At 39.9% G+C, this 506568-nt stretch overlaps 3 protein-coding genes across 3 annotated transcripts; 2 read left to right on the plus strand and 1 right to left on the minus strand.

The window, feature by feature from the left end:
• The first annotated feature begins 26075 nt into the window (after positions 1-26075).
• LOC126267411 (probable palmitoyltransferase ZDHHC24) lies at positions 26076-27601 on the plus strand. The gene has a single exon (XM_049972640.1). The coding sequence runs from the start codon at positions 26148-26150 to the stop codon at positions 26973-26975; it is 828 nt and encodes a 275-aa protein (XP_049828597.1). The 5' UTR covers positions 26076-26147; the 3' UTR covers positions 26976-27601.
• A 30433-nt stretch (positions 27602-58034) lies between these two features.
• On the minus strand, positions 58035-154739 carry LOC126267410 (suppressor APC domain-containing protein 2). The gene is made up of 7 exons (XM_049972639.1): positions 154659-154739; positions 141681-141810; positions 135988-136695; positions 135814-135911; positions 93463-93609; positions 80017-80220; positions 58035-58794 (listed from the first exon to the last, which is right to left on the minus strand). The coding sequence occupies exons 2-7, from the start codon at positions 141793-141795 to the stop codon at positions 58663-58665; spliced, it is 1404 nt and encodes a 467-aa protein (XP_049828596.1). The 5' UTR covers positions 141796-141810; positions 154659-154739; the 3' UTR covers positions 58035-58662.
• Positions 154740-155106: 367 nt separating this feature from the next.
• LOC126267412 (roquin-1) lies at positions 155107-401396 on the plus strand. Its single transcript, XM_049972641.1, is given in 19 exon segments — positions 155107-155184; positions 169537-169699; positions 209197-209386; positions 212164-212397; positions 212531-212706; positions 221877-222210; positions 246054-246285; positions 250567-250766; positions 250880-251102; positions 260611-260668; positions 260670-260846; positions 291808-291936; positions 308831-308976; positions 309135-309355; positions 314509-314668; positions 318051-318120; positions 332175-332258; positions 350157-350264; positions 394166-401396. Coding segments are annotated over 18 exon segments (3024 nt in total). The 5' UTR covers positions 155107-155184; position 169537; the 3' UTR covers positions 394286-401396.
• The last annotated feature ends 105172 nt before the right edge of the window (positions 401397-506568 follow it).

Genomic DNA, 506568 nt, shown 5'->3' on the forward strand with positions numbered 1-506568 from the left:
CTGCGATGCTGTTTATATGGAGAATGTGCACCGTAGGCTTCAAGGAACTGGAAATATTTGGGAGATCGTTACTTTGTCTTAGGTAAGCTGGTTTTAAAAAAATTGAATACAGTGAATGTGGATCTATGAAAAATAACACCGTGGGAACTTCTTTCATGTGGCTAATGTTTGATGTGCAAGTGAGTGAAACGAAGGTCAGATACAAGTTTCACCATTATATTATTATATTATTGGTATATAAGTATATTAGTGTTCCACATAACTTTATTGACTCTTGTGATCTGTAGTGAACAGAATGTTAGTGTTATTTCATATTTAAATTTTGTTACAACATTCTAAACAACCATGAGCGAAAAGTGTTTGAGCTGCTGTAGGAAAGTTAGTTCTGGGGTTCTGTGCAGCGGTTGTGGCAGATGGTTACATTGGGGGGAATGCAGTGACATGGGAATTGGGGAAGTAAATGGGTCTCTTCCATGGTATGAGTAAAGTATCTGACAGTCTTATCATTGGCACAAACAGTACATTTGCTTTCCTACCTCTGTAAGCTAAGTAAGAGGCTCAACTAGATGTAAGTGTAGTCAGCTCTCAACAGACATTCACTAGGAAACCAACTATTTCAAAAAAAGTAGAAAGTAGGAGGAAAGTTCTGTTGTTTGGTGGTAGCCATGGATAAGGTGTGGGCCAGATCTCACAGGAAAAATTAAGTGGTTGGTACCAGGTCACAAGTACTTTCAAGCCCAGAGCATGATACAGGATGTAGGATTATTGTGCAAGGATTTTACAAAGCAGGATCATGTTGTGGTAGTGGATGGAGCGGGAAATAGTATTGATAAGGGTCAGGGCTATAATATTGAGTGTGACCTGGTAAAAATAGCATCTGTGACGAACCTTACAAATGCTGGCTTCGTTCCTGCTTCCACACAGTAATGCCCCAAGTGAACAGCTATGTCAAGAGGGCCAATATGAAGCTAGATCAGCTGTTTCGGTCAGCTACTATGTCAAGCATAGGTTTAGATCCTGTTGATGGTATTGGTAGTTGGAACTTCACAAGACATGGCCTACATCTCAATAGGACAGGGAAGGGTAAATTGGCTGAGATGATAGCAAAATATTTAAGGGAGGGGCACTGAAACTCATGCAAGTACCTCTTTTTTAGGCTAAGATCAGTGTCCAATCATTCAACATTGATTGAAATTAAGCTTAATGAGAATGTCAGACAGGCAGGTACTGGAGATGCTAAAGTATCACAAAATTCTAATAACAATATAGTGAAAAATTCTGTTAGTATGTTACAAGATTCTCATAAAAGCACAGTGAAAAATAATATTAGTATATTTCATCAAAATGTCAGGCGATAAAAAAACAAAGTAGATGAGCTTCATGTTTGTTTAGAAGACTTAGAAACTCAGGTTGGAATAGATGTACTATGCCTGTCTGAATATCATAGAGTCACAGGTATGGAAATGTAGGTGAATACAAGCTTTCAGCACATGTAAGTAGAGACACTATGGAGAGAAGAGGAGTTACCATATACATTAAAGTCAGTCATAGAGTAAAAAATTTGGAAACTAAAATGTACTGTGTAGGGCAACATATATTGTACAAGCATGTGTATGTGAACTTAATCTAAATAATGATACTTCCATAATTGTAACCATGTATAGGCCCTATTTGAAAAATTTTCACCTATTTTTGAAAAACTTTAATTCTTTGTTGAGCTACCTGTCAGACAGAGGGAAGCAAATTATTGTTAGTGGTGATTTCAGTGTAGTTTTTCTGAAAGAGTCCAACAGAAAACTTGATTTGAAATATTACTTGCTTCCTTCAATTTAACGTGTTATTGATTTTCTTACTTGGGTGGTACAGGAAAGACCAAGATAAAAATAATCAAATAAAAACTTTTCCTGTTAAGAATGGTCTGTATGATCATGTTGCTCAGATAGTTATGCTACATGACATAGGCCCATACAATAATGCAAAACAGTTCTAAGAATAGTGTGTTCAATTAATGATTTAACAACTGAAATTTTCAGGGAAAGTTTACAACCGTCAGACAGGAATGAAATGTACAGGGAACATGATGCTAATTTAAAATTTAACCTACTTCAAGATACCTTTGTGAGTGTATTTGAATACAGTTTCGCTAATAAAACAGTGAAATATAATTGTAAAATACCATCTAAAAGCCTTGGCTTACTAAAGGGGTAAAAAATCTTGTAAACAGAAAAAGGAAATGTATCTTATAGCTAGGAGGAGTAACGATTCACAAACAGTAAAAAATTAGAAAAACTAATGTACTGTATTAAGAAAAGTTATTACAAAGTCCAGAAATACGTACATTATGTCTAAGATTAGCGCATCTGATAATAAAATTAAAATAATTTGGAATATTGTTTGAAGAGCATAGGAATATTGTATTTCTGTTAAAGTCAATAAAACGTTTGTTAACAAAAAGTCAGAAGTTGAAAACATTTTAATAATGTTTTTATGTGTTGTAGGGAAAATAGGATCCACCTATTTATTAGGGAATGGAAGGCAGTAAGGCAATACCTATGCAATTCGACAAAATTGAAATTCAACCCACCTCTCCTTCTGAAATTAGGAAAATAATGAATTCACTCAAAAGTAAAAGTTCACATGGAATTGATGGCATTTCCAACAGAGTACTAAAACTTGCTCCCAACAGATAAGTAGGATTCTCAGCCACATATGTAGTAGCTCATTGAAACAGGGCATTTTTTTCAGATAGACTGAAAAACGCTATTATTAAACCATTGCTTAAAAACTGGGTAGGTCTGATGCTAACACCTACAGCTCAATCTCATTTCTGACAGCCTTATCCAAAATTCCAGAAAAGGTAATGTATTGAAGAGTAGCTTCACATAACTGTATAAATGATGCACTAACAAAAAGTCAGTTTTGTTTTCAGAAAGGCTTTTCAACAGAAATTCTATATACACTTTAACTGATCAAATATTAAATGCATTGAATAATCGAATATCACCCATTGGAATATTTTGTGATCTCTCAAAGTCTTTTGACAGTGTGAATAATGAAATTCTTCTGGATGAGCTTAAGTATTATGGCATGAGTGGGACAGTACACTAATGGTTTAAATCATATTTAACTGAAAGAATAAAGAAAGTTGAAATTAACAGTGCAGATAGACAGCAAATATCAGCAGAGTCCTCTAACTGGGGAGGTATCAAGAATGGCGTCCCATAAGCTTCACTATTAAGTCCCTTATTCTTCTTAATATGTATTAACGACTTGCCACTCTATATTCATGAAGATGTAAAGCTAGTCCTTTTTGCTGATGATACAAGTATAGTAATAACACCCAAAAAACAAGAATTAGCTGAGGAATTTCTAAATAATGTCTTTCAGAAAATTATGAAGTGGTTCTCTGCAAATGGACTCTTACTAAATTTTGAGCAAACACATTACATACAATTGTTTACAGTAAATTGCAAAACATAATTGATAAATATAGACTATGAGTGGAAGTATCTTGCTAAGGCAGAAAATTCAAAATTTCTGGGTGTGTGTATTGATGAGAAATTGAATTGGAAATAACACATAGATGATCTGCTGAAACGGTTAGGTTCAGCTACTTATGCTATCAGGGTTATTGCAAATTTTGGTGAATTAGCTAATATGCCTATTTTCATTCATAGATTTCATATGGCATTATATTTTGGGGTAATTCATCATTAAGTGAAAAAGTATTCATTGCACAAAAGTGTGAAATCAGATTAATAGCTGGAGGTCACCCAAGATCACCTTGCAGGCACTTATTTAAAGAATTCAGGATATTCAGAGCATCTTCACAATACATACATTCACTCATGACATTTGTTATTAATGACCTTCCCGGCTCAAAAATAACGGTGAAGTGCATAGCTACAACACTAAAAGAAAGGATGATCTTCACTATTCTGGGTGAAATCTGACTTTGGCAAAGAAAGGGGTGACTTATGCTGCCACAAAAATGTTTACTCATATGAACAGGAAGCATTAAAAGTCTGACAGAGAGACAACCAAGATTTAAGTACAAATTAAAAGAATTTCTGAATGACAACTCCTTCCACTCAATAAATGAATTTCTAGATATGAGGTAGTAACTGGAAAAGAGTTAATCATTTTGTGTAAAGAAAACTTATGTTAAAGTGACATGTTTCACATCATTGTGTAATGTCGTATTCATGATCTATGGAACAATTATTAATGTATGTACATGTATTTGTATATTGTTTGTTGTCCTATAAACCGTTGCATAGTCTTCTGGCATGTTAGATTATGGTCTTACAGTCATATGAATTTGAAATTGTACATGGGCAATTACACTTTCATAGCCCATGCTATATTATGCATTCTGCAAAGTCTACCAGCATTTGAGTACCTTGTGAAAAAAAACTTCGATTTTTAGATCATATTAATGAAGAACACTACCTACAGCCAGTACTCGTTGGATATGTTTTAAAATATGAAAGAATTTCAAGGTGAGATCTCAGATAGAAAAGGGTAATCTTACTCTTCAAGCAATGAAACAATAATAAAGTATGGCAAAACTATAAACTTCGTGAAGACATGTTGTTTTACAGGAGAAATGTTTCCAACGATATATGGTTTGTCTGCATACCTGCTGCATATCAGGACACTCTTATTTGGCATGTGCGCTGTATGTGGAGACACTACGGCACAAAAAGGTGTTGCAGGAAATTTAACCTGTAGTGTTACTTTCCAAAAATGTTCTGACTTTTTCCACAAATGTTAAAAACTTGCTTGATTTACTAAAAAACCAAACGGTCAAATCAATGTTGTAAGATGGAACTACTCTTGAAAATACCCACCAAGCCTTTAAATATTGTCGTATTGACCCAGCAGGACACTTGTCCTCTGCTCGTGACAGAATTAAATACATAGCAAGTATGTATGATATCTTTTCTAAATATGTTTAATGTTACTCAGTGAAGTCCACCGCAGCTATCCCAATAATTAAATGCATAATGAAATACTATATTACCTTGGTGGTTAGCCTCCTGCAATACTATCAGACAACCTCATCAGAAAACTCTTCTCGAAATTTATTCCCCAAGCCAGCCAAAAGAAATACTTTTTCATTGGTCAGCAGTTTTATGAGAATGTATACCACTAGTAAACAAACCAAACGGGTAGAATTCTTGGAACTGTTTGAGAGCATAGTGTATTACTTTCTCCTGTATTCTATGCAGTACAACAGATCCCATCTAATAGATAATGAATAAGAAAGGAGTGACTTGTTGGATCCAGTCCCACATTTGCCTCGAATGGAGACCACCTGGGATGACAAGGTAATAAGTCTTACCCTCTCTTATAGAGAATGAAAATTTGAAAAAAGCATATTATGACAGATAGTTTAAAGAAATACAGAATTACTTTTTGGTGAAACAGAGTTATTTAAATCTCATTATAAACCATCATTATTATTAAAGAGAAGCAAAAAGTGGCAGTTAAAGTGCAGTGGACCCTTCCAAACAGTAAGAATTCCCCTTGAAGGGAGCTTCCTTCCTGAATATCCATCACATACAAAAATCAAGGGACTTTGTAATCATACTAGTATTAAAAATACTTTCACTAGTGAATATAAGTGATTGGTGTAGGTGGAAGAGGACACAAGGCTCAGTAACAATAATTCTTTGAATGTTATACTGATTGCACAACTGGGTACCATGGGATAGCTTAAGATAATAAGTGCAGTAAGGAAAATAAAAGTAAATAAACCTTGCCCTGTTTACAAGAATAAAATAATACTCTATCTTATCTTTGTCGTGCTAAGTTCAGTCTTTCTTTGTGGATGTTATTGTGTATATGTAACTCAGATAATTTGGTAACTAGTTTCTGTGCATGAATAGAAATGTACCAGTTATGGAAAGTGAAGGGATGTTTCACAACCATTGTAGTATCAGCCTAAATTTATTTAACTGCATTGTAGTAGGTTGGAATCGTTCTAAGATTTCTAGTTGGGGTTATGGGAACAATGAAGGAATGAATAAGTCGTCCTGTTATAAGGTGTGGTACTTTAATGATGGATAGGTAAATAGGTCTGCGAGATTTCGTAAAGTATAAGACAGATGTTATCACATATGAAACCAAATAATTTACCTGACTAAAGGTAAGTATTAGCATCGTCATAAATCTGAAACGTAAATAATGTTATAATGAACATTCATGAAAGTGGAAGCTTAAACATACTAAGTATTGAAATAATTATCTGTGCTTTGGCATATAGCCTTGGATATAGAACATAAAGGTACTATTCATTTATGACTGTAATACACTGAAGCGCCAAAGAAACTGGTATAGCCGGCCACAGTGGCTGAGAGGTTCTAGGCGATTCAGTCAGGAACTGCGTGACTGCTATGGTCGCCAGTTCGAATCCTGCCTCAAGCAGGGATGTGTGTGTCGTCCTTAGGTTAGTTAGGTTCAGGTAGTTCTAAGTTCTAGGGGACCGATGACCTAAGATATTAAGCCCCATAGCGCTCAGAGCCATTTGAACCATTTTTTGAAACTGGTATAGGCATGCGTATTCAAATACAGAGGTATGTAAACATGTAGAAGTTTGCACTGCAGTTGGCAACACCTACATAAGACAAATGTCTGGCGCTCTTGTTAAATTGGTTACTGCTGCTACAATGGAAGGTTATCAAACTTAAGTAAGTTTGAACATGTTGTTATAATCGGCGCATGAGCGATGGGACGCAGCATCTCGAGGTAGCGATGAACTGGGGATTTCCTCATACCACCATTTCACGAGTGTACCGCTAGTATCGGGAATCTGGTAAAACATCGAATCTCCAATGTCGCTGCGGCTGGAAAAACATCCTGCAAGAATGGGACCAACGACGACTGAAGAGAACCATTCAACATGACAGAAGTGCAAGCCTTTCGCGAATTGCTACATATTTCAATGCAGTGCCACCAACAAGTGTCAGCGTATGAACCATTTAACAAAACATCATCGATATGGGCTTTCTCGAGCCGAAGGCCCACTCATGTACCCTTGATGACTTCACAACAGAAAGCTTTACACCTACACCTTGCCTGGTCCCGACAACACCGACGTTGGACTGTTGATGACTGCAAGCTTTTTGCCTGGTCAGACGAGACTCGTTTCATATTGTATTGAGCAGATGGAGGATATGTACGTATATGGAGACACCTCATGAATCCATGGAGCCTGCATATCAGCATGGGACGGTTAGAGCTGGTGGAGTCTCTGTAATGGAGTGGGGAGTGTGCAGTTGGAGTGATACGGAGTTCCTGATACATCTAGATACGACTCTGACAGGTGATACATATAAAGCATTCTGTATGATCACCTACGTCCATTGGGCATTCAAACGGACTTTGTCGATTCCAACAGGACAATGCGACGCCCTACACATCCAGAATTGCTATAGAGTGGCTCCAGGAACACTCTTCTGAGTGTAAACACTTCCCCTGGCTACCAAACTCCTCAGATATGATCATTATTGAACATGTCTGGGATGCCTTGTAATGAGCTATTCAGAAGAGATCTCCAACCCCCCCCCCCCCCACACACACATATTCTTACGGACTTATGGACAGTCCTACAGGATTCATGGTGTCAGATTCCTCCAGCACTACTTCAGACATTAGTTGAATTCATGCCACGTCATATTGAGGCATTTCTGCATGCTAGTGGGGGCCCTAAATAATATTAGGCACGTGTACCAGTTTCTTTGGCTCTTCAGTGTACAAAGAGTTTTTGTGGTGTGATGTAAAGTAAAGAAAACTTCACACCTCTGAATCATGAAATAATAAACTAGACTAATGGAAATGATCTAACTTGTGAACTGTAGCCTGATGAATCACTTGGGAATTTCTTTTGGTGTAAAGGTGAACACTCAATGTAATAAAATATGACTGACTTGTTATTTTTGTTGAAACTTCCTAATGATCTACAAAATTACATTTATTTGGCCATGAAATGGCTTTCGGCTTCTTAGGTTATCTTCATGCAAAACTGAATATCGCAAACACAGATAAAAATGATATGGGACCTACATAGATATTATTTGTACATAAGATACAAGAATGACATATAGTCTTTACTTACGAAAACACTGTATTTTTGTCACATAGAAATAATTACATTAACTAAAAATGGGGGAAACCAAGTTTTTATGTGGAGATAAATCTAACAGCTGATGAGAAATAATATGAGTTTACAATTTGACCTAGTATTTGTAACAAAAACATAATTTAACATAGAGCAAAAAGGAAATTAAGCCTGATCATTTAATACTAAGCTGGCATTTTGTGTCATATGTTCGTTGATTTCCTGTAGAATCAACTTTCTCTACTTTTTTCCTTAACACAATGTAAGGCTTTACACTCCACATCATATGAAAGGTTTTCTGTTAAAAGATCATCAGTAAAGTTCGAATCTTTCTTCCTTAACATCCACCTTCCCTCATGTTCAGACAACCTAGATTGTCAGTCAGGTAGGTTTGTGGAAATTAGGTTATCTGAACATGAGACAAGCTGGAGATTTAGGAAGAAAGATTCAACTTACATTATGACATTCACTTGTCCCCTGATGACAGTCTACAATGCCCAAATATCATTGGTGATCAAATAAATATAATTTTGCAGAACATTAGGTTGTGTTGTCTAGATTAAGATTTTTACGATGTTCTACTTGACACCAATGGAAAATTCAGTTAACAACAGAAAATTTACATGCTAGTTATTTTAGAGCGCGTCTTTTCTAAACAAAAACATCTACAGTTAAAGTGCATATGCAGCAAAATGTATTCTGGTACTGTAACAGGAATGTTACAGATGCTGTTTTTTTCGTATTGTTGCACTTACTTTCAAGTGCAAAAGAAGAAGTACATTTTTCTCGAAATCAACTGTAATTTCTTCCACCAATGAGAATAATTCTTCACACTTTTCCAATGTTTTTTGTTAAGTATTTTCCGAATACATATATAAATAACGATTATGAAGTCAGCATGTTCTCACTTTCAAAGGAATTGCAATGTGAAATCACTTGTGTGAATTGAATAAAAAACTAATTTGTTCTTATTTTATTAGCAGCCAGAACACTAATATATGAGCATTACATGTTGCATGGTAAATTATCAACGATCATAAAAACAAAATGACTCAGTCTCGTTTGATGCTGTTCTCCACCTTTTTGTAGTCTGTCCTAATCCTTTGATCTCTACATAATCACTGCTCAAATCATCCACTATATTTTGTTTTTGCATATTCTGATCTTAGTCTATGTCCTTTTCCCCCTCAACTATTGCATGCAGTGTCAAGTTAACGACTACACTTATGAATGCCATAACAGACATTACACTGGTCAATCACTACTTCTGTAAAGTGTATTCTAAGACGCTTTTCCAGCTCTTATCTACATCTGCATCTACATACCTACTCCGCAAGCAACCACACATTGAGTTGTGGAGGGTACCCTGTACCACTACTGGTCATGTCCTTCCCTGCCCACTCACAAAATAAGCGAGGGAAAAGCGAAAATCTACACTTATCTCTACAAGCCTTACTTTCTCTTATCTTACCTTCATGGTCCTAAAGTGAAATGTACATTACTGGCAGTAGAATCGCTCTGTAATCAGCTTCAAATGACAATTCTCTCAATTTTTCAGCAGTATTTCAGCTCACATGACCACACCAGCTGACATCAGTCTCAGATGACGGCTTTCAACGAAATCGATCGAACGAGGTTGCACTGTGGTTAGCACACTGGATTCGCATTCAGGTGGACGACGATTCAAACCAGTGTCCAGCCATCCAAATTTAGGTTTATTGTGATTTCCCTAAATCGTTCCAGGAAAATTTCAGGATGGTTCCTTTGCAAGGGCACGGCCGATTTGCTTGCTCATCGATCTCTAATGACCTCGATGAAACGTTAAACTCGATCTTCCCCCCTTCTTTCCACAACAACGCCACTAAATTGTCGCTGCAGCAGCCCACTTGGGGGGAGTGGGCTGTCCTATAGAAAGCGTGCTGGAAAATGGACTCATCATCCGGAACACATCATGCATGGCATAGGTGCTGGCGCTGTTGCTTGTGTTGGTGCTAGTGTTGGTGGCCAAAGTCGAGGTACCTCAGTTGGTTGCAGTTCCAGGAACACATATGTGGACTTGACTCGATCAATAGAGACAGTAAAGAAGGACTTGCCATTTACTGACATGTCCACAATTCACACTCCTCGTTGTAGGACTCCATGAGGAACTGTGTACATTGGTTGAAGGAAGAGTTTGATGCCATCCATACAAAGCATGGCATCGTACACATTTCAGGGTCACGATGTACATAAGTGAAAAGTGTGTTATAACAAGAAGCTTGGTGAGAGCGAAGCCAGGAAATGTGTTCCTTAACTGGCAAATGAAGTCACTATAGTTGTGGTCTTAAAGATGGAAGAACCGCGAATCTACAAATTGTCCCAGTAAGCATAGCGCTTCACTGAAAACTAGCTCTGCCGATGATGAATCTAAATCGGATTTGTAGGTACTTCTTAAATCAAGTAAGACCATTGGCAGTTGGTATAACGACACCATGACAAATGAGTGTTGCCATTAGTCAACGGTGCCAGCATTCTATAATACTCTTACTGCCCAGGTGGTAACTGGTGTCTTATGGTGAACAGTGCCACAGAATTTATTCAGTTGAACAAACAGGTCGGATTTTAACTGGCAGTCATGGCATGTTGTGACTTGCATGGGCAACCAAATCGAGCAATACAGCTTGAGGCAAATGTAGACACCAACGTATCTGCAGAGATTATGTCTATTGACACTGCTTCTGGCCAGCGAGTATATCGATTGATCATAGTCGGAATGTAACATTGTCCATTAGATGGATGCAATGGGCCTACAAGTCAATATGCATATGTGCAAATCGAGTAGTTGAGTCTGAGAAGCCCCCCCCCCTCCCCTCCAGCTGCATTCAAGTGGTTGGAAACTTTATCTGATGTTGCAATTTGATGCATGTACAAGTCCACTCTCCGCATTCTTTTTTCACTCCAGGCCAAAAAGCATTGTGAGACTGGGCGGAATGTTGGTCTGACACCAGGATAAAACAAGTTATGCATGGAGCGGAGGGTGTATCTATGAACTATAGCTGGGAAGAATGGACGAGATTGTTCAGGAGATAAGTCACAATATATCTTGACATCTACGCCAGGAACGTCAACGAGTTGTAATTCTAAGGCTGATGATGTAGCCATGAGGACATTCTGGAGTTCCTTGTCGATCTCTTGTGCCTTGGAGAGTCATGCGAAATCGATAGTATTTGTAATTCTGCTGTCATAGGAAAGACAATGTGCCACTACACTATCAATTCCCGAGAAGTGTCGGATATCTGTGCGAAAATGGTCGACAAATACAAGCTGATTATGTTGGCGAGGCGAGCCGTTGTTGTTGTTGTTTTGTAGGAATGCGTAAGTGAGTGGCTTATGATCTGTGTAGATAGTAAAATCTCTGGCTTCTAGATGTGGGCAAAAGTACTTGACGGCCTCGTAAACTGCGAGTAGTTCACTGTCAAATATACTCCACTTTTTTGGTAATGAAGTCGGCTTACGCGATAAAAAAGCCAGTGGTTGCCATGCATCATTGTGGAACTGCCGTAATGCTGTACTTATAGCTGTTTGACTCACGTATACAACTAGTGTGAGAGGTGCATCAAGCTCAAGGTGTGCGAGCAATGCTGCATTCGCTACGCTCTGTTTTGCCACTTAAAATGCAGATCTCATTCCGTCCATCCACTGAATCAGTGAGCTGCCCTCGATTTTCACACCAGTGAGTGCTGTGGTCAACGGTTCTTGTAGCTCATCTGAGTATGGCAGATGTTGATAGAAGTTAAGCGTGCCCAGAAAACGAAGTAATTCTTGAGCAGTCTTTAGTCAAGCAATCTGTAGGACGGCTTTAACTTTTTCCAGTAATGGTAGTGTCGGCAGATGAAATCTGACATCGCAGGAAGTTGATCTACAACTGACTAAACACGCACTTAGCAGTGTTGAGAACCTCACCATACTGCTCTAACCGTTTAAAAACTTCAATTAAACGCTGTTTATGTTGCTCATCGGTGGACGAAAAACCAAAAATACGTCAAGTAGGCAAAGCAGTAGGGAAGATCTTCCATCACTGAGTCAATAAATCTTGCTATCACTGTGCGGAATTCCATAGGTCAAATGTCATAGAACATTCTCAAACAATCCAAGTAGAGTGATGATGGCTATCTTTGGAATATCTTCCTCTACAACTGGAATTTGTGTAAGTACCTTAGCACAACCAAGCACACTGAGAAAGGCTGATCTGGATAAAGTGATTGTAGTTGCATAACAAAGGCGCTGGGTACTGGTCTGGTAGTGTACACGTACTAAGTAAGTGACAGCCTCTGCACAGGCACCAATTACCACCCTTCGTTGACATTAGGTGTGAGAGAGACCATCATGGGTTACTGGATTGACGAATGATTCCTTCATTCAGCATGGCATCAAGTTCCGTCTTCTCAATTGCTAAGCAGTCGGGAGGTGATGTACCTATCTATGCATCCCAGTTGGGCACGTCAGGTCTGGAAACTGTTGCAGTAGGCCTACATACTGGTCATCACTGCTGGTTGCTTGCACAATGTTGGCCGTGTGCACCGTTGTACTGTGTCAGAAACCTGAAGCTGTCAGGCCTGTGATGTTGTCAACAGTTCGCGTACTCGCCATGTCTGCTAGCAGTTGGTACAATGCTTTAAAATCCCATAAGAGAACATGATCCAATTGCATACACTGCATGTCACACATTGTTACAAAAGAAATGTTCACTGCAGATAGAAAGTACAAGGTTGTTGGTCGACTGCCATGTTACAAGGTCTGTGGAAATATACATAAATCTAAACCTGTTTCTACTAAATGCTTCCAGCCTGACTTTCTATTGCTTACAAACAAGCGCTACGACTATGCTCGAAAATCTGATGATGTGCCTGTGTCTGATGATCGCTGGTGTTTGGGAAAGCGCAAAATGTGGTGCATTTGCGCTTTATCACAAAACCTGCAACAGATGGAATATTAATTTGTCCCAGAAGTCAAAGTAGTTGCGGAAGAATGGCTTCTTGATCTTTTGTGGTGTTGGTTTCCATTTCTACTATGATCACACTGAGACAACAACCCAGTAACCCATTTGATGAATACATCAGCATTGGCTGCAAGATTGTCGTAGTCTGTCCTTGTTACCATTGTTGGCAATATGCTGTTGTCATTGTACATACTGGAGCAGATGTCATTTATCGTTGATCTTGTCAACAAAGTCGGTCACTGCATCCAGAGGCATCTGAAATGACTGATGACAGCTCCATAATGTTTGTAGCAAGTTGTCAGGTAGTGTGCCAGTGTCGACCTTGGTTTTCAAGTGCCTGAGATACTAAGATGGCTTCCGATCGCTGATATTATCCTGCATTAAAACTTGCCTGATCTGTTCTTCTTGAGATGAAGAAACTCTACATATCAATTCTGACTTTAACTTCTTGTAGGAGTTCTTGGTAGATGGCACAGTTATTACATCTTCAATCTCGGCTGTGTATAGAAAGTCTAAATGGTTCAGAAGTATTATGAACTTGGTAGAATCTTCAGTAATTCTGGCATAATGAAAATTTACGCAAACCATAGAGCTGGGATATGTGGCAAGAAGAGCGGTAAACATATGGCTAGTCCGGAAACAGACAGTACTGTTACATCTGGGATTTCTGTCATAATTCACAAATCCTAATTAACTCATAAATTGAGTTACTCATTTATCATACTGCTGGCTACATTATGTCGAAGTTACCAATCTCAGAGCCTCTAGATGTTAGCTCTCCTAACATAAAATCACTTAATTGAGAAACATTATTAATTGATAACAGATAGTACATATTTGCATCACAATGCAAAACTCCAGCAATAGGGGAGCTTGTAGTAAAAACACACTGTCTCTAATCGTTAGAAAAAATCTCTGTCATCTCCGTAACTATAACTGGTCAAGGAATGCTGTAACATCACAGAGAACAACACAACAATACCAGCGCCTCTGACAGGAGGTGCATGAATTCTTTGACAGCTCGCGTGAGCACAGTAACTGACGACAATCTCAGCTGAGGGCACGCGGTGAAATCGTGACTATAATTTTAACGATTTCTCGTTACACGTTTTCCTTACAAGAGACAACGAACAGTTTCTACACCAAAGAAAAACATTTGCGCACAAAACACGCAGTTCTGCCGATGTATGACATCTACAAGTCATAACAATGAACCGAGATAAGAACAACATGTTTGGCAAGCAATATATATATATATATATATATATATATATATATGCTAACACACATGCGTGATCTTTATCACCATGCAAAATAGTTTCCGTCACTGTCGGCAAAGTTGAGTGCGCTCATGACAGCAACTAAACTTTTTTTGAAATCCTATTTTCATAGTTTGTAGATATTAATTTTGAAGAGACGTATGTTATTTGTGAGCTTCTGAGACATAAATGATAATATCATAAAAAGGATAGTCAGTACACCCACTCTGGAGTGATAGGCTAATAAATATAAAAATTTTCATAATGTTTCTTAAACCTTGACAGTACTCAATTAAAGTTTACCAATGTTTTTCAATGAGTGTTGAAAATATTGATGAACTTCGCATTTTACATGAGAGTGTCTGTTCTAACTCGACACAAGCTGTCCCTAGCAATTGGAAATATTATTCAACTAATTTCTGCCCATCCTTTAATTTTGGTTAATATGTCCAAAGAATACAAATTTTTGTGGAAAAGTGACGCGCTTTCTTCACTTCTGCATGAATTGCATTATCGATATCGTATTCGAACACAGTCACGTTATGTACCGACAAGTGCCCATAGTTACATATACATTACGAGATACTGTGGCTGGGGTGAGTCGTATTGCACGCTAGTAGAGTCACGTATTACGTCATTATGATGTATACACGCTGTATAAGACTCCTTAAGAGCTCTAACGCCGTATCGAAGACGACAGAGACAATGTATCGATTTTTGTGATCGTTCGAGACTCTAAACTGCGGTAGCCATTTTTGCAGACTTATTAAATGAACAGCTTATTATAACCTCTCTTGGTTTATTGAAAGTAATTCTGGAAGCTATTGACGTGCTTATTTTCTTTGAAAATATTACCTGCCATCTTTTGGAAAAAACAGCTCACAATATGTTTCGTAAATGGTAAATTTTGGAGGCAGTGGTTCCCTATGTCATAGTGGCTCAGTGACTTACAAACAGTGCTACGTTGAAAGTGATCCTATGTTCAGATTGCCTCCAAGTAACAACGTGGTACAGAGCCCATGTTAAACTCAATACGGGTAGGGACTTCTCTTTAGAAACAATTTCATTTGTCAAAATTAAAGACTAAAATGTCTAACGCCAAAGAATATCCTCCATATTGTCAACCAATTACAAATATAATTGAACAACTAGATCAGAGTGTCTGAAGTTGTCCTGGTACTATTAGTTTATTCGTAAGAAATATTGAATATTACCTCCAAACACACTTTCGGAATTTTCAATCTCACTAGGTAGAAAGACTGGTGGTAGTCTGAGTAATTTTAAGTGAGTCGTCAAAGATGTCATGAGTCACATCTAATACTTCGTTTCTGTGTACATGTTAGGTGCAGCATTTTTGCTGAAATTAGGTGACCAAAGTGCTTTTTCCTCAAATACCAGTTCCAAGGGACTGTACCGAGCTGGCAATATTTGAAAATGGTCCTTTGTATTAGTAAAGTGCATCGTTTTGTTAACATAACTCGCTTGACAATCACTACATTTTAAAATTTTCAGGAGTCTTTCATTGCAGTTACCAAATGCTGATGAATACTGGGTTGGACAACTATATTTTTCAGGAAAATGGGATGAAATATTAAACTATCTGGAATAATAATCTGTGGCATGTTAACACTTGGTCATTAGTCATGACCTGAGCTTTTAGAATAGTGATGAATAATATTAAGAAAACTACGTTTTACTGATATTTGTATAACTAGTCGACAATGTCCATCTTTAATTTTAATAACTGAATCATTTCTGAGGGCAATTGTCCACTTGCATTGAGTTTAACATGGATTCTCTTCCACACTACTATCTGGTGACAATTCACACTTTTAAACAAGAAATTGATCATCAGTAGTTTTGAACACAGGACTTCTTTCACAATGCAACTTTCTTTAACTGACTGTATCAGTGTAATGGTGATACATTGATTCCCACATTTACCATTTACAATGCGTATTGTGAACTCCTTTTTTCCCAGAAGTTTGTAGGTTCACATTTTCAAAGAAAATAAAGACATCAGAATTTTCCAGAATTGCAGTGAATATACCAGTTGAGGACATTATGAGCTGCTCAGAGGGTATTAAGGCCAGGGAGCTCAATACTAAAGTGGAGAGACTAGTCACATGCGTCTTTGCCTAGAAAACTGTGACGGTCTTAGGTGGAGTTGCCATATTGTAACGTGACAAAGTGCTTCTTGTCGTTCTTCTGTTTGTGACTTCAAAGTGAATCTTTCTGTAACAAACATGGTCATACGGATGCAGTAATCTGTGGACAATAGGAAGTGGTATTCACTTCCACCTGCTGCTTTCATTTGCTTTAATATATGGCAAAGGAAGCAGTGTACAAGAAATTCAAGTGATGTATAAAGATATCTAAAAGCTTTTTAGTTTTCCTTAATCACATCAAGAACTGTTAAAGAAATGGGTTATGCAGTATGAAGAGAATACTAGACTCCACCTAAACAGCGTCATTTGTAGCTCTCGTTTTACAAAAGACAGCTACATGTTTCGACCAGGAGGTGATAGACAGCTGCTGAAGGATGACGCTAGACCAAGTTTATTTAGTTTTCCAGGCCATTTACAAGTGAAAATCAACCGGAGAAGGCAACTTTTTCGGAATAAACCATCAATTTCTGAGGTAAAACCATGTATTTCACTGGCAAAACCGATACACATTGCTGATAATGTTTCTTTCTGAGTTTGTAATAGCTAGTAATTATTGTTGGCGGATTATTTTAATTTTTTGAGGAATAAATGAGACCCAAACTACAAATACGTTGTGTGAATCCTATGGCAATAGTAAGAAGTTTGATCAAGTGTTCAGACTAATGCCTCTCACAGAATTGTGGGCCTTATGCAAAAAGTGAGACAATTGTAGATGAAACTTAAGCGGTGTGAAAAAAGTGCAGAAAGAATGGCAGAATTCATAACAGTGCTAAAAAAACTGTGTACATAACAACCTGGAAATTGTTCTTCAGGAACGTTTTAGTGGCTTTACTGCAGATTTATAGTCACCCAACTGAAAAACATGGTGCAAAGAAGCAATTCAGGCGATACAGCGAACTAACCAACAATTTGCCTTCATTCTGCATTTCTATTCCCCTAGAGCATATAGATTTGTATACTCTATGTTTCTTTTGCCCAACACCAGTATTCTTCATGGCAGGATGTCATCACCAAATTATGAACCTGGCTATCTATAAGAGGTTTTCGGCCATCTAAAACATAATACCAGTGTCCAACATTATCTTAAAGGGTGTGCACTTATTTTTGATAGTATGTCAATCAGAAAGTAGCTTGTATGGAACAACAACAATAAAGTGTATGCAGGTTTTGTTGTTCTGGACAACATTGTGAGTATACAAGGTGAGTCACTAACTATTGCTACTTAGAATAACTCTGAAAGTATGACACTAGCTGAAATGTTTGTGGGACAGAAGTTGCATGGGACAATGGCGGCCATGATATGACGTTGTTTTTTTGTCGCTAGGTAGGGTCGCATCATAGATGTGAAGGTCAACTTTGTTTCTTTTTTTTTAATGGGATGTTATAGTTTGGTACTTGTTTTCTGATAGTGGCTATAAAGACGAGTGCAATGATGTGCAACAGTAAGGTGTTTGAAGGTCAAAAAGTTTGCAAGAACGTCCATTTACAGAATGTGTTCGAAGTGATGACCTTTAGTATCAACACAGTGCTGCAATCTCCTTATCATGGATTGAGTGGTATTCCTTATCACTTCAGCACTTACCAAAACACATGCTCTGACAATTCTCTGTTGTATATCGTGCAAATAGTAAATACTTTCCGAATATGGCGTATCCATCTTACATGCAATTGATAGATAAACACCATTACACAGTTTCGCAATACAACACTAATAGGAACGGCAAGTCTAGTATCGTCGGATCAAGCGAATGTGAATGATGTATTCCTTCGAAGAACAAGTCAATATGCTTCCCATTTACGGAGAATGACAACGAAATTCAGTAAGAGCTAGAGACTTGTATGCTGAAAGATATCCTCAACGTACTCACCCTACATGCCGTACATTTAAATACGTGTATGATAAATTGAGACCAACTGGATCTTTAACGCATTGTAAACATATTCAGGAAAGGAAAGTTACTTACGGGGAAACGGAAATTGGCACTCTTGCCACTGTGGTTTGAGATCCCTGTGTGTTAGCTCACGACAAATCGCAAGGGAATCTGGCATGACTCAGAGTAGTGTTGTTCATGTTCTGCATCCCCATAAATATCATCCTTACCATATCAGTCTCCACCAAGAACTAACTGGTAGGGAATGTATGCATCGCATTGAATTCTGTTAATGGGATCAACTTCAGATTCAGAGAGATGACACATTTATTAATTTTATTTTATGTACTGACGAGGCTACATTCACGAACTATGATAATGTTAATTTGCGTAGCATGCATTATTGGGCAAATGAAAATACTTGTTGGCTGTGGCAAGTTTCACACCAATGTATGGTGTGTGATTCTGGAGGACAGAACTATAGACCCCATTTCATTGAAAGAAATCTTAATGGTAGGAAGTACACCACATTCCTGCAAGAAACGTTAGGTCTCGTATTGGAAGAAATACCTTTAGGAACAAGAAACACAGTGGGTGTCCAGCACATTTTTGCTGATGGCTAGAAATGAGTTACAGAGAGAATTCCCAAATCGTTGGATTGGACGCGGAGGAAATATGTCGTGGCCGGATCGTTCACCAGACTAGACGCCTTTGGATTTTTTCTTGTGAGGATTCGGAAAAGACATTGTTTATGAAGGCATTCCAACTACACCTGAAGATTTTCGAGAGAGAATTGTCAGAGCATGTGCTTTGATAAGTGCCAGTGTGATAAGGAATACCACTAAATCCCTGATAACAAGATTACAGCACTGCACTAATACCAATGGTCATCACTTCGAACACCTTCTGTAAATGGACGTTCATGCCACCTTTGTGACCTTCGTTGACATTCAAACACTTAACTGTTACACATCATTGAATTCATCTTGATAGCTTATATCAGAATATAAGTACCAAACTATAGCATTCCATTAAAACAAAAGTTAACCTTCATATCTCTGAAACGACCCCACCTAGCAACAAAAAAACCAACGTCATATTATGGGCCCCATTGTCCAATGCAACCTGTTGTTGTTGTAGTCTTCACTCTTGAGACTGGTTTGATGCAGCTCTCCATGGTACTCTATCCAGTGCAGGCTTCTTCATCTCCCAGTACCTACTGCAACCTACATCTTTCTGAATGTGCTTATGGTATTCATCTCTTGGTCTCCCTCTACGATTTTTACCCTCCACGCTGCCCCCAATGGTAAATTGGTGATCCCTTGGTGACTCAGAACATGTTCTACCAACCGATCCCTTCTTCTAGTCAAATTGTGCCACAAACTCCTCTTCTCCCCAATTCTATTCAATACCTCCTCATTAGTTATGTGATCTGCCCATCTAATCTTCAGCATTCTTGTGTAGCATCACATTTCGAAAGCTTCTATTCTCTTCTTGTCCAAACTATTTATCATCCATGTTTCACTGCCATACATGGCTATACTCCATACAAATACTTTCAGAAACGACTTCCTGACACTTAAATCTATACTCGACGTTAACAAATTTCTATTCTTTAGAAACGCTTTCCTTGCAATTGCCAGTCTACATTTTATATCGTCTCTACTTCGACCATCATCAGTTATTTTGCTCCCCAAATAGCAAAACTCCTTTACTACTTTAAGTGTCTCATTTCCTAATCTAATCCCCTCAGTAATCACCCGACTTAATTCGACTACATTCCATTATCCTCGTTTTGCTTTTGTTAATGTTCATCTTATATCTTCCTTTCACGACACTGTCCATTCCGTTCAACTGCTCTTCCAGGTCCTTTGCTGTCTCTGACAGAATTACAATGTCATCAGCGAACCTCAAAGTTTTTATATCTTCTCCATGGATTTTAATACCTACTCTGAATTTTTCTTTTGTTTCCTTTACTGCTTGCTCAGTATACAGATTGAATAACGTCAGGGAGAGGCTACAACCCTATCTCACTCCCTTCCCGACCACTGCTTCCCTTTCATGCCCCTCGACTCTTATGATTGCCATCTGGTTTCTGTACAAATTGTAAATAGGCTTTCGCTCCCTGTATTTTACCCCTGCCACCTTTAGAATTTGAAAGAGAGTATTCCAGTCAACATTGTCAAAAGCTTTCTCTAAGTCTACAAATGCTAGAAACGTAGGTTTGCCTTTTCTTAATCTTTCTTCTAAGATAAGTCGTAAGGTCAGTATTGCCTCACGTGTTCCAACATTTCTACGGAATCCAAACTGATCCTCCCTGAGGTCCGCATCTACCATTCGTCTGTAAAGAATTCGCGTTAGTATTTTGCAGCTGTGACTTATTAAACTGATAGTTCGGTCATTTTCACATCTGTCAATACCTGCTTTCTTTGGGATTGGAATTATTATATTCTTCTTGAAGTCTGAGGGTATTTCGCCTGTCTCATACATCTTGCTCACCAGCTGGTAGAGTTTTGTCATGACTGGCTCTCCCAAGGCCGTCAGTAGTTCTAATGGAATGTTGTCTACTCCGGGGGCCTTGTTTCGATTCAGGTCTTTCAGTGCTCTGTCAAACTCTTCACACAGTATCGTATCTCCCATTTCGTCTTCATCTACATCCTCTTCCATTTCCATAATATTGTCCTCAAGTACATCGCCCTTGTATAAACCTTCTATACACTCCTTCAACCTTTCTGCCTTCCCTTCTTTGCTTAGAACTGGGTTGCCATCTAAGCTCTTGATATTCATACACATGGTTCTCTTCTCTCCAAAGGTCTCTCTAATTTTCCTGTAGGCAGTATCTATCTTACCCCTAGTGAGATAAGCTTCTACATCCTTACATTTGTCCTTTAGCCATTCCTGCTGAGCCATTTTGCACTTCCTGTCGATCTCATTTTTGAGACATTTGTATTCCTTTTTGCCTGCTTCTTTTACTGCATTTTTATATTTTATCCTTTCATCAATTAAATCATTTTATCCTTTCATCAATTAAACTTCACTAATTCCCACTATATCTAACTTTAACCTATCGATTTCACTTTTTAAATTTTCTAACCTACCTGCCCAATTAAGGGATCTGACATTCCACACTCGATCCATAGAACGCCTGTTTTCTTTCTCCTGATAATGACGTCCTCTTGAGTAGTCCCTGCCTGGAGATCCGAATGGGAGAATAGGGGACTATTTTATCTTTGGGATATTTTACCCAAGTGGATGCCATCGTCATTTAACCATACAGTATAGCTGCATGCCCTCGGGAAAAATTAAGGCTCTTGTTTCCCCTTGCTTTCAGCCTTTTGCAGTACCAGCACAGCAAGGCTGTTTTGGTTAGTGTTACAAGGCCAGTGTTACATGCAATCTATGTCCCACAAACTTTTCAGCTCTTGTCATACTTTTGGAGTAATTCTTTGTGGCAATAGTTAGCGACACCCTGTAGATGCAGAAGAAATGGCTACTGAAGCTTTAGATTTTCAGATTTATAGTGCAATATATAAAATTTAAGTGCCCAATTACACGTTTCTTTGTGAATAAACTGTCATCAGATGCAATGACTGAAACTGTTTTCTGTAGGTGTTTTTAGGGAGGCAGTGACATGTTGACTGCTGTCAACATTCAGACGCTGAAAAATCTTGAGTGCTCAGTGAATCTGGAAAATTTTGCCCTTTACTTCAAGCATCCTGCCAATGACAGTAATATTCATGCAATTCCTGATTCATGCCATATGCTGAAATTCGTAATACCTTGGCTGAACAGACAATTATTAACTGTGAAGCTGGGGATGTGAAGTGGGATTTTATTTTGAAGTTAACATTATCTGCAACAGTGCAAATCTTTAAAATTTGCCAATTCACTCTCTGGATTTTCTATAATAACAAAATGAATGTTTCTTTAGCAGCCCAGACAGTGAGCTCCAGTGTTGCTGATGCCACCGATTTCCTAGAGAGTTCCTGGCACTTAGGTTTTCAGAATGCCTCTTCCACTGTAGAAATTATTGATAAACTGTTTGATGTATGCAACTCTAGGAATGTTCATGCTGAGGGCTTTAAATGACATTTGAGAGCTGAAAATGTAAATTATTGGACTGAATTTCTTCGTCATGCAGAAAACTTTCTTCGGACATTAAGGATTTGTTGTGTGTGTGCATTAGTACATCCATGAAAAACACTTGTGCTAGAGTTTTTGATGCGCATACATGGTGTTAGAAACCTCTCACAGGAGTTTCTGTTTCGGGGTACTGAACCTCGAAGAATTTTTTTAAATATATAAACTCTCACGAGATCATCTAGAACTCTTTTTTTTCTTGCATCAGATCTAGGTTTAGTTGGAACAATAATACCAGATTAAAACTGCCGGACTGAGAGTCGAAGTTGGGACCTTTGTCTTTCACAGGCAAGTGCTCTGCCATCTGAGCTACCCAAGCACGACTCACACCCCTTCCTCACAGCTTCACATCTGCCAGTACCATGACTTCCTACTATGGCTAAGGCAGCTACACACTGTGGACTCTGACATCATGGTCGGTTTCGAAGCAGTGTCGCTCTTCACACGAGTGTCACTCTCTGATTCACTCAATATCATTGGAGAGAAGTTCGATGGTGCCCTGCTCGACCTGTTCAAGCATGTACTGATCTCAACATATTTTCTTTACGGGGGTCAATTTTATGAACAAATGGAAGGAGTGGCAATGGGCAGCCCTTTATCACCAGTGGTAGCAGACGATAGTCGGAGCACCAGGGAAGTGCTAACACCTCAGGAGCAGCGCCAGGCGGGCGCGGACCGCGAACGGAACGCCCAACGCGGGATGGGCCTCAGAGAGCTGCCACAACCACAGATGGTGGACGTGGCGGGCGCGGACGTCTGTGGGAGCACCAGGGGAGGGCCAAAACCTTAGGGAGCAGCACCAGGCGGGCGCGGACCGCGAATGGAGCGCCCGACACAGGACGGGCCTCAGAGAGCTGCCCCAAATGGCGACCAAGTCGGGCGCGGACGTTTGAGGGAGCACAGAGGAAGAGACAACACCTTACAAGAAGCGCCAGGCGGGCGCGGACGGCAAACAGAGCGCCCAGCGCCCTCTGGGCATAAATAGTGGACAAGATCCTCCATTAGGGCAGTCTCAGGTAGCATCTGAAGAAGGCAACGAGTTACATGGGCAAAATATTGTGCCAGAGCGACACAAACATCCGGCAGTAGACTCGATTATTCCACATGTCAATAATGCAATGGTTTAGCAGTTTTGTTGCCTAATGATGTGTACAGACAGCTGCCACAACTGCAGATGGTGGACGAGGCCGGCGCGTACGTCCGTCGGAGCAGCTGTCATGTGTAGAGAGAAATGCGCTTTGAGTCACATGTTACTGTGTGAGATGGTGGTGGTTAGTGTTTAACGTCCCGTCGACAACGAGGTAATTAGAGACGGAGCGCAAGCTCGGGTTAGGGAAGGATTGGGAAGGAAATCGACCGTGCCCTGTCAAAGGAACCATTCCGGCATTTGCCTGAAACGATTTAGGGAAATCACGGTAAACCTAAATCAGGATGGCCGGAGATGGGATTGAACCGTCGTCCTCCCGAATGCGAGTCCAGTGTGCTAACCACTGCGCCACCTCGCTCGGTATGTTGTGTGAGAGTTAGCAACATATATGATGAAGTAACTATAACAAGATATTTTTCATGTCAATGTTTTGATCGTTTGATATTGCTACATAGTTCCATCATGCAGGAAATAAAATGCGAAAAATGAAAGCAAAAAATCTTTTGCACAGAGGTAAGATTTTTCAGAAGGATAATTAGTCAACACTCAGCTACTTTAGCTGTAATACGGGAATTACGTATGTAAATACTTCAGAATAATTGCGAAATTGTCCTAGCAAGGAAGGTACAGGGCAATAGCTAAGGGCCAACTATAAACTAAACACACACTGCATCATATAGTGTACGTAAACTGTAATAGAATTTTTTCCATGTAGCAGAACAATTTGACACCTTGCCCAATTTAAAATGGTGATTGTGGGGTTACGCGTCATGGCTTTGCTTTGTGTAGTAGACTTTCCATTTGAGTACTGAACTCGCTGGTAAGATTCATCCCTGTGGCTGCACTCCTTTCAAAAATATACTTTGGATGAAACACCTTCATGAGTCAATGCTGGATGTCGTCAAGCTTGTATTTGGTGTGATTTATATTATAACCAATGTATGACTCATATCCTGTGAATAAATGCTGTTTTAAAAGACCAACAGATTGAGGACCTCTCGAAAAGGTACAATTTATTGATGCTAACTGTCAAATAATGAGTTATCGGCGTTTAAAGCTTTTAGTAGGCATATGACACCGGACACAGTTATTAGACACACATCAGCACAGTGGTGTAGTGGGTAACGACATCAATAGTGGCTAAGGAAGTGGAGACACAAATGCAATAATTTTTGGTTCCCATCCTGCCATATGCAAAAAATGTTATTAATGATCTTCACGTTTCTGACAACTTCTGGGACGTGTCAATAATTTACAAATTAAGCATGAAACACTGAAATGCTAGTGAAAGTGTTTGACTGAATTGCAGTTATGGTTCTACATCAACTGTAGAATATTTCGGAATAAATGATAATTTGTGCCAGACCAGGAACTAAACCACATTTCCCTCTTGTAGTGAGCACCAAATCCGCGTTCGAGTCCTGGTCAAGCACAAATGTTCATTTCTTCCGAAATATTCTACAGCTGATGTGGAACTGAAGTCACAATTTGTAGTTTCATTCGTAACTAAATGCGGCCGTTGATCGCCAGTGCAGTGTCTCAGCCACTGCACTGCAGCAATGGTTTGTTCTTCTCGTCAGAACATACGCGGCATTATTCACTGGGTAGCGAAGGGTTATTTTTTTAATTGTGAATTATTTCACCATAAATTACGAGAAACTAAAAATCGGAAGTATGTCTGGAACTGGGCTGAAATCGGAAAGCGGTCAGATGATGTCTCTCACTCGTTAATTTTGAGAGCCATATAGGTGTCATCACATTTCGATTCTTTCCGTATGATAACAGTACATTTTAACATTAAGATGCAATGAAGATTTATCACTCTAGGTGCGATTTATTGTAAGTAAATGTCAGTTAATGACACATCGTCTGTAATAGTATACTATGGTTAGTGTGAACAGTTATAAAACATCTTTTATTACATATTAACGAAGATCCCATGATTAGAGATATACTGTTGTTGTGCAGAAGGAAGTAGGTTTAAATCTAGGTACATGACTGTTCTTTTGTTTTAAACATTCTCGTTTGTAATTCGTTCTAGGAGTTTTTTATTCGTATAACAGAAGTATGTTTATCAATATTTGATGGTATTTGTTTATTAGCCAGTGCTTCCTCGATAATGGGATCTTTCCATTTGGTGACCTCGGCCTGATTAAAAACCAAATATGAAATTGCTGCGAATGATACAACCAACAATGATACATTCCTTGTTGCCGCGCATATGTCGCAATTTCCAAGGATGCGGTGAGAGAGGAATCTAAGTGTACAGCTTAAATTGTTGCGAGTGGAACGAGGAGGAATGATATGTATTCTTGCCTCTCACAAATATTTGGTGCTAAGATGTGTGCTCTTCGTATATTCAACGGCAAAGATATCATATAATGAAATCCACCGATGAAACGGGAAGATTGGTTTCTTTGACATAAACAATCTTGTGTGCGAGAGATAGTGCAAAAGAAATGAAAATTAGGAAAAGGATATTACCGAGAGTTGCATCTGATTTGGGAGCTTTCTTATTTGTTCTTTTCATTATTCCAGTGACGTACTGTTTCGAGCTATTCATTGTCTTGCCTGCTCTACATTCCGTGTGGTCATTTTGGTATACTCTACATTTCATTTGTGCTACGTATGTAATGGTAAACGTGACAAGCAATTTTGTTGCTGTTGTTGTTGTGGATACTAGTCTGCAGAATATTGTAACAGCATCCTCACAACCAGAGAATTGGCGATACTGCACCGAGTGTGATACTGTTGCTCCTCCAAGATCATGGCACTGTGATACATGTAAAATATGCATTTTGAAGCGCGACCATCACTGTATGTTTACTGGTTGTTGTGTCGGTCATTACAATTATAGATATTTTTATATGTTTCTTTTGTACGTGTTCATTGGTACATTTTATTCCACTTATCTTAACTGCTTTTACATATGGAAAAACTTTGAACATTTTTCTCTTTTAGGTATAACGAAGTTTATATTTCCAATGGCAATGCTTGTTTTAGGCGTAGACGCTACTGAAAAACAAGTATGCTTATTAATATTTATAATTAACTTCGTTGGTGCAATATTTACATTGGTTTTGTTGGTTCACCACACCAGCTTAGTGTGCAAGGGAATGGTAACACATGAAAAGAGCAAAAATATCACATACTATGATAATGGTCTGAAAAACAACTTATCTCAGACTTTCGGAAAGAGGTGGCATATATCTTGGTTATTTCCATTTGTAGCGTCAGAATTGCCAAATGATGGAACAGACTGGAATGATTTGCAGAAAACTGATTAATGGAAATCTATCACGTTCCTACTGGCACAATTCTCAAGGGAAGGCGTTCATGAATGTGTACAGTGTCTGTACATTGTGGTTCACTGTTTGTTTGTTTTCTTGTAAAAACCATCAGAAATTTGTTTAAAACAGATGGAGTTGTTTATATGTATTATGAGAAGCAACTGTAAAATGTATAATTTACATTAACTGTCTATGGATCTGTTTGTCAGTTGGGCAACCAAGTGTCACAAGACTAACAGTTAACTATTTCTGAACTGAAAATTAGTTCACTTCTTCACCATGTCAGAATATTTTAGGCCTACCAGAAATTAGCATGGATTGAAGCTAATCTTTCAATAAGACTGTATGATAAAAGATTTTCTGGTGTTTTTACAGACAGAATTTTAATCACATTCTAATCAGTTTTGCCATTACTACGAAAATTGTGTTATATTTTTGCTACTAAGATATTGTGTGATGAATGCCTGAGCATATCTGTTAAAAGTGCAACTTTTATTTCAATCCTAAGGGATCAAAGGAACTTTCACTGCCTTGTCAGACATAATTTAATAGAGTTTATAAAATAATTGTATAAGATAATTGTTATTTTTAGCTTAATTGGAAATGAAAAGATTACTTGACAATTTATGTTTCCTTCCTTGCTGCAACTGGCACTGATTTCTTGTTCCACAATTTCTCAATTGTGGCTGCTAGAAATTATACATCACATTTTCTTGTGCAACATGGTTTAGTTATGTAATTAAAAGCAAGAAAAGAAACTGGGGGATTGGAGAATAATACTTGTCTATTGTCTGACTATTCTTCAAACATTTTCAAAGTTGGGCAAAGCCAGAAGGTTATAAAATATTGTAGTATCTGCAGCTTTACAGAGCCAAATTCTTCATCCAACTGAAATACAAGTAAATGATGATAAGCTGTAATTGAACAGAGCATTCATATTTGTGGTCAAGCAAAGCATATCCTTTCATTCTGACTTACTGTGATCTGTTTTATAGGTGACCTATCACACAGTTTCTCATCTTCAAAGATATTTTTCATTGCGTAAAACCAAATATAACTTAATTTTCAAAGGCCCAAGATATTACTGGTAAATCATGTATTTAGGCCTATTCCACAGTTTGAGCAATTTGAGGTTGGTTATTTTACTATACATCCAATTCAGTTGCTTCATAATAAACAGTATTTCCATTCACATAAATGGAACAATTATACCAAGGTTGCAGTTTACAACTTTTTGGCAACCCGTTTTTTGCCTCAAGTGTTGCAATGTAAAATTTAGTTTAATTGTTAACATTAAAGTGGAAAAAAATTCCACTTGGATTGTGAAAGGTAACAATTCAAGTTAAATAGGTGGAAAGAAGTTTGCATTTAATGACACTTTTTACCATAATCACAGGCACTTACCATGACTGCCTAGTATTTCAGTAAGATGTGGTAACTAGCCCACTTTCTCTCTTGCTTCTGCATTGCTCATGCTAGAGGATTTGCAGTACCAATAATGTTTCATGACATTTGTTTGTAATTATTCTTGTCAAACTTAGATGTGCATGTTAGGAATGTGAGAGGGAGGGGTGGGAGGTCCACAGGCTGGCATGCGACCCATGGATACTGGAGCCAGTGAGGTGCAATGCATGTTGGTGATGAGATGGAGGTGTGGATTGGAAGAAGGGAAAAATGTTAGTTAGAGTGGGGGAACTGAGGAGGGAGGGGGAGAGCAAAAAATAAGTTGCAAGGATGACAGCCGTCTACATAGTTGCCGGAGGGAGAAGCTGATGCTGGAGGGAAGGATCCACAGGGCATGGATTGCCAAGCAGTTGAATTCGAGGTTGTTATGCTATGGGGTAGTCAATTTCATTCTTGACTGTAGTTTAGCAGCAGACATTCATTCTGATGGGCAGCTGGTTGGTGACCGCACCCACAGGAAACACTGTGCAGTAATTGCAGCAGAGCTGGTATATGACATGGCTGGATTCACAGGTGGTCCTGCCACTAATGGAATAGGACAAGCCCGTCATCAGACTGTAGTCACAAGTCACAATGTAGTGGAACAAGAGGAGGGAGGGGGGAGAGAGAGAGAGAAAGAGAGAGAGAGAGAGAGAGAGAGAGAGAGAGAGAGAGAGAGAGAGAGAGCGCAATAGCTCACCAATGGATTCCTTCCAAAAACTAGCCAAGTTTTCATTCTCTTTTTTGTGGTGCTCATTTTGTACCAACAACACTCATGAAGGGAAATGTAAAAAGATGGCCAGAATTTGTGCATCAAACATTTCATTCAAAGTTGCTGAATGGATGAATTTTCTGCAGCAGTTACTAATGCCTAAGAGTATATGTACAACAAATCTGTTCTCTCTCTCTCTCTCTCTCTCTCTCTCTCTCTCTCTCTCTCTCTCTTTTTCCCCTTCTCTTCTTCTCACCCCCACCCCCCCCCACTCCGCTCTTCCAAATACTTACTAATTACCAAGTAGAATATCTCTGCACAGTGAACACTTTTACTATGTGGTAATCTTCTAGTTCTATGGATGAAGCATTCATTGGAGTGCTGTAGTTTTGCATGTTTCAGAAGGTGTGGTGTGGTACACTCTCCATAACCTCATATATATGTTAGTGGCGATGACTTGCGTTTATGTCCTAAACTCAGTCTGTAGTGAAATGAAGCTGTGCCTGTCATAATATGGATGACGCAGGAAATAACTGTCTGCAATGTATATCTTCCTCCAGATGGTGCAGTACCCCGGAATGTATTAGCTGCACTGATTGATCAACTCCCTAAACCTTTCCTACTTCTGGGAAATTTTAACACCTATAACCCCTTGTGGGGTGACACCGTGCTTACTGGCTGAGGCAGAGATGTCGTATTTACTGTCTCAGTTCGACCTCTGCCTCTTAAATAAGGGGCTGCCACACATTTCAGTGTAGCTCATGGTAGTTACTTGGCCATTGATTTATCAATTTGCAGTTCCCCATCTAGCCACTGGAGAGCACATGACGACCTGTGTGGTAGTGACCACTTCCCCATCTTCCTGTCGCTGCCCCGATGTCAGGCCCATGGGGATCTGTTCAGATGAGCTTTGAACAAGGCAGACTGGGAAACTTTCACCTCTGCTGTCACCATTGACTCACCCCCACATGGTAACATCAATGCAGTGGTTGAGCAGGGTGACTACCACAATCATTTTTGCAGCAGAAAATGTGATACCTCGATTTTTAGTGTGCCCCAGGTTAAAGACAGTCCCTTGGTGGTCACCGAAAGTTGCTGAGGCAATTACAGAGTGTTGGCGAGTTCTACAGTGACATAAGCGGTACCCTTCCCTAGAGAATGTGATAGCCTTTAAGTGGCTTCATGCCCGTGTACACCAGCTTTATAAAATGACAGAAACAGGAGTGTTGGGAGAGGTTCATGTTGACCATTAGCTGCCATACGTGACCTTCCCAAGTGTGGACGAAGATCAGTCATCTTTTTGGGTACCAGACCCTGATAGGTGTCACTGGCATTACCATCAATGACATGCTATGTACTGACACAAACGCAACTGCTGAGCACTATGCTGGAGCCTCTTGTGTTGGAGAACTACACCCCCTCCCCCATCCTTTTGCACCCTCAAATGGCAGATGGAAAGGAAAGTCCTCTTGTTCACCACACACCACAGTGAACCCTATAACACCCCATTTACGGAGCGGGAGCTCCTCAGCGCACTTGCACATTGCCTGGACACAGCTCCTGGGCCAGATCGAATCCAGTCAGATGATCAAACACCTCTCATCTGACTACAAGTGCCATCTCCTTGTCATCTTCAACCAGATCTGGTGCGATGGCATCTTTCCGTCATAATGGTGTGAGAGCACCATTGTTCCGCTGTTCAAACCTGGTAAAAAGCCGCTTGATGTGGATAGCTATCAGCCTCACGAATGTTGTTTGTAAGCTGCTGGAACCTTTGGTGTGTCGACAGTTGGGTTGGGTTCTGGTCACGTGGGCTACTCGCTCCATGTCAGGGCGGCTTCCACCAGGGGCACTCTACAACTGATAATCTTGTGTCACTCAAGTCTGCCATCTAAACAGCTGTTTCCAGATGGCAACAATTTGTTGCCACATTTTTTGATCTACGCAAAGTGTATGACACCACCTCATGGCATCATATCCTTGCCGCATTATAAGGGTGGGGTCTCTGAGGACCACTCCCGATTTTTATCAAGAATTTCCTGTTGCTCCGTACTTTACATGTCCAAATTGGTGCCTCCCATAGTTCCCCCCATATCCAGGAGAATGGGGTCGTGCAGGGCTCTGTATTGAGTGTATCACTGCTTTTAGTGGTCATTAAGGTCTAGCAGCAGCTGTAGGGCCATCTGTCTCACCCTCTCTGTTTGCAGACGACTTCTGCATTTCGTACTGCTCCCAGTACTGGTATTGCTGAGCGGCACCTACAGGGAGCCATCCACTAGGCTCTAGCCCACAGCTTCCAGTTTTTGGCTGCAAAGTCATGGTGTCGTACTGTTCATTCGGAACCAGAACTTTATCTTTATGACAATCTACTCACTGTAGTGGTGACATATCACTTCTTAGGACTGGTTTTCGATGCCCGATTGACTTGGCTACCTTACCTTCATCAGCGTAAGCAGAGGTGCTGTCAGCACCTCAATGCCCTCTGCTGCCTGAGCAACACCAACTGGGGTGCAGAGCGCTCTACGCTGCTGCAGCTCTACAAAGCCCTTGTTCAATCCTGCCTTGAGTATGGGAGTCTGGTTTATGGTTCGGGGGTGCCTTCAGCATTGTGTGTACAATATTTACTCGAATCTAAGTCACATTTTTTCCAGTTTTTGTAATCCAAAAAACCGTATGCGACTTAGAATGGAGTGCAAAGTAAGAGGAAGTTCTGAAAAGTGTTGGTAGGTGCCGCCACAACTAACTTCTGACATCAAATATAAGTAGCACGACACAGTTATGCTTTGCAGGCACAAAGATAAGTCCTGGCGCCAAAACCTTTGTGTTAGTAAATAAATTAAAAGAAAAGGTAGAAGAATGCAAACATTATGCCATGTATTCTTTCGTGTTTGCTGCTATCTCATTTAAATTCTGTCTGCCTAATAAACTATGAAACTAGAGTGAGACAACAGCAAACACGGAAGAATATACATATCATGTTGTGTTTATATTCATATTATTCTTTTGCTGAATAGTGATACAGTCAGAAATGAAGCACAGCAACTGACTAGATTTTTTAATCTAAGATGACTAATTTCTGTGCAGAATGTAATCTACTAAAGAGGCGTCTGCAAAGATTTTCAAATGGAGAAAATTTTTCGCTAAACTCTCATTCAGAACATCTTCTATCATACGCACTTTATTATTTGGTTCTTGTTGATCATTGTTAAAGAAAGCAGCAGTGTAAGTAACAACAAATAGCAGTCTCTTGCCATTGTTTCACTATGAGACAATTCCTCTCTTTTATTTTTTTAATTGTAAGCTGCGGTAGTGCGCACAAAAGCAAGCCATGCCGCGAGTGGCGACTGGCCATAAACACTCAGTATCAGAATGCGGCAAACAATGCATGACACAGTACAATAATACATTTTCAGTTTAGAGTGATGTAAACACCTATAGCAAAGAGGACGACAATTATCAGATCAAAGCAAAATAAGCAATCGATTCAAACCAGATGAAGCACATGGAAAAGGGAGGGTATCCGTATAAATATGGATGGAGCACCTGACACATAGCAATGACTACCTGGTGAAGCTTAACTGTTAAGCTTAAGACTCGAACCAAACTACTGTTGCTCTATCTTCATCCATTCAACCTCAATTGTGTTTCATGTTACAATGGACCAACTTTGTTTCAATTTGGAGGGGTGATCTAAAACTTTTCTCTCACCTTGAATTTCGAGTCTCAAATTTCAGGAGCGGTTTAGATTAGGGAAAATTTTTTTCCTTGATTTCAAGTCTCATTTTTCAGGTGCGGCTTAGATTTGAGTAAATATGGAACTTGACCCAGTGCACCGCTGTGGCATTCGCGCAGTGATGGGGAGCTAAAACCTCTGGTGACCAGTGTCCTGGTGGAGGCCGAAGTCTTTGCATTTCAGATCCAATGTGCACAACTGCATGCCAGTCACATTGCATGCATTCGTAGTTATCCTTAGTCTCTGAATTACTGTCTCCTTTTTCCACCCATGGCATTTCATCTCCTGCATCGACGGCCCAGGTCAGGGCTTAAGATTGCAGTTTGCGAGTGATCCCTTCTGTCTGAACTGGAGTCCTTCCCTTTACCACCTCCCATCCAGGTCCATCTGCATACATCTCCATGGTGTACACCTAGGCCGCAGATTTGTCTGGAGCTTTCACATGTCCGTAAGGACTCAGTTACTCCTCCCACACGCCACTGTCACTTCCTGTCGATTCTTGAGGTGTTCCAGGGCTGTGAAGTGGTTTACACTGATGGTTCGATGGCTGATGGTCATTTTGGCTTCGCCTACACCCACAGAGCCCATTTGAACAGCATTCCTTGCTCGATGGCTGCCATCTCTTGTGCACATCAATATATCCGTTCATTCCCTGGGGAATCGTTGCTTCTGTGTTCTGACTCCTTGAGCAGCCTACAAGCTATCGACTAGTGCTACCCTCGCCATCCTGTGGTAGCGTCCATCCAGGAGTCCATATATGCCCTGGACCAGTCCTGTCATTCAGTGGTGTTTGTGGGGACCCCAGTACACATCGGCATCCCAGGTAATGAACTTGCCGACAGGCTGGCCAAACAGACTACATGGAAACCACTTCTGGAGATGGGCATCTATGAACCTGACCTACATTCTGACTTACGCTATAGGGGTTTTCAGCTTTTGGAGATGGAATGGCGTAACAGTACACACAACAAACTGTGTGTCATTAAGGAGACTCCAAATGTGTTTAAGTCTTCCATGCGGGCCTCTCACAGGGAATCAGTTGTTCTCTGCTGGCTCCATATTGCTCACACTTGAGCAACCCATGGTTACCTCCTGCACTGTGAAGACCGCCTGAGTGTCAGTGTGGAGCCTGGTTGACAGTGGCCCATATTCTGGTGCACTATCCCACTTTGTCTGTCCAGCGACGAAATCTTGGGTTACCAGACTCGTTGCCACTAATTTTATCTGAAAACGCCTCATTGGGTGATTTAGTTTTAAGTTTTATTTGTGAGGGTGGGTTTTATTATTTGATCTAAGTGTTAGCACATGTCCTTTGTCCCTCTATGTCCTCCATCCTAATGCTTGTAGGGTGGAAGTTTTAATGTGTTGCAGAGTGGCTGGCTTTCCTGTTTTATTCTCATGATCAGCCAGCCACGGTAATCTGCTTTGTTGTTTTAATCTCTTCATCCCGTTTCTTGCATTTCTCTGGTTTTCTTGTTCCCTTTTGTCCTTTTACATGTTTTTTGCCCTTCATCGTTCTTGTGATTTTTCCTTTCATTTCGTTTTGAGTTGTCAGTCTCGTTTGTTTTATTCTCACACTTGTGGCATTTTTTATTCGGAACAAGGGACTGATGACCTCGTAGTATGGTCCCTTTTCCCCTCTTTTAATCCAACCAACCATCCAATTTTATTGAAATGTTCATAGTTTGTGTCTGTTACTGTGGGCACAATATCTGCACATTTATTCTTCATTTGCTGCTGCCTACTTCATGCCTTTTCTGCTTGTTTTTCATACCCCCAAATAAAACAATTCTGTATCTGATAATATAGGATTTATGATTACTGTTTTGTAATCTTGTGGTTCTCAGCAAGTAGGAATCCATTATATCAGTAGAGGAACACCATTTTTGTTTCATACACCAAAATTTAATAAAGAGGCATTGAACATTTTCAACAAACCACAGAATAAAATGCCTATGCTGCAGCAACAAGCAGTAGTATTTGGAAAGTTCTTGTTTATAATGACAGTCCTGTCAATAGTTTTGGAAGTAAACTGAGAAAGAGAATTTCAGTTGACATAAAGGAATGAAAATAAGTCACTAGGCGAAAAAATGGGGAGGTGCAGGCTATAAGACAGTAATTTGATATTATGCTCTGTTAAATAATTGGTTTAATGCCATGTGACGGCCAAGCCCATGTGACAGCAAGCATTGTTACTATGAAGAATGGTGTGTAATTGTTGATTTTTTTTCCCTGATTTCATCAATTATTTGTGACAAACTGAATACCAGTCAATATTAACAGCTCTTTGATTCTCTAAAGGCACTGTCATGACATGTCCAGTGTTAACAAAAGAAACAGGGAATCATTTTTCAGATGTGCTTCACGAATAAACAACTTGGTCTTTTTTTAGGCTCATTTTAGAACACTGAAGCAGTTAATTGCTGCTTGGTTTCCAATTTGTATGAATAAATCCAAATTTCACTAGTTTTGCCTCCTGTTTTGGAGTACTGGGTTTAGTATTTCCTGTCAGTTTTTAAAAATATTTCCTTACATTAGTCGACACAAGGCTGTTTTTGAGCTTCAGAAAAATTATTCAGAATCTGATGAGACCAAATCTTTCCCACAGCTAAACATTGATGGAAAACAAGATGTACTGTAGTCTTTGGTTGCCTAAAAGGATTCCTCTGTGTACAGCATCACTGTTTCTTGTAACAGTGATTAATTTTGGCCAACATTAATCTAAATTCATCACTCACGGAAGCACACCTGTGACAAAATCTGCAGATTAATTGTTAACAGGCTTTTACAGAGGTAACTGATCTCCAGAAGTTGAATGAAGTGATTCAAGGCATTTTTGTTGAGTTTAACATTTATGAAAATCTTAAAAAAAAAAAACAGTCTCATTGAGTGAAAATTTTTACCAGAAATTTAATTTTTTTAACTATCATTTTTCTTCAAATGTTCACTGTAAACAAACTACCTGTCCAGTCTCTGATGTGTCATTTTTTTAGTAATGATAAATTTTAAAACAAATGTGTATCTCTGTGCACCATCTAGAGGTCATTCATAAAATCTTCTAAGGGCATAATGGCAACTTTGGTAAAATGAATGACCATGGTCAATTCTAAGTAATGCTAAAGGTGCTAAATAATCTTATATTTTGTTCATTAAGTGACTGTGAAACTGCATCATATGAATTCCAAAAGTCATCAACCTGTGTGCACTTGTCTCCCCCTCCCCCCTCTGATCTGGTGGAAGGCAAGTGCTTGATGTCATAAGTAGTTAATTTATTGTCCAGCATTTTTAACTTGACGGGGCATCGTCCACAACTATATTTATTACTTGGAAGCAAACAGCAGCACCAATTGCAGTTTTATTTCCTGTCAACACTAGTTTCAGCCACTGAGACTATTTTCAAGTTATTACAAGGGTAGTGTTGTGGAAGTACAAGGACATGATGATAGAAAATAAAACAGCAAATGGAGCTGTTATATTTTTCCATGTCACCAGTAACAACCACTTAATGATGTCGAGCAGTGACCTTGAGGAAAACTTGTGTGATTTATGCCTGTGTTCGTACAGTAGATCCAAGAACTGTGTATTACTCAAAATAGCCTGAAGAGGCACACTGCATATAGAGATATGATGTGAATATATTACTCTATTCACTATCTACAAACCACACAGTATGTTAGCCAAGACCTAACAGACTAGTATAGAAATTTAAGATTTTCATAATTATGAATGGAGCTTATAATATATTGTCTCAAATGTTTGAGTGTGTTTGGGTCACAGACATACCAACACATTATTGTGATGCAATTTTGAATTGTGAAAAAAATTAGACATGTGTTTAATATATATATTTCAACTTGTAGAACTTGTGACTTTACTGATGATGCCACTTTGTCGTATACTTTTCTTCTGCTGCATATTGATTCATTTCAATGTGACGTGTAAAAGAAATTGAAAAATTCACAGTCCAGTAGACTGTCCCCACGTTAACCTCAACAGTTTGCCTATGCTGTTGTTAAAATGCTGCTTTTCTGGAGAGAAAGAGATATGACACTGAATTTCTTATAGAATAGTTTAAACACCTTTTAGTAATTAGGGCAGTACTCAACAAATACGATGGTATTTTATTGTTCACACAAAATATTCTTGACAAGTGTCTTCAAATTTTGTTTTACAGTGGTCAGTTTTACAATTCGTAATCCAGCTGTGGTAATCTACACTATTCGTGCAGAACAAATGCCTAAAACTATACGAATATTCTAGTAGTGGCTTATATGCCAAGACAGAATCACTAAATTTCACCATCTCACCAATGTCCCTTAATTAGATTTATTATTTACCTCATTTAAGTAAAAAAAATTTTTTTTGCTTGTATCGTAGCCATAACAATTCACAATGATGTGAAAAGTGTCACTAGATTTACAAATTAGATACTTGCTGGACACTTACATAGCTGGCTTTTTTTGTTTTAATCTTGTTCTATACTAATATATAAAGGGAGCATAATGTTAGCAAAATTCTATTTACTTCAGATTTTTACACAATACTTTAATAAACACTTGAATAGGTATAGTATATAAATACTTTCAAGTAATGGTATAAAGGCTTTCTGCTGAAACTGAATCTGAGAAAGAAAATGCTGTGAAAATTTGAGGTTTTTGTTTTGTTTTCTTTCTCATAGTCAGTTTTAACTATGTTAGCAGGGCATTTAAACCATTAGACTAATTGTTTCTCCCATGTATATTGTTCATCCGTATATATCATTTTAAACAAAAATTCTATATCCAATAATGTGTTATGTTTTCTTCCTTGCAATTGGTTTCAATAGAAAACCTCTATGTACTCTGAAGGAATAAAAACTTACAACACCAAAAAGGAGATGTAAAACACAAACAAAAGTGAAACATTCAGCAGGAATGTAGCCACTGTACATGATTTATGGCACGAGTGGTCACAAGAATGTGCGGTTGCAAGATGACCTGGCACTACCGGTAGGGAAGACCGTCACGTTCAATGAGTGGTTCTGGGGCATTGTACTGCATCTGCAGGAGCAATTTGAGAAGCCAGCCGTTGGTATCACGGTGACATAATGAAATGTTTTAAATTGGTTACTTCAAGAACAGCTGCAAGGTAAATGTCCTGTAGCGTGCATTCCACTGACCCCAAACCATCGTCATTTGTGGCTTCAATGCTGTCAAATGGGAGCTGATTGGATGGCAGAATGGAGGTCTGTTTTGTAATCTGATGTAAGTGGCTCTGTCTTAGTGCCAGTCATGATCATGTTTTGATTGGGAGGAGGCCAGTTGAGAGCCTGAAATCAACCCATCTGCATGCTAGATACACTGGACCTACTAAATAACTGGAGTTATTGTCTGAGGTGCAGTTTTGTATGACAGCAGGAACACTCATTGGTATACCACGCACCCTGACTGCAAACTTGTATGTCAGTCTGGTGATTCGATCTGTTGGGCTGCCATTCTTGAACGGCATTCCAAGGGATGTTTCACAACAGGATTACACTCACCCACATCTGCTGTTGTAACCCAACATGCTCCACAGTGTGCCAACATGTTGCCTTGACCACCAGATCTGTCTTCAATTGAGCACATATGTCACATCATTGGACAACAACTTGTGCCATCCACAAACAGTATTAACTGTTCCTGTATTGACTGACCACGTGCAACTTGCATTGGACCTCATTTTACAAACGGACATCTGGCTCCTATACAACATAATGCATGCATGTCTGCATTCTTTCTTTCAACATTCTGGCAGTTAAAATGGTTATTAATGTACCAGTATTTCATATTTGCAATGGCTTATCTTGTTCTTACATTAACCAGTGATCTTGCAATGTTAATCACTTAAATATGCTACCTGGACAAATGTATTCCCAAAATTTCATTACTCTACATTAATTATTTTTGGTGTTGTGATTTTTTTTCCGTAAGTGTATTAGGAAAGTTGCATTTATGGCTTATCGGCTTATGAATAGAATACTGCTACGCAATCTGAAACTTCGTAGTACTATCTGTCTGTAGATTAAAACTATGTAAAATAATATCATTGAAGCTATTATCCTCACAGATCCAGCAGCTGGAGGAGTCTCTTTTGTACTCTTCATACCAGTTATCCTAACCAATTTACCAATTCAATTCAATTGAAGTGAATGAAGGCTTTGTTTGCAGTAACAATAAACAAGGCTCAGTGTCAGACATTCAGATATGTTGGAATTCATTTATGATCAGTTGCTTTTCATGTGGTCAGCTGTATGTTGTCCTTTCACAACCTGGTAGTTCAGAAAACACATTATTTAGCATTCTCACGAGCAGACATAGAGATAGAGGCACAGGTGCTGGCACAGTTATTGCAGGAGAATAATACGAAACACTGTCACAAAGGGCATCGTGTGAAGCATGGGCTGGGCAGAGCCACTGACTGAGGTGTTTACCTGACGGTGGCACTAGGCCTGGCCAGGCTGTTCTGATGCTGATTTCAGCACCTTTAGAGAACGCCTTTGCCTCGTGCTGTGCTCTGTTTCGTGTGCTCATTATCAGTTGCTTGTACTGTTTATGTATTGCATTTTCCTCCGTGCTTAATATCTACATGGTGTTCGGACTCTCCACTGCTCCATACATTGACTTGTACGCTGAGTTTTGTTCCCTCTTCCGGGTTTCAGCTCCCGGCTTGTAATGGAGTTACCATTGGCTTTTGTAGTTTACATTTGTGCTGACAGTGATGATTCATGGCATTGCCACACCTTGTACGGATACTAAAGTGGTGACATCAGACATTCTTAGTGTTAAATTGTGGCCACCATTGATCTGCCATTTTTGCAATGCTGGGAGGAGCAGTTGTGGCTCTGAGAGAAGTAAAAGTTGGAGCAGATGCAGAAACTGCTCAAACAAAATGCAGAATTACTCTGTACTAATACCACGACATAGTAGACCAGGCAATGGCAGAGATGCTTCCCCCCACTGCCACTAATGCCTTTTACCAACATCTATGAATCAACAGAAAGGAGGGAGAGTTACTTGCACTGGTTGTTACTGCACAGCCAGGTAAGTCGCCCATTGTTGCAGTCAACAAGGCCATCTTGTTGTCCAGCAGTGTGGGATTATATGAAAATGTCCAGAATTTGTAGCCCTCTGCTGACCTTGAGAAACTTAATTTTGAGAATTTTTGTCAGTTGCTCACACAGTATTTTGGTTGTCAAACCCACGTGGCGGCAGCACTATTACAGTTTAGCCGCCACCACCACCACAAGTGCGTATCAATCGCAGACCTGCTAGGTCTCTCGCACAGGTGTTGGTTTGTGTGTCTCCATTTTGTTACCTCAAATGCACACTGTCATTAAGGGTACGACTGTCTGGTTAACATGCAACCTGGAGGTCCAAACTAGGGCACTGACCTTGTGTAGTCCTTCTTTAGCGGAAATCACTAGGATTACTGAATCACATGAACTTACAGCAGTGGCAAGGGATGATGCCATGGATGATTTGAGAGCAGTGACATCACTGCTCTGCCTGCCTCAGGTATATGTCAATCAAAGTGTAGTAATTCTTGATCACAAGTTTTTTTGGATTCTCTGTGTTGGTCCCCTTTCATCACTGTGTCTGTTTGATGGGTAAGCAGGTGGTCCTGTCTTGATTGTCATTTGGCACATGTCTGACAGGATTGATCACATGTAGGTGCCACGTGTGAGGTATGCAGCGAAGTAGGCCATCTAGCAACAGTTTGCGACAGTGCAGGTAGATGTAGGAGTGACGATCAGCTTAATTAACTTAGATACTGGCTCCTGGGCTATACTGCATGCTCTCTTTTTCTGCTTGTGACAGTGATGGAATGGCAGCTTACAATGTTGGTGGTTAATTCACTGTTGATGGAGAGGATTTCTGAGTTAGATGCATGTTTTTTTAATTGATAGGTGCATTTAGTGCCTGTCAGTCCTTTTCCAAAATTTGGACTCTTTACTCTGGTTGTATGACCACTTGTTCGAGAATACCTTGGGACAGGTTCAAAAATTCGAGTCATGTGTCGCCATTAAGCTGTCTGTGATACCTACAATTTCCCCCCCTACCCCATTCCCTTTATCATACATGACAAGGTCAAGCCCAGGTTGCAGTGGTGGCAGGACCTCGGTGGTGTTTCTTCTACTTCGTTAAGTCAGTGGCCCACCTCTTTGGTGATGAGTCAGAAGGCACTGTACATCTCCGTGGCGATTTTAAAACACATGGTCAATGTCTATTGTGTCACAGACCTGTATTTAATTCTGCGGCTGGAGGAGTTGTTAGTGAAGTTGTCAACTTGGGCAACGCATAAGTGCAGTTGGCACTTTGACAATTACATTGCTTGCCTTTTGGACCCATTTCTGCACCTCGAATTTATCAATGATATTTTGGCCGTTTGATTCGGGACTTTTCTTGTTGCATAAACTACCTTGATGACATCTGTGTCATGGGCTCCACACGACAGGAGGATATGCCCGTAGATATGACATATAGACATGATGAACTAACATCTGGGTATGATTGTTGTACCATCTAATAGGAGTGTGTGGTGACAGGTAGTCACACAGTTGTTATCGTGTGGTCAGCTGGTACGCTTACTAAGTGTCAACTGAGTTCACGTGCTGGCTGCTGGGAGCACTGGCATATGGTTACTCCTTACTGCAGTGCATGCCCATTGCGCGTGGCTTCATGTGATATATTTTAGACCCTTCCGCTGTAGACTGCTTTCTGAGATTCTTGTTCTTAGTGTCTGTCAACACATTGTTACCTCAATTTTTCTGTTAACTGTATGTTCATGTTTCCTTGTGATTACTGTAACATGGAAGCACTCTATTACAGAAATAAAGTGAACTGAATGTAGGAGTGACCTGACCACAATTCTTCCACAATAAGAACTTGAAATTAAGTCACATGCCTCAAGGACAACAATACTTATGATAGTGGTGACCCTGACGTGATCAAGAATATGATTTACAAAACTCAAGAACATTGCATTCAATTACAGAAGTAGGTCAAAGGCAGTCACCTGCAATCTCAAGACTGGTCTCACAACCCTATGTTATGGTTCATGCAGGTTGAGACATGTTTCCTTTGTGCTAAAGTGATGTCCGATTCCATCAAGTTTACTTTAGTTGTTAGTCAGTTGGCTATCATATGCTGCCAAAGTGCAAGGTTTTAAAAGATCACCACCCAACTCAGAAGTATACCTGAAACTCAAGATGGAATTAATACAGCAGGTACTGGCATCGCAAGAAGAGCAGTGCGACAACTACTAACACATGAGGAGATTAGGGACAAGAAACCACCACAACATCCGTGTCAAATAAAGTAAACACAGGCACAGTTCCAGATACTCTACTTAATACCTTGTAGAGCAGTAGACTGCCAGCTCAGGGACAGCTGTTGTTGCGTCTCACATGGATATGCCTCCAGATGCTGTGGCAGATCTGGTTGACCGTATTCATGACACAACTGTGCCTACTTCATGTATGACCTGACAACAATGCGTAACAGCACTTCAATGGGAACCACACTTTACTACGACAGTCTATTAAAGAAAGCTGAGGCACTGAACAAACCGCTGAATGATAGCTTCTTGAGCAAGGACAGTGCCCTTAGTACACAGATGAGTGCGCTGCTTACAGGCCGGAATGTTAGAGGACAATCCTGATGGAGATGGTGAGTTGCTATTCATCAAATTCACCCTTCTCTGGTGACTCTGTCAGTGAGCCTATGTTGGTATCGCCAGCACACAAATGGAATCTACTGTGCATGTATGTCAGCTGTAAGTGTTAGATGGAGGTAGATGCAACAGCTTGTCCTGTATGTCTATTCTCAACGAATCATGAGACTTGGTGAAAGTTTTTGGTAGATACGGGATCTGATCTCATCATTCTGCAGTGGGACAAGCTAAACAATTGCCATCTGGCCACCACATTTCAACTGTCAACCGCTAACAGCTCTGCTATTGTGACAGATGGAATGTAGCACTTGGAACTGGATATGGGACTGAGGCTTACTTTGGTATGGAACCTAGTAACTGCAGATGTGATGGAGCCTATTGTTGAGGCAGACCTCTTGGCACATTACTGAATGACACCTGACGTCGCCAGTGCTAGGCTACTCAACATCATTACTGGGCTGTCCATCACTGGGTGGCCAGCATCCCGCTGCCACTTATAATACCCAGGTGACCCAGGCTACAGGAAACAGGTACGCCAAGCTGCTCAAACAGTTCCCTGCACTCACAAGGCCTCCATAGCAGGTACATCATACCATGTGTTACACCAATGCGATTGCAGACCCTCTGATTTCATGCAAGCCCAGACGATCAGCTCCCCACCAGTATGCAATCGCTATGTCAGAGTTTCACACTATGCTGCTTGAGGGCATCATCCACTCGTCTAAAAGACCTTATCATCACCTTTGCATTTACTCCCAAAAATGAACAGTGCATGCTGGACCGAAAATGATCCTAAACCATTGTCCAGTTCTTCCGATACTAGACAGTAAACGTGTATTGTCTGGGAAATGAATTTAACATGTTAGATTGTGCCAAAGCATACAGACAAAAACTGGTTGCTGAAAAGACATTCCAACGATGGTCAGTTTAATGCCTTGTGGTATATTCAAAAGCTTATTCATGACTTCTGACCTGACAGATGCTGCAAAAATATGGCAGTTATTCATTTAGTCAGTGTTAGAAGGATTACCATGTTGTTTTGCCTACCTTGATGACATACTCATCTTCTCAGCAGTGCCAGAGGAACACTGAAGTTTTTGAGCTCCTTGACATGTATGGCATTATTTTGTAGGTCTCTAAGTGCGTGTCTGGACAACTGGAGTTTTTGGACGATCTTATTTCATCAGTGGGATCATGCCGCCCTCTGCCAGAGAATGTTGAACCCATTTCGAATATTCCTCTCCCAAAGAATTATGGAAGCTCCTTGGGGTATTCAATTTCTACTGTTGCCATCTGCCACAGGTGGCAGAACTTCAAGAACCACTTGCAGCATGTCTGGCCAGTCTGAGAACAATGCAGTTCAGTGTTTGCAAACAATGATAGACGCATTTCAGCCTAACAAGTACTGCATAACTGAGGCCACACTTCTTGCTCATCCTGCTTTAGATGCACCCCTCGCACTAGTGGTTTACACTAGCCATTGGTACAGCATTGCAAAAGTATGTTAACATGTTCTGGTAGCCTCTCATTTTTTTATATCAGAAATTGTCTCCAACTCAGCAACAATGGAGCGTATATGACAGGAAATTGTCACATTCTATGCATCTGGAGGTAAGACTATTCACAATCTACACGGACCACAAACCTCTGACCTTTGTCTTCCACCAGAATGATGACAAATGCTCTCTGAGGCAGTTTAATCAGCTAGAATTTTTTTGCCCAATTTTTCCATTGATGTTAAGCATATTTCAGGACTGAACAATGTAGTGACACACCGTTTGTCACATGTCAGAGCCATCACCAAGGCAATTGATCTCGCACACCTGGCCGACGCACAGCAGTCCAACCAAGAATTCCAAGATGGCTGACACGATACTATGGCAGGCCTACAGCTTACACTCACTGACATACCTGAGGCAAACACTAAGGTGTACTGTGACATCTCCAATGGAAAAACTTGCCCATACATTCCAGCGTAGCTGTGCAAACAATAGCCTCCATGATTTCTGTCATTCTGGAGTAATGGCAATGACAAAGATATCTAATCATGTGTGGCTTGCGATATAAATGGATCGTTGCCAATGGTCTCATGTGCATGAATTCTCAACACAACAAAGCTAGATGTCATGTCATGTTAATGTGCCAGTAGGAAAATTCTCAGACAACCAAGAGTTTTGCCCACATACATAGTGATGTCTTGGGACCACTACCATCATAAGAAGGTCAACGATATTTGCTAACTGTGCTGGCCTGGCCAGAAGCTATTCCTATAGATAATATCTCCACCAAGACGCAAGTCATTTATTTCTGACTGGGTCACTTGCTTCGGATGTCCACTGCATTTAACAACTGACAGAGGACGCAAAATTGCCTTTACACAACCGAGCAAGTTTTGCAGCACGTCACATCACTTAACAACAAGTTAACATACAGCTAGCAACGGCATGGTCAAGCAGTGGCACAGATCCCTCATCATGAGAGCTGCATGCACTATCTAGCAAGACCCTTTGCTAACTCAGTTAAATATGAAGTGTACCACTCATTAATTGTATTTCAAAACAATGTTGTGATTTGCACAAACGCTTTATAGAGCTCACAAAAAACCCTGGCAGGTAAACTATCATTCAGATATTTTACTAAACCATCAGTGTAGAGGCCCTTCTAAAGCCCAAAATGGAAATGACTCGGTGTCTTGTATTTGAAGCTATTCTCAACAATTCTTAAATAAGTTAGCTTTTCCAAAACTCTTCAGGAATAAGTTGTTAGTGAGCTCAAAGAGATCAATCCGAGAAACCTTCCAAATGAACCCTCCAACTGAGCAAATTTGCCGATTCTTTAACAACCTAGCATTGAACCATTTCAGTACTCATCCCCTCAGTTTCATATATTGTCATGTCAGATGCACTGCACGGTTGATAACACAATGCCTGCATGTCACACTGTGTTGAAAAGATTCAGAACAAAATGATGGTAGTGTTCTCTACAGGTCAGCATTCACCAAGACTGGAAAACGGTGCTGAAACTGCTCCACGACAGGGTAATGCTATAATTTACCACAAACATCTTGACAACAAAAGAAACCTAAGTGCTTGCTGAAGTCACAATGTTTCCTCTTGCATCTGGCAATGTTAAATCTGGTGTTTAGCAGCATCACAGACAATCATTTGTAGAAAATGGTCAGAATTTTATAACAATTAAGGAGTCTGTGACCCAGTTTCGAGGAGGGCAAGTATCCCCTCCTGCCCCCTTGTGCATGTGTGTGACTGTCCTACTCTCCTTTGATAATAGGAAAAGGAAGAAAATCAATATTAGTAGGAGAACATGGACTTGGGGGAAAGGAATAAAAGGAGAAGCTGCCTGGTAGAGCTCTGCACAGAGCATAACTTAATCAATGCAACACTTGGTTTAACAAACATGAAAGAAGGTTATATACATGGAAGAGACCTAGACACACCAAAACGTACAAGACAGATTGCATAATGAGAAGACAGAGATTTTGAGACCAGATTTTAAACTGCAAAACTAGGGGCAGACGTACACTCACACCATAATTTATTTGTTATGAATTGCAGATTAAAACTGAATACATTGCAGAAAGGTAAGAAATTTTGACCTTGAATAAATTGAAATAATCAGACAGTGTTGAGAACGTCCAAGGAATGAAGGCAGCAGAGTATCAGATACGCAAAAAGACAAGACCCCCAGTAGAAATGCGTGTATAACACGGTATTTCCTGGCAGATTAAAACTGTGCCAGACGGTACTCCAAATGGAACTTTTCCCTTTTATGAGCAATTGGTCTGGCAAATAAGCTATTCAGGCACAACCTTTCCTCACAGCTTTACTTCTGCCAGTACCTCTCTCCTACTTCCAACCTTCACAGAAGTTGCCCTGCATAACTTGCAGGACTAGAGCTCTTGGAAGAAAAGAAAAATGGCTTAACCACAGCCTTGGGGAATTGTTTCCAGAAATAATTTCCATCACTCTGCAGCATCCTATGCCATTCTTGAGTAAATGATATACATACTGATCTATCCAAGCACAACTGGTAAACTAACACCGTACACTATTTGAGTAGTAAGGAGATTCATGTCTATTTAGAAAATTTAAAGAGCTCTGAAAAGATAGAAATCTTGTGCCTGTCTAAGCAACACACAACTACAGGGTTAGAGAAGTTAAATATAAAAGCTTACACTCTAGCATCTTACTCATGTAGAACTAATATGGGAGAATTAGATGTTACAAGTAACATGTTACAAGTAACACAAGTTCAAGTAGCTTTTGTAGTGATCAGGACTCAGAAGTGTGTACTTGTGAATTAATACTAGAAAGTAGTTCACTTTTAATTGTAACTGTATGTAATTTCCCACTGAGAAATCTTGAACTGTTTTTGAGAAATTTCATTTTCTTACTATGCTATCTGTCAAACAGCAGAAAGCAGTTAATATGGTGATATCCGTGTACATTTTCTCGAGGATTGCAATAGGAAACATTGTCTGGAAACCTTATTTGGACCGTACAATTTAATCTCAGTAATTAACTTCCCAACATGGGTGAATAAAGACAATAGGACACTATTTTTTGATAATGTTTTCTTTGGTGAAGCCCAAAGCAAGAAAATAACTATACCCAGTAACAAAACGTCGTGTGAGAGTCAGACTCTCTCCAAAAGTGTGATTTTCGATTTTTTAAACGTATAGCCTCACAGTAATCAGCTCCTCATTCTGTCAGAACAGCATATCTCTATCCCTTCTCCATGTGAGAATAAGGTGCTGCATATCTCCAAGTTGTGAGATTATATTAGAGATAGAAAGACATATTGGCATTTACATTCTTCACACTGCTTACTTCATGAAGTAAATTTGGAAATACATTTTAGCCCAGCAGAGACCGTAATCTGGTTGTTTAGCATAATGTACTTTTGCTGCATTTGTGTGCTACTTTCCTGTGTGTTGAAAGAGAAGTAAATGTTATCTAGCATCTAACAACAAAGTTTGCTAATTGGAAATGCCACATCACGTGTCACTGCTGAATCATTTGTCTGTCCATCAATTCTCTTAACATTTTATGTAAGAGGTTTCAAGCTATTGCATTTCCCTTGCAAGAAACCGTAAGTGGAGAAACAGCATACTAAGCAATGAATGTCCTTTGTAAGCATTGTTAATGCAATCACATTGCTTTGATTGTCATGTCACATTTTGTGCACTATCTGTCAGATAAAAAAATTACTTTACAAGGAAGGAGAATGGTTGAGCTAGTGATTCAAAATTACCGCAATGATAAAGGTAAGATGAATTGCTATTGATTTTATCTATGAGATAGGCATCCATGGAGGAATAGACCATTAGCCTGATTAGCTTGGTTCCTATTCACTGTTTATATATATTTTAGAAATTTCAGAAGCAGAAGAAAAGACTGGTGAAAGCTTGTGTGTAATACAAAACAGTTTTGATATGGAATGACTCCCAGAGTTAAGTGAAGAAGAGTGTAATGAATTCAAAGTGCTTTGTTTGAGTTCATCAGATAATTACATACATGAAAGCAACATAGAACCACCACCATTACCATCTCTGAGGCAAGAGAAAAGGACAGTTGCAGTTCAACTGAAAGTACACCAACTTTTGAAAATCTAAGTAAGGCCACTGTGGGCCTTGTTTAACATTTCAAATACTAATTTCTCAGTCAAGAATGATTTGAATGTGTAGTTAAAGGCATGAAATAAAAACAAACAGAACACGTATACTGGACTTTGTTTAACATGGTTGTGTATACATGTTTCATTAGTGGTCCTGGATTAGATTTTGTTCTCCTAATAGAGAATAATTAAACAAATGCATTTTGGTAGACAATGGGGCATATTATTTTGTCTTTGGATGAATTGGTAGATTTTTTTTGTAGTTATACAATGGGACTCTGTGAGACCGATAGTTGATTAATGTGGTATATAATGCCACAAAGATGCTAACGTCAATAATATAATTTTCTTCTTTCCAGACGATGATTCTTCAATTTGTCTGGGCAAAGGTTTTGTGATGTTACTGAATGTGCAACAGGAAAAAGTAAATCCAGTGACCATTGATTCTAATGATAAAGAACCTAGGCAATCTGACAGAGGAAATGAAGTTGGAAAGAAAAATAAAATGAAAAAAAAGTAAAAATACAGACAAATGCAGAAGAAACATAAGAAAAATGAATAGGCAGTCAGGAAAGGAGTACAAATCAGCTGTTAATAAAGAAATGCCATTCAGAACATTTAAGTACAAGAAAGTGTGGCGAGAATATCAGCAAGACTGATGCGAGAGGGATGTTCCAAGGATGCTGGACAATGAAAGAGAGAGAAAAGCAGTGACAATATTTAGCTCTACTTATTAATGAGGTACCGAAAGCAAGGTCACATTCTGCAGTTGCGCAGTCTCGAAAAATAGGTGAAAGAAGTAAAGTCCTCCTGAAAAAGGGTTGTGAAGGTCAAGTATGTCGAGGGTTTTTCCTTTCCACTTTTACAGAAACATTTGTTGATACATATGGAAGAAGAGACAGAAAGAACACGATTCTGACTGCTGACAAGAGGGATCATCATCATCATCCAGGTATATGGAGACCTGACACGGCAAGCGAAGAATAAGGAACCACATAAAATCGTTTCACGACATCTGAACATACAAATAATGCACAAGCTACATAAGCAATGCTGCGAAGAGGAGCACATTATTGCTGAAAAATATTGGCTCTACAGAGAAATATTCAATACAGAGTTATGCATGACTACTGCTAGTGCTACAAAATTTCTCCGAAGAAAATCAAAAGGTAGAGAAAGACCAGTGCTCAGAACACCTACAGAGAAAAATGGCAGCTAGAAAACTAAAACATGAAATGAAGGAGTGGACTCAAGCAGGAGACTGTCATTTATTAGAATTTGACCTAGAAGCTGTAAGGTACTGTCCTTGTGTAGCAGTTAAATCCCTTTTTTTAATATATATTATTATTATTATTATTATTATTATTATTTACAAAAGAAGACTGGCTGTATATTATCTCACATTATACAGTACTGCTACCAGGAAAGTTAGAAATTACATGTGGCTTGAAGGTGTGGCTAAACACAGATCAACTGAAGTAGCATCATGTATATTTCAAACATTCCAGAAGATTGCAGATAGCTGTCCAGTTGTTTTGTTCTCCAACACCTATGGAGAACCAAATTGAAACGTCAACATGAGCACCATGTTTCTTCATGCTGTACAAATACTGGACCACTCTTTAATGGAGTGTGATTCAGTCCATGCCTGTGCAGAGGCGATTGCAAGAATATCTAAGTTATACTGTTGTTCAGACTGCTGCAAAACATAGACTGTTTGAAGTTTTTGAAGTGGACCGGAAGGGCATCCTAGATTTACACAGAAGAAAAGTTGAAAAGCAAATTGACAGTGAAGGAAAGAAAGTACAATGGCTTACTGTCGGAACCATGGCTGGGTCACTAGTGACCCATTTCTTAATTCTTTCGTTTGTAACTCTTTTTGCATTATTGCCTACAGTGCTGAATTTCTGCAACTTCCTATGAAATAAGACAATCAGCAATTATACTTAATTTGACAATTTAAAGGGAAACCTTAACAGAGAAATACGAAGATTCACCTAGAACTGCGGATGTGCCAGTTCTGACATTGCTGCTGCAGCTGCTATAACATTTGTGTTTTTCATGTAGCTTCATGCTTATTGTTCGATTATGTTTGGTCAACAACTGCAAAACTCCCTTTTATCTCACTGCCTGGTGACACTGCAGTTTCCCATCAGGGGAGGAGAGGGAGAGCAGGTTGAAACACATCTGACCATGTATACAAGTATTGCACAGCCAGTGCTTTGTTTAGTGAAATATGGTTTTAGTAGGGCTTTCTAAAGGTGTAAATAGTGTATGCAACATCAAATTTATTATGGCCAAATGTCTACAAACAGAAGATGACATTACAAATGTGCTAAATGACATTTTGGATCGTGAATCTGAGGGCGAGCTGCTGGAGTCTTCATTTGAGGAAGAGTTACCACCACCTGTAGCTCCAGGTTTTTCATCATAAGATGATGTTATTCTTCAGGATGTCCAACTGAATATTGGTGAGGAAGGTATGCTCATCTACGAGTTTGTTTTAATAATAATTATTGTTTATGTATGTGCTGCATAGGTGCAGATTTCAATTGCAACACTTATGTTTATACTTTGTTGCTGCCTTGAGTCTTTTTCAAGTTGAGTGTTTTTTTGTTCTAATATTCCACAATCTATTGAATACCAATACATGTTGTAGTACTAATTACTACTATTTCAGGAATGGCTGCCAAAGACCATGCAGGACCATCTCTGTATGCAAAACGAAATGTGAATGTAACCTGCTACAGTGCTGGGCATCTTCTGATAATGGACAAAATTTTGAAACTTCTGTAAAATGCACTGAGACCAAAGCACGCAGAGTATTGGGATCAGATGATTGAACTATGAAAACTTAAGAACTGGAAGCTTTTACACTTATATTGTATATGTGCATGGTGCTATAGGAGTGAAGGGCTTAGAACTAGACACACACTGGTGAGCAAAGTGGCAAATAATTTTGTGAAGTGAACAATTGATCATAACAGATTCAGAGAGATATGTATTATCTCAGATTTGACATTAGATCCACAAGACCAGAGCAACAGAAATCTGGTACGAGTTCATTGTGAATCCACAATGTATCTACATACTGGGTCCATATATAACAATCAACAAACAGCTTTCTTCTTCCAAGTACTGCTGCAGATTCACACAGTTCATAGCCTCAAAACCAGAAAAATGCGGAAAAAAGTATTGGACAGAAGCAGATAAAGAATCCAAATACATTGTGAATGTTTTCTGTTCTCTAGGAAAATATGACACTATGCCCATCTTGGTGATTTTGTTGTGAAAAAATTGATGCAATCTTGCCTCAATGAAGGAAGAAATTTCATATGTGACAATTTTTTCACCTCCTTGTCTCTCTCTGAAACCTTGAAAGCAAATGCAACAAGTCTAGTGGGTACCATAAATTGACCTCACGGGAAGTTCCAATCTGTATTAATAGGGCAAGACAAATGTCATACAGCACAGTGTTGTTGAATATCATCACAACAACAGTTTACCAGGGAAAGGGCAACAAGAATGTCCTGATTCTCAGCACTTTGCATCCTTATCTTACAACTGAAGATGGTTTGAAAAGAAATCAAATACAGTTATATTTTATAAGGCTCTGAATATGGAGTGGACGTGGTCAACCAAATGGCTCGCAAATACTCTGTCAAAGCACCATCGAGACATTGGCCTGTTCGCACACTTTACAGCTTGCTGGGTTTGGCTGGGATAAATGCCTGGGTATTGTACAATACTCTAAATCAGAAAAAGTTGAAACACAGAGACCTCGTACTGCAGCTGGGGGACGAGCTTGCTGAGAAGTATCTCTATTACAACTGAAGACATTCCTGAGAGACAAGAAAAGTGTATACCTTACCTTGTAAAGACTAACTGTGAAGGAAACAAATAATTTGTAAAGTGTCATATGTTCAAGAAAACTGTCTGCAACAAATGTTCATCAAAAGACTGTTATTTGTGCTCATTATGTGATGGTAGTCAATAAGAGCACCTAGCACACGTGTAAGTTTTTTAAAATAGTAAATGATAATTTGTGAAAAGCTTCTTTATTCTTGTTGATTTCATAATCAGTTTTCCAACACTTCAAAGAACAGATTCATTAGTAGAACAATAACACACTGACAAAAGATAATAAAAGGAAAAGATTTGCAGGTCCTTAGTGAACCAGCCATGATTGTAGATATGACCAAATAACAATGGTTCTAGTGTTAAAGTGATGCAACTTCAGTATCGCAAAAATGATGTCAATCACATCTTTTTCAAACCCATTCCAAAGTTTGCCAGTTACCAGAAAATCTTAAAATTCCAATACAATTTTCCAGTTGGCACTGAAATACCATGGAGCATTAAAACTTACCCTGGAGAACTAAAACTTCAGGAAGAGATGGTAAAAGAACTCCCAGCTCTGTGCCACACCAGCATTATCAATGAATAGTATCACACATTTTACAATTGTGATGAAGTTAGCTAGAAAGTGAACATTCAGTAGTGACATTGGTACAAAAATCCACTAACATGTTTTTATTTAAACTGTAAATTAACTTCTTATATTATGTTTTGGCAAACCAAGTGCTTATCTCCAATCATAACGACAGATCTCCTTAGCAGTATATGAAATGGATAAGTACTATGTTTAAAGGTGTATTACCATCTGAACTTTTTAAGTGTATTCTTGCATAGAATAGAAATTTTTCAATATACTTTGTAGTACATAACGCAGGTTACATCCTAAAATACCTACATTCATCTAAAATGGAGTTATGTTCCTCTGATCCACATACAATGAAATGCTCTGATCACGATGCATGGTTAGTTAGGATGAATGATATGGAGCCTTAAAGTGTAGAAACTCCTCAGTGGAAACCAGAATAATTAATGAATTCAGAACAAATGTTTTTAAGAATAGTTTACAAGAGATGATCTCGGCTAAAATTTATAATGAACCCAAATGTTGACCTAAAATTTAATCAATTCCATGATAAATCCAAATCATTATTTGAAAACAGCTTTTCGCATAAGCTAATCAGGAAGGACACCATGGATAGCAAGAGGGATCTTGTGAAAGGAAGAGGGAATTGTTTTGTTGGCAAGAGCAAGTAAAGATCCTGCAACAGTTGTACACTACAAAAACTGCTCAAACTTACTTAGACAAGTTATTAAAAAATCAAGGAACATATATAACATGTCAGAAATCAGTAATTTTGACAACAGACTTAAGGCTATATGGAATGTAGTGAAATGAGAGACATGACAACCAGCCAAAGAACAGGACATCACCAATATGGACTTAAATGGAAACACTGTAAATGATGAGTCACAGGTAGCAAATGCATTTATTAATTATTTCTTAAATATAGGGACAAACAGTTAAAGAGAAAAAGCACGGCAGTATGTTGAAGAAACAACTTCATAGAATTCAATCATACAATTGAATAACCATTTTCTCCCTTATAATAAGCCATCTATTATCATCTGGATCACTGATTCAAGACATTTTTCCATACAGAGTGAAGAAAGCTATTGTTAAATATCTCTATAAGGAATGTGACAGGAGAGGCATCAATAATTACCGACCTACTTCACCAATGACGTCATTTTCAAAAAAAATTTCAGAAGGTGGTGTATTCTAGAGTAATATCCCAGCAGAGCAACAGTAAGATCTCTAGTAAATCATAATTTGAATTTCAGAAGAGCTACTTTACTGAGAATGCCATTTACATTTTCACTCACCAAATTGTGCAAGTATAAAACAACAAAATAGCATCTGCTGGTATTTTCTATGATTTATCTAAGGCATTTTGACTGTGGTCCAAAATACCCACTAGATAAACTAAGTTTTTATGGAACTGGTGATATAGCCAAGAAGCAGTGGATAAAGCCACATCCACCCAAGTGAATGCAGAGAGTTATATTAAGTAATTCAACCAGTGTAATCTTGGGAGATTCCTCTGACTGAGGAGGAATCACATATTCAGTTCCACAGGGTTTAACCTTAAATCCGCAATTGTTTGTCCCACATGCAAATGATCTTCCATCTAATAAACAGCAAGCAGAGTTAGTATGTTTTGCAGATTATGCTACTGTTATAATTAATCCTAACATACATATAGCAACAGAAGAAATGCTAAACAAAGTTGTTAACATGATCACTGACTGGTTTTCTGCGAATAGTATCACTCTCCATTTTGAAACGATACAACATATTCAGCTCTGAACATCTAGAAGTACTATACCAATGATAAGTGTAACACACAGTGAGGAAATAATAAACAAGCTGAGAACTTCAAAAATTTTAGATCTCCATATTGATGAGTAAAACGAGTAGTGAGATGAGATTGAATTAAACATGAAAAAACACTTTTTGGAACGCCTGAAACAACTTAATTCAGTCACATTTGCATTTAGAATCATTGCCAAATCTTGGGGAGAGACCAATTAGTATGTTGACAAATTTAGCATATTTTCATTCAGTAACATCTTACTGAACCATGTTCTGGGGTAATTCTTCTTTCAGAAAGAAAGTCTTCATTGCTCAAAACTTGCTTGCTGTAAGAATAATGTGTGGCGCTCATCCACTGTTGCTCCACAATAAGGTTGTCTTTAGCACTAAAAGGGGTGCGCACTGCTGCAACTAAAATTTTCAATCACTTATCCAGTGATATAAAACGTCCTCCTATTCTGTAGAATGATTTCTGTTTTGCATAGAATAATTTCTGTTATTGTAACATGCAAAAGGTGTTGGATAATTTAATTTTAAGAAAAGGTGTTCAATGTGTAGCTATATTTACAAATTAATTTGCCATATGAATGTAAAATGGCTTGTTCCACATCATTATAATGTATTGTGCAAGTGATCCATGGAACACATGAAACTAATTAACTATCAGGATGTTACTATGCCACTGAGTGCTATTGAGTGGCTAGAACTAAGCCCTTCTGTTATATTAGAATGGTCCCAAAGTCTCCGTGGAGGAAATTTGACGTATTTGGATAGTTATTTCAGAATTTCTCTAACTGTCCAAATTTACAAAGGAAGACATTGAGGGCACTGGTACAACAATGGTAAAGAGAATGGGGAATGTGGAAAGAGTGGACAGTGTTTCGCAAATCGATCTTTTCACCGAGAAAGAATTCATTGCCCACTTGAGTGCAGCATACGAAAGTGAAGATTTATATTTGAGAATGATTCACATCTGCCAACCACTACACCAATCTTTGATCCTCTACAGGTTTTTCTGCATACTGCTACAGTCTTCTGGAATTTCAAACTCCCTATAGAGAACAGCATCATCTGTGAACATCTCAAAGCATCTGATATCCAGTTATGCACAATTCACACTTTTATTTTTACATTGTTTTGTCATTTTCATGGCCAAGAACTGAAAATACACTGACAGAAAAAAATTACAACACCAAGGACTTATGTGACATAAACTAAAGTTGGTGGGTGTTGTTCTACATCTAAAAGATGATGTTTATTTAAATTTCACACCAATCACATAGCAGTGGCACTAGTAGTACTACTACGAGGATGCAAATCAGGTTTGCTTTAAATACATGCTGCAACTGTTGTGAGCATTAGTTACCTTTTGAGAGGGAATGTGGTGAGCTGATGTTAGTCGAGAATGCCTTTATGGCAACAAAGGCACCATTATTAATACCTCACAGAGTTAGGACGAGGTTGCGTAATAAGGTTACAAGCTGGACGGGTTCCTTCTGTGATACTGCAGAAAGATGTGGCAGGAATGTAGCCACTGTACATGATTGCTGGCAGTAGTGGTCACAAGAATGTACAGCCACAAGAGGACCAGGTTTTGGATGACCACCTGGCACTACTGAGAGGAAATACCAGTTGGCACCACAGTGACACAAAAAACTGTTATAAAGTGGTTATTCATGAGCAGCTCCAAGCAATATGCCCTGTAGCATGCATTTCACTGACCCCAAACCATCACCATCTGTGACTTCAGTGATGTCAAGAGAGAGCTCATTGGAGGGCAGGGTGGAGGTCTGTTGTGTTTTCTGTTGAAAGCTGGTTCTGCCTCGGTGCCAGTGATGGACTTGTGCTGGCCAGGTGGAGGCCACTTGAGGGCCTGCAACCAACCTTTCTATTTGCTAGATGCACTGGACTTATACCTGCAGTTATGGTCTGGGGTGTGATTCAAATGACAGCAGGAGCACTCTCGTGGTTGTCCCATACACCCTGCCAGTAGATCTGAAAGTCAATCTGGTATTTTGACCTGCCGTGCTGCCATTCGTGAGCAGCATTCCAGGGGGAGTTTTCCAACAGGATAAAGCTTGCCCACATAACTGCTGTTGTTACTGTACAGTGTGTTGATCTGTTGCCTTGACTTACTCAATCACCAGACCTGTCCACAATTGAGCACATGTGGGACATCATCAGATGGTAACTCCAGTGTCATCCACAAACAGCACTAACTGTACCTGTGTTGACTGACTAAGTGTAACAGGCATGGAACTCCATCCCACAAACTGACATCTGGCAGATATACAATACAATGCAGGCACATCTGCATGCTTGCATTCAATATTCTGACAGTAACATCGGTTACTAATGTATCAGCATTTCACATTCACAATGGTGTATCTCGCATTGATGTTAACCTTTGAACTTGTAATGTTAACCACTTAAATATGTTTCCTAAACAAATGTAGTCCGAAAATTTCATTACTCTACATTACTACATTAATTATTTCTTGATGTTGCAATTTATTTCCGTCTGTGTGTGTCATTCCTCAGGTAATACAAGTTGCCAACTGACCGAATCCGGAAAGTTGAAGATGCCAGTTACACACCATTGTTTCTTCACCAATGAATACAATTGTTGCAACAGAGGGACAGACAATTAATAGGTACCGGAAGCATCTACTTGTCCTGGCATCGAGCAGAAATATAAAGTAAAACAGAAGTGTTAGATAGAGGGTATGTATCCAGTTGTAGACTGTCGTTTTGTTATTTAGGGGTATAATGTGGGTATGGGTGGTGTAGACCCTTACGGACAGCACAAGGAGTATTACCAAACATGGTCCAGAAACAGAAAATGGCCAGTACGGTATTTACTGCACTTCAAAGATTTTTCTGTATTTAACTGCTAATTTTTGGATGGACAGCACTGGTAAAAAAACCAGACTTAAAAAAGAATGTTGTGAAACATTTAAATTTAGGCTTTCTCTTGACCAGACAGGGTTAAGAGAAACAGTGTAAGGTACAGCTACAGGGTGAGTTAAACATTCCAGAGAGGCAAAATATTATGAATACCATTCAAAACCAGATTTGGATAAGCAATATAATACATTTTCTGGTATCCTATGCTCAGTGATCTTGAAAGCCTGGTAGAAAGCATGGGATTTTACTACAGCCACTAGACACTGCTACATCTGCGAGCAGTATATTGCTGTACTGCAGCACTGGCTTTGCAGTGCAGCAAAGCCGAGTCCATCTTGCTCAGCAGTTAGTGTTCATGGCTGTACTATAAAGCTAACTGCATTACGTCTCTGCATCCAGTGGTGTATTGCTATTCTTCTAGTATTTCCACTTTACTAAATCTTTGTTACTCTGTTTGGATTACTTGCTGGACTTGTTCGTTTCTCATACCGTTTCCACTAGTCCAGTCTTTATTGTTGACTTCTGTCTGCACTTGGTGATCTGCTGGTAGCGTGTCCTTGCTGGGTGGCCAGTTCTTTGAGTTCTTCCTTATCTTTTTCAGATTTCTGTCATAATATGTATGATCTCTGGCATATAGTGAATGACATTTTGTCACGTGTAGTGTAACAGAATAAGCACTGCAATAGTAGAACTAAGCCAAGATTGGATTTTTTATAAAACATTTTTATTAATAATTTTAATGATAGATATACAATGTAATATGTAAACATTATAACATTGTCTAGCTTTAGTAGCTCAACTAAATGGTAGGTAGTGAGATGAAAATACAGTTGAAATAATCCTGGTCTGCTTTTTCCATTACCTTCGGCGAAAGAATTTAATTTCCATTTTCTTCACTGTGCAATGTTTCGAAATGTTCAGGTACATCCACATGTACCATTATTTCATTAAAAGTGGAATTGATCAATAGTATTGTGAATCCTATACTGACAACTAACATTAAGTACGGTAGCATCACAGGCAACTCGAAACATTGAAGCTGTACTTTCATAACTTACATTGCACATCTGTAGTGTTAGTTTCTGTAAGAAGAAGTAAATATCTTAAATACTGAGTTTTATACTGTTGTATAGTTTCAGTGTCTCAAGTTGGCGGCAAATATTTTTTAATGAGCACTGTTCATAGTAACAAGTTTCCTCTTCTCTTCTCCCCTCCTCACACAGTAAATAGAAGTTCAATAGCGATCAAATCTTTATCTTCCAACGTATCGAGTGCAAACACTTCATTATACTTAAAACTTCTTTTAGACGAATATCCAGCAGTTGGTGTTTTACATGAAAGCAGTGTCATCCTGTGTGTCTTTACCTCTTCTGCCCTGAGATCTTGTTTGATACAATTCTCGCATCAGCGACGCCTTTTCTCTTTCTAATATTGTAATCCTTTCACTTTTTCTACTGACTTCCTGCAAAGAAAAAAAAGTAGCAATATTACATTTGTTATCTGGAAATTATACCTGGATTTACAATATTTTCAGTATTCTATATTAGATTGCTCTGATAAAAGTTTTCTATATTAGATTGCTCTGATAAAAGTTTTAACAGCTTCTCTCAAGCCAACCTGTTCCTCATGCAGTGTCTCCATCTAAGTTTGAAGTTTTAGTAGTTTATGCTTTTCTGTAGTTCACTGATTAACACTGTCACTTATTAAATTCTTGTGAGCATGTATGGTTACTACTAACCTATTCCACTCCAACAGTGAATGGCATTCGACATAGAGAATTTCATTTTTCACTCCATTGTCGAGCCTCATTTGAAACAATTTTTCATAGCTCTCACGTGCTCCATTCTAGAACCTGATTGTACTAGGCATCAATGCTGCACAGTACTGCCTTCTACGACAGCTTGTGTTAATTCAGTGTTGAACTGTAGCAGTTGTATTGAGAGAAAGGTTGGAATTATTATGTCCAGTTTAGTAGACGTGAATTGACTAGTTTTTCCTGCATAGAGCTTTTAGAGGAATGTTTAAGTGAAAATGAGAGAGATAATGACTTTGATGACAATAATTTTGATGACTACAATGATTCATTTGTAAATAATTTGAGTGGAATAATGATGGCAACAGTCCACCCTTAAGAGTTTAATAAGGAATGTCACACAATCAGGAGTTTTGTACTGTAATGATTATGTAAATATACTTGAAAGAAAGTGCACTACTTGCTTTAATGTATACCCTAATTGTCAGTCAGTGACTTCGCTATTAGCACAATTCTCAGTGGCCTGCTCACTGCCTGGGCAGCGGCAATTTAAATAAGTTTGTGGAGACACCCTGTGTCTGCATTACAGAGCACATAAGAGTTAAGGTGTAAAATAGTGTGTTCCATCTAGTTTCAGATTTTATACCACAAAGTTCAGTCACTTTTCTTCACACAGCAATTCATTAACAATTGATGTGACTATAAACACTACAAGTATCTTTTCAAAGCTGATAAAAATCGAGCATGACTGTTGTCAAAATAACTGAAGTTCAAGCCATTAGAGATGAAAACTGTGTTAAAAATATACAAATAATAACATATAAACATAAATAAATCACTAAAATAAATCAATAAAATAAATAAATAAATCAATAACAATTCTGGGTGGAATGTAAATATCTGAATCAGGAAACATAACTACTCATTGAATAGAAGAGATGCTGAGCAGCAGTCAACCAAACTCAAAAAGATAATTAATAACTGATCTTTTGAACACAGATTTCTCCCACTCTGCTGCAGGACTATGCAGTACTATCATGTGTCTTTTGTTCTAAAGATTAACTGGTAATAATTTTTTTATACATGCGTGTCTGCTGTTCAATACTGCTTTTGTCTGATGATGGTTGATCTTTCAAGCTCACAGAAATATTTCACTTCAACAAGGTTCACATTTCCCTGGCAGAAACAGTTGCAGCGACATTTTTTAAAATTCTGACACATTGTTGTTACCTGAGCTGAAATATAAATGAGGAAAATGCATTCAAGGATGTATCAATGACACATCAGAGCCAAAGGAAGTAGCAGAAACAAAGAGCCATTGTAGTGTACACATTGTAGCGATTGATCTCACAACAAATGCTTGTGGTGGTGGATGTGGCATTAAGGCAGCCATGGACATACATAAAGGCTGCTGTATCGTTATTTTACTTTGCTTGATATAGATAACTGCTGACATGCTTCTGGATCTCCCAGGATGACCTTTGTTGTAGTAGGACAATTACTACTACTACTACTACTACTACTAATTCTTCTTCTTAGCATGTCGTGATAACCAATTAAACCAGGTGTAGTGCATCTGCAATGGCAGCAGGTCCGCCACTAGAGCCTGTGCCTCCTCCCTCAGCACCTGTTCCAGCCTTGTGGGGTGTCCCTGCTGTGGGAGTAGGTCCGCCACTTTCTGCCCCCCCCCCCCCCCTCGCTACCCCCTCCTGGCAGCTGCTGCTGAGCCTTCCCGCACTGTTTTTCTGCCACCACCTGCCAGACCAGTTTCTCCGTGTCCTTGAACACTGGCACCCCCGACCGAAAGGCAGGCACCTTCAGCGTCGGCGCAATTCAATCATGTTGAGGAACTGAATGTCAAGATGCTACCGGCATCCTTGTCACTGGTCCTCTCTTACAGTATTTCATGGGGGAGCAGCTGCTGCATGTCTCCACGCTAGTGCCACTTCTGCCCATACTCACTGGTTTCAGCCAGGAATCACCTTCCATCACCGCCATCATTGTCTGCGACAATCACCAAAGTCATTGTCTCTCTCATTTTCACTTAGACATTCCTCTAAAAGCTCTACAATTTCTTCCTCAGAATTCGCGCCTATTAAATTGAACATATGGATGTTTCAACAGTTGCTCCATCGCCCGCATTAGCAGAGCACTCTTTCCCCATGGTTGTGTGTGTGTGTGTCATCCTATATGTAATAATCAGATAAGTGCCATGGCACCAGGCTGCTAGTACACTACACTTAGAATGTTCCGCCAATGCCATGTGGGCAGGCTGGCCACCAGAGGCTGCCCATAGTGGGCCACATGACTTGTGGACACAGCATGGCATCTGCCATACCTCTGCCAGAGCCCTCTTTATAAGCACAGTGCAGCAGGCACTCATTCTCATACTGTATTCAAACTTATTGTCAGCAACTGCTTGTATCAGTACCTGGATTGTTTCTGTACAGGCTGTCCCAGCTATCTTGTCCACCCAAAATATCTCTGGAACAATAACAGCTATTGGAAAACGACTTTCACCGGTATCAATGTAGGGCTGGGGCCCATGAATGTCCATATTTGGAAACATTCTAAAACGAAAGCATATGTGTTTTTTAACATAAACTTTTTTTTTAATGGACCTCCTATATTTTTTTCTTCAGCAATCCACAGCATGACAAAGCACATACACAATGGCGTTGATTGCATTGCAATATTCCCATTACATCCCGAGATATTGAGACGCAAAGTTGACGCTTGAAACACCCGACATGCGCTGCTATCGCTCGTCCTGAGGCTCAGGCGTGAACCTCATGCTGCTGTAATTGCGATGTGATTGACATGCGTAATCACACTTCCTTACTTATCAAGAGGTCCGAAACGAATAATACGGTCTGCTGCCATCCTGCATTAACGTCGTACATTCCAGCAGGTATTTATCCCATAGGCTAGGGGTGATGCGGTTCTGTAACATATCTGTGTACCGCAACGTTAGTCACAAAGTTAACTTCGCTTATCGTTAATCCGTTACTAAAAAGGTAATGCCGTTCAACGTTAAAACTTTACTTTACTGTAGATCTAGCGCAAGTGACAGTTAATCATGCACTCGTAATAGTAAAATTCATGTTGATGGTTTTAGTGAAACGAGCAAGTGGACTAAAAGTTTTACTGTTGTTTAGGTAAAAATGTTTTGATTTGGGAAGTTCAGGTAGGACATAGAAGATGAATGTAAACATGTTTAACCAGTTAGTTTTATTATCACATAATTATCAATGTTATGTTTATCTAATGCGTTAAATGATAAATTGTTGCAAACAAATGTTTCTTAACATCACTGGGTAAAATGGCCCTTTGTAGAAACTTCCACTGTGATACCAGCACTACATACTAAACATAGCGTTCACATCTCATGATCAAAGTGATGCCCACTGGCTTGCCATACATAGGGTCAATCTGCGGATGAAGGATGCCCTACTTCGTATTACTGTTTCCTCTTTGATGGTTGTACAAGCATCAATAATGCATTGCTTCATGTCCTCTGGTGTTGTTGGTTCATGTTGGTAAACATCATCCTTCACTGCTCCCCAAAGAAAATAATCCAGCGGTGTAAGGTCCGGAGTTCGGGCAGGCCACCTAACTGGGCCACCTCGTCCAATCCACCTACCAGGGCATGCGCTAGCAGCGCATGTCGGGTGTTTCAAGCATCAACTTCGCGTCTCAATATCTTGGGATGTAATGGGAATATTGCAATGCAATCAACGCCATTGTGTATGTGCTTTGTCATGCTATAGATTGCTGAAGAAAAAAATATAGGAGGCCCATTTTAAAAAAAACATAAACTTGTGTTAAAACAACACATATGTTTTCGTTTTAGAATATTTCCAAATATGTACATTCACTGGTAAAAGTTGTTTTCCAATAGCTGTTATTGTTCCAGCGACATTTTGGGTGGACAAGATAGCTGGGACATCCTGTATTTGTCTCTAAGTTCTCAACTGTCATTTACTTGTATGTGGAAGAAGAATAAACTTCGATTCATTGTGGCCATGCCTGTTTGTCCCTTACAGTATAATACACCTACTTGTTCCTATACTACTGATGAAAATAATGCAAGTGGTTTTTATGAAAACATTTTCTTTTACAAAATATTAGTAAGTAGCTTAGCACCTGCTGCTTCACTTGGGTGTAATTGAATTTTTATGTTGTTCAAAAATTGGATCATCATCTAAGTTTTTCACGCTAATCAAGGCCTTCTACATCTACGTGATTACTCTACTATTCACAATAAAGTGCCTGGCAGAGAGTTCAATGAACCACCTTCAAGCTGTCTCTCTACTGTTCCACTCTCAAATGGCACACGGGAAAAACAAGCACTTAAATTTTTCTGTGCGAGCCCTGATTTCTCTTATTTTATCATGATGATCATATCTCCCTATGTAGGTGGATGCCAACAGAATGTTTTCGCAATCAGAGGAGATAACTGGTGATTGAAATTTCATGAGAAGATCCCGTTGCAATGAAAAGCGCCTTTGTTTTAATGATTGCCGCTCCAATTCACATATCAGGTCTGTGACACTATCTCCCCTATTTCGCGATAATACAAAACGAGCTACCCTTCTTTGTACTTCTTTAGTGACATCCGTCAGTCCCACCTGATGCGGATCCTACACCGCAGAGCAATACTCCAGAATAGGGCGGACAAGTGTGGTGTAAGCAGTCTCTTTAGTAGACCTATTGCACCTTCTAAGGGTTCTGCCAATGAATGGCAGTCTCTGGTTTGCTCTACCCACAATATTATCTATGTGATCATTCCAATTTAGGTTATTTGTAATTGTAATCTCGAAGTATTTAACTGAATTTACCGTCTTCAGATTTGGGTGACTTATCGCGTAATAGAAATTTAGCTTATTTCTTTTAGTACTCATGTGAATAATCTCACACTTTTCCTTATTCAGGGTCAATTACCACTTTTCGCAACATACAGATATCTTATCTAAGTCATTTTGATCATCTGATGACTTAACAAGATGGTAAATGACACCATCACCTGCAAACAATCTAAGATGGCTACTCAGATTGTCTCCTATGTCGTTAATATAGATCAGAAACAAGAGAGGGCCTATAACACTTCCTTGGGAAACGCTGGATATTACTTATGTTTTACTTGATGACTTTCCATCTATTACTACGAACTGGGAACCTTTCTGATAGGAATCACGAATCCAGTCACACAACTGAGGTAATACTCCGTAGGCACACAGTTCGGTTAGAAGACGCTTGTGAGGAATGGTGTCGAAAGCCTTCTGGAAGTCTAAAAATATGGAATCAATTTGACATCCTCTGTCGATAGCAGTTATTACTTCATGAGTATAAAGAGCTAGTTGTGTTTCACAAGAATGATATTTTCTGAAACCGTGCTGAATATGTGTCAATAAATCGTTTTCTTCGAGGTACTTCATAATGTTCGAATACAATATATGTTCCAAAAATCTACTGCAAATCGACGTTAGTGATACAGACCTGTAATTCAGCGGATTACTCCTACTTCCCTTTCTGGGTATTGGTATGACTTGAGCAATTTTCCTGTCTTTAGGTACGGACTTTTCTGTGAGTGTGGTTGTATATAATTGCTAAATATGGAGCTATTTTATCAGCATAATCTGAGAGGAAACTGAGTGGTATACAATCTGGACTGGAGGCCTTGCCTTTATTAAGTGATTTAAGGTGCTTCGTTACTCTGAGGATATCTACTTCTATGTTTCTCATCTTGGCAGTTGTTCTTGAATGGCATTCAGGAATATTTACTTTGTCTTCTTTGGTGAAGGAGTTTCAGAAAACCATGTTTAATAACTCTGCTTTAGTAGCACTGTCATCAATGACTTCACTGTTGTCATCACGCAGTGAAGGTACTGATTGCGGCCTGCCACTGGTGTGCTTTATGTATGACTAGAATTTCTTTGGGTTTTCTGCCAGATTTTGAGACAGAATTTCTTTGTGGAAATTATTAAAAGCATCTTACATTGAAGTACGTGCCATATTTTGAACTTCTGTAAAACTTTGCCAAACTTGGAGATTTTGCATTCTTTTAAATTTGGCATGCTTTTTTTGTTGCTTCTGCAACAACGATCTGACCTATTTTGTGTACCATGGTGGATCAGTACCATCACTTTTTAATTTATGTAGTATATACCTCACAATTGCTGTCAATACTATCTCTCTGAAAACATCCACAACTTTTCTACATTTACATGATCAGATCGGAAGGAGTGAAGACTGTCTCTTAAAAAGGCATTAAGAGCATTATCAGCTTTTTTAAACAGATATACTTTGCGTTTCTTTTTGATGGGAAACATTCCACTTGGAAAAAAAAAATCTAAAAACAATGATGATGTAACTTACCAAACGAAAGCGTCGGTATGTTATAGATAGACAAACACGCTCACAAAATTCAAGCTTTCGCAACCCACAGTTGCGCGCGATATACACACACACACACATATATATATATATATATATATATATATATATATATATATATATATATATATATATATATATATATATATATCCATCCTCACATATACAGACACAAGCAGACATTTGTAAAGGCAAAGGGTTTGGGCAGAGACGTCAGTCGAGGCGGAAGTACAGAGGCAAAGTTGTTATTGAATGACAGGTGAGGTATGAGTGGTGGCAACTTGAAATTAGTGGAGGTTGAGGCCTGGTGGGTGACGGGAAGAGAGGATATATTGAAGGGAAAGTTCCCATCTCTGGAGTTCTGATAGGTTGGTGTCAGTGGGAAGTATCCAGATAACCCGGCCGGTGTAACGCTGTGCCAAGATGTACTGGCCGTGCACCAAGGCATGTTTAGCCACAGGGTGAACCTCATTACCAACACATACTGTCTGCCTGTGTCTGTTCATGCAAATGGACAGTTTGTTGCTGGTCATTCGCACATAGAAAGCTTCACAGTGTAGGCAGGTCAGTTGGTAAATCGCGTGGGTGCTGTCACATTTGGCTCTGCCTTTGATCGTGTACACCTTCCGGGTTACAGGACAGGAGTAGGTGGTGGTGGGAGGGTGCATGGGACAGGTTTTACACCGGGGGCAGTCACAAGGGTAGGAGCCAGAGGGTAGGGAAGGTGGTTTGGGGATTTCATAGGGATGAATCAAGAGGTTGCGAAGGTTAGGTGGACGGCGGAAAGACAATCTTGGTGGAGTCGGGAGGATTTTGTGAAGGATGGATCTCATTTCAGGGCAGGATTTGAGGAAGTCATATCCCTGCTGGAGAGCCACATTCAGAGTATGATCCAGTCCCGGAAAGTATCCTGTCACAAGTGGGGCACTTTTGGGATTCTTCTGTGGGCGGTTCTGGGTTTGGGGGGATGAGGAATCTGCTCCAGTCCGGAATCCTTGAACCATTACAGCAACAACCTGAAAACGGCTTTCGCATCCCGCAACTACCCTCCCGAGCTGGTACAGAAGCAAATAACCAGAGCCACTTCAGAGTCATTCCAATCCCAGGAGCGGAAAGACTTACCTTAGGGGGGAAAAAGGGACAGGCACACACGCACACATGCGCACATATACAGACAATCAGACATATGTAAAGGCCATATACTATATATCTGTGTGTGTTTTGCATATGGGCTCAAACACAAAAGCAGAACCAGTAATCAAAGGAAAGTCTTCAAATAAGAGGAGTTGTGTTTCCAATAACGGAGCATGTTTAAGTCATACAAGTTAAAATCAGTCTGAACTCAGAACAGTGTAAGTCATTCAGTGAAAATTCAACTGAGCACTTAAAGGTCTTCTTGAGTACATTACAAACATGAATGGAAAAAACTACAGCACAGAAAGAAAATCTGGACTCTCTTCACACTTCACTACTCTTCGACAGATGCCTGGGTTGTATGTGTGCCAAGATGATAATTGGGCATAATAGAACAATACCAACAAATTTTGAGGGGTTGTAAATTGTGTCTTGAGGAACAAACTGTGGACGGGAACCCACACCCAGAAATATCACCTCCCTCATTCTTATAGACAGTTGAAGTTGTAGGGGCCATTGTTATCTCTGGCCCTCTCTGTGGTGGCAAATCTGAGTTTGTACATTGATGTCTCTGCCACTAATGTAGTAACCCCCCCCCCCCCCCCCACACACACAATGTCACTTTGGTGGGCCTGGATGATGCACTCAGTGCTAACTAACACCCCAAATAATATAAGGTCCATTGGAAGGAGGTATGCCAAGAAGTCACTGAGAACTCAGATCTGCCGCAGAAGGGGCTGCCAGACAGTAGTGATTTCCTCTGTAACTCTGACGTTCCAAAATGTTGTTAGATTCCCAGACACAGATTCCTATCCTCAATTTGTTCCTCAAGGTCATCATTTACAACCTCTCAAAGTTTGTCAGTATACTTCTGTCACATCCTGTGACACACACACACAATATTTTGTTGAATCAACATAATCCACATCTTGACATTTATCACGAACATGAAACTAATAGCCTACATAAACAAAAGAGAAATAAAAGTAGTGCAATCCTCTGAATATTTGTGCCAAAATTTGTGGCAAAGAGGAACATTATTCTGGATCTGACTGTTGCAAACCACTGTAAAGTGCAGGGGATAGGGTACAGGGTACGTCCCACCGTGTAGGGCTTTTTCCATTCCATTCACATATGGAGAGTGGCAAAATTAGTTGCTTAAATGCCTCTGTTTGTGCTGTAATTAATCTAATCTTATCCTCATGCTCCCTATGGGAGTGATATGTAAGGGGGTGTATTATATTCCTATAGTCATCATTTAAAGCTTTGTCAGTGGACTTTTCTTGGTGTTGTTTTCGTCTATCTTCAAGAGACTCCAAGTTTAGTTCTTTCACCTATGACTCTCCTGTGGGTTAAAGAAACCTGTAACAATTCACATGTTGCTTTTCTCTGTATGTATACACTGAATATCCCCTGCTAGTACTATCTGTGGCAAAGGTCCCACACTGTTGAGAAATCTTCTGTTCTGCACTCATAGGTAGCACAATGTGCCTAGTACACGTTCACGGCAGCACTCGGGAGGCCACAGCACCAAGTTACGACACCTGAAGACGGGTTTATAAGAGCCTGAAACGGTTGGGTGATAATAAAAGAACTTTACAACTGAAGCGGTATTTTCAACCTCTGATTCTAGGATGGGTCGCACAAGTGATTGTCGGCTAACTCCTTCGCAGACTGCTTGCATTTCACTAGTGTTCTACCAATATAGCAGTCTTCCACTGCTTTACCTACAGCTGAGTCTGTGTGATTGTTCTATTTCATACACCTGTAATGTGTTCTGCCCAGGTGATTGAATGAATTGACTTATTGCAACCTTGACTTGTTGATACTGTAGTCATGGAATACTACATTTTTCTGTCTCTTGAAGTGCATAATTTTACAGTTCTCAACATTTAAAGCACTGCACCACTTTGAAATCTTATCAAGGTCTGACTGACTATTTGTACAGCTTCATTCAAACTGTACTCTGTTGTAGATAACTGCACCATCTGCAAAAAGTCTGATGTTACTATTAATATCATCTGCAAGATCATTAATATACAATATGAACAGCCTTAAGGTACACTTGAAGTTACTTCTACATCGGATGATGACCTCCTATCCAAGATAACATGCTGCATCCTCCCTACCAAGAAATCCTCAATCCAGTCACGTTTGCCATCTGACACCTCATATGATTGTCCTTTTGATAATAAGCATTGGTATGGTACTGAGCCAAATGCTTTTTGGAAATTAAGAAATACTGCATCTACCTGACTGCCTTGATCTGTGGCTTTCATGAGGTCATATGAGAAAATTTCGAGCTGGGTTTAACATTATCTACATTTTTGAAATCCCTGCTGTTACGCAGAGAGGAGGTCATTCTGTTCAAGATACGTCATTATGTTTGATCTTGGAACATGTTCTAAGATTCTACAACAAATGGATGTCAAGGATATTGTATGGTAGTTTTGTGGACCACTCCTGCTACCTTTCTTATAGATACACGTGTCCTGTGCTTGCTTCTAGCTACTAGGAACAGTATTTTGTTCAAAGATCTGCAGTTAACAGAAGGGCTAACTCAGCTGTGAATTGGGTATTGAATCTGATAGGAATTTCATCTGCACCTGGGGCTTTGTTCAATTTTAACAATTTCAACTGTTTCTCAATGCAACTGACTTGATATCTATTTCACTCACCTTTTCAGTGGCACAAGAATTTAACTGGGGCACTACTCCTTTTACAAAGGATGTTTGAAAACAGAGTTAAGCATTTATGCTTTTGCCTTTCTACTCTCAATTTTTATTTCTGACTTGTCCATAAGTGACTGAAAACTAACTTTAGGGTACTAACAGCCTTTACATAAGGCCAGAATTTCTATGGATTTTGTTATCATGAAGGTATACATGATTGATAATCACATTTTCTAAGTTGGTCCGGAGGAATACAATTTCAATTATTGTGATATGGGAGATCAAATATTTTGTGCTAAAAAGGAAAGGCTCTTGAAGGATGTAGTGTCTACAGATACAAAAAAGAATACTTACATTTTGTGAATATGTAATACAAGGAGGTAACTGTATTTAATAGTTTTACTGTATAATGAGACAAATGCATGGTTAGTGGGTAATTGTGTAGGTGCTCACTGTGTTACATGTTTATGTAGCAGAATATTTCATGCTATGGGATACAGATTAGCTGCAAGAATATGTAGAACTGATAACAATGTGGCAAACAAGTCAAGCAATATTTACTGATCTGCAGCCATATTATATTGTTAGTGCTGGCAGTTACGGAAAGATCGTTGACCATGGCTCAAACACAACAGGATATTTATGACGTGTGCTGACCAACTGAGTTCATGCACTAGACTACGTGTGTTTTGTAGGTTTGACTCTGAGAGAGCACAATAATAAACACTGTAACATGAAGCAAGGGTGTTTGCATACTACTGTGACATTATCCTCTTTGAGCTGAAGTTTTATTCTGGTGCAGTTACAAAGGAATTATTAGTGGCGACTCAGGCTTGAGGAATGGAGCATTAAACTAGTTACGATATAAGTATCTGATAACAGCGCATGGTCTGATTTGTGGAAATCACAAATCATCATTTGGTATAATGAGAAATGATGCGAGAGGATGGTAAAATTTTATTTTGACTTGTTAAACTAAGAATCATTAAAGAAAACTCATTTCTGCATATTGCAATAATTAATATGTAGTCAGTGATTATCACATTATTATAGGAATTGAGGAAGCTCGCTCATAATCATTATGGTGTCTGAGTACATGGTTCGTACATCAAGTAGAAATACCTCATCGCTGTAAAAATACTGGTGATACGTAATGTTAAGCACATTAAGCATCTTTATCAAATGGAAGGAGAGAATACTTGATAATTAATAGATGTCTCTTATGTACCTCAGTAATAAAAGAATGCATATCTTGACGGAATATTCTCTATGATGTATACAATGTTTACAAGTCTATTCACGTGTAAAATATTGACAAGGAAGACCACTAATTTACTGCATAAATGTGTGGATTTTTTCCTCTTATTAGTTTAGATAAGCCATTCATTAAGGTATTTACTGATTTACGCTGTGCAAGTATAATGAAATCAAAATGATATGTTTTTTATAAACATAACCATGTGTATATAAAATAGAAAGAAACTTCCACATGGGAAAAATATATTAAAAACAAAGATTCCAAGACTTACCAAGCGGGAAAGTGCCGGCAGACAGGCACATGAACAAAACACACAAACACACACACAGAATTACGAGCTTTCGCAACTGGCAGTTGCTTCGTCAGGAAAGAGGGAAGGAGAGGGAAAAATGAAAGGATGTGGGTTTTAAGGGAGAGGGTAAGGAGTCATTCCAATCCCGGGAGCGGAAAGACTTCCCTTAGGGGAATAAAAAGGACAGGTGTACACTCGCGCACACACACACAGTATGTGGGTGTGTGTGTGTGTGCGAGTGTACACCTGTCCTCTTTTTCCCCTAAGGGAAGTCTTTCCGCTCCCGGGATTGGAATAACTCCTTACCCTCTCCCTTAAAACCCACATCCTTTCATTTTTCCCTCTCCTTCCCTCTTTCCTGACGAAGCAACTGCCAGTTGCGAAAGCTCGTAATTCTGTGTGTGTGTTTGTGTGTTTTGTTCATGTGCCTGTCTGCCGGCGCTTTCCCGCTTGGTAAGTCTTGGAATCTTTGTTTTTAATATAACCATGTGTATAAATATGCAAAAGGTAATTCACAGTGTGGAATAAAAAAGCATCATTAGCAAAAAATCTCAAAAGCATGTGAAGTTGGGTGAAGCTAATTCTGGAATGTAATGCTACTTTCTGTACCTCCTAATGATTTTACGTAATTCTGATATGGCTATACATATGAAAAACCATTTACAAACTGATGACATGCAGTGTGTTTCGAAAAAAGACTGTATTAAAACAAAATTTCATACATGAGAACTACCACATTATGAGGGGAGTATCTACCTCCACTATGAAAAATATTTAGTGATACTATTCCAGATTTTCGAATCATAAGTTCCTTTCTCAGGGAGGAGGGAAAGGTAAACTGCAGCAGAAGAATAAAAATAAGAGGGCAGTATAGCACTGCATCTGCACGGGGGAACCACGTGAGCAGCACTCACTACCCAATGCTCACTTAGCACACATTGCAGAAACACACAAGCGGTGATTCCCACACTCAGTGTCATGCAGCATGCACTCATTGAGTGGCCATGCCATGCGGGTAAGGAAACAAACTCCATACAACTTTGACAACTTAGTGGCATTAATGGTTCTGGCAAGCATAGGAATTAATTTAGAATTAAAATTCTTTTAGCTATAAAGTATTCCACATTTTATATGGGATAAGTGTATATGCTGTGTACCTGAGATTCACTAAGTATTACCACAGTAATTGAGTATGATCAATTATCATGAAAATTAAAGCGGTAGTCAAATACTAAATGTTATTAAAGGTTACTGATTTAAATGTGGAGCTGTACATTTGTGTGAAAGAATGTCTGATAACTAATGCTCACATTCAGTTTGCTGTAAATATTGCACTGACATTGAGACATATTTTGGAGAGAGCAAATATAAAATTGGAGAGTGTGACAACTGATTATAATTGTCAACTTTGTTCATAAAAACTAAAACTAATGCTGCTCTGCATGCTATCATGAGCAAATGAACTAATTGCACTCATTACCATTGATAATATTAACTGAAATGACCAGAAACAGGAAGGAAGCACAAGATATAGTTGTAAGCAGAGACAGGCATTATTTGAATAAGTTTCTATTTGAATAAGTAGACAATTCAAAAAAATTTACCCACAAATAAATTATTTGTAACTTAAGTAATGAATAATGTAGAATGCCACTGTACTTTCTTTGCTTACTTCTTGTACAGAATTCTATGACTAGTGTTTGTTCCCTTAGCTCAGTACAGTTTCTATTTGATACATAATTTGTTAATGGATTGTACATACGTATGTCTTGGTGGTCCAAGTTCCAGATTACAATACTAAAGGTATTGGATTCGAACCTCCGTAGGCCCTACAATTTTTTCTGTTACTTTTTGTTTCATTCATCTCCAACAATGAGAAAAATGCCGGTTTGGAAGGAAGTCACAAGCATGCCATCATGCCTAGTAGAGCACTGCAGTATTCAAACCAGCCTTCAGGTTGAGCACAGCTTTACAGCATTTTAAAAATATTACTTCCTTGATGGCCAGCCTTCACAGTTACACTATGAATGCGGACCCATTCAATTGACTCTGCACTTCCCCCCTGCCCCCACTTACATAGAGTACTCTAAATAAGTAGCCAAAGATGAGAATGCAGTCATCAAACATTCTTAATCTATTGTACAAAAACTGCACACAATTGGATACAAGTGTCCCATTGATTTAATTATGTAATTTATTCATGTTTGTAGTGTTGCAAAATGAATGAACAAAGAATGAATTTGGCTGCAAATGACTAACATCAATATACTTTAAACCTAAATAACCTATGCAGTTTTTTCAGAAGAGACAACTGATTTGCATATATAAAAGAGAGTTCATAATATTGGAGTGCACTGGCAACTTTTCTATCAATAAAATTTCGAGAAATGATTGGAAGACATTTTTTCAAATTTCTATGCCTACTACAATTATTTCAGCGATGTCTTACTCATAATTTAAAAACAAACAGTTCACCTGCATTGTTGCCCATGTCCAAGGAAGGCTTACAACAAACTACAGACAAATAATAGCCAAAGTATTGCCAAAGGCATCGTGTCACAAGTTTCAGATTATGTTATGACACAATAAGAAAATTTTATTTTTAATTTGATTTTGGAAGTGAAACTAACCACGAATAAAAATGAACTATTTCTCAAAAGCTATTGCAGAATTGATAATTCCGCATTTTTTGCTGAAGAAGAGAGAGAGAGAGAGAGAGAGAGAGAGAGAGAGAGAGAGTGTGTGTGTGTCGAGTGTCATATCATGAAATAAAGGCAATTTCAGGAGAAATACTGCTCCGATGTCCTCTTTGCATGTGTAGAACATATCTTCACAAGAGTCACAATAGCAAATCGTAAAAAAATTAAATTAATAAATAATAAAGATTCTGATGAGATGCTTCAGAAAAAGAGTTCTTCTGAAAATTTATGTTTAATAGATGACAGAGACCTGCAGCAATAAATGTTCTCGGATTTCAAATTTATCTATTATACATAGTGCTTTTTATTTACAAATTATTAATAAATGCTTTCATTTGTGTAAGTGAATAACATTTGCTACCTGGAGTTTCCATTGTTAATCATTTCAAATACATATTTTTATTTGTTATTCCCAAATAACTAATAATAATTTTTATCTGTATTAATTATTTGCAATTTGAATAAATTTTGGCCAACTCTCGTGGTAAGCAAAGCACATTACGCAGGTACGCAGGTGCAACCTGCATATTCATAGCCTACATGCCAGTGAATGAAGCGTGTGACTCCCGCATGGCCATGGACAAGTAGTGCTCTCTCGGCTACCATTAGGCAAGGCAACTTCTGCCAAAATATGCGAAGCTGTTCGTGCTCTCTCTCACATAAATGTAGCCATGTGGAAACCACTCGGATGGGCCACGGCCACATAATTGCAGGGCTCTAACATATACCAACTCATATAAGTGCACATGCACATGTGTGGTGTGGTGTGTGGAGAGAGAGAGAGAGAGAGAGAGAGAGAGAGAGAGAGAGAGAGAGAGAGATAGAGTGTTTGTGTGTGTGTGTAATTTGCAATGTTAACAAGTGTCCTGTTGAGACTGTTGGTCTGAAACATGAAAATCCACTTGGTGGAGATGCTGAGTCGTGTTAGGTACAACAAAAAGATTCACACAATTATAGCTTTTGGCCATTAAGGCCTTTGTCAGAAACACACACACACACACACACACACACACACACACACACACACACACACACACACTGGGAGTGGTGAATGGGTGGGAGTAGGAGAAGGCTGGGGTGGGTGGCGGACAGTGAAGTGCTGTAGTATAGACGGAGGGCAGCAGATTAGGTGGGGGGACGGGGGTGGTATGTAGCGGAAAGGAGAGAAATAAAAAGACTGGGTGTGGTGCTGGATGGGTGAGCACAGTGACTAATGAAGGTTGAGGCCAGGAGGGTTACAGGTACATAGGATGTAATTCAGAAAATCTGGTGTTGGTGGGAAGGATCCATATGGCACAGGCTGTGAAGCAGTCATTGAGATGAGGGATATCATGTTAGGCAGCGTGTTCAGCAACAGGGTGGTCCACTTGTTTTTTGGTCACAGTTTGTCGGTGGCCATTCGTGCAGACAGACAGCTTGTTGGATGTTGTGCCTACATAGAATGCAGCACAATGGTTGCAGCTTAGCTTGTAAATCATGACTGGTTTCACAGGTAGCCCTGGCTTTGATGGGATAGGTGATGTTAGTGACCGGACTGGAGTAGGTGTTGGTGGGAGGATGTATGTGACAGGTCTTGCATCTAGATTTATTACAGGGGTATGAGCCCACTGTAGGAGGGGTGGGAAGGATAGTAGGCAGGATATTTCTCATTTCAGGGCACAACGAGAGGTATCGCAAGCCTGGCGGAGAATGTAATTCAGTTGCTCCAGTTCCAGGTGGTACTGAGTTAGGTGGATTGTGGGACTTTGGAAGGTGGTGGGAGACTGGAAAGATAAGGCATGGCAGATTTGTTTTTGTACAAGGATGGGACGATAATTATGGTCTGTGAAGGCTTCAATGAGGCCCTCGGTATATTTTGAAAGGGACTGCTCGTCACTGCAGATGCGACGACCACAGGTGGCTAGGCTGTATGGAAGGGACTTCTTGGTATGGAATGGGTGGCAGCTGTCGAAATGAAGGTATTGCTGTTGGCTAGTAGGTTTGATATGGACGGAGGTAGTGATGTAGCCATGTCTGAGGTGGAGGTCAACATCTAGGAAGGTGGCTTGTTGGGTTGAGTAGGACCAGGTGAAGCAAATGGGGTAGAAGTAGTTGAGGTTCTGGAGACATGTGAACAGGGGGTCCTCACCATCAACCCAAATAGCAAAGATGTCATCAATGAATGTGAACCAGGTTGAGGGGTTTAAGATTCTGGGTTTTTAGGAAGGATTCTTCTAGATGGTCCATGAATAGGTTAGCATAGGATGATGCCATGCAGGTGCCCATAGCCATAACCGGGATTTGTTTGCAGGTAATGCCTTCAAAGGAGAAGTAGTTGTGGATGAGGATATAGTTGGTCATGGTGACTAGGAAGGAGGTTGTTGGTTTGGAATCCATAGGGCACCTGGAAAGGTAGTGTTCAATAGCAATACGGCCATGGGCATTAGGAATGTTAGTGTACAGGGAGGTGCCATCAATAGTGATGAAAATGGCACCGTGTGGTAAAGGGACAGGAACTGTGGACAGTCAATCACATCTACCGTCTCCCTTCTTCACACTCTACCGTCTCCCTTCTTCACACTTATCTGTCCTCAAAACTGCTACCTACAGTAATGTACATACATTTATTAATTATTAGTTATTCTCTACTTTCATCCTTGTGACTTCTCGTCAATTTTAGTGAGTTTTCGCCTTCTGCTAATGTCGTTTTCCTCAGATTTCATCTCATTTTTCCCCTTGTGCATCCATTTCGCCCTTTTTGCATTTTTTCACACGTATTTGGGTGTATTTCTGCATAAGCTATTGGACAAACTACTTTTTTACATAATTTTTCTCATGTTTTGCACCACCATGGATCATTGCTCCTTCCATCCGCGTCAATACAGAAAAGTTTCCTTATCCCTAGCCAGACCCTAGTCCCACATACTGTTCCTGCTTTGTTGCTTGGCTCTTGAAATCCCCCCTAATTGCCTTACCATCAAATTACCCATCTCTAGTTGCGACCCGCCCTTCCAGAATGACCTCCACCTGTTCAGAGTCCGCGAATCCTTAGGCCTTACCAACATATTCCTGCAAAACCATATCAACCAAGCCCAATTCTCCTTGCAGTACCTTCTCTCCATCCGCAAAATTCTCCTGCTATGTAATACAAAATTCCTAGAACCCATAACACACATTGAAACTCTTGCCCTGCAGGAACTTGAGCAACATGCACAATACCACCTCAAAAAGCTCTCCATCCTACTCACTTCCTATACCTGCCTCAGAGGACCATTGTCCACCACCTCTACAACTACTCCAAATCTCCCCCATGTCTCCTCATACCTGACAAACCCTGTCTCGCAGACCTAATACACTTGCCCCACCACCAGAACAACACAGAACCCAGAACCTAAACAGACCCACAACACAGTCATGAACCTTTCCTTCCAGAAGCCTTTCCAAAGGCCTCACCTTTTGCCCCACTCCCAAATTCAGTCATGCAGGACTAGTTAAAGACCTTGTCTCCTTCTCCCGGTCCCTACAAAGGAAACACATTTTTGCCACCTCCCCGACCAATCAGACTCAACCAAAGACCAATACTGAACCATGCCTAACTCAGTTCACTCCTCTATCCAACTGTGATCGACCCCCACTGCCTCCAAACCGCCCCCTGTTAACTTTCCAGAATTTCTTAACCTTGAACCTTGCCTCACCATCATTCCCCAAATCCCTCAACATGCAAACTAACCGTATATCCACAGAAATAACCGTAGTCCACCATCTAAAAACTGATCCCAACCTTATAATCCTACCTAGAGACAAAGGCTCCACCACAATTGTTTTGAACCGGAAGGATTACGTGGCAGAAGGACTCCATCAGCTGTCAGATACTTCCACTTACAAACCTTGCCACAGTGACCTCATTCCATTAATCCAGCAGGATCTCCAGTCACTACTCAAATTCATAGGCCCATCCCAGAACCTCTCCCCAGAGTCCATTTCTTTACTTACCCCTACCACTCCCCGCACTCACACCTACTACATGTTTCCTAAAAAAGTCCAGAAACCCAACCAACCAGGACGCCCCATTGTGACAGTTTACTATGCCCCCACTGAGAGACTCTCTGCTCTCATAGGCCAACACCTTCAACCTATTACCAGGAACCTATCCTCCTATATAAAAGATACCATCCATTTCCCCCATCAACTCTCCACAGTTCCTGTCCCTTTACCACATGGTGCCCTGCTCGTCATATTGATAGCACCTCCCTGTACACTAACATTCCTAATGCCCATGGCCATACTGCTATCAAACACTACCTATGGATTCCAAACCAACAGCCTCCTTCCTAGTCACCATGACCAACTATATCCTCACCCACAATTACTTCTCCTTTGAAGGCATTACCTGCAAACAAATCCCGGTTATGGATGTGGGCACCCGCATGGCACCATCCTATGCCAACCTATTCATGGGCCATCTAGAGAAATCCTTCCTAAAAACCCAGAATCCTAAACCCCTCACCTGGTTAAGATTCACTGATGACATCTTTGCTATCTGGATGGAAGGGGAGGACACCCTATTCACATTCCACCAGAACCTCAACAACTTTTCCATTTGCTTCACCTGGGCGTACTCAACCCAACAAGCCACGTTCCTAGATGTTGACCTCCACCAGCAGTACCTCCACTTCGACAGCTGCCACTCTTTCCATACCAAAAGCCCCTTCCATACAGCTTAGCCATCTGTGGTCGTCGCATCTGCAGTGACGAGCAGACCCTTTCAAAATATACCGAGGGCCTCATTGAAGCCTTCACAGACCATAATTATCCTCCCATCCTTGTACAAAAACAAATCTCCCATGCCTTATCTTTCCAATCTCCCACCACTTCCCAAAGTCCCACAGTTTGGCCACAGAAGAGCATTCCCCTCGTAACTCAGTACCATTTGGGACTGGAGCAACTGAATTAAATTCTCTGCCAGGGTTGCGATTACCTCTCGTTGTGTTCTGAAATGAGAAATGTTCTGCCACTATCCTTCCCACCCCTCCTACAGTGGTATTCCGCCTTCCACTGAACCTACACAAAATACTTGTCCATCCCTACACAACCCCTGCTCCAATTCCCTTACCTCATGTCTCATATCCCTGTAATAGACCTAGATGAAAGACCTGTCCCATACATTCTCCCATCACCACCTATTGCATTCTTGTCACTATCACCACCTATCCCATCAAAGACAGGGCTACCTGTGAAACCAGTCATGTGATTTACAAGCTATGCTGCAACCACTATGTAGGCATGACATCCAACAAGCTGTCTGTCCACATGAATGGCAACTGACAAACTGCGGCCAAAAAACAAGTGGACCACCCTGTTGCTGAACACACTGCCAAACATGATATCTCTCATGACTGCTTCACAGCCTGTGCCATATGAATCCTTCCCAGCAACACCAACTTTCCTGAATTGTGCAGGTGGGAACTTCCCATGCAATACATCTTATGCTCCTGTAACCCTCCTGGCCTCAACCTTCATTAGTCACTGTCCTCACCCATCTAGCCCCCTCCTTGTTCCCATTCCAGCACTAAACAGCCGTCATCTCACCGCCACACCCAGTCTTTTAATCCTTTAACTGCTCTGGATGTGTTAACGCACCCGCCTTTGTACCTGTCCCTGTGTGCTCTAAACGTGTTTATACGTGACACCAGGCCTTCTACCTGGTACTCTGAACGTATCTACAGTTAAAGGGTTAATTTCTTTTTATTTCTCTCATTCCTGCTACTTACCTCCCCCCCCCCCTCCTCCACACCTTCTCTCTTGCCATCCGTCTAAACTGCAGCACTTCACTGTCCACCACCCCCATCATACTATCCCTTCCCCTCCCCACCCCAGCCTCCTCCTTACCCCCACCCAGTCGCCATTCCCATCATGCACTGGTGCTGCTGCTCACAGTGTGGTTTCAGTTGTCTGACGCTGCAGACGCGTGTGTGCAAGTTGCATTTGTGTGTGTGTGTGTGTGTGTGTGTGTGTGTGTGTGTGTGTTTCTATTGCCAACAAAGGCCTTAATGGCCAACAGCTATAATTGTGTGAATCTTTTTGTTGTGCCTATCGCGACTCAGCATATCTGCTATATGGTGAGTGGCAACTGTCCTTCTCTAATATTGTTACATTCCATCCTGGATTTTCCATTGTTTGAAAATCCACTTGGTGTTGGATAATACAAACCAGGTCTGAACCAAAAGATAACAATTGCAATAAATGCTACTCTCGGTAATTCTTATCGATGACGAAGCTCTACTGAGTAAAGCTCCTCACTCCTAGTTCACGTGTATGGCAGATAAGTATCCATTACATGCATGGAATTTAACCAAATTTAGCAGCCATCTTAATAATATAGATCCAAATATTTTGGAATGGATGCCTTGTTTACAAATGCCCCACTGGTTTGAATTTCTCAGTTTGTATGTAAACTCAATTTAGTAGGACTGGAGTGGAACTAATTGTTGACTAGCTTACCTCAGTCAGAAGATGGTTTTGTTGTTTAAGTCGAGCCAGAATATCATGAGAGGGTGGGCTTGTATGATGAACTGCCAAATTCATATGAAGTGGAAGTCCACCACGTTCCCAGCTCTCTGTCAAAGTAGCCAGATGCCTATTGACTTCCAAGACACGAGCACGTTGAAGTTCTAAACGTTCCTGCTGGGCTTCTGTCCACTGTTCCTGTAGTTGTAAAATAAAAAAAATACAAAAAATGCTTTACATTTTTCCCATGACTGTTTAAGTACTAGAACCAAAAGTGTATATTTTGAATTAAGGAAATTAATTTCTGAGGCTGTGAATCGTGAAATTACAGAAAAGAACAATGTGTGAAATACCAAATAGTTACAAAAAAAGGGGGAGGGAGCGGGAGGGGGAGAGAGAGAGAGAGAGAGAGAGAGAGAGAGAGAGAGAGAGAGTGTGTGTGTGTGTGTGTGTGTGTGTGTGTGTGTGTGTGTGCACTTGTGTTTCTGAATGGAGAACACTGCACTACTGAGAAGAAATTATTGAAGGACTGATTTAACTGATATTATTGCAAAATTAAAACTATGTATGTCAAATACGAGTTCTGAAAATGGTGATGAAGTCAACATTGGGATGATAATAATAATAATAATAATAATTATTATTATTATTATTATTTTAACTCTGGTGAAACACTGTAAATACAAATGTCGAACTGTACATTTACACATATATCTCTACAGGTCCTGACAGAAAAGAAAAAAAACAAGCAATGAGAACAGTAGAAAAATATGAAGAAAACAATACAATTTTCAACTGTAGTAACAACTCTTTGTCCACTTTTTGGAGCAAACTAGTACTGCTGATTTTACCCTTCAGCTTTGAGAAACTCGCAACATTACTCAACAAATTTGTGCACAAAGACACTTTAGCTCAGTACAACAGTTACCATGGAATGAAATGTGGTATTCTCTGATTCAGCATCAGCTTAAAGAGTGGTGCAAGTGTTAGGACTACTAACGCCAATATATGGTGGAACAATATGGTGGACAATAGATCACTTGTAGCAGATAATGTTAAGGAACATGTCTTTTATGCTCACTGTTTGTAAGTAAAGTGTGTGAGTAAGGCACATTGGTCATGATTCACAGCACAATAAAGCCAACTCTTAAGTAAGTATCATTCTACTTTTAAGGCTCAAGGGTTTCAAAACACAAGTTGTGTCCATGTTAATTTTGGATCCAACACATATTATGAATTGTTCAAGCTCTATCATAATCATGTGCCATATCTACAAGCACACGTTTTCTGTGACATTTGCTATCACAAGTGTAACCAAACATGTACTACTTTCAGATGTCACAGACATAGAACCACTCATTTTTGCACTTTATTTGGAATCTGTGTAGTGTTTTCTTCACCAAACTGCAAATGATGCTACCTTCTACACAAATTTATAATTCAGAGCTGAAGACCAATTTACATGTGCTATTTATATCGGCAGTACAGATAGTAATAGTTGGGAATACAGAACACACATGCCACTGATGTTAGATCTTAATGACTAGGGTTTCCTGTAAACATTTGGGCTGGAATGGTTGGTAATATCTTCCAGAGCTGTACATCTTCCAGTGCATTTAATAGATCAGTTGACAATCAGTTTAGACATACCTCACATATAAATCTGTATCATCTGCACACTGTATGACTTGTTATGTGCAACCTCTGGGTGAAAAATGATGGAGCCCTAAACATTTAAGTATTGAAGCTATCTGCTAAGTGTGACTTCGAGACACATTGGATGGATCATGCAGGACATGTTATGTGCCCAGTATATCAATGTATTTACCTGATTTAATGACTCCCTTCTTTTTGTTTATTTGAGGGTGCAGGAGAAAGCATCTCAATAGTGAGGTGTAAATGTTCAAATTGACGCCAGAGCTTCGTTTATTGCCAAAATCAGTTATTTATTTTACAGCTTAATCCCTACTGCTACCATTGTTGACATAGTTGGTTGATCATTGTAAAAGTTCTCAAACATGTAATGAGCCTCAGGGCACTGTTTTAAAACCTACTGTAAATGTGTTAATATATCTTTCATAAAATGTAATTTGAGTTATTGTTGTATCTATTTTCAGAATCTTATGGATGTCTTACACATGTATCTCACAAATTATGATTCAAAAGAATTCTTTTCCTTAACAAAAAATGATCCTGTGTATGTGATCTATAATTTCTCAACCAGCACACATGTGAAAGATCCCAATAGTGCCAGATTGTGGCAAATTTGGTAACATCCTGGAGGCAGTTACATAGGTGGAAACTCTATGGGGTAAAAAGAGTGTGATGAAAGGAATGAACGATCTTCTTGATAAACATGACACTAAGTTAGCACACAGCAATTTGATGTTGAAATTAACACCATATAGTGCATCTAATATTGCTTATTAACCTATTTAATGTCATTGACTCAGGAAATATATGAGCAGGGTTGATGGACAAGTAAATTATGGTGGAAGTTTCTTATATCCCGGGAGCGGAAAGACTTCCCCCTAATGACATATTTGTCTGCTTGTGTGTGTGTGTGTGTGTGCGTGCGCGAGTGTATACCTGTCCTTTTTTCCCCCTAAGGGAAGTCTTTCCGCTCCCGGGATTCGAATGACTCCTTACCCTCTCCCTTAAAACCCACATCCTTTCATCTTTCCCTCTCCTTCCCTCTTTCCTGAAGAAGCAACCATCGGTTGCGAAAGCTAGTAATTCTCTGTGTGTGTGTTTGTTTGTTTTGTTCATTGTGCATGTCTGCCGGCACTTTCCCGCTTGGTAACTCTTGGAATCTTTGTTTTTAATATATTTTTCCCATGTGGAAGTTTCTTTCTATTTTATTTACATCATATCAATGAACAAAACACACAAACACACACACAGAATTACTAGCTTTCGCAACCGATGGTTGCTTCTTCAGGAAAGAGGGAAGGAGAGGGAAAGACGAAAGGATGTGGGTTTTAAGGGAGAGGGTAAGGAGTCATTCCAATCCCGGGAGCGGAAAGACTTTCCTTAGGGGGAAAAAAGGACAGGTGTACACTCGCACACACACACATATCCATCCGCACATACACTGACACAAGCAGACATATTTAAAGGCAAAGAGTAAGGGCAGAGATGTCAGTCGAGGCGGAAGTACAGAGGCAAAGAAGTTGTTGAAAGACAGGTGAGGTATGAGCAGCGGCAACTTGAAATTAGCGGAGGTTGAGGCCTGGCGGATATCGAGAAGAGAGGATATACTGAAGGGCGAGTTCCCATCTCCAGAGTTCGGATAGGTTGGTGTTGGTGGGAAGTATCCAGATAACACGGACAGTGTAACACTGTGCCAAGATGTGCTGGCCGTGCACCAAGGCATGTTTAGCCACAGGGTGATCCTCATTACCAACAAACACCGTCTGCCTGTGTCCATTCATGCAAATGGACAGTTTGTTGCTGGTCATTCCCACATAGAAAGTGTCACAGTGCAGGCAGGTCAGTTGGTAAATCACGTGGGTGCTTTCACACGTGGCTCTCCCTTTGATCGTGTACACCTTCCGGGTTACAGGACTGGAGTAGATGGTGGTGGGAGGGTGCATAGGACAGGTTTTACACCGGGGGTGGTTGCAAGGGTAGGAGCCAGAGGGTAGGGAAGGTGGTTTGGGGAGGATTTCATGAAGGATGGATCTCATTTAGGGGCAGGATTTTAGGAAGTCGTATCCCTGCTGGAGAGCCACATTCAGAGTCTGATCCAGTCCCGGGAAGTATCCTGTCACAAGTGGGGCACTTTTGGGGTTCTTCTGTGAGAGGTTCTGGGTTTGAGGGGATGAGGAAGTGGCTCTGGTTATCTGATTCTGTACCAGGTCGGGAGGGTAGCCGCATGATCTATAGACCAGCAAAGGCAATACCAAGGAAAGTAAAAGGGATTATTTAGTTAGCTAAGCACTTAACCACAACCTTATAATACAAGCTCATAACAGCCTCTGATAGAGACACGATGCAATACTCCATTGTAGACACACCACAAAATTCTTGTCCACAATAAAACATAGGAGGAGAGGGAGGAAGAATTGTACAGGAGAAAGGGCATTGGGTGCCAGGGGGACTGTAGGGGAGAAAGGGAGGAACAGACAATAGATGGTAGGATGATGGATATGGGATTGAGGGGTGACAGCAGGAGAGGGTTGTAAGGAGAAAGGTGGTTAGACCAATGATGATACGTTGGGGGACATGGGGGATGAGGTGGAGGGTGGTTAGGGGAGGACTGGGATGTTCAGAGGGGGATGTGCAGCAGATAGGGTTGGAGGGGAAAGAATAGACGAACAATTATATATTAAACAATGGAAACTCCAGGTAGGAATAACAACAATATACAGAATAAGAGAGATTGCCACTCACCATAAAAATGGCCCATCTTTATGCTGAGTAGCAATCTATCCTATTCCTTATTTGTTAAAAATGGTAGAGTGGTGTGCTGTATTATGTACCTAATCATACACTGCAGCACAACATGAATATTCATCTGCTTCATATTAATTCAGTCTTACTTTAGTCTTACATCATACACATGGGTTCTGTATATATTTTTTGAGGTGACAAACTGATGTATTTCTTTTACATATAATGACATAAGAAATCTATCAAAAAATATTAAGAGCTACCGAACATTAGCATTATTATATAGTACTGAAAGGTTATATAATATATATGCTTACATTATAGAGCTAGTACACAGACTAACTTAACACATGTGGTTCTGCTAAAATCAAGTATACACTCACAGGTTCAGGTATGTGATTACATACACAATACGGATCTAAGATTCCAAACGGGTTTCATAACAGAAACATTGAGGGGATTGGGAGGGGGTTGGAATTGGAGGTGGGAGAAAGGGGAGGTGAGGAAGGAAGTGGACTGGAGATGATAAACTGGTATATATGGGCACAGACGGGTATTGCATTATTTCTGGTTCCACAGGACAGCTGCAGGGCACGCATACAAGTGTTTTGGGCCTGAAGAAAGGGTGCATCCTACACATTATTTCTCTTGCTCAGCAGTGACAACTGGCAATGAATGGAATTAAAAATTCACTAAATAACTCGCTATAATCACATTTAATGCTTGTAGTGGCTATGACATCATAGCATTGCACTCAGAATGAGAGTTTATATCATATAGCATCTTCCAAAATTTTTATTATTTTTTAATCTCTTAATAAATTTCTACTAATTCTAAAACGTCCTTATTTTACTATTTGCAAAATGAATGTATTGATATGTCATTTTAATTACAGGGCTACGAACACTAGCATGTTGCAATCCAAGGTCCATATTGTCTAAGTAATGACACCATTCAACCAGTGACTATAGGCTGGAATCTAGCAGAGCTGTATAGGATAAGTCAATACTTACATAGAAACTACGTAATGGAAGTATAAGGGAATGGAAGTATAAGGGGCAGTCAAATGTAAACTGAACAACTGCCACAATTGGACCATGGAATAGCTCCACTCAAAGTTATCTCAACACATTATGACATTTATTCCACTGGGGGATGAGACGATCTATTCCTGTTATGTAGAACATGGTTGGCTGCTGACGGATCCACAGCTGCATCCACTCTTGCACTTCCTCATCCAACTAAAAATGACATCCACATGTATCTTTCTTCAAGTTCTCAAAGATGTGAAAATCACACAGTGAACAAACCAGGCTGTATGGAGGATGTTGTAGTGTTTCCTAACCTAATCGTTGAAGTGTAACCTTCATCTGATTGGCAGTGTTGGGGTGGGCCCTACTGTGCAACTGGATGATTCCAGCTGACAGCATTCCTGGGCGTTTTGACTTTATGGTGCATTGCAGTTTCTGCACAGTGTTGCCATAGGGCTGTGCATTGATCGTGGTTCCATGCTCGAGGAACTTGACAAGCAGAGGACCCTGCAGTCGAAGGAGGTCATTGTGACCTTACATGGTGCCACATTTCAAGCCTGAGGGTAAATGGCACAGCCAACAGTGGAAACATCCCATATCTCCCACACCAAAGGAATCCAAAAATGTTCAAACAAGGTCCGGTAAGGTCATGACGACCTTCTTCAACTGCGAGAGCCCTCTGGTTGTTGAGTTCCCTCAGTGTCGAACCTCAAACAATGCCCGGCACTATGAAGATACTTTGCAGGAACTGCAATGCACCGTAAGGCCAAAATGCCCAGGAATGCTGTCAGACAGCCTTATTCTGTTGCACTATACTGCCCACTGCCACACTGCCAATCAGATGAAGGCTACACTTCAGCAATTTGGTTGGGAAACACTGCAAAATCTTCTATACATCCTGGATCACTGTGTGATTTTCACATCTTTGGCAACTTGAAGAAGGACATGCATGAATGTTGGTTTCAGTTGGATGAAGAAGAGCAGGAGTTCATGTGGTTGTGGATCTGTCAGCGGCTAACTGCATGCTGAGAAACAAAAACTGATTGTCTCAGCTTCCAGTGGGATAAATATCTTAACGCATGTGGTGATTACCTTTGAATGGAATCATTCCATGGTGCCACAGCAGCAGGTGTTTGGTTTTCTTTGACTGCCCCTCATATATGTCCTAAAGGGCCTTTCAATATTTTTATTAATTTTTAATAACCGCCAAATAATTTTAATAGAATTCTTATTTTACCATCTGTAAAATGAATGTACTGGTATGTCATTTCAAGAATGCTTACAAGTTATGTATGCTTCATATCTTCACATTACATAATTATTAAGATCAGTTTACATGAAATTATATGGATATTTTGGCAATACTAAAATATATGGTCATGTACACAGTGTAGCATACTAATGTATTATCTAACATTCATCATATTTCTCACCTCCCTGCCCCCCTCCCCAATCTCTCCCACCACCTCCAAATTCCTCAGTTTTTCTTTTATTAAACTACTGGGCTATAAACACCACCTAGTTGTAATCTTAAGTCCCTATTGCACATGTAATGACTTTACTGAACCTGTGACTGTATGCTTGATTTTAGCAGGGCCACATAAGTCTCAACGTACTACAGCTATAAGATAAGAAAATAGCTTATATAACCTTTCAACAATATATAGTAATTTTAATGTTCAATAGTTCTTAAAACTTTTTGATAGATTTCTTATTTAATTTTTTGTAAAATGAATATATTGATTGCACACACAGAAAAAGAAAATCTACTGTGTATGCTTTAGATCTTCACACACTATAATTAGTAAGACTATATTAATATGAAATTAAGAAATATTCATGTAATGCTGCAATGTATGATTAGCTACATAATATAGTATACCAATATACCATTATCTCTATTTCTCCCCCTCCACCTTCCCTACCCCCCCCCCCCCAATCCTCTTCCCACACCACCCTTCATCCCACTCCCCCACTTACTTACCATTTTACCATATTTTGTCTACTCCCTCTGTCTCTACTAAAACCCGCTTCTCTGCCATCCACCCCTGTTCCCTCTACAATTCCCACCCTTCCTAAGCGTCATGACATGAACCAAGTATCTCCATCATGGGTGGTTCCAGCTTCTCTTAAAGCCTGCTGAAGAGGTAGATTGGAGGTCTTGATTTGGTCATTGGTCTCCCCCTTGCTCTCATGCAAGTGATCTTTTCTTCACTGATTATTTTCTTTAAATTTTCTCCTTCTCTTCTCACAATATGGCCAAAAAACTGGAAATTTTTGGCTGATGTGACAAGAAAGTTACAAGTTGCTAAAGAGACACTAGTTCTTCTTTTGATTCATTTTATGTTCGGCAACCTGTACTGGTACTAAAGTTAAAACGCATCACTATGCTGCTTGCTTTGAAAGTCTATGTTTCATCACCAGAAAAAGATGCTGGATCTTTGTGCTGTTCATTATCGCTCTGCTGTCCCAGATCTTGGAGAGCCTTTTTATAGCCAACTGCCCTGTCTTCTTATCTCATCTTCACAACTTCCCAGGTCACAGATGGCTGGCCCAAGACAGGCGAAAGAACGCACAACTTCCATTCCTTTAATTGACCTGCGAGTTGGACCTGTGCTCCACAATCAATTATCATGAGTCTCAACTTTCTGAGATTGATATCTAAGACATATGCAGGACTAATGCTCTTTACTTTTGTTAGTAGCTCACTAAGTTCATCTTCAATGCTGGCTGAAAGCATGGTGTCATCAGTAAATCAGAGGTTGTTAATAGTTGTTGCATGAATTGAGATGCCTTTAGTCCAACCATCAAAGGCATTCCTAATGAGGTGTTCTGCACAGATGTTGTACAACTGAGGGTAGGACACAAATCTGTCCGACATCTTTTGATATATTGAAGAAATCAGACATTCCAGCACTTGTGTTCAGAGCTGTGTGGTGACTATCACATATACTTCTGATTAGTGCTATCAAGTGTGGTGGGAACTGAATTCTGCAAGCACCCGCCACAACTATTCCCAGACAACACAGTCAAAGGATTTACTCTTGCCATGAAAACAGGAAAACACTAACACAGAACTCTTGTGATTTCTCAATTATTTGTTGTTATGTGAGGCTAAATGCATGGCTTGAAATGGCAGTTCACAATGTAGAGCAAAATTCTACTTGCGTGAGATATGAGTGCAACAGTTTGGTATTTGGAGCAGTTTCTAACTGACCATTTATGGAGAACTCAAAGAATAAGATGTCTGAACAAAACAAATTAAATTTTGTCATTTGGTGTTGACAGTTTTTAAAAGACTAGTTATGAAATTTTGATTTAAGAACCCAGAGTTACTTGAAAGTAAGAAAATCACAACACAACAAACAAATTATTTCTGGCACTTGACTCATACAGCAGCCTCTAGTAACTGTTTCATATAGTATCTAGATTAGTGAAAGAAGTACCTCTAACTACTTATAATATTCTTGAAAAAAATTAAACCAATGTCCCAAATGTACAGACGAAAATAACTTTTGCATGATGTGTCACTGTCAAGTAACATAGCTCAACTAACTAACTTGACTATACGTAATAATAAATGCTGTGGTATAGTACAAAAAATAACTGAAAGAAATACACAGTGAGATAAATAGAAATGACTTTTATTCAAAGACAATAATTACAGTGAAGTCACCACAATTTATGATGGACCCCTGGAAATTACAGAAGATGGGACATGGTTCTTAATAGGGTGTGTGATCACCAGAGATGGCAATGAATACTCTGCAATGTGCTCCCATGCTGGCTACTTGGTTGGTAAGGAGTTCTTGTGGTAGGGCATTCCATCCATCCACCAGCGCAGTTGATAACTGTGACCACAGTACGCTCACTGGGCAGCATGACTGCAATATTGTACTCCTTCCCCACATACGTCTTTTCACAGTTGCATTTAATCCTGACTTGTTGCTAACCATACTCGTGGAGGACTAGAACACCCTATCACAAGAATTTCTTACCAACCAGCAGCCAAAATGGAAATTTGTTGGACAGAATGCAATGCCCTGTCAAAGAACTGTTGTGTACTTAAGCAAGAAGTACTCAACAAGTACTACAAGAGGACACCACCAGATAGGCACAACCACTCGCCTTGTGTCTCTCCATTCTGTGCAGCAGTCTCCATATGGTGCTCACAATTCCAGACTTCTTTCTGCTTGTTGCCACTTCCTTGCTCCATGTCACTTCCTCCAGAACATCATGTACAGGGTGTTTCAAAAATGACCGGTATATTTGAAACGGCAATACAAACTAAACGAGCAGCGATAGAAATACACCGTTTGTTGCAATATGCTTGGGACAACAGTACATTTTCAGGCAGACAAACTTTCGAAATTACAGTAGTTACAATTGTCAACAACAGATGGCGCTGCGGTCGGGGAAACTCTATAGTACGATATTTTCCACATATCCTCCATGCGTAGCAATAATATGGCGTAGTCTCTGAATGAAATTACCCGAAACCTTTGACAACGTGTCTGGCGGAATGGCTTCACATGCAGATGAGATGTACTGCTTCAGCTGTTCAATTGTTTCTGGATTCTGGCGGTACACCTGGTCTTTCAAGTGGCCCCACAGAAAGAAGTCACAGGGGTTCATGTCTGGCGAATAGGGAGGCCAATCCACGCCGCCTCCTATATGTTTCGGATAGCCCAAAGCAATCACACGATCATCGAAATATTCATTCAGGAAATTAAAGATGTCGGCTGTGCAAATGTGGCCGGGCACCATCTTGCATAAACCACGAGGTGTTCGCAGTGTCGTCTAAGTCAGTTTGTACCGCCACAAATTCACGAAGAATGTCCAGATAGCGTGATGCAGTAATCGTTTCGGATCTTAAAAATGGGCCAATGATTCCTTTGGAAGAAATGGCGGCCCAGACCAGTACTTTTGGAGGATGCAGGGACGATGGGACTGCAACATGGGGCTTTTCGGTTGCTCATATGCGCCAGTTCTGTTTATTGACGAAGCCGTCCAGGTAAAAATAAGCTTCGTCAGTAAACCAAATGCTGCCCACATGCAAATCGCCGTCATCAATCCTGTGCACTATATCGTTAGCGAATGTCTCTCGTGCAGCAATGGTAGCGGCGCTGAGGGGTTGCCGCGTTTGAATTTTGTATGGATAGAGGTGTAAACTCTGGCGCATGAGGTGATACGTGGACGTTGGCGTCATTTGGACCGCAGTTGCAACACGGCGAACGGAAACCCGAGGCCGCTGCTGGATCACCTGCTGCACTAGCTGCGCGTTGCCCTCTGTGGTTGCCGTACGCGGTCGCCCTACCTTTCCAGCACGTTCATCCGTCACGTTCCCAGTCCATTGAAATTTTTCAAACAGATCCTTTATTGTATCGCTTTTCGGTCCTTTGGATACACTAAACCTCCTTTGAAAACTTCGTCTTGTTGCAACAACACTGTTTTCTAGGCGGTGGAATTCCAACACCAGAAAAATCCTCTGTTCTAAGGAATAAACCATGTTGTCCACAGCACACTTGCACGTTGTGAACAGCACACGCTTACAGCAGAAAGACGACGTACAGAATGGCGCACCCACAGACTGCGTTGTCTTCTATATCTTTCACATCACTTGCAGCACCATCTGTTGTTGAAAACTGTAACTACTGTAATTTCGAAAGTTTGTCCGCCTGAAAATGTACTGTTGTCCCAAGCATACTGCAACAAACGGTGTAATTCTATCGCTGCTCGTTTAGTTTGTATTGCCGTTTCAAATATACCGGTCATTTTTGAAACACCCTGTATGTTCACTGATAGTGTGGAGAGGCAATAGGGAACACTGTCAACTTTGGCCTACTTTGCTTTCAACTTGCACTGGTGGACACGGATATCCTTCTGCTGACAGTCTTGAAACACTTTGTGTTGCAGGCAATCAGTTAGTTCCACACCAACAATCACACAGTTAACTTCAGTTCCTACCCTTAGATCAGACAGTACTCTGAAGATTACCTTTTGTGGAGAACTACGAATAGAAACAGGATGTCTTGAAATGTTTCTATCAGCAGTGATACTAAAAATAGACTATCAAGGCACAGGAAAGTTAGTTAGATATGACTGTATAATATTTAGGACTTCAAGTCCCATGCATCAAAGTGAAAGTATATGTTTGGAGTGTAGCCATGTATGGAAGTGAAACATGGACGATAAATAGTTTGGACAAGAAGAGAATAGAAGCTTTCGAAATGTGGTGCTACAGAAGAATGCTGAAGATTAGATGGGTAGATCACATAACTAATGAGGAAGTATTGAATAGGATTGGGGAGAAGAAAAGTTTGTGGCACAACTTGACCAGATGAAGGGATCGGTTGGTAGGACACGTTCTGAGGCGTCAAGGGATCACCAATTTAGTATTGGAGGGCAGTGTGGAGGGTAAAAGTAGTAGAGGGAGACCAAGAGATGACTACACTAAGCAGATTCAGAAGGATGTAGGTTGCAGTAGGTATTGGGAGATGAAGAAGCTTGCACAAGATAGAGTAGCATGGAGAGCTGCATCAAACCAGTCTCAGGACTGAAGACCACAACAACAACAACAACATTGCATTGCTACTTCATTGTTATAATGCCATCCTGTCACAGGAAGTGTTTACTTAATAATCATAGCATGCAATGACTTATGACCATCATCAAGGGGCTGTAGCAAGGAAACATTTTTCTGATGCCATAGATGTTTGGGCTGAATTAAGGGTAGCTTTCAGTTACTACATTCACAACAAAAACCATCCTACCTTTTGTAATGTCCTTGGGACCATCATAACTCACGGTGACTTCTGTTTAATCATTGTCTCACTGTGTATGTCTTTCAATGACCTTCTATACTATACAATACTGTAACAGTTTTTTCTATGTATTGTCCAAGTTTCATCGAGCTATGTTACTTGGCAATGACACATCATGTGAAAGTTACTTTTGTTTTGCACATAAATGTATATTGAGGTATGAATAAAAAACACATTCTTTAAAGGAGAGGTGTACAAATTGCATTTAATATGCTTAATGGCAACAGCATGTTATTGCTATGACAAGAGCATATATTTTCAGTCACTGCAAAGGACATTAAAAAACAGTACAATCAGAATGATTACATTAAGAGTAACTTTCTCTCTAAGTACACAGTAGTTCCCAAATAGTGCCCCAAAAGTTTACAGCTATACTAGACAAGTCTGTGTTTTTAGGGAAGAGCTATGTAATGCATGAGGTTTGTTTGCTTCCACACTGCTACATGGCTGGACCCAATCCTTGTCTGTAACGTGAACTATCATCACTAATATTTCTCACTTCAGTTTCCCACTAAAGTGATACAATTGTAGAGTATGAATCTTCAACTCAACTTACTTTCCTAAATTACTTTAACTAATTTGGTATTTTTGTTTTGTAAAAATCTGTAGTTTTCTAAGCTCTAGGATCTGTTGCATCAGTCTTTTCTTTTAAACTCTGCAAAGTCCTTAGATGATACTTTCTTCTGCAGTCGATCTTGCTCATCAGTTACCCCGCATATTTTGTCATCTTCTACCTGAATGCATTTTATATTAATTGAATGTGTGTGTGCTGCAACTGGTCCAGGAACAATAAACTGCAACACACAAGACTAATAACTTTTATTTGTGTAATTTTAAACCGCCCTGTTCTGAAAACTGCAATAACTTACTGAAGAACTAATCATGAGACCTTATCTCAAAATATTAATACTAAGGAAATTCTGTTAAGTTCTCTATGAAACTGACAATAATAACGTCTGCATGTCCAAGGTAACAGATTAAGCAGAAACAGGCTTTCTCAAGTCAATTCACATATATTTTTCATATGGACACAGAACATAAGGAGAAAGTTCTCTTTTACTCTTAGTATTCTATCCATTCATTCTGAACTTTCAGTTCAAGTAAGAAATTATAGAATAAGATAGGGTATCACAATGTCAAATGAATTTCATGCATTCCAAAACAACAACAAAATAAGGATGGATACAAACCATATGTGAACCCATACGACCAAGGTATTTCATCTTCTCTTGGACGACAGCAACCTGTTTGAGGTACCAGTCCCTTGCTTTTTCAACAGCTTGCAGTCCTTGCATCAGCACATCTTTTTCCTGCTCTATTTGTTTCATCCTTTTGAGCTACAAACAATAGAATTTTAACAGTTATGACAATAACTACTGAGAACTGTAAGCAGAGTAGAAACAGACCAATGAATGCTTTACCATCATACAAAATCTCTAAGAAACATGGCTGCTGAGATAATTAAGACTGGACTTAAAGATATGTCCCAAAGAAAAATATAATATTTCACCTCCGAGTCCACTTGTTCAGCCACAGGTAACAGTATAAAGATAGGGAAAGTAATATATATTTCTATTATTTATTTAAGAATCCTGTGATGATAAACACAAAAGTGATGATGCCTTAGACTGCTTAATTCTAATGACTAGAAATCAAGTTATTAGATTTGTAGCTAAGAGTTAATACTGTTTTTGTTACACAAACGACAAGCAATTAAAATTTTTTAAAACTCACAACATTAATGGTTATAGTGATAAACAAATTTATATCAGTTTATATGGAATAAAATGATTTTGCAACAGGTGATTTTAATCTTACATGTTGTGTGTGTTATGAACCATGAGTGGCGTTTCAAAGTTATTTCCAACCACAGATTCTTATAGAAGAATGGCTTAAGAAGAATGAGACATTAAAAGTTTAATGTAGGTCAGGCAGTAACGTAAATGGACATAGGTTACTTGGAGGAAACATTGTAACAATTGTTTTTTAAGGAAGCCGTGGATCGCTTCAGTTATGGAAGTTGGAGATGAATTTGTGTCACTTTCTTATAGAATACAAGTAGGATGTGTTAACCACTGTTCAGCTTCATTCAGTAATCACAGTAAAAGAAAACAGCAGGGAAGACATGCTATAGTGTTGAATGTTTAACGGAAGCAAATGGTTTAAAATTTTGCTATAAATAAGAGATACAACTTATAAGAGTGGCACTTAATATGTAATGCAAGGCCACTTTTGGTTTAAAAAATGTAGTTTTCTTTGTGACATCCTTAAAGATCTCATGTTTATTCATAGCTCCCAGTAGATGGCAGTGCTATAACCAGTCTCCAAAATGGTGTCCTTATCTGAGGTGTGTTCCTCCAAGCAAAGAGCAGTTCAATTGACTTCTTTTAACGATAAACCAGACCACCACAAATATTTATACGCATTTATGTAATGCCTATGACAGCAGACAGTGAATAAAGTAAGGTAAGTTGCTGAGCAAGATATCTGTTGACAACAGAGCAAGAAGAAGGAAATTTAAGCTCCTGTGCACAGCCCAGCAGCACACAGCTGTGATGTATACAATGTTTCAACATGCAAACACTCTTATTTGAGGTGACCAATGAAAAATAATCAAGAAACTCAGTGCTCAACTTGATATCTCTATTGGTAGTGCTGACACACTTCTCCACCAGTTAGCATATTCCAAGGTTTGCACCCATTCGGTTCATTGAATTCCAACTGAATAGCATACAGAGGAAAAAAGAACACATGGGTCAAATTACTTGCTTGTTATGAGGCTGACAGCAACGATTTCTTGTTAAACATCATCACACACGATGAAACATGGATTCACCACTTTGAGCCCAAAACAAAAGTAGTAATCCATGGGGCAGTTCACAATATTACACTTGGCTAGTAAAGTCATGGCTACACTTCTCAGGGACTCTGAGGGTATTATTCTGTTGTTTGATGTACTCCTTTGTGATCAAACAAACAACTCTGAAATTGGTTGTGAGACTATCAGGAGATTAAAGAAACGATTCCACAAAACACAAAATGTGAATGCACTCTTACTCCATGATAGTGCTAGCGCCCATAAGTCTGCTCACACTAAACTTTGGTGGACCTTTTATTCTCATCCTCTCTACAGCCTGGATCTCTCACCTTCTGACTTTTTTCTTTTTGGTCCACTGAAGAATGGACTCTGAGGGAACCACCACAGCAATGACAGCGAAGTTACTGTTGCGGCAAGATCTTGGCTGAGAGCAGATCAACAGAGTGGTACAATGACAACATACAGGTTCTCACATTAAGTTGGTGTATAGCCATTGAACTGAACAGAGATTATATGGCAAAAACGATTTTTATTGCCAAAGAATTACAGAACTATAGGGTGTATTTAAATCATGAATAAAACCATCCTGGTATGAAAAAAAAGTGATCCATTACTTACTGAACAAACCTCATAATAATGATTTGTTGTAGATTTCACAGAATCAAGCAAGAGGTTAACTTTCTTATACGTTTAGTTTTGTATCACCCAGAATCTTGTAGATCCATTGCGGATAGATGTTGCAGTTAGATTAATAAGTATTTCATTATCTTCCACAGTTTACAGCTCTAGACCAAGTCTGCTAGAAACAGAAGCTTCTCTCCATCTTTTCCTGACCTCCTACCAATCTTCCCTTTCCACTTTCCCCCTGTCTTCTTTTCTCTTCTCCAAAGATTCCTTCATTCCAATGATCCATTTGTCACTTGGTGTTACTCTAGGTCTCTTGCCTCCTACTGGTTATTTCATCAGCTGGTCTTGGTATCCTACTAACTCATATTCTCTAGAGGGAGCCCTAATACTAGAGAGCAGACCCCTAGGTGGCAGATAACATGGAATGAGTCCCAGAAATAAGCATAAGAGATCTTCTGAACTACAGGGAGACAGTGTAGGGGCCATGACTGTAACAAGTGTTTAAAACTGATGTACATAATATTATAAAATATTCATCGATGTTTCTTTTACACGTAACATACAACATACTACTTTATTCCAAGAGAACACAGATTCTTACTGCAGCAGATATTGCAACTGGGCCATGCAAACAATATGTAGGGTAACAAGGTAGAGTGTCAAATAAAGTGTGACACAGGCAAAGTCTCATACTGTTACAATTTTAATGTGTGTGGTTTTTGTTCAAGGATAGGTCAATCACAATTCTTTTGCCAAAATTATGAATGTGTCAAGACACTGGTTGATATTTTTGAGAATATATTATCAATAAAATGCTTAAATATTGCCTTTAATTTAGAACATGATAGCCCAAAGAGAGTCACCTTGTGGGAAATTTTTTCCCAGTTTAGTGCTTTATTACTTTGTGTGAAAAGATTCAGTGCAACCGCTCAATGGATTTTAATCGCTTTTTTAGAGAGTACATGGTCACTAAAGCTGCAAGTTTTCGAAAAACTCAATCAGAAGAACCCTTATAAATTTATTAAAGGAACAATAATACACAGTGAAATAATTTCCAAGGACTGCATTTAATACTGTGGCCTTAACATTATCATCTTTGCTTCAGTGCCATTATGGTCAGTGAGTATTTGTAGAAGTAATGTTCTAGTGACTGATTTTACACAGGACCCAAACTTTTTACGGATTTTTAACAACCCTAGGGTAAGATTTTGCTTTTGAATTCATTGAACACTTCTCACATAGTTGTCCCGTTTCTGATGCAGGAGACATACAGAATCAACTACAGAACATAAACCATTAGGAATAACAGGAATGGCAAATTACTCGTTAATCTGGAAAACAGGGCAGAGAGTGAAGACAGCAAAGATCCCAAATGAGCAATTTCTTCTGTGAAAAATTTACAAAACAAATTACTACAGAAGTACCTTTCTTTGGCATCTTATGACCAATATTATTCTGATATAATCAAAACATCAGAAGTTCCTGCCAGAAATGGTAATTTAAACCATCATGGATGTTCAAAATGAGTTGATATACAATAAGGAAACATAGCACATAAGGGCAACAATTAATTCAGCTTACAGACAGAAAATACAAGGTGCATTTAATAATACAAGGTGCATTTAATAATTAATATAACACTTTTTTCTCCCCGTCAATTTCAGTTGAAAAAATTTGGAATTAATTGTGGGACATACAGTAATATTCCCGCTTCAGCCCTATAGTTTCATAAAGTTCCAAGAAATGACGGCTCTATAAGGCACCTTCAAAACACCATCTGTAATGGAGGAGCTTTCCAAGCGGAATGCGGTCACTGGGCTTTTTGGCAGAAAATCAGAGCACCACAGGTATTCATAGGCACTTTCAGAATATCAAGAGAGACCTGGCAGTGAACAAAAGTACGGTGAGTCATCGGGCGAGGCATCCGCATCACCACAACACGGTTACACAAACCTCTTTGATCCCCTGTGTGCTGGCTGGCTGCACACAGCTGTGACTCCTGCAGTGTTGGAATATGCAGCGGTAGTGCTAACACACTTATCCACCACTTGTGGTACTCAAAGATGAATGCCCACTGTGTTCCTTGCTGCCTAACAAAAGACCATAAAGTGCAACAATGGACCATCTGCGAGGAATTGATTGCATGTTGTCAGGCTGATTGTGACAATTTTTTGTTGAACATCATACAGGCAATGAAGCACAGATTTATCACTTCAAACCAGAAAATAAAACAGCAATCCCTAAAGTGTAGCCACACCACATCTCCTCCGTAGAAAAAGCTCAAAGCCACAACCTCAGACAATAAAGTTGTGGTGAGTCTTCTGGGACTCTGAAGAAGTTACTCTGTTTGCTCTCCTCAATCATGGTACAACGATCAACACTGAATTGTATTGTGCTATCCTCAGGAAACTGAAGAAGCAACTTCAATGTGTTTGTTGCAAAAAAAAAAAAAAAAAAAAAAAAAACACCAAATGAATTTGTCCTTCTCCAGGACAGTGCAAGGCCTCACACAAGTCTGTGGAACTGAGAGGGGCTCACAAAAAATCTCAATAGACTGTTCTTCATCACTCCCCCCCCCCCCCCCTTCTTTACAGCCTGGATCTTGCACCTTCTGACCTCCATCCGTTTGGCCCAATGAAGGATGCACTCTGCGGGAAGCAATACGTGGACGACGAGCAGGTTATTGATGACCAGTAGAACAGTACAATGCGGGCATTTAGGCCCTCCAAGTAAGGTGGCGTAAGGCCATCACACTGAATGGAGATTATGTTGAAAAAATAGAGTTTTGTAGCCAAAAGAGTGGGGAATAATCTGGTGTATTGGAATCCTGAATAAAAGCAACCTCAGAATACTGTCAAATCAAACACAGAAGAAAACAATTCACTGGATAAATGGGGCGGTGAGTTGTCAGTAGGCAGCATAAATAGGATTGAAAATGTTGCTAGCTTTTGGACAAAATCTTCTTTAGAGCTATAGAGTACACACATAACTGCACAGCTACATCGTCCCAGCTGACTACATTGAGACCTCAATCTCCCTTCACTTCTTCCTCACACTCGCCTCTTCCTCACATCCACCTCCACCCTTGCCTCATGATCTTAACTTGACTGATTCTATGCTCACACCATCCTGTTCCCTGTCTCCCTCTTCTTCCGTTACACCTCACCTTCTAAATCCTGTCCTCGGAGTCATATTGTGCTGCATTCAACTCCCTCTGGTAATGTCTCCAATATCATTGTAAAATGGCATATGGATGGGGAAGAAACAAGTAACTGAATTATAAAAAGTCAATAAACAAGGGCAATTTTTATTTTCTTGGGTATGAGAAGAAATTTATCTCTCTACCTATTTTACAAACTGTAACAGTGATATTTAATGTGCAAAAGCGTAACTGGATATATTTATTAAATGTGTGATGGATGTATTCTTGTAGTGTTCCATATAGAAAGATTATTGGAGCCTGTCTCCACATGTCAATGGAACAATGTAATTATATCGAAAAACAAAGCTGCTGTGTCTGCTTGTCTGTACATGCGCGGATGGATGGATGGATGGATGGATGGATGGATGGATGGATGGATGGATGTGTGTGTGTGTGTGTGTGTGTGTGTGTGTGTGTGTGTGTGTGTGTGTGCGCGCGCGCGCAAGCAAGAGTATACCTGTCTCTTTTTCCCCCTAAGGTAAGTCTCTCCGCTCCCGGGATTGGAATGACTCCTTACCCTCTCCCTTAAAACCCATATCCTTTCGTCTTTCCCTCTCCTTCCCTCTTTCCTCATGAAGCAACCGTGGATTGCGAAAGCTTGAACTATGTGTGTGTGTTTGTTATTGTCTCTATCAACATACCAACGCTTTCGTTTGGTAAGTTACAGCATCTTTGATTTAAATATATTTCTCCCACGTGGAATGTTTCCCTCTATTATATTCATATCATTAATTTGAACAATGTAATTAAAATGATTAAGATATGTTAACTGCATTTTTAAGCTATCTAATCTATATAAACTATTTGGATGAATTAAGATTGACACATGGATGTAAGAGACAAAAATGTCCCATAAAACAATAACAAACAAAATATCTAGGCTGTCATTTACTACAATATGCCAGCCAAATGAACATGCAAAAACTATAAACTTCAAAACATGTATCCCACCATGCCTAAAGAAGAAGGTAGGATGCTTGATAAACACATGGTTTCAGTTTTGACAAGAAATAAAATATAATATGTTAAAATGTGACACATTGGAACTGGTACACCACATATACAAAATCCTATGAGTCTTCCTGCTAGTGTAAGTACGTGTGAATTACTAGGCCTGGTATGAAGCAATAAGAAGGTGTACAGTGATTAATCCACATTGTCAATTTTAGCTTGCTGCTCCTGACTTTCCTAATCACTCAGTCTAACACTGAACTATTACTCACTGACACAATAAGAAAGTAACAGATTTGGGGAGGAGGAGGGACGTGACAAAGCACCTATAATATTTCCCCACCCGGCTGATCTTGCAGCAATTGTACACTAGCTAATTTCCAACTGTTTCTGTATGCATTGGTACACAACAGAATAGTGTGTTTTGATAGACAGTGCTCTCATTACTACAGTGACTTGCCACCACATAAGAAGAAAGACATTATAGGCATTATTTGCTGTTATTGACTGCAGTTGGGAGCTGGAGAATGGGCTTGAATATCTATTGCACATTACTCGCTGCTACTTTTGTACACAATTCTATTTTCTTGGTTGAGTCATCAGCGCTGGATGCTCAGATGCTCTAGCTGTGTTATGGACTGGTAGTATAGATGATTGAAGACAACCTCAGACAACATTTAACCAACTTATAAGCAACAGGTGTCCCCAATTCAACAACTTCAATCCCTTTCACATCAGATAGTTCTTTCCATACAGCCTAGGCATCTATGATAAATCTATTACCTCTAACACTAAATGCATCAAAACCAATAACTACAACACTGCCAGACTTTTCTTTCCAATTGCTCCACTGATCTCATCAACAGATAAATCTCCCAGACAGTCTCCAGCTCTGAGCAACACAGCTCCCTCTTTGAAAAAAAGTCAGAAAAACTCGGTGTATGAATCCAGTAGTATATGGACCTCGATTATGTTTCTTGCCAAAAAGTTCATGTTTTCACAATATCAGTATCTCTATATTCCTGTTCCTGGCAAGAAATCTGTTGTGCATATCAGGTAAAACACTACTAGGTCTTCCACAAACAGTTCTATACATAGTCATGGAAAAAGAGCCAGTTTGGACCTTCACTTACCAAGGAAAAAACAAACAAAAAACTAAAAAAAAGCACATTCTATCAAGGAATAAAATAGTACATTAAACTGCCCATGAAAATTAATGAAATTACTACAATACATCTGTTTAAAAAGGCAGCAAAACATTCTTCATAAGTAACATTTACTATACAATTAAACATTATGTGAAAGATCCAGAATAGCGATTAATAATGAGATTTTGGCAAATGTTAGCATGGAAAGAGCAGAGTATAACACTGTACGATAAACATGAAGAACTTTCTTATCTAACATGATATATGACTAATTGTAGACTTTTGTAATGGAAAGATGTAATTTTTTAAGAGTTTTTGAAAGCTGGTGAAATGAGAAATTGTGTGGCTTTGCAACAAGAGAAGTGAAGAAATTACTTGTTTATTTCTATGATGAGAATGTAATTCTTCATAAGCATTTGATCTGAACTGTCCTCAGTTCTTTATTTATTAAACAGCTTTTCAGGATTCTGTCAAAATTTCAATTGCATCGGGATGTTAGCAAGGTGACATTATTTAAACTCCACTTTGTTTTACCAAAATAAGCAAATTTTAACATAGCAACAGCAGAAATGTAGGTGTTACTCAAAATCTGCCATTGACAAATGAGTGGTTTTTCAGGAGACAGCATGGATTAGTTGCTATAAATATACTGAATGGGCTGGAAGCACAACCACACTGAAAAACTTATGTAGCTCTATGGTGAACTATCTTGTTTGTGAAAACCGACAGTGAACATTACACAAACAATAACGTAAGAAATAGGGTGTAGAAAGAGAGGGCTGGAACATTTCTAGACAGTATTCTAACTGTGGACCACAGCATTTAAAATACCTTCAACAATTTCAGAAATAAGCTCAGAAAGATGTGGGTCTCTCAAAGAAGTGTAAAAAGGGGGATGAACTGTATAAAGCAACACTACAGTGAGGGACAATAAAATGTTGCTTGTATTATGTGCATTATTGTGGGCTATTAACAATCGTGTTATGTCCATTGTTTTAGAGGTGTTGTTATATATTTATTTTGAGAAATATATGAATACACAGAATACAAATCACCAGTAACTGCCACAATTGTCTTGCTAGCATAATCCACACTTTCTCTTGAATATATAAGCTACACTGTCTAGTCACATTAAGGTGACCACGTTTCAAAAGCTTGCACGGACTGCTGCGACAGATGTGTAGGAAGGGAGTCAATTAGGCTCTGTTGGGTACCGACAGTGCTGTGCTGTGCCCAAACCTGATCAAGGGGGCCTCGTATAATCTCGATTGGATTTAGATCCGAGGAGTCAGGTGGCCAGGGGTGTGTGGCAAACTCATCCTGGTGCTCGAACCGTGCACAAACACCGCAAGCTACGGGATATGTTGCACTGTCCTGCTGGTAGATACCACAGAGCCGAGGAAAAAAACAAACTGCATGTAGGGGTGGACATGGTCCATAAGGTTAGATGCACACTTGTGTTAATCCACTGTGCCTTCCAGAATGATGAGAGCACCCAGAAAATACCAGGAAAACACTCCCTCCTCTGGCCTGGACCCTTTCCACAATTGTTGGAGGGTGTGTGCTTTCAGATATTTAATGCTATACACACCAACGGTCATCTGTCCGATGGAGAATAAAATGTATTTCATTTGAAAAGGCCACCTCAGTGGATGCTCAGTTGCGGTACTGCTGTCCAAATTCGAGCCCCTGTCACTGATGAACATCAATCGGCATAGGTGCATGAACCAGGTGTCTACTGCAAAGGCCCATATACAGCAACGGTCACTGAACTGTCTTTGAGAAGATACTACTGGTAGCCCCATGGTTCATCTGGGCAGTCAGTTGCTCAACAGTTGTCCTTCTGTTCACATGTACAAATTTATCATTCATCCCTGTCACCTATGCACCACGGTTGCCTCGGCACTGGTTTTGGATAGCACCATTTTGTCATGCACAGTATACTACAACCACAGTGACGCACGAACAGTTTACAAACTTAGCCATTTCAGAACTGCTTCCATCCTGGTCTCCAAAGCTAATGACAATGCCCATTTGGCTATTCGATAAATTGCTCTGTTTCCACATTACAAGAATGGCTGCACTGTTTTCTGCGTCCCACCAACTCACTTTATGTAGCCTCCACTGCTAGTGCTGCGACCTGCCATCTTTGAATGGTTACTGCATGCTGACATTGAACACAGGCTGTGATCACATTAATACGACTGGACTGTTATACTTCCAAAATGTGAAAAATCTACTTCAATAAATAAAATGCTCACTGTACAATGCACTTGGGGTAACTCCTGAAATCTGTCGTTCAAGGCTTCTGACCCATTGAGCATGCACCACAGTCCTCAGTCAGCAGGTAAATCGTGAAAGTCTGCCAATTTACACTACACACTATCTGTCCCAACCTGTGGGCAGATCGGCGGGACTAGGCCCAACGATGGGCCCCACATCTGTGGGCCCAATCTGTCAGATATCAGCGGAATGTGCCAGTGGTTTTGGCCCATCACGGAAATCTGCTCGTTTGTGGCCAGCTATTTACGCCCACAGTCACGAGTCCCCGACAGTGTACTAATGAACCAAGACTTAGGTGATCAATTTGTTTGTGTAACGGTTAACTTGTTCGAATACTCCGAGATCCAAACAAGCCATTTCGCACACCTCCGTGCCACTCTCGTCAGCAGCTGCTCAGCTAGCAAGAAGTGCGGTGGCATCTCTGACTGCAAGATGTGGGGAGCGGTGGGGAGGGGAGAAGGATAAGGAGGATAGAATAGGCAGGGGGGGAACACACACTTCCAGTTCGTCAAGTAAGCCTTGAAGTAACATACACTTTCGACAGGATCGCACCTAAACAATAGTGACTTGTGACCAAGAGTTCGCATAGACAGGAAGCCACTAGAAAATTTCACAATCTGAACTTTTTCCTTTCTTAGGGGCAACTTCCACCTCATCCCCTCGTCTCCATCTTTTCCTGATTAGGTCCAAAGTAAGGCAACAAAATGTCCCTTGGGTGCATGTAACTGAAAGTAGTATATGTTGAATAAGACTCATAGCAACATCAGAAATGACGCGAAGAGTTGCTTCGCCTGATATGCAACAGGCACCTACCCCCACAGTCTCAACTCACTATCTGGCTACCTGTTTTGCACTGTAGGCTTTAGCTAAATTTTAATCAATCTTATTCATACACAACACAGTGAGATCAATAGCTGTTGGCAAGTAGAATGGCTCGCTGGCTGCCGCTGCATTGGACTGAGGAGGTTAGGGGATGCCAAAACCTGGGTGGAGGGCAGTCACACAGCATGGAACTGAGAGTGAACAATGAGTGCAGAAGTGGGATCAAGGAAAGCCAAAGTCACTGCCGAAAATCAAATGAAACACCACGCCTTTTCCAGAGTTTTTAGGCAAGATGCAAAAATTCCCTGTGTGTCCCATAAGTTTCCTGGAATAAATAATCCCCTGAGTTTTTCCTGTTTTTCAGGTTCTCCGAGACAATGGACACCCTGAAGGTGCACATATTGGACGTTACCCTGTTGTATGTAATTAATTAAACTTTGTATTTGCTGATTAACAATATAATAATGTCGCAAATAAACTTTTGCAGGAAATAATGATCATAATATATAAGTATTAGTTCCAAAGTTAATATAACAAAATACAAAGCTGTTACTCACATGACTGATGCTTCAGGCATGACAATGCTTTCTAGATAGAAAGAAATAAGGGTATTTAGTATGTAGTGTGTAGCTTTTGTGATAGTAGTTTCAGAGTTAAAATGGATAATAAAAAACAGCCCTTGTTAAGAACCAAAACTAACCATAATCTCAGTCAATATTGGAGGCCTAATCAAACAATAGAAAATCCAGGATGGAATAATGACAACATTGTGCAAAGAATAGACTGCTAGTCACCATATCAAGGAGATCCAGACAGGCACAACAAAAAGACTGCTACAAACATGAGCTTTCGATAAAAATACCTTCTAAAGTAGAAAATACACACACATTCACACAAGCACAGCTCACATACACACGACCAACAGTGGTCATGTGTGTGTCATTTGTGCTTGCACAAATGTGTATGTGTTAACTTCTGGCTCAGAGACAGAGGTTGTGTGTGTGTGTGTGTGTGTGTGTGTGTGTGTGTGTGTGTGTGTGTGTGTGTGTGTGTGTGTGTGTGTGGTCTACTTTAGAGGAGGGCCTTTTTGTTGTTCCTATCTGCGACTACACACCTCCACTATATGGTGATTAGCAATCTTATCTTTTTCATAATATTGTCAATATTGAAGGTCTTACACTTAACAAGGAAGAATTACGAAGTTAAATGTGTCATGATCAGAATTGTGATTCAGGAATCTCACAGAGCTGAACCACCATCACCTCAAAATCAAAGGGATGAGTACACATTCAACATTCTCACCAACAATATGGCAGTGCCATCTTTGTCATGCCCTGCAAGGCAGCAGCGGTAGATAACACCAGAATGCAGCAGATCAAATACTTTGAGGGTCAAGAGAGACAGTGGATTTTAGAATTTTTCAACAACTGTATAAAAGCCGTAATTTCTCCAAAATCTGAAGGACGCTGAGGGTGATTTCTGTCTTGAAACCTAGAGAGGCTTCAGCTGAGCCAGAAAACTACTGGTCAATATCATTTTTGTGTCACCTGCTCAAAATCTTTGAGTGATTGTTGCTGGTTCATTTGATTCACATTGTCCAGCCAGTCCTAATTCAAGAACAAGTGGACCAGGAAAATGCTGTACATGTCAGGTCTCAATCTCATGTAATTTATTAAGAATGGCTTCAAAATCCATAAAATTGAAGGAGTAGCTTTTATCAACCTGACACCTATTATGACACTGTCAAACACTGTGTGTTGTCAAGGAAGATCTATGGAATAACAAAAGATTATCTTTTCACCAAACTCATTCAATGTTTACTTCATAACAGGAGACTTTACACAGACTTCCAGGGTCTGCATAATTAATGGAGTTGGCAAAGAAGCAGTTCACCACAAGGAAGTGTTCTTTCATCAGTATTATTTAAGATTTATGTCAATGATCAACCGCTTCTGGCAAACACAAGGAATTTCCTTTATTGTAGTGATCTGGCATTAGTAAGCCATGGGAAATCTTTTGAAGATGTTTGAGCCCACCTGACATTGAGAGAGTTGTGTGCCTGTTACTCTAACAGTCAACTTTGTCCAAACCCAGCTAAAACCCAACTATGAGCTTTTTACCTCCAGAACAATTAGGCATCTCGTATACTTAACATCACGTGGCACAGGATACAATTAGTATTTACATTCCATGCAAAATACGTGGGAGCACTCTGGATTGTACATCAACATGGAAACAGCATTCCAGAAATATGAGAATGAAGGTGGAAACCAGAAATAACATGGAGCACATGGAGCTCCCGAGTGCACACCTTGAGAATGACAGCACTAGTAACATATAAAAGTGCTGTAGGGTATGCACCTTCTGTCTGGTACAAAAACAGTTGACAAGTTGCTTAGCAAAATGTGTAAGATTATTGCAGGTTGTATGAAACCTATGCCCATAGTAAAACTCTATCAGCGTGGACACCTTGTGCCAACAGACCTTTGTTGTGAAGCAGATGCCAATGCAGAAAGAACAAATCAAGCACATAACGAAAACCATCCATTACATAAGCCTGGTCCAGCAGCCCCAAGTCAAGTTCAATGAGGATTTTCCATAAGACCACTCTAGTTTTCCAAACACCACCAGCTACAGGAAGGAAAGGATTGTGGATTTCTTGACTTGAGAATGACCTTACCTCACCTCTTCCTTTAGAAATCTTCCTACCGAGGCATGAACAGAACTAGATCATATGGAGGTCACTCACCCATCAGAATGCTGAAGCTGGAAGAGCCAGGAATAATCTCCAGGAATGGCACTTCCCTATGGATACCATCAACTGTGACTGCAGAGAACCACAGACCATGGACCAGCTACTGGACTGTCAACTACATCCTGCTTCTTGCAGGGATGAAGATCATCTGTTAGCAACTTCAAGTGCAACTGAAGTTGTGAACTTGGTCAACGGTAGTGTAGCAAGATAACTCCTTCTTTCATTTGCCTTTAGTCACATTTACTATGAATTGTAACTGTTTCTGACTCGGCAGGTTGAAGACATTTAGACTCAATTATGGGACAGCTTCTAAAGAAAATGTATAGCTAATTATTTCACTGTTTGTCAAAAAAGTCTCCTCTAATTTTGGCAGTAATGGCTCTTAATGCAATAATAAATACGTTTTCTTCTCGGAATTGCGCCACCCATTTTCTCTGCATTTTTGGCAGATAATTGAAACTTTGTTTTTGCAATGTGTAGATTGAGTCAGCCCAAATAAATACAGTTCATCATGTGTTCCTTGCAATAACGCATGTCAATGGAAATGTTGATCTGTTTCTCATTAGAAATAAGAGGAATTTTATGTGCCCATTAAATAGACTAGTCTCAAATTTGTCTAATGTGATATACAGATTAACAATACGTCCTCTAGTATTTGTCATATTCGTAAACATCTGCTCAACGAGTCTTTCTTGTTAGACTTTTCCTGGCTTGTGAGTCAGTCTGTGTCATATTATCTGTCAGCTACTGCCATGCAATAGGGGTACTCATTTGCTGTTTTGAGTGGAGTTTAATCTTCTCTTTTTACTGTCCTTATTAGCACATATAGTTCAACAAAATCCTGCATTAGGCTAATTTGAGAACATAATATTGGATGGGTACATAAAATTGCAGAAAAAGTAAGATTACGATATAACATCAGAAGATGGAACACAATTTGGAAAGGACGGGCAAGGACATCGACCATGCCCTTTCAAGCGAGTCATTCCAGTATTCACCTTGAGTGATTCATGGAAATACCAGAAAACATGTTTGATACAAATAATACTATGCAAGTGTCGTCATCCCGTTTTTATGCTTACTTCTTCAAATAATGTATCATTCTAAAACGATGACTCGGATCAATACCCAAGACATACAAAAGTAAGATATGAGGCATTTAGGACATTCTTCTCTCCTTTTCACTGTCATGTGGTTATCCTTGCTACTAATTTAAGTATTTCTGTTTACCTGCAATACATTTAATTCTGAAAAGAAGCATAAAAGAATTGACAGAACAGCTCTAGTTGTGAAAGCTGTAACCTTCAGTAGGGGATCTTGGAAAAACCAAAGAGTGGGTCATTTATCACATTACTGTACTGCATTCTAAGTATGGGTGTAAGCATAAAAATCCATTAGCCCATCTCCATTGCAACATTTTTCAGGAAGGCAGCAAATGAATAATATACACTGGGAACATAATGCTGGAAGAAATTTCCAAACTGTAGTTAAGTAATGCAGAATATGTTTCCTGTGCTTTCTTTAAATTTGTATGGAAAATAACTGTGATGGTTCCTGAATCAAAGGTATAGTCAATTCCTACATTCCTGTCAAATTTGTGCAACAATTTCAACCCAGTTACATTGATCTTGACAAGAAAGTTAGCACCTTGTAGTTTCCTCAGATTACTTCTGAAAACCCTACAAATTGTCACACAAAAATTTGGAACAATAATCAAACTGGGGTGTCTTACACTTGCATACTAACACTTATGTTCCCTAATGGTATTTGTGGTTAATAACAAGAGCAAATTTAAAATGGACACTGCAATCTGTAATCACAATATTAGAAGCAGAAATAATTTCCACATACAACAATGGGAGGTCCAGATTGGAACATCAAAATATTATGAAAAGGAGAGATTGATACTCACCCCAAAGATGACATGTTGAGCTGCACAACAAAAAGACTGTTACACATTGAGAGCATCCAACCAAAGCTTCTTCAGAAAAGAAAAAATCATACACATTCACACAAGCAAGCACACCTCACTTACACAAGGCCACTATCTCCGGCCACTCAGGCCAGAATGCAATTGTTGCATTGAACTAAAGCAGCAATCTGGAGTGGGTGGGAAAGAGGAGGGATGGCAGGGTACGGATGGTGGAAGAGAAGTCAGTGCTGTCTGGCAGAGATTGGTGAGACTAGATGGCGGCAGCATCAGACTACCAGACACAGTGTCGGGAGACTGTGGGGGGAGGGGGGGGGGGAAGTGGAAAAGGGGAGGAAAAAGGAAGGGGGAAAAGGTCGGTGTGTGCAACGGCAGAGACAGCACACAATGAGGGTGAGGGGCATGAACTACAAGAAGGTGGTAGGACAGAGGGGGTGGAAACTGTTGGGGGGAGGAAACTGTTGGGGGGAGGGTGTGGGAACATTAGGTTACCATAGGTTGAGATTGGGATAATTTCAGTAGTGGAGAAGATGTTAATGATACCTCCTCTCTTTGCAGTTCATGAAAGCTGGTGGCAGAAGGTTGGGTCCAGATGGCTTGGGTTGCAAAGCAGCTGTTGAAATCAATAATGTTATGCTCAGCTGCATATTGTGCCGCAGTGGCCCACTTTGCTCTTGGCCAGTTTGCCCCCCCCCCCCCTCCCCCTCCTCCTCTCCTAGGCAGCCTTATGATGCTTGCATCGGATAGCCTTTTTTTTTTTTTTTTTTTTTTTTTTTTTGCCTTCTACGCCACCTAGTCCATGAATGTTCTGCCAGACAGTGCTGACTTCTCTCCACTCACCCATACTCTGCTATCCCTGCTCTGTCCCCACTCCACTCCAGATTGCTGCTATCATTCAATGCAACAGTTGCACTCTGGCTGTAGACAGCGATCATGTGGGTGTGAGGTGTGGTGTGGTGTGTGTGTGTGTGTGTGTGTGTGTGTGTGTGTGTGTGTGTGTGTGTGTGTGTTCTTTTCTGAAGAAGGCTTAGGATGAAAGCTCAACGTGCAAGAGTCTTTTTGTTGTGCCTGTCTGCAATTCAATGTGCCATCTTTACGGTGAATAGCAATCTATCCTTTTCATAATACCATTAATTTCAATACAGCTACATATCTCTAACAAAGAGTTCAGAATGGTGTTTCATACCCTGCTGCGAAAGTCTATAGCAGGCTGAAGATGAACATTAGGAAGAAAACTGAAAATCTTCAGTTATCCAAACACAAAATAAATAAATATATTTTATATCCATCAGAGTATTTAGTCTCAGGGAAGTAAATTCTGCATAACTTCTAATGTTTGCAGTAAATAAATCTTGTCTTGGCCAGTATAAAGACAACTGTGAGTAGTCTGAGTAAAAGTAAATGCTTTCAAGTATTAGATAAAAGCAGCAACTGAGTAGTAAAAGATAAGGAGCTGTGGCTCTTTTTTTCTACAAAGTACTGCTTTCCTCCTAATATACATATATGAAGTATTCTAGCATTTCCCTTAATTGCCAGTGTGAGTAGGTAACCATTATTCGTAATTTCTCATTGGCATATTTTCTGAAAGTAGCGTGCAATGGCTGTTTCTACTCGAGATGTTCCACATCACTGAAGTCTTCCTTCATGATAGGATTCACAGAACACTATGCAAGAAGAAAGAATGGATGGAATTTTACACTATTCCCAGGGGATAATCTTTTCCTTCTCCTTGAGATATGCTGGAGGCATTCACTTTCTGAACATGCCTTGTATCAGTCAATTGTCCAGAATTTTTTGCTCCTTGAATCACTTAAAACTCTTCTTTCCATTCAGCTGCATTAGATAGATTACGCAAGAGCATCTCCGCCATGAATGGTTTCTTTATGCAGTTCCCAATGCACCATATTCATAAACATATTTGGTCACACCTACTGATAACCTTGGGAGAGGCAGGCATGACAAACCTCTTCCATCTGGCATGCACACAGGTGAAATACCCTCATACTTCAAGAAGAATATAATCATTCCAATTCCAAAGAATGCTACTACTGACAGGTGTGAATATTACTAAACTATCAGTTTAATAAATCATGGCTGCCAAATATTAAAATGAATTCTTTACAGAAGAAGAATGGAAAAATTGTTGGAAGCCGACCTCGGGGAAAATCAGTTTGGATTCCAGAGAAACACATGGGGCAATATTAAGCCTACAACTTATCTTGGAAGATAGATTACAGAAAGGAAAACCTACATTTATAGCATTTGTAGAGTTAAAGACAGCTTTTGACAATGTTGACTAGAATATTCTCTTCGAAATTTTGAAGATAGCAGAGTAAAATACAGGGAGCAAAAAGCTATTTACAATTTATGCGGAAATCAGATGGCAGTTACAAGAGTTGGAGGGCATGAAAAGGAAGGAATGACTGAGAAGGGAGTGAAACAGGGTTGTAGTCTATACCCAATGTTATTCAATCTATACATTGAGAGAGAGGGGGGGGGGGGGGGGGGGGAAACACCAAAAAAACAACAACAACAACACACCCACAAAAGAAAATTCTGGAGAAGGAATTAAAGTTCAGGGAAAATTAAAAACTTTGAGGTTTGCCAATGAATTCAGTCAGAGACAGCAAAGGACTTGGAATAGCAATTGACAGGAATGGATAGTGTCTCGGAAGGTGGATATAATACGAACTTCAACAAATGCAAAACAAGGATAATGGAATGTCATCAAATTAAATCAAGAGGTGCTGAATGAATTAGATTAGGAAACAAGACATTTAAAGTACTAGTTGAGCTTTGCTATTTGGGCAGCAAAATGCTGTTATCTGATGGTGGGCAAATAGAGAGGATATAAAATGTAGACTAGCAATGGCAAGAAAAGTGTTTCTGAAGAAAAGAAATCTTAACCTTTCCTGTAGGTCTGGGGTGTAGCCCTGGATGGAAGTGAAACATGGGTGATAAATAGTTTAGACAAGAAGAGAATAGAATCTTTTGAAATGTGGTTCTACAGAAGAATGGTGAAAATTAGGTGGGCAGATCACATAACCAATAAGGAGGTACTGAACAGAATCGAGGAGAAAAGAAATATGTGGCACAATCTGACTAGATGAAGGGATCGATTGACAGGACACATTCTGGGACATCAAGGGATCACACTGTAGTATTGGAGGGAAATGTGGGAGCTACAAATCATAATGGGAGACCAAGAGATGAATACTGTAAGCAGATTTGGTAGGACATTATTGCAGTAGTTATTCGGAGATGAAGAGGCTTATAGAGGATAGAGTAGCATAAGAGCTGTATCAAACTAGTTTTTGGACTGAAGACAATAACAACAACATTCCTCATATGCATTTTGCAGGGCACCAGTTTCATTGGAGCAGCCTTTTTATTATATGTAGTGCTTCTCTTCTACTGATCTTCTATTTCCATCAGTAATTTTGGTTTTTCTGTCGTTATCTGTATACTAAATGAAGTTTTCGCTTACACTCAGCCTACTGCCATGTCACTTGATGCAGTCAAACTAGACACTCATATCAGATTTAAGTATGTCACATCCACTTCGCCTTCGCTGGCATTCTGCAAGATCCAACACAACAGCTGATCAACAAACTAGCATCATAATCAGAAATGTACAAGTGACGTAGAGCTTCCCAAGACAATTAAACGAGAATACTAAACAATGTCAGTGCAATTCAGAGCATTGGCATGGTATACTACACATTTTGTTCCTGCCACGATATTTCACACTAGGATTATGTTCTGAATTTAATTAATAGCTGATATTAAACTAGGGTTTTATATATAACAGTGCATATATATTATTATCTACAGCTGTTTTAGTTATCTGTCCTTAGTTATACTAACCTCAAAACAGTGGTCACAGGTGACAGCAGACCTCCAAGCTTAGACAGAAACCCACAGCCACAGTACTCATTACAAGAGATTTCCAAAACCTAAGGAAATATATTAGTTAATTTAAGATCTGTAGAAAAATAACAGCAAAAGCAATTACAAATCACCAATTATGATTAAAATGTAAAATTAATACCAATGAGTATTATTTCACAAGAAGTCACCCTTACTGGTTAGTAACATTTACGAACTGTTTGTTAATTTGTTGAGTAATAGGTTAATCACTTGTTGCATACCATGAGAATTACAATTTAAAGTCAAAAAGATCAGCAAAGAATTCAACTAATTAGGTAAGGAAAATTCCACATGCTATAAAATATGTATGCATGCTATTCATTTAACATTCTTCGTAATTTTTCCATTTATGTATCACCAGAATTATTATTATTATTATTATTATTATTATTTTAATTAGAACCCTAAACTGCAATTTTATGTCAGTATGATACTTAATCTAAGCTCTGAAAAAGTTATCTTCTGGAACAAGAAGAAAACGAATATGTTAAGTGAATTTTGTTTTATGTACACCAGACCATAGTCCAAGGCATATTTCTGTGCCTAATGTTTCAACTTTTAATGCCAGAGACATCATCAGCAACTACACTGAAGAGCCAAAGAAACTGGTACACCTGCCTAATATCATGTAGGGCCCCCGTGAGTACGCAGAAGTGCCGCAACACGATGTGGCATGGACTCAACTTACGTCAAAAAAGTGCTGGAGGGAACTGACACCAGGAATCCTGCATGCTTGTCCTTAAATCCGTAAGAGTACGAAGGGATAGAGATCTCTTCCGAACAGCATATTGCAAAGCATCCCAGATATGCTCAATAAGGTTCATGTCTAGGTAGTTTGCTGGATAGCGGAAGGTTGCTCCTGGAACCACTCTGTAGCAATTCTGGATGTGTGGGGTGTCACATTGTCCTGCTGGAATTGCCCAAGTCCGTCGGAATGCACAATGGACATGAAAGGATGCAGGTGATCAGACAGGATGCTTACATATGTGTCACCTGTCAGAGTCATATCTACATGTATCAGGGGCTCCATATCACCCCAACTGCAAACGCCCAACATCATTACAGAGCCTCCACCAGCTTGAACAGTCCCCATCTGACATGCAGCGTCCATGGATTCACGAGGTTTTCTCCATACCAATACACGTCCATCTGCTTGATACAATTTGAAATGAGTCTTGTCTGACCAGGCAACATGTTTCCAGTCATCAACAGTCCAATGTTGGTGCAGTGGGCCTAGACGAGGCATAAAGCTTTGTGTCATGCAGGGCACACAAGTAGGCCTTCGGCATGAGAAAGCCCATATTGATTATGTTTTGTTGAATGGTTTGCATGCTGACACTTGTTGATGGGCCTGCATTGAAATCTGCAGCAATTTGCAGAAGGGTTGCACTTCTGTCGTGTTGAACGATTCTCTTCAATTGTCGTTGGTCCCATTCATGCAGGATCTTTTTCTGGCTGCAGCGATGTCAGAGATTTGATGTTTTACAGGATTCCTGATAATCACGGTAAACTCGTGAAATGATCGTACGGTACCTCAGAGATACTGTGGCTCATCACTTGTGTGCCGACTATAACACCACGTTCAAACTCGCTTAAACCTTGATAACCTGCTGGCAGCAGTAACTGATCTAACAACTTTGCCAGACACTTGTTGTCTTATATAGACGTTGTCGACTGCAGTGCCGTATTTTGCCTGTTTACATACCTCCATATTAGAATATGCATGCCTATACCAGTTTCTTTGCCACTTCAGTGTATAAAGACTCAGTTTCAAACTTAAAACACGTTCAGTAAGTCAAACTGGTTATGCTTATCTATGCAACAGTTAGTACACCTCAGTTCATCAATTTTTGATCTCTCCTCTTGTCTACTGGGGAAGGCAATTGCAATTTTTGTGACAGTACCTATCTGTGTGAGTGGTCTTTTTGTAGACTTTGTGCCTCAACCTTCCATTGGATTTCTTAAGTACCTGTACATCCAAAATTGAAAATGTAACTTCATCATTTTCCATGATGATATTTGTAATAAAATTAATATTATTCAGAACATTTACAATTATGAGAGGTATTCTTATCCATGAGACCATATTACAAAAGTCTGAAACTGCACCTGTGTCTTTTAAAGCCTCATATCATGTCCTCAGCAGTAGGATTTGAACAGAAATATGACTTAGACGATGGTCTGATACCATAAAAGAAACTTCACCAAGGACACAAGTACCAGCTGTGATAACCTGCACCTTAAAATCATGCTAAGTTACAAAATATTGCAGAAAATGGCTTAATGTGTAAACCTAATCCCATGTAAGCAACAAGCAGCGAAGAAATGGTGGAGGACGGGGTAGGTAATCCAGGATCAAGAATTATGAGGTATGGATTTTTTTGAGGCCTTAAGGAATATGGAATTTCAATAAAAGTCAATTACATTTAAGATGGAATAAGACACGCATTGGATATAAGCAGCGAAAAAGCAATAGCAATACTTATAATAATTAATATATTTCTAGAGCTCAAAGTGATGGCAATATTTTGCTTTGTGTGAAGTAATCATCTGAAACCTAACTCGTGCAATATCCTGAACGGCACTGCTCAAGGCAGTCAGGTACATACATCATTTCCCAACTTCCAAACAGCATTTCACTCAGCATCATGCTTATTATTAAAGTACAGTACTGTGACATAGCCAGAAAAATTTGCAACTAGATTCACAATCTCTTGGTAGGGAGCATGTAGCATGTTATCTTGGATGGACAGTCATTGACAGATATGCCAGTAATTTCAGACAATCTCATGCTCATGTTGTATATTAATGACTTGTATGCAATATTAATAGTAATCTCAGACTTTAGGCACTGATACAGTTATCTATTATAAAGTACTATCTGAAGAAAGCTGTGGAAATATTTAGTCAGATCGTGATAAAATTTCAAAACGGTGCACAGATTGGTGACTTTTTTTAATGTTCAGAAATTTAAGAGCATGCACATCGTACAAGGAAAAAAAGTAATATCCTATGACTACTATATTAATGTGTCACAACTGAAATGAATTAACTCTTACAAAGATCTCAAAGTAACAATTGGTATTGATATGAAACAGACTGACCACCTAGGGCCACTCAAATATAAAGCAGATAGAAGACTTCAGTTCATAAATAGGATACAAGGAAAATGCAACATATCTACAAAGGAGACTGTGTACAAAACATTAATGTGACCCAACCTTGTCTACTGCTCACGAGTGAGAGACTTGTACCCTACAGGACCAACAGGGGATACTGAATGGATACAAAGAAGTGCAGCACAAATGGTCTCAGGTTTGTTTGACACATGGAAGAGAGTCATGGAGACACTGAAACACCTGAACTTGCAGAGACTTGAAACAGCCAGAAACTATCTCATGAAAGATCCAACTTTACGTGAGGAATCTAGGAGTGCACTACAACCCCACACATACTCTTCCTGTAGGTTTGCAAAGACAAGATGCAACTAATTACAATGTGCATAGACACATTCAAGCTATTATTCTTTAGATATTCTGTATGTGAGTGCAATGGAAAGAAATCTTAACAACTGGTATACTGGTAATGAGAAGTACCTTCAGCCATGCACATGACAGTAGCTTGCCAAGTGTAGATGTGGATGAAGAAGACCTACACTGAAAAGTGGGAGAACGGCAAAAGATCAGTGTTGAGGAATAGAACCAAAAGGAAAAGAATGGTCAGTTTAAAGAATATGACCTAGTAAAATTGTGACATAAAAGTCCATGAAGAAGGGGCGGGGATAATATAACCTTTTAGAGGTTTCCAATTCACTCAAGATTTATTGCTGCAACATTGCACATGGACTACATGAAATGATTAAATTTACGGATCAATAGCACAAGCAGCTCCGAGATACCAGGTATCGACCCATGCTGAAACACCCATATCAGTACATGATGCAGCCTTCACGGGTGGAATGCCGATACTAACTCTGGCATACAGCTGATTGTAGAGATGCTGAATACTGTCCTGGGATACATTACGCCATGCTTGCTCGACCTGTTGATGTAGTTCTGTGTGAACTGTTGATTGATAAGTAGCATGAGTCACCTCTCGTCCCACAATATCCCATACAAACCCAACTGAAGATAGGCGCACCATTCCATCTTCCAAAAGATCCTCTGGCGGCATCAGTGTAATCGTGCATGTTAAATCTGTGCCATGAGTGGAAGACGGGCTAGATTTGTGCATGCCTGTGGACCCACCGCTAATAACCAGTTTGCAACAGTTCGTGTTGACACATCTGGGCTCACAAGTCCTTTTATCTATGCTGTAGTAGCTGTATGATATGTCACTGCTGCCCTTACAATACAAAAATCCTCGCAGGTGTCTGTGTTGCACGGATATCCAGAACCACATCTACGCGTGTGAGAATCTTAATGTGACTACTGATACCAACATAGTTGCACAACTGATGCAGCACGTCCAACTTGTGTGGCAATTCTTCGAAAGGACTATCAGTTGGAAGGCCACTATTTGAGACCTTTCAAACTCACTCTGTTGGTTGTAGGATGCACAAATGTGTGTCTGTGGCAAGACTGCCTGCATGCTTCACATGTTTGCACCGCACTGAGCCTTCTGGCTATAAGCATTACCTATTAAAGGGTAGAGACGGCATTCTGGTAGCTATGCCACTGAGCTATCTGTTGGCGGATGATGTTGAAACCATTATCAAGTCACCTACTATACTCCAGGTGGCATCAAAATTGACATCGTCTTTCCAGGCGCACTAATTATTTTTCCAACTGTGTGTATTATACAGTTATACCTGTTTAATATACTTATTGCTTTTTCCCTCCATCACACTCTCAGTCCCACAATTAGACTACATCCAGGCCCTTTATCTGGCATTCTTCCTCCACTTTCCAGGTCGTAAAATTGCAGTGGATATGAGTAAGCTCCAAAATTTTGTGTTATAGTGCTCTTACTCTCAAGTGTGATCACTTGCAGTGACTTGCCCAGTCAGGCCAAAAGACAATTTATTATGTGGTTGTACAGATTTATGCTGAAACAACCATTCGTTGTTTCTATATTGACCATGTCACAGCCAGAAGATATCATTTACTGGTCAGTACTCAATAGCGTTTTGTTTATATCTTTGTACGTTTCATGCAAGCTTAAATATTATTATTGGCATCAATTTTTTAAACATATTTTATGGTTCTGTCTGTAAACTGATTTACAAAACATTCGCTTTTCACTGAACTGCGTGACTGGAAAAAGTATCTCCACAACACACCAAGTTGATAGTGAAGTAGGGCAGAGGACTAGTATTAGAAACAGTGTGATTCATATGCCTCTCCAGTCACCATCATTTACATATTTATTCAGGTGAAATCAAGGATGATTTTTCAAAAAGTGGTGGCTGCTTCCCTGCTTTTATTTATTCACCTTCCATAGTTATTCACATTATGAGTACTGTGATTCAATTTACCTACAGGTAAGCAGGACAACAAACTTAACTTCCTTTCCTTCCAGATTTACTATGCTGTTATGATTGCTTATTTCCCTTGCATGGATACCTATTCTCGGAAGGGTGTTTATACACAGTTCAATTGATTTTGAAATCATCCTGGTAAGTAGAATAAGCAGATCACAGTTCAGGACAAGGTGAAACAGGACATGTTTTAGTCATTACATCAGAAACAATTTTGTTACGTGAAAATTTAGGTTGTGGTGAACAAAGAGGTTTCTGGCTGAAGCAACCAATTAGATTGCAATTAATCTTTGAGTGATAAAAAAGTAGTGAATTCAACAGAATTGTACTACAGCATGCATCTATAAAAAATACTTTGGGGCTTGTGGGCGATACTGAAAATATCCACTACAGTATGCTGTTCCACCTCGAATGATTTGCCATTGGCAGCTGGGCACCCATGGGCACAGATGGACAGGGGTGAGCAAACAGCTGACACATGGGCTGTCAGGCAGTGGAGCCCAGAGCCTGCTGGCAGGGGTAGACAAGTGTCTTGCACACATGCAGAATGCATGCAATAGGGTGACCTGATAACTGGTGCCAACCTGTAAGAGAATGGGGGGCCACCTGCCCTCCATGGGGTGATGTTGGTACAGCCTGCACTAGCATTATAGACAAAAAATCATGAAATTCAAAATTTTTTTAATCCTGATCAATAAGCCAGGATACTTTTTTCTTCAGTAAATTAATGTTGTCAAATTTGAAGGCCTGAATTCTCTTATTATTACAAAAGTATCACACCAGTGCTTAAAAAGATAACAAAGAAGTAACTGAAGGCAAGCTGGGTTGCTTATAAAAACATGCTGCCAGCAGTATAAGAACATTAGTATTTAAAAATGATTTGGATTTCATGAATGATCAAGTGAATGTTGCATAAAAGATATTTGCTTTGTAAATTCAAACAAAAACAAAAGATGCTTCATAATGTAGCAGCACAATGAAACCCTGAGGAAAGAATTAGTGAGCCGTATACTCACAAGACTACAGAAAATAGAGAATGAGTGATAGCAGACTCAGCCATCTACCAGTCTACTGCTGAAGTTAGTCACTACTGTATATTTGTAAGTGCCTAAGGACTGTGAAACTGAAACGTTTCATGCTACTGCTTACAAATTTGCAGCGGTTTTAGTTAAGAAAGCATTAGTTTCAACAAATACTTACATATACCCTGGTTCACAAGTAAGAATTGATACATTCTGGTTCTTCCGCAGATGTGAGATAATACAAAGAGACAGAAACGAAACCAAATGTACTGGGAAAAAAAAGAAAAAAAGTCTAATTTACTTGGATATAAGATGGCACTGAATATGAGATTACTCCATTTTTTTCTAAGAGGCTCGTTGAGTAAGTTTTATTTTTAAAACATTCTGTCTAATCAAACTTACAAGCCATTTTACTAATATAAAGTATCTGCATGAAAGTTAACATTATACCTATTCTACACTCATTTATTGACTGCCTAAATTTGGTAATACAATGAATAATAAAAGAAATGCAAAGAAATGGTTTACATTAATTTTTATCTTAAATTTCATTTTTAGTTGCTAACTAAGCCAGTTGTATGCAATATCACTATTTTAATCGTCGTCGTCGTCATAAGAAGCATTGTATTTCTACAGTGGATTAACCATAATTTAGCTGACGCAAGTGGGGGGTTGCGAGGTGTAGGGGAACCAAGTCTGGCCCCTTACCAAGTCTGGCCCCTTTGTTGACTGCAATGGGTGGGGCGGTGGGAACAAGTCCTGCCTGCTTCCCCCAGTGTAGCTACCTTAACCCATAGTTTATGCTTTTACAAACGCAGAAGTCATGCACAGATGTAAAGATTGATTAAATGTTGTTCATAATCAAATCTAAAATTGTCTGACATATTGGAGTGTTTAATAAAGATCATAACTGCAACAACTAAGTACACTTATTACCAAGAAAGGAAACAGTAAAAAACACAATGAAATACAAAATACTAACACAAGAGTCAACAATAATTACCTCACACAACACTCTCAGCTAGATGACATTGGTTGCAGCAAAAATGAAATGACTACAAGCTGATGTCTTTATACACCTACTGGCCTCTACCAATTCAGAACTAGGAACCTCATTCGCCAACTTAAAGTTAACACAGTGTATATATAAGCAGTAATGAAATTTCCTTCCAAATATGTTGTGATTTCTGAGGTTGTGGTTATGGTTATGGTGGAACTTGAGAACACAGCTATTTTTCCTGAATATGTAGCAGATTTTGTATCTTTGGATCAGTCCATTTCTAATAACCCAATATAAATAAAATTTGTTGTTAACATTTTTTACTTTCCCAATTTTTTTATCAGGAGTTCTTTACAGGTAGGCAGTCGCAAAACACTCTCTGAAAATTTTTTTATAAGCGTAATGTTTTTCTGGCAGCTATTTTTAAAATGGAGATTGGGCAAATTTTGATGGAAAACTTGGTTTTCGGAAAATTTAATTGCCAACTTATTTTAAAATACATTAGAATAATTAAAAAATCAGTATGATCAGTATGTTCAGAATTAAATGAACTGTAGAGACTCAGAAAAAATGTATCAATCATTACTTTTTAAGATCATAAATTTTTATGAAGGAAGGGAGACCCACTAATATTATGTTTTTTCTGTGTTGAGTATTTACATTACTACCTGTAGTATAAATTTTAGCAATGATAATGTGCTCCTATCTTTACTTGAGCTTTTCAAGAATCATCAAAAGCCTTTTAATGTCAATTTTTGCAGGTCAGTATCTAAAAAGAGACTGAATGGAAATTAGTGAAAATTTTACAGAATCTTCCTTTTACTCATAGGAATATCTCACAAAAAACTGTAACTGTGACTCATCTACATTGAGAGTAATAAAGCAAAGAATTTCAGTACTAAAGCAACCCTTCTACATGCTCATTCAGTGCCAAGTTAGCAAGGGCTTGAAATTATTGCAACTTACATTGGTTGAATGATGTTTATATCATTGCATGCAGTAAACCATCAAATATTTATACTTTTAAATAACATTAGGTAGTGACAACAATAGGTAGAAGTTCTAATACTTAAACTTCACTTACCGATATATTTGTTGTACTACACTTATGTACAGTATATACACAATAATGTTTCTGAATGTATTTAAACTTCAATGGTGACTACTTGCCTGCTGCAAATTCATTAGAGAGTTAAAATAACATGATATTCCATTGCATAGTTCATTAGTTATGTTGTGTGTTCTACCAGGCACAATTGTGAGTTCGAATGGAGTCACTTTTCGTACTATTTTCTTTGCATGCACCCAAGTCAATGAGAGTTTTGCAAGTGTAGAACTGAACTCTCCCACCTGCAACTGTATCAAGAAGAGTGGATAGTTCAGGTATTAAGTAGGAGCTGTTTTGTGGGTGAAATAATAATTGAACAACTCATAAACAACACTACAAGAAAGAAGAGTCTCAATAATTAATAAGGGTGAGTGACTTGCAAGCTGAAGAACAATGTCTGCTAAAATTAAGAATTTTGAAAGCAATTACTAATATTTGCCATTACCACAAAGATAAATATTTAGACAAACACACACACATTTTTGGAAAAAATGTTGTGACCCATTTGGTACTCACAAAAAACCAGTTAAAAACGGTTTGCATAAAATGTTAGGTGAACACCTTCCACAGAGTAAAAGTGTGAATATTAACCTAATTCCTGGATAACTCTATGTCCAACTTGCACATCAAGAATATTTGTAGAAAAACAAGAAGCAGAAGTGGCAAACAGTGTTGAAAATGCCCCTAAATCTTTTTCTGGGCCTTTTGAATTAGTTCGGGATAATCCTATGCATCAGGTAGAATTCATATGTACTGAGCGAGGTGGCACAGCGGTTAGCACAATGGACTAGCATTAGGGATGATTATTCAAACTTGTGTCCAGCCATCCTGATTTAGGTTTCCATTATTTCCCAAACCACTTCAGGCAAATACTGGTGTTGTTCCTTTGAAAGGGCATGGGCGACTTCTTTCCTCATCCTTCCATTACCCGATAGACCTTGCTATTTGGTTCTCTCCCCCAAATCAACTAACCAGAATCCATTTCTGAAACTTTGGAATTGTTTCCTTTGTGTAAAATAACAAAACTTAACACAGAACAGCTACTGTCAGCCTTAGGGAGAAAAAAAAAATGATAAAATTATAAGTGCAGTCAAGTGAAAATTGCAAGAATTTTTCCATAACGACTTAGAGGCTCAGAATCAAAATAGTATAGAAAATGTAGAAAGTAAGTATCAAATACTTATTACCAAAATGAAAGAAAAATTCAAAGTTTCTAGTGAAGATGATAAAATTACTGTAAATAGCCTCTTGCCAAGATCATGGACACAGGAAAAAATAATTGAGGAATTTGGTGCATCTGAATACATGATGAAATTAATCAGACAGCTAATAAAGGATCAAGGTATTTCACCACATCTTTCAAAAAGGCAAGGTGCAAACAAAATAAATGAAGTTGTTTTTAACTGTGTTATGGACTTTTACAAGGATGATGAAAATAGTTTCTTATGTCCTTGTAAAAAGGAGTGTGTTTCAACAGTGATTAACAACATTAAGGTACAGAAGCAGAAAAGGTTTATTCTTCTCCCACTGAATGAATCTTACAGCCTCTATAAACAGAAATACCCACTCACAAAACTGTCTGCTCTATGTTTTGCATTCTACGAGCAAAGAGATGCATTCTTCTGGGTCCATCAGGAACTCGTAGTGTATATATTTGCAAGCATCATCAAAACACAAAGATTATGATAGAAGGAGCAAAGCATAAAGCAAATTATAAAGACGTTTCAGCTTGGATGGTATGTGACATTAACAATGAAAAATGTATGCTTAACACCTGTGCAGAATGTCCTGGACCTGATACCCTACTTGACATCTTAAAAAAGGAACTTAAAATCTTGCCTAACAAAGTAATTTTCGAACAGTTGGTGCAAACAGATAGAGCTGAGCTTGTTACACAAGTAATTCCTAATGTATCGGTAAGGTAAGTTTAAGAATTGGAACCCCTACCTATCGTTGTTACTGCCTACTGTTATGTAAATGTACTAATATTTGATCATTTATTGCATGCAATGATATAAACATCATTCAACAAGTAATTCTTTTGTTGATATCTCAAAAACTTAAGCCCAATATTTCAAGAAAACAAAAGAAAGCCCAGAACAAATACACTGTTTAGTGATCGGTGATTTTGCAGAAAACTATACATTTACCATACAGGATGAAATTGAAAGTTATCACTGGACAAATACACAAGCAACACTGCATCTGTATGTCATCTAGGCCTACTTCAAAAAAGAAGACAAAGTATGTTGCAAATCTATTTGTGTAATTAGTGACTTCCTTGATCACAATACCACAACTGTGTACACATTTCAACATCACCTCATTACGGAAATTAAGAATATCATACCTAATGTTGAAATGGCCGTTTACTTTAGCAATGGTGCAAGCACCTAGCACAACACTAAGAAAAAATTCATTAATGTTTGCCAATATGAAAATTATTTTGGCTTACTAGCAGGGTCGAATTTCTTTGTCTCATCACACCAAAAGAATTCTTATGATTGGATAGGAGAAATAACAAAATGAGAAGTTAAACGAGCTCCTCTTCAAAGACCTTACATAGACCCGATCTTGACTCCACAAGTTATGTTCAAATACTGTCAACAGAATATTACTGGAGTTAAATAATATATATTTGTTTTTTCGCCTGAAATTGAACAAATTAAAAGCAAAACTGACTGATAGATTTGAATGTCATTTACCTGTTAAATGAACAAGAAGCTTTCACAGATATGTACCAATAAGCGATAATCAAATAAGATGTTTTGTTACTTTCAAAGGCTCAAACTTAGATGAACATAACTTCAATACTTTTTACAAACTTATTATCTTTCACAAATAATGATTTTGTAGTTTGTATGTATGATGAGACGAGTTGGCTTGGAAAAACTGAATACAAAAGTAAAGATAACAATGATGTTTTGGGGTATTTATTTTATCCTTCTGGATCAAAAACTGCCTTTCCACTTTCCAAAAATGATACTACTTGGGCGCCTGCAAACAAAACAGCATGAAAAGCGACTCCATGGGAACTCACAACAGTGTCTTATAGAACACAACAACAAAATTGATTATCACGTTTACCAGTGAAGTTTAAATCTAAATATATTCAGAAACATTACTGTTTATGTACTGTACATAAGTGTAATACAACAAATGTATCGGTAAGGTAAGTTTAAGAATTGGAACCCCTGCCTATTGTTGTTACTGCCTACTGTTATGTAAATGTACTAATATTCGATCACTTATTGCGTTTGTTGCGTAGTTATTTCTATACACATAACATAAATACTTAAATTGAAAAGTAAATTACTCAAGTATGTTAAGTAAGATTATGGAAATGCATCATTTCGTTGTTCAAACATTTCTGGAAATGGCTGAGGATATTGCTCCTTACACTCTGCAGTTCCCTCTGAGAACTGGCAGCCATTCCTTGATGAATGGTAGTAATGTTAGTTTTAAGTTCATTTAAAGAGTGTGGATTTTATTTCTTCATTTCACTTTGATGCCCCCCCCCCCCCCAAAAAAAAAAAAATAAAAATCATTGGGGGTTAAATTGGGGTAACAAGGAGGCCATATGTTATCTTGAAACACATCATGAATTTCCTGTAACAGGAATTTGGCTGTGCTGCCATATCTTTGAGCGGTTACGCAGTTTAAGTTCTTGCACTGCAGCTGTACATCCAGCAACTTTGCAGCCATTTGAACAGAGCCATGTCAAATTACCATTTGTTAAGAAAGATGTCAAACTGAATTTCTAGGAGATCTTTCCAGAGTTCCTTCAGTTAGTACTGTAGATTGCTGTCTACTTTTTTGTCAAGAGCATTTCCGGTTTCACAGAATTACTTGACCAGTCAATGAACTGTAGTCCAATTAGAAAACAGAACATCAGAAAATTCCTCTTGAAATAATCTCCTTACTGAATGATCTTATTCTGTATTTCACCATTTAACATGAAAACACTTACACTCAATATATCATATTGCATTGCCCAACAAACACATATAAACCTGTACAAGATGTCTACACAAACAAAGGCCTCACAGCGGAGGAGAAATATACTAACCATTTGTGCAGCAGCTGGCTGGCTGCTTCACGGAGAAAAAACCCAACTGCCAGTTTCGTTAAGTATTGACTGCCCTGTATACGACATAAGAATGGGAGAATAATCCTTCATCTCCTTTTCAAACATGTAGTCTCCCCACTGTTCTCTCAGTGGCTGCAGAGAACCAACAGCTGATGTTGTTGTTGTTGTGGTCTTCAGTCCTGAGACTGATTTCATGCAGCTCGCCATGCTACTCTATCCTGTGCAAGCTTCTTCATCTCCCAGTACCTACTGCAACCTACGTCCTTCTGAATCTGCTTACTGTATTCATCTCTTGGTCTCCCTTTACGATTTTTACCCTCCACGCTGCCCTCCAATACTAAATTGGTGATCCCTTGATGTCTCAGAACATGTCCTACCAACCGATCCCTTCTTCTGGTCAAGTTGTGCCACAAATTTCTCTTCCCCCCAATCCTATTCAATACTTCCTCATCAGTTATGTGATCTACCTATCTAATCTTCAACATTCTTCTGTAGCACCATATTTCGAAAGCTTCTATTCTCTTCTTGTCCAAACTATTTATCGTCCATGTTTCACTTCCATACATGGCTACACTCCATACAAATACTTTAAGAAAAGACTTCCTGACACTTAAATTTATACTCGATGTTAACAAATTTCTCTTCTTCAGAAACGCTTTCCCCGCCATTGCCAGTCTACATTTTATATCCTCTCTACTTCGACCATCATCAGTTATTTTGCTCCCCAAAGAGCAAAACTCCTTTACTACTTTAAGTGTCTCATTTCCTAATCTAATTCCTTCAGCATCACCCGACTTAATTCAACTACATTCCATTATCCTCGTTTTGCTTTTGTTGATGTTCATCTTATATCCTCCTTTCAAGACACTATCCATTCCATTCAACTGCTCTTCCAAGTCATTTGCTGTCTCTGACAGAATTACAATGTCATCGGCGAACCTCAAAGTTTTTAATTCTTTTCCATGGATTTCAATACCTACTCCAAATTTTTCTTTTGTTTCCTTCACTGCTTGCTCAATATGCAGATTGAATAACATTGGGGAGAGACTACAACCCTGTCTCACTCTCTTCCCAACCACTGCTTCCCTTTCATGCCCCTCGACTCTTATAACTGCCGTCTGGTTTCTGTACAAATTGTAAATAGCCTTTCGCTCCCTGTATTTTACCCCTGCCACCTTTAGAATTTGAAAGAGAGTATTACTGTCAACATTGTCAAAAGCTTTCTCTAAGTCTACAAATGCTAGAAACGCAGGTTTGCCTTTCCTTAATCTTTCTTCTAAGATAAGTCTTAGGGTCAGTATTGCCTCATGTGTTCCAGTATTTCTACGGAATCCAAACTGATCTTCCCCGAGGTCGGCTTCTAGTAGTTTTTCCATTCGTCTCTAAAGAATTTGCGTTAGTATTTTGCAGCTGTGGCTTATTAAACTGATTGTTCGGTAATTTTCACATCTGTCAATACCTGCTTTCTTTGGGATTGGAATTATTATATTCTTCTTGAAGTCTGAGGGTATTTCGCCTATTTCATACATCTTGCTCACCAGATGGTAGAGTTTTGACAGGACTGGCTCTCCCAAGGCCGTCAGTAGTTCCAATGGAATGTTGTCTACTCCGGGGGCCTTGTTTCAACTCAGGTCTTTCAGTGCTCTGTCAAACTCTTCACGCAGTATCGGATCTCCCATTTCATCTTCATCTACATCCTCTTCCATTTCCATGATAATGTCCTCAAGTACAGCGCCCTTGTATAGACCCTCATTATACTCCTTCCACCTTTCTGCTTTCCCTTCTTTGCTTAGAACTGGGTTTCCATTTGAGCTCTTGATGTTCATACAAGTGGTTCTCTTATCTCCAAAGGTCTCTCTAATTTTCCTGTAGGCAGTATCTATCTTACCCTAGTGAGATAAGCCTCTACAACCTTACATTTGTCCTCTAGCCATCCCTGCTTAGCCATTTTGCACTTCCTGTCAATCTCATTTTTGAGATGTCTGTATTCCTTTTTGCCTACTTCATTTACTGCATTTTTATATTTTCTCCTTTCATCAATTAAATTCAATATTTCTTCTGTTACCCAAGGATTTCTACTAGTCCTCTTCTTTTTACCTACTTGATCCTCTGCTGCCTTCACTACTTCATCCCTCAAAGCTACCCATTCTTCTTCTGCTGTATTTCTTTCCCGCATTTCTGTCAATTGTTCCTTTATGCTCTCCCTGAAACTCTGTACAACCTCTGGTTCTTTCAGTTTATCCAGATGCCATCTCCTTAAGTTCCCACCTTTTTGCAGTTTCTTCAGTTTTAATCTACAGGTCATAACCAATAGATTGTGGTCAGAGTCCACATCTGCCCCTGGAAATGTCTTACAATTTAAAACCTGGTTCCTAAATCTCTGTCTTACCATTATATAATATATCTGATACATTTTAGTATCTCCAGCGTTCTTCCATGTATGCAACCTTCTTTCATGATTCTTAAACCAAGTGTTAGCTATGATTAAGTTGTGCTCTGTGCAAAATTCTACCAGGCGGCTTCCTGTTTCATTTCTTAGTCCCAATCCATATTCACCTACTACGTTTCCTTCTTTCCCTTTTCCTACTACCGAATTCCAGTCACCCACAACTATTAAATTTTCGTCGCCCTTCACTATCTGAATAATTTCTTTTATTTGATCATACATTTCTTCAATTTCTTCGTCATCTGCAGAGCTAGTTGGCATATAAACTTGTACTACTGTAGGTGTGGGCTTCGTATCTATCTTGACCACAATAATACGTTCACTATGCTGTTTGTAGTAGCTTACCAGCTGATACAGCCCTTTTTATTTCCACCATACCTCATGACAAGTATTGACAACACTGCTGCACAAAACACATAAGCAAGCTACTGGATCGTATCTAGACTATTACTATCTCCTTCAGAAATGAATACTTTTATGCAGCATTTTTCCAATTCTGAGTACAACACATTCTGGCAAACTACAGTTTAAATATGGTATATGTTGATAAAAGCCATGCCAAGGTCTGCAGAATACATTCTCACAGTTCACAGGGACAAAATATGCTGCATGCTCACCGTGAACATCCCCACATTCATCCTAGTCCTTAGCCAAGCTGGTGTCACTGTTCCCACTTCAATCCTTCATAATTCTTCAAAACAAAATAGAATGTGGACTCAATTGTCAAAGCTTCATCTGTATATGTAAGATGACTCCCATATTAACCTATTAAAAAACATAGAATCCTTGACCCAAGCAGCAATACTTTAGTCTGTGAATATAGGACAACCCTGTATTTCTCATTTGATCAATTTGAGGAAAAAACAACTCCTGAAATTGGGTTAATACAGTGCACTCCAGAATGTATGGCAGTTTGTTTTCTCATCTGTAACTATTACCCCAAATCAACCTTAATCCTGCTATACCCAGTTTTCTCATGGTTAAACTGTCATTAAAAGTAAAGAAATTTTAGATTATTAAAAAGAATGTGAAGAACCAAGACAAAACAGTACATTTAAAAATATGCATATTAAAATACCACTTTTTCTATTTGGCTTTGTGCTTTAATTTTTCCTCTGCTTGTGGAAACTTATTTCTGGAACTAAAAAAGAAAAAAAAAGAAAAAAAAGGAAATCTTGGACTTATAACATAAAACACTTTCCTGTGACTGCAAAATACTATGACAGATAACATAATTACTCAAATCATCTTCATTTCATAATATTGGAGACATTCAGCCAAATCTACAACATATTTTATCAGAGCTAGTAACACTGCTGAGGGTGTGAATGTAACAAGAAAATAATAAGGGCAGAAAAGAGCAGTTAAAATTAGACACTGAAAAAGATAAGTTAATAATAATAATAATAATAATAACACACTGGACGGGCCCATGAAAATATTTGTTGAAAAAGACATGAGTCAAGAATCCTACATTTACACTGGAAAGCAAAATGTTAAGACAAAATATGCAAATAGTTTACAGACGAAAAACAAACAAAAGTCTAGGTTAGAATGAAAGAAAGTTAAGGACAGGTATCTTAAGTACTGAAAATGAGAAGCTCCATATCCTTTTTCTGATTTTGTTTTGGTGGATCCTGCTACAGCTCCTCGTTATCTTCTGCCTTCCATAAAGCACAAGCACATTGCCATAAATATCTTCACAATCTCTGGTAAACACTGAATATCATTTTTCTTGATAATATTACATTGAAAATATGTAGTATTATTACCTTCAAATATCTCAGAAACTAATGTCAACTACTCTATGAAAACAAAATGAAAGTGCATTACTCAACTAATAACAAGAGAAACAACTTGTATTATTTCTCTGCAATATGTATTCAAATAGTCATCTGAATATAATAGAGGGAAACATTCCATGTGGGAAAAATATATATATAAAAAACAAAGATGCTTTAACTTACCAAACGAGAAAGTGCTGGTATGTTGATAGACACAAAACAAACACACAAATATTTGTGTGTGTTTTTTATTGTGTCTATCAACATACCAGCGCTTTCTCGTTTGGTAAATTAAAGTATCTTTGTTTTTTATATATATTCAAATAGTCAGTTTTACAAAACATAATATCCAATATGTTGCTGCATTTTCTCAAACTGAAAGTAAATACTAAGTGTTTTTTTTAAAAACAAAAGAACAGAAATGTATCAACTCTCTGAAGTATTCACAAGAATATATTAAATTAACATATCTACGCACTGAAGTATTCGCTTGTAGTTGGTAGACCAAATGAGGTGACATGAAATATGTCAAACTGTGGAAAGTAATAGTTTGCTGTCGTACTACTCATCAGTTCTAAGATCAGTTTGGTGCCTTTCTCCAATTCCATGCAGTCCTCTTTTCATTAGCATAATTGTTGCAGTCCTCATCATTGACAGTTTGCCTTATACTTAGAAATGCCCTTAAAATTCTTTACTAACATAGTTAGATCAAGTTCTTCTGTAACACTACTTTTCAAATACTTCCAACTGTTTCACTTCTGCTTTCCCTGATGACCACGTTTTGCACTCATAAAGAATTGTTTTTCATTAATCTTTTTCTGGCCTCAAGGTTTATATTTTAGGATGTTTGTAGCAACTTCTTTTTTTATAAGAGCTCCTTTGAATACACCTTGCTACTATGAATTTCTGTCATTTTCCCTTGATTATCTATTCTATTTTCAAGATACAAAATCTGTTCACATCTTCAAGAAACTGGTCTCAGAGTTTAATATTTAGCCATCAGTTGCTACATATGCCATTATATGGGGTGACCCAAAACAAACCTCCCACAGTTGAAAAAAATGCAAACAGAGATATTTGTTTATTAAAAAATACAAAATGTTGTTGAAAACTCTTTATAAACTAAGTACAGTGTTACGAGTTGAATTACTCTGTATTAATGTGTGGCAATGACACAACTGACAATAACATCATTGTCAATAACACCCCCTACTACCCAATAACACTTCTCATTTTGATTGGCTGCAGCACTTTCAGTGAGTAAGGGAGGGGAGTGGAGTGGATGGGCAAGAGAAGTGGTGTGCAGCATGTTCATTTACAACTCTCCTGTAGTTAGTGGGAGTAGGAGGCGAGTGGAGGGCTGAGAGAATTAATGATCGGCACATTCATCCACCACTCTCCTGCTATGTTCAGTCATTATTGTAATTTGGTCTGGAGCTCATCGTGCATATGCAATTGGAATGTTTTATAAAAGCAACAATTCTGCAATTACAGTCCAAAGAGCTTTTTGTGTAAAGTTGCTTTTCGCATAGTGAAAATGTTCCTGATCAGAAGAGTGGGTAAAGAGTTTCTGAACAACATGTTCAGCATTGGGGAAAAAAAAAAAAAAAAAAGAAGAAGAAGAAGAAGAAGAAGAAGAAGAAGAAGAACATCTGGCCAACCTAAAAATGCTCATTTGTCATAAAATATTGTAGGTGTGAGAGTTTGTTTTGCAGTCCCCAAAACAATCTGGAAGAAAGCATGTTGCAGCTGTTGAGCTTCCACATGAGAGAGTAAGAAGTAGTTTACATGAACACCTGTACTTTCATCTGAGTAATATTGGCAATTTTTGTACAGTGTCAACAGTCACATGAGAACATCTTGCAAAGTGTCCTACAAGATGCTGCAATTTTGTGTAGTAATGAAGCACATTTCCACTTAAGTGGTTGTGTAAACAAACAAAATTTCCACTACTGATCTGACCATAACCCCCAAATTCTGCTCAGTAGACTATTGCACTCTGATAAAGTGACTGTATTTAGTGATGTTTACAGACATGGAGTGATTGGTCCATAATTTTTTTGAAGAGGTGGTTGTGACAGCTGCGGTAATTTTCAAACATTATGATGTTTCGTTTGGGAACTTGTCACAGGTTCAGCTTCAGAACACTGGGCTGGATAACAGTGATGCGCAATTCTAACAAGATGGCACTACAGCGCACATTGCTGAGATTTCAATGAGAGTATTCAGTGACCTGTTTCACGGCAAACTTACCTCATTAAGTGCTAATGACGCTTCGCTTTTTTCTTTGGGGTCACCTTCAAGCTAAGGTTTACACACATCAGTCCCACACTCTTGCTGAACTCAAGAGAATATCTGAAATGGAGGTAGCAGCTACTCCACAATACATGACATTTCAGGTGATGCTCACAGCTGACAACGCTTACCAGGCGTCATTTTAAAAACATAGTCTTTACAAACTGTGTCTGCCCCGATAGCTGAGTGGCCAGTGCGGCAGTCTGTCATACCAATGGGCGCGGGTTCGATTCCTGGCTGGGTCGGAGATTTTCTCCGCTCAGGGACTGGGTGTTGTATTGTCCTCATTACCATTTCATTATCATCATGGAAGGCAATGGGAAACCACCACTGGAATCACTTCCCTAGATGCTCATGCAGTGGACCTCTCTGGCGAGGCTTCCTCCATGATGAGATAATCCTTTTTGTCATAAAGCACTCAACTCACTTCGTTATCACTTTTGACAACTAACACAGTGTCAGCGGAGAATCAAAACAAGCTAATTCTTGTGACAAACAATTCTTTCATTGAGATAGTCCAGCATTTCCCTAATTGTCTCTCAATAAACAAACTGAACATAAGTTCAAAATGTGCATTTAGTGTTCGCAAATTTAATTAAGGCAGTATGAACTTATTTAGTTGGGGGTGAAACAGTTATATATAGGTGTACAAGAAAAGGTTAAGAGATGTGGCTGTGTGCCTATTACCAATCCGAGGTACCTCTTTCAATTTTTTGACGTAATTGACCAAATTTTGATATCAAAATTTAATAGGTAATATAATGTCCTTGGTTATAATTAAAAAGAAGTTCTTGGAATTTAGTCACTGCTTATAAGACAATTTTTCAACCTAACAATACTTCAGTTAGCACTCGCACTCATTACTGTCTTTACAACACTAGTTTTTTTCTAGTTATTGTCACTCTTAAATATTTCCCATGAAACTTACGGAATCTTAAATCAAATACTGTTTCAGATACATAACATTTCCCATCACCTATTCATCACTGTTGATATTAAAACTCTTAAGCTTTCTCTTCATAACTTCTAATTATATTACCATTTCTATTCCCTCCAAACTAACTAAATAAGCAAAGACCAAATATGGCTAAAATTCAAAGAAATAGTATTGGCACCAACTGAGAAATTTATAACAAGCAAATTAATAAGAGAAGGAACAGATCCCTCATGGTAAGCAAAACATGTTGGGGCAATGTTACAGAAGCAATAAAAAAAGGACTGTCACATTTAACAAAACCTCCAAGATTGGCAATGTTTTAAGAAGCTTGAAATTTAGCGGGTACTTCAATGCCAGATGCTTTTAACAGTTTCCACACTGAACTCCGTCTTGAAATCTGGCAGAAAATACTAAGAGATTCTGGTCATATGTAAAGAATACTAACAGCAAGTCACAATCAACACCTTCACAGCATGCTACTGATTACAGTGTCACTAAAGCACAGTTAATGACCATAGTTTTCCAAAATTCCTTCACTAAACAAGACGCAATACATTTCCTGGAATTCAAATCGAGAACAGCTGCCAACAGGAGGAAGTTAGAACTACATGGAAACATCAAAGAAACTGGTACACAGATGTGTATTCAAATACAGAGATATGTAAATAGGCAGAATACGGCACTGCAGTCGACAACACCTATATAAGATAACAAGTGTCTGGCGCAGTTGTGATCAGTTACTGCTGCTACAATGACAGGTTAGCAAGATTTAAGTGAGTATGAACATGGTGTTGTAGTTGGCACATGAGCGGTGGGACACAGCATCTCCAAGGTAGCAATAAAGAGCGGATTTTCCCGTATGACCATTTCACAACTGTACCATGAATGTCAGGAATCCAGTAGAAATCAAATCTCTGACATCACTGCAACTGGTAAAAGATTCTGCAAGAACGGGACCAACGACAATTAAAGTGAATTATTCACTGTGACAGAAGTGCAATCCTTCCGCAGATTTCAATGCTGGGCCTTCAACAAGTGTCAGTGTGCGAACCATTCAACAAAACATCATCCATATGGGCTTTCAGAGCCGAATGCCCACTGATGTACTCTTAATGACTGCGCGACACAAAGCTTTATGCCTCACCTGGACCCCTCAACACTGACACTGGACTTTTGATGATCGGAATCATGTTGCCTGGTTGGACGAGTCTCGTTTCAAATTGTATTGAGTGGATGGATGTGCACAGGTATGGAGACAACCTCATGAATCCATGGACTCTCCATGTCCGAAGGGGACTGTTTAAGATGGTGGAGGCTCTGGTATGGTGTGGGACATGTGTAGTTGGAGTGATAAGAGACCCCTGATATGTCTAGATATGACTGATAGGTGACAAATACGTAAGCATCCTGTCTGATCAACTGCATCCATTCATGTCCATTGTGCATTCCGAAGGGCAATTCCAGCAGGACAATGCACATCCCACACGTTCAGAACTGCTACAAAGTGGCTCTTCTGAGTTTAAACACTTCTGCTGCCCACTAAACTCCCCAGACGTGAACATTATTGAGGGGACGCCTTACAACATGTTGTTCAGAAGTGATCTCCACCCCCTCATACCCTTACCAAGTGAGGTGGTGCAGTGGTTTGCACAATGGACTTTGCATTCGGGAAGACGGCAGTTCAAATCTATGTCTGGTCATCCTGATTTAGGTTTTCCGTGATTTCCTTAATCGTTTTAGGCAAATGCCGGGATGGTTCCTTCGAAAGGGCATAGCTGACTTCCTTCCCCATCCTTTCCTAATCTGAGCTGTACGCCATCTCTAATGACATCGTTGTTGACGGGACGTTAAACAGTAATCTCCTTCCCCTACCCAAATTCTTTAACTACTACATTACCTTTTACTGCATTTCCAGTTCTTAACTTTTGTTGACATTTATTTCACTTTTACTAATAAAAAGGTACAGAATAGTTCATCTCCCTTAAGATTCTCTGTAGCTCCCATACTTGACCCTCATTTACCATCCTCTTACTGCTACTGACTACTTGAAATCTAAAACACACTTAGCTCAAAAAGCAATATTATCCAGGGAATGTGTCACCCAAAAGAACTCGATACCCCAATCATGATGGCACCTCAACGTGGATTAAAAATACATGATAGTGTAGCAAAGATAACGAGGATCAGAGGCTCCTATGAAGAAGAATTACACACAAAGACATAAAACACATTTACTCGCACTTACAGAGAACCTCTAAACATTACATTTTAGGACCACAAAAGTTTTAATCAAACTAAAACTAATACAAAGAGAAGATGACTGAAGGAAAAAAAGCGGGACAGGGTACTGTGTCACGAGAGACCCAGTGGGATAGGACAAGACGAAAACTGAAAATGGAGGATTAGTAGTCTAATGCTTTTGAAAAAAAATCTAAGAAATAAAAAGTTGCCAAATGAGATAAAGGAGCGCAGATTAAAGCTGATGCATAGTTCGCAAAACTAATCAGCAACAGAAAAAAACAAAATGAAGAAGCAAGAGGGGATTATGAAAGAATGACGATCTGGAGAGATAGCAAGAAAAAGGTGAAAAATGTAAGAGAGAGACAAATAAGAACAATAGGTATACGTGAAAAGCTGGATATAATGACAGAATAGAAGAGGGGAGGTTGATACATGTGGTAAACAGAAATTTTATCTATCTTTACTAACATAAAGAATTAGTAGGAATCAGATGACCCAAAGGTAGATGATAAGGATTAACATTTTATAGACTGCCTAAAATTTAGCACAAATTTGTGAAAATATAGCAAATCCTACATGCTTTAAAGATGCAATACTACTACTACTACTACTACTACTACTACTACTAATAATAATAATAATAATAATAATAACAATAATAATAACTATTCACCATATTATAATCAATGCCATTCTGCAAAGTATGACGTCTTGGCTCCCTTCTCCGTACACTTGTTTTTTTGTGAGGGACATTTGGCTGTTCAGGCTGCCCTGGAACAAAAATAGTCAATGAATAATAATCATGTTTGTGCTATAATCATTCTATTGAAGGAATAATTTAATTTACCTGAAGGCTTTCCATCCCCAGAACTACGTCCTCCGCGTACTGTTGAGCGTTGCTCTGAAACTGGATATCCAAATTTTTTATCATTAGACGATTTTCCAAATTCATGTTCATTCATCATTAGACCCATTTGCCAGTTCTGCAATGCAGTCCTGATTTCAGCCTTATCCAAATTCCTTTCAGAGGCACCATTTCTATCTGTATTTGTGGTAAGCATAGCTCTTTCTAAACCAGCTGCTGTTCGAGGTGGTTTCGGTGGAGCATACAGAGCAGTACTAGGTTTTACATTTGGAATGGTAAGCTTTGCATCACTGTTATAGTTATGAAACTCACTGACATCTGTCTGAACAGTGTCTTTCCTTTCGACTATTAGCTGTGGCATACTTAATGTTCTTTGTTGAGGCATAACATTGGGACGAACAGTTGCAGTATTGGTTGTAGGCCAGTGAGCTTTTGGTGATGATTCATTATCCAACAATGGTGCTGATGGTGGTCTTACAGGTTGTGATGATATAGGAACTTCAGATGTGATCTGCTTGTTCATTTGTATCCTCGTACTCTCAACTTGATTCCTAAGTAGACAAATTTTTAAACCTGCACAGAATCTTTCAAATGACAGAAGGCCATTTGGAGGTGTTACTTTCTGCAAGCTATCAATAACCCCTTTTGGTAATCCTTTTGTGCCATCATCCTGCCAACGATTTTCAATTTCTGAAACAAGTCACAAAAATAATTACTTATAAAAAGATGCAAGATCGTGGTTCAGCTGGCACATAGATTCAATTGAATTTCAGACACACTAATGATTTTATAGTAGTACTATTGGTTCAGTATCTAGTACGGGATTAGAACAAGGCACACAGAAAAAAATGAAAACATCAAAGCTATATTATGGAAAGGACAGGTTGCTACTCACGATGTAGAGGAATGTTGAGTTGCAGACACACACAATAGAAAGACTGGTAGACATGTGAGCTTTCAGCCAAAAGGCCTTCTCCTAAAGTGGACAGTACGCACATATTCACACAAGCACAACTCACATGTATGTGACCACTGTTTCTGGTCACTGAAGCCTGTGGGCTGAGACAGTGGCTGTGTGCAATGAATTGTGCTCATGAAAATGTGTGCAAGTTGTCTATTTTAGAAGAAGGGCTTTTGACCAAAAGCTCGCTTGTTTCACAGCCTTTTTGTTGTATCTGTTTGTGACTCGACATCTTGCCTATGTGGTGAACAGCAATCTTTCCTTTTCATAATATTGTCATTAGTCCATCCTGAGTTAACATATATATTTAATGCTAATTGATTCATAGATTCAATCAGTCCAAATGACATATTGCTGTTGTTGTTGTCTTCAGTCCTGAGACTGGTTTCATGCAGCTCTCCATCTACTCTATCCTGTGCAAGCTTCTTCATCTCCAAGTATCTACTGCAACCTACATCCTTCTGAATCAGCTTAGTGTATTCACATCTCTTGGTCTCCCTTTACGATTTTTACCCTCCACGCTGCCCTCCAATACTAAATTGGTGATCCCTTGACGCCTCGGAACATGTCCTACCAACCGATCCCTTCTTCTGTACAAGTTGTGCCACAAACTTCTCTTCTCCCCAATCCTATTCAATACTTCCTCATTAGTTATGTGATCTACCCATCTAATCTTCAGCATTCTGCTGTAGTACCACATTTCGAAAGCTTCTATTCTCTTCTTGTCCAAACTATTTATCGTCCATGTTTCACTTCCATACTTGGCTACACTCCATACAAATACTTTAAGAAAAGACTTCCTGACACTTAAATTTATACTCGATGTTAACAAATTTCTCTTCTTCAGAGACGCTTTCCCTGCCATTGCCAGTCTACATTTTATATCCTCTCTACTTCGACCATCATCAGTTATTTTGCTCCCCAAATAGCAAAACTCCTTTACTTCTTTAAGTGTCTCATTTCCTAATCTAATGCCCTCAGCATCACCCGACTTAATTCGACTACATTCCATTATCCTCGTTTTGCTTTTGTTGATGTTCATCTTATATCCTCCTTTCAAGTCACTGTCCATTCCATTCAACTGCTCTTCCAAGTCCTTTGCTTTCTCTGACAGAATTACAATGTCATCGGCGAACCTCAAAGTTTTTAATTCTTTTCCATGGATTTTAATACCTACTCCAAATTTTTCTTTTGTTTCATTTACTGCTTGCTCAATATACAGATTGAATAACATCGGGGAGAGACTACAACCCTGTCTCACTCCCTTCCCAACCACTGCTTCCCTTTCATGCCCCTCGACTCTTATAACTGCCATCCGGTTTCTGTACAAATTGTAAATAGCCTTTCGCTCCCTGTATTTTACCCCTGCCACCTTTAGAATTTGAAAGAGAGTATTCCAGTCAACACTGTCAAAAGCTTTCTCTAGGACTACAAATGCTAGGAATGTAGGTTTGCCTTTCCTTAATCTTTCTTCTAAGATAAGTCGTAAGGTCAGTATTGCCTCACGTGTTCCAGTATTTCTAGGGAATCCAAACTGATCTTCCTCGAGGTCAGCTTCTACTAGTTTTTCCATTCGTCTCTAAAGAATTTGCATTAGTATTTTGCAGCTGTGGCTTATTAAACTGATTGTTCGGTAATTTTCACATCTGTCAATACCTGCTTTCTTTGGGATTGGAATTATTATATTCTTCTTGAAGTCTGAGGGTATTTCGCCTGTTTCATACATCTTGCTCACCAGATGGTAGAGTTTTGTCAGGACTGGCTCTCCCAAGGCCGTCAGTAGTTCCAATGGAATGTTGTCTACTCCGGGGGGGCCTTGTTTCGACTCAGGTCTTTCAGTGCTCTGTCAAACTCTTCACGCAGTATCATATCTCCCATTTCATCTTCATCTACATCCTCTTCCATTTCCATAATATTGTCCTCAAGTACATCGCCCTTGTATAGACCCTCATTATACTCCTTCCACCTTTATGCTTTCTCTTCTTTGGTTAAAACTGGGTTTCCATCTGAGCTCTTGATGTTCATACAAGTGGTTCTCTTATCTCCAAAGCTCTCTCTAATTTTCCTGTAGGCAGTATCTATCTTACCCCTAGTGAGATAAGCCTCTACAACCTTACATTTGTCCTCTAGCCATCCCTGCTTAGCCATTTTGCACTTCCTGTCAATCTCATTTTTGAGACGTCTGTATTCCTTTTTGCCTACTTCATTTACTGCATTTTTATATTTTCTCCTTTCATCAATTAAATTCAATATTTCTTCTGTTACCCAAGGATTTCTGCTAGTCCTCGTCTTTTTACCTACTTGATCCTCTGCTGCCTTCACTACTTCATCCCTCAAAGCTACCCATTCTTCTTCTACTATATTTCTTTCCCCCATTCCTGTCAATTGCTCCCTTATTCTCTCCCTGAAACACTGTACAACCTTTGGTTTAGTTAGTTTATCCAGGTCCCATCTCCTTAATTTCCCACCTTTTCGCAGTTTCTTCAGTTTTAATCTACAGGTCATAACCAATAGATTGTGGTTAGAGTCCACATCTGCCCCTAGAAATGACTTACAATTTAAAACCTGGTTCCTAAATCTCTGTCTTACCATTATATAATCTATCTGATACATTTTAGTATCTCCAGGGTTCTTCCATGTATACAGCCTTCTTTCATGATTTTTGTACCAAGTGTTACCTATGATTAAGTTGTGCTCTGTGCAAAATTCTACCAGGTGGCTTCCTCTTTCATTTCTTTGCCCCAGTCCATATTCACCTACTACGTTTCTTTCTTCCCCTTTCCCTACTACCGAATTCCAGTCACCCATGACTATTAAATTTTCATCTCCCTTCACTATCTAAATAATTTCTTTTATTTGATCATACATTTCTTCAACTTCTTCGTCATTTGCAGAGCTAGTTGGCATATAAACTTGTACTACTGTAGTAGGTGTGGGCTTCGTATCTATCTTTGCCACAATAATGCGTTCACTATGCTGTTTGTAGTAGCTTACCCGCATTCCTATTTTCCTACTCATTATTAAACCTACTCCTGCATTACCCCAATTTGATTTTGTGTTTATATCCCTGTAGTCACCTGACCAAAAGTCTTGTTCCTCCTGCCACCAAACTTCACTAATTTCCACTATATCTAACTTTAACCTATCCATTTCCCTTTTTACATTTTCTAACCTACCTGCCCGATTAAGGGATCTGACATTCCATGCTCCGATCCGTAGAACACCAGTTTTCTTTTTCCTGATAACGACATCCTCTTGAGTAGTCCCTGCCCGGAGATCCGAATGGGGGACTATTTTACCTCCAGAATATTTTACCCAAGAGGACACCATCATCATTTAATCATACAGTAAAGCTGCATGCCCTCGGGAAAAATTACGGCTGTAGTTTCCCCTTGCTTTCAGCCGTTTGCAGTACCAGCACAACAAGGCCGTTTTGGTTATTGTTACAAGGCCAGATCAGTCAATCATCCAGACTGTTGCCCCTGCAGCTACTGAAAAGGCTGCTGCCCCTCTTCAGGAATCACACGTTTATCTGGCCTCTCAACAGATACCCCTCCGTTGTGGTTGCACCTATGGTACGGCTATCTGTATCACAGAGACACGCAAGCCTCCCCACCAACGGCAAGGTCCATGGCTCATGGGGGGCTTATGGCAATACAGTAAATAAATTTTTATGAAATCTTGGTTACCTTCTCTCATTTACTGATACACTTTTGCACAAAACATACTGTTAAAATATATGAACATATAAAAGCCTAAAAGGGAAAGTCAAACATGACCCGCTGATAACTTAAACAACAAATAGGGTGAGTTAACCAATCTCGAAACAAAACAAATCCTTGTCATGGGACCTTAGGGAAGACTTGGGAGATCACAGATTATTTACCTCATACCAAAATTATCAACCATAACAGAATTAAATCATAAGGTATTACAATGTTTATGATCTAGCAATCAAATTGAAATCTACTGTATTGAAATTAATACACCACAAGCACTGCCCACTAATTGATTTTCACATGGCAGTAACAAACTATGTCTCATGGGGAAACACCTTGTCTGCTTTTAAGACAGCTTACATATTATATCAGGAACAGAAGGGTTTATGTCAAACTCAAGTTCCTCATTTTACCAGTCACAGATTATTTCTCTGATTTCATTAACTCATCCTTCAAATGATACACATCGACTGAACAGTAATGCAGTAACATGCAAGGGAAACCCTAATAATTTTGCACGGATAACTATGAAAGATTGTATCTGTATATCATTTATGTGAGAACAAAAATCCAAAGACAGTATGCCAAAACACATATTATCTCAGGCTCTACAATATATATTGCAGCAAGATAGTTGTGGAACACAGTATTTAGAACAGGAGGTGTAAAAAGAAGGAAAATTTGGGTTTCGTTATAATGTGGTTATTAATAATAAGTTGAGAACTCATGCAGGACAAGGGTGAATATTTATTGCACACATAACTAACTAGTGATCGAAGGGGCTATGCTGTGGCAAACTTATTAAATGGCATTCATTAATCATAACCATCTTTGTTTACAAGACGAAGTGACAAACCCCTCCTTAAATATTTATGCTGAATGCTTATAATCACCCCAATCTGGTAGAGCATAGGGTAAGTAGAACTAATTATATGATATACAAACAAAATGATGAAAATGAATTTGAGTTACATGTGAAAATAAGTAAAAAATACCTGAAAATTTCACATAGCCAGTCCGTTTGTCATCCATGATATCAAACAAGGTTCTCATTGCAATAACGAACTGTTTTGGTAATCCATCAAGAGTGGCTGACTGTGGCTGTGACATTTGTGATGTGATCACCTACAAATTAAATGTTAAATTAACAAATAAATCATTTTAATAGCTTACAGATAGAAGCAACAAAATAAAAAACACGTGGAAGTTATTTACCCAGGTTATGAAGGTAACATATTTACCAAGCATGTTACAATGAATATAATTTTAAAATCACAAAATCAACACCAAATAACTATGACATCAACACCATGTCACACCTTCTTCCAGTAATTATTTGTTTCCTAACTTTCTGACACTCAAACATTACAGGTGCTGCTGCTTCTCACTTTGCATGTGCTCTGATAAAATAATATCCACATAAAACAATCTGTATGTCACATACTAAAATCCTACAGATTCAAATACCTATCTGAAATATTGAGGACACATGAATTACACTTGTCAACCAGAGATATAAGACAAGCTGTTTGTCTACCATGTGGATGAGTGTGCCATATAAAGGAATGTGAAGAAGAATGAAAGGTGTGTAACAGGTGCCAATGAATGCATCTAAAACATTGTGTTAAATGTATGAAAATGAAATATGTCTGCTTGTGTCTATATGTATGGATGGACGTGTGTGTGTGTGTGTGTGTGTGTGTGTGTGTGTGTGTGTGTGTGCGAGTATATACCTATCCTATCCTTCCCCCCCCCTCCTAAGGTAAGCCATTCCGCTCCCGGGATGATTGGAATGACTCCTTACCCTCTCCCTTAAAACCCACATCCATTCATCTTTCCTTCTCCTTCCCTCTTTCCTGGCGAAGCAACCGCCGGTTGCGAAAGCTCGAAATTTTGTGTGTGTGTGTTTTTTTTATTGTGCCTGTCTACCGGCGCTTTCCCGCTTGGTAAGTCTTAGAATCTTTGTTTTTAATATATTTTTCCCATGTGGAAGTTTCTTTCTTTTATTTACAAAATAACTGTTAATATTGATTTGGGAAAAGCCAAGCTGTAAGTGAACAATGACTGGGAAAAGCATAAAGGAAATGGAGAGGCTCTTCAAACATTCATATGCTGCTGTCACAAGTAGAGGGTTATTCATAAATACCTCTCGGGTTATGGGAGATGATTGTCTGAAAACTACAAGACATGCACAAAAATGACACATATCAGCAGATACAGCATTTCTCCCAAGTTGGGATTCATGATACGTACTGTGGTGTAGTTAGACTAGGAGGTAGGGCTTGTCAGACCATGAAGACCAATCATGCACTCCATACTGCTACATCAAATTAGTTCATGCCTGCGGATAGGCAGCCTAATGAAGAGAGTTCCTAAGTGGGCTGCCGTTGCACTTTCCCAGACAATTTGTGTCAATGAATTACATGCATCTACTGACATTTGCTGTGTCACTAGTGGTGCCGATATTGAACACCTGCAATGCGAGTTACAAATCTGGAGAGATGCTCTATCCCCTGATGTGTGTTTTGTACAGTTGTCGTCTGAAGACCCCAGATGTTTTTATGAATAACACTGTATGTATCAAATATGTACAGAAGTGTGTCTATTGTGCAGTCAATATCAATGCTATTGCCCTCACTTCTGCCAGACTCTCCATCCAACAGCAATTTCCTTCTCTTACTTCTACATCTGTCCTCATCAATTTTCCATTGTCTGTTTACAGTGCGGTAACATATATGTGCTCATTTCTATTCGTTGTTATTTGTCCAGTAAGTTCTTTATTTATTGGTAATCATTCAGTCACTTTACACGTTTTCTGATACTAATATTGACTTAAATATTAATATGCATCCAGAAGGATGTCGGTGTCCAACTGACCCAATATTTTCAACAATCTAGGAAAAAGACAGATTCTTACTTACCATAAAGAAGGTACGTCAAGTTGCAGACAGGCACAATTAAAAAACACTCACATATAGTTTTCAGCCACAGCCTTCATCAGTAAAGAGAGAGACGCACACAACGTTCACACAAGCAAGCACACCTCATGCACAAATGGCTGCCAACTACAGCATTGTGCCGGAATGTGTGTGTGTGTGTGTGTGTGTGTGTGTGTGTGTGTGTGTGTGTGTGTGTGTGTGTGTATGCGAGTGTCTTTTAATCATGCCTGTTTGCAACTTAACGTGTCTTCTTTACAATAAGTAGCAATCTATATTTTTTCCTACATTGTTGATATTCCTACCTGAAGTTTCATTGTTTGACCCAATATTCTGTGACACACCTTCTTGTCTCAAGCCTTGCTCTGTTGCTAGCCAGTACCTCTGTTGATAATGTTGCCGCCCCCCCCCCCCCCCCCCCACACACACACATTCAAACTGATGTCTGCCTGCAGTACAAATACTCCATGAATTATAATGAAATGAAATTCCCCCATTGTCTAAAACATTGTATTAGAGAGGCAATTAAGATCAAGCTGTGAGAAAATAGCAGAGATGCTAGTGATTCAGCAAGATTTGAAACTCCATGCTTAAGTTACCGAAGGCACACCAATGCTGCATACAAAGAGCTTGGTACTGGGGAAAAGAAGCAAGCACTTCTTCAGCACTTCCTCAAGTTTCACAGACAGTAAATAACACTTATGATCTTGCTGGGGACTGGAATGAATGTGGTATATAGCATCAATACTAGCAAGAGAGCCCAGGTGTGACGGAATGGACCAGTTGCGAAGTATATAGACACTGGGTAACTCTTGTGGGGACGGACTGCGTAAAAGACACCTCTATTAGCCAAGGGGATCATCATCAACAAGATCTCAGTAAGGAAAGGGAGGGGTAGAAGAGAGGTATAAAGAAATGAGTGACTCTCTTAACACCCTAGTACATCAGGAGCACTTGATGAAGACTAGGGATATCACTGAAACATTTTACCAGTCACCATCTGGCTGAGCACTGGTGAATACTTCAGTCATTCTTCAACTTATAATAAACTCACAGCAATTTTTACTTCAAATATGGAATTCCTGTTTATATGTAAAAACAACATAACAAGAAATTCATATAAGTGCATGAAAAATTAGTCAAAAACTGAGCAGGGTACATATAAACTCCTGGAAATTGAAATAAGAACACCTTGAATTCATTGTCCCAGGAAGGGGAAACTTTATTGACACATTCCTGGGGTCAGATACATCACATGATCACACTGACAGAACCACAGGCACATAGACACAGGCAACAGAGCATGCACAATGTCGGCACTAGTACAGTGTATATCCACCTTTCGCAGCAATGCAGGCTGCTATTCTACCATGGAGACGATCGTAGAGATGCTGGATGTAGTCCTGTGGGACGGCTTGCCATGCCATTTCCACCTGGCGCCCCATTTGGACCAGCGTTCGTGCTGGACGTGCAGACGGCGTGAGACGACGCTTCATCCAGTCCCAAACATGCTCAATGGGGGACAGATCTGGAGATCTTGCTGGCCAAGGTAGTTGACTTACACCTTCTAGAGCACGTTGGGTGGCACGGGATACATGCGGATGTGCATTGTTCTGTTGGAACAGCAATTTCCCTTGCCGGTCTAGGAATGGTAGAACGATGGGTTCGATGACAGTTTGGATGTACCGTGCACTATTCAGTGTCCCCTCGACGATCACCAGAGGTGTACGGCCAGTGTAGGAGATCGCTCCCCACACCATGATGCCAGGTGTTGGCCCTGTGTGCCTCGGTCGTATGCAGTCCTGATTGTGGCGCTCACCTGCACGGCGCCAAACACGCATACGACCATCATTGGCATCAAGGCAGAAGCGACTCTCATCGCTGAAGACGACACGTCTCCATTCGTCCCTCCATTCACGCCTGTCGCGACACCACTGGAGGCGGGCTGCACGATGTTGGGGCGTGAGCGGAAGACGGCCTAACGGTGTGCGGGACCGTAGCCCAGCTTCATGGAGACGGTTGCGAATGGTCCTCGCCGATACCCCAGGAGCAATAGTGTCCCTAATTTGCTGGGAAGTAGCGGTGCGGTCCCCTATGGCACTGCGTACGATCCTACGGTCTTGGCGTGCATCCGTGTGTCGCTGCGGTCCGGTCCCAGGTTGACGGGCACATGCACCTTCCGCCGACCACTGGCGACAACATCGATGTACTGTGGAGACCTCACGCCCCACGTGTTGAGCAATTCGGCGGTACGTCCACCCGGCCTCCCGCATGCCCACTATACGCCCTCGCTCAAAGTCCGTCAACTGAACATACGGTTCACGTCCACGCTGTCGCGGCATGCTACCAGTGTTAAAGACTGCAATGGAGCTCCGTATGCCACGGCAAACTGGCTGACACTGACGGCGGCCGTGCACAAATGCTGCGCAGCTAGCGCCATTTGACGGTCAACACCGTGGTTCCTGGTGTGTCCGCTGTGCCGTGCGTGTGATCATTGCTTGTACAGCCCTCTCGCAGTGTCCGGAGCAAGTATGGTGGGTCTGACACACCGGTGTCAATGTTTTCTTTTTTCCATTTCCAGGAGTGTAGGTTACTGCAAAAAGCTAAACTCGTAATGTCACATACACTCATCTTCACACATATACAGCTGCAATGACACAGAACAATTATTCTTCTGATGGAAGTTGCCAACACCAGTAACCAAACACTGAACATTGTCTGTCAACATCATGATGGGATCGTACACAGAAGAATGTCATTGATTGGTAAAGTGATTGAGAAAGCCTGTGTTTTTCCACCCACCTGCAAAATATTGTAATTAAGTACTTTTTAATTGATTGTGGGAAATGAGTAGTGCATTTTATGTAGCTTTTGCTACAGCTTCCATTACGTAGGTTGTCTGGACACAGTGGGCACTAGGTTACTGGTCTGTTTTTAACAACATTTGCATGTAAGGATTTTTGTTGAGGTACCACAGACATCTGTACTTTTCTTTCACCAAGGAACCTCATAGTATAATCTGCTCAAAGACCTCCATTGAACATATTATGTTACACAGTACCAGGAGACCTTGGTCATTATTAACCAATTAAGCATTTTCCGCGTATGCTTTTGGAAATTTTGATGACATAAGGAAACCACTTTATGATTACAAGTGCCAATTGAGTACAATGGTAGATGCTCAAAGGGTGCATACCTGACGTTGACCCTTTTGAATTTAACTGTGCGCTGTAATTTATATTTGAAAATTGCCAAGATAAGTGTTTGTTAATAGGAGCAGTTTCTCTACTGGTATTGGTTTGAGAATTCAGTGCTAACCAAGCAAATCTTGTTTACATCGGAGTCTAGCATTTTACATTATGTGACTTACACAAAACAGACAAATTTGATTGGCAAAGGGCAAACTCTGTAAGCTACTCCAGGATGTGCTCCTTGTGCAGATTTCCAGTTTTCTATGAAGTAGTTTTGATTATACATCAAGAATCAATTTAAAGTTATACTCCAGTACTTACCTGCAGCATACTGATTCAAGAAAGTGCCTTTCCATTTTGCACAAAGTATTGTGGAAGATTACTTGTGCTCAAGGTGATTGTCAACTAGATTTTGGCTTTCTTAGAATTTCCAACTACAAGGTGAAAGCTGACACATCCTTTCCATGCCCAATATCAAAATCTGTAAACTGGGACTCAAATCACACTTTTTTCACATGGCACACTGAAAGCTCGGATAAAGGCGGTTTTTAGTTAGATGCAGTATTTCTCAATTTCCAAAAAGCATTTGACTCAATACTACATTTATGCTTATTATCAAAAGTATGATTGTATGGGGCATCAGCAAAATTTGTGGCTTGACTGAAGACTTTTTGGTAGGGAGGACACAGCATGTTATCTTGGATAGAGTGTCACCAACAGATGAAGAAGTAACTTCGGGTGTGCCCTAGAGAAGTGTGTTGGGACACTTGCTCTTGATGCTGTATATTAAAACCTTTCAAACTATATTAACAGTAACCTCAGACTTCTTGCAGATGATGCAGTTATCTAAATGAAGTACTGTCTGAAAGAAACTGCACAAATAATCAATCAGATCATGATAAGAATTCGAAGTAGTGCAAAGATGGGCAACTTGCTTTAAATGTTCAGAAATGTAAAACTGTGTGCTCCACAAAACGAAAAAAAGTAGTATCATTTGACAATATAATCAATGAGTCACAGTTGGAATTGGTCAACTGGGTGCAACACTTTGTACGGATATGAAATGGATTGTTTACATAGGCTCCCTCATGGGCAAAGCAAGTGGCAACCTTCAGTTTATTTTTAGAATACGAGGGAAAAGCAATCAGTCTACAAAGAGAATTGACTACAAATCACTCATGCGAGCAATTTTAGAATATTGCTGAAAAGTGCGCGACCCATACCAGACAGGGCTAAGAGGTGATACTGAGCGTACACAGAGAAGGGCAGCATGAATGGTCACAGGTCTGTTTGACCCATGGGAGCATGTCACAGACATGTTGAAGAAACTGAACTGGCAGACTCTTAAAGATAAGCCATAAAATATCCTAAGACAACCTGCTTACAAAGATTCATGAACCATTGTAAATGATGACACTAGGAATATACTGCAACCCCCTATTTATCACTCGCAAGCTCCCCATGTGAATGGAACTGGCACGGAGACCTAGTATGGTAAAATAGGACGTATCCTGTGCCACGTACTTCACAGTGGTTTGCAGAGTATATAAGTACATTTCTTTTCATATATTATGAGATATTCTTTGACTCTGTCATACACACAGAGGTCCAATTAAATGAAACAAATGATGATACTGTGTTATTTGGGGAGGGTTACGTCTATGGCATATTCCATCTCTAATTAGTGTGGTGCTACAGGTTGCTTCCAAATATTTAAAAGTTTTTCTTCTGGATGTAGAGAGATTATCAGAGCCTGATGGGCCAGAATGGTGGACGACATCTGGAGAAAACAAGAAGAATAAGATAAAGAGATCTGTACATCTTGGCCATTGTCATAATCCACTCTGTACAGTAAGCGGATATCCAATAGTGAAACGTCACTCGCCATCAAGTGGATGAGTAATGGCGGATCACATACTTTCTGCAGAGCAAACAAGATCTACAGGAGATGAGACTACTTGGAATATGGTACCGCAGGTACATGTCTTTCAAGAGCTCTTCTAACACAATGATGCACAGCAGCAGTCAATCATTTGACAGTAGTCAGGGTGATTTTCAGCTGCTTACAAATGTCAACCAACTCATCACCAATGGGGCTGCATTTTAGCTGGTGCAATGTATTAGAGGACAGTGACAGTTGGGGATGGTATGCCCGGGTCATTCCATGTCAAATCAACACACTTTAAATAAAAATTTGACCTCACCCTCTTAGATTTTGCTGAAAGTTGGTATGCTTAAAGTGGGTGCTGAAACTAAGAAAAATACCAAATTCCAATGTTTACCTCAAACCATTCCTGAAATATGGTCATGCAAACATTTCAAAAACTGGCTAAAAATGTGTGAATGGACTTTTTTAAAATTGCCTTAGGAGCTGCCCTAATTGAGCTAGAGAGCTGAGAAAGGTGTCATTGTGCAGCATTTTGCATGCTCTTTCCAGGGATATGCCACAAAACATAGCTTCCAATTAATAACATTTTTCAAAAAACTAATTAATATTTTGATTAATTTTTTTTTAGAAAAGTACATAATTGAAAATTTTCAAAATATTTCCATAACTACTTTATAATGTTGTAAATCACATGGCAAAATATAAATGTGGGATGATGATGGGTTCATTGTTAAAAAAAATTATTCCGGACTCTTGTTTTTCACCAACAGCCATAGTTTGACGAAAGTGACCGTTAACGAACAGGAATTTCATTAAAATATACTGAAAGGTAAGTAAAAAAGTACTGGAAATATCAAAATATCACTTTCTTTAAACAAAACTAAACAACATTTTCTATAATTGATTGCTTTTTTTAGTTTTTTACAGTTTATACTAATAGTCTATTAACTGGCAAAACAAAATGTTGAGTGTGGGACCTATAGCTAAGGTTTAAGGGGTGAAAACCTTTTAAGTAGACTATTGATGTAATACTTCTGGTCCAAAAATGCACATTTCATTAGCACAGACTTTAGCCACTGTATGAAGGCTGAGCATGCTTGTGTTCCTGTGTATGTATGCAGCAGGCTGTGAACAAGCTCAAACAAGCACAGTGATTGATGTCTGTGCAATCATTCAGAGACAGGAGCCATTGTTGACAGGATATAAGACTGTTACCTTCTAAGGCTTAATGTGCCTACAGCATTACTGTGCACTGTGGTTAAAGTGCAAATCAATTGTTACCCCTGTGTTGACCAGTTTGTATCTAGTATACTTAATAGTTCATTTACAAGTAAATCTAGAAATTGAAGGAGAGTTTATAAGTGGTTTTTGTATCAATATGGAACCAATTAAAAAGTGCAGTGCTGTAAGAGTGCAGTGTTGTAATCCATTGAAGAAGTCAAATCATTTTATTAGAGACAGAAAAAAACTGAGAAATGTCACAGCATGGATGCCCAAATTATTTCCACAGATACCTAGTGGTGGCAGGATTTGTCATAAATGTAGGGAAGATGTAACCACATTGAAAAATACACCAGAGCCCATCAGTGATAAAAGTGTTGAAGAAGATTCTTCTGGATCAGAAATAATCATCCCAGACCAAGACCCTGGCTTCACTGCAACTTCAGTGGTTGTTCAAACACTTAACACATCACTTGAAGAAGTAGGTGAGTCCCCAAAAGTAACATCTAGGCATTATGCCAAATCAAAAGTAAAAAAATTCTCATCAGTGACACACAAACTTTTTGTTGTTGCTGAAACTTCATCAGACACTGATGAATCTGTTCTTCAAAATCTCAAAACAAACTTTAATAATTTGTAAATAGAGCAAAAAAAACTAATCATTATTACACGTTTACCTGAAAAGTCGAGTGCCAGGAAAATAATGAGAGAATTTAATGCTCCTAATTACATTGTTCGCAGTCCAAGAAAATTTTGAAAGAGGGAAGTGTTTACCAACAGAAACCTTCAAAGCTATACATTCATTTTATGAAAATGATGAAGTTAGCCAGGCAATGTCAGGTATTAAAGATTGTGTGACAAGTACAGAAACAAGTGGAAGTAAAACAAAAATATCAAAAAGACTTATTTTGTGTAACCTTAAATAAGCTTACAAACATTTTAAAGACAAGTTTCCTTACATAAAAATAGGTTTCTCTAAATCTGCTGAGTTGAGACTGAAACATTGTGTATTCGCTAGCTGGAGTGGCACACACATTGTCTTTGTGTGCACAACTCAGCAAAACATAAAATTAATGATAGAAAATGCCAAACTAAATACAGTAACAAAAAGCAGCTTAAACAATGATAAGCAGTGCATTGCAGAAATGCTTTGCAACCCATCATCAGTTGATTGCAACATGGGAAACTGTGAATACTGCCTATGAGAAACTGTCATTTGTAAAATTTTACAAAATTCTTTTGATGAAAACGTAATTGAACGAGCTCAGTTCCGACACTGGATGTCAGTTGACCGCTGTAATCTGGAAATTGTTCAGAAAACTTCTGAAGAATTCCTACATTTATTTTGTAGTAAGATGTCTACTTTCATTCCACATGACTTCATTGTCAAGCAACAACGAACATTCCTTAACTCCTCAATAAAAAACCTTATAGAATCTGAATTTGTCATATGTGATTGTTCATAAAATTATAGTATAGTTCTACAGGATAAAACTCAGAGCTACCACTGGACAAGACAACAGATCCTTTTGTTATATATTACAAACAGGAAAACAAAGCTGAGCATATGAGCTTTGTCATTGTTTCCAATTGCCTGGAGCACATTATAGTTGTGGTTTACACCTTTCCAAAGAAGCTTATTTCTTATCTAACAAATTTCAAAAGCTTCCAAAAAGATGTGCTGTTATTCTGATGGTTCTGCTGCTCAGTACAAAAATAAGAAAAAATTCCAGAACCTTTGTCATGAGGAAGACTTCAACACAAAAGCTGAGTGGCACTTTTCAGCCACAGCTCACGGGAAAGGGCCTTGTGATGGATAGGGGGTTCAGTTAGGAGACTGTCAACTCGTTCCAGTTTGCAAAGGCCATACCAAAATGAGATCCAAACCTGACAAGATCTATTTCAGTGGGCAGTAGATAATATCAAAAATGTTGATTTTGCATGTTCCACTCAAGAAGACTATGCTGCTTCACAAATATTATTTAAGAAAAAGGCTTGAAGAGACATTGACAATCAAAGGAATACAGCAATTTCACAGTTTCATTCCCAACACTATATCAATATTAATAGTCAGATACTTTTCAGGTGATATGCAGAGCTGGGAGGGGGAAGTAACTAACACCAGACAAACTGAAGTTACAAGATGTATCAGGCTATGTCACCAGTGTATATGGCAGAAACTGGTAGCTTTTCTTCATCCATGTGGACCAGCTAAGTCATTCTCCTAACCGGGACATGCAGATGTTCTATGTGTGTCAGTTGTGGATGTTCTCAAAAATGTAAATCCATTTACTGACAGGGAGGAGACACATTCTTAATGAAAGTGATGTAAACCAAACCTAGTCGGCTTTATTAAAATGTAATATGTGAAGTTCCAACACAATTTATTGGGAAACTGCTTTCAACTCAAAACTTAATTTTTGTTTCAGGTTAGTGTTAATACGTATTTTATAGAAAGTTGTTTCAAAATTATTGTTAGTACCTATTGTGTTAAATTTAGCTATGTACAGATACCTGTTACTCAAAAACAAGCATTACATATTTAATTTGTTTAATAGTTCCATTTCAAACATCATGAACCAGAACTATTATGTAAATATTTGTACTTATTCATACTTTATTTCAGTATGTAGTTAAATGCTCAATTTCTTGTTTTTGTTATATCGGTTAATATACTGTTAGTGACGTTGTGTGAAATTAAAATAAGCAATCAACTTAATTATAAAATATGCTGATTAGTTTTGGTTTAATAAGGTAATGTTTTGATATTTCTAATACTTCTTTTACTTACCTTTCAGTATATTTTAAAGAAATTCCTGTTTGTTAAAGGTCAATTTGGTCAAACTAGGGCCGTTAGTGAAAAACAAAGAGTCCGGAATATTTTTTTTTTAACAATGAACACATTATCATCCCAGATTTATATTTTGCCATGTGATTTACAATAGTATGAAGTAGTTATGGAAATATTTTGAAAATTTTCAATTATGTACTTCTAGTAAAAAAATTAAATCAAAATATTAATTAGTATTTTGAAAAAGGTTATGAATTAGAAGCTATGTTTATCCCTGGGAAGAGCATGCAAAATGCTGCAAAATGGCGCCTTTCTCAGTTCTCTAGCTCAATTAGGGCAGCTCCTAGGACAATTTTAAAAAAGTCCGTTCACACATTTTTGGCTGGTGTTTGAAAAGTTTACATAGCCGTATTTCAGGAATGGTTTGAGACAAAAAATTGAAATATGGTATTTTTCTTAGTCTCAGTGCCCACTATAAGTATACCAACTTTCAGCAAAATCTAAGAGGTTGAGGTAAAATAGGTGTGTTGATTTAACATGGAATGATTCGCCCTCCTTTTTCACCACATTCACCATTGACCAGAAGGACTCAAATATGATTTACATTTTTCCAGCACAAATCTGTGAAACATGCATCTGAGTCTGTTTACTTCATCCCGTAAAAGCCAACCAACAGATGCATAGTGGCAAACTATTGAGGTATCCAGCAATCCTCTTCACAATGTATCTCACATGATGGGCAGGGTATTTACATTCAGTTCACTAATTATATTTTTAGCATCAAACAAGAATCCATACCAAATATGATTTAAATACTCAAAATACCTTTACAACTATAATTTTCCTCATTTTAAATTTGCATTTCTTAAATATAGTTTGGTGACACTCAGGTCTCCTAGTGAGATAACTGAAGTCTGGCCTGGTATTTGGATAGCAAACTTCATTTCTAAATGTCTGTCCAGCACGATTATCTGATATACACCTGCCACTGCAATGAGTTCACTCACCACTGACACCTGAGCTTCCTCTTCTGCTAAAGCAATAGTATTCTCAGAACCACGTGTAGGGGTAAACTATGCCAGAACCTACTAAAAATAGGCAGATGGTCGAGATACAATGTAATTCATTGTTTGTCATTTGTCTGCTAACATGTTTTGATTACTGTACCTAATAGTTGTTTTTAAAGCTACACACTGGAGAAATATAATTGGTCATCTCCGGCAAGTTCCACTAATAAATTTTATATTGGCGTGGCCTAAGTTTGTGTGTTACAAGGTTACACCAACTTTTTTCGCTTCATGTAATTGTATCACAAAGTCCGCATAATGATGCAAGTATATCGGCTTGAACTTAGCTGACTCTGGAGGCTTTAACTCAAGTCACTTCATAAATTGGTTCGGCACATACAGATCACCCATTAGCTTCTTAGTGGCATGTTTTATTAAATAATGCAGTTCCAAGCAGTCTGAAAGAAAAACAGTTACTAACAGTAAAATCAATTGGAAGAAAACTGCCTGTGGCTATAAACGGTGTCAGTACCGTGACACCACCGATGTTCGCTGCCAGAAATAACTTATTTGTTTTTCAGTTGCTGTTATATAGATTAACGTTATTTCCAAGAAATCTTCCATCCAAACATTTGAAGTTTCGGTAAGCGCTCTCAATGGTTTTGCTGCTTTCATTATTCTATTTAATGCTCTTCGCCGGAACACACTTTTGTAACCAAACAAGTACTTTTAACTAGCAAATCCCGTAGTCAAAGCTGAATACACGTCGGTTCATGCTAGCCCATAACTTTTATAATTCTTTTACCTTGAAACATGATTAGTCCTGGATCTTCTAAAACAGGTACACACGGTAAAATAGAAATAACAGTTAAATTTTGATTGTAAAGTAGTCTAACGCAAAGGAGAACACCTCGAGATAATCACCACTGATTTACATACCTTGTTTACAAATTTCACCAGTAACAACACACTCAAACCTACACAACAAATAATCCACAACACAAAAAGAAATAAACTTAAAAAAAGTGACACGCAGAGCCGCCAACATGAACGAGATATACTATGTATAACGCCTCAGATTTAGCATGAAATTTCCCGTAGCTATCAAATCATCCTAAATTACGATGATCTTCTGAAGCGGAGTCACTAAAATTGTGGAGCAGTTTTTAAATATATAGGAAATAGTAGAAAATGACTCTCTCATAAATGACTGTGCGGTTTCCAACGAAATCTGAATAATTTTCAGTTTAAAAGATGTGAGCAAATGATTTACTTGTAAGAGTTTGCTGTTATTTCGGAAAATTAGTGTCTCAGATTTGAAAATAATTTTCTGCTAATTTTTCTTCTCTTTTTTGCGTTTCCAAGTAAAAAGTACCTCATTCGTTCAATAGATGGCAATGTGTCAACAATGATGTGTTATGGCTGCCGTGAAGGCTATTCGATGTTCTGCGTAGGATTTAACGAGGTATTGGTGCTATGTTGTCGTTATTAAAAGCTAGTTGCCGATGCAAATCCCGTGGAGTATAATCATTTTTTGAAGTTTATTGTTGTCTGGCTATAGGGAATTAGTAATTTCGGGTTACATCAGTTATCCTATGGTGGTAGCAGAAACAGTGACACTAAGCTTAAAGTCATGAATCCTTCCCTCAGTAAACTGTTGAACAGCAGTTCAGGAGGCTGATGTTAAAGTAGTCATTATAGTGACAATATAACTTACGTTTCAAAAATTATTTGAAGATGTGACAACTATAGAAGACGAAAATATCGAATCAGAAAGAGAAACGCTTTTCGTACTATTGAGTGGAAGTGAATATGTTGAACTAGTTTTGTGTTAACATTTTCGAAGTTTAAAGTGGTGTTTGCTGATGCACAACAACCTGATGGGAAGTTGATGTTTGTTAAGTGTATCGTATTTGTTGTTATGACAACAACAGGTTTATGAAGAAGGTATTATAGCATTTGTCACAACTGAACTTACAGATTTAATGTTAGGATAAAGTATAGTGGGTTAGTGATCGGTAATGATTATTATGATTTGGTAATAATTTACCTGAGATCAGTGCATTATTTTGGTTTTTAGCTTCAGAGTTATGTCACTTTGAAATTTGCTTTATCCATAACATATCAACATTTTTGTGTATAAAGCTAATCGAACATACTTTCTTTCCCTGGCTTTCAGTAAAATTCGCCTGTACTTCAAAGTTTACTTTACAGTTCCTCGAGACGTCGGAAAAAAAAACTTTCCGTAATGTCTTACCACATAGACATATGGTGAATTTCTCAAAGTTTAGGAGAGCGAAAGGAAAATAACAACAAAAACTAAACAAACAACAATTAATGTGTAGTCTTCAGTAATACTAGCAGGCAGAGTATCTACAACTTTTATGAGGGGGGCGAACTAGGCAATTTCATTTATGTAAGTTAGTTTCATTCATGAACTGTAAAGTAAACACTAAAAATAATAATGAATAGTACCATAAATCATGATTGTGTTGTGCCAATTAACAACGTTTTGCATGTTTGTAATGTATTATTTTAAAAGCAACTATATTTTTTGTTGCTTTTATATTCAATCTCTGTAATAGTTTTTAAACTTCAGTAATGATCTGAATTGGAAGTCTGTTCCTCATGTATTAAGTAGCTTATAGAATGTCATTTTCACTACTTTTATTCTAAAATCCATATTGAAGATCGTAACAACAATATTGGTTGTTCCTGTAGAAGAATTAAATGATTTATCTCAGTTTTATAGAGGAAGAATGTGATACTATGAGCTGTTCCTCTTCCCTGGCTTATGCATGCAAAAAGAATTCTGGGAGTTAATTTTAATAATTATATTGTAGGTTATGTGGAGTGATCTACTTTGATAAGTTGTTACACTAGTTCGTGGCATTGTTCATCTCATTCATCATAAGCAGGCGTTGTTTGATTACATTTTATTTCTCATTGTATAAGTATGTGGTTCATGACATCCATTTTCTGAAGTACAGAACCGCAAATACCTTCATTATCCCTCATAGTTGTGGTGGTTGGTATTACTTCATACCTTGTTACCTAGACGAAGAACATGGTGTTTATTTATTGTTTACATACTGCACAGATTCATTTCAGCATTGACATCTGAATGTGGAATATTTTAGATGTGTAGTTGAATGCCAGATATCAAGTAAGAACTCATTTCTATCAAGTAAGCCAAAAACAAACACAACAATACTTGATTAGAATATTTATATGTGAAAAGTGAAATAAAGAACACATTGGCAGGCCAGCTGATGGTGGTATATAGCCTACAGGGTGTCTCAAAAATCTTTATTGACAGGTTTGGTACACTAAAACAAGAAATGTCTTGTAAACAAGGGCTCTAAAGTGCAGACTTTAAAAGATAGGAGAACTTGTTGCTCTTTACTGCGATGGAACATGTTTCTCCTACTGCAAGCTTTTTCTTTTCATGTTCTGGGAGAAGGCACTATGGAGGGTGAAAAAAAAGAAAGGTCTATTAAACATGGGCTGTAAGATGCATACCTTATGAGACATGAGCTTACTTTCAATAGAAGAGATTTTTTTCATGCTATTATAGATGAACACGTGTGCTCGTAGCTCTTAAAGTATGCATTTTAGACATCATGTGTACCAGACATTTTTGTTCTTGTTTTGGTCATTACATCTTCCTCCTAAAATAAGGAAAATTTTTTACTTATTTCTGTATAATGAACCTGTCCGTAAAGTTTGTCGGGGGGGGGGGGGGGGAGGAGGGGAGGGGACACCCCATGCATATTACTGTAATGCACATACAGATAACATAATTAAGTGACAATAACCAAATACTAATTGTTCATTCTAAGAAGACTTTCGACTGAATGAGTGATGGGATTATGTAATTAGTTAACATGTTCCCTGGATCACTTTGCAAGATAGAATGTAATGATTGTGGAATGAGTCATTTTACATTCACAACTCAAATTACATTGTACATAGAGTTACATTCCAAACATTTCTTAGTTTTTTCTACAAAACAGTAAAAAAGTATACAGATGAGTTAATAATTTGTACCCACCATCTTTTCCACTTTACAGTAATGGAAATTTTTTTGTGGAATAGAGAGAGTTGTCAAGAAGAAGGTTTCTCAGTTTGTTTTCAAATTTTATTTTGCTGCCTGTCAGGCATTTGATATCAATGGGTTAATGATCAAAAAATTTTATTTCAGCATTGTGCACCTATTTTTGTGCTAAAGACAACCTTAATGTAGAGTAATGAATGTTATTTTTCCTTCCAGTATTGTGATTGTGTACGTCATTGTTGATTTTGAAAAGTAGTGGTTTGTTTATAACAGACTTCTTGAGGGAATAAATATACTGTGAAGTCTGAATTCGCAACTCCTGAAAAAGATGTCTATAAATTCATTGTTGGTGATCACTACGTATTATTCTTACAGTACGTTTTTGTGCAATGAACACTTTCTTTCTTAATGATGAGTTACCTCAGAACATTATTCTATATGACACTATTGAAAGAAAATATGTCAACTTGAACTGACTTTCCCCAAGATTTGCGTGGTTCTAAGTGGAAGCACATGCATAGAAGTGGAGAGAGGCCAGGGTTAGACATATCGCCAATGTCGAGATATTACAGATGGAACCCATTCTCATCTGGGCAAGGGGAGAGATCAAAGGCAAAGTAGAAAACTGCTACTCACTAATCACGCTCCTTGCATAGAACTGAAGAGACATCAGAGTTAGTTAATAATTTTGTCCCAATTTAAATTCTTGTCAGTATAGACTCGTAAGAATTTTGAAGTGCTCATTGGATTTAATGTCTCCTCACCTGCTTGCTACACTTATCGTTGGTGTAGTACCTCTAGATATGCATAACTGAATATGTTGTCTTTTTAAAACTGAGGCTGAGATCATTTGCAGAAAACCAGTCAGTGACACTTTTAAGAACTTTGATTAGCATTTTTTCTGCTTCTATATGAATTCTGGAATTGATTACAATGCTAGTATCATCTGCAAAAGAACTTATTCTGCTTGTTATACACTAGGCAGAAGGTTGTTTATATACATGAGGAACATAGTGGATCTTAGATTCAAACTTGGGGAAACCCACAATTGATTTCTCCCCAGTCAGAATTATGTCTCTGGAGTACATTTCATGAATTACTGAGTACAACTTCCTGCACTCTTTTTATTAGATATGACATTATCCATTGGTTGGCTAGACTGTCAGTCCTGCAAAACATCAATTTAGGAGAATATTGTGATTTGCACAGTCAAATGCCTTAGGGACATTGCAGAAAATAACAACAGGTGCCCTTTCATTATATAATGCTTTTAAAATCTTGTGAGTGAACATGTAAATGACGTTCTCTGTAGAGCAAGAATTCTGAAACCCAAACAGTGATTCTCTAAGGATACTATTGTTGCTAATGTGAGATACTGTTCTAGAATATACCACATTCTCAAAAAGTTTGGAGAATGTCAGCAGTGATACAAGTCAGTAGTTAGTTACATCCCTCTTATTACCTTTCTTAAGGAAGGGTTTAACAATAGCTTATTTCAGTCTCTCTCGAAAAATGCCTTGAGTTAATGATGCCTAACATATTTCAGATAAGACTGGGCTTAATACCTGGGAACATATCTTTAGTATTCTGGTGGAAACACCATCAAAACCAGGTAAGATTTTATTATTGAGAGACTGTGTAATTTTTCTAATTTCGGAAGGAGAATTAGTGATACATACGTGACAGAATTTTATGAAAGCTACAATTTCAACTACAGCTGTGATTTTAGTCTTGAAATGTTTGTTGCTACACTTTATGCTATATTTAAGAAATGATTATTAAATGCATTTGCTGCCTGTGACACGTCATTTGTAGCCCTTCCATTCAGTCCAGTAGTGATGAATAGACAGAAGTCAAATGACCTCAGCCAACACTAACAGCTCCCACGCTGCAGCCAACCAAGTCAACCTTAGTAATGTAATGTTTGGTTTCTGTTTGTCTGTTTACTCAAACAACAATATGTAACTTGCAGAGTTAAGGATCATAGATATCTATTATGTAACTGAGTTTGAAATGGTTTAAGTTTATAGATATGATCTATGAAGATACTGTGTGAGCACAGTATTGAAAACTAGGGGTGGTACCAACTGGAAACAAGTGAGTGGCCACCAAAAGTCACAAACTGTCTTCAGACTTTTGTCCAAACAGCTTCTCCTGCCAGCTGCTGCATTGAGAATCTTCATAGAGTGAGTGATTAATATGGCGACTCACAAAACTTTTAGAGTGAGAATTGGAGAGAAATTAGTGGATGATACAAAAGTGAGTGTTTAAAGATATGAACAAGCTATTAAAAAATAGTAGAAGTTATGTAGCGGCCACATGCAGGTTTTTTTAATAAAGATTATGCACAATATATATGTGCTAGAGACTTGTGCATGTCTGGTACAGGTTACCTCAATTTGTCTTAAAGTTTTAATTGTTGCCAGTGTCTGAATTCACACTCTAGCCATTGAAAATTAATATTTCAAATAGTATGAGGTCTTGAATGACCAGAGTTTGTGAGGTCCTGATTTGTAAACGGTGTGTGCTTGTAAAAGTTGATGACTTTTTGCATAAATGTTAGTGGCTGTCATTCATATTTTATATGATGAGCTTACCAGAGTGTACAGTTCAGGACTGAGTGTTGAAGAATAGTGTTGCTCATAACAGGGATTTACTGATGTATTTAGTGTAGAATGCAGCAGGGTTTGTGTGCCATTGAAATAGACAGTTTTGACCCTACAATATCACCCATCTCATTTGAGCCCTATGGTCATTGTAATGGCAGAAATAATGTGCGCGCACCATCTTGGGCCAGAATGTATCATCACATGAGATGCAAGCAGCAATTTGGAGGAGGTGGGGAAGGGGTAGTAGTATACAGGTGGGGAGAGAGACGAATGGTGTCTTGATGGAGTGTGCAGGCACTAGACTGCTAACAGGTGCAGCGTCAGGTGTGGGGCAGGGAATTCAGGGGGGAAAAAGGAGCAAAAAAAGAGAGGAGTGGGGAAAGACAGGTGGATGCGATGGGTGGGCAACCAAACACCACTTCAAGAGGGATGGGAAGTATCTTGAACCATGAAATGAGAGGGTCATCCTACCCAAGATACTTCCCACACCTCCTAAAGTGATGTTCAGTCACCCACCCAATCTCCATTACATTCTAGTTCATCCCCACTCCTAATCCCAGCCTGTTGCCACAAGGATTGCATCCCTGTGGAAGTCCCAGGTGCAAAACCTACCCAATCCATCCATCCATCCATCCAGCACTTCCTATCCCAGTCCTGTCACAGGTTTATCCTAACCCATCAGTGGCTCAGACACCTGTGAAAGCAGCCATGTTATTTACCAACTGTGGTACAATCATTGCACACCTTTTTATATTGGTATGACTGCCAACTAGATTCACTACCCGAGCCATCAGGATCCTTTCCTCCATCGCCAGTTTTTCTGAAATATGCATATAGGGGTTACCCTTACAACACATTCTCCGCCCCTGTACCTGTCTTGGACTCTATGGTAACACACTATCCCCAAACTCTCCACCCAACAGTTTCCCTCCCTCTGTCCTATCATATCCTCCCCATTCTCAGCTCCCAATCTGTTTATTTGTAGTGTTCTGTGAATGCATGTGCCTATGTTCCTCTTCTGCATATGCCACCACTTACAGCTTCGCTTTGCTTGAATTGTCATGTTAAGGTTACACATACTGTAAAGCATTCAGTGAAATCCATTTTTCTACATAATGAGAATTACAGTTATATTTCTTCACATCATACCAAACTGTCAAGTTTCACTACAGTATATCATTAAAAAGAAAAAAAAAATTGGATCTGCTATTATTCTACACATCTTTTAATTTTACTGCTTTTTGCCTGCTGAGCTTAAGAAGGGGTTGTATTAAATAAGATATTCTGTAAATAATGTAGGCTGCGGCAAATTTGTGTAAATCCACCATAGGCCTATAAATTGAGTGGTTTCTGATACAAAATATGATTGTGCCTCTCTTGCTTTACTCATTACAAAGGATCTTAACTTTTTATTTGTTTTGACAGTTCCATAAAGAAACTGAAGAAATATTAAAGAGTGTCCTCAAAAGTATCATTGACTGGTTTTCTGCAAATGTTCTTATCCTTAATTTTAGAAGGACACAAAATATTCCTTTCTTCATGTCTTGGGGGACTATACCAATAATAAGTGTAGCACTTGATGAGGCGAAATTCTTAGATGTCCATATTGATGAGGATTTAAACTGGAAAAATCACATTTTGTAACTACTAGAACAACTTAGTCCAGTCACATTTGGCCTTAGAATCAATGCAAATCTGAGTAAGAGACAAATCAGTTAAGTTGCTACATTTTCATTCTACAATGCCATTTGGAATATTGTTCTGGGGTACTTCATCTTTAATAAAGAAAGTCTTCATTGCTGAGAAACCTCCTGCTGTAAGAATATTATGTGCTGCTCACCCATTATCATCTTGTAGACACCTCTTTAAGGAATTGGCCATTCTTTCTACTGCTTCACAGTATATTTATTCCCACATGAAGTTTATTATAAATAATCACGGCGGTTTGAAAGGAACAAGTACATAATTGTTATATTAGAAGGATATGACATTAATTTTTCCACATCAAGGTTGTTTTTAGCACAGAAAGGGATCCACAGTGCTGCAACTAAACTTTTTGATACATTACCCAGTGAAATAAAATGTCTGACAGATAGTAAAGTAAAATTTGAAAACAAACTAATAAAGTTTTTCTTTGTCAGCTGCTTCTGTTCTGTAGGGGAGTTTCTACTACTGTAATGTGTATGTGTGTGTGTGTGTGTGTGTGTGTGTGTGTGTGTGTGTGTGTGTCTGTAACAATGTAGCTAAGCTACTGACTTGCAGTAAATTGTGGCACTACAAGACAAAATGTTTCAGATCATGTTAAAAAATGCTTACTAAAAGATCTCTTAACTTGAAAATGCCTAAATTTTTGTAAAGTGTAACTGAAACAGGCATACAAATTTAATAGCTGTGTCTTGTAACATTATTACATGTTTTTGTCAAATTACCCCAATTTGTGTATATGATGGTTTGGACATGTACAAAAATAATTAGAAAAATGTTATCAATATGCAGAACAGAGAAGAAAGTTTTTAAATGCATTGAAGTTGTGGCAGTTTATCCCTGTTCAGTAGTTTTTCATCAGATCAAGACTTAAAAAATAACAGTGTGCTTATTTCACTCTCAGTGCTTGGTACAGTTCCAGTGAGACCACACAATTGAATGACATATTTTATCATTTGAAATTATTAAGTTAAATAGGCACTACAAATATTTTTTTCAGTATCTTATTTAGAGCACATTGCATGCTGAAAAAGTGCCAATCAAAATGTGATTTGATGATGAATTTCCATGACTGAAATTTTAATTCTCCCTTTGGTTCACTTCATACTAAATTGATGGTTTTCATTCATGTAGCTGCTGATAGTTCTTAAAGACTTGGACCTCACATTGCTTACATTGGGCCACTTTGTAATGGTTCTTTTTCCCATATGGCATTTCTGCAACAACAGTACAGTAGTTTCTTCATTTATGCAAGATATTGATCTCAGACCCATGTTGTTAAATGATATCTACCCTTCAATCCACTTCTCCAGAAATGGTTACCAATTTGATTTTGAATGCCTAACTGTAGGAAAGGCAAATGTTAAGTTACATTTGTCCAGACCTCAGTAATGATTCTTTAAAACATGTGTTAACAAAACTGGAGAAAGTGTTTCTATATTTGAAGCTGTTAAAGGAATTCTGTAATTTGATGTTGATGTGAATTGTGTTACTACTGGCTGATATAACATTTAACCACCTGGAAAATTTTACTGAAACTGTTGACAACTTGCATCTGTGCCACTGTAAGTTAGTGTGAAGTTTTATCTGTAGGTTTTCAAAGATTTTGGCCTTTTCTTCTGTGCTAAAGAAATATAGTGCCTGTATTTTTTGGTACCATGTCTTCATGTATTTTTGGTACCATGTCTTCATTAAATATGATGTTGTTGGGTGTCTTACATTATTTCTACTTTTTGCAGTAGGATAGCGAGGTATGCGGTTTACATTTGGTGATTTTTAAAGGACTAGAACAAATCGCCTCTGTCCATAGTCAAATTTTGAATTGTTTCTACTATAAAGTGGGACTAAGTGCAAGTGTACATTATTTTGATGACAAGATTTGCAGGTCCTGAATATATTATTTTTAATGTTGATACTATCATTAATAGGTATTCTTAGTAAGATAATTTCTAGGAATAGTGGCTTGCTTTTAATTTTAAGATCATTATAGCTTATCCAATCATAGTTAGGTAGACAGATTGAGACAACTGTAGTGACTTACATTACCAAATGATTTTCACAGCAACTGATATGTTAAGCAAGTAGTGAATCATGAGAGTTCATTTTATGACAACAAAAAAATGATCAGGGTGCAAAATATTGTCCTGTCACTGAGTAATAAAAGCAATTTTACTTGTGAGCAGACAGTTTTCTAATTTTTGAAAATAAAATAATTTGGTTCTAAAAAATCTTATCTTTGTTATAGACAAAATATAAATGAGTGTATTACATTTGGATTAGAAATGTGGCCCCCATTAATAGGGATGGTTTTGTAGTTTTATTAGACTCAGTGAATGGAGGGTCTGTTGTGTAAGTACTGTGCTGACACAAAGGCTAAGGTCAACAGACAGTTAGTTATTCAGTTGAATATACTGTAATGTGTGTTGTGGAACTGCTATTCATTCATGACATTATTTTCATCTGAAATTGTTGACCGCATCTCTTTTAACAAACACAAGAAGTGTCAAATTTACTATCTCCTCTTCTTGGCCATTTCTTTCTCATTAATAGCTTTTCACCTAGGAGTCCAGTGCCATTGTGTTTCTAAGGAAAGACAATGAAGGAACAACTGTAAAATCCATTTTTGGCCATCCATATGTGGATTTTCCATTGTTCCTGTCTTTTACAGAAGGTGAAAGCCAGGTTGGATTCTTTGGAAAGGACATAGCCAGTTTCTTTCACCATCCCAGCCCAGTTAGAAATTATTTCCATCTCTAATGACCTATTCATTACACAGGGTATTAAACTCAAATCTTCCTTCTCATCATTTTTGAACATAAAAATCAAACACATTTAAGAACAGCATATCTCGTTTCGTAGCAGTCTGAGACTTTCAGATACTGTTTATTTCAGTGTTCTGTAGAGTGTGTCATACTTCCAGCATTTGCCATTCCATATATGCTGTCACATAGCAGTATGCTAAAAGATTATTTTTTATAAATGTTTCATCTTTCATTTAATAACACTATTTTTTTTCGTTTTTACTGATAATTAGCTGCAGACTCTTAGGTTACTTGTTACATACCACTGCTATTCTTGACCATCCATTGGCATTTAATATTGTAATCTTGTTTTACGTCCCTTCGAAAATTGCAATAAATCAACTAATGACATCCACCTTCCAAGAAGACACAAGTAACATCTCTATCTTACAGTGTAACTTGATAAACAAATGTTGTTGGTTTTTTCATTTACTCATTATTAAAGGCTCCTTCCCGTTGCATTCATGTATCAAGATGGGAAGAGTGATTGTTTAAACACTTTTGTGCTTATTGCAATGAGTCTTAACTACCTTGTCCGTGCGATCTCAAGGGGCTGACGTGCATAAGGGGTCATAATATATTTGTAGGTTCATCGCTTAAAGCTGGCCCTTGAAACTTTGTAACTAGGCCTTCTGGAGATAGTTTGCGTTTATCTTCAAGCATTTGTCAGCTTAGCATCTCTCTGACACTCTTCCACGGTTTAAAACCTGTGACCATTGTGCTGCTGTTCTCTGTATATGTTTAGTATTCCCTGTTAATCCTACACTCATGCTCATAAATTAAGGATAATGTTGATACATGGTGAAACAATGATCTGGTGGGTGGTTTGCGGGTTTAAATTACCTCGGGGTATGACCATGCAATGCATTTGACCTGCAGTTGTCGCATGGTGGCGCTGGCAGCAGTCCACATATTCAGAAGTGTGTTGGTGCTCGACAGAGTACGGTGCAGCGAGTAAGTGTGCAGATGTTTTCACTGTGCTAATGGTGACTGTGTGTTGAAAATGGCTCAGAGAACACATATTGATGACGTTATGAGGGGTAGAATACTAGGATGACTGGAGGCTGGTCAAACACAGTACGTCATGCCACAAAGTGTGATCTCAAGAATATGGCAACAATTCCAGCACACAGGAAACATGTCCAGGTTCTACAGTATGGGACGTCCACAGTGTACACCACCACAAGAAGGTCAATATCTCACCATCAGTGCCCGCAGACAGCTACAGAGTACTGCATGTAGCATTGCTCAGGTCCTTATCGCAGCCACTGGAACAGTTGTCTACAGACACACAGTCTATAGACGACAGAACAGACATGTTTTATTTGTCCAGAGACCTGCAAGGTGCATTCCACTGACCTCTGGTCAGAGGAGAGCCTGTGAAGACTGGTGTCAAGAATACAGTACATGTCATTGGAACAGTGGTCCCTGTTTATTTTCACGGACGAGTCCAGGTATAGTCTGAACAGTGATTCTCGCTAGGTTTTCATCTGCCATGAACCAGGAACCAGAGACCAACCCCTTAATGTCTTGTAAAGGGACATGTATGGAGGTTGTGGTTTGATGGTGTGGGGTGGGATTATGATTGGTGCACGTACACCCCTGTATGTCTTTGACAGAGGAACTGTAACAGGTCAGGTGTATCGGGACGTCATTTTGCACCAGTACCAGTATGTCCGCCTTTTCAGGGGTGCAGTGGGTCCCCACCTTCCTCCTGATGGATGATAACGCATGGCCCCACCGAGCTGCCATTGTGGAGGAGGACCTTGAAACAGAAGATATCAGGTGAATGGAGTGACCTGCCTCTTCTACAGACCTAAACCCTATTGAGCACGTCTGGGATGCTCTCGGTCGATGCATCACTGCACGTCTTCAAACCCCTACGGCACTTCAGGAGCTTCGACAGGCACTGGTGCAAGAATGGGAGGTTATACCCCAGCAGCTGCTCGACCACCTGATCCAGAGTACGCCAACCCGTTGTGCGGCCTGTGTACGTGTGCATGGTTATCATATCCCATTTTGATGTCGGGATACGTGCACAAGAAATAGTAGCGTTTTGTAGCACATGTGTTTCGGAACGGTTTTCTCAACTTATTACCAATACCGTCGACTTACAGATCAATGTCATGTGTGTTCCCTATGTGCCCTATTAGCGCTGGTTTTGTGTAGTGCCAAGGTGTGTGGCACCACATTCTGCAGTTATTTTTAATTTATGAGCATGAGTATATTTGGTATGGGTTTCCACACACTAGGGTGACTGTGGGTATGTGATTGTTCCATTTCATTTCTCTACATCCAGGTACGTGCGTGAGTTGACTGATTCCATTTGTTGTGTTGATACTGCAGTCAAAGGATGCTGTGTTCTTTTTTCCCATTTTGTGAAATGCCAAATCTTACAACTCTGAACATTTAAGGTATGTTTCAATCTTTGCATCGCATTGAAATTTTATCAAGATCTGGCTGAATATTGGTGCAGCTTTTTTCAGACTGTACTTCATTATATGTAACTGTCATCTGGAAAGAGTCTTGGGTTTACTGTTATTACTGTCTACAAGTTCGTTTATATATGACATGAATAGCAAGGGTCCCATCACACTTTCCTTGTGCACACCCAAAGCTATGTTTACATCTCGTCTGTCCATGACCTCCATCCAAGACACCATGATGGATCCTCCCTACCAAGTAAGCCCCAATACAGTCACAAATTTCAATTGATACCCACTATGTTCATACTTTCCATAAGCATAGACATAGTATTTAGTCAAATGCTTTTTGGAAGTCAAGAAATGCTGCATATATCTGAGCACATTGATCCATGACTTTCAGGATGTGAGAGTGCGAGTTGCATTTCACATGATCAGTGTTATCAGAATCTGTGCTGACTGGTGTAGAGGAGGTAATTCAGTTCAAGATACAGCATTGTGTTTGACCTTAGCATATGTTCTAAAATTCTACAGTAATGGATGTTGAGGATATTGGATGGTAGGTTTGTGGATCACTTTTGCTGCTTCTCTTATAGAGGGTGGTGACATTTGCTTTCTTCCAACTGCTGTGCACAGTTTTTTGTTTGAGGGATAGACACTATATTGTGGTTAAAATAAGAGTTTACTCAGCCACAAATTAGGTACCCAGTCTGACAAGAATTCTGTTTGTTCTGGGGCATTGTTCAATTTTAGCAATTTCAGTTGTTTCTCAAGACCTCTAACACTATTATTTATGTCACCCATCCTTGCAATGGTGCAAGAATTTTTCTTTGTAAAGAAAGAGTTGAAAATTGAGTTAAGCATTTTTGCTTTCACTTTCCTGTCCTTAGTAACAGTTCCTGACTCATGTATTTTTCTATTTATTTATTTATCATCTGACTAGTAACATATCACATGCAAAAACATGTCTCATCCTTTAGTGTCTGGACACTAATTTTGGTAACACTAACATTTTGTACGCATGACCAGAATTTCTTTGAATCTTTTGATAATATCCTGCTAAGGTAGTCATTGAAGGCTTCACACGTTGTCTTCTTGACAATCAAATGCATTTAATTCAGCATCTCTCTCTCTCTCTCTCTCTCTCTCTCTCTCTCTCTCTCTCTCTCTCTCTCTCTCTCTCTCTCTCTGTTTGTGTGTGTGTGTGTGTGGGGGGGGGGGGGGGGGGGGGCTTTCTCTCCTCCACTATCTACGTATATATACACACAGTAAACTATTATTTTAAACTTGAGTCACACTTCTGTCCAGGACTAAATTTTTAAAGTTCCTCATCAATCTATTGCACTACCGCTACTTTATCTACTTTGCTGAACACGTAAATCTTTCTAATTGATTTAGCTGCCTTCTGTACTTAAGCACTCACTGTTGCTACAACTGCCTAGTGTTAACTGATACAAGTATCGATGTGTACGTCTTCAAAGAGGTCAGGTCCAGTTGTTGCCATTAGCTCCAATATATTTCCATGATGAATGGACTTCAAAAATTTTCTGTTGAATGTTAGATGATTGAAGTCTCCACCGATTTTGACAGTATGATTGTGGAATTTATGTATTAGCAAACTGAGGTTTGCCCCAAATTTTTTGGGGATGAATTTGATGGTTGAAGGTTCTTGTCTGCTGCAACAAATACACCATCTCCATTTTCTATTACCCAATCCTTTTGGCATACACTTAAAATTTCCGTACAACTCACAGCTATCAATGTAAGAGATTAACACAATTACTTGCCAATCTGTTATACAGAGAAATGTGAAAGAAGACTTGAATAATATATCTGCTGAGAATTTACTTGGTAGTGTCAAATTATTATTGTGTTCCTCTGCAATGTTTCACAGCAACTTGATGTTGAAGAACATCTTTAGAAAATTCATTCAACAATGGAAAATTTAGTAGGAGATAACAATAACAATATATATTAGGAAAGAGCAGTACTTACCACTTAGGAATTGTGCTCAACAAATGAAGAATACTAAACAGTATATTTTTTAATTTGCCTCTCTGATGCTGAACATCTCATTTGTGGATGAGTAGTAGTCTGTCCTAATTCAGCTGCTCATTAGTCAGATTTGTGAAGACTTTGACAGTTTAATTTGAATTGTCCTTTGGGTATGATTTATTCATCTCTGATATGCTTCTAATAATGTTTTTGCTCTTTGTTTTACAGAATGCCAATCCAGGCTCCCCAGTGGACTGAGTTTTTGTCATGTCCTGTATGCTGCAATGAATTTGATGCTACTCTTCGTAGTCCAATCAGCTTGGGATGTGGACATACTGTGTGCAAGACCTGTCTCTCCAATTTACACAGGAAGCAGTGTCCCTTTGATCAGGTATAGTATTTCTGGCTTTCCATCGATATTAAAAAAGTTGTATTTAACAACAAAACTCCTAAATTGATAACATTACATTCCGCGATAGAGACTGTGTGCTATATAAGATCTTCCATGAAACACAGTTGTGTTAGTACTGGTGCATGCAGTGGAACCATAATATGGAATGACTAGCATATTTTTCCTATCAGTGTAGTGGATGGTGTGGTTTTGCCTGGAGTGTTGGCTCAGTGTAGAAGTGCAGCAGTTGATTTGAATCTCTGAGAGTTTCAATTAGACACCTTTAGCAGTGGGCTGAACATTTAGCACATGTGTATTTAATTGGCTTCCAGTCAAGAAACCACAAAGGCATAGAAAAATAATGGGCATATGCACAACTTGACTGGCATGCCCAGTGGTGGTGACACATTTTCAGATGCATTCTGTTCAGACCTGTCCTGCAGCAAAGGGTCCATAGGTAGTAGTTCATTCTGTATTTACTTCGTTGTGTTACCATTTATTGTTGAATAGTATAGCAGGTAAACACAAATTGTGGTGGTTATGGGTTTCCCTTCATACAGTATGTGATCTCAGTTGTTAACAGTTTGAAAACCAGGCAATCCATGTACCATATTTCAGTAGGATAATGCTTAGTTACATCGAATATGAAAGATTTTTTTTTTTAAAGTTGTTTAGTCACCACCACCTCCCCATTCTTCCCATTTGAAGTACATGTAACCCATTGGATGTATTCTGGGTAGTGATGATTGACAAGTGCCTAGTTGTGGTCCTCAGTCAACTTCTGTTCATTCTTTATAGACCTGTGTACAAACTGCTGTGCTAGAGATTTCACAAAAAAATATTTTAACCCTCTTTGATTTCATGTCCTCACATTTACTGTTTCTTACTGCACCATGTGAGTTTTTCATATCTTATTGACTGAGTCACCTGAATTAGAATGTGTACAAGTTGATAATAATAAGTTAGTGTACATCTGTAGAGTATCAAAATAAGGAAAGATGGGTGAAACATCCATTGATGCTGCAATTAAAGAATAGCTACTTTTGCAGTTTTAGAATTGATAGTGCATTGCCTTAAGCTAGAGAACAAATAGTGTAGATAGAAAATAAAGATGGGACAATCTTGAGCCAGAGCAGAAGAGAAACAGCAGAATTTGTCGCAGGACAAATAATAGTGGATTATATCAGACTAGTACTGTAACAGAAGGCAGGCAGTGAGCTACATAATAGTGAGGGAACGGAAGTTAAATTAAAATCACGTCAATGGTAAGAACTTAAGGCAGAGCTCCAGTTAATTTATTTGAAGTCATGGCAGTGGTTAGGACATTAAAGACATAGCTCCAGTTCAGTTCAGGGATAGCAAGTAATTGACTGTGACTTGTTCAGGGGACAATCACATGAAATTATTTAGGTAAACCTAGGAAACCTTATACAATTACAGCCAGAAAGATGACTGAATCTGATCTCTCCTTACTGTGAGCCTAGTAGTTACGCTACACCATCATTTGGTAAGCTTAGCGAATCGTAAATAAGGAAGAAAATTCTAGAGAAGTACACCAAGTGTCAGAGAAGGAATGGAAGTAGTATAAGAAATAAAAACAGTGATGGGAGATACAATCAAAGGGAGAGGAATGAGAATCTGGAATATACAGTGAAATGAACAAGAATAACAAAAGGTAAAAGAGGAGAAGGTATGCAACTAGGACCTAAATTTCTTAAAGTAAAAAAACACTCTCAGCAGCAAAGTTTACTTTGAAGAATTGTGAGTGCTGGTAAATACACTGACAGTGAACAAATCGGAACACCAAAAAATAATTTATGTCGAGTAATGAAACTTGGGGAATACATTATTAATGTAAGCATTGGATAAGTCATTGCAAATGTGAAATGCTGGTACATTAATAAACAGTGTAACTGCCAGAATGGTAAATGGAAACGTGCATGCATTGTTGTTCTGGACCCAAATGTCAGTTTGTGGGGTAGAGTTACATGCCTGTTGCACTTGATTGGTCAATACAATGACAGTTGATGCTGGTTGTGGATGACATAGGGTTTGTCGTCCATTGGTATTCCATATGTGCTCGACTAGAGATGGATCTGGTGATTGAGCAGGCCAAGGCATCATGCCACCACTCTGTAGTTTCCATTGAGTTATAACACGGGTATGTGCACATGAGTTATCTTGTTGGAAAACAAGAATGCTGTTTACGAATGACAGCTCAGTCCATCAAATCACCAGACTGACATACAGTTTTGCAGTCATGGTGCTCAGTATAACCACGAGAGTTCTCCTGCTGTCATATGAACCCACACCCCAGACCATAATTCCAGGTATAGGTCCACTGTGTGTAGCACACAGAAAGGTTGGGTGCAGGTCCTCACCTGGCCTCCTCCTAACCAAGACATGGCCATCACTGGCACCAAGGCAAAGCCAGCTTTCATCAGAAAACACAATAGACCTCCACCTTGCCACACAGCGATCTCTTGCTTGACACCACTGAAGTCGCAAATGATGGTGGTTTGGGGTCATTGGAATGCACGCTACAGGGCGTCTGGTTGGAACTGTCCTTGAAATAACTGATTTGTAACAGTTCATTGTATCTGTGTGGTGGCAACAGCTTTGCAAATATCTGCTGCAGATGCAGTATGATGCGTCAGAGCCATTCGCCAAACACGATGGTCTTCCCTCTTGGTGGCGGCATGTGGCCATCTGGAGCCTGGTCTTCTTGCGACTGTACATTCTTGTGGCCACCACTGCCAGCAATCAAGTTATGGTAGCTCCATTCGTTCCAAGTTTTTGCACAATGTCACAGAAGGACCATCCAGCTTCTCATAGTCCTATTAGGCAACCCCATTTAAATGCAGTAAGTAATAATAGAGATTAGAGCCCACGCAGAAGCATACAGACAATCCATTTTACCATGAACAATACGAGACTGGAATAGAAGGGAGAACCGATAGAGGTACGCAAGGTACCCTTCGCCACACACCGTCAGGTGGCTTGCGGAGTATTGATGTAGATGTAGTTGTAGATGGTGTTGATAATGGCGTCTCTGTAGCTTAAAATACATTCTTAATTAACATTAGTTCACCACATCCAATCTCAAATCTAAGTAATGCTCATGGCTGTTACAGCAAGTATTTGAAGCAAATCTGATTTGTATCCAAGTTAAATTGGAAGGAACACACTGAAAATATTGTGGGGAAGGCTAACCAAAGACTGCATTTTATTGGCAGGGCACTTAGAAAATGTAACAGATCTACTAAGTAGACTGCCTACACTATGCTTGTCCATCCACTTTTAGAATATTGCTGTGTGGGATCCTTACCATATCGGGTTGATGGAGTACATCGAAAAACTTCAAAGAAGGGCAGCAAGTTTTGTATTATCGTGAAATATGGGAGAGTGTGTCACTGAAAGATACAGAATTTGGGCTGGACATCATTAAAACAAAGGCGTTTTTTGTTGTGATGGAATCTTCTCACGAAATTCCAATCACCAACTTTCTCCTCCAAATGTGAAAATATTTTGTTGACACTGACCTACATAGGGAGAAACGATCACCACGATAAAATAAGGGAAATAAGAACTGGTACGGAAAGCTATAGGTGTTCGTTCTTTCTGCGCACTATACAAGATTGGAATAATAAAGAATTGTTGAGATGGTTCGATGAACCCCTGCCTGGCACTTAAATGTGATTTGCAGAGTATTCATGTAGATGTATGCACTACTCGTGCCACTCTTATATGTCTAGCATGAAATTTGAATAGACGTCATCTTTAAGATGTAGAAACACACTCGCCAACTTTCGTCTGTGTTGCACAGTTCATCCTTGGTGTTGTCTTTTTTGTCAGTGTATAAAGCATTTTGAATATCGTAGCTTTTATTCAGATTTTGGATTTATTATTGAACACTGGAAAATTCAGGATGTATATTAGTAACAGTATTATGAAAAGGATGGACTGCTACTCACCATATAGTGGAGATTCTGAGTCACAAATAGGCACAACAGAAAGAATGCTAAACAAGTAGCTTTCGGCCCAAAGGTCTTCTTTTAATGTAGACGAGACACACACACTCACACTAGCACAACTCACACGCACCTGACAACTATCTGTGGCTGCTGAGGCCAGACTGTGTATATTTATTATTTATATTTATATGTATTATTGTATTGTTTAAATTTATCATTTTATTTATGTACTAAAATAATAATTGACATATGGTTAATAGATATAAAATGGTAACTAAGGAAGAATGTTTAACATTTTAATTTGTTAATAAATATAGAAGTCAAACCTAAGATAATTTTTAGCAAGAATCAAACCGGTGACCCTGTATTTATGAGACTAGAATGCTTTGCACTTAACTAAAGACGGCTATGTTGAAAAAGGCTAAAAGTTATTTACTTAACAGTGCTAAGAAATCTTCAAAGTTCATTTTTCGAGTATTTTTGAGAAGTTAATTGTATTGGTTTAGGGTAACTATGAAGAAAATCAAAGTGTGCCAGTCCGCCCATGTCAGGGCAGGTGATATCTTTGCACATAAAGAAATAATATATGTTGTTTGACAACCTAGCAGTGTAGTGACATTTGAATGAGATCACAACAAAATGAACAATGTTTTGTTCTCTCAAAAAGTTACATACATCCATACTCTGTAGGCCGTCATATGGTTTGTAGCAGAGGGTATTTCCATGTAGAGTTCCATTTGGTAGAATTTGTTTCTTATTAGTGCTGGTTTTCTCTCTTCTTGGATTGAGAGGTTGTTCCATCCTCTTACTGGAGTAATAATTTTACTTGTAAACCAACAGTAAGTAATTAAACTCAACTTGTAAATAAACCAACTTGCTTATTTCATTTTTAAGTTTTTAATGGTGGTTCTTTTTTGTCATCTGCTCGCTAATACGTCCAGAAAATTAAATTGCACATTGCTCTCTTTCTCCATTGTAAATTGAATTTTTGGGTGGATTCATATTATTGAGATTACCAAGAATACATCCAACTGCTCTTCACCACATGTATGTACTGCGATGTTATCATCCAAGTAGCGATAAAACTTGACTGCTCCTCTACTGTTTGTTTGAATTCCCCCTGTTTAGAAATCACTGTAAACAAATTGGCAACAGTTGGACTAAGAGGGATGTCTATGGCCTCCCCATCAATTTGCTTGTAAGATTCATTGTTATCCTAATAATAGGTTGTAATGAGACAATGTCAAAATAAAGCTACTATATCAATCAGAAAATATATTCTGTTTGTGAAATGGCTTCATTCACAGGAATCATTGTAAATAAATAAAAATATAAAAACTGAAAAGTATATCAACCTGGGCCCATGCTCATGTCTTTTAGTGACTCCACAAATATTGCTGAGTTTTTAGTGTAACAGTCAGTTCTACCAACATAGAGTGGCAGCATTGAGGCTAAATATCTGGTTACCTTGTGGGTAGGATGTCTCAAAGGAATCTCTAGCTTGTGCAGTTTTGGTAAGCCATACCGTCTGGGTGGGTAAGCTTTTGTCTTGCAGAGTTGTTTCTTATTATCCAAAGAGAAAGTACTCACTTCTAGTAGTTGATTGGTAATTCTTAAAACTTCAGTTGGAAACAACATAAAAAAAAAAAAGAATCAGTAGTCAGATGCAAGAGATCCTTAGGTAATCTCCATTCTTCATCTCAACCGTGACATTACATTACCTGTGTCATTGGTAAGGACATTCTGCATCTACATACATACATACAGACTCTGCAGGCCAGCATATGGTGTGTGGCGGAGTAATATTAACTTCCTTTCCTGTTCCACCTTAAAATATAATGAGAGAAAAACCACTCTCTGTATGCCTCCATACGAGTGCTAATTCCTCTTTTTTCTTTTTTCTTTTTCTTTTTTTTGTGGTTCTCTTAAATTTTTTCAGTAGTTTTCCATGAAAAGAATGTCATCTTCCCTCCAGTGATTCTCATGCGAGCTCAGGAAGCATCTATGTATTGCTCACGTGTTGATTGAACCTAGTTGTAACGAATGTAGCAGCTTCCCTCTGTATTGCAGCAGTGCCTCTAATCCAACAAGGTGGGAATCTCAAACACTTGAGCAGTACTCAAGAATTGGTTACACTAGTGTTCTATACACGATCTTCTTTATAAATGAACCACACTTTCCTAAAATTCTCTCAGCAAATTGAAGTCTGCCATTTGCTGTCCCTACTATTATCCTTAGGTGCTTGTTACGTTTCATATAACTTCAGATTGTTATGCCTAGAAAGTTAATCAATGTGACTTTGTCAAGCAGTTTGGTACTAATGCTGTATTCCAACATGATAGGATTGTACTTCCGGGTCATCTGCATTTACTTATTACACCAACTAGAAATTTTGTCTGAGTCATATTGTGTTTTTCTACAGTCACTCCAACAATGACACATTCCTATTGCTGCTCATCTTGTTTGTCAGATCATTTATGCATATAAAGAATAAGAGCGGTCTTGTCCCACTTCCATTGGCCACTCCTGATGATACTGTTGTCTCTGATGAACACTCACTATTGAGGACAGTGTACTGGATTATTTGGCATAAAAAGTCTTTGAGCCACTTGCATACCTGGAAACCTATTCCATATGCTCGTACCTTTGTTAACAGTCTGCAGTGGAGCACTGTGTCAAATGCTTTACAGAAATCTAGGAATACAGAATCTGCTGTTCCCATTCATCCATAATTCACAAGATATGTTTGAAAAGGGCAATCTGAGTTTTACGTGAGAAATATTTTCTAAATCCATCTCAAGGAAATTTATTATTTCGAAATGAGAATGTGTTCAAGAATTCTGCAGCAAACCCATTTTAAGGACGTGGGTCTGTGATTTTGCAGGTCCATTCCATTCTTTTAACTTGTTATGTGCAGGAGTTACCTGAGCTTTTTTCTAGTCTTGGGACTTTGCTTTGGGTGAGAGATTTGTGATAATGACAAGCAAGTGAAGGGGCCAATGCAGTAGAGGACACTCTGTGAAACAGAATTGGGGCTGTAGCTGGTGACTTGCTTGCTTTTAACTATTTCAGTTGTTTCTCTACACCAGGCATGCCTGTTATTATGCCCTTCATACAGAGTCTGTGCGATGGTCAAACTACAATATGTTTGTACAATCCTCCTGTATAAATGATTTCTTAAACGATTGGCGCACCATATTGGTCAAGAAGTGATTGGATAGAAGCCTTTGACTTGCTTAGTGATATTATGTAGGGTCAGAATTTTCTTGGTTTCTTAGCTAGATCCATTGCTAAGATATGATGGTGGTAGTTGTATGCACCATGCATCAGTCTTTTTACTGATGCATGGTTATGTGCTAACTTTGCCTGTCATCATTTGTGCATTTTTGTTTGACCCAAGAGTGCAACAGTCTTCGCTTCTTCGGGATTTTCCAAATTTTGTTATTAAACCACAGTGGGTCTTTTCTGTCCTTAATCCACTAATTCTGCACATACCTCTCTAGAGTGTGATTCACAATCCATCCAAACTTTGCCCATAAATCCTCTGCTTCCATCATACTGGAACTTAAAGATCTCCATTCATTGTCTGAGTGGGATGCTAGTAACTGTTTGTCTGGTCTTTCTAGCAAAAGTACTCTCTTAGCTTTCTTGGTTGATTTATTAACTTTATTAACCATCACCGCAGTGATATCGTGGTCACTAATCCGTATCCCTATACAGACACCGCTGATAAGGTAAGGTTTGTTTAAAGCTTTAAAGGCTAAAATGTTTCCACTTCATGTGTGCTGTTGAACTAGCTGCTGAAGCCTGTTTCTGGAAAACTTGTTCAAAACTAGTTCACATGACACTATCTGTCAGTACCACCCATAATGAATCCGAAGACGTCCCAGTATATACAATCATTTTAACAAATGTTGTATTATGGGGGTATTTCTGTGCTACCATGCATAGATTTTCTTTGAATGTCTCTAAAACTGTCACGGTGGAACTGGGTAGCTGGTAAAAACATCTCATAACTGTGTTCACCTAGAGCTGTTAAAGCTACCAGATAACGTCACCGTCAGAGTCACTGTAGGCACAATCCTTGTGTTGACTGCAATGAACACTCTCCTTCCTATGGCTTCTAAACTGTCTTTTCGATATACATTCCATGCCTTGCACAGGATTTCAGCGCTTTCTACTTCAGGCTTCATCCAGCTCTCAATTTTAAGAATAATTTGAGCACAACAACTTTGCTGAAGGGCAGTAAGTTGAGGAACTTTGTTATAAATGCTTCAGTAGTTTTACTTTTCAAATTTTCACTGACGAACTTTACTTTGTATGCAGTCTGATTTCACTGTTTGCATATGGCAGGAACATCTTAAATAGTATGTACCGCATTTCCCGTTAAAGATCATCTTCCCATCAGTGGCTGTCATATCAGATAGCCTGTGCTTGGCTGGGTAGTGACAATGGGGAAAACCCTTAATTAGCATAGGTTGCATCAGGGCAGATGTTTCACACATGAAACGTACTAAATTATACCAAAACAATGGCAGTTCTCATCTGGCTGTCTCATCAGACAAGTATGCAAATTTCAATGGAGATAGTTACAAACCTTCTGCTTTCCCTACCCTGGCCACCCCACATGAAGAGGGACAATGCAGACGTCTTTGAGTGGAACTTAAGTTATCCAATGCTTAGTACATAGTCGAAATGTTGGGGATTCATTTTACTGTGACAGAGCCATTATATTTAAGGTATCATTGCGAAAAATGTGTAGCGGATTGCTGTTGATTAAAGCCTCCTTTGTTCCATAATCTTCAGCTCTTCAGACATGGAAACAACTGGGTGACAGACTAGTGATCATTGCCCCACTCATAACTTTGAATATAGTCCAAGGAATCATTTTTCATAGAGATGTTACACTCTGAAAAGGTGACAAGCTGTATGTTAATTTCAAGTGAAATGAAGAACTTTTGACCTGTGCATCCAAAAAGGTCCCAAAGTGTCTTTATGTTAGCCTTTAAAGGGAATGTACTCCTGGAAAAAGTAGTCACAGTGTACAGGTGTGGCATGAAATCTTAAGTTCCACCACCTGTCTGGTGCTTTGAATGGTTATGCTTTGGTGGTACTACATCCTGCTGCACAGTGGACCCAAATGGTAGGACTGAAGGCGATCATCCCATGAAGATAGTCCTTGTGAACAACCATCTTTGTGTGTCAGTTGTGCAGAACACCTTCCCCCACACAAGTTCACTGGTTTGTCCAGTCTTCAAGAAAGAAAAGAAAATTGAGTAATATAAATATATTTCTTGTCTGACATATACTAAGGGAAAATGCTGGTGATATGATGACCAATTTTGCGAAAGTAACAGCCTTCACTCTCCTATTTAAATTTTTTCCCAACTACTTCTTCCACTGCCCTCCTGTGTTGTGGTTCCTATGAAACCGTTTTTGGGAACCACTTCCCGCACCTGGTCGGAGGAGCAGCTTCTTCCTCCGTCATCTGCTAGTGACGAGTGCTTCTTGGGAAACCTCTTCCTGGAAATGTAGATCAGAGACCCAACACCAGTCAATGACTGAAGGAGCCACAGCCTGTAGCTCTAAGGGTTGACCACTAATCTGTCCTTACGCTCACTGCAGATGGGATCTTGCAAGAATCGTGGGCAGTTGAGGAGGAGGAGGAGAATTCGGACAAGGCTGCTGTGGTGACACCATAGGTGCCAGATACCTGCACGACATTGGATTGTGAACCAATGCTCACAATGTGGTTCCATCCCCATTGGTTACAGGCAGTGATGCTGGAGTGCTCCTGATGTAGTGGCTAGCGTTGCTACCTCTGGTTTGATTGGGTCCCGTGTTCGATTCCCAGCTGAGTTGGGGATTTTCACTGCCCCGGGACTGGGTGTTTGTGTTGTCCTCTTCATTGCATCATCATCATCATCCGTGACAGTGGCTAAATTGGACTGTGAAAAAAATTGAGATTTTGTACAGGCCTGATGACCACGCAGTAGAGTGTCCTTCAAACCAGACATTATCATCCTGGAGTGTGACGGATCGTCCTTAATCCTTCAAGCCCAACCTGGACACCTCTGACGTGGTCATTCATTGGAACTCTAACTGATCTTACTCTTACGTGCCATAGCTGCAGCACTGTAATTCCTCCTCTTCTGCAATTTGCATTGCTCTACAAGAAATACATTTAACTGATGGCCATTCCCCAAAGCTACATGGTTATTGTGCATTATGCTATACCTGTACTCGTTCTAAGAAGACATCAGGAGTGGATTGTACCCCAGTTCGGAGAGTGCCATCAATGACTGGATTCTCCTTTGTAACATGTTTGAAGCAATATTGGTGTGGGTGAGGTGACTTCAGCAGCCACCATTTGCTACATTTACTTACCTCAGGGCAGGCCTTACAAATGAGGGTTGGAACTTTAATAGTGGCAACTATTTATTTACAGCTCATACAAAATAGAAACATGTTTCAAAGTTTTACCTACCTTCAGAGTAGTCACCAGCATTATGTACAACCCATTGCCAGCAATATGGAAGCCATAGGATACTCTTAGCAGTGCCAGTTGTGTTGACATTTTAAGCGACACGGTCCCAATGAATTTGTAGCAGTTTTGAAGCGAATGCCATGAAGTGTTTCCTTCAGTTTAGAAATCCTGCAAAATGATGGTCAGGTCCTGCAGAAAGTGTCATCACTTCTGTTTGTAAGCTGGTCGTAGGTTGCATTCCAAAACTGAACAGCATAGAGACAGAAGTGATGACACTTTCTGCAGGACCTGACTACCATTTTGCAAGATTTCTAAACTGAAGGAAACACTTCTCAGCATTTGCTTCAGAACTGCTATAAATTTGTCGGGCAATAGACCATGCCACTCGAACTGTCAACACAACTGACTCTGCTAAGAGTATCCTATGACTCCCACATTGTTGGCAACAGGTTATACACAATGCTGGTGACTACTTCGAAGGTCAGTAAAATTTTGAAACACTTGTCTACTTTGTACAAGCCATGAATAAATAGTTGCCACTGTTAAAGTTCCAACCCTCGTATTTAGCTGACTACCTTAATTCAGCAACCCTGCCCCCACTCCCTTCCCCCATTACTGCTACCTGTGAACCTATGGGAAATACCATTTCATGTGCTAGGTGCCTTCTACTTGATCAACTTCTTACTGACCATGATCTGTGTTGTTTCCTGAATGATGGTGCTCCTTCCTACTTCAGTGACATTCATTGCACCTTTTCAGCTATCACTCTAATGATCTCTTCCTCCCAACCCTCATGGCTTTGTGTAATTGGTCACTGGGTGATGGTCTTGGTGACAGCAACAACTTTCTGATGATCCTGTCGCTTCCTTGCTGCAGCCAGACAGACTGACTATAATGTTGGATGCTTCGAAAAGCCGTGTGACAGTTGTATATATCTCTATTGTTACCTTCATCCCTTGTCAGATTCTATCAACAAAGCTATGCAGTATAGCTCCAATGCTGTCATCCATGCTGCTGGAACTGTGATTCTCATTTCTATGGTTCTCTCCATCACAGGCTGGCGCAGTGGTAGACCAAAGCCATTACAATAGCTGTTCATGATTGCTGAAGGGTCTTGCAGTGTTTCACATGACACCTTTACAGATCAGGTGTTGGCCAGGCTCCATAGTCTTCTGGGTCACCATAGATCCACAGCTGTTTTGGGACTCTTCCTTCAAGTTGGTTTCCATACTGCGGTGTTGGCTCTAGTCTTCTGGGTCACCATAGATCCACAGCTGTTTTGGGACTCTTCCTTCAAGTTGGTTTCCATACTGCGGTGTTGGCTCTTGCTGAATACCCCACTGCCCATTTTAGCAACAGCATTGGAGTCCTCTTCTATGTGGCTGCCTTCTGGACACTTAAGCGATAAATTAAAGACTTCACCTGTAAAATGGCAGCTGAACCAAAGGTAGGACTGGCTGCATATTCGTAGGTTTGCAATGAGGTCGCCACCATTCATCATATGATGCCCAACCATTTGTAAATAGTAGAAATAATGTATTGTAACATGTTAGGCTGCTGCTCAAATTATCCTTTGATTTGCAACTGGTTTTGGTCGAAGAACACTACCAGCAGTTGTTGCACAATAAAGAATAAATTGACCAACAGATTAAGGAGTTACATTATATCATTTTTACAGTTTAGAAAAGCTGCAGAATATATTCATAAAAAATTTTCATTCCTGAATTCATTATTAGCTTTTGTTTTTTGAACTGTTGCCCCAGTGTGGGATGTGAGATGTTTAAAATATTGTTACAGGCATATGTCTTCATTTTCGTATCAGTCAAAACATTCCAATCAGAAACCAATGAAAACAGACCCAATTTATTAACAATATCATGAAAAGGATAGTTGTTATTCACAACATTGTGAAAATGCTGAGTTGCAGGCACTACGAAAACACTATCAGAAAGTGAACTTTCAGCCAGCAAGGCCTTCGTCGGAAACAAATTAACGAAGACTGAGGTCAGGATGGTTATGGAATGGAGAATATATTGCAGGGAGCATTCCCACCTGTGCAATTCAGAAAAGCTTGTGTTGGTTGGGAGGATCCAGATAGACAGCCCGTGTAGCTGTCATGGAAATGAGGATCGTCGTGTTGGGATACAGCTGTTTCTTGGCCACAGTTTGTTGGTGGCCTTTCATGCAGGCAGACAGCTTGTTGGTTGTCATGCCCATATAGACTGCAGCACAGTGGTTGCAGCTTAGCTTGTAGATCACATGACTGGTTTCACAGGTAGCCCTGCTTTTGACGAGATAGGTGATGCTTGTGGCTGGACTGGAGTAGATGATGGTGGGAGGTCGTGTGGGACAGGTCATGCATCTAGGTCTATTACAGGGATTTGAGGCATGAGACAGGGGATTGTGTGGGGGTGGGTGAGGATATTGTGAAGGTTCGGTGGGTGGTGGAATACCATGGGTGGGGGCGAGGGGAGGGTAGGATGGTGGGTAGGACATTTCAGGGCACTCCGAAAGGTAGCAAGAACCCTGGCAGAGAATGTGCTTCAGTTGCTCCAGTCCTGGGTGGTACTGAGTCACAGTGAGAATACTGCTCTGTGGCCATATGGTGAGGCTTTGGGAGGTGGGCAACTGGAGAGATAAGGCAAGGGAGACCTGTTTTTGTACAGGGTTGGGAGGGTGATTATGGTTTGTGAAGGCCTCAGTGAGACCCTCGGTATATTTCGAGAGGGACCGCTCATTACTACAGATGCAACAGCTGTGTGTGGCTAGGCTGTATAGAAGGGACTTCTTTGTATGGAATGGGTGACATCTGTAAAAGTGGAGATATTGCTGGTAGTTGAGGTAGCAGTCAATGTCTTTGAGGTGGCAGTCAATGTCGAGGAAGGTGGCTTGTTAGGTTGAGTAGAATAGTGTGAAGTGAATTGGGGAGAAGGTGTTGAGGTCCCAGAGGAATGTGTGTCCTCGCTCTCAATCCAGATCATCAAGATGTCATCACTGAATCTGAGCCAGGTGATGGCAGACTGAGATTCATTGGAAGAATCCTAAGGAAATGCAATCCGAAAACAAAGGAAGTAGGTTCGCCCACTGCTTGAATATTGCTCACCAGTGTGGGATCCGTACCAGATAAAGTTGATAGAAGAGATGGAGAAGATCCAATGGAGAGCAGCACGCTTTGTTACAGGATCATTTAGTAATCGCGAAAGTGTTATGGAGATGATAGATAAACTCCAGTGGAAGACTCTGCAGGAGAGACACTCAGTAGCTTGGTACGGGCTTCTGTTGAATTTTCGAGAACATACCTTCAACGAGGAGTCAAGCAGTATATTGTTCACTCCTACGTATATCTCGTGAAGAGACCATGAGGATAAAATAAGAGAGATTAGAGCCCACACAGAGGCATACCGACAATCTTTCTTTCCATGAACAATATGAGACTGTACTACAAGGGAGAACTGATAGAGGTACTCAAATTACCCTCTGCCACACACCGTCAGGTGGCCTGCGGAATATGGATGTAGATGTAGAGTAGTTTGGAGTTCTGGTTGTTTACGAAGGATTCCTTTAGATGGCCCATGAATAGGCCGGGCACCATGCTGGTGCCCCTAGTGGTACCCGGATTTGTGTTTAGGTAATTATGGGTGAGGATATAGTTGGTCATGGGGACTGCAAAGAAGGTTGTAGGTTTGGAATCTGTCAGGGGTTGGGAAAGGTAGTGTTCAATAGTGGTAAGGCTATGGACATTAGGGATGTTTGTGTAAAGGGAGGTGGCATCAGTAGTCAAGAGCAGGGCACTGAGTGGTAAGATAACAGGAACTGTGAAGGGTCTGTGGAGGAAATGGTTGGTATCTTTTGTGCAGAAGTCTAAGTTGCAGGTAAAAGGCTGAAGGTGTTGGTGTACGAGAGCAGAGATTCTCTCAATGGGGGCACATTAACTGGCAACAAAGGGGCATGCTGAGTGATTGGGTTTAAGGACTGCAGGAAGCATGTACAGGGGATAGGCAAAATAAAGTGAACACTTTTACTTACTTGGGAATGGTTTATTAATAAGGGGTTGGACCCCCATTTACCCGTAATACAGCTGTGATTATTCTTGGAATACTGGCATTTAATGGTTGCATAGCCTCAGGGAATGTTATGCCACTCTTCAATCAGAACCTCTTCTGACTCTAGTGACAAGGGAGGTGAAAATCTGCACCAGAGTCTACCCTCCAATACCGCCCACAAGGGCTTGGTAATGTTCACGCCCAGGGAGTTTGCTGGCAAGGGAAAACGCCGCAGTTTATTTGTATGCTCTTCATACCATGATTGTATTTATCATGGCTGTGTGAATGGGTGCATTATCGTCCTGAAATGTGGCATCATTGTTGGGGAACATCATTTGAATCATGGGGTGCACCTGATCACCTAAAATGTTTACAAAATTGTTGGCTGTAACACGGCCTTTGAGAATAATGATGGTTTCAGCAGAATACCACGATATGATTGCCCACACCATCGCATGTCCACCTCCATATTTAACTGTTGGAATCAAGCAATCAGGTTTGTATGTTTCTTTTGATGTTCTCCAGACGTCAACTCGGCCCGACATTGGAAATAATGTAAAGAATGACTCATCGGACCATATGATGATGTTTCCATTGATCAGCCGTCCAAGATTTATGCTCGTAATAGCATGTTTTATGCTTATTTGCGTTGGTTGTCGCCATTAATGGTTTCTCTGTAGCAGCTCATCCACGAATATTCACTTTACAGAGTTCTCGGTGGACAGGGTCAATAGACATGGGGTCTCAAAGATGGCTCTTGAGCTCTGCAGTCACTTTAGCCGCTGTAGTTTTGTGTTGTTTTGAAACAATTTGTGTTAGTGTACGACGATCTCTGTCATTTAGTTTTGATTTGCGCCCACTATTTCATTTACATGATGCTGTCTTTCCATGTTTTGTGTAGGCTGTCATAACTATTGAAACAGTTGTTCGTGAAACATTCAATAAGTTGTTTTGGTTACTGATGCTCCAGCTAATTCCCCCCCCCCCCCCCCCTCCCACACACACACACACACACACACACACACACACACACACACACACACACACAAAATCTGTCCTCTTTGGAACTCTGTTAGTAGGTCTTTCATTGCACATCAAAGTCGGTACTACTCGTAACCAACCTGCATTGATGCCTCATCCGTACTGAAGGTGCACAGTTCAGCATGACACATGCCCCTTAAAAAGTAATAGTGCAGTGAGTGATAGGAGTTAGTAGAGAGATGGAATCTTGGCAGAGGTTCTGGGGTCTCAAAGGTGACTCCCATGAACCATGGACCTTGCCGTTGGTGGGGAGGCTTACATGCCTCAGCGATACATATAGCCGTACCGTAGGTGCAACCACAATGGAGAGGTATCTGTTGAGAGGCCAGACAAACGTGTGGTTCCTGAAGAGGGGCAGCAGCCTTTTCAGTAGTTGCAGGGGCAACAGTCTGGATGATTGACTGGTCTGGCCTTGTAACCATTACCAAAACGGTCTTACTGTGCTGGTACTGCGAACGGCTGAAAGCAAGGGGAAACTACGGCCGTAATCTTTCCCAAGGGCATGCAGCTTTACTGTATGATTAAATGATGATGGCATCCTCTTGGGTAAAATATTCCGGAGGTAAAATAGTCCCCCATTCGGATCTCCGGGCGGGGACTACTCAAGAGGATGTCGTTATCAGGAGAAAGAAAACTGGCGTTCTACGGATCGGAGCGTGGAATGTCAGATCCCTTAACCGGGCAGGTAGGTTAGAAAATTTAAAAAGGAAAATGGATAGGTTAAAGTTAGATATAGTGGGAATTAGTGAAGTTCGCTGGCAGGAGAAACAAGACTTTTGGTCAGGTGACTACAGGGTTATAAACACAAAATCAAATAGGGGAAATGCAGGAGTAGCTTTAATAATGAATAGGAAAATAGGAATGTGGGTAAGCTACTACAAACAGCATAGTGAACGCATTATTGTGGCAAAGATAGATACGAAGCCCACACCTACTACAGTAGTACAAGTTTATATGCCAACTAGCTCTGCAGATGACGAAGAAGTTGAAGAAATGTATGATCAAATAAAAGAAATTATTTAGATAGTGAAGGGAGATGAAAATTTAATAGTCATGGGTGACTGGAATTCGGTAGTAGGGAAAGGGGGAGAAGGAAACATAGTAGGTGAATATGGACTGGGGCAAAGAAATGAAAGAGGAAGTCACCTGGTAGAATTTTGCACAGAGCACAACTTAATCATAGGTAACACTTGGTACAAAAATCATGAAAGAAGGCTGTATACATGGAAGAACCCTGGAGATACTAAAATGTATCAGATAGATTATATAATGGTAAGACAGAGATTTAGGAACCAGGTTTTAAATTGTAAGTCATTTCCAGGGGCAGATGTGGACTCTGACTACAATCTATTGGTTATGACCTGTAGATTAAAATTGAAGAAACTGCAAAAAGGTGGGAAATTAAGGAGATGGGACCTGGATAAACTAACTAAACCAAAGGTTGTACAGTGTTTCAGGGAGAGAATAAGGGAGCAATTGACAGGAATGGGGGAAAGAAATATAGTAGAAGAAGAATGGGTAGCTTTGAGGGATGTAGTAGTGAAGGCAGCAGAGGATCAAGTAGGTAAAAAGACGAGGGCTAGTAAAAATCCTTGGGTGACAGAAGAAATATTGAATTTAATTGATGAAAGGAAAAATATAAAAATGCAGTAAATTAAGCAGGCAAAAAGGAATACAGGCGTCTCAAAAATGAGATCGACAGGAAGTGCAAAATGGCTAAGCAGGGATGACTAGAGCACAAATGTAAGGATGTAGAGGCTTATCTCACTAGGGGTAAGATAGATACTGCCTACAGGAAAATTAGAGACCTTTGGAGATAAGAGAACCACTTGTATGAACATCAAGAGCTCAGATGGAAACCCAGTTCTAAGCAAAGAAGAGAAAGCAGAAAGGTGGAAGTAGTAATAGAGGGTCTATACAAGTGCGCTGTACTTGAGGATAATATTATGGAATTGGATGAGGATTTAGATGAAGATGAAATACGAGATACGATACTGCGTGTAGAGTTTGACAGAGCACTGAAAGACCTGAGTCGAAACAAGGCCCCCGGAGTAGACAACATTCCATTGGAACTACTGACGGCCTTGGGAGAGCCAGTCCTGACAAAACTCTACCATCTGGTGAGCAAGATGTATGAGACATGCGAAATACCCTCAGACTTCAAGAAGAATATAATAATTCCAATCCCAAAGAATGCAGGTTTTGACAGATGTGAAAATTACCGAACTATGAGTTTAATAAGTCACAGCTGCAAAATACTAACACGAATTCTTTACAGACGAATGGAAAAACTAGTAGAAGCCGACCTCGGGGAAGATCAGTTTGGCTTCCGTAGAAATGTTGGAACACGTGAGGCAATACTGACCTTACGACTTATCTTAGAAGAAAGATTAAGGAAAGGCAAACCTACGTTTCTAGCATTTGTAGACTTAGAGAAAGCTTTTGACAATGTTGACTGGAATACTCACTTTCAAATTCTGAAGGTGGCAGGGGTAAAATACAGGGAGCGAAAGGCTATTTACAATTTGTACAGAAACCAGATGGCAGTTATAAGGGTCGAGGGGCATGAAAGGGAAGCAGTGGTTGGGAAGGGAGTGGGACAGGGTTGTAGTCTCTCCCCAATGTTATTCAATCTGTATATTGAACAAGCAGTAAAGGAAACAAAAGAAAAATTTGGAGTAGGTATTGAAATCCATGGAAAAGAATTAAAAACTTTGAGGTTCGCCGATGACATTGTAATTCTGTCAGAGACAGCAAATGACTTGGAAGAGCAGTTGAATGGAATGGATAGTGTCTTGAAAGGAGGATATAAGATGAACATCAACAAAAGCAAAACGAGGATAATGGAATGTAGTTGAATTAAGTCGGGTGATGCTGAAGGAATTAGATTAGGAAATGAGACACTTAAAGTAGTAAAGGAGTTTTGCTCTTTGGGGAGCAAAATAACTGATGATGGTCGAAGTAGAGAGGATATAAAATGTAGACTGGCAATGGCAGGGAAAGCGTTTCTGAAGAAGAGAAATTTGTTAACATCGAGTATAAATTTAAGTGTCAGGAAATCTTTTCTTAAAGTATTTGTATGGAGTGTAGCCATGTATGGAAGTGAAACATGGACGATAAATAGTTTGGACAAGAAGAGAATAGAAGCTTTCGAAATGTGGTGCTACAGAAGAACGCTGAAGATTAGATGGGTAGATCACATAACTAATGAGGAAGTATTGAATAGGATTGGGGAGAAGAGAAGTTTGTGGCACAACTTGACCAGAAGAAGGGATCTGTTGGTAGGACATGTTCTGAGGCATCAAGGGATCACCAATTTAGTATTGGAGGGCACCGTGGAGGTTAAAAATCATAGAGGGAGACCAGTAAGCAGATTCAGAAGGACATAGGTTGCAGTAGGTACTGGGAGATGAAGAAGGTTGCACAGGATAGAGTAGCATGGAGAGCTGCATCAAACCAGTCTCAGGACTGAAAACCACAACAACAACAACAACAACAACAACAACAACAACAGAGTTCTCGGTGGACAGGGTCAATAGACATGGGGTCCCAAAGATGGCTCTTGAGCTCTGCAGTCACTTTAGCCGCTGTAGTTTTGTTTTGTTTTGACACAATTTGTGTTAGTGTACGACGATCTCTGTCATTTAGTTTTGATTTGCGCCCACTATTTCATTTACATGATGCCGTCTTTCCATGTTTTGTGTAGGCTGTCATAACTGTTTAAACAGTTGTTCGTGAAACATTCAGTAATTTGTTTTGGTTACGGATGCTCCAGCTAATCCCCCCCCCCATCCCCCCCCTCCCCCACACACACACTCAAAATCTGTCCTCTTTGGAACTCTGTTGGTAGGTCTTTCATTGCACATCAAAGTCGGTACTACTCGTAACCAACCTGCATTGATGCCTCATCTGTACTGAAGGTGCACAGTTCAGCATGACACATGCCCCTTAAAAAGTAAGAGTGCAGGGAGTGATAGGACTGAGTAGAGAGATGGAATCTGGGCAGAGGTTCTGGGATGGGCCTAAGGATTTGAGGAGAGACTGGAGATGCTTCTGGATTTCAGAAATGGGGTCACTGTGGCACGACGTATAGGTGGATGAGTCTGACAGCTGGTGGAGTCCTTCTACCAGGTAGTCCCTGAAGTTCAAAACAACAATGGTGGGGCATTTGTTAACAGGTAGGATTATAAGATTGGCATCATTTTTTAGGAAATGGATTGCAGCTCTTTCTATGGATGTTAGGTTAGTTTGTGTGTTGAGAAATTTGGTGAATGATAGTAAGGCAAGGTTCGAGGCTAAGAATTTGTGTAAAGTTTACAGGGGGTGATTTGGGGCGCAGTGGGGGTGGATTATGGTTGGATGGAGGAGTGAACTGAGTCAGGCAGGGTTCAACATTGGTCTTTGGTTGAGTGTGATTGTTATGGTATTTAACAAAAAAGTGTTTCCACTGTAGGGACCGGGAGAAGGAGAGAAGGTCTTTAACAATTTCTGCACTTGTCCGAGGCAGCAGTAGGAAGTGAAGAGGGTGGAGAGTTTTTGTACCTCCTCTCCATCTGCAAGTTTCTCCTGCTATGCAACTCCAAATTGTTGGCTCCCATGTCACACATTGAAACGCTTGCCTGCCCCCCCACCTCCCCCGGCCTCAGTCTAACCTCCCGAGTGCACTTGGGTACTCTACTGTCTCTCCACCTTCTCTCTGTCTGCTCCCACAAGCAGCACTTTACTGTCCCCCACCCTCACCCTGCTATCCCTTCCCTTCCCCACCCCAGCCTGCTCCTTACCTCCACTACCTGGTTGCTTCTCCCATCATGCTCTACTGCTCAGTCTGGCCCAACAGCCAGGGACTATGGTCGTGTGTGTGTGTGTATGTGTGTGTGTGTGTGTGTGTGTGTGTTTGTGTTTGTGTTTGTGTTTTCTCTGTTTCCAATAAAGGCCTTTTTGGCCAAAAGCTTGTGTGTGTGTTTGTTTGTATGTTCTCTGTTTCCAATGAAGGCCTTTTTCGCCAAAAGCTCACTTGACAGTGATTTTGTTGTGCCTACTTCAGTGAGTAGCAACTATTCTTTTCATAATATTGTTACATTCCATCCTGGATTTTCTGTTGTAAAACTCAGCTTACAACAAATTATGCTTTTGCCATAGTGCCTTTGGAAATACCATTCATCCATCATGTGCCAAGTTTGCTTTTCTGAGTGCTACAGCATATACCATGGCCTGTCATCCCATATTGTCACCTTCCGTATACCAATGATGAAATTTTTCGCCACTCTGAGCAAGGTCTCAAATTCTTCATTGAGCAAGTGTGAAACGATGAAAACTAATTCTTGTTGCTTCTAAATGAACCTTTCCTTCATTGTTAACTGTTTCTGAGCAGCAGCAACAACAATCCTTTGGAGTAGTTGTAAAGGTATTCGAATGGTTGTCTGTGCAACACACTCTGGCACTCATGGTTCCTATAAGATAATTTCATAGAGGTACCTGAGTTGTGATTGAGTTTAATATTTCCCTAAGATATCCTCGTATCAGTAAACTGCGAAAAAGTCATGTTATTACAGGGTGAAGAGAAATTCGCATACTCAGGCTTCGCAGCACAACTCCTCAGTGTCAGCAATAAAAAAAAAAAATGTCTATCACAAAATTTCGGCCAGTGAGTACATCCAGCAGAAAAAACGATATTAAAGAGTGGGAATCTCACAACACTGTAACCACATGTATGGTAACTACCTCCGTCAGCACACATTAATCGTGCTGTACAGTTGGTGCAGTGGATAGAGTTTTGGGTTTGCGTGCAGGAGGTTGAGGATTCGATCCTGGGTTGGGGTGCATTATTTTAAATTTTCTAATTTCATTCTGACATTTCATAGTATAATATACACCATTTCTTAGGTCACACGTATCCTAAGTTTACAACTTTTCGTAATGCTGAACATAACAAATACGTGGTTAGACAAATAAAAAATAGACAGTTTGAAACAAATGACCTGTCATAGGACAGAATAACTACAAAAACAACAACAATTTCAAGATGCTAAAGATGATAGCACAGTACAATAACACAACATCTACTTGACATTTATACTACATGTAATATGAGTGCTCAGATGTCACATGTTAGCAACCATTGATGATGATAATGTCAATATTAATGACCGCATGACCTTCACAACAAAATACATTGTCCTCAGCGACTTCCATGCATGTCCAAACATTGCACAGCCCGCAGGATCATAGAGCTCTGGACCCTTCGGAACAAAGTTGTGTCCACAGTAACATGAGCAACATGAACACGCGCTACCAATCCTTCCACATTCATTGGCAGATTAGAGTGTACACATGCTACTTCAGGTGTCCCCACAGGGATAAATCCAAGGGATTTAGGTCAGGTGAATGTGGTGGCCGTACAACTGGACCTCCACGTCCAAATCATTTGCTGGAAATGTTCTGTCCAAATACAGTTGCACATTGATTCCAGCATTTGGAGGTATACTATCATGTTGGAACCATATCCTCTGTCAAACATGTAGTGAAACGTCTTCCAGCGCATCAGGCAGATAGTTTCAGAGGAATGCATGATACCTTCATGCAGTCAACCAGTCAGGCAACATGTAGAGACCCAAACAAATGTTGTCCATTATTCTGGCCCAGACGTTGATACCAAAGCGAACTTGACATCCATGGTCGCTGGTGATGTGGGGATTAACCTCACACCAACGGTGGGCATTGTTCATATTGAAGACACCCTCTTGAGTGAATACTGCTGCATCCAACCATATTACGGGTTCGCAAAGTCATTGTTGGCTTCCTGTTGTTGTTGAAACCATTCACAGAATTGCATTTGCTGATGGTGATCTGCAGGATGCAGTTGTTGCATGAAAGCATAATGATTGGAGTGCAGTCCATGCTTGTTCAGCACATTAACAACCCTGCATTGCAAGACATGCAGCTGCCTTGCTACGCTACATGTACTTCACTGAGGTTCTTGGTGTATGACGTCCAGAATAGCTTTCTCAGTAGCTGTAGTATGGCCAGTCCGTGGACGACCTCTGTCATGCGATAGTGGAAGGAGAGAACCTGACTCCCAAAGGTGCAGCTCCACACGATGAAACACATTTTTATCTGATGCCATTGACAAGGATATCTAGCAGCATATTCACAAGCAACAACACTAGCCCAGTTATTGGATGCACCAAGGACCAGAAGGCATATGAGGAGTTGCGATGGAAAGCCCAAGTGCTTGAATTTGCTTCACCCTGTATATTGCCCCATAAATGCACAGATGATTTGACATGGAGGGCACAGCAGTAGTGGTTGGGGTTTTGTTGCTAGTGTACAGTGTGGTCAAGGGAAGCATTGTTCAACAAATGGAGCCACTTCCAACATACATTTTGTAACATTACACCCAGTCTCGCATTCTTCCTGTACTGACCATGTTTGAAGACTTCAGTGTTGTTTGGTGTAGAACTGAGGTAACGATATCAATATTCAAAATACACTTTTCAGCAGTCACATTCAGCTGAAACAGATGACTATTTGAAACAAAGAGATGGACTCTTCCGTTTCCCAGGGTAAGAATGTGTGTACTGCTCATTGGCCACCAGTAGTCTTGAGCATATGTAGCTCCTGAGAAATCTGTATGATGGATATTAGGTGATACAAGACACTGAATGTGCTCTTCGGAGGAAAGAAATTCAAATCTTCACCTGCTCATCCATATTTACAGTTCTTGCATGTTCAATAAATTACATAAGGTGAATGCTGAGGCCATTCCATTGAAAAGACCACATCCCACTGTCATGTCCCATACTCTTCCAGTCTTAGTTTGTACTCCATCTACAATGACATCATTGTTGAGAGGGTGTTCAGCTTTGATGTTTCTTTTCTTTTCATATTAATTTCGAGGCACCTTTTTACAACAAAGCATGGAGATGAGAATGGTACTCAGCCATAAAATTTTTTGATCATTTACAAAGCGCTGTGAAGAAACTAGTAAATAATACAATTAACTTCAAGCACAAACTCAAATTCATAAAAAAATGAGTCTCTTACACTTTCTGCCAACACCATCACTCATTTCTTTTTGACAGAGAGAACATGTACATCTCGATATCCACTGCAGAAACAAAAAACTAATTGAAGAAAACTAACTGACTGACAATAAACTATCTGTAGATAATATTAAAGAAATAACCAAAATCCTTAAAGTAATCACATTCCAAAATTGCTTCGATCACCAATGACAAGAAAACTGACACTCGCCACAAGAGGTCAGTGTTAGCGCAACAAGTTGTTCACATGATATTTATTGGATTGTTGCCTTCAAACTTGTGCCACGTCAGTGCTCTTGGAAGAGAGATGTGGTGGTGATGTGGCTCTGTTGTTGTTCCCTTGTAGTGATTTCCCAAGATGGAAAAAATAGAGATTCGAGTAGTGATTATGTGCTTTGTAAAGAAAGGTATGAAAGCAAAGGACATTCGTGGTGATTTCCAGAATACACTGGGGGACTCTGCTCCTTCATATTCAGCTGTTGCCAAATGGACAAATGAATTTAAAGTTGATCAGGAGAGCTTAGATGACGATCTGCGCAGTGGCCGGCCAAGATATGTCATACTCCAGAAATTATTGCAAAAGTGCACAAAATGATCATGGAGGATTGTCAATTGAAAGTGTGTAAAATTGCCCATGCTTGCCAGATGTCATCTGAAAGGATATGTCACATTTTAAGTGAAGAATTAGAAATGAATAAATTATCTGCAAGATGGGTGCCGCGACTCTTGATGCTGGATCATGACACGTGCTGTCGCCATGGCAAAATTATACCATTTAAGATATGAATTGGTGCCACACCCAACTTATTCATCTGATATGGCTCCGTCAGACTTCCATCTCTTCCCAAAACTGAAAATTTTTTCTCAGTAGATGAAGATTCACTTCAAACAAAGAATTGATAGCAGAAATTGATAACTATTTTGCAGACCTGGAGGAAACTCATTTTTGAGATGAGATCAAGGCACTGGAACTTGGTTGGACCAAGTGCATTAATCTACAAGGAGACTACATTGAAAAATAAAAAAAAGTTTCAGTTATTTTTAAGTACTTCTTGTCTATTCCATTCAGAGAATTTTTCAAACCACCCTCTTAATAAAGAGAGACAGCAATAAATTCTTCAGAAAACGAAGAGCAATAGACAGTTATACCTGCTATGTCCAGCTATCCACCAAATCAAAAATTAGTGTCTCTGACACATTTACATAGACTGAAATCTATCCAACTCAGCAATGAAAACTATGAAAAAGAATTACAAACAGTAAAACTCATTTCCATAAACAGTAGGTATAACAGCCATGTAGTACAAAGGCTCAACCTCAAAATTAAAAAACAAGTAAAGAAAAATGAAAACAATAAAAGAGTACACAAATACCAAGAAAACCCCACAGACCTACAAAGTCAGAATGTGAGTTGGTATATCTGGGAATGAGAGACAGACATTTCAAAATTAGGTATAAAGAACAAATAAAAAGCTAGAAGTTTGAAAAATGCCATTCTACCTTTGCCAAATACCAATAAAACGTGGACATGAAGTAGCCAACATGAAACAGGGCAGGAAAATTATTAAACTGAAAATTTACAACTAAATACTTCTGACTTTGCAGGAAAACTTTCATGCAATGAACAAAAAAGTAATTAATGACCAAGTCAATAGGAGTAGAAACTCATTGATCATGTTAGCCACAAAACAATAACAGACAGAGCTGTAAATTACAGCCAGACTAAATAATAAATTAATCTCCCCCCCCCCTCCCCCTTCTCCAATACACACACACACACACACACACACACACACACACACACACACACACTCTTACACGCCATACGACAACACAAACCAAAGACGAAGTACAACAAACACACGACACTTTGCAACACATTGGCCATCTGTAGCACGCCGACCGAGTAAATACATCTCCGGGACAACAAACATCAAATAACAACACCAGAAATCAGAACAAATGATAGTTTAACCTCATGAAACTTATGTTGCAAAAGTTATTTGTCATCTGAAAAGCGAGAGGAAATGTAGTATAGTAACATATTGGTAACTACTATATAAACATGTGTTATAAACATAAGCAAATGTGTATTGCAGGTCACTGAAGATGCTTCAGAACTGAAATAAGTAAAACGTGTATAGCAAAAAACAAACCGCCTTTCACTTTGTTACACAGATGGAATAAACTTCCATGAATTAGAGTCATGCAGAATTTACACTCCCGAGTCCAACTATTCTGTTAAATTGTAGGAAAAATCCTTCTCCTCCATAGATGTAAATATATCACATCTTACATCAGATTTCCACTCAAGTCATGTGGGAATTAGTCTCTAGTTGCTTGTAACAAAGCAACATCTATGGAAATGAATCTCGTGTAGTATAATGTTTATTGATAATTCAGTAGACAATGTGAAGTTTTCTGCTTAGTGCTTTTTAATAGCATTAGTTGTGATCCCATGTCTGGTCCATACATAATTGCTTATTGTGAACCAATGAGATTCACTGGCAGAACCTTTGTTACAATTTGGTCATTCCATGCCAAGTGGTCTAGAGGCTCCCACATGACCCTAATGGATTTTGATGAAATTTTGTATGAACATTCACACATGTTCTCAATGAATACTGGTAAAGTTTCAGTTTCAGAAATTTAATACTTTCGAAGATACAGTCACTTGTTTAAGACCATAGCACAGCTTTCTATAGTGCATCCTTGAATTTTCAGCAAATTTGAGATGAGATATCTCTGTAAGTATTTGCATGAAAGAAACAAAACTTGGCCATCTTATACAAATTTTAGAGCTCTTTAAAGTAAAATATTAAAAAAAGGCTTTCTGAGCAAGTTTTATATAGATAATTTGAAGCAAAGTTGGGCGAAAAAATTGCTGTTTAAAAAAATGCGAACTTTAGTTTTTCATATTTCCAAAAGTAATTGTGGGATGTACATGAAACTGTGCATACCGTAACTCACCAACACAAGGTCTTAGAATATAATATTTCATTCTCCTATTGCTTTCCATTATTTCACAAATCTAGGGTGATTTGACGATTTTTCAAAAAGTGCTAAAATGGGTATTTTTAGTCAAATTTTAAAAAAAGTGTTTTCTCCAAACTACTCTAAACAATGGTCATTAGAAAGAGACTAGACTATCTAGAAAAGTGGAACTGGTTTTGCAGTGCAATCATATAAGTCCCTAAAAGTAGCATCATCAGAGAGGCGCATTGGAAATTTGAACACATTTTTCTGGCACTCACATTATACCTGAAACCTTTTATTATGCCTAATAAATGTTTATTAGTGCCTTGAATAATTGAAATTAAAAGATCCGGTAAATAGACAATCAGACTGTCAGAAAAACTTGAAAACTATGAGAAGTAGCCCTTCTGCTTTTATCGTAAGTGTTCATCTGTTATAAAACATTTTTCCAAAAAAGAATCGGTTTGCTTGAATCATGCGTCAAGTGATGTAAATTTTCCAATCAATATTGCAGAGATTTTAATACCTAGGTGTTGTAATCTGTGAATTTTGGTCTTAAATTTATTAGGGAAACATGTGAAATTTGTTGGTTCTTGGTGTCCAATAAAATGAATTTGCTGGACCATGTGGGTGCATAAAGTTTATTAATGCATCCCTTTGCTATGTGGATGTCTCATAGATATTCCCAATCCACCACACGTTTTCATAGATGCATGCTACATATTGTCCTAGTTGGATAGCAGACATTAATATGCCTCCTTCATTACTGTGACCCATTTTAGCTAGAAAAGATGAACAATCATTTGAGACTCTGCTGACCTGAGTTGTTGTTTCATTAATAGGTAAAAAGTGATGATTTTCTCTTGATTTTCTCTAGTGCCTGCAACAGTTTGTCCAAGTTTAAACCTCTCTTCTTGTGACACAATATATATATATATTTTTTCAATTTCATCGTTACTGACGAAAACAAATTTAATTCCATTAATTTTTTCAGAGCAGAAGTGAAACAGATCTATGGGAGTAAGAATTTGTCAATTAAGTGGCCTTTGCATGCTTGCTCTTGCTGCTAACTGCTTTGTTGTACCTCCAGTCCCATCATAAGGTGATTTCCCTTGACTAGCCACAAAAAAATTCTATTCGGCTGTCACTCCAAAATCATTCTTACGATAGCATAAATTTAGGAAATTCTTGACATTTTTATATTGAGCACTGGAGCCATCAATGAAATAATGAATGTGGGATATCTGTGCAAACCATGCTTTTATATATTTGATGAGCTCCTTGATAAAAACGTTAACTGTAATAGTGTCATGCCGCAAACAATCACTGATAATGCAAAAACTTAAAGATTCTACTTTCTCATTTTGGCAAAAGTTGATACAGATTCTACTTTCTCATTTTGACAAAAGTTGATAACAAATGGATGAATTGTTTGCTTGACTATTGTCCCAGTGGAAACCTCGCATATCATCCTGAATGATAGAAGAATAATTTTCTGCAAAATCCATTAGGACAACAAGCTCTTCGTCTTTCAGATGACATTTAAGGCGTTTAAGATGCAAGCTTTGATGCTTGGCAATGTAATGATGTCATGACAGACTCCATATTTTATTTTTACATCTTCAATAAATCCATCCACTATCATTTGCTTCGTGTCCAGTGTGGCCCGATCGGTATGTATCCATTGCTTAAACACAATAACTTCCTGTGGCTCATGATCTAGGAAATAGCTGGCAATTTCAGATGCTATAGCTTTGGGCCCAGGACACCTTTCACAGTGATGTAGCATGCACTGTTTAAAGTTCAAACTGCAAACTACCTTGCTGAGAATCTCCTTATAATTTTCACCTATACCAGCTCTGCTAAGCATAAGCTTAACATTTTGGTGAATTGCACACACGCAAACTGCATGCATTCCAGCTGATCCTACTGTTACACACCATTTGGGTCTAAGTTCACAAAACTTTGAGAACCCTATTTCTGGACCATTTATATTCTTATAGATAACATACATTTCCCGTAAATTGCAAAGTAACAATCTTTTCTGCATTTATGTCTTTCTATATAAAAGTCTAACTGAAGTACTATCTTTTTTTCTGGGGCACACCCTACTATACTCATCACCTTCAAAAAAATTTCGCACTCTACTAGCAACTTCCGCTGGTAATTTCCTGCTTTGCCTATTTTCGGGAAGAGCCAGAATGCCCTTATCTGCCTTAAGCTTCCGAGCATTCTTCACCATTCTTTTGGACACACTGAACTGAGCTGCTGTTTGTCTTGACTGTCCAACTTACAGGTGCCTAGGTTAAAATTTGCATCTGTTCTTTATGAATTGCATTCTGCATCTTGGTTTTCAGTTCAGTCAGCAAATGTGCATAGTCAGCACAGTTGATACATCCCTTAATTTCACTAGTATCTTCAATTTGTTGGTTTACTCCCATTGCATTTATAGTTCTGTTTTTAATTGCATTTTGAGCCTTTTGAATTTTCTTCTTCAAATATTGGGGCTTATCTCTGTAGCTTACTGTTCTCTTCAGGGGTGAAATACTGATAGACAATAAGCTACTATTTAATTCTTCTTTTGGTGTAAAGTTGTCATCAGAATGTGATGATGAGCCTGATAAAGCTTCGTCCAAGTGTTTATTTAAGGTAGTCCTGCAAGACGGACCTGGCTTTATGTTGATAACAAGCTGCTTCTTCAATATATTAGAAGCCTTATTAGCCATTTCAGTATCAAGAGCGCGAATTCCTTCCTTAACATTATGATTCACCTTCCCAAAGGGATTGAAGCATTTTTTGTAACCTCTCATATTTTGTCAATAACAGGGCTTCATGGTGTAGGTAAACTTGAGAGGTATTGTCCAGCTTTGCTTCAGAATGTCGGACCAACCACTCTTTTTCCCCATCACTAAAATCTGCAAACCATTTTAAAGCAGCTTTTTTGGCAAAGAAAGTGACATGACACTTTGTTCCACTATCTCCTTGCCCAATTGAGCAGGAAGGTATGCTGTTCCCTTTTACATCCATCTCTAATCAGTAACTATGTATTGGCCTCTAAGTGCCAATTATAATCTACTTAAATTTCAGACAAATTGCTACTGAATGAAATTATACACAACGTATAATACCAATGAAAAAATCTAATAAGAGATATATGCTATAAAAGACACAATCAAAACAATTTTTTGTAAATTAGATTACCAACTTTGATGGTCTTAAGAATCACTTAACAAGCCACACTCAGTCAAGAGACCCCACTTACTATGCTGCAAACACACCACTGAAATACTGATTCTTCAAACAAGGCTCACAATAATGAAACAATCTGATTGTTAAAGTAATTGTTGCCATTATATTTTCTATAAACAGTGGATCTTGTGAATTTTCTCTGTGAAACTAGTGGTTACGTATTTAGCAAGGTGGTAGGCTACATTTAAGTGTGATTAAATACAAAATTAAAACTCTTAGATTTCTAACAAACCAATTTCACATGTTTCCCTAATAACTTTAAGACCAAAATTCACAGTTTACAACACCTAGGTATGAAAATCTCTGCAATATTGATTGGAAAATTTACATCACTTGATGCATGATTCAAGCAAACTGATTCTTTTTTGGAAAAATGTTTTATACAATTGAATCCAAAAATTAGGTCTTCATTTTCCACTTGTAAATATTTGCAATTTTGAGAAGTACAAAAAATATGAAGCTATTATTCATTGAATTCTTTATGATTTTTTTACAAATGAGAAGAGTTGTATGCAGATGAACACTTACAATAAAAGCAGAAGGCCTACTTCTCATAGTTTTCAAGTTTTTCTGACAGTCTCATTGCCCATTTACCATATCTTTTTATTTCAATTATTCAAGGCACTAATAAACATTTATTAGGCATAATAAAAGGTTTCAGGTATAATGTGAGTGCCAGAAAAATGTGTTCAAACTTCCAGTGCGCCTCTCTGATGATGCTACTTTTTAGGGCCTTATATGATTGCATTGCAAAACCAGATCCACTTTTCTAGATAGTCTAGATTATGCTCTTTCTAATGACCATTGTTTAGAGGAGTTTGGAGAAAACACTTTTTTGAAAAATTTGACTAGAAATACCCATTTTGAGCACTTTTTGAAAAATCGTCAACTTCACCCTAGATTTTTGAAATAATGGAAAGCAATAAGAGAATGAAATTTTATATTCTAAGATCTTGTGTTGGTGAGTTATGGTATGCAAAGTTTCATGTATGTACATCCCACAATTACTTTTGGAAATATGAAAAACTAAAGTTCGCATTTTTTTAAAGAGCTATTTTTTCGCCCAACTTTGCTTCAAATTATCTATATGAAAATTGCTCAGAAATCCTTTTCTTAATATTTTACTTTAAAGAGCTCTAAAAGTTGTATAAGATGGCCAAGTTTTGTTTCTTTCATGCAAATACTTAGAGATATCTCACCTCAAAGTTGCTGAAAATTCAATGTGCACTATTGGAACCTGTGCTATGGTTTCAAACAAGTAACTATATCTCTGCAGGTTTTGAATTTCTGAAACTGAAGCTTTACCAGTGTTCATTGAGAACATGTGTGAATGTTCATACAAAATTTCATCAAAATCCATGATGGTCATGTGGGAACATTTCTCAATATTAGACCACTTGACACAGAATGGCCCAATAATACTTTCAGTTACTGATTTATGGGCTGTCAAGACTAGAAACGTACATCAATCAGTGAACACAGTGTTGATATTAAGGCATCTGACGCCCCCTATAATTTGTAAAATATTGTCATCTGTGATATATTGCTTACCAGTGTACGACTGATGTGATGGTGTGCATCCTGATATCCATTTGTATTTTGATCACTTTCTAACTACAGTTTTCATAATTGAATATCGAGTGGTAGGGTATTTGTTATGGTGCTTTTTTGTTTTGTTTTAGTTTTTAGTTAATTTTTGTAATTTTTACTGGTAAGAAACAATACTCCAACAAATGATATTACTGTATCCTGCTAGTGCAGAATAATATTGCAGCAATAAAACATGAACGAGAGAAAAAAATGAAAATAAAACTTAAGTTGCAAAAGAAATGTGCCATATACAACAACAAGACAGTGTTCATACAAGTGTCTGCCAACAGCAAAATGTGTCAAAGGCTTTAGGAAGACTGTGCAATGCTTCACAACAACAAATTGCATCCAATGAGCATGACGTGTCACAACTGTTTACGTTAGATTCGTTTGAGCAATTGTGAGCAGACTCGTGCGCATGTGCAGTTGAGTCGTCCATGTGTAGTACCTTCTCCCATTTCTGGCTACAGAAGGGTGGCTGTTAGCTGTATAAGCAGTAGCAGTGGCAGCAACAGCAGCAAGCATCAAGATACTACCCGGAAAAATTATACTGGCGCGCGCAAGCTGCCAGATTCAATGGCAAACCTGGGTATCTGCTCCGGGTGGCAAGAATTCATATTCTTGAGGAAAAGGCCTTTTTTCACAAAGTGCCTTGTATCTAGCGCACGTTGGTCTATTAATTATTCATATGATTTTGAAACGCATCCCTGTTGGTTTTTAAGCATTTGTGAACATATTCTAAGTTTTATTCTGAATGGATCGTAAGATGATTTTTGAATGCATGCATAGTGTACGTCATGTCTCTGCCATGGGAATCCCTGTCGCATCTACAACTAAACTTTTATGCAGACAAGAGGGGGCGGAGCTGTACGAGCTGAGCGGAATAAAGCCGAACAGGTGAATGTCAATCGTTGTTTGTTCATGTGATTGACTGGGTTTGCGAATGTAAGTGTTGTTATAATTACCAGCGAAATCCGTAGATTCAGACTGCTAGAGTGGAAATAAACTACTAACAGCAATAACAAATAAGTAAGATTACGTATTATCTTCTCAGTGTATCCAAGAAAATGAAATTTTGGTAGAAAATTTTTGGCCAGACATCTGCACCATTAACGGCCAGTTGTACAGACCCCAGTAGCAGCTGCCTAAGTTCTATCATGTGAGTAGCACGGAAAACGCGTTGTACGAACAGGTAATAATGCCTAACTGGAGAATAAATGCGGGATGACTAAGCAGTTGATTGTGGCAGGTTTAGTGAAATTAACTGGAGAATATGCTTTGACACACTGGCTGGAATAGTTACAAAATTAGTGATGACAAGATTGTTTGTTAGAACGAGGACATCACACAACTATGGAAGAATATGACAATTCCAAATTTATATAAAAATTTCATGTTACTACTTTTCTATCTCATGCATGAGAAGCTGGAATGTGAAACTATTTCCGAACCTAAAGCTTTTTGCTTGTAGTAAGCCTAATAGGCATTTGATATTGGTACTTCATGAATTATACGCTGTTGTGTTATATTAGACAGGCCTATTTCATTTTATCTAGCAGTGACAGATCAAGAAACCACACCAGTCTTGAGTAGTGTTTGTATTAACAGCTTTTTCAGTATTAGACAATGACATTTCGTTTTTTCATGTGGCAAAACATTTGAAGAAGTTTGATGAGGTAATAGATCCTTTCGCAGAAAGAAAAGGACACCAAGGTTAGAGAGAGAAAAAATCCTAGGACTTGAGGATTGAAGAAATGTGTACTTTCTTGCTTGTCACTTGTCTTTATTGGTTTCACGTATTTCATGTGTTAATTTTATGTTACACAAAAAAGCAAGTTATTAGCTAATAGGCAACAAAGAGTGCAAATTTTCTGAAGAGTTCTTGTTCTCCGGGCTACAAATAATCCCATCCGATATTAATTATGAGGTTTTTTTTAAAAAAAAGAGGGGCTGGATGTCAAACTGGCCGACTGGGAGCAGGAGAGACACCACAGGACATTTTAATTTCCACTGTCCTGAATACCGTTTGATGACATCCATTACAAAATATTATACGTTTGAATTCCACAGAGCGAAACACAGTGACATGCGATAGAAGAATGCTATGTGAAGAGGTGTGGCACTGCACTTTGGCGCACTTAAGACCAAATAAAACATCTTACATCTCCTCGAATACATGTTTTATATATCCGACTCTTCAGAAAGATGTGCGCTACAAAATGAACATATTATTGAAAATTCGTCCCCCCCCCCCCTCCCCCCACCCCCCGTTCTACCTCAAACACTGAAACACTCGAGGCTAGGACGTTGGGGGTGGGGAGGAGGGCAGGGGAGAAACCACTATCTAGCATTGCTGCGGTTTGGAAATATCGTAGGTCGGGGGCTGAACCACTATGTAGTATTGCGGCGGTTCGGAAATATCGTAGGTCTTGAGCTGATGCACAGAGCAATCTGAGTTGTAGTGGGGAGGTGGGTAGCCTCCACGTGACCCTTGTTTACGTTTAGTGATTTCGCTGTTTCCTCTTCGTTTATTGCTCTCACATCAAATGAAAACAAAACTCATTTCTGTGGGCGGGCGCTATCAAATGAATTAAAATACACTCGCATAATTATGGGAGGCTAAAATGTTATTAGTTTCAGATTTTATTTCCATCTTCCTGACAGTCAAGCATTAATCGCCTTGCAGAGAAATGAAGTTATTTTTATCGGTTTGCTAAAGAAATTTGGATTTTATTAATCTTTTTCACTGAGGCAGTCAATTTATTTGAAACTAAGTATTTAATTCCACACTATCGGCTACTTTCAACTGTTTGCTGCATTTCGAAAGTGTATCTTTTCATCTTGTAGCACATATGACATTATTCCATAATAAAGAACCAAACATGAGATAATACAGTACTGACTATCCAAGAAAATTTAATCTGAATCTGGACATATGAAAGTGCACTGTAAGCCGAATTATGCATTTTAGTATGGTTCACGAAATTCTGATGCTCTTGGAGTATCCTCTGATGTCTTGTTTCTGTTGTGACACAATTTAAGATCTTTTAATGTTTCACACGTATGAGCACATGGGCTTGCTGCGCCATCGTAGCTGAGCAAGTGCGGTGGCGCCTGTTACCATGTGCTCTCTGGCAACTGCTGAAACGAACCTATTTCTAAAAAGTGGCAGGAAAATATTGCGAATGGTTGTTTTAAAAACATTATTTTCATAATATATTTCCGTTTTATACAAGCTAAACTATGTGCAAGAATGTACAATGAATTTCTTAAGTCGCAGAGTGTTTGCCTGTCATTTCAAAATCAACTCTTTGAGAATGGCCATCAGAAAATTTTCGAGCCCAGAAGATCAGACAGACATTTATGTCGTTATTAAAAAATTTTCTAACACATTTGTGTGATGTATCTTAAAGTGTAACACACAAAAAGGATAAATATTGTATGTGAAATCTTAGCTTCTCTTGCAGCTTATTAATCTTTGAGACCAATATTACATGTGAAAGTTTTTTCTTTTCTTGTAGCTACACTATGTGTATTAACTTTTCCAATTTGTGTGTATGCGCTACGTAACAATGATATTGCTATTGGCTGACTACATCACATGTCCTATGCTCTGAATATCCGCTCTCATCTGCTGGCGAGATCACGTGAGATGAGCTATGACTGGCTTACAAAAGCGCCTCACAATCTCGATTTCAGTGCTTCAGAAAATATGCGGTGTTTGGTAGGATTCAAATGTATATTTCCGTAATACAAAAATATGCAGCGTACATGTTACTGCACATCAAAGATGTTTCAAAAAAAAAACAAAAACTGAGTTTTGTTGTATAAAGAGCTGAGAAATTCTATGCTGGTGTATAAAACCATAACTATTCAAAGGATTGTTAAGTTTTACTGTTCGGAGGAAAAGTACACTGTCACTTAACACGGAAAAAGTGTATTTTCCCCAGGAAAAAAATGTATTTTTAAAAAATCCGGGAATTTTTTTCTTGTCCGTGTATGCACTCTGTTGTAATAACAAACTGCTTTTGGTGCATGTTCTTGTGGGCCTTGTTTCGATGAGCATGACGTCACGACTATTTACATTTCCAACAGGTCACAGGAAAGTATTGTGAATGGTAGTTTGAGAAAAGTTACTTTAAGAGTAAACTTTCTGTTATGTGGGATGAATTATGTTATGTGGGCGAATGTGCAATGAATTTTTTAAATCTCAGACACTCATTCAAAACTTAAACTTAACACTCCTCATAGAAAAATTTTGCACGCAAAAGTCTAGCCATTTATGTCATTGTTTGAAATCTTACTGGCACATTTATGTTCAGTGTATCATAAAGGGTAACACACTCTAAAAAAGGCCACATTTCAAGGTTAGTTTTTCATATTTATTTTAGTTCTTTCATAGATTACAAATTTTGCAGTAACAATGCAAAAAGTGTAACCATCCTGTGTGAAGTGAGTTCTTGAGCAATTTCACATGTAATTAGTGTGAACTTAGGATCCTGCATAACCACACCCACAGGGGTTAAAAAACAACAACAAATTTTTGATGACCAATATATGAAAGATCAACTTTGCCTGTACTATACTTTATTTATATTGATTTAAACGATTAAGTTTTCCTATTTGTGTGTTTGAGCTATTTAACAATGATGTTGTTATTGGTTGACCACATCAAATGTCCAATGCTGTAACATCTGCTGTCATTGACTGGCGAAATCACATGGTATGAGCAATGGTTTGGTGCCACAATCTAGATTTCAGTGCTTCAGAATCTGCAGTGCTGTACTTGGTGGAATTCATGTTTATATTTTCATAATATGAAAATATATGCATTGTAAATGTTTGTGCAAATCAATGACCTTTCCAAAACGTTTTTTGCTGGCTTTTGTTTCCAGAATGCCAGGAAGTTTTATGCCAACGTATAAAACCTTCACCATTTAAAAGATTGATAAGTGTTACTGCTCCAAGGGAGAGTATATTGCCATTTGACGTGGAAAAAATGTTTAGGGTATAGTGCATTTTGGCCCAGAGAAGTGTTTTTTTAAACTGGGGAATTCGGGAAAAATCCCCCCCCCCCTGTGTATACACTTTGATATACAAACAAAACACACTTTGATATACCAACAAAACTGGCAATCATTTCCTATATATCTAAGAGATTTATTAGGTGATTAGTTTACTTTTAGATGAACTATTCAGAGACAATTTTGAACTGTCTTTTTATGTAGAACCTCTGAGTGCAAATATTAAATACTGGTTCAGATATGTAGATCTGTGGATGCAGTCGGGCACTGCAAGACAGCTAATTGTATTTTTTTCCATAACTTATATTCAGTTCACAAAGCCATAAACTTCCTAGATTCAACCACTGATAGTACACGAACACCTTGCTTCAAAATTTGTAGTCAAACTACAATACAGACACAGTAATATCATTTTGATCACAACACCCAGTAACACACTAACATGTATCCTTCCACTCAGTGGCACACCGTCTCGTATCTGTTCTTATGTCCAAAGAATATTTCAAAGCAGAGTTAGACATAATAATAATAATTGTTGTGTCAACCCATGCCTACAGCTCATCCCACCTGCCCATATCTTGCATACGAAACCAAAATTGAAAATTACACCCCTTCTCTATGCTCCTTCTGCTGCTCCTGCAGGAAATGGTATACAATCCCATGCCTAGGACAGGAATTGCAGAGTTCAACAAAACACTGAAATCATGCAACTATAGGATTTTCTACTAAGTGAGGAATACCGCAGTTCAGTGTATGTTCAATAGCAAAGATAGGACCCAGATGCTAGTCAACAGTTAGATATACAAAATTACTTGTCCTCATTTTGATAAGTTTTATATTGGTCAGCCAGACTTAGCATCTAGGTTGGCTGACATGAAAGCAGGTGGAAGTTGCAGAATTATGACTCCACATTTGCTAATCATGTGCTTAGTGAGGACCACAACTACCAGCCACAGCCCTATGCCTTTCACTTAGCAGACAGAGGCCAAAAGTTCAACCTGTTGGAAACCCTGAAAATCAACAAACATCTGGCCCACAGTTCTGATTTGAAATGAAATGATCAAGAGTTGCCACAAGTTCTGGAAATCAGGAAATTTCAAACGTGTCAGAGAAATTTGGAAAAAGAAAAAAGGAAAAAAACTGGAAAAATCTCGTTTTTATGTCTCAGTAGATGAAATGGATTGTTTACTGAGATGTCATGTATTGTCACTGGCTGGGCACAGCTGAGTACATCTGCCGCTTCTCTACTATTCCTTCATTCTTCCTGCCATCACTTCTTGCCACTAACCTTGCAGTTGCTGACGAGAGGCAGGGAAGTGTGAGGAGTGGTTTGTTTGGATCTGATTCTCAGAGGGTGTTGATGCAGCGGCTGAAGATGGTGGTCGTGTGTGCACGAGTTTTATCTGACTGATTGTGTGAATGTGTGTGTGCTCTCATTTTCTGACAAAGGCTATGGCCAAAAATTAATTGTAAGAGCATGCCTGTCTGTGGCTCAGTGATCATCTATTCGGTGATGTGCTACTTATCCTCATTAGTATTAATTGTCAGAACATTAATGCAAGTTATCTGTTGCATGGATTCATCACAACGATCTCATTTCATCAACATGGTGTCTGAGACATGTGAATAGCCGAACACGAGTGGACTTCCATGATGGGCCAAAACTGCAGGTCATTTCTGTGGGTATCTATAACGGATTGGGCTTGCCGATCTGAAGGCTGTTGTTTCCCACTAATGTGCAAGCTCTACCTGTTGAATCCAGTGTCACCAATCTGCTCGCAGTCCAGGTCTGTTTGTGTGTGGCATAATGCAGTGGATTTTCGTGGACCCAGGACTGTGGTGCTCCTTGGTAGGCCAGAGGCCATGGGCGATGGATTTCAGGAACTGTGGCTGTCTTGCCACAAACACATTGTACAGTGTGGCGTTTTATAGACATTTTATGTATTCTAATGCATTTTGGCATTTTGAAAGTAGTTTATATATTACAATATATGGACGATAAGAAGAAGAAAATTGTGGCCTTCGGTGGCAGTTTGTATGCTATGTATTCACGTATTTCTTGAAAGAAAAACCACACAATACCTTTAAAATAATGGGCATAACACAGTGGGTAATAACCAGCAATAACGAACATAGTAGAACCAACATTTTATTGGTAGTCACTTATAGTGTTGATTTACACAACTCTTCCCTGCCTTACACACTTCTTCCAAGAGGCCTACTTTTTTGTGAGATTATTTCTGATATCAGTGAAGGTATTTTAAAACTGTCTTGGGACTCCAATGAAATGTGTATTTTTGTCGCCAAATATGTTTCATTTTATTGAAATAAAATAACATAAGTGGTCTTAATGAAACATACATACCATTAGGCTTGTTTCCTGCACCTAAAAAAAGTTCATTACAAAAGATGTTGATGTTAGTACTTAAGATTTTGTCTCACATGTTTAGAAATACAGAAGTCCTTAAATTTTTTAACTTATGTCTTTGCTTATCCTTTAGATCTCAAAATTTGTCAGGGGAAAAATGCTAAAACTTGTCTAGAAATCAGGTAATACCACTTGGGGAAACTTGTGGTAACCCTGTGATCACATACAGCACAGTACTTCCCCTCGTCTAAACTCCACTTAATCCTCACAGTAGCCAGCTGGAGTGGCCGAGCGGTTCTAGGCGCTACAGTCTGGAGCCGCACGACCGCTACAGTCACAGCTTCGAATCCTGCCTCGGGCATGGATGTGTGTGTTGTCCTTAGGTTAGTTAGGTTTAAGTAGTTCTAAGTTCTAGGGGACTGATGACCTCAGCAGTTAAGTCCCATAGTGCTCAGAGCCATTTGAACCATTTGAATCCTCACAATTTTCCAGTGTTTTCCACACTGCATGTTCATTTCTGTTCCTCCATTTTCCAGTACTTATTTATTTTATTGTGATTGCTTATGTACTCTATGTAATGTGTTGTTAAACAATTTTTGATTATATCTTTAACTTGGTTTCAATATAACTGTCCAAGTGTAATACCTATATGGCTTATTGTTTAATGTTATTCTTAACAGGTATTTTTTGTGTTCTGTTACAGACAGGCATCAATACCGAAATTGAAAACCTACCTGTAAATTTTGCACTGCTGCAGTTAGTGGGTGCAAGCATTCCAGAAAGCGAAGGGAGTGGCAACATTAAGCACCTTACAGAAGAGGACTTGGAACATTATTTACAAGCAAAAAAATGCATAGAGGAACTTGCTCTGTACCTAAAACCATTTTCGTCTGGTATGGATCACAGAAGCAGCAGATAACTATGGAACATTGTCATATTTTGTAAACTAAAGGAAGAATCCAAATATGAAAGTTGGAAACTTGACTAAGTGTACAAAAATATTAACTCTTAACTAGACAGAATGCTCACATTGTGTACTTTGAATAATATAATACAGTATGAATGCCAGATTAATTCCACTCAACTCTGTTACAAAATAGGAGACACGAAAATAGTGCGACATGTCCATTGACGTAACTGTATGTTGATTCTTGTATCTACATAAGGTATTATGTGTTGCATAATAGTGGAATAAGCATCTTTTTTAAAGTTTAATTTGGTTTTTTCACTTCTGAGCAACAGTAGCCCCATACATGATTTACTTGGTTATGTTTGTTGATATACACTGCTCTAATTTTTTAATTTCCAGTGTCATCTTAACATTGTTGTTATATGAATAAAAAGACTTCTGTGAATATTTTCTATCTTTATTTCCTAAGTTATTGATTATATTGGTGGATATTTGCTGGATTTAATCATCTGGGAACATAAGTCTGGCCATGAAGTTTAGAAAATAAGAAATAATTGTTTTTATAATATAAAAAATAATCAAGTAGTATATACTCATGAAATGATGCCTACCTGTTAATTTCAGAGCAATTAAAGTTCAATATATATTAAGTGGATAAATGTCAAGTCCTGGAATGTAATGAGTTTTCTGTGTTGGATGTAATATTTAATTGTTGTAGTTTGACATTTTTTTCCAGTTCACCATCTCAATTATGTAAAAAATGGCATTTTTATCTTTAGTGCCTTCCCCAGATAAATTTTTGTGGCTACTAATAGCTTATGAATCACAGATATTAGCCTTGAGCTGTATATTATGATTTTGTTTCACAATAGTACTTCAAATTCAGTTCTGTGTGTGCCTTTATGTTAATGCTGTTTTAGGAATACCCGCCGAGAGTCATTAGAAACAGACCTCTTACATTCACTGTGGGCTCACCATTCTTCAGCTAGTTCTGCTTGCATAACAACATTTCATAACTCCATCTTTCAGTTACTTTATCTGCAAATAAGAAAGATCCATAAGTAACTAAAATGTTTATGCTGTTTTCATAATTGGGTATTTCATTGACTTTTGTTGGTATGCAGTTTTCAAAGGATTGTGGTTTTGGTTTGTCTTCTTCAGTTTGTATTCCTGTTCTTCTGCTTCTTTTTAGATTGGTTTTTGTGACTGTTCCATTGTCATGTACTGGTGCATATGTCTTTTTTATGAAATTATAAACACTTTCAAGGTACATAAATTTCCTGTCAACAGATGGTTTTAATATCTCTTCATATCTCCATGACAACATATCTACACCAAGTTGATTGCTGTGCTAGTTAAAAAACATTACATCTTTAGACATATGTGGATATGTTTAACAAATTCACACTGGACTAATTTTGTAGAATAGTCATTTCACATCATCCTTTTTGTGATGTGCAGTCATACGACATTTTACATAATGCATACTTAACTAAATGTTGGTGTCTGTATCAACGTCATAACTGTCACATTATCAGCTTACCGGACAACTTGTAACTAAGTTGTTTATAGTTAATTTTTTTTATTTTAGGGGATGTTGTTGTTCTGCTTTCTGTACAAATTGTAAGTAGCCTTTCGCTCCATGTATTTTACCCCTGCCACCTTCTGAATTTAAAAGAGAATATTCCAGTAAACATTGTCAAAAGCTTTCTCTAAGTCTACAAATGCTAGAAACATTAGTTTGTCTTTCCTTAATCTTTCTTCTAAGATGATTCGTAGGGTCAGTATTGTGTCACGTGTTCCAACATTTCTACGGAATGCAAACTGATCTTCCCGAAGTTCGCTTCTACCAGTTTTTCCATTCATCTGTAAAGAATTTGAGTTAGTATTTTGCAGCTGTGACTTATTAAACTGATAGTTTGGTAATTTTCACATCTGTCAACACCTGCTTTCTTTGGGACTGGAATTATTATATTCTTCTGGAAGTCTGAGGGAATTTCACCTGTCTCACACATCTTGCTCACCAGATGGTAGAGTTTTGTCAGCACTGGCTCTCCCAAGGCCGTCAGTAGTTCTAATGGAATGTTGTCTACTCCCAGGGCCTTGTTTCGACTCAGGTCTTTCAGTGCTCTGTCAAACTCTTCAGGCAGTATCATACCTCCCATTTCATCTTCATCTGGGATATGGATTGCCATTGTTGTTTCTTCTGCAACGCTTTACGATTTATTTTCTTTATTACCTAATGCAGTGCTCTTAAGCCCATGGCATTTTGGCAGTTAACATGTTTGATGAGTCAGACGTGTAACTAACTGTTCGTGGGATGACTCCTCCTTTTTTAAAAAATAAATCTTCAGCACTGAGAGTTCATCTCAAGCTCATTACATTTGCATGTATTCCGAAAACTTGTTTTTGTCATTCATGTTTGTATCAGTCTCCTGATTTTCATTGTGCATGTTTACTATATTGAGTTTGACTGTCTGAACTGGAATGTTGGCTTTCTGATGTTCCTTGTTCTATGTGACCATCAGTATTTTATGCTGCTATTACTGATGTCTTTTATGTTTCTATGCCGTACTTGCTTGGCGGCTAAAACAATTACTTGTAAATTTGACCTTCTGTTTTTCCATAAATAGTTATGAAAGTAGTTGAAGCACATAGTCACAGTATGTAAATGTGATGTTCGGATGCACTGTTTTGCAATATAGTGGTACTTTTTAAGATATTGTAATTGCAATATTATTTATTTTGTTATATCTGCAGGGAATGGAAATGGTGGCACAAGTGTGCTTTCAAGGCCCATGCAGCGAAAACTGGTCACACTTATAAATTGCCAGTTGATGGAAGAAGAGGGCCGGTCAAGGGCAATGCGAGCTGCTCGTTCACTCGGAGAGCGCACTGTCACAGAACTAATACTACAGCATCAAAATCCTCAGCAATTGTCTGCTAACTTATGGGCAGCTGTGCGTGCACGTGGATGCCAATTTTTGGGTCCAGGTTTGTATTTTGCTCATATGTGAAGAGAAACTTTTTTTGCGCTAGCATTTGTTTTATCTGAGTTTCTAACAAGGTATACATATTTGTGATCTGTTTACAGATAGTGTATGAATGTCCTGTTTGTATTTTTCAGCTATGCAAGAAGAAGTTCTGAAACTAGTTCTACTTGCATTGGAAGATGGTTCAGCCTTGTCAAGAAAAGTGCTTGTAATGTTTGTTGTGCAGCGCTTAGAACCTCACTTTCCCCAAGCTTCAAAGACAAGCATTGGTCATGTGGTACAACTTCTATATAGGGCATCATGTTTTAAGGTAACTGCACATGCCAAGATTTATCACTAATTTTGCAGTATGAAAGTGTTGCTTTGAATACTAATCATGTAACATTTATTAATTAAAAGAAATCAGTAATTTTTTTTGCTCATATTGTGTTATTTACTCAAGTGGCTGGGGTTAGAGGAGTCTAGTATGTCAAGCTTTAATGCAGAATGTATGTAGAAAACCAGCATATTAAAATAAACTTTTCCAGTGAGACACTCCCATAAACACACAAATCCCCCCCCCCCCCCCCCCCTCCAATCTCTACACTCAACATAAAAAAAACCTACACACACCTCTTCATTTACTTCTACTTCCCCAAGTTTTTTCTTATTATAGGGTTTCTAGGATGGGTATAGTATTGTTACAAAAAGAGTTGCTGATCTTAGAATATGTCACCCTTCCCATTAAGCCAGTCCCATCATAGTTTTTTCCTGAATTCGAGACGCTCCAAATCCCTTAGTAGGTAGTGTTGTTGGTATCATATCTCCTTAGGGAAATGCTCATTATCTAATGGAGCATGTACGTACACTGATTGGTACAAAAGGGTGTATACGAACCAGGAGATCTGGGAAAAACCTGGGAATTTTTTCATCCGAGAGAAAACCGGGAAAAACCCGGGATTTTTGTAGAATTCCGGGAATTTTTCGTTGCTTCAGTTTTCAGTTAAAATTTTTGTAATTTTGACTGGTAAGAACTAATACTTTAACAAAGGATTTTACTGTATCCCACTACTGCAGAATTATACTGCAGCATTAAAACATGAACGAGAGAAAAAAACGAAAATAAAACTTAAATTCCAAAGGAAATGCACCATATATAACAACACAGTGCTTGTACAAGTGTCTGTGAACAGAAAAATGTGTCAAAGTCTTTCGGAAGACTACACAATGCTTCATAACAACAAATTGCCTCCGATGAGTGTGACTTCATAACTGTTTACATTAGACTCATTTAATCAGTAACAACTGGGCTCATGCACAGGCGCGGTTGAGTCGCGTATGAGTAGTACCTTCTCCGTCTTCTGGCTACAGAAATGTGGCTGTTGGCTGAGTAATTAGTAGTAGCAGCAATCAGCCACATGGTACCCGGAAAAATTTTACTGGCGCGCCCAAGTTGCCAGATTCGTGCGTGCGCAGCAGGCCTGGATGTAGTGGGGGATGGCGGCAAACCGGGGTATCTGAACCGGGTGGCAATTTCAGGGGAAGGGGGCAAATTCATATTCTTGAGGGGGAAAAAAAAAAAAAAAAACTTTGTTTCACAAAGCACCTAGCATCTAGTGGCACGTCGGTCTATCGATTATTCATTTGATTTTGAAACGCTGGTTTTTGAACACATTTTAAGATGATTTCTGAATTACTTATAAGTTTATTTTTGAATGTGTGCATAGTGTACGTGATGTCTCTGCCAGAGGAATCCTCGTCACATCTAGAAATAAACTTTCCTGCAAAGGCCTATTTTGTTTTATTCAGCACACAGTGACAAAATAGACGTTATCAGATCAAGAAACCACACCAGTCTTGGGTACTATTTGCATTAACAGCTTTTTCAGTATTAGACAACGACATATCTATTTTTCATGTAGCAAAATGTTTGACGAATTTTGATAAGGTAATAGTTCTTTCGCAGAAAGGAAAGCACGCCATGTAAAACTGTAGCAAGAGTACCGTATTTACTCGAATCTAAGCCTCACTTTTTTTCCGATTTTTGTAATCCAAAAAACCACCTGCGGCTTAGAATCGAGTGCAAAGTAAGCGGAAGTTCTGAAAAATGTTGATAGGTGCGCCACAACTAACTTCTGCAGTCGAATATGTGTAGCGCTCCACAGGCATGCTTTGCAGGCACAAAGATAAATACTGACACAAAAACCTCTGCTTCTGACGGGGGGGTGGGGGGGGTGGGGGGGTGGAAGTCACACTTTTTTCTCCGCCCCGTGTTTTGACCACTGCATTTTCATACGTTATCCAACGAAGGAAATACAAATTCCGTATTGTTCATCTTCGAATGTAGCAGCATTTCAATGTACTTTGGAAATCTGACTGGCAAGATTGTTTGGGATGATTGTCAATATGGCCAACTCTACGTTCTGAATTTTTATGTAGCTGTGAGAAGAAATGGTTGCTAATAGCAACTTTTATGAATTGTGACTCACATGCGGTGTTCTCTTCAACATAAGAATAATACGAATATAAACATTTGCCATGTATTCTTTCATGTTTGCTGCTATCTCATTTAAATCCTGTCTGCCTAATAAACTACGAAACTATGAGTGAGACAACAGCAAACACGGAAGAATATACATATCATGTCATGTTTATATTTGTATTATTCTTATGCCTAATAGTGATACAGCCAGAAACGAAGCACGGCAGTTGACTAGATTTTTAAATCTAAGATGACTAATTTCTGTACATAATGGTATGTACTAAAGAGGCGTCTGCAAAGATTTTCAAAAGGAGAAAAATTTTTGTTAAACTCTCGTTTAGAACATCTTCTATCATACGCAGTCTATTATTTGGTTCTTGTTGATCATTATCAAAGAAAGCAGCAGTGTAAGTAACAACAAATGGCAGTCTCTTGCCATTGTTTCGCTAAGACGATTCCTCTCTCTCTCTCTCTCTCTCTCTCTCTCTCTCTCTCTCTCTCTCTTTCTTTCTTTCTTTTTAATTGTAAGCAGTGTTAGCGTCCACAGAAGCAAGCCATGCTGTGAGCGGCGACATGTCGTTAACACTCATATCAGAATGCAACAAAACAATGCACGACACAGTACAGTAATGCATTTTCAGCTTAGAGTGACGTAAACACCTATAACAAAGAGATCGGCACTTATCAGATCAATGAAAAATAAGCAATCAATTCAAACTACTCAAAGCACGTGAAAAAGGAAGGCTACCCGTATAAATAAGGACGGAGCGCCTGACGCATAGCAATTGCTACCTGGTAAAGCTTAACTGCTAAGCTGACGACTTGAACCAAACTACTGTAGCTGTATCGTCATTCATTCAACCTAAATTGTGTCTCATCTTACAATGGACCAACTTTGTTTCGATTCGGAGGTGGGGCCTAAAACTTTTCTCTCCCCTTGAATTTTGAGTCTCAAATTTCAGGAGCGGCTTAGATTCAGGAAATTTTTTTTTTCTTTGATTTTGAGTCTCATTTTTCAGGTCCGGTTTAGATTCGAGTAAATACGGTAGGTAGAAAAATCACTAGGACCTAAGGATTGAAGAAATGTGTACTGTCTTGCCTGTCTCTTGTCTTTACTGGTTTTAGGTATCCTATATTTAATTTTGTCACACAGAAGAGCAAGTTATCAGCTAATAGGCAATAAAGAGTCCAGATTTTCCGAAGAGTTCTTGTTCTGCTGGTTACAGATAATCCTATCCAGTATTAATTGCGAGTTTTCTTTTTCTTTCCTTCCTTTTTTTAGTAAGTGGCAAGACATCAAACTGGGAGCAGGAGAGGCACTACAGGACATTTTAATTTCCAATGCCCTGTAATAGTTTGATCACATCCGTTACAAAATATACACGTTTGAGTTCCACAGAGCGAAATAATGTGACGTGCGGTATAAGAATGTTGTTTGAAGAGGCATGGCACTGCACTACACACTTAAGACCAAATAACATGTCTTACATTTCCTCCAAGATGTATGTTTTATGTATCAGACTCTTCAGAAAGATGTGTGCTACAAAATGAACTTATTTTTGAAAAGTCTTTTCTTTTAATTTTTAACGTTCTGATACGCAGAGAAGTCTGAGTTATTGGGGGGGGGTGAGGGGAGGGGGGGGGGGGGAGTCTCCACGTGACCCGTGTTTACATTTAGTGATTTTTGTGTTTTTCTCTTCATTTACTGCTCTCACGTCAAATGAAAAGACGGATTTCTGTGGCTGGGAGCTATCAAGTTAATTGAAATACATTCACATAATTACGGAAGGCTAAAATGTGTTACTAGTTTCAGTTTTTATTTTATTTCCACATTTCTAACAGTCAAGCATTAATCGCCTTGCAGAACAATAAAGTAATTTTTGTCGGTTAGCTAAAGAAATTTGGCTTTTATTAATCTTTACTGCTGAGGCAGTCAATTTATTTGAAACAAAGTGTTTAATTCCACAGTATTGGCAAATTCATCTGTTTGTTGCGTTTCAAGTGCATGTTTTCATCTTCTAGCACGTATGGCATTATGTCATAATAAAGAACCAAACATGAGATTATACAGTACTGGTACTCCAAGAAAATTTAAGTCCCGAAAACCACATTGAAAGTTTCATATCAGGTTGAGGCCTACCTCACTGGGAATCTGGACACACTAATGTGCACGGTAAGGCGAACTATGCATTTTAGTATGGTTCACGAAATTCCAACACTCTTGGAGTATCCTCTGATGTCTTGTTTCTTGTATGACATAATGTAATATCTTTTAATGTTTTACATGTACGAACTTGCGGGCTTCCTACGTCACCGTAGCTGCGCAAGCGCGGTGACGCCTCTTGTCTGGCATCTGCTGAAATGAATGTATTTCTAACAGGTCTCGGGGAAAATATTGTGAATTGTTGTCCGAAAAGTGTTATTTTCAAAGTAAATTTCCTTTTATGCAAGATGAAGTATGTGCGAGAGTGTACGATGAATTTCTTAATTCAAAGAGTGTTTGCTCTCTTTAAAAATTGACTCTTTGATAACATGCCACTTAGAAGAATTTCGAGCACAGAAGATCAGAGATTCGTGTGGGTATAAAAATTTTACTGGCGTATTTGTGTGATGTATCGTAAAGTGTAACATGCGCCAAACAGATCAACATTATATGTGAAAGCTTAGCTTCTCTTGTAGCTTATTAATCTTTGAGACAAATATTATATGCAAAACCGCTGCATAGTTGTGAAAGAGAGAATGTTTTCAAAAAAGCGGAATTGGAGACATTGCTGAGTGCAGACTCAATTCAAACTCCAGAAGAATTGTCGCATGATTAGTGGGAGTGACACTGCAATCCATTTCAAAATGTCTCAAGGCTATGGACATGATTCAGAAAGAATGAGCTTGGGTCCCATGTGAGCTGAAACCAAGAGACGTTGAACGGCATGCGTTTGTTTGTGAACAGTTGCTTCAGAGGCAAAAATGGAAGGGATTTCTGCATCGCCTTGTGATCGGGGATGAAAAATGGGTTTATTACGATGACCCTAAACACAAAAAATCATTGGGGTATCCTGGGCATGCTTCCACATTGACAGCCAAACCGAATATCCACGGCTCCAAGGTCATGCTCTGCATTTGGTGGGACCAGCTTGGCATCGTGTACTATGAGGTGTTAAAACCAAGTGAAACAAACACAGGTGGTTAATGCATTTGAGCAGAGCATTAAAAGACAAACTGCCGCAATACAGCGAGAGGCACGATAAAGTGATTTTGCAGCACGACAATGATCGACCCCACATAGCGAAAGAGGTCAAAAAGTTCTTGTAAACGTTAAAATGGGAAGTTCTACCCCACCCACCGTATTCTCCAGACATTTCTCTCTCTATCACCTGGTTAGATCAATGGCGCATGGCCTGGCTGCCCAATACTTCTGATCTCATGAAGAAGTCATAAATGGGATCAATTCGTGGATTGCTTCAGAAGATGAACAATTTTTTTAATGCTGGATTATTACACTGCCCAAAAGATGGTAGAAAGTAGTGGCTAGCAATAGAAAATACATTGAATGATACATGTGTAACCAATTTGTTTTTTTAAAGGCTCAAGTATTGGGGAAAAAATCGGCGGAAGCAAAATTGTAACCTTGTACTGTACGGAAAGTTCTGTGGTTGAGACTTATAAATTATTTAGGAGTAAAGGAGATGACTCACTGAAAAGCAGAAGTGCTGCGTCGTTGATAGGTACATGAACAAAAGGTACAGAGATTGGCTAGCTATCAGAATGCACTTCCTTTTTCAAGCTCGTAGGACACACACACACACACACACACACACACACACACACACACACACACACACACTAGTCTGTTTCCCTAAATTGTGTTCAGTCAACTGCCAGCTCTTTCGTGGCCCGTGGTAAGTTTACTGGGGTGATGTTATGGGTTTGAGGTTGGGTGGGGTGAGGGATGGAGACAGGCAGAAGACAGTGAGGGAGTTGGGGCCTAGCAGCTTGTGGGAGAGTGGAAATCCATCGGTGGGTTAGCTAGGGTTGCAGCTAGAGAGCTCGTTGGTAGATGGCTGAGCACTTGGTTTCATAGACTAGGGTGTGAGATAACAGCAGACTACTAGCTGATGTGGAGACACAAATTGGGCGGAGGTACTGGAGCAGGAGATGGTGGGAAAAAAAAAAAAAAAAAAAAAAAAAAAAAAAAAAAAAAAAAAAAAAAAAAAAAACCACACACACACACACACACACACACACACACTATTGGGTGGGGAGGGGGATAGTGAGTTACCTTAGGTGTGGGCCAGGAAGGTTATGGGAGCAAAGGATGTGCTGTAAGGATAGCTCCCATCTGTGCAACCTAGAAATGCTGATGATGGTGGGGAGAAGCCAGATGGCACAGGTTGTGAAGCAACCATTGAAATCTTAGCCTGTTGTGCTCTGCTGCATGTTGTGCCACTGGGTAGTCTACCTTGGTTTTGGCAACAGTTTGGCAATGGCCATTCATTCCAGTTGACAGCTGGTTGGTTATCATACGAATGTAAAATACTGTGTAGTGGTTGCAGCAGAGTTGGCATATAATTTGGCTGTTTTCACAGATGGCTGGCCTTTGATGGGGTAGGATAAGCCTGTGACAGGACTGAAGTAGGTGATGCTTTGTGGATGGATTGGGCAGATCTTGGATCGGGGTCTTCCACAGGGATATGAACCCTGTGATAGGGGGTTGGGAGAGGAATTGGCGTAGGGATGGACTAGGATGTTGTGGAGAATGGGTGGGCAGCAGAACACCGCTTTGGGAGGGCTTGAAAGTTCTTGGGTTGGATGTCCCTCGTTGCAGGGCATTACAATAGATAATCAAAGCCCTGGCAGAGGACGTGGTTCAGTCATTTCAGTCTGGATGGTATTGGGTGACAAGGGGCACTTCTTTGTGGTCAGTTCTTGACATGGACATGAGGATCTGGTGTGTCAGGATATGGCACGGGAGGCGTGTTTGTGAACTAGGTTAGGAGAGTATTGTCTGTCTGCGAAAGCGTTTGTTAGGCCTTCAGCATACTGGATGAGTGGATTCTCATCACTGAAGATGAGTTTACCACAGGTGTCCAGGCTGTATGGGAGGGATTTTTGTGTGGAAGTCGTGGCCCTGTCAAAGTGCAGATACTGTTGGTGATCAGTGGGTACGATGTGGATCGAGGTGTGGATGGAGCCATATGAGAGGAGGAGGTAGACATTTAGGAAGGTGGCACAAGGAGTGGAAGAGGACCAGGTGGAGTGGGTGGGAGAGAATGTGTTGAGGTTGTGGAGGAATGAAGATAGGGTGCCCTGGCCTTGGGTCCAGATTGTAAAGTTGTTTTCAGTAAACCTGAACCATACCAAGGGTTTGGGATTTTGAGAAGCTAGGAATGTTTCCTCTAAGTGGCCTATGAAAAGGTTGGCATAGGACGGTGCCATGCAGGTGCCCACGGCTATGCCATGAATTTGTTTGTATGCCATCCCTTGAAAGGTGAAGTGGTTATGGGTTCGGATGTAGTTGGCTAGGTGTACAAGGCATGAAGTGGATGGTTTGGAGTCTATAGTGTTCAATCACTTTGACATCAGGGACATATTGCATCAACAATGACAATTAGGGATTCAGCAAGTAAGAAAGTGGGGTGAGGGGATGATGAGGAGGAACACTGTGGGTAGGATGGGGTTTGGATAGTGGTGCCCCAAACTGGGAGTAGGACATCAGCAGGCTGGATAGCTTATGAAGGTGGTGGTTGGAATGTTCTTCTAGGTGTTGAGAGTATCAGTATTTCACTTTGGGTGATGAGGTGTAGGTAGTGGTGATTTCATATTAGTAGTATTTTGTGGAGGGAGTGGAGGTGGTACCTACAGTAAAAGAACAACATTCTTTCCAAATTTCAAGTTTCTATCCTTAGCAGTTTGGTCTGGATGATGATGAGTCAGTGAGTGAGTCAGTCTATCGGGACATTGCCTTTTATAGATTAGGTCATAGGCTCGTTCAGAGATTCATCTCTGTTCAGTACCATTAGTACCTGACAGTTATTTGAACTATGTGCCCAGCTCGAGTATCGATACGGAGGGCATGTCAGAGATACTTGGACTTAATACTTTGGCCACAGTTAGCTCCCACACAGAATGGGTTAGGGTTGTGCCTCAATGGCAGATGTATCATGTTCGGTTGTCCACTGATGCAAGAGAGTCTGAAAATAACGTGCCCCAACACTTGCCTGTCAGTCTCACTAGTTACTTTAAACCTTTGATATGCGTCATAGATTATTAGTATGATTGACCATGCCTGTATTAAGTTTACATTCGGATTGCTCCTTGGACTCCTTGTTACACTCTGGACTTTGTATTTGGCTAGCCGTTCACTTTGTTAACTCTGCCGTCATCGACCTCAGGAACTGCCTGTTTATTACACCGGTCTAATTGGTCAGAAACTATATTCCACCTATGCAGAGTAGAGTAGAAAAGTTCCTCTGACCCATTACAATTACTTAAAATAGTGATAAACCAACTTTATAAAAAAAGCACAGATTTCATCTTGTGGCTCTTTATCCACCAGCTGTGAAAATCACTAGCAATTCTTCGCCACCTCCAGTTGGCTCATGTTGTTCCTTGATTCTATCACTTAGTTTCCATATAAGAGATGAGCTTAAACGAACAAAATCTTTCACCTTTTAATTCCCAGGTGTCGTCCTAAATAAAAATACGTGCATATAGGTGTGTGTGTGTGTGTGTGTGTGTGTGTGTGTGTGTGTGTGTGTGTGATGTTACGCCACATCACCATGAATAGCTTTTGCTTGTACCTAAATACCTCTAATAAAATTTGCAGAAACTTTTATTTTCATAGTGTAGTATGCCCTTCAAAATTATCTGTGGTAGAATTAGTATTCATTAAATAATTATTTTAGTACTTTTTTATATAGTTTGTTGTTTACTTTATATTTCTTTACATATCTTGACACAGTCACAACTGTAATATTACTTGCTTCTTATTTATAAACCAAAGCTAATTTGTTTCGAAATAGGTTTCCAAAAGGGAAGGAGATTCATCTTTAATGCAGTTAAAAGAAGAATTTAGAACGTATGATGCCTTACGAAGGGAACATGATGCTCAAATTGTCCAGATTGCTACAGAAGCTGGCCTTCGAATTGCTCCTGATCAGTGGTCTGCTTTACTTTATGGTGACACTGCCCACAAATCACATATGCAAAGCATTATTGACAAACTACAAACTCCTCAATCATTTGCCCAGTCAGTACAAGAGTTGGTAATTGCTCTTCAGAGGACAGGAGATCCAGGAAACTTGTCTGTTCTTCGATCTCATTTAGAGTTGTTGGCAGCAATTGATCCAAGTCCAGGTAAGAATTGAAAGTGTTTTCTTGCACGATATAAAGCCGTCTAAGAATAAAAATGTTATTTGTATGCTGCTTTCCATTTCTGAATTGAATCTGAGATTGTATGTATTTTTTCACTTATTTTCTTGTCTTGATGTTTTATTTACACCTCCAGTTTTCAAATATTAGTTTAATAAGGTTGTGTAGCATAGTCTTCCATTGGAACATCTTAACATGTATTTTGGCTTTGCATTCTGTTCATAATTGTATTCAAAATTATGTCTAAGAAGTTCAAATTATGTCTAAGGAGTCTCTTCCAACTTCGAATGAAAACCTGGAATGAAATTTGTTACTTGTTAAAAACATGTTTATGGCTTACAAATAATATATTTTACTGGAAGACAGAATGGTTGATGTGTCCATACTTTCGGGAGGCAACAGTCAGTACTGCTGATAGAAACATTTAGAAGTAGAAAACAGACTGTTTGTGGCCTTTGGAACTGTTAGTTCCTTCGCAGGGAGGTAACCAGCTTCGGGAGGAGGGGCAGGTTACTCAAACCATAAGTTAAGTGTGTCCCACCTCTAGTTGAAAGAAGGGAGAAAAATATGAAGAGCTCTGTCAGTGATTGTAGGCATCCAAAATAGTAGACTGGAAACCATTGTGCCAGCATCAGTCCAGAGTGAGAAGTAAACATGATTGTGAGGAAGATAAATGAGAAGGGAAATGCAGTAGAAAAAGGGATGGGAGAAAATCAGGGAGAGAAGGTGGAAGTGGGAGGGGAGATGAAGATAAAAAGTACAAAAATAAAGAGAAGGAAGAAAGAAAAAGGAAACCTCAACCCCAAAGAAAGAGGGGTTCTCCTTCTCATCACCAAAAATCATCCATGCCAGGAATACCCTAAACCATAATCAAGCTGAGTTCTGACCTGGACATGACTGGATACTTACCGATGGGAAGTGTATGACACACAGGATAATCAGCTCACCCCTCAGTGGACAAAACCACACCGAATGACCTCTTTCCTCCCACAAGCATGCGCTACTGCTTCCCGTACATTTCCTTAGTGTTCCTGGTACACAAATGCATGTGCCTCCCCCCCCCCCCCCTCACACACACACACACACACACACATGCAAATGCAACTCTCACACACAACTACAGTCTCAGGCAACTGAAACCGCACTGTGACCCCCACCATACTATCCCTCGAACTGGTGCTGCTACTTGCAGTGTGGTTTCAGTTGCCTGAGACATACATCACCCTCTCATCTGTAGAACACTGCTTTCCTAACAACCCACTGACAGCCTCCTCGTAACCTCCTTTATTGTCATCCCAGTGAACTTTGTCATTTCCAATAACTACTTCGCATTCAAAGGCCGGACCTACAAACTGATCTGGGGGACTCCTAAGGGAACTTGGATGGTCCAATCCTATGACTCGCTATCTTTTTATCGTCCACATGATTAGGTATTCAACACCCACACCTGAACTTGTTCCAGATTTATTTATGATGTATTTGTGGCCTGGACTCATGGTGAAGAACTACTCCTATAGTTCTTGAAACAGATTAATTGCTTTTCTGAGTGCAAAGCCGTCTTCTTTCACATTGACCATCATGCAATCATCACATAAAACCAACCAATTAACAGTAAAACCTTCACTTCAACTGCTGTCACCTAGTCCACATCTCCCTCAGGGGGCTCAGCATTCATTTGCTGGGTACGGGGTCCTCGAGCTGTGGACTGGTGTGCGCCGCCAGTCTGCTGATACCGTAAGCTCTGGACATGCTTCAGCGACCACCGTTTGGTGCAACAGTGGAACGTTGTGTGTCTTAGGGACCGGGGATCTTGGCGTGATTGCCAGGATCGCAAGGACGGTACATACCTCTATAAAAAACCCTTCAATCTTAAGGTGTGCTGCGCGCCGATAAGATGCATGGCTGTTGAGGTGGAACAGTCGCTAGCGGGAAACCTCTGGGGAACCTGCCACACCTCAGTTGTACAAGGCTTATTCAGGCATGCAGGGCTGTGTCTGGATGGACGTAAGTTTCCCTAGCTGCTCGTGGGACGACCATGAATACCACGAATTCTTCCTCTTTTCCTCCTCCTAATTTTTCGCTGGCCAGTGGGATGGGTGGACCGCTGGTAGGCACTACCGCCCAATCCAACAAGAGGGCTAGGTTAGCTAGTCTTCCTGACTCCGGCGTCAGCAAACGTACAGTAGTTCAGAGTAACAGAGCACATACTGAAAACCAGAATGTGTTTTTAATTATAAAAAGGAAAGAGAGTTCATTTGAAAAGGTTTCGCCATTCTATACCCAAAAGGGTCTAGAAGGAATAGCTGGAACTTTAAAATCAGTGAAGCGTTTACGGAATGGGACACTACTTGTTGAAACATCAACTGATCAGCAAGCAGTTAACCTTCAATCAGCTAGAAGCTTGGGGGAATACACTATCGATACAGAGCTCCACAGCACCCTGAACTGCAGTAAGGGTGTTGTTACCTGTAGGGATCTCGTGGACATTCCTGTAGAGGAATTATAGAGTGAGTGGGCTCAAGAGGGAATTGTTGACGTTCAGAACATCATGAAAAGGGTGGATGGGAAGCTGGTGAAATCAGACTCCTTCATTCTTTCTTTCAATACCCCCAAACTCCCAGAACACGTCAAGGCAGGATTTCTTCGACTAAACATCCGGTCTTATGTCCCAAACCCAATGCGCTGTTTTAAGTGCCAGCGTTTTGGGCATACAACTCTAGGGTGTAAGGGAGAAGCGATGTGTGGCAACTGTAGTAAGGCTGCCTATGACAGAATTGACTGTTCGTCGCCTGTCAGATGTATAAACTGTTCTGAAAGCCACCCTGTTTGGAGTAGGGACTGTAGAATCTTCCTAGAGGAACGTAAAATACAATAAATAAAAACAACTAAGCGTATCCCCTACAGTGAAGCCAAAAAGATCTTTAAGGCCATGCAGCTCCCCACATTCATTACGTCCTTTGCTTCCATTGTTCAGAAGCTGCCTATGAAGGTCGATGCATCTACACAGACGGAGGTTGTTAGTGTTTGCATGAACACGTGCACATGTCAGTGCACTTGCAAGGCAGCAACTGGATCAGAGCCTGTAGCCCCTCCTAGAACAGCAGAGAAAGGTACAGTAGCTCACACTGAAGAGCCCCAGGCATCTCCGACTGCTGAGGCTGTTCCAAAGCCCAGCATGGTCATAAACGCCCCAGCTCCGGTTCCAGCAAAGCCCTCTAAACAAAGGAAAGCACATGTGAAGCAGCACCAACAGATTAAATCGGCTGGTAAACCCTTGGATCATGTTAATGTGGTCCCGCTAGACGCTTCATCATACTCTTCCCCAGAGCTGATGGAGTCTGAGAATATGGGGCAATCATCTTGCCCCAAGACTGAGCCTCCACCCGCTGCAGTCTCCCCACCTCGGTGGAAAGAGAGGCAGAAAATACAACCACCGTGATGGCTCCCATACTACAATGGAACCTGCAAGGGTTCAGGACACATGTGGAGGAACTATGGCTATTGATTCAGGATAGACCTATGTGTAAGTTTGCAAGAGAGAAATTTCAGTGAAACATACACCCCAGAGCTATGTGGTTATGTCCTCCACTAAAAGGACGACCAGAGTGGACGGAGAGCTCGAGGAGGAGTAGGTATCTTCGTCAACACAGACTACCACTCCTCGCCTCTCTCCCTCGCGACGGATTTACAGGCAGTTGCAATATTAGTACATGTGCGCCATATGTTAACAGTATGTTTGCTTTACCTGCCCCCACATGATGTGCTTGACGAAGAGGGTCTCCCACCCCTTCATCCTCTGTGGTGATTTTAATGCACACAATATGCTTTGGGGCTCTGCGAGTACTTGCCCCAGGGGTAGAGCAATTGAGAGGCTTCTTCTGTCTACCAGTGCCTATTTGCTAAATACGGGTCAAAGCACGCATTTTTGCATTGCAACTGGGTCGTTCTCTGCCATTGATCTATCGCTTTGCTCTCCAGCCATCGCCCACACTGCTGCATGGGAAGTGGTTGATGACTTACATGGCAGCGATCACTTCCCCATCTGGATTCACCTGCCACATGCAGTGGAACGAGAAAGGAAACCGCCTTGATGGGTGCTCGGTAGTGCCAACTGGGCACTGTATAGTGAACTCGCCCAGTTTGAACATCGGGTCAGTGTCCAGGAATGGGTGGATCATATTACTGAAATGATCCACCGCACCAGTGAAGCGTCCATCCCACAGTCCACGGGACAACCGAAGTGGCAGCCTGTCCCTTGGTGGAGCGACGAATGCCGCTGTGCAATCAGGGCTAGGCGGACAGCTCTGCGTAGGTTCAAATGCTGGCCAACTGTAGAGAACCTTGCAGCTTTTCGTGTGGCAAGGGCAAAGTGTCATCGGATTATACGAGAGAGCAAGAAGACGTCGTGGCAGCAGTTCCTTAACACCATTAATCGTTCTACACGAAGTTCCATTGTATGGGAGACCATCAGGAGAATTTCTGGGAGAGGTGGGAGGTGTCCTCCGACTTTTTAATCTAGTTTGGATGTCCGGTTACTTCCCCGACTCGTGGCATGAAGCAATTTTAATTCCTCTTTTAAAACCTGGGAAAGACCACACGTGCCCGGGTAGTTACTGTAGTGTTGCCCTCACTAGCTGCGTGGGAAAGACCTTGGAGCGGATGGTCAACCGCCGCCTTGTCTGGATGCTAGAATCCAGACAACTCCTTAGTTGCTTTCAGTGTGGGTTCAGGAGGTATCGCTCCACCTTTGATAACCTGGCCCTCCTGGAGGCGGCCATACAACAGGCTTTCCTGCGCCAGCATCACCTGTTGGAATATTTTCTGACATTGAAAAGGCATACGACACTACTTGGAGGCATCTTATCATCAGGCATCTCCATGAATGGGGTTTTCGTGGATGTCTTCCCAATTTTATTCGGTCCTTCCTGTCGCCACTTTATTTTCGGTACCAAGTCTGAGACGTACTGTCTAGTTGCTCTGAACAAGAGAACAGTGTCCCTCAAGGTAGTGTTTTAAGTGTGACGGTCTTTGCTATTGCTATTAATAGTATTACGTCTGTTGTGAAACGTCCTGTGCAGTGTTCCTTGTTTGTGGACGATTTCTCTGTATTTTGCTCTTCTTCCAGCCTTGCAACGATGACTTGTCAGTTGCAACTCACTCTCCGACGTTTGGATGACTGGGCACAGAAGAGTGGTTTTCAGTTTTCAACTGATAAGTCGGTGTGTGTTCTTTTTAACCGTTCTCGTTCCATTTTTGACTTGCCTGAGTTGAGGATGAGGGACACCGTTCTGAATTTTAAAGACACGGTGAAGTTTCTGGGCCTCACTTTTGATTCTAAGCTTACGTGGCTGCCACACATTAAGGAACTGAAAAAACAGTCTCTTAAGGTGCTGTCTATTTTAAAATGTCATAGTCACCTCACATGGGGAGCAGACAGGACTTGTCTGCTCCGATTTTACAGAGACTTCGTACAGTCCCGGCTTGATTATGGATGCACGGTGTATGGGTCTGCAAGAGCCACTTATTTGAAGCTGTTGGATGTGGTGCACCATGAGGGGATTCGGCTGGCCACTGGGGCGTTCGGAACAAGCCCCATACCGAGCCTGTGTGCAGAGGCAGGTGAACCACCACTTCACCTCTGGCGGCGTCTACTAATGGTGCGCCAGGCCTATAAAATATTATCCACACCATACACGCCTGCATACGACACTGTTGCTCGGCTTCCACTGGAAAGGCTTTTTCGCATCCGGCAACGAGCAACAAGGCCCTATGGGATTCGTGCAAAGGATTGCATTTTAGAGATGGGTGTGGCTGGTTTTAATGTTTCATGTCGAGGTTGGAGCAGATACCCACCTTGGCTCCTCAAGAGGCCCAGACTGATTTTAGATTTGGCAAATTTTAAGAAAGACAGTACATCAGATTTTACTTTCAAATCTTTATTTTTTAACATTTTAGATGGGCATCATGATTTTACAGTAGTATACACTGATGGATCCCAACAGGGGGATTTTCTTGGCTGCTCAGTAGTGTTCCCCGAACGTGTCATCAGGATTCGCCTTCCCCGGGAATACACTGTTTTTTCTGCAGAACTTCACGCGATCCTGAAGGCATTGGAGCAGATACGGTGTACTCAGGGCAAAAACTTTCTAATTTGCTCTGACTCAATGAGCGCATTACAGTCACTGCAGAACCTGTACCCAGTGGAGAAGTTGGAACAGCTGATTTACGACCAACTGTACATTCTCCAACGACAGGGCAAGCAAGTGTCCTTTTGCTGGGTGCCAGGGCATGTGGGCATACGGGGAAATGAACAAGCTGATAGAACTGCCAAGGACGCCTGCAGATTACCGGAGGTGACACAATGTTCTATTCCTTTGCAAGGTATTGTTTCTGTGCTGCGGCGGAAGTATATGCAATTGTGGGAGGAGGAATGGCTGGCGGTGAGGGAAAATAAGCTGCGATTGGTGAAACCCACCATCCAGCCGTGGTGTTCCTCCTGCCGGTCACCTAGGTGTGACGAAGTGACTCTTACACTTCTTCGCATAGGGCACTGTCCCCTTACGCATGCCTTCTTACTACAGCGAGAGGAACCCCTGCTGTGTGATGCCTGTGGCGTACGAATCACTGTACGCCACATTTTAGTTTAGTGTGATTTATATCGTTCTGTCAGGGCGGAAGTTAATATTATTGGGGATCTGCCCTCGATTCTAGCCGATGACGAGGCGAGTGTCAAGAAAGTTTTAAGGTACTGTGATGTTTCTGGCCTTCAGCCAAAAATTTTAGGTTGGAATTTTTAGTGTGTTGCCAAGTGGCTTACCACTCCTTTTTATACTTGTAATAGGCCAGTTCCTAACATGTGCTATGTGTTTCATTTTAACCCTTTCACGTACGTACTCTTGCAGTTATCCTCTTTATGTGCTGCATTCCACTTTGCCGATGTTGACATGCAAACTGCCTATGTAGCCTTTCACTTCTAATTTTAGTCCTATTTTAGCACTTGCTGCATTTTAGTGACACTCGTCCGTTGTTGTTTCCGTTCAGGCGCTAAAGACTACACTGTTGAGCACCCATATCCACCATATCTATCTATCTATCTAGTCCACATCCAATCCTCACTTCCCTACTGCCTAGATATCTGTGGCAAACACATCACCTCCACCACTGATCACCTCAACACCTACACCAGCTACCTTATCTAGACTTTCCTCTTTAGCAACAATAACACCACAGATATTGTCCATCAGCAAATCTCCTGTGCAGTCTCTTCCTCTCACCTTCTTTCAAACACAGTATCTGGTTCCAAAAAACATAGAAGTACCCTATTTGTCATGCCCCAATACATTATTCTGCTGAGGCTCAGACTCTCTCAGGCCAAGCCTGAAATGAGAGCTCTTCTTGATATGCTCTTGAAAAGACCCACTTTCATCTTCCATCACTGTCCCAATCTCTGTAACATCCTTGTCAAACTATGTCACATTCCTAGACCAAAATTCCAACTACAAATTTCCTATACCTGCTATTGTTCCTACTACAAAATTTACATATTACCCTCTCCAGCAACCACTTATTCTGCCCATACCGCTGTTAAATCCAAAACATCACCCAAGATAGCAACCTGTGTTTACTAACATGTGTTCATTGCATTGGTTTTTATGTAAGAATGGCAACTAATAAAGTGGCTGAGCACATGAATTGTCACAGAAAAACTGTCTGTCTTGGGGAGACCCAATATCCATTTGCCAAGATCCCCATTCTGCAGTGAGACTTACAAGACCTGAGAGGTTGCTACAGCAAAGAGGACAGTTCAGATCATCCCACTCGGCCCTATTTTCCCTGAGCTTGAAGACAGAAACTTGTTCTTAATTGTTTTCTGTTATTCCACCACCCTCTTGAACGTGAGTTGTTCCATTTACTTATATTTTTTATTAAACTTTTTACTCTTAAGTTTTTTAGTTTTTCTGTTTTCTTTTCTATTCTTTTCTTTTGCCCACAAAAAATATACTTCATCACTTTCCTCCTAGCTCTTAACTTCACTGTTAATTTCTCTTTCTCGTAATCTGTCTTTGCTTCTCTACTCCTATCATCTATGGACTGAAACCAGCACAGTCCTTACCAATGTATTATCTTTGATGTCTTTTTCTCATATATTTCCGTACTATTTCGCTCCCACTTATCCTCAAAACTGGTTGTTCTCTTTTAGTGTGGAATCTAGGTAACCTGCCTCTTGTGTTGAACATTTACAAACCTGTTCCTCTTCCCTCCTTAATTAAGAAACTAACTGTTATGGAAGAGGTTCTTTTTTCTTAAAATGTGTATCAGCAGTAATGGAATTTCCCCTCCGGAAGGTAAGTATTGGCCAGACATTTGTCTCCTTGTAATTTTACTCTTTTTCTCGGCTGAATTCTCCGTTTGATGCATATTACGTGTCAACCATCCACATGCAGTAAAACAAAACACTAGAAGCATTCTTCAGTTTTTAACCAGTGCATGTTTATGTTGGACAGGATGTAAAAAGGCTCAAAATAAGGATACAAAAAGGTAGAACTCAATAAAATATGATACTGAAATTGTCAGATTCATGATAACAGTTTAATAATATAATTTTGAAAGTTCTAGTCTGTGTGGTGAATCATGCTATTGACAGTTGGAAATGTGAGCAGATGGAAATGTTCCCAGATGCGGCTTATCAGTTTGTGGCACCCTATGCCCAGCCACTGCTGCTCACATTCTCAAATGATAAAAATGAAACCAAGGCTAGACGCAAGTTGTTTTTGTTCAAAATGTTCAAATGTGTGTGAAATCTTATTGGCACTTAACTGCTAAGGTCATCAGTCCTTAAGCTTACACACTACTTAACCTAAATTATCCTAAGGACAAACACATACACCTGTGCCCGAGGGAGGACTCGAACCTCCGCTGGGACCAGCCAAGTTGTTTTTGTATGCATAAATTTATCACCACGAGCTTTTCTGAACTACGAAAAAGGAGTTATCCTAGCAACACATCCATCGCTTGCATAATTGTCCTGTTCCCAGTCTCTGGTAATCCACTGTTCCCATACCCAACAATTTCCCCTTCCTCTATCTTCAGCCCTACTAATTCACATCCCCATGTCACCTTCAGTGTGTGCCATTCCCCATGGCTCCGGTAGCTATGCATCATATTTCTAGCCTATGCAGTTGCTGTACCTCCCTCCCCTCATTGCTCGCCGGCAAACAAGCTGCATCCCTGTGAGCTGCAGCCACACACCCCAACCCATCCCTGTGATGTAGAGGTATGTAGGTATAGGTTGTGGCAAGGGTGGGGGGGGGGGGGGGTGACAAGTTGAGTTTCATTCCAAAGTTGTGACCGGTACATACTGGTAACATTTGTCTGTTCTGTCCTTTCATTTAAAATTGCCAGCAACCTCAGAGATCTACAGTATAAACGAGGTAGGTTGAGCTTCATTCCAAAGTTGTGATCAGTACATATTGCCTTTTGTTTATGACTACTGGCAGTCTCAGTGATCTAGTAGCAGGACGGCATCTCGTGCTGTGTAAGTCCGTCAGAAATAAACAAGGTAAACATGTTTGAACATGAGCATCTGTATAATTTACTTTCACAAACTCTTGTTTCTTCCTTGTCGCAGTTTATGCCATGTTTTAAAATCCTGAGTTTCAGAACAGTATTTTGTAAAAAATGATTTCTCGTTCTATCACAAGTTTATTTGTACTTCTTTTTATCTAGGGAATGTCCTGATTGGCCTGTAATGCATGCTCACTGTTTGCGTATAATAAATTTGGTGTATAATGTTTAGAGATACAGGGGTCATTTTGTAAGTCATGGCGGTTATCATATATAAGGCGATAATGCAATGACATCAGAATCCCACTATGTGAATTTAACCGATACGGCAATGTGTATCTGAATGACAACACAAAATAGGATTCCTGTACACATTGGGTCTCTGTGTAACTTCATTGTGACATGTTCCACATCCACGAGGATCTTCTCAACACGGATCTATGGAACGAAAACTAATCTAATCTATTGTGCTCGAGTATGAATGGAACAAAAACGAATCAAAATCCACTACTGTGCTTCAAAATAGTCCCCATTGCATACACGTAGTGCTGCCAACAATGGGGAAGATGCTGAAATGCCATTAGGACATTCCCCGTTTTGAAAACACCTCCCACACAGTGGTTTTGTCAGTTGTGAAATGAGGTAGAAGTCACTTGGACTGAGGTCTGGTGAGTGGAGTGCGTGGGAGAGGACTCATCTTGTAGCATGACTAACCTTCCTGTTTCAGGCTCTGGTACTGAACCGTCCTCACATGCAGTAGCAATCTCTCGGTGGATTTCTGTAATGTTCGCTTCGGGCTTTCCAGTGTATTTACTGTGATTACAGCGATGTAGTTATCAATATACATAAATGATTTGGTGGACAGGGTGGGCAGCAATCTGTGGTTATTTGCTGATGATGCCGTGGAGTACGGTAAGGTGTCGAAGTTGAGTGACTATAGGAAGATACAGCTTGACTTAGAAAAAATTTCCAGTTGGTGTGATGAATGGCAGCTAGTCCTAAATGTGGAAAAATGTAAGTTAATGCAGATAAGTAGGAAGATCAAACTTGTAATGTTAAAATACAGTATTACTAGTGCCCTGCTTGACACAGTCAAGTCGTTTAAATATCTGGATGTAATGTTGCAAAGTGATATGAGGTGGAATGAGAATATGAGAACTGTGGTATGGAAGGTGAATGATCTACTTCGGTTTATTGGGAGGATTTTAGGGAAGAGTGGTTCACTCATAAAGGAGACCGCATGTAGGACACTGATGTGACCTATACTTCAATACTGCTCGAGCGTTTGGGATCCACACCAGGTCGGACTGGAGGAAGACATCAAAGCAATTCAGAGGTGGGCTGCTAGATTTGTTACAGGTAGGTTCAAACAACATGTAAGTGTTACGGAGATGCTTTGGAACTCAAAAGGGAATCTAGAGGAAAGGCAATGTTCTTTTTAATAAACACTATTGAGAAAGTTTAGAGAAGTAGCATTTGAAGCTAACTGGCGAACGATTTTACGCCGCCAACATACATTGCGTGTAGGGACCACGAAGATAAGATATGAGAAATTAAGGCTCATATAGAGGCATATAGAGGTTTACTCCTCTAGGGGAGCTGGCTTCACTACGCCTCTAGAGCCCTCCCTGCCCTATGTTGTGGGGGACACTTTGGCTCCTCTGTCGAGACCAATCCGGTGTAGGAGACCCTCCCAGTAGCTATGCTATCACTGGCATAGCTCTCGACTTCACTGAAGCACACAAACCCTCTCGCCCGGCACTGAAGGTGCCTACAATAAGGCGATGTCCCCTTGTCCTCCAGGTTAGGGGTTGAGCATGGGGCCTAATAACCCCATACTGTAAATTCAACAGAAGCCTTGGAAACTGCATGGGAAGCATGTATCACGACCCCGGCAAAGGAACGGATAAAGGATCTAACAGTAGCATCGTGGAATGTGAGGACAATGCTTCAGCCTGGAAAAATGAAAGAAATAGCCAATGAAATCTTAAAATTCAAATATGATATTATAGGACTACAGGAAATAAGATGGCAGGGGAATGGGCAGATAGATGAACCTGAGTACTCATTGGTATATAGTGGACCAGAAGAAAGAACAGGTCAACTTGCAACAGGGTTTATAATAACTAGGGAAGTTAGGAAAGGTCTTCTAGAATTTGAATCCATAAATGAAAGGATGTGCAGGCTCAGACTAAAAGGTAAATTTCGGAATATATCAGTAGTTAATGCACATGCACCAACAGAGGAAAAAGAGGATATAATTGAAGAACAGTTCTACAAAGACTAGACAAAAGTATGCTATGCAGACCTAAATATGACCTGATGCTAGTAATAGCAGATTTTAATGCAAAAATAGGGAGGAATGAACATCCATATGGAGTTTCTGGAAAATATTCGCTACATGAAGAAAACAATGAGAACGGAGACTTACTATGCCAATTCGCAGCAAGGAATAATGTGATTATTAAAAGTAGCTGCTTTCCACACAAAAGTCTGCAGCAAATGGAGTAGTAAATCAGATTGACCATATTTTAGTGATTGCACGCCACTCCATGTCAGTTCTGGATGTGCGGAGCTGCAGAGGACCAAACTGTGATTCACACCACTTTGTGATAAATCAGTCTTGAGAGAGAAACTGTCGCAAATGGCAACAGAATGGGAAAGATGATGAAATTGAATACAGACAAACTGAACATCCGTGATGAAGTAAAAAAATACCAAGTAACACTAAGCAGAAAGTTGAGCAATGAAGAGACCACAGTAGGAGTAGATGAAAGGTGGAACAGGTTTGAAAAAGCCATTAAGGATGTTGCAGAGGAAGTAATAGGCATAAGAAGGAACAGAAGAACCCAGGAATGGTTTGATGAAGATTGCAGGTAAGCAATAGAGGAAAAGAACAGGGCAAGAACAAAAGTGCTACAGAGAAAGAAACCAGAAATAATGTGGAACAATATAGAGAATTAAGGAGAAGAGCTAACAGACTGTGCAAGAGAAAGAAAAGATTGTGGAATAAGAAGAAATTTCAAGAACTAAAAGAACAGAGTGAAATAAGTAAGTTCTATCATGCCATAGGCAAAATGAAGAATAGATTCCGACCAAAAACAATGGCCTGTTCCAGTAAAGATGGGAAAATGATAAGGGAGGAAGAACAGATAGTGGGAACATAGGCAAAGTATTTCAAAGATACACTAAGCACCAGCCTATAAGTTGAAGAGACAGCCGCACAGGAGGGAAGAGTGGAGCTGGAAGTAGACAATGAAACAAATGAGGCAAGAAAGCCAACACTACAAGAGGTCTCCCAGGCTGTGCACAAGTCAAAAAAACAATCGAGCCCCTGGGGAAGACAGCATAATTGCTAAATTAATAAAATCTTGTGCTGAGGCTCTGATAAATGAACTGCACACATTAATATCAGATATATGGGAAACAGAAAATAGATAATTGGAAAATTGGAATAATAGTCCCCATTTATAAGAAAGGGGGCAGAACAACATGTGAAAACTATAAACGTGTAACACTCCTAAGTACAGCTTATAAGATCTTCACAAGTATAATAAACGAAAGGATACAGAAGAGTGCAGAAGGCATTCTAGGGGAATATCAGTGCAGCTTTTGACCAGGCAGAGGAACAACTGATCAAATATTTGTGATAAGACAAATGATGGAAAAGTTCTATGAATATGATATAGATCTGCATTTCCTATTCATCGACAGCATAAATTCGCAAGAACTATACAGAGCACTGAAAGAAATTGGTATATGTGCTAAATCAATAAGACTAATCAGAATTACAATGACAGAGACAAAAGCAAAAGTAAAGGTCCTTAGCAGAACAAGTGAAAGCTTTGACTTTAATAAAGGTGTGAACCAAGGGGATAGTCTCTCCTCTGTCCTATTCAATATAGCCCTGCATAGTGTAGTAAATAAAATCAACAAAAGAGGCACCATATTTATGAAAACTTGCCAGATGTGTGTATACGCTGATGACATTGCTATAGTAGGAAGAAACATCAATACACTCTTAGAAACATACTGGACAATGGAAACAGAAGCCTTAAAAATTGGTCTCATAGTAAATGAAAACAAAACAAAATATATGGTAATGTCACAATCTGAGTCCAGAAGAACCCCTAAAGCATAAACATCAATGGGAAATGCTTCAGTGGAGTGTCCTCTTTTAACTACTTGGGAGCCCTAATAACAAATAACAGTATTGGAAAGGTCATAAGGGAAAGAATAGAAGCAGGAAACAGAGCTTACATTGTAAATATGCAGCTTTTCAAAAATAGCCTTGTTATAAGAAAAACTAAACTGCTAATATATAATTCCCTAGTCTGCCCAGTTATCACATACAGCTCAGAGGTATGGACGTTGACAGAACATGATAAAAATGCACTAAGTAGCATTGAGCGGAAAATACTATGCAAAATCTATGGACCAATAAGGGAGGAAGAAGGCTGGAGAATACGCCACAATGCCGAATTACAAGAGTTGATACAAGGCAGGGACATAGTAAAATTTGTGAAATCACAGCGAATACGATGGCTAGGAGAGAATGGCAGAGGATAGAATTCCAAAGAAAATGATGAAAGGTATGATCCATTCAGTTAGGCAAAAAGGGAGACCTAGAAGAAGATGGGTCGACGAGGTAATAATGGATATCACCAATATGGGAGTCCGGGGGTGGAAAAGAGCAGAAAATAACCGAGAAGTGTGGAGGAAGATTGTTGAAGAAGCCAAGGCTCACCAAGGGGTGTAGCACTACTGAAGAAGAAGAGGCATATAGAAAGTTGTTTTTTCCTCATCTTTTTGTGTTTGCCACACAGCGTACGGTAGCTTGTGGAGTATTTATGTAGATGGAGAGTAATCCATCGTGGTTTTTCTGTTTTATGTAGGTGCAGATGTAGACAAGTTTCAAAAATCTTGCGATTTTGTATGTTTGAAGAGGTGCTATCCGGCACCTAAAATTTTAGAAATTAAGTACTGCTTTTCGGTGAGTATACTCCTACAGATTAGAGTCACACAGAACAGTTTATCAGTATATTAACAGTAATAATTGTAAAAAAGTACTCACACTGTAATGATAGGGCGATGGCATGTTCTCGTCTTAAACACCTGAGAGTGGTGCAGGAACAGTAAAGCTGTTAGCAGTTTTTTCTACTCCTCACTAGTCACTTGGCTGACAGCTTCCACAAGCAGTTACTCAACTCTTTGTTGTTTCCTGCAATGTACTTTTTTCTTTGTTCCCATGTACCTCTAGTATATGAAATTTATTTAAAGCAAACAAATTATGTAGGTTGGCAATTGTGGTTCCTTTTGTGCAATTGTGTCATTTTTAAATCTTTTCTGATAGCCACATCTCGTCCTTTCAACCGTTTTTTAATGATATTTTTCTTGGTTGCCAATGTTGGTGTCCTGTGAACAACTGAATGATGCAGGGCATTATTCATAAAAAGTGGCTGATGATATTGTCAGATTTGTCCTTATCTGCACATAAGACAACAATTCGTAATCCTTTTTCGGCAGGTACTGACATTGTCTCCTCACTTCAGCATAAACATAATTATGAATTGCATTAACCCAAGTTTCATCTACCCACACTCTACTTTCAAATGTCATGCCTGTGATGCTGCACAGAAATCTGCACCACCATGCAACAGTGTTTATCTTTTTATCCAAAACTACACTCCTGGAAATTGAAATAAGAACACCGTGAATTCATTGTCCCAGGAAGGGGAAACTTTATTGACACATTCCTGGGGTCAGATACATCACATGATCACACTGACAGAACCACAGGCACATAGACGCAGGCAACAGAGCATGCACAATGTCGGCACTAGTACAGTGTATATCCACCTTTTGCAGCAATGCAGGCTGCTATTCTCCCATGGAGACGATCGTAGAGATGCTGGATGTAGTCCTGTGGAACGGCTTGCCATGCCATTTCTACTTGGTGCCTCAGTTGGACCAGCGTTCGTGCTTGACGTGCAGACCGCGTGAGACGACGCTTCATCCAGTCCCAAACATGCTCAATGGGGGACAGATCCGGAGATCTTGCTGGCCAGGGTAGTTGACTTACACCTTCTAGAGCACGTTGGGTGGCACGGGATACATGCGGATGTGCATTGTCCTGTTGGAACAGCAAGTTCCCTTGCCGGTCTAGGAATGGTAGAATGATGACGGTTTGGATGTACCGTGCACTATTCAGTGTCCCCTCGGCGATCAGAGGTGTACGGCTAGTGTAGGAGATCGCTCCCCACACCATGATGCCGGGTGTTGGCCCTGTGTGCCTCGGTCGTATGCAGTCCTGATTGTGGCGCTCTCCTGCACGGCGCCAAACACGCATACGACCATCATTGGCACCAAGGCAGAAGCGACTCTCATCGCTAAAGACTACACGTCTCCATTCGTCCCTCCATTCACGCCTGTCGCGACACCACTGGAGGCGGGCTGCACGATGTTGGGGCGTGAGCGGAAGACGGCCTAACGGTGTGCGGGACCGTAGCCCAGCTTCATGGAGACGGTTGCGAATGGTCCTCGCCGATACCCCAGGAGCAACAGTGTCCCTAATTTGCTGGGAAGTGGCGGTGCGGTCGCCTACGGCACTGCGTAGGATCCTACGGTCTTGGCGTGCATCCGTGCGTCGCTGCGGTCCGGTCCCAGGTCGACGGGCACGTGCACGTTCTGCCGACCACTGGCGACTGATTCTTTGGTGATTACTTGATCTATTGTTGTTTAAATCATCATCATTTCATCCTCATCGTCACGCCGAAGTGGCGTCAACTCAAAAGACTTGCATCAGGCCTGACAAGAGGCCTTAGCCACACAGCATTTCCATTTATTGTAAGAATTGCAGGTGATGCCATTTTTTGACTGGATATTTTGGGCACATCACCTTTGATATCCTTCAACATCTGTGGTCCCAGTTCTTGCTAGCATGTAGCTCTGCTGTCACTGCATGTTGTTCACTCATCATACACTATATATAATAGAATAATTACAGCTACAGTTAACATGCATTTATAAGATCAAAGTTTATCCTTGACATAATTCTCCAAAAAGAAAATGGAAAAATTTGTCGGCAGTATGACATTCTGATGGGTGGAAATGCACTAACAACATCCACTGGGATTAGTCTTACAAAATGGTATCTTATACTTTCTGTTAATGTTTGAAATTCATTAATAACTGTATATCTAAATGTGTATCTTTAAGCATTGTACACAGTAAAAATATGCTGCCTTTAAAAAGATAGTCTTTCTGAAGCAACACGAGCAATTTCAGTAGTGTAAGATGTTTTCTTATCTTATAATATTGATATATATGTCTAATGACAAGCCCTCATTTCACATGGGTAGCACTAAATACGTATGGTGAGATGGCTTGTTTATAATATGTAGTGACATACAGAAACCTTTGTCACAGATTGTTCACTCTCTTAGTGGAAACCATACCAAAATCCCTAAAATAATTTCTGAGATTAGCTGTAAGATGCAGACAGGAAAATATGATGAGGGACATTAATTAATTAATTAATTAATATGTATAGATGACAAATAGCATATTTCTGAAAATGATCCAATGCTGACACTTGCTTCTTACTCAGAGACATCTGTTTCTGGTGTCTGCAGCCTTGTTGTGCCACACTTGTCACAATCTACATTGTACTGTTCTTTCCCTGTTGCTACAATAGCGATTTTACTTAGTTTCAAAGATGTTGCAATCCTCTTTACAACCTGAGCAACAGAAAGTAGAGGTTCAGGTGATGTGTTATGCTTGCACTGATATAGCTTGAAATGAAATAGAAGTGAATAAGCACCAAAAACACCCAAAATGAACAAATGAAAAACTTGACTTCCAGGTAAACAAAGCAAAATGACAGCACCAGTTAAACATAACATGCTCACAGCTATATTTCAGACAAGAGTGCATTAGTTTTGCTTTGTGGCAACTTGGCTCGTGCTGTATGTTTAAACACAGCCCATCAGTGGTATGACTTCTTGCAGTTACTTGGCAACAAAACAATGCTACTGAGCTGAGATGTCAGTGCCAAAGACACTCTTCTAGACTGTAGACTGTTTGCTAACCAAAGAAGACTTTTCGTGGTAAGATAAACCAATATCTTTTTCAAATAATCATATGGGTAGAGGAGAATAAAATGAAAATTTGAAATCCTAAAAGAATTTGAGAGAAGTCTATGGCAAGAAACAAGGAAAATTTTGAAATAAAAGATAGAAAATAGATTTGCTCGTGCAATGGCTACTGCTGATTAATACATCTAGACAGTTACAATGCATTCTGATAAAGTTACAGATGTGGGAAGGTAAAATAAATTTTCACTTATATTAAAACAAAATAAATGAATGACTTTCATCTTTGTGCCTCATTTTTTCAAATTGTTATAGTTTCACCAAACACATTTAAAGAAACTTGAAACAAGTACACCCAAAGCATACTTAAACACACCAGTAACATAACATCAAAGGTAGGAGCAGTAATTGCGTTTCAGTGTCTACTGTAGTACTTAACAGGTAATCTAAGTGAAGCATCAAACAAGTAATCATTGAGTGTGATTGTCCCTCTTTGTTCAAGTGAAGCAACAGCTTTAGCCCAGTGATACTAAAGCTTTAGCTCAGTGGATGTGAGAATTGTGATTTTGAAAGACAGGGCAACTAATATTAAAGTACTCCTTAAGATGACAGACAAACTGCAGTATTGTGTGGCTTTCCTCTACTCTGTCTGCAACCAATGTCACAGCCAAGCTACACAGGCAACCTGCTCTATTTCAGAAGATACTCAAGGGCTGCCACAACACACTTGACTACCAGGTGACCAACAAAGTGCCAGCAGAAGTTGCTGGCACCACTGATCTCGTTCTTAGACCAGTGACATGACAGGAAGCAAAACACCAGTTCAATTAGAGTGGGCTTCCTGGATCAGGAACCGAATTAGTGTGGATTTTCTCAATCAGGAGCTCACTTTGGGGCTATCACTGTACTGTCACCACCTTCTGAGCCAGCATTCTCATCCTAGATCCTGTAGTGGGCCTTCCATGAAGATGACGCTGCCCTGATGGAAGATTGACTTTTGGATTTTAGTATTTCTCTGATTGTTTATAATTTGGCTTCACAGGACTTTGTAAATTCTCCTTGAGAACTTGGACTCAATATTAAGTGTGTTATAAACTTTAATTGGACTTCATCTCTAAAAAAAAAAAGAATATCATGAACTTTGGTCGGACTTGGTTTGTCTCTTTAGTGCACCAAAAGCTTTAATTCACAACTTCTGTTTCCCCCATCACCAGGTGGATGGGCTGTTTTGTGTTCAACATAGAAAAGTTTATTTTGGACTTACTTTTACACTGGGATTGCTAGCTTAACAAATTAGTTTTCTGAGTACCAGACAGTTTGAGTTCAACCAAAAGAGCTAGACCTGTCTACCAATTATGTTTCTTACTACAAATAAGGTTCCGTTCAGTTTATATGTGGGCCTTTACTTTTGGAACTGCCCGCAGCAGACATACTAATTGGCGATGAGGAAAATGTTTTTGTGAGGTTCTTCAGTGCTCTTCTCATCTGCCATGTTAATTGGCAAGAAGGTATTTGTTGTTTTTAGAATGAATGCTTACATATGTGTCTGGCCATCATGACTCTAGAGGTAACCGACCACTGTCCTCAGTGCACTCTTGGGACTGACCACCTCCACCCACCAATGGCGCTACCTCTTGTTTCTGGCATGACTCCGGGCCCTGTGATTGGAATCCTGATGCCAACTGCTTCCCACTGCCATCTCTGTTGCCCCACCAGGGTTTGCTGTTTCCAGACTGCACAGTCACAGCCTCCTCCTCTACAGATGGTGTTGACATTTTCGCCCACTAGGACTGTACATCATGTTTCTGCATCTCTCTGGTCCCGATATGTGTCTTGCCTTCTGCACCTGGCCCAGTCCCATCCTAAGCCTTGTATTCGCTTTTTGTTTGTTTTTAAGCCGCCTGTGTGCACAGGTCTTTGGAGTTTCCTTTCTGTGCCTAATTTATGCACTAAATGTCCTCCTCTCTCCTGAGTATTTCTGAACAGCACAGTTCCCTCCCCCTAGTGCTTCCAAACCACACAATTCCTTCCAAGAAGTGCTTCTGCACGACATGATCCCCCCCCTACCGCCCTCACGGAAGTGCCCCACACCTCATGAATTCCCCCTCCTCCCAAGTGCTCCCCCCCCCCTTCCCCATCTGCTACCACATACACACATTTCCCTCTCAAGTCCTTCTCTACCACACATTCCCTCCTATGTCCTTCTGTATCACGCAGTTCCCCCAAGTGCTTCCGTTTATCATTTTTCCATGCTGTGTGCTAGCACATGACAGATTATGTTCCCTTATGTTTTTGCACAACACCTGTCCCTTCCAAGTGCTTTGGCACAACGATTTATCCAATTTTCTGTTCCATGTTTTTCTGCCCATGGTGATCAACCTGTTATTGATGTGGTATTGTCGCCTTCTGGACTGGCTTCAGGCAGCCCACACATTAATCGCTACCAGCAACCCCAGGCCCACCCTTACCAGTCACCAGGTCACGGCTGCTGGCTGTCCTGGATACTGCCCCCGCACCCCAGGACCTGTCTTCCATTCGATGCTGTGCTTATCGCATAACACACAGCTGAGGATCCAGCATGTCACAGGTTTCTCTACCCGACATGGGACCTTCTCGGCATCCTTTCCCAGGCGATGTGGATGGCAGTAAGCCTTACCCAACAGCAGCAGCAGTGCCATTAGTGCTTATTACTTGGGGCTACACCACCGATGCCAGATTCACTGCCTATGGGTGTGAACTTCTGCTCATGAGACTTTCTACAGCCATCAAATGCTTCATATCACTTGTGGACTTCTCCCGTCTCTCCCACACAATGCTGTGCATCAATCACATATAAACAATATATGATTTGTTGGATAAGATAACATTTGCAGTCCTTCCTGGTCCATTTTTTTCTTTCTCTTTGCCCTCTGTAAAAGATTGTGAGTGACCACTTTATCTTTTGTAAAAATTCCAGTAGATCTCCATTGATTGCTATTCCTTCGAGAATGTTTGCTTGGAATAAGACAGGAAGGACCCAGTGGAAATCATACCACACATCCTACATTTTTTAACCAGGAAATTAGACACATGCTAGCAATCCCAATCCAATGTCACCATCTTTCAGCCACAGTTGTAATGCGGCTTCCAACTACTGCAAGATGCACCACGTTTTTCACAGCACAGCTTTTAGTACACACAAACATAATTAATTCATTTTGCTACTGCACTGTAATGGAATTGTGCCCCATCTAATGAAAGGTGAAGAAGATAAACACTACTCTACATACTGTCATAAGCACTGTAGGCTGCTGCTCTTCACAGTATTTGTATTGATAGGCATCATTATGCCATGGCCTCACAAGGGCTGAATGCAACCCAGTTGCCAACAATGCTCGGAGGACCCAGACCGGTGACCTATCCAAATGATAGCCAAGTGCAGCAGTGCTGAACTTCAGTGTTATGAGAGGAACCAGTGTTACAACTGTGGCAGTGCCATTGGCATCATTATTGTACAGGATTCTTTCTTTCTTCGTTCTTCTTCTTCTTTTGTTTTTAATTGCTTGATAGTGGCTCTTTCGAAAGTACTGGTGGTGCTATTTAATTTGGACCTTCAGTAATCGCTCATATTCTAAGATACCATCGCTCATATTCTAAGATACCAACATGTTATCAGTAGTCGCATGGTCTCTGTGGTTGTAACTATGTTTCGTTTATTTAGAACATAATGTCTCCCTCAGAGGTTCCAGTCGGTATCAGTTGGATATAGACAGATGTTGGCAAAAGGTCTTTACAAGCGTCCTAGAAAATTTTGGTCCTACATGATACCTGTAAGCAGGTCAAAAATGTCTATTCAGTCACTAATCAGTTAAGACAGAATTTCTATTTGGTGTAATAGGGGCTGTTTGCTTTAAATGTGGATAAATGTAAGTTGGTGTGAATGAGTAGGAAAAACATTGTAGTGAAGCTGAAATACAGTAATGATGGTGTGCTGCTTGACTCTGTTACAAAATTAATTGTCTAGGTATAAAGTTACTTTTATAAACGACACAAAACAAAAAAAGAGGTGTTTTGCATGTTGTAGAAGATTTAGATCAGGAAACAAAAAAAAACTTTTGTTTTGTATACTTATCTTGAAGAATTTGAAGGTGGTGGCAATTGTTCACTGCAAATGTCCTAGGTTTGTTACTTTTTTGGTTTATGCTCTTTTTTTCCTTATTCTGCATTTTTTAGTGATCGTGTATTATTGCTTTCTGAAATAAAAATCCAACACACCAGAATTTTTAATTTTCTTCATTTACTCATATAAAACACGTGCCTGACACAGTAGCTCTATCACAGCTATTTTACAACAACAGAGTGACAAATACTAATCTGTAGCAACTACTTAACAAATGAACACACTTTATCTTGACAGTAGCCCATATATAGACTACTGACAGTACATCCTACTTTCAGCATTATTATAATTAACGGTTTTTGTAAATTTCAGCGATAAAAGATCAAGGCAAATAATTTCACTTGTGACATCAAGGTTAACAGAGAATGCAAATATAACTTGAATTACCTATTTATGACGTGTAAAGTTTTTCCATGCTAAATTTTCTAAAATAAATCTCTTCAAAGTTAGTATTAGAATATGTAAAATTTCAGTAAGAAGAATTGGTGTTTTAATTGCATACACTATAATACCAAAGTTTTATCATTTTATATTAAAAAAAACACTCTTCTAGTTTATACTGAAGACCAGTAAATTGAAGATTGTTTGCTAGTGAATAAATAATTACGTCATTTAAGAAAACTGTATAAATTGCTTTCTGTTGTAGACTGTTGCTCTTCATGCCATTGACCAATGGTTTGTGTAAGTTTAAAATTAGGATATGACCCCCCCCGCCACACACACACACACACACACACACACACACACACACACACACACACACACACACAAGTATGTTCATGTTACAAAATTATTGATTTTTCAAGATATTTAGTAGTCGGATGTATCGTATAGTTCAGTAGGAGACGCTCAGTATGTTACATTGCACGCACGTCAAGAATTTCGTACATAAAATTTATGTATGAGTTTCTACCAAAAAAAAAGAAAATCTTTTACACGTCAGAATTGTGTAGACACTGACTGAACAGAATCAGCATTGGTCTTTATTTTTTGTAGATGTCCTGCCAAGAGTAATTTTTTCTCCCAAAAAGGCCTATTTGTGTGATTGTTTGTGATGTGTTATGACATATTAAATACGTATATTACAGTATTATTATTGTCATCTTCTCCACATCACCGTCTCTCTTATTTACAAATTTTATAGTATAAGAGAAAGTTAAGGATGTAATAACAACGATATTAATGAACCACAATAGATTTCTGCTCACCACATAGAGGAGGTGTTGAGTCACAGACAGGCACAATGAAAAGACTGCTATACATTTAAGTTTTCAAATAAAATAGTCCTTCTTTAGAAACAGAAAACACACACACACACACACACACACACACACACACACACACACACACACACACACACACATGCGCGCGCACGTGCGGCCGCTATCCCTGGTTTATGTGATGTGACCCAAGATGAATGTCCTTGACAGTAATAAAATGCTGTAGATCCTCTGGCAGCACTGTTTTCTACCATTTTCAGCTGTGTATCACATAACAGCAGCTGTTATCATCAAAATTTAGACTTTTGTTATACAGTCTGGAACTACATTCTATACAGTCCAGAACTACATTCAAACAATGTATGGCATTATTGTCTGATCTCTTACAGATTCTTTAGTTAGTTCAGATAATGCGAAAATACAACAGCTGCACCCTTGCTTTTTTTGTTGCATCAGTATTGTGACCAAATGGGCGGTTGTAGAGACGTTATTATGTTGGTCATATGTATAGAATAGACTTTTTTAGCAGATTTCTCTTTTCAGTAAATAATTCTGTGAACTAGGTATATATATATATATAAATTGCACTGAGCTTATTACACATTTCTGAGTATCAATTTATATTTTAGGATCTCATGTTACATCTAATCATTATGAGAAATGTTTTAGGAAGTGCATAAACTTAATTACAGCTGGTATTACAGTACAGTAGTATATGATATATTTATTTGATAACTCATGCATTGCATTAAATTTTACTATGTTATTGTCATCAATCTTTCTTCAAATCAGAATCAACCTCACCAACATGGTCCGAGTGCTGTGGTGCCCTTGAAGCTGTGAGAACTGTAGTAACTGGCCTAGTCGAATTTATTCAACATCACGGTAGTCGAAGACTTCAAGAGACAAGCCATACGCATAATCCAAAATACAAAATAAGCATGTGCCGAGATCACACCTTACGAGGTAGTTGTCCACGTGGGACAAACTGTACATTTGCTCATTCAGAAGAAGAGCTTGAAAAGTAAGTGCTCATTTTACGGAAGTGGCATTTCCTTCATTGCTATGTAAATACAATTTCTAACATTTAATAAACATAAATTTGTTCTTTCATCTTTCATATTATGTGTAGTTATTTACTCTTACTCTCCTGATCCAACAAACCACTGCTGGTATTTGGCTTCGGCAGGTCGCCTCCAGTACAGTATTTTGTCTTTGATACCTTTTTCTCTTGCTCAAAGTATCCGAAGATCTGTGGCCACCTGGCCACTCCAAGTGTCTGTGTGAAGGGCTTCATTCTTCGGGTTTATTCTCTGACACTTCTCTAAATCTTGATTCCTCCTGTTTGTAGAAGTGACTTGCCCACATCAGTCTCTGTGTCTTGTCTTCCGAAACAACATTTTGTTCATCATATATCTTCCTGAGCTGCTTATTCTTTCTCTTTGCAATTCTCCTCTTGCACAAATAAGTCCAAATATCTTCAGGATTTTATTTTCAAAAACCTTTATCTTCCTCACCTTATATCTCATACTTAATAATCCACCCTGGATTTTCCATTGTTTGATTTGTCTTATACTTATCTATTCTCCACTTCTCTCTCGCATATACACTACTGGCCATTAAAATTGCTACACCACGAAGATGACGTGCTACAGACGTCAGGCAGAAGATGCTGTGATTTGCAAATGATTAGCTTTTCAGAGCATTCACACAAGGTTGGCACTGGTGGCAACGCCTACAACGTGCTGACATGAGGAAGGTTTCCAACCGATTTCTCATACACAAACAGCAGTTGACTGGCGTCGCCTGGTCAAACAGTGTTGTGATGCCTCGTGTAAGGAGGAGAAATGCATACCATCACATTTCCGACTTTGATAAAGGTCGTATTGTAGCTTATTGTGATTGCGGTTTATCATATTGCGACATTGCTGCTCGCGTTGGTCGAGATCCGATGACTGTTAGCAGAATATGGAATCGGTGGGCTCAGGAGGGTAATATGGAACGCCGTGCTGGATCCCAACAGACTCGTATCACTAGCAGTCGAGATGACAGGCATCTTATTCGCATGGCTGTAACAGATCATGCAGCCATGTCTCGATCCCTGAGTCAACAGATGGGGATGTTTGCAAGACAACAATCATCTGCACGAACAGTTAGACAACGTCTGCAGCAGCATGGACTATCAGCTCTGAGACCATGGCTTTGGTTACCCTTGACCCTGCATTATAGCAGGAGCACCTGCGGTGGTGTACTCAACGACGAATCTGGGTGCACGAATGGCAAAACGTCATTTTTTCTGATGAATCCAGGTTCTGTTTACAGCATCATGATGGTCGCATCCGTGTTTGGCGACATTGCGGTGAACACACATTGGAAGCATGTATTCGTCATCACCATACTGGCGTGATGGTATGTGGTGATATTGGTTACACGTCTCGGTCACCTCTTGTTTGCATTGATGAAACTTTGAACAGTGGATGTTACATTTCAGATGTGTTAAGACCCGTGGCTCTACCCTTCATGTGATCCCTGCAAAACCCTACATTTCAGCAGGATAATGCAAGACCACATGTTGCAGGTCCTGTACGGGCATACTGGATACAGAAAATGCTAAGAGTGCTGCCCTGGACAGCACATTCTCCAGGTCTCTCACCAGTTGAAAAAGTCTGGTCAATGGTGGCCGAGCAACTGGCTCGTCACAATACGCCAGTCACTACTCTTGATGAACTATGGTATCATGTTGAAGCTGCATGGGCAGCTGTACTTGTACACGCCACCCAAGCTCTATTTGACTAAATGCCCAGGCGTATCAAAGCCGTTATTACAGCCAGAGGTGGTTGTTCTGGGTATTGATTTCTCGGGATCCATGCAGCCAAATTGCATGAAAATGTAGTCACATGTCAGTTCTAGTATAATATATTTGTCCAGTGAATACCTGTTTATCATCTGCATTTCTTCTTGGTGTAGCAATTTTAATGACCACTAGTGTAATAACACCAGTCTGGCTATAGGTTTACATATTCTTATTTTGGTTACTCTTGAAAAAGAAATTTTATGACAGTAATGTTTTGAGTAATATGTTTTGCTTCTGTTTATTGTTTCTTACTATTTTAATATGATAATTTCATTTCATTGTTATCTTTAGCTACCAGATATTTAAACTTGTGTGCTTCTTCGAACATGTGATTATCAGCCTCCAGGGCATCCCACATTTTTGCCATGTAATTTCTTACTATCCTCATGAATTTTGACTTCTTGTCAGTTACCTCCGATCCAGCTTCTATTACTAATTTAAATAGCTTTCTTTTGAGTACATTTAGATCATCAACTTTTTCAGCAATAATGTTATCTCATCTGCAAAGGCAAGTACATTCATTTCTATTCCCACTGCCGCTTCGCTTGCTACATCTACAATTTCCTTTATTATTATATTGAACGAGAGTGGTGATATTCTCTCCCTGCCTGTTTTTAGGTCAAAAGCCGTGGAATATTCTCCTTTCATTTTCGCTATCCCTTTTGAGCCTTCCAGTGCAACTTTTATAAGATTTGCAATTTTCTGTAGTATTCTAAACTTTTCTATTTTGTCTCACAACTTTTCTCTGTTCCTGCTACTGTAGGCTTTCTTAAAATCAACAAACAATATTGTCATTGTTTTGCTGTATTCCTATTATTTTCATATGGCTACTTTTAGTGCGAGTATTTGATCAGTGGTGTATCGATTCTTTATAAATGCCTTACATTTCTCATCTGTTACACCTTTTAAATGAGGTTTCTACTTTTTCTGGAGAATCTTCTTGGCCCCGCTTTGTAGGCTGTTCTAAATAATGAGATACCTCTATAATTTCTGCATTCTTGTTTATTACGCTTTTTATGGACTGATACTATGATTGATTCTTTCCACTCAGCTGACAGTCTTTCATTATTAAAAATGTTGGTCAAAAGTTTGTGAATTTGTTTTGCACTACCTCATTCATTGTAGGTATTGCAGCTAATGGATCTACATTCTGTTTTTTATGTTGTTCCTCCGTTTCTGTACTTCCATCTTTGACATTTAAAAGCTCCTCAAAACACTTCTTCCAAATTTCTATACTTTTTGTTAATTTCGAAACCGTCTTACCATTTTTATCTATAATACCATACATCTGTGGTATACACACATCTGTGATAAATATCCTTTTCGGAAGAACCTAGTTGATATTGCATTCCTTGCAGTTTTTATCCCCTTCTGGTCTAAAGACACTCAAAATGTTCTCACTTTTCCTTCTGAGAAGATTTTTGATTTACCAATTAGCACTTTAATATGCTTCTTTGCTTTCATTAGAGTCTTTTTGTGGGTGTTTTTTCCTTTGCTACTCTTCTTTCTTTTACTTTTTTCTCAGATTTGTTTCTGCTGTTCCTTCTTCCATTCTTGTTTTTATCATTTCCCACTGGTCTTCAAAATCAAGCTTGTCTTCCATTGTTAGAAACTCAAATCCCTTTTGAAACTTGATGACAAATTCATGTGCCTTGCCATTATCTTTAAATTCGTCTCCATCACTATGCCATTCTTTTATGCTCTTTCTTCCCCTTAGATTTGCTACAGCTATTCATTGTTGTACATCTGTCATGAGTAAGTAGTGATGTGTACCTGCCTCGGCTCCTCTTGTAGTTTACACATTCATTACACTGCTTTTATGCACTTGGTCTACCAACACATGGTTTATTCAGTATTTTGTTCTGCTACCTGGCAATACACAAGTTGCCTTGTGACTGTCCTTCCAAGGAACATATGTGGCCATAATCCTTAGGCTGGCTGTAAATGTGTACACACTCCATTGTTATTGCTTTCAGCATGTAAGCTGTCTATCCCTCATATTCCCTTCCAAAAGCTCTCCTTTCTGATTTCAGCATTAGTTCTCCAACAATGAGCTCCGTATCATACCTTGTTGTCTTACTAATTACTTCTTCAAGTCTTTCATAGACACTGCCTTTCTTTTCATTCTCCAGTACCTCACTTGGGATGTGTAACATAACTACTCTTATATTTGTAAATCTGTCTCTTAGTCTAATAACAGTTATTCTGTTATCAAATGGTTGAAAATTGATTATTACCCCTGCTATTGTTTTACTGAGTGTGAAACCTATGCCTTTTCAGAAATTTCCATCTTTCGATCCATTGCAGCTTGGAATATGTTTCTATGTTTCCATGTTCCAGTTCCTGTGTATCTTGTTTCTTGTTTCTTGCAGGGCTGCTAGATAAATTTCATATCTGTTTTTCGTATTATATATAAAAATTTAAAATAAATAATATTTTTACTTGTGGTAGGTACAGAGCAAAGAATCGAAAAGCTGTTGTGAGAAGTAATCCTACACAATCCAAGGGGTCGGACGCAAACCAAAAGGAGAACCAGACAAATGACTTCCATACCAATGATAAGGTCTTCATACAACCAGATGACTTGCTTTATTCCAACAGCAATTCATCTATTACATCAGCCCCTTTTGAGAACTCTGTTTTAAGAGAAGGTACTGTATTGTTGTAGTGTGTCTCATAAAATTTATATTGTTTTTAAAGAGTTGAAGCTTTTCAGATTCTCTGAACTACAGTAAGTCACGTATACTTCTTGTGAATGTTGCAGGTTTCATTGGCAGTACAACACCTGTTCAAGTCCCATCAGTTGCTGCTGCTGTTGTTCGACCACCAGTTGGCGTTTCAATTCCTCCAGGAAGCTTCGAGTATGCAAGACCTTACAGTGCAACTTACCCTTCACCAGGCCCACAGCCAACTTCTTCAGTGTACCAAACGCCTCAGCAGCAAATGTTTGCTCCCAATCCAGGAAATTTCACGTCAGACATATACAGGTAGCATAAATTCTGTTAGATAGATTCTGTGAAAGTAATTGATAACCTCAGTCGTCTAGCCATTAACCCTAGTCATAAGTTACTCAGTGGTGAAAGGATGATGTGTTATTTTTTGTGCATATTCCATTGTCATTAGCTTACCATTTTTGTTCCTCAAGCCAGATGTTGTTTACCGAATACAAGTGTGGTGGACTTATAGGTGGTGTGGAAATCTATACAAGAATTGAAATATGTGTTTTGTCACAGTGAATTTGCTGATAAAACCCATTGACAAAATTATATACCAGCATTGAATAAAATGTGTATGAAGTAATAAAAAATCAGTGCCAGGCAGTAAAATGAGAGAGAAAGGAGCAGACAGACAACATGCAGGTGACAAACAAATGATCAAAACTAGATATTACAAGTAATAGAGATGTAATGTTCAGTAAAATAAAATACTTATGGCTATAGAAAACGCAGTTTATTATTGCGGAGAAGGAATTTGATAAAGTGTTTATACTGCAGTTATGAATAACATACTTTCACAAATGAAATTGAAAATATGCTGTCTTCTTTCAACACATCTCTTTGTAGTTGTCGTGATTTTTGCCACAATATTATGAATTTGTAGGGTTTCATGCCTCGAGTTGGTAAAAACAGAAACCCTATAGGTTTGCTTTGTTGTTTACCTGTCTGTCCGACTGTTAGAAACCCCTTTTTCTCGGGAACAGGAAGAAGTATCAAGTTTAAATTTATGTGACATACTGAGGTCTGTGGTCCCTAGGTGGTACAATAAATGTTAACATTTAAATCAATGCAATTAAAAGGTAGCAGCCATTTATGACTCATATTTTGATACTCACAAACACACTCATCAAAACCTAAAGGATACTTGTTGTCGATCTACAGTGATGAAATTTACAAGAAGTAATGTTTGAAGGTGCAAGTAAAGAAAAAAATTGTGTATTTGTAATCGTATCACACGAAAATAATAATAATAATAATAATAATAATAATAATAATAATAATAATAATAATAAATAAATAAATAAATAAATAAATAAATAAATAAATTCTTTTGTCATTTGCTATCCAACATCAGACTTGAAATTAAAACAATTAGTAGTTCTGAATTCAGGTTGACTGGGTCGCAGTGGTAAAATAAAAAAAAAATCAGGCAAGGAATAACTTTACTGCTCATATGACGCATTTCAGAATTTATCCATCCGATATCCAGGAGAAATTACTGCACTTAGATAGGGTGTTTCAAGTTGTATGTGAAACAAACATCCACAGACTATCTGTGAATGTTTGTCTCACGTACAACTTGATATGCAATATCTACGAGCAGTAATTACTCCAGGATATCTGGCGATTGATAAATTCCGACATGTGTTGTGTCATTCCTTCCCTGATGTTTGACTTTTACCATTGCAACCCAGTCTGCCTGAATGGAGAACTACTGATTATTATAATAATGGGTACCTGCCTCCTGAATGATTTTATCACATTTACACGACGTGCCCCTGTTAAGCTGAGCCAACCCAGTGGAAGGTTGGGTAACCAAACTCAGGGGGAAACTGGGTCAGCGAGCTGACAGGATGTGGAAGACAGTTGAAGACAACGGGAAACCACCACTGGAATTACTTCTCCAGACGTTCATGGGGTGGACCTGTTTGTACGATATTCCAGAGGTAAAGCTGCCTCTCAGTCGGAACTCCGGGAGGGGAATACAATGAGGACTCCAGAGAATAGGGCAGATGGAAAAGGAAAGAAGGAAGAAGAAGAAGAAGAAGAAGAAGAAGAAAGAAGACGTGTTGAGGATAGGGACTTGTAATGTTTTAACCCTTCTCCAGAAAGGGAAATTAGAAAACACCAAACATGAAATGACAAGAAACAAATTGGATGTACTCGGAATGTGTGAGGTGAGATGGGATGGTTGTGGAGAACTAAAAAGTGACACATTCTGATTGTACTATACAGGTGAAGATAAAAATGGAATGCATTGGGTTGGAATTTTGATAGGTAAAAGATTAAAGGACAAGGTTTTCAAGGTTTAATGTGATAGTGGAAGAATAATGATGATTAGACTGAGAGGGGAAAAGAATTATTTATCATCCAAGAGCCTGCCAAAAAAGTTGTAAAAATCCTAGCCAAAAGAGAAAATATATCTTGGCAGACAAAGGGAAAGTTTCGGACTGCTTACTCACTCTGAAAGAAACTTTGTGCACATCTCAACATGGTTTGTTTGGAATATGCTATATGAATATCAGACCTTCTGACCAGGCGAGGCAGCTTAGTAGGACAACAGTTCGTATCTCTGTCCTGCTCTCCAGATTTAGATTTTCCTAAATAACTTGGGGCAAATGTTGGGATGGTTCCTTTGGAAAAGTACAAAATTGTGTTTCTATCACAACTTTTTTCAAACCAAACTTGAGCTCCATATCTAATGATCTCTTAATAGTATCTTAAACCACTGTCTTGCTACTCATATTTTCATCCAATGTAATGTGCTATCATTTTATGTTTTTAGGTGGAATATTTCATATTTGTTTGAATTATCTGAATGTTTTATATGCATCTATTTGACAAATAATTCAATCTGAGTAAATGCGTATTCACATTAAATCAGTCTCTTCCCTTTATTCCATCTTTTTTGCGTTCTTTAGTAATTAACGGTTATTAGCTTGCTTGTGCTGGAATACTGATGATGCTGTTGATGATGGACTGGCCAACTCCTTAAATCTTATTTGTTTGGTAACAGAGAGATTTTAACCTCAAGGAAAGGGCATAGTTTCTTGTTACAAAAAATGCCTCAGTGAATGTACTTGCTGTATTTACAGCTTTAAAATATGATGATATTGTAGATCTAAAAACAAATTTTTTGTGTTGACAAATTTGTTTGTGGTCACTATGATAAACCTACAGCCATCTACATCTTGACGAATTAAATCTCGGGTGAATGGTACGAGTGTGCACAGGACACAATATTTCGGCGGTAATGGACCACGTTGCCATCATCAGGTGCGCTGATGTACTGATTGGCAATGGGCCGGCGCCAGGTATATATAGGACAATCTCCTTCGACCGTCAGGTGCTTCCTACGAGTCGGTGCGGTTCGTGCCCCACGCACGGTCCAGGTACAACGTCCATTCTTCCACCGTCTGGGTGCTGTGCCTACGGTCTCATCGTTATTCTTCCCTCCTCCCCGAAGTCGAAACACACTGGGAAATATCCGTTTTCTTCTTAATCTGGGTGATCGATGGTTCCCACGCCTTGCTAAGGATGTAACTGCTGTCACGATTTAGTTGTGGCTCCCTTACTCTAATCTCTATGGCTTCTTTGATGCGGTATGAGCTGTCACCAAGTAGATGCCGCATCTTCTCAGCGCAATCCTGTCGGGATAGGATCACTGTTGCGTTGCCCTTGTCTGCAGGTAATATTACTGTCTTGATCTTCTCTTAGCTCCCGTATGGCGGCCCTCTCCCTGTAGGAGATGTTCGGTTTCATAAGCTTTGTTTTGGTTAGAGCTCTGCAGGTTTTGTGACGAACTTCTTCAGCGGCTTTCACGTGGAAGTCGAGCAGCTGTTTGTTCCACTGTGCTAATGATGTCAGCAATGGGTACATCTTTAGGAGCCGGGGCGAAATTCAATCCTTTCTTAAGAACCGAAATACCGTCGTCATCCAGTTCCTTGTTATTGAGATTGATGATGGTCTTTCCACTGCCATCAGAAGGTTGTTTCTCTGATATACGTTCAAACTTGGATGGCTGTCGTCCAGCTGATTTCCTCTGGGTTGAGTCCGCTGTGACTCATGTGACACCATCAACCCAATCCCACATCCAGGGGTTGAACCGGTTGGCCAGTTGTAGATGTAACTGTAGGAGTTCTTTGTTGGTAGTGTGAAAGTGCCACCTCGTGAAGCGAACTCTCTCTTGTACCAAAGCTAGGCTGGCACATTTCTTGATTCTTCTGGCTGCCGCTGAGTCGATGACGATTCAACAAACTAGCAGGGGACATATTTACATGAAAAGTAGACATAATCACAAGGAAACTTAGCCAATCTGGTTCCCATTCTGCATAACAGTAACATCACACAACTTCAAATCGAGATTGCTTCATTTTTATATATGTATCTAATTGAGAGAACCTTGTACAGTTGTAATTGATTTTTACTAAGTGGTCAGAAGTGGAGACAGTTTGAGATGATTTCATAGGAGCCACGATACTTGAGGCTGCTCAGAAAGTCCTCAATTTACTGATATGAAGACATTTCAAACTAAGGTATAAACTTAAGAAAATAATTCAGAGTACCTTCTCTCTCTCTCTCTCTCTCTCTCTCTCTCTCTCTCTCTCTCTCTCTCTGTGTGTGTGTGTGTGTGTGTGTGTGTGTGTGTGTGTGTGTGTGTGTGGGTTACTCCATTCTCCAGTTTGTCAGAACAGCTCCTAAGGTGCTTCCCTTGTGCTTGGCTATGTAATGTGATATGGAAGGAGGAGACTATCGTGGAATTAATAATAAGTAAAATACTAAAACCTCCTCCTTCACATGCAAGCAATTTATTCAGTGTCACATACAAAACATCACTATCACAGGGAATATTTCAGGCAGACTTTATGTATGCTATTGTCAGACCCCGTTATAAGGGATGTAGTAAGACAATTACTAATCATTACCAATCATTCTCACTATTTAAAATCTTCTCAGAGATTATGCATGGAAGAACCACAACGGACCTGTCCAGAAATTAACTTCAAACACAAACTGAAATCATATCTGCTTGATGACTCCTTCTGCTCCATAAAAGACAGAAGCTAATATACTGAAAGCCATATATATATAATGATGTGATGAAGCAACCGCCGGTTGCGAAAGCTCGAAATTTTGTGTGTGTTTGTTTGTGTGTTTTTTTATTGTGCCTATCCACTGGCACTTTCCCACTTGGTAAGTCTTGGAATCTTTGTTTTATATATATATATATATATATATATATATATATATATATATATATATATATATATAAAGATTCCAAGACTTACCAAGCGGGAAAGCCCTGGTAGACCGGCACAATAAAATAACACACACACAAAATTTCTAGCTTTCGCAACCAACGGTTGCTTCTTCAGGAAAGAGGGAAGGAGAGGGAAAGACGAAAGGATGTAGGTTTTAAGGGAGAGGGTAAGGAGTCATTCCAATCCCGGGAGCGGAAAGACTTACCTTAGGGGGAAAAAAGGATAGGTATATACTCGCGTGCACACACACACACACACACACACACACACACACACACACACACACACACACACACATCCATACATACATATACAGACACAAACATGTGGAAGTTTCTTTGTATTTTATAGTGTGTGTGTGTGTGTGTGTGTGTGTGTGTGTGTGTGTGTGTGTGTGTGTGTGTGTGAGAGAGAGAGAGAGAGATATTGAACATAGTTAATGATAAATCACTAATGCATAACAAGAGGAGGATAATCTAAGAAATCATGCAAATTGTCAACATCTTCCCATATTTTTTGCTGAGAAAGTGTACTATAGTTGCAAAATCGACTTGTTCCATGTCATTGCATAAGGTCACAGTTATGATCCATTGAAAATGCAAGTAACTAACTAGAAGCTTTCGCACTTTGATGTTACTTTCAGACATCATATGGAAAATAGGAAATCCCCAGGTATTCAAAACTAAAATAAAAGGAAACCTCTTTAGTCACTCATATAATTGATCAGAATACTTGGTCTCGGAGATATAAATATCAGCTAACACTATCAATTAACACTAATGTTCAAATTAAAAATGTTTTAAACTTTACAGACGACTGGTAGTGCTCTGTGGTAAAGTTATACTATGTGTATTAAAGACAAATAGCAGCTGAGTAGTACAAGTGGCTTTCTCAGCACTGCTGCTTTTTTGTTAAGGTATGTAGTAATAAAATAATCTAGAAGTCATTTGCATAATTGTCAATGTGAAGAGGCTACCACTGGCTGTAATTAGTTGTTAGCTTACTTTATATAAGGGATCTAAGTGTGACAGGCCATAAAATGAAAGGTACAGAAAACTAAAAGGGAGTGAAGAAATGCTGAGACCAAAGAAATTATCATAAATTAAGACCAATTCCCATGTGTTTAGTACAGAAAAACTGATGTCTGAGGGAAGAACCCAGTGGTGAAACAGGCATCAAGGTCACGACTGTCATGTTTTAGAGTGTGCTCTGCAACAGGATGTTATGTTTTACCTGTACATATCATCTGCCTACACCCATCCATCCTGACTTGGTGGTAATCATGCCAATGTGAAGCTGAATAGTGTTTACGTAACGGCTGGTGTACGACATATTATGTCACAGGTGGCTATCCTGTTGATGCTATATGTTTTGCCAGTTACACTCAGTATTATCATGATCTTGAATGTATTAATCAGCTAGTTCGACAAGGCTGTGACTTCTTAAAAATCGTGCCCTGAAATGAGGTCCATTGTGTCCAAAATGTTGCCTACCACACCTAGAATAGCTTTTTGTCACCTTCCCAATCCCTACTGTATCTTTGTCAGACACTATGCTCCTGCATCCACTTCCATACCCTAGGGGTTCTTAACCCTTTGACTGTCCTCACTGTAAGACTTGTCCTATGCAGCCTCCTACCACAACCTATACCAGCCCTGTAACTGGCAAAACACATGCTTTCAAAGCAAGAGCCAACCGTTGAAATGACAAATGTCATATACCAGCTCTTATGTAAACACTGTTCGGCCTTTTGCATCACCAAGTTATCAATAAGGATGAACGGGCTTAGGAAGAGGATGCATGCTGGCAACACACAATATCTTGTTGCAGAGCATGCTGTACAGCATGACAGCCGTGACCTCCATGCATGTGTCGCCACACATGCCACATAGATTCTTCCCCAGACACCTGTTTCTCAGAACTCTTCAAGTGGAAACTGGCATCACAACATATCCCTAGTTCTCACCACTCCTCTGGCCTTAAACATTAATTTCTTTGGTCCCAACATTTTCTCACAGAAACTTTCTTTCTTCACACCCATTTAGTTTTCTGTAACTTTCATTTTCTGATCCGTCTATTCACCACCACCACCACCACCACCACCACGTACAATGCACTTAGATTTCCTTTCTTATTAACCTATGCACAATAATTTGTCAGCAGTCCAAGCATTTCGTATTACCCTATCTTCTAGTTTTAATCACTTTAGTTTTCAAATCTCATCTGGTGCGGTCCCCAACACTCAGTCTTTCCTTCTCATCCCATCCAGCAAGTCTCCTCTGACACGGGGTTCTGGGCAACTTTTCCAAACTGTTCCCAGTCTTTTCCCATTACCTCTCTTCCTTCCCCTTCAACCCTTCTGCCAGAAGAAGGAACCACTGACTCCAAAAACTTACAGATTTAAATACCTTTATATATGTTTTCTCCTGCCACCACTTGGTTGAGTACATGTTTCGTCTATTGAATTACATTATATTTTCAAAAAGTGATTTATCTTTATTGATATGATTTTATTATCTGTTAGATTCTTCACATGACTAAATTAGTAGTCAAACATTTATGTTGCTCAATTCTTCTCTAATTTCTATGCCACATTAAGTCTGAGAGGCGGACAGTGTTTCTATTATCCTTTTAGTGTTATATTTATAAATTCCATCGTCAATAACGTATCCTTGCTGGTGGTGGTTGTAAAACTGGCTTTTGTACATGAGCAACATCTCGGTCTCCCTTTTGATGTACAGACAGTCTGCAGTACCACCCAAAGGCACAGTGACCTTGAACATCACCAGTATGGCTTCCAAGCAAGTTCCTAAATTCATTCATTACTGTTGTGTCCCTATTACAGACACCAAGGAGGTGAAGTTCTAGCAAAAACGTTTGAACATGACAATGATTTATTACAGGGACCGAAGCATCAGCATCTTTGTCAGTAGCATAAATAGCACGACGACTGTGATATGGAAACCTGTACTTTGTTTTTTTATTGAATTTTGTGTGCTTTACTCCTCCTCTGACACTGCAGTAACAATACTCCAGTTGCAGCTGATGCTAAATAAGTTGGAGGAATGGATGGTTTGTATTGTGTTCAACATTTCAGTAGAAAAAACAGCATTCAGTGACCACTGTCCATGATGCACACGTGATTCACCAAAATTGTTAATTAAGAACATTGTTCTGATTTGGAGACAGCTGGTAAGGTTTCTAAAGTCATTTTCAACTGCAAACTGATGGACAGTGTCATTTGGAATGGCTTAAAAACTAGGGTCCCCAAAGCACTACACCAATAGTGTCATAGTTACACATTGTAGAAAGTAGAGCGTGTCCACTCCATGGGTGTGGCTCTGCAAGATCTAAGAATCTTAGACACTAGGTGCCATCAAGGGAGATGGGTGACCACAGATGCCTTATGGTTCATCATTGTATTCAGGATGGTGAGCAACTCCTAACCGTCTGGGAACAACTCTTTATGATGTGTCAGATGTACAGGTATATTGTCTAATCCAGAGTAATCAGTGTTCAATAGATACTTTTATGTGTTTCTGTTGGCAATACTGACTTTTTTTTGCTGAAAATAAGTATTGTCCAGTAAGTATGTCTCAAAATTTTATGGGTACTTAGTTTGATTGTTAAATGGTAAATTGTGCAAAACACATCTATCTTGTTTCTGGCATGGTTCTATGAAAGCAATGAGTGGTGTAAACTGCACTTATCAAGTTTTATTTTCAATTTTGTTGTACTTTTGTAGGCTTTAACTTATTAATTTTTTAAGTAACATTAAAAGTAAGCACAAATCCTAATTTTGCATATTTTCTAAAGAACTCTCTCTCTCTCTCTCTCTCTCTCTCTCTCTCTCTCTCTCTCTCTCTCTCCCCCCCCCTCCCCCCCTCTCTCTTTCTCCCCCCTCTCTCTTTCATAATGAATATAGGACAACTGGTGACATATCTACTTTTCTACACCATTATCCATCATATTTTATGTGGACAAGTGTATATTCTGTGCCACCTCTCTCACTCCCCCCCCCCCCCCCCCCCCCCCCCCAGTGTCCCTCCTCACCACCTCCTCTCCACTTTTCCCTGTTTCCAAATCGTCTTGTCACACATCAAAACTGTATATGGGGAAAGCAACAGTTTTAAAAACCTCTGTATAAGCTCAGATACCTCTGACCATGTTCATTTTGTGAAATATGTGTAGAAGGAGGTGGTATGTTGATTGACCCTCCTTGATGCACAACAACTCTCTAGTAACCTATAGGTGTTGACATCTCAGTGATGCTGTCGCTTTTGGCAAACCTTCTTACAAAACGCGCAGCTCTCTCGTGTATGAAGTAAATAACTCTCACAACTGTCAACTATATGACAGTATTTCGTTTTTTTGTGTATTTCATTAGCATTGATGGGACTAGTAAAATATTTCATCTGCGCACATATTTTTTATCTAACCTGCAATTTCCCAGATGTAATTTTTCTTAATATGACAAATATTATAGTCCTTCTCTAAGAAGTTGAGTATCTTTAAAGTTATACTCCCCACAGCATGCTGCTGACCACAGGAGGCCAGGTGTATGCCCTCACCGCCACAGCCAGATTACGGATCTCCAGCACCTCCCACTGAACATAGACCAATAGAACCAGCTAGAACTAACAATCGAGCTGCCACTTGGGACCACACGAAAACAATCAGCACCAGTACACTTGCTTCTCAACAGCCATGGCTTATGTCCATGTCCAACACTTCGGCAGCTGCTGCTAATAAGGTATGTAGTTGTTGAAGTACATTTTAGAAGTGGTCTTTAAATGGAGAGCTTTATTAGTTTATATTTGTGTTTAAATATGTTCAACAGCCACGACTTTTTTTTTGCTTAAAAAAAAGATAAATCTGTCCTCCCCAAAATCTTTAAAGATAGGAACAGGATAGGCTCTTGCCATTTTTGTGGTTGCAGAATGACTGACATGTAACACAGGTGTGATTTAGCATTTTGATGCTTGGTGAAAGAAAATTAGGCAGACTGTGCCCAGAGTTGAGAAGAAAGTTTTAAAATCTCTGTTGGACAGTCCCTTTTCATGCTTGGATTTCCTTTGCTTTAACTGTTTCATTCTTTTAATGCCCGCAAACCGTCAAGTTTTGTCAGTTGGATCAGCTTCCTTTAATTACAGATGTGAAAGACAGTTTTTTTTCCCCCCAGTTACTTTTCTTCCCGTTATATTCTCATAACAACTCCCAATTTCACCATTAAAATTAATAATGATGCTTTTCCTCAAATTTTGTGTGTCCAAAATCGAATGTTTTACACTTATTCTTGCCAACCCAACTGACTTCTCTCTTGCAGTCCTGATTGACTTTTAACAGCTTGCTGCATCTGTTACTATACTTGTCCATTCCATTGTGAGCCATTGTTGTACTTGTATGTGATGTTTGTACTGAGTTGGTTCTTAGATTTGTACCTCACTTTAGTTTCACCCTTTGTGATACATACTGTTACAGTTCTTTTCTCTCAGTACCATACAATTCCAGCATATCTATTTTATCTTTAAAGCTGTTTCTGTGCATTACTATTCTGGATCAGTGTTACTTACCATTCTGGATCAGTTTTCTTTGTGCAGTAATGTCCATTTATTTTTCTCCTTTTTTATCATTATTACCTAGGTCTAATTTGTTCATAGTTTTTTTAAGTACTGCTTCATTATGGATAATCGCTATCAGTTTTCTTTCTATTCTTCTTCTCCTTCTTTTCCCATGTCTCTCAAAGTATGATACTTCTATTCCTCATTCCATTATTTATTTTAATTTTGTGTTTGATTCCAAATTCCCTTACAGAACATAGAAGTTGTTTATTATTTTTGGCACAATGCTTCATTCCTTTCTGCTACACATTTTATATACATGGATATAAAATTTACTTCTCTCTTTTTCGTTATAAACATGGTATTTGCTATTCACTATACATCCGTTAATTAATTTTTTTTCTGTGATCTCTTATCTCTCTGCAATCAATCAATGCTCTTTACCCTGACTCCTTTTAGAGATACTTGCAATTGCATCACTCATTTCAGTCCCAAACAGTTCTGCTATGTATTCACTACATAAAATTTGTTATTGCATATTGTCTTTGAAATTGCCTCTGTTGATATAAAAATCACTAATTTGTTTGGAAACAATTCTTTCTTCTGGAGCTCAAAACAAAACAAAAAGATATTCCATAAACAAACTTATACGAGCCGTTTTTATCATTAGTCAGTTAGCTTTCTACTCTGCAGGACTTTGTGTTGTTTGTATGAAACTGAGACTATGGTTCATTGACAGGTGGAATAAAATGCTCAGTACTACATGGGAGGGGGATGACAGAAAGGGCAGAGAAGTAGGGGGAAGAGAAAATAGATTTTGTGATCTGCCTCTGTAGCTCTGGCTGTAGCATCTTCAATGTACCTTTCTCTAAAAGTGGAAAATCCAGGATGGAATAATCACAATATTATCAAAAGATTAGATTGCTACTCACTATAAAGAGGAGGTGTTGAATCGCCGACATAACAAAAAGACTACTAAAAATGTGATCTTTCATATTTAAAGCCTTCTTCTGAAATAGATAACATACACAGTCACAGCTTGCACACCCATGACTTCTGTCTCTGGCTGCCGAGGCCAGACTGCGAGTAAATATGTGTTATGGGAGAAGTAATGTGGGTGGTGGGGGTAAGGCAGATGCTGGGAGGGCGATGGATAGCAGGATAGGGGCGGGGGACAGTAAAGTGATGCCTGTGGGAGCATATAGGGATGAGGTGGGGAGTAATTGGGACAGTGAGGTGCAGATGGGAGTTTCAGTAGTATTGGGGGGGGGGGGGGGGGGGCAATAAAAGGAGAGAAGTAAAGAGACTGGGTGCATTGGAATAGAAGGCCGTGTAGTGTTGGTGTGGGAACAGGGAAGAGGATAATTGAGTGAAGGACAGTGTCTAACGAAAGTTGAGGCCAGGAGGGTTATGGGAATGTAGGGTGCATTGTAGGGAGTGTTTCCATATATGCAGCTGGTGTTGGTAGGAAAGATCCAGATGGCAGAAGCTGTGAAGCAGTTATTAAAATGAAGAACTGTGTATTGGTCAGTGTGCTCAGCAACTGCATGGTCCAGCTGTTTATTGGCACATCTTTGTCTGTGGCCATTCATGTGGTTGTCATGACCTCATAGAACGAAGTACAGTGGTTGCAGCATAATTTTTTTAGATCACATGACTGGTTTCGCAAGTAGCCATGCCTGTGACTAGATAGGTGATGCCTGTGACTGGATAGGTGATGCCTGTGACTGGATAGGTGATGCCTGTGACTGGATAGGTGATGCCTGTGACTGGATAGGTGATGCCTGTGACTGGATAGGTGATGCCTGTGACTGGATAGGTGATGCCTGTGACTGGATAGGTGATGCCTGTGACTGGTTTGAAGGAGGAAGTGGTGGTGGGAGGAAGTATGAGACAGGTCTTACATTTAGATCTGTTACAGGGATACGAGGCAAGTGTTTGGGAGCAGGGGTTGTGTATGTCTGTACAAGGATATACTGTTGGCTCTGTTGGTGGCAGAATACCACTGTGGGAGGGGTGGGGCAGATAGTGTGTAGAACGTTCCTCATTTCAGGGCACGACAAGAGGTAATTGAAACCCTGGCAGGGAATGTGATTCAGTTACTCCAGCTCTGGGTGGTACTGAGTCACGAGGGGAATTCTATCCTGTAGCCAGACGGTGGGACTTTGGGAGGTGGGGGGTGCTTATCTAGACACGGGAGATCAGTTTTTGTACAAGGTTGAGAGGGTAATTACGATCTGTGAAGAACTCAATGAGACCCTTGGTATATTGCGAGAAGGGCTGCTATTCACTACAGATGTGACAGCCACGGGTGGCTCCCTCCAACTGATTTCCATTCGTTGATTTCAACTTTGTGATCTGGATAGAGGATGAGTACGCCCCATCCATATTCATCCACAACCTGAACAACTTCTCCCCCCATTTGCTTCACTTGGTCCTCCTCAACCTCCACCTCAGAGATGGCAGCATCAGTACCTCCATGTATATCGAACAAACAAACCACCAGCAGTACCTCCACTTAAGACAGCTGCCACACATTGCATACCAACTGTCCCTTATGTCCCTTCCTTACAGCCTAGCCACCCGCACATGTCTCATCTGTCGTCACAAACAGTCTCTCTCAAAATGTACCAAGGGTCACACTGAGGGTTTCATAGATCGTAAATTACCCTCCCAACCGTGTACAAAAACAGCTCTTCCGTACCTCAGCTCTCCAGTCATCCACCACCTCCCAAAGCCCCACCATCCAGCCACAGAGGAGCATTCCCCTCGTGACTCAGTATCCCACTACCACCTTCTCCTGAAGACCAGTCACAAGCATCACCTAACCAGTCACAGGCAGGGCTACTTGCAAAACCAGTCATGTGATCTAAAAAAATTATGCTGCAACTACTGCAAGGTCATGACAACCAACGAACTGTCTGTCCACATGAATGGCCATTGACATGGTGTGCCAAGAAACAGCTGGACCACCCAGTTGCTGAGCACACTGCCCAATGCAAAGTTCTTCATTTTAATAACTGCTTCACAGCTCCTGTCATCTGGGTCTTTCCTACCAAAATCAGCTGCATGTGTGGAAACTCCCTGCAATTTACCCTACATTCCCATAACCCTCCTCACCTCAACCTTTGTTAGACAATGTCCTAACTCAATTATCCTCTTCCCTGATCCCACGCCAGCACTACACCGCCTTCTATTCCAATGCACCCACAGTCTTTTTAGTTCTCTCCGTTTATACTCCTCCCACCATCCAACCTCCTGGCTGCACCTAGCTGCCCCAACCTCTCTCCACCTTGTCCTTGTATGCTCCCACAGGCATCACTTTCCTGTCCCCCACCCCTACCGTGCTGTCCCTCCCCCTGCATGCCTTACCCTTGCACCCACATTATTTCTCCCACAATGGACAGTTGCTTCCAGTCTGGCATCAGCACCCAAAGACAGTGGTCGTGTGTGTGTGTGTGTGTGTGTGTGTGTGTGTGTGTGTGTGTGTGTTTTTCAAACGATCTTCTGAGTGAAAGATTACGTGCGTTATAGTCTTTGTCGTGCCTGTCTATGACTCGGTACCCCAGCATACATTGAGTAGCAATTCATCTTTCTCTGGTTTTCATACAACTGTATCTCCATTTTTGTTAGTCATATGTAAAGTATGCCAGCAGCAAGACACAAACAATACCTTCACTGTGCAATAGCAATATTAATATTACTGATGACAGCAATATGGTGTTACTAAACCAAAGATGATGTTGTAAATATTTTAGAATTTAAATCAAGAGCAACTGATAACATGATTAATTGGAAGTATATACCCCAGAGACAATAAAGTCACAATTGTTTGCCAGATATGTTCCTTTCAGTATATTCTAATGAAATAGCTCTGATATTTTTTTCGGTCATATTCAACCATTCACTTGGCAAATAAACCGCAATTAAATATTGGAAACTTCTGTAGCTCACATCAATACATGAGAAAGAAAATATAATTAAAACCACTGAATTATAGAGCCATGTCATTGAGGTTGATTTTGCAACATGTACTGTGTTCCAATATTATGAAATACCTCGAAGAAAATATGTATTGACACACAACCAGAACAGGTCCAGAGAATACCATTGTTATGAAACACAACAAGTTTTTTATTCACGTGGTGTAATGAATCCTATGATGGGATCTCAGGTTGATTCCATATGTTTGGATTTCCAGATGGCTTTTGATACCATTCCTCAAAAACAACTCCTAAGCAGATTTCATACCTATGCAATATTGTGTCCACTGTCAGACTGGATTGATCTTTCCCTGTCAGAAATGTGACAGTTCATTGTAATTGACAGGAAGTTATCTTGTAAAACCAAATTTATATTTGGGATTCCTTGAGGAAGTACTATACATCTGTTGTTCTTAATCTACAGGATGATTCAAAAAGAATACCACAACTTTAGGAATTTAAAACTCTGCAACGACAAAAGGCAGAGCTAAGCACTATCTGTCGGCGAATTAAGGGAGCTATAAAGTTTCATTTAGTTGTACATTTGTTCGCTTGAGGCGCTGTTGACTAGGCGTCAGCGTCAGTTGATGCTAAGATGGCGACTGCTCAGCAGAAAGCTTTTTGTGTTATTGAGTACGGCAGAAGTGAATCGACGACAGTTGTTCAGCGTGCATTTCAAACGAAGTATGGTGTTAAACCTCCTGATAGGTGGTGTAATAAACGTTGGTATAAACAGTTTACAGAGAATGGGTGTTTGTGCAAAGGGAAAAGTTCTGGACAGAGAGTGTGGAACGAGTTGGAGTATTGGGTTGATATTGCTAGTGTGTCTGGTGGGGGCCATATTGAACATCTCTGAACTTGTTTTTGAGTGAAAAAAAACCTTTTTAAATACTCTTTGTAATGATGTATAACAGAAGCTTATATTATGTTTCTTTCATAAAATACACATTTTAAAAGTTATGGTATTCTTTTTGAATCACACTGTATATAAACAATTTAGAAGACAGTCTGATCAGTTCTCTTGGATTGTTTACAGATTTTGCTGCTGTTGTAGCAAAGTCATCAGAATGAATTACGCAATGATTTAGATAATATATCTGCATGGTGTGAAAAATCACAACTCTGCACACAAGTACTAAAAAAAATTCCATTACATTTTGATTATATGATAAAGCACACAAATATAAAAGGTAGTTGATTCAACTAAGTACCTGGGGATTACTCTCACGAACATTTTAAATTGGAACCATCACATATAAAATGTTGTGGGGGAAGCGGAACCAGTGGCTGTATTTTATTGTCGGAACATTTTGAAGATGTACAGATGACCTAAAGAGACAGACTACATGAAGCTTCTCTGATCTCTTCTGGAGTATTTTTGCATGGTATAGCATCCTTGCCACTGGAGTATTTTTGCATGGTATAGGATCCTTGCTGTGTAGGACTGATGGAGGAAAACAAAAAAGTTCAAACAAGGGCAGCTCAATTTGTATTGTCATGAAATAGAAGAGAATGTCATGGAAATGATAAGCAGGTCGAGTGGAGAAGAGAATGTCATGGAAATGATAAGCAGGTCGAGTGGCCAGTGTGAATTACTTTGAGATAGTGCTTTAATCTAACCTGGTGGGGATTGCAAATACTCCAGAATAGGTCACACAATTATTCTGTAAGTGGACTCTTTTTAAAGATGAACTGACTTCTTTAGAAGTCTTCCAGTAAACCAAAGTAGACCCATCGCCTTCCCTAAACCAGCCTAACATGTTTTCTCCATTTCATGTTGCTTTGTTACATTGTGCCTAGATATTTAATCGCCTTGTGCAGTCGATCCATCTTTGTTGATACACCAGTCTACAAGGTTATCGTCTGCCATCTGATAATACAGCCGTATTTGCCATCAGTGTCCATTCATACCAACTATGCAATTTATTGCTTAAAAATAAAACATTCCATCTGAAACACTTTCCAGTCGTGGTACTATCACCAGTGAATTAACCAAAAATTGATCCCCACCAGAATGTCAGCAGTTGAAATACTGCCCTGCATCAAAACTATTGCATCAGTACTCATGAAATATGTATTACATCTTGTCTAGTTACAGCATCTTGTTGAATTCTCATCACCTCAGTACCCAGTAAATTCCATACAGATCGTTTTTGTATTGAGATATCCTCAGACTTCTACCAAGACCTTTTCTCTTTTGGTGAAAGTGAAGTAACCAAAGTCATTCATTTGTTGCAGAGAAGCTGAAACTATGGGACATCCATTTTTGGACCATTTCTTATTACCTCTTTCCTCATGGCTCCCTCAATTTCTGACTTCAACTTTCATTTTACCAAAAGATTTCTGATTGTTAATGTGTATAATATAAATGATATGGCTCTTTTGCTACTAGTTGCAATTGTTAGCAACTACCAACAGAATCTCCATTTTACTATGAAGACAGTTTTCCACTTATTTATACACTATTTGAAATTCCTACCTGAAGGTGACAGTTTCGACAAATGACTCTTTTGCTTGTGGCCTTGTTGCATGTGAACATTTTACCATGTGACCTGATACACTGTTATCTGGGCAAATGACTTCTCGGAACATGAACTACACCATGGATGCAAGCCATGAGAGCAATATTGTACTGTGGTAGACATTCACCTGACCTTTGTGGAACATGCGGTAGTAATTGAAGGAACCATGACAGCATGACATTATTGCAGTCCACTTGCATTCCTTCATGTTTGATGTCATCCTAGAGTGGTTTGAGGAACATGATAGTGAACTCAAGTTGATGTCTTGGCCATCAAATTCACCTGATCTGAACTCAATTGAACACATGTGGGATGCTGTCGGATGCCAAGTACGCACCCACAGTCCACCAGCTCTGTTTATTGGAATTGCAGGACCTTACACACAGGGTGTGGACATCCCAGAAAATCCAGGAAAAACTGGGGAATGTTTTCTTCCTGGAGAAATCTCGCTGGAAAATTTTTGGTATTTTAGTTTTTAGTTAATTTTTTGTGATTTTGACTGGTAAAATTTAAATAAGAGAATAACAGCAAAATAAAACTTTAGTTACAAAGAAAATGAGCCATTTACAGCAACAAAACACAGTGCATACACAAGTGTCTGCCGACAGCAAAATGTGTCCCAGACTATTCAGTACTTCATAACAAGAAACTGCTTTTGGTAAGTGTGAAGTCACCACTGTGTACATTTGCAACAGGCCATGGGAAAATATTGCGAATGGAGGCTTGAGAAGCATTACTTTCAAAGTAAATTTCCTTTTACGCTGAAAGAATTACCTTAAATCTGAGAACACGCGATGATTTTTTAAATCACAGAGTGTTATATGCTCGTTTAAAACTTAACAATGAGGACTAGCCACTTAGAAAATTTTCAGGGTTAGAAACAATTATTCGATATTTTACTGGCACATTTGTGTTCAATGTATCTTAAAGAGTAAAATGTGCTCAAAAGACCGAGTTTCAAGGTAGTTTTTCATATTTATTTTAGTTCTTTCATAAATTACAAATTATGCAATAACAATGGCAAAAAGTATAACTGTCTTTCAAAAAAAAGTATGAAGCAAGTTCTTCAGTGATTGCACGAGTAATTGGCTTTCCTGTGGAAAAGTCAAAGTTCTTAACAGAACATGTATTGTGCTAGGTAATCTACGAAATGTAAAGTGCACAGCAGGGAAATTTATAATAGTGCTTGTCAGAAATATTGAAGTGCTGCAATTTAAGCTGCATACTTGTGACCCTGCCTAATCACAGCCATGGGGGAGGGGAGGCGAGAGGTCACAGCAAAACATTTTTGATGACCATTATGAATTTAAACCATTAACTTTTCCTATTTGTGTATTCGTGCTACCTAATAATAACATTGCTATTGGCTGACTACATCATGTGTCCATCCCCTGAATATTTGATATCATTGACTGGCAAGATTATGTGACAAGCTGTTATTGGCCGACAAAAGCGCAAAGCAACTCAGTTTCATTGCTTTGGAAGCTACGATGCTGTATTTGGTGGAATTTCTGTTTATACTTTCGTAATGTAAAAATATGCTATGTAAATGTTGCTGCTCAGCAAAGATCTTACCAAAACTTGTTGTTTTTAACTAGGTTCTGTTCCCAAAAGTGCTGGGCAGTTCTATGCTGGTGTATAAAACTTTCACCATTCAAGGGCTTGGTAAATTTTACAGCTTCAAGGGAAAGTATATTCTTAGTTAAAATGGAAAAAAAATGTACTTTCACAAGGAGTGTGGTGTGTTTTCACCCTGAAAAAGTGTATTTTTAACTTTGAAAACTGGGCAAAATCTGAATTTTTTTTCTTGTTCATATACAATGTGTCCCATTTATATTGGCCACCCTAAATAACTGTTTGTCCAGATGCAAATTACAAAATGTTTCAAGCAAATGTTCTTTAATCATCAGGAGGACATCAATCAGCATGACTGCCTTCATTGTAGCTTTGTTTTTTACAAAGATATGAACAGCGGTATGACTCTTTTCAAATGGCACCCTGTATTTTTTATTTGGTAATTCATTTCCTCCCCTAAAGACCTATTCAAAAATGTATCACAGTGTACCATACACAGTGTTATTAATTACATAACACAACATTGACGTTGACACTTCCAGCGCTTCATGCAGGTACTCGGGGTAATGGAACACATCCACGTCCTGACGTTGACAGAGGACAAATATAAACATAAGTAGAATGCACACCCATCATTCCGTCAACCATTGTCAGTTGATAAGTTGTGTGAGTAGAACGTACACCAACGAATAGAAGGTAGAAATGCTACTCACCTATGGGGAATGTAAGTTAGCAGAACAGTAATTGCAATACTGTTTTCTTATGTACGGGTACATTTATCCAGGATCACCACTTTGAGCAACTTTGAATGTTCTACTCCCGGCAATAATACAGGAGAGTCAAAGCCAATTTTGTGTTATATTTTTACGTGGTTTTCATTTGTTTTCTGACAATTCCAGCAAGTGGATGAGTTTGTGATCCCAGGCTCAAATTCAGTGTTGTGTTATGTAATTAATAACATTGTGTTTCAGTGAATGGTACACTGTGATACATATTTAAATAGGTCTTTACGAGAGGAAATGAATTACCTAATAAAAAATACAGAGTGCCATTTAAAAAAAGTCATACCACTGTTCATATCTTTGTAAAAAAACAAAGCTACAGTGAAGGCAATCATGCCGATTGACATCCCCCTGATGGCTAAAGAACATTTGCTTGAAACATTTTGTAATTTGCATCTGGACAAACAGTTATTTAGGGTGGCCAAGATAAATGGGACACCCTGTGTACACCCTGTAATAGTACTTGTCAGATCCATGCCATGCTGAACTGCTGCTGCATCATGTTCCAAGGCTGGACCAAAATGCTACTAATCAGATAATCATAATTTTTTACTTCATCATTGTATATTATTTTCTAATATCAACATAGTTTCCTCAGAGAAGCCTTAGTATGTGTTTGAAATTCAGCAATTTTTTTTTTAAAAAGTATGAACTACAAGAAAATATTATGAACATTCCTATGCAGCTAGTCTATGTAGTGTTTGGAAAAGGTGTTTTTAAGTCTATCACTTAGGAAGATACTGAAACCAAGCAGAGCTGTACCCCAGAAAAATGTGGACAGACAACTCCAAATCTTGCATTGTAGGAACAGGTTGATTCATATGATGTATTCATCGTAACCTATTTCCAAAATACAACTCAATTTTTGTTTTAAATGTGCATATTTGTGAGGCTCTGCTGCCGGTTTTTAATAGTACGGTACCTCTAATTGAAATTAGATTGGCACAGAAACTATTAAAAGGGAGGGGGGTTCACCAGACGTAATGCCACTGGCCTAAAACTTGGCCATGTTATTAAAGCCAAATAAATGATTTGTGATTCTGAGGATAGAAAATGCTCTTATAAGGACAATAAATTATTATTTGAAGGCTGTCAAACTTAAAGAGCATGTAGCATCTTTCAAGAGGCTACACAATCATCTGAAATTTTGATAATTTAAGAGAAAGGATACCACTGACCAAACAGCAGAAACATCGAGTCATTGATTCAGCAGATGGATTAGGGTGAGTGACTAGAGAGAGAAAGAGACAAAGTGGGAAAGGGGGGTTGGTGATGGGTAGCTAGTGGCCTGGAGGAAGGCAGGACATATGCTGCCTAGGAATGTTTTTGGATGAAGAGGTGGCAGGTTCACAGTTTAGCCATGTGATACATGGATGTTGGAGCTAGTGAGGTGCTGCACACGATTAAGATGAGGTGGAAACATGCATTGGGAGCTCCTTGACAGGACAAAGGAGGGAGGAAACTGTTTGGGTAAAGGGTGTGTGGACAGTACTAGAGATTGAGGCCAAGAGGATTATGGAACAAGGGATGTATTGCAAGGATAACTTCCATCTACCAAATTCAGAAAAGTTGGTACTGGAGGGAAAGATTCAGGTGGCATGGTTTGTAAAGCAGCTGTTGAACCCTAGCACGCTGGGCTCAGTAATGTGTTACGCCATTTGGTGGTCACCTTTCTTCTTGGTCACAGTTTGCCTGTGGCCATTCGTTCTGGTGAAACAGAACAGCTGTGCAGTGATTGGAAAAGAATTGGCATATGAAATGGCTACTGTCATAGATAGCCCTGCCTCTGTTGGAATAAAATAAGCCTGAAGCAGGAAGTGCTGTGCAACTCTGCTGGAATCATTGCACAGCTTTTTATGTCAACAGACTAACCAACCAGCTGACCACCAGAATGAATGACCACTGCCAAACTGTGACCAAGAACAAAGTTGACCACCCAGTGGCACAACATGTAGCTGAGCACAACGTATTTGACTTCAGTGATAGCTGCACAACCCATGCTACCTGGATGCTTCCCTCCAACACCAGCTTTTCAGAGCTATGTAGATGGCAGTCATCCTTGAATACATCCTTTGCTCCCACAATCCTCCTGGCCTCAATCTCTGCTAACTCTCTTTCCTCACTCACTCTGTCCAATTGTTTCTTCTTACTCTGTCCTGTTACCTCTCTCAACCCACACCTCCATGTTATCTTCATCGTTCAGTGCTCCTCACCAACTTCGGTATTCAGGGATGACATATGTAGCGCTTGTAACAGCCACCCCTCCCATCCGAATTCCTAGCTTGTGCACCTGTTGCCTTCCTCTGAGCCACTAGCTGCTATCCTCAACACCACTTCCTGCTTCCCACCTCTTTCTCCCTCCAGTTACCCCATTCTAGTCCACCTGTCAAACTGCCAGCCCAGTAATGTACTATAGTGACGCATCATAGGCTAGACAGTGTTCTGGTTTTGTGATGGCGGTGCAGAAGCGAGGCACTGTTGGCAAGCTTGTGAATCCCTGCGACCCACGTTTATTGTGCCAGTGCACTGCTGCTGCCAGTTGAATTCAGTGTTGCCAGATAGAGATAGGTTCCCCTCGGCATAGAATATATGGCCATTTTTAAGACTGATGACAATTTTAAATCAAACACTGGATTTTTAAAATAATAATTTAGAGTATAAGATACATCAACATTTTGGAGGCAATTTATTAAAGAAAAAAAGTGTGTCTTACAGTCCATAAAATATATTAACATAAAAATGTGATTGCTTTTTTGCCACTACCTTTCCAGGGTTCTAGATTTGCAAAGATGATGAAAGTGTATTTATGAACCAGGTGATAGACCGAATGCATGCCTTTCAACAAAATGTCTTAAAGCATATAGATATGTAGAAACACAAAAGTAAGAATTACAATGTCACACACCTTGTAAATGTGGCAAGTAAAAGTTATGTGTATGCTGGAGATTGTAAACTACTTCCGGAGTGTGACTGATTGTCACTCTTTGAGATGATATCTGCTGTAATGTGTATGACAAAGTAACTTGTAGTTTGGCAGAGCATTCGTGGAACTACCCTGATGAAAAAGACCTGAAGGTGTTTTCACTAAAGCTGCGACACACATTCCATAAAAGTGTTCAGCTGGGTACATTCTCTGCAGGTCCCAGAGTATTGACAGTTGGTAATGATGCATAGCAGAAAATTGTCATCTTGATGAAAAAGCCATTATTCATCATGTGTTGAATGCTCGCAGCCCCCAGAATAAGAGTAGGCTAAGGTAATGCAGTTTGTGTCTATTTTTACAGCTTTTCACAGGCTGCAAAGTGCATCATTAATGTTCATTTGGGACACGGCAATAAAAAAGTGATAGCCTTGCCTGTTACAGCAAGAATCCTCATTTTATGCCACTATCCATCTATCTATCCATTGATAAACCATTTGTATGTGAACAAAAACTGTCAGTCGACAACATGGCGGATAATGCAGTGCGCCTGTGCAAAATACGCAATAAAAAGTGTTTGTGTCGTGGCAAAAAAGAAGAAAGGCCAAGAAAAAAAAACAAGGAGAGGAGAATGTAAGTAAAATGAACAACTGATAGTGTGTGACTTTAAACTCGTGAAATTGAAGTAAATGATTGGAATCGTTGCTTTTGCACAGGCCTGCGGCAGCATCCAAACTGCTGTCGAGATTGTACTACTGTAGTAACTGAAGATCCATGTAATTTGCCAGCTGAAGAAGGGGGCAAACCTGAAATGCATATTGGCGTAAATAAAAATCCATTAAAAAGTGGCTGGTTGCCGTATTTTTTCAGTGAAATATCATTATCCACGGCCACGGAGCTCAACACGGCCGACTTCCTTCCCTGTCCTTCCCTAATCTGATGGGACTGATGACCTCACTGTTTGGTCTCTTCCCAGAAACAACCCAACCCAACGTAGTAGTCCTTGAAGTCATTATAAAATTGTGATTATTTATTGAAAATGCCAGATTGGTTTCTGCGACCACTGTAAACAGGTCTCCCCAGTTCCATTCGCAAATGTCACATAGGAAGAACGATTGTTGGTAAGCATTTGCAAATTAGCTCTAATTTCTCAAATTTTCTCGTCATGATCATTTCGCTAGGTGACACTTCTTAACAAGCCTTTCACCACTTTATATGTGCTTATTAAATTGCTCCAATCTACTTTGTTTATGAACATACCTCCGAAACTGCAGTTACAAATTGTAAATACCACCGTGTCCTTACATAATGTGAACAAGAAACTCGTAATCTGGAATTTTGGTGTGGAATTAATTATAGAATGTGGCACAAATGAGATGACGCAGGGTTGTGGTAGCAGCTTGCAGCATTTAAAAGCAAATTGTTAGCTTTTGAAACTTAAGTATTTTTTGTTTGTAACCAAGATACAATATAATAGTCCTTAGTTTTTAAATGAGATAGTGCAGAGTGCTGAAAAAAACTTTTAAATTCTTGTGTTATTGATTTTGAGCATCAAAACTGCAAAAGAGCAAATCATTAATTTGCATAATAAATCAGTAAAAAATGGTCATTGTACTGCAACATACTTGTAAAAACATAACTAGACTGAAGTTAAAATCTTCTGGATTGTTAGGTGGCGTCATATTTCTTCAAATAGTGGAAGTTTCAGCCCCTCTGCTGGGATCTTCTTCAGGGTCTAGTGGCGACCAGTGTAAATTAGTCAGAGATACACAATAATTGGTATAATAATTTCTGTTGTAGTCTATTGATGATACCTAGAACAACAGTAAATTCATTTTCAAAGTTTCGTAAATAATTTTTATATATGATTAAACAATCATTAAATTTGCAACTGCAGACAATGCTTACTAAGTTTGGCAATACAAACCTTTAATATGAACAATTAACAAAGACAGTTTTAGAATAAATTGAACACACCAGCAGCAACAAGAGAAGTGCAATATCAAGTTGGAATCCTACAAGCTTATTCTGAAAAAGTTGTTTTAGTGGTGTGCATGTTAGAAGGCAGGTAGTGGGGCGACGTGCAGTGGCAATGAGCAGTGTATCATGTGACACTCCAGCTGTTAACGTCATTCCGCCACATATGCCAGTAGCACATGCATCGGGGTGCATGTAGAACATTCAGCATTTATTTTCATGCTATTTTAAGTAAATTCATTATGGCTGATATAAAGCAAACATGACAAGCATTATGTTAAGAAGTGCAGTGATAGTTCTTTGAGCACATGAATTCTGCTAGGCAGAGTGAGAAGCAGAAACAGTGGCCGGATGTAGTGCTGTTGGCTGAGTTGGCTGTTACTAGGGTAAGCTGGAGGGTGAGGTGGCTGTTACTAGGGTAAGCTGGAGTGTGAGGCATGGGACAGAGACCGAGAGCACACTGGTGACACCACAAAGTACTCTCTCTCTCTCTCTCTCTCTCTCTCTGTGTGTGTGTGTGTGTGTGTGTGTGTGTGTGTGTGTGTGTGTGTGTAGAACACATCCTACAGCTGCCTTCTTATGTGCACCCCACAGTAACCTAAGATTACTAAACCTCCATAAAATTCAAGACTGCAGTAGGGTATAAAGCAGGACCTCTTGTATCTAATTTGGTTTGTAACATATCATTGGAGATCTAATAACTGTAATTAACTAAAGCATAACCTATAAATTATGACTTCCTTTGAATAAATATGGAGAAGTATACTTTTTGATGGTTTAGTAGCAATGTAACATTTTCCTCTCCTTTAGTATTCTACAGTTGATTGATGCTCTATACTGTGTCCTCAGTAGGCTAACATTATTTACCTCTACATTTGCAATACACTATTAAGTGCTTGGCAGAAGATACTTACCATGTACCACATATTAGGGTCTCTTCTCATTCAATTTGTGTATGGAGTATGGGGGGAATGGCCGCTTAAATGCCTCTGTGGACTCTGTAATTAGTCTAATTTGTCTTCACAGTTCCTACTGGAGTAATACACATGGAGCTGTGGTATATTCTTAATTTCCCACTTGGGACTAGTTCTCAAAACTTTGTAAGTAAACATTCTGGGCGACATCTATATCCATACTCCACAAGCCACCTGACACTGTGTGGCAGGGAGTAATTATGCGACCACTAACGGGTCTCCCCATTCCCAGTTCCATTCGCAAATGTCACATGGGAAGAACGATTGTTGGTAAGCATTTGCATTAGCTCTAATTTCTCGAATTTTCTCGTAATGATTATTTCGCTAGGCGACACTTCTGAACAAGCCTCTGCAGATTTGGGTTTTCAGCATTTGTGTTTCCTCTCTTTTGAGTCAAACAAACCAGTAACCATTCGTGCTGTCCTTTGTGTACATTCAATATCACATGTTAGTTCCGTTTTGTATAGGTCCCATGCACTTGAACAATGTTGCAGAATTGGTTGTGTGAGTGTTTTGCAAGCAATCTCATTCTTGTTGTTGCTGAACTATAATTGGTTTCATAGGCTACAATGTAAAGTACACAGTTTTATGTTTATTCACATCTAAAGCAAGTTGGCAATCATTGCACCATTTAGAAATCTTATCAAGATGTGACTGGATATTTCTGCATTTTCTTCTGGTAGTAGTTCATTATAGATAAATGCTTCATCTGTAAAGAGTCTGAGATTACTATTATTATTGTTTGCCAGGTCATTAAATACATGAGCAGCAAGGTCCCATCCAATTTGCTAAATGTATGCCTGAAGTTATTTCTATGTCTATTGACGATTCCCCAGCGAAGATAATGTGCTGTGTCCTCTTTACCAAGAAATCCTTAATCCAGTCACAAATTTTATTTGATACCTCATATGATATTACTTTCATTCATTGGGTAAAATGCTTTTCGAATGTGAAGAAATACTGCTTCCATCTGATGGTTGCCTTGATCTGTAACTTTCAGGATGTCAGTGGAAAAATCATGAGTTGGGTTTCATGTGATTGAGGTTTTCAGTTGGTGAACTAACTAAATGCATTGCATATTGTTTCTGCAACATCAGAAACAATAATCCACCAGGCTCAAAACAGTGTGGCAGCACAATAGGTTGCTCAGTCAGTCCGCATGTTGTCTGCAGTTTATAAGTTCTGAAACATTCCAGAGAAAATGTAGCAGCACTCAGGCATGTATGAATGTACTGCTTCAATGGGTATCCATTTGACCACTGAATGTTGTGACTGTGTGGCAAGTTGTTACCTTTACTCCTTTCAGTATTTATATTAAGTAAACTCTTTATTATGATAATGATGAAACAATTATCTTGATATAGCTCAATTTTTGGTAATTTAATTTTTAATTAATATACAACACAAATATTTAAAATATGTTCTCATTTTATGAAAATAGGGTTTGTGGTTGTATCATTCTTTAAAGACTGATTAGATGCAGTTCTCAATGGTAATATCCTGTACAAGCATCCTCATGTCCAAATAACCACTGCAATCTACATATATTAATTTGAATCTGACTCCTGTATTTGCCCTTTCAGAAAAGACAAGATCACTTATATTTTTATTCAATGTTAACAAATTCTTCTTTTTCAGAAATGCTTTTTTTGCTATAAAAATTTTACGTTTTATATCCTCTTTACTTCAGCCATCATCAGTTATTTTGCTGCCTAAATAACAACACTACTCTACTTTTAATGTCTCTTTTCCTGATCTAATTTACTCAGCTTCACCTGATTTAATTCGGCCACTTTCCATTATTCTTGGTGTGTGTGTGTGTGTTTTGTAAATATTTCATCTGATATCCTCCTTCCATGACACTGCCCATTGTGTTCGATTGCTCTTCCAAGTTCTTTGCTGTCTCTGACAGAATTATAATGACACTGCAAACCTGTAATGTCTTGATATCTTCTTCCTGGATGTTAATTTCTGCTCAAAATTTTTCTTTGGTTTCCTTTACTGCTTGCACAATGTACAGATTGAATAACATCGGTGATAGGCTGCCTCACTCACTTCTCAACCATTGCTTTCCTTTCACATCCCTTAACTCTTGTAACTGCCATCTGGTTTCTGTATTGTTGTTGTTGTCGTCAGTCCGAAGACAGATTTGATGCAGATCTCTCTGGTGCTTCTGTATTCTGTGAAAGCTTCTTCATCTCCAAGAAACTATTTCATCCTTCTGAAACTGCTTACTTTATTCATCTCTTGGTCTCCCCCTATGATTTCTGTCCCCCCCCCCCCTTACTTCCTTTTAATACTAAACTGGTGATCACTTGATGTCTCAAAATATAAACTGTCAACCGATCCCTTCTTCTCTTCAGTTTTTTTCTAACAAATGTCTTTTCTCTCCAATTCTATTCAGTGCCTCCTCATTAGTTTACATGATCTACCCATCTAAGTTTCAGCATTGTTCTGTACTACCACAGTTCAAAAGCTTATATTCTCCTCTTATCTAAACTGTATTATTGTCCATGTTTCATATGTGGCTACATTCCATACAAACAATTTTCCAAAATACTTTCTAACATTTAAATCTATATTTGATGTTAACAAATTGGACCATCATCAGTTATTTTGCTGCCAAAATAGCAAAACTCCTCCACTACTTTTAGTGTCTCATTTTCTGATCTAATTCCCTCATCTTCACCTGATTTTATTCAGTTACTTTCCATTGCCCTAATTCTAACTTTTGTAGATGTTCATCTTACAATCTCTTTTCAAGACAGTTGATTCCATTCAACTGGTCTGCAAGTCCTGTGCCATTTCTGACAGAGTTTCTGTGCCATTGGCAAACCTCATAGTTTTTATTTCTTCTCTGTCTCCAAATTTCTCCTCAGTTTCCTGTATGCTTATTCAGTGTGCAGATTGAGTAACATAAGGGATATGTTACAACCCTATCTCTTTCCCTTCTCAATTACGGCTTCCTAATGTGTCCTAAGACTCTTACAAATGCTATCCAGTTTCTTTGCAGGTCACAAATAGCCCTTCACTCTCATCTATTTTATCCCTGCTACATAAATTATTTCAATTATTCCAGTCAGCACTGTCAAAGGCTTTATCTAAGTCTACAAATGCTACAAGTATTGGTTTGTCTTTCCTTAACACATCTTCTAAGATAAATCATAGGATCAGTTTTGGCTTGCATGTTCTTACATTTCTCCAAAACTAAAACTAATCTTCCCCGAGTTTGGCTTCTGCCAGTTTTTCCATTGTCCTGTAAATAATTCATGCCTGTATTTTGCAACACTTTGGAGACCAAGCCCAAGCTTAGCTCGAGCTGCAACTTTGTGTCCAAAAGATTGTTGTATTTGTTGTTGTTGTTGTTGTGGTGGTGGCGGTGGCAGTCTTCAGTCCTGAGACTGGTTTGATGCAGCTCTCCATGCCACTCTATCCTGTGCAAGCTTCTTCATCTGCCAGTACCTACTGCAACCTACATCCTTCTGAATTCGTTTAGTGTATTCATCTCTTGGTCTCTCTCTACGATTTTTACCCTCCACGCTGCCTTCCAATACTAAATTGGTGATCCCTTGATGCCTCAGAACATGTCTTACCAACCGATCCCTTCTTCTAGTCAAGTTGTGCCACAAACTCCTCTTCTCCCCAATTCTATTCAATACCTATTCATTAGTTATGTGATCTACCCATCTAATCTTCAGCATTCTTCTGTAGCACCACATTTCCAAAGCTTCTATTCTCTTCTTGTCCAAACTATTTATCGTCCATGTTTCACTTCCATACATGGCTACACTCCATACAAATACTTTCAGAAACGACTTCCTGACTCTTAAATCTATACTCGATGTTAACAAATTTCGCTTCTTCAGAAATGCTTTCCTTGCCATTGCCAGTCTGCATTTTACATCCTCTCTACTTCGACCATCATCAGTTATTTTGCTCCCCAAATAGCAAAACTCCTTTACTACATTAAGTGCCTCATTTCCTAATCTAATTCCCTTAATTTGACTGCATTCCATTATCCTCGTTTTACTTTTGTTGATGTTCATCTTATATCCTCCTTTCAAGACACTATCCATTCCGTTCAGCTGCTCTTCCAAGTCCTTTGCTGTCTCTGACAGAATTACAATGTCATTGGTGAACCTCAAAGTTTTTATTTCTTCTCCATGGATTTTAATACCTACTCTGAATTTTACAAGCAACCTATTGCTCGAAAACTGGACGCATTTCATATGAGAACAATGTACAGACGTCTTGACTGGTGCTGCCTTCTGCTATGCCCCGACAGGTGCTGCCATCTGTTGTCAATTTCTAGAATTATTTTGATTGAAACATTATCGAATGTAACAGATGGTGTTGTGAATGGCTGAGCAAATGTGATCGTGTTGATGTAATTTCATGGATGTACTTGTTAGGTTTCACAGATTTTCTTTAATTCTGCTACAAATACATCATGTTTGTTGAGTGAGCAAGAAATTTTGGAAGCTCAGTTGGAAAAAATTCCTCAGTAACACAGCTTGCTCGTTCTTCTAGGGAGGATGATTATACTTTGTCATGATTATTTTAAAATTTCTTATCTATCAAAGAACTGAAGTAAATGTGAAAAATAAATCTTTAAACTTGGCCCTTTTTTTAGTATGTACTGCTCTTGAAGATAACATCAAATACATATATGCCGGTAACACTTTAAATAGTGGCACAAATGGTTGTTTTTCTATGCCCAAATTTTTGTTAGTGGCTGGTCTCCGAAGTTTGAAACAAATAGTTCGGTAATATTAATACCAATTATCACCTGACTTCTTTGAAATTGGAATTATTACATTCTTCATGAAGTCTGAGGGTGTTTTGTCCGTCTCATGTCTTCCACACTGGGTAGAACAAAACAATGAAACATCCAGGATGGAATGTAACAATTATGAGGAGGAAAGTTGCTACTCGCCATATAGCGAAGATGCTGAGTTGCAGATGGGCACAACAAAAAGACTTTCACAATTAAAGCTTTTGGCCATTAAGGCTTTCATCAACACTAGACATGGGTGCATGTGAGCCCCCCCCCCCCCCCCCCCCCCCCCCCCACACACACACATGACTGCAGCCTCAGGAACTGAAACCACCCTGTGGTTTATGGTTTCAGTTGCCTGAGGCTACAGTTGTGTGTGTGTGTGTGTGTGTGTGTGTGTGTGTGTGTGTGTCAAGTGTTGACGAAGGCTTTGATGGCCGAAAGTTTTAATTATGAGAGTATTTTTGTTGTGCCTATCTGCGACTCAGCATCTTCACTATATTGGTGAATAGCATCTTTCCTTCGCATAAATGTTACACTGAGTAGAATAGTTTTTCATGGCTGCCTCTCACAGGACTCTTGAAAATTCTGATTTTATTTCGTGTACTTCAGGTTACTTTTTTAGACTTGGGTCTTTCAGTGCTCTGTCAAATTCATGTCAGTGTTATATCTCCCACCTCATCTCTCTGCACTTCCTCGTCCCTTTCTAAAATATTGGTTTCAAGCTCATCTCCCTTGTAGAGCTCCTCTATATATTCCATTCAGGCTTGCTTAGTACTGGCTTGCCATCTAAACTTTTGTAACTCATACAGTCTTTTCTCCAAAGGCCTATTTAATAGTGTTTGTCCTTGCATTTGTCCGCTGACCATTTCTGCTTAGTCATTTTGCTCTTTCCGACAATCTTATTTGTCAGATATGTGTACTCCTGTTTACTTGCTTCATTTGCTGCATTTTTAAATTTCCTCATTTCATTAATTAATTTTAATGTCTTTTGTGTTATCCAAAGTTTTATACTAGGCCTTGTCTTTACCCATTCGCCTCCTACTGTATTCCTTTCACCTGCTTCAGTCAGCAGTTGCCAAATACTCTCATTGAAACTCTCAACTGTCTCTGATTCTTTGCTTGTATCCAGCTCTCATCTCCTTAATTCCCTTCCTTTTTGCCGTTTCTTCAGTTTTAATCTATAGTTCATATCCAGTAAATTATCGTCGGAGTCCACCTCTATCTCTAGAAATGTCTTCCAGTTTCAAATCTGGTTCTGAAATCTCTGTCTTACCATTATATAATCAATCTGAAGCCTTTCAGTGTTCCCAGGCCTCGTCCAAGCATGCAACTTTCTTTCATGATTCTTAAACGAAGTGGCAGCAATGATTAAATCGTACAATTTTACCTTGTCCTACTTTCCCTACTGTCAAATTCGAGTTCCCTTTCCAGTTAAATTTCTCTACCCCTTAATAATCTGTGATAATTTATTTTATCTCACACAGTCTTTCAATCTCTTTATCAAAGCTGATTGCCATATAAATCTGGACGACTATAGTGGTTGTTGGCTTCATGACCATTGTGGCTTATGACAGTGCATTTTGTATGTTGTCCACTGTACCTTACCCATGTTCCTATTTTCTTATTGATTACTGGGCTACTTCTGTGTTAACCCTACTTGATTTTTTATTTATAACTGTGTATTCACCTAACAAGAAGTTCTGTTCTTACTGCCATCACACTACACTAATTCCCACTATATCTGACTTCAGCCTGTCCTTTTGCCTTTTCAAATTCTCTAATCCCCTTACCTGAATAACAGATTTAACATTCCATGCTCCAGCTCGTAGAATACCAGTTTTGTTTTTGATGATGACACCCTCCTGAATAGTTGCTGCCCATAGATCCGAATTGGGGGGCTATTTTACTTCTGGAATATTTTAACCAAGAAGATGCCATCATCTTTAAACCACACATTATAGCTGCAAGCCACCAGTTAAAAAAATGGCTGTAGTTTCTTCCCCTTACCTTTAGCCATTTGTGGTACCGTCACAGCAAGGCCAGGGTGGCTATGTTACAAAGCCAGCTCAGTCAGTCATCTAGACTGTTGCCCTGCTCACCCTACAGCTACTGAAAAGGCTGCTACCACTCTTCAGGAGTCGTATGATTGTGTGGTCTCCCCACAGATACCTCCATTGTCGTTGCGGTCATCTGTATCATTAAGACACTCATGCCACTCCCCCCTGACATGGTTCATGGGTTTCTTTAAAAATGGCATGAATTAAAGAAATTGTTATATTCAGATCTGTCTTCATGGGATATTCAAATCACTTTAGTGTGCATTTTATTTACAAATCACACACACACACAGTTTTGCGGTACATTAGCTTGTGTCTTTTATTTTTGCATCATTGCTACTCTTTCAATCATTTAGGGCGAGTATTACATTATTTAACAGGAATGAGTATTATTATTATTATTATTATTATTATTATTATTCCATGTGGTTTAACAGTCTAGTGCAAATCTTTCATTTGAATGGGACCTAACACGCCCCAGTACTCCTCCTAGGGAAAGTAGACCTGCAACATGGAATCTGAATACATGTCATCTGTGGTAAATCTTCACATTATTGAGAGGTGAAGGCTGAGTTAAAAGCAGACTGAAATATTCCATGGTCCAGCCAGGATTTAACACCAGTGCCCTTACTCCCGTTATATGTTATGTGAAGCAAAATAGGCTCTTTAAATTACAGCTGCTGTTGGTCAGGCAGAATTGTATTTTTCTTGAATAAGTTCCCATGTAACCTTTATCTTTTATTTCAAATATGCATTCATAACATATTAAAATTGGAGCTCAACAAAGGAAAAAACTTATTGTCATTTTTTAATTTTATTTATTCAGTGCATATTATCAAGAGGAAGTTTTTTATAAAACTGATCTAGTTACTTTGCTCTCATACTTTCTCCAAGACTGCAAAGTTTCAAATACTTATATTATACTGAAATTTGTGAACCTTGTATACAGCATTACATGAAATTGGAATTACACCATACACATCTGCATCCTGCAAATCTTTGGAATTGTAAGAAGCCCTGAGAGGTGCACTCATCAGAAGACCCAGAAGTCCTTGCTATGTTTGTCTTGATGTCTGTGTGAAAGTACTCATGAAACTTCATAATGTGCATGCTAGTAAACATAGCAATGCTGACCATCAGTATATCACTGAAGTAAACGGAAAATTTACTAGAGGCAAGCTCTAACGTGTACAGTACAAGAAATCATGTAATAGATTAATGGTCGTTCCAGCTCATTAAATGCTTGTTATTTTTGTGTAGTGCCCATTCTTACTCTGGTAGCAGTCTCGAGTAACAGAAATGGCATCTTGCTTTCTGAACTTTCCTCAGATGAAGAACTGGTCCAGAGCAGCTCTGACAAATTTTGCCCCTGTGAAAAAATTGAACATTATCTGGAAGGTGATTAGGAACAATAGTGCACCTTCTGTATATATAAAGACCACAAACTGAAATACACTCCTGGAAATGGAAAAAAGAACACATTGACACCTGTGTGTCAGACCCACCATACTTGCTCCGGCCCCTGCGAGAGGGCTGTACAAGCAATGATCACACGCACGGCACAGCAGACACACCAGGAACCGCGGTGTTGGCCGTCGAATGGCGCTAGCTGCGCAGCATTTGTGCACCGCTGCCGTCAGTGTCAGCAAGTTTGCCATGGCATACGGAGCTCCATCGCAGTCTTTAACACTGGTAGCATGCCGCGACAGCGTGGACGTGAACCGTATGTGCAGTTGACGGACTTTGAGCGAGTGCGTATAGTGGACATGCGGGAGGCCGGGTGGACGTACCGCCGAATTGCTCAACACGTGGGGCGTGAGGTCTCCACAGTACATCGATGTTGTCGCCAGTGGTCGGCGGAAGGTGCACGTGCCCGTCGACCTGGGACCGGACCGCAGCGACGCACGGATGCACGCCAAGATCGTAGGATCCTACGCAGTGCCGTAGGGGACCACACCGCCACTTCCCAGCAAATTAGGGACACTGTTGCTCCTGGGGTATCGGCGAGGACCATTCGCAACCGTCTCCATGAAGCTGGGCTACGGTCCCGCACACCGTTAGGCCGTCTTCCGCTCACGCCCCAACATCGTGCAGCCCGCCTCCAGTGGTGTCACGACAGGCATGAATGGAGGGACGAATGGAGACGTGTCGTCTTCAGCGATGAGAGTCGCTTCTGCCTTGGTGCCAATGATGGTCGTATGCGTGTTTGGCGCCGTGCAGGTGAGCGCCACAATCAGGACTGCATACGACCGAGGCACACAGGGCCAACACCCGGCATCATGGTGTGGGGAGCGATCTCCTACACTGGCCGTACACCTCTGGTGATCGTCGAGGGGACACTGAATAGTGCACGGTACATCCAAACCATCATCGAACCCATCGTTCTACCATTCCTAGACCGGCAAGGGAACTTGCTGTTCCAACAGGACAATGCACATCCGCATGTATCCCGTGCCACCCAACGTGCTCTAGAAGGTGTAAGTCAACTACCCTGGCCAGCAAGATCTCCGGATCTGTCCCCCATTGAGCATGTTTGGGACTGGATGAAGCGTCGTCTCACGCAGTCTGCACGTCCAGCACGAACGCTGGTGCAACTGAGGCGCCATGTGGAAATGGCATGGCAAGCCGTTCCACAGGACTACATCCAGCATCTCTACGATCGTCTCCATGGGAGAATAGCAGCCTGCATTCCTGCGAAAGGTGGATATACACTGTACTAGTGCCGACATTGTGCATGCTCTGTTGCCTGTGTCTATGTGCCTGTGGTTCTGTCAGTGTGATCATGTGATGTATCTGACCCCAGGAATGTGTCAATAAAGTTTCCGCTTCCTGGGACAATGAATTCAAGGTGTTCTTATTTCAATTTCCAGGAGTGTACAAAACTGCTCAACATAACGTAACAATGGATTTTACTTACATGGCTTGCATTCTTATACATCAATGAGCCGAAACATTATTATGAGAACTGCCCACCATGATTTGACGTCCATGACTCTTCTGAACGTGGGATTTAGGCGCTTGTCTTCTTGGTAAAGTAGGATAGACTGTGATATGTGGCATCTCTACCAAAAGAGCATAATGCTGGTGCTTGCACAAGTGTTTTAGAGCTCACTGTTCATCACACATTATTGAACATGGAGCTCCGCAGCAGATCACCCCTACATGTTGACATTTCGACCCACCAATATCGTCAATTATGACTGCAGTGGACATGGGACCATCTGGATACAACCATCAATCAATGAAACATATCGGCTTTCCAGTTGTGTGATATTTTTGCTATACTATGTCAAAGGTCGTGTCCACAAACATTCATTGAGGTGAATGGCAGCAGGCTGGTGGGAACTGTATCATGCCATGGTAGACTTTTCTGTGTTTGCGTGGGAATGTGGTAGTAATCGAAGACACGCTGAAAGCTGCGCACAACATGCATCCCTTCATGCTTGATGTCTTCCCCATTGGCGATGTGGTCTTTCAGTAATATAATTGTTTGTGTCTCAGAACCAGAACTGCCACAGTGGTTTGAGGAGCGTTATAGTGAACTCATGTGGATGTCTTGGCAACTAAATATGGCTGATGTAAATCCTATGGAACCCATCTGGGTTTCTATCAAGTGTCATCACTGCTTATGCAAGTCAGTGGCCCATTATTTACACTAATTACATGACCTATACGTAGACACCTAATGCCACATACCTCCACAAACCTACCAGCAAGCTATTGGATCCCTGATATACAGAATGAGTGATGCACTTCATTCCAATGCTGGACAAACTAGCTATTAAGCTGGTGGTCATAATTGTTTTGGCTCTTCATTGTCAGTGCTACATTTGTTGGATCTCTTAATTAAAATATGGAGAAAAACAGGTACACAATCTAAAACGATAAATGAATGCACATTTTACTTGCATCAGAAGAAACAGACCAACAATGAAGAAGCTAGCACGGGACTGCCTCCTATTAGTCTTGCTAAATTGAAAGATAGGGATGAAATTCCCCCCTACCCCATCCCACCCACAGACACAAAACCAGCATTATTAATTTGTATCACAGTAACAACAGTGTAGGAGGGTAGGTGAGGATTTGTACCAGAGTCGTATCAAAACAAATTCCGCAACAGTGGAAAATTCAGGATGGAATAATGACATATTATGAGAAGGATAGTTGCTATTCACCATATAGTGGACAAATACGAAAAGAACCACACACACACACACACACACACACACACAGAGAGAGAGAGAAAATTACAGTCTCTGGCTGGTCTTGGCAGCCAGAGACTATGGCTGTGTGCGTGCGTGTGAGATCATGTGCATGCGTCCGTCTCTCTCTCTCTCTCTCTCTCTCTCTCTCTCTCTCTCTCTCTCTCTCTCTCTCTCTTGCCTCGTCTCGCCTACCTCCGATGAAGGCCTTTTTGGCCCAAAGCTTACTTGCTGACAGTCTTTTTGTTCTGCCTATCTGTGACAGCATCACCGCTATATGGTGAGTAGCAACTATCCTTTTCATAATATGCATTGTTCATCAGTGCCATGCATGTTACCAGTGTAGATAATTTGTCTGATTGTTTATTCCTGTTAAAAGGTTACCCCTTTTTTCTGTTTTGGTAGTAGATATCATGGGTTTAGTTTCAGTATCCTTGGGTACATGTATTGTGCTACTAATAAGACATCAATAGATAGTAGGGGGGCCATCAGACAGATGTTGTAGTCATAATGAAATATGCCATAGTTGATGGAAAGTCAAAAATTTCTGGAGTGTTGCTGACTTATTTCACTTAACCAGAGATGGTACTGAAACACTTGAAGAAGCCTCCTATATTGTTGACGGGTAATACACATGGAATGTTATAACACAAACTGTCAAGAAATTATGATTGTAAGCTGTGTTATCTTAGTGAGTGAAGAAAATGAATTCATTTATTGGTTAAAGGGAAAAACTTTCGGCTTGTAATCTTGGTATGTAAGTGCTAATGTACAGGTGTTAGGTTAATGGGTAAGAATGTTCCACTGTTTATGTGCAAATGCGAATAATGATGTTTGGAGCCTGCTCTCTCTCTCTCTCTCTCTCTCTCTCTCTCTCTCTCTCTCTCTCTCTCTCTCTCTCTCTCTCTCTCTCTCGGTGATGTTTTAATTTTGTAGGCTAACAATAAAAATCAGTAAATTCAGTTTCAAAGCCTACCATTCTCAGGAAAGGTGTCTGAATCAAGGTGAATGATTTGTAGGTGCGTCACCCTATTGTTGCAAAATACATTACTCGCTAATGGAAAAAAAAGATTAATGCATGAAACACTTTATTTCCAATTGTCATGTACATACTCTTACAGTAATTGTTTATTCCATCAAGGTAGCAAAAAAGAATTATTTTGATGAATGGAGACAGGTGAAATTTAGAATTTGTTCGGCACGTTTTAGGAATAACAGAGTATCAGGTATTTCCAAATAGATCATTGAAGTTATATGTACCAAAGAGGTCATGTTGAGATGGATTATGAAAAAGTTCAAGGTGAAAAGTATCAGGTGCTATATCAAGAGCATGCTGTGTTCATTTAGATGTGTGATACCTTCTTGGTGGCCACGAAGTACTGATCTGTGACACTTAACAAGACCAGCTATTCATTTATTTCATACTGCCAAAGTTTTGCTTTCTTAACCTTCCATGTTCACGTTGTTTTTGTTACACATGTAACTTTACACTTCAGTCGCACTTCATCACTTACTCCCTTCCATTTGTTTATGCAATAATCCAATGAAAGTTGAAAATTATGTGTATTGTATGCTGCTGGATTCTGAATTCCAACACACATTTTCAGTTGTTACTTTCTGCTGTTATTATCTGCTATTAAGTCTTTCTTGAACATGAGATGTAAGTGATGTACGTTTTCTCATGAAGCCGTCCTGCATATTTTGCTCTTCTCGTTTTTCCTGAATCTTCAAAGGTATCCAGATTAATGGAAAAGTGAGGATGATTTGCAACTCCTATCAGTGTTTTTTCCTGTATCAGTTGTCAAAAATATGCCGGTGGCAGCTTACTTATTCATCTACTTGCCTACAATTTTCATTCTTGGGAATCAAATCAGTAAATATCCCTAGTCATTCAACTGATTTATCCTTTCTTGCCCATTGCAAATGTCTTGTGATAGTTGTTGCTTCAATTACACACTCACATTGTTTAGATGACATCATTAGTGATAAACTGTCACATTGCTTATCTCTTCATCTATTAGGGGAGTAAAATGGGCCAGTCATTAAGTCACTACAATTGGTTGCCAGAGGAATGAGAATAAAATTCTGGATGGTTCCATTTTTGAGGCCAAAGCCCATTCCATTCCAATTTATTCACCACAGCCTACCAATAACATATGAATGTACTACATATAGCATGCATGTACAGTCTTCATTTAGTTTGTTAGCTGCCATGTAGAGAAATACAAAGAAAAAAAATCTATAGTTAAAATACAGTTAAATATTGAAAGAAAAATCTGACAACCACGTGGCAGCAGACCAATAACCCATACAAAAGTTATCAGATTCATTGGCTTATGTTCACAAAATTCTCTCAGCTGACAGAAAACAAAGAAGAGGCTGAAGGAAAACTAATTTTTAGTAGCAAAATAAAAAAGCTTATGCAGCCTCTGATGGGGTGGGGGTAAGAATTTTGAGACTAAAAGCAGTAAAGTTAATGTTAGTAGTGCTGCTGATGACTGCAGCGGAAAATTAGGACTGTAGAAGAGACTCACTAAGTCAGAAATAAATAAAAGACAAGTGACATGGAAGAAAACAATATACAACAAAAACTAGACAAATGAAATACTATACAGTCAATGTAGAAGAGATGGAATACGAAAATGGAATAATTGAGTAAAATAAGTGCATAGATGCAAATGAACAAGATGGATTGGTGGAAAGAAGAGAGACTTGAAGGGAGGTGTCAAAATTAGGAGAAGTTGAAAGAAGGTAGGAGTCTTAAAAAATTTTGAAGAGTAGTTTCTTACATGTGAAATACTGACTTACTGGTCATGGGAGAAAGCAGCAAATCACTCCAGTACTATCCTACTGTTATGGTGCAGTAATATTTAGTACAATAAGCTTGTTTCATCCACATATTCTGACTGGCAGCTTAATTGGCAAGCAAACAGTGGTGGCTGAATGGTTGGAGCATCACTTCAAGTGGAATGTTATGCACACTCTCCCATTACTAACTCTTGGTGGAGTGGCAAGATGTGCAGAATCTGGAAAGACAATGAAAATAAGGGCAAATGATGGGGATGATATGGGTCAGTATTTCATTTCTTCCTTCCAGCGTAAGTACTTCATTACTTCACATGTGGAAATCTGCTCTTCATTTAATATGCTTTGTCCCTGCAACCCAGAAGTTACATTCTGCTTCCTGTTGTATTCTTTGTTATGTTGTCTCTTTCTATTTTTATCCCTCTTACCCTAGTTTCCATTGTACCCTGTGGGCAATTCATCCCCCTTTTTCCCCCCTAACCTGATACTTAGCTTCACAGGACCAACTTACTGTCCCCTCCCTTTAAACATAAATTGTTCATTTATTATTTGTTCTCCTTTTAACAACTGCAAAATGAAAAATGAGGTCAGACTATTACTCACCTGCAGATAAATGATGAGTGATACATAAGCACATGTAAATGACAAGAAAATCAGGTTGTCTTTCGAGGTTCACTCCCTTTTCACATCAGTGTTTGTATGGTACCAACAAATAAATGTGTGCTTTCATAACTTTGCCTACACACCACCCATCAGTAATCTGCAGGTAAGTGGTACCATGTACTTATTTTTCATTTGTTGTTAGTTATTTCCATTATTGTCGTGTTCTGTTTATTTTATGTAGTAATTTTTCAGTTTTCACACCTTCCAGTGATGTCTGATGTGAAATCCTTAGTTTTCTAACCCTTTCAAATTCTGCTATTATCCTGAATATTTCCTAACCTTTACGAGTAAAAAGGCTGGTGAATCTTATAACTTGCGCATATGTCTGTCATTCTGCTGCTACATGTTAAATAGTATATATGAAAAATATTGGGTCAAATATTGAAACATAAATTGTGTGAATTTTGTTATGTAGCAATTTAGGGGTTAGCTTGGTGACAGTTATCGAGATGGTTATTATCTGTTCACCAATGTCACTCCTGTAAATGTTAGGTACTAAAAGAGTTCCCGTGTCTGTGGTTTCTCTTTTACTGTATATTCCACTGTGTCAAGCTTATTCTTCATCATCAAAGCTCCTGTGAATGCCACACATCAATTATGCCCTTCAGTTTTATCTATTCCTAATTTTGGAGACATATAATGACCTGTTGATGTTATTTGTCCTTGTGTAAAATCAACCAGTGGCCCTATCTTCTGCAGAATAAAATGGAAATAGTACATCTAGGGTGCCCCAAGTATGTTGTATTGTATTGCACAGGGCATTCTTAGATCTGCTTCCGTTATTTGTTTGTATGAATACAACTGTTCTTATCCATTGTGTATTACAACAACTTGTTGTTTACCTGTGTGAGGGGGGATAGGTGATAGCAATTTTGAAATTCATTAATATAATATCTCATTTTTTTGTGTATAGAAAGTCACATCCAAGAGCTTAGCAGCTCTTCATCAGAGGAAGCTGGAAATAATTTCCCAGTTGGAGAAAGTTGTGGGAATATCTGCTGCATCAGCAATTTCCAGTTCTACTTCTTCCCAGGCCAGAGCGGTAAGAGTACTAAAAAAAAAGTTGTGCACCAAAGTTAACAAATGAAACAAGAAATACATATACTGAACGATTTTTTAAACTTTCACTTATTCCCATAATTAGCACCTTAAAATATAAAACTGGTGGCTGTGGTATGGTGTGTGGTGACCCAGGTGGAAAATCTCAGATATGGCGCTAGTTTTGTAGCATCCACCAGGCAGATGTGGTTGTATAGGAGTTGATTTTTTAAGTGAAGCAATCTGTAAAGCAACTAAGTCATCACACTAACAATTCACACTGAATTCATGACCAAGCAAGGTGGCTCTGGACTTGCACATGGGAGAAACTAGTCCAGCTGATCTCCATTTACTGTGGTTTTTATAAATTGATCCACCCATATCAATTTGAGAACTAAGTGTGTATCAATAGGTATCCAAATCTTATGGGGCAAACATGCAAAATAGTGTTGTACCAGGCCCATATATTTAAAAATCGGGAACATCTGCACAAGGTATTCTTTATGTTAATTGAAGACTTGCATTCCACTCCATCCCACCCAACCTCCCCCCCCCCCCTCCCCCCCCCCAAAAAAAAGTAACGAGAATCACTTTATCATCTTTAATGGCATTCAAGAAAAATATAATCCATTCTTTAATGTTAACATTTTAATACATGTTAAATGATAGTCCACTTCACTTTGGAATGGTTTGATTGGTGAATCAGTTTTTGTCAACAGTACACTTAATATCTATCAGAGTACTACATACTTTATCTTTAATATGTTTCTAATTAAATCATGAGTTCACCCAAGTTAACAAAAGTAAAATAAACATCTAGACAATATATATTTAAACTTTGTTACCAGAGGTGGTTTTTTCAATCCAAGGCCGTTTTCTGCCCTAAAACTGAAGCCTTGTTTGAGCAGCACTGGTGCTAGCATCAGAAGATACCAGTGTAGTAAACATGTGGCACAACTGTCGATTCTAACACATAATGAGTTTCTTTATGTTTGCTGTGTAACATGGCTATTCCATTAATTTTATGCTTTTCTCCAAGTTTTCATCACAGTACTTTGATGTCATTATGTGCTCCCTCACTCTGGCTTCTTGCAAACCTGTTGGGTAGTTCCCTCTAGTTTCTGTCGGCACTCCTAAACAATGGTGAAATTGTAAGACTATCAAGTATCTAACTTCTCCTTTCACTCTATTCATATTGGACAAACACTCTTGTCGTCATTAACGGCAAGTAACTGTTCAGGTATTGTGTTGTCAACATTTTTCAGATTTCACAAACAAAATGATTTAGCTGCCTTAAAAGCTGCTGTCATACCGAACATGACTTAATCACCTTTGTTCTTGCTGCTGAGTAGACACCAGAAATTCTAACTTGCAACTTGTTTCTTCCTTTTTCGCTTACATTTGTACTTTTGTAATACTACCAGCCCAATTTGACAGCCTGCCTCCAGAAAGCTACCCAAAGATAAAATTTCACATTGCAGTTAAATTGGTATGTGTATAATACTATGAGAAACAATCACAAGCAGCCTTTTAGACTCTTAATCCAAAAGAGCCTGTAAGTAGGCTTCAGATAAATCAGTTTTGGAGAAAAACTGGCACACGCCAAGTTTAGCTTATAACTCATCTGGACAGGGCAAAGGGTAAGTGTCAGTGATAGATTGAGCACTAACTGAAACTTCAATGTTGCCTCAAAGCTGAAGCTGGCCAGTTGGTTTTTTAACAACCACATTTTAAATGTGAGTAATAAAGAAAAGAGATTAAAGCAGATTTCAGGCATGTGAAATGAAGTTCCTCAGAAGTAGGTTACGAGTAACAAGGATAGATAGGATGAGGAATGAAAGGATAGAGGAATCCTTCAGAGAAGAATAGAAACATCAAGGCTAAGATGATGTGGACACTTAAAGAGAATGGAAAACAAGATGTATCCCAATAAGATAAAAGAAATGGGGGGTGCAAAGGAAATGGCCAAGACAAAGACAAAGGGAGGATGACTGAAAGGTGAGGAGGAATGTTTTCAAAAAAGAAGCGCATACTGGATAAGAGTGAACAGAGAAAGATGTTGAGAAAACAGGGTTACATGGTGGGGCTTATGTTCCAGGCAGACCCAGGCTGGAGCTGGAGAGTGTTCATGATGATGATGATGATGATGATGATAAGGGGGTAGGTCACTCTCAATGTAATAGACTGTATGACCCCTGAGAACATCGCCTGTCCATTTGTGATTTCACTTCATCACGCAAAGCCATTGGAATAGGGCAAGCACAGAAGCAGCATGGATGCTCCATAGGTTTCAGGGTAATCTGGACCACAAAATTAGTGGTACAACCTAACCCATCCAAGAAAAGAGATGAGAACTCAGAACACAGCGAATCTTAAATGCTGGTAAGGCACCTGGTCGTAAATGAGGTGCACTGTATCTGACATGGAAAAACCAAGCACTGAAAACATCCAGACCAAACAGTTTTATGGTACCAGCACCATCCACTAACAAATAGCCAAGGAATGAACCACAGATTTATATATAATGGGGACCAGAAATTGCCCCGAAGTTGAAATGTGCTGCTTTTTGTAACTCACCAGACATTGAGTAACTGGAAACAACGTAAGAGATCCCAAATCCACATAAGTTTGTGAGTTTAGCAAAGTCATGGCTGCACACTTGTCCACTTGTAGTCTGAGTGCTTTGCCTATCACTTGCATTTTAATAAACTGTTTGTATGCTTCACAAACACTGGAGACACACAGTTAATATTGATGTCCATGTCTGCAGGAGGGGCTGGGAAGGACACATTTTTTTGTAATGTTGGTGCAAGCCATGCAGCACGGCCATTTCATGTTGCACATGGTATGGACAAGATAGGAACACTGCCTTCGCTGTGGTTGTTGCTTGGAATATCGCTACCCAGTGCAGCATGGAGGCCACATTTTTACGGCTGCCATGTTGTCCCTCCCTTGAAAACTGGCTGATGCCTAGCATGAGATACCACAAAAGATTGAGCAATATTTAACATTTCAGCAAAGATGAATTCTTGCACTTGACACACCACATGCTCGGGAGTCAACTGAGCTATAGCGTCATGGGCCATAGAATCAGCATAGGAATCATGATAAGCATCAGTAACAAATTGACAGTTGCGATTGAAGGCGTGGAGCTCGGCTGCCCAAAGCCTGTAGTTCTGGTGGTACTGTATATGACGACGATGAACTACTACAAATGTTGCAGTGACATCTGTGCATTTACAGTGATAACTTGACAACAACTTAACACATTTCTCCAAACAAAAATGATGCTAGTTTCTGGAGAGAGGCTAACTGGTACAACAACTGGTAGATCTAAAGAGAAAGCCAAGAAAGAAGTATCCAGGCTTTGGGTACAATGTCATAAGAGGAAACGACAGTGGGTACACAAATGATGAGGAAGCCTACATACTCAGTGTGGCCAACAAGTTCAGGATAGCAGCTGTTGCTTGAGGAGGGATTGAAGCACTGCCTCCATGGACAGAAGAACTGAAGAAACAACCGATAGACTGAACTCACGGAAGCGAACACCACATTCATCATCATTTATATTGTAAGATACAAACAACAGCATTGCCACAGTGAACCAAAGTTTATTCATCTTCCTCATAGAAGCACGCAACAGTTGAGAACAAGACACGAAGAAAGAAACCATCCAGGTACTGATACAAGCAGTTAGTGTCAATAAATATAAACATAATATGTGAGCGAGTGCCTACTGCACTGTACTTAGAAAGAGGATGGTTCTATTAGCTGGGTTGGCAGATGCTGGATCCTGTGTACAAGTCAAGTGGCTCACTACAGGTGGCCCCTGGTGGCCGGCCCACACAGATGCCATTGGCGGAATGTTCAAAGTATAATGCGCCAACAGGCGTATCCGAGTATTCTGTGCAGGCTTGTAAAAGTATGCTACAGCTTTTGTCCTGTTATAATATGCCCCTGATATTTCACATCTGCAGCCAAAGCCTTTGGAAAAAGTACTCAAGTCTTTTCTGTGGACTCTTCTTCAGGATCTGCAACTCACTTTACCATTTAAATAGGACTCTGGCTGATAATGAGTTTTATCTGTCAATCAGACATAATGAGATTCATTAGCATTCTTTTGTTCTGACATAAGAGTAACATGAGCAGGTCAAGTATCATAACAACTAAATAAACATTGAAACCATTGGGAAAGCTTGTGATCTTTGAAGTGCTTTAGTTATTAGTACTGATAATTTGCTGCATCAGCAAGTTGAACCCATTATTCCTGGTGAACAGAAGGTTCTGTTTAGCTACAGACATTTTATAATACTTCATGTAACATGCTGTTAAAGGCACACCTTTCATGTGGGAAGTACATAAACAGGACAGCAGTTCCGTATGAAATCCCATGTCTGAGAATATATTTTAACTGTCTTAATGAAAAACATTGCTCAAACAAATTATGTTCTAATGTGAAGCTTCAGTAACATTATAGAGAACTGAACCAATTATGGGAACAGTTATTGGAGACTTCAGGTACAACGGAGAAAGAAATATGGTTGCGCTAATCTATAGGAGAATTTAAGTGTGAACAATCTCTTGCACATAAAAAGTAATCCTTGGGTGATGAGATATGTAGTAAGCATGTTGTTTACCTCCTATACATAATCAAAGGATTAAGAATAAGTGTGGCTGGCAGTTGCAGAGCAAATGGAACCTCATAGTGCAGAGCTTAAACTAATAGCTGATCACAACTGTCGTGCAGAAGCCGTTTCAGTTACCCTTATTTGCTAGTTTAGAAAAACAGAATTACAGTAATGTAGGACTGACAAAGAACTTGTCATTTTGTTGCACCTCTTAGAATGGTAGCATTCATATGAGCATTCATGAAGATTGTAGAAGTAACTGGAAAAAAAGTAGTTTAAATAACTGCCTTAGCAATTTCGTGAGCATGTGCCGTATCTGTTTGAGAGCTTTCAAGGTCTCAGCTATCTCTCTTACTATTTTTGTAATTCATATAATTGATTTAACACTCATATTATGTGCTTATCAGTTTCCATCTACATAATTGAATCAAACCGTAGAACAGGCAGACGACCATACAGTTGATGGATTGAAGGCTTGAACACAATATATATACTTAGGACTTGCATTGGACTTTAGAGCGCGTAAATAAGCACTTGCAGTCACAAGGGAGCATTCCCAAGTGTCAGTAAACTACCTTGATGACGCATGCAGGTTTGTGGAAGGGATTAAATAGTGCAATGCACATCTTTAATTTGTGCCCAATTTCACTTTAAAGCAGTAAAACACACCCCGAAGAGTAATTAGGCATTTTAGGTTTAGAAGGAATACCCGAAACGATTATAAAAAATGTTTTTTCATACAAAAGTTGCTACGTAATTAATGCTCTTGAAAACTGTAAAATCAACTTTTTTAATTGTTTGAAATTTTACAACGTACCCCACCACCATTAATTAATTTTGAAAATTGAAAACTTCTATTAAAACATAAATTAGAGAAGCTTGAAGCCACATACAACACTGTGTAATGAAACTGCTTCATTTTTGGAAAATAAACTATGCACATTCTGCTGTCAGAGTATTTTAATTATGTTTTTACTTATATTTGTTTATGTTTTAAATTGTTATTTCACATATTACATTCATGTTTTCTTTGTTTTTTGCAAATACCGTATCACATACATGCTTTTGTTGATTGGAAGTAATATACAAGTCATTATTATGATAGAAAATAATTTCAATAATGATAATCTGTAAGGAAATGCTTAAAACATTGGTTCTTTTACACCATACACATTAAACTTAATGAACTTTCTTCATGTAATATGCACAACAGAGAAAACATTATAAAAAAAGTCAGTAGAAGATCAAATTGTTGCTGGTGATCCTCTAAATATCCTGATTTGTATCGGGCATATTTCAGTACATTAGTAAGCCTTGGCGAAGAGAGTTGATTTTGTACTAGTGACTGCAGCTTGATTGTATTGTTTCTCAAACGGAGATTGACATCATGCTTATTCAACAGAACTATATCTGAAAATCTCACCAAGTTCTTCCAACATCAAAAGCTGTATACATTCCACAACTGTACCTGTGGTGTCAAGCCCTTTGAGATCACCAGTTAATTTTTATCCTCAGGTACAATGCTCAAAATATTCTTTTTTTATTCACTGGCCACCTGCATTTTCAGATTTAAAAGAAACTAATGGTAGTGGTTTTGGACTGAAAATTCTAGAGTCGTTTTTTGAAGCCCCAAATGTCTTTGTGAGAGAATCAAAATCTGGTAAACAAACGACTGGCCATGTCAAAATATATTTGAAAGATATTTTTTTTTCCCAGTTAGGAAAAAATGTGTCTATTTTTGAGAGCATCATACCTGAGGCCAAGGAATTTGTTCATCTGGTGATCCCAAAGGTTCAACAGTACACATACAACTGTGGGATGTATCAGCTTTCTATGTTGGAAGAATTTTGCGAGAAGGCTTTCAGATCTAGTTCTGTTAAATGATGTCAATCTGCACTTGAGAAACCATGTAATCATGTTGCAGTCATTAGTACATAATCAGTTCTCTTCGACAAGCTGAAATATGCCTGATACAAATCAGGATATTTAGATAATCACCCATGACAATTTGAAATCCTGCTGAATTTCGTTTTATATTGTGTTCTCTGTTGTGTGTATTATGTGAAGAAATTTTGTTCATTGTACCTGCGTGATGTTAAAAAAAATTAAACATTGCTTTACAGATGATCATTACTGTGATTGTTTTCTATCATAATAATGAGTTATTGGTACCTATTATTTTCAATTAATGGAACACATGTACTTGAAACAGTAAACTAAATAAATAAACAACTAAAAATATAAAATTAATCAAACAATGGAAAATCCAGGATGGAATGTAACAATATTATGAAAAGGAAAGTTGCTACTCACCATAAATAAAGATGCTGAGTTGCAGATAGGCTCAACAAAAAGACTGTCACAAATTAAGCTTTCAGCCAGTAAAACAGTCGCCAAAAATAGACCCCACACACACACACACACACACACACACACACACACACACACACACACACAAAGTAATTGTGTCATACACACACGACTACAGTCTCAGGCAAGTAAAGCCAAACTGCCAATAATAATTTAAAACTTAAAACAAATAACTGATGCAGGGGTATTTTGGAGAATTTCAGATTACTGCAAAAGTTGATTATACAGTTTTCGAGAACATTAATTACATATGAACTTTATATGAAAACAATTTTTATATATCATTATTTTGAAGATGTTCCCTCTAAACCTAAAATGCCAAATTTCCCTTTGGGGTGGGTTACCACTTAGAAGTGAAATTGGGCACAAAGAAAAAAAAATGTGTATTGCACTATTTAGCCCCCGCTCACACCCACCAGTTTTCATCGAGATCGTTTATTGAGACCTCAGAATGTTCCCTTGTCAGTGCTTTGTTCTATTTAGGGAGAAGATCTGTCTCGAGTTAAACAGGTTGAGTGAACATTAATCTCTGTTTGTCTGATCACGCCACGAAACCTTTATCCATACCAAAACCACCAACAGACTTTTTTGTAAAATCTATTCACCAATGAATAGTGCATCTGCAGTGGTGGTAATCCTCTCAGGGTGTTGTAAATAACTCGCCAAAGTCTTCACAGTAGGCATAATTCTCAAAGCTGCTGCACAAACAGGTCTAGGATGCAATAACCTCTCTGATGCATAATTCTCACTCTAACCAACCATGTATCAGCCTGTAATGGAGCAGCTGATCTACATTCTCAGACAGATTTTCAACCACCTTTCATCATGCCTTGAAATAAGAGCTATTTCCCATTACTACTACCCTCTTCACCCATAGTGGTGTGCCATTTTCCACCAAACCTACAAAACTGCACTAGGGTCCTTCATGGCCCAGAGAGCAAAATGTCAATCAGCACCATGTTAGCTGTTGCTATTAACAGCATAACCAGCACAGCAAAGAAGACTGTTGGCGAGCTCATAATTTGCAAACGATTTAATGATATATTGTTCTCCCCCGGACCCACAGTGACAACTCGGTAATTACAGTTAACTTTTCAGAAGTTAGATAAATGGGTCACATGATAAGCTTTGTTTTACACTGAGAAAGCAGTCTCCGTCAATTTCAGCCCCATTTCGCAAATATTAATTGCCACAGTTGTGAGATATGGTCATCATATTCAATTTCCACAACAGTTAGAAATTTCTGATCACACTGGTAGACGTGGGGTACTGAAATGTTAGGTTTAATAGAATTTTACTAAACATTTCACCAGGTCTGACTAGATTGTGATTGTTGATTCTGTGGATGGTCTGATATTCTTATTTCAAAATCCCGAATGCAGTACATCGTGGACCCAACAGACTTTCAGCTGGAACGTATAAAAGAAGCCCTACCCTTACTGTATGTGCAGAAACCAGCAAGCTTCATCCAGCTACCCAAAAGCAACTTTTGAAGATAAATTGGGCACAAGGTCTCATGAATTTTTCATAGTTTCTCACACAATAACAGAGAGTGTGTGCAGTAATCATCTGCAAGCCACAAAGTCAGTATAGATCCAGGTGGAGCAGATTGTGCTGGAATAAAGTATAGTGAAAGTGAGGGTTCTTCCATAGAGTTGGAGTTAGCAGGCACTTCAGTTAATCAGTAGACCCATTATAATTTTTAAACATCTCATATGAGAAGGCAAGTACAGCAGATTGCTTCTATTGGCATCTTTCTCTTAAACATGTAACTGAATGTTCTGTAGTAGCAGGAAGCGTGGTAGTCTGCTTTGTCTTTAAAATCTAAGAGAATTACATGTGTCCTCATGCGCTGAATGTTTTGCCTGTTTTAATTCTCTTAGTGCTCTCCAAACTATCTTGTAAATGTGCCCAGCATAAATGTTTGCTCAGGGCATCCTCATTTCTCTCCAATAACAGCATAAATATTTGTCATTCTGCTGAGTGCCAGAAGCTATAGTTGCAGCAGCTAGAGAGGATTGTGAGGGAAGTCTGATAACGAAATGTACTATTTGCTTGAATTCGATGGTGTCCTCGGTAAGAAATAAAGTTATGGAAAGAGTGTGCCATGGCAGCAAAAGGAAATATACTTCGCCTGCTGAAACTGACCACTCAGCAGTGGTGTATGTCTACCTGTATCCAAATGAGGTAATTCTAAAATCCCTCAGTTCAAGGTATGGTCCTACAGCCACAGCTTCCTCTTCTGTTAAGAAGAGGCATTAGAATGTTGATCACCACTATCAGTGTTATCTCATTTTGATTGAATGGGGGTTTAGATGATGACCAAGTAGCTTCAAGTAATTTAGCTGGTGATATATGGTCTCTATTTTGGGTGGTGACACTATCAATGTCAAGTGCTTCATAAAATTACATCAGGGGAACAAATCTTAGACCCAAACTGATAGGAAGTAGTCCCCGCCCCCTCTTACACAGATTCCCCCTCTTACACAGATTCTAACTACTATGCAATAAAGTTAGTATATTTTAGTTATATTTTTATTTTATTTTCTGATTTAAATTATTTTTGTATTTCTTAATAATGCAATATTTTTACTTTTTGCTGTTTGTTTCTGTTCCTTAGCTGGACAGTTTTTTTGAATTTTTTGGAAGAGTACTATTAACCGATCCATTGAGTACCCTAAAAGCTACAAGAACAATACTAAATTCATTATCAAATACAAGGTCATCTATGAAAACAGCCATGTCATACATGAAATCCCCTTTAACTATGGCACAACCTTTTATGTGTGAACAGACACCAACTAGCTGTCAGTCACTATTAATGACATGTTACAAACTGTCATTGAGGACTGATTTGACCATCCATTGGCCATGCATCTATAGTGCTGAACACATTGTGATCAGTTACAAAAATATCCTGTGCCAGTATGATTCCTCCCTCCCCTGCCACCCCTCATTTCTTTTTCTCCCAACACCAGCAAGTCTGAGCTACACAGTTGGGACCAGTTCCTACTGCACATTCTTTGGTTCTGCAATCTTCCTGGCCTGAATCACCACTCCTTTATACACTTCATCATTCCCTCTCGTTCCTAGCAACCAGTTTTGAAAAAGATACTACTTCACTGTGAGCCCCTCTCCTCAATTGTAGTCATGCTTATAAGTTGAAGGACTTTAACCACTCTGTTATTGCTCCAATTTCACATTTCACATTGTTAAATCTCCTATTTTACCAGTGCCGCACTCCCTAAACCAGTGTGTGGAACACTCAAATACCTCTCCCTACCTAAGTCAAGCAGTCAGTGGTGCATTATCCATATCATTGTCTCGTGCTAACCCTCTCTCACCCAGCTCTTGATCCTCTCTCCCCTTCACCACTTCCCTGTCCATTATTTATATTCACTGCAGAATTTTTGGGTTGTTGTTGTTGTTGTCTTCAGTCCTGAGACTGGTTTGATGCAGCTCTCCATGCTACTCTATCCTGTGCAAGCTGCTTCATCTCCCAGTACCTACTGCAACCTACATCCTTCTGAATCTGCTTAGTGTACTCATCTCTCGGTCTCCCTCTACGATTTTTACCCTCCACGCTGCCCTCCAATGCTAAATTTGTGATCCCTTGATGCCTCAAAACATGTCCTACCAACCGATCCCTTCTTCTAGTCAAGTTGTGCCACAAACTTCTCTTCTCCCCAATCCTATTCAATACCTCCTCATTAGTTACGTGATCTATCCACCTTATCTTCAGTATTCTTCTGTAGCACCACATTTCGAAAGCTTCTATTCTCTTCTTGTCCAAACTAGTTATCGTCCATGTTTCACTTCCATACATGGCTACACTCCAAACAAATACTTTCAGAAACGACTTCCTGATACATAAATCTATATTCGATGTTAACAAATTTCTCTTCTTCAGAAACGCTTTCCTTGCCATTGCCAGTCTACATTTTATATCCTCTCTACTTCGACCATCATCAGTTATTTTACTTCCTAAATAGCAAAACTCCTTTACTACTTTAAGTGTCTCATTTCCTAATCTAATTCCCTCAGCATCACCCGATTTAATTTGACTACATTCCATTATCCTCGTTTTGCTTTTGTTAATGTTCATCTTATATCCTCCTTTCAAGACACTGTCCATTCCGTTCAACTGCTCTTCCATGTCCTTTGCCGTCTCTGACAGAATTACAATGTCATCGGCGAACCTCAAAGTTTTTACTTCGTCTCCATGAATTTTAATACCTACTCCAAATTTTTCTTTTGTTTCCTTTACTGCTTGCTCAATATACAGATTGAATAACATCGGGGAGAGGCTACAACCCTGTCTCACTCCTTTCCCAACCACTGCTTCCCTTTCATGTCCCTCGACTCTTATAACTGCCATTTGGTTTCTGTACAAATTATAAATAGCCTTTCGCTCCCTGTATTTTACCCCTGCCACCTTTAGAATTTGAAAAAGAGTATTCCAGTCAACATTGTCAAAAGCTTTCTCTAAGTCTACAAATGCTAGAAACGTAGGTTTGCCTTTTCTTAATCTTTCTTCTAAGATAAGTCGTAAGGTCAGTATTGCCTCACGTGTTCCAACATTTCTACGGAATCCAAACTGATCCTCCCCGAGGTCTGCATCTACCAGTTTTTCCATTCGTCTGTAAAGAATTCGCGTTAGTATTTTGCAGCCGTGGCTTATTAAACTGATAGTTCGGTAATTTTCACATCTGTCAGCACCTGCTTTCTTTGGGATTGGAATTATTATATTCTTCTTGAAGTCTGAGGGTATTTCGCCTGTCTCATACATCTTGCTCACCAGCTGGTAGAGTTTTGTCATGATTGGCTCTCCCAAGGCCGTCAGTAGTTCTAATGGAATGTTGTCTACTCTGGGGGCCTTGTTTCGACTCAGGTCTTTCAGTGCTCTGTCAAACTCTTCACGCAGTATCATATCTCCCATTTCGTCTTCATCTACATCCTCTTCTATTTCCATAATATTGTCCTCAAGTACATCGCCCTTGTATAAACCTTCTATATACTCCTTCCACCTTTCTGCCTTCCCTTCTTTGCTTAGAACTGGGCTGCCATCTGAGCTCTTGATATTCATACACGTGGTTCTCTTCTCTCCAAAGGTCTCTTTAATTTTCCTGTAGGCAGTATCTATCTTACCCCTAGTGAGATAAGCTTCTACATCCTTACATTTGTCCTCTAGCCATCCCTGTTTAGCCATTTTGCACTTCCTGTCGATCTCATTTTTGAGACGTTTGTATTCCTTTTTGCCTGCTTCATTTACTGCATTTTTATATTTTCTCCTTCCATCAATTAAATTCAATATTTCTTCTGTTACCCAAGGATTTCTAGCAGCCCTCGTCTTTGTACCTACTTTATCCTCTGCTGCCTTCACTACTACATCCCTCAGAGCTACCCATTCTTCTTCTACTGTATTTCTTTCCCCTATTCCTATCAACTGTTCCCTTATGCTCTCTCTGAAACTCTGTACAACCTCTGGTTCTTTCAGTTTATCCAGGTCCCATCTCCTTAATTTCGCACATTTTTGCAGTTTCTTCAGTTTTAATCTACAGGTCATAACCAATAGATTGTGGTCAGAGTCCACATCTGCCCCTGGAAATGTCTTACAACTTAAAACCTGGTTCCTAAATCTCTGTCTTACCATTATATAATCTATCTGATACCTTTTAGTATCTCCAGGGTTCTTCCACGTATACAACCTTCTTTCATGATTCTTAAACCAAGTGTTAGCTATGATTAAGTTGTGCTCTGTGCAAAATTCTACTAGGCGGCTTCCTCTTTCATTTCTTAGCCCCAATCCATATTCACCTACTATGTTTCCTTCTCTCCCTTTTCCTACACTCGAATTCCAGTCACCCATTACTATTAAATTTTCGTCTCCCTCCACTATCTGAATAATTTCTTTTATTTCATCGTACATTTCTTCAATTTCTTCATCATCTGCAGAGCTAGTTGGCATATAAACTTGTACTACTGTAGTAGGTGTGGGCTTCGTATCTATCTTGGCCACAATAATGCGTTCACTATGCTGTTTGTAGTAGCTTACCCGCATTCCTATTTTCCTATTCATTATTAAACCTACTCCTGCATTACCCCTATTTGATTTTGTGTTTATAACCCTGTAGTCACCTGACCAGAAGTCTTGTTCCTCCTGCCACCGAACTTCACTAATTCCCACTATATCTAACTTTAACCTATCCATTTCCCTTTTTAAATTTTCTAACCTACCTGCCCGATTAAGGGATCTGACATTCCATGCTCCGATCCGAAGAACGCCAGTTTTCTTTCTCCTGATAACGACATCCTCTTGAGTAGTCCCCGCCCGGAGATCCGAATGGGGGACTATTTTACCTCCGGAATATTTTACCCAAGAGGATGCCATCATCATTTAATCATACAGTAAAGCTGCATGTCCTCGGGAAAAATTACGGCTGTAGTTTCCCCTTGCTTTCAGCCGTTCGCAGTACCAGCACAGCAAGGCCGTTTTGGTTAATGTTGCAAGGCCAGATCAGTCAATCATCCAGACTGTTGCCCCTGCAACTACTGAAAAGGCTGCTGCCCCTCTTCAGGAACCACACGTTTGTCTGGCCTCTCAACAGATACCCCTCCGTTGTGGTTGCACCTACGGTACGGCCATCTGTATCGCTGAGGTACGCAAGCCTCCCCACCAACGGCAAGGTCCATGGTTCATGGGGGGGGAATTTTTGGGTATCATGGTAATAATTGATTGTAAAATTAACAGACTGAATGCGGATGTGCACGAGGTCAGGCACATTGTGATCAAAGATGATTGAGGGTCATGAATCAAACATTAATGTAGAACTAATACACAAACAATATTCTCAGTTGTTTGTGCACAATAATATTACTAGAGTTTTATAAATTTAAAATTTCCTTGATGGTATCATTTTAACTAATGGAGTGTTAGAAAGCTATGAAGAGAAACTATTAGCAAATTCTGTGGAGTACTAAAATTGTTTTGCCACATTTGAGTGCTTGAAAAATAATTAAGTCATCGTCTTTTTCTTCAAAAAACTACCATTACAGCCTGTAAGGGCTTGGAGTCGAAAGTGTTCATGCACATGTCATAGAATCCTTTTAGATCACAACATGGTGGTTGATGAACACTTGGTTCATCCTTAATGACATCATTGGTGCGTTTTATAATGTGATGAAGTGAGTACCATGGCATCAGCAAGAATTCGTCGTCACAATATTCATCACTGAGCATCGTTTTGGCCTCGTTGCATGGACAGTTACTTTTCTGGAAAGTTATACATCTGGTGAGAGAGACTTCACTGAAGGGATACAAGTGAACACAGTTATATTGACATTGTACATTAAAAAATACTTATACCCTGTCGAATGCCGCCAAGTGGTTGTCGTCCCCCCCCCCCCCCCCCCCCCCTTCCTCAAAGCCCAGTTTCCATGTTCTGTAGGTAATAAGAGAACATGTAGGTTGTTTTGTGTGACATCACATTTGCAGTGAGCTGATTTTTCTGAAACATTTGTCTTTCCAAACATTCTCTTACCAATTGCATAACGGACTAACACATACTCTGCTTTACTGCTTTGTAGATATGTATGTGTTAGAAAACATTTCCTTTACTTTTCTTTTATGATGTGTTTTGACAATGCCGAAAATGGCAAAATTAGCTAGTTGCAAATAAAATGAAGTGTGTAAATAGATAATAGCCTCAGGTGGGAAAATAACTTCTTTCGATAACTTCAATGTAGCTGTGGACCCAACGTAAAAATTACTATTTATGTACATGGCCATACAGGCAGTCATTTTTCTCTCACTCCATTCACAAGTAAAATGGGAATGGGAATTATTATCAATTCACAGAGGATAATAAATACTACTTATTCCCATTTATATATCAGTATGCTTGATTTTTTTCCAATTTATCTGATACTAATTTCGAAGCAACAAGGTATCTTCTTCAGGCATAAGACTGGAGGGATCAGTGTATATGTGCAAATATATCATCTGAACATAAGGGAACTGCTTATCCGTTTATGTATGAACTATTTTGTAAAAGCATCAACTTGGCTATTGAGTTTAAATTAGAAAACAACAAATATACACAAATGGATAAAGAGGGTATCATATATTACTGAGTTTTCTTCATGAACATCTCGGTAGCTGACTTCCCCAATATCTTCCAATTCTGTGGAAGCTACAAGAGAATTACCAGCAAGACATACCAATGCTTTTGTTTTGAGAGCAAATTTGTGGTCTGTCATTGACTTTGGCAGCAGTCTACATTTTCTGGCACTCTGTACTCATCAACCAAATATCACTTGCACAAATCCCAACCCTTGGTAAACATAAAAGGCTTATTAAATGCTTAGCAGTAAATGCAAAACCTCACCATTCATGCCTTAGCAGCAGTTTTAAGTCTATATTGTGAATTGATTTGTATCCTTGATAGTTCAGTTACAATTTAATTTTATGTTGGGTCATTACTAAGGTATTTGTTCCATGTTTTCTTTGCCTATTTCTATTACAGTATTTTATTTTCATTCGTATTACTTTCCTTTGCCTTATTTCACTTCGCTTTATTCCATACTTTGTATGTATGAGTGCACCTCATTGCGCAAAACATTGTATGACTCGACACCACCTTAGTGAAAAACTAAAATCTTCTGGTTTTTTTCCCCCTTCCCTATAACACTTTCTTCTCTGATTGTGCTCTTCAAAGAATTTAACTCTCCATAGTATCATAGTATGTCTACATTAATATAGTGGTCTTCAGAGCATTGTCATTGACCAGTATTCACAGCAGTTGTTGTAACATAGAAATCTATGCCTGAGACTCGCACTTCACCATTTGCCCATCTGTGAAGATCAAAATTAAACTTGTTACCACCAGTTGTAGAAATGTCTGGATACTAGTGAACTGCCATTGGGTAGGGTATGCTTTTCTCCGAGGCAACAAGAAATAACCTCTAAGGATATAGCTTGTTTCATCAGGCATCACACTATTCATATATTAATGTCTTTGACATTAATCCTTCTCTTCCAAAACTTCTTCAGATTTCAGCTGGTTTTCCATCCCCACTCCCAAGGAATTCTATCATTATGCAGTTTCACAGCAACAGATACATTAGTTTTTGTAATTAAAAAAATTAAAAACTTCCTGGGTGTCTCACTAATGTCTGATCCGGTACACAAGTTCGTTTTCAGATATAAAACTAGAGCTATAAAATGCACTTTGTCCAAAAGGGTGTTTTTTCCCTCCTCCACCGTACTAAAAGTGGTCACAGTTTCCAAAAGATGTCATGCTTTCAATGCGAGATTTCTTTCTGCCATGTTAGTCCACTCTCCTGCACATGTGCGAGTGCCGTTATGAAGAATATACAGTTTTCCTGAAGGGCCAGGATAAGTTCAAAGGCAGTTTTGTTGTGCTGCATGTAGTCTTAGTTCTTTTGTATTGAAAAGCCAGTCAGCTCTTAATTGACAATTATAGTTTAGTATTAATTGTGCCTGCTATGAATATGTGAATGTTAATATGACTTCCAGATAATGCAAGGTTCACTTACAGGATAAGATTTTATATGAATGTTAAGGTTATTTATGAGTGGTTTGTATTTAAAATTTCAAATAAATTCAAATCAGGTTGCTGAGTGACTAGAAATATTTCATAATCCTAAATTCGTAAATATAATATGTTATATACAATAATTTTACTAGTTTGTTATGATATGGCCTTCAGAATTAGTGCATATTTCTTTTACTGCATGGTGCTTGTGATTGCTACAGCTTGAATAAATGTTGTGAGAGCCTCAGCCATAAGCATTGTTTTTCAGTCTTATGCTGACTGTTTTTCTTCCACTCCCTCGATTACTGAAAAAAATTGTATTTGTATCAATTTATGGTTGCAGACAACTTCATTCCCTAACACTGACAATGATGTGTGCACATCAACATATTCCATTTGGACATCTGGAGGAATTCTCCACACAGGAAGAGGAAGTGGTTCTCAGGTTAGCCACATTTCCACAGCTACACAGCCTGCTGCTTTCTACAGGTAAATCTCTTTCCACTATCTTAATGCAAGAAGATATGAACATAAAAAAATGTGGCCCTTGGAATAAATATAAATAAATAAAAATTAATGATCAGTATTTTGGGTTATGTGGTTGATTACTTGTTTTTAATAAAAAAATTTATCCATGTTGCTTACAGGTCAGATTCAATTCTTGCAGATGATGAATTCATCCCATTTGATCCACCCATTGTCAGCAAGTATGGACCAATTTCTCGAATGTCAAAGGCAATCCTACGTCCCAGTAGTTCAGTACAGGTTTCTTCATCTTTTGGTGATGGAACAATCTCAACCCCAATGGTACGCCGTCCAGTACCTGCTGCTAGCCCTGTTGCTTCTTGGTACTTCAGTACCGCACAAGGTAAATGATTATTATTTATTTATTTATTACTGTCCTTGTATAATTAAATCTGTAGTCTCAGTTTTCGATCTCAAGGCACTTCTGTGCATAATTCAAAAATTAGAAAAGAATACTCATGTCCTTTTTTGTTTAGTTTGATATTTGTGCGAGTGGCACATCATAGAGTACTATCACGATTCCTAAGAAACAAAATTCTTTATCTTACTTAGGAACTGTCTATTGTGGCATAGTAGTGTATAATTGTTATTTGTAATAGAGATGTGTTCTTAGACTGTGACGAGTTTCTTCGAAATCAAGTATTTGGTGAATTCAAGTGACAACCATGTGCAAACATTTCAACAAGAAGTTCTTTAGATGAAGGGGCTCACTAGATTTGTCTATGACAACATTAATTACAGTAATTACATCATCATTTTTGCTGCTGTCTAAAATTTTTAATAACTTAGTGTGCTTGTGGATGAGAGATCATATTTCAAAATTCAGGCTATTTTGGAGTCTTGTAATATGCTAAATAAAAATCATGTATGTGAACATTTATTTACGTATGCATAACCTGACTTCTGACTTTTCCCTTTTCTGGGGCTGCACATCAGACAGATGCGATTTGAAATTCTGCATTCTATTCAGAATTCTACATTCTAATGTTTTTATTGTTCATATCATTTCTTCATTATCTTTCAAATAATTGTGAGCGCGGCAAAAACTTTTACTATATTATCAGTTGTAAATTGTATTGTGCTTCTTAAAATTTTGACAAAAATATTGTCATTCAGAAATCATTACACCCCAATTTCAGTGTGTATTTGGCTGTTAGTGAGCATGATCTTGATAAAAGTTCGAGAGAAAAAGTCTGTTTCAAGGAATCAGTAGATTTTATCTCAGATTTTCCTCTCACTAGGAAACAATTAATCAATTCCCAAAGTGCAGCTTCAATCTTTGTAAAGGAAAAAAATTTGAAATCAAGAGAATCAGTGAGGTTAATCTATAGTTATTTGTGTCCTGCTCAGAAAAACATTGCATCAACCGCAATGCAGCGTCTCCGTGGTTGCTGTTCTCCGGTAAAATATGAGTTTTTGGTAAGCAGCTGGCAGTTCCCAGACTGCTGTCGAGTGATTGGGAGGCATTGCAAATAGGTGTTTTAGGCAGATTACTGAGAGTCGTGCACCAGAGGTAACAAAGGTAGTTCATCTACCATCCTCATCCATGGGTACTGTCTTGACTCCAGGAAATACATGAGCTATTATTGCTTGTTGATTTGATTGTGAGTGAAAAGTCATGATATTATACCACTAACTCTTACTGACAAATCTGAGATGCTGTCTCTTGTCTCAGACTGAAACTGAGCCAGTGCAACATACTTTGTCTGTTGGAAAACCTACTATGTCTGGGGGGGGGGGGGGGGGGGGGGTTCCAAAAGAGTAAGCTTCTTTCTGTTAATTGTCTGCAGTTCAAACATATAGCAAATAATAGTGCCTGTTAAGAAATGGCAGAAAATGCTTGATGTGGAAATAAAGAGCCTATAAAAACTCTTAATTGATATTGTGCAATAATAACTGGAGTATATAGTTAAGTGAGAATAAACTACAAGTAATTATTCTTATTTGTGTGCAGGTAAACAAGAAACCTGATTTGTAACTTGTAAGTAAGATAAAATAAGTTGTTCACTTGTGCTAGTATCAGTTCTGGTGAAGACAAATAATGAAAGGCTAAGGAATTGTTCTTTGCCCAGGTGTGTTGTGGAATATAACATAATAAAATATTTTAAAAGAAGCAGACAGTTGTAAGGTGATTTGAATCTCATAAAAAATTCAAATATTGTATATGTATGTGGCATATTAATACTGCACTGTGACTGCCATTAGTTATTTGGGCAATTTGGAGACTATTATGAATCCATCTGTGCAGTTGAGAAGACATAATGGGATGAAATGAGGGACTTCTGACGATTAATGACAAAGATTGTGGATGCGGAATGAATGTAAACAATGGTATGAGTAAATTCAACAACTCACCATTTAGATGAAGCTTTGAGCAGTCAATAGACTTGAGGACAAGAGGGTAAAGGTAGCACTCTTTTCAGGTGCTTCCTGAGCATGTGCATATATAGAGGGCAGGGGGGGGGGGGGGGGGGAGTTATAGTGTTTAACTCCTGGTTTTTTATGATTACCAACTTCTTGATGCTTCCACTATATGATGAGTGAGTGTAATGTGTAATGGAGGAAGGTTCCTGACACTGCTTGAAGCAGCTCAGATACCAAGGATTGCAAACACGATAGGGGTATTGAGACAAGCAGTGTACAAATGTACAAGAAATTAATTTACCCGTGGCATGACATATTTAACAAAGACCAATAAACCAGGCTTCAACAATTGAGATTACTAGACATTGATGAGGATTGTTTCAAGAAACCTACATTAATAAGTCTCAAGAAAACAGTCAGTATTTCAGACATCCTGTTACTGCCAGCCCATAAACATTAGTGTGACGCAGGTGGCAAATTACTCAAGGAATGCAAGAGTGTGATAGGGTTCAATGTGGCCTACCCTTCACCTTTCAACCAATTTTTAAATGTAGGACATGGGTATGTGATATTATGGGTCATAGTTTCATGATATTCCTTTCCTTGCAATGTTACCTTCAAAGGACAAATTGAAGCCAGAGGACATGTGAATGCTTTTAAATGAGCAAGGGCTTTCCATATTAACAATTATTGTTCCTTAACACAGAAACAGTTTTCTGAAATGATACACTGTTATATCAACATTTACCTTATTACTCCAAAATTCACACCTATTTGTTGGCAGGGGATTCTTCGAACAACTGTCAGTCTACTTCTTGACTTTCCAATCTTTAATTAATAACATGTGGGGAAAAATGAACACCTAAATCTTTGCGCGAGCTCTGATGTCTCTTAGTTCATCACAGTTGGTCATTTCATCTTGTATAGGCAGAAATCAGAAATATACAGGTTGACTGTTACACAGAACATTACAGCAACCAGCCACTTTTTACAATGTTATTTGTATATTTAAACAGCACTGTTACCAGTTTCCAACCAACAGGCTCATCTTCAGATGGCTATTTCACATTTTACATTATATTTCGCCTTTTGTTTCCTCACCTGACAAAATATTTTTGGGGTGGTTGTGCCTTACAACAAAAATAAGATGTGAGACAATGTGTTCTTAACTGTAATTGTGCCTCAAAATGATTTGAAGTGATGTAAACAAATTGTTATTATTAAAGGGAAGATGTTGCACTGAAACATAATGAGAAGGATTCTTCATTTTAAATAACCGAAACATGAACCTGTCAGTTCGAAATCCGTGATTGCACTCTTTAAATAAATAAATAGCCTTGTAAAAAGTGGCTGGTTGCTGTAATATTTTGTGTAATAGTCAACCCATATTTTATACACAGGCTCAAAATGTCAGTTTTTGACAAAATAGCAAAATTAAAAAAATGTTTTCGGTTTTGGGGGAGAAAAGTGGTGGTTGTAATTTTGTGAAAATATCTTGCCACTACTAGAAATGCCTTTGTTCTGATGATTGCATCCCCCAACTCTCTTATCATATACATGACTATCTCTCCTCTTGAATTGTATTACAACATGAACTGGCTTTGAACTTTTTCAGTGTCATATGTCAATCCGGTCTTGTAAGAATCCCCTACCATGCAGCAACACTCAAGAAGATTTGTAAACATAATTCGTCCGCAGTGTGATAAGTATACATTCCACATTTACAAACCATTTAGTAAAAGGAAGCAACAAGCCTGTGAATTGTGAGTAGAATATGAAATTCATAACAAAGAACAAAGGAAGATCACACAGAAACTCCAACATTAGAAGAAAAATTTCATATTCACAAAGTTCGTATGCTTAAAAGAAAAGATGTAAAGAGAAATTGAAGACTGGCAAGAAACAATAATAGAAAGAAATCTACACAAAAAATTTCCTCTCATCTTCCCTTCACCTTTCTCGTTAGTGTCGCTCTCTGAACTATTACTTCATAATGTCCATTAGCAAACATGGTACTGCAGTGGTTAATATTGTGGGCTCACATTCAGGAGGACTGGGTTTTAAATATTTGTCTGCACATCCACATTTAGGTTTTCTGTGGTTCTGCTAAATCACCAGGATAATTTCCTTTGGAAAGAATATAGATGATTTCCTGGTCCTATCAAAGCTTGTACTCAGTTTTATAATCACCTCATTAACAGAGCTTTAAATCCTGTCCTTCCTTCTCCATGTTATCTGCACTCTGTTTGGTTGGAAGCTACTGTTACACATTAGTAACAGTATAGCTTGGACACTATATCCTGACAGTCGACTGTGGATGTAAACAAATGCAAACTTAGGCCAGTCAAGAGGAGAAGAATCTGTGTCTCACAGGGGTGACAGTCTACCTCTGTGTTCTGTGAAAGCAGTGTTGATATAATGGTCATACAGATCACTGATCCCTTCTGGTGTTGTTAGAATTGTATTCAAACCCCGTGAAGACCAAAATTACTCCCTACACTCATTTCAAAATAAGTAAAGGAAAGAACAATTATTGCACAGCACAAAACAAAGCACAGTACACAAAGTATTCAGTAACGGCTATAGCACCGTTGCGTGCTGAGGTTGGTGTTGTCGTTAACATAGTACAGCCCTGACCTCTATTGGTGTATTATGTAACCATATTTCAGAACATTCCCTACCTACAACTGACATGTAAAAGTGGCTCCACTGTATCAATATTTGTTTACAGCAAGCACGAAAACAGAACTTAACATACCAATTTTCTCAAAATCACATTTTTAGATGTCTATTATTTACAGTTGTGTATTCGACTTTACTGAAGATACTTCAAAACAAAAATTAATAAAACTTAGGTGACTAGTGGTTTGGGTGTAAAATCAGAGCTAATTAATAAATAAAAATCAATTGAAGAGAGAAGCTCGTGTGCGTGACTAACTTATTTAGGGAAGAGCCATGAAATTATGTTTCTTAGAGACTCTTTTTCTGCCTGTGTATGTTACCACATCATGTTTTAAACTTGGAAGTAGTCAAGTAATACTTAACAAGCAACATATTTATATATTTGAAAATTGTAGGTTTCTGAGGCACAATTTCTAATAGGTATCTGTAACATCTGCATTGATTTTGCAGGATATCCAGCAGCCTTGCAAGCAACCACTTTGCCTGGTGGCCACATAGTAACTCCTGCAACTGCTGGATTGGGTGATGGCTACATAACAATTGGCCATGGAATTTTGGATCCTCCTCAGCTGTTTGTTCAAAATAGAGTACCTGACTGTCCATCAGAAGAGTAAGTATTATTAAATAATTTTTAACTTCTTTTTGATGGTAACAAATCAAAATCAGAATTGTTGATTGCATGCCTTAGTTCATTAGAGGCTGTTTCAGTTGGAAGAGAAAAGTAAAAGTTGCTCTGCAAACATTTATTTTTAAGTGGCAATTCTGGTTAGACTTAGTAATAGCCGTAAGGATTTCTGAATGTAAATTATTATTATTTTCATATGCCACAAAAATATTCTGTTTTTGTTTCTCACTTTCTGTTTGTTCACGGTCTATTCATACCTTTAATTTGAAACCTTTGATCTTGCATAAGATTGACACTTGGTAATTCCTCTTCTTCTTCTTGTTCTTCTTCTTCTTCTTCTTCTTCTCTCTCTCTCTCTCTCTCTCTCTCTCTCTCTCTCTCTCTCTCTCTCTCTCTGCCCCCAAAAACATATAGAATTATACATACTGGTGACCTTTTTTCTATCATTTTTTCTAATTGAAAGACACATTCAGCAATACTCACTAATGCCATTGAATCATCATTTCAAGGCACACCACTAGCATGATCAAACTCACTGTTGCTATTGTCATTTCCTGTACTGTCATTATTTTCTTGAATATTGTACGCCACTGAGCGAGGTGATGCAGTAGTTAGCACACTGCAGGACGGCAGTTTAAACCCGCATCCAGCCATCCTGATTTATGTTTTCCGTGATTTCCCTACATCACTTCAGGGAAATGCCGGGATGGTTTCTTTGAAAGGGCACAGCCGACTTCCTTGACCATTCTTTCCTATTCTGATGGGACCGATGACCTCGCTGTTTGGTCGCTTCATCCAAATCAACCATCCAATTATACACCACTGACACACTTTTTGTGAGGTAATATTGATATAAAAATGCAGGGAGTCTTGCATTGGATGCTCCAACGACAACTTTGTCCTCAATGAAATATGAAAAATTTTACAGTCATCATCATCGTCATCTTTATTACCCAAATCTGATTGACAAAATTAACTTCCTTCTTCAGTTTGGAAGAACCTTCTCAGAATCAGTTGGAGATGTGGACAGAATTAAAACTGCAGATTTTATAAATTTTCAGTTTTAGGATGTGAAGAGCAACAGTTTACAGATAGAAGCAGTTTACTGTTATGGACTCTCGTATTTGCATCAAGGCAAAACAAATGTTGTTCAAAAAGTTGTGAAGTTATCCATTCATTGTGACTGGCACTATAGTTAGGAGTAGTGATTAAAACTTATAGAATCACAAAGAGCTTAATCTTTTCAGACCCAAGAATTATGATAGCCAACATTAATTTGAGGTGAACTTCCTGTGTTTTTCTGTATGATAACTTTCACCTTTAAAAGTAAGTTTTTTATTTGGGAGTTTTTTGATGAAGAGACCGGTTTTGTCATATTTGCAAGGTATTATCCTGTTTATAGTGCTGCATAAATCTTTTAACCTATGAGTTTACCGTTCATTAACAGTTTCTAAACTCTCATTATTTTCTTCACCACATACAGTGTTATAGATGACATTATAACACTTCTTCAACTTGACGATCCAGTTGTTAGATTCAGAGAAATCTTCGATGCGTAGCACATTGGCCACATACATCACATTTTCACACTATCCCGTCACCCGCTGGGCTGGTGAAAGCGCTTCCTTTTTGCACTTCATCTTATTTCGTTTGCACTTTCTGAAATGAAGGTTCTCTCTCTCTCTCTCTCTCTCTCTCTTTCTCTCTCTCTCTCTCTCTCTCTCTCTCTCTCTCTCTCTCATGCTTATATTCAATGTCGGTATGGGAGTCCCACAAGTGCAACATGTGTTCTGCAATGAACTAAGTATTTTATTCCTTTGAAATAGTGTATTCATAAGATGGTCCATCATACAACTGTGAACCAAAAAACAAAAGTGTTGTTATTATTATTATTACTATTATTATATACTTCAAACATTTCACTCACTAACTTATTGGCTGTAAAACATCCTACATACAATATGCAACATTTATTCTTAGGACGGCAGTGGTAGAAGGCAAGCACTAGTGATATGAAGTATTCTGACTTGTAACAGCCACCAGTTCAGAATGAGGGTGAAACACTGCTTGAAGGCCAGTGCCATTCCACCTTCTTTTTATGTCAGTTACGCTGTTTTTGCCCTTCTCCATGAATGTTGTTTCCCAGAGTTTAAATGGTGGGAAATTTGTAATTATTTGACACAAAAGCAGGTCTGAATCTGATATCAGTTATAACAACAGTGAGGCAAATATCGCACATGATATTAGGATCTATTCTTAGTACTTCTGTAGAATTTGTAGGACTTCATTGACATTCACTCAAAACAGCAAGCTGTTGTCTTCTACTCATACATTCTTTTCTTTCTTTTGGCATCAGTGTATAAAGATGCCTTCAACCTCAAAGTGCATTATGTCTCTTTTTTTATTTTTGTTATAGTACTTCCATTTTATTGTGTGCCTGAATTCCATTTCATTTAGCTGAGTATATTAATGCCATATTTTTATGTAAAAGCTTTTATGTCTCTGTGTAAAGTATTGGTACAATATCCCAAATTTGACAGGGACATTAAGTTCCCTTGGATTTTCCCCATTCTTTCCCAGAGATCGGTCGAATTCTTAATAAGATTTATGCAGATTTACACAGAGTCCCATTGTCATTGCGATTTATTTCCTTCTTGTTTTTAAGATATAAAAACTTTCTGTTTTCTGTGCTAGTTTATTTTTTCGTGGTTGTCATGTGTGTTATGGTAATGGAAAGTCCTGATGGAATGGAAATAATGTAAGTAGTAAAGGTAACAACTTATTGAATAACAAATGCTTCAATTACAGGATATCCCACAGTATTTACCATATAGCTTTTACTAACCCATCTTTCATATCAGTATGAAGACACCTAAACCATTTCTCAGCTTGAAATGTTGGGGAATAGTACCTGTTAAGTGAAACTGTTCAGTTAGTAAAAATCCAACTAGGCATAACAGTCATGGAACTGAAGCTGTTTCAAAAATAAATTACTTTAAATTGATGCACCCACTCCATAGTTGGTGTCATATTAACTATCTTTTTAACGTAATAGAAAAGAAGTCTTCGCCAGAAACCTTCCTTCTTCAGACCCTCTCATTCTCTTATTTATTATTCATATGGCTTATTATTCAAATTATAAATTTAATGTGTCAAGCATTATATTTTTACCCTGCATAGTTTAGTTGTTGCTTATCTCTACTTTGTTAACATGTTCTGTAATAGCCATAATTAACTTTTATTGTGGGCTTAGTTCAACATTCATCATAAGACTGGCCTTAATGAGTGAAGTGTAAAGTTATTTATACATATATTCATGTGTATATATAATTTTTTTACAAATTATTTGTGTGATTCCACATTTCAGAAGCTATGCAAACAACCAGAAAATGAGACAACATTTGCGAACCTTGCACCGGAGAATAAATGATTTGAAGGTTGGTACTGTTCATATGTGGATAATATTCTGTTTTAAGGTTTATCATAAGCTTGAGATGATTGAAAAACCTTTATATAGGAGAAACTACAATAGATTTGTTGTGATTGTTTCCCTTTTAAAGCAATAATATTTACTTGTTTATCAAATAATAATTATTATCTGTATGGACAGACCATATTAAAAATCAAGGTTTTAATCAAATCTTGCTATAAGCTGCATCACATCTCACATATCAGAAATTTAAATCCTTATTAAAATTTGATCCGTACTTTGTAAATAGAAGCTATTTTCTTTCATTTTTATAATATTAAAATATACTTTTTTATATATAAAATATACTTATTTATAATATTAAAATATACTTTAATCAGAAGTTACACAACCTGAACAATATTTACAAGCCAATACTTGACCACTTGTAAATAATGTCTCTCTATTTTATATGAGAGATACTATGGTGCCAGCAATTTTTACTCCTGAAAAAGGGGAAAAGTATATTTTGGAGGTGAGACTCCATGAACAAGGAAAAACAGCCTTTCTTTCATCATCTACTGTATTGATGGCAAAAATTACTCCAGTAAAACTGAGTTCATAACCTGTATCATAAGATATATTGGGGTCTGAAAATACAGGAAGCACATAATATTGTAGTAAGCTCTACCTTAACCCAAACATTACAGCAATTTCAAAAAATGAGAAAGAGAGATTCCTTGCTTTTTAACCATAAATAGTGTTAAATGAAAATAGACACAAAACATTTCAATGAAATAAAAATACGAAACATAATAGGTTGCTCACATTATCAGCTGAAAAACTGGATGAAAATGGTACAATTATTTAAAACCTGCAGCTTCTGTTGCAGAGTACAAAACAAATACAGTGTCATATGTACTAAGCAGTTTTAAATTTTCTCATGACTGTGTTCTAATTTTCAGTCAGTTGGGATTGGGGGTTTCATTTATCGGAAAAATTGGAAATAGAAGTGAATCCAGCCATTCTGTCAGAATGTGTTCCCGTAAATTTCTACCATTTCTCTCTAAATTCTCCACAGTACTGTGCACAGGAAAGATATATGTCTTTTGAGAAATAAGTAAGACAAAAAGTAAGAAAACAAATATACTTCTGTTCTGATAAACAACAGAACATTATTGCATTCTTTTTTAAATGATGATAGTTGAAGAAATTTGCACTCAATTTGCAACATGGTAAAAAACACAGGCAGAACTTCTCGGATGAGGAGGAAGTTTTGTGTTGTGTAATATAGAATAATTTTTGTGAATAGGCTTAACTGTGTGAGATGGATTAAGCAGGTGGCTAAGAATAACATGCAAGTTGCACACACTAGATAGTGGAAAGTGAAAGGACACACTAAGATATAAAGTATGCAGCATTTACGAAAGTCTGGCATTAGTATTTATGATATTCTGAAATGAAATATAACCACACATAAATATTAAGATGTCAATGAAACTGAAGCCACCAAAACTGTATTAATTATCTTTAATGCGACATTTATGTTAACTAGTTGATAGCAAAATTGCTTTAAAATGCAAAGATAATATGCAGCTGTATTTATCTGTGGCACTAAGCATGTGTGCTGCTACACTATGTGATCATTAGTATCCAGACACACGCAAAAACATGCTTTTCATATTAGGTGCATTGTGCTGCCAGGTATTCCATATCAGCAACCTCAGTAGTCATTATACATCGTGAGACGACAGAATGGGGTGCTCCGAAGAACTTACGAACTTCTAACGTGGTCATGTGACTGGGTGTCCTGCTAAACATCCCTAGGTCCGCTGTTTCCCATGTGATATAGTGAAGTGAAAACATGAAAGGACACGTACAGCACAGAAGCGTACAGACTGACCTTGTCTCTTGACTGACCACCGACAGTTGAATGGGTAGTAATGTGTAATAGGCACACATCTATCCAGACCATCTCACAGGAATTCCAAACTGCATCAGGATTCACAGAAAGTACTATGACAGTTAGGCGGGAGGTGAGAAAACTTGGATTTTCATTGTTGAGTGGCTGCTTATAAGCCAAACATCACTCAGGTATACGCTGAATGACACCTTGCTTGGTTTAAGGAATGTAAACATTAGACGACTGAACAGTGGAAAAACGTTGTGTGGAATGAGGAATCACTGTACACAATGTGGCGATCTGGTGGCAGTGTGTAGATATGGCGAATGCCCAGTGAACATCACCTGCCAGCATGTGTAGTGCCAACAGTAAAATTCGGTGGCAGTGGTGTTATGGTTGGTCGTGTTTTTCATTGGGGGGGGGAGGGAGGAGCAACCCTTGTTGTTATGTGTGGCACTATCACATTATAGGCGTGCATTGATGCTTAAAGCACCTTCTTGCTTTCCACTCTTGAAGAGCAATTTGGTGATTGCATCTTTCAACACAGTCGATCACCTGTCCGTAATGCACGGCCTGTGGCAGTGGCATGTGTAGTGCCAACAGTAAAATTCGGTGGCAGTGGTGTTATGGTTGGTCGTGTTTTTCATTGGGGGGGGAGGGAGGGGCAACCCTTGTTGTTATGTGTGGCACTATCACATTATAGGCGTGCATTGATGCTTAAAGCACCTTCTTGCTTTCCACTCTTGAAGAGCAATTTGGTGATTGCATCTTTCAACACAGTCGATCACCTGTCCGTAATGCACGGCCTGTGGCAGTGTGGTTACATGGCAATAACATACCTGTAATGGACTGGCCTGCACAGAGTCCTGACCTGGATCCTATAGAACACCTTTGGGATATTGTGGAACGCTGACTGACATCAATACCTCTCCTCAGTGCAGCACTCCATGAAGAATAGGCTGGCATTTCCCAAGAAATCTTCCAGCACCTGACCGAAAGAATGCCTGTGAGAGTGGAAATTGTCATCAAGGCTAAGGGGGGCTGACACCATATTGAATTCCAGCATTACCGATGGAGGGCACCAGAAATTGGGAAGTCATTTTCAGCCAGGTGTCCTGATACTTTTGATCATATAGAGTATGTATTCAAGTTTTTTGAATACTTTAACTGGCCAGTTATCGCTTCGAAACAAGCTTTGTCGTCACATTACCCTTTTGGTACACTTTATTTGTTCTATTTGATTTGCATTGCAAGAGTGTTCATTGTACACAGTACAATATTGATTTCCTCTAACTGTAACAAAACTTAAACCAACATATTTGTACGTGCACCACAGATCTACATACAATTTCATAATTTTTGAAGTTTTATAAGATTTTGGTTTATGCCTTTTTCATAATTCCATGGTTATTTCATGGAAGTTATATAAGTGTAGGTGTGCTGCTGGTGGTGTTGCAAACCAAAAATTTAGTGGAAGCAATAAACCCAATCGCCACTGTGGCAGACAGAATGAATTGACTGACAGACATAATCAGACATACTAGGTAACTATTTAAGAGGTCTTCCGTTGCAGCCCAAGTATGTTAGTTTCAGAGCAGTGTTTTAAGAGAAAATAGTGCTCTGCTCTCAGGGTCGTTGCTGCTCCCTGAAAGGAATACTCATAAAAAATCACAGCATTGTTTTGAATGATGCAGCAGATTTATGCAGAAGTGGAAAACAGTTTAAGCCATTGGTGCAACAAACAGATATGTACTACCATTGCACAGTTTGAAGATTGCTGTATCATGTGGTGCAAGTATGGCACAAATTCAGAATAACGTAGGGAATGGACTTATTGACATCGCATGTTTGGGTTAAGAACTGGACATGTCCAGGGCTTGCTTTGACATTGCACAAAACAGTAGTCAGAGTCTGCTACGTGAAATACCTCCAAGACGTTCACTGTGGTTGTGTTACACAAGATCTGTTTGTAGACTTCTTGTTCCACACAAAATAGCTGCTTTGGTGTAACATTAAGAGTTAAAGAGAAGTTAACTATTTCAAAGTACATGTTCTTTGAGTACAAGACGGATATAGTGCATTATCATCACACCTTGTCTATCATGTTTTTGTTATTCAGAAAGTCTCAACTACTTTTACTTCTCGTGAGAAAAAACTTTATAAAGCACCTCTGTCAGTTATATCTGAGAAATATAGAGATGTCATGAAGCTTGCCAAGGAGGATGTGCCAGTCTCAGATATGGAACCATTACGAATGCTACATACAGTTTAGCAGCAGGAGAAGCACAGTGAACTTTTTATGAACATTCCATGCCTATCACTTTCATCAGGGTATCTACTTTTTCTGTGTAATTCTTAGACCCCCTCATCATATTTAGTAATCTGTAATTAGTTAATAATTGTTCAATTTTTTAAAACTCAATAAATGTTATACCAAATATTTGTTTTGTTAAGTAAAAAGCTGTAACAGTGTATTGACAGCCAGAATAAAGGTTGGGAAAGAACAAGAGTTATTAACAGAGTTTTCAAATTCCTGAGCAATTTTTTTGTGTTTTACTAGTAGGTATCTAAACACGACTTATCTGGATTTAGGCTTTCAATTATGGATGGGTTAATCATAACAGGTTTGTGATTAATCATAACAGGTACATGATAGGGCATTCTGGGGGATGTGTTTGGACTAGACAAATGCTTGATGTATTTTACTGTATTAACCCTTTCAGACCCGAAGTTTTTCTGGAGAAAGAAAAAGTTTTCTTTATGTGGTAATGGTCTTAGGCGATTTTTTAATGATTTTAGGAGCAAGATTTATACAAAAATATGTACCTGTTTCCAAAACGTACTTTGTTCACTTGGCTTCACTTTAAGGACTAAAATAACTAATTATGAAATATTCTCTATTGTAATAAATAGTAAAATGACCATTCATTAATTTCCATGCTAAACAACAACAACATTCAGTTATACACTGGAATATAGCGAACCGTGTAGTCTGGTGGTCACAAGTTGCTGCGCACTGCTACATTGACTTGCTGATATTTTTGTAGTGGTGCCCAACGGTTGGCAGCATGTCTGCGTGATGAAAAGGTTGAACATTTACAAGCGTGTAGCTCAGGTTCGCTTAGGGAAGAAATACTTTTGTTGCAGCTACCAGACTGTAAAGTTAATGTACACAATTGTAGCCAGAGGGTCTGAAAGGATTAAGATAACTGTGAAATTTGGAATGTTAGTATAATGTTCTGACAGTGTGTGTACATCCCAGGACAATTGGGAAAACCGGGTAAAACATGGGAATTTCTTCGTGTGGGGAAAACTCAGAAATTTCTTAAAACTGGAAATTTTTCATTGTTTCAGTTTTCAGTTAAATTTTTGTAATTTTAACTGGTAAGAACTGATATTCTAACAAAGAATTTTACTTTAGACCACTCCTGCAGGATAATACTGCAACAGTGAAACATAAATGAGAGAATAACACCAAAACAAAACTTTATTTGCAAAGAAAATGCAGTATGTACAGTAAAAAAACACAGTATTATGAAGATGATAGTTGCTACTCACCATATAGTGGAGATACAATCGCAGATGGACACAACAAGAAGACTGTCACAAAATGAGCTTTCAGCCAACAAGGCCTTTGTCGAAAATAGACACACACTCACACGTGAGTGAGTTACATTTGCATGTATGTGTGTGTGCGGGGGGGGGGGGGGGGCGGCTCTATTTTTGACAAAGGCCTTAATGGTCGAAAGCTCATTTTGTGACAGTCTTTTGGTGTGCGTATCTGTGACTCAGCATCTCCACTATATGGTGAGTCATGTATCCTTTTCATAATATTGTTGCATTCCACCTTGGATTATCAATTGACAGTGCACACACACGCAAGTGTCTGCCAACAGCAAAATGTGTCAATGGCTTTGGGATGAAGACTAAGCAATACTTAGTAACAACAAACTGCAGTTGATGAGTATGACACCACAATTGTTTACATTTCTTGACAGCTCACAGGAAAATATTGCAAATGGTTGTTTTAGAAGTGTTAATTTCAAAGTAAATTTCCTTTTACACAAAGTGAATTATGTTACATTACTGCCTAACTACACCATTGGAAACAAAATTAACAGCTAATATTGTGTGCGAAGCTTAGCTTTTGTTATATCCATGCTGTTTGTTTATCAGTTTAAACCATTAACTTGGCTGGCAAAGGCACATCAATCAGTGCAATCTCAATTTCAGTGCTTTGGAAGCTACCATGAAGTATTTGTGGAATTTGTATTTGTGCTTTCTTATTATGAAAATATGCAGTGTACATGTTGCCATGCATCAAAGTGTTTTCCAAAACACATTGTTTTTTGCTGAGGTTCATTTCCTAAAGTGCCAGGGGGTTCTACACCGGTGTATAAAACCTTTACCATTCAAAGGATTGATAAGTTCTACAGCTGTGGATACCAGCAGAGAATGTCCAGGTGGCTTGGAATTTGGTTTTATGCTTGGTTTGGAGTGCATATTGCACATAAATTAAGGGTGGAATCTTATACTCTGAAGCACAGAAGCTTTGTCTTGCATTACTGCCATCAGTTAAGTCACAAGAAAAGACTTAATTGGGAGATTCATAATTTGAAAGGTGTTCTTCCAGTATGTGATTAGAATGGAAGAGGTACAGTCTGTATCAGGCGTTGCCAAGTTATTTCAGATGGGTGCAGATGCTTTGGGAAATTTTTATCGAGGTCCAGAAGAAAAAATGTATTCCTCAGTAATTTTTTATTTTAATTTTCACTCACAAAATAATATGAAATGCAGTATAGGCATGTTTCTATTCAAAAATCTAGAAAAAAGCTCATATTCCTTACTAATTTTTGATTCTAATAGACTGTCATATTTGTATTGGAAAAACCCAGAAAAAAATGTATATTCAGACTATTTTTTTTATTTTGATTATCATACATAAAATATGAATAACAATAGAGACGCATACTTGTATTTAAAATCAATGGGAGAAATTAGATTTGCAGTCTGGAGCCAGTTTCTTAAAGTTAGGTTCACATGGGGAGCAAATTACGCGAATGGTGTCTTCAAGCTGTGTGACCATTAATCTTGAGGGATACTTGTTCTTCAAAAAATTCATTCTTTAAAAGGAAATTTCATGAATATATGTAGAGCACAAATAGTAGCAATGTACATGATGACTGATTTTTTTACAATTTTCACATTTTTCTGGTGCATATGTACTCCAAAAGTTCTTCAGCAGATGCAGTTAAATATAAGATTGTGGGGAAATTTGTTCCTGCAAGTGTGTTGTCTCCATTCAGAGTACAGGCTTTGAAAGGCAGAACAGCTTCACAGCCACATGCATCCATTCTGCAGCTGGAAACTTCAAAACATGATTTTAAGAATTGCGACAGCTTTTCTATCTTGGAAAAGTTTTGGAATCTTACTACAAATTCCTTCTTAACGTCTGACATAAAGTGTAATAATACTGAAGTGTCTGTTTCAGAATTACTTTTATATTCAAAAATTGTTGGAAAGCAAAAAAATTCTCTGCTTTCAATATTTTTTTCAAATATATCCGGATTGCAATGGAAAGAAGAGAGACACTTTGTATCAGATCACATATTAATGTCCTCCAAGAGAGCCATACCTATCATACTGCACTGATGTGCTAGGAACTCCAAGTAGTTTCTTGCTTCATGTGAATCCCAAGATTTCTAAGAAGAATGTTACTACTTCTTTTATTTGCCAGAAATGTTCAATTACTTGACCTTTACTTGGCCAATGAACATTATTATACTGCAGTAAGTCAGAATGGCCAAATCACATTCAGAAAGAAACACTTTGAAATATCTGTGCTGAAGAGCAGAATAAGACCCCATAAAATTAACCAACTTGATCAGCGTGTCCCTTACTTCTTTCAGTCACACACTAAGTTTCCAATAAAGGGCTGCCTGTTGAATTACACCCTGATAAGATAGCAGCTCAGCATTCTTATTTTAGATTAGCTTTACTAGTCCTTTTTCTTTGCCGATAGTTGCTGGGGCCCCTTCAGTTGAAAGAGACACCATTTTTTCATAACTAATGTTTGATTTTTGTAATGAAGCCATCGAAAGTCTTGAATAAATCTTCTCTGCAAGTCTACCCCTATGGGGTAGGATAACCCTCAGGTAGGAAGTCACTCATTTCAGGGCATGATGATAGGTAATCAAAGCCCTGACATAGGATGTGGTTCAGTTGTTCCAGTCTAGAGTGGTATTGGGTGATGAAAGGGTCACTTGTTTGTGGCTGGTTCTTGGGGGGGGGGGGGGGGGGGGGGGAATTGGGGGTGTGAGGGAAATGGCAGGGGAGATCTATTTGCAGACTAGGTCTGTAGTTAGTGCCTATCTGTGAAGGCCTTGGTGAGACCCTTAGCATACTGAGTATGGGAGTTTTTGGTGTGAAAGGGATGACAGCCATCAAAATACAAGCACTGTTGATGGTTGCATAAAAAGTTCTCGGTTTACTTGCCACGTCAAATTTGGATAAAATCCCAAGCTTTCGATGACTGGCTTCATCATCTTCGTCAGGGGTTTTTCACAAGCTTTCGATGACTGCCTTCATCATCTTCGTCAGGGGTTTTTCACAAGCTTTCGATGACTACCTAAGTCATCTTCGTCAGGGGTAAAACCCCTGATGAAGATGGCGGAGGTAGTCCTTGAAAGCTTAGGATTTTATCCAAATTTGACGCGGCAAGTAAACCGAGAACTTTTTATGCAAGGACTGGATCACGAAAGACTTCGTAGTTACTGTCGATGGTTGGTGGATTTAATGTGGGTAGAGGTGTGGATGGAGCAACCACAGAGGAGGTGGTCAACATCTAGGAAGGTGGCACGTTGGGTTGAGGAGGATCATGTGAAATGGGTGGGAGAGAAGTTGTTGAGGTTGTGAAGGAACGAAGATAGAGTGTTTGGCCCTGCATCCATATCATGAAGATACCATCAACGAACCTGAAGGCTTCCACCAATTATCTGACTCCCCACCTATAAACTCTGCCAAAGTGATCCACTCCCAGATGTCCATCACAACCTCCAATCCCTACTTCAAGCCTTAGGCCATTCCCAGAACCTATCTATTGAATCCACTTCCCTCCTCACCCCTATGACACCCCATGCACCCACCTCCTACATGCTGCCCCCCCCCCCCCCCCCCCCAAATCCACAAACCCAAAAGTCCTGGACACCCCATAGTGGTTGGTTATTGTGACCTCCACTGAAAGAATTTTGGCTCTAATTGACCAACAACTCCAACCAGTTGCCCATAGTCTAGCCTCCCTCATCAAAGACACCAACCAGTTCCTTCACTGACTTCCCCCCATCCCCATCCCTATCCCTACTCATCACTGTTGATGCAACCACCCTATACACCAACCTCCCTCATGCCCATGGTCTTACCTCTATTGAACACTAACTTCTCCAAAGACATCATCAATGAACCTGAAGGCCTCCAAACACACTACCTCGTTCCTCATACACCTTACTGGCATTATCCTAACCCACAAGTACTTCTCATTTGAAAAGAAGGTATATAAACAAATCCGTGGCACTGCCATGGGCACCTCCATACCACCCTCCAGTGCCAATCTTTTTATGGGCCATCTAGAGGAGACCTTCCTAGCCTCCCAAAACACCAAACCTCTAGTGTGGTTCAGGGTCATTGACGATTTCTTCATGATCTGGACTCAGAACCAAGACACTCTATGTATATTCCTTCACAACCTCAACAACTTCTCTCCCATCCATTTCATGTGGTCCCACAAGCCCAAGAACAAGCCCCACAAACAAGTGACCCCTTCATCACCCAGTAGAACTCTAGACTGGAACAACTGAACCATATCCTATGTCAGGGCTTTGATTACCTGTCGTCATGCTCTGTAATAAGTGACATCCTACCCGAGATACTTCCCACTCCTCCTAAAGTAATGTGTCATCGGCCAATCAACCTCCAAAACATCCTAGTCCATCCCTACGCCACTCCCAATTCCAACCCCTTGCCACAAGGATCATATCCCAGTGGAAGACCCAGGTGCAAAACCTGCCCAATTCACCCAACCAGCACTTCCTATTCCAGATTTGTCCTACCCATCAGGGGCTGGGCCACCTATGAAAGTAACCATGTCATTTAACAGCTCTGCTGCTATCATTGCACAGTTTTTTTAAATATTGGTATGACTACCAAACAGCTGCCCAGCAAGATGAACAACCAGTGCCAAACTGTGGCCAAGAGCAAAGAAGCCCACCCCGTGGCGAACATGCAAGTGAACATAACTCACTTGATTTTAATGCCTGCATCACTACCCAAACTATCTGGATCCTATTCTCCATCATCAGCTTTTCTGAATTGTGCAGATGGAAGTTATACTTACATATATTCTCCACTTCTGTAATTATCCCAGCTACTGTAACAAACTGTCCCCACTATCAACCCAATAGTTTCCATCTCCCTCTGTCCTGTCATCTCCTCCCCATTTTCATCTCCCTACCTGTTTATCTGCCACCCTGTGCCAACCCATCCGCCTCTCTTTCCCTGCTACTCTCCTTTTATCCCCATCTTCCAGCCTCACAACCTCCTGACACTTTGCCAGTTGGCATTCCGGACCCTGCACAGTCCACCAGACAGCACTGTTGGCAAGACATGAAACAAGAAGAAACGAAATTTTGGCTGCTGATAATAAAAATAGTTTGCTCGAACTTCTGCAGAAGGCGCCTTGCTATGCCATAGCACTAGATGAATCAGGCAACCTCGTTGATGAAGGAAAAAATGTCCATTTTTGTGCAATTTTTGGATTTTGAAAATAAAGAATTTAGAGAGAAATTGTTAACAATACTGCCGTTGAAAGGCCAGGTCACCTATGAAAGCCGCCATATTATTTACCAACTTTGCTGCAGTCGTGGCACAGCTTTTTATGTTGGTATGACTACCAACCAGCAGTCCACCAGGATGAATTGCCACTGCTAAACTGTGGCCAAGAGCAAAGTAGCCCACCCTGTGGGAAAGCATGCAGCCAAACATAACTCAATTGATTTTAATGGCTGCATCACTACCCGAAGCATCTAGATCCTTCCCTCCACCATCAGCTTTTCTGAACTCTGCAGATGGAAATTATCCTTACAACACATTCTCCACTCCCGTAATTATCCCAGCCTCAACCTACAGTAACAAACTGTCCCCGTACTCTCCACCCAACAGTTTCCATGCCCCTCTGTCCTATCATCTTGTCCCCATTCTCGTTTCCCACCCTTTTTATTTGCTGCCCTGTGCCAACCCATTCTGCCTGTTTTTCCCTGCTACTCTCCTTTTATCCCCATCTTCCAGGCCTCACAACCTCCTGGCACTGTGCCAGTTGGCATTCTAGACCCTGCATAGTCCACCAGACAGCATTCATCTCTATCCCCAGCTGTACACAACTATCGCTTCCCCTTCCCCCCCCCCCCCCCCCCCCCCCTTCTGACTGCTGCTTGCATCCCTTGTGGTAGTTGCATTCTGGCCCGAGATGCTGGAGTCGGCGGTCATGTGTGCACGAGGTGTGCTTGCTTGTATGTGTGAATGGTGTATGTACCTTTAGCTGATGAAAACTGTGACTGAAAATTTTATGTAAGTGTCCTTTAATTGTGCCTGTCTGCTATTTAACATGTTTTTTGTGCTGTAAGTAGCAATCTGTGTTTTCCTACATTGTTGATATTTCTACCTGGAGCTTCCATTGTTTAATATTATGAAATTGATAGATTGCTACTCACCATATAAGGGAAATGATGGGTCACAGACAGGCACAACGAAAAGACTGCTAACAGGAAAAGCTTTTGGCAAAAGGACCTTCTGCATTAGACAACATACACACTCACATTCGTCACACAACTAACACTCATGTGACCAGACCATAGTGAGTGGTCAGTGAATGTGAGGTGCAGTGTGTGTGTGTGTGTGTGTGTGTGTGTGTGTGTGTGTGTGTGTGTGTGTGTGTGTGTTTAATGCAGAATATCTTTTGCCTTACATGATAGCAGACCTTTCATTGTAACTGTCTGACTTAGCATCTCCACTACATGTCGAGTAGCAATCTGTTCTTTTCATAGCATTGTCATTATTATGTCCTGGATTTTCCACTTGTCACTAAAATGCTACCTACTCAGATCTCCTTCTGTTTAGGACTTTGGGTGAAATTGCAGATATGATTTTAGGTATCCATGCCCGTGGTAGATACTGTTTCTGGAAAGGATACCAAAATAAATTAATGTATTAAGAACTACGTACATTGTCTCTTGTATTCCAGTGTGGAGGTGTTGTGTGCCAACATTGGGCAGATGTATTTTGGAACTGAAATTGCATCAAAGCTTCAGAGATCTCCATCACTTACAGCTCCTGAGACTGTTATATGGCCAGATTTTGAACGCATGAGATAACCACAATAAAATGTGTGTTTATATTCAGACATTGTAACTGTTATAAGTTATGTAAAAATAGTTTCATTCACCGTATGGCTGTCACAGTGAGACTCATTTCAAAAGAAAGAAATGCGAATGGCCTTTATTTGTATCTAGATCTGAGGACCTTAGGTTATAATATCCCAGTGGGAAATGTCTACTTGGCCTCTAATACTATATTATCTTCTGTTTCTTCTCGACATCTACATGTATTGGCTGTGTTAAGCTTTTGTTAACTAATGAACAGCTATTAATGCATCAATGTTCCTTACACACTGATGGAAAAAAAAAAATTACAGCACCAAGGAGGAGTTGGTGCGACATAAATGAAAGTTGGTAGGCATATTTCTACATTTAAAAGATGATGACTTTTCATATTTCATGCCATTCGCATAAGAGTGACACTAATAGTGCCATTATGAGGATGCAAAAGAGGTTTGTTTTAAATGCACACTGTTACTGTCTTGATCATTAGTTGCTTTTGAGATTGAACTTGGAAAGTTGACATTAGTCGTGAATGCCTTTAAGGCGTCAAAGATGCCATTATAAATACCTCACTGAATCTGAACAAGATCATGTAATAAAGCTAAGAGAAGCTGAATGTTCCTTCGATGATTCTGCAGATAGACTTGGCAGGAATGTAGCCATTGTGCACGATTACTGGCAGCGGTGGTCACAAGAATGTACAGTCGAAAGAAGACCAGGCTCCAGATGACCCCGCGGCACCACAGGGAGTGAAGACCATTGTGTTTGGCATGTGGCTCTGGCCTATCATACTGCATATGCAGCAGCAATTTGACCAGCAGTTGGTGCCACAGTGACATAACAAACTGTTGCAAATTGGACAGCTCCAAGCCAGATGCCCTGCAGCGTGCGTTTCTCTGATCCCAAACCACTGCCATTTACAACATAAGTGGTGTCTCATTGGAGGGCAGGGTGGAGGTCTGTTGTATTTTCTGAGAAAAGCTGGTTCTGCCTCAGTGCCAGCGATGGCAGTTTGTTGGTTAGGAGGGGCCAGTTGAGAGTATGCAACCAACCTGTCTGCATGTGACACACATGCTGGATGTACCTACTTGGTGTTATTGTCTGAGGTGTGATTTCGTATGACAGCAGGAGCTCTGTTGCGATTTTCCCCACACAACCTGACTGCAAACTTGTACATTAATCTGTTGATTCAATCTGTTGTGCTGCCATTTGTGAAATGGCATTCCAAGGGGTGTTTCCTAATTGGATAATGCTTGCCCACTGACCGCTGTTTTAACTCAGTGTGCTCTACAATGTGTCGACATGTTGCCGTGACCTGCTCAATCACCATATCTGTCTCCAATTGGGCACACGTGGGACACTATCAGACAACAGCTCCAGTGTCATCCACAAACAGCATTAACCGTTCCTGTATTGACTGACTCAGTGCAACATGCATGGAACTTCATCCCACAAACTGATGTGTAACACCTGTGCAACAAAATGCATGTGCATGTGCATTCTTGCATTCATCATTCTGGCAGTTACACTGGTTATTAATGTACCAGCATTTCACATTTGCAATTGCTTATCTCATGCTTACATTAACCTGTGATCTTGCAATGTTAATCACTTAAAAAAGTCACCCAGACAAATGTATTCCTGAAATTTCATTACTTATATTTTTTGGTGTTGCTATTTTTTTTCCATCAGTGTAATGTATAGCAACTTTTGTTTATTTTCTGGTTGTTGTTTTTCTTATTTTTCTTTCAGCTGGTTTCACATGGGAGTGCACTTACTGAAGGAGAAAAGCTTACACAGGAATTGCAGCTTATAGAACAGGAAGAACTGAGACTGGTAAGCATCTTACATAATTCTTTGTTTCCAAACTACATTACTTTATCATTATCATAATAGTGAAAAAAATTAATTTTGTGATACTGTGTTTACATAGGGCTTCATTGAGAGATAAGGGTTAAAGTAGAGCATGTAATTGCTAACGTATCAAAAACTGTAAAACTCATGGTGGGTTAATTAGTAATCCATAATTTCAAATGTCAAGTCAAAGATTGATTTCACGCTCCTGAGGCAGTAAAGCAGTAAAAAATAAGAGAGACAGGGTGGATGCCAAAAATGTTGTGGCAACCTCTACGACAGTGATTCGAAGAAATCAGCTGTGGTTAGTAAGAAAAACTCGATAACAGAAGACAAGAAAAGAGTTGCATAAACAGTCAACAACACAAAAAACTGTTTCTTTGTATACAGAATGAAGACATAGTTACATTGGCCCTGTTTGTGTCGTACAATAATAAGCAACTATTGGCCCTGTTTGTATAATATAGTAAAGATTAAGTCATTTTATTCCTTGTATGGGAACATAACACAGGTCAAGATGAAAATTTCTTGACTATCAGAGAGTGGCATTGATGATGATAATTTATTTCTTTTGTGGGTACACATTGGGCAAAATTGTCGGTCAAACTTCATTTTGATCCACAAAATAGTTTCGTTTGTAACTCAAGATCAGGCCTGGAAGAATTTTTACTACTTCTTAAATAATTATGTTTTTCATTCCAAGGCTAGTCTCATAAAGAAAAGTCACTACACTTTCCACACTACGAATACTGCAGTTTCTATGTCTTAGGTCATGCAAGATGTTAAGGTACTATTTTTGAAAATGAATCTAAATCCTGAAACCCATCATGTCTTTGGTGCACTGAGCTCATAGGTAAGACAAAATCATTTGGTTACTTATTTTAGTAACAGTTAACGGGATGAATGTACCCCTTGCCTCACAAATATACAAAATTATGAAAAGTATTCAAGGGTGATGAATTTAATTGGTGTGGGAAGTCACATGCATCATTATGATATCTGTTGATCTTTACATGGATTTGTGAATATTTTGAAGCCATATTTGACAACTACCAATGCTCAAAGGAAGATGCCCCATCAATAGCAAAACGTAGTCAATGTTTTTCAGTAGAGTGCACTGTGTCTCCAATTGAGAACAGGACAGGACACCAAGTGTACATCTTGAAATACATTACAAATTTAGACCATTCACACATTGTCGTTTTACAGCAGGAGAATTCGTCAGCATGAGAGTCTGCACACCAAATTGGCTTACACTACAGTAATGTTAATCATACATTGAAGATCTGCCTCATAGTGGTCACCTGCAGCATCTCGTCACTACTGACTGCTACCTACAGATTATGGTTCATAGATTCCCTGAGAAAAATGCATCAGAACTGCCTTTTTGGCGGCAAATTGGTGAGTTGCGCGAGCCCAGTCAGTATGCAGTCATCCTGTGCAATCAATTTTGTCACTTGGCATCCATTGCAAACAACAGTACAACTCCGCTCCTCCAGCATTGTGTTGCACAGAGAAGGTGTAAAGAGAGAAAACCAGGGATGGGATTCTCCTAAGTGATGAGTCCAGGCAATTGGGGCCCGATGATCATCGTAGGAGAGAGTGGAAAGTATTTAACTGCCAAGGCAAATCTCAGGCATCCAGTCCCAAGGGTTCAATAGAGACGTGGATCAGCAGTGTTTTTGCTCATTATCATGTACAGGCACTGGATGCCTCTCATTGCACTATTGAGGGTAATTTGAGTGCTACGCAGTATCAAGAAAGGATCCTCTGTCATACGTATCGTCCAACACTACGGTCAACATTTCAGTGATGGATTCATCTTTCAGGGCTGTGTTGCATAACACTGAAACAACGTTCTCCAGGAGATAGGAATCAATAAAATGGATGCCTGCAGTGTCAGCCTAAATGAACCCAATTTACCATAATTGTGTGTAACAAGTTGAATCTACAACATGTTACTAGAACCCTCGACCGACACTAGTGATACCAAATTTTTGCAGAACTCGTAATTTTTGGGGTGTCGTGACCCATCCCACATAAGCCTTACATGGTATGCCAAATCTTCTAACTTTTGATAACTGACAACAATTCTACGAAGATTAGTCAATAAGTACGAGGGCCACTCCAAAAAAAATGCACACTATTTTTGTAAAAATACAGTTTTCATTCTGCATGTGTGAAAGTTTTACAGTGTGTAGATACATCCTTCCCGCTTGTTTTCAACCTTAGTTCAACCTGTTCCTGTGAGTGACGCTGTCACAGCATGTCTTCAAGATAGGTGCTACACTTGATGTTCGTCAGAAGCAACATGCTGTCATAGAATTCTTGTGCTGTGAAAACAAGACAGTGGGAAATATCCACAAGAGGTTGAAAAAGGTGTATGGAGATGCTGCTGTCGATCGTAGTACAGTTAGTCGGTGGGCAAGCAGGTTACATGACGAAAGTTGGCACAGCAATATTGAGGATTGTCCTCTCAGTGGCAGGCCTCGTACTGCACACACTCCAGGCAATGTGCAGAGAGTTAACGAATTGGTGACTGCTGACAGACGTATCACAGTGAGCGAATTGTCACGCTACATTGGGGTAGGGGAAGGAAGTGTTTGCAGAATACTGAAAGTGTAGGCATTAAAAAAAGGTTTGTGCCAGGTGGGTTCCCATGAGGTTGACAGTGGTTCACAAAGAAAAAGGAAAAACGGTATGCGGCGAACTTTTGGAACAGTACAAGAATGGTGGAGATGAATTTCTTGGAAGAACTGTCACAGGTGATGAAACATTGCTCCATCATTTTTCGCCAGAGACAAGGAGGCAATCAGTGGAGTGGCATCATGCAAATTGAACCAAGGGAAAAAAAAATTCAAAACCATACCTTATGCTGAAAAAGTTATGGCTACAGTGTTTTTCGATTCTGAAGGACTCTTGCGTGTGGGCATCATGCCAAGTGGAACCACCATAAATTCTGATGCATATGTGACGACACTGAAGAAACTTCAAGCTCGACTGAGTTGTGTTCGGCCACATCAGTAAAAGCAGGATGTTTTTCAGTTGCATGACAATGCATGGCCTCATATCAGTCAAAAAACCATGGAAGTGATCATAAAACTCGGATGGACAACACTGAAACACCCGCCTTATAGTCCTGACCCGGCTCCATGTGACTATCATCTCTTTGGGAAACTGAAAGATTCTCTTCGTGGAACAAGGTTTGAATATGATGTCTACGTTGTGCATGCTGCCAAACTGTGGCTCCAACACATTGGTCCAGAATTTTACGGTGCAGATATACAGGCGCTGGTTCCAAGATTTCGTAAGGCAGTTGAGAGGAATGGAAATTATGTGGAGAAATGAAAGTTTTACAGTGTATAGATACATCCTTTAGGAACAATATTTTCAAACATGTAGAATAAAAGATTGGTTTTTTAAAAAATAGTGTGCATTTCTTTTGAAATGACCCTCATATCTGCAGTTTTGCTCTAATTGTCTTTAGGTTGGCTGTAAGGCTTTATGCATTCAGCAGCCTCTAGATAGCACCACTATCTTTGCCTGTGGTAGGTGCAACATTATCACACCAGTCTGCTGTGTAATGTTGTGACATAATGACATTCATGCCACTCTTTGTTTACACCATAGACAGACAGTGTTCCATTATATGTTTTTGTGGTCTGAAGGTATACCATGAGTGGCAGTTCATAGAAGTCCTTTAGCGCAACACAGGACAATGTTTTGTCATAATGAAGTGTTTACCAGTAGACTGAACAGTTCAGAAGTAGTCAGACAGGCATGAAGGGTCAGGAAAGAGTTGGATGTCCAACTACAGCTACAGCTGACAAAATTCTGCATATGAAATTTAGTGTAGCAGGCTCAACTTTCACAAAGTATGTGCAAGATGAGCTTCAAAAGAATGCAATGAAGAGCACAAGCGTAACCATGTGCAGTGCTGATCTCTCCCTGTTAATTACCATCCGTTTGGCCCACTTAAAGGTGCTTTAAGAGGCTGTCGGTTGAGCTCTGATCAACAAATGGAGGAAGCGATGTTGTGCAACCAAAATTTTTTTCTCAACCTCATATCGAGAAGCTAGTGCAATGGTGTTTGAAGTACGGAGGACATCTCTCTACCATTCCACTCCCTAACAGAGCGCGGGAAAAACGAACACCTAAACCTTTCTGTTCAAGCTCTGATTTCTCATATTTTATTTTGATGATCATTCCTACCTATGTAGGTTGGGCTCAACAAAATATTTTCGTATTCGGAAGAGAAAGTTGGTGACTGAAATTTCGTAAAAAGATCTTACCGCAACGAAAAACGTCTTTGCTGTAATGACTTCCATCCCAATTTGCATATCATATCTGCCACACGAGCTGCCATTTTTTGCACCCTTTCGATGTCCTCCGTCAATCCCACCTGGTAAGGATCCCACACCATGCAGCAATATTCTAACAGAGGACGAACGAGTGTAGTGTAAGCTGTCTCTTTAGTGGACTTGTTGCATCTTCTAAGTGTCCTGCAAATGAAACGTAACCTTTGGCTCGCCTTCCCCACAATATTGTCTATGTGGTTTTTCCAACTGAAGTTGTTAGTAATTTTAACACCCAGGTACCTAGTTGAATTGACAGCCTTGAGAAGTGTACTATTTATCGTGTAATAGAATCCCAACGGATTTCTTTTGGAACTCATGTGGATCACCTCACACTTTTCGTTATTTAGCGTCAACTGCCACCTGCCACACCATACAGCAATCTTTTCTAAATCGCTTTGCAACTGATACTGGTCTTCGGATGACCTTACTAGACTGTAAATTACAGCATCATATGCGAACAACCCAAGAGAACTGCTCAGATTGTCACTCAGGTCATTTCTATAGATCAGCATCATTTATATAGATCAGCATCTCCACTGCTACTCACCATATAGCGGAGATGCTGAGTTGCAGATAGGCACAACAAACAGACTGTCACAAATAAAACTTTTGGCCAGTAATGTCTTTGTCAAAATTACACACACACACACACACACACACACACACAGGCAACTGAGGCCACGCTGAGTTGCTTGAGGCTGCAGTCACGTGTGTGTGTGAGTTGCGTTTGTGTGAGTGTGTATGTGAGTGTTTGTTGTCTTACGAGCCGAAAGCTTTGTTTGTGACAGCCTTTTGTTGTGCCTCTCTGCGACTCAGCATCTCTCCTATCCATATGTAGTTTCCTTGTAGATTAATGCACTTGGTCCAACCATGTTCCAGTGCCTTGATCCCATCTCGAAAATGAGTTTCCTCAGGCCTGCACAATAGTTGTCAACTCCGGCTATCAATTCTTCGTTTGAAGTGAATCTTCATCCACCAAGTTTTGGGAAGAGATGGAAGTCTGAGACAGCCATATTATGTGAATAAGGTGGGTGTGGCAACCTTAGTTCATGTAATTTTTCCATGGCGACGGCACATGTGTGCTGGCGTGCATTGTCTTGATGGAAGATGACTTTCTTCCTTTTTACACCTGGGCCTTTTTGCATATCTTTTGTTGCAATTAGTACAGGAGGTTAGCACAGTACTCTCTCCAGTAATTGTTTGCCCAGTGAGGAGACAGTCTACAAACAGAATCCCCTTCACATCGCAGAACACTGACGCCATGAACTTTCCTGCCAAAGGAATTATCTTTGTTTTCTTTGGTGGCGGAGAATCAGCACTGCTTTGACTGTTGTTTTGTCTCTGGGGTGTAGTAGTGCACCCAAGTTTCATCCATGCTCACAAACTGGCACAAGAAATCTTGTTTGTTTTTCCATTGAATGCGCAAAATTTTGTTCCAATATGTCCATTCTCATGCATTTTTGATCCAGCGTCAAGAGTTGTGGCACCCATCTTGCAGATAATTTTTTCCACTTCTAATTCTTCAGTTAAAATGTTATATGCCCTTTCAGATGGCACCTGGAAAGCATGAGTAATTTGGCTCATTTTCAATTGTTGATCCTTCATGACCATTTTGTGCACTTTTACAATGATTTCTGGAGTAGTGACACATCTTGGCCAACCACTGCATGGATCATCATCTAAGCTCTCCTGACCAAATTAAAATTCATTTGTCCACTAGGCAACAGTTGAATATGAAAGGAGCAGAGTCCCCCAGTGTATCCTGGAGATCGGCATGAATGTCCTTTGCTTTCATACCTTTCTTTATGAAGTAATTAATTACTGCCCTAATCTCATTTTTTTCCATCTTCGGAAATCACTATACGGGAACAACAGCGCCATGTCACCGCCAAAGCTCTCTTCCAAGAGTACTGATGTGGCACATACTTACAGGCACCAGTCAAATGAAGATCACGTGAACAACTCTTTGCACTAGTGCTGATCTCTTGTGGATTCATTTATAGGTCATGGCCTCGAAGGAGAAAAATAAGTGACTGGGAATTGGGATTGTAAAATGTAGTATTCAGTAGGGGATGTGGTGTCATTGACAATGACGAGCAGGGTATCGAAAATTGCGGAGAGTCAGTGCAGTAAATAGTTTGTCTTTCATATAGCTGGGTAGTTTATGGGTAACAGGCTGAAAGACATTGGTCCATAAGTTCAGGGATTCTCTCTCTGTAGTACCTGTAATCATCCATAATGAAATGTTGGTGGGTGGTTGGGTTTAGGCAATTTAGGAAGCATGGAGAAAGTATGAGTGTGGGGAGTGACAGTGTGGGGAGGGACATAAATTCTATTGCGTTTCTGGGATGGACCAAGGGATCTGAGGAGGGACTGGAGCCCCTGCTGGATTTCTAGAGTGGGGTCGCTGTGGCAGGTCTTGTAGTTGGGTGTGTCTGACAATTAATGGAGTCCTTCCACCAGGTCATTTGTGTGGTTCATAACAATAGTGGTGGAACCGTTGTCAGTAGGTAGGATTATAAGGTTGAGATCAGTTTTTAGGTGGTGGATTGTGGTTATTTCCGCAGAAGGGGTATCAAGTGAAATTTGTGACTGAATTGAGGACTTTTTGGTAGGGAGTCTGCAGCATGTTATCTTGCGTGGAGAATCATCGTCAGCTGGAGAAGTAACTTCATGTGAGCCACAGGGAAGTGTAAAGGGACTCTTGCAGTATATGTTGTATAGTAATGATCTTGCAGACAATATTATTAGTAAAATCAGGCTTTTTGCAGATGATGTAGTTATCTATAATGAAGTACTATCTGAAAGAAAGTACATAAATATTCAGTCAGTCTTGATGAGATTTCAGAATGACAACTTGATTTAAATGTTCAGAAGTAAAATTGTGCACCTCACAAAACAGGGGGGGGGGGGGGGATGGCTTTGAGAATATACTACAGTCCCCTACGTATCACCTACGCAGGGATCTTGAGGACAATATTAGAATAGATACTGCATGCACAGAGGCATTCAGTCAGTCATTCTTCCCACACTCCATACATAAATGGAATGGGAATAAAGCCTGATAACTGGGACATTCCCTCTGCCATGCACCTCATGGTGGTTTGAATACTATAGATGTAGATGTAGATGTGAGTTTCCTTGTTGACTGATTTGAAGAATGATGGTGAGGTAAGGTTTGAGAATTCTGAAAAGTTTACAGGGGGTGATTTGGGAGCAGTGGTGGTGGATAATGGTGAGATGGAGAAGTAAATTGAGTCAGGCAGAGTTCAGTATTAGTTTTTTATTAAGTCTGATCGGTAGGGTTAGTGGCAAAATAGTGTTTCCATTGCAGGGACCATGAGAAGCAGAGGTGCTCCTTAACATGACCATCATTATTGAACTTGAGAGTTGTGCAGAAGGTAACCTTACAAAACCCTCTTGCATTGCATTGCATTACATTACTTAGTGTCTGTCCTTTGCTGCTTATAGTTTTCCATGTTTTATTGTTGCCTTCCAAACCACACATGCTTTTCAACATTTACCACACACCTTGTGAAGCTGACTTCACAGTCACCCTGTATAATCTGTCACGTGTAAGCACAGCACATGGCTATTGTGCCACAAGGATTGGTGGTGCAGTGCTTCGGTCCCACTTTCTTCCAGCCAATATAATTATCCCTGAACCTCCAAATTGATCCCACCACCTCCCTTCAGCTTCACCTTTATCATGTGTACGTTGTTACATCCCATACTTAACAACTACGACCCCCCCCCCCCTTCCACTTTTCTTCCTTCATTTAAATATGCTCCTTACTAACGGCTTGTAATCCAAATACACCTGCTGCCTTCTCTCTTCACACATGTCCAACAAATGACCTACATCACACTGTGTTATCATATTTTTATGTATGTATTTATTTACATTTTCCTTTGATCTTATCCCCTTTTCACATCAATTTTATTTCATTTTTGTTTCTAGGTCCTAGTTACTCAGGTTTCACCTTCCTTCACTGTACTACTTACATTTTGCCCTTAATTGATTTTTACACAATTTCACATATTATTACCTCTATCTGTTCAAGTTCTGTCAGTCCATAGCCCTCAATAACCTAGTCCTGCAAAGCCATGTGAATCGGCCCCAAAACTCCTTGTGCTACCCTTCTCCATCAATAAAATCCTCCTGCTTTGCAATTCCATATTCCAAATTCCTGCATCCATCTCCCAGATCGTGAAACCCTTGCCCACCAGGAACTAGAGTAGCATGCACAACACCACCTCAAAAAAACTGCCCTTGTTGTTCACATCAGATTTCAGCGTTGGACTATACTATCCACCACCATTACAAAAGCATCGATCAAATCTCCCCACATTCCCTCATATCTGCCAAGCCCTCCCTTGCAACCATATTACATTTACCAAATCCTGAGAAACTAACTCCCACTATAGATCAGAAACAGAGTCTCGGGTTGAGGTTTACATACATATGAAGTCAAGGCACTGCTTCTCTGTTAGTGTTGTAATGTCTTCCTTCCTGTCTGCTGTAGTTCACGAATCTGACAAATCTGAGAACAGTGGCACTGCAATTGCTTCCTACTCATAAATTCATTCATTCTTACTGAAGCATGCAGAAGTGCAAGGCTAGTTGTGCCTTAGTACAGAAATTAAGTGCACAATATTGCTGTTGTTAAGGATCACTGACAGGGCAAAAATAACGATTGTCAGAATCAGATTACCTCTAACGAAGCTATGTTTTGTGACATTGTGGAGGTGGAAGACAAAAATAACATGATGCAGTATATGCAATTGCAAGTGTGCTCGGTAAGAGGAAAAAGTTCAGTTCTATAGTCAACACTTCAGATGACGAACATACAAAGTACATCCAATGAAAATAAAATGTGTATATGCTTGTCTGTTCCATTTCGGACACATAAAAATGTATGGAAACAGAACACAGGGCAACATGGCTGATATGTCCCTGCAAGCAAAAAGAATGTTGTTTGTGTATTCTTTTAATCACGGTAACTTGTGTTTGCAAATTGACAGCGAATTGTGTAGCTTATCATTCATTTCTGTAACTTTTTTAAGATTTCTGTAAATTTAGTTTAGTAATTAACCACCATTTAGTTAGTTCACTACATCTTTGTGTCCCCTTTTCTTGTACTGTTGACCCAGAGCCAGCAATATGAAGAAAGTATGTATATATCAGCATTATTGTTAGACATTCTCTAAATAGAAATTAAATATCAAAAAGAGGGAAGGAGAGGGAAAGATGAAAGGATGTGGGTTTTAAGGGAGAGAGTAAGGAGTCATTCCAATCCCGGGAGCGGAAATACTTACCTTAGGGGGAAAAAGGGATAGGTATACACGCGCACACACACACACACACACACACACACACACACACACACACACACACACACACACACACACAAGCAGACATTTGTAAAGGCAAAGAGTTTGGGCAGAGATGTCAGTCGAGGCAACAGGCAAAGAAGTTGTCGAAAGACAGGTGAGGTATGAGCGGTGGCAACTTGAAATTAGCGAAGGTTGAGGTCTGGCGGATATCGAGAAGAGAGGATATACTGAAGGGCAAGTTCCCATCTTCGGAGTTCTAACAGGTTGGTGTTAGTGGGAAGTATCCAGATAACTCGGACGGTGTAACACTGTGCCAAGATGTGCTGGCAGTGCACCGAGGCATGTTTAGCCACAGGGTGATCCACATTACCAACAAACACTGTCTGCCTGTGTTGCATGAATGGACTGTTTGTTGCTGGTCATTCCCACATAGAAAGCTTCACAGTGTAGGCAGGTCAGGCGGTAAATCATGTGGGTGCTTTCACACGTGGCTCTGCCTTTGATCGTGTAGACCTTCCTCATCCCCTCAAACCCAGAACCTCCCACAGAAGAACCACAAAAGTGCCCCACTTGTGACAGGATACTTTCTGGGACTGGATCAGACTCTGAATGTGGCTCTCCAGCAGGGATACGACTTCCTCAAATCCTGCCCTGAAATGAGATCCATCCTTCATGAAATCCTCCCCACTCCACCAAGAGTGTCTTTCCGCCGTCCACCTAACCTTTGTAACCTCTTAGTTCATCCCTATGAAATTCCCAAACCACCTTCCCTACCCTCTGGCTCCTACACTTGTAACCACCCCTGGTGTAAAACCTGTCCCATGCACCCTCCCACCACCACCTACTCCAGTCCTGTAACCCGGAAGGTGTACACTTTATCTCCAAAGTCATTTTTGTACATCCAAGCAGTGATGGTTCTAAACTGCTACCCTGAGGAACACCTGTAGTAATGTATTTTGTATCGTTTAAATATTTCACAAAAAATTTGCTTGAAACCTGTGCTGTATCTACCTTCTGCACCCTGTTTACCAGATGCAGTAAGAACCATTCTTTTGATACGTCTCTTATTTCTAATGATTTTACTTTGCTTGGTGGAATATTGTGATAAGCCATGTTGAAAGGGCAATCTGAAGTTCTCCCTGTTTGTAGTATAAAGTTATTTTTCAAAAAATATGCAGAAAAGAATATATTTACACCATTCATAACATATTTGGTCTATGATTTTATGGATTCAGATCAGACTTTCTCCAATGGCAAGCAAAATTTTCAAATCCGTAGCACTCTTATACATTCAGCACTTTAAGAAAGTGAATGTCAAGTCAATTTCATCAGCACAATTTAGTTAATATGATACTATGACATAATGGTTTTTCCCATGCTTGTTTATAGCTTTATAGTTGTGCTTGCACAGTTTAGAATGGCCAAACGACTCCTATAAGGACATTCAAGTGCTGCATTATATACAAAACAATTTCTTTGAATTTATGCTCATGACAGCCTTCAAACTCTGAGGTACAAGATGTACATGTGATGCGAAATTCGTTGTCCTGTGTTGTTAGGAGATAACTGTAGAGATGTCATCATTATTTCCATGTACATCCATAGACATTAAAAGGAGTATTATATAAAAGTATATTACAATTTTATTTTCATTATCAGTTTTCCACTCCAGCATTCTTCTCTAGTATGTGTCCTTTACCGTGCTTGTCTTAAGACTGTATTCCAGCTGATTCACCTTGTTCATATATTCTCCTCCATTTGGTCCAGCCACCTCTTCCTAGTGGTCTGCTACCAATTACAACAGTGTGTAGCCATTGTTTTGCTATCCTACCTCATCCATTTGTTTGTCATGGCCAAACCATATGGAATGAACCTTTGTCCCTTTTTCTCCGAAGGCTGTGTACAATCTAGCGTGTTCCTTTATTTTTTCATGTCTTACCCCACCCTTCCTAATTCACTGAACTTCATTTCTGTAGCCTGCAGTTTGTTGTCAACCTGTTTGGTTGTGTTGTGCAGCTTCCTAAGCCATGTGGTATGATGAGCACAAAATATAACTGAAAGAGTCTCTCTCTTGATTTTTAATGGTCTTCCTTGTTCCAGAATAGATTCCAAGCTTGATGATAGAAATGATCTGATTTTTTAATTTTGTTATTGGTCTCGTGCTGTATCCTTTTATCACTTGAAATGATACACTCAAGATATTTTCACTGTGTGTTTTCAAGCCTTATTTTTTCTCTCGAGTTCTGCCTATTGATTTACCTGCAACTGTTATTTATGTATTTATTATTAATCAGTGTCATGTGGTTGGAGAGTTGTACCAGTTATTGTTTCAGATTAGTTTCTCATAAAAGCAACTAAGATCTATACTATGTGATCAAAAGTATCCATACACCTGGCTGAAAATGACTTAAAAGTTCGGGGCACCCTCCATCGGTAATACTGGAATTCAGTATGGTGTTGACCCACCCTTAGCCTTGATGACAGCTTCCACTCTCGCAGGCATACATTCAGTCAGGTGCTGGAAGGTTTCTTTGAGAGGTGCTCCACTTGAGGAGAGGTATTGATGTCGATTGGTGCGGCCTGGCATAAAGCCTGCATTCCAAAACACCCCAAAGGTGTTCTATACGATTCAGATCAGGACTCTTGTGCAGGCCAATCCATTGCAGGGATGTTATTGCGGTGTAACCACTCTGCCACAAGCCATGCATTATGAACCGGCGCTTGATTGTGTTGAAAGATGCAGTTGCCATCCGCGAATTGCTCTTCAACAGTGGGAAGCAAGAAGATGCTTAAAACATCAGTGTAGGCCTGTGCTGTGATAGTGCCAAGCAAAACATGACTAGTGCCTCCGAATTTTACTGTTGGCTCTACACATGCTGGCAGATAATGTTCACAGGGCATTCGCCATACCCACACTCTGCCATCGGATCGTCACATTTTGTATCGTGATTTGCCACTACACACGTTTTTACACTGTTCAGTTGTCCAATGTTTACGCTCCTTACACCAAGCGAGGTGTCGTTTGGCATTTACCCGCATGATGTGTGGTTTAAGCAAGGTGTCGTTCGGCATTTACAGATATGATGTGTGGTTTATGAGCAGCCTCTCGACCATCAAATCCAAGTTTTCTCACCTCCCGCCTAACTGTCATAGTACTTGCAGTGGATCCTGATGCAGTTTGGAATTCCTGTGTGATAGTCTGGATAGATGTCTGCCTCTTACACATTACGACCCTCTTCAACTGTCGGTGGTCTCTTGTCAGTCAACAGACGAGGTGCCTGTATGCTTTTGTGCTGTACATGTCCCTTCACGTTTCCCCTTCACTATCACATCAAAACTAGTCAACCTAGGGATGTTTAAGAATGTGAAAATCTCATGTACAGACATAACACAAGTGACACCTGACCACGTTCGAAGTCCACGAGTTCCACAAAGCACCCCATTCATCTCTCTTGTGACGTCTAATGACTACTGAGGTCACTGATATGGAATACATTGTACCTAATATGAAAAACTTATGTTTTTGGGTGCGTCCGGGTACTTTTGGCCACACAGGGTATCTATCAAGCAGCCAACATATAGATAAATTCTCAGTAGACTCCCTATTTTTGACTCACAGAGTGTAATAGAAACATGTAAGAGTTGGATGCGATTCATGAGAATGTGAGAGTACAATACTTTTTGACCATATAGATGTAAACTTAGCATGCAGTAGGCATTATCTTTGTGAACAACAGTGAGCCTCTTTGATGAGTAAATAATGTACTGAAGGTACTGTTGTGCCCATGTCCATTTGTTTAAAAGAAAATGGAGAACATTTTTTAAATAACATTGGGAGAAAAATATATAAACATCTCTTACACATAGTTATTTGTCTTTCAAGCAGTGTTATATGAAGAAACATTGGTTATCTGTAAAAGACTAGTGGGTGATTACATACATCATCTCCCAACTTCTGAACTGCAAAAATAATTCTCATATTTGATAAATAAACACATAGCCGGCCGCGGTGGTGTAGGGGTTCTAGGCGCTCAGTCCGGAACCACGTGACTGCTACGGTCACAGGTTCGAATCCTGCCTCGGGCATGGAGGTGTGTGATGTCCTTAGGTTAGTTAGGTTTAATTAGTTCTAAGTTCTAAGGGAGTCATGACCACAGCAGTTAAGTCCCATAGTGCTCAGAGTCATTTGAACCATTCAAATAAACACATCAATGTGTCAAGATGTTATAAATTGACAGCAGTGTTATGTGAAGGAACACAGGTTGTCCGTAAAAGACTAGTGGATGATTACTAGGGCCCGGATTTTAATTACCTAAAAAACAGGAAATATGCAAGCATTTATGACCTGAAACTTACATAAATATGACCTTAAAAAATAAAATATGACTTAATAGAAGTTTACTTAAAGCATTCATGTTTGTTTATTTAATTTTTTGTTCACCATAAAATAATACAAAATTCACTTCTCAAAATATTGTAAGTATAGTTCTTTCTTTCTGTACGGTTTGTGGCTAATTTGCACCTATTTTTTGAATGTCTGAATGTTCTATTTTCTAAACACAAAGTAGAGTGAAAAGATCATCTATCGAAACAGTAAAACAATGTTTTTATTTCTACATTGTAGTTAAAGCATTTCACTTTATTTAATACCGTATGTCAATCTTCAGTATCTGCAAAGTTGCACTGGATTACAAGGTGCATTTTCAGGTTTTCCATTGTCAAAGATCTACGGTTGTCACTGAGGATAGTTTTGTACCTGGAGAAGCTCCTCTCCAGTTCACAAGACATCACTGCAGCGTATTTGAAGGCAGCCAGGTCACTGGAGTTCAGCTTTGTTCTTCAAATGTTGTGGCATTCCCTGAAAGATTGTCACTAATTTTGTACAGTGTAGAATATCCAGGATTCCGTTGGGAAACACTTTGCAATTTGGTTTTCACTTTGTCAGCCACATGACCACGAGCTCGACCCAACTCACTCTGCACATGTTGCGCAATACTCAAGGCCTCACATAGCTGAGTGTCAACAGCTTCCAGTCATTTGGTGGCTTTTGATATCACTGAAAAATTGGCGTTATGTATGCCAAGTTTCGAGACAATGTATCTGTAAAAACTTCTTTCACAATTTTGATAGCACTTGATTCACCGCTATCAAGCTCACAGACGATTGTCTTTATTTGGGTGTAGTTGGTGCAATAATACTCAGCAGCATTAAGCCAAGCACCCCATTGTGTAAGAACAGATTTAGGTGGGAGTGGCATTGAAGGTGCTTGTTCCTTGAATTTCTGCACCCGTATCAGAGCCTTCACATAGATTTTCTTTCCACAGGAAATTAATTTGTCCACGTCAAGGTAATTTGATCGCAACTCTGTGCAATGCATATGTAAGGCAAGTGGTGTACGCCATACTGGGGTAGAGAATCTGAAGCGCTTTGGCTGGTTTAGTCATATATGAAGCACCATCTATTACAAGCAGCAAAATGTTGTCTCTTTTTACACCATCTGGCCACAGTAGCTTCAGAGAGTTGTAAACAAAATAGCAATTGTTTACTCTTATCTAGAGCTTCACACATTAGTAGGAACATATCTCCAGGGCCATCAACTTTTAGAACACCAACAACAACATTCGCAATATATCGCCCACTAATATCCATAGTTTCATCTATTGACACCCACATCTTTTGTTTCTCAGCAATAGTAATTCGTATTTTGTTGAGCACATCATTGTAGCATACGGATAAATACACTCCTGGAAATTGAAATAAGAACACCGTGAATTCATTGTCCCAGGAAGGGGAAACTTTATTGACACATTCCTGGGGTCAGATACATCACATGATCACACTGACAGAACCACAGGCACATAGACACAGGCAACAGAGCATGCACAATGTCGGCACTAGTACAGTGTATATCCACCATTCGCAGCAATGCAGGCTGCTATTCTCCCATGGAGACGATCGTAGAGATGCTGGATGTAGTCCTGTGGAACGGCTTGCCATGCCATTTCCACCTGGCGCCTCAGTTGGACCAGCGTTCGTGCTGGACGTGCAGACCGCGTGAGACGACGCTTCATCCAGTCCCAAACATGCTCAATGGGGGACAGATCCGGAGATCTTGCTGGTCAGGGTAGTTGACTTACACCTTCTAGAGCACGTTGGGTGGCACGGGATACATGCGGACGTGCATTGTCCTGTTGGAACAGCAAGTTCCCTTGCCGGTCTAGGAATGGTAGAACGATGGGTTCGATGACGGTTTGGATGTACCGTGCACTATTCAGTGTCCCCTCGACGATCACCAGAGGTGTACGGCCAGTGTAGGAGATCGCTCCCCACACCATGATGCCGGGTGTTGGCCCTGTGTGCCTCGGTCGTATGCAGTCCTGATTGTGGCGCTCACCTGCACGGCGCCAAACACGCATACGACCATCATTGGCACCAAGGCAGAAGCGACTCTCATCGCTGAAGACGACACGTCTCCATTCGTCCCTCCATTCACGCCTGTCGCGACACCACTGGAGGCGGGCTGCACGATGTTGGGGCGTGAGCGGAAGACGGCCTAACGGTGTGCGGGACCGTAGCCCAGCTTCATGGAGACGGTTGCGAATGGTCCTTGCCGATACCCCAGGAGCAACAGTGTCCCTAATTTGCTGGGAAGTGGCGGTGCGGTCCCCTATGGCACTGCGTAGGATCCTACGGTCTTGGCGTGCATCCGTGCGTCGCTGCGGTCCGGTCCCAGGTCGACGGGCACGTGCACCTTCCGCCGACCACTGGCGACAACATCGATGTACTGTGGAGACCTCACGCCCCACGTGTTGAGCAATTCGGCGGTACGTCCACCCGGCCTCCCGCATGCCCACTATACGCCCTCGCTCAAAGTCCGTCAACTGCACATACAGTTCACGTCCACGCTGTCGCGGCATGCTACCAGTGTTAAAGACTGCGATGGAGCTCCGTATGCCACGGCAAACTGGCTGACACTAACGTCGGCGGTGCACAAATGCTGCGCAGCTAGCGCCATTCGACGGCCAACACCGCGGTTCCTGGTGTGTCCGCTGTGCCGTGCGTGTGATCATTGCTTGTACAGCCCTCTTTTAGTGTCTGGAGCAAGTATGGTGGGTCTGACACACCGGTGTCAATGTGTTCTTTTTTTCATTTCCAGGAGTGTAGTTCTTTCTCAGTGTGGATTCATCTGGAACAGGATGTGTTGTGTACTTCTCCAAGAACCCTCTGAAGTGTGGATTCTTCAGCTTTTCGAATGGGATGTTGCAGGGCACCATCATCTCACACAAATCCTTGCAGAGTGATTGCATGGTTGATGATTGACCTGTCTGTTCAAATAACAACGTTTGCCTGCTGTTATTTTCAGCACTTCGTTTCACACAGCTGATGTGTTTAGCGGTATTACAGTGTTGTTGCACATTAAAGCGCTTTTCTGCACTAACTTTAACTTCACACAGTTTACAAAATAATATTTTCCCATCAGTACTAAAGAACTTCTCTCCAAATTCTTGAACATATCCTCGCAACTTCACGCTGTCGGAGCACTTTGCTTTAGACATGTTGAACAAGCAAAGGCTGTATTCAAACTGGTTACTGGGAACACTTGTGCAACTGTGATGATTATTATGGCAGAAGCTGGCTTTGTTGGCTCTGAGAGTGTATTGTCGACTCTGCACAACAATGTTTTATGTTTGCAAAACGACTGTTGTGGTATACCGATTTTCTGCTACAGTCCTGAGGAATAAAGCTGTGTACTAATTTATCTGTTTATCTTTCATAATAGCACGTTAAATATTGTCTCACGAACAATATATTCATTTTCTTATTCGTGTGTCCCATAAGATACGAGAAAAACGGTATATGCATTTTTGGCAAAAGTTGACGGAAACGTGACCTGTTATATTAAAAGTTAGCCACAGTATGATGTATTACTAAAATTTGTTGTAATATGACTATATGCACAATCAAAATACATTTTTCGACACTAAAATGACTAGATTTGTGTATAAATTGTTCTAAAATTTACCCTATAGCTCAGAAAAAATATGACTTGTCACTAAAATCCGGGCCCTGATGTTTACGTACTTCATCTCCCAACTTCTGAACTGCAGAAATAATTCTCATATTTGATAAATAAACACATAAATTTGTCAAGATGTTATAAATTGATATAGTAAATTTGTTACAGAATTTCTTATCATCGGCATTGCCAATACCAGCCGGTGAATTTTTAAGTAATAAAAATGACAGTTACTCTACTGATCTGAAGTACAATGGAGATTGTCGAAGTGATGATGTAAGTATCAGTATTCATTTTTTCTTCCTTTTCAGTTTAAAGGGCTCAACTCTTTCATAATTTGTAATTTTGTATTTTGTATTAATTGCTCAACTGTAGTGTTGTCATAATTAGAGACATGAGACCAGATGCTTGAGACGTGTGTCTTTTGTTTAATTTATTGCTCTTTGTCTGTCTTTTTTCTATGTGAAATGATTTTTTAGTTGTTTGACACATTTGAAGCTTTAAGGGTGAGATCAGTTGCCTATTTGTCATAGAAACTTATAGTTTTGTCTGATTCGCTGTGTACCTATGAATGGAAGGAAGAAGGCATATTACTGGTAAACATTTTATCACTAAACAGGCTGTGAGTGACACACACAATTTCTCCAAGAGGACAAGAGTGAGAAGGAAAGTGACTGTCTTCAAAGAAACTATCCCATCATGGCCATTGATCCATATAGAGACCACAAAATGTCAGTGTGGATAACTGGACAGGACTTGGAGCTCTTTCTTTCACCAATTGCACACCAATAGCTTAACCACTGTACAACCTTGTTTTGTTTCTGAATAGAATTTCCCTTTCAGTATATAGGAAAGTTCTGATAGAAAATAAATAATTTAGGACTAAAGGAGAGCACTCACCAAATTGCAGGCATTGAGTCACTGAAGGCAAAACACAAAAGAGAAAGAAAACTTGCTAGCTATCAGAATAAACCCTTTCTTGAGCTAGAGCACACACACACACACACACACACACACACACACACACACACACACACACACACACAACCTGTGCTGTTTCACTGTGCTTGCTGGGATTGCATTTTGGCAGATGGAAAAGGGTGTGGTGAGGTGGGATGGGTGGAAGGAGGAGGAGATTAATGTTCAACGTCCCATCAACATCGAGGTCATTAGGGACAGATCGAAAGCTTCGATCAGGGAAGGATGGAGAGGAAATCGGCTGCACCCTTTTTCAGAGAGACCATCCCAGAACTTGCCTGAAGTGATCTACAGAAATAATGGAAAACATAAATCAGGATGGCTGGACGTGGGTTTGCACTATCATCCTACTGAATACGAGTTCAGTGTGCTAACCACTGCGCCATTCCACTCAGTGGACTGGGTGGAAAACAGAGAGAGGTAGGAGACAGAAAAAGGAGTGTCAGAGGGGATGGTTAGTGGCTCAGATGAAGGTCAGGAATTTGGGAGGGAGAAGTAGCTGGTGCATGGGGTAGGCATGTATTGTGTAGGTACCAAAGTCGGTGGGCTGCAGTGTATGATGAAAGTGACATGGATTTGGAGGGAGTGACAGCTCAAAGAAAGTAGAAATTGATGGGTGGAAGGTGTAACAACAGTAGGTTAACAGAGATTATGGCCAGGAGGGTTACAGGAGTGAAGGATCTCTTGCAAGGATGCCTCACGTCTGTGTAGTTCTGGAAAGTCAGTGGAGAGCAGGAACAAGATGGTGTGGACTGTGAAGCAGCCACTGAAATTGAGCATGTTCTGCTCAGCTGCATGTTGTGCCACTGGGTGTTCAGCTTCGTACTTGACCCCAGTTTGGCGGTGGCCACTTATGGTGGACAGCTGATTGGTTATCATACCAAAATAAAAAGCTTTGCAGTGATTGCAGCACAATTGGTATACAACATGGCTGGTGAGGTAGGATAAACCTGTGACAAGACTGGAGCAGCTTCAGTATTCGCACATCACAGGGCTAGCCCATGTACCTGCCAACCCTCTCATCCACATACCTAGTCAGTAAACCCGCTGCTTCCCTCTAAGCCACTAGCTTCCCCACTCCCCTCCCCTCTCTAAACACTCCATTTAACACAATACCCGTTCCACCCTACTACACCTGCTGAAATGCAATCCTGGCATTGTGTATTCAGCCAGCACAATGTAGGAGCACAGATGTGTGTGTGTGTGTGTGTGTGTGTGTGTGTGTGTGTGTGTTGGGGGGCCTCTAGTTCAACTTAGGATTTATTCTGAAAGCTGGCAAGTTTTCTTCCTCTGTCAAGTTTGCATGTTGACAACTCAACCCTTCGAGTGGTATCCTAAGTTATTTAGAATTTTTCTTTTTATATTGCTTAAATAATATGTGTAAATTACATATAACTGCCACAAATGTATTAAAATGGCTCTTAATATGCATTTTTACAACGTAAATAGAAATTAATGTTAGGAATATCTGAAACAGAATATTATTAATTGCAAGTATACAGAAAGAGAAAATTCACAAATAGAGACTTAACACTAGATACTTCCCATCATAATCTTATTTTTTGGAACCGCATGTTGTGTATTCAGGGCAAAAAAAGAGGAAATAGTTGCGGGAGATTGGGAAGGGGAGGCAGGACACCTACAGTCAAGGTTTCTGAGATACCCACCGTGCATGCTTCTATGGACGTATGTGCACTACGTATAAAACACACTGACTGACTTCCTGAAGTTTGCTATTTTGCTACTTACCTTAAAGGTGACACATTGAGTTGCAGGCGGGCACAACAAAAAGACACTTATACATTTGCTTTCTGTCAAAGTCTTGTTCAGAACAGGAAAAACACACACACACACACACACACACACACACACACACACACACACACACACACACACACACACACGCACACGCATTCACAATGCCGAAGAGCACTGTCTGGTGGAATGTGCAGGGACCATATTGCCAACAGGCACAGCATCAGGAGGCTATGGGGGAAGGGGGTAATGGGGAGTGAAAAAAGAGAGGAATGGGCAAGGGGAAGATGGGAGGTGCATTGGCAGAGGGCAGCCCACAAACAGGGCGAGGGGACAAGAATAGGTTGTAGACTGGGAAAATTCAGGAACGGAGAATGTGTTGTAAGGATAGCTCTCATCTGCACAGTTCAGAAAAGCTGGTGGTAAAGGGCAGGATCCAAGTTGGTCAGGCAGTGAAGCATCCATTGAAATCGAGCATGTTATGTTCAGCTGCATGTTATGCCACTGGTTGGTCTACTTTGCTCTTTGCCACAGTTTGGTGGTGGGTCCTGTTGGACAGCTGGTTGGTAGTCATGTCAGTATAAATGCTGTGCAATGATTGCAGCAGGGCTAGTGTATGACAAGGCTGCTGTCACAGCTGGCCTGAACTTGGTGGATTAGGCTAAGCCTGTGACTGGACTTGAATAGGAAGTGCTGGTTGGATGGATTGGGCACGTCTTCCATAAGGCTATGATCCCTGTGTTAAGGAGTTGGGGTTGAGAGTAGGAGTCGCATAGGGATGGACTAGGATGATGTGGCAGTTGGGTGGGAAACATAATATTACTTAAGGAGGGTTGGGAAGGATCTTTGGTAGTATGTCCCTCATTTCAGGGCATTGTTATAGGTAATCAAAGCCCTGATGAAGGATGTGGTGCAGTTTTTCCGGTATGGGGTGGTATTGTGTGACAAAGGGGGCACTCCATTATAGATGGTCCTGAGGCTGGTGGGAGGATTGGGGATATGAGAGGAAATGGCACGGGAGATCTGTTTTTGGATTGTATCTGCGATATAGTGCCTATCTGTGAAGGCCTTGGAGGGACCCTCAGCATAATGGGCAAGGGAGTTCCTGTCACTACAGATACACCATCCCCAGGTGGTCAGGCTGTGTGGGAGGGATTTTTTAGTGTGGAAGGACTGACTGCTGTCAAAATGCAGGTACTGTTGGTAGTTGGGAAGTTTAATGTGGACAGAGCCACAGAAAGGAGGTGGTCAGCATCTAGGAAATTGGCACACTGGGTTGAAGAGGACCAGGTGAAGCAGAGGAGAGAGATGATGTTAAAATTGTGAAAGAATGATGATGCGGTGTCTTGGCCCGGGTCCAGGTCTTGAAGATGATATCAGAAAACCTGATGCACACAATCATAGCCCATATTTATAAAAGAATTATGTATCCCAAAATTGAGAAAGTCTCTTTGGATATTAAATAAATACTGAATTGTGATAGTGACATAGGAAGAAATCTTGCAGTTCATTGATCTGTGTTCCTTGGCATGTTTGTAAAATCTGAACAGTGATAACGAACATACTTATATTTACATAATAGAGAATATTACAGAACATAGTTCTGTTACATTAATGACCAAGTCCCAGAGCCTAATATAAAACACAAAGGTGAATAAAAACTTTTTTGGATACAGCAAGACTCCAACTAGGTACTCCGCATTTTTATCCACATTCCAGTCAGAGCTGCCAGTGGTAGCAGTCACATGCGATTGAGGTGGGATTGCTTGTGTGAATGTGTGTGTGTTTTCTTTTTGCAGAAGGCTTTGGCCGAAAGCCACGATATGCAATAGTCTTTTCATCTGCAACTCTGTGGGTAATATTCATGGTGACCAGCAATCTATGCTTTTCCTAACATTATTGATATTCCAACCTGGAATTTCCATTGTTCAAATGTGAAATTTATTCAACCACTGATATGGTGATCTGTCATTTTATTACAACAACTTGTACCAAGAATGACACATTTTCAAGAGGTCCTCAATGTGCTGGTGCATTGAAATGGTATATATTCATAGAATGGTAATGTGCTTGCATGCCATGCAGTGGATCCGGGTTTGATTCCCAGCTGGGTTGGAGATTTTCCCTGCTCATGGACTGGGTGTTGTGTTGTCCTTGTTATCATTTCATCTTCATCACCGGCACATAAGTCACCCAATGTGGCGTCGACTGAAATAAGACTCGTACTCAGTGGCCGAACCTCCCCGGATGAGGCCTCCCAGCCAGCAATACCATAAGATCATTTCATTTCATTTGTTACATAAAAAAGCCACCAAACATGGGTTTCAACTGAAAAAGACAAAATGCAATACAGGTTGTTAATAAATGAATGGAGCAGTTTTAAAATTAATAATAAATCAATTCATCACATTATACGAGCAGACCTTCCAGCATGAGCAGCAGTAACTGTCCCAGTTTTTGATGCACAACCCTTAAATATATGCACCCTTGGCCCCACGACACACGCCTACATGGTAACTAATTTTTTTCCTATATTCAGTATAGCATGTATTCTGTGAAAGTCTGCAGTGCATGCTTTATCTGACCTCACACTTTCTCAAGGCATGAGCATTGGAGGTTCATAAACTCAGTCTTTCTCTGATGCCCACAGAAAGAAATAGTGAGGTGTTAAATTTGACAAACGGGTTGGTTACGGGAGAATTTGATTGTCGGCTCTTGCAGTGTCTGTGAAGAATGTGATTAAGAAGCTTGCATATATTCCTCTGAAAATAGTGCGGAGCACCATTCATTTGCAAAGGTAATCATTATAACTGGTATTCAGCTGCGGTAATAACCAGGTTTCCAATATGTCTTAAAGTCAGTTACCTGTCACCGTTTGTTGTTTGAGGAGAAATGGGCTGTGCACTATCTTGCATAACACTGCACAGAAAATGTTCACTAGAGAGTCACACTGATTCTGCATCCGCATATGTTGTTTCTTGCTTCCCCAGTTACAGACATTGTGTGTGTTCACCTTGACACTTGCATGGAAAGTGGCTTCATCACAGGAGGTGAGGCTTTCTGCAAAAGCATTGCCCTCCATTTCTAACTTCAACTCTTCTCAAGAGCACTGCTTTTTCACTTTGTCTGCAACACCTTTCACACCGTAATCTTTGGTGTGGACAATTCCGTGTTTGCTTTATTAAGTGACTTATGAGGATTCAATGAAAGGTTCTTTTTAAGGTTTGCATTAGATGCATAGGGCAACCATGACTCTTCCCCTTACAAAGGCATCCAGTTTCCACGAACTTTTGGTACTACCTATCTATGTTATTCTTGTGTGGTGGGTCTTTCCTAAACCATGCAAGAAACTCATGCTGCACTGTAACCAAAGAACTGAACACCTCAAAACAGAGCACACAGGAAGCCTTTTCCTGTTGAGACACCATCTTGGAGCCGTATACTATGCTAGTGCAATAAGCCTGACAATCGAACAGCGAGCAGTGCATCAAAACTTAGACAGTTGCAGCTGCTTGTGCTGTAAGGCTTGCCCATGTTAAGTAATAAATGGATTTATTATTAATTCATTTATAAGCACCTTATACTGTTAAATGTGTTTCTTACCACATTCCCAAATTATTATAGAACTTCTTTTTTGTTTCAAATGCAGCAGTGTTTTACTCAACATGAATTGACAGGAAGTGACATCACAAAACTGATACCTCTCCACATCCACATTGGTTTTACACTATGTGTGAGACTGGCGTAAAACAACAGGGTGATCTCAGATTGGGAGGATGGTAGGTAGATGGAACGGACCTGAAATGGGGAAAGATATGAACAGAATAAGAGGGTTAGGGAAGATATGGCTTTGGAGGAGCAAGTACCTGTGTGCAGAGGCTGGTTGGGGACTAGCATATCAGGGAGGAACATAGACGGGGAAAAGAGGAACCTGAAGAGAACAGGGGCAAGGATACAGTGTAAGAGGAAAGGAAAGAGACAGTAAAATATTCCAATGAGGGAATTGTGATGGAGTAGAGGAGAAACAGTGTGAATGAGGTGCTGAGGGAGGTGGGATTGGAAACTAGGAAGTGTAAAAAGAGTATTGAAGGATGGAATCCAGTAAATTACAGCAACAAAGTTGATGTTTAGGGAGAGTTTCCACTTGCACTATTGAAAAAGAGAATCCAAATGGTGTGAGTTGTAAATCAGCCATTCAGGCTAACAAAAGTATGTTGGACAGTACGCTAAGTCATGTGATGGTCTAGCTGGCTTTTGGCTACAGGATGGTGGTGGTGGTGGTGGTGGTGGTGGTGGTCTTTCATTAGACTGGCTAGCTCATTTGTGCTCTTATACACACAGAATGCTCTACAGTGGTTAAAATGAGGTTGATTTGTGATGCAGCTGCACAGTGTGGTGGTCTTTAATGAGTTGATAAATGCTAATGACAGGGTTGAAATAGGAATTGTTGCGCAGATATATGGGGTAGGTTTTTAACCTGGTTCTTCAGTGGGGCTGTGATCCATTGGATAAGGTTTTGTGAGCAGAAGAGTCTTATTGATGGACAAAGCTATTGATTAGGTTGAGTAGATGCAGAATACCACCTTGGGAGGTAGGGGAGGGTGTTTCTCATTTCAGTGTACAATGATGTTTGTCAAAGCATTTGAAGAGACCCTGGTTAAGTCTCACAGTTCTGGGTGGTAAGAAGTGGCTAACAGGGTCCTCATTTGTGGTTGGTTAGCAAGTGTGAGAGGAGTGTTAGGTATGCTAGGAAATAGGATAGGGGTCATCTGTTTTTGAAATGGTTAGAGAGTTTTTTAAAAAAAACTGACGTATTGTCAATTGGAAATATGCTACCTTTGTAAAAGTTTTTATAATAATTTATTACATTACAATCACTTACAATATGTAACAATATTCACATTACTGTTTTTGGCAAGTAGTTGCTATTTTCAGGTGTTGTTAATCCCATAGAAAGGCATTGGACACATACAGTAACAAATATGGTTAGGCTAAATGCCAACTATATTTGTTTGTTGCCATCTTCACATGTGCTCAATCCACTAAAAAAAGCATTGTATCTATATATTAACAAATGTAGAGTGGTTTTAGTGTCTTCATTTACATCTACACCCATACTCCGCAAGCCACCTGACTGTGTGTGGCGGAGGGTACCCTGAGTACCTCTATCGGTTCTCCCTTCTATTCCAGTCTTGTATTGTTCGTGGAAAGAAGGATTGAGGGTATGCTTCTGTGTGGGCTCTAATCTCTCTGATATTATCCTTATGGTCTCTTCGCAAGATATACGTAAGAGGGAGCAATATACTGCTTGACTCTTCAGTGAAGGTATGTTCGTGAAACTTTAACAAAAGCCCGTACCTAGCTACTGAGTGTCTCTCCTGCAGAATCTTCCACTGGAGTTTATCTATCATCTCTGTAACGCTTTCGTGATTACTAAATGATCCTGTAACAAAGCGCGCTGCTCTCCGTTGGATCTTCTCTATCTCTTCTATCAATCCTATCTGGTACGGATCCCACATTGCTGAGCAGTATTCAAGCAGTGGGCGGACAAGTGTACTGTAACCTACTTCCTTTGTTTTCGAATTACATTTCCTTAGGATTCTTCCAATGAATCTCAGTCTGGCATCTGCTTTATCGACTATCAACTTTATATGATCATTCCATTTTAAATCACTCCTAGTGCGTACTCCCAGATAATTTATGGCATTAACTGCTTCCAGTTGCTGACCTGCTATATTGTAGCTAAATGATAAGAGATCTTTCTGTCTATGTATTCGCAGCACATTACACTTGTCTACATTGAGATTCAATTGCCATTCCATGCACCATGCGTCAATTCGCTGCAGATACTCCTGCATTTCAGTACAATTTTCCGTTTTTACAACCTCTCGATACACCACAGCATCATCTGCAAAAAACCTCAGTGAACTTCCGATGTCATCCACAAGGTCATTTATGTATATTGTGAGTAGCAACGGTCCTATGAGACTCCCCTGCGGCACACCTGAAATCACTCTTACTTCGGAAGACTTCTCTCCATTGAGAATGACATGCTGTGTTCTGTTATCTAGGAACTCTTCAATCCAATCACACAATTGGTCTGATAGTCCATATGCTCTTAGTTTGTTCATGAAACGACTGTGGGGAACTGTATCGAAAGCCTTGCGGATGTCAAGAAACACAGCATCTACCTGTGAACCCGTGTCTATGGCCCTCTGAGTCTCGTGGACAAATAGCGCGAGCTGGGTTTCACACGACCGTCTTTTTCTAAACCCAAGCTGATTCCTACAGAGTAGATTTCTAGTCTCCAGAAAAGTCATTATACTCGAACATAATACGTGTTCCAAACTTCTACAACTGATTGACGTTAGAGATATAGGTCTATAGTTTTGCACATCTGTTCGACGTCTCTTCTTCAAAACTGGGATGACCTGTGCCCTTTTCCAATCCTTTGGAATGCTACGCTCTTCTTGAGACCTACGGTACACCGCTGCAAGAAGGGGGCAAGTTCCTTCGCATATTCTATGTAAAGTCGAACTGGTATCCCACCAGGTCCAGCGGCCTTTCCTCTTTTGAGCAATTTTAATTGTTTCTCCATCCCACTGTCGTCTATTTCAATATCTACCATTTTGTCATCTGTGCCACAATCTAGAGAAGGAACTACGGTGCAGTCTTCCTCTGTGAAACAGCTTTGGAAAAAGACATTTAGTATTTCGGCCTTTAGTCTGCCATCCTCTGTTTCAGTACCATTTGGTCACAGAGTGTCTGGACATTTTGTTTTGATCCACCTACTGCTTTGACATAAGACCAAAATTTCTTAGAATTTTCTGCCAAGTCAGCACTTACATCTTTACTTTCGAATTCATTAAAACGCCTCTCGCATAGCCCTCCTCACACTGCATTTCGCTTCACGTAATTTTTGTTTGTCTGCAAAGCTTTGTCTATGTTTATGTTTGCTGTGAAGTTTTTTTTTTTTTTTTTGCTTCCACAGCAGTTTTCTAACTCTGTTGTTGTACCTCGGTGTCTCTTTTCCATCTCTTACGACCTTCCTTGGCACATACTCATCTAACGCATATTGTACAATGGTTTTGAACTTCGTCCACTGATCCTCAACACTATCTGTACTAGAGACAAAACTTTTGTGTTGAGCTGTCAGGTACTCTGAAATCTGATTTTTGTCAGTTTTGCTAAACAGAAAAATCTTCCTACCTTTTTTAATATTTCTATTTATGGCTTAAATCATCGATGCAGTAACCGCTTTATGATCGCTGATTCCCTGTTCTGCATTAACTGTTTCAAATAGTTCGGGTCTGTTTGTCACTAGAAGGTCTAATATGTTACTGCCACGAGTCTGTTCTCTGTTTAACTGCTCAAGGTAGTTTTCAGATAAAGCACTTAAAAAAATTTCATTGCATTCTTTGTCCCTGCCACCTGTTATGATTGATTGAGTCTCCCAGTCTATATCTGGCAAATTAAAATCTCCACGCAGAACTATAACATGGTGGGGAAATCTACTCGAAATATTTTCCAAATTATCCTTCAGGTGCTCAGCCACAACAGTTGCTGAGCCAGGGGGCCTATAGAGACATCCAATTACCATGTCTGAGCCTGCTTTAACCGTAACCTTCACCCAAATTATTTCACATTTCGGATCTCCGTCAATTTCCTTCAATAGTATTGCACTTCTTATCGCTATAAACATGCCTCCCCCTATAAACATGCCTCCCCCTTCACTGTCCAGCCTGTCTCTGCTGTATACATTCCAATCTGAGTTTAGGACTTCATTACTGTTTACGTCTGGTTTCAGCCAACTTTCTGTCTCTAGTACTATATGGGTGTTGTGACCGTTTATTAAAGAGAGCAGTTCTGGGACCTTTCTATAGACGCTCCTGCAGTTTACTATTAGCACATTAATATTGTTATTCCCTGTTTCATTTTGCCTACTCCTACCTTGCCGCGTCTCAGGATGCGCCTTGTCGGGCCTAGGGAGGGAATTCTCTAACCTAAAAAAACCCCATGTGCACTCCACACGTACTCTGCTACCCTTGTAACCACTTCCGGCATGTAGTGCACGCCCAACCTATTCAGGGGGACCCTGCATTTCTCCACCCGATAGCGGAGGTCGAGAAATTTGCACCCCACATCTTCGCAGATTCGTCTAAGCCTCTGGTTTAAGCCTTCCACTCGGCTCCAAACCAGAGGACGGTGATCGGTTCTGGGAACGATACTACAAATAGTTAGCTCTGATTCCACCCCACGAGCGAGGCTTCCCACCTTTACCAATTCTGCCAACCGCCTGTACGAACTTAGGATGACTTCTGAACCCAGACGGTTGGCGTCATTGGTGCCAATATGAGCAACAATTTGCAGTCGGGTGCACCCAGTGCTCTCTATCGCCGCCGGCAGGGCCTCCTCCACATCTCGGATGAGACCCCCCGGCAAGCAGAAAGAGTGAACACTGGCCTTCTTCCCCGACCTATCCGCTATTTCCCTAAGGGGCTCCATCACCCGCCTAACGTTGGAGCTCCCAATAACTAATAAACCCGTCCCCCCGTGTGCCTGCTCGGACCTTGCTGAAGGAGCGGCCACATGTCCAGTCACAGGCAGAGCGGGCGATGCCACACGGCCAGCCTCCACATTGACCCACCGCCTCGTGCGCCGCGAATGCCGCCGAACCCGCCACTCCCCTTGGGGAGAGGGTGGTTTAACCGCGCACCAAGATTATATCTACACCATTTCCTTGTTGCAACAACATACAAGACAGTAGAGGACCATGGAAACTAAGTTTCCCACCCCCTCGATGAGACCAGCTGCAGTGATGAGGATACTTGGTGTGGATGCCAATGGCACCTTTGAGCTTACAGTTCCATATTGCTGTGGTGGATTGGCTGTATCAAACATGCCTTAAGCAGGGCATTTATTGGCTATGGCAGAGATAAGTCTGGCTGACAATAGATGACATCAGAATTTTGTAACACAACATTAAGGGAACTGGCAATACAACCACCAATGCCTGACTGTCAACAGGCCATCCAACACATCAAAGAATTTGGACCGTGTCAGAGTCCATTCAAGACTACAAGATAGTGTCCGTGATGAATGAGCATCGCTGAATTACATAGTACAAGGAAGACATTAGGCAAGCACATGCTCATCAAGGCAGTCGAAACAACAGAAGGGTGGCAAGCTGTGTCATAAACATTAACAGTGTACACTAATACTACCACAACTTGTATGTCAAGGGCCCAATGAGTGACATGGGATTGGTAGATGTGTTACACAATGTGGAGGCAACCAAGGCTGTGTAGGATGATGGCGTGTTTCTGGCAGACGTTACCTGGGATGAACTGGATATGGCCTTGAAGAGTGGTGTGTTGAATAAATCACTTGGCCTGACTGACTCCCAATTTAGTTTTATTGCTCTTTCTCTGGTCTCAGGGTGCAACATGCATCCAAATGTATAAGGCAATTATGACACACACTCAGAGTACCTACCGCATTTATGGAAAGTATCATGATCCCTGTGCCTACACCTCGTGGCAGGTGCAGCCCACAGTACTATCAAGCCCTGATTTTATTAAATGCTGACTATAAGCTTTTTATGAGCATCCTCCAAGCACATCTGCACTCCACAGTCAAGGATGCAGAACATGCTGATCGAATGTGTCTTGGTGGAAAGAGCAATGTTTGCACGGTATTGAGATCATGTAGGGGCGTGATAACACCAATAACAGCCTCCAGAGGATTTTGACGTGCATTGTGACTCGGTGTCTCTTTTCCATCTCTTACGATCTTGCTTGGCACATACTCATCTAACGCATATTGTACCTAGGTTTTGAACTTTGTGCACTGATCCTCAACACTATCTGCACTTGAGACAAAACTTTTGTGTTGAGCCGTCAGGTACTCTGTAATCTGCTTTTTGTCACTTCTGCTAAACAGAAAAATCTTCCTACCTTTTTAATATTTCTATTTACGGCTGAAATCATCGATGCAGTAACCGCTTTATGATCGCTGATTCCCTGTTCTGCATTAACTGATTCAAATAGTTCGGGTCTGTTTGTCACCAGAAGGTCTAATATGTTATCGCCACGAGTCGGTTTTCTGTTTAACTGCTCAAGGTAGTTTTCAGATAAAGCACTTAAAAATATTTCACTGGATTCTTTGTCCCTGCCACCCCTTATGAACATTTGAGTCTCCCAGTGTATATCCGGCAAATTAAAATCTCCACCCAGAACTATAACATGGTGGGGAAATCTACTCGAAATATTTTCTAAATTATTCTTCAGGTGCTGAGCCACAACAGCTGCTGAGCCCGGGGGCCTATAGAGACATCCAATTACCATGTCTGAGCCTGCTTTAACCGTGACCTTCACCCAAATCATTTCACAATTCGAATCTCCGTCAATTTCCTTCGATACTATTGCACTTCTTATCGCTATAAACACGCCTCCCCCTTCACTGTCCAGCCTATCTCTGCGGTATACATTCCAATCCGAGTTTAGGATTTCATTACTGTTTACGTCTGGTTTCAGCCAACTTTCTGTTGCTAGTACTATATGGGCGTTGTGACTGTTTATTAATGAGAGCAGTTCTGGGACCTTTCTATAGATGCTCCTGTAGTTTACTATTAGCACATTAATATTGTTATTCCTTGTTGCATTTTGCCTACTCCTGCCTTGCCGCGTCTCAGGAGGCGTCTTGTCGGGCCTAGGGAGGGAATTCTCTAACCTAAAAAAAACCCATGTGCACTCCTCACGTACTTTGCTACCCTCGTAGCCGCTTCCGCCGTGTAGTGCACGTCTGACCTATTCAGGGGGACCCTACATTTCTCCAACCGATAGCGGAGGTCGAGAAATTTGCACCCCAGCTCTCCGCAGAATCGTCTGAGCGTCTGGTTTAAGCCTTCCACTCGGCTCCAAACCAGAGGACCGCAATCGGTTCTGGGAACGATACTACAAATAGTTAGCTCTGATTCCACCCTGCGAGCGAGGCTTTCCGCCTTCACCAACTCCGCCAACCGCTTGTACGAACTGAGGATGACCTCTGAACCCAGACGGCAGGAGTCATTGGTGCCGACATGAGCAACAATTTGCAGTCGGGTGCACCCAGTGCTCTCTATCGCCGCCGGTAGGGACTCCTCCACATCTCTGATGAGACCCCCCGGCAAGCAGACAGAGTGAACACTGGCCTTCTTCCCCGACCTTTCCACTATTTCCCTAAGGGGCTCCATCACCCGCCTAACGTTGGAGTTCCCAATCACTAATAAACCCGTCCCCCCGTGTGCCTGCTCGGACCTTGCTGAAGGAGCGGCCACACGTCCACTCACAGGTAGAGCGGGCGATGCCACACAGCCAGCCTCCACATTTACCCTCTGCCTCGTGCGCCGCGAACGCCACTTCCCTTGGGGAGAGGGTGGCCCACCCGTGCCCTGTACCCGCGAAGATGTCTCGACAGCAGGGACAGTGGGTGAAGCATGTAACACTGGGGTGTACCATGTGACGCACCAGACACTCCACTGCCGCTACACTCCGAGGTAGCAGCGTGAAGACGGCTGACCGCGGCCATCAACACGTTCAGCTGTTCGCGAACAGTGGTCAGCTCCTCCTGCGTCCGTACACAGCAGTCACACATCCTATCCATCCTAAGAAATCAATTTACTATAGAGTGTTAATCAACTTTTAACTAGACTGCTAATTCACTAAAGGCGGTTGATTATTGACTAAACTGTGATTGCTAACCACTTCTTGTAGAAAACAAGGAAAATAGCACTACCTGTCTCTGGACTGTATTGAGAACAAACACTAGCACTACTGGCACTATGGCTGACTAAAGGGACTCTCCGTGACTGTATTCAAAACAAACATGAAATCTATGGAACACTATTACTAGCACTCGACAATTAAAGCTTCCTAAAAGCAAAAACACACTGAAGAAGAAGTGACAAGTAAGAAAAATACAGTTAATACTTAAATTAAGGTAGCTCGCTGCACAGCAGACGTGAAGCAGACGACAGTTACAACGACACTGACACTACTGGCACTATGGCTGACTAAAGGGACTCTCTCTGACTGTATTCAAAACAAACACGTAATCTATGGAACACTATTACTAGCACTCAACAATTAAAGCTTCCTAAAAGCAAGAACACACGGAAGAAGAAGTGACAAGTAAGAAAAATACAGTTAATACTTAAATTAAGGTAGCTCGCTGCACAGCAGATGGCAGTTACGACACTGTCGTCGTCCAAATGCGTCGTCTGTTGGCTAATTTTTGATTTAGGTACACCCTTACTATCAAAGCAAAATGAAGAGGCTGTGTCATTTTCGAGTGCCTTCTTGTTTAAGCTTAGGTTTCAGGAATTGCTGCAGCATATCGAGGAAGATATTTCCTGTAATATTCTGAAAGGTCCATAAACTGTAGTGTATGTGAATTCATACATTCACTTTTTAAGTGCCTCTTTGCCGTTCAGTGGTAGCATGAGGCAGGTCGTTACCCTATATGTGACAGTTTCGTAACTTTTCTGCAGATTTGGAATGTGGCCACATCTGTAAACAAACTGTGATCCATGTGTTCGTTGTGTGCAGCTTCTATCAAATTGCAACACGCAGCTCAACAAGCTATGTTATCTTGGTGGTCTAATTTGTGAAGCAGCTGAATGTGGTACAGATTTTGGCAAGTCTAACCCATTGTTTATATGACAAGTTGATGCATTTGGACTTCTTTTTGATTGATTCTCTGATTTATGTATCTTCAAGTCTCTTGTTGGTGCTATGTGCAGATAAGATAAACTGCACAATCATGTGCTAATAACAGCCACACATTCTTCTACAGTGTGTATTCTTCTTGATTAACCTGGGAGGAAGGTTCTCTTTATCAGAGAAATAGATCACAGTTATGCAGTATGTAAATGCAACCATTATCTGTAAGAAATGGTTCAGTACTATAACTGTATTTATTTATTTATGAGTACGAATTTTTTCATGGCTGAGCCACCTCTGAAGATTGCAACTGTGTGCCAAAACTGGTAATGTGAATACTATTATGTATCTAACTAATTGTAAGATAATAAATAAAACCATTAGAGAGTTGTTTCTCTCACCGAACAACCTTGATCATACTGGGAGCCGGTCTGCTTTTCACTGCTAAAAGCGATGTACACTGGTAGTGAGGCTTCAACTACTGCCAACATTTCCACACCAAAGTTTGTTTCCATTCAACCCCTTTCATCACGTTTCTTTCAGATAGTAGTCTCAATCCTACAAAAGGCAATTAACTCTGAAAAAGTTGAGATATGAATTTTTCATCATTATTGTGACATAAAATAAAATCCAGATATTTTTTCTTGATATATGTTTTCCGTCTGTATTACATTTTGCTGTATGAAGCTAATCAACAAGACTTATTACTTAGTGATAAGCTTTCCAATCAGGAAAAACAATTTACAATAATTTATTGTTAAAAAAAGAACAGTGTCTATGAGGCATCATGGATCTCGTTCTCACAAATTTGGCTTGTACGGCGGGCCTAACAGCAGTCAATCTACATTACACAACATATTAACCCCAGTCAGCCATGAAGCTTGCTCACCTCAAAAAGAAGCTTTGGTTCAGCCTTTTGTGGGTGATAACATTAAATGTAGGGCACAATAGTCTAAACTAAACATAGTCAAATTAGAATTTACCTTTTATTGCACGAGCAGTAGAAATGTGAACGTTAGTGTCAACAATGTTATGACATTACATACCCATCTTGCTAGCTGCACAATTAGAGCTATGGATAATGATGTCTGTTTTTTAATATTAATTAGACTGACAACAGGTTGATGCAGTAGTATCTGATATATGAATGAACAGAAGTAGGATGTCTTTTCTGACATATCAACTGTTATTTACATTATAGTTAAAATTCTACCTTTGGACATTTTACATTTCACAAATTGATTACCTGACTAATTCGTTTTCATCCACGTATGGTGAGAAAACAACACACACACACACACACACACACACACACACACACACACACACATGTTCTTGGGCCCATTGCTCGTGTATTGATCTACACAGTATGAAAGAGTTAGTGACTGAGCCGGTCTTTGCATAATTAAAGTGTTCCAAAGGGTTTTAATTTAATTTCATATAGCGAGTTAAAAAAAGAAAGAGACAAATCGAATAAGTGGTTCTGTAGTTATTAGCACCAGTTTTACACCTGGCCACATTTAATTGCATTACCTATTTGCCATCAGTAATGATTAGTTTGCATAGTAATAACAAACATAATTTATAAATATATACTTGGTCTTCTGAAAAATTAATATATCAACATCCGTTTCTTTTTCTGTACAATTTGCTTTACTTCACAGATTTAAACACCTTCTAAACTTTTTACGCAATAAAAGCATGATCTTTTCCGAACATACTTCGGACCAAAAAGAGAGTCTGCTTTTTTAATGAAATGCTTTCATAAAACTTTTCATACCCTATTTACCCCGTTAGCTGTTGAATTTCTAAAAAAAGTGAAACTTTTATTTTTTTTTAGTTCTAACCAAGAAGCCAAATACAAATTTCGATAGATTTAGTTTTCAAAATACTTTCATAATGAAACATTTTTGTAAAAATTTCCATCATCTATTTCAGTGCCTTAGAAGCTGAATTTCCAAACACATTGAATCACTTTTTTCTAACTAAGAAATCCAATACCAGTTTTTACCGGTGTATCTTTAAAAACACTTCAGCAATTCCTTAGTAATGATTTCATTTAAAAAACGAAAAAATTCTTTCACCCCCCTTACTAGTGGAATTTACAAAAATCCTGAAACACACATTTTTTTTAGAATGAGATTTTCACTCTGCAGCGGAGTGTGCGCTGATATGAAACTTCCTGGCAGATTAAAACTGTGTGCCCGACCGACTCTAACTGGAGTTCCCGAGTTCGAGTCTCGGTCAGGCACACAGTTTTTATCTGCCAGGAAGTTTCATACATTTTTTTTATTATTATTATTTCTGACCATGAAGCCAAATACCGATTTTTGTAGTTGTAGCTTCGGAATTACCTTAATAAAAACATACTTTTAAAAAAACTTTTCATTTCCTATTTCATCCCCTTGCTCAGTAAACAATGCCTACAGTATAATATCAACAGCCTCTCTAGATTTCAAGTTTCTGTCCATAGCAGTTTGGACTGGGCGATGATAAGTCGTTAATCAATCAGGACATTTCCTTTTATGTGTAGAGATTGGGGTTTGTATTCAGCAGAAGCCTTATTAGATGCATCAAGCACAGCAAGAACGTATTTTTTATCAATTGTTTGATCAAATGAATACTGTTTGCAACTGTAACAAGTCAGTCTCTAACTGATTCCTCATCAAGTTAGAAAATATCTTACTAAATAGATTTTTCACCCAGTATTGTGAAATCTGTGTCATATTCCCATAAAAGTATCTACTAGGATCCAGTTATATGTTAGCCTGAATTGGAATTACATCCTCCCATCAACTTAATAACTTCCCAACGAGATAGGTTGCATCCCCTGTGAGGATGCACTAGATATCCCACATCCTAGGAACAAGAATAATATTCACCCTCTTTGAAACAATATTGCAATGTTAGTTGCAGATTTAAACACGGTCTGGGGTAGTAATGGAAAGTCCTAATGCTCCGTGCTTCAGATATTGTTTTGTATGGTTGATGTTAATTATTTTTGGAAAATACATAAGGAACTATTTAAATTGTATTGCATCTTGTTCATTTAGGTAGCAACACTTTGACTGCTTCTAGGACGAAGTATCTAGGTATAGTTACATTTCGCATTCAACAGGAAATTATCCTTCTTGAACAGTTCCGGATACTTCCATACCCAATAAAGTATTTATGCCCTCTCAAGGACAGATTCCAAATTTGTCTTTCCCCTTCCTGCTAAATACAAAAGTACTGGAGAACTTTAATACTTCTTATTTTAACAAGACGATACTCTTCTCTAGCCACTTTTAGTCCAGAAAACAGGCTGTCTAAGATCCTTAAAGCTGGAGTCTACCCACGAATGGTATTGGAATAGAGCCTAACCAGATTAACCTACCCAAAAACAAATATATAGTTTCAAGCTATTGAAAAACCTGTCTCTCTAAAAATCCCAGTTTAAAAATTACACAAAGTGTTACTACTTGCAAAAACGTAACTTAATGAACAATCAAATTTTGGCAATCACTAGTCATGATAGAGGAGCTATAAAGCATCTTCCTCCATTCTTGTATCACAGTGGAATAACCATAAGGCTAATGGTCTGTTTTTGTTATTCCTGGAGACTTCAAAGTTATCATGTTTTGCTCTTTTTTGTGTTAAAAAAACCCACTCTCTTTCATTTTCTCGTAGTAATGCCTGTACTTGTTATTCTTCTCTCATTATTTTTGAACCACCTGTACATTTCGTTAGTTTTTTCTCAATTATATTTGAACCACTGAATGGCTTGTTAGTTTTGTGTTTACTGTACAATAACAACTACTTTTACTTTAATGTTGGTCCTTGGTGGGGCTTGGTCTCCCCATGTGAATTCTGGCCATTCTTTCTCCACTTGTCTTCAACAAGCTTTGTTGAGGTTATCCAATTGCTCCAAATAACTTAAAATTGAACTGACTATTGATCACTCCTTTCTAATCATTTTCTACAGTACGTAGGTGGGCATCCTATTAATTATTGCTATTGCTCATTGGTTCATGTAGGAACTTTACCCCTGACAGGACTGTGTGGTGTTGGTTACAGTAGTTATAGGGTTAATTTCTGCTGTTCTCGCTGAGATCATGGTTTCTCTTTAACTTGCTTCTTGAAATCTTTCCAATTCTGGAATTTCTTCATATTAAGTATTCCCCACTCTCCAGCTTCAGCATTTGGATATCCTGTCACAAATTCCTTTTCTTTTTACCATTCCACATTGGTGGAAAAGCATCTTCACTAATAGTCCTTCCAGATCATTTAACGTGTTTGGTTAGCCATTTCTGCCCCCTGTCTAGTAATTTTCCGTAATCTACTCTCAGTACGATCTTTTCTATGTACAAAATCTACTTGTACTGAAAGTACAATTCCCATTTCCATAGCCAGATTTTGTCAGAATGTTTATAACTCAGTGGATACATCCAAGAAACCCTCTTCCTGCTCTCTCTCTCTCTCTCTCTCTCTTTCCTTTCTCTCTCTCTCTCTCTCTCTCTCTCTCTCTCTCTCTCTCTCTCTCTCTTTTTTTTTTTTTTTTTTTTTTTTTTTTTTTTTTTTTTTTTTTTGTGGGGGGGGGGGACATTTACATGAGGTGGCATATCCACACGATATTCCTGGCTTCAGTTTGGAGTACTCCTAAATTATTGTAAAACTCCTCTTTTAAACATTTGTTATTTTTAACCAGTTATTTCTCATAAGCTTTCCAATTAAGAAAAACAATTACAAATAATTTATCTACATCTACACCCATATTCAGGAAACCACTGTGAAGTTTGTGGCATAGGGTACTTCCATTTCTGCTAGTTATTGTTCTTCTTCCTGTTCCATTCACGTATGAAGTGTGGGAAGAATGCTATTTAAACACCTCTGTACACTCTGTGAATAGTTGCAGGGGGAATAAAATGTGGTCATCATTATCTTCTTCATCTTCGACAGTTTCCAGCCCCTGGCTGGGTCTGTATGGAACATAGGCCTCTCTATCGTCTTCAGTCTTGTTACCATCTCTATGTCTTCACCTTGGTCCAGTCTTCTCCTTTCTTCTGGACGAATTCCTGTATTCCTTTCAGCCACCTGTCTCTCGGTCTTCTTCTGGGTCTCTTTCCTTCCAGTTTCATCTCGTGTATCCTCCTGGGTAGCCTTTTCTTCTCCATTCTCTTAACATGTCCATACCATCTCATCCTTGATTTCTCTATATCCTCTTGTAATGGTCCCACTTTCATTAACTCTCTGATCCCCTCATTTCTTAACCTGTCTATCTTTGTCACTCCAATATTGTATATATGTAATGGAAACTGATTAATAAATGCTGCTTAAATAGTTAAAAAAAGAAAATTTTGAAAGAATAATTGGAAAAAAAAATTGAAGCTACACACATGCTGAGTGAACTTAATATCAACAGACCCTCAATATTCAATACATATATTCAGCATTTAAATTTATGTACTTCTTTTTTCTTCCTATGGCCATTGTGCATAGAGCTTGGTATGACAATACTGATTCCGGATTGTCCCTCTTCTGCTCACGTAAATTGTTCTTGTCTGCTTCGTTCCTTTTGATGCAGGATTCTCGACGCGTCGTGGGATCATGAACACACGGGTATGGTCATTGTGAATTTACGAATAAACTTTGTTATCCCGATAACTTTCTATAACTCTTTTTAATGTACAATTGGAATTCAAATTTTTTAACAATATTAACTCGATGCATCTTATAATATATCCACCCACTACCACTTATAGAAACAAACTGATTTTTTAACAATATTAACTTGGTGGCACTCATAATACGTCCAACTGCTATCACTTCAGAGACAAACAGATGAATATAAAGAAATTAAAAAAAAAACTGAAGAGCATATTTCTACTTCTTTTGTTTGTGACCCGGTAGTACTGCTGGTACAAAATAAATTCCTATTTTTATATATAAAGTCCACCTCAGTATGTACTTGTTATGTTCATTGTATAAAGGAAAACCATTTCATATGCTGAGGTATACAGAGTTGTATCCTCAATACTCAGCAAAAATAGTGTTTATGTAAATAAGAAGTGTATATAAAAATTTCAATGCAAATCAGGTGTTGCACACTTTCATGAGTAGTCGACACTCACAATAGTTAGATTTTGACCCCTTGATTATTTGGTAGTGCTCCACCTGAGTTCAGCATCGTGATATGCGATGTGCTGCAACTATTTTCACATTATCACATTCATACATATCATAAACTTACAACTATATTTACTTGTGGTGGGGTCCTTTCTTATGTTAATATGGTACCTAACACTCAACAACAATTAATCTTTCTTCATTTTAGGACGTGTCGATGCATCGTTCCCCGGAAGAAAAAAACTTAATACTAATTTAAAACTAAATCTTCGTAGATAAGTGTACAGTGGCTCACTGGTTACTAATACCTCTTTCGTGTATTCAACCATGTATTCATTTCCTTCAGTGTGCAGTTGAGCTACAATAGACTCATTTAATGTCATGTGTAGGTCTCCATGTACCCTGTAAATCTGAAAGGTAAAGTGTATTATAACCCTGGCGCGACCTCTTATTCAGTTTGCCACTTATATTTTACTCGCTTGTTCACCTGCAGCAAGAGTTTTCTGGTCCCTCAGTTATAATTAGTGTGTGTACTTTCAATACTTAAATTCATAACTATATAGATATATTGTACGAGTAGCGTAACTTTAGTAAATATTTCACAGTTTAGGATCCCTTTCTGTGTATATATAATCGCTTAGCTTATCTCTGTTTGTGTGTATTGTGTAGATAGTCATAGTTGTAGTATATACTCTCCATTAATTTTCTTTTTCCGTTTGCAGCTTTAGAAATGCTGGTGCAGGCTGTAGAGCTCATAGGGTTTGTTCATTTTGGTGCTCCAACACTTTCAGCTGTGTCTGTCTGGCGTGTATGCGCTTGCGGTTGGTTAACTAGCTTTCTGCCCAGTACGCACACGCTGCGTCGCTCTGTTACCACTAATGTCACAGCGAGTTGTGTACTGCATTGTGCACTACTGTGCGTTTCATAAGTTTGTTTATTCATTTACAACTGGGCTACATGCAAGACGAAGTGTTGTGTTTCTAGTATCTTCATATCTAGACACACAACAGTAAAATTCTTCCCTGTTACATCCACTTACCTTATCATTTACACATTTTACATATAAGAAAAAACATAAACAAAAATATTCCTAATCAACTAACAACATAAATTCTGGAATGTGGTTTTCCAGCATCCTAAATCTTATATTATTATACATATATACAGCTTAGATGGTATACTGGTATACCTATGATCATATCTGATTCCCCCCCCCCCCCCCCCAGCCCAAAGGTACAGAACCGGGCCTCCTACCCTTACCAGTACAAGTTTTCTAGCATCTCGGTGGCAGCATAACTTCCACTATGTTGACCATCGGTGTTTCGTTAAGCCAGATAGTGTCCTGAAAGGCTCTCAACTGAAGTTCTCTTTGCCTCTGTGGGTTATTCGGTTGTTTGTTATTGTTTGGCATTTGCCAAGGAATCAGCTGATTGTTGGTAGCTTGTGTCTGTACATATTGTATAGGCCGGCCATGCGCTACTCTCTCGTTGTAGTTGTTTTTGCTAAATCTTTGTCCATTTCTTTTATATCCAACTTTGTGTTGCTATCGGTGTATTAACAGGCTTGGGTTGTACTGGTCACTCTTTGTATATTAAAACTATTAGTCCAGTTCAGATAGAAAGTATTCGGAGTTGTGTTCCGGGATGGTTATGAGTTTTTACCTAATGTATGCAGCAAGAGAGCTCTTTAAAATTTTCGATGTATCTACTTGAGATACCGGGTTCGTCCAGTATCTGGTTTTATTCAAATATTTTTCAAAATAGCCCCTTAAGCTTCCATACTTGGTATTGAACGGAGCTGGGTTGAATACTTCAAGTATGAGCCTCTCTTGTACGGCCGCAGACCAATACTTGTCCAGAAATGCTCTCTCAAACTGTTCATAAAAGTGGCAACGTTCCGCCATGTCTGTAAACCATAGCAGAATGTTACCCTGTGTGTATCCAACAACAAATCATAATAGTGGCAACGTTTTGCCATGTCTGTAGCTCATAGCAGAACATCATCCTGTGTGTATCCAACAACAAATCTAATTTTCTGGGCTTCAGTCCAGGTACAAGGTAAAACATTTCGAAATGCTCTTACAAAGACCACAGGGTGTGTTCTTTTCCCTTCAGAAGTAAATATCGGGAATTGTAGATGCCTAAGTAAGCACTCGCCTGCAAGTAATGTTGACAAACATGCCATGCTGTCAGTGACAGGCATGTTTCTGTTCGCTTGTGGGGTAGTGCAAGGCAATTGCGCTTTCTCAACAGGTGCAGCTGCCAGCAAGTGTTGTTGCATTGTGCAACCTTCACTGTTTTACTTCGACGGGCTATTCCCTTATTGTGGATACCAGTGAAGGTAAAAAGCATAGGTTTGCTTTCTGTCATAAATTGTTTTGGAATGTCAGTAGTTTTCGCAACACTGCCTCATAACCTTTCCTCTGCTTCCTTTAAACCCGAGTCTATTTCAGCGAGGAGCTGACTTCCTTTCCCCTTTAGAGCTGCTTCTACAGTATCTACATAAATTTTTTATTCTGACACTAGCTTTTCAGCAAGGGTGCTGCCCTTATTCAGCATCCCATCTTCGGCCTTTTCAGTTGTTTCCTGTATACACACACATAACTTATCTGTTTTTTGGCAAATTCTTACTCTAAACTTAACTGATCTACTCTTAGACTCAACTTGTGTATTTCTCTAGGTAGGTTTTTGCATATGTCTTGCTGGTCACTGACTGCGTTCATCACATTTTTTACCGACACATCCACTTGTGATTGCGTCTCCTGAATCAGAGAATGTGCTTCACTAAGGTTTTGCAATTCACCTGCAAGTTTGTTCCTGTTTACAATATATGGATGTTACTTTTTCCGTTAACATATTTATATCTCGGGACATGTCAGTAATTATTTCTTGTTTTAGTTGTTTACTGAGCTCTGTCAACTTCATGGATAGTTTGTCAGATAACTCAGTGCGTTTAGTATTGCTCACCTCACTGAACTGTTGACTAATACTGTTCTTGAAATCGTTAAATGCTTGATTTTGTTAAGTAAACTGTTGTCGCATATTTTCCTGATGCCTTGTGAGCTTCTCTGCTACGCCCTTAAGCTGTTGTGTTATTAGTTGCATGAGTTGTGTCAAATTGTGGGTGTCACTAGTATTTACATTGCTTTTTCGAACAGTTTCCTGTTCTTGCGTTCACAATGTTGTGAGCAAATAATCAAAGGAGTTTTCACTGTTGCATGCATCAGTTTCATTATTTGAAAAAAATGTTTCTCAGTGTGGCCTGAGAAATTGTCTCATCGAGCGTCTTAAAAGTGACATCATGATTAGTTATACTGCTGGTGTCATCATTTTTTAATAGTGGGATGCCAACTTGGTTGTTTTGGTAGCCATCGACCACTTCACGAGTTGGCATATTGAATTTTGTAATGAATTTTCAACAATGGCCTTTTTTTGGCTCCATTGTGAACAGTATTTAACAAAATTATGAAAAGAAAAAAAAATTTGAAGATGAGATTTTGTTTGTATCAGTACTTTTCAATTAAAGCAGATTTATATGTATATTCGTGAATGAACCTGATTAGTCTCTAATCTTACAGAATTTGAATGAATTATTTCCTTTAATGTTCGCTTTACACAAATTTTCGTCTTTCTTCAGAAATGCACTTTCCATAAAGGATATTAATTGGAAGGAAAAAGAGATTATTTACTGCGAGAGAGACGGCACCAAGCGTGGTCATATAAGCATACAGCGTAGCAGCTTCCTACCTACCGCTCAAATCAGCATTCCCAGCACATCTCATTTGTAGCCAGTATTTAATTTTAATTTGCTCCTTCAAGTTGTTTATAGTTCCAGTCTCACAGACATGTAACAAATGCAACAAAGGCCTCATTAGTTTCTTGTAAGAATAAAATGGATCATTTATCCCAACAAAAAAAAAATTTATCTCAACAATTGAAAGGTCTGTTCATATTCTGCTCGGCACTGTCATTGGAACATTCGCCATTGAATAGTTGTGGGGAAGGGAGGGGAGAATAAAATATAATAGGTAATGGAAATTGATTAATAATTGCTTCGTAAATAATTTAAAAAAGGAAATTTTGGAAGAATAATTGAAAAAAAAAACATTGGAATGTACACACATCCTGAGTGAACTTTAACTGGCATTAATATCAACAGACCCTCAGTATTCAATACATATATTCAGTATTTAAATTTGCGTACTTCTTTTTTCTTGCTACTGTCATTATGCATAGAGCTTGGTATGACAATACTGTTCTGGATCGCCCTCTTCTGTTCACATAAATTGTTCTTGTTTGCTTCGATCCTATTGATACAGGATTCTCAGGGAATCGCGGAATGATGAACACACGGGTATGGTCATTGTGTGTGTGTGAATAAACTTTGCTATCTCGATAACTTTCTATAACACTTTTTAAAGTACAATTGAAATACACATTCTTTAACAATATTAACTCAGTGGAACTCATGATACATCCACCCGCTACCACTTATAGAGACAAACATAATAAAATTAAAAAATTGAAGAGCAGATCTCTACTTGTTTTGTTTGTAAACCAATAGTATTGCTGTACCAAATAAATTGTATATAAAGAAAAGAACGAAGGAGAAAAGAAAATAATAATAATAATAATAATAATACGATGCATTACAACTGATATTAGTCCAATCTTTCCCTTGCGATCCATATGGGCGAGGTATGTAGAGGGTTGTAGTACATTCCTAGATTCATCACTTGTAGGTGGTCCTTACTTTGTAAGTTGGTATACTCAAGATAGTTCACATTAATCTTCAAATTCCTGCCAGTTCACCTTTTTCTATCATCTTTGTGACTCTCTCCTATGGGTCAGTTCCTTTCCTTTCTTTCAGAGCTTTTTCTGTTTCTGTTCAGGTAACAGGTTGTTTTTCCTCAAGTAGACCAGTGATTCTGAGTTCATAGTCTTATTACTTTTGTCTCTGATGACGATTCCTTCTTGTGATTCCATTTCCTTTATCTCTTGTATTTCTGATTTCATGCTTTTCAGTAAACTATAAAATATTTTTTGATTTCCTCTACTGTTTCAAATTTTTAAATACTTTTAACAAAATGTGCCCTGAAGCGGAATGTATCACCCAGCTGCAGTGTGTGCTGAATGGTTGACTAAAACCTGCTTCTAAACCAGTTTCATTTCAGTTATCCCCACTAGCACAAACGTTTCTTAGTTATGCCCTAGTGTGTGTCTGTGTTTGCATCTCCCCTGTATTATACCCTCCAATTCCACTCCTCCCATCTTCTTCTCATACCAGTCCCAAATCTAACCCCCCCATGTCTCTTCTTCCTTTTCTTCTCCTTCCCAGCTCCCTCTTCTGCACTCTTCAGCATTTTCTTTTCTCTCTGTTCCAGTAACCCATATCCCTTGTTTGCAGCATCTTGGTTAACTCCATCATTATCATTCCTAACCCTTTCCTGTCTTGTTTCTACTTATTCTCACTCAGTGCCCCTTCTGTTTCCACACCCCTGACCACATCCAAGTTCATTTACACACACCAGCCAGGCAGCAGCATCAAAAGACACAACTGATGCAGCTTTACTCTACCGTATAGAGTGAAACCTCGCATAACAATTACTGTGTTCCAGAATCTTACTTGTAGTTTGTCACTCTCGTTAAGGGAAACAATTTATCCCATATAAATTAATGTAAAATACGATAATACCTTCCATGCAGAAAAAGCACTAAAAGTTTTATCTTAAATATGGTATTTATTCAAAGAACATTGCATGTACAATATTATGTACTTTCTGTTATTCACGATACATAACTAATTCTTTTTTACTGGGAAGCTATCTATAGTCATTTATTTCTAGACAGATCATTATCAATAAATAAATTTGTAGTGCCTGTAGCCATTGCTTTATTGGGGTGATGATTTTCAATGCATGATGAAATTGATTCCCGTGTTTTTAGCATTTCTCTTATTGCTCCAGAAGATTGCTGTTTTGCTCTTACCACTGCCTCCTCCTCCTCTTCCTCCTCCAAACACGTCTTGACAACTTCCTGCTGTGAAATACACTGCAACTCCATAAGCTCTTTGGTGGTTATTTATTGGCTGTGATCATCTGTAAACTCATCAGTATCATTGTTATCTACTTCTAGTGGCCAAAGACACAATCTCGTTGACTACGGGCTCCACAGGTACTGACTCATATGCCTCAGAGTGACATTTGACAACGCACTCAGGCCAAAGCTTTTTCCAATTGAAAGTGAGAGTTCTCATGGTAACCACTTTCCATGCTTTTTAAATCATCATGACGCAGGAAATTATGTTGAAGTGATATTTCCAAAACTCTTGGAGAATGAGATTGGTACTTTCAGTCAACTCGAAGCAATGCTTGAAGAGTGCTATAGCATAGAGCTTCTTAGAGTTAGAAATAATCTCCTGGTACATAGGCTGGAGTAATGGAGTGGTGTTGGGAGGCAGAAATTGGAACTTGATGAATTGAAATTCTTCAAGGAGGTGGTCTTGTAGGCTTGGAGAAAGGGCAGTAGTAGTGTCTATAACAAGCAAGACATAGAGTAGCAGATTCATCCCAAACAAACATTTTTTCATCGAAGCACCAAAGACTTCATTGATCCCATCACAAAAAAGAGATCAGGTGTCACCCATCTCTTTAAACTTCTTGAACCAGTCTCGGCTTTCTTTGAAACACTTCTTCGGATGGTGATGATCCTGGCATCGTCTTAATGAGATCAGCAAAAATCATTCCCACCTTCTCACAAATGATACCCTTGTTAATATTGTCACCTTGAAATTGCTTTTCATTTGGCCATGTAAGGAGCAATCTTTTGGCATCGTCCAGAATATAAACTGTTGTTTAGATTCTCTTGTCACTGCCTTTGAAGGGCATCTGACTCCTTAATCTTCTCCTTGTTCTTGAGAATAGTGCACATAGTTGATATAGACCAATTGTATGTGCATGCTAAATCAGCAATGCTCTAACCATGTTCGCGTTTTTTGATGACTATACGTTTCATTTCTAATGTCATTTTCTTTCTCTTATGGTCATCTTCTTGTAGCTTTATCTTTGGGGACATTTCTATGAAGGTTATGAAAATTTGCACACAAAAAAAAATACTGTGTGAACACGAGTTTAGAAAAAAGTGTGATCACAAGCTGCACCTAGATGGTGGCAGAAAGAGTGCTGAAAGCAGACTGCAGTATGTTCTAAATTGATGTTCATATGCTGCTTCCGACAATGAAATGTGTTCATATTGTTGAATGTTTCCTTCACCGCATGCGAATGGCTGATGATGTCACACTAAATCATCGTCGCTTGTTATGCAAAAGATCACTCATCAAGCGAGTCTTTTTACAATTTGTTTTGCTCATCAATGCGAATGGCTTGTTACAAGAGGTGCTCATTCAGTGAGATTCCACTGTAGTATTATTTCTGTAGATCTACAAATGGAGCTGCAAACATGTTGTCAACAGTCAACACCCCCTCCTCCCCCCCCCCCCCCCTCTCTCTCTCTCTCTCTCTCTCTCTCTCTCTCTCTCTCTCTCTCTCTCTCTCTCTCCCTCCCCCCCCCCTCCCCCTCTCCCTCTCCCCATCCCCCCCCTCTCTCTCTCTCTCACACACACACACACACACACACACACACACACACACACACACACACACACACACACAGGAAAAGTGGGGGGGGGGGGGGGGGGGTTGTAAAGCACATGTAATAGGGAAAGTAGCAACAAAATAAGTGGGGATTAGATTAGGAAAGATGGGTCGTTGGAGGTGAAAGTAACTGTGTACAGAGGCCAGTTGGGGATAGGTGTCTCTGACAAAGAATGTAGAGGGGAAAGAACAGGCTAAAGAGTACAGGGGTAAGGGCACAGCAATAGAAGGAAGAGAAACAGATAGTAAAATAGTCCCATGAGTGAGTTAAGTTGGAATAGAAAAGAAACAGGGCGAGTGAGACGCTGGAGGAGGTGGGATTGTAAACCAAGTGATGGAAACAAGCTGGTGAAGACTAGGACCAGAGGGATAACAGCAGCAAAGTGTCTAGACTGTGTCCCAGAGGATATTTGTGGTACCATTATCTTTTCCCCTCTTCCCTGTTCCTTTTGTCAATAGTGCACCGAGAAGAGTGATTGTGATAAGCCTACTGATTTTATCGTTGTAGTCATTTCGTGAGAAATGTGTGAGAGGAAGTAATATGTTATCCCACTCTTCTTGAAAGTCATGCAAGCCTCTCTGTTATGTATCTTCCCACAACAAAATGTACCACTCTTTGTTGCATATCTCTCTCTCTCTCTCTCTCTCTCTCTCTCTCTCTCTATTTCTTCGCCCCCACCCCCTCTTTCCCACACCCCCTCTCTCCCTCCCCCACCCCCTCTCCCCCTCCCCCAACCCCTCTCCCCCCACCCCTCCCTCTCTCTCTTTCTCCCTCCACCCCCACCCTCCCCCTATCTTCCCCTTCCCACCCTCCCCCACCCCCTCCCCCGTCCCCCTGCACCACTCCCTCTCCCCCCACTCCCTCTCTCCCTCCCCCACTCCTTCTCTCCCTCCCCCACTCCCTCTCCCCCTCCCCATCCACCACTCCCTCTCCCCCCACTCCCTCTCCCCCTCCCCCACTCCCTTCCCACCCTCTCCCCCCACCCCCTCCCCCCTCTCTCCCCATCCCCCTTCCTCTCCCTCTTAATCCAGCTAGATAATGGTCCTAGATTGATGAGCAGTACTTGAGAATCAATCAAACAAATGATTTGTAAACCATTTCTTTCATAGATGCACTAATAATTTCCATAAGTTTTTCTTAAAGGATATCAGCTTGGGATCTGCTATAACTATAATTTTTTTGATGCATTTATCCCATTTTATAGTACTCCTATTGGTTTCTCCTAAATACTTTGTTAGTAACTGTTACCAGTGATTTATCACTAATAGTGTAATTGAACAGTAGTTCATCATCATCGTCATCAGCTGTCTGACATCCTCAACTGGATTATGCCTCCTCTATTTCTTTTCTGTTATACAAATCCATAGCTTGCATTTTTTTCTGATGTCATCTACCCACATTCATTAGAGAATTCCCTGGGTCTTTACTTACATTGTGGAATCTTGCAAAGAACTTCCATGATCCATGTACCATCCACTCGCCTGTATAAAAGTTTCAATCAGTTAATTTCAACCACCTACATTTCATTTTCATTACATGAATAATTACACTTTTCACACCATTCTTTTACCTGATATATTTATCCATTTTTTCTCACAGTACTAGTAATTCTCAACATGCAACTTTCCATTCCTGAATGAAACCCTCAGTTTCCGAATGGTTTTCATATTTTTAATCCATATCTTGCTGTTGTTAGTCAAAACTGATAAGTTGTTAACTTTATATTTCAGACATATTGCTTAGTTCTTAGGAATGTGCCACCTACTAAATGCAGTGCAGGTCATTTTGCCTTGCACTTATTGTTATTATCATTATTTGCACATTATTATTATTATTTTATTATTATTGTTATTACTATTGTTATTGTTATTCAGTCTATGTAAGCTTGCTCTCTTCGTGCCCTAAAACAGAAAACCTCCTCAGCCACTTCTGTGACTTCATTGTTAATTTTGTGCTAGTCTTATTATAATTGATTTTCATGTACACTTTCAAACTTGCTCATTTAAGTTCTTCTATTTGTTCTTAATGTTTGTCTGTGCTAGGGGCAAACAGTACATTATTATCATAAAACAAAGATGACTGTGGTATGTTCCATTAACAAATATTCATTTCTTGCTTTTCCAGTTTAAGGATCTGAAAGCTTGTTCTAGGGTTGCCAATAATAGTGTTGGTGACAAACAATCTGGCTCCTCTTTCAGTTCTGCTTTTACCACTATCCTTACACAGCTGTAGCAGTGACAAATGTATTCCTCAGTGTTCCACCATATGTTGAGTCATTGCCTTGTGTGTCAGTGGCAGTTTGTACAGATTTTGTTGAGACTTGGTTAAAGATTTCTCAAAATCTATGGTTCACAGTGTTTCATTCACAGCTTTCAAGTTGTCCATTGAACGTTATCCACTTCTAAAACAGTTTATTCCTTTGCCTGATTATAATCCAGGTTGTTTTTAAGAGGTTGATGATGATTTAGTCAATATCTTGTACCTTTTCGAGAGGAGGCTCATAGATCTACGGACTTGCCTTACCGAGTAAGGTATCATATTGGTTAGCACACTGGACTTGCATTCAGGGAGGTTCAGGTCTCCATTCAGTTATCCAGATTCAGCATTATGTTTTCTCCAGCTTTAATGTTTTGTATTGATGTGACATAAACTTAGAGTGCCTTATCAGTTCTTCAAACCCAGACACCTTGTATTACTCGTGGAATGTTATGGTTTCTGTTATTCACTATCTGTTTTTATTATGCAGCTCTGGAACTATATACACATTTTAAAAAAATCATCAAATGAGTGTAAAATTTCCTCTGTTGTTAAACTGGTTTCAGATCATTACATAACTGTACAGTTTCTTCACTGTTGATGTTATTTTTAGTTAAGTTTCATCCTTGCAGTCATTTTATTTATGTTTTCTTATAGAACAGTATATTAAGAACAAAATCATTTTGTTTGCAGCATATTTTACTAATTCATAACCTGACATTATTGATTTCAAATCCAAAATTATTTCCATTGATGAATCAGTCTTCAATATTTGTCCTACTCTAACATTAAAGTTCCCCATCGTGATCTGGTAGTGTATTTGTCATACATCAGTTTCTGTAATTCTTTGTACGTAGCCTCTACCTCCTCGTTAAAACCTATGCACATTGGTACATAGGCTTGTATGATTCATGTGTAATACCTTGTGTTTATTTTTAAAATAAGCATTGCTATTATGTCTGAGATTGCTTCAATATTTAATAAGTGTTTTTAATTTTCTTGTTTACAACAAAGATTACATTTGAATTTGCTCTCCATTCTGTATCTCTGTAAAAATAACTATCCTGATTGTAGTTCTGTTTGGCCATTTCAGTTTTTATTATTATTATTTAGTATTGACTTCCGGTAATACATGCTTGCACCACTTTTGAGATTTTGCAACTCCACCAATATTTTTTCAGATCTTAAAATTCTGTGATTTATAGTCCTTCAAAAAAAATAAGTAGAAGTAGTTGTGTTTCCCACATCCATGTTATCGTCATTTAGTAATACTTAAGACAGCAGAGATTGTCACAGGAGTAGCTGAGCATTTTATGTAGAATAAAGCCATTTCCCAAGTTCTTGCAGTCAACTACTACCAAATTTTTTCCACATAGGATGGAATACCAATACTAAGAATGTACATGTGCCCACATGGTATCTGAACTCCCTGGCCATGGTGCATTAACTTGGTAGGGACCAATAGTTTGGCAGAACACATGAACAGTGCTTAACCTAGTCAGAGCTATGCTCACAGCAATCTCAGCCCAGGTCTGAGTACTTTTAAATTGTAGAGCATGCTATAGCATGTTGTTGTTGTTGTCTTCAGTCCTGAGACTGGTTTGATGCAGCTCTCCATGCTACTTTATCCTGTGCAAGCTTCTTCATCTCCTAGTACGTACTGCAGCCTACATCCTTCTGAATCTGCTTAGTGTATTCATCTCTTGTTCTCCCTCTACAATTTTTACCCTCCACGCTGCCCTCCAATACTAAATTGGTGATCCCTTGATGCCTCAGAACATGTCCTACCAACCGATCCCTTCGTCTTGTCAAGTTGTGCCACAAACTCCTCTTCTCCCCGATTCTATTCAGTACCTCCTCATTAGTTATGTGATCTACCCATCTAAACTTCAGCATTCTTCTGTAGCACCACATTTCGAAAGCTTCTATTTTCTTATTGTCCAAACCATTTATCGTACATGTTTCATTTCCATACATGGCTACACTCCATACAAATACTTTCAATGACGACTTCCTTACACTTAAATCTATACTCAATGTTTACAAATTTCTCTTCTTCAGAAACTCTTTCCTTGCCATTGCCAGTCTACATTTTATATCCTCTCTACTAGCATAACTAGTCAATAGTCAATATTCTGATCACGCAACAGCATACTTAATGTGAGTATTGTCATTTAGTAGTTAGTCATTCTTTTTGTGACCCATAAATAAATAAGTGAGAGGGTAGCACATTTTGGCTCACTTCACGTCTGCATTGTGGATTGGTGAGTATACTATTTGTATTTGTTCATGATAAAGTGGTACATCAAGATGGTTACTCGTGGGTATTAAGAACAGCATGGCTCATCTGGGATGGACTCCCAGCTTTCATTAGTCACCTTGTGCAGCATATCAGATCCAAGTCACAGTTAGGACATTAGAGGAGCATAGTATCACTGGTATCACATGTAATAATGCCAGGGTTGTGGACTTGAATGCTTGTATTGACCATCAGACAGCCGTTGCTACCTCAGCAAAGCACAATGCAGTGTGTTTAGCTTGCAGCAGCTGAGGAGCCTGAGGCAGCTGTGCACTGCCTCAACAAAGAACTGTCTTGAGAAGTCTTGCTGTGACTGACATCAGGTGCTTGGCAAGTCGCAGACATGATCATAGAAAGTCAGCTGCCTAAATGGACAGTCAGGTTGTCTCTGAACCCAAGACCCTCCCAGGAGACACCCAGAGACCGTTGGAGTCATCTGGGAGGCAGTCCCAGTAGGATGGCACTAATAGGAGGTAGTCTAGCAGCAGACTATAAACCAACAGGTAATGGAAGTAGTGGCTAGATATAGACCGGGACTGGCTGACCCAAACAGTCTGTCAGCTGGCACAGAGTAAAATCGATGTCAGTAGCAGTCAAAGACAACATAGTTCAAGGTCTTGGGTGGTGAGTATTTATGATAGATGTGCCCAGCTTTGTTGTGACCACACATGACCTCCAGCCAGGTAGGGACCGAGGTAGTGCATCATCACGCCACACCACAAGACAATTTGGCTCGCCACAGTGGCAGGCCACGGTCTTGCACGATGCCGCCTCAGCGGTGTTCCAGTCCTGACAGAATTTCGCAGGCAGCCTGTTGACCTGCCTTGCCACTGGTTGTGAAGTCTGTCTAGGGGGGTTTGGAAACAGTACACTCTGCTTTTAAAGTCTGTGTGTAGAACACTACGTATTTTACTGTTCTGATTGCTTTAAAAAAAAAATAATGAGTCATACTGCTGATCAGCTCTAACCTTTGGGAGATGATGTGTGTTCTACTACTGATTGAAACAATGGAAAATCCAGGATGGAATGTACCAATATAATGAAAAGGATAGTTGCTATTCACCATCTACATCTACATCTACATCCGTACTCCGCAAGCCACCTGACGGTGTGTGGCGGAGGGTACCCTGAGTACCTCTATCGGTTCTCCCTTCTATTCCAGTCTCGTATTGTACGTGGAAAGAAGGATTGTCGGTATGCTTCTGTGTGGGCTCTAATCTCTCTGATTTTATCCTCATGGTCTCTTCGCGAGATATACGTAGGAGGGAGCAATATACTGCTTGACTCTTCGGTGAAGGTAAGTTCTCGAAACTTTAACAAAAGCCCGTACCGAGCTACTGAGCGTCTCTCCTGCAGAGTCTTCCACTGGAGTTTATCTATCATCTCCGTAACGCTTTCGCAATTACTAAATGATCCTGTAACGAAGCGCGCTGCTCTCCGTTGGATCTTCTCTATCTCTTCTATCAACCCTACCTGGTGCGGATCCCACACTGCTGAGCAGTATTCAAGCATTGGGCGAACAAGCGTACTGTAACCTACTTCCTTTGTTGTCGGATTGCATTTCCTTAGGATTCTTCCAATGAATCTCAGTCTGGCATCTGCTTTACCGACGATCAACTTTATATGATCATTCCATTTTAAATCACTCCTAATGCGTACTCCCAGATAGCACCACATAGCAGAGACTCTGAGTCGCACATTGTGTGCATTTTTGACAAACTCCTTCTCGGCCAAGAGCTAACTTTCTGGCAATCTTCTTGCTGTGCCATTCTGTGACTCAGCATATCCGCTATATGATGAGTAGTAACTATCTTCTTAACATTGTATTGCTACTGCTGATTCACACATATAAAAGTGACACATACCTATCTTTCAGACCCAACATTACTTTGTCAGGAAGGCGAGAGGAATAGGTTGGAGAAGGCTAAAAAGGAAGGGCAGATCACTCAGATCACAAGATGAGAGAGACCTTCCAGTAGTGTGGGCAGCGATGAATACAGCCACTTTACCCCAGGGGAAAGGGGGGGGGGGGATATAGATTGGCAGGGGACGGGACAAAGTTATGGGCTTAAAATTTAAGTGATTGAAGTTTAGAGACATAGCAGCGCTATTAATATTTAAAAATTTTCATGAATAGCTAGTATGTAATTAAATAATATGTAGGTTAAGTACTAAGCTGTTAGGCTAAGCCTACGTTAATTATATTAAATAATAAAATAATTTTATTGCATGCAAAAGAAACTCACATTTACATCAAACTAATAGGTCAAGGCCTTTTTACAGCATATCTCTTGATGACGTCGTCAATAAAACTTTCTGTTGGCTTGTCGTTCCCTCCAGTTGAAATCTTTACACAAGCTTGGAGCGTTTCCTGACCCATCCTATTCCTTAATTTTGTCATCACCCTGTTCATTGTACTAAATGACCTTTTCACACTGCAAGTCGGAACGGGAATGCACAGTACACATTCAGCGAGTGTCCGTAGTGCTTCGTAGCCAATGTCGACTCTCAGAATGAAAGAAGCAACATCAGAAGATGTATCGTCTAATTTATTACTTACAACGTACATAAAAGAATGCAAGTCTGCAATAACAGCGTCGACGTTTGTAAGTCCCACAATCAAGCACAGCTCTTTACAATCATTTTCACTAAACTCTAGAAATTTTTTAAAACTTTCAAAATATGCATTTACTTCTCATCAAACTGTTGCTCAATTTCATCAATCATACTTTTCACAAATTTCCTTGCGCATTTCATAGCTTGAATCTGCTCCTCTACGTTCGTGGATAGCACACCTTTAACCTCTGTTGCATCCTCCTGCAGTTTTTTAAATTTTATTAATAGTTTCATCACAGTCATAAAGACAGTCTATGTGTCTTAAATGTTCCAGAGTTCCAGAAACAAGTAGAGGGATTTGTGAAACTTTAAGTGATTATCTCTGCAAAACTTCACATAAGTTTGAGACTGTATTTAACGTATCGTATAAAATCACTAAACCTACAATCTAATTGGATTTCAGCGTTTCTAACAAGATTCCTCCAGCTAAACTTGTTAGAGCCACGCCGTCCTTGTGTACATGTTCACTTGCAATTATAATGGATTAGTATGTTAGGAAAATAGCGTGAACTGCGCGATAGGTACTTAACCATTGGATGTCAACAGCTTCGGGTATTTTTAAAACAGGTTGCTCTAAAGTACACTGAATTTCATACAAGGCATTTTCTCATTTGGAATAACCATGAAAAAGTTTGTGAATGTCTTTAACAACATGTAATGTGTGTTTTATAATGGGGTGTTTATTCCTAGAGCTGGTGGCAGCAGTTGACAAAACATGTGCTCTACAGTGAATGTATGGCAGCTTATGGCCCTTCCTCTCTGACAACCGAGCGTGGACTCCTGAGATAGAACCACTAAAATTAGCAGCACTGTTGAAAGAACAAGATAATAATCTGTAGTAAGAAAGTTTTCTTTAGTTTAGTATCAATTGCTGTAAATATGGATTCAGCTGAACTGCTTTTCAGCTCAACGAGACATAAAAACCTTTTCTTCACTTCAAATGATGGAGACAGTACAACATATCGAACTACTAAAACAGTTCACTTTGGTTGGAAACATTTGTTGATTCGTCTGCCATTAATGAAAATACTTGTCATCGAGAAGTGTTTCATCTTGAAAGTCTAATTCTGACGCAGTATACTTACTAAGATATGTGGACCTTTCGCTCTGAAATTTTAACCACTTTTCAAGATTAATGTCGCTTTTCAGTACTATCTTACGAATTACAGGTTCATATTTTGTTGTGTGGGGTATTTCTTCCTTACTGAGGAAATACAGACTTCGAATTAATGATGACAATGCTTGGCGGTTTAAAGCTTTTTCATTTACATTTTGTTTAAATATTTGGGTATGAATTAGAGCGTTTAATCCCTGTAATGTACAATTTTCAAGTGCAATGGTTCTTGCATGTTTTTCTGGGTTGGTGTGCTTTTCTAATTTGCCTGTGCTTCCGGTAGCTTTTATAAATTTAGTGAAAGGTACAGAAATTAACACTCCTCCTGTAGAGCTTCGATATCGTTTTTTAAATGCATTTCACACAATTTGCAGAAAGCCCCACCCCACTCGTGATCAAAGTACAGCCAATTGTACTTACACTCCCATTTTTGCTGATACTTAATCTCGCGTTCAATACTTTGTTTAGTATTGCAATTTGCGGATGGACCAGAAATAGCACATTTATCGTTTGAAAACTGTGGAAGGGAAACTGAAGACTTGATAGACCTATGCAATTCATCGTCACAATCACTAGCACTTCTTTCAGTAGACTCGCACTTGTCTTTGTCTTTTGCAATACACTGTCTTTTATTAGAAAAGAAAGAAATTAAAGTTTGTTTGCATGCAGTTCACTACGTAATCACATCACACTTCCATAGTAACCTGTCAACTGACTGTTACAACCTTACAACAGTTTCAACAATGCATTGAGTTTTTATACAACAATGAAAGCTTAGATTATACTTGTGTAGAGCAGCATTGCCAAACATCGCACTCATGGTGGAATGTACGGCTTCTTTAGGCAAAAATTGTGTATCCACATTGACACTGCGAAAATCATTGTCAAGTGTACACAGATATTTGGTTTGAGCTTTGGACTCATAGATTAGGAAGAATCTATATGGCTATTAAATCTTGGAAATATTCCCAGTAATGCAGTAAAAAATTAAAACAATCTTTTATAATGTCAGATGCTACTTCCAATTCCATAGCAATACCTGGGGACATGTTTTGCGACATCAGGTTTATTCTAAGGGCAAATAAAGTATAGATACGTGTGGCAGATAAGAATAAAGTTTGCAGCAAGGGTGGGCCGCGTAGCTAAGGGATTAGCTTACACGTTAGTCTGATTGGAGGTGCGGTGAGGGAAGACATGAGAGAGGAATGGCTGACTTATTCCTCAATTGGCACTGCCAACACACCTTGCAACGCTTAGCTTTACTGCACACTTATTATACAGCAACTGCTAATTTGTTGGTGTTGTCAATAATAATAATAATAATAATCCCCGCGGAGGCCCGGGAAAAGAATAGGCCTCCGGTATGTTCTGCCAGTCGTAAAAGGCGACAAAAAGAACAAACCACTAATAGGGCTAACCCCCCTTTTAGTGTGATTAGTTGGGTCAGGACACAAATAAAGAAGCCTCGGACAAGCGCCGTCATGGTCGGGGACGATGCTTGAACCCTATGCCCACCCACAATGGTAACGACACTGCTAGCCAACTGGAAAATGATTTAAATCCAAATAGAGGTGTTTTGCAGGATATGCTTCCTGCAACCACCCTAGAAGGAAAACAAAGACAGAGGATGAGATGGTCAGATGAAGTTAATTGACACCTCATGTTCTGTTATTACCAAGCAACAAACCTAGGAACCAACACAACTGCATACAGATCACAAGTATACACAACATTTATTACTAGATACCCAGAATTAAAATTTTTAACAGAACAACGACTAGCTGATGAGATCCGTGTAATAATCAAAAATAACGGGATACCCCAGTCAGAATTAGAAAACATCAAACTACAAGTACAACAAATACTGGAACAAAATAATGTGCAATCAGAAGAAGAAGAAAATACAGTAATGGACTCAAACATCCCAGTGCAAACAAACAAAGAACAACACACTTCAATTAAACAATCAGAGGAAAACGAAATCTTAAGACTGCCACCAGAACAAGTACAAATAGAACACGAAGTGACACACATGTTAGATATAGAAGAAAAATTTCAGCTGACATATATAGAATACAAAGACACAAATAGAGACATTAGACCATTCTTGCATAGACTGCCAAATAACCCACAAGTCGAAACAACAATAAAAACTATCAACACAATCATACACAACAAAATAAATGAAAACACAGCTATGGAAGAGTTACAACTACTGGTTTATATAGGAGCACTCACTACACTAAATATATACACTAGGCAGAGATCAGAACCAACCAACACACAGAAGAAACCCACAAAACCAGCATGGCAGCACAGGCTACAGATCAGAATAGAAAAACTGAGAAAAGACATTGGACAGCTAACACAATTTATAAGACATCAAATGACAGAAAAAAAATGGAAAAGGTTAGGTAAGTAAGATCTCACAACAAGAAGCGATAGAGCAATTAGATGAAAAGAAGCAGAAATTACAAGCATTGGCCAAACGACTTAGAAGATACAAAAAAAGTGAAAATAGAAGGAAACAAAACCAAACATTCAACACAAACCAAAAGAAATTTTACCAGACAATAGATAACACACACATTAAAATAGACAATCCACCAAACATAACAGACATGGAACACTTCTGGAGCAACATATGGTCAAACTCGGTACAACATAACAGGCATGCACGGTGGATAGAAGCAAAAACAGACACATACAAGATGATACCACAAATGCCTGAAGTGATAATTTTGCAACATGAAGTCACCAAAGCAATTAATTCTACTCACCATTGGAAAGCCCCTGGAAAAGATAAAATAGCAAATTTCTGGCTAAAGAAGTTCACCTCAACACATTCACATCTAACTAAATTATTTAACAGTTACATTGCAGACCCATACACATTCCCTGATACACTTACACATGGAATAACTTATATGAAACCTAAAGATCAAGCAGACACAGCAAACCCAGCTAAATATCGCCCCATAACATGCCTACCAACAATATACAAAATATTAACTTCAGTCATTACACAGAAATTAATGACACATACCACACAGAACAAAATTATAAATGAAGAACAAAAAGGCTGTTGCAAAGGAGCACGAGGATGTAAAGACCAACTGATAATAGATGCAGAGGTGACATATCAAGCTAAAATTAAACAAAGGTCGCTACACTACACATACATTGATTACCGAAAAGCTTTTGATAGTGTACCCCACTCATGGTTACTACAAATATTGGAAATATACAAAGTAGATCCTAAATTGATACTGTTACTAAACATAGTAATGACAAATTGGAAAACCACACTTAATATTCAAACAAATTCAAATAATATCACATCACAGCCAATACAGATTAAGCATGGAATATACCAAGCAGACTCATTAAGTCCTTTCTGGTTCTGCCTTGCTCTGAACCCACTATCCAACATGCTAAATAATACAAATTATGGATACAATATTACTGGAACATACCCACACAAAATCACACATTTGCTATACATGGATGATCTAAAACTACTGGCAGCAACAAATCAACAACTCAACCAATTACTGAAGATAACAGAAGTATTCAGCAATGACATAAATATGGCTTTTGGAACAGACAAATGTAAGAAAAATAGCATAGTCAAGGGAAAACACACTAAACAAGAAGATTACATATTGGATAACCACAGCAACTGCATAGAAGCGATGGAAAAAACAGATGCCTATAAATATCTAGGATACAGACAAAAATAGGAATAGATAAAACAAATATTAAAGAAGAACTAAAAGAAAACTATAGACGAAGACTAACAAAAATACTGAAAAAAGAATTGACAGCAAGAAACAAGAGAAAAGCTATAAATACTTATGCTATACCAATATTGACCTACTAATTTGGAGTAGTGAAATGGGGTAACACAGACCTAGAAGCACTCAATACACTTACACGATCACAATGCCACAGATATAGAATACATCACATACATTCAGCAACAGAAAGATTCACATTAAGCAGAAAGGAAGGAGGAAGGGGATTTATCGACATAAAAAACCTACATTATGGACAGGTAGACATTTTAAGAAAATTCTTTATAGAACGAGCAGAAACTAGCAAAATACACAAAGCAATCACTCATATAAATACATCGGCTACACCACTGCAAATTTCATAACCACTTCTACAACCATTTAGATCACATAACATCAACAGATACGAAGAAAGTAAATTGGAAAAAGAAAACACTACATTGCAAGCACCCGTATCATCTAACATAGCCACACATTGATCAAGACGCACCCAACACATAGCTAAAAAAAGGCAATATATACAGTGAGACGGAAGGATTCATGATTGCAATACAGGATTAAACAATAAACACCAGATATTACAGCAAGCATATTATTAAAGATCCCAATACCACAACAGATAAATGCAGACTTTGCAAACAACAAATAGAAACAGTAGATCACATCACAAGCGGATGTACAATACTAGCAAATACAGAATACCCCAGAAGACATGACAATGTAGCAAAAATAATACATCAACAGTTTGCCTTACAACATAAGCTTATAAAACAACACGTTCCCACATACAAGTATGCACCACAAATGTGCTGGAGATTGATGAATACAAATTATACTGGAACAGAACCATTATAACAGATAAAACAATACCGCATAACAAACCTGACATCATACTCACCAATAAAAAGAAGAAATTAACACAACTAATCGAAATATCCATACCCAATACAAAAGAAAATGGGAGAAAAAATTGAAAAATACATCCAACTGGCTGAGGGAGTCAAGGATATGTGGCATCAGGATAAAGTTGACATTATACCAATTATACTATCAACTACAGGAGTCATACCACACAATATCCACCAGTATATCAATGCAATACAGCTACATCCAAACTTATACAACTACAGAAATCCGTAATTATTGATACATGTTCAATTACCCGAAAGTTCCTAAATGCAATATAACATACACTGTTCAGTTAAAAGAAAGTCACGCTTGATCAAGGTCCACGTCACTTTCTACTTCTGACCAGACATAACGTCTGAGATAAAAAAGAAATAATAATAATAATAATAATAATAATAACAATAATAATAATAATAGAACACTCGATGCTAAGTGTTCCAAACCAAACCGATAAGTAACGAAACCAAACTATAGGGACCCAGCCACCACCCATTGTGTTACACATTCATTTTGCTTGTAAAAACTGCATCTCATTACAACTTCTCCATAGTTGACTCCAAACTTTGTTAGCTACAGCAGCTGGTGTAGTTTAAATTTTGTCACAACGGTACAAGTTAACAGACCAGATGATAATTTCTAGAATTCATCACTGAGTGTGGGCAAGGTTGTGTATCCCTTTTACTTTTCTCTGTGTCTTCTGGCAGTACTGTAGATTTTGCTTCTTAAAGTGAGTGCTGTCAATCAACTCTGTTCATAATTTATTAGTTTTATGGATAGCGTTTTTCTTTGCTACAGTTAAATTCCATATAAGTGCATTGTTTGAAGTTTTATAAAAGCTCATCAGATTTAATTCAGTACATTTTGACTTGTACTAGTTTTAACAACAAACAAAAGAAACTATATTCAGAACCTTCTGTAATGCATCTTGAATTGTACTGTAACTAAGCACCAGAATTTGTTAGAGTGAAACCAAGGCATCCCTTAGCAGCTCCCTTGTATTTTGTTGGATGTGTTTCCAAGTTCTGTGTATCAAATAAATTTACTGTTATTGATTTTCATTTAGATCCTGTGTTATACACTTGTGAATGATTTTTGATGTTTTCTAATCAGATTCTCGTGAGACATAAAATGCCTTTATTTGAGTATCTGAGAGCTAAATTTACCACATATATGTTGCACTCTGTCATAAGTCAGACAAAACTTTAATCGTCTGCGCCACCCCGCTCAGTGTCCCTTTTACTCTGACCTGATGCATGTGTCCCATATAGTTACGCAATATTTGAGTATGAGCTGTTAAAGTGTTCCATACACAGTCTCTATTGTAGAAAAACTAGTTTCCCAATATCCTATCTGTGAGTCATAGTCCCTAATTAGTTTTACCTAAGCTTTCGAAATGTGATGCTACAGAAGAATTCTGAAAATGCTGAAGATAAGGTGGATAGATCACATAACTAATGAGGAGGTATTGAATAGAATTGGGGAGAAGAGGAGTTTGTGGCACAACTTGACTAGAAGGGATCGGTTGGTAGGACATGTTCTGAGGCATCAAGGGATCATCAATTTGGTATTGGAGGGCAGCGTGGAGGGTAAAACTCATAGAGGGAGACCAAGAGATGAATACACTAAGCAGATTCAGAAGGATGTAGGTTGCAGTAGGTATTGGGAGATGATGAAGCTTGCACGGGATAGAATAGCATGGAGAGCTGCATCAAACCAGTCTCTGGACTGAAGACCATAACACCAACAACTATGTCTGTCTGGTTATACCGCTTCATAACTGTACCTATTGCTATTCCCAGAACCTTGTATGATGTGACTTGACACTACATATGACAAATTAATCCTGCAGTCAAGGAATACTAGGCATTTACTTTAATGAGATGTGCAACTTTGTTTTTCTCTAGAGCTGTTTTTTAACGTGGATACTGCTGTGTATAGTGACTTATATACAGTATACTTGGATGTTTAATTTGCCAAACCTTCTTATATTCACAGGAAGATACATATGAAGCAGGTATAGCAAATGACATGCTCGAACTTGAACGGCGCTGGGAGTACGAGCTAGAGGAGCAGGAGAAGAGGTGGTCCAGTGAAGAAGAGTCAGGAAAAAAGTAGATCTAAATAGTCTCATTGTCAGAGATGATATTTATTATCAACCCAATGGGTTCAGACTTGTATTAATACCAGGATATCCTGAAAGTGAAAATTCGTATATAAATTATTATATTACAGTTGCTGATGGAAAAAATAAAGTTTTCTAATAAAGTTATTTTTAAAATGATCATGCTTTAGTTCTGTAAGGCAGTGACTGCTGCTGTTGTTCAGTTTATAAAACAGCATTAGCAACACTCTATAGCTCTCTTAAATATATAAATAAATAAATATATATATATATATTGTTTATGATCACCTGAAACATTGAGGAGGGGAAATGTTTGCTATCATTCTTCTGACAGGCAGAGGCAAAAGCAGAAGTGTAGAATTAAATGTTTAAATTATTATAATAATTGCTTCAGAAGAGCACTAGTATGTGAAGTAGAGTTTAAATTTGTGTACTGTGAATGGATGGATGAGGTGGAATGAATTAGTAGAACCATTGTGTTTGAAAATTAAGAGAAAAGAAATATTGTGCTATAGGATAGCAACCTAGTTAGGATATTCAGAATGGCTTGTAGGATGAAAATGAATGGTAAGGGAATGATTTGAACAGCATGGTACATATAAAATAAGTCAATTTTTTTGATGAGCACCTAAATGACACAGCTGACATCATGAATGCTTTTCTATTTTTATTTCATTTTTTATAATTTTGTTTCTTTTCACATGTTCTGACATTTCTGTTTTTCTCAAGCTCTCCATTATCCTTCATCCATTCTATCTTCCTTTCTTGTGGATTGTTCTCTTCCCTATGCACATCCCACATTCAGTTTGACCATTCACAAAGTTTCTGTCTGTCTTCTCCCTCCCTCCCTCCCTCCCTGTCCCCCCGTTTTTCTCTCTTTTCACGGCCTTTTAAAAACTTGTTGATGAAATTCACTTATCTCTACATTGTAGGCTTTCTGTAACAAGTTGTTTGTATTAGGTATAAGGAAATGTCATGATTTTATGTGTTTTTAATATTTGACCAATCTTAAACTTGCCTGACAGTCGAATGATTGTTTAGTATTTTTCCTCCTATATATTAAAAATATAGGTATGTGATTATGTAGATATACCAGCTTGTGAATCCATTTGTTGATATGAGTGTTATGAATTACAGTATTGTCTTATATGAAGAACTTATGATACTGTAGCACCTTGCTAAGTGATCCAAGTAGTCTTAAAAATATTTTTGACTTAGCAGTTTTATGATGTAGAAAACCAGATTTCAAAGTTATTTTTGAATAAAAATGAATTTAGTTTTCTACACATTCATTTGTATGTTTTGTAAATGTGAACTATAGGTGCAAGCATTTAGGTATTTCAGTGATATGCTTGCACATTTCCATTTTGTTTATAACAAAGACTTTATTGTTATAATTGCTACATAACATCAAAATTACATAAGTGAAGCTATCTTCCAGTTTTAATGGGAGCATTTACACGTTATCCTACAGAAACTGTAATTGTATAAAGAGTGTAGGAACAGTAGTACTGAGAAGAAATTATTGAATGTTAATGTGAGTATAGTTTATTCGTAATTACATTTAGAGCAAAACCTATGACAGCTCAAGCTGTCTGAATCAGGGCACCAAGTATGTGTGAGCTTATAAAAGAGATAACATCAAAATCCCATATAATTAATCTGGCAAATAAATGCAGTGTGTATTATCCTGTATTGTGGAACTGTGCTGCTTCTTTCATGGGTGATATTTTTCACTGTACCTTATTGGTGTTTTGCTATCTGTTTTTAATATATTTTGCTGCTGATGAATCCATTTGTTAGACAAGACAAAACTTTGTGCTTTGTCCTCATTTGTGTCAGTGCACAGTTAGAATCCACATTGGATTTAAATCCTGTGTGGTTGACATGAGTGAGTTTCATTGAATTGAGCTTCAAATTTCCCATTTTCAGAAACCATTGTAACTCAGTATCATTGATATTCATATATTTTTATCTGGTGATGGAAAATCTTAGGTTGAAAGCAAATCGTGGAAGGAACAAAGGTAGCAGCTCACAATACAGCTAAGATGTAGAATGGTTGGTAGACATATAAATAAAATTTAAAATATTGATAAGCTTTCAGTGTACCTCAGAGGCAACTACTATAGTCAGGCATACAGAACAGAACAGAACACATGAAGAGAGACTGTATGGAATCTTAACATTTTCAGTACTGTTTATGTGCCTACCAGCCACTCAAGCCTGAAATATTTTAATCTGGTTTAGGTACGAAAATCTTGTATGCTTGGTGCTCCATAGCTAGCGAGTATTTGTTAAAAGACATCTTGCTGTACATCCTGAGCTGCACTATAATATTTTCTCAAATACTCACTTTAATTTTGTTACATACATTCACCTAGCCTGAACTATTGCTGGCATATTTCTGGTTATCTCTGACTGAAATTTGGCACCAAACATACCTCTAGTTTCTGTCCCTGTGATGTGAAGTTAAATAATGTGATACCTAAGTCACAATGGTTACATTTAATTAAGAATGTGTATTACTCATAAAAAAAATATTTCACTGCCTGTTGATGTGAAATTACTAAAAATCATGGATGACATTGTCATAGGCTAAATAGAGGTTTTAGTTTTTTTTCCAGCTTAATTCCTGTTCATAAAGAATTCCTGTTGCAAAAACATTGCACAGAAGGTGATTTTCAGGAGGAGTTCGAAACTCTCATGTAAATCACTGCTTCACAATTTCTAATAATAAAATTAATGTTATTTCTGTAAATAGTTTTCCAAATGAGTTGGATCTCATTGTACTGTGTCAAAATAAACCTTCAGATTCACTGAAATCAGACATTTTTTAGTGACAAATAACACTGTCGAAAGACAGTGATTTGCTGAATGTTAATATTTCTCTTTATGTTAATTCTGGAATTTTCCTGAACATACATTTTATGGGAGTGCTTGAAACTTACAGATATCTTGGTGTTGCCTGCAATATACATATAGGGCCATGATTGGATTATTTCAAATGCAATACAGACTACAACATTGGTCAGAGAAAATATGTAATGTACATAATGCTGAATGTTTCTGTAACCAAAGCAAAATAATGTACATTTTGTAACATGTTTGTTGACAGTGTAATATTTACACTGGGCTTTTTAGATAGTACTTTATGTAGAATGCTCTGTAATGATGTGTTACAAGTTTTTTGGCTTTATAAATATGGACATGGATTCTGCCGAGGGGCACTTGAACTGGGAAATGTTATACATGATTTAAATGAAGTTTCCTAACCATTAGACATTTAAGAAATATCTTAACAATGTGTGCCAGAAAACTTGTATATGTTGTAAGATCTTTGTCCTTATAACATTTGTGCAAAGTCATCATTTTTGTGTGGCTAAAATGCCTTTGTTTTATAGATGCTATACATAATAATATATTTTGTTGAATAATTTTTTAAGTTTATGCACACACACACACACACACACACACACACACACACACACACACACACACACACACACACACAAGGGAGAGAGAGAGGAAAATGTAAAACATATTACATTTGTATGGTGGTGTTTCGTTGTTATTACTGAACTTCTAATTCCAGCACACACACACACACACACACACACACACACACACACACACACACACACATTATGGCACTTGTTTTTGTCCCTTTTCTCCTCCACTTTACAGTCTACACTTGGTTGTGTACATTTTAGCTAATTAGTGGTATTAAAGTGATGATAACTTCGGAAAAAAGATAACACCGTCATGTTGTAATACAACATCCATTGAGTGCAGTGTATTGTATGGAGCCACTAAAGAAAGCTTTCTAATGTCCACGTAGTAAAAATGTGAACAAATGTTAAAGCTTTTGACAGTCAGAGTCATAACTTATGTAATGTGAAAATATTTTTATAGTTATTAGTAACACTTTCGCCTCGGGTTTATAGCAGGAAACAGAAATTGCCTTTATACTTTGTATTTCTGATTTGAATGCAGTAGATTAATTTATTTGTATATACAGTTCAGTGTGTTCATCATTCTTCCTGGCATATTGCTGCAGTAGTATGCTTGTTACGTGATATGTAGGTGAAAAAAATTTAAATAATTTTAATTGTAAAATTATTGAATATTTGTCCAAAATTACAGGGCAATGAAATCTGTTTAAACACCAGATGTTTTGTTAGCTCCAAAGTATATCTGTTTTGTAACATGGAATATTAGGCCATTTGAATGATAATTTATTGATCCAAATTTGACATCATTTTTACTATTGTCCACTGATTTTACATGTTTAGCACAGTACCAACAGATACTCTTTAACAGTGATTTTGTCTGCATATCACTTAATTGTCAGAAAATAGTCAATTACATTTAAGTTATCTTATATATAATATATAAATAACTATTACAGTTTGAGACTTGTGTCTGTATGACAGTGCTTATCTGTCATCATTGTGTCATGCTTTGTGGTAAGTACCATACAGACTTATTGATCTGGTGCTTGACACACTGCATTACATTCCTTCTACTTGATGCTGAATATTTACATGTTAAACATGTTCTTTGTGCAGAGATAGTTCTTTTGCTTGGAACTTGACTAAGAAGTTTACCTACATCTGTTATACAGTAATGTATATATGTAATATGATATACTGCTTAAAATGAGTCTCCTTTTTGTGGGGGGTCATTATTAAGGTTTTATGAATGAATGAAGAATTTTTTCTAGAAAAATTCTGGTTCATAAGAATGATTGAATTGGTACAAATGCATATTTTAACACATTGTAATTTAAAACATGAACAAGTACTGTATTTTACAGTCATAGTAATTTCTTAGAGAAGCTGTTTTCACTTTAAAATTTTATGATGAAATTAGTCCTTCCTGTTGTTGCAAAATGACAGTTGTATATCATGAAATATATTTTGATCAAATTTCTCATGTAATAGGTACATACAAGTGAGCACATACGTGCATGTTCTGTACCTGTGCCCATATCTGTGGCAGTATTGAATGTTTTTAAATGTGTTATTCTTATATAATTTTGTTTGTACTTTATTCTGACATTTCATTGTGTTCTCTTGACTTAAAAATATTCAACATAAATTAACTGAGATTGAAACACTGGCTTTTATCCAATTAAAAGGTTGATTAGAAAAAATTTAGAACTCTTGTAATCAGTTCAGTTTTTCCGCATCTTCATTTTTCTCCTCATGTCATTTTTAGCTTTTCTGTCATTTTCAGTCGTGTAAGAGTTGGCATTGAGATTCTCTCTTCACATATTTAACGTGTGCAGGTCCAACTTCGTAATTAGGGCATGTTGTCATTTTCTCCACTGTACATCCGCTTGTAATTGCAAATTGTTTTTTTTTTCTTACCAAGCGATGCGACACTTGCTTAAATGAACCATAGTGAGTACAAGGCATTCGTATTGCAGGATGACACTTTTCCATCTTTAAGTGGTATCTAACCATTTTTGTGTTGTGTTCTGCAGAGAGAGCAATCATTTCTGCATCATAATTATTATTGTCCATTATTCATTACAATAATTGGCATCTAGTATTGGCACATACAAGGACACAAATTTCCCATGATCTGACGTATGAATTACATAAATCAACCATTCACATTGCATCAACACTTTTGCAGTAACAGTTGATTTCACACTTCTTGTCATCAGCCCCTTATTCTTTGCTACTCCATAGATATCATTTTAATAAATTTAACATTAATATTGTGAAAACTCTATATTTCTTTTGAATGTTACGACTTTCTTTTGAATGTTATGACATATTTGGAACTCTTAATTAACAAAACAGCTGTCCAGCAAACCACATAATCTGTATCTTGTATACAGTTATGCAGCGTATGTAGTAAAATATAGAATGATTTGAAATGGATTGTGCAAGCTCATATGCTGTTATTGACACAATTTTTTCCTTTTTATTTGCATACTGTATATGGCAGGTCATTATGTAAACAAAAGACAGATGCAAATTGTATAAAATATCTAGCTTGAGGATATGGAGATTATATGGTATTAGTGATAGTCACTCTCATTGTCCGTGTGAACGAGGGCCTATTTCTCCTGCCTGCATATTTTGAAATCTAAGGGATTACCTCAATATCATTTCACTGACACCAGGCTTGCTATATTTTGGTCCTGAGCCATACTTTAATTGTTTTAATTAAATCTCAAACATACACAACCTTTAAATTTTACAGTTTTATGCATTAGTTTCATCTTTTGTGTACTTTAACTACTTTAAGACATTTCCTCAACAGAAATTGAAATTTATCTTGTTTACTCATCCTCACTTCCATTTTAGTTATTGCCGGAAATAACATAATAGATGTTTTCATGTATAAAGCTCACATCATTCATTTGCTCCCATTGTTGCATAAGTAGATAAGTATTGAAATTCAACTCATTTATAATTTTTATATGTGCAAATGCAGCAGTAGCAGAAGTCTTAAGGAATTTGTCGAAACATCTATTAAACATTTTGCCATTATTGGTAATGTGTTCTGAGATCATACACTAACAATTTCAGTGTGAATATAGTTGCACCTTTAAAATCCCCTCTATAGGTAGAACATATATTCTTACCTTTATGTTCCTTTGCAGAATTCATTATTAGACCTTTTAATGTTTTGAGCCACAGTATTCTTAAAATTCTGGTGTGGTCCTGAATAAAAAAAATGGGTTGAAAATCATAATTAAATCCATAGTTAAGGCATGCAGTTTCATCTAACTGGAGTTATATCAAAATATTGTATGCTAAGAGTTTGTTGTGCAATAACTCCTAACTTGACCTCTCATTGTAAGTATTTATTTCTTTTTCTTTTATAAATGGTCAGTGGTAAAGAACAACTAGACACACACAAACAATTATGTACTGCATTTAGTACTTAAAGAATGATTGTGTGAGGTGAAAAATATATGTTTGAAGCATATTAAACTGTATATTAAAGATTTAATGTCTGTATGTAGACTAAAAAGCATGTTAAGCATGTTTATCTACCGATTATATTAATCTGTGTAATGTTATGGTGGATAGAAATATGTATATTGCATTGAATAAAAGTTATCCAGAAACTTAAAGAAAATGCTTTCTATTATGATGAAAATTACTAGTAAATCTGACACTGTGTTGCTCACATGTCCACTGGGTGACATCTGTTTCCCAGTAATTAACTGCTTCAGTTATAAAAATGTATGCTAAGTCCTCCTTATTCTCACAATCTTAATCTGAAAATCCTGTTAAATGATACAGATTTGCAGCTAGCAGATTTTTCATATATCTCTTGATGCACAAATGAATTAAAGGAATTTGAGGCAGATCCCATGTCAACTCAGTATAATAAAAGCCTGTGGTGTCCGCATAACAGCTGTCTTACACAAGATACCCAAAAAGTGAAATCTCATAAGGAAAGACTAGACTAGGCTGTTCCAGCAGGCATGTCCACTGGTAGGCCGTGCTGGAAAGAGGTGCGCAAACTGCAAACGTGAGGGTAGTCAGGGAGTCTACTGCACATGGAGAGGGAAGGGCAGAAAGATTGTGTGTAAATAGTCAGCACTGCACATAACAAACTTGGATAGTTAGAAGCCTATGATTAAGTAATTCCATTGTAGCAGGATGTGATAAACATAAAAATTCAATCCAAGGGAAAAATACCTGTATTTCATTATTATGTAAAACAATATATTTCCTTTTTGATTGCAAGAGATGAAATATTTGCAGTGAGACCCTTTGTCACCGCAAGATGCAGTACGCTCTTCAGTGTAGGATCTTGGAGCTGAGACCTGACAAGAGTACTTACCCTCTTCCTAATTGAAAACAGTTGTTGAAAGTATGCTGAGACAAACATGGATATAATGTTGGGTGCATTCCCCTGTAGTTTTGGGATCTCTTCTGGGTGAATATCACAGTACTGACATAAACAAATTGGTTGTGTTGTACTATCTCTCCTTGAGCAGAGTCCAGTTTTGCAAATCAATGAATTCTAATTGCATTTTCAAATGCACAGTCTCTGGTGCAGTAGAAAATGTGTGCTGAATAATTAGAATTCATTTTGTATGCTACATAGGTCTTTACATATGGTCTGAATAGACGGGTGGAGTTTCACAACACTTTCCTGTTGAGGTGTGAAACATGAGTCTGAAGGCAATTGTAGCGATGAAATGTTTTCAGAAAAGTTACTCTTCCTATGACAAGCTGCCTTTCAGAGAGATATAGTTCATCCATGAATGCACTTATTTTATCATACATGTTTGGAATAAGCGAATATTCCCTTGAGCTGACAAATTCAAGAGCCCTGTGATATCAGCAAGGAAGACAAAATCCACAGCCTATTTGTCATCACTGAATGCTGGCTGCATATCTGCTGTCGCATCCACAAATAGGGCATTTTCCTTCTGAATTACAAATAATGTGTTAAGAACTTTGCCTTTAATAAGCGGTCGTACCACACACTGGGGGAGGTGGGTGTGGGGCATTGCCATATGCTGCTTCCAAGTCTTGCAAAAATCCCCTGAACTGGTGGTGATGGATGCAGTGACGCCTCATAATACTGGCACATTGTGCCACAATCTTCATGACATCACTGTATTGCACACCTTCTCTGCAAAGGCACACCTTGGGAGATAAAACAGTGTATCTATACTTTATATGTCTCTTCTTAATTCTTTGATTTTTTTTTTAAATTTCATATAAGATACAAAACCTGTCTGTTGCCATAAACAGAGCCTGTCCCATGGCAAACATACATTTTTAACGGATTCACAAACCACCTCAAATACCAACTGTGACTTTATAATCCATAGGTATAACATATAATAATTCCTCAAAAACTTGTAGTTCCAGGACAACGCCCTTGCACTAATATTGCAAGCTGCACGTAGTCTGTTACATTGAAGATTTCGTCAATTGCTATCAAATAACCAACAAACGTCTGACCTTTGTCCTTCATTTGGTTTTCCAGATCCACACCCATATCTTGGATCTGACAAGAAACTTTGCTTTGAGATACAAACTCCTTCAAATTTCTTTACCTCTCCTGATGTTAAGTACTCTATGATGTCCAGCGAACAAAACTTGAAAGAGCCCCCATCGAAAACAGCACGCTGCTTGCCACAATTATTTGTACGACTTTTAGCTTGTAAGTAATAGCGTGTCATTTAAATATTCCTCTTCATCAGCTATTTAAAATTAATTGCATGAAACTTGTATAATTGAAACTGATGCATATGAAGAACATGGAGAAGGACCCTATGACTTTTTTTCTGCCTTAAAATTACATATTGCTGTACTTCGTAATTGATTTCTTGATCACTGTCCACCTAATCAACTGTACAAAATGAGGGATACATAGTGACACTGAGTATTGTACTTATTTATTGTGGTTAGCATCTTATAACACACTAAGGATTGCAACTATCTTTTTCTTCAACAAATAATTGTTCTTTACAAAAAGGTCATGACAATGGTCTTTTTAGAGATGTGTTCATTATGGTCACATTCACTACAATGTGAAAAGTTTGTAAATCATATGGTGTCAAATGTAGGCCCAGGTATGCAAGAGAACAGTGCCTTCTCATTGGTGAGCCATGGGGCACACAAAGGTACCATTGTTTGGTAAGCCAGTGTTTAAAGCCTGGCCTAGACCATGCAATCAACCAGTTTTGAAGAGCTTTCACCTACTAATCAGTCCCCACTCAAAAGCAACAACTATGATGGCACTAAGTCAATCAATTTATTTAATAAAAAGAAAGAAAAAGGGGTTAAAGTTGATGGCTTGGGGTTTGATTTGAATGAAGTAGACTCAATAAAATTTATTTCTAAGTATTAGGCCAGCAATTTAACAGTTTCTGAGAAATTGAAGAGAGAGTAATTTCAACCCATTACAGGGGCATACTTGTGGAGCAATTCCATTGGTAACTGGAGCAGTGAGATCTGCATTCAAATCACAGTTGACTGTCTCCTTCTCTTTTGAAGAGTTGTTTTCCTCCAATCATGGTGCTATATGCATTTCATGATAGTTTTCATTCTCTTGTCAAGAAAGTAAAGAAATATTAAGGGAAGACTAGTTGTGCCCAAAAATACAGAAGTTGACTGCAGTCTGAACTCAAAAGTGTCACATAATTTGTCATAACCACAGTTAACAGCAACTTTCCTCATAATGTGTATCTGCAGTAGATCAAAATCAAACAGTAATTCTTGTATTTCTGAGAATGTATTAGATTGTGGGTCTGATGTGTATAAATAGTGTTTCCATATGTTCGAGTAGTCAACCATCTCCACATGTTTCAAAATGTTTCTATGTCTGTCCCTTCGACCTTCTTTTTTTTTTAAAAAAAAAAAAAAAAAAAGGAGGGTGGGGGGGGGGGGCAGTGACTGAAACAGGAGCATTTGAAAACACAATTTATGCAGCACAACATATAATAAACTAAACTAAACTCCGTCTGAACAGGCCTTGGAAGGCCCAATGGCACCGACCGGCCACCGTGTCGTCCTCAGCTCACAGGTGTCACTGGATGCGTATATGGAAAGGTATGTGGTCTGCACACCGCTCTCCCGACCGTATGTCAGTTTACGAGACCGGAGGTGCTACTTCTCAATCAATTAGGTCCTCAGTTTACTTCACAAGGGCTGAGTGCAGCCCATTTGCCAACAGCGCTTGGCAGACAGATGGTCACTCATCCAAGTGCTAGCCCAGCTCGACAGCACTTAACTTTGGTGATCTAATGGGAACCAGTGATGCCACTGCAGCAAGGCCGTTGGCAACATATAATAAACTGCTCAAAATAGAGGGATAAGAATTTGATGGAGTGTACCATATACGTAGTTCGTGATAAAATATATACTGCTGCTCTTAGTCTTCTGATGTGTTTTAATAATTAGAACAATCCTCCAAATTACTTTTAAAAGCCATGGCTTATTGGCGGCATTCAAATGTATCGTTCTATGCCTAAGAGTGAAATGAATGAGCAGTGCCTCACTCTGCCATCTATCAAGTGTAAGTAATGAGTCCATCTCTATACTCTTTGACTGCCCAGGACTTACAAAATGATCTAAGGGCAGTAACTGGTTGCAGTGTCAGTGATCAAACAATACACAACAGAATCAGAGAGGCCGATTTTAAGACCAAGGAGACCTCATCACGTCGCTCAATTAACAGCTCAGCACATGAGAAAGGAACATCAATTTGCTGAGGAACATGGGCTCTGACAGCTGCATCACTGGCACAATGTATTGTTTACAGTCAATTTCCTCTTTCATCCAACACCGTGCAATGGGCCTATTAGTATATATCGTCCTCACAGGGAACTTTATAATGAAGCAGCAGTCCAGGAAATGGAAAAATTTGGCTTGTGGCTCAGTGATTGTGTGGGGTGGCATCTCAATTGATGGATGATCTGACCTTCAGTTACTCAGAGGCCATCTATATGCTTGGAGGTACATCAGTGAGATTGTGTTTGGTCATGTTACGCCCACTGCCGTTACAATAGGTCTCGTTTTATAGCTGTGTGGTCTAAGGCGCCTCGTCATGGTCCGTGCGGCACCCCCCGTCAGAGGTTGTAGTCCTCCCTTGGGCATGGGTGTGTGTGTTGTCCATAGTGTAAGTTAGATTAAGTACTGTGTAGGTTTAGGGACCGATGAGCTCAGCAGTGTGTTCACATACGACTTTACCACAAATTTCCAATATTTTTCTCCAGTTTCTATCACACAATCCCTATGTGAGCGAAATGTAGGGGGTTGTCATATATTCCTAAATTATCATTTAAAGCTGAGTCTTGAAACTTTGTTAGTAGACTTTCTTGTGATAGTTTACATCCATCTTCAAGAGTCTGCCAGTTCAGTCCCTTCAGTATCTCTGTGGCACTCTTCCATGGTACAACCAAACCTGTGACCATTCGCGCTGCACTTTTCTGTGTACATTCAATATCCCCCGTTAGTCGTATTTGGTATCGGTCCCACACATTTGAGCAATAAGAGGTGTGATTGGTAAGTTTTAAGAATGGATCTGCTAGTGCTTACTGGTTTGGCGGGCTGGTACACAGAGGGTGGGGAGTGAGTCTTTGCCTTGTCCTTGAACGCTCTCTGATAGGAAACTGCGCTTCCTTTATTCAGTTTGTTGTGACGGCTGGTTGAGTGCAGGTCTGTTAGGGCTTGTTGCCAGATTCTGTCTGCTTGAAAATGGACATAAAAACAGAGCAACAAGTTTGTGTCAAATTTTGTTTTAAAACCAGGAAATCAGCTTCTGAGACTTATGAACTATTAAAAACAGCTTTTGTAGATAATTGTATGAGGCAGTCAAATGTTTTCATCTGGTTCAACAGATTTAAAAATGGCCTCGAATCATTTGAAGATGAACCATGGTCTGGTCGTCCTTCCATCTCAGAAATAAATGAAAATGTGAAAGTTTGCAACTTAGTGCGCTCTGGTCATAGAATCACAACTAAGGAGATGACTGATGAACTTAATTTAAGTTTCTATGGAATTCAGTCAACTAACAAAAAAGTTGCAGGTACAGAGGAAACTAACAAAAAGTCCTCAATCCAGTCACAAATTTCACTTGATACTCCATATGATCATACTTTTGACAATAAACCTAGGTGAGGTACTGAGTCAAATGCTTTTCGGAAATCAAGAAATAGAGCATCTACTTGACTGTCTTCATCCGAAGCATTCAGTATTTCATGTGTGAAAAGTGCAAGTTGGGTTTCACATGAGCAATGTTTTTGGATTCCACGCTGGTTGACATTGAGGAGGTTATTCTGTTCAAGATACATGATTATGTTTGAGCTCAAAATATGTTCTAAATTTCAGCAACAAATTGATGTTGAGGATACTGGACAGTAGTTTTGCGGATACATTTTATTCCCTTCTTGTAAACAACTGTGACCTGTCCTTTTTTCCAACAACTTGGCACAATTTTTTCTGTTCAACGGATCTATGATAAGTTACAGTTAGGAGAGGGGCTAACTCGACTGTAAATTCAGTATAGAATCTGACAGCGATGCCGTCAGGGCCTGGAGCTTTTTTCAATTTTAACAATACCACTGACGCCAAAACATATTTCATTCATCTTTTCCGTTGTACAACGTTTAAATTGGGGTAATTGCCTGGGTTTTCCTCTGTAAAGGAACGTTTGAAAACAGAGTTCAGCATATCAGCTTTCGCTTTGCTACCGTCAGTTTCAGTTTCTGTCTCATTCACTAGGGACTGGACACTAACTTTGGAGCCTCTGACAGCCTTTGCATACGGCCAGAATTTCCTTTGGTTTTGTGAAATTTCATTTGACAATATTCTGCTATGGTAGTCACTAAAGGCACCATGCATTGCTCTCCTGACAGCCAAATGCATTTCATCCACTATCTCTCTATCTACAGCCCTACACTTTGTTTCACACCTGTTATGCAGTCACTTCTGTTTCTTTAGAAGTTTCTTTACAATGACTGTATACCATGGAGGTTCCCTCCTATTATGAACTGTCCTACTTGGTACATATCTGTCCAGTGCATGGCCAACTATCCTTTTAAACTTGAACAATAGTTCCTCTACATGCTCCTATGTGCTGAAAGCTTCGAGTTCCTCACTGAGATATGACACTACTGATTTTTTATCTAGTTTTGTGAACATGTGTATCTCTCTGTTTGTTTCAGTTGTCCTTTGTACTTTGGTAATCATTGCCACAACTGCATTTTGGTTGTGGATACCAGTGGACATCCCCAAAGAAATCAGGTCTATTAGTTGCCATTAGATCCAATATATATTTCCTTCAGGAGTGGTGTTCCTAACTATATGATGTAGGTAGTTTTCAAAAAACACATTTAGTAATGTTTCACAGGATGCCTTATCACACCCACCACTAACAAAACTGTATTTTCCCAATGATATGTTGGCTGATTAAAGTCTCCACTGATGATTACAATATGATTGGGGAACTTACGTACAAGTGAAATGAGATTTTCTCTGAAGTTTATGGTTACATCACGATATGATTCTGTTGAGCAATAAAAGAATACAATTATCATTTTATGTCCACCCCTGATATAGAGTTGTACCCAAATAATCTCACACACTGCTTCCTTTTCTATCTTGGTGGATTTGAGTTTCTTGTCTACTGCGACAAATACACCACCTCCATTTCCCATTTTTCTACCCTTTTGATAAACAATTACATTTTCCCCAAAAATCTCACTGCTATCAATTTCAGGCTTCAACCAACCTTCTGTACCTAATATCATATGAACTTCACTGCTTTTCATGAGCACTTCAAGCTCTGGCATTTTGTTATGAATGCTTCGGCAGTTATTCACTAGGATTTTAATACTCTCACCTGTGAGAGGTGCTTTGATCTTTCACTGATACTTCTGGATTTCCTACAGCTATCATCATCTGGATTGGATGGAGAATTACCTAATCTAAAAGACCCTCGTGTGCACTCCACACACAGTCAGCTACCTGAGTAGCAGCCTCCAATGTGTAGTGCACACCTGACCCATTTATGGGAATCCTAAGTTCTCAACCCTATGGTGCAAGTCCAGGAAGTCACAGCCTAGCTTGTCACAGAACCTTCGATGTCTGTGGATCAATCCTTCCATTCAACTCAGAACCAAAGGGCCATAATAAGTTCTGGGGACGATGCTGCAAATTGTGAGCTTCACTGAAGCTCCATGCACATGGCTGGTCTTCTCAACCTTCTCTACCAGTTACTGAAATTACCCACATATGGCCTCAGAGCCCAGACAACAGGCACCACTTGTTCCAATGTGCACCACACTCTGCAGCCGCTTGCACCTTGTTCCATCAGTGGCTACCAGAATAGACCATACAACATGTTGAATAAGGTCCTCAGGCGTACACACTGAGTGCACCCAGTATTCTCTCTGTTTCTCGGTCCCATTTCCCTAAAGTGTACCGTCATTCCCAACTGGTGCAATGATGCCTTGTTTCACTTCTGACAGAAAGTGGACGATGGCAGTTTACTGTTGTGATAAGAGTGAAATGTCTACCATCAAGCGTGTGCCTAAACCCTTTCACTGAGGGTTATGCCACGGATAGTTTGCGATCGTATCTTGACCAATTTGCTTGTGATGGTGATTTATCATGACCAATTTGCTTGTGATGGTGATAATTTTTTTATTGAAGAAAGCTAGAGATTTCCAGTCATGTTGCATACTGTTCCAATGGTAGTTGGTGATGCATCCACCATAATTGTGAGAAGTGTATCAGAAAGAGGATAAGCTAATAGTGTAGCCTGTGGAGTACTGTCATTCACTCTGGTAAAGGATGCTTTCGTTTCATTGGTCAACTGTGTATTGTGTTCCAGGTTTACATGAAACTTTAAGGAATTCATTGAGAGGCACTGCCAGCAATGCGTGGTTGCAGAACAAACGCCAATAAAAGTTTGCCAAGTCCTGGAAATGACCTAATTCGCATATTGTCACGGGCAATGGAAACAGAGAAATAGTTTCCATTCTAATCATAGAATGCAAGCTTTCATATTTGTGTTTCTGTTATCGTTTTATGGGCATTAGGCCTTGGTCCAAAGCATTATTATTTGCCTAATGTTTCATCTTCCAATGCTGGCAATACCAAAACAGACTATAATGACTCAGAAAGCAGTTACAAGCTCAGCAAGCAAAATACTTTGGCTTTTTTGAGATTGTAACTGCTTTTTGTGTCATATTTGTCTCAGATGATGTCTCCAGCATAGGCAGATAAAACATTAGGCAGAGAACTATGCCATGGACCATGGCCTAATGCCAATGAATCAAAAATCACCAATAGCTTCAATTTTGTCTTACTGTTGCAGGACTCCTTGTGCACTGATAAGGTACCTTAAGAATTTAATTTTTCATTATCTCAAAGACACATTTTGATGTGTTAATTACCAATCCAAGTTCTTGTAGTCTAGTAAAAAGTTGCTGCAGCAAGTGTGTTAGATGCTCTCCCTCACTTGACAACATTACAAGCAGATTATCAATATAGTTGTTTCATTCGTGAAGTCCTGGAAAGTGGGCGGTATTCCACAGTCCCAAATAGCATGTGCAGGCATTTGTAGATTCCAAATGGTGGTTAATTAATTTAATTTGTGGTAATTTCCTATGAGACCAAACTGCTGAAGTCATCAGAACCTTAGACTTACACACTACTTAAACTAACTAACACTAAGGACGAACCACACCCATGCCCGAGGGAGGACTCGAACCTCTGACGGCGGTAGCTGCGCGAACCGTGACAAGGTGCCACAGACCACACGGGTACCCTGCGTGGTGGGATTCCAAATGAAGTGCACACAGCAGTTTTGCATATATATTCTGGTGCAATGGGTATATGGCAAAAAACAAAGATGAAGTTGGTGTGGATAAAACTGTCTTGCCATGAAAGCGTAGTAGTGTCGTCAGTATGCAGTGCAGCGTAGCAATTGGATATCATTCTGCCAATAGTCACCACAAGGGCTTAACCTGTTGCTATTCTTATGGATGGTGAGGTGCAGTTACTATTTGAGGGGCAACAGATATCTTGTGCTAACATAAAAGAGAACTTTTGATTTGCAAGGTTGTGCTTTCCAAGAGGTAAACAATGAGGCACTGTATGGACCGGTGATCCTAATGTGGTGTCTTTGTAATGTACCATAGAGTGTTTTATTGATGCTGGAGAAGCCAGTCAATGAGTGACTTCAAGAAACTGGCAAAGCAAGTTTTCATATGGTGAATCACCAACAACTGTGCTGTAGAGTTAAGCAGGCATCAATGACTAAGAGCTGAGGGAGACCTTAAAATGATAAGAAATCTACTCCAACAATCAGGTATAGCATGTTGGTGATTATGAACCTCTATATGAATTCATCTCAAAGGTTGAAGTTGAGATGTAAGGTGACATAGCCGTACATCTTGAGGGAATATCCATTTGCAGTTTACAGATGACTGCCATTGGTATCTTGCCATGGAAGCCAAGAAGAAGGGTAAACTGAGATATCGGCACCTCTGTCAACAAGAAATTGTACAGGGTGGTGCACGAAAAATTAGCTCTGAGTAGTAGACTGTTCACTGTTGCCTGCCAATTGTTATCTATTGTATCAAAGTTGTGAGTATGAAAGCCAGTTTGACTTGGTTATGAAGTATAAAGTAAATATCTCATTGAGGAGCAAGTGTCACAATAGCAGAGGCATACATGTCTACTGATTCATTTAAGAAAACATGGGACATTTTTGCAAAGTTTCCTGGCGTTTTCATACCATCACAGAACAGTATACAGCAAAGTAGCATGCTATTGGGCCACTTGCAAATGCAAAAATGCATCAAGCCCTATCTGTTAATACAGCTGCTGTGATCACGATATTGGAGCACAAGTGGCCCAAAGTCCAGAGAAGTCAACGTGCAAATTATAACAACAATTGAACATTTTGTGTAGGTCTTGTCAGTGTAAAACAATGGAAACCCAGGATGGAATAATGACAATATTGCGAAAAGGATAAATTGCTTTTCACAATATAGTGGAAATGTTGTCACAGACAGGCACAAAGAAAAGTTGTAAGTTTTCTGCCAAAAAGCTGTCTTCTGAAGTAGACAAAACACACACACGCACGCACACACGCACATGCACACAGATATTCATGCAAATGCAACTATCACACACATGACCAGCCAGGGACAGTAGTCACGTGTGTGAGAGGTGCTTTTGCTTGAGAGGTGCTTTTGCTTGAATGTCTCTTTCTCTCTCTCTCTCTCTCTCTCTCTCTCTCTCTCTCTCTCTCTGTGTGTGTGTGTGTGTGTGTGTGTGTGTGTGTGTTTTGTGTAATTGGAATGTAACAATATTATGAGGAAGGCAGTCGCTACTCACCATACAGAGTAGATGCTGAGTCGCAATAGGTACAACAAAATTACTGTCAGAAAGAGAACCTTTGGCCTTCAGACTCACTCAGTAGTAGTAGTAGTAGTAGTAGTAGTAGTAGTTGTAGTGGTAATAGCTTTATTCATCTGTAGATCTCTTTTTATAAGGATATAGGACATGTCAAAGTATTTACAAATTTATGATGTAAATAAAATAGAAAGAAACTTCCGCATGGGAAAAATATATTAAAAACAAAGATTCCAAGACTTACCGAGCGGGAAAGCGCAGGTAGACAGGCACAATAAAATAACACGCAAACACACACACAAAATTTCGAGCACTGTGGCTCAGAGTCCACACTAAATTGTAGGTCTCTGTATAATTGGCTGGGTAAGTCATATCAAAGGTTCTTGGAAGGCATATCTCCACCATTGGCCCCCGTACCACTCCATCGCAGGTTTGGGCCAAGATTAGGCAAATACATGGCTACCGGACCCCTGTCAGTGTACCTACTCTTTTGCTGAACGGGACGGTCTGTACTGACTCCGCCACACTTGCAAACCACTTAGTGCTGCATTTTGCTCAGAGTTCCACTTCTGCCAGTTACCCACTGGCCTTCCACTTGCTCAAAGAGCAGTTGGAATGTTGGAGCCTTTATTTCACTCACACCACCCTGAATCTTACCATGTTCCATTCAGTGAGTGGGAATTCCAAAGTGCCCTAGTCGCTTGCCCTGATATGGCTCCCGGGCCAGATCACATCCACTGTCAGATGCTCAAGCACCTCTTTGTGGACTGCCAACGATGCCTCCTAGACCTTTTCAACAGTATCTGGGTTGAGGCTGAGTTCCTGTCACCATGGCGGGAAAGCATCGTAATCCCTGTTTTGAAACCTGGCAAGAACCTGTTGTGTCACCACCAGACACTTGCTAGGTGGTAACCTTTAAATCGGCCGCGGTCCGTTAGTATACGTCGGACCCGCGTGTCGCCACTATCAGTGTTTGCAGACCGAGCGCCGCCACACGGCAGGTCTAGAGAGACTTCCTAGCACTCGCCCCAGTTGTACAGCCGACTTTGCTAGCGATGGTTCACTGACTTCTACGCTCTCATTTGCCGAGACGATAGTTAGCATAGCCTTCAGCTATGTCATTTGCTACGACCTAGCAAGGCACCATTATTAGTACTATTGATATTGTGAAATATGTAACGTCAAGAGCGACGTTCATCATTAATGGATTAAAATTAAGTATTCCACCAGCTACGTCCGTTTTTCTCAATTCTAATTCCCTTGTAGTGTTCCAGACCTCACGCCAGCCTGCGTGAGCTAAAACGCGTGCATTTCGGCCTCCTTTAGTAACACGGTGTTGGCTCTCCTGCCAACCACAACATGCTTCGCCACAATCTGCAGATATACTGTCCGAATTTTATCGCTTACAGAATCAGCAGACGCAGGCCTCACTGGATACCCTTGGACAGCTCGTCCAGGGTCAACGTGCGATGCAAAACGATGCGGCAGCAGCCGCTTCACCGCTAACGCAGCCACAACACGCGTTGCACCAAGTTTTCGATCTTTTGAGGCTGCACTGGAAAGTTGGACGGAGTGGTCATGTCAATTTGGATTCCATCTCGCCGCCTACAGAATTCAAGGTAACGAGCGGCAGCCTTTTTTGTTATCGTCGGTCGGCGTGACCACGTACCGTGTGATAGTCAAATTATTTCCCCGACGCGACGTAGCAACTCTGTCCTACGAAGATATTTTGTCTGCATTAGATGCATATTTCAAAGAATCAGTCAATGTAGTTGCGAAAAGGTATGCCTTCTTTCGTACAAAACGTACGGCAGGTCAGACTAATCGGGAGTGGGTTGCAACCTTGCAAGGCCTTACTAGGGATTGTGCTTTTGAGTGTCAATGTGGACTCCCTTATTCAGATACTATGGTACGTGATGCAACTGCACAGAACGTTTCTGATGTTCATATAAGGGAACAGATTTTGAAACTAGTCAGTCCCTCCCTTCAACAAGTGATGGACATATTGGATCGGCAGGACACACTTGACTTTGCTCAGGAATCATTTGAAACTTCGCCAGCAGTGTGTCGGGTTAACCGGCCCGCCGGGCGAGCTGCACGGAGCAGTAAACAGCCCTTGCGCCCGGCCGCGCCGCTGCCGCCAGGCTCTCAGCCATGTGTGCCTAGCCGGCAAGCAAATGCAGTGATCAAATCATGCCCGCGGTGTGCTACTAAACATTTGCGTGAGAATTTCCCGTCACGCCAAGCTATTTGCTTTTATTGTAATAAAAAAGGACATGTTCAGAGTGTTTGCCAGAAAAAGCTCAGGCCCTTTGCTTCGCGCCGGAATCGGAATCGAACCAAGGATACTCAGGCTCGCGAAACTTCGCCCATGGAAATTCATGTAGTTCATTCCACTCCGCCCAGTGCCACTCTCTCTAACAGTGACTGTGTTCGTCCCAAAAAATAGTGTGCGTCGACATCGCCGGAACTCCCGTCAAGTCGCAAGTGATTATGTCCCCAAGGTCAGTTCACGCTGCACGAGACAGTCGCTCTTGTCATCAGCAGGACAATAAACTTTTTGTAGACTTGGAATTTAACGGCAAAGTGATACCATCCCAGCTCGATACAGGAGCTGCAGTTTCACTGATCATTCAAGACACTTACAAACTGCTGCGCACACCTCCGTTGCAGGCCGCAAATGTTAAGTAAAGCAGTTATTCCGGTCAAGATATCCCTGTGTTAGGACAGTGCAGCCTTCTTGCAACACACCAAGGACAAACAAACCTTGTGTCATTTTATGTCCTTCGTTCTTCTTCTGCAGTGTACTTGTTTGGTTTCGATTTATTTCAAATGGTTCAAATGGCTCTGAGCACTATGGGACTCAACTGCTTAGGTCATCAGTCCCCTAGAACTTAGAACTAATTAAACCTAACTAACCTAAGGACATCACACACATCCATGCCCGAGGCAGGATTCGAACCTGCGACCGTAGCAGTCGCACGGTTCCGGACTGCGAGCCTAGAACCGCGAGACCACCGCGGCCGGCGATTTATTTCAGATGTTTAACTAGTCTATAGTAAATAAGGTCCTATAAGTAAACCAGACGGTGCCTTCAGACAGTGTTTCTCGTCTATGTGAAGAATTTGCAGACATTTTTGCACCGGGCCTTGGTTGCGCTAAGAACTATGAAGCACATTTGGAACTGAAAGTAAACGCGCACCCGAAATTTTTCAGAGCGCGCAATGTTCCCCACGCATTGCGTGATGAGGTCGCAAAAACATTACACGATTTGGAATCACAAGGTGTAATTGAAAGTGTGCAGGCTTCTCTCTGGGCATCACCCTTAGTAATTTTGCCAAAACCTTCCGGACAGTTGAGACTTTGTGTGGACTTCAAGGCAACAGTGAATCCACAACTAGTGATTGCAACTTTTCCTTTACCCCACCCGGTAGATCTTTTTGACAAACTGTGCCCGGGTAAATATTTTTCGAAGTTGAACCTCGCAGATGCGTACTTGCAAATACCGGTGGATAAAGAATCCCAGCGCGTTTTGGTAGTTAATACGCATCTTGGGTTGTATCAATACAAACGACTGCCATTCGGGTGTGCATCCGCCCCTGCATTGTTTCAGCACTATCTTCAAACTGTTTGTGCGTCGGTCCCTACTGCAGCAAATTATCTGGACGATATTGTGATCTCCGGAAAGACGGAATAAGAACATTTGGCCAATCTCAGAACATTATTTCAGGTCTTGCGACAAAATGGTCTTCGCTTGCGGAAGGACAAATGTGTGTTTTTTGCTCGGGACTTGCCATACTTGGGACATGTACTCAATGCCCAAGGCATACATCCCAGTCCCACACACCTTCGTGCCATACAAGACTTTCCTTCGCTGCAGAATTTGAAGCAGCTACAGAGTGTGCTGGGAAGAATAAACTATTACCACCGCTATATGCCGCATGCCTCTTCCATTTCAGCTCCACTTCATCGCTTACGCCGTAAGGGTGTTCCGTTCGTTTGGACGACGGAATGTGAACGCCCCTTTCGCCAATTGAAATCGGCGTTGCTTTCCAATACTTGCCTTACGCAACTCGATCCCCAGAAGCCCCTTTTGTTGATGGTGGATGCATCGGATTTCGGGATCGGTGTTGTGCTTGCGCACAAAGATGGATCGCACGATCGCTATATTGCCTTTGCGTCCAAATTGTTCTCGTCTGCTCAAAGAAATTATTCACAGATCGAGAAAGGAGCATTGGCTCTCGTATTTGGTGTTACAAAGTTTCATGATTTCTTGTATGGTCGTCACTTTACCATAATCACAGACCACAAACCTTTGACATCGCTTTTTCATCCGACCAAGCTGGTACCTCCACGTACAGCGCAGAAATTCATTCGCTGGTCTATTTTCCTCTCGCAGTACAGCTACGATATCTTGTATCGGTCCACTGCTACACACGGAAACGCCGATGCGTTGTCCCGTTTGCCTGTTGCTGAGGATAGAGCATTCTATTCCTTCGAACTTGCTTGCATGTTCATTGATGTGGAAACCGATGACGTGGTCGAATCGTTTCCGATTGATTTTCATCGTGTAGCTACAGCCACAGCTGCTGACCCTGTCCTTGCTCCCGTTCTGCGTTTTGTAACCACGCAATGGCCCTTGGCAAAGTCACGGATCAGGGACCCGTTGGTTCGCCAATTTTTTGCTCACAACGAGAGAGTTTTTGTACGACGTGGTGTTTTGTTGTTGCGTTCTGATAATAATCAGTCCAGGGTCGTGGTACCACGTTCGTTACAGTCCTCTGTCTTACAGCTTCTCCACCAAGGATATTGGGGTATAGTGAGAACGAAACATCTTGCTCGTCAGCACTGTACTTCGTTCGGAATCGATGCCGCGATTACGAATATGTGCTCTTCTTGCATGGTGTGTGCCGAACAGCAATCAGCACCAACGCGGAAATTCTTTGCATGGCCAAAAGCCACTTCCTCTTGGCTACGCTTACACATCGTTTTTGCTGGTCCATTCTGGAATGCTAGTTGGTTGGTTGTGGTAGATTCATTCAGTAATTTTCCTTTTGTTGTCCGGATGTCTTCCACGACGTCATCTGCCACCATCCAAACGTTCTCCGCTATCTTTTGCATTGAAGGTCTTCCACAGCCTATTGTTTCCGACAATGGCCCACAATTCATGTCCGCAGAATTTCAGTCATTCTGCAAGGCCAATGGTATTCAACATCTGACGTCCGCGCCGTTTTCGCCACAGTCGAACGGTGTCGCTGAACGATTCGTCAGGACTTTCAAGTCACAGATGTTGAAGTTAAAAGAGTCGCATTCTCGGCAGGACGCATTATTGCTCTTTTTGTCTTCGTATCGCTCTCAGTCCCGAGATGGTCGCTAACCGGCTGAGTTGCTCCACGGTCGCCCTCATCGAACCTTGATGTCTTTGCTACATCCACCGCATCGGATTCCTGTGCACCGGCAGACACCTGCTTTTGCTCCAGGCGACGTTGTCTACTATCGCCACTATCGAGGTTCACGGCGTTGGCTCGAAGGGCGCATTCTTCGCTGCCTCCGACGCGCTATGTATCTGGTTTTGGGGGCCTCTGGTGAGGTGCGTCGGCATCTCAACCAGCTGCGCCTCTGTCGTTTTCACGGGATCTGCCGCTCGCCATCTGCTTTCAGCGACGGTGCCGTCCGGTAAGCGTCCCGGGGACCCACCTACTGGCTCGCCTCAGCCCCAGGTGTTACCGACGCTGCCTTCCATTTTGCCCCATGGCGACGCTCCGCCGCCACCGCCGCCGCCGCCTGTTCTCCCACCGGCGACGCCCGCAGTGGACGCATCGCTGCAACCGCTGGGCGGCTCCCTGGGTCACGCGCCGCCGATCGCTTCCCATGACCAGTTGTGCTCCAACATGGAACTCTTGCCGTTCCGAACCGTATGTCGTCTTCCCCCGTCGGGTGCCCCGGCCTGAAGGAGGTCGACCCTTCGGTCCCCTCCTGTCTCTCTATGGGCGCATACACCGCATGTTGGCGTGCACCCTGGATCAGGTTTTCAGGCGTTCCCTAGCTCCCCGCAATCCGAATGGCAGGGTGCGGATGGCACAGCCTCGCCTGTTGTTAGGCTCCCCACCTCGTCGCATATGTCAACATGGGGTCTCCTCACGGCGGGCGGAAGCCTTATGCCACAACCGTACGCCGATTTGCGGGGGAGGAATGTGGTGTCACCGCCAGGCACCACACTTGCTAGATGGTAACCTTTAAATCGGCCGCGGTCCGTTAGTATACGTCGGATCCGCGTGTCGCCACTATCAGTGATTGCAGACCGAGCGCCGCCACACGGCAGGTCTAGAGAGACTTCCTAGCACTCGCCCCAGTTGTACAGCCGACTTTGCTAGCGATGGTTCACTGACTTCTACGCTCCCATTTGCCGAGACGATAGTTAGCATAGCCTTCAGCTACGTCATTTGCTACGACCTAGCAAGGCACCATTATTAGTACTATTGATATTGTGAAATATGTAATGTCAAGAGCGACGTTCATCATTAATGGATTAAAATTAAGTATTCCACCAGCTACGTCCGTTTTTCTCAATTCTAATTCCCTTGTAGTGTTCCAGACCTCACGCCAGCCTGCGTGAGCTAAAACGCGTGCATTTCGGCCTCCTTTAGTAAAACGGTGTTGGCTCTCCTGCCAACCACAACAGAACCCACTGTAGGTGGACAGCTGCCGCCCCATTAGCCTCAACAATGTTCTTTTTGAGTTGGTTACTTGAGTTTCGGAGCCTTCTGGCTTTGTCTCAGGGTGGGTTCCGTAAGGGTCGCTCTGCCACCGATAATCTGGTGAGACTCCAGGTCTGCCATCTGTATGGCGTTTGCCCACCGTCAGCACCTGGTCGCCATATTTCTTGATATGTGGATGGCTTACAATACGACATGGCAACATTACATCATACCTTATGCGTGCAAGTTGCAGCCTCCCAAGGTTCCTCCCGAGTTCAGGAGAATGAGGTACTGCAGGGATCTGTCTTAAGTGTCTGCCTCTTTTTAATTGAAATTAATGGGCTCGCTAGTCCCATCTAGATTGTGGGAGCCTGGCTTATGGTTCGGCATCCCCTTCCGCATTGCAGTTGCTGGACCCCATCCTTAACAGCGGGATCTGACTCGCCACTGGAGCTATCTGGACAAGCCCTGTCAACAGCATACTTGTGGAGGCAGGTGTCCCTCCATTGCGGTTCCAGCACCAACGATTACTGGCAGATTATGCTACACATGTTTGTAGCTTGCCCAGGCATCCCAATTATCGTCTCCTGTTCCCTCAGTCAGCTGTCCATCTTCTGGAATGGCGGCCCCGATCAGGGTGTACGATAGCGGTTCATGTCAGATCTCTTCTCTCTGGGCTCAAGGTTTTCCATCTTTCACCTCTTTTCCAGGCCCCTCTGCGCTTACTCCCATGGCATGTGCCGCGCCCATGCCTTGGGCTTGATTTCGCCCAGGGCCCGAAGTGCTCAGTACCTCCTGAGGCTCTCTGCCGACGCTTCCTTTCAATCCTTGCTTAGTTTCAAGGCTCTGACGTTGTCTATACTGACTGTTCCGTGGTTGCTGTTTAGGTTGGTTATCCTTTTACTCTAGGGAATCATTATGAACAACGCTCATTGCCGGCTGGCTGCAGTGTTTTCACTGCCTAGCTGGTCGCCATCTCTCACACTCTAGAGTATATCCTCTCCTGCTCAGGCATTATCTGTAGTGACTCCCTGAGCAAATTACGAGCTATTGACCAGTGTTTCCCTCACTCTCATCTGGTGATGGCTATCCAGTAGTCCCTCCATACTCTTGCCTGTTGCGGCCGATCTGTGGTCTTTGTATGGACCACGGGTCATGTCGGCATCCCGGGCAATGAATGTGTTGACACGCTGGCCAAATAGGTTGTCGATGCACCAGCCTTGGAGATTGGCCTTTTGGAGAGTGACCTCAGGTCACTTTTGTGGAAGAAGGTACTTCACACCTGGGATGGAGAATGACGCATCCTTCCTTCACCCAACAAACTTGTGGCACTCCTCCTTGGGGGTCTCTTGCAAGGAGTCTCTTGTTCTCTGCTGGCTGTGCATTGAGCACACCTGGATGACACACAGCTACTTATTGCACCATGAGGACCCACCTTTATGTCACTGCGGGTCAGCTTTGATGGTGGTCAACATTTTGTCGGCGTGTCCCCTTTTAATTGTGCTCAGGCAGACCTTTGAGCTGCCTGATATGCTCCCTGCACTTTTAACAGATTTCGCTGCCAAAGCAGGCTTAGTTTTGCGTTTTATTTGGGCAGGAGGCTTTTATCACTTGGTCTAAATGTTTGTCTTTTTTGTGCTGAGTTTTGCCTTTAGCTTACGATTTTAAACTGGGTTTTTAGTGCAGTTCTAGGTGGTTGGCTTTTCCTTTTTTGTCTTTATGGTCAACCAACCACTGTCACACTCTGTGTCATTTTAATTCCTTTTGTCTGATCTCTATCTGAGTCTTTCTTGTTCTGTGTCATCTCTTGTGCGCTCCATGTTTGTTTATGTTCTTTGTGGGTGTTTCACGTTCGTGGAAAAAGGGACTGATGGCCCTAGCAGTCTGGTCCCTTCAATCCCACAAACCAACCAACCCATCTTGGAAGGCCATCTTGAATATGATGATACCTCATAAAATACTGTTGTGTTCAAATCAATGAAAACATCAAGAAGACACGTGCTTTGTTTCAAATCAACTCCAGGAAATCAATCAGAGAAGCTGCACAAAGGTGGGAATCAATTGGAAGACACTATGACAAATTGTTATTGAAGACCTGCACCTCTTTCCATATAAAATTCAAACCCAGCAGCCATTAAGCCCCAGGGCCATGGAACAGCAGTTGTGTTTTTCCAACACAGAATTTATGAACAGGACTTTGATGTGGATATGGCTTGGCTTAGTAACAAAGCCCACTTTCATTTTGATGCGTTCATCAATAAGCAAAACTGGCACATTTGGGGGATTTAGAATTCACATTTCATGGTCGAGAAGTCTCTTCACCTTCAACTGGTGACTGTGTGGTGTGCAATGACCAGTCACAAAATAATCGGTGTGGTATTAATTGATGGCATGGTGACTACGAAATGATATGTGAAGATTTTGGGCGTTGATTTCATCCCCGTTATCCAAAGTGACCCTTATTTCGAAAGGATGTAGTTTGTGCAAGATGGAGCTCAACCCCATCAAAGCAGGAGAGTGTTTGATGTCCTGGAGGAGCACGTTGGGGACCGCATTCTGGTTCTGGGGTGCCCAGAGGCCACTGGAATGAGTCTCGATTGGCTGCCACATTCTCCAGATCTGAACACGTGCGACTTTTGTGGAACTACATGGCTATATTAAAGACAAGGCATGCAACAATAACCCCAAAGCCATTGCTGAGCTGAAGACAGCCATTCGGGAGGTCATCGACAGCACTGATGTTCCGACACTGCAATGGGTCGTGCAGAATTTTGCTATTCATCTGCACCATATCACTGCCAGTGATGGCAGGCATACCAAACATGTCATAACCTAAATCCGATTATCTGTAGTGATGTTCACATGTTGAATAAAGTGCGTACACACCATAGTTTGTAACTAATTTACATTATTTTAAAAAAGTTCAATAACTGTCACCTGTAAGTTGTCCAAGGAGATGGAAATGCCAAGATGGTTCCTTCATCAGAACCATGGCCAACCACCTGTCTGTGATGGTTTAAATAAAACTATCAGTGTAGTGGACAAGGGACTGCTCATTACTGCAGAACCCAGCACTAAGCAAAGAAGAGAAGCTTGAAAGTGAAAGGAATGTATAAAAGAACTATATAAAGAAAGAGCTTTGAAGCCAGTAGTTTAAAAAGGGAGAAGAAGAGACAGAGAACAATTTAAGAAAGCACTTGTTGTTGTTGTTGTGGTCTTCAGTCCTGAGACTGGTTTGATGCAGCTCTCCATGCTACTCTATCCTGTGCAAACTTCTTCATCTCCCAGTACCTGCTGCAGCCTACATCCTTCTGAATCTGCTTTGTGTATTCATCTCTTGGTCTCCCTCTATGATTTTTACCCTCCATGCTGCCCTCCAATACTAAATTGGTGATCCCTCGATGTCTCAGAACATGTCCTACCAACCGATCCCTTCTTCTAGTCAAGTTGTGCCACAAGCTCCTCTTCTCCCCAATTTTTTCAATACTTCTGCATTAGTTATGTGACCTACCCATCTAATTTTCAGCATTCTTATGTAGCACCACATTTTGAAAGCTTCTATTCTCTTCTTGTCTAAGCTATTTATCATCCACGTTTCACTTCCATACATGACTACACTCCATACAAATACTTTCAGACACAACTTCCTGACATTTAAATCTATACTCAATGTTAACAAATTTCTCTTCTTCAGAAACGCTTTCCTTGCCATTGCCAGTCTACATTTTGTATCCTCTCTACTTCGACCATTATCATTTATTTTGCTCTCCAAATAGCAAAACTCCTTTACTACTTTAAGTGTCTCATTTCCTAATCTAATTCACTCAGCATCACCCGACTTAATTTGACTACATTCCATTATCCTTGCTTTGCTTTTGTTGATGTTCATCTTATACCCTCCTTTCAAGACACTGTCCATTCTGTTCAACTGCTCTTCAAGGTCCTTTGCTGTCTCTGACAGAATTACAGTGTTATCGGCAAACCTAAAAGTTTTTATTTCTTCTCCATGGATTTCAATACCTACTCCAAATTTTTCTTTTGTTTCCTTTACTGCTTGCTCAATATACAGATTGAATAACATCGGTGAGAGGCTACAACCCTGTCTCACTCCCTTCCCAACCACTGCTTCCCTTTCATACCCCTCGACCTAAATTGAAACAAGGTACCTACAATAGACACATTCTCTCACAATTATTGAGATCTATGGAAAAATCAACAATGATAAAACTGATGTAATTCTTCAGGCTTTCCCGGCGAGATCTTGACATGCAGAATAATCAGGTCTACTGCCAGAGTGACACAAATATTTGGCAGTAGATCCGATTATTCCACATGTCAATGATAAAACTGTTCTTCCTGGTATGCAGGACACATGATGGAGTCAAAATACCCTCAGGCTTTAAGAAGAATATTGCAGAAAGAAAGAAGGCAGTTGCTGACAGGTGTGATTATTGCTCAGACTGCCAGTTTCATAAGTAATGAATGCAACAAAAACTGCAAGGCATTACCAAGTCTGTGATTTATTGTTAGAAGATGTTCACCTCTGTAGCTGTGCTGACTGCCACTCAGAGGACTCAGGTTTGATTCCCAGTAATGGAAAGGATTTTTTCTCGTTTAAGGCCACCTGAGGAACTACTCATTGATTACTACTAGTGCTTCTGAGGTCAAGAAACCCAACAACGATGGTAGGCCAATGTGCTGAACACATACTCCCCCATACTGTGTCGACTGATGCCACTGGCAGAGGATGACACAGTGGTCGGTCAGGGTTGATTTACCTGGCTAGGGCCAGAATGTGGAACTTTACATTTTTAACTTCATGTGAGAAGATACAATTCAGAGAGGAAGACCTTCATTTGTAGTATTTTTAGATTTAGAGAAATCTTTTGACACTGTTAACTGGAATTAAATTTTTCAGATAGCAGAAATAAAATCTAGGCCAAATAAATAAAAATTTAAAGTAAAATATAAACTTTGACATTTAGAAATGTCACACTTATTACAATATTCAATGTTAATATGCAGGGGTGGGATGAATTTTTTGTTTAAATCCAACATTTTGCTCGAATGTGCAGAGGACATTGACTCAGCAGCAAGCCAGTGTGTGCATTGGATCTTCATACCTTCATGCAATGGACCTTCATGCCCTTGAAGGCTTCCTTCACAGACGGGGATGAAACTTTCGGTTTTATCAAGAAATTCGTCTAACCAAGGCATAGTAGCCTAGCATATTTTAGAAAGGGTGAAAACTTCAGTGCTGGCAATTGATTAAGTAATTGCATGGTGGCAAAGGGCTTCATAGTTCAATCAAAAGGAATGGCTAGTGCCTTGAAAAGAGATTATGTAATGAGCATAAATAAGAGAAAAAAATAGTGTGCAGCGCAGATAAAATAAATTCACAGTTGATATATTTCAGTGGTGTATGGGGAGGGAGCATTTTTCCAGTTGTTACACAGCATGCCACACCCTAATGTGATCAATATAAATTCTCCTTATTTGATCCTTCCCACTCACACTGTGTAACCTGCCGTGTCTGGCAAGGCTCTGAGTGTATCTGCAAAACAGGCAATATAGCAAGCACATGGAACCCAAGACCCCTTGACTCACTGAAGCTGTTTTAATTAAATGCAACAGAGTGCAGCTAAATTAATACAGGTAATACAGAGGGAATTACTTTAGAAAATAAAGTGCTCAAAGTAGTAGATGTGTTTTGTTATTTTGACAGCAATATAACTGATGACAGAGGATATAAAATAAAGCCATCAGTGGTAATAAAAAGAGAAATATGCTGAAAGTTAGTATCTGTTTAAGTTTTAGAAAGTCTTTTCTGACAAAAATTGTTGGGAGTTTACATGGAAGTGATATGTTGATGATAAACTACATAGGTAAGGAGAGGCTAGAAGCTTCTGAAATGTGGTATTATAGAAGCATACTGAAGATAAGATGGGTACATCGGTTACAAATAAGTGAAATAGTGGAGAAAAGGAATTTGTCACACTGTGATGCAACTGTAATACTGGGAATAAAAGAATGTTGTCCCAACAAGAAAATAAACTAAAAGTTAACTGTGTTTTCGTAATGTCAATGGTAGCTGTAAATAAAGTTCTTGTAATTTGGTGGATGTAACTCACTATCTTCAGAATAATAATTAACTGATGCTCTTGAGCCTTTGTAGCAGATGCTGTTTCCTGAAAGGCAAATAAGTGGAAACGGGCCAGAGAACTTCATGGTTCTCAGTAATAATATAAGAAAGTTGTGTTTCATGTGTACTATTATGTCACAGAGTCCTTGTCAAAATTTTACATCATACTGGTCATTGTTACTCCCTCTCTCACACCCTACATATGTGGTATTTTTTATAACAATCAGTACATTGTTACATACAGCAAACTCACCAATTACAATTAGAAAAGTTATCAGCAATTACAAAAGTAACATCACCCAGTAGCTAGAATGAAATGCATAGAATGTGATACAAAATCAGCCACAGTTCTTCTGTGTTTAATGAAAATGCTTGGAATAAAAAATGCTAATTATATTTTTGTTAATTACGTAAAAGTACCCCATCCCAAACTTCATAACATGTTCTTTGTCCCAAATATATGTGTGAACAAAATTTCAGCAAATGTTACAGTAGTCCAAATAATTGCTTTGCATACATTATCAATAAGAATTTGTTTCATAAGTTTCAGTAACTTTTAAGTAATTAGATGTTATTATGATTAGCAATTACATACTAAGCTGACATTATGTTTATCAAAGTTGTTACAGGTTTCAGATAGCAAAAACCAGTATTTTTGGTGTCTCTTTCATTATTTTATTGTTGATAACTGAATGGTTCTAATTGTAATTAGACAAATTGATTATACATGTTCCTAGAATGGATGGATGTGATATTGATGAGTACTTTGACATGATGTTATTGAAAAATACAACTTTCGGAAGGTGAAATTACCTACATTGGTCCAGCTATGATACATCAATTGCCTCTAGTGCCATGTGAAAGATGAGCTAAATTAGTTCTTGGAATCATATGAAGAATGAGCTGTTACGTTTCAACACAACATGTGTGTAAAAGGGATAGACTGGGGGGGGACATCCTAAGGCATCAAGGAATACTCAGTTTCATAACGTTGGTCAATGAGTGTGTATTTGGGGAGGAGTGGTGTGTGTGTGTGGGGGGGGGGGGGGGGATGGAGGAGATATTGGATGGACTGTTGTGCGAATGAATTGCAGTACAAAGACTTGATCATGTTACAGATTTCGCTCTATAGAGAGATTTTTTGTCAATGAAAAATATAAAACTGACAGAAACAAATAACCGAAAGCGGGTAGCCATGTTACTGCATCTGAAAGACGTCTATTCAGATTTTGTGCCAGTCACATAAGACTGGAGTGAGCAGTGCCACTATAATGATGCAAATCAGGTTTGCTTTAAACACATGCTGTAATGGCTGTGGGCGTATGATACTGTGGCGCCGATGAAATCGACACCAACATTGATATGCATTCACCTTTGGACTCTAAGCCTTATCTTTGGCTGTCCCGCCATGTTCAGTTCAGTTCTCTGTGATCCTTGTATGTGTTAAGGTTAATAAATGAACTATTGCTAAATGGGTGTGATTATTGGTGCAACCAACCTGGTAATCCTCCTCATTGGTGACCCAGAGAAGTAACGTCTTCCGTTTTCGCCGTTTTAGTGTGTCCGTGACCTCTGCGTCGGTTATTTTCGCGTGTATTAAATCGAAACAGCATTCAAACAATGACTTTGGCCCAGTGCCTAACGCCGGATTTTGTGATCGGCATGCATTGTGTTGCGGGCGATGTACACCTGCCAGGACTGCAACATGATGCGTCCCACTCGATGATTCCGCCGATTTCGCCAGACGCTTTCGAGCCTGCAACAATAAGTGAGGTTAGGAGTGTGCATGAATGTGGCTATCAAATGCCTTTGTTCCCGCCACATGTACCTTCCCTCATCGACTGTGCAGTTACCTCTTACAGATCTCCGTGCAGTGCGGGACCAATGCCGATTTCTGCAAATGCTTCATCGGAAAACCTACTACCGCCAGGACAACGATTTGCCATGCTGCAATCCATGCAGTACCATGTGGATATATGCCATGTGGCCGGAACTGCGTCGTTCACAGTTCTACCTCGTCAGCATCCGACCACACACGCGCCTGCCTCCGTTCAGCGTCACCACATGCCTTCCTACTTTGATACCTCAGCCTTCATCAGGAACAATAGCTTGTTATCTGTGCCTGACCTCCTCCTCCGTCCCACTGCTACGCCTCAGTGTTTTGTACCACGACATTCACCTTATCCTCACACCGTTTTGAGTGGAGTGACTATGAACAGTGAACATTCACACATTCCGTCCCACGTTCAACATCATTTCCCACACTGTGCTTCTGGACAGCCTGCACCTCCGCAGCCTCCCTTCAACACAGTTGGCCATGGCTCTGATTATATGTCAAGCTTTCCGCAGACTAACACGTGTTTTCAAACTTTCAACTTTTTCTCACCTGTCGACCCCGCACAGACTCCAGTCGAGCTACCACTACCGTTATCGGCACATTTCGGAGCCTCATCCACGTCAGTCTTCTGTGACGTGTCAATCCAAACACACCTGCAACATGTTGAGCTTCCATAACCGCAATCAACACATTACGGTGTCTCACCCGCGTCGGCCTTCCATGTCGCGACGGACTGTGCTCAACCACAACTTGTCACCTTCACACTACTACCCAAACAGCCATCATTGCCACATCTCCTGGAGGCACACTCTCCTGGACTACTACAGCAACAACAGGTCGATTCAGGCAGTACCCCGATGAACTCAACTCAACCTGTTCTTTTGAACATTCTACAACGCTTACCGACGCTGCCGCCATTTTAATCCCGACAGAGCAACAACCTGGTTCACAATTGCTGATGAAGTGTTTGATCATTACAAACTCGACGAGTCAACCAGGTTTCTGTGCCTCATCACCCACCTGCACCACCAGGACGACTTGACTGCTGACCTTGTTGATGCCCCGGACTCATCTACCCGGTACACTCTAGCCAAAAAGATAGTTCTACATCGGCTTGCATACTCAACTGAGGCACCAATACGGCAAGTGCTCCACGTCGAGCAACTAGGCAATGAGAAGCCTTCCCAGCTTTGGAGACAGCTATGTGCCCTGGTCATCGCCGATCTATTCCCTGACACAGCTCTCCTCGCCATCTGCTCAGATAAACTACGTCCTCACATCCTCTTTGCTCTGGCTCAAAGGCCTCCTGAACCTGACGAGCAAAGAATAACAATTGCTGACAAGCTACACGATGTGTCACTGCTCTATTTCGCCTACCTGACAAGTCTCAGGTTCAGGCTCATTTCCCTGCAGCCGGACGTGGCTGGGGCCGTACTATACTGACCATTCCGCTCGCTCCCTGAAATAGTAAACAAGTAAATGGGACATCACCGGCTCCGCCCGAAGTCATGCCCCCTCCTGCCACTGAACCTTGGCCACCACCACTGGCAACGAACTTCCTGCAGGAAATGCAACCTCACTACCCGTACTGTTACTTCCACACACGATTTGGTGAGGCAGCACGGAACTGCAGACCACCCTGCTACTTCCCAAACGCCAATAGCAGGTAGGTTCAGGTGCCGCCTCCTGCACACAACATGACAGGCACCCCCCCAGTGCTCTATTCTGTCCAGGAACTACTGGATAATTGTGGACGACTTTACATTAAAGACATTTCGTCGGGACACCTTTTCCTAGTGGACACAGGCGCCGATGTTTCACTGCTGCCCACGTCCTTAGCATCGTTGAACATCCGTCCTCATCATACTTCACTGCAAGCCGTGAATTCCACTAAACTACAATGCTCAGGTTCAACCTCACACGTTGTCTCACTCTCCGCGAACTGCAAACTCCAGTGGACTTTTTTAGTGTGCGTAATTGACAAACCTATACTAGGCATTGACTTCTTGGGACACCACAAACTTTAACCGGACCTAGTGCGAAACACTGTGTTTCACCATCCGTCCAAGACTCACTTCCCCTGTGCTCTCTCGAGCAACCCACCCCGTAACACATCGGTCCGGACTCGTCTCATCCTTACATGCCTGTCTCTGTCAACGACATTACGAGAAACCATGCATAAGTGCCTTGTCGAGCTTGAACATGTCGCTCGCCTAAGCAAGGAAAACTTCGAACTCTCCTTCTGGCTCCACGAAACACAGCTCCAGCTCTCCGAGGCAGCAAAGGAGTTACAGACACTACAGCAAGGACAAAGCAAGGTCAGCAGGTGCGCCGAATCTGCTTGCAATGCCAGCCATCGAGCTTTCATGTATTTACCTCCCGCTACCCCTCGCAACTGTGCTATCAAGACTGCCATAACGTGTACTGACAGTTCCGCAGGGCCACACCCTCCTAACACGACAGCGTTAGACACTCAGCTGGACACAAGTGCACATGTGCGACGAGCGTCACGTGTTCCTGAACCGATGGCTCCTACCTCCTACCCCTCCCCTCACGAACAGCACCTCGAACTATGCAACTTCAGCTCCTACGCGCCGCCGTGCGACCGCCACTGACAATTAAAACAGTGCACTTGCGCCAAGCGTTTCGCTCGCGACCGTGGGCCAGTGGCCATCTTGTCGTGTTGACTCCTGGGACACTCTGCCGCCTCAGCTCCCGTCGGATTCGCTGAGTGGCTCCCAACACCACAACCACGCCTCTCCTGACCCGCCTGCCACACATTGTAAACAAACCGCCTCCCGTGCCGCCGGCAACAACTACTAAGCTCCGGCGTCATTGAACCCTCTGCCAGTAGCTGGTCTACGCCCATACATATGACATCCAAGAGAGACGGGTCCTAGTGCATGTGCAGAGCCTACTGTCAACGAAACACACGAACAATTATGGATACCTACCCCATACCCAACATTGCCGACTTTCCCAGTTCCCTCGCAGGTGCGACCACGTTCTCTGTCATTGATTGCAAATGGGCCTACTACCAGATCGCCATGGCACCTGAAGACATCGAGAAGACAGCAATCACCATCCCGATCGGGTTATTTCAGTTTCGATTCATGCCCTTTGGTGTGAAAAACGCAACCCAGACCTGGTGAGGCTTCATCAACTAAGTGCTATTCGACCTAAAATTCAGCTTTGCATATCTTGATGACATTCTTGTGTTCAGCTCCTCCATCGAAGACAGCATTCGACATGTGCAAACTGTTATGAACACTCTCGCAGCAACAAGCATCGAGACCAACCAGGACAAATTGCAGATACATCAACCTGCTGTCACTTCCTGGTTTTTGGGTCTCTGTCGACGGCATTTCACCGCCCCCTGAGTAAGTACAAACAATACTAAACCTACCCAGACCTTCGTTATTCAAAGAGCTCGAGCGCTTTTTGGCGATGGTTAATTATTATCGCTGACATCTACCTCGGGCTGCGGAGATTCAGGCTCCACTGACAGACGCCTTGGCAGGCACCAACACTTCTGGATCTCGGCCTGTTCCATGGATCCCTGCTATGACTGACTCATTCACTGCCCTCAAAAATCTTCTTGCCAAGGCTGCACAATCGCGCATCCTCATCCCAATGCACAACTTTTCATCACCACAGATGCGAGCGATACTGCCATCGGCGCTGTCCTTATCCAGACAGACTGATGACCTGAGATGTTAAGTCCCATAGTGCTCAGAGCCATTTGAACCATTTAGCCAGACAATCGATGGCCAAACTTCGCCTCTGCAAATCTTCTCGCGCAAGCTCACCGATGCACAACGGAAATATTCCGCGTTGTCAGGGAGTTGCGCGCATCTACCAAGCGATCAAGCATTTTAAGACTGACGTTGAGGGACGTCCTTTCTATGTTTAATGGACCACAAACCCCTGGCTGCGGCCATTACAAACCTGCCTGCTGGTCCGCCTCCTCACCGCTTCAGATACATGGACTTCATATCTCAGTTCACCATCGATGTCAGACACATAACGAGTGCTGACAATATAGTTGCTGATTTCCTTTCACGAGTCGACGCCATCCATTCGCTGTTAGACCTCTCTGAATTGCCTAACCTCCAATCCGCCGACGAGGAAACGCAAAACCTGATTTCAGACTATATCTCTTCACTACACTTCGTCCGCACCATGAAATATGGTGCGACGACAGTACAGGCACATTACGCCCCCTCATCCCAACCACTCTCCGTCGAGCTGTTTTCAACGCATTGCATAATTTAGCACATTCCGGTGTTTGTGCGTCCGCCTGCCTCGTAGTGGAGTGCTTTGTGTGGAGAAATGTCAACAAGGACTGACAGCAATGGGCACGCTCCTGCATCATGTGCCGACGCTGCGAAGTACACAACCACATTTCACCCCCCCCCCCCTTCCCCCCCGCCTTGGTGCCCTTCGATTCCTCATGGGCGTTTCCAGCATATTCATATTGACATTGTTGGCCCTCTCTCCCCCTCTAATGGCTTTCGTTATGTTCTCTCGCCTATCGACCGAACAACTCGCTGGGTCAAGGCTGTCCCTCTCCCCAATATTACAGCAGAAACTGTTGCTCGAGCTTTCGTCGAGTCATGGGTATCGCGTTTTGGATGTCCAGCTATCATCACGACTGACAAGGGCAAACACTTCGAGTTGGCCCTGTTCAATGGGATTTGTAACATTTGGGCATCCGCATCCATACCGCAGTATATCACCTGCAAAGTAACGGCTAGTCGATCGCTGGCACCGCACTTTCAAGGCGGCTCTTCGATGCCACGACTCTCTATGAACGGAGGCCTCTCCCCACGTGCTACTCGGCATTTGTGCGATATATAAGGAAGACCTCAACGGCACAATAGCTGAGTTCATATACGGCCAGAACATTGTTCTCCCTGGCGAACTTACGAGCCCTTCCACTTCTCTACCTCAGTCTGACTTACCTTCCTTCGTGGACCGCGTCAAACACCACTTCATCAACCTCCATATCCCTCTGCCCATCAGCCATTCCTGCCCTAAGGTTCATGTCCCGAAATCTCTGGACAATTGAAGTATGTCATGCTCCGAGATGACACTGTCCGTGCTCCCCACCAACCTCCATATACCATCCTGTACCGAGTTCTCCGACGCACTGCCAACACCTATGACATCCAGATGAAACATTCAGCTGTTACAGTCTCTCTCAACAAATTTAAGCCTGCTCATGTCCAGCCTTCTTCTACTCCCCTTCAGGCCACGGCCACGCCACTCACTGTCATGGCTCACGACGCTCTGACCACTCCCTCCACGTCGGAACTACGTACTCCGTCGAGTGACTTCCAGCTCCAATCGTCGAGCTCTCCTCCGACCTCGCCCTCTACGCTGGTCTCACACACTCCGTCGAGTGACCACATGCTCCCCACGTCGAGCTTACCTACGAACACGCCCACGCCACCAGGCCCTTCGCCGGTCCCCTCGACCTCTCCAGCATCGTCTGCCTCGCCCTATCGAGGTTTCTCACCCCCCCCCCCCCCCATCTTCAACGTGCCCTTGCTCGAGGTGTTTGTGCCTGTCCCCCAGGACATAATCCACGACATCTCAATAATACTGCGCGATAATACACTGCTCGTCATGTGTTTCTCTTCATCCAGTGCTCATGACACAACCTCCGCCATTCCCTGCCACCTGGTGAAATGTGTTCCCCTCCCATCCGGCGTCGAGCGAGACACGCTTCGTGTGTTCGCCACGCCCACTGGAGACATCGTCGTCGTCTCCCCGTTCCTCCCGCAAACCGCCGGCCTACTTGTCGCCGCACATACAGCATGCCCAGTGTGATGCCCGGCTCGCTTCAACGACCTCCAGGTTCGGCGGCCGAATCTTCCTTCACGACATCTACCCATTCAACTCCCCGACGACACTGTCGAGCTGACAGAAGTCCGGCTCCCGTGGACCATCCTTGCCGACGCCATAGTCACTCCCCCCCCCCCCCAGCCCATCAAGAGTACTCCATACTGCACTTGCAGAGGGGGGGGGGGAGGGCTATGTGGCGCCGATGAAATCTACACCAACATCGATATGCATTCATCTTTGGACTCTAAGCCTTGTCTTTGGCTGTTCCGCTACGTTCAGTTCAGTTCTTTGTGATCCTTGTATGTGTTAAGGTTAATGAATGAACTGTTGCTAAAAGGGTGTGATCATTGGTGCAACTGACCCGGTAGTCCTCCTCAACACCTTTGAGACTGGACACGGTGAACTGATCTTAGTCAAGAATGCCTTTAAGATGACAAAGATGCCACCATTGGCAACAGCAGCCGACCCACAGTCACCACTGGCAGCAGCATCCGCAGAATCGTTATCGTCAGAAACTCAGGCGACAAGAAATAAATCAACACCAATAATGGAAAAAACAACATGAACACTGGCAGAAGTAATAGGAGCCACTCGTCCCCTTAACAAGACGAGAACATCTCCACCGTGCCATCTGAAGGAGCAGTCAGCATCAGAAAACTCATAGAATGGTCGTATACTGAGGAAGAGGGAAGCAGCAGCTCCACACGGCGGCCAGCATGCAGTGCGGAGAGCGCCAGAGGGCAGCGGAGCGCACAGGAAGCTGCACAGTGCGGTGCGCTCCTGGCAGGACCTAGCGCCTGCCGGCCGTCGTCAAGCTGGCCAGCTGCCGCGCAGGGTCTTGCGGCGCCGCCACCGTCTGCACGCTGCTGGCCGCAGTCGCGTCGCTCGGCGTCCTCCTCTACGCCGTCTTCGCCTTCATCATCGACACCACACCGTCCATCATCGAGGCCGTCACATCTACATCTACATGATTACTCTGCAATTCACATTTAAGTGCTTGGCAGAGGGTTCATCGAACCACAATCATACTATCTCCCTACCACTCCACTCCCGAACAGCGCGCGGGAAAAACGAACACCTAAACCTTTCTGTTCGAGCTCTGATTTCTCTTATTTTATTTTGATGAACATTCCTACCTATGTAGGCTGGGCTCAACAAAATATTTTCGCATTCGGAAGGGAAAGTTGATAACTGAAATTTCGTAAATAGATCTCGTCTTTGCTGTAATGACTTCCATCCCAATTCGCGTATCATATCTGCCACAGTCTCTCCAATATTACGTGATAATACAAAACGAGCTGCCCTTTTTTGCACCCTTTCGATGTCCTCCATCAATCCCACCTGGTAAGGACCCCACACCGTGCAGCAATATTCTAACAGAGGACGAACGAGTGTAGTGTAAGCTGTCTCTTCAGTGGACTTGTTGCATCTTCTAAGTGTCCTGCCAATGAAACACAACCTTTGGCTCGCCTTCTCCACAATATTTTCTTTGTGGTCTTTCCAACTGAAGTTGTTCGTAATTTTGCCGCAAAGATACTTAGTTGAATTGACAGCCTTGAGAATTGTACTATTTATCGAGTAATCAAATTCCAAAGGATTTCTTTTGGAAATCGTGTGGGTCACCTCACACACTTCGTTATTTAGCGTCAACTGCCACCTGCCACACCATACAGCAATCTTTTCTAAATCACTTTGCAACTGATACTGGTCTTCAGAAGACCTTACTAGACGATAAATTACAGCATCATCTGCGAACAAGAGAACTGCTCAGATTGTCACCCAGGTCATTTATATAGATCAGGAACAGCAGAGGTCCCAGGACACTTCCCTGGGGAACACCTGATATCACTTCAGTTTTACTCGATGATTTGCCATCTATTACTACGAACTGCGACCTTCCTGACAGGAAATCACGAATCGAGTCGCACAACTGAGACGATACCCCATTGCAGCTAGATTAGAAGTCGCTTGTGAGGAACGGTGTCAAAAGCCTTCCGGAAATCTAGAAATACGGAATCAACTTGAGATCCCCTGTCGATGTTGTTGTTGTTGTGGTCCTCAGTCCTGAGACTGGTTTGATGCAGCTCTCCACGCTACTCTATCCTGTGCAAGCTTCTTCATCTCCCAGTACCTACTGCAACCTACATCCTTCTGAATCTGCTTAGTGTAGTCATCCCTCGGTCTCCCTCTACGATTTTTACCCTCCACGCTGCCCTCCAATACGAAATTGGTGATCCCTTGATGCCTCAGAACATGTCCTACCGACCGATCCCTTCTTCTGGTCAATTTGTGCCACAAACTTCTCTTCTCTCCAATCTGATTCAATACTTCATCATTAGTTATGTGATCTACCCATCTAATCTTCAGCATTCTTCTGTAGCACCAAATTTCGAAAGCTTCTATTCTCTTCTTGTCCAAACTATTTATCGTCCATGATTCACTTCCATACATGGCTAGACTACATACAAATACTTTCAGAAGTGACTCCCTGACACTTAAATCTATACTCGATGTTAACAAATTTCTCTTGTACAGAAACGCTTTCCTTTCCATTGCCAGTCTACATTTTATATCCTCTCTACTTCGACCATCATCAGTTATTTTGCTCCCCAAATAGCAAAACTCCTTTACTACTTTAAGTGTCTCATTTCCTAATCTAATTCCCTCAGCATCACCCGACTTATTTCGACTACATTCCATTATCCTCGTTTTGCTTTTGTTGATGTTCATCTTATATCCTCCTTTCAAGACACTATCCATTCCGTTCAACTGCTCTTCCAAGTCCTTTGCTGTCTCTGACAGAATTACGATGTCATCGGCGAGCCTCAAAGTTTTTATTTCTTCTCCATGGATTTTAATACCTACTCCGAATTTTTCTTTTGTTTCCTTCACTGCTTGCTCAATATACAGATTGAATAACATCGGGGAGAGACTACAACCCTGTCTCACTCCCTTCCCAACCACTGCTTCCCTTTCATGCCCCTCGACTCTTATAACTGCCATCTTGTTTCTGTACAAATTGTCAATAGCCTTTCGCTCCTTGTATTTTACCCCTGCCACCTTGAGAATTTGAAAGAGAGCATTCCAGTCAACATTGTCAAAAGCTTTCTCTAAGTCTACAAATGCTAGAAACATAGGTGTGCCCTTCCTTAATCTATCTTCTAAGATAAGTCGTAGGGTCAGTATTGCCTCACGTGTTCCAGCATTTCTATGGAATCCAAACTAATCTTCCCCGATGTCGGATCCACTAGTTATTCCATTCGTCTGTAAAGAATTCGCGTTAGTATTTTGCAGCTGTGACTTATTAAACTGATAGTTCGGTAATTTTCACATCTGTCAACACCTGCTTTGTTTGGGATTGGAATGATTATATTCTTCTTGAAGTCTGAGGGTATTTCGCCTTCTCATACATTCTGCTCACCAGATGGTAGAGTTATGTCAGGACTGGCTCTCCTAAGGCCGTCAGTAGTAGTTCAAATGGTTCAAATGGCTCTGAGCACTATGGGACTCAACTGCTGTGGTCATCAGTCCCCTAGAACTTAGAACTACTTAAACCTAACTAACCTAAGGACATCACACACATCCATGCCCGAGGCAGGATTCGAACCTGCAACCGTAGCAGTCGCACGGTTCCGGACTGCGCGAGACCACTGCGGCCGGCAGACCGGCAGTAGTTCCAATGGAATGTTGTCTACTCCGAGGGCCTTGTTTCGACTCAGGTCTTTCAGTGCTCTGTCAGACTCTTCACGCAGTATCGTATCTCCCATTTCATCTTCATCTACATCCACTTCCATTTCCATAATATTGTCCTCAAGTACATCGCCCTTGTATAGACTCTCTATATACTCCTTCCACCTTTCTGCTTTCCATTCTTTGCTTAGAACTGGGTTTCCATCTGAGCTCTTGATGTTCATACAAGTGTTCCTCTTTTCTCCTAAGGTCTCTTTAATTTTCCTGGAGGCAGTATCTATCTTATCGCTAGTGAGATAAGCCTCTACATCCTTACATTTGTTCTCTAGCCATCCCTGCTTAGCCATTTTGCACTTCCTGTCGATCTCATTTTTGAGACGTTTGTATTCCTTTTTGCCTGGTTCATTTACTGCATTTTTATATTTTCTCCTTTCATCAATTCAATTCAATATTTCTTCTGTTACCCAAGGATTTCTACTAGCCCTCGTCTTTTTACCTACTTGATCCTCTGCTGCCTTCACTACTTCATCCTTCAAAGCTACCCATTCTTCTTCTACTGTATTTCTTTCCCCCATTCCTGTCAATTGCTCGCTTATGCTCTCCCTGAAACTCTGTACAACCTCTGGTTCTTTTAGTTTATCCAGGTCCCATCTCCTTAAATTCCCACCTTCTTGCAGTTTCTTCAGTTTTAATCTACAGGTCATAACCAATAGATTGTGGTCAGAGTCCACATCTGCCCCTGGAAATGTCTTACAATTTAAAACTTGGTTCCTAAATCTCCGTCGTACCATTATATAATCTATCTGAAACCTGTCAGTATCACCAAGCTTCTTCCGTGTATACAGCCTTCTTTTATGATTCTTGAACCAAGTGTTAGCTATGATTAAGTTGTGCTCTGTGCAAAATTCTACCAGACGGCTTCCTCTTTCATTTCATATTCACCTCCTACGTTTCCTTCTCTCCCTTTTCCTACTACCGAATTCCAGTCACCCATGACTATTAAATTTTCGTCACCCTTCACTATCTGAATAATTTCTTTTATTTCATCATACATTTCTTCAATTTCTTCGTCATCTACAGAGCTAGTTGGCATATAAACTTGTACTACTGTAGTAGGTGTGGGCTTCGTATCTATCTTGGCCACAATAATGCATTCACTATGCTGTTTGTAGTAGCTTACCCGCATTCCTATTTTCCTATTCATTATTAAACCTACTCCTGCATTACCCCTATTTGATTTTGTGTTTATAACCCTGTAGTCACCTGACCGGCCATTACTTCGTGCGAATAAAGAGCTAGTTGCGTTGCACAACAACGATGTTTTCTGAAACCATACTGATTACGTGTGAATAGATCATTCCCTTCGAAGTGATTCATAATGTTTGAATACAGTGTATGCTACTGTGGAGACGTAACGAAATTCGTGGCTTAAGCTGCAGAAGTGGCCTCAGCATTGTGCAGACCCTTGGCGATTTGTCTGTCATTGGCGCTCACTCCGCATACTGAGGATACAACAGCAAATGGAAAATACACGTGAAGGCATTGGTTTCAGGGGGATACATTCTGACATGGGACAGAAGAATTCTGGTTGATGCTAAAGATGGTATGCATAAACGACCCATGCCAGTTGTGTATAAAGTGTCACCATCCGAAAAGTACGAAAACATCACATTTATTTATTTGCTACACTGTTTCAATGTAACACAACAATCTTTATGTGAAGTAATTATCTTTACTGTCATGTTTATACTCATCGCTTTTAAAGAAAACATATTCTCCAAGCTTGGTAGTTCCTCATACCTTAAGTAACAGAATATCTTAATGTATTACTAATAGAATTTCAAACTGACAAATGATGTACTGAGTTGCAAGATTGCCGTAGAGTGAGATCACAGGTATTTTCTTCATCCGCTAAACGAGCTTATTTAAGAAGAAAGAGTGTTAAATTTAAATTTTATTTGTTTTATATACTTGCTGTAGTATTCGTTCTTGTCACACAACTGAACATTAGCGTCCCAGCAGCGGTTATTCTTGAAAAATCTTGTTCTTTAGCTGAAGTCCCGAGAATCGCGACATAACCGATATTATGCGTGACATAAACACAAAAAATTCTATTCCAATTTCCTTAATAATGCAAAGTTCATTTGCGAAAGACTGCTACTAGTTTCATCAGTGTCTATTGTCGCAATAAAATGCAATTAAACGTTTCTAAATCGTATTTAACTAACACATTTCGTATTGTTTAATAGATAGACGCGATCTAGGCCTAAATTTTCCGAGTTATAAAGTTTAAAAATCTGACCAAACATGCCTGATAACGTAAATCTTCTAAAATCAAATTAATTACAAATTCATTCTTCTGTCATTGTATCTCTAAATCAATACAAAGGAAAAAAAAACAACCACCGCACATAAGACCTGTGTGTCGTTTTTTGTTTACACACAGCCAATCTCGTGACTTTGACAAATTTAAAACATTATGTAAACTTAATTATTATTTCGAAACTGGCCATGAGTTAGAAATGTGCGAACTGTTGTAGGGTAGTGAGTAGAGGGATTTGTTGCCAATCTTGTAGGAAATATTTTGACTACTGGGGGGGGGGGGGGGGGGGGGGGGGAGGAGAGATGCAGTGGGGAGAATGTCGGGAGAACAAAAGAGGCTCTCTGCTGGAGCTTCAGAATATGCAGTAGGGCCATTTTGATTGGGGGACAGGAAAGGAAAATCTGTGCCCTTCAGGCATAGTTGGGGGAAGCAAGAAAGGAAATCATAAAGATCAAGGGAGATAGGAAGGAGGAGGGTGGTTGGGAGCTGGCAGCTGGTAGAAGGATAGGAAGCGAGAGAAAGCTATCTGACAGTTTAGTAATCAACACCAAAAACAGGTATCTATCACTGCCAGAGTTAATTGGAGAAGAGCCACGGTTAGAACGAGGAGCAGGAAATGTGCAGCACACTTCAACCGAGGCCAAAAAGCCTAGGAATGTACAAAGTGTTCGGAAGAAGAAAGTGCTGCTGCTAGGTAGTAACGATGGGCGAGGTGTAGGTCCTCAGTTACAGGAAAGTTTAGGGGCAGCGTACCAGGCTACCAGTATCTTCAAGCCAAATGCAGGGCTGTCATATAATAGAGAACCTAGGGTCTTTATGTAAGTACTTTACAAAAGAGGACCATGTAGTGATAGTGGGTGGGGTGGGAAACAGTTTGGACAGGGATGGGGAATATGACATAGGTAGTGATCTGGACAAGATCTTCCCTGACTCATGGCACCAACGTACACTTTGTTGAGCTGTTCCGGTGTCATGATTGACCACACCTTGATGGAGCTGTGAGGTGAATCAATGTGGGGTTAGGGATGGCTCTGAAGACAGCCAACTTTCCTCATGTTTCTCTAGTGCCCTTTGAGACTATCAACATATGGGGTTTCATTAGGCATGGCCTACACCTAAACAGGACTGGGAAGGGACGATTTTAACACCTCAAATATCACATACACCATATGTCACAAAGAAAAACAAACCATTGGAAAGAGTAACGTGGGGCATTTCACAGACATAACAATCCTCCATCAAAACATGCAGTCAATAAAAAATGAAATACAACTATTAGAAGTTGAGCTCTAATCTCTGAACTGCACATTAGTTTGTATTATTGAGCACTGGTGGACAGACACAGAAATCCAACATGTAGTATTATCATTGTATGAAAAGCCAAGCTCTTACTGCAGAACTACTTCAAGGGGTGGAGGATCGTGCATTTATATCAGAAAAGAAACACAGTTAAAATCAAGACATGACCTCACTACCGTAAGTGAAGGCAAACACTTTGAAATATCAGCTACTGAATTAACAGGGCATGATATCACCAAGAAATTAATCATTTTGAGTGTGTATAGATCTCCCAGTGTTAGTGTGGACACTTTTTCAATAAGTTCATAGAAGTTCTAGATAAAGTCTCAAGTACAAAGGTCAAGATAATTCTGTGTGGGGACATTAACATCAACACTAACATCATAAATGAACCCAGCAGCTCCTTCATAAACATCCTTCAAAGTTTTGGTATGGCCCTATTGGTCAACAGGGCAACAAGGGTTACCACAACGACTTCATCAGTAATTGACCTTGGGCCACAAATATGAACACAGAAAAATGTGATTTAGCTGTAAAAGATCTCGGACTATCAGACCATCTCTGTCAAATAACAACAGTAAAGTCAGGCATTAAATCATTCCCTTAACTACAAACCTATAAACAACATCTATCAGAAATCAAAATATAAAAATTTTCAAAGGAACTAGAGGAACAAATCTGGGATGAAGTGTATAAGGAAACCAATGTGAATATCAAATTCTCTAAATTCTCCACATGGTTTAAATTGAACTTTGAAGAGGTATTTCCAAAAGTCATTTCTGTATCAGCATTCCACAAAAACAGATGGATAACAGCAGGTATTAAGAAATCGTCTCAAACATTTAAACTCCTCAGTTTCATGAAAAAAATTCGCAAAGATCCACAATTCTTAAATTTCTATCATAGATACAAAAAGGTCTATAGGAAGGTGCTGTTGGAGCAAAAAAAGTCATTTATTGACAAAATAACATGTAATGCAAAGAATAAATGCAAAGCTGTCTGGGATGTTATAAAAAAGGAAATGGGGAGAGGCAAACAAACACAGAATAACGCACTGCTAAGGGGAGGGGGATAAAGTAGTAAATGATCCACAGCCCTCAGCAAACTATGTAAACGAGCATTTTTCAAGTATTGCAGAGTAGTTACAGCTAAAATTCTCCCACACAAAATTAACATCTGTAAATAATGTTGTTCTAAATACAATTATGTTACTTCCAACCACAGATAATGAAGACAGTAAAACAATTCAAAAACTAAAAACTAAAAAGTCAGTAGGCTTAGATGAAGTACCAATGTGTGTACTGAAACAATGAATAGGGATTATACATGGCCCCTTAACAAATATAATAAATGAATCCTTCACATCAGGGACATTTCCAGAGCAATTAAAACAGGCAACAGTTGTACCTTTGCTTAAGAAAGGCAACGCAGAAGACATGGAAAATTACCACCACATTTCCCTGCTGCCAGCATTCTCAAAAGTAAGAGAAGAAATTATGAAAGACAGCTTAATGAATTACGTGAATAAATACAATATTTTAAGCGAATCACAGTTTGGTTTCCGAAGAGCAAAAAATACGGAGTCAGCCATAGTAGAATTCACAAAAGTTGTAGTTGATTCTCTTGATAAAGATGAGTGTGTCACAGACATATTTTTGGATCTTTCTAATGCGTTTGATACAATCAACCACAAGATTCTATTAAATAAGTTAGAAGCATTAGGAATATGAGGGGTAGCTAATGATTCCTTTCGATCATACCTAACAGATAGGGTACAAAGAGTAGAGATAAGACATACTTCAAATAGAATCAAACATTTAGTAAAACACTTATCAGAACCAAAATACATTAATATAAGGGTTTCACAAGGTAGCATAGTAGGACCAACACTGTTCCTGATATATAGGGTGGTCCATTGATCGTGGCCGGGCCAAATATCTCAAGAAATAAACGTCAAACGAAAACACTGCAAAGAACGAAACTAGCTTAAAGGGGGAATCCAGATGAGCTATGGTTGGGCCGCTAGATGGCACTGCCATAGGTCAAACAGATATGTAGTGCGTTTTTTTTTAAAATAAGAACCCCCATTTTTATTACATATTCATGTAGTACGTACAGAAATATGAATGTTTTAGTTGGACCACTTTTTTCGCTTTGTGATAGATGGCGCTGTAATAATCACAAAAATATGGCTCACAATTTTAGACGAACAGTTGGTAACAAGTAGGTTTTTTTAAATTAAAATACAGAATGTAGGTATGTTTGAACATTTTATTTCGGTTGTTCCAATGTGATACATGTACCTTTGTGAACTTATCATTTCTGTGGACATATGCTGTTTACAGTGTGACTACCTGTAAATACCACATTAATGCAATAAATGGTCAAAATGATGTCCGTCAACCTCAGTGCATTTGGCAATCCGTGTAATGGCATTCCTCTCAACAGCGAGTAGTTCGCCTTACGTTATGTTTGCACATGCATTGACAATGCGCTGACGCAGGTTGTCAGGTGTTGTCGGTGGATCACGATAGCAAATATCCTTCAACTTTCCCCAAAGAAAGAAATCCGGGGACCTCAGATCCAGGAATGTGCGGGCCATGGTATGGTGCTTAGACGACCAATCCACCTGTCATGACATATGCGAGTCAATACCGCTTCAACTGCACACGAGATATGTGCCGGACATCTATTATGTTGGAAGTACATTGCCATTCTGTCATGCAGTGAAACATCTTGTAGTAACATCGGTAGAACATTGCGTAGGAAATCAGTATACATTGTACCATTTAGATTGCCATCGATAAAATGGGGGCCAATAATCCTTCCTCCCATAATGCTGCACCATACATTAACTCGCCAAGGTCGCTGATGTTCCACTTGTCGTAGCCATCGTGGATTTTCCGTTGCCCAGTAGTGCATATTATGTCGGTTTACGTTACAGCTGTTGGTGAATAACGCTTCGTAGCTAAATACGAGAATGCGTGCATAAAATCTGTCATCGTCCCCTAATTTCTCTTGTGCCCAGTGGCAGAACTGTACACTACGTTCAAATTTGTGGCCATGCAATTCCTTGTGCATAGAAATATGGTACGGGTGCAATCGATGTTGATGTGGCACTCTCAGTACCGACGTTTTTGAGATTCCCGATTCTCGCGCAATTTGTCTGCTACTGATGTGCAGATTAGCCGCGATAGCGGCTAAAACACCTACTTGGTCATCATCATTTGTTGCAGGTCGTGGTTGACGTTTCACATGTGGCTGAACAATTCCTGTTCCCTTAAATGACGTAACTATCCGGCGAAGTGCCCGGACACTTGGATGGTGACGTCCAGGATATCGAGCAGCATACACAGCACACGCCCGTTGGCCATTTTGATCACAATAGCCATACATCAACACGATGTCGAACTTTTCCACAATTAGTAAACGGTCCATTTTAACGTGGGTGATGTATCACGAAGCAAATACCGTCCGCACTGGGAGAATGTTACGTGATACCACGTACTCATACGTTTGTGACTATTACAGCGCCATCTATCACAAAGCGAAAAAAGTAGTCTAACTAAAACATTCATATTTCTTGACGTACTACACGAATATGTAATTAAAAAAATGGGGTCGCTATTCTAAAAAAAAAAAAGTTTATATCCATTTGACCTATGGCAGTGGCATCTAGCGGGGCAACCATAGCACCATCTGATTACCCTCTTCAAACTCGACAAGTTTCGTTCTTTGTAGTTTTTTCGTTTGATACTTATTTCGTGATATATTTGGCCTGGTCACTATCAATGGACCACCCTGTAGATCAGTGACTTTCCCGCTAGTGTTACTCATTGTGAAAAAATCCTCTTCGACGATGACAACAATATTATAGTCACTGAGAAAACAACAGAACTCCTCGCCGAGGAAGCAAATGAAACTCTCAAGGAAGTTTATAATTGGCTAATAAGTAATAAAGTGACATTTAACATAAAGAAAAATAATGCCATGAATTTCAGTTTGAAGAGGAAAAATGACAATGTTAAATCAAATTTCCATCTACATCTACATCTATACTCCGCAAGCCACGTGACGGTGTGTGGCGGAGGGTACCTTAAGTACCTCATATCTGTTCCCCCTTCTATTCCAGATTCGTATTGTTCGTGGAAAGAATGATTGTCGGTATGCCTCTGTGTGGGCTCTAATCTCTCTGATTTTATCCTCATGGTCTCTTCGCGAGATATACGTAGGAGGAAGCAATATACTGCTTGACTCTTCGGTGAAGGTATGTTCTCGAAACTTCAAGAAAAGCCCGTACTGAGCTACTGAGCATCTCTCCTGCAGAGTCTTCCACTGGAGTTTATATATCATCTCCGTAACACTTTCGCGATTACTAAATGATCCTGTAACGAAGCGTGCTGCTCTCCGTCGGATCTTCTCTATCTCTTCTATCAATCCTATCTGGTACGGATCCCACACCGCTAACCAGAATTCAAGCAGCAGGCGAACGAGCGTACTGTAACCTACTTCCTTTGTTTTCGGATTACATTTCCTTACGATTCTTCCAATGAATCTCAGTCAGGCATCTGCTTTACCGACGATTAATTTTATATGGTCATTCCATTTTAAATCACTCCTAATGCGTACTCCCAGATAATTTATGGCATTAACTGCTTCCAGTTGCTGACCTGCTATATTGTAGCTAAATGATAAGAGATCTTTCTTTCTATGTATTCGCAGCACATTACACTTGTCTATATTGAAATTCAATTGCTATTACCTGCACCATGCGTCAATTCGCTGCAGATCCTCCTGCACTTCTTTACAATTTTCCATTGTTACAACCTCTCGATATACCACAGCATCATCCGCAAAAAGCCTCAGTGAACTTCCGATGTCATCCACAAGGTTATTTATGTATATTGTGAATAGCAAGGGTCCTACGACACTCCCCTGCAGCACACCTGAAATCACTCTTACTTCGGAAGACTTCTCTCCATTGAGAATAACATGCTGCGTTCTGTTATCTAGGAACTCTTCAATCCAATCACACAATTGGTCAGATAGTCCATATGCTCTTACTTTGTTCATTAAACGACTGTGGGGAAATGTAACGAACGCCTTGCGGAAGTCAAGAAACACGGCATCTACCTGTGAACCCGTGTCTATGGCCCGCTGAGTCTAGTGGACGAATAGCGCGAGCTGGGTTTAACGCGACCGTCTTTTTCGAAACCCATGCTGATTGCTACAGAGTAGATTTCTAGTCTCCAGAAAAGTCAATATACTCGAACATAATACGTGTTCCAAAATTCTACAACTGATCGACGTTAGAGATATACGGCTATAGTTCTGCACATCTGTTCGGCGACCCTTCTTGAAAACGGGGGCGACCGGTGCCCTTTTCCAATCCTTTGGAACACTACGCTCTTCTAGAGACCTACGGTACACCGCTGCAAGAAGGGGAGGGGGGCGGGGGGGGGGGGGGGGGAGTTCCTTCGCGTACTCTGAGTAAAATCGAACTGGTATCCCATCAGGCCCAACCACCTTTCCTCTTTAGAGCGATTTTAATTGTTTCTCTATCCCCCTGTCGTCTATTTCGATATCTACCATTTTGTCATCTGTGCGACAATCTAGAGAAGGAACTACAGTGCAGTCTTCCTCTGTGAAACAGCTTTGGAAAAAGACATTTAGTATTTCGGCCATTAGTCTGTCATCCTCTGTTTCAGTATCATTTTGGTCACAGAGTGTCTGGACATTTTGTTTTGATCCACCTACCGCTTTGACATAAGACCAAAATTTCTTAGGATTTTCTGCCAATTCAGTACACAGAACTTTACTTTCGAATTCATTGAACTCCTCTCGCATAGCCTTCCTCACACAACTTTTTTTTTTTTTTTTTTTTTTTTTTTTGCTGCAAGGCTGTGGCTATGTTTATGTTCGCTCTGAAGTTCCCTTTTCTTCCGCAGAAGGTTTCTAACTCGGTTGTTGTACCACGTATACTCGTCTAACGCATATTGTACGATGGTTTTGAACTTTGTCCACTGATCCTCAACACTATCTGTGCTTGAGACAAAACTTTTGTGTTGAGGCGTCAGGTACTCTGAAATCTGCTGTTTGTCACTTTTGCTAAACAGAAAAAGCTTCCTAACTTTTTTTTATATTTCTATTTACGGCTGAAGTCATCGAAGCAGTAACCGCTTTATGATTTCTGATTCCCTGTTCTGCATTAACTGTTTCATATAGCTCGGGTATGTTTGTCACCATAAGGTCTAATATGTTATCGCCACGAGTCGGTTCTCTGTTTAACTGCTCAAGGTAGTTTTCAGATAAAGCACTTAAAAATATTTCACTGGATTCTTTGTTCCTGCCACCCGTTATGAACGTTTGAGTCTCGCTGTCTGTATCTGGCAAATTAAAATCTCCACCCAGAACTATAACATGGTGGGGAAATCTACTCGAAATATTTTCCAAATTATCCTTCAGGTGCTCAGCCACAACAGCTGCTGAGTCAGGGGACCTATAGAGACATCCAATTACCATGTCTGAGCCTGCTGTAACCGTGACCTTCACCCAAATTATTTCACATTTCGGATCTGCGTCAATTTCCTTCGATACTATTGCACTTCTTATCGCTATAAACACGCCTCCCCCTTCACTGTCCAGCCTGTCTCTGTGGTATACATTCCAGTCTGAGTTTAGGATTTTATTACTGTTTACGTCTGGTTTCAGCCAACTTTCTGTCCCTGGTACTATGTGGTCATTGTGACCGTTTATTAATGAGAGCAGTTCTGGGACCTTTCTATAGACGCTCCTGCAGTTTACTACTAGCACATTAATACTGTTATTCCCTGTTGCATTTTGCCTACTCCTACCTTGCCGTGTCTCAGGAGGCGTCTTGTCAGGCCTAGGTAATCTCTATTAACTGTATAACAAATGCAAAATTTCTAGGAATGAATATGGTGTGAACACACAAAGGTACTTGCAAACAGAATTTCATCAGCATTGTTATGCCCTTAGAATCCTGTCATCAGTGTGTAGCATGTAGTGTATTTTTGTTACATATTATTCATATGTACACTCAATTCTTAGCTGTGGTATTCTTTTTTGGGGAACAAATGCACAAAATATGAACACAATTTTCAAACTCCGCAAAAGAGCCAAAGAATAATAGCCAAAAATACTAGTCGAGCTCATTGTAAAGATCTGTTCAGAACACTGGAGATTTTAACTGCTCCATGTGAATACGTTTACCAGGCAGTTGTACACATCAAAAATAACATTGGGAATTACTGTACAAATATTTCTGTTCATAACCATGCAACAAGAGATAGACTCAACTTACATTTACCAAGAAAAATAAAGATAAAACTCAAAACAGCATTTTCTACCAAGGCATAAAACTGTACAATAAATTCCCAAAAGAGATTAAAGAAATTGCAAAAATACACTTATTGAAAAAGGGAGCTAAAAAGTACCTGTTGTGCAATACATTTTATACATTGAAGGATTACTTAGCTAAAACAGAGTAGGGGTTTGATAAAAATGTTATACAAATAAATAATAATAATAATAATAATAATAATAATAATAATAATAATAATAATAATGATTATCAAATTCCAACATTCCACATAACATTTTCAATTTATGTTTTTCCCTTCTTTTTTCCCTTTCTAGAAATACTTACCCCCAAGCTATGCATGGCACAATACTAACACCTCTTCCTCTTTCTGAGCTCAATATCTCATACTTTATGGAGGGATGCTGCCTCAGTTTTTCAGTATAGCAAATGAGAAGTTGTGATACAGAAAATGGCCAAGAGATTACCAGAGTGTGCATTATTTAATAAGTTATTCGTAAAAAAAAATATTGTATACCAGGAGTAAATCTAATGTTTGTCTCTAACTAGAAGTCTGTAAATGTATGTGTACACGAAGTAGCTATTTTGAAATTGATCTAAATATGTAAATACTTTGACATGTCCTATATCCTTGTAAAAGAGATTTATGGATGAATAAAACTACTACCACTACTACTACTGCTACTACTACTACATCCTATCTCAACGATGTTTTGCTGAAGGGTAACAGGAAAACCACAGTAAGATAAGTACAAGTGTAATTTTCGTACATATTAATGTGCAGTCTCTTAAGAACAAACTTAATGAACTTCGGTGCTGGCTGGAAAACTTAAACTGCAATGTGATTTCAATAAATGAACATTGGCTTAGCAATGAGAAACTAAAATTAAGTGTACCATTGAATTTGCAACCAGCTACTGTGCATCAAGTATTAAACATTGTGGAGTATCTGTATATGTTAAAAATATTGTGAACCTAATCTATGAAGTTATAGATGTAAGTGGACTGTGCATAGAAGCAAAATTTGAAGCTGCAGCCATAATGTTACCAAAAAGGAAATTATAATAGCTTCTGTACACTGTGTCCCAAAACACAATGAAGACGTGTTTGTGGAGCTTCTGGAGAAACTGATACTCTTGCTTGTCAAATACAAAGATAACAGAATACTAATAGATGGTGATATCAATATTCTCGGAATGGAATACAAAAAAGTACTTACATGACTGAAACTTTTTTTATTTTTCAATGTAGTCTCCTTGTAGATTAATGCACTTGGTCCAAGCATATTCCAGTGCCTTGATCCCATCTCGAAAATGAGTTTCCTCCAGGCCTGCAAAATAGTTGTCAACTCCAGCTATTAATTCTTCGTTTGAAGTGAATCTTCATCCACCAAGAAAAATTTTCAGATTTGGTAAGAAATGAAAGTCTGACGGAGCCATATAAGGTGAATAAGGGAGGTGTGGCAACATTTCATACCTTATTTCGTGTAATTTATCCGTGGCGACGGCACATGTGTTGTGCCGTGCATTGTCTTGATGGAAGATGACGCTTGTCATTGCTAAACCTGGCCTTTTTTTGCATACTTTTGTTGCAATTTGTCCAGGAGGTTAGTGTAGTATTCTCCAGTAATTTTTTACCCAATGGGGACTTCATCTACAAACAGAATCTCCTTCACATCCCAGAACACTGATGATATGACCTTTCCTGCCGAAGGAACTGTCTTTGCTTTCTTTGGAGGCGGAGAATCAGCACTGCTTTGACTGTTGTTTTGTCTCTGGGGTATAGTAGTGCACACAACTTTCATCTGTAGTCACAAACTAGTGCAAAAAATCTTGTTCGTTTTCCATAAAATGGGCCAAACTTTGTTCCAACATGTCCAGTCTCATGCATTTTTGATGCAGTGTCAAGAGTCGCGGCACCCATCCTGCTGATTTTTTTTTTCTTTTTCATTTCTAATTCTTCAGTTAAAATGTTATATACCCTTTCAGATGGGGTCTGGAAAGCATGAGGAATTTTCGGCCATTTTCAATTGGTGATCCTCCATGACCATTTTGTGCACTTTTACAATGATTTCTAGAGTAGTTAGACATCTTGGCTGACCGCTGTGCGGATCATCGTCTAAGCTCTCCCGACCAAATTTAAATTCATTTGTCCACTAGGCAACAGCTGAATATGGAGCAGAGTCCCCCAGTGTATTCTGAAAATGGGCATGAATGTCCTTTGTTTTCATACCTTTTTTTTTTATTAAGTACTTAATCAGTGCTCGAATCCCAATTTTTTCCATCTTCGCAAATGACTATGTGGGAACAACAACAGAGCCAAGTTACCGCCACAGCTCTCTTAAAAGAGGACTGACGTGGCACATGTCTATAGGCATCATTCAATGAATATCACGTGAACAACTCGTTGCGCTAGCGCTAACCTCTCGTGCTGATTCCGAAAACCTTTCAAACCATCGTCGTATTTTATATCAGTACCAGTATTATATGGACACTACATCGTTGCACTTTTAGGCTAGGAATGTTTTGAACTACTTTTGTGTAGGATACCGGTAGAGGCCGGGCCTGAACTACAATTCCCAACCGCAGCAAATAATTGCGCTGTAGCCACTACCAAATGCTTTGTTAATACCTTTTGCCTTGTGCTGTAGATTGCTTTTTTTCTTATCGTGAAATGAGCGGACAGACTAATCCTGGTGCATAAAGGGATTCGAATGCAACCCTGAGCACAACAGAAGAAATGAGCCATCCCTATGACTGGGCGGACGTAAGGTGGCAGTCCTACGAGTGGGAGCGGGACTTACTTCCCCGCACCACTCCTCTCTCCACCTGCAGGGGGCGCAATAAGCAACGTGCACAAAGTAACGCATATTCTGCTGTGAGCGTGAAGTCACAGAGGAAGCAGCTGCGCCAAACAGTACCTTAGTTCGCGTTGTGTGTAATAGTTTTTGCTGTATTTGGGGGAGAACTTTGATTGAGTTCTTCCCTCAAAAGTTCACAGTCAACAGTGGAAACTTTAACGGATTTGGTAGTGTTACGGTTTTTGCTGTTCTTGCATAGAGATCTGATTCGGAACAGTGGACAGCAGGATCAACACTGCATCGCCAGCTTTATGGTTAGTCCTGTGAAATACTCAATGCTGAATGTACAAGTGAGAGTGAAAATTAATTTTGTCACCGCCAGGCTGTGCTGTTATGGGCTGTTTTTCCAACAACCAGAGCACGAAGGGAACTGACGTAATATATCACAGTTTCCCGCGTAATGAAACATTACATAAACTATGGCTGTCCAAATGTTGTATGAAAGACAGTGTAAATGTTGCGCATGCACGAATACGCTCTCGCCATTTCGCAGAAACAGATTACAGGAGCGATTTACTCAGTTTGCCCCAAAAAAGTGTTCTCAAGTCAGATGCAGTTCCGTCATCCAATTTCCCGTGCAGTAGTGCGATTGTCAATGTGTCACATGCAACAGAAGACAGAAGCAAACGATATAAGACACGAGGACTACATAAAAGATCTCTCGAGGCTCTTCAAAAACTGTCACCAAATAAGAAACATCTTAATAAGGACACAGATAAAGTTTCTTTGATGTATGCTGTAGCGGCATTAGAAAGAGGGGATGCTGCTTTTACAAAGAAGTTTGAGCAACTTCATGCGCATAATAGAGATCTTCGGAGTCAGCTGTCAAGAACACGACGATTTCTGCGTGAGGGAAAAATTAGTAAGGTCTTTTGTGTCTAATGAAGTCACTCATGTGTTGGGAAAGATATGGTTCAAATGGCTCTGAGCACTATGGGACTTAACTTCTAAGGTCATCAGTCCCCTAGAACTTAGAACTATTTAAACCTAACTAACCTAAGGACATCACACACATCCATGCCCGAAGCAGAATTCGAACCTGCGACCGTAGCGGTCGCGCGGTTCCAGATTGTAGCGCCTAGAACCTCTAGGCCACATCGGCCGGATGGGAAAATATTTCCACCCAACCAAATAAAGCTTTTGTCAAATGACTCAAAAACGGTTCGATGGAGTAATGAGGACATTTATAAATCGATTACTTTGCGTGCTATATCGCGGAAATGTTATAATTTTCCCAGGAAAAAAATCGGGTATCCTCTGCCGGCATGGGAGTAAAAAACATTTCTCTTTGGATCGAGCTTGGCATGACGCACATAAACAGTTGTTTCCCTCATCCTAGTGATACACGGAAACGTGTGTGGTTGTTCACTGACGTTCCACATTTGCTTAAGCTGTTAATGGAAATATTTGCTGGATGAAGACATTATTGTGCCGGCCAGTGGTGGCCGAGCGGTTCTAGGCGCTTCAGTCTGGATCCGCACGACCGCTACGGTCGCAGGTTCAAATCCTGCGTCGGGCATGGATGTGTGTGATGTCCTTAGGTTAGTTAGGTTTAAGTAGTTCTAGGGGACAGATGACCTGAGATGTTAAGTCCCATAGTGCTCAGAGCCATTTGAACCAAGACATTATTGTAGAAAATAAGGCAGTGACAAAATCCGTGTTCTGAAGACTTTTGCCTTTTGATAGTGGCGAGCTGAAAATGTGCCCAAAGTTAACTCAGCAACACATCACTGTTACGGGCACAGATCGACAGAGTGTTCGTTTAGCAACCGAACTGCTATCTCACAAAACTTCTCAGGCCACTTGGTATTTAATGCCAGAAGAAGGACACCCTAGCGACAGCTGGTCGATGACGCTTTAGATGTACTCAATTGCCGGCTGTAGTGGCCGAGCGGTTCTAGGCGCTACAGTCTGGAGACGCGCGACCGCTACAGTCGCAGGTTCGAATCCTGCCTCAGGCATGGATGTGTGTGATGTCCTTAGGTTTTTTAGGTTTAAGCAGTTCTAAGTTCTAGGGGACTGATGACCACTCCAGTTAAGTCCCGTAGTGCTCAGAGCCATTTGAACCATTTTTTGTCCTCAATTCAAGGACCTTGGAAAGTAAGAAACCTCTGGCATGTGGACTCGTAATTCATTTCGAAGCAGAATCACTGTGCAAGTTCTACAAATAGTGTGAGAGCATGCGCATTAGATCATCAAGACATTTGTTATCTTTTCAACAAGGATTCATGAAACGTATTCTGTCACTTTTAGGTCTATTTAGCGACTTAAGTGAATACGATGTCAAATATATACTTATTACCAGGCTCAATCGGGACTGCCTAGAAAACTTCTTTTCTCTTGTAAGGGTCCTGGGACATTTTTATGACTATCCAACTCCTGTAGATGTAGAAAATAGAATAATTCTATTTTGTAAAGTGCCATTGCTTTTGATATCCCTGTATCTAGTGCTACTTTTGTTGTACCTGATGAGGAAGGAACATTTGTGACTGCAGCAGTGTTCAGTAACATGCTTCCCGATATGTCTGAAGCTCTGTGGATGGTTGAAGGGGAGAAAGAAATTGAGGGGATATAATTGAGAGCAGAAAATTATGAGAGTTCCTCAGTATCCGTGGGTTGCGACAGCAGCGTGGAAGGATTTTGGTACCTTGCCAGATATGTAGCTCATCGGTGTGTTCAGTAACATGCTTCCCGATGTGTCTGATGCACTATGGATGGTTGAAGGGCGGAAAGAAATTGAGGGGATATAATTGAGAGCAGAAAATTATGAGAGTTCCTCAGTATCCGTGGGTTGCGACTGCAGCGTGGAAGGATTTTGGTACCTTGCCAGATATGTAGCTCATCGGTGCAGGCAGTAAGATAGAACATTAGCCACACCCACTGAAGAGCTAACGTCAATCCCAGGAGAAAAACCTATCAGCTGGTTGTGATTTGTTAGGGAAGTTAACGTGTGCCTTCAGAAACATGGCTTGAGACAATAAACCAATTCGAGCTGACTTTTGCTCAGCTTCATGGCAGTGACAATTTGTCTAGAGTAAGGGGCATCATTAGTAAGTTACATGCAACACTTGGTGAACGTTTTCCCTATATACACAAAGAGATATTCAGAATTTACACTACAACTGGCACATTGATTCATATGCGCTGGCTTTCATTAAAATACAGAGCAAGAATATGTGAAACAGCTCAGCCAAAAAAAAAAAAAAAAAAAGGGAGAAAAGTCCGTACGTCAACGCAATAATCAATTCAGTACACAGCCTGTTTTTTAAATAAAAGTTGTTTGACGGAACTATTGTATATATATTGTTGTTGTGTGTGATACTGTGTTCGCCGGCCGCTGTGGCCGAGCCGTTCTAGGCGCTTCAGTCTGGAACTGCGCTGCTGCTACTGTCGCAGGTTCGAATCCTGCCTCGGGCATGGCTGTGTGTGCTGTTCTTAGGTTGGTTAGGTTTAACTAGTTCTACGTCTAGGGGACTGATGACCTGAGATGTTACGTCCCCTAGTGCTTAGAGCCATTTCTTGATACTGTGTTTGCAAACATTCCCCGAATTTTGTCATCGCGTTACAAGACTGATCTTACACATGCTTTTACATATTTACAACACAGCTTTGCAGCTTCACAGCAGAGGAGGAATGAAAAGTAAACTAGTTTTTTATTTATATAATCGTAATTTACAGCAGATATGCGTTTATGTAAATTTATTTCAATGCGGTTAAATTAATAGTTTCTGATTTATTTGAGTGTCCGTTTGGTTGTGGTCCGATATTTTACCGATACGTAAGGCATAAGCTACGATAGAATATAACTTATGAGTTTAAGCTGTAATATTTTAGCACCAGAAAGGCAGTTTAGACATCTAAATTCTGGTATAAACAAAATCTGTCGCCAAAAACTTTAAGTAAACGCGCATGCCCTTTCACCTGCTTGTGAGTGCCTGCTTCCACAATGACGTCACAACGTCGGCCGATGGCACAGCAGAGCGCTTACTGCCCAACCCTTTTATTTAGTAACCTTGCACTGTTGTCACAGTGACACCAATATCGGTGAATTGCGGCGACGACCAACATCTGTCGGTATTTTAAAATCAGTACGTCACTACGAGCGCGGTCACTCTGTAGCCCATCTCATCGCCTGAGCATATAGAATTCGGACGACAATCGGTGAAATTCAAATCAGTTTGTTTCCTTCTGTCAAATCGACCGACTTTCACACATATGAGTTGTTAGAAACTGATGTTTAATCCAAGAAAGAATGAGTCTGTGGCATTCTGAGGATAAAAAATCATAATCAGAATATAGCTCGGAACCCACTGAAATCACAAGTTTGTTGAAAACCGGAAATGGTAAAATCTTTAGGGGAAATTTTAGTTGTAAATTACAACCTCATAAAATAATTGGTTCAAATGAGTAGGATGGGGTATCTCATACTTAAAGTTACTGTTGTGGATCTTTTTGTGTCATGGTGGGTGGAAATTAGCTTTCAAGTTGTTATTACTACTTACTCACGTTTTAACGCCAGAAGGGGATGAATCTGTTACATGAAGTGGTTTGCAAATGTGGTGTTACGTGCGTCCACTATTCAATGCTTTACTTGTTCGAAGTATCTTCTTGTGAGCTTTGTTTATCTTCCACACATATGCCAAGTGAAAGTCATTGAAGGTAATAAACGTATGCCTGCACAACTTCAGATGAGTTCAGCATAACATAATGGTTGCAAACTTCTTTTTCAGGGTCATCAGTAATCATCTTGAGTATGTAAAGCCGAAGATTCATACTTGAAACACTTTCGGATAACGAAAGCTAATTTTGAGCATTTGTAGCGATGTGATTCGAGTTCAGTTAAAAAATCTCATTAAAGATGCATTTCTGGCTTAAGTAAAAGTAAACATGACACTTGGGTATTTGACATCTGGCGATTACATCTTTCCAATATTCGAGCCTATACCACGTTCTGAAAAGTACAATTTCAAAGTTTTTGTTTGATATGTTAGATGTTATTTATGATTCCCTAAAGACTAATTTAAAAGCTAATATCTTCATTCTTGCACCCCAAATCCTACGAAATGTTAAATTTATTCTGTACCAAATTGTGAAGCATTGTTTTATGCAAGAGCACCAAAAAGACCTGTGATATGTAGGACCAGATTATATCCATAATAAAAACCTTAAAATGTGCATGCAAATATTCATGAAAAATGCTTAAAATATGCGTGAAAAATCTTGAAATATGCAAGATCAAATAATTGAAAACACATGATAGTTACTGCGTGCATTATATCTCAAAGCCGAACCTATGCATATAAATTACGAGGAAGAGCGCCGGCCACGCGAAAACTCGTAGAACGCTGATATCGTTTTCTGAATACTATTTGGTAGAAGTTAGGGAGGAGGCCTCCCTGAGATGATTTTCTAAAAAATTGCAGAGTGGAGACGCATACCATGTATCAAAAATTGTCCTTCTTTGCTATTGTAGTCGAGTAGTCACAGCGGAACAATCAATATGTACAGGACCAACTTCGAGATATATCGCAAGCAAATGGGCACGCTCAAAAACTCCATAATATTTTATTTAAAAAACAACAGTAACTGTTAATTTTATTTTTGGACCTAACCTTCATTTCCTATTTACTTTACATTTTTCTGCTATTATAAACATAAATGACTAAATATTGTTCCAAATGTTTGGTAGTAAGATTATCTTTTTATAAGCAGAAACGGACCGTTCTACATCAACTGAGGTAACTGGCCAATACTTGAATTTGGGTGCTATGTTGGTACTTATGGTTTCTGGTAAAAGTTCACCCATCCCATTAATAAAACTATTAATTTGGCACAAAGATCAAAGCCTGGGTTGTTATTTAAAATGTTTCAGACTTTTCTTTTAGTTTTCATGGGAATACCTCCGACTGTGAGGAGTTCACTACAGTAATTTTATTCATTAACTTAACGGATTCATTCAGCGCGAAACCTTGAATTTTAACGTTTTTAATACTTGCTGGGATATGGGAAAAACGAGTTCTAATCGCAGCAACGTCTTTTTTCAATAGCAGAATCACTAGAGGCTTCCTTGTGTTGGCAAGCTACCAAAGCATCTGCACTATAGAAGTTGTTTATTACCCCTCTAATGGCCTCCAAATGTTCATTGTAAAACAACACAGCTTCGATCCACATGACCTAACGAAATACCACTGGTACTGGAGGTAAAGGCATATTTGGTAGTTTTTCTTTGTAGATGTTGATGCGAGCGAGAGCCTTTAGAAACGGTTTTTTTGTGGATGACATCAGTTTATTACATTCACAAACGTGGATCGTACTTCTTCAATCAGGTGATGTGCTCCGTGAGCATACCACGTCACATGAATCAAATTGGGATAAAATACTCGGAGGAACTTTCCTGCTTTGATCAAATAGGGAGGAGCATTTGAAATAAACACAAACAGCCATCCATCTGCAGAAGATTCTGGAAATATTTTTGAAATACCCTCATTCATAAATCTGGCGATCGTAGAATGACTTACTTTTTCAAGTTCTTTGCAGACCGATAAATAGGAAGCACCAACAATTAAATTTGCAATGTAATGTCCACAAGTATCTAGTTTCATCAACTCAAATCCAGATAATGCTGTCCTTGAGTTTATAGTGGTTTTCTTGCAGAACATTTACGTAAATGGTCGGTATGTAATTTTTACGCAACATTGACTCATCTGTTACTGCCGTGGTCCTTTCTTCTGCGTTTCTGCGATATGAAGACTTGTCTTGACATGCTGGTTTATTTGAAACTTTTTTTTGCACGGAAGCTTTTTCTCGCAAACTCGACAGTATAAAACAATTTCGTCATATGTAAATGTTCCAGGGTGGTCAGCTATCCACGAAACGACATTTCTTTTTTCGGGCGGCATGGCACACAACACGTTACACACTCCACATCATAAATACGTTCATGTGTACAAATAAAGCTAAACTGAAACAATGGAGGTCCGACTAAAAGCTAGCTTAGTTTAACTTACTTGTTGTCGAGGCATAGGGTATGACAGCGGAGGGGATAAACCAAGGGCGCAGGGGCAGGTGCATTGACCGTGTTTGCCTTTTCCTGTTCTTCTTCTGCAATGATTTCGCTAGGCTTTGGCCTCTCGGTTAGCGATTGCATGCAGTTCTAGGTCGCGGTGAGAGATGAAAACTAGATCGCGCTAGAGAGCGCCCATCTAAATTTTTAAAATATTGTAAACACAGAGAAAAAATATGCGTCATCACTAGTTTTTAGTTAAAATGTGGAATAACCAGCGAAAAGGAGCCAAACATGCAAATGCCTTTAATCTGGTCTCTAGCGACAAGTTATAGATTATTTCCATTATTGGAAGCTACATTGAGTCTGAAATAATGTTGTCATCAGAAACCTTGTTACTTTCCTTCTCCAATTCACTGAGCAAATTTTTAAAGAGCACTGAGCAAGTTTTAAAAGAGCATTGAGTTTTCGTGTACTAGAATCTGATTATCTGAATACCCTGCCACCACTGTATTAATTTTCACCATTTTTAAAATAACATGAGCTGCTGTGAAACCACAAATCTATCTTTCATTAATTAAATAATTCTTCCTTACTCTCACACAAATTTTAAAACAGCTTCTACTTCCACCATGTAACTTAACCATTATGTGCTCATAACCTCATTGGCAAATCCTTTACACACAGAAGTTCCACGTCGTGCCACTAAAAACAACCTTCGGAACAGGGTGTTTGGGAGAGAACCTTAATGCTGCGTATCATTGAAACTATATATTTTGGTAATATACATGTATAAATATGAAATGTATGATGAGATAAAAGAAATTATTCAGATAGTGAAGGGAAACGAAAATTTAATAGTTTTGGGTGACTGGAACACGCTAGTAGGAAAAGGAAGAGAAGGAAACATAGCAGGTGAATATGGAATGGGATTAAGGAATGAAAGAAGAAGCTGCCTGGTCGAATTTTGAACAGAGCATAACATAATCATAGCTAACACTTGGTTCAACACTCAAAAGAACGTTGTATACTTGGAAGAAGCCTGGAGATACTGGAAGGTCTCAGATAGATTATATAATGGTAAGGCAGAGATTCAGGAACCAGGGTTTAAACTGTAAGATATTTCCACAGGCAGATGTGGACTCTGACCACAATTTATTGGTCATGAACTGTAGATTAAAACTGAAAAAAACTTCAAAAAGACGGGAATTTGAGGAGATGGGACATGGATAAACTGAAAGAACCAGAGGTTGTAGAGAGCTTCAGGGAGAGCATTAAGGGACGATGGACATGAATGGGGGAAAGAAATACAGTAATATGGTAAAGTTAAAATTTATTAAAAAATAAAACAGCAATATTGACAGACTCAAAGAACGACTATCAGTGTCGGCAAATACATTAGTTATGAATGCGCAGTAAAGTGCAGACAATTGACCACAAAATATCATTCACTTGTTGTAGATGATTTTGTTTCTCTCTCTCATATGTAGAAGTTGTGTTAAGCTGTACTGCTCGGAGTATGACAGGCTATGTGTGTTTCGTATCATACGTGTCTCTGAATAAGAGAAGACTTAAGCGAAACAGAACCAAACTAAGAAGAATTTCTTTATATTTCATATTATCTTGAGAGACACTGGTGTTCCTGGAGTCGGCTGCCTGCATTTACAATTGAAATGGAGGAAAAGAAGTCCATGGCCGTAGCTTCATAAAATTAACAGAGAGAGAAGATTTCAGAAGACAACAAATATAACTAAAATATACATAGTGATGGATATAGAAAACGAAATGGTGCAAGGTAAAGTGAATGAACAATAGCACAATTTCGTACATGCAGAACATTTCATAATAATGCAATTGCACTAATATTCTCTTTTTGTTGCAAGTGAAAGGACTATTACCAAGCAATTCCTTTAATTATTTTTTATTGTAATACAACTGAACACCTAAGTGCCACAACTTCAGGACACCAGTTGTAAGTAGGTTTTGTTAACTATTGTTATAGTAAGAAATTTCTCCGACTTGGTTATTAGTCATAAAAACTAAGTTTCTGTTTGCATGAATAACAATGGGGAGCAAGTAATGCAAAAGGCAAAAATTGAAGAGAAAATTTGGAAAGAAATAAGAGTTGGTCTCAGGTTATGTAAAATTTTCTATAGTAAGCTGTTTTGTTCAGCGCATCAAAGGTAGGATGGCTACCCAAGCTGCTTGCGTGGTTACCCTTGGTAGAACCTTTTTTGATGTAGATACAAACCTTTCCCTTATTATTTCCTTCCTTGAAATTTAATGTGGAAAATTTACAGGAATTTTTCAGTGTGATACATAATGTCAGTAAAATATAAAGAATTGCAATACAATAGTTTGCGTGTCATAGTAGATGTGAAACAGGGTTTGATGTCGCGAAAATTACAATCATCAAGTGTAATAATTAGTATATGAAATTATTTCATTTTTTGTGAAATTTTTATTTTTGGCATTTTCATACAATATGGCAGAAAAATATATGTTCATTGTTCATAGCAATAGCGAAAACCCAATTAGCCAAGAATTGCACGATCAAATAATTGAAATTCGAGCGGCTTGCATGCCTACCGCAGAAACTTTAAGGAGGTCGCTGATGAGTGTCGCAAGTGTGACAAATGATAGCGACGCTCAGCAGTGAAGTAACTTTGCCGACACAATGTTTGAAATTGACGAGACAATGCCACACATCTCCCAGAGCGCTATACCACTCATGAATACAAATATGAATGTTGACAACACGTTACAAATACTACTTGTTCACAACAAAAACATTAACTTGGAAAGTAAAGCTGATAGTAACCACAATAGTACAACTAACACATTTGCTATGGCAGTTATTATCTAACATAAACACGAAATTAGATAATATGAACACCAATTTCAGTTATTTGAAGACATTAGTTATGAATGCGCAGTAAAGTGCAGACAAATTACTACAAAACATCATTCACTTTTTGTAGGTGATTTTGTTTCTCTCTCTCATATGTAGAACTTGTGTTAAGCTGTACTGCTCGGAGTATGACAGACTACGAGTGTTTTGTATCATACGTGTGTCTGAATAAGAGAAGACTTAAGTGAAACAGAATTAAATTAAGAATAATTTCTTCATATTTTATATTATCTTGAGAGACATTGGTGTTCCCTGGAGTCAGCTGCCTGCATTTACAATTGAAATGGAAGAAAAGAAGTCCACAGCCATACTTTCGTAAAATTAACAGAAAGAGAAGCTTTCAGAAGACAACTATAATTAAAATATAGTGATGGACACAGAAAAAGAAATGATGCAAGGTAAAGTGAATGAACAATAGCATAATTTTGAATATACAGAACCTTTCATAATAATACAATAGTACTAACATTCTATTTTCATTGCAAGTGGAAGGACAATTACCAATCAATAACTTCATTAACTTTTAAGTTATTTTTTATTATAATACACCTTGACACTCATTTACATTGCGCATGTAGTATGAAAAGTACTTAAGAAGCTGCCCCAACGCTAAATAAGTGTGCTGATTGTGCGAGGTATATTCGAATTTCTTCGAATTTCTTTCTTTGAAAGTGAGAAACCCCAATTACCTACAAGTTATTTACTTAGTGGAATGTGTTACAAAAAAATACTTAAGGAGAAGTTCCCCTACTGCTAAATAAATGTGGTGGATGTGTGAGGTATGTTCCAATTTGTGTGAAAAATTACAATTCACTCGCAGGAAAGTAACCTAATTCCTTTGTTCTTGAAAGTAACAGAAATAACCAGAAAAAATAACAGCAGAAATATGCCGGCATCAACAAGAGAATATATTTTGTCTGCATACGTGCTTAATTTGAAGACCTTCTTGCTTTCAAAGGAAGTCTACTAAAATATATAGCTCATAAATTTTCTTTTTACATGTCATAGCGACTAACAGTGAGACTATGTTACCTTTTAATTCTTTCTCGCATGTGTCGATCTTTTTCATGTTTTTTGTTCTGGCGATGAGTGTTTGTTTGTTTTTATCAGGTAATCAATGTATTTTTAATATCCACTCGCATTTCCGTGTTTCATATTTGATCCATAAATTACTGACAACGACAAGTCGCAAAAAATGTAAGAAACGTGAAGATGAATAATGTCATAATTTTTATGTGTGCAGCGAATATTAACACATGGACGTGGGTGGGCGATTTAATTAAAATACGCACATCTTTACTGTTGATAAATGTGTTACAGGAAACACACACACACACACACACACACACAGACACACAATATACCGAATGGCACTACTGTCACACTACACTCTTCCCACAGAGATTATTTTTTCGCACCCTACTCGAATTGTGCCAAAGGAGCACATAAAGAGAAATGAAGCATACACTAGAAACCCTTGGCTTCCGAGTGCTCTGGACATGGCGCTGAATTCGAATGACAGTCACTGCATTAAATAAACCTAATTACAACAAGCAATAAAATTTTTGCAGATTACAGGACATGAAGCAAAATTACTGCATTTGGGACTACATCTGCTCATTCACCGCTGATGTTCTTACCCACTACACCAATGTGATAATATGTCGCTGATTACTTTGTCTTGTGTCTTACGCCTACTGAAACCTTTAAACGCCGAAATATCATTGTTTGACATTTAATATCAATAAATTGTACATTTGCGAGATACCGTGAATAAGCTAGTGTTTTAAAACACCATTTATTTACAGCAAGTAAGTTACAAGTTGGTTGCAATATAAAACGCCCCAAACACGACCTTGACGAAATCCAATATGACCTCATCCGTGTTCATCATCCAAAGTACACTCCTGGAAATGGAAAAAAGAACACATTGACACTGGTGTGTCAGACCCACAATACTTGCTCCGGACACTGCGAGAGGGCTGTACAAGCAATGATCACTCGCACGGCACAGCGGACACACCAGGAACTGCGGTGTTGGCTGTCGAATGGCGCTAGCTGCGCAGCATTTGTGCACCGCCGCCGTCAGTGTCAGCCAGTTTGCCGTGGCATACGGAGCTCCATCGCAGTCTTTAACACTGGTAGCATGCCGCGACAGCGTGGACGTGAACCGTATGTGCAGTTGACGGACTTTGAGCGAGGGCGTATAGTGGGCATGCGGGAGGCCGGGTGGACGTACCGCTGAATTGCTCAACACGTGGGGCGTGAGGTCTCCACAGTACATCGATGTTGTCGCCAGTGGTCGGCGGAAGGTGCACGTGCCCGTCGACCTGGGACCGGACCGCAGTAACGCACAGATGCACGCCAAGACCCTAGGATCCTACGCAGTGCCGTAGGGGACCGCACCGCCACTTCCCAGCAAATTAGGGACACTGTTGCTCCTGGGGTATCGGCGAGGACCATTCGCAACCGTCTCCATGAAGCTGGGCTACGGTCCCGCACACCGTTAGGCCGTCTTCCGCTCACGCCCCAAAATCGTGCAGCCCGCCTCCAGTGGTGTCGCGACAGGCGTGAATGGAGGGACGAATGGAGACGTGTCGTCTTCAGCGATGAGAGTCGCTTCTGCCGTGGTGCCAATGATGGTCGTATGCGTGTTTGGCGTCGTGCAGGTGAGCGCCACAATCAGGACTGCATACGACGGAGGCACACAGGGCCAACACCCGGCATCATGGTGTGGAGAGCGATCTCCTACACTGGCCATACACCTCTGGTGATCGTCGAGGGGACACTGAATAGTGCACGGTACATCCAAACCGTCATCGAACCCATCGTTCTACCATTCCTAGACCGGCAAGGGAACTTACTGTTCCAACAGACAATGCACGTCCGCATGTATCCCGTGCCACCCAACGTGCTCTAGAAGGTGTAAGTCAACTACCCTGGCCAGCAAGATCTCCGGATCTGTCCCCCATTGAGCATGTTTGGGACTGGATGAAGCGTCGTCTCACGCGGTCTGCACGTCCAGCACGAATGCTGGTCCAACTGAGGCGCCAGGTGGAAATGGCATGCCATGCCGTTCCACAGGACTACATCCAGCATCTCTACGATCGTCTCCATGGGAGAATAGCAGCCTGCATTGCTGCGAAAGGTGGATATACACTGTACTAGTGCCGACATTGTGCATGCTCTGTTGCCTGTGTCTATGTGCCTGTGGTTCTGTCAGTGTGATCATGTGATGTATCTGACCCCAGGAATGTGTCAATAAAGTTTCCCCTTCCTGGGACAATGAATTCACGGTGCTCTTATTTCAATTTCCAGGAGTGTATTTATGATGAAAACAGGTTACAGAGCAACCCTTAACATATATTCACTTTTGAGCATCCCTGACAATCAATTACATCGTCTGCATTGATACATCAAAGACATCATAAAACCTCCAAGTCCATGCTGGAGTCGTTATTGCGGTTTTCATTTATACACTTTTGAGGCACATTAATGTCATTTTAAAAACTAAAAAAAAATGTTAAATATACAGACTGAGAAAAACCCTTACAATAAATACTAGTAATTGTTTATGGGAATATGATGTTTATATTCTGTTGACAATTGTATACATATTTTGATTTGGGTGTGTTTTGCTGCCTGATTGCCAAATAGACTTTTGCAATTTTATGTTTCCAATGAATAGGTTATATCTGTTTCACGTTTCCTGTCAGGATTTGTTGTTGTTGTTTTGTGGTCTTCTGCCCTGAGACTGGTTTGATGTAGCTCTTCATGCTGCTCTATCCTGTGCAAGCTTCTTCATCTCCCAGTACCTACTGCAAGCTACATCCTTCTGAATATGTTTAGTGTGTTCATCTCTTGGTCTCCCTCTGCGATTTTTACACTCCACGCTGCCCTCCAATACTAAATTGGTAATCCCTTGATGCCTCAGAATACGCCCTGTCAGCTGATCCATTCTTCTAGTCAAGTTGTGCCAAAAATTTCTCTTCTCTCCAATTCTACTCATTACCTCCTTATTAGTTATATGATCTACCCATCTAATCTTCAGCATTCTTCTCTACCACCACATTTCAAAAACTTCTATTCTCTTCTTGTCTAAACTATTTATCGTTTCTCCATACATGGCTACACTCCATACAAATACTTTCAGAAAAGACTTCCAGACACTTAAATCAATACTCGATATTAACAAATTTCTCTTCTTCAGAAATGCTTTCCTTGCCATTACCAGTCTACATTTTATATCCTCTCTAATTCGACCACACTCAGTTATTTTGCTCCCCAAATAGCAAAACTCCTTTACTACTTTAAGTGCCTCATTTCCTAATCTAATTCCCTCAGAAACACCCGAGTTAACTCGACTACATTCCATTATCCTCGTTTTGCTTTTGTCGATGCTCGTCTACAGAGTGAATAACATTGGGGAGAGGCTACAAACCTGTCTCACTCCCTTCCGAACCACTGCTTCTCTTTCATGCCCCACGACTCTTATAACTGCCATCTGGTTTCTGTACAAATTGTAAACAGCTCCATATATTTTACCCCTACCACCTATAGAATATGAAAGAGAGTATTCCAGACAACATTGTCAAAAGCTTCCTCTAAGTCTACAAAAGCTAGAAACGTAGGTTTGTCTTTTCTTAATCTAGCTTCTAAGATAAGCTGTAGGGTCAGTATTGCCTCAAGTGTTCCAACATTTTTACGGAATCCAAACTGATCTTCCCCGAGGTCAGATTCTACCAGTTTTTTCATTCATCTGTAAAGAATTCGCGTTAGTATGTTGCAGGATTTTCAAATAATAAAAGTAATTTTGACGTGAACAGTTCTGAGAATCAACTATGTGTTTGAATTCAGAATTATGACACAATTGTCATATTTCAAAGCTGTCTATTTTCGATTTGGGATAGGACTGGCAAAAACTAGGAAGCATTCCTAAGTTTACAGATGAGACACACCATAAAGTTCCAAAAGATAATTTAATTAATAATTTAACAATTTGTAATTTCCGTCCTTTGGTTTGTGGTTGAAATTAACATGGCTATTTCTGTGATGTTAGTTCTCAGAGCTTTGTTTACATGTAGTATGCATTTTGTCTGTTTCAAAAATTTATGTTTTCTTAATAACTGTGTGGTTTTAAATTTGGTGGTGAGCCTACATTGAGGATGATGTTCGATAAGCTGTAAAATCTATATTATATTTCTTGTCTATAGAACATATAGGGCATTTAAAGATGTTATCTGTCGAAACATTGCGTGACCTGTTGAACACATGAACTGGGATATTTTACTAAATCTACCAATATCATATTCATAATGTTATATTGTGATGTCATGGGCTGTTGACATCTAAAGTGAATCAGCACTATTAGACCAAGAGGATACCCCATTTGTGGCTAAACTTTGATTTTATTCATTTAGTGAAACCATGGTTCTTTAAGGACCTGAATTCTATGTGGAAAACAGCTTAAAACGTCTGATTACTTTCGAAATGAGTCAAGCCCAATTTACACAAGATGTCAACAGGATGGAATGACAGGCGACATCACCATCAAAGAGTTGTATGTTAGCACTAGATAGAATGTGAACACAAGGTCACTTCATTAGCAGTCAATACCACAGACAAGTAGGCTGTACCCATACAGCATGGCGAAAGAAATAATTGAGTTGAACTGAATTTATTTTATTGCTAAAAAATACTTCAGTGTAACCAGTGTATGAGTAATATCAAAACATACATATAATTTAGGCAAAAAATGCATATATAATTGATCTATAATTAGAACTTGCAGTAAGAGGAATCTTCCAGAATACAAAAATAATTTTGAATTATATGTTCCTTATAGTTTTCTTAAACTCCTTTCTCTCTGAAATTAACTGTGTGAGTAGTTTATTGTGTAACCTAACTGATGTGAATTTAAAGCTGTTTTATTATAATTCTAACATAGAAATAAAAATATTTTTTGTGCCAGTACAGTATCATGTGCTAGAACTCCATTTAGTACAATTTACATAGCAACTAGATAACCATTTATTAATGTAAAAGAGACATTAAAATACTGATATACCATATTTCCTGGGAATTACAATTCATTTGAAAATAGACCCAAGAACTGGACGTGTCTTATACAGCAGTAGCAAATTAATGTAGGTACCTATAACTTACATTCCTTCTAAATTTCTATTTGGCTTGAAACAATTTATAGTTAACTTCCTTATGAATTTTGAGCATTCCAGTTATATGGAGTTTAATGGATGCAGATATAGTGTGATAAGGATACACGGTACTTTTCTAGCACAATATTACGTAAAAATCAACATATATTTCTTTCAGGCACTGTTTATAATGTATATGTTTTACAGATTTTTTGTTGATTTCAGGTAATGCAGTACACTTTCTCAATAAATTAGAAGTATTTCGAATATTTTTGAACCTGCTTAGGGTTATTAAAAAAATTACAAAATAAATTTATGCATGTTTTATTCCAACACGCTTCCTCAAATTGAGGTACCATTTAATCCATTGTTATACATTTGAAAGAGACCAAATGTTTACCATATATGCATGACATGATGGCTGAGGTACTAGACCTATTTAATTCCACCTATTGTGTATATTACAAGGATAAAAAATATCACATCTTACATTTTAATTTTTTTCCTAATAAAAATGTTATTTTATCTATAATTTAGTTGACTCTGCAATAAAGCGAAGGTCTACTACATAAATATGGACTATTGCAAGTTACAGAAGAAAATTAGAACAATGCTTTATAAACTTTAAGAAATATTTGTACCCAAATTCTGAAAAATACAACTTGTGGGAAATTGCAAATGAAGATTTGAGTCCAAAGAAACTGTGTCTCAAAATGTTCCTGAACCATAGTCTTCATCCTGCAGGATTTCATTGTCTTCAAGCTTCCTCTTTGCATTGCTTTTAGCACTTCTTGCTTCTTTGGTAACTTGAAAAGCGGATCTTTCAGCTTCATGCACTCATTGTCTGTCATACACAAGCAATTTATCTTCCATATTAGAGCCACATCTTATATCTAAATTTCTCAGGAACTCCAACCTTCCTATCACTCCATCATTGAGACATATCACTGCATCAAGTTCACCAACTTTTAATGTATTTAGTCCTACGAAAACATTCTTGGGTAATCTTTCCCATATGCAATGGTTGAAACTTTCATTTGCATTCTGAGTGCCCTCATAACGATATTTACTAAGAAGAACAGGGTCACTCAGATCTCTAAAATTTGGTTTTATTTCAGTCATAACGGACTCAGGAAGAGAATGCTTATGATGCTATATTTGATCACTTTCTTTTGCTTTTTGGTAACCACACCAAGAATCTGCTCCTTTAGGGCAAAGTTCGTGAACAGGGTGGTCATCTGTGGACAACTTATGAAACTAGGTAGCCCATACTGCTTTCCTCATTGCTGTAACATCATTCAGAGATGCAGTTCGTCTAATGGCCAGTCCATAATAACTCTGAAGAAGGTCTATTTCTGTTTCTGTCAGTCTGCCTTGGCCAGAGAGAATTTCTCCATCAAATAGCAACTTACCTTTCATTTCTCTTCGTAGCTTCCTCAGTCTAGCACCCATCCTCTTTTGCAGATGTCCACAACAGGAGAGTTTTATTTACCAATTTATCAGTTTTATCAACATATCACCATAAACATCGAACTCATTAACTTTAATTTAAAGCTTTAGAGGTTCATCACCTAGGTATTTTCTATATCTAACGTTATAAATGGGCACCGACCTCTTAAATATTTTTAGAGCTCCACCACACTCCACACCTCCACTGTATCCATCGTAATTCTTAGAAAACGGATGTTCAATATATCCTTCAGTGTTACCGTGACAGGTGTAGCAGTACTTAGATAATTACTCAATCTCAACAACGTTTCCATTCTCCAGAAAAGTAGCACTTACAACATCATTCAACGAACAATGTCCTTGATGTTGTCATGTCCCATCAAATGCAATGGCAATGTTTCTGGTTCCACTAATATTTACAGTTTCTTATACTGCACATTTCATAGTTGCTTTAGACACAACTGTCAAGGCACCTAAAAGTATTTTTATGTACTTGTTGATCCTACTGGGAGGAGGAGGAAGGTCCGTAAAACCACAAAACGTATGAACAAAATTTTTTTCTTTTCCTATTGCACACTAACTTCTAATTCACATCATATGAATTATGCACAATGTTCGAAGACATTTTCGAGGTAGATTTATTGGAGGATCTACACACAACAACTAATTCTGACGCTAAGCCCTTCCTGCTACTTTATTGTTCAGTTATTTCCAGACAGCCTACACCATCATATTGTTTGCATATCGCTACTTCCTTTATCAAAGAAGATGCCCACATGAACAACAACAAATCCACTACAAACAGTGTCATTGTTAACACAAAAATTTGAATCACTAGGTAGCATGTCATGTAGGAGTTTCTTTCCTGAAGAACTGATACATAGGTTACTTTCAACAGTTTGGCTTGCTTTGTTCATGAACTGGCTACCACGGAATTTCCTTTTATTGAAATTCACGATGTGTGGCATAGTTTGTATTTATTGCACACTAAAGGATATGTACTTCCGCAAATACATCTAGCACTTGGCACCAAACATTCAGTAAGATGTGAACGAGCTGCTTCAGTGAACAAAAGTAAATACTAGCAAAGATAATCATTTACAGCCACTAGAAACCTGCACTGTTAACAACATATACACTGTATCATGTAATGTATAATCGTTGGAAACAGAAAGTTCGTAGTTCTTTTCGAGATAACAGTGGTTTCTGTAATAGAAATAAAGGGGTGTGGTGGCGTACATGAATACACTTTTTAAAATTTGGTATATATAGGTCATTTTTCATTTGAAACCCTATAATGTATATATCAATGTTATCAGGAGAGACTTTAATAAAGTCATAAAAATTTCGATTTTTCCAATTTATAAGTACCCTGTACCCTTAATGGTTTTTATAAGGCTCTTTCAGTCTTCAGTTATTGTTGTGTTTCGTGTGGAGATCCACTTGTGTCATACCTATATTGTGGTTTTATTTGCAAACCATGGCTGAAAAAAGGCGCTGCTATACTGTTGCATTTAAACTGCAAGTGACGGAATATGCAAAGACCATGGGAAATGGGCTGCAGGAGAGCATTTCAGGTCACCTCCAACTGAAAAAAGATAAGAGCTTGAAGGTACCATGATGTTTTAAACATAGCACCTCACAGTAAACATAATGTGAGATGTGGAACTATTAAACTGCCACTACAAGAAGCTGAACGCCATACTTGAATTTTAGAGAATGGACAAGTGGAAATTTCAGTTTTTGTGAAAATGAACGTGCATCAAGTGAAAGCAATATCTACTAACAAAGGGATCATCAACTTTACTGAATCAACATCATGGTGTTTATGATTTATGAAAAAGGATCAGTTTCGGAAGCAGACCAAGACAAAAATGTAGCAGAAGATGCCAGCTGACTATGAAGAACATATTCTTGAATTTCATCTGTTTGTCATTAATGCAAGAATGAGAGGAAAGCTTGAACTTTCCCAAATTGGAAACATGGATGAGGCTCCCCTAACCTTTGCTCTGCCTTCTAACAGAACTGTGGATTCCAAGGGCACAAAAAGCATTATTGTTAAAACTTCAGGGCACAAAAATAATCCTTATGCACTAGTTTCATCCTGCTGTGCTGGTGGGGCAAAATTTCCGCCACTTTTGATTTTTAGAAGAAGAATGCTTCCCAAGGAACATTTTTCCATGTACACAATAAAGGTTGGATGAAATGAGGAGGAATGAGATTGTGGATAAATCAAATTTGGTCTAGGTGACCTGGAGGCGTACTGAAGAAGCTTGCCCTGTTAGTATGGGATCAGTTTCATTCTCACAGAACAGAAGAATAATTAAAGAGTCAGTTAGCTGTAATTCCAGGAGTCCTGACTACTTTACTTCAACCATTAGATGTATGTATCAACAGACCATTTGTGGTGTGCCTAAACTGGGACACGTGAAAACTGTAATTTTTTAATTGTTTATCTCTCTCTTTCTCATGATCTATAGAAAGATAAACCTAACAGGCCTATACTACAAATGGTGTAGAATCAATGTTATCTCAGCATTTTCAAGTTTTTAAAATTTTCTTGCATTAATTACTTCTGTCATCTTGGACGCCTCCATGGTAGGATGTTTTATGAAGACACTCCGTCTTTTGTGTGAAGAAAAAGTGTAAACTTGAATCAGAAAGTATTCAATATAATGTTTATTACAAGTTTCTAGTGGTGTTTTATTTAGTAAGAGAAAATACCTACGTCCATTACGAGTCTTTCTACAAAAATTTTACATCACAAAGACAATGCCTTATGGAAGTGACACGGTCATAAGAAATTTATTTGCCTTGTAAGAAGAAGACCGCAGGTGAAGATTCCGGAGTTGCTGCTAGTAAGAAGAAATGAGGTAAAGTGATAACTTCCGCCGATATCACTTTACAAGACGGTAATGAGAGTTGGTAGTGTTTTAGGTGAATGTAACAATAGCAGCTGTTCCGTCTGCTGCCCTCCCCAGATATCTTCAGAGACTTATCATTATACATACTGAGAGGCACCCACATGCCTTGCTCATACTGTGGCATCAAGCAGTCAAGCCTGCAAGATAAATGGTCTGCCATGCGAGTGGATTTAATCTAATTTATCGAGTAACATCAATGACTGATTATGAGCTCTAGTACCCACAATTAAGCTACAAATTATTTTCCTGTTTGAATTATACGCAACGGAAATGGATAACGCACATCTGACTATTAGTAATTTACACAACTCTGATTGTTCACTACGCTCTGGCAATATCACATTTTCTTTCTTACCCAATGGCTTTGACCAACACGTGGCCATCGCACTGAATATGAATGGCGCACACATAAGTTTTGGGTATCATGACTACACACTATTCAAATAACAAGGCCACCAATCTTTTTCTTTTCACTATCTTTTTTATTCCAATAAATTCTATTATGATTCAAATATAACCTAAACACACCATTACATTTTATACAACAATTACACATGAGAAACTCCGCCCAGTGGACATGGCTTTACATTGGTGATTCTCTATCTTATGGTCTCGAAATCATCTAACGCTACAGTGCACTTTCTGGATAGGATGGTTGATCTTTTGCTGTCTCACACCTCGACTCTCACACCCATCATCACGAAAATTTACTCCAGACCGAGCAGTACAAAAAGGAACATGCATAACCCACTGCCTCTGAATCTATCTTGCTACTCTCCTATGCCCACCACACTTACTTAAATTACATGAAATACATTACACTTGCAACATAGAATACATCACATAGAATAGTCACGTTAGAATCACTTCACTTTCAGCTTTCCAACTTCAATTAGTATTCATCCCAGTGTCACATGACACTGCCCCACTAAGTAACTTTTCTTTCCTACTACGAACTCTGGAGGATATATGTAAGTCTTCCTGTGTAACGCAAGCCAAGTGGCGTTTCTGGATAGACAGCTGACTCACCTTACTTCTCTCTCAGAGTATTAGAGTTTGAATCAAGGGTCACACGGAAACATAACACGCAGAGTAATATTAAGATCATATTCGTCACGCATGCGAGTCCTCAGCTGATACCTTGGACGAGTACTTCTCTTTATCATTTGTCTCATACACAGATTGAGACTCACACAGTACTCACCACGTGGAAGTGCTCGTCTCTAATTTCAAGTCCTGCACACGCCATTTCTTAAATATTTCCTACTTATAGGACACACGCCAGTAATTCACCTTAACTTTAACACTCAGAAGTATTTCAACATAGTACTAGCACTCACAAGTATTTCAACTTATTGCTACATGTGGTTTCATTGTGATGGTTGGTCACTTCCTAAGATTACTATGATCGCCTTAATATTACCTGCCTGTCATTTAATTCTCCCCCAAAAGTTCCTGAAATAGAGAAATAATTATTCCAAACTACTCTTAAGTATTTCACATTCATACCATCCTCTCCACTCTTTTGTCTTTACGGAGCACACCTAAGACAGATCTTACCAACACAAGATCGAGCACTAGAGTGCTGAAACATGGCCATTCTTCAGGTCATCTCGCACCTCCGCCGAGGTGCAGTTAGCAGACGACCATGTATTCATTCATATCACAGATCTCACCAAACTGGATGCAAGGAATTATTTTGTGGGTAGCGCACATGTGATCAATTAAATAAATAAATTGACCTTCTTTCCTACACTGATATCTCGCTTCGGAGTATTAAGTGAAATTGAGTTATTATAACAAAAAATATGTTGTTCTGACAAGAATAACGAAGAATGTTGTACCTAATTTAAATGTCGGGTGGTACTGTACTCTTTCAATACAAATTTTTAAAAAAATTATAACTAAATTACGTCGCCCCCATTTCAACAAGCTACCAGTGACCGGGCAGTGCTGAATGAAGCTGTGAGTGAGTAGACAAAAGTGTTATATTGCATACAATGTAAATGTACTAATCGTGATTTATTTCTGTGCTTCATTTTTGCAACTGTTGCTGATGAATGAGACGAGCAAAGGCGAGGATGTAAAAAAAAGCTACAGAGGAAAATTTTGTCAATAATATACTGGTGGTAAACTGCAAAAATATGTGGACAACCATTTTGCAACAAAGATAGTAACCATCCAGTTATTAAGCTGGCACAATTACGCTTAGTCCTAAAAAAATTGGAACTGTGGTTATTATTATCAGAAGTAGTATTGTTGTTTTAAGAAATTGTGTAGTAATATTACATAAACCATAACACAGGCAACAATTAAGCAGCATTTAGACACAGTGTAAATGGCACTTGACGATTTTAAAAGTCTCGTAATAAATTTTAACGAAAATTGCAATATTACTTTTCCAAAGAGTTTTTTTTTTAATTTGTCAACATGGAAATAGTCAGTAAAGTTGTTGTTCAGGACAGTAAAGGAAATTTAAATTTAGGAAATGTAGCTTCGCATAAGCGACGACAAATGCATGTGAACTACAAGATGTCGCATATCAGTGGAATAGTCATGAATTTTATTTAATCTGAACTCATACAAGGGAGAAAAATGTAGCGATGGGTGGTGTAACATTATTCACAGTTGAAATCAATTCACAAGGGACCACAGGGAGTATCTCCCCCAGAGATAACAGCGGAAGATGCACTAGCGTAGGTTCCAAAAAAATCTGTATGTTTGAATAGAACCCGATCACGAGGGAATAAAATCTGAAAGTACACTAGACACTAACGCGCCATCAGTGTCCGAAATGAAAAGTAATATTAAAGGCCATTTGTGACCTAAATACGAACATGCGCAATTTGCGTACAGACTTGTACAATCCGTTAATGGAGAAGTATGACGATTTGAGAGCAAAGTTACGAGTAGACTTGTGCAAAGATTTGGCGAGAGGCTTACGCACATACCTGTCCACTGACTTAAATAAGCTAGGTCAGAAGTTCTCGCCCGTAATTCAAGATGACAAGGGACCCATGGCCAGGCATATTAGTATAACCGAAGTTCATAATGATTTGCAAACCGCGCAGACCGAAATTACAGACACCGCGAAGAGTGTGCATGGGAATGTAACTAACTACAGTTCGATTACGAGGAATTACCGAATGAAGAACAAAACCTAGCAGGAGAGGTGGAACACTTGAAACTAGGTCACGAATTCGTGAAAAGGACGTATGGACAGGCATATGAAGAAACTAATTGAAATAGCCGAGGTTGGGTTATTCGACAGCGACATTATCTAGCACAAAGGTTCATACAAGAGTATAAAACGTATGTAGATGTCGTGGAAAAAGTAATGATACAGAAGTAAAGCAAAATAATTGCTAAAATCGACTCAGATATGAAAGCAGCAGAAGAGCGAACACACAAAGAACCCGTGAATGGTAGGTGAAGCTCAAAGGGGCCGACCGCGATCTACAATCCAAGCCGAATAGATATGTCAGGAGCGGAAAAGCTTACACACATTCACCTGCAACTATACCTGGAGGTGAAGAAAGGGAATATATTTTTTCTACAACCAATACAAATGACAACACTGTCCCATGTTACGTACAACCGCATGCAGCTGGAGACGGTGCCACTGCCTGTGAGCACATCACCTTTTTTGTCATCTCTTTTAGTAGACGTAGGCCTAATTACGCATAGGTAATCTCCTGTGTATTCGACGGAGGGCAAGAAAGCAAACCTTGTAGTATTCATAAGGGCATTCCGGAAAGTGCTGCGACGTAACTGGACGGAAGCACAAAAGATCAGATTCATAAGTGGGTTATATGCAAGGTGACTCTTTGCTTGGACTACCGACATGGTTGACCATTGCCACACGTACGAACAATATGAGCAAGCGTTTCTTAACAAATACCTACTGGTCATTCGCTGTACAGAAGAATTATGTTAAACATTAATAGTAAATAGGGGGGATTGCGTCGATATTTTGAAAAATATCTTAATCAAGATGGGTTACTGGATGAATCCAATCTCAAATGTTGACGTCTCAAAGATACTCAATTGGTGACAATACCAGAGAAACATCTCGAGTAATTCTTCTCTATTCTCGACTCGATCGATCTCATTTATGAAGAGGGGAATCCTGCAGCTGAGAACAGGAATATACAGCCTGATAAATCATGTAATGGAAATCAATATAACAATAAAAATAACAGTGGAAACAACCAGCACGGTTGGCATCCTTACGCGCCTCAGTAAAGTAAGAAAAATAGGAACTACGGTAATACAGAAATCTATGGGTACCAATGATGGGATATAAGAGATCACGATTCAGGTTACCATGACCCAGTACCTACGAAACAGAGGGGTCCACATACCAGATTTCAGGTCCACCTTCAGTAGACAAGAAAAATCGATATGACAATTGGCCAGGACATACCGACAACAGGAAGCACCCTAACATAAATAACAATGGTTACAGTCAAAATAAAACAGGGTTTACTTAGAGGAGAGAGGACAAGGTCAGTGGGAAGTTGAGTCGGGACCTGGCCAGGATACAAACTGGAGAAACAATGATAATACTGTACATATAATAAGGGTAATGAAAGCGACGAAATTACTCCATCACTCCCAAAGGAAAACAGTAGCCTGTCGCTATAAGCCCTCAGTCACAGACTGAGGAGAGGAGCGGGTCCATGCACTTATTTACAAACTGTTTTATATGCTATGACGAGGATAGTGATATGAAGGAGGAATTATGTTTGAAAGAACATATATCAGTTCGACAGTAAGTAAATAACAAACCCTATATATGAGGAGATACCATAAATACACCTTGTGTATGTACCATGTATTAAAAACCTAATCAGAGCAGTAAGATCACTATGATAAGATTTAGGTAAGTGTCAGGTACATACAACGGTAAGGTTATTTTTAAAGGAATGATTAAGGACATAGTTCATAAGTGAACATTAAATAAACAGCAACTAATCAAGCTAAGCACAGAACAATAGAGTTGACACATTCCGACCTACAGCACCAGAGAGCATATAGGAATAGTAGTGGGAGACGCTCGGATAGTGCAAACACTACGGTGCATGTTGCAAAACTTGACACTTGCACAGAACGATATGGCTCAATTAATGAACCTTACTGCTAATGTAATACCGTATGCATAGCAAAATCCTTAGAATAAGCAACTGTACTGACATCAGCATAGAAATGAAATTAATAAAATAACGTATAAATATGTAGGTAATAGGATTAATGTAATTTAAAAGGAGAGTTTGCAAGGAATAGGAGACTGACAAAAGTATAAAGCTAGAGTAAGATAAACACTACTACACGAAAGGGTAAATGAACGAAAGAACATCTACAGGAAAATGAAATTCAACATATAATAAACATAACTACGAATTACACTAGCATTTAGAATATATACCATGAGTCAAAGTTGGAGTTATTAATTGTATAAGCTAATTACAGTATTTTGACAACACTACAAATAATATGGAAAATAATTGAAAATCGGGTACTGTACATTTATAGAATATTTTCTAGCTTATTTACACTATGCATTAGATAACAAAATGTTACATGTGAATTCATTTACGTAATACAGCACATATAAATTGAACAAGCGACAGGTACGCTGAGGGGAACCACAATAACGATATTCGTGTTCATATTAAAAGCAGAACATGAATGCCCACTAACAAAAGGTTTAGAAGATAAGAATACTTTAAGAATTTAACTCTGCTGAATATGAAAGCAAATAAAAAAGAAAATACTCTCACTTACTGAGCAAGAGAGTGACTGAAGGATGATTGTGATGTGAGCTGACACACAGGCAACTACATACTTAGTAGTTTAATTAGTGATAAGAATATATTTTAGGGAATGATGCAAGGCCACATCTCAACTAAACATTGAATAATAGGGTGGTAGGTGACTTTGAAGATTGGCCCCACCAAATCGCAAATGTTCTGTGTATGAATGTATAAGTGCCAGTATGTATGTGGAATGGGTGAGTTTTTGAAGAGCAAAGTATGTGAATGAATCTACACTCCTGGAAAAGGAAAAAGAACACATTGACACCGGTGTGTCAGACCCACCATACTTGCTCCGGACACTGCGAGAGGGCTGTACAAGCAATGATCACACGCACGGCACAGCGGACACACCAGGAACCGTGGTGTTGGCCGTCGAATGGCGCTAGCTGCGCAGAATTTGTGCACCGCCGCCGTCAGTGTCAGCCAGTTTGCCGTGGCATACCGAGCTCCATCGCAGTCTTTAACACTGGTAGCATGCCGCGACATCGTGGACGTGAACCGTATGTGCAGTTGACGGACTTTGAGCGAGGGCGTATAGTGGGCATGCGGGAGGCCGGGTGGATGTACCGCCGAATTGCTCCAACACTTGGGGCGTGAGGTCTCCACAGTACATCGATGTTGTCGCCAGTGGTCGGCGGAAGGTGCACGTGCCCGTCGACCTGGGACCGGACCGCAGTAACGCACAGATGCACGCCAAGACCCTAGGATCCTACGCAGTGCCGTAGGGGACCGCACCGCCACTTCCCAGCAAATTAGGGACACTGTTGCTCCTGGGGTATCGGCGAGGACCATTCACAACCGTCTCCATGAAGCTGGGCTACGGTCCCGCACACCGTTAGGCCGTCTTCCGCTCGCGCCCCAACATCGTGCAGCCCGCCTCCAGTGGTGTCGCGACAGGCGTGAATGGAGGGACGAATGGAGACGTGTCGTCTTCAGCGATGAGAGTTGCTTCTGCCTTGGTGCCAATGATGGTCGTATGCGTGTTTGGCGCCGTGCAGGTGAGCGCCACAATCAGGACTGCATACGACCGAGGCACACAGGGCCAACACCCGGCATCATGGTGTGGGGAGCGATCTCCTACACTGGCCGTACACCTCTGGTGATCGTCGAGGGGACACTGAATAGTGCACGGTACATCCAAACCGTCATCGAACCCATCGTTATACCATTCCTAGACCGGCAAGGGAACTTGCTGTTCCAACAGGACAATGCACGTCCGCATGTATCCCGTGCCACCCAACGTGCTCCAGAAGGTGTAAGTCAACTACCCTGGCCAGCAAGATCTCCGGATCTGTCCCCCATTGAGCATGTTTGGGACTGGATGAAGCGTCGTCTCACGCGGTCTGCACGTCCAGCACGAACGCTGGTCCAACTGAGGCGCCAGGTGGAAATGGCATGGCAAGCCGTTCCACAGGACTACATCCAGCATCTCTACGATCGTCTCCATGGGAGAATAGCAGCCTGCATTGCTGCGAATGGTGGATATACACTGTACTAGTGCCGACATTGTGCATGCTCTGTTGCCTGTGTCTATGTGCCTGTGGTTCTGTCAGTGTGATCATGTGATGTATCTGACCCCAGGAATGTGTCAATAAAGTTTCCCCTTCCTGGGACTATGAATTCACGGTGTTCTTATTTCAATTTCCAGGAGTGTATGAGATAAAAAAAGATTCAATACCATAACGAATGAGTTGAAAGTTAATTTACTATAAGGCACCCAACTGGAGACTGCATTATATGTATCATGAAAACTTTTAAATGTTCATACAAAATGTTTTTAAAATACACGAAATGCGTCGAAATATGATCAAATAATAAGAAAACATGGTGGTTACTACGTGAATTATATCTCAAAGTCGAACCTGTAGACATCAGTTACGAGGAAGAGCGCTGGCTACGCGAAAAATCGGTACATTTAGGTAGCTGATACAATTTTCTGAATACTTTCTGGTAGATGTTAGCGAGGGGGACCTTTCTGGGCTTATTTTCTAAAAAATCGCAAAATGGGTATGCATAACATGTTTTAAGAATTTTTCCTTCTTTGCTATTGTTATCGGTAGATGCAATGTGAATGAGTCTCAGCGAAACAATCGACATGTACAGGACCAATTTCGAAATATATCGCATGCATGGGCACGCTGAAAAACTCCGTAATATTTTATTTAAAAAAGAAAATACAATCATGAAATTTTTAGAACAGCATTAACTTTTAATTATTACTATTGGTCTAAATTTCCAATTTATTTTACATTTTTCTACTATAGGAAACACAAACGACTAAATACTGTTCCAAATGTTTGGTAGTAAGATTGTGTCTTCGATCACTCAAAAGCTGTTTATAAGCAGAAAAGGACCGTTCTACATCAATTGAGGTAACTGTGCAGTATTTTTTTGTGTGTGTTGTGTTGTCACTTATTGCTTCTGGTAAAAGTTCACACATCCAATTAATGAAACTATCAATTTGCACTGGGGTTCAAAGTGTGGGTTATTGTTTAAAATGTTTGCGAACTTCTCTTTAAGTTTTCTTGGGAATACCTCTAGAATGAGGAGTTCACTAGAATAATTTTATTCATTAACTTAATAGATTCATTCAATATCAAACCTTGAGTTGCAAGCTTTTTAATGCTTCATTAAAAGGTTCCTAGCACTGCCAAACTACCAAAGCCTCTGCACTATCAAAGTCGTTTACTACCCTTCAAATCGCCTCAAAATGTTCATTGTAAAACAGCACAATTTCAACCCATGTACCCCAATGAGTTACCACTGGTTCGGGAGGTAAAGATACACGTGGCAGTTTTTCTTTGTAGTTCTTGATGCGAGCAAAAGCCTTTAGAAACATTTTCTTTGTGGATGAAATTAGTTTATTTACGTTCACAAACGTGGAACGTACCCCTTCAGCAGGTTGATGTATTCCTTGAGCAAATCACATCACTTGAATCAAATTGGGATAAAATATTCGGAGGGCTTTTCCTACTTTGATCGTATAGGGAGGAGCATCTGAAATACACAGAAACGCCCTTTCATCTGCAGAAGATTCTGAAAATATTTTTCTAATACCCTCATTCACAAATCTGGCGATCATAGAATGATTTATACTTTTTTAAGTTCTTTGCAGGCCGCTAATTAGGATGAAGAAGGCTCTTCTCTTAAAGCACCAACAATTAAATTTGTAATGTAACGGTCACAAGCATCTGTAATTTTGTCAACTGAAATCCAGGTGATACTGTCCTTGAGTCCATCGTGTATTTCTTCAAGAACGTTTAAGAAAATTGTCGGTATGTAATTTTTACAGAATATTGATTCATGTGGTATATTTTGATTCAAGCACTATTTGCGCAGGAAGGCTTTGAGGATAGGGTTTGTAAGTTTGTGAAGAGAAATATTGCCTGCAGTGAATGCTTCATATAGATGCATGTTTAACCGACATTTTAGACACTTTTGGACAAATCCTTGCTACTGCAAATTGCTGTTGTCAGAAACTGTTGTCATGGTCCTTTCTTTTGCATTCCTGCGATATGAAGTCTTGTCTTGACGTGCTGGTTTATTTGAAATTTCTTTTTGTTGCATGAAACGTTTTTCTCACAAACTCGATAACGTAAAACAATTCTGTCACATATAAATATTCTAGGGTGGTCTGCTATTCACGTTTCTTTTTTCAGGCGGCATGGTGCACAACACGCCACACTACACGTCGTAAACATGTTCGACTGTGTACACGTAAATAGAAAGCTAAACTGAAACAATGGACGTGCGACTAAAAGCTTGTGTAGTTTAATTTAATTGTTGCTGACACATAGGGTATTATAGCAGAGGGGATAAACCGGGGGTGCAGACGGAGGAGCATTGACTCTGTTCACCTCTTCCTGTTCTTCTAGGCAGTGGCCTATTGTTACCGATTGCACACAGTTCTAGGTTTCAGTCATCTGTGAGACATATAAATTCGGTCGAGCTAGAGACCGCCCATCTAAATTTTTAAAATATTGTGTACATACAGCGAAAATATGAGGTGTCACTAGTTTTTAGTTAAAATATGTATTAACCAGTGAAAATATGTCAATTATGGAAATGTATTTGCAACATGCAGATGCATATAATCCACACTCTACACATGACATGCAGTGTGAGTATCAAATAGCGTTTTAAATGGCTGATTATACAAGCAAAAATGCCTACTCCTGGAAAATGGCTCTTTGTGTATGTACATCAGCTATAAGAAGTAATAGCAAGAATTGTAAGTAACACAATCAAAACTTCACATCAGTGTGGTATTTCAACATAATTACTGATAAAATATGAGGTAAGTAAAAAATGAAGAAACTAACTCCAGAGAAAACAATTACACAAGGAGTGCGAGGCTGAAATGGAGCAGCATTCTGTATCAATGTATAAGGGGATGAATGAAAACACACATAATGGAACTTCTTAAGCTTGAGATTTCATACATTTAAAGAAAAATTTTCTGACAGTTAACACTAATACATATAGATATCATGGTAAGAATACATTAAAACATCAGATAAAACTAAATGCTTGATTATGATACGACGATTTTGGACAAAGTTTGGACATACACTCGCATATCTTTCATTACTTCAGATGCCACAATTCCCTGTAGATGGTAGATCTCCTTCCTGCAGAGTTGACAGCGTTGTTGCTGAGTGTAGTTGTCCTGTGTGTGTTGGAAGATGCAAGAATGACAGAATATTTCTTTTTTGACACCCTTTAATTAAAGAAGAATATGTAAATAAATGATATTAAGGAATAAATTTCCTGTATATAAATAATATATATAAAAAAGGTGAAAAGACGTACACACGTCAACTCAAGAATGTTAAGAAAAATTAAGTTAGCTTATAATATAAAATGTATGATTCTTGTTTATAACCTTGTAATTCTATGTAATATTTCACGTGTGCTAAGAGAAGGCAACTAGACGATTGTGATGCAAGATATACCTGGACTGTGCGGAGTGCAAAAATTGATAGAGGTGGTTTTCTACCATGAATACACCATGTGCTTATGACAAGGATAAAACAAGGACAAACCTTCTATAGTGTCGCAACAGCTCCGTCAGGGATACAGGAGGAAAGTGATGAAAGAAAAAAAGGTAACTAATTTATCTTGTACTCGCCAGATATTCGTCGTGGTGTCGATTGTACAAAGTGGCTTCTTCGATTCTAAAATGGTGTTGGATTCATCATAGTGTACGAGCTAGTAGACAGGAACTTATATGGCTCCCTTACTCCAGCTCCAACAGGAATAAGAGGCACACGAGACCACAAATGTGCATGGACATACTGACTAGTTACAGTACTGCACTATGGTTACACACTAACAATGTAGAGTGCAGACTGGACTAAACCATCATTACGTGCACTGTAGGGACAATATGTAAGAAAATATCAAATGAACTAGGCACAGAGGAGAGGAAAAGGAAAGAAATGCATATTAAATATTGTACATAATATTAGTGTATAAAACATTTATGCATGGAAGTGAAACATGGACGATAAATAGTTTAGACAAGAAGAGAATAGAAGCTTTCGAAATGTGGTGCTACAGAAGAATGTTGAAGATTAGAGGAGGTATTGAATAGAATTGGGGAGAAGAGGAGTTTGACCAGAAGAAGGGCTCGATTCGTAGGACATGTTCTGAGGCATCAAGGGATCACCAATTTAGTACTGGAGGGCAGCGTGGAGGGTAAAAATCGTAGAGGGAGACCGAGGGATGACTACACTAAGCAGATTCAGAAGGATGTAGGTTGCAGTAGGTACTGGGAGATGAAGAAGCTTGCACAGGATAGAGTAGCGTGGAGAGCTGCATCAAACCAGTCTCAGGACTGAGGACCACAACAACAATAGAACAACTTTGTAAAATGAATATTAAATAATGGTCAAAATTAAAAAAGATAGAAAAAACTTACTACTAAGTAAATTATTACGTGTAATTCAGCAGGTAATATTTAATTGTACTTCATAATAATATTATAAATGTGGAAGTTTGTTTGTTACCCTTTCCTTGCAAAAACTACTGGCTGGATTTTGATGAAATTTTGCACACAGATAGAATTCGACCTGGGTAGGGCATAGGATACTTTCATATCTACAAAACGACCTTGTGGGGTAATTTTCAGTGTTGCTCAACACTAGGCGAACGAAGCTGCAGGCTGAAGGTAGTAAAAAATAAACAATGGAGAAGTATTACTCAGCCACAAAAACATGGTCCCTTGCTAAGAAGCACACTGGGAACAGTCAACTCAGGACTTGTGCATCTGCAGTGGCACAGGGTGTGGGAGGTGGGCTGTTGTCAGTGCCGGTAACTCACTCCCGTATAGTGGGCTGTGAGCTCAGTCCCCTGTACCAACCTTCTGATTTCGTTTACAGCTACGATTTCCAACTGATAATTGTAAGTAAACGTCTGAGGCAGGGACTACATTTTTGCGGCTCTTGTAGAGTACAGTTAATGATATAGGTAGACATAAAGTGAAGTAGGCCATTTAATTTTAACAAATTATTTTACAAATTTTTCCTGGCTTTACTTCTTGCAAAATCATCAATAAGTTTCGTTCAATCGAGACTTTATGTGGCCTTGTTTTCGATTGCTATGAGTGTCAAATATCAGAGTCGAACTTGACTCATAACTGTTCCTTAAATAAGTTTTGATTATTTTAATTTGCTAAATGATCTTTCTGATATTACAGAAGTGTGAGGTATAGTACAACGTAAAAAAATAGCGGTAAACACTTCCATCACCTCGCATTCTAGCACTGTATATTGTGTAGCCCCTCGTTACGTATCTGGTCTTTTTTTTCAAACTAAAATTCATTCGAACTGCCCATGAACAATTCCCATATGTCATACAAAATCATCAATTCTCCTTTTAAAGCAGAAAAATTGAATAAAATAATAATAAGAGCAAATGGAATAGCCTATTAGGTGCAAAGTAGCAAGGGTCTTTATTCAAAAAGTTTCTAATGAGTGTCCCTTTTTGTTTCATAACTATTATATAAAATTGAGTTCATGGTTCAGTAGTTTCAGGGGTAAGACAAGGCTGCAAACTGTCTCCACTGTTGCTCATATTATTTATGGATCATATGTTGAAAACAACAATCTGGCTTGATGAGATTAAGATTGTGAACACGAAATAAGCAGTCTTGCATATGCGGATGACTTAGTTGTGATGGCAGATTCGATTGAAAGTTTGCAAAGTAATATTTCAGAGCTAGATCAGAAATGTAAGGACTATGGTATGAAGATTAGCATCTCCAAAACGAAAGTAATGTCAATGGGAAAGAGATAGAAACGGATTGAGTGCCAAATAGGAGGAACAAAGTTAGAACAGGTGCACAGTTTCAAGTACTTAGGATGCATATTCTCACAGGATGGCAACATAGTGAAATAACTGGAAGCGAGGTGTAGCAGAGCTAATGCAGTGAGCGCTTAGCTACGATCTACTCTCTTCTGCAAGAAGGAAGTCAGTACCAAGACTGTGCACCATTCAATCTTTCGACCAACTTTGTTGTATGGGAGCGAAAGATGGGTGGATTCAGGTTACCTTAACAATAAGGTTGAGGTTACGGATATGAAAGTAGCTAGGATGATTTGCAAATACTAGTAGATGGGAACAATGGCAGGAGGGTGTCCACAATGAGGAAATGACAGAAAAACTGGGATGAACTTTATAGATCTAGCAGTCAGGGCGAACAGACTTAGATGGTGGGGTCATGTTACACGCATGGGAGAAGCAAGGTTACCCAAGAGACTCATGGGTTCAGCAGTAGAGAGTAGGAGGAGTCGGAGTAGACCAAGGAGAAGATACCTGGATTCGGTTAAGAATGATTTTGAAGTAATAGGCTTAACATCAGAAGAGGCATCAATGTTAGCACTGAATAGGGGATCATGGAGGAATTTTATAAGGGGGACTATGCTCCATACTGAACGCTGAAAGGCATAATCAGTCTTAGATGATGATGATGATGATGATGACTATTATATAAACCCACCACATGTATTGTTAACGTATTTGGCGTCTGTTAGTCTTTCGCATTTGTTAGTGTGTAGTGTCAGTGAGTCTTTAGTGTCTGGGAGACTGTGTTCGAGTTTTAGTGTCCAGCTTTTAGCATTGTAGTTCTAAATATTCACAGCTCTTAAGTTCATGCACCACAGCGTGAAATAGACACTGGAAGCCACGCCCCCTTTCGATTATAGCCATTTATTATCAGGCTTAAATATATACAGGGTGAGTCACCTAACGTTACCACTGGATATATTTCGTAAACCACATCAAATACTGACCAACCGATTCCACAGACCGAACGTGAGGAGAGGGGCTAGTGTAATTGTTTAATACAAACCATACAAAAATGCACGGAAGTATGTTTTTAACACAAACCCACGTTTTTTAAAAATGGAACCCTGTTAGTTTTATTAGCACATCTGAACATATAAACAAACACGTAATCAGTGCCGTTTGTTGCATTGTCAAATGTTAATTACATCCGGAGATATTGTAACCTAAAGTTGACGCTTGAAACCTCCGACGTTCAGTTGTGTGTTGTAACAAACACGGGCCACGGTCGGCGAGCAGCATCTGCAGGGCCATGTTTACGATGACGACCTTGTTTACGAGTGTGGCTGCAGTGCACTGTTGTGGATTGGTTTGGCTGTCGCAGTGTCCGCATGCAGCGCTTGCTGCTATTGTTATTCTGCATTCGTCTCCGCACGCAGCCCAAATGTAGTACACCGTGTTACCAGACGTCTGTGATAGTGTAGTGTTGTAGGAACTGTGACCATGGTGTATTCGAACTCTGAAAAGGCGGAGATGATACTCATCTATGGCGAGTGTCGACGAAATGCAGCTGAAGCCTGCAGGGTGTATGTAGAACGGTACCCGGACAGAAAGCATCCAACGTGCCGCACATTGTAAAACATCAAACCGCCAACTGTATGCAACAGGTATGGACGTAGCACGCAAACGGGTCCGTAACAGGCCCGTCACAGGAGAAGCGGGTGCAGTTGGCGTGTTAGCTGCTGTTGCCATGAACGCACACATGAGTACACGGGACATTGCGAGAGCCGGTGGACTGAGTCAAAGTAGTGTCATGCGCATACTGCATCGTCACCGCTTTCACCCGTTTCATGTGTCGCTACATCAGCAATTACATGGTGATGACTTTAATCATCGAGTGCAATTCTGTCAATGGGCATTAACAGAGAATGTGTTGCAGTTCTATCTGTTTACCGATGAAGCGGGTTTCACAAACCACGGGGCAGTGAATCTACGGAACATGCATTACTGGTCCGTGGACAATCCTCACTGGCTCAGACAGGTAGAGCGACAGCGGCCGGTAACTATAAATGTATGTGCGGAATCATTGGCGACCACCTCTTTGGTCCTCACTTCATTGCAGGGGCCCAAACAGTTGCAACATACATCGCGTTTCTACAGAATGATCTGCCAACGTTGCTCGAAAATGTCCCATTGGAAACGCGTCGACGTATGTGGTATCAGCATGATGGTGAACCTGCACATTCCGCAATTAAGACTAGGCTGACCCTTGACAGGATGTTCGTCTGGCGTTTCATAGGACGTGGAGGACGCATAAATTGGCCAGCCCGTTCTCCTGATCTTACACCTCTGCACTTCTTTCTGTGGGGTACGTTAAAGGAGGATGTGTACCGTGATGTGCCTACAACCCCAGAGGATATGAAACAACGTATTGTGGCAGCCTGTGGCGACATTACACCAGATGTTCTGCGGCGTATACGACATTCATTACGCCAGAGATTGCAATTGTGAGCAGCAAATGATGGCCACCTCATGGAACATCTATTGGCCTGACATGTCGGGACACACTCTATTCCTTTCCGTAATTGAAAACGGAAACGACGTGTGTACGAGTACCTCACCCCTCATGGTAATGTACATGTGCGTCAGTGAAAAAGACCAATAAAAAGGTGTTAGCATGTGGACGTAATGTGCTGTTCCAGTCTCTTCTGTACCTAAGGTCCATCACCGTTCCCTTTGGATCCCTACGTAGTTCGGCGCTCTCCGATACACACGATCGAACAGCGGAGGAGTGGTATTCAAGCGTCAACTTTAGGTTACAATATCTCCGGATGTAATTAACATTTGACAATGCAACAAACGGCAATGATTACGTATTTGTTTATATATTCAGATGTGCCAACAAAACTAACGGGGTTCCATTTAAAAAAAACGTAGGTTTGTGTTAAAAAACATACTTCCGTGCATTTTTTTAACGGTTTGTGTTAACCAATTACACTAGCCCCTCTTCTCACGTTCGGTCTGTGGAATCGATCCGTAAGTATTTGATGTGGTTTACGAAAAATATCCAGCGATAATGTTAAGTGACTCACCCTGTATATCCTTCATAGTAATTCAAATGAAATAAACTGTGTTAAATGAATCTCTGTGAATTTTGAAGGAATTAATTTGGTGTACACGTGCTGCACAAAATCAAACATATCAATTCATTTTGAAACACGAAGCGCCCGCCTAAAAACAGTTAATGAGCATTTTTGACGGCAACCGCTAACATCGCCGCTAGCTGGTGGTAATAATTTGAATTTAAACTTACTGATCAACTGATACTGACTGCAATGACAGATAGCATTGTATCGCCTCGCTTTCACATATCTTGACGAGATGAACAACACTGGCTGGGCATAGAAAGAGGACATTACTTCGCCAATAGGCAGCAATAGAAGGCGATACAAATGGCGCACAACGTGGGGTGAAAAGAAGCAACTAAATCAACGCTTTTTTCCGATTGCACAAGGAACCCATCACGAAATCAACGTCAACGTAACTCGTAGAGGTAACAAACGATGGTTGCCTTGCATTCGGCTACTTTTCAAAGTCCATCCCACTACCCACATCACATACCCTTAGTTACCGTAAGTAGGAGTTTTTTTGGATTTTTGTTAAGTTACCGAATAAGAGCAGAAATACGGTCGTACAAAAAACTTTACCAACATCTACATATACATTTGCATACAGAATACAGTCCTTCTCTTAGGTTTGTCTGGCCAAGTTTTAATAGCACCCACAATAATTTTTAACTTATAACTTAAATCTACGTTAGAAACTTCTATTTCTTTCTCCATCCAGGAATATGAAAGGTACAAAGAGGGTATGTTCTGGAGGTCCACTATATACACTCCTGGAAATTGAAATAAGAACACCGTGAATTCATTGTCCCAGGAAGGGGAAACTTTATTGACACATTCCTGGGGTCAGATACATCACATGATCACACTGACAGAACCACAGGCACATAGACACAGGCAACAGAGCATGCACAATGTCGGCACTAGTACAGTGTATATCCACCTTTCGCAGCAATGCAGGCTGCTATTCTCCCATGGAGACGATCGTAGAGATGCTAGATGTAGTCCTGTGGAACGGCTTGCCATGCCATTTCCACCTGGCGCCTCAGTTGGACCAGCGTTCGTGCTGGACGTGCAGACCGCGTGAGACGACGCTTCATCCAGTCCCAAACATGCTCAATGGGGGACAGATCCGGAGATCTTGCTGGCCAGGGTAGTTGACTTACACCTTCTAGAGCACGTTGGGTGGCACGGGATACATGCGGACGTGCATTGTCCTGTTGGAACAGCTGGTTCCCTTGCCCGTCTAGGATTGGTAGAACGATGGGTTCGATGATGGTTTGGATGTACCGTGCACTATTCAGTGTCCCCTCGACGATCACCAGAGGTGTACGGCCAGTGTAGGAGATCGCTCCCCACACCATGATGCCGGTTGTTGGCCCTGTGTGCCTCGGTCGTTGCAGTCCTGATTGTGGCGCTCACCTGTACAGCGCCAAACACGCATACGACCATCATTGGCACCAAGGCAGAAGCGACTCTCATCGCTGAAGACGACACGTCTCCATTCGTCCCTCCATTCACGCCTGTCGCGACACAACTAGAGGCAGGCTGCACGATGTTGGGGCGTGAGCGGAAGACGGCCTAACGGTGTGCGGGACCGTAGCCCTGCTTCATGGAGACAGTTGCGAATGGTCCTCGCCGATACCCAGGAGCAACAGTGTCCCTAATTTGCTGGGAAGTGGCGGTGCGGTCCCCTACGGCACTGTGTAGGATCCTACGATCTTGGCGTGCATCCGTGCGTCGCTGCAGTCCGGTCCCAGGTCGATGGGCACGTGCACCTTCCACCGACCACTGGGGCAACATCGATGTACTGTGGAGACCTCACGCCCCACGTGTTGAGCAATTCGGCTGTGCGTCCACCCGGCCTCCCGCATGCCCACTATACGCCCTCGCTCAAAGTCCGTCAACTGCACATACGGTTCACGTCCACGCTGTCGCGGCATGCTACCAGTGTTAAAGACTGCGATGGAGTTCTGTATGCCACGGCAAACTGGCTGACACTGACGGCGGCGGTGCACAAACGCTGCGCAGCTAGCGCCATTCGACGGCCAACACCGCGGTTCCTGGTGTGTCCGCTGTGCCGTGCGTGTGATCATTGCTTGTACAGCCCTCTCGCAGTGTCCGGAGCAAGTATGGTGGGTCTGACACACCGGTGTCAATGTGTTCTTTTTTCCATTTCCAGGAGTGTATCTAAGCTTCTGTCTGTAAAAGATCTCTTTCATGACTTCAACAATTAGCACAGTTCGTTCCAGCAGTTCTTCCAGACGAGAGATTTCGATTGTCTTAATCTTGCCTCATATTTCCTGCATAACTATTGCTATAACACTACAGGTCTTCCTAGGTGTACGCAGTCAACTCTTCTGCCACACATTCTTGCGGAATTTCCTTATACACTCCTGGAAATGGAAAAAAGAACACATTGACACCGGTGTGTCAGACCCACCATACTTGCTCCGGACACTGCGAGAGGGCTGTACAAGCAATGATCACACGCACGGCACAGCGGACACACCAGGAACCGCGGTGTTGGCCGTCGAATGGCGCTAGCTGCACAGCATTTGTGCACCGCCGCCGTCAGTGTCAGCCAGTTTGCCGTGGCATACGAAGCGCCATCGCAGTCTTTAACACTGGTAGCATGCCGCGACAGCGTGGACGTGAACCGTATGTGCAGTTGACGGACTTTGAGCGAGGGCGTATAGTGGGCATGCGGGAGGCCGGGTGGACGTACCGCCGAATTGCTCAACACGTGGGGCGTGAGGTCTCCACAGTACATCGATGTTGTCGCCAGTGGTCGGCGGAAGGTGCACGTGCCCGTCGACCTGGGACCGGACCGCAGCGACGCACGGATGCACGCCAAGACCGTAGGATCCTACGCAGTGCCGTAGGGGACCGCACCGCCACTTCCCAGCAAATTAGGGACACTGTTGCTCCTGGGGTATCGGCGAGGACCATTCGCAACCGTCTCCATGAAGCTGGGCTACGGTCCCGCACACCGTTAGGCCGTCTTCCGCTCACGCCCCAACATCGTGCAGCCCGCCTCCAGTGGTGTCGCGACAGGCGTAAATGGAGGGACGAATGGAGACGTGTCGTCTTCAGCGATGAGAGTTGCTTCTGCCTTGGTGCCAATGATGGTCGTATGCGTGTTTGGCGCCGTGCAGGTGAGCGCCACAATCAGGACTGCATACGACCGAGGCACACAGGGCCAACACCCGGTATCATGGTGTGGGGAGCGATCTCCTACACTGGCCGTACACCTCTGGTGATCGACGAGGGGACACTTAATAGTGCACGGTACATCCAAACCGTCATCGAACCCATCGTTCTACCATTCCTAGACCGGCAAAGGAACTTGCTGTTCCAACAGGACAATGCACGTCCGCATGTATCCCGTGCCACCCAACGTGCTCTAGAAGGTGTCAGTCAACTACCCTGGCCAGCAAGATCTCCGGATCTGTCCCCCATTGAGCATGTTTGGGACTGGATGAAGCGTCGTCTCACGCGGTCTGCACGTCCAGCACGAACGCTGGTCCATCTGAGGCGCCAGGTGGAAATGGCATGGCAAGCCGTTCCACAGAACTACATCCAGCATCTCTACGATCGTCTCCATGGGAGAATAGCAGCCTGCATTGCTGCGAAAGGTGGATATACACTGTACTAGTGCCGACATTGTGCATGCTCTGTTGCCTGTGTCTATGTGCCTGTGGTTCTGTCAGTGTGATCATGTGATGTATCTGACCCCAGGAATGTGTCAATAAAGTTTCCCCTTTCTGGGACAATGAATTCACGGTGTTCTTATTTCAATTTCCTGGAGTGTATGTGTTCTATCTTACGAAGTGGCAAATCAAGTGTCTGCTACTGTTTGACTGCCACCAACAATTCAACTATATCGGTATCGGAATGCTGTGAATCAGCCTGGACCTTGGATTACAGCTCGCCTTTATGTGGGATTTCACGGTTACAGCCGTGTAAGAACCGATAATCAGCCTGGATTTTTTAGCACATTATGAGTTGCTGCCTGGCATGACGAATATCTGACTTGTCGATGGCAGCAGGTTTTCGTCGAGATGTGACAGTGCACAAAGCTAAACTCGTGTAAGACACAAGTGGCGAGTAGCTGACCTAATGCAGAGATGTCCAACAGTGAGCATACAAGGAGATTCCACACCACATGGTGCATCACATACAGACTACAGAAGGGCCTATCAGTCTCCTGGCGACCTTGGCACTTGGCACCAGATTGGTTTGCCATAGTGAAAGCAGAATTTGCGTAGTTCCCTTGTGTGGTTATTGGGCCCTAAATGCTGGAATGGTCCATGATTGTTGTCCCATACTATTACTTTGGGACTATAATCATGCATTATGTTTTGCGACAGTATTCAGTGTTTTAGACTGTAAAGGCATATATGCAGACTCCAGTGGCAGAAGTAAACACACAAAAGGGAGCCTTTATCACTCCTTTTGGCCTTTCGGAGAGACCATTCAAGACGTCTGGTGACCATTCAAGACGTCTGGTCTACGAAATGCCGCACAAATGTTGTGGAATAGGTTCATCAGCTCCACAGTACTATGTCTAAACTTTTACTTTACTTATCTTGATGACATTCTGGTCTTCTCTATCTCTCTGGAGCAACATCGACTGCATCTTACCGAAATATTCAGAAGATTGGAAAGGTATGACGTCGTTCTCAACACCACCAAGATTGTCTTTGGCCAGGCACAAGATGAATATTTTGGGCCACAGGATCATGTCTTTGGGCTCACTGCACTTTCCGAAGAAAGCTGAAACCATCCTTCAGATGATCCTGGTAAAGACCTCCAAGAAACTGCATCATTTCCTCGGTGTCCTACCTCCTGCAGTAAAGTTTCATGCGTCTTTAATAGCGGTACTCACCAGCCTGAAGAGCAATAGAAACTCACCAGTTACATTGATGAATGAAATCATCTCGACTTTCGAAGTAGCCAAGTGGAGTATAGCAGACGTAGCATTATTCACACACCCAAAGCCGAGCACACCACTGGCATTGGTAGCTGATGCAAGACAAAAGGCAATCACTACAGCCTTGCAGCAGCTTCTTGATGGAGCATGACAGCTGCTGGCACTAGTTTCTCGCAGCTGTCTCCATCTCAAAAGAAATGGAGTGCCTACAACAGAGAGCTTTTAGCAACCTATGAAGTCATTAAACATTTCCGATCTCGACTGGGGGCCAGAGAATTTGCCATCTTTGCTGACTATAAGCTGCTCACATATGCCTTCCGATAAAACAACATGAACTGCTCATCTTGCCAGCACAACCAGTTGATCTACATTTCTCAGTTCAGCACAGACATAAAACACATTTCTGGAACAGACGATATAGTATTTGACTGCCTCCCCCACATGAGCAGCATAACTTTTTTTGATGGATTTCCCAGAACTCACAGCAGCACAATAATCAGACCAGGAGTTGCATGTCCTGGTTGAAGATTCGAAATCATCGCTCAAACTTCAGATAGTAGAGGTTTCCAGCACTGACGCCAAGTTTTACTCCAATGTGTCCAGTGGAAAACCTCGCCCTTTCACAGCCATGGTATTCAGGAAGTGTGCTTTCGATAATATACATAACGTTGCCGTCTGGCAGTTCGTGCGACAATACAACTAGTCTACAAACGTTTCGTGTGGCCAGGAGACAAGAAAACCTGTAGAGACTGTACACAGACATGTATTAAATGCCAACGCACCAGAGTCAACAAATATGTGCATGCAGCAGTGGGCAACTTTCGGATACAACAGCTCGATTTTATATGTTCATACCATGTGGTCGGCCCCTTACGTCCATCACACGACTAACGATAGACCGCTCCAGCCACTGGGAGGAAGCCGTATCAGTAGACAACATTTCAGCAGAGAATTAAGCTTCTGCCTTTATTTCTAGTTGACTGTCGTGCTTTGACTGCTCTTCGCATGTCATGATAGAGTGCAGATACCACATTGAGTCCGACTTGTTTGGACATCTAACTTCCGAAGTACTGCATCACAGAAAGACGAGCTATCACCTCACAAGCAGTTGGATGACAGAACGCTGTCATCAATCACTGGCAGCAGCCCTGACACGCAACAAGCAAGTTGCACCACAGCCCTGTCACTGGTTTTGCTACGCATGGTAAACGCTTACAAGCCAGGTTTGGATGCTTTAGCTACCAAACTTGTGTACAATGAAATGTTATGACTGCCAGTGGAGTTTGTGGAACCACAGCTGTTGCAGTTACCCAACTTGAAAGATTATGATTTTATTTGTCAGTTGAGAGAAGACATTTCCCACATCTGTCTCTAGCAACTGTTCAGACATGGCACTGGTCCTACGGATTTATGTTTGTATGCTCTCACAGCATCAAACCCCCGTTACGACCACCTTCCTCAGGACCACATAAAGTGATGCAACGAGGAGACTGCATGCTCGAAAATATCGTTAATGGAAAACCACTGCTGTCTCACTCGACTGCGCGAAATACCCATACCTCTTTCAAAAATAATTTCCTAAAATCAAGAACTACACAGCACAATCCAGACCCAGCTCCAGCTGCTTCGCTACTGCTGGCAGCATCAACTGGCGACATGAAAAAACTCTCTGGAAGCACAACAAGATCGGGTCAAGTTCATTTCCCTGGACAACCTCCGCTTTCCCAGTGGAGGCTGATGTAGCAGACGAAAGTGATAATACAGTCCAGTGCAGGTCGTCTAGTTTTCATGCTTAATTTTTTTAACACTATCAAAGTGCTTCTACATCATCCACAAGAGGAACTGTATTCAATGAGTGTTACTCTTAGAATAGCTTTAGAGTTCCGTTGTTATTTAGTTACAGAGTTGTTTTCTGCTATTGCGTGTTGATGAGTCGATTCTACTTCCCTCGATCTAACATTGGTCATTTGCCAACAACTTTTGCACTTGAATAAAGTGTTTCTGATTCTGATGTGAAGAGTCTCTTTCCCTATATCGATGGCTTTAGTACACACACAATAATTTGTTCAGACGGCCACAGACACACAACCACACGGATATCATTTACCAAGCATTCCTTACAGACTCACTTCCTTGCAGTGGTATACAGAAGGCACCACCCTAGCGGGTATAAGCATTGACATGAACGCAGGCACAATACTGCTGAACGTTCATGAGATGGAAGAAGAAAGCCAACATCTATTTTTGATTGGAATATTCAATTGGTTCAGTGCAGACAATATATGGTAGCTTAAATAATCCATGGTGTGCGATTGGTCTGACTTAAATGCGACTGAAGTGATGATTCATCAATGGCTGATGGGACTTTAAAATCTAATATTTCGCCCTTTATCACTGATACGAACAGTTACACCCAAGAAGCTCACTGTTGTCCTTATATTTGTCCAGACACCTGTGTAATTCTGCAGTCCTCCAGATTTTTCACAAGTTGTTTGAAGTCCATGCTTCATAATTCAAACTTTTGGGTTCGCAAATATTTCAGCATATTTCTTGATTATACTTTCTAGAGGTATTTATATTCTTTTAATGACACACCACAAACGATCCCTACCACTACTAACAGAAACATGTCATTCTTACAAATGAATTGAAGTAGCCCTTGGGTGAAATAAATGTTATGTAGTCCTCCTCTGAACAGAAACCGAAACAGCTGGATCAATTAAATTTAGAACATGTAGAGGCAGCTTCATGATATATTGTGTTGGAACGGATTTCATACGAATGGTGGCATAGAGCTAATAACGCATTCTGAAAACAGCAGGCATCAGACGAGACAACTTCTTATATCTCTCAATAATTTACAAACATTTGGGTTATAAAACTGGTCTCTCCAAACACTCTTTAAATACTATTCTCTAAGAATCATTTCTTAAGAAGCAAGCACAAAAAATTTAACTCATTTTTAAAGTAGTTTTCTACTTCCACCTACAGGATTTTGCTATATACACACTCTGCTTTATCGTTTGAGTGACCAACAAATTGTGTATGTTCGGGACTATTGGACAACTGATAGATCAACTTTGCTTATTGGGTGGTTGTTACGGTCTGATCACTTGATAGCCCATCCCTCATCATTTCACCCCACAAATCACACCATGTGTGATGTAGAGATGGCCAAAACCGTTGTTTTCAGGGATCGGATCAGAACTGTTCATTCAATGGATCACATTAGCTCTTTTTCTAAACTCACCATTCATCAGTCACTCATTCAATACATGAAATTGATTGTCAGTATACCTGTATTTTTACCTTATTTTAACTGGATTTAAAAGAACATAAAAAGAGGGTGATTAATTTTCTGTTACATCCTCACTAGTTTTAAAATTTCTGAAAAGTTCTACATTTTGTCCTCAGCAAAAATCAAAAATGTCATAACAAATTTCTGAATTCTTATATCAAGTTGGAAAATTATAAAAATAAAAGTCATGCTTGTTATTTTTCATAATTTTACTGAAAACAAAACATAATATAAAACTATAGCATGAATGAAGTTAATTTTAACTCCTGAAATTATCTACTGATTTTGTTTACAATAAACATGACAATACATCTGCCTAAGAAGAAATACCTAATTAATGCTGTGACTTATAAACAAAATATGACCAGTTTTACTCAGAGTGGATCAGTTTCTTTTTTCAGTGCTTATGTGTCCTGATTTTGAAAATACACACTCACTGGGCACCCACTAGAATACATAATCCTTTTGGAACCAACTGGTAAAGATTTGGGTACAGCAGTTATCTGCACTTCCAAAAAAGCTAAAGGATCACTATTTCTAGGCAAATACAATTCAGATAAATATTTGTCTAGTTCAACAATCACAGTAGGTCCTGGGTCATCATGTTGTTGGAGCTGAGTGATGGTACCATGGAACTCCTCTAAAACCAAAGAGTTAGCACATGTTATGATGGTAATTGCTTGATGAGAGTACCTTTTTATAATATTTTATTTCAGAAAGTTTCCTTCAGTCAAATTTACTCTATACAAAAATATTTCTGCTCCTTTGACCTCATCAATTCTCTGTATTGATCTTTTTATGGAGTGTTGCAGAAGATTTAAAAAATGTACAAAACATAAGACACATAAAAGGTTCAAAAGCATGGCAGTTGATTTCATGCTTGAAGCAGCTGAAGTTTTTCGAATTTGTAAATTAAAATTTCGACAAAGCACATGTAAGGTTTTCTTTGAGATTTTGTACATAGTACTACAATTTTATTTAACATGATCAACTTTATGGTACTGGAAAACTTACTTATATGTTGTTGCAAACGAAAATCGGTTGGAGGTGAGGGCATCAAGAAAGATAATAAATCAGCATCATGCAAGGGATCAGTTGACAATGGCAGGCTGGATGCAAATTGAGACCCTTTTGGACTCCCTGGAAGGAGATCTTCATCTGAAGTGGAAGCAGGCATTGGCGAGGGCGACTCATGGGAAATAGTTTCTTAAATGTCTGGAGAAGAATGATCAGTTGATTGCAGTCTTGATTGACTTCCTGACCAACATTGTTTCAATGTACTGTTTGATGCTTGGACTTGAAGCGCCTCTTCAGGTTTGATGAGGCACACTACTCACAGTGACCTGACTTCAAATGGTGAATGCTGTATCAAGATCAAGACTCATGAGTTTCCCTGCAACTCACTCTGTTCAGATTTGGGAGTATTAGCAAAGCAGAGTGGTGTTGGTGAGAGACAAATGGTGCATCGATTAGTGAGTAGTGATTGTGAGTGGGTTGGTTACTGGTGAGTGTGTTGGCGAACACTGAACAGGGAGTGGCAGGTGGGTTGGCAAGTGGTGAATTGTTAGGGCATTGATGAGCAGTGAGCAACAAGTGGGTTGGTGAGTGGTGACTGGGTTGGCATGCAGTTCACAGCTGGTACGAATTTGTTCACTTTCCAAGCTGAGTCAGGAGCTTTTTTCAAATCAAAAATGGGAACAAAAAGACAAGAAACTGTTTGCTGCATTAACACAGTTTTCTATAGAATTCTGTGAACTGTGTGGCATTGCCAAATTTCATACCACAGCCTACCACCCTCACGTGAACGACCTGGTCGAGCGGTGGCACCGCACACTCAAGGACAACCTAATGTGCCAAGAACACCTATGGTCAGAAGCTCTTCTGTGGGTCCTGCTTGGTATTCGCTTGACCCATAAAGAATATCTTAATGCCTCGATCGCCAAAGTTCTATACGGTGAGCCTCTTCTTCTCCCAGCCGGGTTCATTGAGGATTCACCTTCAGCTGCATCTGAGGATCTCCCCGCACTGGTCGAGCAGGTACACACGCATGTTGCACACCTCTGCACCCCCTTGCAGCGCCCCACATCACCCTACCTGTGTTTGTCCACAAGTACCTAGCTACATGCGACTTCATTATGCTCCAGGATGACAGTGCGAGTGGCCCTGCATCCGCCATATTTGAGACCTCACTGCATGCTATCTCAAAGTATGAACTGCCGACACTTGGCACCCCCAGTTCCCACGCCAACCGCCGCCTACGACCCCCACGTTGGCACCAAGATTACGAATTCGAGCAATGAGGCTTAGCTGCGTCGTGCTCCGCACTACCGCGGCAGAGTGAAGGGAGGGGGGGCTCTGTGGCGTCTCTGGCGCAGACTATCTTTGTGACTTTGCTTCTTTGGACTGCTCTTTCCAGCGTTAACTTTCAGTGTGTAACATGTCCAACAGCTGATGTTCTTGTGGTCTTCAGTCCTGAGACTGGTCTGATGCAGCTCTCCGTGCTACTCTATCCTGCGCAAGCTTCTTCATCTCCCAGTACCTACTGCAACCTACATCCTTCTGAATCTGCTTAGTGTATTCATCACTTGGTCTCCCTCTACGATTTTTACCCTCCACGCTGCCCTCCAATACTAAATTGGTGATCCCTTGATGCCTCAGAACATGTCCTACCAACCGATCCCTTCTTCTGGTCAAGTTGTGCCACAAACTCCTCTTCTCCCCAATTCTATTCAATACCTCCTCATTAGTTATGTGATCTACCCATTTCATCTTCAGCATTCTTCTGTAGAACCACATTTCAAAAGCTATTCTCTTCTTGTGCAAACTATTTATCGTCCATGTTTCACTTCCGTACAAGGCTACACTCCATACAAATACTTTCAGAAACAACTTCCTGACACTTAAATCTATACTCGATGTTAATAAATTTCTCTTCTTCAGAAATGCTTTCCTTGTCATTGCCAGTCTACATTTTATATCCTCTCTACTTCGACCATCATCAGTTATTTTGCTCCCCAAATAGCAAAACTCCTTTACTACTTGAAGTGTCTCATTTCCTAATCTAATTCCCTCAGCATCACCCGAGTTAATTTGACTACATTCCATTATCCTCGTTTTGCTTTTGATGTTCATCTTAGATACTCCTCTCAAGACACTGTCCATTCCGTTGAACTGCTCTTCCAAGTCCTTTGCTGTCTCTGACAGAATTACAAGGTCATCTTCGAACCTCAAAGTTTTTATTTCTTCTCCATGGATTTTAATACCTACTCCGAATTTTTCTTTTGTTTCCTTTACTGCTTGCTCAATATACAGATTGAATAACATCGAGGAGAGACTACAACCCTGTCTTACTCCCTTCCCAACCACTGCTTCCCTTTCATGTCCCTCGACTCTAACTGCCATCTGATTTCTGTACAAATTGTAAATAGCCTTTCGCACCCTGTATTTTACCCCAGCTATATTTGTTATAAACAAGTTATTAATAAATGTGTATTGAATACTTAGAGTGCGTTACCCCTCAACTAATCCTACATGATAACCACTCCTACGTAGTAAATTCTCTAATTTCGTCACTGCAAGATAGGCTGTCAGGGATAAGCTACCATTTCTCCTGCATGGGAGCGATACTGTGACAGCAAGAGGAATATTAGATAAAATCGGGAGGGGAGCAATGGAAACTTCGAAGAAATATAAAAATCATATTGCTGTATCATATAAAGTGGAATTACTGACGTTAAAATTGATTTTCGAATGGTAGAGCATCCTGGAATGTTGCAATAGCTGTGTGCAGGTTACTATTACATTTTGGATATTGACATAATGCAAAATTTCGCCGAGATTTTTAATAAGATCGAGATGTGCAACCTTATAATATCAAACAAGGACTTCTGCATGGAAGGAGACCACCTGGGATGCAGCAAAGTGACTGTGGACAACGATAAAGCAATCAGAATAAACTGCTTAATGTGGATTATCTCAAACTGTGGAGTAAAGATGTATAACAAATTTATATGTCAAATCGCAAGCCCAGGTATGGACAAAGTCATCGGTAACCACGTTATAGATTTTTTTAAATGGTCAGACATGTGATTACGAGAAACATTTACGTCCAACTTTGGTAAACAACATGGTATTAGTAGTCTGGAGGTTCCAATACACAACTACAGAACGGATCGTGTGATTTTCCCTGTGCAAGACTGTTTAAGTGTTTCAGGTTTAATAAACATCATTTACAGTGTGCTCCACTGTGCTCTGTGCCAATCACATCCATGTGGTCTCAGCTAACTAATAATTTACAGAACAGCTGCTCTGTGATGTTTAACAATGTTCTACTGTTTGTCTACCGGGGTAATAAAAATAACCAAAAATTGACTGGTGTGCAAGTAAGTCTGCCAGACTCTCAAGACCGAGAAATCTTAAAAGTTATACGCTGTTTGCAAATAGTTTTAATTATCTACCTGTAAACCAAGTGGAGATTCTCAACACAGATTCCAACAAAGACAAAGTGAATATTACACAGAAACCTATGTTAAAGCAGGAAAACATATTTCCCTCAATCCAAAACATTGTTCTTCACAACACCATCAGATATAGATGTCGCCGAATTTGGACTGATATCCACAAACAATGTTATTTGACAAACCTTAATTGAAAGAACCAACGCGTCAAACAGACTTGTGCCATTCCACATTAAAGAAATTACACCTTTAAGTGCATTTAATTTCGTGTGTCTACAAAAAAGAAAATTGGAAATAGATGAGATCGAAGCCAAGAAACGAAAACTGGAATATTTGGCGCAGACAACTGCCATAAAGACATAATATAAACTGCAATTCGAAAAAGAAGCTTTTGTAAATGTATGGGCGAGGCTTACATATTGCTTTAAACATGGTGTGTGGCGAAATCTGGCTTTCACTGGGGAATATAAAATATCTGCATTTACTGTAATAGCAGTGTTAAGTGGCCTATGCTGGAGTCCTGACAGAAAAGGATTGATGGGAGAACGTTAACTACATTACAGGGCACACAAGAAACCTGTTAATAAAGCTCTATTCCCACCTGAATCTGCTTAAAAAGGATGGTGACATTGTATCGTAGTGTACCAGGCTGAATGTCGCTCACTTAGCAACAGAACAACCTTTTGCAGAGTTTAAACCGATGACATAACAACATTAATGATCACTCGTTCGCTAAAGTTGTAAACTTTGAAGAACTACACTCCTGGAAATTGAAATAAGAACACCGTGAATTCATTGTCCCAGGAAGGGGAAACTTTATTGACACATTCCTGGGGTCAGATACATCACATGATCACACTGACAGAACCACAGGCACATAGACACAGGCAACAGAGCATGCACAATGTCGGCACTAGTACAGTGTATATCCACCTTTCGCAGCAATGCAGGCTGCTGTTCTCCCATGGAGACGATCGTAGAGATGCTGGATGTAGTCCTGTGGAACGGCTTGCCATGCCATTTCCACCTGGCGCCTCAGATGGACCAGCGTTCGTGCTGGACGTGCAGACCGCGTGAGACGACGCTTCATCCAGTCCCAAACATGCTCAATGGGGGACAGATCCGGAGATCTTGCTGGCCAGGGTAGTTGACTGACACCTTCTAGAGCACGTTGGGTGGCACGGGATACATGCGGACGTGCATTGTCCTGTTGGAACAGCAAGTTCCTTTGCCGGTCTAGGAATGGTAGAACGATGGGTTCGATGACGGTTTGGATGTACCGTGCACTATTCAGTGTCCCCTTGTCGATCACCAGAGGTGTACGGCCAGTGTAGGAGATCGCTCCCCACACCATGATACCGGGTGTTGGCCCTGTGTGCCTCGGTCGTATGCAGTCCTGATTGTGGCGCTCACCTGCACGGCGCCAAACACGCATACGACCATCATTGGCACCAAGGCAGAAGCAACTCTCATCGCTGAAGACGACACGTCTCCATTCGTCCCTCCATTTACGCCTGTCGCGACACCACTGGAGGCGGGCTGCACGATGTTGGGGCGTGAGCGGAAGACGGCCTAACGGTGTGCGGGACCGTAGCCCAGCTTCATGGAGACGGTTGCGAATGGTCCTCGCCGATACCCCAGGAGCAACAGTGTCCCTAATTTGCTGGGAAGTGGCGGTGCGGTCCCCTACGGCACTGCGTAGGATCCTACGGTCTTGGCGTGCATCCGTGCGTCGCTGCGGTCCGGTCCCAGGTCGACGGGCACGTGCACCTTCCGCCGACCACTGGCGACAACATCGATGTACTGTGGAGACCTCACGCCCCACGTGTTGAGCAATTCGGCGGTACGTCCACCCGGCCTCCCGCATGCCCACTATACGCCCTCGCTCAAAGTCCGTCAACTGCACATACGGTTCACGTCCACGCTGTCGCGGCATGCTACCAGTGTTAAAGACTGCGATGGCGCTTCGTATGCCACGGCAAACTGGCTGACACTGACGGCGGCGGTGCACAAATGCTGTGCAGCTAGCGCCATTCGACGGCCAACACCGCGGTTCCTGGTGTGTCCGCTGTGCCGTGCGTGTGATCATTGCTTGTACAGCCCTCTCGCAGTGTCCGGAGCAAGTATGGTGGGTCTGACACACCGGTGTCAATGTGTTCTTTTTTCCATTTCCAGGAGTGTATAAATCAGAATCAGTGTCTACGAGATATTCCTGCCTGGACTTGTGGTCACTGAGGATTGGGCACTAAGACGACGCCCGACAAACGGCCGACACTCCGACATCCGACTGCCGCCGGCATTTAGGTGTGAGCAGGGCTCTTCACACTTCCTTGTCTGATTCCTAAATCTTCTGTGATACTAGCAAATAGCGGGCTTGTTGGGAAGTGACATCGAGTTTGCGGTAATGGCCCCTGTCTCTACTGCGGTCATGTCAAGTTTATTCTTCCATCTTCTTGGTCAGTAAATCCACTTTGGTAGACAGCATGTTGTAATCGGCCCATGTGTGACAACAAGTTCTTGCACACTGCCATCGCTGTACTCACTGGCACAGGCATTATAGCTCAAATCTTTTGTCAGCCAACTCTGCTACAACATCTAAGGGCATTCTGGTTTGTGAGGCACCAGGGGTGGCAAGCATTTACTCGACGTTATGCACAGATGTCTACCAGGCATGGTTCCTGTATCCGAATTACTCTCAGGTGTCGCAAATATTGTGAGTGCCTCCTGTTGCCAATGTCTTCTTGGGTTTGGACTTCTCTGATGTGTTCTTTGTGTGAAGTGGAAAACTATCACATCAATTCTATTTTTAACTTCTCACATATGTCTGTCGTAGATGGAGTGGCGATCACATTTTTTATCTCTGCTGCATATTTCTGATCCAGCTGGCTGACTATGATTGCAAATTTGGTTCCAACCACCATAATTCCAGCACAGAGTTAAGGTCACTTCCATATGTGCAAACTGTAAAGCTCAATTATGTGGCCAAAAAGTTGGCATACATGTGGTGAGTTGTGAGACAGAAGGCTTCTTCGATGCCATCATGTTGAATGTGTGTCCTTCTTGTGGTATAATGCAGCTAATTCTGTCACTTCGAGGTCAAGAGTGTCAGTGTGGCTATGTTTCTGTGGCTGCTTGAACAATTTACTGCATGTGTACTATTAGTTGCCAATATAGAGAAAAAGACTCTTCACATCCCTATCAATAACACTTTATTCAAATTCACAGGGAGTTGCTTAGTGGCGAATGTTAGATCCAGGTGTTTTAAATTGAAGTAGTATCGCCTCAACTACTAGAACATACAGTCAAACACAAGTCCATACCTAATTAACAATGGAACGCAAAAACTATTCTAAGAGTTAAGGCATGTCCACACAATATCTTTTTTTGTGATCAACTTTGCTCACGGGTATAAATTTCCAATAGTGTTATTACGCATGCACATTTGTGCACGCATAATTTCCTGGGAATGGAGGCCTTGCCCAATGCGCATTGCTACCTCCCTTTGCGCATCTTAGCAGATGACAGGCAGCTGGGACTCATATGTGTTTCATTTTGTAGTGTGTTGAAGTTATACTGTGAAGTGATCTATGTGCAATAATGTCTGTTGATCCCAAAGGAAGCACGCTTAAGTTTCTAGATAAGTACAGACAAGAAAGTTGTATGGAATACGCCTAATGGAGATTATTTGAACAAAAGTTCGAGACTTATTGACCTGAGAACATTAAATAAAAAGTCTCCAATAACAATTCTGTAAAGAAAGTTTCGAAATAGGAAAACTGGGAAGAACAAGTCAAAAATTTACGAAAAGTATACAAAAACTGTGAACGAATAGTCATGCTATGAATTAAAATCACAACAACTGAGGAGCCTGACTTCTGTAGAAAAGAAATAATGAGGTATGTGAAGCTCCTCAAGATACTACAAAAAATAGAAATGAAGTGCACAATGGTGTAAAAAACACGAAAGTAAAAAACACTGCATCTGTTCTAGTGAATTCTGGTGTCTATGATATTCCCAGATTTGTCTAGTCTGAGGAAGTAAGACTAATCTACATATCATATTTCATGATTAAATTAAAATGATGCATTGAAAGATAATTAACTCTCGCATAACGACTAAAGAACCTCCCTTAAGTATTTTTCAGGTTCAGTTATAATCACTTTTATTTTTATTTATTTATTTGTCTTCTGTTGATCCAGTATATAAGAGAATTGCGTGGACATGTAACGAGACATAATTATACACGAGAGTAGTTATAGATGCTAATAGATACAAATTGTAATATGTGTATAGGAACAAAATATACTAATAATTCCAAGCTTAGGTATTTCCTACAGCGAACAGTGGCACAAAACAATCAAACAATAAATTACAATTATTCCACAAGTTACATATTTGATGGAACTGAAATGCTTTATTTTAAAATGAGGAATAAATAATTCAAATGAGTATATAAGACGTCAATTACTAGCTAGCAAAATTTTGCTTGCCAGTCTTATCACTACACTTGTCCAAGTAGAAAATCTACAATCTCCTTGTGACTGCCTTGTGAAATTTGCAGACAAAACATTGCCATCACTTTGTATTTCTTGTACTTTTGTTGTTTATGTACTTCTTTTGCATTTTCTTTTTGTGTCACCTTTTCATCACAATAAACTCAACACAAGATCCCGAGTAAAGAAAGGGATTCCTAACAGACTGTTTGCGCAGTGAGGCAACGTTTGGACATGACAGCAGACATGTGAATATGCGTTCTTTCCACAAATTTTTGTACATGTCCTCTTATTTCCGTGTGTCTGCGATTGCGCACGACGAAAGAGGCATCACGTGGATAAGCCCACAAGTGTCATAGCAAACAGTGCCTCTGGCAGCTATAGTGAAACGCTTTGTCAGCATTACAAAATTACGCGCGAAAGCCACATGACTTATACTTCACCGTAGTGTCACTTCAGTCTGCTACATCAGTTCCGTAGGAAAACGGAGGGGCGTCCAAAAACCTTGTAGGGAAATGATGCGTAATTTATTACGAAATGGCTTGTCTGCCCCGACTATAACCAATAATGGCCAATGGAAGTAATGGACTGTATGTAGCACAAAACACAGCCTGTGGGCGGTGGTAATTACGACGATAAATAATCAGTCGCACTCCGGTCACTCACAATGTATTTTCTTGCAGCGTATACACAATGTGTTTAGCATAGATTGCGTACTACAGAGAACTAATCCTGCAAAGACACAGTTGTTCTTGATGCGGTAGGGCAGCGATATTATTGAGGGGTAGAACCACCGTTTCTACGTCCCCACCAGCTCATGTCCACACGTAAAATATCAGAGAATGGCATTCTTTGGCTCATTCTACACTCTAATAATGTTAGCATATTTAACCAATATATTGGTAGATTAAAGAAAAAAGTAGATTCTCACAAAAGTAAAGTAAAAAATAATATTACCATTTTTCACCAAAATATCCGAGGATTGAAGATTAAAGTAGATGAGCTCCTGGTTTCTTTAGATGACATTGAATCTGATAATGTAATAGATATACTGTGCCTGTCTGAGCATCACATTGTGTCTGATATGGAAAAGGTAAACTTCAGTGGTTATGAACTAACTGCACATATGAGTAGAGAGAATAAGGTGGGAGGAGGAGTTGCCATATATGTCGAAAGTTATCACTGTGTAGAAAGCTTAGAGACAAAAGAGTTTTGTATAGAGCAACATATAGAAGCATGTGTCTGTCAACTTAAACTAAAGGAGAGCTCTTTTATAATTGTAAGAGTATATAGATCCCCTTCAGGAAACTTTCATTTATTCCTGGAAAACTTGAATGCCTTGTTGTGCTATCTGCCCGATATTTGTGGGGCATTCCATGTTGATTCACTGAAAGAGCGTAATAGGAAGAATGACCTGGAAGTCTTGCTCAGTTCTTTCAAGTTGTCATCTGTCATTAATTTTCCTACTCTGGTAGTAAAGAACAGCAGCACATTGATAGATAACACTTTTATAGACCAAGAAAGGTTTAAAAATATAAATTCTTGTCCTGCTGAGAATGGGCTTTCTGATCATGATGCACAACTAGTTACAGTATATGACATAGCTCCATTCAGTAATTCAAAACTACCCTCCAAATTTGTCCGTTCAATTAATGATGCAATAAATAGAAATTTCAGAGAAAATCTGCACCAGTTAGACTGGGATGAGGTGTACAAGGAAGCCAATGCTAATTTAAAATATAACGCTTGTAAGAGAATTTTAAAACTGTTTCGCCAAGAAAGTAGTTAAATCTAATTATAAGAAACCATGCAAAAAACCTTGTCTTACTGAAGGAATAAAAATATCTTGTAAACACAAAAGGGAACTGTATCTAATAATAATAACTTTATTGCGAGCGCATATCTGACGACGCCCAGCATGCATGGACCGATCGGAGTTTCAAAATTTTGCTTCCGGACTCTACAGAAGGATCCTTAATCCTCGGAAAACTCCCGTAGTTAGGAGAGAAAACAGTACTCGTCCACACAAGCCAGGAGGCACGGAACACATATGACCATGAGCTCCTGGCGGTATACCAAGCAGTGAAATATTTCCGCCCCCAAGTGGAAGCACGAACTTTCACTATATATATAGACCACAAGCCACTCACGTTCGCCTTCCGTCGGAATAGTGTCAACTGCTCCCCCCGTCAATTTCATCACCTTGAGTTCGTGGCCCAGTTTACTACCGACCTTAGACATATTTCTGGGATCGACACATTGTTGCGGATTGCCTATCACAGATCAGCAATGTTTCCAGTATCATAGACTTTCCTGCACTGGCACAGGCACAGAGAGACGACGAAGAACTCCTTGCCTATGTTAAAGATGCGGCTTCGCATTGCAACTGAAACTCGTTGATGTTCCGGGGGAAGATACACAGCTATACTGCGACGTTTCTCGCGGCCGACCTCGTCCCTTTCTGACGCCGGCTTTTAAAAGACAAGCCTTTGATACAGTACATGGATTGTG

This window comes from Schistocerca gregaria, chromosome 4, assembly GCF_023897955.1.
Source record: "Schistocerca gregaria isolate iqSchGreg1 chromosome 4, iqSchGreg1.2, whole genome shotgun sequence".
NCBI classification, from domain to species: Eukaryota; Metazoa; Arthropoda; class Insecta; order Orthoptera; family Acrididae; genus Schistocerca; species Schistocerca gregaria.

Bases quoted from the DNA above. Each gene is read 5' to 3' on its own strand.
- LOC126267411 (XM_049972640.1), top strand. From the start codon at position 26,148: ATGAAAATTAGGAAAAGGATATTACCGAGAGTTGCATCTGATTTGGGA.
- LOC126267410 (XM_049972639.1), bottom strand. From the start codon at position 141,795: ATGTCACAGCCACAGTCAGCCACTCTTGATGGATTACCAAAACAGTTC. The intron at 135,912-135,987 runs GTAAATTAAATT...TTTTTGTTCCAG, and splicing joins TGGGGATGGAAAGCCTTCAG to GGCAGCCTGAACAGCCAAAT. The intron at 80,221-93,462 runs GTTTGTATCCAT...TTACAACTACAG, and splicing joins GTCGTATGGGTTCACATATG to GAACAGTGGACAGAAGCCCA.